The sequence below is a fragment of the Pleurodeles waltl genome, chromosome 12 (genome assembly GCF_031143425.1).
Source record: "Pleurodeles waltl isolate 20211129_DDA chromosome 12, aPleWal1.hap1.20221129, whole genome shotgun sequence".
In the NCBI taxonomy this organism is placed as follows: Eukaryota; Metazoa; Chordata; class Amphibia; order Caudata; family Salamandridae; genus Pleurodeles; species Pleurodeles waltl.
The window spans coordinates 48,151,558-48,728,273 of record NC_090451.1 but is presented as its reverse complement, the minus strand read 5'-3'; the positions used below and the strand labels follow the sequence as shown (position 1 = coordinate 48,728,273).

The window sequence follows — 576,716 nt, the reverse complement described above, 5'->3', positions numbered from 1 at the left end:
CATCAATTGTGTCATTGGTGTTGGTTGAGATCCTGATGGTGCTCCTGTGGACTTTGGCAATTCCTCCTCCCGGGTTGTTGGTGCGGTCTCTGCCGGTAATCTTATAGCCTTCAGGGATGGCTATGGTGATGCCGGGTTCCGAGGAGGGGTTCATCCAGGTTTCGGTGAGGAAGGCGATGTCGGGGGAGGCTGAGGTGAGTAGGTCCCAGAGTTCGACGGCGTGCTTGTGGACGGAGCGGGTGTTGAGGAGGATGCAGCTGAGGTGGTTGAGTGTGGAGCTGCTGTGGTGCTTGGTGGCTTGGGGGCAGGTGAAGCTCCACATCCGACAGGAGAAGGATCCATGGGTGTGCCTCGGGGTGGCTTGGACGCAGGCGGTGGAATGGCCTGGGTTGAGGGCGTGGAGTTTGTTGGCCCTGTAGCAGCGTCTAGCGATGTGGGGGGCGCGAGGGCAGGGGGGACTGGCGCTGGGCGTGGTCCAGGTGGGGACAGGCGCAGACGGCTTGCCTCTGGCGCGCGGCGCGGCTGCACAGCAGCCGCCATTAAGAAGGGGAGGTGGGAGGGAGGAGCAGCTGGGAAGTGGGAGCTGAGGGCGAATGGGGGCGCGAGGGGGGTGAGGCCACCAGGAAGTAGCGGCGGGAACGAGCGGCTCAGAAGAGCTGAAAACAGGCAGGAAGGAGAGTGCAAAGCCAACCGAGCAGAAACAAGCTAAAAAAGCACAGAAAAACACAGAAATGTCAAAATTCTAAAAGGATACAAGCAGAAACAAAACACACTCACAGAACTTATGGACCCCACTAGACACCTGGGATGAGGCGCAGGCGGGTGCCTGCGGGTGGTGGAGGGCCTCGAACTCGCAGCTGCAGCAAGGGCGGGGTGGAAGGCACAGGCACAGACTGGAGGAGCTGCGCGGCATGAGGGGCGAGCTCTGACCCTAAAGCAGGTCAGGGGTCACTCCAAGCACTGCACAGCGGCCACCATTAAGAAGGCTGCCATTGACACGCATGCTGACCAGCCTCTGCATGGCAGAGGACACTGGATCCACCAACCTCGTGGATAAGGGGGCCAGCAGTCTGAAAAGTCCACCACCCCCTGCAGCGGACTATAAACCTTCCTAGTCAGACTCTCCCCTACAATGGGTCAGTTGACCACAGGATTCGCCATCACCTGCTCCGCACGCAATTCATCACAACAGACAGGTGGGTTTTGCAGATAGCCCGAAGAGGCTACTCCCTCCCCTTCAAGACTACCTCTCCATCCATGCCACATCACTACGATCGAATGACGGAGGATCATTTGACCCTTCTCCCATAGGAAGTTATGTCTCTCTTGGTCAAGGGGGGCCATAGAGAGGGTTCCCATGCCAGAAGTAGAATGTGGTTGCTATTTCCACTACCTTCTGGTCCCCAAAAAGGACAAGGGTCTTCGCTCTATCCGAGACCTTCGGTCCCTCAATCTCTTCCGCAAGAAGGAGAAGTACAAGATACTGACATTGGCTCGTGTTTTATCTACCCTGGACACAGGAGACTGGATGGTAGCGTTGGACTCATAAGGCGCTTATTTTCATATCCCCATCCTGCCTGCCCACAGACGTTACTTTCAGTTTGCGGTAGGTCACGAGAACTTTCAGTTCACTGTGCTCCCCTTTGGCCTTACCAGCGACCCTCAGGTGTTCACCAAGATGATGGCGGTGGTTGCAGCTGTAGGAAAGTACCATCTTTTTGGCATGGTTACCCCAATGTTTTGCCTGCTGTCAGTATGATTTGACTGTTTTCACTGGGATCCTGCTAACCAGGACCCCAGTGATTGTGCTTTCTCCCTCTAAATTTGGTTGCTTAGGACTTTGCACACCCCACAATTGGCATAGTGGTGCCCCCTTGTAAGACCCTAGTATATGGTACTCAGGTACCCAGGGCATTGGGGCACCAGGGGTTCCCCATGGGCTGAAGCATGTATTGTGCTACCCATGGGAGCCCATGCAAAATGTGTCTGCATGCCTGCCAATGCAGCCTGCGTGAACATTTGCATGCACCCTTTCACTATAGGTCACTGCACCAGGTCACTGTAAGTCACCCCTATGGTAGGCCCTCCTAGACCAGAGGGCAGGGGGCAGGTACTTGTGTGTGAGGGCACCCCTGCATGAGCAGAGGTGCCCCTACGAACTCTAGCACCATTGCACTGGACTTTGTAAGTGTGAGGAAGCCATTTAACCCATGTATTGGACATAGGCCACTACCTGTGTCCAGCTCTATAATGGTAACTCCAAACCTGGGCATGTTTCGGAATCATACCCCAATACTGTTGCCAGTATCAGTTGTACAATTAAATACGCTCTGAGGGATCCTTATAGGACCCCCAGCATTGCTCCTACCAGTCTTCTGGGGTTTTCCAGGCAGCCTGTGCTGCTGCCACCCCTCAGACAGGTTTCTGCCCTCCTGCTACTTGACCAGCTCAGGCAAAGGAAGGCAGAACAAAACATTTCCTGTGGGAGGGGGAGGTAACACCTTCTCCCTCTGAAATAGGTGTTACATGGCTTGGGAGAGGTAGCCCCCCCAAGTCACTGGTATGCTTTGAAGGGCACATTTGGTGCACTCCTTGCATAAAGCGTTTTGCACCAGTCCAGGGACCCCCAGTCCCTGCTCTGGCACGAAACTAGACAAAAGAAAGGGGAGTTACCACTCTCCTGTCCATCGCCACCCCGGGGTGGTGCCCAGAGCTCCTCCAGGTGGCCACTTGATTCTGTCATCTTGAATCTAAGGTAGGCAGAGGCCCCTTGAAGCATCTGAGTGGCGGGGGCAGGCCGGTGACATCACAGCCCCCTTCTGATAGGTGGTCAGCCTGCTAGGTGACCAATCCCCTTCCTGGGCTATTTATGGTCTCCCTCTTGGGTGGGTCCTCAGATGCGACATGCAAGATCCCAGCAGGACTGCTCTGCGTCGTTCACTTCATCTTCTGGCCCCTGGGACTGCAAATGGACCCTCCAGGGACTGACAATCGGTAACTTCAGTGACGACTCTGCTCTGTAACATTGTTTCTCCAGCTCCTTCCAGCCCAGCTGTGCATCCTGTGAGGGCAGCGAGTCTTCAGCCTGCACAAGAAGTAAGAAGGAATCTCCATTGGAGACACTCCCCTTGCATCTGCAGGCACCAACTGCAACGACGACCTGCTTCCTGAATCTGCTCTCTTCCGGAACTGCGTGGAATATGCAACACAGATGGTGGTCTGGAGTGGTCCCCTTAATCCTCTCTACCAGCTGTCCAACTTGGGAGACGGTAAGCCCTTGCCTATATTTGTGGGACAGTAACCCTGTGCTCCGTGACTCTTGCAGCTACCAAGGCTTGTTTGCTCCTCCTCCAAGGGATCCTCAGGCTCTGTGTAGCCCTGGGCCCCACCACTCCTTCCTGTAAAGCACAGTCTCCTGCCTGCTGCACCAGCAACGTGGGCCTCTTCTTCAGGTGTGTTGTATGGGCCTCACTGCAGCTCTTGTGCCTTCTGCCAATGGGTTGTCTGTGGGGGCTGCCTCCTCTTCTTGTGACTCTCCCAAGTGCTGAGGGTCACCCCAGACTCCCCTCCTTGGGTCGAGTCCCCTGGACCTTGCTGGTTCTCTTCAGCCTTGCAAAACGTCTTCTCAGTCTCGTGCATTTGCCAAGGCTTGTTGGTGGTTCTCCAGCACCACTGACTGACTGCATCTCCACCACTGACGTGGGACACCACTTGCATCACTCCTGGGACTCCTCTTCATCTCTGATGCTGCACTGCTGGCCTTCTTTGTCCACCGTCGGCCTGGTCCTGCAATCACAGAAGGGTGGATAGTGGGTCCTGCCACAACCGGACACTCCAACACAAACTGCACGTGGTCCCCTTCCTTTGCAGGCCCTGTTCTCTCAGGATCCACCATTGTGTTCTTCCAGTCTTGGTTGGATCTTGCATAATCCTTTTACAAAGTCCTCCTACTGGTTTTGGGGAAAACCAGGTACTTACCTCTGCTCTCCTGGTCACTGGGGGGTCACTCTTGTATTCATCTCTTGGGGTTCCTAGTGCCTTCAGCTCCCTTCTACTGATTGCTCTTCCTTGACTGGGGTACTGCCTTTCACATTCCACTTTTTTAATATATGGCTTGGCCCTCCCCAAGGGTCCTCACTGTTTACCTATACTTTTGCCAATGCTTAATGCTTTCTATGCTCTTTACTGATTGCTAATGTGTATAAAATAGTGTGTTTACTTACCTCCAGTTGGGGGACTCCCTATTCAGTATTCTAGTATTTGTGTTACCATAATAAAGTACCTTTATTTATGTAACACTGTATGGTTCTTTCTTGTGTGATAGTGTTGTGTGACTACAGTGGTATTGCATAAGCTCTGCATGTCTCCTAGATAAGTGTAGGAAGCTGTCTCTGTATATACTATATCAAAATGAGATACAGTGTGCACAGAGTCCAGGGGTTCCCCAGAGGCTTAACAGAGGCTAAAGTAGATAACACTAATGCTCTCTTCTGTGGTGGTGTGGTCAAGCAGTTAGGCTTATCAGAGGGAAGTGCAAAGCATTTGTTGTACACACGCAAGCAATAGAAGACGCACACACTCAATGACTTAACTCCAGAGAAATTGTTTTATATAGAAAAATATCTTTTGTTAGTTTCTTTCTAGAACCACAAGATTCAAGTTGCAGGTAAGTACATCAATAAATACTTATTTCACATATGAATCAATATTACTTTAATTGAAATCGGTAAGCTATACAGTTTTTGAATTATTGGCAACTATCTTTTTTAAAAGTTGACTCTGCAATTTTCAGAAACAGTTCCTGGGGGGAAGAAAAGTTAGTATGATTTGCAGGTAAATATAGGACTTACAGTTTCAGTCTCCAGGGGTTAGGAAGTCCATAGGTTGGGGTTCAAGTTAACCCCAAACACCCACCACCAGCAACACTGGGCAGGCCGGGTCCAGTGGTCAAAGTTGGTGCAAATTTACCATGGGCTCCTATGGAGACTGGGGGCACTGTGTTTCAGATCTGCTGGCAGGTAAGTACCCGTGTCTTTAGAGGGCAGACCTGGGGGGTTTAGAGGAGCATTGGGGGTGGAGGGGTCACAAGTAGGCACCAAACACACACCCTCAGTGGCACAGGGGCGGCCGGGTGCAGGGTGCAAACAGAGCGTCAGGCTCCCAATGCTTTCCTGTGAGGGGACCCCAGGGGTCACTTGGATGCTCCAGGTTTGGACCAGGGGGTTGGTTTCAGGAAACCACAGGCCGGACAAGTAGGCGGGCCGCCTGCTGAACATTTCTGCACCAGAGGTCGGATTCCCGAAGGCCATGGGTCTGCGGGTGCAGAGGACCTTTTTTGTTTTGGAGGTTTCTCTTCCTTTTTAACAGAAACTTCTGTCAAGCGTTCTGACCCTAAGGTGTCCTGAGCTGAGGTGACTCTGACTTTTAGAAATCCTCCATCTTGCAGATGGAGGATTTCCCCAATAGGATTAGGGATGTGCCCCCCTCCCCTCAGGGAGGAGGCACAAAGAGGGTGTAGCCACCCTCAGGGCTAGTAGCCATTGGCTACTAACCCCCCAGACCTAAACACACCCCTAAATTGAGTATTTAGGGGCCCCCAGAACCAAGCAAGATAGATTCCTGCAACCTGAAGACGAAGAAGGACTGCTGACCTGAAGCCCTGCAGAGAAGACGGAGACACCAACTGCTTTGGCCCCAGCCCTACCGGCCTGTCTCCCCACTTCGAGAAAAACTGCAACAGGGACGCGCCCCCCAGGGTCCAGCGACCTCTGAAGCCTTAGAGGACTACCCTGCATCTAAAAGGACCAAGAACTCCCGAGGACAGCGGCCCTGTTCCAAAGAAACTGCAACCTTGCAACAAAGAAGCAACTTTTAAAGACCGCACGTATCCCGCCAGAAGGGTGAGACTTTCCACTCTGCACCTGACGCCCCTCGGTTCGACCTGCGGAGAAACAACACTACAGGGAGGACTCCCCGGCGACTGCAACCCTGTGAGTAGCCAGAGTTGATCCCCCTGAGCCCCCCCAGTGACGCCTGCAGAGGGAATCCAGAGGCTCCCCCTGACCGCGACTGCCTGCTTCGAAGAACCCGACGCCTTGTAAAGACACTGCACCCGCAGCCCCCAGGACCTGAAGGATCCGACCTCCAGTGCAGAAGCGACCCCCAGGTGGCCCTCTCCCTTGCCCAGGTGGTGGCTACCCAGAGCAGCCCGCCCTTTGCCTGCCTGCATCACTGAAGAGACCCCTGGGTCTCCCATTGAAACCTATTGCAAACCCGATGCTTGTTTGCACTCTGCACCCGGCCGCCCCTGTGCCGCTGCAGGTGTACTTTTTGTGCTGACTTGTGTCCCCCCCCGGTGCCCTACAAAACCCCCCTGGTCTGCCCTCCGAAGTTGCGGGTACTTACCTGCTGGCAGACTGGAACCGGGGCACCCCCTTCTCCATTGAAGCCTATGCGTTTTGGGCACCACTTTGACCTCTTCACTTGACCGGCCCTGAGCTGCTGGTGTGGTAACTTTGGGGTTGCCCTGAACCCCCAACGGTGGGCTACCTTGCACCCAACTTTGAACCCTGTAAGTGCTTTACTTACCTGAAAAACGAACAAATACTTACCTCCCCCAGGAACTGTTGAATTTTGCACTGCGTCCAATTTTAAAATAGCTTATTGCCATTTGTGCCTAAACTGTACATGCTATTGTGTTGATTCAAAGTTCCTAAGATACCTGAGTGAAATACCTTTCATTTAAAGTATTGTTTGTAATTTTTGAACCTGTGGTTCTTAAAATAAACTAAGAAAATATATTTTTTCATATAAAAACCTATTGGCCTGGAATTGTCTTTGATTTTGTGTTCCTCATTTATTGCCTGTGTGTGTACAACAAATGCTTAACATTACCCTCTGATAAGCCTACTGCTCGACCAGACTACCACAAAATAGAGCATTAGAATTATCTCTTTTTGCCACTATCTTACCTCTAAGGGGAACCCTTGGACTCTGTGCATGCTATTCCTTACTTTGAAATAGTACATACAGAGCCAACTTCCTACACTATGGGTTAGGCTTCGGGGATGAACGGGAGGGGTCGCTGGGCCCTTTAGAATACCAGCCCCATGAAGGAATGGACTGGGGTAAAGACTTGGATGAGGCCAGCTGACTTGTTTCTTCTCCAGATACTGTCATGCTTTCTCCTCCTATCATGGCTACAGAGGAGGGTGCGTCTTATGCTATGGTGGTGAGGAGAGCACCAGAGGTCCTGCAACTTCAGCTGCCTTTGGTTGCCGTCAAGACTAATCTCATGACAGAGATGCTGCAACTGGGAGCTTCCACCTCAGAACCCCTGCTTCAGTTAAATGAGGCCCTCACTGACGTCCTACTGGGTATCAGGTCCAAACCCAACACAGGGGCTCCTGTGAACAGGATGATTGCGCACCGCCATCACACTGCACCTGGGGACCAAAGTATCTTGACACTACACCCCACCCCTGAGAGCTTGGTAGTCCAAGACTCTACCCCCCAGGGCAGGTTCCCTTCCTCTTCCCCGGACAGAGAATTCAAAAGGTTGGACTTACTTAGTAAGAAGATGTTTTTTCCTGCGAGCCTTGCATTACGGTCCATAAACACTGCATGCCTTTTGGCCTGTTATTCCCACACTCTGGGATACGTTGCGCAAGTACTACCACAGGTTCAGGAGAAGGCTCGGGCTGTGCTCTCTAGGGCTGTTGCCAAGGGGAGAGATGCAGCAAAGTTCACAATTTGTTGCGGACTGAACAAGACCGATTCGCTAGGCAGAGTGGGTTCATCAACAGTGGCCTAGAGGCAGAATGCCTGGCTGAGGATGTCCGGCTTTTTAGGGGACGCCCCAGCTTCCTTGATGGGCATGCCCTTTGATGGCACCCATCTCTTCAGAGAGAAGGCAGACTCGCCACTTGAGTTCTTCAGGGATTCTTGGGACCAACGGTGGCCCCCTGCCTCCTCAGTCTGTCTTTCGCCCCATTCGTGGCTATGGAAGAGGCGTCCAACCACATCCATTACCAGCCAGTCACCATCAATCAATCAATCAATTAATTAATCAAAACACTTGTTAAGCACGCTACTCACCCGTTAGGGTCTCAAGGCACTGGGGGGAGGGGAGAGGGTCGCTACTGCTCGAATAGCTATGTCTTGAGTCGTTTCCTGAAGGAGGTCCTGGGTCAGTCGTAGGTCGACGGGGAGGGAGTTCCAGGTTTTGGTGGCGAGGTGAGAGAAGGATCTGTCGCCGGCTGTGGTACGATAGATGCAGGGGATGGTGGCGAGGGCGAGGTTAGCGGAGCAGAGCTGGCGGGTGGGTGCGTGGAAGCTGAGACCCTCGTTGAGGTAGGCAGGGCCTGCGTTGTGGAGAGCTTTGTGGGCGTGGATAAGGAGTTTGAAGGTGATACTCTTGTTGACGGGGAGCCAGTGTAAGTCTCTGAGGTGGGCTGAGATGTGTTTGTGGCGCGGGATGTTGAGGATGAGGCGTGCGGAGGCGTTCTGAATACATTGAAGTTTTCTCTGGAGCTTGGCTGTTGTTCCCATGTAGAGTGCGTTGCCGTAGTCCAGTCTCCTGCTGAAGAGGGCGTGGGTGACCATTCTTCTGGTTTCAATAGGGATCCATCTGAAGGTCTTGCAAAGCATGTAGAGGGTATTGAAACAGGAAGATGAGATGGCGTTGACTTGCTGGGTCATGGTGAGAGATGAGTCTAGGATGAAGCCAAGGTTGCGTGCGTGGGTGGTGGGAGTTGGTGCGGTTCCTAGGGTGGCTGGCCACCAGAAGTCGTCCCATGCGGAGCGGTTGGAGCCGAGGATTAGGATCTCAGTCTTGTCCGAGTTCAGTTTGAGGTGGCTCATCTCCATCCAGTTGGCGATGGCATGCAGTACGTTGTGGAGACTGATCTTAGCGGTGGCAGGGTCCTTGGTGAGTGAGAGAATCAGCTGGGTGTCGTCTGCGTAGGAGACGATGTTGAGGCCGTGAGGTCGGACGATGTGGGCGAGCAGCGCCATCTAGATGTTAAAAAGGGTTGGGCTGAGAGAGGATCCTTGGGAGATGCCACAGATGGTCTTGGTGGCTTTAGACAGGAACGGAGGGAGGGGGACTTTCTGAGTTCTACCGCAGAGGAAGGATGTCATCCAGTCAAGGGCCTTGTGGTGGATCCCGGCGTCATAGAGGCGTGCGTGGAGGGTGTGGTGACAGATGGTGTCGAAGGCTGCCGAGAGGTCAAGGAGGGGGAGGGCAGCGGTTTCACCTTTGTCGAGCGTGGTCCTGATGTCATCGGTTAAGGCAATGAGAGCGGTCTCGGTGCTGTGGTTCTTACGGAAGCCGGATTGGGAGATGTCTAGCGAGCTCTTGTCCTCCAGGAAGCTGGTCAGTTGGCTGCTGACGATCTTCTCAATGACCTTTGTTGGGAAGGGAAGGAGGGAGATGGGCCGGTAGTTCTTGAGGTCTTCGGGGTCTGCCTTGGGTGTTTTGAGCAGGGCGTTGACTTCAGCGTGTTTCCAGCTCTCCAGGAAGGTGGCGGTCTCGAAGGAGCAGTTGATGATAGCACGGAGTTGGGCGGTGATGATTTGTCAGGCTTTGTTAAAGACATGGTGGGGGCAGGGGTCGGAGGGTGATCCGGAGTGGATGGTGATCATGGTCTTGGTGGTGTCCTCGTCGTTGGTTTGGGTCCAGGTGCTCAAGAGGTTGGTGTGGCTGGGTGCGTTGGGGTTAGTGGTGGCCGCGGTGGACGTGGGGATCGAGGAGGCGAAGCTGCAGTGGATGTCTGTGATCTTGCGGTGAAAAAAGGTGGCGAGGGAGTTGCAGAGGTCTTGCGAGGGGGGGTGGTTGATGGAGCAGGACTTGGGGTTGGCGAGTTCTTTGATGATGCTGAAGAGCTCTTTGTTGTTGTGCGATGCGGTCTTTGTAGAAGGATCTTTTGGTGGTCCGGATGAGCTGGTGATGCTTGCGGATGGCTGTATTGAGGGCAGCGTGGTTGCTCTCTGTTTGTCCGTGGCGCCACATCTTCTCAATTTTACGCCACTCCCGCTTGGAGGCCTTGAAGGTCTGTGGTGAACCAGAGTGCTTTCGTGCTAGTGCGGTTGTTAGATGGTTTCCTGAGTGGGGCAAGGGTGTTGGTGCAGTTGTCTAGCCACTGTTGGAGGTTGAGGGCAGCCGTGTTGGGGTTGCTGGTGCTGGGTGGCGGGGCACGGGCAAGGGTGGAGATCAGCTGGTCTTCCGAGATCTTGTTCCAGCTGCGGCGAGGGCTCTGTCGCAGGTGGTGGTGAGGGGTGGGTTTCTGGAAGGTGAAGTGAACACAGCGGTGGTCGGTCCGGTGGAGTTCGGTGGTATGAGTGAAGGTGATGTGGTTGCTGGCGGAGAAGATGGGGTCGAGCGTGTGGCCGGCTGAGTGGGTGGGCGTTGTGACAAGTTGTTTGAGACCGAGGTTGTCGAGGTTGTCGATCAAGGCGGAGGAGTTGCTGTCATTGGCGTTCGCAAGGTGAAAATGCAGGTCGCCGAGGAGTATGTAATCCGTAGAGGCGAGGGCCTGAGCGCTGACTGCGTCGGCGATGGCATCGCAGAACTGTGGTCGGGGCCTGGGGTTCTGTAGACAAAGGGTTTCTCTGAGAGTGGTGTTGACGTGAATCTGGAAGTGTAAGTGTTTGGCGGCATCGATGGTGTCATTGGTGTTGGTTGAGATCCTGATGGTGCTCCTGTGGACTTTGGCAATTCTTCCTCCCGGGTTGTTGGTGCGGTCTCTGCCGGTAATCTTATAGCCTTCAGGGATGGCTATGGTGATGCCGGGTTCCGAGGAGGGGTTCATCCAGGTTTCGGTGAGGAAGGCGATGTCGGGGGAGGCTGAGGTGAGTAGGTCCCAGAGTTCGACGGTGTGCTTGTGGACGGAGCGGGTGTTGAGGAGGATGCAGCTGAGGTGGTTGAGTGTGGAGCTGCTGTGGTGCTTGGTGGCTTGGGGGCAGGTGAAGCTCCACATCCGACAGGAGAAGGATCCATGGGTGTGCCTCGGGTGGCTTGGACGCAGGCGGTGGAATGGCCTGGGTTGAGGGCGTGGAGTTTGTTGGCCCTGTAGCAGCGTCTAGCGATGTGGGGGGCGCGAGGGCAGGGGGGACTGGCGCTGGGCGTGGTCCAGGTGGGGACAGGCGCAGACGGGCTTGCCTCTGGCGCGCGGCGCGGCTGCACAGCAGCCGCCATTAAGAAGGGGAGGGAGGAGCAGCTGGGAAGTGGGAGCTGAGGGCGAATGGGGGCGCGAGGGGGGTGGGGCCACCAGGAAGTAGCGGCGGGAACGAGCGGCTCAGAAGAGCTGAAAACAGGCAGGAAGGAGAGTGCAAAGCCAACCGAGCAGAAACAAGCTAAAAAAGCACAGAAAAACACAGAAATGTCAAAATGCAAAAAGGATACGAGCAGAAACAAAACACACTCACAGAACTTATGGACCCCACTAGACACCTGGGATGAGGCGCAGGCGGGTGCCTGCGGGTGGTAGAGGGCCTCGAACTCGCAGCTGCAGCAAGGGCGGGGTGGAAGGCACAGGCACAGACTGGAGGAGCTGCGCGGCATGAGGGGCGAGCTCTGACCCTAAAGCAGGTCAGGGGTCACTCCAAGCACTGCACAGCAGCCACCATTAAGAAGGCTGCCATTGACATGCATGCTGACCAGCCTCTGCATGGCAGAGGACACTGGATCCACCAACCTCGTGGATAAGGGGGCCAGCAGTCTGAAAAGTCCACCACCCCCTGCAGCGGACTATAAACCTTCCTAGTCAGACTCTCCCCTACAATGGGTCAGTTGACCACAGGATTCGCCATCACCTGCTCCGCTCGCAATTCATCACAACAGACAGGTGGGTTTTGCAGATAGCCCGAAGAGGCTACTCCCTCCCCTTCAAGACTACCTCTCCATCCATGCCACATCACTACGATCGAATGACGGAGGATCATTTGACCCTTCTCCCATAGGAAGTTATGTCTCTCTTGGTCAAGGGGGGCCATAGAGAGGGTTCCCATGCCAGAAGTAGAATGTGGTTGCTATTTCCACTACCTTCTGGTCCCCAAAAAGGACAAGGGTCTTCGCTCTATCCGAGACCTTCGGTCCCTCAATCTCTTCCGCAAGAAGGAGAAGTACAAGATACTGACATTGGCTCGTGTTTTATCTACCCTGGACACAGGAGACTGGATGGTAGCGTTGGACTCATAAGGCGCTTATTTTCATATCCCCATCCTGCCTGCCCACAGACGTTACTTTCAGTTTGCGGTAGGTCACGAGAACTTTCAGTTCACTGTGCTCCCCTTTGGCCTTACCAGCGACCCTCAGGTGTTCACCAAGATGATGGCGGTGGTTGCAGCTTTAGGAAAGTACCATCTTTTTGGCATGGTTACCCCAATGTTTTGCCTGCTGTCAGTATGATTTGACTGTTTTCACTGGGATCCTGCTAACCAGGACCCCAGTGATTGTGCTTTCTCTCTCTAAATTTGGTTGCTTAGGACTTTGCACACCCCACAAATGGCATAGTGGTGCCCCCTTGTAAGACCCTAGTATATGGTACTCAGGTACCCAGGGCATTGGGGCACCAGGGGTTCCCCATGGGCTGAAGCATGTATTGTGCTACCCATGGGAGCCCATGCAAAATGTGTCTGCATGCCTGCCAATGCAGCCTGCGTGAACATTTGCATGCACCCTTTCACTATAGGTCACTGCACCAGGTCACTGTAAGTCACCCCTATGGTAGGCCCTCCTAGACCAGAGGGCAGGGGGCAGGTACTTGTGTGTGAGGGCACCCCTGCATGAGCAGAGGTGCCCCTACGAACTCTAGCACCATTGCACTGGACTTTGTAAGTGTGAGGAAGCCATTTAACCCATGTATTGGACATAGGCCACTACCTGTGTCCAGCTCTATAATGGTAACTCCAAACCTGGGCATGTTTCGGAATCATACCCCAATACTGTTGCCAGTATCAGTTGTACAATTAAATACGCTCTGAGGGATCCTTATAGGACCCCCAGCATTGCTCCTACCAGTCTTCTGGGGTTTTCCAGGCAGCCTGTGCTGCTGCCACCCCTCAGACAGGTTTCTGCCCTCCTGCTACTTGACCAGCTCAGGCAAAGGAAGGCAGAACAAAACATTTCCTGTGGGAGGGGGAGGTAACACCTTCTCCCTCTGAAATAGGTGTTACATGGCTTGGGAGAGGTAGCCCCCCCAAGTCACTGGTATGCTTTGAAGGGCACATTTGGTGCACTCCTTTCATAAAGCATTTTGCACCAGTCCAGGGACCCCCAGTCCCTGCTCTGGCACGAAACTAGACAAAAGAAAGGGGAGTTACCACTCTCCTGTCCATCGCCACCCCGGGGTGGTGCCCAGAGCTCCTCCAGGTGGCCACTTGATTCTGTCATCTTGAATCTAAGGTAGGCAGAGGCCCCTTGAAGCATCTGAGTGGCGGGGGCAGGCCGGTGACATCACAGCCCCCTTCTGATAGGTGGTCAGCCTGCTAGGTGACCAATCCCCTTCCTGGGCTATTTATGGTCTCCCTCTTGGGTGGGTCCTCAGATGCGACATGCAAGATCCCAGCAGGACTGCTCTGCGTCGTTCACTTCATCTTCTGGCCCCTGGGACTGCAAATGGACCCTCCAGGGACTGACAATCGGTAACTTCAGTGACGACTCTGCTCTGTAACATTGTTTCTCCAGCTCCTTCCAGCCCAGCTGTGCATCCTGTGAGGGCAGCGAGTCTTCAGCCTGCACAAGAAGTAAGAAGGAATCTCCATTGGAGACACTCCCCTTGCATCTGCAGGCACCAACTGCAACGACGACCTGCTTCCTGAATCTGCTCTCTTCCGGAACTGCGTGGAATATGCAACACAGATGGTGGTCTGGAGTGGTCCCCTTGATCCTCTCTACCAGCTGTCCAACTTGGGAGACGGTAAGCCCTTGCCTATATTTGTGGGACAGTAACCCTGTGCTCCGTGACTCTTGCAGCTACCAAGGCTTGTTTGCTCCTCCTCCAAGGGATCCTCAGGCTCTGTGTAGCCCTGGGTCCCACCACTCCTTCCTGTAAAGCACAGTCTCCTGCCTGCTGCACCAGCAACGTGGGCCTCTTCTTCAGGTGTGTTGTATGGGCCTCACTGCAGCTCTTGTGCCTTCTGCCAATGGGTTGTCTGTGGGGGCTGCCTCCTCTTCTTGTGACTCTCCCAAGTGCTGAGGGTCACCCCAGACTCCCCTCCTTGGGTCGAGTCCCCTGGACCTTGCTGGTTCTCTTCAGCCTTCCAAAACGTCTTCTCAGTCTCGTGCATTTGCCAAGGCTTGTTGGTGGTTCTCCAGCACCACTGACTGACTGCATCTCCACCACTGACGTGGGACACCACTTGCATCACTCCTGGGACTCCTCTTCATCTCTGATGCTGCACTGCTGGCCTTCTTTGTCCACCGTCGGCCTGGTCCTGCAATCACAGAAGGGTGGATAGTGGGTCCTGCCACAACCGGACACTCCAACACAAACTGCACGTGGTCCCCTTCCTTTGCAGGCCCTGTTCTCTCAGGATCCACCATTGTGTTCTTCCAGTCTTGGTTGGATCTTGCATAATCCTTTTACAAAGTCCTCCTACTGGTTTTGGGGAAAACCAGGTACTTACCTCTGCTCTCCTGGTCACTGGGGGGTCACTCTTGTATTCATCTCTTGGGGTTCCTAGTGCCTTCAGCTCCCTTCTACTGATTGCTCTTCCTTGACTGGGGTACTGCCTTTCACATTCCACTTTTTTAATATATGGCTTGGCCCTCCCCAAGGGTCCTCACTGTTTACCTATACTTTTGCCAATGCTTAATGCTTTCTATGCTCTTTACTGATTGCTAATGTGTATAAAATAGTGTGTTTACTTACCTCCAGTTGGGGGACTCCCTATTCAGTATTCTAGTATTTGTGTTACCATAATAAAGTACCTTTATTTATGTAACACTGTATGGTTCTTTCTTGTGTGATAGTGTTGTGTGACTACAGTGGTATTGCATAAGCTCTGCATGTCTCCTAGATAAGTGTAGGAAGCTGTCTCTGTATATACTATATCAAAATGAGATACAGGCCCTCATTACAACTTTGACGGGCGGCGGAGGCCGCCCGCCAAAGTTGCGCCGCAGGAATACCGCACCGCGGTCTGAAGACCGCGGCCGGCATTCCAAGTTTTCCCCTGGGCTGGCGGGCGGCCGCCGAAAGGCCGCCCGCCAGCCCAGGGGAAAACGACCTTCCCACCATGAAGCCGGCTCGTAATCGAGCCGGCGGAGTGGGAAGGTGCGACGGGTGCTACTGCACCCGTCGCGTATTTCACTGTCTGCTATGCAGACAGTGAAATACAAGCGGGGCCCTCTTACGGGGGCCCCTGCAGTGCCCATGCCATTGGCATGGGCACTGCAGGGGCCCCCAGGGGCCCCGCGACTCCCCCTCCCGCCATCCAGGAACCACCAGGAACTGGATGGCGGGAGGGGGAGTCGGAATCCCCAAGCCGGCTTGGAGGATTCCTTGGGGGCAGCGGGAAACTGGTGGGAGACCGCCGGTTTCCCTTCTCTGACCGCGGCTAAGCCGCCGCAGTCAGAATGCCCCGCGGGGCACCGCCGGCCTGACGGAGGTGCCACCGCGTCCCGCGGCCCTGGCGGTTACAAACCGCCAGGGTCGTAATGAGGGCCACAGTGTGCACAGAGTCCAGGGGTTCCCCAGAGGCTTAACAGAGGCTAAAGTAGATAACACTAATGCTCTCTTCTGTGGTGGTGTGGTCAAGCAGTTAGGCTTATCAGAGGGAAGTGCAAAGCATTTGTTGTACACACGCAAGCAATAGAAGACGCACACACTCAATGACTTAACTCCAGAGAAATTGTTTTATATAGAAAAATATCTTTTGTTAGTTTCTTTCTAGAACCACAAGATTCAAGTTGCAGGTAAGTACATCAATAAATACATATTTCACATATGAATCAATATTACTTTAATTGAAATCGGTAAGCTATACAGTTTTTGAATTATTGGCAACTATCTTTTTTTAAAGTTGACTCTGCAATTTTCAGAAACAGTTCCTGGGGGGAAGAAAAGTTAGTATGATTTGCAGGTAAATATAGGACTCACAGTTCCAGTCTCCAGGGGTTAGGAAGTCCATAGGTTGGGGTTCAAGTTAACCCCAAACACCCACCACCAGCAACACTGGGCAGGCCGGGTCCAGTGGTCAAAGTTGGTGCAAATTTACCATGGGCTCCTATGGAGACTGGGGGCACTGTGTTTCAGATCTGCTGGCAGGTAAGTACCCGTGTCTTTAGAGGGCAGACCTGGGGGGTTTAGAGGAGCATTGGGGGTGGAGGGGTCACAAGTAGGCACCAAACACACACCCTCAGTGGCACAGGGGCGGCCGGGTGCAGGGTGCAAACAGAGCGTCAGGCTCCCAATGCTTTCCTGTGAGGGGACCCCAGGGGTCACTTGGATGCTCCAGGTTTGGACCAGGGGGTTGGTTTCAGGAAACCACAGGCCGGACAAGTAGGCGGGCCGCCTGCTGAACATTGCTGCACCAGAGGTCGGATTCCCGAAGGCCATGGGTCTGCGGGTGCAGAGGACCTTTTTTGTTTTGGAGGTTTCTCTTCCTTTTTAACAGAAACTTCTGTCAAGCGTTCTGATTCCTGTCTCGGTTTTACATACTCTGTTCTTCGGTCTGATCGCCCGCCTCTCTCACTGCGTTTTTACGATGAGTCCTGAAAGGAACGAGATTGGCGTGTATCAGTATATTGATATCTATCAGGGGTTTTTATATTATCTCTATTTCGGAGATTATGGCCCACATTATGGCATTGGCGCTAAATCCCACATACCGCTATGCCGACTGCCACCAACATAATGCCGCGGCGGCAGATAACCGCCAACCATATTATGACACACACATACCAATCCATCCTATACAGCCACACACACAAGTCTGTCAGCCCAAAGATCAGTGATAAACTGGCAGTATCCAAACCCACACCGTTACACCAACAGAACTACGCTCATCACATTATCACCCACGAATCATAATGCAGAGCTCAAAATGCACACACTCAAACAAAACTACAACACATTGGACAATTCAAACTACACACACCTGACACCCATACACAGACCACACCACACACACCCACACCACTATAAAACACACACCCACATTACTCACAACTCTTTACAACTAGAAATAATTGCCACAAGAGAGAGAGACAGCAAGAGCACCTACACAACCAGAGCCAGATAACACCATCACCTATACACCATCCACGCACCTTACATCACACACCCCAACACATCACCCCACTCACCCTCACCCACACCACTCACAATATACCCATGGCACCACAACGACACCCCAGGTTCTCAGAGGAGGAGCTAAGGGTCATGGTGGAGGAAATCATCCGGGTAGAGGCACAGCTATTTGGATCACAGGTGCAGCAGACATCCATTGCTAGGAAGATGGAGCTATGGCGGAGAATCGTGGACAGGGTCAACGCCGTAGGACAGCACCTCAGAACAAGGGATGACATCAGGAAGAGGTAGAACGACCTACGGGGAAAGTGCATTCCGTGGCAGCAAGACACCAACTAGCTGTACAGAGGACTGGCGGTGGACCCCCACCTCCTCCGCCACAACTAACAACATGGGAGGAGCAAGTCTTGGCAATCATGCATCCTGGGGGCCTGGCAGGAGCAGGAAGAGGACTGGACTCTGGTAAGTCAAATCTCTATTGCTATCACCCCCCTACCTGCATGCCATCACAAACCCCCACCCTAACCCTCACTTCCATCACTTCACCACCTCCTACATACCCCACCATCACAACCCACTCATCTCAATTCCAAGCCCTGCATGTAACACCAATTGCTGGACACCCCTCACAGACCTGCATGGACACCTATCACCACTGCATGCACACTGAAGAGAATCACCTAGCCCACCAAATAGCAACTCACACTAAGGCAAATCTGCCAGGGCAACAACAACCATAGAGGGCAACACACCCATGCACAATATGTCACATGCAGAAACAATAACACTGCATACACATACCTGGAGAAGATGTGCCAGCAACATCCAGCCCCCCCCCCCCAGAAGAGGCCCACAGTGATGACAGCAGCTCTGGTCGCCTGGATCTGGACGACCAACCTGGCCCATCAGGGATCTCCGGACAGTCGGTTACCCAGGCACAGTCACACACCACCACAGAGCCTCCCCCCTCAGGAAACACCACCACAGCACCCACCTAGCAGGCCCATACCTCTGTCCCCAGGACACATCAATCAGCAGTGTGTCCACCACTACAGGGACCCCCAGCCCACCCCACAAACACAGGACGATCAGGGACCTGGGGTCAGTGGCAGTGGGCACACAGTTCAGGGGACAGAGGCACAGGACCACTGGGAAGCTGGGCTGACTGCTGGGTGACAGGGGGAGGACAGGCCGAGGGAACCAACTCTCCAGGAGGCACTCACCAACATCCTGGGAGCATACCACCATTCCCAGGATACGCTGGGCCAGATACTGGACAAGTTGCAGGAAAACATGCGGCTGCAGGAGGGACAGTACCAGGGGATCAGGGAGGACTTGAAAGACATCAACACCACCCTGGTCTCCATTGCAGGGGTGCTGGCAGACACAGCCAACACCATGAAGGAGGCAGTGGCACACCACAGTGCCCCTGACACTAGCCACACCGATGAACAGCCTTCCACCTCCGCCGGCGCTACTGGACAGAAGGCCCCGCCACAGGACCAGCAGGCCACCAGCACACCTCCCCCTGCAGAAGGAGAACCACACCGCAAACATTCCCTGCGATCTAGGCAGAAGCCAGAGACTATTGACAAGACCCTCGCCAGGAAATAAGACTCTCCTGATTGTCACCCTTGTATCCCACTCTGTCACCCTGTCCACCTTGGACTGCCATTGCTCCCCTTCCAATGCCCCCTTGGACAATGCACCTGTGATACAAATACACTGGACTCTATCCTGGACTTTCCTCCATCATCAACCCAGCCCATTCCACTACCCCCTCTACTTCTTAGCACTTAAATAAACACCCTTAGAAAAATACAAGTATGGAGTATGACAAATGATTTAAGTATGTATTTGTTTATCCAGGTTTAAACATTGCAATTCAACTGTACAGTAATGTATACATAGGAAACATGTAGTTGGCTGCAGTCAACACACCAGGAGCGATAGTGGGGCACAAATATCTGCAAATAGGGATGCCAAAGGGTACAGTGAGTGGCCATAGAAGTGGGAAAAAGAGCCTGCCAGTGACAATGTCAAACACAAAACTGTCAATTTAATGTGAAGTTACACTGTCTTACCTGTGTGTCATTGTAAGTACTGATGAATTATTGCACTACTATTGTCCCTGTCCTCATCCTCTGCCTCCTCATCTTCACTGTCCACAGAGTCCGATGCTGCCACACGGCCTTCTCCAGCCTCCTCTTCCTGCAGAAAAGGCACCTGGCGACGCAAGGCTAGGCAAGGTTGTGCAACATACAGCATGCCACGATGATCTGGCAGACCTCCTTGGGTGAATAGCACAGGGATCCACCTGTTAGATAGAGGCAACAAAACCTGGCCTTCAGGAGGCCAAAGGTCCTCTCTATAATTCTTCTTGTTCACCCAGGTGCCTCATTGTAACGTTCCTCTGCCTTTGTCCTGGGATTCCTCACGGGGTCAGTAGTAAGGAGAGGTTGGAGTAACAAGAGTCACCTGCAAATATTGAGGGTCAACTTAGCCACACACTAACCCTTAGGGCCCACACCATACCTATACTGTACACCAACATATACTGGGTGGGAACCAGGGCTTACCTATTAGCCACACCATGTGCCTATGGAGTTGAGCCATCACATTTGGGATGCTGGTATTCCTCAGCATAAAGGCATCATGCACAGACCCAGGATTCTTTGCATTGACGTGGGAGATGTACTGGTCCGCCAGGCACACCATATGCACATTCATGGAGTGAAAGCTCTTTCGATTTCTGAAGACCTGTTCATTTCACCGGGGGGGACAAATGCAGTATGTGTTCTATCAATTGCCTCAATAATGTTGGGGATATGTCCCATTGCATAGAAATCAGCTTTCACTGTGGTCCAATCCTCCACCTGGAGGAAAACGATGTATCTGCACATGTATTTAATCAGGGCAGACAACACTCTGGTCAGCACTATTGAGAACATTGGCTGAGACATTCCTGCTGCCAAGCCCACTGTCACTTGGAAGGAGCCAGTTACCAGGAAATGGAGAACTGATAGCACTTGCACAAGAGGGGGGATCCCGGTGGGGTGAAGGATAGCAGAGATTAGGTCAGGCTCCAATTGGGCACACAGCTCTGTGATTGTTGCCCTGTCCAGTCTATAGATGAGGATAATGTTACTGTCCCCCATATTTGCAAGTCCACCAGGTGTCTGTACACGGGGGATGTCTCCATTTCCTATTCATCCACAGCGGTTGCAAACTATGGGGTAAAATAGTGAGCAGCTGGTCATTATCTGAACATTCCAACCACTACAGCTCAATGCATGTTGTGATTGTAACAGTATTTTATTGGGGATGACCAAATCACAGCATTTGTGTACTGTGATGCAGTTAGGATACATGGCCCCTGAAATGGCGTCCGCCTTTCCTGTATAGACAGGTGGAAATGAGGTAATTCCGCTGATGTTGTGCGCCGTTGCGGGAGGCGGTCGAAAACCGCAGTGCAACTCCTCATTGGTTAACATTGGACCCTATGGGGTACAGTGGCTAATGGTGATGTAGGCTGCCGGTGACGGTATGCAACGCCGCGGACGTCACTGCCATTTTCTATCTGTTCAGTCACTTGCTACCTGACCTTTAACAGGAGAGGACCTACACTGCAAGTGCTGCTGTGACCTGTGTCTGGAACCAACCATGGCTCGTGTGACTGGGGAAAGGGCCCCAGCCTTCACCTCCCCGGAGTTGGAGAGACTGGTGGATGGGGTCCTACCCCAGTACCGGATGCTGTATGGACCTCCAGACCAACAGATGAGTACACCGTGAGTACGATGCATGGTGCGTGAATGCATGGAGTGCTGTGTGTGAAGGCCTTATGCAGGGGGTGGGTGGTGGATGGGCCCTGGGCAGCGTGCAGCATGTATGGTGCGCCATGTCTGTGCTAATGGGGATGGAGATGGGAAGGGGCATGGTGGGCCATGAGTGTAACAGGCAGGATGGTCGGACTAATACCTTTACAGGCAGGAAGGTCAAGGGGCTTGGTGCAGGGACTCAATCGGCGCCCCCACCACCAACCAGGGTGGTGCAGCCGTCCGAGGCTGCAGGGGAAGGGCTGGATCCTCCCCCCACCACTGCATGCATCGCCAGCTGCACTGCCACCTGCACCGCCACCAGCACCACCACCAGCACCACTGCCAGCAGCAGCAGCCCCAGTGAGCAGCCATCCGAGGCTGCAGGGGAAGGGCTGGAGCCTCCCCCCACCACTGCCAGCACTGCCACCTGCACTGCCACCAGCATCATCACCACCAGCACCACTGCCAGCAGCCACAGCCCCAATGGGCAGCCGTCCGAGGCTGCAGGGGAAGGACTAGAGCCTCCCCCCACCACTGCCAGCACCAGCAGCAGCAGCGCAGGTGGGCAGCCGTCCGAGGTTGCAGGGGAAGGGTTGGAGCCTCCCCCACCACTGCCAGCACCGCTACCTGCACCGCCACCAGCACCACTGGGCAGCCGTCACCGCCGGCAGTGTGTAGTCCTGCGTCCATAGGCTGTGGTGCGGCCTGGCCCAGGCCAATCCTGTGGGTCTGACACCCAGCTGAGAGACTGTGACCTTGCACTCCCTAGGATCTGCATCACTAGGCACAATGTCCCCTCCAGAACCAGTGGAAGAAACCATACACTCACCTCATCGTCCACAGGATGAAGCTCACTGGGCACAATGCCCCCTCCAGAACTAGTGGAAGAAGCCATCCATTCACCCCATCCTCCACCGGATGAAGCTCTCTGGGCACAATGCCCCCTCCAGAACCTGTGGAGAAGTCATCCACTCACCCCATTCTGCCCAGGATGAAGCTCACTGGGCACAATGCCTGTAGGAAGGTAGCCTCTTTCTAGCCTTGTTACCCCCCCGCCCCTCCATTTTGGCCTGTTTGTGAGTATATGTCAGGGTGTTTTTACTGTCTCACTGGGATCCTGCTAGGCAGGACCCCAGTGCTCATAGTGGTAACCCTATTTGTCAGTGTGTTTTATATGTCTCACTGGGACCCTGCTAGCCAGGAACCCAGTTCTCATAGTTTGTGGCCTGAATGTGTTCCCTGTGTGGTGCCTAACTGTGTCACTGAGGCTCTGCTAACCAGAACCTCAGTGCTTATGCTCTCTCTGTCTTTAAATTTGTCACTGCAGGCTAGTGACCATTTTTAAAAATTCTAATTGGCACACTGGAACACCCTTGTAATTCCCTAGTATATGGTACCTAGGTACCCAGTATATTGGAGTTCCAGGAGATCTCTATGGGCTGCAGCATTTCTTTTGCCACCCATAGGGAGTTCAGACAATTCTTACACAGGACTACCACTGCAACCTGAGTGAAATAACGTCCACGTTATTTCACAGCCATTTTACACTGCACTTAAGTAACTTATAAGTCACCTATATGTCTAACCCTCACTTGGTGAAGGTTAGGTGCAAAGTTACTAAGTGTGAGGGCACCCTGGGACTAGTCAAGGTGCCCCCACATTGTTCAGGGCAATTTTCCCAGACTTTGTGAGTGCGGGGACACCATTACACATGTGCACTACATATAGGTCAATACCTATATGTAGCTTCACAATGGCAACTCCGAATATGGCCATGTAACATGTCTAAGATCATGGAACTGTCCCCCCATGCCAAATCTGGTATGGGGGTGCCAATCCCCATGCATCCCCGGGGCTCCAGCACGGACCCCGGGTACTGCCAAACTAGCTCTCTGGGGTTTTTACTGCAGCTACCACTGCTGCCAACCCACAGACAGGTTTCTGCCCTCCTGGGGTCTGAGCAGCCCAGTCCCAGGAAGTCAGAACAAAGGATTTCCCGAGAGAGGGTGTTACACCCTCTCCCTCTGGAAATAGGTGTTAAGGGCTGGGGAGGAGTAGCCTCCCCAGCCTCTGGAAATGCTTTGAAGGGCACAGATGGTGCTCTCCTTGCATAAGCCAGTCTACACCTGTTCAGGGATCCCCCAGCCCCTGCTCTGGCGCGAAACTGGACAAAGGAAAGAGAAGTGACCACTCCCCTGTCCATCACCACCCCAGGGTTGGTGCCCAGAGCTCCTCCAGTGTGTTCCAGACCTCTGCCATCTTGAATGCAGAGGTGTGAGGGCACAGTGGAGGCCTCTTAGTGGCCAGTACCAGCAGGCCACTCAGAGACCACTCCTGATAGGTGCTTACCTGGTTAGGCAGCCAATCTTCCTATGAGGGCTATTTAGGGTCTCTCCTGTGGGTTTCTCTTCAGATAACGAATGCAAGAGCTCACCAGAGTTCCTCTGCATCTCCCTCTTTGACTTCTGCCAAGGATCGACCGCTGACTGCTCCAGGACGCCTGCAAAACCGCAACAAAGTAGCAAGACGACTACCAGCAACATTGTAGCGCCTAGTCCTGCCGGCTTTCTCGACTGTTTCCTGGTGGTGCATGCTCTGAGGGCTGTCTGCCTTCACCCTGCACTGGAAGCCAAGAAGAAATCTCCTGTGGTTCGACTGAATCTTCCCCTGCTAACGCAGGCACCAAACTTCTGCGTCACCGTTCCTCTGGGTCCCCTCTCATCTTGACGCGCGGGGTCCCTGGAACACAGGAGCTGGATCCAAGTGACCCCGACAGTCCAGTGGTCCTTCTGTCCAAATTTGGTGGAGGTAAGTCTTTGCCACCCCACGCCAGACAGTAGTACTGAGTACTGCGTGATCTGCAGCTGCTAGGGCTTCTGTGCACTTTAGCAAGGAATCCTTTGTGCACAGCATAGCCCAGGTCCCCAGCACTCCGTCCTGCATTGCTCAACTCGCTGAGTTGACCACCGGCTTCATGGGACCCTCCTTTGTAGTGTTGAGACGACCGCCATGCTCAGATTTCTTGAACGCCTGTTCAAATGCTTCTGCAGGTGCTGCCTGCTTCTGCGTGGGCTCTCTGTACTGCTGAGCGCCCCCTCTGTCTGCCCCTCCAAGGGGCGACCTTCTGGTCCTTCCTGGGACCGGGCAGCACCCATTTTCTTCAACCGTGGCCGTTGCAGCTAGCAAGGCTTGTTTGCGTTTTTTTTTGCATGGAAACAACTATGCATCCTCAAACACGCCGTGGAACATCTCCTGTGCAAAGGAGAAGTTCCTGGCATCTTCCGTTGTAGCAGAATCTTCAGCTTCTTCCACCCGGAGGCAGCCATTTTGCACCTTCATCCGGGGTTTAGTGGGCTCCTGCACCCCCTGGACACTTTTGTGACTCTTGGACTTGGTCCCCTTCTTTTACAGGTCTTCAGGTCCAGGAATCCATCTTCAGTGCTTTGCAGTCAGTTGTTGTCTTTGCAGAATCTCCTATCACGACTTTAGTGTGTTTCTGGGGAAGTAGGGTAACTTTACTCCTACTTTTCAGGGTCTTGGGGTGGGGTATCTTGGACACCCTTAGTGTTTTCTAACACTCCCAGCGACCCCTACACACTACACTAATCCTGGGGTCCCTAAGTGGTTTGCATTCCACTTTCTGAGTATATGGTTTGTGTTGCCCCTAGGCCTATTGCATCCTATTGTATTCTACAGTGTTTGCACTACTTTTCTAACTGTTTACTTACCTGATTTTGGTTTGTGTGTATATTTTATGTATTTTACTTACCTCCTAAGGGAGTATATCCACTGAGATATTTCTGACACATTGTCACAAAAATAAAGTACCTTTATTTCTAGTAACTCTGAGTATTGTGATTCTTATGATGTAGTGCTATATGATGTAAGTGGTATACTAGGAGCTTTGCATGTCTCCTAGTTCAGCCTAATCTGCTCTGCTATAGCTACCTCTATCAGCCTAAGCTGCTATAACACTACTAATCTACTAATAAGGGATAACTGGACCTGGCACAAGATGTAAGTACAATCAGGTACCCACTATAAACCAGGCCAGCCTCCTACAATGCCCCCTCCACTTGAGAGACTGTGGCCTTGCACTCCCCAGGACATAGAGCAATGGGCATGTTACCCCCTCCAGAGCCAGTGGACAAGTCACCCAGTTGAGAGACTGTGGCCTTGCACTCCCCAGGACAGAGTGATGGGCATGTTGCGCCCTCCTGAGCATGTGGGCAAGTCACCCACTTGGGAGACTGTGGTCTTGCACTCCCCAGGACATAGAGCAATGGGTGTTTCCCTCTCCAGAGCCAGTGGGCAAGTCACCCAGTTGAAAGACTTTGGCCTTGCACCACCCAGGATCAAGCACAGGGCATGTTGCCCCCTCCAGAGCCAGTGGGCAAGTCACCCAGTTGAGAGACTGGGGCCTTGCACCCCCCATGATCAAGCACACGGCATGTTGCCCCCTCCACAGCCAGTGGGCAAGTCACCCACTTGAGAGACTGTGGCCTTGAACTCCCCAGGACAGAGTGATGGGCATGTTGCCACCCCCAGAGCAGGTGGGCAAGTCACCCACTTGAGAGACTGTGGCCTTGAACTCCCCAGAACAGAGTGATGGGCATGTTGCCCCCTCCAAGACCAGTGGTGTTGTACCATCTTCCGGCTGAGGTGCCCCCCCATTCCCCATCCCCCTGAGGTGCCTGGCTATTTCCGACCTGATGCCCCTGCAGTGTTCTCTCCGTGTTGTTGCAGGAGTGAGGTGGGGCCTTGGTCTATGTGATGTGGCCCTGTGGCCCATGGAGATTGAGGACTGGGCAGTGTCCCTACATTTGTAAATATGCAAATGTTGATTTGGATGCACGTATTGCTACTATATTTATCTTATTACACTCACTTTAATAAATTAATTTTGTCCTTGCATTATTCATGAGGGGTACAGGGTGAATATGTAATGTTATAGCATCTGCTTGTGTGTATGGTGTTGGGGGTGGGGGTGTTGCATGTTGCATGTGTGTGTCACTCTCTTTGTTCTCCCCCCCTCCCCTGTGTGCTAGGCTACAGTACTCACCGTGGTCGTCTTTGCCGGCGTTGGTGTACGTAGTGGGGGAGAAGGTAGAAGATCATGGGTAACACATGCAACTTGGGATCCATGGCGGCGTGGTTCTTTCTTGAGTGTCCAGAGGTGTCGTTTCCCTTCTGTGCAGTGCTTCCGCCAGGCTTTTGATGTCGTTATACAGCCCCGGAAAAGGTGGCGGATTGGTGTATCATAATACATTGGATGGAACGTTGTCTTCCGCCTGGCGGTAGGCGATTACCGCCGTGGTGCCTGTTGATTTTGCCCTGACGGTCAGTGTGTTAAAGTGTCTGTCTGTCTGAGCGGTTTCCGCCGTGGTCATAATTTCATATTTATTACCGCCGACCTGTTGGCGGTATTACTGCCGCTTTATCACCAACCGCCAGGGTTGTAATGAAGGCCAATATCTATTCTGTGGGGTCTCTGTATGCGGAGATTCTCCCCTTTCTTTTTTAGGAGTTTTTTTTTTTTTATCCCAACGTTTCTTTTTACCCTCAGGAGCTTGCTTGGAAAAATCTTTATTAGATTTGCCCTGAAATTGTGGTTTAGTTGGTCTGGCCCCTAGACTATCTTGACCAATACTCAAATAGATCTCTGAGAGAATCTTTGGCAGCTCGAGTTCTTGAGCCTGTTGAGGAACATCCCAGAGCCGCTTGCGCACTGCTAGTGCGACCGCTTCCCCTTTAAGATTACTCAAAATAATTGAGGCTACTGTGGCAAAGTTGCACATTAATTGCATCCCCAAGTCTAGGGCCACGACAGCCCAGTATTCATCTTGGATTTGTTTCAACACTTCCGGCAAGTTGGCAAGGGTCGGTGTACCGTGTGCGGTAGTGTAGAGCACAGCAAATACTGTGCCCTATGTATTACACTTATCTACTGTGGGAACCATCCCAAATGGCAAGCACATCGTTAGAATTCTATGTTTATCCTGAGGTCCCATATGGGGAAATACTGCTTCCAGTGCATATATTTTTTGAGCTAGCCAAGACTCAATTTCTTCTCATTTGGCGGGTACCTTACCCATAATCGAATGCAGTTGTAGGGTTAATATCTGGCGTCACTGCATGTGGTTGCGCTTGAGCAGCATGTGCTGGGTGTAGGAAGTTGGCTCTGTATTTACTATTTCAAAGTAAGAAATAGTGTGTACATAGTCCAAGGGTTCCCCTTAGAGGTAAGATAGTGGCAAAAAGAGATAATTCTAATGCTCTATTTTGTGGTAGTGTGGTCGAGCAGTAGGCTTATCAGAGGGTAGTGTTAAGCATTTGGTGTACACACACAGGCAATAAATGAGGAACACACACTCAAAGACAATTCCAGGCCAATAGGTTTTTATATAGAAAAATATATTTTCTTAGTTTATTTTAAGAACCACAGGTTCAAGATTTACAAACAATACTTTAAATGAAAGGTATTTCACTCAGGTATCTTAGGAACTTTGAATTATCACAATAGCATGTACAGTTTTGGCACAAATGGCAATAAGCTATTTTAAAAGTGGACACTACAAAAATCAACAGTTCCTGGGGAGGTAAGTAATTGTTAAGTTCACAGGTAAGTAAAACACTTACAGGGTTCAAAGTTGGGTCCAAGGTAGCCCACAGTTGGGGGTTCAAGGCAACCCCAAAGTTACCACACCAGCAGCTCAGGGCCGGTCATGTGCAGAGGTCAAAGTGGTGCCCAAAACATATAGGCTTCAATTGAAATAGGGGTGCCCCCGTTCCAGTCTGCCAGCAGGTAAGAACCCACGACTTCGGAGGGCAGACCAGGGGGGTTTTGTAGGTCACCGGGGGGGACACAAGCAGGCACAGAAAGTACACCCTCAGCGGCACAGGGGCAGCCGGGTGCAGAGTGCAAACAGGCGTCGGGTTTTCAATAGGAATCAATGGGGAGACCCGGGGGTCACTTCAATGATGCAGGCAGGCACAGGGGGGCTCCTCGGGGTAGCCAGCACCTGGGCTAGACAGAGGGTCCCCTGGGGGTCGCTCCTGCACTGGAGTTCGGTTCCTTCAGGTCCTGGGGGCTGCGGTGCAGTGTGTTTTCCAGGCGTCGGGTTCCTTGAAGCAGGCAGTCGCGGTCAGGGGGAGACTCTGGATTTCCTCTGCAGGCGTCACTGTGGGAGCTCAGGGGGGTCAACTCTGGCTACCCACAGGCTTGCAGTCGCCGGGCAGTCCTCCCTGTAGTGTTAGTTTTCCGCAGGTCGAGCCGGGGGCGTCGGGTGCAGAGTGGAAAGTCTCACGCTTCCGGCGGGAAACGTGTGGTCTTTAAAAGTTACTTCTTTGTTACAAAGTTGCAGGTTTGTTGAACAGGGCCGCTGTTCTCTGGAGCTTCTTGGTCCTTTTAGATGCAGGGTAGTCCTCTGAGGCTTCAGCTGTCGCTGGACCCTGTGGATGCGTCGCTGTTGCAGTTTTTCTCGAAGTGGGGAGACAGGCCGGCAGGGCTGGGGCCAAAGCAGTTGTCATCTCCGTCTTCTCTGCAGGGCTTCAGGTCAGCAGTCCTTCTTCTTCTTAGGTTGCAGAATCTATCTTCCTTGGTTCTGGGAGCCCCTAAATACTTAATTTAGGGGGGTGTTTAGGTCTGGGAGGGTAGTAGCCAATGGCTACTAGCCCTGAGGGTGGCTACACTCTCTTTGTGCCTCCTCCCTGTGGGGAGGGGGGCACATCCCTAATCCTATTGGGGAAATCCTCCATCTGCAAGATGGAGGATTTCTAAAAGTCAGAGGCCCTCATTCTAACCCTGGCGGTGTAACACCGCCAGGGCAGAGGGCAGAGGGCAGAGGAAGCACCGCCAACAGGCTGGCGGTGCTTCCAGGGCCATTCTGACCGCGGCGGTAACGCCACGGTCAGAAAAGGGGAACCAGCGTTTTCCCGCCGGTTTTCCCCTGGCCCAGGGAATCCCCATGGCGGCGCTGCAAGCAGTGCCGCCATGGGGATTCCGACCCCCTTACCGCCAGCCTGTTCCTGGCGGTTTTCACCGCCAGGAATAGGCTGGCGGTAACGGGTGTCGTGGGGCCCCTGGGGGCCCCTGCACTGCCCATGCCACAGGCATGGGCAGTGCAAGGGCCCCCTAACAGGGCCCCACCATGATTTTCACTGTCTGCTGAGCAGACAGTGAAAATCGCGACGGGTGCCACTGCACCCGTCGCACCCCTGCAACTCCGCCGGCTCCATTTGGAGCCGGCATCCTCGTTGCAGGGGCATTTCCGCTGGGCCGGCGGGCACTCTTTTGGAGAGCGCCCGCCGGCCCAGCGGAAATGTAAGAATGGCCGCCGCGGTCTTTTGACCGCGGTGCGGTCATTTGTCGGCGGGACTTTGGCGGGCGGCCTCGGCCGCCCGCCAAAGTCTGAATCAGGCCCTACGTCACTTCAGCTCAGGACACCTTAGGGGCTGTCCTGACTGGGGAGTGACTCCTCCTTGTTTTTCTCATTATCTCCTCCAGCCTTGCCGCCAAAAGTGGGGGCAGTGGCCGGGGGGGGGCGGGCATCTCCACTAGCTGGGATGCCCTGTGGCGCTGTAACAAAGGGGGTGAGCCTTTGAGGCTCACCACCAGGTGTTACAGTTCCTGCAGGGGGAGGTGAGAAGCACCTCCACCCAGTACAGGCTTTGTTCCTGGCCACAGAGTGACAACGGCACTCTCCCCATGTGTCCAGCAACATGTCTGGTGTGTGGCAGGCTGGCAAAAACTAGTCAGCCCACACTGGAAGTCGGGTATGTTTTCAGGGGGCATCTCTAAGATGCTCTCTGGGTGTATTTTTACAATAAGGTGCACACTGGCATCAGTGTGCATTTATTGTGCTGAGAAGTTTGATACCAAACTTCACAGTTTTCAGTGTAGCCATTATGGTGCTGTGGAGTTCGTGTTTGACAGACTCCCAAACCATTTACTCTTATGGCTACCCTGCACCTACAATATCAAAGGTTTGGCTTAGACACTGTAGGGGCATAGTGCTCATGCACCTATGCCCTCACCTGTGGTATAGTGCACCCTGCCTTAGGGCTGTAAGGCTGCTAGAGGGGTGACTTACCTATGCCACAGGCAGTGTGAGGTTGGCATGGCACCCTGAGGGGAGTGCCATGTCGACTTAGTCATTTTCTCCCCACCAGCACACACAAGCTGGCAAGCAGTGTGTCTGTGCTGAGTGAGGGGTCCCTAGGGTGGCATAAGACATGCTGCAGCCCTTAGAGACCTTCCCTGGCATCAGGGCCCTTGGTACCAGGGGTACCAGTTACAAGGGATTTACCTGGGTGCCAGGGTTGTGCCAATTGTGGAGACAAAGGTACAGTTTAGGGAAAGAACACTCGGTCTGGGGCCTGGTTAGCAGGGTCCCAGCACACTTTCAAATCATAACTTGGCATCAGCAAAGGCAAAAAGTCAGGGGGTAACCATGCTAAGGAGGCATTTCCTTACACTGGGTTTGTATTCAATGTTTGCATTACAAACTGTACTAATCATCTATATATTGCCGTCAGCTCAGTATATAAGTGACGGAATTCAGCTACTGCTAATTTTACTACTGCAGGGTGAGGTGTATAAGTGGCCAATAAAGGCCAGGCAGGACCGTCATTACTTAGAGGGCCTAACCTAACTGGTAAAATCATGTGGGGTAAGGCACCATCAAGCCAATTATTATATTCTTGATAAGATAAAGGTATTTCTAAATATGCATATGCTCTGTATTGTCCAGGTACATTTGCAAGAGTATAGTGATGAAATGTGTTTGTGTTCCCATCAACTGACCCAAGAATAGAAAAGTTCTGTTCTACAAGCGGCATGTGCGTACACCACAAATGTGACTGGACCACCCTGGGCCATTAGGCCATTTGCCAATAAATGTGCAGTCAGGGGTTGTCTCATATTGACTGCAATTGCTACTTGTTGCCGATTGGCCATATTAGATGGTAGATTTGTTCAGAGATTAGTACACCAAATGGGGTTTTAGAGTTCAAGCTTGAACAACCTCCAGCATCAGATAGATGTTCCCTATTTGGCTGAGGAGTAAATCCTCAATACCACAGACGTCTTCGTATATAGTACTGAGGTGTCGTTGCATATAGTGAGACAGAGATACTCGGGAGGACCCAAACATTAGAGCCTGACCAAACTTTGTCGGCGCCATGTCGCATAGGCTCTCATTATTCTAATGAGACTACTGGATTTCAAGCGGCAGAATCGCCTGCGGTGTGGGGAGACTGATTCCGACCCACTACAGGTGACACTTGTCGCTCCAATCCGTGTTTTGCTCCGGCTAACTAGCAGTGCCTCATCTCCACCCAAGGGCGGGATGATTGGGCAGTCGAGCACATGACATAATTGATTTCTCAGGGAAACCGTGGTCACTCAGGTCTCATCTGTTTCTCTCGATTACATTGGTTTCACATACACAATGACAAACAGAGGCAGTATATGTTTCAATAATGTTTTAATGAAGCAACTGCATCTTAGATAGCAAAGCATGGGCTGCAATAACCAGGATGATACAGCATGACAAGATTAAAATTGTGACAAGGAGATTAAAGCATAGAAATAACGCTACCATATTGTCAGTAGAGTCAATAGACTAATTCCTACCTAGGCTATAATAGAACACAGCGTGTTAAGCTCTAATTCTGCCATTCAGGTTGCCGTGGGAAGACATCATCCCCCATACCTGAGCAAAGGCCTGAAGTCTGCATAAGCAGCTGTAGCGAAGTGTTCAGCAATCAGCATATAGTTGTGGCTCTCTGGCTGGAATCTCCCACTAACGTGTAAGGGACGGGGAAGTATTTTTATAATAAAACAGCTGATGTTCTGAGAAAATGTCCCTATGTCAGAATGTGTGTTTTCTCTGAATTTCAGAGACAAAACTTTATACCACGTTCACCGGTACCCTATCTTACTGAAGCCTTGGAATAAGCACGATGTATACAGAGCCGATGTATACATGCCTCAGCAATGCAGGAATCCGCGACAGAGCCCTGGACTGGGTCACCTCCTTTCTTACCGGCAGAACCCATAGAGTCCGCCTCCCCCCATTCCGCACGGAGGCCACCAAAATCATCTGCGGTGTACCCCAGGGTTCGACCCTCAGCCCGACCCTCTTCAACGTCTACATGGCCCCGCTCGCTAACATCGCCCAATCTCACAACCTCAACATCATCTCATGCGCTGACGACACCCAGCTGATCCTCTCCCTCACCAAGGACTCCTCAAAGACCTACCTCCATGAAGAAATGAAGGCCATCGCCGAATGAATGAAGAGCAGCTGCCTCAAACTCAATTCCGACAAGACAGAAGTCCTCATCTTCAGCTCCACGCACTCCGCATGGGATGACTCCTGGTGGCCTGCCACTCTCGTAACCGCTCCGACTCCCACCGACCACGCGCGCAACCTAGGATTCTTCTTGGACCCCTCACTATCCATGAACCAGCAAGTCAATGCCATCTCCTCCTCCTGCTTCAACACCCTCTGCATGCTCTGACAGATCTACAAATGGATACCCACCGAAACCAGAAGAACAGTCACCCAAGCCCTCGTAAGCAGCATGAACTTCGGCAATGCCCTCTACGCAGGAACCACGGCCAAACTCCAGAAGAGGCTGCAACGCATCCAGAACACCTCTGCACGCCTCATCCTGAACATCCTCCCGCCACTGCCACATCACAGACCACCTGAAAAACCTGCAATGGCTCCCAGTCAACAAGCAAATCACCTTCAAACTCCTCACCCACGCTCACAAAGCACTGCACAACACCGGACCAGAATACCTCAACAGGCGACTCTCCTTCTATACCCTGACCCGGCATCTCCGCTCCACCGACCTCGCACTTGCAACCGTCCCACGTGTCCGCAGAACTACAACTGGCGGTAGATCATTCTCGCACCTCGCCGCCAAAAGGTGGAACACTCTTCCCACTCACCTGCGCCAGACCAAAGACCTCCTTACCTTCAGGAAACTTCTCAAGACCTGGCTGTTCAAGCAGTAGCAGCACCACCCCCCACCCTGTCGTGTGGGCTCTCATTATCCTAAATGAGACTACTGGATTTCTAGGCAGGAGGATCGATAACGGTGTGGGGGACTGAGTCTGACCCACGTGTAAAGAACTCTGTCACCCTAAATCCGTTTTTTGCTCCGACTAACTAGCAGTGCCTCATTTCTCCCACGGGGAAGAAATTATTAGGCAGCCGAGCGCATGACATCTTTGGAACTTCTCAAGGAAGTCGTGGTCATTCAGATCCAAACCAACTCTCTTATTTCCAATATGATCTCATATACAAATGACAAAGACAGTATAAGTTTTATATAATGTTTTAATAAAACGACTGTATTTTAGATATTAAGGCGTGAACCGCAATAACCAGAACAATAAAACACAGTAAGATTGAAATAGTCACCAGGAGAGTAAAACATAAGAACACCTGTGATCTTGGTTCAGCATCTGCAACGAGGCAGTCAGCGTCTAGTTGTGGTTTCCTGGTCGGAATCTCCCTCTTGCGTGTATTGGGACAAGGAAGTGATTTTATAACTAACATGTCATCGTGATCACAAAATGTCCCTACGCAGGAATGCCAAGTCTAAACTCCTACCACGTCTATCGGCAATGTACCAGACTGTATCCTTGACTGAAGCACAGAGTAAATATGTTATGGAGAACTCCAGTGCTGAAGTAGGCAAAACAGTGTGATATGAATAGAAACACAACACCGTAGAACTGGCTATTTGAAAAATAACAGTACGAAGCCTAATAAAAAGCATGTAAAGCAAAGTGCACAGAGGCTCTAAGCTGTCAGCAAATGAATAAAATATATTCAGGGCAAAGTGCACAAAGGCCTAAAGCCTGAAGCTAAAGCGCAATGAATACGTAAAAACTGACCACACTACAACCCCTCCCCTCTGCCCCTCCCCTCCTCAGTGCTTTGAGACCCTCACGGGTGAGTAGTGCGCTTTACAGGTCCCTGATTGATTGATCGATGCCACCAGACAGCGCACAGGGGTACTGCTCATGAAAATCTTCCAGATCCAGTCTGATGCCTGGGAGAATCCAAAAGTAAGGAATCTGCAGCTAGATATTGTCTCTATCAGATAAGGAGTTACAGAAGGTAAGTAACTTGTTATACTTGTCCTAACATTTTACAGATCCCATGCATACTGCAGTGTACAGCTCACATCAGATGTTTGAAATCTTTTACAGCTTGCCTAATCATATAATTTGGTGCAGAAGGGGGGCTCTTCCAAAACAAAGCTATGCTAAACAGCATGCGCACACCTTTGCCTGTGCCCTAGAGGCGGGGGAAAGAGCATCAGCAGCTGATATTTAGTAAATGATTCTACGCTGCCTTTGCCTCTCCTAAGCAGTGCAGTAATTAGCCTTACTGCGTAATTTAGTAAATGTGCCCTATATCTTCCTGCTGGACATTATTATACCACAACATGCCCAATTAAGCAATTAAGCAGAATTCTAATCACTGTAACTATTTAAATTCACTCATGCACCCAGTACGTGTCACAGGGCCACACCTATAACACCTGTGATACTATTATGAACATATGATGACAAATGTTAAATATTCAATGTTGTGTGTAGGAAAGTGCCCTCTTTCTTGGCATGGTTGACCCCTTTTTCTGCCTGATCTCAGTGTGCTTGACTGTGTTCATTGGGATCCTGCTAACCAGGACCCCAGTGAATATGCTCTCTCTTCCAAAAGTCTGTATTTCACCCACTATTGGCACACTGGTGCCCCCTTATAAGTGCCTAATATATGGTCCCTAGGTACCCAGGGCACTGGGGTTTCAGGGGATCCCTATGGGCCGAAGCATATATTTTGCCACCCATAGGGAGCCCATGCAAAGGCTTCTGCAGGAGTGCCATTGCAGCCTGGTGAAAGGGTGCAAGAACCCTTTCACTGCCATTTTTCACTACACCAGGTCACTTATAAGTCACCCCTATGGCAGACCTTCCAGCCCAGAGGGCAGGGTACAAAGTACCTGTGTGTGAGGGCACCCCTGCACTAGCAGAAGTGCCCCCAGGAACGCCAGGCCCATTTTCACAGACTTTGTGAGTGCAGGGACGCCGTTGTACGCATGTCCTAGACATAGGTCACTATCTATGTTTAGCTACATAATGGTAACTCCGAACATGGGCATGTTTGGTATCAAACAAGTTGGAATCATACCCCAAGGCTTTTGCACGCATTGGCTGTATGATTCTATGAACTCTGGGGGCTCCTTAGAGGACCCCCAGTACTGCCATTTCAGCCATCTGAGGGTTTCCAGGCAGCCCAAGCTGCTGCCACCTCCTAGATGTGTTTCTGCCCTCCTGTTGCTTGAGAAGCTCAAGCCCAGGAAGGCAGAACAAAGGATTTCCTTTGGGAGAGGGGTGTTACACCCTCTCCCTTTGGAAATAGGTGTTACAGGCTGGGGAGAGGTAGCATCCCCAAGCCAATGCTTTGAAGGGCACATTTGGTGCCCTCCTTGCATAAACCAGTCTACACCGGTTCAGGGACCCCCCCAGTCCCTGCTCTGGCACAAAACTGGTCAAAGGAAAGGAGAGTGACCACTCCCCAGTCCATCACCACCCCAAGGGTGGTGCACAGAGCTGCACCCGAACGTCCCTGGGTTTTGCCATCTTGGATTTAAGGTTGGCAGGGAACTCTGGGAGCATCTGAGTGGCCAGTGCCAGCAGGTGATGTCAGAGCCCTCTCCTGATAGGTGCTTACCTGGTTACGTGACCAATCCCCCATTCAGGGCTATTTAGGGTCTCTCCTTTGGGTGGTTCCTCAGATTCGGATTGAAAGACTCCAGCAGGAATCCCCTGCACTCTCCAATTTGACTTCTCACCGAAGAAACTCCATTTGGACTCCTAAGGACCCTACAACCATCAACAAAGAAGCAAGACGCCTCCTGCAACATTGTATCTCCGGCACAGTTTCTCTGTTGTGCATCCTCAGAGGACAGTCCATCTTCAGCCTGCATCAGAAGGAAGAAGGAATCTCCCTTGGGGTGAAGGAGTCACTCCCCGGCTTCTGCAGGCACCAACAGTAACGACGAGCGGCTGCGTGGATCCCCTCTCCTGCTGAGCTTTGTGGATCCTGCATCACAGGTGGTGCACTGAAATGGTCCCGACGGTCGTCTTATCCAGCTGTCCTACTTTGGGGGAGGTAAGACCTTGCCTACCCACGCAAGCCAGTACCCCTGTGCATCGCGTATTTTGAGGCTGCCAAGGCTTGTTGGCATCCTTCCTCCAAGATCTTTGTGCATTTCGAAGCTCTGGCCCACAAAACTCTATCCTGTGACGCAACGCTTCCTGAATGGTTCTCCAGAGGCGTGGGAGCCTTTGTTGTAGTGCTGCATGGGTCTCTTCTGCAACTTCCTTGTCCCCATCCTGTGGGGCTCCTGTGTGCGCTGCCTGGTCTTTTGTGGGCTCTCTATACTGCTGAGTGACCCCCTCTGATTCCCCCTCCTGGGTACAGCTGACCTGGTCCTTCCTGGTCCCCGGTAGTGCCTTTTTCCGCTAATTGCAAGCTTTGTGTGGGCCAAGGCTTGTTGGCGGACTCCGATGACACAGACCAGACTGCAATCCTCCATCCGGCGTGGGACATCACCTGCACTCTCCAGGAACCAGACTCATTCTTCTTGGGTGCAGTGCTGTCTCTTCTTCCTCACCGGTGGTTCACCTCTTGCACCTTCCTCCTGGTGGGTTGGGGCTCCTGCCCTTCCTGGACCCTTCTGTGCTTCTTGGACTTTGACCCGTTTCCACAGGTCCTCTGGTCCAGGAATCCATTGTTGGTGTCTTGCAGTCTCTTCTGGGTTTTGCAATATTCTGTTCTTCTTTGTCTGTGTTATAGGAAACGTACTGTGATTTAATGCTGCTTTCCTGGTCACTGGGGAGGGTTCTGGTACTTACTTCGGGGGCTTTCTAAGTACTCCCAGCTCCCCTCTACACACTACACTTGCCTAGGTGGGAGACCAACTTTCGCATTCCACTTTCTTAGTATATGGTTTGTGCAACCTCTAGGCCCATTTCTAACTATTGTGTTTTTCACAAATTGCACTGTTTTCTAACTGTTTTTATGCCTGTTTCTGTATACTAATGTGTGTCACCAAAATAAAGTACCTTTATTTTTGTAACACTGGGTGTTTTTTTCATGTGTGTGAGTATTGTGTGACTACGGTGGTATTGCATGAGCTTTGCATGTCTCCTAGATAAGCCTTGGCTGCTCATCCACAGCTACCTCTAGAGAGCCAGGCTTCTAGACACTGACTACACTACATCAATAGGGGATAACTGGACCGGCTATAAGATGTAAATACCAGAGGTACTCACCACACACAGGTCAGCCTCCTACATTGTGTTTGAGTCTGTGAGTCTCAGATGCAGAGCTCTGAGTCAGTCTGGGTAAAACAAGAACACATGCACTGAGTGCACTCTGTATCATCAGAAGAAATGATAATTTGGAGATGGCCTCTTTGAAAGTTGGGTGGTAATGGGGCATCTGCCCAAAACAGATGGGTTTCCAGTACTGGAGTCTCTGCCACCACAGGAAACACCCTCGCTGCACCTGTTAGAAAGAGTGACATTAGAGGTGCCATCTAATTTACCTCATTCCCATCACCTTTTTTCATGCCCATGCCCGCCATGCACACTGTGACAGTCCCAGCCATGAGAAATACTTAAATGTCCCCATGCATTCCTAAAGTTAGGAATATAGATTGTTTGATTATCAAAGACATCCTCATCTTTTAGGGGGTTGTCCTTGAAAAACAAAAACATTTGCTAAATGGTCTGATGTGCCTCGAAAATTCATTCCCAAGGAACACTAGATTGGGCCGACGCGCACGGCTGAGTCGACTAAGCTAAAATGCCTCCACCACCTAAGCCTCCGGGTGGCTTGCCATTGGACCTAAGGTCCAGAATTTGTGTGTGTGCGTATGTATGTGTTTTTCTTTTTTTTTTTTTAAAGAGGTCATTTCCTTTATTCGTAATCAGTTCTTCTACTTTTTCAAGTTTCCAACACAACAGCCAACATGAGTCAAAACAGTGACTTTTTCAAGGCTGCAGAAGTATATAAAAATACACCAAATGTAATGAATCAAACTACATGACCAAGAACAATCCAACAAATACAAGTTTAGCATGTCAGCCAACCAGAGTCAAGCCTGACAGTCCACAGGAAGTGCCATGCAAAAGACTAGAGAGTGAGTACCAGAAAATCAGAAAAACACTTATTTTTTTGTCCTCATTCACTGTGGCCATTGAACCAACGTAAATAAAGATAATACACTGTTCCAGCTAAAGAAGGAGAGGATACTCAGGAGGGGGTCCTAATCTTTAGGAGCAAAAACCTCACACACCCAAAAGGGTGTCATGCTTCATCATCGGAGTTGCTCCTCGTCAGACTGGCGCTGCAATGTCTGACGGGCACCACCCCAAATGGGGGGGCTCTTTGCCAGAGATCTTAATCGACGATGATGCCACGACCCTACATAAGAGTGTGAAGGGAGGAGATCAAAAGGAAAAGGTTTAAGATTGACTCTCTGAATCTTGAAGAAAATAATCTATTTAATAGTCTGCACGAGGATCAGAGGCCAAGATTAAAAAATATATAGTCACGAGAGTGAAACAGAGGTAATGGTCAATCACTCTATGATAAAAAAAGAGAACAGAGGGCGGGGAATTTCCAAGCCATCCCTCGTCAAGGTCAACATGTTTCGCGTCGCTAGTGGCCCATATGGGTCCGGTGACGCTTCTTCAGGACCAGTTAGCTATATGTATCTCCTATTCATAAATAACGTGGATAGTTACATACTAAAATTGTCAGTACAAGCGTATCCAGTCACTTACACTAGTATAGGGAGGAACTACTCTTCCTATCTGTCGCCCTGTAATAAAAAAGTTAAAACAGGTGAAATATCAATAGGTATGCTCATAGTGACGTATTCATCAACATAAGAGAAGGGAAAGGGGGTGTCAGACCAAAAGTGGGGGCACAGTGACAGTGTCAACACGTGACTGTGCAGGTGCATGCACAAAAATGAGGGCAAGCTTACCATCCCCGTTTAAATAACACGCTACATGGGACAACATGGACCAGTCGTCAGGTGCAAAACTTTTCTGAAGTGAGAGTGTAAAAACGATAAAAAGTAATACACCAATTAGTTGATAGAGACAATAACAAGTCTTGCATCACACGCACAAAGTAACTAACATCCATATATTCAGAGATGCAAATACTAGTGATGTCGCAGTAAAAACCTAGTTAGGGTCAACATATAAATCAACAGGCGAGCAAAGATTGCCAACAGGTAAAGTCAAACCATATCAATCTTACACAGGGCAAATCACTTGAAATAGCCCTGCTGAAGACAGCATACAATCTGTCAAAAGTATAGCCATCACAACCAAATATCATAAAGGATTAAGTACCAGGATCCTGAAACGGGGATCTATAAGAACCAGCACAGAGCCAGCTCGATGGCGGTGCGTGTCACTGGCAACAAAAACGGAGTGGGTTAGAAGAAGCACTTACTAGTTATCGGTGCTCCTGGCTGCGAGCAACTTACCCGGGTCCGCGACTCCCGTCAGAATGGGGAGGCGCGGGGAAGTCTGGTTAAAAAGCCGCCTGAGCCGGAAGTCAATCTCCAGTGACTCAGTAAAGTAATTGAGTCACGTGGTGCTCCAGTGCTCATAATGAAAAGTGAGAAAGGACTCGCAAATCAGAGTCCTTAAAAAATAAACACAAAAAACGGACTCCTGAAGTAGTAGGGAGTCGGGAATAGTAATAACTAATAAGATTACACGGAAAAAGGCAGAGTGCAGTCAACCTCTTCCCAATCAAGTTAAGTAAGAAAGTCAGCAGTATCAACAACATTTGTCAAAAAACTACCAATGAAACACAGATGGGTGATACAAGTTGAATAGGAAATATATGAAACCCGAGAGTGGCACTTCAAGCTAATGGACAAAACTGGTCCAAGGGATGTCATCATTAAGACCAATGATGTGAGTGCGCAATTTAAACACCCAGCGTTGTTCTAACTCGAAAAGAGAGTTGGTATTATTGTGTGAGCTAGTTTGGAGAACAACCCACCACATGTCATCTGGTCTGTGTTTGACCTCCAGAAAGTGAATACTAAGTTTAGTGGAAGCGCGGCCGCACCTGATGTTACTGCGATGCTCATTGATGCAGAGTTTTACCGCTCGTGTGGTCATTCCCACATATTGTAACCCGCAAGTACAGGTGATCAAATATATGCAATTACGAGTATTACAATTAGTATGTTTAAGGAGATTCCAAGTGCCTATTGGTTCAAGAACAAGGGACTTAAGTTGTTTCGTCAGGCTGCATACATTACAGTTACCGCACGGGAAGTGCCCGGCAACTGGAGGAATGTCCCACATGGACGTCTGTCTGGATGGACGGGGGGTAGAGAGAGGTCTAGTGTGGACCAATAGATCTCTGATATTGGTGGTACGTTTGAAAGCAAAGAGGGGTTTTGGGATCTGCAACCCTCCACTACATAGAATGGACCATCTCTTATTGACCACTTTCTTGAAAGCATTAGATAAGGTGGTAAAGGTGGACACACAAGTAAGTTTAGTGTCTGCTGTGCGTGGAGTATTAGAGAGTAACGTATCTCGATTGCAAAATTTTGCGCGCTTATAAGTTGCCCTCACCACCGGATTGGGGTAATGGCGATTCTCAAGTTTTACAGACAAGTCGTTGGCTTGGGAAATAAACGTGTGCATGCTGCTACTATTACGCCTAAGGAATTGTCCGTACGGTAGATTGTCTCTCAGTGCTCTTGGATGGTGACTATCGTATAACAAGAGACTGCTGCGGTCAGTAGTTTTATGGTAAGTACTCGTATGTAACTGGCAGTCCTCTATCTTGATCAGTAGATCCAAAAAAGGTATCTCAGTACTGGATACTGAGGATGTGAAGTTCAAAAAAGGGTCCAAGGTATTGACCCAGGCTGTAAATTGGTTAACCTTGGTAAGAGTCCCTTGCACACTATCAAGATGTCATCGATATATCTGCGCCATAGTTTGATATTATCATGAAATGGATTACTACGTGGCAAAATGTATCGTGACTCGAAGTCGAACATATAGAGACAGACGAGGCTCGGAGCAAAGGTACTGCCCATCGAAGTTCCGCGAGTCTGGTGGAAAAGGAGGTCCTCAAACTGAAATAAATTTTCTTTCATAGCTAAGGAAGCACAGTGCATAATGAAATGCGTTGGAGTAGTGAGCGGTAGATCAGTGGACAAAAGAGCAGATTCGACTACCTGCAATGTGGCCTCTTGAGGGATGTTAGTATACAATGCCTCAACGTCCAAGGTAATCAAGGCATGAACGTAAGCAGTGGACTTGATGGACTCTATCAGGTTAAGGACATTCTTGGTGTCTTTCAAGTAGGTGGCAGATGCCTGCACTATTGGTTGCAAAAAATGGTCACAAAAAGTGGACAATGGTTCAAGGACGGATCCTATCCCAGAAACTATCGGGTGACCAGGTGGAGGTACTCTGCCTTTATGAATTTTAGGGAGGCAGTAAAAGTAAGGGATACGTGGATTAACAGTGTTCAAGAACTCAGCTTCTTTTTGTGAGATCCATGAGTTAACAAGGGCCTCCTCTATCATACCACGTATTTCAATTTGGAGTCTCTCAGTGGGATCACTGGTAATCTGAGAATAGTAGGAAGAATCCCCAAAGAGACGTAGGCACTCCTGTCTATAGTCCGTGGAATCCATCACGACTATTGCTCCACCTTTGTCTGCAGGTTTGATGGCTATACTCGTATCAGATGCCAGGGTCTTAAGGGCACTTTTTTCAATATTAAAAGTGTTGTGAAAACTCTGTTTAGGTTGAAGAGAAGCGATGTCAGAAAGTACCGCTTTCTCAAATGCCAATACTTCACAGGGCATGACCGAAGCTGGGGGCATAAATTTGGATGGTCTCTTAAGACCGGAGTCCAACGGCTGATCCATGCTGGGTCTATCGTTCAAAAAGCATCGTAGTCTACCTTCCTGAAAAACTGGGAAATCTCACAGTGGAGGCAGAAGGAATCTTCATAGGGTGTGGGTACAAAGCCCAACCCTTTGTTTAAGACCAGCGACTCAACAGAGGAGAGTGTTCTAGATGAGTGGTTAACCACTAAATCCGGTTGGGAGGGTTCTTCCCTTGGCTGCGGGTCACCATTTGTGGTTCGTCCTGGGCCCAGTGTACCCTTCTGCCTCTTCCTATCCTTCTGCCTCTTCCCCTGCCCCGGCCGCGGCCTAAAAAAGGCAGGTATGGTAACATAGGGCGTGGTTGGTAAAAGGAGAAGGGCTGTTGCCATCCAAGAGGTTGTCCCGGAGGGTATTGGGGGTAGTGATAGAAAGGATGTGTACCATCATCATCCGTACTCCATCCATCAGATGAAGAGCTGTTACTATATTTACGGGGTTTCTTCATTGAAGAAGAAGATTAATCTGAGGAAAAGGAATGTGTCTCAGCAGAGAAGTCATCTGTGATATAAGGATAGACTTTCTCTCTGCTGAATTTCGAAATATCCTTCTGTAATTTCGAAATCTTCTGCTGGGTTAGGAATTCCCTGGTCTCATTAAGTTCGGAGTTAATTTCAGCCAAACGACAGTTAAAAGCAGCAAGTGAGACCGTGGTTTTGAGTGTGCCTTCCATAAGGTTAATCTGTACCAGGATAGAATCTGCTAGTCGTTTGGATGTATTAATAAGGAGAACGAGCCAATCCCTAGTGCATTTCCAGGCGATCTGGGCCCAGTCTTTTCTGAAGGCCAGATCCTGGAGGAAGATCCTAGGTATGTTTGATACAAGAAGGCCATTGGGAGCGATATTCGCTCTTAAATATTCGGTCATTATGGTCCCATGCAAGACGGTTTTGATAAGGTCACGTTTGAGTGTGGACAATTTGTCCCACTCCTCTTTAGACGGGCCAGAAGGTCCAGCACCATCGTTCCCTAAGATGGATGGAGTCTGTAGAATTGCAGACACAATATCGTCATCGAAACTAAGCCCTTGGAAATTATCCATTGTGAAGGGCTAGGAGAAAAGAAAAGAAAATCCCACAGCTATCCAGCTGCGCCAGTAGATCAATAAACAGAGGGATGGGGATGGCCTCCCAATAACTACGTAACCATTGAACCAACACCTTCTTACTCTCCCAACAAAAGGGTAGCCCAAGCCAGGGGACACCCTTTTACCTCTCAAATGATCTTCCGTCCACACCGGAGATTCGTTATCAGATAGAGGATCTCAGAAAGGGGTGTATAATCATTGGACAACGAAAAAAGGGATAACATTATTATTAGGAACCTTAGATATGTTGTAATCACTTAAACCGCTTCTCTGCAGGCTAGTAATGGGGCCCAAAAGTTCACACCTGTCCTTCTGGTGTTGCATGACTTCAAATCCAATTCCGAGGTGCGAAACACGGTATCAAGCCACTCCAAATGGAAAAGCAAAATCGCATAAAACAAAAGTGTGAGCTTTCCATTACTTCCTCTTCTGCTCCTTACTTCCTGTTCCTGCAATTGTCCAAATATTATCAGAGGGAGAGATGCTGTAATATCCCACCCTATTATACTCAAGACCGTCTCACATACTTTCCCCAAAAAAACACAAATGCCCGGACATTCCCAAAACATATGAATATCTGTTGCTCCTATAAAGCCACATTTTGGGCATTTCACCACCTCTCCCTTTTTAATTTTAGACATTTTATCTGGTGGAATATAGGCTCTGTGTATCGTGAAAAAGTGATTCTTCCTTAATGAGGCCGATTTTACTGTATCAAACAAAAGCGCCAACGACTTCTTCCACCACCTATGAACCATCTCCTTAGGAATAAAATTACCCCAAAGATCCATAGGTAATGTAAAATCCCCATCTACTCCTTCTAGGATTCCCCAATACCAAACTGCAATCTTTCCTGACCCTGGAAGGAGCCCCGGGAGGAAATCTTCTAGAACGTTGACAGTACCCACACCCCCCCTTAACTCCTTGTGCCCATTCCCTTATCTGCAGGAACTTCAGTCTAGACAGAGATCCTCCCGTTTCCTCCATCAACTCTTCCCATGAAAGCGAGGTCCCCTCATGAAAAAGGTCTCCCCAGACCTCCATTCCCGCCCTTTTTATTGGTAAGGCCACAACATCTTTAAAACAGTCTGGTGTACCTGGAGAGTCCCAGATGGGCGCATTACAATTGTATTAAGTTCCCTTTGCTGACAATTTTAACTGATACCAACATTCTGCAAGACCCTGCATTATTTTCAACTTCACCTTTTTTAAAAACTTAGCGGCATATTTATACTCCGTCTGCACCGATTGTGCGTCAAAAATTTTGACGCACAATCAGCGCGAACGTTGCCCCGTATTTAAACTTAGACGCCCGCGGACGACAAAATTCCGCCATGTGCGTAATGTTTGGGACGCGGCAACCCGCCTTGCGTTAATAATATGCAAGGTAGGCGTTCCTGTCCAAAAAATGACTTAAACGGCCGTGCGTCATATTTATGCTTTCGGGCAAAAATTATGCACGGGCGGGAGGCGGAGCCAAAAAATGAAGCACAGCCCGATTGGCGTAAAAAATTAACACCTGGGTCAGGGCACGCGTTAAAATGGGTCAAACACACCTGTATTTAATCAGAACACACAGAACCAACAGCAGAGCGGCAGCAGGGATCCATGGAGGTGATTCTAATCCAGCGTGCACGCAGATGCAGAGCCCAGCAGCAACAACAGCAGCTACAACAACACCAGCAGGGACCCCAAAGGCAGCGCAGAAGGCAGGAGAGGATATTCCGCCCAAGAACAACCCTTCAGGGCCTCAGGGAACACGACATCATACAGAGGCACAGGTTGAACTGGCAGGCCATTCAGCAGCTGCTGCGAAACATTGAACAGCCGTTGGCCCCCACTTTGGTGACACCCCGCACCATCCCAACAGAAACAAAGCTGCTTGCCGTACTTCATATGCTGGCAAGTGGCTCTTTTCAAACAACTGGTGCCCTGGTTGGCGTAATATCACAACCATCATTCTCCGCTTTTTTGCCCAAAGTACTGGATGCCATCATTCGACTGACACCCCGCCACATCTGATTTCCTAACACACTGCAGAAGCAGCAGGAAACTAAACAGGGGTTCTACGCAATCATTGGCTTCCCACACGTCCTTGGTGCAATCGACTGCACACATGTACGCCTTGTGCCACCTGCTGCAACTGAACACCTCTACCGCAACAGGAAGCACACATATTCCATCAACGTGCAGGCCATAGTCAATCACCAAGGATTGATCACCAACATCGTGGCTAAATATCCTGGGAGTGTACATGACTCATACATCTTCCGTCACTGCACCATCAATGAACGCTTCCAGGATGGACGGTATGGCAATGGACTACTTGTTGGTAAGTACAAAAACCTGCTTATTTACACACTGCACAGCAACCCTCTAGGACACAAAACACATACACCACAACAGCAACATGTCGACAGGAACACACTGAGGTTGTGACATCGCTAGCCATGTTTCTTAAGTCACCATTGAACCTGTCACACATCGGAATTTATTATACAGCCTAATGTGAAGACGTCAATGAGTGTGGTTGCCGAAATGTCACCTTGCAAATTGTAAGTGTCCCAATGACCTTTACATTAATACATTGCCTAAGTCTAAAGGTATGGGATGTCCAGGGTACTTTGACATGAACGTGTTAACAACACTTTCAATTTTAACTGTGCATGGAACTATCATCTCACCCCCAGTGAAGACACACGGACACCTGTATCACAAGTCACAATGCTAGGGATGGCACACTGTACTGCAAATCCCAAAACATACTGCTGACAAACGGTTAGCAGACAAACACATGTTCAGCCAAGGAAACAACACAATGTAGATGGTACAGCCTACAAGCACAGGATGTCACATCTACATCAACATGATCCCATTCATTTTCTCTTGCAGCTGATCAGGGGTATGGCATCCAGCCATGGATTATGACACCATTTGGCAACCCAAATACAGCTGCAGAGTGTGCATACAACGAGGCCCATAGGAGGACACGCAGCATTGTCGAGCGGACCTTCGGCATCCTCAGGTCAAGGTTCCGCTGCCTCAACATCACTGGTGGTAGCCTCCTATATTCCCCGAGATGATCTGTAGGATCATTCTCACATGTGCAATATTGCACAACATTTGCATCAGAAGAAACATTCCCCTCCTGGAACCAGAGCCACACATGCCTGAAGAGGAGGAAGAGGAGGATGCAGGCCCGCAACAGGAGGGGGAACTACAGAACACAGCTGCTGGTATACGCAGGCGGCAACAGATTGTAAATAATTTCTTCTGAATATGATCACCTTCACCACTTTAGTTAACTAATTTAAATACACACCTATTATAATCACCATATCATGGTCTGGCTATTCCTTTTTACACACCTTCATCTCTACTTATCAGAATAAGAGTGTTGCCTCATGGAGCATTGCTGAGATACTGAGTAGGACACGGAACATCCCAGAGCTTATGTGATGCCTAACATACAATGGTCACATACACACACACTCTTAATGACCTATATAATATACATATCTCCTTTGAAGGCCTATAGCAGAGGACCACAACTATTTCACACAGACATGTTGAAAGCAAGGTCCAACGCAGCATTTGGCACACAACTATGACACCATCACTAAATAAGGAGAAAACAAGCCTTATACATGAGGCAGTCAATGTGCTTTGGCATCACTAACAGGAATGTCTGACAAGACCCTTGAAAGCAGTTAGTCCAACTGGATCCAATATTTGCAAGGAATATCTGTGAGTAGAGTTCCATAGAAGCAGAACATAGACAGCACAAGTGCCACACATATGACATGCATTGCGCACAGGACATTCCATGCACATGTCAGCCCATTTCCTAACTCCTGACACACCCATGCACCTGGTCACAACCCACCTGTCGGAAAAGGTCCCTGGAATACTAAAATGTGTACCCTGATATTACCTCCTCTACACACACAGACCAACATTAGCAAACCAGTGTGCTACACCCTTTCCTAAGGTATGAAATTGTCATAGAACATCTGACTGCATGGACATCAGGTCAATTTATACACTGTCTTCTAGTTTCAAAGGCCTGTTAGCACATGTAGATTGCTTCCCCTTGTGAAAATGTCTGTTGGCCCTTAGAATGCAAGTCTCACCTACAGGACTGGTGAGAAACAGATGCAGCCCACACCTGTGATCACCGTCATGCACACCACCCATTACAAAAAAGCACTGCCCCTGATGATGCCTGGAACAGCATAGGAGTCGCCATTATGTCAAAAACACCGTCAACCATTGATAGTAATTAAGCCGTGTAACACAGCCACTGGGTTCATTTGTCACCTTCAAAAACACAGGACGTACACAGATTGACATGTCAACTGTTTAGTTTGTCCTCCAAACAGTCTCAGTCAGACCACTGACATAGGCAGGGATTGGGTACAGGGCTTTCAGCACAACCAGCAACCTCTGATAATGTACATGACTAATACACAATAGTCAGAACCATGACAATTCACACACAGCATCACAGTGCGCACAACATAGTGATGGGCTGTGTGTGGTGAATAGCTGCGGGAATAAACAGCACAGAGGCTATGATGTTTCCAGATGCAGTGGGAAGTGCAGAGGCCAACCTGTGTACAAATGTTGTATTGACACCTGCCGAAACATGACAATTGAGAAATTATCTCACTCAGCACACCAAGGTTGCCCTGTTGACTATCTCATTACACGTCTTTAGTGACAGGGTGGGACCATCCACATGTTGGTTCACATGTCCACATCTACTTTACTCACATTGATCAACAAAGGATACTCAGTAGATACAGGAACAGCTGCCACTGACTCATGATGAGTCCTGGTCCGAACTGTGACAAATTACACCCCAAACAATCTACAGGATCATCATTGGACCACACACATGAACAAGACACCTATGTGCAATTGATCACTGGAAATATGTGGACACGTGCTGTCTTGTATGCTGGTCCACCACAGCCACTTGATAGTTGGGGCTTACTTCTATGGCCTCAACTGTGGTGTCATCATACATATGAGATTGACCCTTGTCTGTCTGTGCAAACAACATGGTACCCACTTCCTCAATGCATGTGTATGACTCACTGTGGGATTCATCAACTAGTGCCTAGGAAGCTGTTACCAATACTCTAGGACATAGGATGTAGAAATTGTGGACCTTTGACATGAACATGCGTCTGCCATCCATCTGGTGCATGCTATGTCACATGTGGTGTCTACGTGACCCTAAAACATGGAAGTATACTTTGCGGGTGTTGTTACATGTATGACTAACACATGCCCTTGCTCATTCCAATTTTTACTTGCATCTTAGGGTTGGACACATGGACGTCACATTCATACAACCAAACGTACAATAATGCTTCATGTGATGTACACACACACTTGGTCAACCAACAAATTAGTTGTCAACGCACACACTTTGAGCCAAAGGCAATTAGGTATTGTACATATGTGCGTCACATTGCTATCCTCTCCTTATGGCAAACATGCACAATTTGTGCCACACATATATGTAGGCCACAGTTATGACCATCCATGACGTCAGCCAACTGTGAACATACTGTGAAGGCTGTAGTGGATGATGTTCCGCTGCAGTATGATGTCACACATGTGAACATACGCCATCAACACCATACTGTCTTCAATTAGCCAATCTCTGATGCGTTCCAAATGTAAAATAACCAAAAAACAAGTAAAAATGCCCCAAACCTGTTAATGCACTGTAATTTTGACGTCCCTAGCGTTGTGCGTCATTTTTTGTTTACCAAAACTGTATTTGCGTCATTTTTTTTTTACGCACAGGAGTGAAATTTAGCCCGCATCCAGATATTTGTACAGTCCATGTATCATTATGTGGATGCGGGTTAATATTCACGTCTGTGCGTCAAACAAAAATTACGCAAATACAGTTTTGTGCAACAAAAAATGACGCATAACGCGAAAAAGGCGGGACTTTTCATACAGGAAATGATGTAATAGGATATCCTGTTTACAGATCATGTACAGTGGGTGTACTTTCACTTTCACTTTGCAGTCTATGATCCTTCTAGACTGTGTGGCTGTGTAGAGAGTGTTGTCCAAAGATTTTGTGCTGTATTTGTCTTCTGTGCTATCTGTAAAGTCCTTTGTGAAATAAATATTGTTTGTGTATACTGTAGTGTGTTTTGTCTACATTTGTCCATTTATCTTGTGTATTTCTTGTTTGTGGGAGTCTGCTGTGGGTAGTGTTAGTTTGGGGATAGTTGGGCTCTTTTAGTGTTTAGGTTTACTTTTTTTCTGTCTTTTTACCCCTACTTTCACCCATTTCCCCTTTCTATTTCTTTTACCCCTATTCCTTCTCTTCAATTATAAGTATGTCTGGTAGGCCAGGTCTTGGCGGGATGGGGGAAGAGGAGTTGGGGGGCTTCATCTGGCTGGTGACACATTTCTTGCCACTCATGATCCAGGCAGGGGGCAGGGTCATACAGGGGTACCCAACAGAGGCGCGCAGAATCCGGTGGGGAAAGGTGCTGCATCACCTGCAGCGTGTGTATGCCAGCCAGAGGAGTGACCACCAGCTGAAGCACCGGTGGGCTGACCTCATCACCACTGAGCAGGATCTCTTGGACCACCTGGGAGTCATGATTGGTGGCACTGTTGGTGAGTACAACTATTGTTAATGTGCACGATTAAATGCTCTGTAGTGACATCAGTGGATTAGTGCAATGTCTGCCAGCTAACTTGCTGACTGTGTGTAATTTTGGGGAAATATAAGGGGATCATTGATGCACTATGGCAAGGATCACAATTGCTAGCTGTCAGGTAGCACGTGCTCAGCAAACTTACAAGTTACTTTACCATGAAGGAAATTGGTGTGGCCTTTTTGTCAGCACAGCTAACAAAATAGGAGCCAATCATGTCTATATAGGGTACTATTGACAGAGAAGTACAGATGTACCAACATTTAGGCCAACTATGTTGACGCAATTGCTAGACTGACTTTAGAATCACTACATGATGCTGAAAATGAGTGCTGCATTCACGTCAATTGATAATAGCAAAGTGGCTCAAACATTGGTCTCATGTTAGTCTGGTGAGTGTGGAAGGAAAGTGTTCACAGAAGTACTATGAATGTGTGGGATTATTGTGTTTCTTGATCTTTTTGGATACATGTCAGTTAATGATTTTAAAACATCGTGAAAAGGTGTAAGATGCCGTCAGCTAACATCTTAAGATGTTTGTTGGAATCGGTTGAGCCACATTCCAAATATGGATGGCAGTCCAAGTGTATGCACATGGCTTTACATCTCCATGGTTGGTGCAAATCACCATAGCTGGGCCACATCAGTTGACTATACTGTAACAACAGGATGGCTTACATGAGTCCCTGCCCCTCCCTCTGTACATTGGGCCTATGTGCACTAAATGTGTCATGACCACAAGGCATGTTTGACTGGTAATGCAGTCCTCAAGTAACCAGGCGTTGGATGTTTCTCTTGGATGCACATGATGAGACGATTACACTCCATATTTTTTAGTGCTCACCAATTATGGGGCAAGTTTGCAACCACATGATAGTTAGGGCCAATGTATGTGTGCAGATGTGTGTAACTGTCACAGGAGACCCATGCTATGTACAAGTTGGCCATGAAATATCAGATGCAGTACCATCATGTCTGAATGGCTGCCATGTCCTTATTCAGCCTACACATTGTAAATGATACTGAAAATGTTGCACTGTGCACAGATTTTGACCACATTTCTTCCTTCCATACCTTACAGGTGGACCGGCGCCCTACACTGTGGGAGAGGTGGCGGCATTTGAGGACCCCGACCACTACAGTAAGTGTTGATATGTCTGTTATGTGTTGTGTTTGCTGGTTATGGACTCGTGTGAGTTGGACGCATAGCAAGGTATGATGCGGTGGGCAAGTTTTTCACTTGTTGCATGAGTGGGAATGCAGTTCTCACATGTTTTGAGTTAGCCAATGCGTATCCAATGGTATCATGTAGGGATTGTAGGACATCCCTGTAAGCCCCACTGTGAGTACAGGGGATAGTCATGTCTCTGACACTTGTATCACCAAGAGTCGCAATGGAAGTCAGCCCCTATTTAGTCAGCCTGTCAGACCCACATTCTCTAAGATTGGTGGAGCTAATAGCTTCCCAATAGACATTTGCTTCACTATTTACCTACGTAAGTTTGAAACAGTGGGTAGAACCTCCTAGCAGCATATACTTCCACATGTAGTGCATCAAGTCTGTGGAACCTGAGTGTAATGGCCTAGGTGTGCATGCAATTCATGATCATGGGTGTTCTAGCAACTCTGTGTCTGATGTAAGTCAGGCCTCACTGGAAGTATATGTTGTGTACTAAGTTCTGCATTTCCTGACATGTCTGACCCTATGAGTGCTCTAGGGTTTGCTGACTCCAAATTGTAGATAGACCTTACATGTGGTGTGTCTGTAGAGACAAACATGTGTGGATTAGCATATACACTCCTCGGTGTACATGTTGTTGGCAAATTATAGTTGTGTATCCACCGCCCCCCTCAAACACGGCCATGGGTTTGTGAATGTGGTACCTAGTATTGATGCTACCAGTATGTTACACATACCTGTGAATAAGTGACGTTTGGTTGCATACTAATATACACACTCAGGTTTGGCACTTGGTACCATACTGGACAGTCCAGTTACAACTTGCAGACCATATGGCTTTAGTTTTGCTTTCCGTACACTGACATTTGTAGCCCAGCTCCTGGTGGAGGATATGCAGCATGATTCTTAGATGTTAACTGTCAGAACTCAGATTGCAAGTCAAGGCCAGTTGTTACCCATCTTGTGGGTTATGGGTGTGCTTTGTGTGATGTGACCTTTGTTGTATGGCCTGCCATGTACTTCCTCAGGGACATTCAATGCTCTGTATCGTGATATGAGCTGTTAGAAGTACAGTAGATGTAATGTCTGATTAACTTGCTGTGCCGTTTCACACAATGCAGTTACTAATGTGGCATATCTGCATTTGTCTTCACAGCAGCTAACATGACTCCAGACCAGGTCTGTGAATTTCAGCGGGCCATGCGATACCAGCACTTCTTGCTGGTGGAGTAGGGGTTCCGGTGGATGGCCCAGCGATATCGCCATGAGCGTGCCTCAGGCGGAATGGCGAGCATTCCCACAGGGTCGGCCTACTGTGCCCACCACAGAAACAACCACCAATCAGAGCCAGGTGGTCCCACCCACAGCTGCCTCTGTTGATTCTACATCTGCTGGACTTCCTGGCCCCAGCATCGCCACCGGTGCAGTACAGCCCACACAGACCTCCTCCACCGGTACCCAGACTGCCACTGCTCCAGCTGTTGACCCTGCAGCCTTCAATAGACTTGAACACAAGATGGACAAAGTGCTGCGCAAGGTGAGCCACCTGAGCTGGGACGTGCAGCACATTAAACGGCGGGTCAAGGATATAAAGAGGACCCTCCGGAGGGCCAACCTCTAGACAGTTGAATAGATGGACATGATACCCTCCCCCCTCTTTCCTTGTTCTTATAGTTAGTGGGCTTAGGGGGCTTAGTGTTAGGTTAGAATAGGCTGTTAGTTTAGTCAGTGTTAGTGGGTGGGAGGTAGGGGGTCCTGCTTGTTGCTTTTTTGACTTTTTACATGTGTGGGGGGCTATGTTGGGGTTCTTGTGTGTAAAAAAAAAAAAAAAAAAGCAAAAAAAAAATATATATATATATATTTGTTTAGGATAGTATAGTATGTGTTTAGGTTAGTATGTGTTGTCCTCAATGTGTCCCGTCTCATAAGGGGGGTGGGGGGTAGATGTTTAGGACGTTTCGTTACATATGATAAGTAAGTGTAGCTTAGGTTAGTTAGGGACAGTTGTGGGTAATGAGTAGTCAGGGTAGATTAGGGTAGGTAAGATCTTTCCTTCAGTTTCCTCATCTATGGTTAGCTTTTAATTAATAAATATTTGGTTACCCCTTAATAGTATGTGTTGAATGGTACTTGATCGTGGGTTTGGATTCCGTGTACATCTCTTTTGTACTATAACATCTGTGTCCAATGCTACAAACAAATCCCAACTGAGCTGTACGATTGGCAGCTAACCCAGAGCTACCTTGCAACGTGTCTACCCTTTGTTGCAACCACCAATCACAGTAAATATGGTTCCCAGTGTGTTTCTGTTGATAAGTGTGTTTTCAAAGTCACTAACAGTGCTTCCAGACTTGATATTGGGGAAACAGTTTTAGGTCTGACTGCAGTGTGATGATCATGCACACCCTTATAAGATGAGTTCTCATTGGCAATCTTGTATTCTTGTCTTCATGACCCTCATTCATCATTTGTGACACAGTTCGGCATGATTACCTATTTCTATGTTAACTCAGACACCTTCATTTGTGCAGTTTTTGTTTTGTATTTACTTATATTAGTGTGGCATGTTTATTGTGTTATTTTTGCATGTTGACAACATTTAGCGGGCACTATTTGATGACTTAGTTATCCCCTGAGGAAGCATTCTTCTGTCCAACACAGCATGGTGGAGTATGGTTTTTCACTTCATCAGATTATTCCCTCAGGATGGGCAGAGTATGATGCAATCATGGTCACTGTGCAGATTTCTCTAACTACATAATATCTGGACAGTTGTATTGACAAGCTACGTTATTTGACAGTAGGGACATTTCAATTATCTACTGCGCAGTTGATATGTCACATTACCCAGAGACAGATTTGTTGTGTAAGTGCTATTTATTGAAAAGTGATGTAGTGCTATATGTACATTGTCCATGATTGTGAGTCCATTATAGTGATATCTTCCAGTGTGATCCAACACAAGGGTTTACCAAAATGCTTTTGTCATGCTGGGGTTGCTGTTTCAGACAGTGCAGAGGGACAGACTTAGCCAATGAGTAGGAGAGAGACAATCACTGGGCTGGGTGACAAGTTATACAGTGGTTTGCAGAACAGTCATTGAGTACAGTTGTTGTAAGACTGTCATGTTTCAAAACGCAGGACCTTGGTAATAGTTGGCCATGTGGCAGGGACTAGTGCTTCCGGGTACTTTTCCTTGTGAATGTGATCTGTTCCATGTCTTCTTCTTCTGATGTGTGTGTTGCCTGCTTTGTCCTTGTTGTTGTTGGTTGTGAAGGGGCAACACACACCTCAGTGTTAGAAGACGTGATGTCAGACATCCCGGTCGCTGCTCCCTGTGAAGGTCTTAAGGGCAGTACTGCTGCAAGCAGGGCCTGCTGGTTCTTGAGAATAGCAGCCACATCACGATGGTAGGCAGCCAGGTCGGCCCTGAGGGGTTCAATGTTGCATTCGTGCACGCGTTGACAGGATTGCTGTTGTAGGTGTTGGGTCAACTGTATTACAGCTGTGCTGATTTCCTTCTGGGTTTTCTGCAGTTCCTGCAAGATAGATGTTAGGGCTTGCATAGCTGCTGCCTGATCTGCAGATGACATCATGCACAAACGCATCCCCTCAAGGCTGGCTGCCATAGTTTGCATCCCACCAGCACCTCCTTGGCCAGCTCCCGCTGTACTCTGACTACAGTTCTCTCAAAGCTGGTGCCAGTGTCATCTGAGTCCTCAGCTGTATTGGAGCTGGCAGGTCTTACAATTGGGGTGGTGGGTGGTTCCTCTGCGATGGCTGCTTGTTCTGTGCTCCTCCTTGTGACAGAAAGTGGGGTCTGGAGGGTTTCAAGGACCTTTTGGATAGTCTCCTGGGGAATGTTTATCGGCTCGTCATCCATGTCATCAGGGAAATCTGGGACAGGCATATCGGCAGGAGATCCATCTTCCTCTGCAATGAAACAGGGTACAATTAGTGTGTCCGTTTTGTGACAATTTTGATGTGACGTGCCTGCCTTTTGATGAATTCACTTTGTGATCTTGTTTTGTATTAATATCTGCAGTCCTTCACATGGGCATTGTTTCAGGCCTATGGCCCACCTGTGTGTCACATGTATGTTATTGAGTTATCAAACTTGTCAGCCTCATCGCCTCTAGGTGTTGGTTTATGCCAAATAGAGAATTGCCACCTTCTTGTCCTACTCGACCCTCCGTGTATATCCATTCTCATGGTGAGACCTTTCACTGGCTGTGGGTGTTCTGATGGCCCTGGCAGCACACTTAACAATCTGGACCTGCCCCAATCCCTGATCGTTCACATCGACTTAAATGTAATTGACATGCTGCATATCCTATTCATGGCAATGTTATGATCTGATATGGATGTTGACATTGTTAATGGGTCCTGCTGATGTTGGGTAATGTGTGTTGCATTGGATTGCCCTGATAGTCGTATCAGTGTCCTATTTCGTGTTCTGACTGTGCAGGTGTATTTCAGTGATCAGTTACATATGTCCCCTCCTCAATGCTGTTGTCTGAGCAGTATGACATTTGGGATGTTGCCTTGTTACCCAGGCACAGGATGGACCCTGACATATGCAGCATGGGTGTGTCCTTAGTGCTGTGTCGCTCCTATTGTTGTTTACTTTGGCTAATGTTTGTGGCAACTATGGGCATTGACATTTGAGTGTACTGGGGCCTTTGTCTTGTTTCAGGGGATTGTTGCAGATGTCATCCTCACCCCCTAATTTAGGTGTGTATGATCCATGGGGAGGTTACTTCCATTGGCTACTTGAGCTGCACACAGATCAGAGGTGGTAGTGGCAACTGTTGTGGCAGTTACATTGCAGTTGTCGGTTTGGCTAGAGGATTGCTAATAGGGCCCTAGCTAATGTAGGAGGTATGTTGGCTCACGAGTGCCAGGATGTAAGTTTGACGTAGTGGCCTTCCCTCCTGTCGTGGCTTTCCCTTTGCTCCATCGTTGGCATGACAGCATGCCCCCATGGGACTGTTATTGGTGTTGTGTAATGGTGTGTCCCAGGTCTTCTCAGAACGGGCCATACTCCCATGCCGTGCCCCTTTACCCTTGCCACTCCATGTATTAGATGACTTCCATGCATTTAGTGGTTGGTATCCCCCCCTGCTCACAGTTGACATAATTGCATTTTAATTCCCCATGCGACTTACCCTGCATGTGCGTTGTCTCGTGGTAGTCTGCACTGTCCTGTCCTTGAATCCCTGTGACAATCTCCTCAGGGATGACGGCTGCGACCATCTCCTCCATGTGGTCCAGGGCCTCCTGGTGTGCTGGACTCCCCCCACCAGTCTGTAGTGCTACCTTCTTGTTCCTGGCCATCTTTTCCTTGGTCCTGCATTTGCAGTCATGCCAGCTTTCTTGCACTCGATGACTGTTCTGCGTACTTCAGCCACACTGTTAATCTTGACGCCAATTTGTTGCTATATAGCCTCTCTCCTACTGATTGGCAACTTTGATGTGACAAACAGTTGGTGCTGTGTTCCGTCACCTCTTTAACCAGGATTTCCTGCTCCCCTGCACTGAAGCAACACTTTCTTTTCTTCTTAAAAGTGTCCTGGTTCTTGTGTGGGTCCTCCTGGCTGGTTCCTGGTCTGCTGTCATCTTCCTGGGGTCTGTAGTGGCATCTGGGATACATTTTGGCTCTCCTCTGGTGAAATGGCTGTGTTCGCTGTGTTTTTTGACACTATTGCGTAAAAAAAAATGGCGCATATCCGGTTTGTGGTGTCGTAAATCGACCCACAGTCATTTCCGCCGCGTTAACGTCGTTTTCCTTTACGACTTGATGCCGCGGTGGGCGTAAAAAATAATGACTCCCACCTGTTGTTTGCGCCGCCGTGCGTCAAAGTATAAATATGACGCCCGCACGGCGCACCAAAATGGCGTTAGCCGGCAGTAATATTTTTGATGCAAAACTGCGCCGGTACAGTTTTGCGTCAAAAAGTATAAATATGGGCCTAAGTATCTCCAAATTTAAGTAAAACATTTCTTGACGCCCCTTTAATAGTTGAAACCATCGCCTTGAACATAAGACCCGTTGCTGTGGAGTACGGAGAGGAAAATAACATCCTGGCATTCTTGAGAAGGAAAGCCCAAGCATAGTACCTCAAGTCTGGTAGTGCCAGACCTACCTTTTCCTTCCGTCTATGCAATTTTTTCCAGGAAATTCTTGGCCCTTTAGAACTCCATACAAAATCGTTTATAACCTGCTGCATCTTTTCTATATATTTTGTATGCATAAAAAGAGGAGAAGCTGAAAACAAAAAAATCCACTTAGGTAATATAGACATTTTAACCAAATTGACTCTCCCAAGTATTGACGATGGAAGGTGTGCCCATCTCTGCAATATTTCCTTACATTCTACTAACAATTTTTGTTGATTCCTTTCTACTAACTGCTTAAGATCATGGGTCACCAGGATGCCCAGATACCTTACTTCCTTTTTACTGTAAGCCGAGTCGTTCTCCACATACCATGCCATAGTCTCCATTTTCTCGACATGCACCTGATATCCTGATATCCTACCAAATCCCTCGGCCAACTTTAAAACCGTGGGGAGGGCTGTTGATAAATCATCTGTGTAAACTAGAAGATCATCTGCATACAAAGCCACCTTTTTTTCCCAGCCATTACAACAAAAGGGAGAAATTAACAAATTCTGCCTGATCTTCCTGGCAAATGGCTCTATATACAAATTAAATAGTGCAGGGGATAATGGGCATCCCTGCCTTGTGCCTCTGGTTATTTCAAATGGGTCCTGTGAGATTCCCGTTAACCAAGCTTTTCGCTGTATGGGACCTATATATCCGATCAATAATCCCACAAAACATACCCCCTAAATTAACTCTTCTTAAAACGGATTTTAAATATTCCCAATTTACCTGGTCAAAAGCCTTCATTGCATCAATAATAATAATCCCCAAGGGGGATTCAAGGGAGGCTGCCGATCTATAGCCCCAGTCAAATTATAAGCTATCTCCTGCAAATATCTCCCCCTAGAAAACCCTTTCTGGTCCGGGTGAATCAAATTACCCACAACTCTATTCAACCTATCAGCTAATATTTTAGCAAACAATTTATAGTCACTGTTCAGCAACGATATGGGTCTATATGACGCGCATTTTACAGAATCTTTCCCCGGTTTCAAAATTAACGTAATAATCGCCTCATTCCATGAAGCTGGAATAGCTACTCCACCTAGAAAGATCTCACCAAAGAGCTCAGTTAGAGTTGTAATAATGGTCTCCCCTAATATCTTATATAATTCCACTGGGATGCCATCCGGACCGGGGCTTTTCCCTCTTTAATCCCAGTCAACACCTTCCTTATTTCATCCGCTGTTATAGGCCCATTAAGTAGACCCTGCTCCTGCATAGTAATACCTGGGAGCACATCAGGACCCAACCACCCATCGACCAAATCTTCTCCCCCCTCTAAATCCTCTGTATACAAATGTGCAAAAAAGTTCTGGAAGGCACACTCAATATCCTCACAACTTGTCACTTTCACCCCTGACTCATCTAATTCAATTTCCTTAATGTAATTCCTGACTTGGTCTGATTTGCTCTTCCAAGCTAATAGCTTCCCCGCATTTTCACCATATTCAAAATGCACCAGTTTACTTCCCTCCCATCTTTTAATAATTCTCCCTTGTAAAATATTTTCCAGCTGTTGTCTTAATTCAACCAATTCTGCCCTCACAACCTCTGTCTCGGTCGTTTCCCCTATCCGACCAACTTTTCCCTTTTCCTTAACATTTCGTGTTCTAGGAAGATTACTTCATTCCTAAAAATCTTACGTTTATAACATGAAATACTCATAATCCTCCCTCTTATAACTGCCTTAAAAGTGTCCCAAACTACTGATAGTGATGCAGACCCTACATTAACAATGAAAAAACATTCCGTTTCCTTACGTAGTTGACATACCACCTCATTATCTAATAATAATGAGCGTTCTAATGTCCATCTATTAGTAATTATCTTCCAGGACAAAACAATATCCAATACCACAGCTGCATGATCAGATAAATGAGAGGGCAAGTATACTACATCCTCCACCCCCTCTCTCAAGCGGTTATCTAAAAAAAAGTAATCTATAAGGGAAGCGTGACTATATTTATTATTAAAGAAAGAGAAAACCCTTCCATTCCCAACCCTCTTTTACCATATGTCACACAAACCTAGTTACTACATCATTCTCCTCAAATATTGCTGAGACTTTGGAGTTCCTAATGACTTACAATTATCCGTCCTGTCCAATTTGTTATCCAACACAACATTAAAGTCTCCCATCATGATGACCGGATCTGAGAATTCAACTCGCTGGGAGAACAGCCGATTAAGAGGTTCTATGTCATCACAGTTTGGTCCGTAATATCCAACCAATATGATAACTCTGCCCCCAACCTGTGCCTTTACTATCGCCCAGCGCCCTGGTCCGATCTTACATCCAGTACTACTGTATTGGCATGTTGACATTGTTTAAACAAAATAGCCGCCCCTCTTGTGTGCAAACTGTGGTCAGTACAAATACATATTTGGATCCACTTTTGTGTCTTAAATAATTTCATACACTCGTCTTTCGCCAAGTGGGTCTCTTGAAGAACCAACATTTGCGCTGATGAATCCCTTAAATATTGTAAAATTCTCTCTCTTCTTCCTCTAGTTCTCAACCCATTAACATTCCAAGAAAGAATGTATGATGTCATCCCTCTTGTCTCCTCATCCTTACCCCTACTAGCCATTTCTAAAATAGGGTATATAGCTTAACCATGGTGGACAAGGTTTTTTTCCCCAAATGCTCCCCACCCAGTGACCCTCCTTCCTCTACCTCCCCTGACCCTCCCATGGAGAACACCCCCATTATAGAGGCCGATGTTGGCCCCAATATAGAACACCCTGCCTTCCTGGGTGACAGAACAAAGGGGGAACGCCCCTTTCACAGATGATCGGCCTGCTCTCTCCTGATATCTGCCAACAGCTCATCCCCTCCGTTGACATCCCTTATGTTGTGCATTTTGTTATTATACATACCTCAGAGAAATGCGGGAAACTTCAACTGCGCCGAAGCCCCTAGTTTCTTAAATTCATCCGGGCGCTTCCCCAATTCCCACTGCCTATCCATAGTAAGTTTGGACAAATCTGACCTAATCTCGAATGTCACATCATCCACTCTTAACGCACTAAACACATTTTTTTATTTCAATTCGTAAGTTAGAAAGTTAATAAAAATTCTTCTAGGTTTGCTACTATTCGGCCGTCTCGTGAAAGGATTGCGATGGACTCTCTGAATATCTTTCTCAATCTCTTCTTTAGTCTCTTCCAGCCCAACTGCAGATTTGATGAGGGAGGCCACATAAGACTTCAAATTCCTCCCTTCCACTCCTTCCGGAATCTTCAAGAGTCTTATGTTGTTCTTTCATGAGTAATTCTCCAATTGCTCCAACCTATTTTGTAACCCCTGCTCCTTCTCTTTTAACCCTTGGGTCTCTTCTTTGTGTAATTTCAGTTCCTCCTTCATTCCCCCCACTGTTTCTTCTAAAGATTGAGTTCTCTCCATCAAACTGTCAAACTTCCTTTCCAATACCTCACCGGCTTCCCTTATCTCCCCTTGATTTATCTCAGAGTTTGCAAAATCCTTTTTTATATCTTCCGAGATGGAAAGAATTACTGCCTCAATAGAGGGGCTATGGGTAAGACAAGGGGCTGTCGGAGCAGCTTCTAACAAGGCTTCAGACCCTGCCGAACAGGGGTCCACCGACACTAGAACTTCTTCTCGCAGGGGGATAGGTTCCTCATGGCTATGCTGTGCTGAGAAGGAGATCTCAGCTCTTACTTGTACCTCCTCAATCCCTCCACTACATCCATCAACTAGAAGAGGGGGGGTTCTGTCCTCCAACAAACTGCTGACACCACCACCATGATCCATTAACTGTGGCTGTGAGGTAGGCTCGTCCATCTTAGCCTGCCCTGGAGCAAGCGCAATGACCTCAGGTCTTACCCTAAAGTAAGCCCTCAATGAGGGCGTGAGTTTATTTTTTAACTTAAGCCTACCCTCACCTCCCCTCCTCGCCATGTTCCTCCTGACTTCTGGTTCTTTATTTTTATTTGTACTCCTTCTTTCTTCAGCTCCAGAGTCCTCCTTCCACCCCTTACCCGATTCCTTCTGTTTCCGCCACCTCCTGTTTTAGAACAATTAGGGGGAAGGGGGTTACCACAAACCCCCCCCCCCCCACTCTGCCTTACCGCTCCCCCGGCAGTCTCTCCCCCCTCTCCTGCACCTGCTGTTCCCTTCGCACTCCTCACCGCAGCTCCGGCTTCCTCAGTTTTCTCATCGGCAACCTTACTTGTGCTGACTCTGCTAGTATTCCTCCGGAGGGGAATTCGTGCTGATCCTCGGCGTGCCCGTCGAAGCTCCAGTGTGGCGCGGTTCCAGTGCCTGAACACCCCACCAGCCGCTTTCTCGGCAGAACGGAGCGGCGCCTGCTCACTGCCGTCACTCGTCTCTGGCAGGCACATCCTCAATCTACCCTCAAGCGCCGTCACCCAGGAAGCAGGTAAGCGTCCTAGCACGCTGCTACCTAAGTGCAGCCCACTATGTTCTCCTCACTCCTCACACTGCATATGTGTGTGTTGCATGTATGTGTATGAACACACAAACAAGAGCTGAGATCATAGTTAGTCTATCTGCTTTCAACCCCAGGTATCTGAGGGCCTCTGTATTATGAAGTTCAGAGCTCTGGGTGACTCTCGATATTATTAAGACCAGACCACTAGTGGCCTCTTGCACGTGAGCATGTGTGCTTGTGTGTTATCAAAATAGGAGTTGTGGGTTTAAATAAAAATATTCTTTAAGTGTGTGAATCTGGTTACTATCCTGAGTGGAGCTCTGTGGGTCTGGGTTATATTTAGAATGGATACTAAGTGAGCCTTGGTACAATAAAGACTTCAGATGGAGTTTATATTTTAGCAATCTATGATATTTTCACCAACAGAGCTTTGAGTGGGATTGTGTACAATATGAAGCACACCTGTAATTGCGTGTATTACCAGTAAGGGAGCTCAAATTCATTGCCTGTATTATCTGGTGCAGAGCTCTGAGCAAACCTGTGTATTACCAGTAGGGGAGCTCAAATTAATTGCTTGTATTATCAGGAGCAGAGCTCTGAGTAAGCCTGTGTGTTACCAGTAGGGGAGTTACAATTCATTCCGTGTATTATCAGGAGCAGAGCTCTGAGTAAGCCTGTTTGTTACCAGTAGGGGAGTTACAATTCATTGTGTGTATTATCAGAAGCAGAGCTCTGAGTAAGCCTGTGAGTTACCAGTAGGGGAGCTCAAATTAATTTCTTGTATTATCAGAAGCAGAGCTCTGAGTAAGCCTGTGAGTTACCAGTAGGGGAGCTCAAATTAATTTCTTGTATTATCAGAAGCAGAGCTCTGAGTAAGCCTGTGTATTACCAGTAGGGGAGCTAAAATTCATTGAGCGTATTATCAGGAGCAGAGCTCTGAGTAAGCCTGTGTGTTACCAGTATGGGAGCTCAAATTAATTGCTTGTATTATCAGGAGCAGAGCTCTGAGTAAGCCTGTGTGTTACCAGTAGGGGAGTTACAATTCATTGCGTGTATTATCAGGAGCAGAGCTCTCAGTAAGCCTGTGTATTAACAGTAGGTGAGCTCAAAATCATTGCTTGTATTATCAGGAGCAGAGCTCTGAGTAAGCCTGTGTGTTACCCAGTGGCTGCTGGCAGCTTTAGGAGGTAGGGGGGCGGGCGGGACACACACAATTATTCTTTCACACAAAGACACGCATGCACGCATGTGCATTAACAATACTCATACCATTCAAACATGCACGCACGCACCAAACATTCATTTTAAAAGATCGCACACACTCATTCTTTCACACACACGCACGCACATCCATTAACAACACTCATAACACTCAAACATGCACGCGCGCACCAAATATTCAATTTAAAACATCACACACATACATATACACACACACACACACACACTTACCTACAGCCTCCAGGTCCCAGGAGGGTTGGGACTGCTGCCTTCCCTCATTGGCTGAGGGACGGCAGCAGTCCCAGCCTCGTCACAGAGTGGAATGGGGTCAGTGAGACTGCTGACCCCACCCAGCTCTGTGACGGAGTGTCACTGATTGACACTCGCCCTGGGCACTTCAGGGCTTAAACTGAGGCGCCCAGAGAGAGTGTCAATTGGTGACGCTTTCCTTGTCACCCAGGGGAGGGCCTCGAGGCACCTTTGCTGAGCCAAGGAGGTCACGCCCATAGGAGCTGTGGCCTCCTCAGCCCAGCAAAGTTCAGCTCAGGCAGCCAGGAGTGTGCGCAAATCACGCATGTCTGCTCCTGGCTGCCTGAGGTGAACATAGAGAGTGTCTGTCAGGCTGACCTTTGTTCAGCCTGACAGACACTCTTCATGAGGGGCAAAAGGTGGGGGTGTGTGGCCCTTCCGCCCTAAAGGACGGGCCGCCACTGGTGTTACCAGTAGGGAAGTTCCAATTAATTGCTAGTATTATCAGGAGCAGAGCTCTGAGTAAGCCTGTGTGTTACCAGTAGAGGAGCTACAATACATTCCGTGTATTATCAGGAGCAGAGCTCTGAGTAAGCTTGTGTATTACCAGTAGGGGAGCTCAAATTAATTGCTTGTATTATCAGGAGCATAGCTTTGAGTAAGCCTGTGTGTTACCAGTAGGGGAGTTAAAATTAATTCGGTGAATTATCAGGAGCAGAGCTCTGAGTAAGCCTGTGTGTTACCAGTAGGGGAGTTACAATTAATTCCATGTATTATCAGGAGCAGAGCTCTGAGTAAGCCTGTGTGTTACCAGTAGGGGAGCTCAAATTAATTCCTTGTATTATCAGAAGCAGAAATCTGAGTAAGCCTGTGTATTACTAGTAGGGGAGATCAAATTAATTGCTTGTATTATCAGGAGCAGAGCTCCGAGTAAGCCTGCGCATTACCAGTAGGTGAGTTACAATTCATTGCGTGTATTATCAGGAGCAGAGCTCTGAGTAAGCCTGTGTGTTACCAGTAGGGGAGTTACAATTTGCTGCGTGTATTATCAGGAGCAGAGCTTTGAGTAAGCCTGTGTATTACCAGTAGGGGAGTTACAATTCATTGCCTGTATTATCAGGAGCAGAGCTCAGAGTAAGCCTGTGTATTACCAGTAGGGGAGTTCCAATTCACTGATTGTATTATCTGGAGCAGAGCTCTGAGTAATCCTGTGTATTACCAGTAGGGTAGCTCAAATTTATTGCTTGTATTATCAGGAGCAGAGGTCGGAGTATGCCTGTGTATTATCAGTAGGGAAGTTCCAATTCATTGCATGTATTATCAAGAGCAGAGCTCTGAGTAAGCCTGTGTATTATCAGTAGGGAAGTTTCAATTCATTGCATGTATTATCAGGAGCAGAGCTCTGAGTAAGCCTGTGTGTTATCAGGAGCAGAGCTCTGAGTGAGCATGCATATCAGTAGGAGGAGACAGGAGGAAGCAGTGGGGGTTGGGGTGGGGTTGTAGATACTAATAATAAATAAATACTATGTAAGTGAGTCTATACATTACCAGAATGTAAGTGACATAGCTCTCAGATTCACTGGAGGCAGAGCTCTGAGTAAGCCTGTGTGTTACCAGTGGGGGAGTTATAATTTGTTGCATGTATTATCAGGAGCAGAGCTCTGAGCAAGCCTGTGTATTACCAGTAGGGGAGTTAATTCATTGTCTGTATTATGAGGAGCAGAGCTCTGAGTAAGCCTGTGTATTACCAGTAGGGGAGTTCCAATTCACTGATTGTATTATCTGGAGCAGAGCTCTGAGTAATCCTGAGTGGTACCAGTAGGGGAGCTCAAATCCATTGATTGTATTTTTATCAGGAGCAGAGCTCTGAGTATGCCTATCTATTACCAGTAGGGGAGTTTCAATTCATTACCTGTATTATCAGGAGCAGAGCTCTGAGTAAGCCTGTGTGTTACCAGTAGGGGAGTTATAATTCATTGCCTGTATTATCAGCATCAGAGCTCTGAGTAAGCCTGTGTAGTACCAGTAGGGGAGTTCCAGTTCATTGCCTGTATTATCAGGAGCAGAGCTCTGAGTAATCCTGTGTATTACCAGTAGGAGAGTTCCAATTCATTGCTTGTATTATCAGGAGCAGAACTCTGAGTAAGCCTGTGTGTTATCAGTAGGGAAGTTCCAATTCATTGCATGTATTATCAGGAGCAGAGCTCTGAGTAAGCCTGTGTGTTATCAGGAGCAGAGCTCTGAGTAAGCCTGTGTGTTATCAGGAGCAGAGCTCTGAGTGAGCATGCATATCAGTAGGAGGAGACAGGAGGAAGCAGTGGGGGTTGGGGTAGGGTTGCAGATACTAATAATAAATAAATACTATGTAAGTGAGTCTGTATATTACCAGAATGTAAGTGACACAGCTCTCAGATTCACTGGTGGCAGAGCTCTGAGTGGATCAGGGAACTGATATTAGCAGGACTCTGGTGGAGAAGGTAGGGCCTGATTTAGACTTTGGAGGACAGGTACTCCGTCACAAATGTGACTGACGGGTTTTGACGAAACGCATGAGGTGGAATCAAATGTGAAAGACCAAATTATGTGCTAGAGTTGATTAAATTATGGAGAAAAAAAATGAAGAACATTCTCTGTCAGTATTGCTGTGCTATTCTTTCAGTTATTTCAAAGTGATACTTTTCGGGCAAAAATGTCACTTCATGAGTACCAGTTTAATAGCAGAACACAATAAGTATCAAAATGGAGTTGATCAATTAACATTTGCAGAGTTTCTGCCACCTTGAAGCACCTCATTTATGCTTCTCTAAAGTAACTTTTGAACTGTTTAAACTAAGCAGAACCAATATTATTGTTAAATATGCATATTAAGCAGCAGCTGGATTATACGGAGTGTGCAGTAACTCCATAATTACATATACAAAACAGCACAACCGGGTAAGGCCAGTGGACATGAGTGTAACTTTAAAGCTGCTTACAAGTAGGATACAAAAATCTGATCCCTGTAAAAAAAATCCTTATTGGTGCAGGTATGGGAATTATGCATTATGCAATAATGAACACAAAGGGTACAATATTTCACTGGTGAATTTTTGACAGGCCAAACCAGCTGAAATGCACCATGGAATAAGCACATAAATACCGGTACATGCAGAATTTCGGAGGGAAAGCACAAACTCCACCAAGTAATTTAGCATTTTCAAGAGAGAACCTTGGAATTAGAAGTATTTAGTGCACCTAATAAAGACCCACCTTTTTAACCCCTTCCCCCATTCTGGCCAACTCATAATCGCAACTGAAGAGTTATTACTAAACACAGTACACCGATTTCTGAAGTCACAATTTTCCTTGTTCGATAAATAAAAGATTGATGTAAAGTAGGGAGACTGATTTATTTCCTCTTTATGTTACAGAGAAGTAGAATACAGGGATACCTTTCTTCATCAAACTCAAAGTGACAGGTGACCTGCTCCAGAATTTAAGTCATCAATGACTGAGAGACCTTCCTGGAACTGACATAGTTTTAGGTGGGTCACATGGGTTGTGACATCATCTCAACACGTGTTAGTCATGTGCCAGGGTCCTTGCCATTGTGTCTAGGTCTATGGGGTGTATTAAGTGTAGCCTTACAGGTGTGCACAGTGTTACTGCACCTAAGAAGACAAGTCTGAGCATTTTCAGGCAGTCAGGATCCTGTGCCGATTGTGTGCCACCTCACTGAGAGGAGCAGTGGAAATACACAACCAACCTCCTTACTGCTGTCTAATCCAAAGAGGGGCTGGTCAAATGTCACTTAAAAGAATAAGTGGTCTTGCATTAGAACCAATTATTCAACTTTGAAATTAAACCCTAAAACCACAGCTGTATGCTCCAAACTTCCCATTAGAGGGCTCAAGTGTGATTAGCAGATGTCAAAGTACAAAGTTATCACAAAATGCATACACAAACAATGGCTGAAGCCGACAGAGGACATGAAATGAAACCCTAAAAACACAGATACATGCTCATAACTTCCCAGATGAGGGATCAAGCATTATTAGCACATGTCAAAGTGTAAAGTGACCACACATTGCATACACAATGAATGTCTGAAGCCCAGAGGATGTGAAATGAAACCCTAAAAACACAGATGCATGCTCCAAACTTCCCAGGAGAGGGGGCAAATGTGATTAGCAAAGGTCAAAGTATAAAGTAACCACTAAAGGTTACAGAATCAATGTCTGAAGCCGACAGATGGTGTGAAATAAAACCCTAAAAACACAGATATATATTTCTGTGCCCTCCACATAGCCTGTGCATAATTAGCATGTTGTAGCAAGTATAAAAGCCCCCACAGGGATCATACACAAAGCCACATTCACAAGCTTCTTTTGAACTACAGATTTGAATTTTGCGGTGAGCAGCGCTACCTGACCAACAAGGAGAAACAGAAAATAGGAAGGGCAGAGCGCAAACTGGTGATGCAAACCAACTTCTACTTAAGGTAAATAACTATGGCATTTTTTTGTATTTACTATGTAGTTTCTCCCTACTACTGTCTTCAGCCCTTTACCTTTGCCAGCCACAGCGCAATGCCTATGCTTTGTGCAGTATTATCTGAGACATGTGTTTGTTTTGTTGAACCCTATGTTTAGCTTGAGAAGGGATTGCAGGGCAAAGGGCTGTATGTGTTAAGGTGAACAGGGTTTTAAAGCCAAAAACCATAGGACATATGGCAAAAATAGAAGGACTAAAATTTCACTTCAAGCAAACAGCCTGAATGACAGCAGCAAGATACTAATAACATAACGTAGCATAAATAAAAAAATAGAAAATATTAATTTAAAAGTCAGTGTGATGCATGTTAATTAAATTCTTTTCTGATATCACCTGCTCAGTATCTCTGCTTTTGGAGATATGCACTAGTTTATAATAATGCTATGCAGGTTAGGTAATCATAATTTTACTATTCTGACAGTTTTTTCAAACATGCTTATTTATCTGGGGGCCCAGATTGGCGATGTGGTGGTTCCAGAGGTGTGGGGTTTTAGGATATGAGGCTGGGAGCATGATGCGGAGGTCCCAGCTGCATGGCCTACCACACTTTATGGATGGTGGAGGCCTCTGTGGGAAATGCAAGGGGGCCTGGTGGGTGGGGGGCTGGGAGCGTGAGTCTGAGGCTCCTACCCGCTCCTAGGCACACCATTGGTAATGAGGGTAGGAGTAGTGTGTGGCTCGGGCCCAGACCCCCTCGTAACCACAGCTCTTCACTGGCGATCAGGGCCTGAGCTGTGCATTCAGTGAAGCCATTATGGAGCTGTGGAGTTCGTAATGACGAACCCCCAGACCATATATTTAATATGGCCTCACTGCATTTACAATGTCGAAGAATGGACTTAGACACTGTAGGGGAATATTGCTCATGCTGCTATGCCCTCACCTGTGGTATAGTGCATCCTGCTTTAGGGCTGTAAGGCCTGCTAGAGGGGTGACTTACCTATGCCACAGGCAGTGTTTTGTGGGCATGGCACCCTGAGAGGGATGCCATGTCGACTTTGCCTTTTTCTCCCCACCAACACATATAATCTGCAATGGCAGTGTGCATGTTTTAGGTGAGAGGTCTCCTAGGGTGGCAGAACACATGCTGCAGCCCTTACGGACCCTCCCTGGCCACAGGGCCCTTGGTACCACGGGTACCCTTTACAAGGGTATTATCTGTGTGCCAGGGGTGTGCCAATTGTGGAAACAATGGTACAGTTTTAGGAGAAGAACACCGGTGCTGGGGCCTGGTTAGCAGGATCCCAGCACACTCTCAGTCACGTCAGCATCAATATCAGGCAAAAAGTGTGTGTGGGGGGTGGGGGAGGTAACTGCAACCAGGGCCAGTTTCCTATAGTAAGTCTTGGCTGCTCATCTACAGTTACCTCTAGAGCGCTCTGGCTTCCTAGACACTGCCTACATTTCACTAATAGGGGATACCTGGACCTGGTATAAGGTGATAACACCATAGGTGCTCACCACACACTAGGCCAGCTTCCTACAGGAGCTCATCTGCGCAGGTCAGGGGTTTCAGTTTTCCCCTATATTGACGACTGGCTGTTGAAGGCGGGCTCACCCCAAGCTGTTGTCTCCCACCTCAAGACTACGACGGATCTCCTGCATTCGCTGGGGTTCACTATATATAAATGTCACACCTGACTCCCTCTCAGACAATACTTTTCGTCGAAGCTGTTCTGGACACAGTGCAGTTTCGGGCTTATCCTCCAGAGCGTAGAGTCCAGTATATGCAGGCTATGATACAGATGTTTCAGCCTCTATCCTGGATTTCAGTGAGATTGACTCTGACGCTGCTGGGTCTCATGGCCTCCTGCATCCTGCTGGTAAAGCATGCCATGTGGCATATGCATGCTCTGCAGTGGGACCTGAAGTTACATTGGGTTCAGCATCAAGGGAGACTCTCTGATAAGGTCCAGATCTCGGAGGGAAATGTGCGAGATCTGCAGTGGTGGTTAACAAACCATGATTATGTCAGAGGCAGATCCATCTCCATTCCCCAACCAGATCTGACAGTAGTGACAGATGCCTCACTCCTGGGAAGGGGCAGCCATATGGGAGAGGTGGAGATCAGAGGCAACTGGTCTCCGGCGGAAATAGGCCTCCACATCAACTTGTTGGAGCTCTGTGGGATCTGGCAGGCATTGAAGGCCTTCATTCCCCCTATCAAGAGAAATATGGCGCTGCTGATCACAAGCAACACTACTGCCATGTGGTACTGCAACAAACAGGGAGGGGTGGGTTTATGGACCCTTTGTCAAGAGGCTCTATGCCTTAAGACATGGCTGGAATAGGAGAGCATAGCCCTGGTGGTTCAACATCTGGCGGTATCGCTGAAAGCCAGAGCAGATGAACTGAGCCGAAAATGCCTGGTGTATCACGAATGGCATCTCCATCTGGAGGTGGTGCAAGGTCTCTTTCAGCAATGGGGAAAGCCTCGGTTAGATCTTTTCGCCTCTGCAGAGAACGCACAATGTCCGCAGTTTTGCACATTGGACCTTCCAAGGCGGCAATCGCTTGGAGACACTTTTCGTTCTGAGTGGAACTTAGGCCTCCTATATGCCTTTCCGCTCATACCACTTCTGCCCAGAGTTCTCAGAGAAGAACAAGAATGACCGGGCATAATTAATCCTTGTGGCTCCAGATTGTGCACGAAGAGTCTGGTATCCCGAGCTGCTGATCCTCCGATCAAATTGCCCCTTCAGGTGGGGCTTCTGTTGCAGCAACGGGGGAGGATTCTGCACCCAAAACTATCCACTCTCCACTTTCTTGCGTGGAGATTGAGCAGCAACAGTTGACAGGCTTTCACCTTCTTTCCCGAAGACTGTAACGTAATATTGGCAGCCAGGCGTTCCTCCACCAAAATGGTACACACCTATTGTTGGAAGAAATTTGTGGCCTGATGCTCAGGCAAGTCTGTTTACCCTTTCTGCCCCTCCCCATGTGGTCCTGTTGCTCAACCTTTGTCTGGCCCAGCATAGCTCTTCTACGGGCAATTTTAAAGAATATTTGTCTGCTATTTCTGCTATTTCGAGGTTGCCTGATCAACCTTTTTTGTCTAAATACCCTATTGTACATAGGGTCTTTAAAGGCCTTATTTATGTTTCCTCCATCCCAAGTAATTCTGGCCCAATAGGATTTGAATTTGGTTTTGACCTTTCTAATGTGCACTCCTTTCGAGTCTTTCCACATTTGTCCTCTCATGCTTCTCTCTTTGAAAACGGCCTTCCTTGTGGCCATTACATCTGCCTGCAGGGTGAGTGAGCTGCAGGCATTGTCATCTAAGCCACCATACCTTTCTGTCTATCCTGACAAAGAAATGCTTTGCATTACGGCCTATTTTGTACAGAAAGTGGCTACACCCTTTCATGTAGGCCACTCTATCACCTTGCCTACTTTTTACACACCCGCACACCATTCTAAGGAAGAGGAGAGACTCCACCGCCTGGAACCAAAAAGAGCGTTGGCGTTCTACCTTGATCGTACAAAAGAGTTTCGGATGAATGACCAACTCTTCGCAGTGTATGTGGTTGCAAAGAAAGGTCGGGCAGTGCAGAAGCGGACCATCTCCAGACGGTTCATACTCTGCATTAAGATCTGCTACGCACTGGCAAAACGCAACCTGAAGGTTTTAGTGGTCAGTCTACCCAAGCTAAAGCTGTGACCACTGTGTTAGCACGCAGAGTTACAGTCCATGATGTGTCAAGCAGCAACATAAGCATCTCTGCACATGTTTACAGACACTACTGCCTAGACAGCCCACTTTGTAGGGAGGGGCTCTTTGCCCGTTTGTTCCTGTAGGATTTTCTAGAATGAACTTGGTTCGCAGACCCACCTCCAGGGATGGTATTGCTTGGGTATGTATTCAAAGGAATATGCAGGTAGACGTCTCTCTCAGATGAACAAGTTACTTCCCTTCAGTAAGCTGTTGAAGCCTATGTTTAGTTTGAGAAGGGGTAGGAGGGCAAAGGTATGTATGTGTAGAGGTCAACAGGATTTTAAATCCAAACACCATGGGACATATGGCAAAAATAGAAGGACTAAAATTTTACTTCAAGCAAACAGCCTGAATGACAACGCACAACAGTGAGATATTAATACCATAACATAGCAAAAATAAAATAAAATAATAATAATAATTTAAAAGACTGTGTGATGCATGTTAATTAAATTCTTTTCTGATATCACCTGCTCAGTATCTCTGTTTTTGGAGATATCCACTAGCTTATAACAATGCTATGCAGGTTAGGTAATCATAATTTTACTATTCTGACAGTTTTTCCAAACATGCTTATTTATCTGGGGGCCCAGATTGGGGATGTGGTGGTTTCCAGAGGTGTGGGATTTTAGGGTATGGGGCTGGGAGCATGGGATCTCAGCTCCATGGCCTACCTGGTCTGAGGCCCCTGCCCATTCCTAGCCACACCATTGGTAATGAGGGTAGGGGCGAGGAGAGTGTGGCTCGGGCACTGACCCCCGCAGCTCTACATCGGAGGAATTGGGGGACCCGAGTTGTGTGCTGCTCGGTCCCCTGCCTGCTCCTTACCTTTCACGAGGTATGAAAAGTGGGGTTGGGACCTTGGTGCATCCCACACGGAAGATGAGTGGAGTGCGAGGCTCGGCCCCTGGTCCAATCCAGACCCTCAAGGCAGGAATTCATTATAGCTCCCCCCTGCACTTTGGGGGGCATATGGAGAGAAAGAGAGAGGGGAAAAACCAGGACTGGATCACAGGATTGGGGCTCACCATATAGACACAGCTGCAAGCTTTTCAGATCGCTATGTGCTATATATGTTTTTACTCTAATTATTTGCGACATGTGAAAAACTACAAGTGACACATTATGGCAAGAAAAATATGCTATGAATATGTAGGAGCACATAAAAACAGTAATAAATTGAGAATCTGATACCTTATGTTGTACATTAATGCCACTTTGTGACCTTTTCATAAATGCTGCATGGTGTTTGAGAAATGTGAACAAGTGGTTTTTAAACAATTTCAGGACTTCCTCTTTTACATGATAGGGCGCAATTGACAACTACTATCTTGAGAGATTGCTTAAGTGTTTTTTATTTCTTATTTGTGTATGTAAAAATTGCTGATGAAATCTGCCAAGCGCCTTAGCATATACCTCTGAAATCATCTGTACCCAGCTATTTAACAAAAAGAATACATTAATTAGGGGTGTCATGATTCAACACTTAATTATTTGAGTAATCGCTTTTACGGCCTTTTGTATACTTTATAGTCTTTTTAATATGTGTGTTCTGCGTACAGTAAATCTCTTAAACAGAAAACTAAGTATGGCACAGTGGTCTAGACAGGATCTTAATTTAAAACAGTCCTTAAAAGAGACTTTATGAGGGTTGTGTGTCTATATGTGGAACATTTATACAAAATACATGATTGTAGTTCTGAACAAATAGTGTAAATACGCCCTGGTAATTAGAGCCCTTTATGTTTATATTTTATGTGCTTTATTTAGCAGCAATGTCTCCTGGAATGGTTGCTTCTTCCAGTTTGTTGTGTTACGGTTTTAGCAGTATATTATGCATGACTAGTTCATAATTTAAGACGAGTGGTTGGCAGGTGATTATAAAATGTGGCGCGAAATGAGTTACGGTCTAAAGTCAATTCTGTCTCTTCTGTACGCAGGATCCCCAAGGGCTAACGCAGACCCCAGAGAAAATGGCTGACTGTCAGAAAGGTACACCTATTTAGAACTTAATATTTCAAAGAACCATGTCAACCTCCAGCCTCAACAACATTGTCTTCTTTGTTATTTTGTTTCTTTTCTAATAATATTTTCCTGTGTTTGTGTGCTTTTTACACGATATGATGGCAAAGTACAGTTGGCGGTCAACGCTCTACAACAAATCCTAGAGGCTCAAGACGCAACGTCCATACTGCAGTAGGATACAGCTCATGTGTGTAAATAAAAGGACTCTTGTGTAAAAGCTATGTAAGCATCAACCCTGACAGTCCATATCCCCATAAAGGCCCTACAGATGGGGTCCTCAGAGAGCATGCCTAGTCAGTGTATTATATTGTAAATGTGGCATTTATTCATTTTGTTACCTTAAAGAGCTTCAAGGACAGCATGCCGCCACATATGGTAGAACAGGGAAGTAAAAAAGCAGTCCAAAAAAGGAAGTCTACAACTTCTAAAGACGGTCCTCCTATAAAGAAAAGGACGTCGCAAAGGAACATATCAGGTGTGTTTTAAAAAAATGCAAAGTCAAAAGAGTCCTAAAGCCTTTCTCCCTCAAGCAGGTTGTTCCTCTAGGATATAGTAGTTATAGTAATATTTAATATGTATTTTATGTTTACATTGTAGAGCCGTCACAAAAGATCACTGGAGGAGCCCCATGTAAGGCTAAGTGTCCATCAACGTCTCTAAAAGACATCACAGAGACCCTTCAAAACACAAAGTCATCATCATCAGTCAAGATCAAGTCTGTGCCTCAGGAAAAAACCAAGCGCCGGCTCTACAAACAACAGTCATAGACCAGGTACAGACTTTATCCTATACACCGCTTTACAAGTAAAGCCGACAACCACTACATTGAACACTTCTTCAGTAACACCATTTGTACATAGGGTTGGAGAGCCAAAGGGGAGCGCACTCCCAATCGCCTTCACACAACAGCAGGGGCCGTCTAAAACCAATGAAAGGGACCTCAAATCATGCATAACCATGCTGAAACTGAATTGCCTTTCCTTAAAGAATCGTAAGAAGAAGCAAGCGGTCATGGAGCTACAACCAGTTCCTTTAGATCTTTTCTTTAAAATACTGTTACCCCTCAGGCAGGCCCCAATAATCCACAGTGGCCTAAATGTTTATCGTCTGAGGTGTACAGCCCAGAGGCCTAGCACAAACTCCTTGTATAACTATCCCTCATAATCTTTTGGACTTAATGTATAAAAATGATCACCCTATAAAGGACCCTTATTGTGGACATATAGGACTTCTCAGGGCACTGGCAGGTGTGGTGGAGAGTTCTTAAACAACCGCTGCCGCCATGCACAGTCTGCCTTCTAGTGTAGACCTCAAGGGGCAGCAATCACCTGTTCCCAGTCCCAGCGCTTCCTACACCTCTGCGGCCCTGAGCTATTATGACCACCATTTACGTTGCCCATATCCGATGTCCCCCGACTACACCCATGGGCGCGTACGACCCCACCAGCCCCCCATCAAGTGTAAACCCACCATCCCCCATCTCAACATAACCCGACAGCATATAGGAGGGAGTGGGTTTCAAAATCTGAGTTTTGAAACCCCTGATTATCGGGGAACCGTCCTGGGGATCACCCGGCTCTTCGCATTCGGAACCTCTGTTTTTTTGACCCAGCTAAGTCCTGCCCTTCAGAATTTGACTATTGATGCCAACTGGGGAACTGTACTAGGGGCGACTCATGGTAGTATACAACCCTCCCCAAATGCTGCAACTAATGCCCCCAAAATATGATGTTTTGGGCCACAAAACTGTAATAGAGACATATATGAAAGACATACAACTGGCTATTAGAAAGCTAAAATCCAAAGTTAATTCCAAAATCTTAAAACTGGGGAGGGTGGGCATTGAAAACAGGTCCTTGAGGGATGCCCAGAGGGAGATAATTCAGAGGTTGGAAAGGTGCAGAAGAGGGGTGCTACAATCTTGTGAAGCAGCCACTGCCGACATAGGTGTTATACCAGCAGGACTAGGCCTGCGGCGCTCCCTGAAGATTGCCGGGTCAACATTTATTAACAATGGTGTCCAGAGGTCAAACTATAAAAAGAAGGTCCAAGATATACTCATAAATGCTGTGTGGTTCTTACAAGTGCTCAAAAACTAAAACCTGCTAGAACCCCTTAACCATGGCTTAAAAACCCAAAAAACAGTGACAGCAACATTTAAAACAACCCCTGCTAGGCCTCAAAACATAAATTTAGGAGCGAACATCACAACAAATGGGTGTTTTGTTTTAGGTGCTCAGAGGGTAAAGTTCAGAGATTGGAATTCCACAAAAACCCAGAAGGTCCCGCTGCCGGGTCTGTAGTATGGGAAGCTGCGAGGACATAGCTTGTAAATACAACAGCAACTGTTCAAATAGGATGTGGGATGCTGCCTAAAAACAGGTGGGTCTGTAAGACACAAAAGACGTCTAATAGCGCTAGGCAGCGCAGGCTTTTATCAAGTAAATTAAAAAAAGCCCAAAAAATAAGTCTGCGCAGACCCATAGTCAGCCATACCAAATGATTCCCCTGAGAGCGCATCGACCGATACCAATCCCCAATATGATGAGTCAGAGCCAGAGTTTTTAGAGAGCGTAAGAAGGTACAGTCGTACTATAGAGCAGCTATAGAGCATTACGAAGAATTCAGGTTTGTTACTCTAGAGCGCATAAACTCCTCTGATCACAGGGTTTTAGCTATCCACCAAGACGTACAAACGCTCATAGAATGGCTGTTGCACAATGTGGATCCTAATGTTTTCTTCCAACTACGCTTCCAGGGGCAGGGTATTGACAGTCCCTTGTACACCAAGCGAACGCCCCGCAATGTATTTGAAGCTGTGGAATTTCTAGAAAACGTCTCTAATCTGGGACAGAGTAATAGAAATAGTAGCATATGGGACCTTCAGCGTTATTGCCCTTGTTGTTCGGGGCAGTGAGGGGGGTGTTTCCAGACCATTAAAGAGTATCTTATACAGTAAAATCATTGGTAAGAAACAGCGTTGGTTGCTCAACTTTAACAATGAAACACCCATCACCTGTCTGGCGGCTAGCACAGCTGGATTACTGGCGGATTGCACCACCCATTTTATGCTCATATTATGTCTAGAGCGTCTGAAGCCCATGCGGTGCTTGAAATACTGCACAACAGAATGGCAGGGTTTGGGGACCTAGGACTTTTTGAGAACTATTTTGCTGTTACGGTAAATGTTCTTTACCACAACAGCTCTTGGAAGTACTTCACAACTGGGGAGCAGACAAAAAAGAAGACCGTTTATATTCTCCATCACGAAAATCACTTTTATGGTATCTTGAACCTGAAGGATTTCCTAGGAGCCAAGTACGTGTTCCCCCATTGTGACCATATCTACAGCACTCAGTCAACTCACCATTATGAAATGCACTGTAAAATGTGTCAGAGGGACGGATGCATTGTAGTCGCTGAGCAGAAGGTGCGGTGTCGCACATGTAATCTGTTTTGTCGCTTGCAAAACTGTTTGAACATAGACAACGGTTTTCTTCGTTGCCACCTTAAAACAGACTGTAGAGGATGCGGGCGTTACATAGCCTATGATCATTTATGTAAAGGCATGAAATGTCCCCGGTGTAAGATGTCTTTTCAGGCAGGGGCAGAACACAAGTGTTACATGGTTAAAGGGTTGCCCCAGACCAAAACAGAAGACTACATAGTGTTTGATGTAGAGTGTACATAGGAGACAGGTGTACACCAATCCATATTTATGCTCATCATCTAACTTCAGATGACAACTGGGAGTTTGAAGGGCATTCATGCGTGAACGATTTCCTCAGCATTTTCATTCAGCCAAAATGTAAAGGGTATGCTATGACGGCACACAGCTCAAAAGTGTATGACTCATTCTTTATGTTGCAAAACATGATTTGTGAAAATATGCCAGCAGTACTTATCACCCAGGACACCACACTGATGCTTTTAGTGGCTGTGCCTTTACAAATAAGGTTCATTGACACCCTGAATTTTCTGCCCAGGAAATTTAGCAAATTATCAAAAGCCTTTGGTTTTCCAGGACAAACGTTTTTAAATCCTAAAAGCATAGCTCTAGTACCTCCAGACCTCTACAACGGTAAACAGAAGCTTTATCCAATGGCTCATGTACATCTCTGACAAGGAAAACATCTTCATGCAGCACGCCTTACAGGTTGGTGAATACAGTTTGGGGCCTTATTACCTAGACGGGTATGCTGTAATTAACAGTGTGCAAATGGCCTTTGAATACAATGGGTGTTTTTACCACAGCTGTCCTCACTGTTACAAACCCCATGAGTTTAACAGGCTGCTGGGTACCAAGTTTGAACACTTACACCGTCGTACTCTGGTGAAGGGGCAACATATTGAAAACTGCGGCTTCGTTATGAGGTCCCTTTTGTAGTATGAGTGGATAGATATGCTAACATCAGATGCGGAACTTGTGTCTTTCAGTAAGAGTTGAGAACCTAACGCCTTATTTGGGGCGCATTCTAATGCTATACAATCGTACAGTGATGTGGGGGAGGGGGAGAAAATACACTATTACGACTTCACAAGTCTGTATCCCTTTGTGAACAAACAGAAGTTATACCCCATGGACCACCCCACCATCATTTATAGGGACTTTAAACACATAGGTGAATACTTTGGGCTAATTAAATGCCAAATCTATGCGCCTCGGAGGATTACTTCCCAGTGCTACCATACAGAGTCAATGGTAAGCTAATGTTCCCACTATGTGGAACGTGCGCTGAAGGTAAAGAGACTAGCAAGTGCAGACACGGTGACTAGCAAAGGATGGTGACTGGTACCTGGTGTAGCACTGAGGTGCTGAAGGCCCTAAAGAAAGGATGCAGACTTGGTAAAATAGTGGAAATATGGCACATTGAAAGGACTACAGCCCGACTCTTTTCTGACTATATCAACCTATTTCTCAGAGACAAGCAGGAGGCTTTGGGGTTTCCAGAATGGTGTGTTAATGAGACCTCTAAGTAAGTAATTGATGATTACTACACTCACAAGGGTATAAAATTGAGACCCGGGTTAACTGAGGTCACCCCAGCCAGGCGTCAGTTAGCCAAGCTCTGCCTATACTCCTTATGGTGAAAATTTGCACAGCGTACAAACTTGTCAAATACGACCATAATAACATATCCTGACAAGCTATTTAAGTGCCTTTTTGTCCCGTGTTATGAGGTGTCCAGTTGCAAATTTATCAATCATGAGACCACAGCTCTGTGTTGGAAATACACAAAGGAGTATCCCACAGCGCGTAACAATATAAACATCTTCATAGCCTGTTTCACAACCACTCATGCTCGTTTAGAGCTTTCAGGGTGTTAGATAAACTTCAGGACAGGTGTTTGTATCACAATACCGACTCAGTTATTTTTGTGAGCAAAAGAAGAAAAATGAGAAAAAACTGAGAAAAATAAAGACCCTCCACTAAGTGATTATCTAGGAGATTTGACCATCAAGCTACAAAAGGAAGAGTACACTGGGGAGTTCCCCTCATCCAGACCCAAAACCTATTCTTACAATACATCAACCAATACAGTGTGTATGAAAGTCAAAGGCATCACCTTTAATGTTAACAATACCGTCAAAATCAATTTTGACAGTCTAAAGGATTTGGTGAACGAATACGTTATATTGAACAACCATGAAAATAATAAAACAGTTGTTGCACAACAGCCTAGCACAGTACGGTCCAAAAAACAGTGGGAAATTACAACCCAACCTCTGCATAAAACCTTACATGTAGCGTTTGATAAAAACCGTACGGTTATTAAAGGTGCATTAGAGTCTCGAATCCCCACGACTATGGACACCAGATTAAACCATTTGTTCTCATGCATTTTAGCAGGTCCCTCAAATTCTGGTAAAAGTTATTTTATAAAGAAGCTGTTAGAAAATGCTCCAGGGGTTTTATCCAAAACCCCTAACAATACTTTAGGCCTTTATTGAAGCTGGCAAAATCTTTATGTGGAACTATCCCTAAGGTTCTCCCACATCAAATTTATAGAAGGCATACATAGTAATCACCACCACCCCGCATTGTTACCTACACACCTTGTAAACATGGTGATTGTAGAAGATCTTATGCATGAGGGGATCACCCTGAGATAGAAAATGCTTTTACCCAATATTCACAGGATTTGCTAAATCATGCAAAACATGTTTTACAAGGGTAAGAGCAGTCGTTCTATAGCTCTCAACGCCTCATTCCTTGTTTTATTTAAAAACCCCATTGACAAACAGCAGATGTCTATCATCACTAAACAGATGTATCCCAGAAACACACAGTTTTTCTTGGAAGACTTTAACAACGCTACCACAAAACCCCAAGGCTACTTACAGGTAGACTTAAAACCCAATACTCTAGAAGACGACAGACTATGTGCCGCTATTTCCCCACCCGATCTCCCAGTCACTTACACACCTAAAACCAGAGCCTATAAAAAGAATTGTTAAAAAGACTTTTGTAACATTTACACAGTAAATCTTATCATATAAGGTGCTGACCACGTCTGTGCGAGTACGCTGTAACTTAGCACTCCTAAAAAGCTAGTCACAGCTAGCCCCCAGCAAAGAAAGGCCATCCTGTGCACGGCTTCGGATGACTTAGTGGCTTCCATTTCAGAAATTGCCCTAAACACCCTAACAGGCAATGGGCCTCATTTCAACCTTGGCGGTCTTTAAGCAAGACGCTGAGGTAAAGCTGTGCTAAAGACCACCAGTGCAGGCGGTTTTCCGCACAGCGTATCATGACTGCTGGCAGCCCTCCGCCTGGGTATGTCTGTGTGCATGTGTGCGGGTATGTCTGTGTGTATGTGTACGGGTATGTCTGTGTGTATGTGTGTGGGTATGTGTAGTTGTAGTGTATGTGTGTGTGTGTGTGTGTGTGTGTGTGTAGGGGGGGTGTGTGTGTGTCAATGTTGGGGGGTGGGGAGGGGAGTCCTGCCACCTTTTGGAGGGTTATGGGGGGGTCGTGGGGGTGGGGGAGGACTCTGGGGAGGGGGGGAGACCCCTATCAGTGCCAGGGAAGGAATTTGTTGCGTTCGATAACCACAGACGTCACAGGACCCACTACATCCTGTGCAATGTTCGTAGCCGCCGCTTTGATGTGGGGTTTTGCAATTTCGTAGCTTCTTCTCAAAAAAGGCATGGCTCTTCTAAACAAACTACGGAAGAAACCACCTAAACCGGCTGTAAAGAAATGGCTCCCTGTTGCAGTTACCCCCCACTTTTTGCCTGATACTGATGCTGACTTGACTGAGAAGTGTGCTGGGACCCTGCTAACCAGGCCCCAGCTCCAGTGTTCCTTCACCTAAAATGTACCATTGTATCCACAATTGGCACACCCTGGCATTCAGATAAGTCCCTTGTAACTGGTACTTCTAGTACCAAGGGCCCTGATGCCAAGGAAGGTCTCTAAGGGCTGCAGCATGTCTTATGCCACCCTAGAGACCCCTCACTCAGCACAGACACACTGCTTACAAGCCTGTGTGTGCTAGTGAGAACAAAATGAGTAAGTCGACATGGCACTCCCCTCAGGGTGCCATGTCAGCCTCTCACTGCCTATGCAGTATAGGTAAGACACCCCTCTAGCAGGCCTTACAGCCCTAAGGCAGGGTGCACTATACCATAGGTGAGGGTACCAGTGCATGAGCACTGTGCCCCTACAGTGTCTAAACAAAACCTTAGACATTGTAAGTGCAGGGTAGCCATAAGAGTATATGGTCTGGGAGTCTGTTTTACACGAACTCCACAGCACCATAATGGCTACACTGAAAACTGGGAAGTTTGGTATCAAACTTCTCAGCACAATAAATGCACACTGATGCCAGTGTACATTTTATTGTAAAATACACCACAGAGGGCACCTTAGAGGTGCCCCCTGAAACTTAACCGACTATCTGTGTAGGCTGACTAGTTTTAGCAGCCTGCCACAAACCGAGACATGTTGCTGGCCCCATGGGGAGAGTGCCTTTGTCACTCTGAGGCCAGTAACAAAGCCTGCACTGGGTGGAGATGCTAACACCTCCCCCAGGCAGGAATTGTCACACCTGGCGGTGAGCCTCAAAGGCTCACCTCCTTTGTGCCAACCCAGCAGGACACTCCAGCTAGTGGAGTTGCCCGCCCCCTCCGGCCAGGCCCCACTTTTGGCGGCAAGGCCGGAGAAAATAATGAGAATAACAAGGAGGAGTCACTGGCCAGTCAGGACAGCCCCTAAGGTGTCCTGAGCTGAGGTGACTCTAACTTTTAGAAATCCTCCATCTTGCAGATGGAGGATTCCCCCAATAGGGTTAGGATTGTGACCCCCTCCCCTTGGGAGGAGGCACAAAGAGGGTGTACCCACCCTCAGGGCTAGTAGCCATTGGCTACTAACCCCCCAGACCTAAACACACCCTTAAATTTAGTATTTAAGGGCTACCCTGAACCCTAGAAAATTAGATTCCTGCAACTACAAGAAGAAGGACTGCCTAGCTGAAAACCCCTGCAGAGGAAGACCAGAAGACGACAACTGCCTTGGCTCCAGAAACTCACCGGCCTGTCTCCTGCCTTCCAAAGATCCTGCTCCAGCGACGCCTTCCAAAGGGACCAGCGACCTCGACATCCTCTGAGGACTGCCCCTACTTCGAAAAGACAAGAAACTCCCGAGGACAGCGGACCTGCTCCAAGAAAAGCTGCAACTTTGTTTCCAGCAGCTTTAAAGAACCCTGCAAGCTCCCCGCAAGAAGCGTGAGACTTGCAACACTGCACCCGGCGACCCCGACTCGGCTGGTGGCGATCCAACACCTCAGGAGGGACCCCAGGACTACTCTGATACTGTGAGTACCAAAACCTGTCCCCCCTGAGCCCCCACAGCGCCGCCTGCAGAGGGAATCCCGAGGCTTCCCCTGACCGCGACTCTTTGAACCTAAAGTCCCGACGCCTGGGAGAGACCCTGCACCCGCAGCCCCCAGGACCTGAAGGACCGGACTTTCACTGGAGAAGTGACCCCCAGGAGTCCCTCTCCCTTGCCCAAGTGGAGGTTTCCCCGAGGAATCCCCCCCTTGCCTGCCTGCAGCGCTGAAGAGATCCCGAGATCTCTCATAGACTAACATTGCGAACCCGACGCCTGTTCCTACACTGCACCCGGCCGCCCCCGCGCTGCTGAGGGTGAAATTTCTGTGTGGACTTGTGTCCCCCCCGGTGCCCTACAAAACCCCCCTGGTCTGCCCTCCGAAGACGCGGGTACTTACCTGCAAGCAGACCGGAACCGGGGCACCCCCTTCTCTCCATTCTAGCCTATGTGTTTTGGGCACCACTTTGAACTCTGCACCTGACCGGCCCTGAGCTGCTGGTGTGGTGACTTTGGGGTTGCTCTGAACCCCCAACGGTGGGCTACCTTGGACCAAGAACTAAGCCCTGTAAGTGTCTTACTTACCTGGTAAAACTAACAAAAACTTACCTCCCCTAGGAACTGTGAAAATTGCACTAAGTGTCCACTTTTAAAACAGCTATTTGCGAATAACTTGAAAAGTATACATGCAATTTTGATGGTTTGAAGTTCCAAAAGTACTTACCTGCAATACCTTTCGAATGAGATATTACATGTAGAATTTGAACCTGTGGTTCTTAAAATAAACTAAGAAAAGATATTTTTCTATATAAAAACCTATTGGCTGGATTTGTCTCTGAGTGTGTGTACCTCATTTATTGTCTATGTGTATGTACAACAAATGCTTAACACTACTCCTTGGATAAGCCTACTGCTCGACCACACTACCACAAAATAGAGCCTTAGTATTATCTCTTTTTACCACTATTTTACCTCTAAGGGGAACCCTTGGACTCTGTGCATGCTATTCCTTACTTTGAAATAGCACATACAGAGCCAACTTCCTACATTGGTGGCAGCGGTGGGATACAAGACTTTGCATTTGCTGGACTACTCAGCCAATACCTGATCACACGACAAATTCCAAAATTGTCATTAGAAATTCATTTTTGCAATTTGAAATTTTTCTAAATTCTTAAAAGACCTGCTAGGGCCTTGTGTTAGATCCTGTTTAGCATTTCTTTTAGAGCTTAAAAGTTTGTAAAAGTTTGAATTAGATTCTAGAACCAGTTGTAGATTCTTAAAAAGTATTCCAACTTTTAGAAGCAAAATGTCTAGCACAGATGTGACTGTGGTGGAACTCGACACCACACCTTACCTCCATCTTAAGATGAGGGAGCTAAGGTCACTCTGTAAAATAAAGAAAATAACAATGGGCCCCAAACCTACCAAAATACAGCTCCAGGAGCTTTTGGCAGAGTTTGAAAAGGCCAACCCCTCTGAGGGTGGCAACTCAGAGGAAGAGGATAGTGACTTGGAGGAAAATTCCCCCCTACCAGTCCTATCTAGGGAGAACAGGGTCCCTCAAACCCTGACTCCAAAAATAATAGTCAGAGATGCTGGTTCCCTCACAGGAGAGACCAACACCTCTGAAATCACTGAGGATAACTCCAGTGAAGATGACCCCCTGTTAGCCAGGATGGTCAAAAGATTGGCTTTGGAAAAGCAGCTCCTAGCCATAGAAAGGGAAAGAAAAGAGATGGGCCTAGGTCCCATCGATGGTGGCAGCAACTTAAATAGGGTCAGAGATTCTCCTGATATCCTAAAAATCCCCAAAGGGATTGTAACAAAATATGAAGATGGTGATGACATCACCAAATGGTTCACAGCTTTTGAGAGGGCTTGTGTAACCAGAAAAGTAAACAGATCTCACTGGGGTGCTCTCCTTTGGGAAATGTTCACTGGAAAGTGTAGGGATAGACTCCTCACACTCTCTGGAAAAGATGCAGAATCTTATGACCTCATGAAGGGTACCCTGATTGAGGGCTTTGGATTCTCCACTGAGGAGTATAGAATTAGATTCAGGGGGGCTCAAAAATCCTCGAGCCAGACCTGGGTTGATTTTGTAGACTACTCAGTAAAAACACTAGATGGTTGGTTAACTGGAAATGAAGTGTGTGACTATGTTGGGCTTTATAATTTGTTTATGAAAGAACACATTTTAAGTAACTGCTTCAATGAAAAGTTGCATCAGTATCTGGTAGACCTAGGTCCAATTTCTCCCCAAGAATTGGGAAAGAAGGCAGACCACTGGGTCAAGACTAGGGTAACCAAAACTTCCACTGGGGGTGACCAAAAGAAAGGGGTTACAAAAACTCCCCAGGAGAAAGTGGGTGACACTAGAAACAAAGAAAAAGAGTCCTCTGTAGGCCCCCAAAAACCAGAACAGGTGGGTGGGCCCCAAGACACAACCCAAAACAAAGGTGGGTACCAGGGTAAGAACTGGGATGCCACTAAGGCATGGTGCCACAACTGTAAACAGTCTGGGCACCACACCAAGGACACTTCTTGTCCCAAAAACAAACCCCAGAACAAGATTCCAGGGGTAACCAGTGTAGCCATGGGAGATGACTCCTCAGATGAGGAGGTCTTCATAGCCTTCAACTGGAAACAGGGCCCAACAGGTGAGTTGGAGATTCCAGAGGGAAGTAGACACTTCCACCACCTACTGGTGAATGGAATTCCAACTTGTGCCAGTCACACTATTGTGCATGACAGGCTGGTGCTCTCAAACCAGTACATCCCAGGTGAGACTGCCAGGGTAAGAGTTAGCCTAGACAGGGTCACTAAGAGGCCGTGGCTTTAGTGCCCATAGAAGTGGGTGGCACTCTTAGCTGGAGAAGGGTAGTAGTCAGTACAGACCTCCCCCTTGATTGTCTCCTTGGAAATGACTACCCAGAGGTTAGTCAGAGCTCAAGAGAGGAACTGGTCCAGTGCCAGTCCTCTCCCAAGGATTCTGGAAGTCCTGCCTCTGCAGTAAATGCAAGCAGGCCCCAGAAGAAGAAGAAAAGAAAACAGAGTAGGAAGGGTGGACAACCTTTAGCCAAGGTTACAGCAAGCCAAGGAGATTCTGCTCCAGTAGGGGAGAACTCCAAAAATGGCCCTGATAAAGTCCAACCTGACCCACAAGAAGTCCTGGCTAGTCAGGCAACTGTTAAACCTGAGTGGGTGGCTCCTCAGCTAACAGAAGAAAGAGTGGAAGAAGGGTGTTTACTACAAGATGTGGTAACCCCCCACTCCAATACAGCAGACAGGCAACCTGAACCCAAAGAAGCCTGTAACTTAGCCCCTTCCCTTTTAGGTGAAGAGCTAAAGGCGTGGTTCTGGGCACTGACAGCTGTCAGTGGCCTCTGCTGGGTGTTAGCCTTTGTGGCTGCACTATCCTTGGCATGGTGGTCAGACCCCATGCCAAATAGCAAGTTAGGCCCCCTGACCCTGTTGGTCATGGTGGGGTTACTCCAGCTCTGGGTAACCTCTTTGGGTAAGCTAGGGATGACCCTGGCTAAGATAAGATTAGCAGAGGTGGATACCTCTAAACCCAAAATAAAAAGAATGGGTGGAGACATTGAAGAAGCAGACAAGAGGCAATTCAGACTAGGTCCTATCACTGTGGAAGTGGGTCAGTTCCCCAAAGGGAATGACCTGAACAGAAGGATGTAAGGCAGAGTAGGCCCTGCAACTAACCAGCCTATTTCTCCTACTCTTCCTCGCCTGACAGACTAGGAAGACTCTCCCAGCTTGGGCTGAGTCTCCTGGCCTGTGGGCTGGGGGGGGCTTGTGTAAAGAAATGGCTCCCTGTTGCAGTTACCCCCCACTTTTTGCCTGATACTGATGCTGACTTGACTGAGAAGTGTGCTGGGACCCTGCTAACCAGGCCCCAGCTCCAGTGTTCCTTCACCTAAAATGTACCATTGTATCCACAATTGGCACACCCTGGCATTCAGATAAGTCCCTTGTAACTGGTACTTCTAGTACCAAGGGCCCTGATGCCAAGGAAGGTCTCTAAGGGCTGCAGCATGTCTTATGCCACCCTAGAGACCCCTCACTCAGCACAGACACACTGCTTACAAGCCTGTGTGTGCTAGTGAGAACAAAATGAGTAAGTCGACATGGCACTCCCCTCAGGGTGCCATGTCAGCCTCTCACTGCCTATGCAGTATAGGTAAGACACCCCTCTAGCAGGCCTTACAGCCCTAAGGCAGGGTGCACTATACCATAGGTGAGGGTACCAGTGCATGAGCACTGTGCCCCTACAGTGTCTAAACAAAACCTTAGACATTGTAAGTGCAGGGTAGCCATAAGAGTATATGGTCTGGGAGTCTGTTTTACACGAACTCCACAGCACCATAATGGCTACACTGAAAACTGGGAAGTTTGGTATCAAACTTCTCAGCACAATAAATGCACACTGATGCCAGTGTACATTTTATTGTAAAATACACCACAGAGGGCACCTTAGAGGTGCCCCCTGAAACTTAACCGACTATCTGTGTAGGCTGACTAGTTTTAGCAGCCTGCCACAAACCGAGACATGTTGCTGGCCCCATGGGGAGAGTGCCTTTGTCACTCTGAGGCCAGTAACAAAGCCTGCACTGGGTGGAGATGCTAACACCTCCCCCAGGCAGGAATTGTCACACCTGGCGGTGAGCCTCAAAGGCTCACCTCCTTTGTGCCAACCCAGCAGGACACTCCAGCTAGTGGAGTTGCCCGCCCCCTCCGGCCAGGCCCCACTTTTGGCGGCAAGGCCGGAGAAAATAATGAGAATAACAAGGAGGAGTCACTGGCCAGTCAGGACAGCCCCTAAGGTGTCCTGAGCTGAGGTGACTCTAACTTTTAGAAATCCTCCATCTTGCAGATGGAGGATTCCCCCAATAGGGTTAGGATTGTGACCCCCTCCCCTTGGGAGGAGGCACAAAGAGGGTGTACCCACCCTCAGGGCTAGTAGCCATTGGCTACTAACCCCCCAGACCTAAACACACCCTTAAATTTAGTATTTAAGGGCTACCCTGAACCCTAGAAAATTAGATTCCTGCAACTACAAGAAGAAGGACTGCCTAGCTGAAAACCCCTGCAGAGGAAGACCAGAAGACGACAACTGCCTTGGCTCCAGAAACTCACCGGCCTGTCTCCTGCCTTCCAAAGATCCTGCTCCAGCGACGCCTTCCAAAGGGACCAGCGACCTCGACATCCTCTGAGGACTGCCCCTACTTCGAAAAGACAAGAAACTCCCGAGGACAGCGGACCTGCTCCAAGAAAAGCTGCAACTTTGTTTCCAGCAGCTTTAAAGAACCCTGCAAGCTCCCCGCAAGAAGCGTGAGACTTGCAACACTGCACCCGGCGACCCCGACTCGGCTGGTGGCGATCCAACACCTCAGGAGGGACCCCAGGACTACTCTGATACTGTGAGTACCAAAACCTGTCCCCCCTGAGCCCCCACAGCGCCGCCTGCAGAGGGAATCCCGAGGCTTCCCCTGACCGCGACTCTTTGAACCTAAAGTCCCGACGCCTGGGAGAGACCCTGCACCCGCAGCCCCCAGGACCTGAAGTACCGGACTTTCACTGGAGAAGTGACCCCCAGGAGTCCCTCTCCCTTGCCCAAGTGGAGGTTTCCCCGAGGAATCCCCCCCTTGCCTGCCTGCAGCGCTGAAGAGATCCCGAGATCTCTCATAGACTAACATTGCGAACCCGACGCCTGTTCCTACACTGCACCCGGCCGCCCCCGCGCTGCTGAGGGTGAAATTTCTGTGTGGACTTGTGTCCCCCCCGGTGCCCTACAAAACCCCCCTGGTCTGCCCTCCGAAGACGCGGGTACTTACCTGCAAGCAGACCGGAACCGGGGCACCCCCTTCTCTCCATTCTAGCCTATGTGTTTTGGGCACCACTTTGAACTCTGCACCTGACCGGCCCTGAGCTGCTGGTGTGGTGACTTTGGGGTTGCTCTGAACCCCCAACGGTGGGCTACCTTGGACCAAGAACTAAGCCCTGTAAGTGTCTTACTTACCTGGTAAAACTAACAAAAACTTACCTCCCCTAGGAACTGTGAAAATTGCACTAAGTGTCCACTTTTAAAACAGCTATTTGCGAATAACTTGAAAAGTATACATGCAATTTTGATGGTTTGAAGTTCCAAAAGTACTTACCTGCAATACCTTTCGAATGAGATATTACATGTAGAATTTGAACCTGTGGTTCTTAAAATAAACTAAGAAAAGATATTTTTCTATATAAAAACCTATTGGCTGGATTTGTCTCTGAGTGTGTGTACCTCATTTATTGTCTATGTGTATGTACAACAAATGCTTAACACTACTCCTTGGATAAGCCTACTGCTCGACCACACTACCACAAAATAGAGCCTTAGTATTATCTCTTTTTACCACTATTTTACCTCTAAGGGGAACCCTTGGACTCTGTGCATGCTATTCCTTACTTTGAAATAGCACATACAGAGCCAACTTCCTACACCGGCCCCGTACATAACAGGGGTCTTAAAGCTTAACAATAACTTTCCAGTATTTAAAGGACACCGGCTCAGACTGGTTGTTGAAGATCATGATCCAAATAGTGTCAAAATGTTTTTTAGAAATTGTTATGTAGTCGGGTCTGTTGTATTGAATATTAACCACTGTGTTATTTTCACCCTTCACCTGGACCCATCTTAGCAGTGGTGAATAACTATCCCCATCCTCTGCTACTCTACGATGTCGCTATACACGTAGAGTGTATGGAAACCTCTGTTAATATCGGGGCATGATGGGTCCGGTTCTATTTGACTTTTTATATGTTGTACTGTTTCTGAAACCCTTCTTAAGTTACTCATACAGGTAAAAACGGTATCGCAATTCAGAGCTTTAAGAAACACTTTTCTTCTAACGTTATCCAACACTAGCTGAATATTCGTATACGTTTCAAAGTTAACTATGGATTTGTTGATGGCTTCAACCACTGCATTGACGGATGGGTAATAGCCATGAGGAAATCCGGTGTGGATGCTCAAAGGGTTCTGATCACCCTAGTAAATTTGGCCTTGAGCATTGAAAATGTATTCTATGTTCTAGGTATTGGGTTTCTGTTAGGGCTATATCCCATTACCCTTTAAGGTCCACAGGTTTAGCCAATTTCCCTGTATAATTAGAAATTTGATTGTCAGTGAACATGTCCTTCGAGGCGTTGGAGGGCAGAGTAATATAAAGTGGTTTTGTCTCCATCTTTTACGTCTACAGTGATCCCTCCTTGTACTCATACACCCTGCACAAACTGGACAACAACCACCTGTTAAATTTCTCGGGCCAACCCCGCCATTTGACAAAGACCTGCCTGTTATCTCTGCTACCTTTCCTTTTCAGGATCTTTTCAACCCTGTACACCATGTGCGGATCATCAGGTACCTTTTGTAACTCCTGCTTGTAAAAGACGCCCAACACCGATTCCCCGTTGTAGTCCTTTAATCTATAAATATATACATTCTCTTTAAGCTCCGCACTTTCCACTATAAATATCTTGTCACTAAAAGTCTGCCGGAAACCCTTCGTAAAGATCCTGTTACCTCTCTGGGAGACAGACATTTTGATGGTTCTGTGGTAACTAGCATTATAAACATCTATAAAAGCCTGTGGAACATCAATGTATCAGTAGATGTTGCAGGCCATGAAATATCTCTACATCTTAGACTTTAAGGTTCTGTTAAAACACTCTGTAACAGCTGCTTTTACCTCCGTGTGTGTTAAAAAATCCTGAATAGCATGCTGTTTTAATAATTTCTGAAATGATTTGTTTAAAAATTCCTTTCTTATGTCTGTTTGTAGTTTTTGAGGGGTTCGACCTTTCCTGAAGATGGCTTTAAAGGCCTCGGTGACGCTAGTCCCACTTGTATAGCTTAGTGTTTCTGCAAAGGTGTACTCGGACAATACATCAATGACTGTTAATATATATTGCGTGCCAATACTATGCTTTGCTAAATCCTGGTGACTGATTATGTCAGCCTGCCACTGATAATCTATTTGCGCATTAACAATGGTAGATCTCCTCTTAAAACATCTCCTACCTGGTTTGTGGAGTGAATACGCCTCTTCCTCAGATAGCCAGGTTTTCACCAGCGCTCTGTTTACCAGCTGATTTTCAACTAGAGCCCTTCTAAACAACGCTTTGATGCTTTCGAAGCAACCGACCCCTCTTGTGTCGTAATAAAGCACCCTTAACCTATCCACAACATGTTATCAGCTGCTATAACCCATGAAATGAAACATGCTTGTTTTGTGTAGGACATTTTATTAAAAATAAAGAATGTTAGCAAAACGTAAATACGGCATACTTTACAGTTTCTTGGTACACGTATTATCATGGTTGTTGGGCAGTTTGCTGTCTTCTCACTACGTATACATAGTATGACATGTTACATACATTACTAGTGGCCAGGTTGTTAATTGACCTCAAGATCACAAGTTTTGATATTTTTACAGATATACATTCAATGGCTCTATATGCAATTTCCAGCTCACCCCCCCTATAACTTTGTACACTCAGGTTACTGACGCCTTTCAAAAGATCAAACAGTTTAAGGCCAGACAAACAAATTTCTTATGCAGCTCTTTGTTTTAGCTAGTAAAACTTTCTGACTGCTTTGAACAGCATAAGCAGTAAAAAATGAAGTTGTTAACCTTTGACGGCGGCCCCTCTATGGCTGCTCTTTTTGCTGATGTTTTCTATGGCTGAAACAAAAAGAAAGACAGACTATTAGTTAAAAGTAAAATAGCGTATATATGTTAAGTTTCTATAGAGATTTTTTTCCTTTTTTTTTCTAACCTTGTTATTTTTGTAACTCTCAGCAGCAGCTCTGAAATACTGAGTCACATAGGTCCATCGGTGTATAAGCAACATCGGTGTTTACATGTAGCTGCTTTACGACGACAGCCTCCAGAGGAGTTTCCTTCTGAAACCCCATATTTTCATAGACCAGCGGTTTAGAAGGTGCTATAGATTCATTATCTTCTGTGTCGATGAAACTGTTTCCAACATTTAATTCGCCACTCGTGGCGCAGCTGCTGTCAGCCTTAATCGGGGATATCAGCGGAGGTAAATCCTTCAGGCTGAGCTTTTCGAGCCGATGGCAGAGGTCCTCTTGAAAACCCGTAACGTTGTAACCCCCATCTTTAGGGGCGCCTTGCTGAGCATTCTCATCCAATACTGTCCATGCTAGGGTACGATAATATCCATAGATAGTGTGCAAGCCGCCCACGGAGGTCGGTCTTTTGATGATGGGTTGTATCTCCTCATAATGACAGAGCAATCTCTTTCAGGCTCAGGCTCCAGGTTTGGCATAGGCCACTTAGGACACTCCTTAAATGCATTCTACGGATCAAAAAGGCATACTCCTCTACAGCACATCACAGACACCTGCTCTCCATGGTGGCTCTGATTCCCTGTGGACTTACGCATAACCCCAACCCCGTGGTAGGACCCTGGCACGTGTCTAACACGTTACCGGATGATGTCACAAACCACTTGACCCACCTACACCTACGTCGGTTTGGGGGCGGGCTCTTAGGGGACCAGAAGTCCTGGTAACAGATGTGACATCACTTCCAGGGCGGGGCACTTGTCACTTTTGAGTTTGATGAGGAAAGATCTCCCGATATTCTACTCCCAGATGATGGGCACTTTCCAACAAAATGGTGGGGTCTTCAAATAAAGAACACCATTTGCTGGTGCGACAATGGAATCCTTGGTCTCTCAACTATCGCCTCTACTCAAGGTCAACCTTATAGAACTAATATATATATATATATATATATATATATATATATATATATATATATATATAACCGAAAGAAGCTCTTAAGTAAATTTTGGAGTAGCGATAGACAGGTCAATGCTGACAAAACCAGATTAAGGAAGACATTCACCAATTTTCTTTTCTCAATTGAAGACATCACTACTGTAATCAAAGAATCCAGCATGGATGTATGAAGTTTTCCATCCGTCGCTTTCTATAGTCCACCTTTGAAAATTATGATGCAGTTTGTAGTTAAACTCTCGTTCACTGGACTAGTGCGCCAATGGAGGGCCAAATTACACAGAATGGTTCACAAAACACATGTGAAGGAAATACTGTGGCATTCTGCAGGGCACACTTTGGAAATGTTTATTTCGCTGTTGGAACAGCGCATATTGATACAGAAAGAACCCCAATGCTATTTTTACTACACTATATTTTACTAGCTAGAGGCCATCTCAGGAGTAACCGGTATGGCTAATGTGTCGGAAACATTTTTCTCCTGACCAATCTTATCTGACCTTAAAGAAAAGGGCTTTAAGACCTGAAGGTGGACTGAGACCACATTAAAAGAGATTGGAAAAGAGCTTCTCAGCTGTACAGATAATAGCTCTCTTGTGCCTTAACAATCTTGTATTTGACACCATTAACTACCAAGTCCTTGTCAAAGGCTGGAACTTTGTGCAGGCATCATCAGGACTGTACTTGCCTGGCTCACCACCGTTCTATCCGGTCAATCCCACCAAGTCAAACTGGGTTCTTTCGTATTGGGGTCTTTCAAGGCTTGGCTTTATCTTCAAAACGTTTCTAAAGCTACATGTCTACCCTCTTGAAAACATTCCTGATTGCTATGATATCGGCTATAATATGTATGCCAACAACACACAACTCCATCTTAAGCTTGATGGCAACTTCGGTAACTAATCCAGTGCTCTATTTTGCCTTTCTGATATACACCACACCATTCAGGAAAACTGGTTGTGTTTGATTGGGCAAAACCGAGATAATCCTCATGGGAATGACCAACTCTCGCCAATATCCCTTCACTTGGCAAAAGCCCTGGGGTTCCTCTTCCACAACCTTGGAGTTCTGTTTGACAGCGGCTCTCTTTCACACCAGAGATGAATCTGAACACTGTCATTAAATTTAACTTTCATCACCTTTGTCGACAGGGTGGCATCCTTCGTCACTCCCCCGTAACCCCCAAAACAATGCCATTATCATTGCTGTTGTGAACCCGTGTTAAGTATTGCATTAGCTTGCACATTGGTCTACTCAATAAACCAGTTGCCAAAACCCAAGTGTTTGATAACCAAGTTGATGTGTGTATTTTGTAACCTTTAATCCCTCTGAGCTAGAAACATTTTGTTGAAATCTGCAAATGTTGTCGCAAAATTTGGATTATGAGACAAGTGCAAGAAATACATAATTACGCAGAAAATGCTGAAGCAACAGAATCGCACGATTCCAGTGCCTTGGCTATACTGTTCACTTGGTGAAACACTGATGAGTAAATAGTGCGAGGGAAACTGAAATGTAATTATGCAGCACACTGTGAAACACTGGTGTATAAATTGATCAGGGGGACACAATGATGTGTTCCATTACAGTAGAGACAGTCCTGGAGGGACAGGACCACAGAGTGCTCTAACGGGGTGGTGACACCCCACCCATGGTACGGTGAGAGTACTTCTCCAGAGACCTATTTCCGCAGATGAGGGCTGTGAGTAGACTGTGTTGAACAGTCTCTGAACCACACAAACCAGATACTGATTGATTGAAAACCTACAGACCAACTTAGGTTACCAGCCTGGTCACCTTAAAACGTTTATTGTTGTTTAGATACATAAACATCTGTCTAAACAAAGATACTTATTTTTAGACCTGACAGCCTTAGGGTGGTCACCCCTAACTTTTCGCCTGCCTCTCTCATGTACCTGTGTAGTTTACATGTCCTGGTAGTGTAAAACTCCTAAATTCGTTTTTACACTACTGTGAGGCCTGCTCCCTTCATAGGCTAACATTGGGGCTGCCCTCATACATTGTTTGAGTGGTAGCTGCTGATCTGAAAGGAGTAGGAAGGTCATATGTAGTATGGCCAGAACGGTAATACAAAATCCTGCTAACTGGTGAAGTTGGATTTAATATTACTATTTTAAGAAATGCCACTTTTAGAAAGTGAGCATTTCTCTGCACTTAAATCCTTCTGTGCCTTACAATCCACATCTGGCTGGGTTTAGTTGACAGCTCCTTGTGCATTCACTCAGACACACCCCAAACACAGGATACTCAGCCTCACTTGCATCCATCTGCATTTTGAATGGGTCTTCCTGGGCTGGGAGGGTGGAGGGGCTGCTCTCACACAAAGGACTGCCACACCCCCTACTGGGACCCTGGCAGACAGGATTGAACTGAAAGGGGACCTGGTGCAAGTCTCCCCCACTTCAAAGGAACATTTGGGTATAAAAGCAGGGCCTCTGCCCTACCACCTCAGACACTTCCTGGAGAAGAAACCTGAACCAGAAGCTGCACCCTGACAAGAAGAACTGCTGGCTGCCTAAAGGACTCACCTGACTGCTTTCTGAAGAGGACTGCTACCTTGATGTTGCCCTGCTGTCTTGCTGCTCTCTTGCTTTGCTGTAGAAGTGCTCTCCAAGGGCTTGGATAGAGCTTGCCCCCTGTTCACTGAAGTCTCAGGACCAAAAAGACTTATCTCCTGCAGCTGAAATTCCCGTGCGGTGAAAAATCGACGCACTGCCTGGCAAGAACGACGCACAGCCTGCTTGCTGTGAAAATGTCACCGCACGCAGATCCGGAACGACGCAGCCCGACTTCGCAACAGAAGATCGACGCAGCACCAGCGACACGACCGTAACTTCAACACACAGCCCTACTGGATCGACGCAAGCCGACTCAGAACGACGACGCCCGACTTCCTGAGAGGAATCAATGCAGCACCTGCCGTGCAGAAGAAAATTCCACGCATCGCCTACCGGAATCGATGCAGCCGCTGTGACTTCGCTCCGCAAGCCCCGGATTCCCTGCATCGTCCCCAGGGCGTCTGAAAACCCTGCAACCCGAAGAGGATCCAAGTCCGTGAACCGGAAATCAACGCAACGTCTTCCCTGTGTGGAAAATAACTACACAAGTCCGTGTGCGAAGGGATGAAACCGACGAACACTCACCGGTTTCCACACATCTCCTCCTCTGTGGTCCCTTGTGAGGATTTTTCAATGCAAACCAGGTACTTTGACCTGCAAGAGACACTTGTTGTTTCTAGGAGAACCTAAGACACTTTTTATTGCTTTAACAGTAATCTTTTAACTCTAAAGACACTTGATATCACTTTCAGTGGGATCCCTACATTTGCTTATTTCATCTTTAATCGTTTTGACCTGCATTTAATCAGATAAATATTATATATTTTTCTAAACACTGTGTGGTGTATTTTTGTGGTGTTATATTGTGATATTGTATGATTTATTGCACAAATACTTTACACATTGCCTTCTAAGTTAAGCCTGACTGCTCAGTGCCAAGCTACCAGAGGGTGGGCACAGGATAATTTGGATTGTGTGTGACTTACCCTGACTAGAGTGAGGGTCCTTGCTTGGACAGGGGGTAACCTGACTGCCAACCAAAGACCCCAGTTCTAACACTTATTTATGTCCGAATGAGGAAATTTATCATAACATGGGATTTACAGGCTATCATTTCCAAAGGGTCTCAGTGTCACTCATTCGCTATTAAATATTGCTTGTCGAAACTGATTTAGACCATGGAACTTCAAACCAGGAAACACTGAGTGCTCAAATGAAGTTACTTCAGATGTTCTGCAGGACCAGGAAACATTCACCATGAAGGTTAATTTCTACGTAGGTACGTTTATCTCAGGAAAGATAGCAGTCTATGTGTTCTGATAACTTATCCACTAGCTCACGTACGGCCATACCGTGGGAACCGAAAGAGCCGGAGCAGACTCACATACTGTGAGGTACAGCCATGGCAGGGACGGAGGAGTTTCAGCAGTTGCAGTTACTCCATAAATTCAATAGCCTCTACAAGCTCCAGAGGAGGTGGGGATGTGGATTAAATTCCCAGGAAGGGTGCCCATTTGTTGCAGGGGTCTTGCACTCCATCGTGATATAGTCCCACCAGGTGAGTCAAAAGTTTTTGAAAGATCTGCCGGAGTCAAAAAACTGCTTTTAGTCCCCACTTCTGTTTTTTTGCCAGGTGGCACGAGTGTTTGAGTCTAAAAAGTATTTAAAAAAAACATTTCCAGGGAATGAAGAACAAGAGTTGTAGCCTTGGTTCATTTTAATTCAGCAAATTGGACCAACACACCTGATAACAAGGATATGTAAAAGCAAAGTGCAGGGAGAAAAAAAGTGGTGTCTCAGTGACATGGAGCCATCTGGTCAATCTAATAGGGAAGCATGCCCAGTGCTTTGACCTGTTGTAAGTATTGTGGTCTTATAGCCACGCCCACCACACGCCCATCACTTTCACTCACTTTGGTAAATGCTTTACGTTTGTCTCTCCTTGGGGCGGTCTTGTTACCGCCTTGCAGACTGTCCCTGTTACATGGATAATTGCACTGTTGTTGATACATTCGACTGCAAATGAACTTCTTTTTCTTTTTGTGTCTCCTTCGCGCTCACGGCAGCCGTGGCGCTTTGAATCGGCTCGCTTATGTCAACTAATGTTTTACCTTTCATTTTCAATACAAGTGGTAAGAAAAGTCCAGTTAGAAATTTACAACACTAATAGCTCTAACTCGAGCAAATGTGAGACCCACTGCATTGCAAATGTTTGTTAACTCTGGAATAGGATTGACTCCCATTCCCGACCAGAAGTAAATTCCCATGGTTTTCCATAGTGGAAAAGGCTTCTGTAAGACTTTGAAAATACCCACAAATGAGAAAATTGAGAGTTTGCTCAAACCATCAGGGCATTCCACCACTGGGACGTACATTCTCAACTACTCCCTGCTTCAGTCCTTAGATTTACTCACACGAAAATCTTCACATACGTAAAGCTATTTACGACTGCACAACACGCTTGTGTGGCTTCCTGGAGTGGCGCTGCACTGTTGTGAAATGCTACAGACACATGTAAGCAAAACTCACCGATGCAAATAGGCCTTTTAATCCAGCCGTTAATTATCCATTAGGATTTACATTGATTGTCAAGTAAATTAGGTATGGACCGTTTAAATGCCAGTGTTGTGAAATAAATGCTCATACTTCTTTCTGACTATGAATAAGTATATAAGATGCAAATCCCCAAGCTCCCAGGGCACCTTGTTACGTCTGGCTTGGCAGCGCCTTTGTCGCAAGACAATTATGTGAGAATTACTAGGAGAGGGGCTTTGGCGTGGAGCATGTTGGGAGTCAGGAGTACATGTTTTCACTGGGTAGAAGTTGTGTGCTTCCAAAAAAAACAAGGCTTGCCTTCCATACAGCTGTGTCATTCTATTTATCCAGCTGCCTGAGCTTGAAACTTTCAGGCTTGACAGTGCCTTCTTAAAGCAGACATATGTTTTGCTTTTGCCAATGCTTGTTTTTAAAATATGATGCATCAGAAACTTGTGCCCATACAAAAGCACAAGTATAATGTTCACACTTGACTCAGTTCTAGCACCGCGCTCCTTCCTGCTAAAACTAAAACATAGCAGTGACACTACATGTTGAGGTTTCATGGTTTTTACAAATCTTAAGTGCACTTGGAACTCTTTTTTTCGACTGCATTATAATGGTGCACACAATGTGCATGCAGTACAAAGTATATGCACATGTTTTACATTATACGCGAATTCAAGCTGAAGTTAACATGATATAGTGTAAAAAAAAAAACATGAAAATTATAATTTCATCCCAAAGTAGGAATCTGTTATGGATTTATTTAATACACTGTGTAAAAAGTCAAGCAGCATGAAAATTACAATTTCCATATTGGCGTATACCTGCTTCTTGCTTAATGTATCGTTGACGGCAAGTACTTTCTTTGAAGCAGTATTTACAATGAGCATAACTAGTCTTTAAACAGTACCAATGTTGGGCATTACTTCTCCCGGCACAGTATTTACGATTGGCATTATTTATCCTGGCAGAGTATGTATGATTTCCATTTTTTCTCCTGGCACAGTATTTACGATGGTAATAATTTATTCTTGCAGAGTACGTATGATGCTCATTACTTCTTCCGGCACAGTATTTAAATTTTACATTACTTCTCCTGGCACAATATTTATGATGGGCATTACTTCTCCTGGCACAGTATTTATGATTGGCATTATTGATCCTAGCAGAGTATGTAAGATTCTCATTACTTCTCCCGGCACAGTACAGTATTTAGGTTTGAGATTACTTCTCCTGACACAGTATTCATGATGGGTATTACTTCTCCCGGTACAGTATTTACAATGTGCATTATTTATCCTGGCAGAGGATGTATGGTGCTCATTACTTCTTCCAGCACAGCATTTAGGTTTGACATTACTTCTCCTGGCACAGTATTCACGATGGGCATTATTTATATTGGCAGAGTAAGTAGGGTGCTCATGGGTTCTTCCAGCACAGTATTTAGGCTTTACATTACTTCTACTGGCACAGTATTTATGATGGGCATTACTACTCCTGGCACGGTATTTACAATGGACATTACTTCCCCCGGCACATTATGTATAATGCACTTTACTTCTGCTCTGCCTTATTATACCAATAAAATTGTTTTCTGAAGTCTCTCAAGCAAAGTAAAAGGTGCTTTAAAAAACATAAGTACAGGGGATTAAAAGTTTTCTTAAGACCCCACCGCTGGGGCTCCTAAATGCTGGGGCTTCCTAGTCTTGATTCTCCCTCATGCCTCTTTCTTCACCCACCCTACACTTCCTGTCTCTTTATCTCATAAATACTGAGGCTGCAGAGTCTTGATTCCGCCTCATGCCTCTTTCTTCCATCACCATACACCTCCTGTGTCCTACCTCACTCTTGTGTATTCTTTTCTTTACCCTGCTTTTTCTATTTGTTTTTTTTTACCTTGTTCCTGCTTTCTCATTTTTAGGTCTTGCCTAGGCAGAGCATGCACTTTCTCTTCGAAACATGTGGTATCTACTCTATTGGCTTTCAGCACGCCTATAGCTTTTCATTGGTTCCTTCGTGTGCCTTTTGAAATGTCTTTCTTTTGTGTGGTCAATCGGTGCCATTTGTCCCTCGTTTTGGTGTTTGTCACACCCATGGAGATTGGCCCTGTTGCATGCATCATTTTGCTTCAGGCCATTTATCTTACTTTCAGCTCACTATATTTATTTGTTGGGTTTCTTAACGGAACACAAGTTTTTTCAAGTGCTGTTTGTTTCTGGCCATAACAAGAGCGCTCATGTTTTCAGCCGCTTTGTTCCAGGGCTCTTTGTTTAGTTTAATTTTAATTTCACGCTCTGCACTCTTGTGGGCCTTTCAGGCCAAATAAATAAATAAACCCAGTAGAGACCCACTCATCACCAGCAGTCTGCCCAAGGCTGTGGTGACCTCAGTCCCGGTTTCCAGGCTCGGGCGGACAATACTGTGCAAGTTAGCGTGGCAGCAGGCCTCCTACCCATGTGGGCTGGGGTCTGCCAACAGCTTTACTGTCTTCGCAATCTTCACCCTCTTACCACACCATATTCCAGTCGCACACACTAGCGCTAAAACAGACCTCTCTCGGGAGGGGGCTGGAGGGCCATGTAGTGAGTTACACTGCACATTCGCTAGCCTGATTTCACATCATGTGATGCTTGCAGTCACTGAGCTGCTTCCTGGGTTGGGAAGTGATTACAGCAGAACTTTTGCACTGCATCAGTGGACTGGAGACATGAGGCTCGGATCCTTGTCCCGGGGTTGCTCTGTGCCCCTCCTGCTCTTCCTCACATGTGCATGATTTGCTGTATCCACCACTCCCCTGCAGAAGGAAAGCACACGCACAACGTGCATCATGGTAAGGAAAGGCATCCACTCTGTGCCAGCTTCCCTCCTCCCCATTTGTGCTGTGCTTTCTCCAAGAACCGGCAACACATGTGCTAGATTCCTTGCTTAGGTGTTCCAAATAAATTGTTTTAGTGTATTTTTACCTCTGGCCTATCCAGACTGCACGAGTCAGTGTATGCAGCAAGTGTATAGCTCTTTAACGGTTTGCTCTTGGAAACTGTGCTTATATCATCTCCCCTGCATTTTTTTTTTTTCAACGTCTTCAGGTGTGCACATTGGTAACCTTTAGAAAGCGTACACCTGATGGCAACTTTTATTTTTTAATTAAATTTGGATTTAGAATTACTTTTGTTACATTGGGAAGTACCTCAATGCTTTTTTTTTGGGCTGTTCAATACTCTAGCGATGCAGTCGCACGCAGAATGCTATAGTGCTGTTGACTTGCATCAAGACACTTGTTTTTTGGTTTCTGCATTAAATGCTTTGGAATGTGTGCATAAATGTTTCCTGAGGCAAGCATGTATTCCCAAATCAAACTGTATGACCTAGTGTCTAGTAGCTGTACAGCTCTTCAATCCTTGGCGGCAAAGCACCCAGGATAATGTGAAGCATGGCTAAACACTTATAAGGTCCCAAAGGCGAGACCTATTGGCAATGCCAATGCTTGTTCTCTTTCTTACTGTGGGTCAAAGGCTGGTAAAAAAAAAAAAAGTCCCCATTAAAAAAAAAACATGAGTGCCAATGCCCCCTGGCACAAATTAAGCATTGTAAGTACATGATTATGATTGCATTATAAATGTTTGTCGTCCCGGAGAACTAAGGCATTAATGGCACTCCTGAAATGTGTATGTATTAAATGAATTGTTCAAGTTACAATCAGAGGTTTCACAGAAATCCCTCACAAGTATTCCACAGCCTTCACTCTGATGTACAGGGCAATTCATTATCTGGATGTACCAACAGGTGGGGGTGCACTAACTCCTAAACAAGCACAGCACACCCCCTAGGGTGTCCAGACGACACCACATAACTCATTTCATATATTTACATGTGTGGGTTGGAAACACTATATAGCCCCAATGCTATTTAATTATGCCTGTAACCGATGACATTTAAATTTTATTACAAGACCGGAGGCTCATATTATGCAGTCTTTTCTTGCTTTAATTTTAACAGCAGCCAAGTAGAAACTACAGTTCCCAGTGAAAAACAAACTACAAAAGTGACATCATAAAGGAACAACCAATAGGATATCGAACACCAGTACTAATATCTTAACTGCGAGCAACAAGCCCTCTTTTCTTGCTGCTCGCAGTCAAGATAAGTATCACTGTTTTTCCTCACTTCATAATGTTGTTTAAATGCAATGTTATAATTATTTATATTGAATAGCAATGTTTAGTTTGTTTATGCCGCTTTGTACGCGCGTGTTACTTTCGTTCAGCAGCGCGTCTTTCAACTGTCCTTTTCGGCCGTTATAGACGTGCGCGTGCAAGCGCGTACGCCTTTCTCTCTCATTCCCCACCTGAATAACGCGTCGTTTAGCCCTCGCCTTGGAGTTCATTTTGAGCGTATTTTCGATCGTTTTTTCTTCGGTCGGGCTCCAGTTTCAACACGCGGCTCTATCCTCGAGACGTTTCTCCTTCAGAGACTGTTGTTTTTGGGAACCGCCCCAAATTCTGGACGCTTTTCCCCCCTTCCTGCTCATTCCTTGAGTCCTTGCACAAGCACGCAGACAACGGTCCACTCTAGTTCGCATAACTCCTTTCTGGCAGGCTCAACCTTGGTATCCAACTTTATTGGAGTTGGCAATCGATCGGCCCGTCTGGCTTCCTCACTTCCCCAACCTCCTCTTAGATCCACAAGGCCAGCAACATCATTTGATTCTCAGCAATTCCTTGTTCCTCATAGCTTGGAGGATTTCGGGTCGTCCTGGAGAACCCCAGGAATTTCATTGATGCTGTTAAACTCATCCAGCAGGCCAGGGCCCCTGGTACCCCCAAAGCCTACAAATCTGAATGGGCCCTTTGGAGCAGCTGGTGTATGGACAGGAATTCAGATCCTGTAGGAGAGCGCCGGAGGAAACCCAATCATGGCGCTCTCCGAACGCCTCGCCAGATCGGCAACCCCGTCGTCATGGAGACGCATCGGGAAGGAGGCGGAAGTCGGCCCCGGAGTTCCGGGTTGCCGAGAGTGAAGAAGGGCACGGCGGAACAAGATCGCTCTGCTCTTCCGGACGCGAAACGGACCCCGAGAGAGAGACGGCGGAAAAGAGTGAGACGAGGAGAAACGGAGAGCCAGACGCCCCGAGAGAAGAGACGGAGAGAAGCGCCAACCCGGAATACTCGAGAGGAGAGACGAAGGAAGGGACGGAAGAACCACCCCGAGAGGAGACGGAGGACGCGACAGCCTGCCACGGCCCAGGAGGGTCGTGGCTGGACAAGGTACGTGCCTTAGTAAAGGGCCACAGCAGAACCCAGGGAAGGGGAAGGGTAGGACGAGAGGGGAGGACTGAGAGGGGGAGGAAAGGGGAGGAAGGGAGACAGGGTGACTACCTCTAAGGGGAGAGCGCCTGAAGCGGGGCAAGTTCCCTGGGCACCTTAACAACCACGCATGCTGCCTGACACTGGGAAAAGAAACCATTTCACCTCCCCACTAAAAAGGTTAGAGTAACCCTTCCGTCACTATTCTCCCCCCCCTTTTTTCCTTTAGTTCACCTCCTCTCCCCTACCCCCACACAGAACCAAAACCGTGCTTACCCTCCACACTTACCGGCTGCCACCCTGTTTTTGTTCTTCCGAGGAAACCTGCCGCCAAGATACCGGAACACGCCACAGGGAAGAAAAAGGAAGGGAAAAGAATAAGCAACCCACCTGAGACGGATAGAGACCCGAGAGGGAGAAAAGGAAAGGAAAACAGAACTCAGAAACACCGGTTACTCACAGACTGTTCTAGAGTTATTCTTCCCCTTATCTACCGCCAAGAACAATAAAAAGCACGTAAACCCCTATAAAGGGTAGTTAACCTCAGTCTCTGTGTCCTCTATCACCCCTACACCACATCCATCTCCTACAGATCCCTTTTCAGCTGATGTAGTGTTAGTTGTAAATTTCCTTGCTTCTTTAGCCTCCCAAGGTAAGGCCTATCACAGTATTAATATTTACAGATCTGCCATCTCTGCTGAACATCAAAGAATCAATGGCACACCAATCGGTGAACATCCTCTCATCTGCCAACTGTTAAAGGGAGTAAGATGTGTTTTTCCTCCATCTCCTAAGTACAATGTTATGTGGGACGTTAATTTGGTATTACAATTTCTTACAACTTGGCCAGATAATGATTTACTCTCTCTCAAACAGCTTTCTGGTAAATTGACTATGCTTTTGTGTCTAGTCTCTCTCAAACGTGTTTCAAATGTTAAGGCATTAGATGTTACTTCCTTTTTCTTCTCTCCACTTGGTGTTTCTTTTCAGATCAAGAGACGTACTAAAACTAATTTAGCTTGTGTCAATTATCCGTTTTTTTCCTCGCAACCCAAACTGTGTGTTGGAAATTGTTTGAAAAGCTATGTGACTCGTACTGCAGATCTGAGACCATCCTCTGCCTCCCAATTACTTATTTCTTTTCAGAAACCCCACAACCCTGTTTCTTCTCCTACTCTGGCTCGCTGGGTCAAATGGATCATGTCCCTAGCTGGCATTGATGTAGAGTTTTTCGGTGCCCATTCTGCTAGGGGGGCTATGGCCTCTCGCGCTTTCTGGGCAGGATCCTCTTTACAGGATATTCTCAAGTCTGCAGATTGGTCTAATGAAAGTACTTTTAGAACTTTTTATTGTAAGCCAATTTCTCATGTTTCAGATTCAGTTATTGCTATGCTTTGAACATGCATAATATGAGCCTCCGGTCTTGTAATAAAATTTAGATTTTCCTAGCCTTAGTGTCTGAAAGGCTAGATTTTATTAAAGACACGGAGGCGAGTATTATCCCGCCACTGTTTCTAACCCGCCCTGTATCTTTATTTCAGTGCCAACTCCCTCTTCCAGCGTTGGCTCTTCATGATTTACATGGACAACTTTTACCAGCATTGGATTCTGCCATCAGCGTGCACTCTTCCCAGACTTCGCTCTACACTCGCCATCTTCGGGATTGTTTCATGGACATTGTGACATTGGTTTATATTTTTTATGTCATTTTGTTTGTTACTTCTCCTCTTTAGTTTCGCATCAAGAAAAGAGGGCTTGTTGCTCGCAGTTAAGATATTAGTACTGGTGTTCGATATCCTATTGGTTGTTCCTTTATGATGTCACTTTTGTAGTTTGTTTTTCACTGGGAACTGTAGTTTTTTACTTGCCTGCTGTTAAAATTATAGCAAGAAAAGACTGCATAATACTCGCCTCTGTGTCTTTAATAAAATCTAGCCTTTCAGACACCAAGGCTAGGAAAATCTCAATTACACACAGGTCACTACAGCAGGTGCGTTAGCCCACCAAGCTTTACTACTGGGATTGGTATATGACCTATGTTTGACATCTGTCTGCAATATCCCGCTGAGCGTAGACCAGCTAACCTGTAAAGTACATTCACATTTCGACAGCAGGGGCACTATTTCAACATCACCGGAAGTGAACGCCATGATTCATCTATAAACCAAACAGCCTCTGAGAAATGTAGATCAGATAAGAACCGGTGCCTGCAATCTACACACAGGTCTCTCTGGTTTGTGACAGTGTAGCCTTCGTTGGAATTAAAGCATGTGTGTCAAACTCACACTGCTCACGCCAGACCATTAGTGCCAGGCCGCAGGGAGACAGCAGGGTGATAAAAACCACTTTGCAAAACATTTTTTCTTTTTGTACATATAACGTACAGTAGCTGGGTTTTGCCTGCTTGAACTATGTCTCTAGCCAGACCCCTCCCCTCACCCCCTCTACAGTGCCTCATACCACTTTTGACAAACGTCACCGACCTAATGTGATCTAAGACCAAATAAACGAAAATTCACTAGACCATCCCATGAAAGAAAAGAGCAATGAACAACAGTTAATAAAATGTGCTCATCGCCCTGAGGAACCTACCTGGAGTAAATTCCACGTCTTCACCTCTCTGGAGTTCCCATAATCTTAAAACCATCACTTCAGCACTTTTGTAAACTGATGGCGTAAAAACATCTCCAGTATGGTGCTCTGAAGACTGAATTACTCCTCATCACACCTAAACTCTACCTTGTCACTTATCTTCCCTGGTATGGATCCCTAAAATAGGCAAACATTGCCCCACAACCGGCCACCTCTGCCAAGTCTCTGGGATTCATTATGGACTCCAACCGCAACCTTAAAGGTCACATCCTGGCCATGGCCGAATCTGCCAGTTTCACCTTCACAAAGTCATGAAGGTCAAACACCTTCTTCTCCTTCCAGGATATGAAGTTTCCAGTGGTGGGTCGGTAACAATTCACCTGTGCTATCCAAAAAGTAGACTAGTCCCGTTCAGAGGAGTGCAACATGCTTCAACCAAATTCCTCACTAATATCAACATAAGATCACATAACCTTTCACATGACTAGTTTAAATGGCTCCTAATCAAGTCACATTGCACCATAAGAAGTGCCTTCCCTACCCTTGAAGCCCTGAACCACCAAACTCTAAAATATCTCACCCAGAAACTTTTCATTTTTGGAATTTATCTATTGCTCTGCTGCAAAGACCAAAGATCACTTTTCACTCTTCATTTTAGATAAAAACAAAATGTGGCAATGCCGCAAGAGTATGGAAAGCCCTCTATATCTACATTACCGTTCCCTCCTATCAATGTTTGGAATCCCACGTCACACCTTTCACCTGAGCTCCATATTCTTCAAAATACCTGCTGTCGATTCCCTTCACCAAATTATTCACCTTCAAGACCAACTCTTTGTGACGCACAGTGTCCTTAAATCTCTGGACCTCAACTTCTCGAATCTACGACTTCCAATGATGAGTCGCCATTACCTGTACACCTCAGAGGCCTCTTTTGGTCAACAGTAACTTGTTGCTTTATTCTTTCTTTATACACATTCCATGTTTTTGTGTGTGTACCCTGATTACCTGCAACCCGCTCCTCTACCGCTCGCAAGCTTACTCTATTGCCTTCTTGTTTTACCATTGCCGACTCTGACAAACTGCTGTGGGGAATTTATATTTTCAATAATTCCTCAAGTGTTTCTTAGGAGAACTTTAAATTACGCAGCGTTACATCTTAGAATGCAAGTCCATATTTCCTCTCTTGGTCCAGGCACAGTTATTCATGCATACATACTAACTGTCCAAATGAATAAAGCATTAAATATGAGGGGGCTCTTTCAAAATATAGGGGGTCATTACAACATTGGCGGTAAAAGCCGCTTACCGCCGTGCAGCAGACCGCCAATACACCGCCGCGGCCACGGAATTCCGCCACAGCTATTATGACACATATCTTGGAATCCGCCGAAATTCAGACACCCACACAAGTCCGCCACACCAAAGGTCAGTGTTAAACTGGCGAAAACAATTCCTCCACCGTCACGCCAACAGAAACACGCCCATGCTATCACGACCCACTAATCCACGCAGCGGTCTTTCAACCGCGGTATTCCATTGGCGGTACACACCGCCACGCTCAAAATACACACACATCTCCAAAACACATCCACATTGGACAAATCAAAATACACACACCTGATACACATACAAACACCACTCCCACACAACCAACACAATATAAAACACACACCCACATCACCCACAAACCCCTACGACCAAAAACTGAAGACAAAGGCCAGAGAGACTGCACAGCATAGACAACCTCACCACACAGAGGCACACAACACCATCACCCATACAACATTCCACGCACAAAACACCACACACCACTACACATCATCACACACATCAACACATACACCACCCCACACATCACCCACACCACCCCATGTCACGCCAAAGACACCCCAGGTTTTCTGAGGAGGAGCTCAGGGTCATGGTGGAGGAAATCCTACGGGTAGAGCCACAGCTATTTGGCTCACAGGTGCAGCACACCTCCATAGCCAGGAAGATGGAGCTATGGCGCAGAATCGTGGACAGGGTCAACGCTGTGGGACAGCATCCAAGAAATCGGGAGGACATCAGGAAGAGGTGGAACGACCTACGGGGGAAGGTGCGTTCAGTGGTCTCCAGGCACAACATCGCGGGACAGCGGACTGGCGGCAGACCCCCACCTCCTCCCCCACAACTAACAACATGGGAGGAGCAGGTCTTGACCATCATGCATCCTGAGGGCCTCGGAGGAGTCGGTGGAGGAATGGACACTGGTAAGTCAAATCTTAACTATCATATCCCCCACCCTACCTGCATGCTATCACAAACCCCCACCCTCACCCTCGCCCCCTATCACTCCAACTCCTCACTAATGTACTAATAACACAAACCACACATCCCAACACCAAGCCCTGCATGACACAACTAAGCATGGTCACCCCTCACTAAAGCATGCTCACTGCACATACCCATAACAACCCCCTAAACCATCATCACACAAACCCCCACACAGGAATGCTTGCACTGGGTTACACGCACACCCACCCATTGCACACCATGACACACACACATGCAATAATCCTGCTCTTATACCCCTGCAGGACCACTACGGAACGTCACCACACAGGAGGGTCCAGACATCTCCACTCCACCCACAGAAGAGGCCCACAGTGACGACAGCAGCTCTGGCCAACTGGATCCAGATGACCAGCCCGGACCATCGTGGGCCTCGGGACAGTCGGTTCCCCTTGCACAAGCACAGCCCAACACTGACCTTCTACCCTCTGGTAACACCAGCACAGCACCCACCCAGCGGGCCCATACCTCCGTACCCAGGACACGTCAATCAGCGGTGTGTCCACCACTACAGGGAACCCAGGATAACCCACCACCCCAACAACAACAGGGACCTGGGGGCAGTGGTAGTGGGCACACGATCCAGGGGACGGAGGCACAGGAACACAGGGGAACTGGGAGGGCTGCTGTGCGACAGGGGGTGGACAGGCCAAGGGAACCCACTCTCCACGAGGCCCTCTCCTCCATCATGGGAGCATACCACCACTCCCAGGAGACGATGGCGACGGTCCTGGCCAAGTTTCAGGAGACCCAGCGCCTGCAGAAGGAGCAGTATTTGGGGTTCAGGGATGAACTTAGAACCATCAGCTCCGCCCTGGGCACCATCGTAGGGGTGCTGAAGGACATGCAAAAGACCATGAGGGACACCGTGGCACTCCAAGGGGCCCCTGACACTAGCATGGACGATGAACTGCCCACCACCTCCGCTAGTGGACAGGACGCCCGCCACAGGACCACCACACAGCACCCCACCCCCTGCAGACGGATAACGACCCTGCAAGCGGTCCCTGAGATCCAGGAACAGGACAGAGCAAGATGGCAAGACCCCCGCCAGGAAATGAGACCACCCTGATTGTCCTCCCACTGTCCCACTTTGTAACCCTGTCCATATTGGAACTGCCCCAGCTCCACTTCCTATGCCCATATGGGCAAAGCACCTGTGAGACGAATAGACTGGACTCTGCCATGGACATTCCTCCAACATGACCCATCACCATTTTACAACCCCCCTCCATTTTTGAGCACTTAAATAAACACCCTTGAAGCACAAAACAATCTGGAGTCAGTCTGTGATTTGGTAAATTTGTATTATCAATGACAGTGTCAAAATGCATTTTCAATTGTAATGTCAACATACCTATGTCACACATCACAAGTCCATGAAGGATGCAAGCAGATGTCACACGTTGGTAACCACACCTGTGAAACCGTAATGGAAAGGTACAACTCAGTTACCATATACTGCTACTAAATGACAGACAGTATAAGGTAGAAGTGTGAAAGTGAATGTAATAGTAAAACAAAATATTCTCACCTGTGTGTCACTGGAAATATTGCTGTATGACTGACTCCTTGTTGTCCATGTCTTCTTCCTCAGCTTCCTCCTCATCACTGTCCACAGGCTCCACAGCTGCCACAACACCGCCATCTGGACCATCCTCCTGCAGAAAAGGCACCTGGCGTCGCAAAGCAAGATTGTGAAGCATCGAGCAGGCGATGATGATCTGGCACACCTTCTTTGGTGAGTAGAATAGGGAACCACCTGTCATATGGAGGCACCTGAACCTGGTTTTCAGGAGGCCGAAGGTGCGTTCGATCACCGTCCTAGTCCGCCCATGGGCCTCATTGTAGCGTTCCTCTGCCCTGGTCCTGGGATTCCTCACTGGGGTCAATAGCCATGACAGGTTGGGGTAACCAGAGTCCCCTAATAGCCACACACTGTGCCTCTAGAGTTGACCCATCACATAGGGGATGCTGCTATTCCGCAGGATGTAGGCGTCATGCACTGAGACAGGGAACATAGCATTCACCTGGGAGATGTACTGGTCTGCCAAACATACCATCTGTACATTCATCGAATGATAACTCTTCCGGTTCCTGTACACCTGTTCACTCCTGCGGGGGGGACCAGAGCTACATGGGTCCCATCAATAGCACCTATGATGTTGGGGATATGTCCAAGGGCATAGAAGTCACCTTTCACTGTAGCCAAATCCTCCACCTGAGGGAAAACGATGTAGCTCCTTACGTGTTTCAGCAGGGCAGACAACACTCTGGACAACACGTTGGAAAACATAGGCTGGGACATCCCTGATGCCATGGCCACTGTTGTTTGAAATGACCCATGTTGGACCTCGCTTTTTTGACAGGGACATCCCCAAACTTTTTGCCTCCTTCCTCCTATTTTTTCTGACCTGTTGTTGTTGGCTTTTGACCTCTGGGCACTTTACCACTGCTAACCAGTGCTAAAGTGCATATGCTCTCTGTGTAAATTGTACTACTGATTGGATTATCCATGATTGACTATTTAATTTACTTGTAAGTCCCTGGTAGAGTGCACTACATGTGCCTAGGGCAGGTAGATTAAATGCTACTAGTGGGCCTGCAGCACTGGTTGTGCCACCCACCTCAGTAGCCCCTTAACCCTGTCTCAGGCCTGCCATTGCAAGGCCTGTGTGTGCAGTTTCACTGCCACTTCGACTTGGCATTTAAAAGTACTTGCCAAGCCTAGATCTCCCCTTTTACTACACATAAGTCATCCCTAATGTGTGCCCTAGGTAAACCCTAGGGCAGGGTGCTGTGTAGGTAAAAGGCAGGACATGTACCTGTGCAGTTATATGTCCTGGTAGTGTAAAACTCCTAAATTCGTTTTTACACTACTGTGAGGCCTGCTCCTGTCAAAGGCTAACATTGGGGCTGCCCTCATACACTGTTGAAGTGGCAGCTGCTGATCTGAAAGGAGCAGGAAGGTCATATTTAGTATGGCCAGAATGGTAATACAAAATCCTGCTGACTGGTGAAGTCAGATTTAATATTACTATTCTAGAAATGCCACTTTTAGAAAGTGAGCATTTCTTTGCACTAAAATCTTGTTGTGCCCTTCAATCCACGTCTGGCTAGGTTTAGTTGACAGCTCCTTGTGCATTCACTCAGACACACCCCAAACACAGGGTACTCAGCCTCACTTGCATACATCTGCATTTTGAATGGGTCTTCCTGGGCTGGGAGGGTGGAGGGCCTGCCCTCACACAAAGGACTGCCACACCCCCTACTGGAACTCTGGCAGACAGGATTGAACTGAAAGGGGGCTTGGTGCATTTCTTAGAGACTCTTTGAAGTCACCCCCACTTCAAAGGCACAACTTAGTATAAAACAGGGCCTCTGCCCTACCTCATCAGACACTTGCTGGAGAAGAAACCTGAACCAGAAACTACATCCTGCCAAGAAGAACTGCCTGGCTGCTCAAAGGACTCACCTGTCTGCTTTTCTACAAAGGACTGCTGCCTTGCTGTTGGCCTGCTGCCTTGCTGAACTCTTGCCTGGCTATAAAAGTGCTCTCCAAGGGCTTGGATAGAGCTTGCCTCCTGTTCCCTGAAGTCTCAGGACCAAAAAGACTTCACTCTTCCTCTTGGACGCTCCGTGCGCCGAACTTTTCGACGCACAGCTTGTTCCGCGGCAAGAAAAACGCCGCACACCGACGCTGATCAACGCGACGCCTTCGGGACGACCGAAACTTTGACGCACGGCCTCGCAAGGACAACGCCGCCCGACTTCCCGGGAGAAATCGACGCGACGCCTGCCGTGAGATCGAAACTTTGACGCACGGTCTCGCAAGTACAACGCCGCCCGACTTCCCAGGAGAAATCGACGCGACGCCTGCCGTGAGATCAAAACTTTGACGCACGGCCTCGCAAGGACAACGCCGCCCGACTCCGCAGGAGAAATCGACGCGACGCCTGCTGTGAGATCGAAACTTCGACGCGCAGCCCCGCAGAACGACGCGCAGCCGGAAAACAAGCAGGAAAATCCACGCACAGACCCGGGACATCTGGTAATCCCCGCGACCCACAGAAAGAGACTGTCCGCGCGCCGGAAAACGACGCACGACTTCCCCGCGTGGAAAATAACGACGCAAGTCCGTGTGTGCTGGGGAGAAATCGACGCACATACCCTTTTTCCACGCACCTCTTCCTTTGTGGCCCTCTGAGGAGATTTTCCACCAGAAACCAGGTACTTTGTGTTTGAAAGAGACTCTGTTTACTTTCTAAAGACTTAAGACACTTTATATCACTTTTCAGTGATATCTTTACAAATTCATATTGCAACTTTGATCGTTTTGACCTGAAGATACCCAGATAAATATTATATATTTTTCTAAACACTGTGTGGTGTATTTTTGTGGTGTTATGCTATGGTGTTGTATGATTTATTGCACAAATGCTTTACACATTGCCTTCTAAGTTAAGCCTGACTGCTCGTGCCAAGCTACCGGAGGGTGAGCACAGGCTGATTTTGGATTGTGTGTGACTTACCCTGACTAGAGTGAGGGTTCTTGCTTGGACAGAGGGCAACCTGACTGCCAACCAAAAACCCCATTTCTAACAACCCACTTGCAAGGAAATGGAGCACTGATAGCACCTGCACTTCAGGGGGGATTCCTGTGGGATGGCGGATTGCTGACATCAGGTCTGGCTCCAACTGGGTACACAGTTCCTGGATTGTGGCACGGTCAAACCTGTAGGTGATGATTAAATGTCGCTCCTCCATTGTCAATAGGTCTACCAACGGTCGGTACACCGGAGGATTCCGCCATCTCCTCACATGTCCCAGCTGACGGTGCCTAGGAAGGACAACAGCGACCACAGAGTCAACAAATTCCCAGGTATGTACCCACAGCTACACAGAACACAACACCAAATACAAAACTCTTCCTTTATGTGTGTTGAGTGTAGGGCTAGGTATGTGTGACGCAGTAATAAATGAAGCCATGTGGGCCCCTGAAATGGCGGCTGCCTGACCTCTAAAGTGGGACAATGGGATGTGAGGTATCTGCGCTGGCGTTGTACACCGTCGCAGTAGGCGGTCGTAGACCGCGGCGCAATGCTGATTTGGTTAACATTGGACCCTATGGGTCCCAGGAGCCAATGATGAAGAGCACCGGCGGTGATGATACGCACCGCCGCGGACGTGACCGCCATTTTTTATCTGTTGAATCACTCGATACCTGATCTTCGACAGGAGAGGACGTACACTGCAAGTGCTGCTGTGACCTCGGTCTGGAAGAGACAATGGCTGCTGCGTCTGGGGAAAGGGCCCCTGCCTTCACTGCTCAGGAGTTGGAGAAGCTCGTGGACTGGGTCCTCCCCCAGTACACGCTACTCTACGGTCCTCCAGACCAACAGGTAAGTACACAGGGAGCACGTTGTATGGGCTATGCCTGGGTGGAGAGGGCTGGGTGTCAGTAGGAAGGGGGCTGAGTTCAGTTCAGGGAACATGAAGGACTGTGAATGCATGTGCCACATGGCAAGGGTAGAGATGGGGGCCACCCACTTCGACGGTGCTGTTGTTAATGACTTCTCTTCTTCCCCTGTACATGTCATGTAGGTCAGCGCCCACCAGAAGAAGGACATTTGGCGTGCCATCGCCAAGGACGTCCGGACCCTGGGGTTCCACCAGAGACGGGGCACCCACTGCCGGAAAAGATGGGAGGACATTCGCCGCTGGAGCAAGAAGACGGCGGAGGCTCAGCTGGGGATGGCCTCCCAACGTGGGAGGGGTGCCCGTCGCACCATGACCCCCCTGATGTTCAGGATCCTGGCGGTGGCCTACCCGGAGTTGGATGGGCGCTTGAGGGCATCACAGCAGACACAAGGGGGTGAGTACACTCTCATTCTGCGGACTTTGCGCGCAGTGGAGGGGTCTGGGTGGGGGAGGAGGGCTGTGGGTTTCCCTAGGCCAGGGCGACTTCCGTAGGCTAGGCCCCTCCGTAATGCAGGCCATGTGCCACTCCACCCCACCTCTGTAGAGTGCCAAGTACAGGTATACATGCCCCTGTGTCATCTGTGTGTGCAGATGACCACCATAGCCATGTAGGGCAGATCCCAGGAATTGCATCTGTAGAGGCCAAGAGCACGGCGTAGTGCAGGGGGCTGCTGTGTCTGTATTGTCAGCCAACGGTAGCGGTAAGCCATGCACTCAACCTGTCTTTCTTCTGTCGTCGTCCCCCTTTTTGTGCTCTCCCTGTTCTTGTGTGCATCAGCATCATCAGGCGGAGGTACAGTGGCACCGGAGCACGAGGGAGCCGCATCCCACATGGCCATGGAGGGCCATACCACAGACTCTGAATACACCAGTGGGACGGAGGGCGAGGGAAGCTTCACGTCGGTCACCGGATCACCTAACAGCGACACGGACTCGTCCGCCGATGGGAGCTCCCTTGTGGTGGCGGCACCATCTGTGCCCCCCACTTCTACAGGTACAGCCGCCACCTCCCCTACCAGCACCGCCCTCCCAGCAGCCCCTCAGCCTTCGCCCCGTGCCCGCTCACCCAGGAGGGTGGGCATCACCTTGCCCCAGGCACCTCAGCCCCTGCCCCTGTCACCCCTGCTGCCCTCAGTGAGGAGGCCATTGACCTCCTCAGGTCACTCACTGTTGGGCAGTCTACCATTGTGAATGACATCCAGGGTGTAGAAAAGGAGTTGCAACACGGTAATGCATTCCTGCAGGGCATTCATTCTGGTCAGGCTGCCCTTCATCGAACCCTGCAATCTCTGGCCTCAGCACTGATGGCAGCCATTGTCCCTGTGTCTAGCCTCCCCCCTCCAACTTCCTCCACCCAGACCCAGTCCCCTGTACCCCAGCCTATCCCAAGCACACCATCAGACAAGCATGCATACACCTCAACACACAAAAGTAGCTCAGGCAAACATAAGCACCACACAACCCACAGGCACTCAAACAAGCATCACCCACATACAGACACAACAACATCCACTGCCTCCACTGTGTCTTCCTCCTCGTCGTCTCCCTCCTCCCTCCCAGTGTCGTCTACACTCTCACCTGCATGCACTACATCTACAGGCACTAGGACTCGCATCAGAACACCCAGCACCACACCCCGCTCACCTGCACTCACCACCCCCACTACCTGTGTCCACTCCCAGTGTGTCTGTGACACCCCCTCCCAAAGTACACAAACACGGTCACACTCAACATCCATCCATCTCACGACAGCCTCCAGTACCTGCACCCAAATCACCTAAAGTTACACCTCCTACAACCATCTCCTCTTCCTCCACTCCCAGACCCCCTCCAGCTACCCATCCCAGTCTTCGTCAACAACTCTTCCTCAGCAACGTTGACCTCTTTGCCCCCACCCCTCCAATTCATAGGTCCCGTAGTAGCACCTCAGCCAAAAAAAGTCTGGTACCAGTGGTGCGTGTTAAAGGTGTGTGGAGTGCACCGGCCACCAGGGCAGCCAGTGTGACATGGAGCCAAAGCACTGCCAGTCCACCCCCTGTAAAGCACTTTAAGTTGGAAAGTGGCCGACGGGACAGGGTGAAGGCTCCTGGTGGAAAAACTGCTCACAAGGGTCCCAGGGGGAGTGCCGAGTCAGCTGTGACTCCTCCAAAGGTGGTGAAGGGCCAGAAGAAGTCTGCACAGTCTGGGAAGAGCAGCACGGCGGAGAAGGGTGCCATCCTCCCCGGCGGCCGGGACGCCACCGCTGGCACAATCGTCACTGGTCAGGAGACCACCGCCAGAGTCATTGCCCAGGAGGGCAGCACAATCGTCACTGGTCAGGAGACCACCGCCGGAGTCATTGCCCAGGAGGGCAGCACAATCGTCACTGGTCCGGAGAGCACCGCCAGCGTCAGTGCCCTGGAGGGCAGCACTGTAGTCACTGGTCCGGAGAGCACCGCCAGCGTCAGTGCCCTGGAGGGCCCCAGCAGCCACAGCCCACTGGGCAATGAGGGACCGTCATGCCACCCACCAATGTGCAGGTCAGACAGCAAAGTCAAGCACCGCTGAACAGGGCACAGACCGCCATGGCAAAGCATTGCTGAACAGGGAAAAGACCGCCATGGTGAAGACCGCTGAACAGGGCAAAGCACCGCTGAACAGGTCAGAAACTGCAAAGTCAAGCACCGCTGAACAGGGCACAGACTGCCATGGCAAAGCACCGCTGAACAGGGCAAGTCACCGCTGAACAGGCCAGAAACTGCGAAGTCAAGCACCGCTGAACAGGGCACAGACCGCCATGGCAAAGCACCGCTGAACAGGGCAAAGCACCGCTGAACAGGTCAGAAACTGCAAAGTCAAGCACTGCTGAACAGGGCACAGACCGCCATGGCAAAGCACCGCTGAACAGGGCAAGTCACCGCTGAACAGGTCAGAAACTGCAAAGTCAAGCACTGCTGAACAGGGCACAGACCGCCATGGCAAAGCACCGCTGAACAGGGCAAAGCACCGCTGAACAGGTCAGAAACTGCAAAGTCAAGCACAGCTGAACAGGGCACAGACCGCCATGGCAAAGCACGTTGAACAGGGCAAGTCACCGCTGAACAACAGGTCAGAAACTGCAAAGTCAAGCACCGCTGAACAGGGCACAGACCGCCATGGCAAAGCACCACTGAACAGGGCAAGTCACCGCTGAACAGGTCAGAAACTGCAAAGTCAAGCACCGCTGAACAGGGCACAGACCGCCATGGCAAAGCACCGCTGAACAGGGCAAAGCACTGCTGAACAGGTCAGAAACTGCAAAGTCAAGCACCGCTGAACAGGGCACAGACCGCCATGGCAAAGCACCGCTGAACAGGGAAAAGACCGCCATGGTGAAGACCGCTGAACAGGGAAAAGACCACCATGGTGAAGACCGCTGAACAGGGCAAAGCACCGCTGAACAGGTCAGAAACTGCAAAGCCAAGCACCACTGAACAGGGCACAGACCGCCATGGCAAAGCACCGCTGAACAAAGCCAGTCACCGCTGAACAGGTCAGAAACTGCAAAGTCAAGCACCGCTGAACAGGGCACAGACCGCCATGGCAAAGCACCGCTGAACAGGGCAAGTCACCGCTGAACAGGTCAGAAACTGCAAAGTCAAGCACTGCTGAACAGGGCACAGACCGCCATGGCAAAGCACCGCTGAACAGGGCAAAGCACCGCTGAACAGGTCAGAAACTGCAAAGTCAAGCACAGCTGAACAGGGCACAGACCGCCACGGCAAAGCACGTTGAACAGGGCAAGTCACCGCTGAACAACAGGTCAGAAACTGCAAAGTCAAGCACCGCTGAACAGGGCACAGACCGCCATGGCAAAGCACCACTGAACAGGGCAAGTCACCGCTGAACAGGTCAGAAACTGCAAAGTCAAGCACCGCTGAACAGGGCACAGACCGCCATGGCAAAGCACCGCTGAACAGGGCAAAGCACTGCTGAACAGGTCAGAAACTGCAAAGTCAAGCACCGCTGAACAGGGCACAGACCGCCATGGCAAAGCACCGCTGAACAGGGAAAAGACCGCCATGGTGAAGACCGCTGAACAGGGAAAAGACCACCATGGTGAAGACCGCTGAACAGGGCAAAGCACCGCTGAACAGGTCAGAAACTGCAAAGCCAAGCACCACTGAACAGGGCACAGACCGCCATGGCAAAGCACCGCTGAACAAAGCCAGTCACCGCTGAACAGGTCAGAAACTGCAAAGTCAAGCACCGCTGAACAGGGCACAGACCGTCATGGCAAAGCACCGCTGAACAAGGCAAGTCACAGCTGAACAGGTCAGAAACTGCAAAGTCAAGCACCGCTGAACAGGGCACAGACCGCCATGGCAAAGCACCGCTGAACAGGTCAGAAACTGCAAAGTCAAGCACCGCTGAACAGGGCACAGACCGCCATGGGAAAGCACCGCTGAACAGGGCAAGTCACTGCTGAACAGGTCAGAAACTGCAAAGTCAAGCACCGCTGAACAGGGCACAGACCGCCATGGCAAAGCACCGCTGAACAGGGAAAAGACCGCCATGGTGAAGACCGCTGAACAGGGAAAAGACCGCCAAATCAAGCATCGTTAGCCCATGTGCAGCTGGGAAAGTGACGGAACAGGAACCGTCACGGGGAGCCTGATGCAGTCTGGGCACCAGTCCCCCTCCAGAACCAGTGGAGACTGATATCCACTTGAGAGACTGTGGCTTTGCACTCCCCAGGATGGTCCAGTGGGCAACCCACCCACTTGTGAGACTTGAGAGACTGTGGCTTTGCACTCCCGAGGATGGTCCAGTGGGCAACTGTAGGAAAGTACCATCTTGCCTGGCATGTTACCCCCATTTTTCACTGTATATATGTTGTTTTAGTTGTATGTGTCACTGGGACCCTGCCAGCCAGGGCCCCAGTGCTCATAAGTGTGCCTGAATGTGTTACCTGTGTTATGACTAACTGTCTCACTGAGGCTCTGCTAATCAGAACCTCAGTGGATATGCTCTCTCATTTCTTTCAAATTGTCACTAACAGGCTAGTGACCAATTTTACCAATTTACATTGGCTTACTGGAACACCCTTATAATTCCCTAATACATGGTACTGAGGTACCCAGGGTTTTGGGGTTCCAGGAGATCCCTATGGGCTGCAGCATTTCTTTTGCCACCCATAGGGAGCTCTGACAATTCTTACACAGGCCTGCCACTGCAGCCTAAGTGAAATAACGTCCATGTTATTTCACAGCCATTTTACACTGCACTTAAATAACTTATAAGTCACCTATATGTCTAACCTTTACCTGGTAAAGGTTAGGTGCTAAGTTACTTAGTGTGTGGGCACCCTGGCACTAGCCAAGGTGCCCCCACATTGTTCAGGGCCAATTCCCCGGACTTTGTGAGTGCGGGGACACCATTACACGCGTGCACTACATATAGGTCACTACCTATATGTAGCTTCACAATGGTAACTCCGAATATGGCCATGTAACATGTCTATGATCATGGAATTGCCCCCTCTATACCATCCTGGCATAGTTGGCACAATCCCATGATCCCAGTGGTCTGTAGCACAGACCCTGGTACTGCCAAACTGCCTTTCCCGGGGTTTCACTGCAGCTGCTGCTGCTGCCAACCCCTCAGACAGGCTTCTGTCCTCCTGGGGTCCAGCCAGGCCTGGCCCAGGATGGCAGAACAAAGGACTTCCTCTGAGAGAGGGTGTTACACCCTCTCCCTTTGGAAAATGGTGTGAAGGCAGGGGAGGAGTAGCCTCCCCCAGCCTCTGGAAATGCTTTCATGGGCACACATGGTGCCCATTTCTGCATAAGCCAGTCTACACCGGTTCAGGGACCCCTTAGCCCTGCTCTGGCGCGAAACTGGACAAAGGGAAGGGGAGTGACCACTCCCCTGACCTGTACCTCCCCTGGGAGGTGCCCAGAGCTCCTCCAGTGTGCTCCAGACCTCTGCCATCTTGGAAACAGAGGTGCTGCTGGCACACTGGACTGCTCTGAGTGGCCAGTGCCATCAGGTGACGTCAGAGACTCCTTCTGATAGGCTCCTTCAGGTGTTGCTAGCCTATCCTCTCTACTAAGTAGCCAAACCCTCTTTTCTGTCTATTTAGGGTCTCTGCTTTGGGGAATTCCTCAGATAACGAATGCAAGAGCTCATCCGAGTTCCTCTGCATCTCTCTCTTCACCTTCTGCCAAGGAATCGACTGCTGACCGCGCTGGAAGCCTGCAAAACTGCAACAAAGTAGCAAAGACGACTACTGCAACTCTGTAACGCTGATCCTGCCGCCTTCTCAACTGTTTTCCTGGTGGTGCATGCTGTGGGGGTAGTCTGCCTCCTCTCTGCACTAGAAGCTCCGAAGAAATCTCCCGTGGGTCGACGGAATTGTCCCCCTGCAACCGCAGGCACCAAAGAACTGCATCACCGGTACCCTGGGTCTCCTCTCAGCACGACGAGCGAGGTCCCTTGAATCCAGCAACTCTGTCCAAGTGACTCCCACAGTCCAGTGACTCTTCAGTCCAAGTTTGGTGGAGGTAAGTCCTTGCCTCTCCACGCCAGACTGCATTGCTGGGAACCGCGACTTTTGCAGCTACTCCGGCCTCCGTGCACTTCCGGCGGAAATCCTTTGTGCACAGTCCAGCCTGGGTCCACGGCACTCTAACCTGCATTGCACGACCTCCTAAGTTGTCCTCCGGCGACGTGGGACTCCTTTGTGCGACTTCGGGTGAGCACCGTTTCATGCATCCTCGTAGTGCCTGTTTCTGGCACTTCTGCGGGTGCTGCCTGCTGCTGAGAAGGCTCCTTGTCTTGCTCGATGCCCCCTCTGTCCCCAGACGCAATTGGCGACATCCTGGTCCCTCCTGGGCCACAGCAGCACCCAAAAACCCTAACCGCACGATTTGCAGCTAGCAAGGCTTGTTGGCGGTCTTTCTTCAGGAAAACACTCCTGCACGACTCTCCACGGCGTGGGGGATCCGTCCTCCAAAGGGGAAGTTCCTAGCCCTTGTCGTTCCTGCAGAATCTCCAGCTTCTACTGTCCAGTAGCAGCTTCTTTGCACCCACAGCTGGCATTTCCTGGGCATCTGCCCATCTCCGACTTGCTTGTGACTTTTGGACTTGGTCCCCTTGTTCCACAGGTACCCTCGACTGGAAATCCATTGTTGTTGCATTGCTGATTTGTGTCTTTCCTGCAGAATTCCCCTGTCACGACTTCTATGTCCTTTGGGGAACTTTAGTGCACTTTGCACTCACTTTTCAGGGTCTTGGGGTGGGCTATTTTTCTAACCCTTACTATTTTCTAATAGTCCCAGCGACCCTCTACAAGGTCACATAGGTTTGGGGTCCATTCGTGGTTCGCATTCCACTTTTGGAGTATATGGTTTGTGTTGCCCCTATCCCTATGTGTCTACATTGCATCCTATTGTAACTATACATTGTTTGCACTGTTTTCTAATACTATTACTGCATATTTTGGTATTGTGTACATATATCTTGTGTATATTTGCTATCCTCATACTGAGGGTACTCACTGAGATACTTTTGGCATATTGTCATAAAAATAAAGTACCTTTATTTTTAGTATATCTGTGTATTGTGTTTTCTTATGATATTGTGCATATGTCACTAGTGGTACTATAGGAGCTTCACTCGTCTCCTAGTTCAGCCTAAGCTGCTCTGCTAAGCTACCATTATCTATCAGCCTATGCTGCTAGACACCCTATACACTAATAAGGGATAACTGGGCCTGGTGCAAGGTGCAAGTACCCCTTGGTACTCACTACAAGCCAGTCCAGCCTCCTACAGCAACCCACCCACTGTAGAGACTTGAGAGACTGTGGCTTTGCACTCCCCAGGATGGTCCAGTGGGCAACCCACCCACTTGTGAGACTTGAGAGACTGTGGCTTTGCACTCCCCATGATGGTCCAGTGGGCAACCCACCCACTTGTGAGACTTGAGAGACTGTGGCTTTGCACTCCCCAGGATGGTCCAGTGGGCAACCCACCCACTGTAGAGACTTGAGAGACTGTGGTTTTGCACTCTCCAGGATACATCAATGGGCATGGAGCCCCGTCGTGGATCTGGCGTGGTGCTGTAATCCGGCTGAGGTGCCCCCTTCCCTTCCCCCTGAGGTGGCTGTTGTATTTCTATCTGATGCCCCTGCAGTGTTCTCTCCGATTGTGGACAGGTATCTAGTGTGGGCCTCGCCCATGCATTTTGGGCCCAGTGGTGCACGGACATTGATATGTGCATACCTGCACTACTTCTCCTAATGTATGCAATCTGGAATGTGTATATATATCTGTATATATTAGCTTACTGTATTTTGATACATTACAATGTTTGACCTGATTTCCTTTTGTCATTGCATTCTTCCGGGGGGGGGGGGGGGGGGGGGTGTTACTGTGCTGTTTGGAAATGCATTGGTGTGTGTGTTGTAGTGTGCGATGGTCGGGGTGGGGGTGTTACGTGTGTGTGCCCCTGACTTTTGCCTCCCCTATGTCATAGGTGCAGTACTCACCGTTGTCTTCGGCGCCTACGTAGATGGTGATCGTAGAGGAGCAGGTAGACAAGCGCAGGGAGTATTTGGAGTTCCGGCTCCATGGTGCCCTCCTTCCTCGTGGAGTTTGTTCAGGTGAGCGTTTTCCCATTGCAAAAGCTGTTTCCGCCGTGTTTTTATCCACGGTGAATCCGCCCCGGAAAAGGTGGCGGATTGGCGGGTTGTGATACTGTGGGCGGTACTTTGTCTTCCGCCTGTCTGTTGGCGGTTTCCGCCGCGCTGCTTGTCTGTACCGCCATGGCGGTCGGAGTGTTAAAGTGGCTGTCTATGTTGGCGGTTTCCGCCACGGTCATAATTCCCATTTTTGTTCCGCCGGCCTGTTTGCGGTATTACCGCAGCTTTAACACCGTCCGCCAGGGTTGTAATGACCACCATAATGTCCAATCACTGCAGTCTCCAAAATTGTATTCAACTACCTGCTTCTGCTAAAAGGGGTATACTGATGCTCCACTGTTCCCGAAAGCCTCCCTTCTTGAATCAAGCTGGTCCCTCTTAGTGCCACAAGCTATATGTTAATGTTATGTTATGTGTATCTGTATACCACAAACTCACCCATGAAAGTCCCCGCATGATACATTTCTTAAACATCCAGGGACTTCAATACAATAAATTTTTCTTGTTGTTGGTTTGAAATTCATGAGCCCATTACACAGGCCTTGAAAGCTCTCCATTGGCTCCCTGAAAGAGCAGCCTTCACAATACTGTACTTTATAGATACAGAACTATAAGTTCAGTCTCCCATCTATCCTTCACACACTTGTCTCTTCGTCTCCTGACCAGACGCCTAAGGCCTTCTAATGGGGGGGTGTACCGAGAGTCCAACCGTCAAGATACTGTAGATAGAGCAAAGGTTCTGTCCAAGTCCAAGTCTCCCACCAGTGGAATTCCTCACTGTTAAAAATGAGATTGGGAAATTACTATGTTCAGATGATCATTAAAGACCAGACTATTCACCCTGATTTTTGGAAAAAAGCTTTCTTATGAGAGTTCTCTGGTGTTTCACCCCTAGTCCTGCCAAGTCAGATGGCAAAGACTGGCTTCACCTTCTTCATCAAGGCCCGTCTCCTTTCTACAAGGAGGTTTTGTTGTCAAGCCGGGTCAAACTTTATAGCAAGCATCTTCCAAGCCGTTCTTATTCAGAAGATCACCTGGTTATCCACTAGTGGGTTCTTCAAAAATTTAAATTTTGCGAACCACCACTCCCATAAGAACCAGCATTTGAGATTGCTCTGAGTCTACAGCATATTGGTTAGTACCAATACCGAAAAATCTCAAATACACAAAGCAAGTATCAGGAAGTAGGGTTTGGAGGAAGACAGCCATAATGAATTTGGAAGGATGCAAAATTTCAAAAGCTCTAGGTCTGTCAATGGATCAGAAAAATAGTTGATATCAAAACTAGTATCAAAACCGAAATTCACAGCCAAGGTGTAGTAAAAAAAAGAAAACCCACTAATTATAGTGGTCATTGTTGGGACGGTAAGTCTTCTGCATGTCTCTGGAGAGCGTGCTTCCCCTGCCTTATGGTGATCTACCAGCAAGTCACTTAAAAGTTACTATATGGTTTCTAGATATCTACCTCAGTGAACATGCCAATCATGCATGTCCACTGAGTATGTCCCTGTTTACATGGACTGAGACCCTAGAGCTTAGCAATGAGGTTGAGGGGGGCACGCATAGTGCACCCCTAGTTCACTGAGTGACTACTGCCATCTCTACCAAGGTAGTTACAGACTGACAGTGGTGGCAGCAATAAATCTATAGTCAGCGATACCTGTAACCATGTACTCTTCGTGGTGGGGGGGGGGAGGGGCTACTAGCCACCCTCATGGTCAAGTATGTGCAAGTCTTTGCCTGTGGTCCTGTTGCCTTTGTCTACCTGTTATGTGTGTTTGAGAGCCAGTAGGTTCCCTAGGAGAGAATGGTGAGGCGAGGCATTGTGTTTAATGTGAGCTGAGCTGAGCTGTTCTGCTTGACATTTCAGCTCCCCCATGCCCTCCCTAGTCGTTGGAGAAGGCTGGGGGTAGACACTTACGCTTATCTGTATTTAGCTGCCCTAACTCTGCTAGGAGGGAACCCCCCCCCCCTTTCTGATTGGTGATAATCAGTGCCTCATGGTGTGAAGTTCATCAAAATTCCTCTCTAGGGAATAACCCGGGCTGATACCAAGAGCCTGCTCTGAAGGACAGTCCCTCATCCTTACATCCACACTGAGCATGACACACACGTGCCTCACATTGGAGGGGCAGCCGGGATTCAAAAGAAGCAGACCCTCTGATTGGATCAGCCTATCAATCGGAGGTGATAAATGTCTGGTCTGAGTGGCCAGTGGTTGTTCAAGACAGGTCTCCAATTCTAACACGCATCTACAGAAACTTGCTGTGGGCCTGTGTTGTAAAGGCAGGGAAGCTTGCTCACTGCGTCTGAACTTGAGTTTTCTCTGTTACGAATGGATTATGCTGCGAAGTAGCAAAGGCATCAATCAGCAGCCTGAATGCAGAGGACCAGCTGTGTTGTGAGGCTTGTCCAGCATGTGCTTGGAAGCCAATGAAATTGCAAACAGCTGCTCAAAATAAGAAAGCTTGCAGCACATCGACAGAAGGAGGCAGGGAAGCTTGATTTCAGTCCTTGAAGGTGAGATCACTTTGTCCAGACCCCTCCCCTGTGCTGTGGGAGCCTGTCTGATACTTCCAGTCACCATCTGTAGCTGGGGAAGAGTGTACTGTGGTACAGGCCTCCTACCTTTCTCTTTGTGACACTTTGGGGTAACGGGGTGTATTGGCAGTCTGGCCAGGCAATACCATCCTACAGCTAGCCAGTGGATACTGGTCTAGTGGGACTGCAGTTAACTGTGCCAAGACATCAGACACCTGTGATCAGATCCCTGACGTCACCAGAGCGGTGTCCTTGCTAAGGACGGGAGGGCACTTCTGTTCTTTGGGTGGTGGGTTCTGGGGCTGATCTGGAACGGTTGACTTCACATCATATGCTGAAACTACACCATTGCAATACAAGGATTGATATAATGGCTCTAGCAAATGAGAGCAACCCCGTGCAACATGGTCTGTTATATGCAATGTTAATTGCGTATCTACGTGTTTTTATAGTGCTTAGCGTCTGGCAATATAATACTGTTTCGGGTCAGAACTCTGGCCCAAATGGTTGTAGAGATGTGTGTTTGTCTCTGTTTATGCTAGTTTTATGTGTAGTATATTTCTCTTATGTGTATTAAAGTACTTTTCTTTTTAAAAAGTAAAGCACAGACTGGACATTGATCTTTTTAGCTGGTAGTAAAGTGTGCACTGTATTCGGAATGACTAAACCCACCTCACCTACCTGAGTAAGCCTTGGGCTTCTCTGTCTCACTACCCTGAGAGAGTCAAGTGCTGGAGAGGAGTTCTTGGTTATCCAGTTTTGGGTTCATTAGTACCGATGTCCCAGCACCAGCAGGGAACTCTCCAGTTGATGCAACTGGAGCGTAGTAACCCCAAGTGCCCTGATGCCCAGGAAACTGAATCTAATAATCACGCTATGAATAGTCTAGAAAAGATGTGGCGAAATGCACAACTTAATAACTTCGCCCTAATTCATCAATAACAATTAGAGAAAATGTGTGACATACTAATATGCTAAATCATTCAAATTATTCCAGTCAACCTGGCAAGGAAAGCCTTCAAATGCTAGCAGGTCTGGACCTTTGTAGTTGCAGGAATTCACTTAAAAATTTGGCCTAAATTCCTCAGCAGATAATTCCCTTGCATCCCTGAAGGATTTATGGCACAATATAAAATCACAACTTGTTCTTAAACCTTGCAGTCACCAAATGGTATTATTATACTGCGCTCTGAACAGTGGAGAGATTGCTTGGTTGGACGTAGGAGTACATGCATGCAGGTGGGCGGAGCCTACAGAAGCAGAGGCAGCAGCGGGCCAGCATTTTTTTTCTGGCCGCCTGTCCCTTCGCAGCTCGGAGGCAGAGAGTACTAGGGGGGTTCAGGCCGACTAACTGACCGACAGGCCGGTGAGTCATTCCCAGTTTCCAGGTAAGTGGGAGCGGGACTGGATCGTGCCGCTCTGCTTGCCCCTTTGTGCTCGCTGAGTGGCGCTGAGACTGTACCAGCTTACACAGCCCAGCCGACTCTTGCCGCCCCCTTCAAACCTGCACAGAGCTTTGATCGCGCTGAGACGACACCAGCATACAGAGCTCAGCTGACTCTTGTCGACCTCCCACTAAACCCCACCAAACCCGGCGCACCCGCTGAGACTTGCTGAGGACTGCTTGAGCTGCTTCTGTGCCAGACATGTACTGCACAGAAGGAGAGCAGAAAAGCACGAGTGCAGAGGAGGGCGGGGGCAGAAGTAGAGTGCAGTGATCAGACTTTGTTCCTTGCATCCATCAATCTGCGTTTTACAAATTAAACTATATTGCATTATAAAATCACAAGAGCGACTGGAGGCTAAGGAGCCGTAGGAGTTATAAGGAGGGTCCGTAAGCACTCTTCAGAATTGTAATTTGCATTGCAACAGCAACCGTAACAGCAACAGCACATTGATTTGAGCGTGCTCGTGCCCCCCCGGCCTGAGGCGACGAAGTGAAATAGAGTGAAGCAGAGGGGCGGGGGGGTGAGGCAGCGCCCAATTTGTGCTGATGCACATGGCACGCTGCAGGTGGTTAAATTGACTAACATTCTTCTAACTGTGAAAAATATACGCAACCACCCAAGAGAGCAAGTGAGAAAAAAGCCAATGCAAATATCATATGTAAGACAAGCAATTTCAATAGCACACCACTTAGGGCTCCTCCCGGGGATTCCAGCCAGTCCCTGGATAAAATCCTTCAGTAAAGCCCTGTGCTAAGTAGGCCTATGCCTCTCCTGGGGAAGCAGACACAAGAGCGGGAGATGCAGCCAAGGCCGGAAGAGACAACAACCCAATCTCTAACATCAAGTTAACCACGAAGCCTTTGAAGTTGGTATCTGTGGCACAAAGGGCACAGAATATTCAGAAAAATTGGAAAGAACAAAGGGATCTCAAAATATTCAAAGGGGGGGGGGGGGGGTCTGGAAACCAGCTCATAGGGTTTTCTCCATACGTAGGGTTCATGGCAAGTTGAGGAGACAATCCACGATAGTACAACAGCTTCTGCCCCCGACACAGTCTGGGCACAAGGGACCGAGGTCACCCGACCGTTCCAGCATTCTCAAAATGGGAGACGTGAAGGAAGACGAAGAGGGGTGCCCTGCTATTCCCGCAAACTCCATGAGGACCATGGCAATCAACACAGAACCAATAGAAATGAATGGTCACGACGAGAAGTCAATGAGCTGGATGCTGAGGCAGCTCAACTACCGGTATTTGGGCTGAAAGTCCATAAGGATCATAAGATGGGTCTTAAGCGAAAGGCTCCAAATACTAGGAAAACATATTGTATAACTACTTTACAAGAGCGAGGAGTGGAGTAGGGGAACCCACCAAACTTATGGACAGCCAAGTTACACAGACTGTTCCTCCCACTCCGATTTCGGAACTTTTTTTTTTTTTTAAATCTGTTTATTAAACACAGCACTCGAACAGCAGTACATTTCCTTTAAATTAGTAAGAGAATAAACATTTTTCTCTTTTCATGTGCCTCTACACGTACTTGTGGTTTCTATACAGTACGGTTACATTTTAATGTGCTGACAAACAACTTAACTTGGTGCATTTTATAACAATAGGCATATTTGTAGTTTTGTTTAAATATATTTATATTTAATGGTATTCTAAGTGATTGCGGTAACATTCAGCTGTGTGGACCTGGGATATGTCAGTGTTTTGTTTGTGTGTCATATAGTTTGTTATGGGGCGAGGGCATGATTAACAGCGCATCAATAGCCACTATCAGCTTGCGTGTTCGCATTTGGGTGGAGTTGCGCTTGTTATCCGATTGTATGTTTTCGGGTTAATATGCCGGGATCAGCTGGGGTGTCACGCCGAGTGTGATATGTTCCTTGTCATGATTTCTAAGTATTCATTTGAAGGGCATTTTGTTCATGCTTTGTATTTCAAGGGGGGTATTTATCATCTCTAGATTCTATTTGTACAACTAAGTGGTCCCAGTATTCGGCACCCTCTTGTATCTGGCCTCGGAGTTGCAGCTGTCTTAGAGTGTGAGCCTCCGCTAGTGTGGAGCTATGCAAGGCTGCAAGCCAAGCGGAATAGGGGGGGGGGGGGGCATTAGGGGCTTTCCAGAGTGTAGCGATCAATCGCTTGTATAATACAAACGCAAGGTCTATAAACTTGTGAGTATGTTTTTCATTCTTGCCCCGGTAACGTATTCCCAGCAAGCAGGATTCTGGCGTGGGTGTAAGCGTGTTATCTATTATGTCTGCTACCGTTTCTGTTATGCGGCACCAACCAGTATTTATTGTGTGGCATTCCCAAACCATATGGTAGAAATTAGCGGCGGGGGTAGCGCATCTAGGGCATTCTGGTTTAGAGTTTGGGTATATTTTGATGATACGAGACGGTGATAGATATGCCTGGTGGATGTAATTGAATTGAGTGTATCTCAGTCTGACATTACGGGATACGGATTTAATCGTGGAGAGGGCAGCTTTCCAGGCCTTCTGGTCGACTGGTGTGGAGAGAACCCCATCCCAGCTGCCTTTGACCTGGGTCAGAGTGGTGCAGGTATCTGTTAGGAGGATTTTATATAATTTAGTAATGCTGCCTTTTGTGTTCCCTATGGTGAGTAATGATGTGAGTAGAAGGGATTCGTCAGGTTCATTTGTATTGCGCCCCCAGAAGTTTTGTAGAAGTTTGGTAATGGCGTTAAATGTTAAGAAGGCCCCTGGTTGCATGACACCGGTAGATACAAGCTCTGTGAAAGTGCTTGTCTTAGAGCTTGAGTACAGGTCCCCTATTTTCAATGCCTTGGTTACACGTATATCATGGTGAAGGGAGAGTTTCTGGACACCTGGTACCCGAGCCAGAGGCAACACAGGCGAATAAGGGGGAGTTAGGGTTTTACCCTGGACATATCTCCGCAAGCAGTGCCTGGCTGTTTCTAATAGAGGATTTTTATTAGACGGGTAAGGAGGTCTGGACATGAGTGATGTCAGTATCGTTTGTGGTGCCGTATAAGACATTAGCGCTGTACACTCTGGGGTGAGGGATTCGCTAAGCCACGCGGCCACCCATTGGAGTTGGGCTGCCGCGTAGTACAGTTCAAAGTTCGCCATGCCGAGCCCGCCTTCCTCCTGTGGATATTGTGTAATGGCTAATGCTACCCTCCGTCTATCTCTGCCCCATAGCAAATCTGTTAGCAGGGAGTATAATTTATGAAAAAACGAGCGTGGCAGGGACAACGGGAGCGCTGTGAAATAGTATAAGAATCTAGGTAATATTAACATCTTAGCTATGGCCACACGGCCCATTGGTGATAGTGGGAGGGAGCTCCAAAATGCCATAGATCCACGAGTTGAGCGTAGCAGCCTGTCAAGGTTGCCCTCCTGTAAGTCTGTCATGGAGTGGTATACCTGAATCCCTAAATATTTAAAGGTCTGATATGCCCATGTCAGTTGGTGTAATGGTAATGACATTTGCTGCTCCGCAGGTATGCGGGTAAGTGGGAAAATACATGATTTCGCCCAATTAACGCATAGGCCAGAGGATAAGGCGAAGTTATCCAGGATTTTTACAACTTCTGTGAGGGAAGAGGTATAGTTACGCAAGTATATTAAAGCATCATCCACATATAAGGAAACAATATGGTATATGTTGGATTCTTGGATGCCCCACCTGCTTGCGCAGCAACGGAGTTTGATTGGCAATGGCTCCATAGCTATTGCAAATAATAGAGGGGATAAAGGGCATCCTTGCCTGGTGCCTCTACCAATGGGGAACGCCTCTGATATCATTTGGCCCGTTTTGACGCGAGCTGTTGGTTTTGCGTATAACGTGGCAATCCAGCTGATGAAACCGTTTTGAAAGTCGAACGCTTCCAACGTGCGGAAGCGAGATTCCCATCCCAGTGTATCAAACGCCTTCTCTATATCCAATGCCACAGCCACTGCCTCGGCTTCTGTGGTGCTGTGAAGTATGCGGATTAGGCGTCTTATGTTTAGAAAAGTGTTCCTCCCTGGTACAAATCCAGATTGATCATGATGGATTAAGTCTGACAAATAAGGGAGTAGTCTGTTTGCTAGGATTTTCCCCAGGAGTTTACAGTCAGTATTTAACAGGAAGAGTGGTCTGTAGGATTTGACATCAAGTGGATCGCGTCCCGGTTTTGGCAGTACCACTATTAATGCTTCACACATGGAGTCTGGTAGCTGTTTTCTATTTCGTGCCTCATTAAATACCTCTATCAAAGGCTGTTGTAGATGGGTGGATAATGAGCTATAATATTCCATTGGTAATCCGTCCGAACCAGGGGTTTTGCCACGTGCCATTTGAGAGAGAGCTAAGCGTAGTTCTTCACTAGTAATGGGACCATCTAGAGTGGCTGCGTTATCAATTACATTCCTATTTTGGGGAATCAGTGACAGGAGTTCAGACAGTTGTTGTTCATTTGGAGGGCTAGTGGGCTGGTATAGGGAACGATAATATGTGTGGAAGGTCTTATTAATTCCAGCTTGAGTGTTAATCACTTCTCCTGAGTGTGCTCTAATCGCGCCTATAGGTGAGGACTGTAGTGGTTGGCGCACCAGCCATGCTAGTAGTTTGCCTGATCTGTCTCCTTCTGCGTGTTGCCGGGCTTTAAAATGTCTGTAGTCATGTCTGCTGAGTCTGGCATCTGCTTTTCTGTAGTCTGATTTCAGCGAGTTTAGTGTCTCAATCGAGGTCACGCTAGTAGTGGCCTCGGTCTCTGCCTTGCGCATTTTAGATTCTAACTCTAGGAGTTCCCTATTAAGCATTCTTTTGACTCACAGTGAAGCCGCAAGGCAGTGGCCGCGTATAACCACTTTGTGAGCGTCCCATTCCGTGGCGCGCGCTGTTGTTGTGTTTTTATTTAAGGCAAAGTAATCTATTAAGCATTTAGCCAATTCAGCATGAAAAGGAGGATCTATGAGGGCATCTGGTTGTAAACGCCATGTGGGAATGCAAGTAAGTGTGCGGCCCGTTCTCAGGGTGGCTTGGAGTGGGTTGTGATCGGATATGGTGCGAGCTAGGTAGCCTGATGTGGTTATTTTTGGAATTATGTCCCTTGATGCAAATATCATATCTATTCTGGTGTATAATTTATGCACTGGGGAGTAGAAAGAGTATTCGCGGTGTGTAGGGTGGCCTGTTCTCCAAATTTCTCTTAGCCTATTATTGGAAGCCCACTCTGCGAGTTCAAGTGATGCGCGTTTAGCTAGGGTGTTATCTAACGGAGGGACAGAGCGGTCTTTGTGAATGTCTAATACGCAATTAAAGTCACCGCCCCAGATGACATCCATCTCTGGGTCGTTGAGCCTACTACTGTTAAGTGTCCGTAAAAATTCCCATTGATTTGAGTTTGGGGTATATATTGATGCTAAAGCCATGGGTTCCCCATCTAGGGAGCCCTCCAGGAGGACATACCGACCATGTGGGTCACATTGTACGCGGGACGTGACGTAGGGGACCCCAGGGGCTATCCAGATCGCTACTCCCCGGGCATATGTTGAAAAGGTAGTACCATATAATTGCACTTTCCATTTTACTTTGGTATGTTCCAAGGAGGACTTAGCCAGGTGTGTCTCCTGTAGCATGGCGAAATGTATTTGGTGTATCCTAAGGTATGCGTGTATCTGTTGTCGCTTACGCGGGGAAGCCATGCCTCTTATATTCCATGTGAGTGTTTTATATTGTGAGTTATACTGTTGTCTCTGGACTGCCATGGGTTATTTGTGATTTTGTACATAGGCTTTGTGAGTTTGGGGGGCTGGCTCATTTTTTTTTTTTTGCATCAGTAGTGTATTTCACGCCCATCGTGACTAGCCAGTTTAAGCTGCGGTTACCTAGTGTGTACTTATTGTTAACATAATAATGACATTTACTTCGAATACCATAAGCTAAGCTATGCCTTGTGGTTGTGACTCTGCTAATTAAAACAATAACATTAACTATATCTAACAATAACTGTGGTTGTGGCAAGGGCTTCGACGATACAATACTTGCCAACCAGGTGGAACGGTCCATACGGTACGGGTGTGTTTCGAATAAGTACGTTCAAGTCAATGCTGGCCCCGACCCGTTATACTCTTGCTGAGATTGCTGCTCACTGGGACCAACCATGAATCTTTTGCTGCGGTCAGGAGCAGCGGTAAAGCAGAGGCAAAGCCGGTGGGTAGTAAACAGCTTTAGCGGGCGATTATTGGCTTCCTCTGTAGGATGTCCTGTACCGTTGTGTCCGAGACCGGTATGTATTTAGCAAATATCGTCCGCTGTCCTTGGAGTGAGGTTGGGGCCGCAGGTGGAATCCGCAGAGCCAAAATGTACTCCTAGCTCAGACTCCAGTCCCGATTGTGTCGACCCGGACCTCGGAGATGTATTGGCGAGGAGGAATGTAGTCTGCAGTAGTAAAGAACGTTCCGCGCGGGATTGCTCAGGGGTGGGTTTAGTGTCTTGTTGCCTGCGGGGTTTGCGTTTGTCCCTAGGAGGGTGTTTTGTGTCCATGGGGTTTCTTGCATTTAACGGATCAGCGATTCCCTTTGCGTGTAGCCAAGTCCATGCATCTTCTGGTGAGGTAAAAAAGAGAGTGCGGGTGTCATCCTGTATTCGAAGTTTGGGCGGGAACAGCAAAGCGTATTTGATGTTGTGATCTCTTAGTCGCTCTTTAACCCAGAAAAATGAATTACGCTTTTTCTGCACCTCCGCCGTAAAATCCGGATAAGCTGATATGTTTGCTCCTTCGAAGCGTATTGGGCCTTCTTTACGAAACAGATGCAATATGAGGTCCCTATCCCGGTAATTGAGGAGTCTTGTTATTAGTGGTCGAGGCTGAGCGCCGGGTGGTAAGGGTTTTCCAGGAACCCTATGGGCACGTTCTACTGAGAAGAACTTCGGGACATTGTCCTTCAGTACTGTTTCCATTAGCCATTGCTCAATGAAGAGTTTTGCGCACGGGCCCTCAGCACGTTCGGGAAATCCCACGAAGCGGATATTGTTACGTCTGGATCTTCCTTCCGCGTCTTCAGCTCTGCGCTTCAGAGTCTCCAACTCTGCTGTTACAGTCCCCATTTGTGACTGGAGTTTGGTTACCGCTGGTGAGAGGTGTGACGTATCTTTTTCTAAACCTGCGACCCTTTCCGTTAACGCGTGTTGGTCTGTTCGCAATAGGTTAACATCTTCGATTACCGAGCCTATTTGTGCTTCCAGAGTGATTTTGGTGTCTAAAATGGCTTGTAAAATCTTTTCAAATTGCGTTGTGTGTGTTTGGAGTGTTATTTCCATCTTTTGCAGTGCTTGTTGTGTGGCTGAGGCTTCCGTAGGTGGGGGTGGGGCAGCTGCATCCATTGTACCAGAAGGTGCGCATGGGGTCTTTGGTTTGCCCATTGATTATGTATGTGACGGTATTGCTGTCAGCAATTGTCTTTTTAATAGCTACAATTGGTTAGGGCTGCAGAGGTTTGTTCCTTTAAAGTGGGGAACTCGCTGCGCATTAGGCAGTTAAGTTACTACACAATCGGGTATCAACGTGCCATGTCTGTCAGGGTTGCGTGTTGCTGCCGAGGGGTATGGCCCACAGCTTGGGGCCCGATAGCACTGTTTGGAATAGTGAGGATTGGGTAGGGGTACTTTGCTAGTATGATGTACTGACTTTATAGCGGGGAGCCTCAAGGCTTTTAAGTCTGATGAAGGCACTGTTGGGAGCGCTGCGGTTCGATTAGTGCCGCCGGTGAAGCGCTGCAGAAGGATACAACATCATGCCCCTTTGTGTGATTTATTGTCGTCGTGTTGCTACTTGGAGGCTGGGACTGGTATGTCTCAGTTTACTCAGTCTTTGGTGGTCCTGTCTTTTTTTTTTTTTTCCTTTCTTCCTCCTTTATTTTGTGCCCCCTCTATTTGTCTTTCCCCCTTTCTGCTGAGCTGCTCCCCGGTCCGGACTTGATCCACGTGGTAGCCTCTGCGGACCAGCCTGGAGCGTACACCGCTGGTCGCCCTGGGTGCTGAGTCACGGATCAACGGTATTGGAGAGGCCGCACCCACCTCCACGGACAGCGCAGTTAAATCATCAGTAGCCCCGCGAGCTCCGTGTGGTCCAACGGGGCAAAACTTGTAGGGCGAGGGGAGCGGGCCGGCCCTCCCCGGGGGCGCAGCCCGCACCCGTTCGAGCGCAACCCCCGGAGCGGGCGGCCGCCCCAGGCGCACAGTCTCAGATTAGGGGCAGGCGCTGCCCCGCTCCCATCGGAGTCAGTGCCTCCCCTCCGGCAATCTTCTTTGGCAGCGGCTCGTCGGGAGTGCATTCGCGGCCCACGCCAGAGCCGCTGCGATGCGGGACAGCGTTTCACCCCGATGGGCCCAGCACGCGAGCCACGGCCTCCGCGGTGCACGTCAGCTCCACTCAAGGTCGCAGCTCATTCCACGCTCCCGAAGCCCCGCAGTCGGGTTCGGGTAAAACGGTGTTGGCACTCCGGTAAGAGCCGGCGGCGCCTCGCACACTTGTGGGTGCAGGCGTCTGTGTCAGGATAGTAAAAGCGGGCCGGGACCGGAGCTGGTTATTATGCGACCATCCCGGTCGCCATGTTGGCCACGCCCCCCAATTTCAGAACTTGATCCATTACTTAGGTCTAAACTGAGCAAGCACAAGTCTCTGCTAGTTGCACTACTGGTTCCAGCCTGAATGCTTCAATTATTGGGGAACTGATAGAAATGGCAGATGCTGCACTAAGAGAAAGCAGGAACAGCCACAATAACAAAAATATCACAACTAGTATCAACATCAGGGATTTGACCGCGGATCTGAGGCAACCAGAATAGTTCCCATGGTAGCAACATCTAGACATCTGAATAGGGGGCAGGATGCATCTTCAAGTAACAACAAACGCCGAACAGTGGCAGAGATCCATCGGTCAGCACAATTACAACCAGTGGAATCCTATAATCAACAAATCTTTGGCTACAGTCAGTCCTGTTCTATCCCCGTACGAGGCACAAAGGAAGTTCCCCAGGCCTTGCTCACTGCAAAAGAACATGGTGGCTGGACACTGCAAGAAACAAGTGTGGAAGCGCAAGGCCGCGAAGATGAGTCTAGGGGGGCCTCTGGCGAAGACGTGGGAGAGGAAAATTCGCCCAAGAAGGGGCTAGGGGAAGTGGGCAGACCAGATTAAATCATAAATACCATTAATGCCTCTCTCCTAGCTGCAGTTAAAGCACTTACTTGGCAGTCACACAAGATGGAGATCCATCTAGAACTAACCACATACTGGCTCAAAGTGTACTTACGCTAGACGACAAATTGAACTCACTAAATCAAAAGCTAGACAAGTGGGGTAACAGATGGAAAGACGGCAACGTGGTGGAAGGGAGCCGCAATGATGACATAATAGACAAACTATCGACCCTGCCAGACTTGCTAACTAGCCTCAGTCATCATTGTAAAGTTGCTGATGAAACGAATAAAAAAAAAAAAACAGTGGTTGGACGCCAGGGGAAAAGCAGCAGGACACAGTATCTACCGAAGCAACCCGCAAAGGGGTATCTTCCACATTCATTGAGGAAGGCAGTAGGCAGATGGAACCAAACATCAGGCAATCTAATATTGCACATTCAACGCTGTCAATCTCTCTAGAGACTATTGCTGCTGAAAATAGCACAGAAGTGCAAGTCCCAGAAGAAACTTCCAAGCCACCGCGTGAGTTTGATACTGGGAATAATCAACTGTTACAACTAACAAGACAACAGAAGAAGTTGAAAAAAGACACTCAAAGCCACTAATAAAACTCAATAGACTGAATTGTACTGGAAAAATCACACACGCATCCGGTAATATGCCAGTACAGCTTGAGACCTACCCAATTTTCCAGCAGAGATCGTCATCTGCTTTGCCACCTACTATCTGCTCTCTTGCACACATTGCCTCATTAACTGGGGAAGACCCAGCCAGCAAAGAAGATTATAATTGTCAAACTGTCAAAAATGTGGAAAGTAGTCATAATAGTTGGCTGGCAGGGCCTATAGTAAACTCTGACCAGGCCCTCCCCAAAATCAAGGGCTGTGAAAAGGAAACATATGACTCAATTCCAACGACAAAACAAGCATCCTCATAAACCGGTGAGACAGAGTCTGCGAAGGGCCAAGAGCAGCTCCCTTAAGCTGAGGGGGCCGACGAGTCTATGTCAGGGGCTAGCCCCAAGAACAGTGGTTTCCAAACTTTTTTGACCCGTGGCTCCCGTGACCTATTGGCCGCTGGCTGCGGCTCCCCGCTGTGTTTTTTTTTTTTTTTTTGGCGAGTGGGAAGGGGAGGAGGTGGGGGCTTGTAAGCCCGGCCTCTGGAGTTCTTCCATTTCATTCCCTCAAAAATACTTGGTATGAACTATGAAGGTATTATAATCATAGATGTAGCAAAATAAAAAAATCTAACAGTTGTTTAATACAAAAAAATAAAACTTTTATTGGTTAAGACGGGAACAGTGCTCTTCAGCACTGTGGTCTACATATGGATTTTCTCTAAAACTATGTTTTGTTCCTAAAAATTGCCTCTAGCACAGGGAGCTCTCCTTCAGGTCATTCTAGTTGTCAAGGAGCCCCTTTTGATATATAAGAATGCATCTCCACTAATCAGCTCTACTATGTTTCATTTTCAAGTACTTTACTAAAGTACTTTACTAAATGTTCCAGCAGCCACCATTATCTTAACACTGCTTCTGTCTCTTCTAGCGTCTGATGGAGTAATTGCACTCTCCTGTCTCAGACCTTAGTATGTGTCTGCAGTCTCTGATTCCTTCTCACTATAGTCGTGTGTCACAGTTCGTGTCAATTCAGTTCTTATTATGGTACAAAACTCCGATGGAGGTCCACATAACACCATATCAAAAAAGTTAAAACGCAGTTAAGCATTAAACGTGTTGCATACTATCATAGTTATAAGAACTTATTCATACAATACAAAAGATGTTAAAAAGTCTTCCCACCAACTAACATTAACAAGACTAAAAACAGCGCCCTTCAGGATTAAATAAAATATATTATTAAAACAATATAACTATTTCCTTTAAATTGACACTGTACATACTTAAGTCCAACACGTGCCTGTGTTTATATCTCTGCATTGCTCATAGTTTGTGTTAACTGATCTGACAGATAGGAGCAATTCCTGTGCTATTTTTGCATGTCACACTGCCATCTAGTGGTATAACAGGGAGTTTCATTTTAGCAAAACATATTTTTGAATGCCGGCTTGAAAAACGAAAGAAATTGCACTTGGAATATTGAGGCATTACATTGCGGCGCCCCTGGGTAGTTTTGGAGGCGCACCAGGGTGCCGCGGCACACAGATTGGGAACCTCTGCCCAAGAAGAAACCTGTGATACATCAGTCTGAACTGGAGGGGAGGAGGAGGAGGAGGAGGAGGAGCGCCACAGGGGCCCACACAGCAGGGACATCCCAATATACGAACAATGGATGTTCAAATCCACATATAAAATGGAGAGAGTATGATGATCTCTGCCACTTGGCAACAAGCCCAGGAAATATCTGCACAAGGATTCAATAATCAATTAATCATGACAGAATCTAAAGGGATGCGGGAGACAAGTCCCCTGGTACCAAGTCAAGCGAAGCAGATATGTGACTACCAGGACCATCATTCTACACAAGAAGTAATTCCATCCACAAAGGTAACGGAGATGGGTCAGGAGTATGCCTGGAGCAGAGAACGAAGCCATCAATCGCCTGCTTTTATACCTACTCGAGAACATCCTGTCACACACCGATCAGAGTATGAGAAGGAGCACAATGAGATACTAAACAAACACTGTAAATTCTCAGGAAAACAATGATCAGCTGTCAATAATATTCACCCCTTTATATGCATCACAGGGGCCACAGGACATATTTAACAGATCAATTATTCTGCGGCTATTGCACCATATACAATCAATTGCGAATCTCACAAGAGGGGATCTCTCAACTATAAATTTCAACACGTATGCAAGGACCAGCCAGAGATAATCTACATTAACAACATGAACTGACCAAAGCATGGTTGAGAGAATATTTGAATATGAAGGGTTACTGGAAAACTGGGGCATAAACTTCAGTAAACCAGGGTTAGAACGTTACCCTCGAGTGCTGTCCATGGGACATCAAATAACATGCCCAGTTAAAAAAATGTTCAGTGCAGTGAGGGGAACCCCAGCGACAAAACCGCTGATGGTAGAAAATTACCATACAGTTGGCAAGGAATACAGGACAGATTCAACCTGGCAACGCAAGAAATGGTCACAGCAATTCGGGAGGGCGGGACTGGGACTGGCTTTCCGCAGCTTTGACCACCAAATGGGAAATGTATTTTTAACCATAAAGGGCCCTCATTAAACAATCTAAATGATGTGATTAAGATAATCAGCTGGAACGTGGCTGGCCTGGCCTACCTCATTTCTAGCCACAGCATTGAGAGCTTTATAAACAATGTAGACATTATGTGCTGTCAGGAAACCTGGACGATGAAACCATTAACCATACCGGGCTTTATAACAATTCAGTCCCTTGCACAAAAGAAAAACTTGTTTGGAAGACATATGGGAGGTCTTGCAACATACGCTAAATTTGATCTAGCTGTTAAATTGGTTTCTTGGAAAAAAATCAACTAGTGTTGTTGAAGTGACAACCATGTATGGCCTAGCCCTTGCCAAAAAAACAACACCAATATCAGCCACAAAGTTGTACATAAATCCCACTCTGGAAAATAAACAGGCAAAGGTTAAATTAATTTTATCCTAAATAAAGGCATTGTTATACAAGCATCCGGATCACGTGCATATGATTGCAGGAGATTTTAACACTCGCCACCTTGGTCAGGAGGTGGGGCTCCCTGGAGACTCTGTAAGATCAGCCCTAGAACCTTTTTTGAGGAATATGAATTGAGAACGACCAATTGCAGTAACACAGTAGTGGGCACACTCATTCCGACGTTCAAAAACATCTCCACACTAGATTACATCCTTTTAATCCCAGCATTAATGTGTAGATGTTTAAGTCACAAGGTGATCAACAGATCTGAAAGTAATCACAACCCCGTGGCAATAGAAATCCATCTTGGTGCAGTGAGACATCAGCCCTACAAGGCCAGCGGACAGCAATTATCAACCAGCTTATGCCCATTGACAAAAAGGATCACATGGAACATGGCTTGCATGGCAAAACACGATCTATAGAAGCAGGCCAACGGGCCATTCAACTTTCAAACCGGGACGAGCCATATCAGCGAGCAGTGGGAAAACGTGATTAAGAACTTGCACGTTTCTCTTTGCAGTCCAGCACAGTACGGGTATTTAGGTATCAAAAGGCGAAAATCTGACAAGTTTTTTTAGCAACCAGGGAATATATACAGAACAAAAGGAAAAGCAGGCAGGTAGAACTGTGATGCAGAAGGAATAAAACCCCTGCAATGGAAGCTCTAAGAAGGTAGGCAAGGAAAGAGTACAAGGGAGTAATATGGAAGTTGAAGCAGAAGTAGATTGAAGAATGCTGGAACCATTTACATGCACTGTTGCGACCTAGCAAAAGCTGAGAATTTTGGGACTATGTTAACTCTTTGCTACATGCATCTGTAAGTAAGGTCAATGCGATATCTGCCAGTGATTGGGAAAGCCGTGTGGATAATCTCTATGTGGACCCAGAGTACGCTGATGCCCCGGGTACCACTGGGTTCCAACTTGATTTAGATGGCCTAGAAAATACGATGCTGTCACTGTCAAATCAGTGAAAGTGGTGCTCGGTAGCATCAGCACCTGACTGGGCACCTGGTCCAAATGGCCTTCCAGGGAGCACATTCATAGATGATCAAGATTTTTGGGCTGAACCGTGGACCACTCTATTTAATGACTGTTTACACTACTCTGTGGTCCAGAGGCCTGGAAAGGCTCAATATAGCATCCAAACCACAAAAAAGAAGATCCCACTCTTCCTGAAAACTACAGGTTAATAGCTCTATTGGATGTGGATGGCAAGGCCTATGCAAGGATTCTGCTCCAAGAACTTGAAAACTGGATCACTGAAAAGAACATAATACCTATATACCAGACTGGCTTTAGACCTAGCTCTTCCACACTGGATAATCTTCTTGCTCTTTCGTACCTAGGTTAGAAAGCACTGAAATCATCAGCACAGCTGCTTTTTGCTTGTTTTATTTATTGTAGTACGGCTTATGATGGTGTAGTGCGCCACATGTCTGGAAAAAACTGGCGGCTTGGGGGATACCAAGGAAGCTGTTAGCATCTATAATTGCACTTTATTGCGACACCTGGATGAGAATTAAGATCACAAATTCACATGTAACCAAGAAAATCCATACCGACGAAGGCTCAAAGCAAGGCGGTGTTGTCGCCCCTACTCTCTTAAATCTGTATATGGCCGATCTGGGCGTGGAGTTGCTTAAAGGAAATACACCGCTCCTCCACCCCCAAAACTGGGTAAGACAGTGCTCCCTATAATCCAATATGCAGATGACCTGGTCCTGCTCACTCAGACCCGGATAGGGTTAAAAAGGGGCCTGGATATTTTACACAGCTACAATGAAAAAAACGCATTAAGGGCAAATGCGGCAAAAAACCAAGGTCCTGGTTGTTGGCCGTCGGTCCAAAAAACATCAAAGAGATTGAAATCTCGGCCCATTAAAAATAGAGACGGAAGACAAGTATAACTATCTTGGAGTGAGTTTGGCTAACAAACATGGGGAAAGCGTCATATCAGGTAGCAGCACTGATAGCTAAAGCAGAGAGAACTACATATGCTTTAGCAAAACTCCATCACAGGCTCCAATCACCGACATCAGAGGCAATTTGGAGAGCTGTTGCAGTGAAACTACTAACTGCAATCTCCTATGGTCACCTTGCATATCCCGGCAGGCTGATAACGCTGAAGAAGTGCCACACGAGAGCGTATAAAAGGATTTTCCAGATTCCTAAACCAACTAGACATGCAGGGATACGCCTGGGATTTGACATAATAAGAATGGATATAAACTGCAGGGCCAGTACCGACAGTTTGAGGGGGTCCCTGAAACTAATCTTTAAAAGATAAATCTAGTAGCTGGGCCATCTACCTCAAGCCGAGGATTTTTTTTATTTGGCTCCTACATATCGGATCCTCTCATAACGAAGGCTCTGTTAAAAAAGTCCTTGAAAGAGCCGGGTGTGCGATCTTCTAGAGGAAAAGACATTGCCATATTCCGGAGCATTAGCGGAGCCGAGGGTTTGGCCGAGTCTTATATAACCACTAATGGCCAACGGTATATGAAAGCAGCACTGGGCGCCCGTGCGTTCCAGAGTATCCTGCAAATGCATCTTTTAACTCTTCCCGTTTGGGACTATAGACGCAATTGGAAATCTTCACAGGGACACTTGCAAGAGTGTACCATATGTAATTACCATACTGAATCAATAATACATTTAGTATGTTGCTGTCCATGCTTGGCCTCAGCGAGACGCCAACTATTAAAACCCTTATTCCTTAAACATATGGTCTGAGAACATGCAAAGAAGCTTTAAAAAATATATTTACTGCAACGACCCCTATGGAACTGCCTTGCATTGGGAAATTCTTCACCATATTGAGAAAGGCTTTGCAGCTTGCTCAGGGCAGCATTGTGTGGGAACCAAAAGGGGCGATGTGGCCCCCAAAGAAACATTGTCGAAATGGCTACCCCTCCATGCTAATCTTATTTTCACCACACAATGGTTTTGATTTCTGTGTTCAATATTCTGGCGCTGTAGATACGCCAAGGGACTCTCATTTGAGCTTTTGGACTGTCTCACTTTGCTTCATATCCTGTTTTATCTTGTTTATCTGTATGTTAACCTTTATCACACCGACAATGGCACATGCCTCTGTGTTTTAATGTTTTGATTATGTAGTCACCCCTTGGGGAGACAACTCTGAAACTCCACCTCCCTTTCCATATATTCTGTTTAGCCTGTTTAAGATAATATATACACATTAATGAAATTTAAGTGATCCCAGACTCTTAGGATAGCATATGATAAAAGAGTTAGACAGGAAATAATCTAAGAATCGCCTTTGTGTGAAAAATGGATGGAAATATATTGGCGTAGGCACCTGCACTTTCACTCCTAAGATTTCAGAAACAACAGATGTGGTATTAGTCTCTCAAGACCGCCTTCACAGGCGCTTGCACTCATATCGCTGTGACTATAGTGTTTTATCCCATTTGGTCTTTCACTTCGAAGATTTTGGAATTTACAATATCAGACGTGTTACCAGACTTTTAGGATAGTCTTTACAGGCACTTGCATTTTCATTGCTGTGATTATAGCATCTTATGGGATTTGCACTTTATCTCCTAAGATTTTAGAATGTTACATTAACAGATGTGATATCCGACTTTTAGGATAGCCTTCACCAGCACTTGCACTTTCATTGCTGTGACTGCAGTATTTTACATGACAAGATGTATTTTATTTGTGTGTGTTTTACTGTATTTTGTGCAACGATTTTAAGTAATCATGCAATAAAGCTACCTACCTACCTATTTAATGGCACTCAAGAATGAAAATGTCACTTACCCAGTGTACATCTGTTCGTGGCATCAGTCGCAGTAGATTCGCATGTTTTGCATAGCTCGCCATCTGGTGTTGGGCCGGAGTGTTACAAGTTGTTTTTCTTCGAAGAAGTCTTTCGAGTCACGGGACCGAGTGACTCCTCCTTTTGTCTCCATTGCGCATGGGCGTCGACTCCATCTTCGATTGTTTTTCCCCCCGCAGAGGGTGAGGTAGGAGTTGAATTGTAGTAATAGTGCCCATGCAATGGATTGACTAAGTATGTACCTATTTAAGCTTGAGATGATATATATACAAATAGTTGAAGGTAACTTCCGAACTGCTACAGGCTCCCGGGGAGGCGGGTGGGCACATGCAAATCTACTGCGACTGATGCCACGAACAGATGTACACTGGGTAAGTGACATTTTCAGTTCGATGGCATTGGTCGCTGTAGATACGCATGTTTTGCATAGACTAGTAAGCAGTTATCTCCCCAAAAGCGGTGGCTCAGCCTGTAGGAGTGGAAGTAGTTTGAAATAATGTTCTTAATACGGCTTGACCTACTGTGGCTTGTTGTGCGGATAACACGTCTACACAGTAGTGCTTTGTGAATGTGTGAGGCGTAGACCATGTGGCTGCCTTACATATTTCTTGCATTGGGATGTTTCCTAGAAAGGCCATGGTAGCACCCTTCTTTCTGGTTGAGTGTGCCCTTGGTGTAATGGGCAGCTGTCGTTTAGCTTTAAGGTAGCAGATTTGGATGCATTTAACTATCCATCTGGCTATACCTTGTTTTGATATTGGGTTTCCTGCATGAGGTTTTTGAAATGCAATAAATAGTTGTTTAGTCTTTCTGATGTTCTTTGTTCTGTCAATGTAATACATCAATGCTCTTTTGACATCTAATGTATGTAGTGCCCTTTCAGCTACGGTATCTGGCTGTGGAAAGAACACTGGAAGTTCCACTGTTTGATTTAGATGGAACGGTGAAATAACCTTAGGCAAAAAGTTGGGATTAGTCCTCAGGACGACCTTATTTTTGTGTAGTTGTATAAAAGGTTCTTGTATTGTAAACGCCTGAATCTCGCTTACTCTTCTTAGAGAGGTAATGGCGATGAGAAATGCAACCTTCCAGGTTAGGAACTGTATTTCGCAGGAGTGCATGGGTTCAAAAGGTGGACCCATAAGTCTAGTTAGGACAACATTTAGGTTCCATGAAGGAACAGGTGGTGTTCTTGGTGGAATAATTCTCCTAAGGCCCTCCATGAATGCTTTAATGACTGGTATCTTATATAGGGAAGTTGAATAGGTAGTCTGCAGGTATGCAGATATTGCTGCAAGGTGTATTTTAATGGAAGAGAAAGCCAGGTTAGATTTTTGTAAGTGAAGCAAGTAACCCACTACATGTTCTGGAGTTGTGTGTAATGGTTGTATTTGATTAATATGACAGTAGCAAACAAACCTCTTCCATTTACTTGCATAGCAGTGCCTGGTGGATGGCCTTCTGGCTTGCTTTATGACTTCCATACATTCTTGGGTAAGTTGTAAGTGCCCGAATTCTAAGATTTCAGGAGCCAGATTGCTAGATTCAGCGATGCTGGATCTGGGTGTCTGATCTTTTGGTGGTGTTGTGTCAACAGATCTGGCCTGTTGGGCAATTTGATGTGGGGTACTACTGATAGGTCTAGCAGCGTTGTGTACCAGGGTTGCCTTGCCCAAGTTGGTGCTATTAATATGAGTTTGAGTTTGTTTTGACTGAGTTTGTTTACCAGGTAAGGAAGGAGAGGGAGAGGAGGAAAAGCGTAAGCAAATATCCCTGACCAGTTCATCCATAGGGCATTGCCTTGGGACTGTTTGTGTGGGTATCTGGATGCGAAGTTTTGGCATTTTGCGTTCTCCTTCGTCGCAAACAAGTCTATTTGAGGTGTTCCCCAGAGTTTGAAATAGGTGTTCAGAATTTGGGGGTGAATTTCCCATTCGTGGACCTGTTGGTGATCTCGAGAGAGATTGTCTGCGAGTTGATTTTGGATCCCTGGTATAAATTGTGCTATTAGGCGAATTTGGTTGTGAATTGCCCAACGCCAAATTTTTTGTGCTAGCAGGCTTAACTGCGTGGAGTGCGTCCCCCCTTGCTTGTTCAGATAATACATTGTTGTCATGTTGTCTGTCTTGACGAGAATGTATTTGTGAACTATTATTGGTTGGAAAGCTTTTAGTGCTTGAAAAACTGCTAGAAGTTCTAGGTGATTTCTATGCAGTCTTGTTTGATGTACGTTCCATTGTCCTTGTATGCTGTGGTGATCGAGGTGTGCGCCCCACCCTGTCATGGAAGCATCTGTTGTTATTACGTATTGTGGCACTGGGTCTTGGAAAGGCCGCCCTTTGTTTAAATTTATGTTGTTCCACCACAGAAGCGAGAGGTAAGTTTGGCGGTCTATTAACACCAGATCTAGAAGATGACCATGTGCTTGAGACCACTGTGATGCTAGGCACTGTTGTAAGGGCCTCATGTGCAGTCTTGCGTTTGGGACAATGGCTATGCATGAAGACATCATGCCTAAGAGTTGTAATACCATCTTTGCTTGTATCTTTTGTGTTGGATACATGCGTTGTATGATGGTGTTGAAATTTTGAATTCTTTGGGGACTTGGAGTGGCTACTCCTTTTGTTGTGTCTATTATGGCTCCTAGGTATTGTTGTACCTTGCACGGCAGAATGTTGGATTTTGTGAAGTTGACGGTGAACCCTAGTTTGAAGAGGGTTTGTATGATCTGATTTGTGTGATTTGAGCACTCTATTAACGAATGGGCCTTGATTAGCCAGTCGTCTAGATATGGGAACACATGTATTTGCTGCCTTCTGATGTGTGCAGCGACTACCGCTAGACATTTGGTAAAGACTCTTGGTGCGGTTGTTAATCCGAAAGGCAGTACCTTGAATTGGTAATGTATTCCTTTGAATACAAACCTTAGGTATTTCCTGTGCGATGGGTGTATTGGTATATGGAAATACGCGTCCTTGAGGTCTAAAGTTGACATGTAGTCGTGTAGTTTTAGCAATGGTAATACTTCTTGTAGTGTGACCATGTGAAAATGGTCTGATTTGATGAATGTGTTCACTATTCTGAGGTCTAGGATTGGTCTCAGCGTTTTGTCCTTCTTTGGTATCAGAAAGTACAGTGAGTAAACCCCTGTGTTTATTTGTGTGTTTGGCACTAATTCGATTGCATTCTTTTGCAATAGTGCCTGCACTTCTATCTCCAGGAGATTGGAATGATGTTTTGTCAAATTTTGTGCTTTTGGTGGTATGTTTGGAGGGAATTGTAGAAATTCTATGCAATAACCATGTTGGATAATTGCTAGAACCCAAGTGTCTGTAGTGATTTCCTCCCATGCTTTGTAATAATGACTTATTCTTCCCCCCACTGGTGTTGTGTGGAGGGGATGAGTGACATGTGAGTCACTGCTTAGTAGTAGGGGTTTTGGGGCTTTGAAATTTTCCTCTATTCCTAGGGAATTGCCCTCCTCTATATTGTCCCCGAAAACCTCCTCTGTACTGTCCCTGGTAACTGGACTGTGTTGCCTGTGAGGTGCTGGCTTGTGTGCTCTGACCCCGAAACCCCCCTCTAAAGGGTGTTTTACGGAATGTGCTGTAATTCCCTCTGCTCTGCGGGGAGTAGAGTGCGCCCATGGCTTTAGCAGTGTCCGTGTCTTTTTTGAGCTTCTCAATCGCTGTGTCCACTTCTGGACCGAACAGTTCTTTTTCATTAAAAGGCATATTGAGAACTGCTTGCTGAATCTCTGGTTTAAATCCAGACGTTCGGAGCCATGCATGCCTTCTGATAGTTACAGATGTATTAATTGTCCGTGCAGCTGTATCTGCAGCGTCCATGGAGGAGCGGATTTGGTTGTTGGAAATGGTCTGTCCCTCCTCAACCACTTGTTTTGCCCTATTTTGTAGGTCCTTGGGCAGATGGTCAATGAGATGTTGCATCTCATCCCAATGGGCTCTGTCATAGCGCGCAAGTAGTGCCTGGGAGTTAGCGATGCGCCACTGGTTTGCAGCTTGTGCTGCGACTCTCTTACCAGCTGCATCGAACTTGCGGCTTTCTTTATCTGGGGGTGGTGCATCTCCAGATGTGTGGGAGTTGGCCCTTTCCTAGCTGCTCCTACAACGACGGAGTCTGGTGGCAGCTGTGTAGTGATGAAAGCCGGGTCTGTAGGAGGCGCCTTGTACTTTTTTTCCACTCTTGGTGTGATTGCCCTGCTTTTGACCGGCTCCTTAAAGATTTCTTTTGCGTGCCGGAGCATACCAGGGAGCATAGGCAGGCTTTGGTAGGAGCTGTGGGTGGAGGAGAGTGTGTTGAATAAAAAGTCATCCTCGACCTGTTCTGAGTGGAGGCTTACATTGTGAAATTGTGCTGCTCTAGCCACCACTTGAGAATACGCAGTGCTGTCCTCTGGTGGAGATGGCTTCGTAGGGTATGCCTCCGGACTGTTATCTGACACTGGGGCGTCGTATAAGTCCCATGCGTCTTGATCTTGGTCACCCTGGCTCATGGTGGTGTGAGCTGGGGAATGTGATGGAGTTTGTGCTGGTGAGACGTTAATCACAGGTGGAGGAGAGGGTGGTGGGGTAACTTTTTTCACCACTTTTGTTTGTGGTGTCTGTTCAGTTTGGAACTCCAATCTTCTCTTTCTTCTAATAGGGGGAAGGGTGCTTATTTTTCCTGTCCCCTGCTGAATGAAAATACGCTTTTGCGTATGGTCTACATCAGTTGAGTGTAGCTCTTCCTCAAACCTATGCTTTTACATTTGGGAGGTTAGCGAGTGCTCTTCTGTATAAGAGCCTGAAACTGGGTCGGTTGCAGTTTGTTTTGGCACCGAAACCCTGTCTGCATCTTTTTTGGGCGCCGAGGTGACTTTTTTCTTTTTCGGGGCCGAAACCTCTCGGCGTCGATCTTCTTCGGTGCCGCTGTCTCGGCGTCGAGCCGTGTCTACACTGGTATCTCGGTGTCGATGCTTGTCTCCAGCACTTTCTCGATCCCGAGAAGGCTGCGTGCCGGTGTCTCGACCGGAGTCGGACGATCTCGGCACTGTTTGGGCCTTTTTCAGTGCCGACGGTCGGTCACCGAATTTATGGGTCGAGCCATGGCCTGGTGGCAGTGGCGTCCCCTGGGCCTTGTAAATCTTCTTCTGAGTGGCTTTCGACGTCTTACTCACAGTTTGTGTATCGTCGAATCCTTCGGAGTCCGAATCTTGGATCGAAAAGGTTCCCTCCTCTTCTTGTTCCTCGAACTCCCGGTGGGCTGTCGGCGCGGACGCCATCTGAAGTCTTCTGGCTCGACGGTCTCGGAGTGTTTTTCGGGACCGGAACGCACGACAGGCCTCGCAAGTGTCTTCACTGTGCTCAGGTGACAGGCACAGGTTACAGACCAAGTGTTGGTCTGTATAGGGGTATTTATTGTGGCATTTGGGACAGAAACGGAACGGGGTCCGTTCCATCGGCGTTCTTCTGCACGCGGTCGGGCCGACCAGGCCCCGACGGGGGATCGAAAAACTACCCCGAAGGGCACCGGAGCTCTTCGATCTTCGATGCGGTGTTGAATCTAACTACGCCGATCCCGAACGCAACAATACCGACGAAAATCTTCCGAAATTAGCTATCTTTCCGTTCCGAAACTCGGAGCGACAGGAACACGTCCGAACCCGATGGCGGAAAAAAAACAATCGAAGATGGAGTCGACGCCCATGCGCAATGGAGACAAAAGGAGGAGTCACTCGGTCCCGTGACTCGAAAGACTTCTTCGAAGAAAAACAACTTGTAACACTCCGGCCCAACACCAGATGGCGAGCTATGGAAAACATGCGTATCTACAGCAACAGATGCCATCGAACATCAAGTTTCGAAAAGATACGAGTGAGTTGGCTAAAGTAGGTGAAGGGGTCTGTAAACCGGGTTCTGCAGGACAGGATGTTTCCCAAATATTGGAACTCACAGGTGTCTGACAAGCTTAACAGCTCAGGATACCAGGCTCTCAATGACCAATCCAGAGTCACAAGAATCATTTGGGCAGGTATTCTATCTTCTTGAGAACTCTGGGAAGCAGTGATATTGGTGGAAAGGAATACATGAGGCTTGAGCTCTACTCACGATGAAAAGCATCTCCGAGTGAGAGGCGGTATGGAAACTCCAGTGTGCAAAACTGCTGACACTGTGCATTGTCTGCAGAGACAAACAGAACTAACCAAGGCTCTCCCCAGTGCTGAAAGAGACCATACACTACTTCCCGGATTGAGATGCCATTAGTGATCCGCTAGGCATTTGCGGTGGAGTCTGTCCACCCCTGATGTTCAAAGAGCCCACCAGATGTTCAAGCACCAGGGAAATTCCCTAGCATTCCAGACATGCCCATAGATGAAGAGACTCTTGTCCAAAGAGTCTACAACCCCACCCAGTTTGCTGCAGTACCACTTTACAGTTGTGCTGCCTGTGAACACTTGCACTTGCCTTCCCCTGATAGAAGAAAGGATTTCAATGCCAAGTGAACTGCCCGAAGGTTAAACAGGTTGATGAGGAGTTTGGATTTCGTCAGAGACCAGAGTATCTCATCTCCACCGCTCTCAAAAGGCTGTCCCATCCCTGAAGTGACACATTTGTCACCACAGTCAGCTATGGTTGTGGAAAACAGAGAGGTCTGCCACTGACCCAGTCATGGTTTAAAAGCCACCACTGCAGATCTTTCACAGTTCTCTCTGGGATCTGGACCATGTAGGAGAGATTCCCCTGATGCTGCATCCATTCGAACTTCAGGCCCCACTGCAGAGCTCATACAACGGGCATGAATATCAGGCAGGAAGCCATGAGGCCCAGCAGACTCAGTCAGTCTTCCCAAAATCCAGGATAGAGGCTGAAACATCGGTCTCTGAATATCCTGGACTCGCCGCTTGGGAGGATAGACCCAAAACTGCACTGTGTTCAGAACCGCTCCGATGAAAGAGAGCATCTGAGGGGGAGTCACATGTGATTCTGGTACATTGATAGTGAACTACAACGAGTGCAAAAGGTAGTCTGGAGGTAGAAAACGACTGTGGCGAGCTCGCATTCAACAGCTGATCATAAAGGTAGGGAAAGACTGATATCCCTGATCTCCACAGATGAGCTGCAACCACCGCCATCACTTCCGTAAACATCTGAGCGGCTTTGGTAATTCCAAAGGGAAGCACAGCAAACTAAAAGGCTCTTGGCCCACCACAAACTGCAGGTAAGGTCTTTGGGCAGCCAGGATGAGGATGTGGAAATATGCATCCTGCAAGTCCAATGCCACCATTCAGTCTCCCTGGTCCAGGGAAGACAGAACTTGCGTGAGCATCTTGAAATTTCTCCTTCTTCTGGAAGAGATGGAGAAGGTGCAGGTATAGGACAGGACAAAACCCCCCCGGCCTTCTCAGGCACCAGAAAGAAGCAGGAAGAGCAAGCATAAGCGTTACCTACTTCTGATCCTGGAACCCTCTCCATGGCTCCTTGCCCAAGAGCGAGCACTTCCGGATGGAGCAAAAAGAGGTGGTCCTCAATCAGCCGGATGTAAGTGTGTGGCGTGGGTGAAGGGTTAGTGACAAAGAGGAAGGAGTAGCCCCTTTGGACAATTCTCAAAACCCAATGGTCGATGTTACTCCTACCCCCACCCCCACCCATCCCCAGTGGATGTTCATGATGATCAGGGACAAACTGAAATAGTTTGGAGGCTGCGGTTGCTGGTGAACTGAACCAACATGGTCTATGGGTCTCGCGTCCTCTGCAACAAAAAGGGTGGGATGACATTGCAGACCCCTCCAATGGCCACAAAAGGGTGGACTGGAGGTGATGAGGGGTCATATACAAGCCCAAGGACCGGGCCACAGCTCTTCTGTCCTTAGAGTGCTCCAGCGTGGAGTCTGCCTTCTCTCAGAGAGACATCAAAGGACATGTCAATGAGCAAGACTTGAACATCCCCTAAGAAAAAAGTTGTTCTCGGCTAGGCATGATGCCGCAGGTCCATGACGATGAAATCACTCTGCCCAGCAAGTCAGTCATGTTCAGTCCACATCGAATACTGAAGTTTGCTGCGTCCCTTCAGTCAGCAATAGCTTGGGAGAGTAAGGCTCGGCCTACTCCGAGACCTCCCCTCAGATTGTATGGGAATATCGGCCCAAAAGGCAAGTAGTGCAAGGCTGGTGGAAGAGAACATTCGCTTGCCAAAAGCTCTCCAGCCTAGTGGATTTCCTATCCAGCAGAGTGGTAGGGAACGCATGGTGGCAGGCAATTATCTTATGAACAGGAGCCCCAGTGGAGGGCTTGGAACATGCCTTAAGTAGAATGTCAGTAAGGGCTTCATTAAAGGGGAGTAAAGGTTCAGAAGGGGAGTAAAGGTTCAGAAGGGGAGTAAAGGTTGAGAGGGCATGATACCCATCTGAAGCACCTGTCAAGACGTTCATATTTACTGCCACTATGGGTAGCTGAAGGTCCAAGACCTCAGCAGCCCTACGCACCACCATAGCAAAAGAGGCTCCCTCCGCAGTAGCCATGGTAGGAAGAGAGACCAAGCCGGTGTCAGGTGAAATGTCTAGTCCATTCGCCTCCACCAGTTCCTCATTCTCATTTAAGGGATGCTGGTATCCATAAGGATCATCAGATCCCTTCCATTCGTCTGCCTCTGTCAAAAGTAAAGGCACTGGCTCTGATCCAGAAAGCATGGTCTCAGACAGCACTGTAATGGTTTTGGATGATACCCATCCGGTTCTATGTTGGAGTCGGAAATGATGATGATGGAGATGGTGGCCCCAGGAGCGTCAGCACAGGAGTGGGCGCAGAGGAAGGTTTTGGTCTCGCCAGCAGCTCCACTCTGAATCGAACAAGGGATCCATTAGGCCAAACCGGTGCCAAGGGCGAACCCACCGGAAGGGATCTAGTGGGGCCTCTCCCAAACCCATGGGGCCCACAGTTGCTCCAAAAAGATTGGCCACCCAAATATGAGGTGTATGGCCTCATAAAATTCTTTAAGGTGGGCCAGGGTCGCTCCGATTCTTTTAAAGTCAGGGAAGAGCGGAGCGGACCCTGACTCAGGCTCTGCTGAAACACGAGGCCTGGAGTGCTGAGACTCCTGCAACTCATTGGACCACTTCAATGGGCACAGCCTCTTCGACTTCCTATGTTTGTGAGAGTTGCCCGACTGCCTTGAGTGCGATGGTCGCCTGGATGGCCCTGCAAAAGATCCCAGGACCTCCCACACAACCTGGATCTTGAGCGCCTTGGGGTCGTATGACAGTGAGGAGCTTGAGGGATCCCTCCCCTCAGTGTCTTGGGGTGCTTGGCGCAGCAGTCCTCACAAGTCTTGGAGTTGTGGTCTCACTCCAAGTACCATAAGCACACCAAGAAGGGGTCTGTCACAAACATCAGTCTGTGGCAGACACCACATGGTTTGAAACCACCCACTTTCTTTGGTGACGTCCACACACCAGAAATAAAAAGCTCTCAAAAAGAGTAGACAAAAAGTCAGAAAAGCCAGTCAAAAAATTACTGAGGGTAGCTCTGACCAGATCAGCTCTACCTGGCGTAGAAATGAAAGAACTCACGCCAGCGCCAAGGGGTGGTGCCTATATATGTACTGTGCACATCACTTCCAGTGAGGAAGATGTGGAGCCAAACGACGCCACGTACCGGAGTGCAGGGCTACTGTTCAAATCAATTTCCAGATCCAATTTGACACCTGGGGATTACTCTAAGGTAAGGAATCTGCAGCAAGAAGTCTCTACCAGGTGAAATTATTTTAAGAAGGAGACACTCCAAACCTAACAAGGGAGTCATCCCTCTTCCACACATGCACTACAATTGTCAAACTTCAGAGTATTTTGCCTGTTGTGCACAGGAAAGGTACTATTTTAGGAAAGGATTAACAAGAAAAAAATATTGCGGCGGGAAAATAAGACAGGAAGGATAGCAAGGATCTTTATCCCTAAATGAGCTGAAACGAAGATGTACATAATTGAAGACATTTAAAACAAGCATTTGCAATGCAATAGGTCTTACATTTGCTTGAGTTAGAGCTATTGGCACTGTAAATTCATAAGTGGACTTTTCTTGTCACTTAAATTGGTCAAACCCTGCCTCATAATTTTGTCTTTTCCTGCCAAATAATTCCAGTGGCCCAGCACTTCCATTTACCTTCTTCCTCTATCTGCAGCAAAAAATTAAAATGTTGCCATTTAGCATCATAATTTAAATCTGCCATGCTAATGAATGCTATAGAATACCACATTCACTACCCCACCTTCAATGAATAGAAAATGAACACTTTAAAGCTACAGTAGGGTCGTACTGTCCGCCTGAACCGGATTCCCTTTGATGGACTTAAGAAAATACTTTAAAGTCCGGCAGATTGACATGGTTCCTCTGCTCTGCCTATCAGACGGCAGTCAATAATCATGTCCGAATCCAGTTTCATAGTTTTTGCAATTTCGATTAGTTAAAGGCCATCTCATACACTTTCCAAAATACCTAGTATGTTCTAAGGATTTTCGTTGCACTAGTACAGTTTGAAGACTAACACAGTTGCAGTGCTGTACCGCATGGTTAAATAAAATGTAAATAAAAAATGACAAAGCCAATGCCTTGAGTAGGATGGGAGTATTAGCTTTGCATTTGCTTGTTAACTCTTGAGTTAAACTTGGCAGCCAATGTCTTTCTCGACAAGCCCTAAGATGTTCACTTGGTGTGGCACTTAAAAAAATAGTGCAGTTAATGTAAAGCTGTAACCATTGAAGTGAAGGAAATGTTCTCACACTAATTATAAGAAGATAGTGTATATAGATTGGGGGGACACTGTCTAAATGTTCGGCATATGGGGTTCACATTTATACAGCTGGTCTTGCATTTTGAAAGGAGCCCTTTGACTTCCCTCTAACAAGTCACCTATTTGACATCTAAGATTATTACATATTCTGTCAGGTAACATTAGCTGCAGCTGTCCCTGTGTATTTTGAATTGTTGAACTGTTGCCACCACATTTTCTGCTGCTTGTCAGGCAAGATGCTTTCTTTTTGCTTGCCTTCATGCTTGCTCATATAAACACATCTCACCAAAGAGACGTGTGGTATTGTATGCCTTTGTTTAGCGAAGGGCATGAGCAGTCGTGGCTCGCGGAAGGGAAAAGGGACGGGGCAGCGCGTGGCTGGGGGAGGAGCACAAAAAAAAAAAAAAAATTAAACTTACCTTTTTTCCCGCGCCTCGCCGCTCTGCTTCTCCAACACAGGCTGCAGGCACAGGCTCCCAGGGTGCCCTGCAACCAATCCCGACGCTGCTCAAAGCAGCATCAGGATTGGCTGGGAGCGCCCAGCTAGGCACTCCCAGGCAGACTGGGAGCCTGTGCATGCTCACACCAGCTCGGCAACACAGTGTCATTGTGTGAGACAATTATCAGCGAGTCCAAAACCAGTTTGCGTTTTCTCAGTGGCCTGTGGCGGTGTCCCTTACATCGGAGTGTGTCGCATGGAGGAGTCTTCTGCCCCATTCTGTGTCGCCATTGTGCGTGGAATTATTTAAGCCATTCAGCTCTGCCAACCACACCAACATGTGGCAAAGTCAGATGGATTGGAGGTGGTGGGCAGAGAACAGCCACCTATGCTAGCACAAGATACCGCTGGGGCACCACACGTGGTACTCGAAAAAATGTCTGGCAAATAGAGCATTTGCACGAATGAGCGCCAGTGTGTACTTTAGGGTACGCTAACTAGCTCTGCACTGTGTACACTGGAGCAGCTCACTGAACAGGTTTCACGGGCCACTGAAAGATGTCCTCGAGGTCACTCTTCTGTGCTTGAAAATCTGCGATGAATCCACCGTTCCGCAGGTGAAAAGTGCGTTAGAACTCTGAGGGCGCGCGGGTGTTTGGCCTTTTGTAACTATCATCTCTCTCCGCACATTAGGTTTTATTGCATGCCTTTGAAATGTCCGTTTTACGGCGCCATCAAGGAAAACTTATTTGTAGCTGAAATTCAAGAATCCCCCGTGAAAGTTTGTATTGCTTTGCAAACACCCATTTTTAACAAGAAGGTTGGTGGTGGATGCTGAAATTCCAAGGTTTATTTCCAACCTCCGCCTACTGTCCACTTCTTTCTTACAGGTAATCTTGTCTGTTATATGTTGTGCAGGGACCGGTCCTGTACTCGGGTTTGGAGAACACGTATCCAATGTTGCATTTGTCCGCTGCTAAGTAGAATGCCTCGAGAGAACGTACAATTGAAAGAAATGTACGCTGGGATATTCTATTCAGAGAAAGCAGAGTTCCACTCGACTAATTAAAAGTATTCCTTTGAATGAATACGTTGTCAGCAACTTAGAATGCGTGTACTTCATTGGAAAACTGTGTTTTTTTGTCCCTGTCCTTAATCAAAACTGTCACTGCTGTGCTAGTACTTTCTGGATAGGGTGTCATCACTGAGATTGCCTCCGGGGCTAGCTTCCTGAATCTGTCCATCTGGGAACGAGAGAGAGCGTCTGCTCGTGAGTTTTTTACTCCTTGGACATGTCTTGCCCTGATGTCCAGGTTGCCCCTGAACTGAAGGCTCACTAGACGTCTCAAAAGTCTTAAAGTATCTGGGCAAGAAGCGGACCCCTTGTTGATGGCCATGACAACGCCTAGGTTGTCCGACCAAAATGTTATCTTCATGTTTTGCAATTGGCCCTTCCATACTGTCATAGCTACCACTATGGGGAATAGTTCTAGAAATGTGATGTTTCTGGTGATCCCCAAATTGTACCACCTATCTGGCCATTTGCCATTGCACCATTCACTGCCTAATAGGGCCCCGAATCCACAGCCCCCGCGGCGTCAGTATGCAGCGCAATCTCTGGCTGATATCCAGCCCTCTCGCCAGATTAGTCTGCCGTTGAACTCCATTAGGAAGGTGTCCCACATGGTGAGGTCTCTTTTTACTGCTGCCCCTAGTCTGACGCGGTGGTGTCTTTCGCGCAAACCTGATGTAAGTTTGCTTAAACGTCTGGCAAAAATTCGCCCAGCTGGGATCACCCTGGTTGCAAAGTTACGTTTACAGACCATGCTCTGTAACTCCCCAAGTGTAGCTTTCTGCTTGCCCTGTAATGCTTTGATCTCTTCCCTTAAATCCCTCACCTTTGCCTCGGGTATCCTGGAGGTTCCTGTGGCTGAGTCTAGCTCAATGCCCAGGAAAATTAGGGACGTTGTTGGGCCCACCGTCTTGTCTGCGGCTAAGGGGACACCCAAGTCTTTTGCCAGGTTCTGGAATGAATTCAGTAGGCTGGCACATTCACAAGTGCCTGCCTTACCCACGAATAAGGAATCGTCCAGGTAGTGCATTTTCCCTCCCGCTGGGTGTTTCTTATGTAGGACCCATTCTAGGAAGGTGCTGAACTGTTCGAAATACGCGCATGCGATGGAGCTGCCCATGGCCTTGTCGATGTACACTTGACCATTGTGCTGAGAACCCAGTTGGTAAAAACTATCTGGGTGTACTGGTAGTAGCCTAAAAGCTGACTATGTCTGCTTTTGCCAACAGTGCCCCTCTGCCCGCTGCCTTGATTATGTCAATGGCGTCATCTACTGTGGCGTAACCTACCGAGCAGGCGTCTTCTGGGATATTATCATTTACCAATGTCCCTTCTGGGAATGATAGGTGATGTATCAATCTGAACTAGCCAGCCGCTTTCTTGGGCACCACGCCTAGTGGGGAAATGATCAGATCCTAGGGGGCCTTCAATGCGCCCAAGCCTCCGTTGTAGGAAGTTGGCTCTGTATGTGCTATTTCAAAGTAAGGAATAGCATGCACAGAGTCCAAGGGTTCCCCTTAGAGGTAAAATAGTGGTAAAAATAGATAATACTAATGCTCTATTTTGTGGTAGTGTGGTCGAGCAGTAGGCTTATCCAAGGAGTGGTGTTAAGCATTTGTTGTACATACACATAGACAATAAATGAGGTACACACACTCAGAGACAAATCCAGCCAATAGGTTTTTATATAGAAAAATATCTTTTCTTAGTTTATTTTTAAGAACCACAGGTTCAAATTCTACATGTAATATCTCATTCGAAAGGTATTGCAGGTAAGTACTTTAGGAACTTCAAATCATAAAAATTGCATGTATACTTTACAAGTTATTGACAAATAGCTGTTTTAAAAGTGGACACTTAGTGCAATTTTCACAGTTCCTGGGGGAGGTAAGTTTTTGTTAGTTTTACCAGGTAAGTAAGACACTTACAGGGTTCAGTTCTTGGTCCAAGGTAGCCCACCGTTGGGGGTTCAGAGCAACCCCAAAGTCACCACACCAGCAGCTCAGGGCCGGTCAGGTGCAGAGTTCAAAGTGGTGCCCAAAACACATAGGCTAGAATGGAGAGAAGGGGGTGCCCCGGTTCCGGTCTGCTTGCAGGTAAGTACCCGCGTCTTCGGAGGGCAGATCAGGGGGGTTTTGTAGGGCACCGGGGGGGACACAAGTCCACACAGAAATTTCACCCTCAGCAGCGCGGGGGCGGCCGGGTGCCGTGTAGGAACAGGCGTCGGGTTCGCAATGTTAGTCTATGAGAGATCTCGGGATCTCTTCAGCGCTGCAGGCAGGCAAGGGGGGGATTCCTCGGGGAAACCTCCACTTGGGTAAGGGAGAGGGACTCCTGGGGGTCACTTCTCCAGTGAAAGTCCGGTCCTTTAGGTCCTGGGGGCTGCGGGTGCAGGGTCTCTCCCAGGCGTCGGGACTTTAGGTTCAAAGAGTCGCGGTCAGGGGAAGCCTCGGGATTCCCTCTGCAGGCGGCGCTGTGGGGGCTCAGGGGGGACAGGTTTTGGTACTCACAGTATCAGAGTAGTCCTGGGGTCCCTCCTGAGGTGTTGGATCGCCACCAGCCGAGTCGGGGTCGCCGGGTGCAGTGTTGCAAGTCTCACGCTTCTTGCGGGGAGCTTGCAGGGTTCTTTAAAGCTGCTGGAAACAAAGTTGCAGCTTTTCTTGGAGCAGGTCCGCTGTCCTCGGGAGTTTCTTGTCTTTTCGAAGCAGGGGCAGTCCTCAGAGGATGTCGAGGTCGCTGGTCCCTTTGGAAGGCGTCGCTGGAGCAGGATCTTTGGAAGGCAGGAGACAGGCCGGTGAGTTTCTGGAGCCAAGGCAGTTGTCGTCTTCTGGTCTTCCGCTGCAGGGGTTTTCAGCTGGGCAGTCCTTCTTCTTGTAGTTGCAGGAATCTGATTTTCTAGGGTTCAGGGTAGCCCTTAAATACTAAATTTAAGGGCGTGTTTAGGTCTGGGGGGTTAGTAGCCAATGGCTACTAGCCCTGAGGGTGGGTACACCCTCTTTGTGCCTCCTCCCAAGGGGAGGGGGTCACAATCCTAACCCTATTGGGGGAATCCTCCATCTGCAAGATGGAGGATTTCTAAAAGTTAGAGTCACTTCAGCTCAGGACACCTTAGGGGCTGTCCTGACTGGCCAGTGACTCCTCCTTGTTGCTTTCTTTGTTCCCTCCAGCCTTGCCGCCAAAAGTGGGGGCCGTGGCCGGAGGGGGCGGGCAACTCCACTAAGCTGGAGTGCCCTGCTGGGCTGTGACAAAGGGGTGAGCCTTTGAGGCTCACCGCCAGGTGTTACAGCTCCTGCCTGGGGGAGGTGTTAGCATCTCCACCCAGTGCAGGCTTTGTTACTGGCCTCAGAGTGACAAAGGCACTCTCCCCATGGGGCCAGCAACATGTCTCTGGTGTGGCAGGCTGCTGGAACTAGTCAGCCTACACAGACAGTCGGTTAAGTTTCAGGGGGCACCTCTAAGGTGCCCTCTGTGGTGTATTTTACAATAAAATGTACACTGGCATCAGTGTGCATTTATTGTGCTGAGAAGTTTGATACCAAACTTCCCAGTTTTCAGTGTAGCCATTATGGTGCTATGGAGTTCGTGTTTGACAGACTCCCAGACCATATACTCTTATGGCTACCCTGCACTTACAATGTCTAAGGTTTTGTTTAGACACTGTAGGGGTACCATGCTCATGCACTGGTACCCTCACCTATGGTATAGTGCACCCTGCCTTAGGGCTGTAAGGCCTGCTAGAGGGGTGTCTTACCTATACTGCATAGGCAGTGAGAGGCTGGCATGGCACCCTGAGGGGAGTGCCATGTCGACTTACTCATTTTGTTCTCACTAGCACACACAGGCTTGTAAGCAGTGTGTCTGTGCTGAGTGAGGGGTCTCTAGGGTGGCATAAGACATGCTGCAGCCCTTAGAGACCTTCCTTGGCATCAGGGCCCTTGGTACTAGAAGTACCAGTTACAAGGGACTTATCTGAATGCCAGGGTGTGCCAATTGGGGATACAATGGTACATTCTAGGTGAAGGAACACTGGTGCTGGGGCCTGGTTAGCAGGGTCCCAGCACTCTTCTCAGTCAAGTCAGCATCAGTATCAGGCAAAAAGTGGGGGGTAACTGCAACAGGGAGCCATTTCTTTACACAAGCCCCCCCCAGCCCACAGGCCAGGAGACTCAGCCCAAGCTGGGAGAGTCTTCCTAGTCTGTCAGGCGAGGAAGAGTAGGAGAAATAGGCTGGTTAGTTGCAGGGCCTACTCTGCCTTACATCCTTCTGTTCAGGTCATTCCCTTTGGGGAACTGACCTACTTCCACAGTGATAGGACCTAGTCTGTATTGCCTCTTGTCTGCCTCTTCAATGTCTCCACCCATTCTTTCTATTTTGGTCTTAGAGGTATCCACCTCTGCTAACTTTATCTTGGCCAGGGTTACCCCTAGCTTACCCAGAGAGGTTACCCAGAGCTGGAGTAACCCCACCATGACCAATAGGGTCAGGGGGCCTAACTTGCTATTTGGCATGGGGTCAGACCACCATGCTAAGGATAGTGCAGCCATAAAGGCTAACCCCCAGCAGAGGCCACTGACAGCTGTCAGTGCCCCGAACCACACCTTTAGCTCTTCACCTAAAAGGGAAGGGGCTAAGTTACAGGCTTCTTTGGGTTCAGGTTGCCTGTCTGCTGTATTGGAGTGGGGGGTTACCACATCTTGTAGTAAACACCCTTCTTCCACTCTTTCTTCTGTTAGCTGAGGAGCCACCCACTCAGGTTTAACAGTTGCCTGACTAGCCAGGACTTCTTGTGGGTCAGGTTGGACTTTATCAGAGCCACTTTTGGAGTTCTCCCCTACTGGAGCAGAATCTCCTTGGCTTGCTGTAACCTTGGCTAAAGGTTGTCCACCCTTCCTACTCTGTTTTCTTTTCTTCTTCTTCTGGGGCCTGCTTGCATTTACTGCAGAGGCAGGACTTCCAGAATCCTTGGGAGAGGACTGGCACTGAACCAGTTTCTCTCTTGGGCTCTGACTAACCTCTGGGTAGTCATTTCCAAGGAGACAATCAAGGGGGAGGTCTGTACTGACTACTACCCTTCTCCAGCTAAGAGTGCCACCCACTTCTATGGGCACTAAAGCCACAGGCCTCTTAGTGACCCTGTCTAGGCTAACTCTTACCCTGGCAGTCTCACCTGGGATGTACTGGTTTGAGAGCACCAGCCTGTCATGCACAATAGTGTGACTGGCACAAGTGTCTCTCAGGGCAGTGGTTGGGATTCCATTCACCAGTAGGTGGTGGAAGTGTCTACTTCCCTCTGGAATCTCCAACTCACCTGTTGGGCCCTGTTTCCAGTTGAAGGCTAGGAAGACCTCCTCATCTGAGGAGTCATCTCCCATGGCTACACTGGTTACCCCTGGAATTTTGTTCTGGGGTTTGTTTTTGGGACAAGAAGTGTCCTTGGTGTGGTGCCCAGACTGTTTACAGTTGTGGCACCATGCCTTAGTGGCATCCCAGTTCTTACCCTGGTACCCACCTTTGTTTTGGGTTGTGTCTTGGGGCCCACCCACCTGTTCTGGTTTTTGGGGGCCTACAGAGGACTCTTTTTCTTTGTTTCTAGTGTCACCCACTTTCTCCTGGGGAGTTTTTGTAACCCCTTTCTTTTGGTCACCCCCAGTGGAAGTTTTGGTTACCCTAGTCTTGACCCAGTGGTCTGCCTTCTTTCCCAATTCTTGGGGAGAAATGGGACCTAGGTCTACCAGATACTGATGCAACTTTTCATTGAAGCAGTTACTTAAAATGTGTTCTTTCATAAACAAATTATAAAGCCCAACATAGTCACACACTTCATTTCCAGTTAACCAACCATCTAGTGTTTTTACTGAGTAGTCTACAAAATCAACCCAGGTCTGGCTCGAGGATTTTTGAGCCCCCCTGAATCTAATTCTATACTCCTCAGTGGAGAATCCAAAGCCCTCAATCAGGGTACCCTTCATGAGGTCATAAGATTCTGCATCTTTTCCAGAGAGTGTGAGGAGTCTATCCCTACACTTTCCAGTGAACATTTCCCAAAGGAGAGCACCCCAGTGAGATCTGTTCACTTTTCTGGTTACACAAGCCCTCTCAAAAGCTGTGAACCATTTGGTGATGTCATCACCAGCTTCATATTTTGTTACAATCCCTTTGGGGATTTTTAGGATGTCAGGAGAATCTCTGACCCTATTTAAGTTGCTGCCACCATCGATGGGACCTAGGCCCATCTCTTTTCTTTCCCTTTCTATGGCTAGGAGCTGCTTTTCCAAAGCCAATCTTTTGACCATCCTGGCTAACAGGGGGTCATCTTCACTGAGAGCATCCTCAGTGATTTCAGAAATGCTGGACCCTCCTGTGAGGGAAGCAACATTTCTGACTATCATTTTTGGAGACAGGGCTTGAGAGGCCCTGGTCTCCCTATTTAGGACTGGAAGGGGGGAATTGCCCTCCAAGTCACTAATTTCTTCCTCTGTGAAGTCATCCTCAGAGGGGTTGGCTTTTTCAAACTCTGCCAACAGCTCCTGGAGCTGAATTTTGGTAGGTCTGGAGCCAATGGTTATTTTTTTGATATTACAGAGAGACCTTAGCTCCCTCATCTTAAGATGGAGGTAAGGTGTGGTGTCGAGTTCCACCACATTCATCTCTGTATCAGACATTATTTTGCTAAAAGTTGGAAGACTTTTTTAAAGAATCTAAAACTGTTTCTAGAATCTAATTTCAAACTTTTAACAAACTTTTAAACTCTAAAAGACAATGCTAAACAGGGACTTAACACACAAGGCCCTAGCAGGACTTTTAAGAATTTAGAAAAATTTCAAATTGCAAAAATGAATTTCTAATGACAATTTTGGAATTTGTCGTGTGATCAGGTATTGGCTGAGTAGTCCAGCAAATGCAAAGTCTTGTACCCCACCGCTGATCCACCAATGTAGGAAGTTGGCTCTATATGTGCTATTTCAAAGTAAGGAATAGCATGCACAGAGTCCAAGGGTTCCCCTTAGAGGTAAAATAGTGGTAAAAATAGATAATACTAATGCTCTATTTTGTGGTAGTGTGGTCGAGCAGTAGGCTTATCCAAGGAGTGGTGTTAAGCATTTGTTGTACATACACATAGACAATAAATGAGGTACACACACTCAGAGACAAATCCAGCCAATAGGTTTTTATATAGAAAAATATATTTTCTTAGTTTATTTTTAAGAACCACAGGTTCAAATTCTACATGTAATATCTCATTCGAAAGGTATTGCAGGTAAGTACTTTAGGAACTTCAAATCATAAAAATTGCATGTATACTTTACAAGTTATTGACAAATAGCTGTTTTAAAAGTGGACACTTAGTGCAATTTTCACAGTTCCTGGGGGAGGTAAGTTTTTGTTAGTTTTACCAGGTAAGTAAGACACTTACAGGGTTCAGTTCTTGGTCCAAGGTAGCCCACCGTTGGGGGTTCAGAGCAACCCCAAAGTCACCACACCAGCAGCTCAGGGCCGGTCAGGTGCAGAGTTCAAAGTGGTGCCCAAAACACATAGGCTAGAATGGAGAGAAGGGGGTGCCCCGGTTCCGGTCTGCTTGCAGGTAAGTACCCGCGTCTTCGGAGGGCAGATCAGGGGGGTTTTGTAGGGCACCGGGGGGGACACAAGTCCACACAGAAATTTCACCCTCAGCAGCGCGGGGGCGGCCGGGTGCCGTGTAGGAACAGGCGTCGGGTTCGCAATGTTAGTCTATGAGAGATCTCGGGATCTCTTCAGCGCTGCAGGCAGGCAAGGGGGGGATTCCTCGGGGAAACCTCCACTTGGGTAAGGGAGAGGGACTCCTGGGGGTCACTTCTCCAGTGAAAGTCCGGTCCTTTAGGTCCTGGGGGCTGCGGGTGCAGGGTCTCTCCCAGGCGTCGGGACTTTAGGTTCAAAGAGTCGCGGTCAGGGGAAGCCTCGGGATTCCCTCTGCAGGCGGCGCTGTGGGGGCTCAGGGGGGACAGGTTTTGGTACTCACAGTATCAGAGTAGTCCTGGGGTCCCTCCTGAGGTGTTGGATCGCCACCAGCCGAGTCGGGGTCGCCGGGTGCAGTGTTGCAAGTCTCACGCTTCTTGCGGGGAGCTTGCAGGGTTCTTTAAAGCTGCTGGAAACAAAGTTGCAGCTTTTCTTGGAGCAGGTCCGCTGTCCTCGGGAGTTTCTTGTCTTTTCGAAGCAGGGGCAGTCCTCAGAGGATGTCGAGGTCGTTGGTCCCTTCGGAAGGCGTCGCAGGAGCAGGATCTTTGGAAGGCAGGAGACAGGCCGGTGAGTTTCTGGAGCCAAGGCAGTTGTCGTCTTCTGGTCTTCCGCTGCAGGGGTTTTCAGCTGGGCAGTCCTTCTTCTTGTAGTTGCAGGAATCTGATTTTCTAGGGTTCAGGGTAGCCCTTAAATACTAAATTTAAGGGCGTGTTTAGGTCTGGGGGGTTAGTAGCCAATGGCTACTAGCCCTGAGGGTGGGTACACCCTCTTTGTGCCTCCTCCCAAGGGGAGGGGGTCACAATCCTAACCCTATTGGGGGAATCCTCCATCTGCAAGATGGAGGATTTCTAAAAGTTAGAGTCACTTCAGCTCAGGACACCTTAGGGGCTGTCCTGACTGACCAGTGACTCCTCCTTGTTGCTTTCTTTGTTCCCTCCAGCCTTGCCGCCAAAAGTGGGGGCCGTGGCCGGAGGGGGCGGGCAACTCCACTAAGCTGGAGTGCCCTGCTGGGCTGTGACAAAGGGGTGAGCCTTTGAGGCTCACCGCCAGGTGTTACAGCTCCTGCCTGGGGGAGGTGTTAGCATCTCCACCCAGTGCAGGCTTTGTTACTGGCCTCAGAGTGACAAAGGCACTCTCCCCATGGGGCCAGCAACATGTCTCTGGTGTGGCAGGCTGCTGGAACTAGTCAGCCTACACAGACAGTCGGTTAAGTTTCAGGGGGCACCTCTAAGGTGCCCTCTGTGGTGTATTTTACAATAAAATGTACACTGGCATCAGTGTGCATTTATTGTGCTGAGAAGTTTGATACCAAACTTCCCAGTTTTCAGTGTAGCCATTATGGTGCTGTGGAGTTCGTGTTTGACAGACTCCCAGACCATATACTCTTATGGCTACCCTGCACTTACAATGTCTAAGGTTTTGTTTAGACACTGTAGGGGTACCATGCTCATGCACTGGTACCCTCACCTATGGTATAGTGCACCCTGCCTTAGGGCTGTAAGGCCTGCTAGAGGGGTGTCTTACCTATACTGCATAGGCAGTGAGAGGCTGGCATGGCACCCTGAGGGGAGTGCCATGTCGACTTACTCATTTTGTTCTCACTAGCACACACAGGCTTGTAAGCAGTGTGTCTGTGCTGAGTGAGGGGTCTCTAGGGTGGCATAAGACATGCTGCAGCCCTTAGAGACCTTCCTTGGCATCAGGGCCCTTGGTACTAGAAGTACCAGTTACAAGGGACTTATCTGAATGCCAGGGTGTGCCAATTGTGGATACAATGGTACATTCTAGGTGAAGGAACACTGGTGCTGGGGCCTGGTTAGCAGGGTCCCAGCACTCTTCTCAGTCAAGTCAGCATCAGTATCAGGCAAAAAGTGGGGGGTAACTGCAACAGGGAGCCATTTCTTTACATCCGTTCTTTATTGATTTTCTGGCAAATTACCTGTGGGTGTTCCTTTGCTGATTTCAAGTTCTTTATGGTGCCCCCCCATTATCTTTCCTTTCACAGGGATTTTGAAACCTTCTTCAAAACCCCTAACTAATGTTTCTGCATCTTTCTTATTGTAATACTCATTGGCTGACTTCCTCAAGACTTTGGTATTGATTGGGGAACTGGCAAGGTTCCATGTCCTTTGGTATGCCACTTGTGTTGTTGTCAGCTTGGAACTATTGTTTCTTTCTTTTTTGTCTGCTCTGTGTCTGCTTTTTTTTGCATGCTGACACTGGGTGTTCCCCCCCCACATGCGGAGCAGCTGTGTCTAAATTTGCAGCTTTGCCCCCATGTGCACTCATCTGTGTCAAATTTCCAGCAGATTGCTTGCGCTCCTTTATCGCCTTGCTTGCCCTTTACTGCTGTGCCAGTGTTTGTACTTATGGTAAGTTTTGTGTCTCTCATGCTTCCCCTTGGGCTGTGTGTTCCGAAAGGGCTGTTCCCTCCCTCCCCACCCAGGAGTTAACTTCCCTGGCCACCATCATTTTATATATGTAACTGGATACATTCTCTTCATTCGATTCCATTTCAGGGTGCACCTGCATTTTCAGCCTGAAACTCTTGTCATACTCTAACCAAGCATCCCCTGGGAGTTGACGGTGTGCCTCATGTATCTTGGATTCGTACAACCATAGGTCCGCTTCGGAGCGTGGGAATTTCTTCACTATTACGCAAGCCATTATCCTGAAAGCGCTCAGCCAGTTCTCAAAATTCCTCTCAATCCGTGCCCTCTTTCTCTCTCTCCTGTCCTCCTCCTTTTTGTCGCATATGGTAAGATCTAACCCTTCTACCTGGATTTCTAGTAGGGTGAAAATATCAATGAATTCTTTTCTCCAAATTCTTTCTTTTACTGCTAGCGGGATGGCTGTAGCTAGCCCAGCTGACCTTGTTGTCATAGCCGGGGGACCCAAGGATGGCCTTACGTATGACTCTGGGGGGGTTCCCTGCCGCTAGGGGGGGTTCTAGTACCTTACTTGCTGCCCTTGTTGACGTGTCCCATGCTGGCGTGGGATCCCCTATGGAAGTTTGACCTTTCCCATTTGCCTGCCCAACTGGCGGGCTGCTTTTCTCCGCGTGCCCAGGGCTCGCCCCTTTTTCTGCGTTATCTACGCTTAGCCCTGCACCGCTCCCTCTTAACAACAAAGGTGCAAATGATTCTAAGCATTTTTTTTATTATTGCACTGATATGCTCACCCACAGCTGGTGTGTGCGGCGCGCTGCTCTCAGGTAGATGGTGCCCCGGAGGGTCGGTCGGTCCCCCTCACTTTCTTGGGTGTCTTTGCAGGTCTGCCATCCGTTCTCTGGCTCTGGCATTTGCTCACTTTCCAAGGAGGCAGTGGTGACCCCTTGTCGCTTGCATCAATCACCAGGGGGAGGTCATATGTGTTAGAATGTCTGTTTTGCTTCTCTTCTCCCTTGTCTTCCATCTTGGTGCGCAGCCAGTCCTTCCCCCGTTTTAAAGCTTCTGCCCTCATCTGTGCGATCATCCTTTCAAGGTCGTCCTGTGGTTCTACCACTTGATGATCTTCCATTCTGTAGCCTTGGGTTTGTACTTGCTTTTGTAGTTTTGCCCTGGCTGGCTGTCTATTGCCCCTTTGCTTGGAGCCTGTTGTGGTAACTCTTTTTTTTTTTTTTTTTTTAATGTTATTGGGTGTGGCCGCGTCGCCCTGAGCAGGCGGTCCCACATCCAAAAGTTTGCTGAGTTGGGGTTTCTGACTCCGAGCTGCCCGGCAAATTCAGCTCTTTGTTATTCGACTTCCCTGGGCTGTGTCCGGTGGTGGCCGTCTCTGGGCAGCCTCTTTCTTTGCCCACCTCCGCTGCAGCGTAGACTACGCAGTAAGAGGCAGAGATAAAAATCTGCTCAAAACCCTAAAGGCACAGTGTGCGAAGTCGCACGTAAATGGGCAGGGCGAGTGCTCCTTGAAATGGAAACGTGCCCGTGGGGTCGCGTCGCCCGTGTCGGGCGGTCCCCCGTACAGGCAGAGGTCTTTAAACTGATGCCTGTGGGGTCGTGTCCCCCTTTAAAAATGCAGGCCCTTTGCGCGTCTGCGTCCGTTGTCTTTGTCAACAGTGGCCTGTAGGTGCGATCACAATTGTACGCGTGCCGCTTGGGCTGGCTCCGGCCCGCACGGTGAGTTCTTTGTTTTCTTGGCGCCTGTGGGGTCGCGTCACTCGAGCCGGGTGGTCCCCCGTACAGACGAGAGCTCTTTGATACCTGTATTTGATACCTGTATTTGCTGCAGCATGTGGGGTCGCGTCACCCGTGTCGGGTGGTCCCCCATGCAGACGAGAGCTGAAATCAGCAGCAGGGAGCTTCCGGACGTTGGACGACGGGTTCCACAGTACGGGAACAAAGTGGCTGATCCAAAGCAGCCGTACCCTGCTGTTGCTCCGCAAACGGCTGCTTGCAGATGCGTCGGCTGGAAAGGAGCTTGGGGGTGCGTAATGCCCCTCGTGTTGGGTTTCTTTGGTTCGCCAGTGTCGACTGGGCGATCCCCTCTACGGCGATGCGGTGAGCAGGTCTGTAATCCCGCGCGTCGAGGCTGCTGCCCAGCAGCAGGGTCGCGTCGCCCCCGATGGGCAGTCCCCTGTTCCAAGGCGACGAGGCAATAGGTGGATGAGAATTGTCCACAAGGAGGCTGCTGTGCTGGAGAAGGGTTGCGTCGCCCGGGCAGACTGTACCCGGTGCCGATGGTCGGTATGTGCCAATACGCAACAATGGGATGCTTTGTGTTCGGGACCGACGAGGTCACAGCTGCTCCTGTCGTCGAGATCGTCGGGTGGTGTTGTTTCCTCCGTCGTGGTAGCGCGTCGCCGTGGGTCATCTGCTTGCCCAACTGGCTGACCTTGCGCCTTTTAAGTGTCTCCCCTCTTGCCCCTGCCATCTTCGGGGTGGAGTGGGGCCTTTCCTTGCTGGCAAACCATTGGAGGGTTTGAAGGATTCAAAACCCTCATTGGCCCACCTTATTGCGCCCTCTCCCCTGACCCGCTGGTCCTGGGGGAGGGGGTGGAGAGGTTGGGTGGGGGGGGCAAACCGGCGTAACCGGTTCTTTGGGGTCTAAGGCGGCCGTTATGGCGCCGGCCCTTCGAGACCCCTGCGGGGGCGGCCTTTGCTCAATCAGCTTAAAAAGTAAAAAGAAGGGGGCGCGAATATGTGTTTTGATTGTGGCCCAGATTGCATGGTTTCTTTCAGTAGCATACATAGAGGCAGTTTCCGCAATTTAAAATGGACTTTTAAAGAAGGGGAGAATGTCTCTGCTTTGTCATGCTGACAGCAGTGTGTCTTACCAGTTGATCTCATCTCCACATGAATACACAAGTGAAATATAAAAGGTCTGGCGTTTTCTTGAAGTGTGGTCATCCGTAAAGTGGTAACAGCTAGCAACAAGCAATCCTTTGCCCTTGCTCTCAGTACCATTAACAACTGGCAGCCACACTCAGTAAAGAAAACCCAAGGGCGGGTGGGAGCCAGGCAGCTGAGAGGGTGCAGAGAGCCCACAAAGACCTGCTGTGACCAAGATAACACCCCGATTTATAGTCTTCTTTACAGCTAAGCTAAACTCAGAGCAATAATGTTCTGCAAAGGGAAGCTTCCGTGGACATGAGAAGGTAACAATTTAAAAAAAAATCCCCTACAAATCAGACAAACAAGACAAAGCACAATTACACAGTAGTTGGTCCCTGCTTTCATACACAAGAAGGAGGGGCAAAGAGGTATGAATGACCACTAGCAAGCAAGGATTTTTAAATGACACTGAAACTAACAAATTAAATAGCTGGAAGTCCACAGAAGAAGTATACTTAAACTTACGCTTCCATTTGACCTAAAAATGAGTTGAATCACTTTGTAAATGATACCTTTCTTATGGAGATCTTTCCCATTATCATACTGAACACAGAAATGCAAATGTTCGGATGGGTGAGGCTGCAGTAACAGTAACTTGGATTTGCCGAAATAGCACTAAAGGAGATTTTGAATCTGCTGCCATTTGTGGTTTACAAACACAAGTGGAACACTTTCAGCCAACTTGCAGGGTCACCACCCCGCTCCCCTTTTTATGAGCACTGGCATTTTCCCTCACAACAGAACAGAACTTGCAGGAAAACAAAATATTAAAAACACTACACAAAACGGTTCCCTGCACGCCCAATGGTCTACAACACAGTCAAATTAAGTCAGAGGTCTGGCCATATTCAATACAAACATCATCGGAATAGATAAAGAACTGTTTTTCAACCATTTTTATTGCTATGATTTTAATCTGAAGCAAGGGTTCTCAGCCCTGCTGTGGATAAACCATAATCATGGTAAAAAGAAAAAAAAAAAAACAATTACATCAAAAAAAAATTGTGTGCTAAAATTTCCTTTACATTTATCATACAAAAGTGCACAGATTAACAGATTATAAACATTACTTTCGCCATCGCAAGCATCATTAAAACCAGCTGTGGATGGCATACTTGGCAGTATAGATTAAATATTTACAGAGTTTACATACAAATAAGCAATTCTAAAGAGGCCTTTTTTTTTACAGTGAAAGATGTGCATCGGCCAGCTGACAGCGCTGGCACCGGGACTCCGCTTTCACAGGGGAGGAGTAAACATGGACCCGCACAGGAGTGGCACTTGTTATCCTGCAGGGTCTTCTCTTGTGAACAGACAAGTCGACTGTCAACAGTTATAACACCACACCAACAAAAGGAGACTCGGGTGAAACAAGTACTGGCCCAAGGCATATCTCCTAGGGTTCATCAAGGCAGATCGATGTTCACATTGCTGCTGATGATGGCAGCGGCCACTGCTTGGCCTAACTTTACCCCCTGAACACTTATGTTCTTACATATACAAGCCAGGGCAGAGAAATGGGCTCAAGTAAAAAACAATGACACTTTGGAAAGGCTATTGGGTGTCTTTATGCTACAAATGGCTTGCTATAGTGTTTGAGTGTGAACAGTGGGAGTGCGCAGGGGCACACCATAACCCTGTGTTCAGCTTCAAAAGAGATATTGAAGGTTAGATCGTAACATATGGCTTTCAAACGAAACTTCCAAACACAGCGATTACCTTATACACAAAAGACATCATGGTAACCGTGGAACAACAATGGAGGCACCTTTGTTCACATTCTTACTGCTTCCTCATTACAAAAAATAAACACTTTAAAAAAAGCTTCTCTTGCAGACAACAAAAGCAGCAGAAGGCTGCACTTTATGGACAGATCTATGAGCAAAACTTATGCAAATCAATCTCAAATTGCACAATAACTAAGTGCAAGATTACAATGGAAAGAACCACTTCCTTGACTCCGTGCAGGATTATTCTGTCAACTCCGGTGAAATAAATGGCAACAAACGTACAATTTTGTAGGGTCTCTTGGAAACGGGATCCTCCCTTTGGGCTGTGGGTTACCAGCTAGCCTCACAATTAGCGTACCATAAACAGGTGTAGCTCTGCAATGCCACACTACAAGGAAATAATGTAGTGAAAATAAGTTATGTTTTTATAACGGTGATGACGGCCTATCCTGCGTGGTCCTGGTGCTTCAAGTACTTGTAGGTGTGTTAATCACCACCATGCACAACAATAAGCCAAGGCTATTCCGGAAGGCACGGGTCATGTACAGGACAAGAGGCGCTTCAGGCATCTAAAACAATACTGAAATGGCAAACAAGATGACCGCATGGGAAGAAAGTTCTTGTTTCATGTAATTCAGATCTGCCTTAAATTTGCTAAATATGTATTTATTTTAAAGCTAAAAAGAAACACTGTTTCCTTTGAGCAAAATATTACAACACAGCACAAAAAAGCATTCCTGTGACCAGCCTTAGACAAAGCAATGAGTTTCAAAAAGGTAACGGGGTAGGAGTAAATAAGCAATGTGCAGGATAACTGATCTATTCCTTGACAGACCTATCAAACAGGAAAACACTAGTGCTTTTTTAAAACAAATACCAAGAGACACCAATGCAGTGTTACTTGTGTACCACAGTTTCCACTTCACTAAGTTAAATCCCTTTGGGTTTTTTCCAGTATCTACAAGCCACTTTGGCGACAAGTTCATAAATAGGAACCATGAGAAAGATATTAACGTCATGGAGTCTGACTCCCAAAGGAACAAGCGAGGAGGATAAGCATTTGAAGATCCTTCCAAATGGCAATCAGCGATCTTTCAAATGGCATCAGGAGATCTTTCCATCCTTCCAAACGGCATTGGCAGATCCTTCCAAACGGCATTGGCAGATCCTTCCAAACGGCATTGGCAGATCCTTCCAAACGGCATTGGCAGATCCTTCCAAACGGCATTGGCAGATCCTTCCAAACGGCACTCGGAGATCCTTCCAAATGCCATCAGGAGATCTTTCCATCCTTCCAAACGGCATTGGCAGATCCTTCCAAACGTCATTGGCAGATCTTTCCAAACGGCATTCGGAGATCCTTCCAAATGGCATTCGGAGATACTTCCAAATGACATTCGGAGATCCTTCCGAATGGCCAGCTGAGGAGCTAATATTACACACTTTTGAAATTCTACAGCACGGCAGATTACATTTCCATCCGCTGAATGTTGAGGCTAATGGAAAATCTACAATGCAGTCTTTGTGGCCGGCTACAAGGATGAGAGCTGAGCAGCATTAAAAGCAATAATTCGAAATCTGCCAGCAGTTGTGATACAGGTCCCTCAAACAGGGGAACCTTTGAAGACTATTAAAAAAAAGTATAGGGCAGGACGTGAATATCCATCACAAATGTTACAGCAACTCAGGCTATTCTGACAGCCGGTCAGTTGTTCAAGGAAACCACAGGGATTACACCACTCAGAATATAATTTTCCTGTTCCATTCTTGTTCTTGAATTGTTTGCAGGTAGAGGGAGCTTCACTAAAGAACAAGTATCAGAGTGAACTCTCTTGATACCATAAATGAGAACTATTTGTAACAAATGGTTGAGACAACACACAGGTTTCGGAATGTAATGATTTTAGATCAGTTTATTGTATCTACAAGCTACTGATTTAAAAGTAACTTGTGAAAGAGATCTTTGCTTGGTAAAACCTTAGGAATGCTTTGAAATGTATCACCATTGGTCAGAGATGTTCGGGAGCCAGACAATCAAAAGGTACCGATAAGGGCGTATTCAAATTGGTACAACTGGAAACGCGGGAGATACATGGGAGATTAGTTGAGCTGAATTAACTTTTCAAAGTGCTTGAGATTCATTTTAAAAGGTACTAATAAACGGATTGCTCATCCCTGATTCTATTTCAGAGCCCTCGGATGAGGGAGCTTCGGAACAAAGAGCTGGGTAGGAATAAATCAACTTGCAGACTATCAGGGAACCTGGGCTTCCCTACAATGGAATTTCTTGAATTAATAAGGAATGTAATAACTCTGGCATTCATACAAGGACAGGAGATAGGAATCTCGCAGACAGGTGCATATATTCAAATGTATTCACATGTTTTTTTAACATCAATGAAGATCCCAGTGTTGGAAAATGCTGATTGCGATCACTAAATAAAACAGGAAGGACATGGACGGATGATGATGATGTCAGGTGAGAGAGTGGTCGCACAAACTCAGCAATATGTGGTTGTATCCCACTGCTCTACAGACTGCATTCTAATTCCTCAATCCCACTGACTCAGAGGCTGTTGCAGGTAAATGGATCAGAATGTTTATTTTTCCCAAGCTTTTGCACCCATTCAACAGCTCTACGAAGAGATACATATGTAATTTTCAAAATTAATATACAAACATTTCCTGCACTGAAAAGCACAATTCAAAGAGCAGAGAACCGCGGAACCATGGGCTATCCGTTTGACACTTGCCTAAGCCATGGTTTAGAAAACAATTGACAGCTGAACCGCAGCACCATATTGTATGAGGCTCCAATTATGGTTCATTCTTGCCTCACAAACATTATATAGCCATCAGAAGCGGACACTTACAACTCAAAGAGCAAAACAAGATGAACATACATCACAACAGCCGGCTGACAGGAATCAATGACTTTCAACAGACCTTGTATCAGAATTTACTGAGGCAACTAGAGACCTTTTCAGCTGAGGAAAAGATCAGATCACGAGGAGACCAGAAGCGACTTTACACCATGAATCTTGTGGATTCAATTCTACAGAGAGGGGAATACAGAGCTGAAAGTATTTGCCAGAAATACACAACTCCTGAAGAGAGCTTAACTGAGAACGTCTGCTGAGGAAAACTTTGTGACTAATGAGGGGTGAAAGGTAGGGAGAACCAAAACTAAGGTCAGAAATCGAATATCTCTTCAGAGCTTCAACCAGCTCTTACACGGTTTCGAAAACACAAGCTCAAGCGTGTCCAGCTGCATACTCTATGTGCAATCACAGCCAACACTTTATTGGATACAGTAACCACAAGGCACTATAGACAAGACAATCTGCTAACACTTAAGAATGTGCTGGAAGCATCAGATCGTCTTTTTCTCTTGAACCGTCCTTGGTCCTCTTCCAAAAGTGTTCTTTAACGTCTATGCCAGCCACCATCGACAACAGCTTTCTTATAAAAACAGATAAAATCATACAAACACACATATACAAACATGTAGGGCTACTGCATATTTATAAGAGAAAGTGAATCATATAACAATATTTCTAGATGTTCTGCAATTATACATCTATGTCACAAATGACGAGGAAGGTCTCATGATTTAAAACCAGCAACATTGTGTTTGCAACATCAACGACCGCTCCCTGATTTCACTGTTTTCAGCAGGAGAAAAGCTCACAAATAAAGTCCTATTCCAAGGAGTCATCGTCAGTAGTGGGGGGGCAAGGGAGCCGCTGAGGCCGCACTGAGTAATAGTCTTATTAAAGTATTCCTTTTGGTTCTCTGTGTGAATGGGATCTACAAAGCCACATTGAAGATGGTACCCTTCAAAAGAAAATCACATCCTCCTTGTTGCCGTCTTCGTCGCCGGGTGACTGTGCTGGTGGAGAAGTGACCCTCAATGAGAGGGCGTGAGAGCTACTTGGTCTTTGCAGACTCGGAGGCGATAAAAGTGCTTCAGGGTGGGGTTCAGGTATGCCAGAAAGATCTGAAAGAGACAGATTTTGGAGGTAATAAAATGAAATATAGAGTTAATTTTTAATCATAATTAATGTTCCCACTACACCTCTTTCTCAAAATTGTCTTACATGACGTTTACAAATTGAAACATCAGAAATAAAGAATATATTGAGTGATCGTAATCTTAATAAAAGGAGTAATTTGTGCCAAGAACAGCCTTCCACGATGACACTGCAAAAGTAGTCACTGTTTCAGAGGAGTAAACCGAAACTGTCCACTCCACAGAATCAACAGCACAGTCTTGTGCCTCGGCACAGGAGCCAATATTAGGCTGCAGTCATCTCCTTAGCAGGTAGGATACCCGAGTAGCGCAATAATCCAAACACAATTTAGTCATTAAGGTGATAATTGTGCCCATCATGTCCTAGCATGCACCCAAGCATGCCTACAACAGATTATAAAAATAAAAGCCAAAGTGACAGCTCAATGCAAAAACAAACCAGATGGTTTTTAAATAATTGCAGATAGAGGGAAAAAGTAATATGTGCTGAATTTCCTAAAGGCAAAAATAATTTCATCCAAAGGTCTAGTTAAGTGGCAATCACAGGCTTGGCTGTCTCTCTGCCCGGGACTTTTTTCTCCAAAATGTCATCTACCTGCTGACCAAAGAGATGTTCGCCATCAAATGGCACATTCGAATGGATGACGTTGAAATTCAAGTTGCAACCAAGCATGTTTCCTTGGATGGACGCTTGTCCAGATACTAGGAGGGTTCTTCTATCTCTTGACATTAGGGACAATCATACATGCTCAAAGTCCCACAAAGTGGCGACAAGCCAGACCATAGCAGCTCCCATCGCCGTCTTTGTTCCAGAGGGACCACCATATTTACTTGTTTTGGGCGACCTCCTGTCTCCTGCATAAAGCGCTCTTCCTAGCAGTATAGACCATTACCGAACCTGGAAGAAAGGGTCCTTTAATGTAAGCTGGTGAGTGAAAAGTACACGTCAAAAAAACATGGCCGAAGCCATTGCTGCCTAATCATCTTTTTTGATTTAAATAGTTCACACACCAAACTTTTAGATTTGTTGGGTTCTGTGGGTAAACAGATTCCGGAAGGTATGACAGACGAAGATTAAAAATTCTCCATGATGCTACAGATGAAACTGGCTTTCTAGAATTGGTGTTGAACACCCACATTCGTGGAGCCATTGTTTTCAGTGTCCTCAAGAGAATCATTTGCGTATGGTAAATCTATCATCCCACTTCACATAAGGGATCACACAAACTGCACTATTTAAAATATCTATCATCTACCACCTGTAGGGGCTCCCTTGTCAGTTGCTCCAAATACTTTGAAACTATGAAAAATTAAGCAGAATATAAAAAAGTGTTATACTGATCAAATTGAAAAGTTTAGCAAGTGGGTAGATTAGGACTAGGATTCAGATAGCAAATAATTTACTGACTGGACTGCAATTCCCTCAATGGCGAAGTCACTTTAGATTCTGAGAAACAAGTTTTTTTTTTTTTAAATGAGCACTATCTGAATTTGTTGTCTTTGCACGTGAAATGCCACTTCTTGTTAATGAACGTAAGGCATATCACATGAAAAACATGGTAGGGTGAAAGGGCTTGAAGAAGAAAAATTCAGTAAAAGATCTGTAAAAAGTGGTAACTAATCAATATTTCTCGTAAATCTCAGAAAAAAATCACATGATGTCCTGCCCCATCTATGATTAACCTGAAAGTCTCTTACAGCAAAACTATCTTGACCAATAGGCTCTATCTGATACAGCTGTACAAGGATTTACGAGAAGCTTGTCAAAAGAGAAGACGTATAATACATGTGAGCATGCAATCTCTGTATAAAAGTCAGTCTCTACTGCCCTTTTTACATGCAACTTTTGATGTCTCTATTTTTCTGTATTGAAGAAAGCAGGTAGTCGCTCAACTGTAATAATTTATTACAGTTGCGTTCTGATGTCACAGTGCATGCTGCTAGAGCCAGCAGCCCAGAAGAAAGGTCGAACAGGGAAACCTGGCTTTTCCTCCTCCGGTTCTAGATTTCTAGATCAACAGTGTTGAGAAGAAAGAAGGTGTTTATGCCAACACACTCTTTAGGTAATTACAGGAAAGTCAGAATCTCTCTGCACGTTTCTGCAGATTCTGAGATGCTGCACTTTTATCTGACTTGTATTAAACTGATTTGAATGCCATTTTGTAACATATGAAACTGCTTTTTGTGCCTTTAATTCTGCACTACTGCGTCTACTGTTATTATTCATGTTTACGAGCATCTATCTCTTCCATATGAACGAGCACCACACCAGGATTTAAGCAGTTCGTGGGATGGGAGACGTGTGACCATGTATAATGAGGAACAGAGTACCCTCTGCCAATCATTACAGGGATATTGCAAGTCACCTCAGAGCTCCATGACCTTATAAAGAAAATCCATTTGCGGCCTTGTTACACTGTAAGTTCACAGAACTCCTCAGCGACTTGAAATATTGTTTTATCGTACGGCAGAGCCTACTTTATCCCATGTATACCATTTATTGTACTTCCCTGAGTGACCGACTTCCCTGAGTGATATCAGATGATATTCAAGTCCTTCTACCTTTAACCACGAGCCATTAAAAGGTTTCCTCAAACAGGTGATTTCACTTTTTCAAATCCAAGCCCTGTTAAAAAGCTCACAGTACTCCGGCTGCCTCCACCACCAACCAGAAAAAAAGAAAGAAAACTAACAAACAGAAAACACCACTCACTGGACCCACCTTGCTGAAACGGCATGTTTACGAGGCTGGGACTTGCAGATCTTCTGTTTCTCAAGGTGCCATCGTCTTTACCGGATAGCCGGGATGGAAGCAGCTGTTTCAAGTCTACAGATGCTAAAGTAAGTAAAAAGTACTGCATTAATCACTAACAATAAAAGACTGCGATATCAAGACCCTTGCCTTGCGTTTATTTCAGAATTTTGGAGAAAAGCATAGTGTTCAATAACAACTACATTTCCATGATAAATTAAAGCAAATTTGACAAAAAACAAACCGGAAGGCTAGAAAAAAATGCAGACGTAATGAAGACCAAGTTACTTACCTTCGGTAACACCTTATGTGGTAGAGACATGGACTAGCCAGATTCCTTACCTTAAAATTCTCCTAAGGCACCAGACTGGATCAAGAAAAAAAATTCAGCAGTACCTCAGCGTGTCGGTAGAGGGTGCCATGCGACTCCGTATCGACGTCGTCCACCGTATATGACGTTGACGGAGTACATATAGTCCCTCCTCCGATGCGCTGGCTGGTGTCAGTTTCTTCTGTGACTAGAATCTGCGGAACAAAGCGAGCCACCATTGAAAGTGGCATTCGAACAGTGTGCCAAAAAGAGAAAAAAATATGTAATTTTGATTTACCACCACTTAATGGAAATGCTTGGTAGGATGAGACCAAGCAAGGCATAGTGAGGCAAAATAAAGTAGTTCACAGAAACAGGGGGAGGGGGGGGGGGTGAAATCGGTAATGAATCTGCGGCTAATCTATGTCACTAGCAGATAAGGCGTTACCGATGGTAAGTAACTTGTTCATTTGACAGAGACAACTAGCTGCAGATTCCTTACCTTAGAATAGATACCAAAGCAATATAACCCCAGGAGGTGGGTCAGGACCCAGCACCAGTGTTTTTTCCCTAAACTGTACCATTGTTTCCACAATTGTCACACAGCTAAGTCCCTTGTAAAACGTACCAGTGTACCAAGGGCTCTGTGGCCAGGGAGGGTCCCTAGGGCTGCAGCATGTATTGTGCCACACTAAGTGACACCTCACCAAACACATGCAAACTGCCATTTCGGACTGTGTATGCTGGGGGACAGAAAAAGGTAAAGTCAATATGGCACTCACAAACCACTGCCTGTGGCATAGATAAGGCAAACCTCTAGCAGGCCTATACCACAGGTGAGGGCATATCTGCATGAACAATATGCCCTACATTGTCTAAGTCCATTCTTAGAGATTGTAAGTGCAGTGTGGCCATATTGAGTACATGGGCTGGGAGTTTGTCATTATGATCTCCACAGCTCAATAGTGGCTTCACAGAGGCATGGGAAGTTTGGTATCAAAATTCTCAGCACAATAAACCCACACTGATGCCAGGGTTGGATTTACTGTAAAAAGCACACAGAAGGGATCTTAGAGATGTCCCCTGTACTTTACCCAACGCTTTAGTGTAAGGCTGACCAGTCTAAGCCAGCCTGGCACTAACAGACAAGTTTCTGAACCCATGGGGTAGGAGCCTTTGTGCTCTCTGGGATCAGAAACAAAGCCTGCTCTGGGTGGAGGTGCATCACACCTCCCCCTGCAGGAACTGCAACACTTGGCGGTGAGCCTCAAATGCTCAGGCATCCTTTTACAGTGCCCCAGGGCACTCCAGCTTGTGGAGATGCCAGCCCCCCGGACCAAGCCCCACTTTTGGCAGCAGGTCCAGCGGGAAAATCAGGAAAAACAAGGAGGAGTGACCACTACTGCTAGGGCATCCCTAAGGTGTCCAGAGCTGAAGTGATCATCTAATTGCAGAATCCTCCATCTTGTTTGGAGGAGAGGGACGAATAGGGTTAGGAATGTGCCAACCCCCCAAAGGGGTGGGCACAGGAAGGGTGTAGCCACCCTCAGGGACATTAGCCATTGGCCACTGTCCTCTGACCCCTGTAACGCCCCTAAATCTAGTATTTAGGAGCACACCGAACCTTACTCAGCAGATTCCTGGTGACATCAAGAAAAAAAAAGAGGGACTGCAAAGATGACAACTGATTTGACATGTGCCCCCTCAAACCCCCCCCCCGCTCGGTGCGGACCTAAACCACCCCCCACCAGGCCTGTGTCCTGGAACCGCGGGTACATACCTGCAATCTGCGTTCTACCAAGCATCCACAGTCCTCATAGGATTCCATTGAAAACTGGACGCCAACTTTGACCTCTGCAACCAACCAGTGTTGCTGGTGGTGCACTTTTGGGGTCAGCCTAAAATTTGACTTGTGGACATCCTAACTCCTGAAGACTGGTATTGTAAGTTGTGCACTTACATGTTAAACGTGTTAACACTCCCAAAACCCCACCCCCCGCCCCAAGGACCCCATTGATTCCTATGAAAAATTGCACTATCAACTTTTGAAACTGAAAAGTGTTACTTACTTGTAAACTGCTTTATCTGCAAAAACCAAACAAAGTACCTTTGATACATATGCTTGATAACGCAACTGTACTTACCTGCAACAAAGATCTTCTGGTTCTAGTAATAAAGTAACAAAATATATTTTTTTGCTCTATAAAAACAATAGGCCTGAAGTTAGTCATTGTGTGCCTCATTTCTTGCCTTGTATCTACAACAAATGCTTTGCACTACCCTCTGATACACCCAAGGGGTGAAACCCCGAAACCGGTCCCAGGATGCTTGTTTCCAGTCCAGGGAAGACCTGGCCTGGCAGTTCGGGCTGGACTGTTCCCATAGGGAACAGGGTCAAGACTGATTTGCATATGGCTGGGTCCAAACTGGAATGGCATGGGCAGCAAAAAAACGATGGATTAAACCCAGATCTGTGACTGGGGGTGAGTGTTTGCATTGTCAGCACTCCGTCCATCATCATTTTGTTTTGCTAATGTCACCCTAAGTGGGAAGGGTATGCCCAGACGTGGGTCCCGTGCTTCCCATGCCACTGGATTCAAGCTAGCCTGGCTGATGAGGGGTGAAACCCCGAAACCGGTCCCAGGATGCTTGTTTCCAGTCCAGGGAAGACCTGGCAGTTCGGGCTGGACTGTTCCCATAGGGAACAGGGTCAAGACTGATGTGCATATGGCTGGGTCCAAACTGGAATGGCATGGGCAGCAAAAAAACGATGGATTAAACCCAGATCTGTGACTGGGGGTGAGTGTTTGCATTGTCAGCACTCGGGTATGCCCAGACGTGGGTCCCGTGCTTCCCATGCCACTGGATTCAAGCTAGCCTGGCTGATGAGGGGTGAAACCCCGAAACCGGTCCCAGGATGCTTGTTTCCAGTCCAGGGAAGACCTGGCCTGGCAGTTCGGGCTGGACTGTTCCCATAGGGAACAGGGTCAAGACTGATTTGCATATGGCTGGGTCCAAACTGGAATGGCATGGGCAGCAAAAAAACGATGGATTAAACCCAGATCTGTGACTGGGGGTGAGTGTTTGCATTGTCAGCACTCCGTCCATCATCATTTTGTTTTGCTAATGTCACCCTAAGTGGGAAGGGTATGCCCAGACGTGGGTCCCCCAGGGAAGACCTGGCCTGGCAGTTCGGGCTGGACTGTTCCCATAGGGAACAGGGTCAAGACTGATTTGCATATGGCTGGGTCCAAACTGGAATGGCATGGGCAGCAAAAAAACAATGGATTAAACCCAGATCTGTGACTAGGGGTGAGTGTTTGCATTGTCAGCACTCCGTCCATCATCATTTTGTTTTGCTAATGTCACCCTAAGTGGGAAGGGTATGCCCAGACGTGGGTCCCGTGCTTCCCATGCCACTGGATTCAAGCTAGCCTGGCTGATGAGGGGTGAAACCCCAAAACCGGTCCCAGGATGTTTGTTTTCAGTCCAGGGAAGACCTGGCCTGGCCTGGCAGTTCGGGCTGGACTGTTCCCATAGGGAACAGGGTCAAGACTGATTTGCATATGGCTGGGTCCAAACTGGAATGGCATGGGCAGCAAAAAAACGATGGATTAAACCCAGATCTGTGACTGGGGGTGAGTGTTTGCATTGTCAGCACTCTGTCCATCATCATTTTGTTTTGCTAATGACACCTAACTGCACAACCACACTACCACAAAAGAGCGCATTAGTACTATCTACTTTAGCCTCTGTTAAGCCTCTGGGGAACCCCTGGTCTCTGTACACACCATACACTTCATTTTGGTATAGTACATGCAGAGCCACCTTCCTTCCATGGAATGCCACAGGGAGCAGACTACATGGCAATGAAAAGGGGGACCAGAGTAGATAAGGATTAAGAGGAAAATGAACAGGTATAGCTATAGGGAAAGGTGCTGGGCCTGTAAAAGTGACAGGGACCTTCTTTGTTTTTTAATTTTTTTAATCTTTAATAGAATATGCAGAGATCCCATGCTCCAATTTGCAGTTTTATATACATAGCATGATCTCGACCCTAAGGTATTGAAGCGCTTACATGAGCACCAGCTATATCACACAAGGACATATTCATTTGTGGCCAACATGGGGATATAAGTGATTTGCTCAAAATCACAGGATGTTGAGCTAACGCAGAGATTGGAACCTAGTTACTCAGCTCCACAGTCGGCAGTTCTTGTTGTTACTTCCATCCTTCCCACTATCTGCAAGATTATAGCAAAAGCACTGAGACAATTGGGAGCGAACACCAGAAAAAGGAGAGTCATAGAGAAAAACTAAAGAAGAGGAGCGATGCCTGCAAGTGTCCTCATCAGGATGCAGAAGCAAAATCATCAGCAAAAGTGAACGCTAGTAGGAATAAAAAAGACGAAAAACAGATAGCACCTCTCCGGGAACACCAACAGAGGAGGTGTCGAGAAGTGAAACAGAGCCCAAATGGATAGATTTTTTTTTTGATTTTTTTTAAATACAAGGTCCCCCCACATGTGCACAACAGATGGTGGATGCAGAGGGCAGAAGAGAAATGCCGAAATTCCATCCTGCACACAGACAGATAGAACGAAAAGGAGTTAGATATCAGGGAGGTACGGACGTAGATACCCATATAAAGACAGAGGTCTAAAACCTAATATATATGTAGACATACATATATACGGAGACACAGAAATGGAAAGAATGGTATAACATGTTGCTACCAGTGGAGAGACTTGAACCCCGAAAATAAAGAGGGTTCAGGCATAGGCTTACATTAGACCTACCACCTCTTCAAAGAAAAAGAAAGGTGCTATCAAAGGCAACCCCGTAACAAAAGAAAAGAGGGATATGACCAGTTGGGAAATTGGTGTAGGAGACAATCACCACCATAAAAGGCCAAGATAATGGCTGCCACACCTGGAATGGATCCCTAAACCTGTAGGATGAGGGTCATGACCACTAGGCCACAGGTGATTCCTGCTGACTCCTAGCATGGGACCTGCAGGGGTGTGCAAGGTCGAAGGAAATGTAAATACAGAGACTACCACTCTGAACAAAATCACGAAATACGTCAGGAAGGAGAAATTGCCACCAAAAGGAAGAGACATTTCTACTGTTCTGTATCCGACAGAGAAGGATTAAGTAAGCGGTAGGAGAGGAATCCTATGCACCAACTGCCGGAACCCAGCGGAGAAAAGTGGCACAAAGGAAGGGAGGGAACATAATCTGAGAGGCCGGGCCAGCAGTCTTTAATAAGACAAGAACCCATACCCAGATTAAGAGGAATCCTTCGCAGAAAAGGGTAAGGTAAAGGCACGCTGACCTTGTGGTACAAAGTCTTTTCGAGTCACGGGACCGAGTGACTCCTCCCTTTCGGCTCCATTGCGCATGGGCGTCGACTCCATCTTAGATTGTTTTCCCCGCATAGGGTGAGGTAGGAGTGGTAGAATGAGGATACTAAAGATGCCCATGCAATAGAATAGATATGTATGTACATAGTTTGTATTTAAATATATAAAATTTTTAATGAAACTTAAACGGCTACAGGCTCCCGGGGAGGAGGGAGGGCGCATGTGAATCTGCAGCGTCCCATGCCACAAACAGATGTACACTGGGTAAGTGACAGTTTCCATTCGATGGCATGTGTAGCTGCAGATACACATGCTGTGCATAGACTACAAAGCAGTAATCCTCCCCAAAGCGGTGGTTAGCCTGTAGGAGTTGAAGTTGTTTGAAATAATGTTCTTAGTACAGCCTACCCTACTGTGGCTTGTTGTGTTGCTAACACATCTACACAGTAGTGTTTGGTAAATGTATGAGGTGTAGACCAAGTGGCTGCTTTACAAATCTCTGTCATTGGTATGTTATCTAGAAAGGCCATTGTTGCTCCTTTCTTTCAGGTGGAGTGAGCCTTTGGTGTAATGGGTAACTCTCTTTTAGCTTTAAGGTAACAGGTCTGTATGCATTTGACTATGCCCTGTTTGGATATAGGGTTACCAGCATGGGGTTTTTGGAAAGCAACAAACAATTGCTTAGTTTTTCGAAATGATTTTGTTCTGTCTATGTAATATATTAGTGCTCTCTTTATGTCTAATGTATGCAGTGCTCTTTCTGCTACTGAGTCTGGCTGTTGGAAGAAGACTGGGAGCTCTACAGTTTGGTTTAGATGAAATGGTGAAATTACTTTTGGCAGAAATTTTGGATTTGTGCGGAGAACCACTTTAGGTTTGTGTACTTGTATAAATGGTTCTTCGATAGTGAACGCCTGTATTTCGCTAACTCTTCGTAGTGAAGTGATGGCTATTAGAAATGCTACCTTCCAAGTCAAGAATTGGATTTGGCAAGAATGCATGGGTTCAAAAGGTGGGCCCATGAGACGTGTAAGTACAATATTAAGATTCCACGAGGGTACTGGTGGGGTTCTTGGAGGTATGATCCTTTTTAGTCCTTCCATAAAGGCTTTAATAACTGGGATTCTAAAAAGTTACTTTGTATGTTTAATCTGCAGGTAAGCAGAGATTGCAGTGAGATGAATTTTGATGAAAGAAAAAGCGAGATTTGCTTTTTGTAGGTGTAGTAAGTAACTCACAATGTTTTGTATGGAGGCATCTAGCGGTGTGATTTGGTTTGCTTGGCAGTAGAAAAAAACCTTTTCCATTTATTAGCATAACAATGCCTTGTTGTTGGTTTTCTTGCCTGTTTAATGACTTCCATACACTCATTTGAAAGGTTTAGATAGCCAAATTCTAAGACTTCAGGAGCCAGATTGCTAGGTTGAGGGATGCTGGATTGGGGTGTCTGATCTGTTGTTTGTGTTGTGTTAACAGATATGGTCTGTTTGGGAGTTTGATGTGAGGTACTATTAAGAAGTCCAAACAGTGTGGTGTACCACGGTTGGCGAGCCCACGTTGGTGCTATGAGTATTAGTTTGAGTTTGTTTTGACTCAGTTTGTTGACTAGGAAAGGAATGAGTGGGAGAGGGGGAAAAGCGTAAGCAAATATCCCTGACCAATTGATCAAAAGAGCATTGCCCTTGGACTGAGGGTGTGGGTACCTGGACGCGAAGTTTTGGCATTTTGCGTTTTGTTTTGTTGCAAACAGATCTATGTATGGTGTCCCCCAGGGGTGGAAATAATCCTGTAGAATCTGGGAATGTATTTCCCACTCGTGAGTTTGCTGGTGATCTCGACTGAGATTGTCGGCTAACTGAATGTGAATGCCTGGGATGTATTGAGCTATCAGGCGAATGTTGTTGTGAATTGCCCAATGCCAATTTTTTTGTGCTAGGAGGCATAGTTGTGACGAGTGTCCCCCCCCCCCGTTTGTTTAGATAGTACATTGTTGTCATATTGTCTGTTTTGACAAGAATGTGTTTGTGGACTAGAAGGGGTTGAAAAGCTTTTAGTGCTAGAGAGACCGCTAGTAGTTCTAAGTGATTTATGTGTAGTTGTTTTTCTCGATTGTCCCACTGTCCTTGTATATTGTGATTGTTGAGGTGTGCTCCCCACCCAATCATGGAAGCATCTGTTGTGATAATGGCGCGAGGCACTGGGTCTTGAAATGGCCGCCCTTTGTTTAAATTTACAGGGTTCCACCATTGAAGCGAAAAGTGTGTTTGGCGGTCTATCAGCACTAGATCCTGAAGTTGACCCTGTGCCTGCGTCCATTGTGTTGCTAGGCACTGTTGTAAGGGCCGCATGTGTAGCCGTGTGTTTGGGACAATAGCGATGCATGAGGACATCATGCCTAGTAGTTTCATGACAAATCTGACTGTGTACTGGTGATTTGGTAGTATGTTTGACACCATAGCTTGAAACGATTGAACTCTCTGTGGGCTTGGAGTGGCAATTGCTCTTTGTGTGTTGAGTGTTGCTCCCAAGTATTGTTGTAGTTGGGATGGCTGCAAGTGAGATTTTTGGTAACTTATAGAAAAACCTTGTTTGTGTAGGGTATCTATTACATACTGCGTGTGATTTTGACACCGGTGTTGAGTGTTGGCTTTTATTAGCCAATCGTCGAGATATGGGAATACCCGACGGGGATGATTTGTACTTTTTTTTCCACCCGCGGTGTGAATGCTCTTCCTTTGACCGGCTCTTGAAAGACTTGTTGTGCATGCTTAAGCATGACTGGTAGCATAGGCAGGCTTTGGTATGACGCATGCGTGGACGCCAGGGTAGTGAAAAGAAAGTCATCCTCCAATGGTTCCGAGTGCATAGTGACATGGAATGTCGCAGCCCTGGCCAGGACTTGTGTATAGGAGGTGCTACCCTCTGGAGGAGATGGCTTTGAGGGGTAGCACTCAGGGCTATTGTCTGAAACCAGGGGGTTGTGAAGGTCCCAGGGATCTACATCGTCCTGTGTTTGCACAGTATGTGTGGGTGACTGTGCAGTTGGCGTGCCAAATGGCAACCCTGTCCTTTGTGGTGAGTGTGGTGGCGATATTTCTGGCGAGAAATGTTGAGTTGGTGACTTCTCTCTAGCCACTTTTGCTCTTGGCTGATCAGTTTCAGTCTCTGCCTGTGTTTGAAAAGCCAATTTCCTCTTAAATTTGAGAGGAGGGACAGTTTGAATCCTTCCAGTATCATTCTGGATCTGTAATCTTGGTTGACTTTGATCAAACTCTTCAACATCCAGCTCCTCTTCAAACCTGTGCCTCTCCTTCAGTTGTTTGGAGAGCCCATGTTCCTCTGTATAAGAGGCCTTTTTCGGCTCCGAAGCCGGCTTTCTTGGCACCGAAATACCCATGGTAATGGTTGGCCTCGGCTCCGAAAGGCTCTTTCGAGGCTTGGTGATTTCGACCAGTCGATGTAGACTTTTGTCGACGCCGGTTTCTCGACTCGAGTCGGAAGACTTCGGCACGATTTTGGCCTTCTTCGGTGTCGAAGGTGTTGCTTGGTCACCGCTTTTTTTTGTGGGTCGAGCCATGGCCTTCGGGCAGTGGCGTCCCGGGGCCTTTTGCTTTTTTGGCTGACTTTGGGGTTGGGTCGGGGCAGGCGTACTCACTTTTTGGCCCGCTGTTGGAGGTCGGTCTCCATCGGAGTCGTCCGATTCCGATCCCTGGATGGAGATAGCCATCTCATCCTTTTCGACATCGAGGTGTTGCCACGATTTCGACGCCATCTGTAAGCGCCTCGCCCTCCGATCTCTCAAGGTCTTTTTCGACCGAAAGGCCTCGCAGGTATCCTCTCTGTGCTCCGGTGACAGACACAGATTACAGACCTGATGCTGGTCTGTATAAGGATACTTGGCGTGGCACGTCTGACAGAAACGGAAGGGGGTCCGGTCCATGAGGCTTCGACGACGGGTGTGATCAGGCTGACCAGGCCTCAGCTGGGCGTGGAAGCCCCGAAGGGCCGCCGATGCGGTTGTCTCATCGGTGCCGATGTATCGATAGAAGATTGTTCCCGAATGCAACAATACCGATGGATTTTTGATGATTTTAATACTTTCCCGATTCGAATCACGGAGCGAAGAGGAACACGTCCGAACCCGATGGCGGAAAGAAGACAATCTAAGATGGAGTTGATGCCCATGCACAATGGGGCCGAAAGGGAGGAGTCACTCGGTCCCGTGACTCGAAAAGACTTCTTCGAACAAAAACAACTTGTAACACTCCGAGCCCAAAACTAGATGGCAGGAACAGTGCACAGCATGTGTATCTGCAGCTACAGATGCCATTGAACATGTGTGTGTGTGTGTGTGTGTGTGTGTGTGTGTGTACAAAGGCAGTACATACACAATCATAATGTAGGACTATTATGAAAGTAAGGCAGGTAAGTGACAGCTATTCAGGGTAAGGGTCGAAGGCCTGCAATAAAAAGACCAGGCATGAAATAGGGGCACTAAAATGGGGTATAGTGTACCTTTTGCAGAGTGGAGATCTCAAAGGGAAAGACCAGTGGAGATCTTTACTCATGTAAGGAACTAAGAGTAACTACTTCTAGAAGTACCGAAGAAGGTCCCCATAGGGACCAGCCAACATTAAGAGATGGCTAAAAGCCTACAGCGATTGGTCTCAAGAGCAGGGAACTGAAAACAACGTAACACGAGGAAGAACCCCATTGGCAGCAAATCTCTTAGGCGACACGCCCATAGGCAGAGACCACATAAAACCCTCTGTAAGAGGAAAGAGACCAAAACAGGGACATTAGGTATAGACATTTACATGTACCTGCAGATACAGGAACACCAACTAAGGCACAACGAAGCTGGAATATAATAAGAAAAAGCACCTGTGAGCAGCAGGGACACCACACCGGGTGTGACACTGTAAGCAAGAAGCACATTGCCCATAAAGGCAGTAGAAAAAAAGAAAACGCAGAAGGGGAAGAATAACTGCCCCTGAATAGAGGAAGGAAACCAACAGAAAGGAGTACCATGCACCCCCAGGAGGCGTTAAGACTGAATTCCACCATGAGCATCTCTAATGCGGCGTAAAGCTGAGTCGGTATGAGCACCAAAAATGGAGGTGCCATCAAAAGGCATGTCAAGTAAAGACGCCTGCACAGCGTTCGAAAAATTGGAGGGACGCAACCATGCCCGTTGGCGCAGAGCCACTGAAGAAGCCATAGCCCTTCCAACACAGAGAGGGTGAGACCTCGACATCAGGAGGGTCAAAGATCAACTACGGAGAGATAACAATCGGGGCATTGAGCGAAGTCGAGGGTGCCACCACCACCAGAGTTGGCAAGTCATATCTTGGCGCTGATAATGGAGCTGGTACAGAAGAATTAGGCACGGAAGGTGGAAGCCATGCACAGGTGCCAAACTGACTACAGAAATGTAGTCAGGGGGCTCCACGGGCACCGAGGACAAGGACGAAGCTGCTGGTTCCATACCACATCGGATACTAAGCTTGGCAGCTTGCTGACCATCCCGTCCTAAGGGAACCATAACATTCCTTGCTTCCTCAGGCAGAGAAGGCAAAATGCACTCTACTGAGTCCCACAATACATGGTAGAAGCGAGCAAGGACACAGGAAGTGCTGACTGAACGCAAGGCAGCGCTAGATGAGGCAAAAATCCACCTACCAGAAGCGTCCAGCTGTCTGGCTTCTCGCTCTGACAGAACAGGAGGAACATGCTGTAGGAGGCTGGCCTGGTTTGTAGTGGGTACCTTGGGTACTTACACCTCATACCAGGTCCAGCTATCCCTTATCAGTGAAATGTAGTAGTGTTCTAGCAGCTTAGGCTGATAGAGGTAGCTATAGCAGAGCAGCTTAGGCTGAACTAAGAGACATGCAAAGCTCCTGCAATACCACTTATAGTTACGCAGTACTTATACACAAGTAAAGAGAATACTCAGGGTTACCAAAAATAAAGGTATTTATTTGGGTAACCGTACCAATAATATCTTAGAGACAATACTCCTTCTGGTGGTAAGTAGTATATACAATATATACACTAGATACCAAAATTAGACAAGTAAATAGCCATAGAACAATGCAAACAGTAGGAAATCCTATAGAATGCAATGGGAGAAAATAGGTCTAGGGGCAACACAAACCGCATACTAAGAAAGTGGAATGTGAATCACGAATTCCCCCCTAGACAAATGTAGTGTGTGCAGAATCGCTGGGAGAGGAAGAATACAGTAAAGGTAAGTAAATTACCCCACCCCAGAGCCCAGAAAAGCAGGAGTAAAGTACTGCAAATTTTCTTAGGACACACTACACCTCGTTTTGGGGATTTTGTAGCAGCCAACCAAGTCTGCAAAGAACAACTGCTGGATTATTGGACCTGAAGACCTGCAAAGGAGGAGGACCAAGTCCAGAAGTCGAAAGAAGTTCCAGGAAGGACAGGAGCCCCTGCCAACCCAGAAGAGGGTGCAAAAGAAGAGTCCCTGGTTAGTCGAAGACTGCAGAAATGGACCCTAGGAAGATGCCAGCGGGTTCCTGCGTGATGCAAAAGATGTCCCACAGCGTGAGGATCGTTGCAGACGAGATTTCGTGTTGGAAGGTACCAGCAAGCCTTGGCTACGACAAAAGTGCGTTTTGCATCAAAATGGCGCTGGATGGACTCTGTGTGAGGAGGAAGAGGGGGCTCTCAGCACTTCAGAGAGCCCTCAGGATGCCAGCCAGCAGCCACAGAAACCGCAGGATACAGGTTCAAAGGAGGTGCAAAACACGGTTGATGCAGCACAACAAAAGAAGGTCCCACGCCGCCGGAGAACAACTCCGCGAGTTGAGCGTCGCAGGATGGAGTGCTGGGGACCTGGGCCATGCTGTGCACAAAGGAATTTTGCAAAGAGTGCACAGAGGCTTCAGGAGGCGAGGAAGAAGCAGTACACAGGGGTACCGTCGCTTTCGGGGAAGGCAAGGTCTTACATCCTCCAAATTGCATCAGCAGGACCTCAGTCTATGTTGATCATGTCCACCCTCTGTGTCCTTAGGAGCACGCTCGTCACTGTGAGAGGAGTCCCAGGGTACCGGGCGTCGCCTTAGAAGGTGCCTGTTTGGAGCAGGGGAGTGACTCCGTCTCTCCACAGGAGATTTCTTCGGTCCTTCTGGTGCAGGATGAAGACAGGGAGTTCCCCAGAGCATGCACACCGTGGAAACTGTTGCAGTTGCTGACTTGGAGCTGAGGTTGCTGAAGAAAAGTGTCTCTTGTAGACAGTTTGTTGCAGTTACAGCGTTTCTTGGAGCAGGCTGCAGTTGATCCGAGTTCAGAGGATGCTGAAGTTGTTGCAGAGGATTTCTGAAGGAAACTTGCAAGCAGAATCTGAAGAGAACACACAGGAGATACCCAAAATAGCCCTGAGAAGGGGTTGGCTACATTATCAGGTATGGACCTATCAGGAGGGGTCTCTGACGTCACCTGCTGGCACTGGCCCCTCAGAGCCCTTCAGAGTGCCCCCACACCTTGCAAAGCAAGATGGCTGAAGTCTGAGACACACTGGAGGAGCTCTGGGCACCACCTCTGGGGAGGTGATGGACAGGGGAGTGGTCACTCCCCTTTCCTTTGTCCAGTTTCCTGCCAGAGCAGGGGAGAAGGGGTCCCTGGACCGGTGTAGACTGGTTTATGCAAGAAGGGCACCATCTGTGCCCTTCAAAGCATTTCCAGAGGTTGGGGGAGGCTACCCCTCCCCAGCTTGTAACACCTATTTCCAAAGGGAGAGGGTGTAACACCCTGCTCTCAGAGGAAATGCTTTGTTCTGCCTTCCTGGGACTGGGCTGCCCAGACCCCAGGAGGGCAGAACCCTGTCTGTGAGATGGCAGCAGCTGTAGCTGCAGTGCAAGCCCCAGAGAGCTGGTTTGGCAGTACTGGGGGTCCATGGTGGAGCCCCCAGAATGCATGGAATTGGCTCCCCAATGCCAGATTTGGAATGGGGGGCAATTCCATGATCTTAGACATGTTACATGGCCATATTCGGAGGTACCATTGTGTAGGGCACGTGTGTAATGGTGTCCCGCACTCACAAAAGTCCAGGGAAATGGCCCTGAACTATGTGGGGGCACCTTTGCTAGTGCAAGGGTGCCCTCACACTTAGTAGCTTTGCACCTAACCATCAGCAAGTGAAGGTTAGACATATAGGTGACTTATAAGTTATTAAAGTGCAGTGAAAACGGCTGTAAAATAACGTGCGTTATTTCACGCAGGCTGCAATGACAGTCCTGTATACGGGTTTGTCTGAGCTCCCTATGGGTGGCAAAAGAAATGCTGCAGCCCATATGGATCTCCTGGAACCTTAATGCCCTGGGTACCGAGGTACCATATACTAAGGACTTATAAGGGGGGGGTCCAGTATGCCAGTTGAAAGTGGTAAATTAAGTCACTGGCCTACAGTGACAAATTTAAAAGCAGAGAGAGCATAAGCACTGAGGTTCGGATTAGCAAAGCCTCAGTGACACAGTTAGGCACTACACAGGCATACACATTAGGCCACAAACTATGAGCATTGGGGTCCTGGCTAGCAGGATCCCAGTGAGAGAGTAAAAACATACTGACACACACTCACAAAACAGGCCAAAAGCAGGGGTAACCATGCTAGAAAGAGACTACTTTCCTACACATGCGGAGGATTCTGAGCAGCTAAAGCAGTTTGTACCACAAAGCATTGAGTACTTGGATGCCGATGGAGGCAAAATGGATCCTGCAAGGCTGTCCTGTGGTGAAAAAAAGAGCGCTCCACAAGGGGGCCAGATACCATCTGGGTCCAAGCCCCCAAAAGGATCTCAAAAAGAGCCTCACAATACGGAAGGACCACCTCCACCGAAGACTGGTCGCAATGTAATACATCAAGTAAAGGGCCCGTGGACGATTGAACAGTAGGAAGGTCCAAGTGCAACACTTCTGAAACACACTTTAACATGTCTGCTAGATCAGAATTCGCCTCTGACGCTAACCCAGGGGATGACAAGAGGCTGAAAGCCGGGGAGGAGTCCAGGTCACTAGCATTGCCCAAGTCAAAGAACCAATCCGACTGGGAAAGCGGAATGGTGTCAGAAACGTGAGCCTGACCAGCCAAACCAGGACCCTCTGATTGAAGCTCTGGAAGATATAGGGCAAGCATCAGTGATAGCGGACTCCATTGGCGCCACTTCCGGCGTCAGGTTCAACCGACGTGGAGAGGGTGAGACCTCGACATCGAAGGGTCAAAGAGCAACTCCGGAGAGATAACAATCGGGGCATTGAGCGAAGTCGAGGGCACCACCACCACCAGAGTTGGCAAGTCCTATCTCGGAGCAGATAATGGAGTTGGTACAGAAGAATTAGGCACGGAAGGTGGAAGCCATACACAGGTGCCAAACTGACTACAGAAATTTAGTCAGGGTGCTCAACGGGCACCGAGGACAAGGACGAAGCTGCCGGTGAAGATCCCATCAGGGAACCCTCCACCTTCTTAGGGCCTGAAGGCGCTCTAGAGGGAGGGGAAGTCCCAAAATGGCATGCAGGGATGAGAAATAGTCCCGCATCTGGGCCAGAGTCGCCCTGGCAACAGGAAAAAAAGGAAGACACGGGTTAGACTCCTGTGCTGACTTGTCCACAGAGGAACGGGAGGAGCTGCGCAGGGCGGTGAGGCCGGGGGAGGACACTACGACCACGGACTACACTTACTTTGAGATGTCGATGGACCTTGAGACGTCGAAGGAGCCACTCACAAACTATTCCTAGAACGTTCACACGGACAGGTCTTGGATGGAGAAGGACTCCGACGCCTAAGGGATTCCTGGGAAGACTGCGACAACCACACCTTCAGGAGCTTTATCCACTGTTCCCTCACCACCTTAGGTCTCAACTGTTGACAAGCATCGCAATCTCCAAGACAGAATAGGGGTCCGTGACCGACATCTGTCAAGCACAGGACCCACAACGCTTAAAGGCAGAAGGCATACACACTGTTCCACCCGACGAAAACCGTTTAAAAGGAAGGCAAAAAAATGGCCTGAGGAACTGCTTCTACGGATCCACTTTGCGGCGTGGAAAAGAAGAAACTGGCGTCGGAGGGACTATATGGACTCAGTCGACGTCATGTCTGGTGGACGACGTCTCTACCGACGCAGAGGTACTGCTGAAAACTTTTTCTGGATCTAGTCTGTCGCCTGGGGAGAATTATAATGTAAGTTGTCTCTATCAGATGAGGATAAGCTAGAACCGTGCAAAGGTATAGGAAAGAGCAGACAATGAAGGGTATAAGGAAGGGTTAAAGTACTAAAGTTAGAAGTATTAGGGTGTGAGTATAGGTGGTGGCACAGGTGTAGACCAAGGGTAGAATTTGAAGTACTAGAGTGTAGGCCGTGGTAGAGGTTCTTGAGTGTACGCAAGGGTAGACTAGTATACTGAAAGGGAACAAGAGATGTGGGTAAAAAAATTGATACACATTCTAGCATGCGGTAAAAGTACTAGGACATAGACACGGTGCAGATGTTTGAGAGCTACTCAGGGGTAGAGGTACTTGGGTGTAGACGGGGATAGATATCCTAAAGTCTATGCAGGGGTAGAGGTACAGGAGTACAGGAAGGAGAAGAGAAACAGGTATAAAGAGGGCTACACCTTCTAGATTGTAGCAAGGGATAAAAGTAATACGATATAGACAGCGGGTAAAGGTTCTGGAGTTCACACAGGGGTAGAGGTACTAGGGCATAGGCACAGGATACAGGTTATAGTGCCCACACAGTGATAGAGGTACTAGGATACAGGAAGGGAAGAGGAACCAGAGTATAAACAGGGATACACATAGCAAGTCACTTAAAGGTGTGCACGTTCCAGGGTATACAGGGCTTACGGACTATAGTGAAAATGCTGACAGACAAGGGGAGTAACTGACTTGCGTGCAGGAAGAATATAATTGAGAAGAAAAGATTTGACTGAATGCTTGTGAGAGGCGTCTTTTTACAAACAAGTCAAAGGCTATGCAGGGGGAAGGAGGAGCCTCCAGAAAGGTAAACAATGGATCTCTGCAAACCTGAAAAAAGATCACTTCAGGATATTTTTTTCCAATACGAAGAGCATTCACCCTCCTATGAATCACCTTCTCGTATAGAAACTCAAGCAATCGGGTTTCCTTACACCTGCTTTATTCCAAGACCAAAAGTGTGGATAAGCGGAATTGCCGCTCCTCTCCAGGCTTTAAAATCCAGGACAAATGCAGCAACCTCTTTCTTTCAGTAGTAGGAGTTCAATCCTGCAAATTACATCCCCATCTGAAGAAGCCTCACGGGTTCCTCTTGAAGCCAGCCCAATACTCATTCCTCAAGCCTGAGGGCTCTGGTTGCCCCTTTTCCCAGCAATTTACAAAAACAAGTATAGGTACAGTAGGCAACAGTCTTTTTTTTTTGTTTTTGTTTAAAGAGGATCTGCGATAAATACGGAAGGCTTTATAGACTTCCAACACATTTCCCATAAAAAGTTAGCAATTGAACTAGGAATGCTTGAAATGTTGTGAAGTGAGGGTACTCCCATTCTACCCTTGTACATACGTGCACACCAGTTTCTAGTCTATCTGTAGTAACCAGTTCCTGCCCGTCACAAACATTTTGCATAAATCCTACAATGGTTTTCTAGCATCTATATTCCAAGATCTGCACAGCTGATTTAATTTACCCATTTTTAGACAAGCTTTGTTGTACCGGGTAGTAATGGGTAAGCTTTACAAGAAAACAATCATAAACATTAATTAACATGCAGTTTACTGTATATCTTGTTCATGTCTGCTAGGAATACAAATTCAAAGTAACTAAACTGTAACATAAACTGAAAGCTGCAGTTCGTGTCACAGAAACCGAACTAACCATGAGGACAGTGATGTCAACATCCAGGTTAAGAACATTTTGAAGGAACTAGTCTTCCGTCTCTTTCAGACGACCACAAGAGTCGGTTGTGTTCCTCATGTCTCGAGAGAGTTCTAGAGGCTAGTTGCTGTGCCTCTAAAGGAGTGTCTCAATTTGTGGGAAATTCTCAATTTGTGTATCTATGGTTGCAACAAATCCTTCCAAAGCTTACCTGCCACTGGATACAGTCAATCAGTCAGTGAGATACTGAGGTTTGTATAAAAGGCGAATCCAAATTTGAACCTGGTTCTCGCTTCGAGCGGGAGCATTGAAGGAAGTTATCATGAGATCAGAGAGTTGTGGCTGAACCTTTACCTGTCCGAGATTAATTTATTCCTTTTCCCTATAACCGCTGTTACAATGGTGCAAATGCTGCTGCGTAAAGATGAGAGGCTGGACAAGAACATGATGGGATAAAACAACACATCCGTTGTATACTGAGAGGGCACATAAAGAGAGGAGCACTCGATGAGGAGTCATGAAGGAGACCTATCACAGGTCAGCAAGTTAAGATGAGAATGTATCCAGCAAAACCTTCAAGAAGCAGAATCATCGTAGGTGAGATGATGTCAGATACAGGCTCTGATATTATACAATTGTTCCCTTTAGTAACAGTCTTCAGATGATAAATCAGAGACACATGACAATTCAAAGAAGATCTTAGGCTAATGTCTGAGCTCAGGTTATGTGGCAAAATTGTGGAAGACTCAGAGTGGGCCAATTTACGCCCTGTGCACCAACTTGAGACAAGAACACTGGGAGTGATTGCCAAGGCATGTAATGTCTATACCATGATGAGGATGGTGCGAAGGTGCTCTCAGGACTTTTTCAACCCATCATTTTGCAGGAACAAACACTAGTTCTAAAGATTAAAGGCATCTGACATTCCCATACACTACTGCTCTCTAGTGGCTGGCTGGAAAAGACCCGGTCTCAGAGGTAAGGATTCCTTCCATAAAGATCTACATGTTGCAGGTAAATTGTGCACCGTATCACTAGGCCACTACCTTAAGTGCTGATTCTGTTTGAGACAAGCTTGTCTACAGGTATTAAAAATACCCCAACCTTCACCCACCTGGGATGCGGAGGCGACATTTTTGTGAAGTGTTGTTTATTGTAATGCAGAAATGTGTCCGCTGCCTTCCTCGTCAGGAATTTTAATGTGGACCTTCACTTATATCTAGATGAACTTCAGAGGGCTGGGGATTGACACCAGGACCATGTAACTCCTAATGAAATGCCATGCTTTCCACTATGATGTACGCAAGGAATGGCTGTCCCTGCTGATGAACTAGCGACAGTCAGAATTCCACCTCAAGCCTACACTCTCCTCCTCAATATTTGGAAGTGCCTCGTTGACATGTTTGACAAACAGAGATGATCTGTGTATTCGGAAACAATAGCTGAACTCCTAGCCTAATACCAGATACTCATGATCAAGTGTGATCTCCTCGAACCGTCTGGTAGGAATTGCTTCTTTGTTAAGAGAAATCATTATTGTTCAGACGCACTATTTTGTTGTTCTCTTTAAAGATTGCTACTCCTTTTGTGTAGGTGGGGAGAAGGACCTTGCATCTCACGGCACTTATTGAAGCGCACTCGCAGCATGGCTGCCTTCGCAATTCAAAAGAGCTGAAGGCGATCTACAAACCCATCCTTCCAATTTCTCACTTTCTTTCCCACAAAGCGGCCCTGCGCTGCAGCTCTAGAGTTAAGACAATACTCTACTAGTGGTGATTTCAAGGAACGAATCTCTGGCTCATAATCATCTTTTGAAGGTTAATTAACCTTTTGTATGCAAGAAGATTTCTAAGTCCTTATAGACAAGTATGCTACAATGCAACAAGATTTCCTACATCCACATGTGTGTAAAGGGCCTCCACAAAAATTAGATATTTAGCTCAAAGGAAGTTCGATCATGAATTCTGTGTGAATTTAGGAGATTTAATAAACATCTAGTTAAATTGTCTGAACTGGCAAATGCCGGAAAGTCTGACTTACTCCAAGGACTCAGAATTTCAAGCAATACGTCCTTGCTCTTAGGCTTATTAAAGTCATTAACGTTGAACTAATTTTTGCCCAGAAGAAGTAAAACTCTCCCTAATCTATTTTGCTAGAGAAATCATTCAGCCATTAACTTCAATCTTCCAGTGTTGGTGCATTTTCTCTCAAGAATAAGATTCAAAGCACAAATGGGGTACAATTATAGCTCAAGATAATGTAATCAGAAGGAACACTGTCCAATTTGTTTCTGGCTATCACCAATCGCTCCCCAATTCTAGGCTAGTTTTAAGGCTCATCTAATAGGCTTAGATTCCAGGTTTAGTCTTAAGGTATACACAAAATATCAAGCGCAGACACCAGCACTGTTTAAGTGGAAGGCAAACCACTCAGATAAACGACCGCTGAATAAAATATATAAATCAAGCTTTTTCTGATCTCTTATGAAAAACAAGGAAAAAGGGAAGTAAATAAAATATATTCTGGCATATTTTCATCTTCAGAAAATATTATTCAAAATCTTATCAGACCTCTGATCTCAAAAAGCTATAAACTGAGGATTCAGAGGACCTGACATAATCTGTTGAATGCGCTTTCCTATCATATCAAAGACTAAGCTGAGCTCCTCTAGGCAAAGGACACCACTTTAGATGAAACTGAGCAACATTCTAGCAGTGGCCACCCAGCATGTCCCTCTTAGGATGCATCAATCTTCTGCCCGCATTTGTCCATCATTACCACCACTCCCCCAAATATCAACTTAAGAGACTCCAATCTTTAAGATCTTATGTCTGGTGGAAGAAGCGCTACATCCACGCAGAATGCTCTTGTGTGGAACAACCTAGTCAAGTGTACACCGATTCAGCGTCTTAAATTTGGCTCTTTCAATCAATAACCACAACTAGAAAATTAGCTTCTTTCCTACAACTTAAAATAACCACAACAAGGAAGTCTCCCTTGGGAGGCAGCTTTTACTCTGCAGGGCTGGCCTGAATTTAGGGGACAGCTCTCTCACAGAAGAGATGTGTGATAAGGCTCCTGGGCAAATGAGCATTTTTGAGAATATCTGAGAATTTTTAATATAACACAACAGAGACATTGGTTGATATTGTTTTTTGGTTTCTTGGGTTCACCAATTTTGATTTTGTTTGTTTAGACAAAATCTAGAAGGTCTGTTCCAGCATGTCAAAATGAATGTCAGAAGTGGCTTCTGAAACAAAGTTTAACTCGTAAGGCATCTCCTTATTTCAATTCAATATCAAGCCCCTCTGCCGCTCTATTTAGCACAATTGTAAGCACTGCACAAATCTGCTGCAGCCATGAGTAGATTGGGGCTGTTGCATTTCCTCTAAGGAGGCAGTCCTTATTCTTACTGAACCGTCTTTTCTTCAATCATCATCAGAGTATCTATCTGAGATATGCAAGGATCTTCCACTACTAACTCCATGGAAGATACTCCTGAAGGTATTTTAGGGGGTGTAAATACCATTACTGTGCTGCAATCCTAGTTTTGGGTCTCTTGAATGCTAATAACCAGCCCTAACATGCTGCATTCCGCCCCCAGCACTCCCTTGTAAGTCATTTTGACCTCTCTATATACCAGTCTTTGGTACTAGCGTAAACAAGAAAGCCAGGTTCCTATATGCAAACTATGCCTAAATCCACACCGTTATTGATGCGGGATATCTGCACACTACACTTTTTGTGTAGCCCTGCAGTATTCAACCCAGTCCGTTTTGCATAGCCTTTGCGATACTGGAAGAACGAGGGATGCTGCAAGAGGTTCCGAGTCTCGCTCCAAACTGCACAGTGACTCTGTGATCATTTCTAAGCGTATGAAGACGGAGTGGCATGGATCTTCAGCGCACATTTGGAGGGAAGATACAGTCAACCCTCTCCCACAGATGATCTGAATGTTTGTTTTATCAAGATGAAGCTAGGGCACTGTGGACGCTGTCCTCAAGCATCCTTTACCTAGTGCCTGCTGGCACTGATCACTGCAGTAAGTCAAGTCTCCCTTCATCCTTGAGCCGCAGGAGCTACACCCTCTCGATTGAGTCTCTTCGGAATATGATTTTTGTGACATTGGAGGTGTGTACGCATACCATGAAAAGGTAAGCGCCCACCCCACACACACACACAATGTTTTGCCTGTTTTTTGATGCAACTTTGACTGAAGTGCACAAGGTTCCTTCTAACCAGGTCCCCAGTGCCAGTGTTCATTTCCCCTAAAACCAAGACCTCTGGCCCCTGGTCACTTGATCCTCGAGTGACCAGCCCTGAAGCACCCTTGGTAAGTACCTAGTAAATGGTACCCCTCATAGGGACTGCAGAGGGTCCCCAAGAGCTGCAGCACAGTTTGTGCCACTCTAGGGGACCCAGTACCAACCTCATGCGAACTGCAGGCTGCATGACAAGGTGCTCCTAAAAGTGAAAACACGACGTCCCCAAAACACTGCACATAATATTTATAAGTCATCTTGTGTGTGGTGGAATTAGGAATTCCGGGACAGGGTGATGCCCACTCCACAAAGGAAGGTCATTTAAGGGGCGTAGTGACCAAGAGTAAGTAGTCCAGTGGCTAACTACTCTCCACTCCCATTAATGCCCCCTAAATTGAGTACTTGATACCAGGAAAACAGATCTTCGCTGGACACATAAGGAGTGGACAAGAGGCCTGCGGAACCCGAGAAACACAGAGCATGATGGACCTGGCGACAGCCCTGCGAGCCTGCCCGCTGCACTCGACCCTCGAGAAGCAACTGACCTGTCCTGCCGCTGCAGCCTCCAAGACACCGGGAGAGCCCCAATGCTTCACAAATCACCAAGAAGAATTCTCTTTGAGCAGAGGAGCTGCTTCCTTGTATTTGAGGCAACCCAAGAAAGAACTGTGAGGACCGGGACCACCAAAAACCGGACGCTGGACAGCACCACTGCACCAAAATCTCCTAGCCCGAGCTGAAGTGGGCCAATGGTGCCAGCATGGTTTCCAGGCCCTCCAGAGACGAAGCCCACCTTGAGCTCACCCACTGTGGACATCCTGATCTTTATCAGGGCCGCCTCCAGTGATGAAAACCCCGACGGTCCACTGCACCTCTGCACTCGGACGCCCCGTTTTGAGGAGAAGATGAATACAACTGTCCCCACATCCCCCCCAGCTCGAGAGACCTGAGCCCACTTGTTGGTTTGGTCAGACTGGACCCCAATCCATACCTTGCAACCTGTTTCTGCAGGCCCCCTCTACCACAACAGCCAATGGTGACTGAAACCAGATGGCCCAAACCACCTCTGCAACTGGACGCCCCACACTGAGGAGAACAGGATAACTGGTGTCCCTACGCTCCCAAGACTTGAACCTCCTTGGTGGTTCACCTTGGACTGGACTCCCAGCCCACCCCTGCAGCAACTGTGTGACTGGACTGATCCCCATAGACTTACATGGAGCACCCGACACTGAACTTTTCCATTGCACCCGGCCGACCCAGTGCCGCCCGAGGTGACCTGTTGGTGTGGCCTTGGACCTTGCCCAATACCTGCCTTAAGTCCAGGAGACTAGTCCCGTAAGTCGCTGTGCTCTACGTGTAAGCAGTGCTTGTTCTTCCTGCATAGGATAACACCGATGCATCTGAAAAATGCACTGTCAACTTTTGCAAACTCAAAAAATTCCTATCTCGAAAGGTACTCACCTGATTCCGGTGATCTTGGTATCTAAATTTATATAAAAGTGTGTGTTATTTTTATAAATTGGTGTCAGGTTTCTTTAATGAGTGTGTGTCTCACTTACTGCCTATGTGTGTGCTTTAACCTCTGATATGTTTAACCGCTCGCCCACACTACCACAAGAGAGAGCATTTGGGATGCCATATGTGCCTCTGTAATACCTCTAGGGTTTGCTTGGACTCTTTGCACAGTGTACCTCCTTTTGGTCCATTATATAAAGAGCAAGCTTCCTACAGTGAGGCCTCTCTATTTCCATTTTAATAGGCATATGGGCCACCAGGCCTTTGCATACATATGGGAAGTTACTATGTCACAGTATGACAACCTAAAATAAAAGATGAGGAAATTCCTATGAACAAGCACTGGGCTTAGGAGACAGTGGTGTTGAATGGACACAACCAAAACAGATTATAGTTCGCCCCACCCACAGGTCCATTCAACTCCAAACGTGAGCAAAAACATAATTAGGCTAGCAGTAAAAGGGTAAGAAATCAAATAAATCGATTTTTAGAGGGTTGGGCTTTTCGTTCACCAACGTCAAGAAAAGACACCAGAACTCAGGTAAATGGAATTGAAGAGTCTGGAGTACATGGATTTTCCAGACAACTGTCCGGTGCTCTGTTACACCACCAACATCGTGCTTGAAGATAAAAACACGTCTTTGGCCCTTTTGGGGGGGGGGGAACGACAGAAAGATACTTTTCCCTCATCTTATTAAGACATTCTGGGTTCTGCATCCTTTCCATGACATGTATGCTCCTATTCACATGTTTCTGGCCCATCATCATTTTCAGTTCTAAGTTATGCACCAGAGGGGGGCAGGCAGTGTCCTTGCACATTGATCTGGCCGCAGTAGTGGTCATTAACTTCCTGATGCCACTCACTAAAGACCATGGTATCCGGCCCTTAATCCGGTGCTTGGATAAATATGGACTCAATTCATGGGTTTTGGTCCTTGGAACCATTATCTCTGTTGACAGGTTGGTGCCAGGCCAGGAAACTCTTCTTTGTCAAGGTGAAGTCTTTTCAGACATGTAGAAGTCCTATGTTGGTTGCCTTTGTATTTATCCAGCGTCTAATACTGTCTCATTTGTGTCTTTATCCTTGGGGCTTGAAGAGTGTTCTTGTCTTGGGATCGCAAGCTCAAACATGGGCACAGTAGTAGTTGTTAACTGTGTCTGTAACCACAGACGTCCCACTTGAAGGCCCTGCTTCCTCCTCCTACTTCTGAAACTCATCTGTCCTGGACTTGATTTCTGCAAATGTCCAGTGCTCTGCCTAACAACTGAACTGTAACACACTCCTGCACGCTTGGTGCACACACAGCCGTAGAAATTTTCTATGACACTAGGGCCAAAACCTAAATGACACATTTATCAAGAAAAAAACACAAATGTGCAATGCACAACTACAGAAGAGCATAAAAATTGAATCCCAAGAAGGCAATGGCACTTTTAGCTTTGTGAGCACTGGCCAACCTCCTACTGGAGACCCCATTAAAGGCTAGCCACTGGAAATGCACAGAACAAAGTTTTAACTAAATCAAGGTGAACTTTGTTAAACAACCACCAGATGGCAGAAGAATGCAAAGCATGTCAATGTACTGGAATATATGACCCAAAACAAACTAACCCTGAACTCAGCTGTAGAAAAAAACACGTAAAGATGATGGGGTGGGTATTATGCGCATAAGGTCAGTATCATGGTAGAGTCAACACACAAAAGTACTTTTTTTTTCTCCACACTCTACATGGCGGAACAATACATGTGTGAATCTAGAACAGCATTAAGCTGCAAAATGCAGTAACTGAGGCAGGGACTACAGACTGTCCTCTGTCATCCAACATGGCAGTATGTTAACATCTCAAAGCAAAAGGCATCAAGAATAGATGTTGGAAAACATCCGACACTAACTTTTCCCCAAAAAACGGTCTTAAATAGTTTGGAAGTTCATTCCAGAGTGTTGGCCTCAGCACAACTCTGAGAACTGCACAAGATTTTCAACTGGTTATAGAGGTAAGTGGAGCGAAGTACATGGCCGGGGCACCGCCGTGAACCCTGGGTCTAATAAATGGCTGCTTCATCGTGCGGACATGCATGTGCCGGAGTGAGTGTCTGGAACGTTCATCTTCTAACTAGAGGTTATAACAACTAGTTTTTGACTCACCAATCCCAGCAAAACCCTTGGGGGCTGCTGTTGGCAGCAGTGGCAAGCAGAAAGAAAATCTAAGTGGAACATCTTCAAACAATCCAGTGGACTCTCGGCGGGACCCACACGTCCCTCATTATAAACTTCTATTTAAGCCCACAAAAATAAGCACATTCGGAATGGAGCACCGGGGGGACCTTTGTAAATTGTGCCCCATGCATGCAAGAGCTGGAGATGCTACTCCGAAGCGCTCTCTCGCTGGAGCCTCACCTGAGCTGTCGGTTCGGTGGGACGCCTTGCTCTTCGGACCCTTCTCTTTTCCTCCCTTGGTGAAGGTTGCCAGCTTTTTGGGGATTTGTTGCTGGACGGCCGCCGGCTTCTGGATCTGGTTAGTGGCGCTCAGCAAATGGATCGGCACTTCATTCTTTGGGCCCAGGCGGTTCTCCATTGCTCCGCTATCTCTTCGCACCACTTCTGGGCGCTCTGAGTAGTCGGCTGCAGACATGGAGGCGCTCACCATGCCGGGAAGCTTCACCATGTGCTGGACGGCTGCTTCAGCACCCGATAACCCTTCTCCGTTGAAACTTGCAGAATGGCTGAGGCCCTAAATAGATAAAAGAACATTATAAGTCAGGACTGGAACAGGAGCACTTAAATTGTTATATTTCGTCTGAATGTTGGATTTCCTCAAAGTGCAATACACAGAAGGAAAAACAATCTATAAAGTTGATACATTTTGTCTCCAACAAGGGTAATGTCAACATAGCAGTACATTTAGAAACACTGAGTTTAAAAAAAAAAAAAAAAAAAAAAAAAAAAACCTCATACAATTTTTTAAATAACATTGTACAAGAATCCATAAGGGCTACTGAAATTAGTGGAAAAAAACTAAGCTAAAAAGTGGTTCTTGTTCAGAAGACTATTTGAAGTGTATCTCCCCAATCCAAGCAAATGAATGTAACCAACTGAACATGATTTTGTTTTGTTTTTAAAGAGGCTTCATGACAAGGGGAAAAAATGATTAAATGGGTGACTTTCTTACAGCAGAAAGCTGGCTACTTAAATCACTGACATACAGAAATAACGTTGGTACTCATTCCTAAGGAAATCTTAAAAGGACACACTTGACAGACAAACCAATTTTCACACATGTAAAGGAAGGAGAGAGAAGAAATTGCCACATTTGAAGTTATTGTTCTTAATAAAGATATTTTTAGTCTCAATCCTGGTTATGTTTCCTATATTTTGTAGCAGACTAATATTGCTGCATAATTTGGAGTACAGATAGGCAAGCCGTGCAACCGGTCTGTTCGAATGAACCAGAGCACAATGAATAGGTATATGTTATATCTCTCACAATGTGACATAGAAAGTTGCAAGGGAGTCTCTCACCTGTACCAGGTCGGGGGAAAAGGGACCCGACAGAGTACTCGCCCTTTTCTTTCTTCGGAACTCCAGCTGCTCCCTCTCTTTCTCGACCGCTCGCTGTGCCTCCCGGAGCCTCTCCAGGTCGTGCTGGTACTCTTCTCGATGGGTTTCCAGGGCCCTCTGCTCTTGGCCCACGCGCTGCTTGTCCTGCTGCAGCTGCGCCTCCCATTGTCGCAGGTGGGCTTCTGTCCGCTCGCGCTCCCGCTGCTGCCGTTCGCGCTCGCGCTCCCAGCGCTGCTGCTCGTGCCGCAGCTGGTTCTGAAGCTTGTGCACGTTGGCCAGCTCTTCCTTCTGCTTCTCGTAGTTCCGTTGCTTCTCCTGCTCGACCAACAAGTTTCCGCGAGGGTTTGGCGCCCGGTACTGCCTCTCCCGGTCAACAGAGGAAGCTCTCTGTATTTCAATGTAGCTGTCCTGCTGGGATATTACTGCCTGGAAGGAAAGACAACCAGAATGTGAAACCTGTCTCAGGACACAGATGCGCGCACCTCGATACTGCGGACCATGCAACCCCTGTCAGCGTCTAGGCACTTCCAACGGCAAGGTAAGTTGAGTCAATACCGATAGAGAAAATAACCAGTTACTGGGACTCTATCTCAAATGATGGACGTGGTCAGATTGGAGGAGAGTTCAAAATCCAAAGAAAGGGAATGAAAGAGGCAAGTGAAGGAGGATAAGGCATAGTGGGATAAAGAGGTTGGTTAACTGCTGTAGGACTGATGGACTGAAACAACCTGATGCATGACAACCTCCTTAAATAGTGAAAGTTACTGGTCACAAAGCAGAGCCTCTGGTCAATTGAACGTAATACAGGTGAGCTCTATCAAAGTTCTCAAACTAAGCCGTTCTCTTTCCCATGGAGAGACGCGCTCAGCTTTTTAACTCCTGTGATGGCGCTCACCAAGAAGAATAAACACTCACGAAGCAGATACCACTTAGTCTGGGCAAGACAGCAAGATACGGGCTTGTGGGCAGTCTGGCGATGTGGGCTGACAGCTCTAGGGCTGCAAAGGGGTGGGGGTAATGCAAGAGACGCCCTACGGAGTTCTTGGAAAAGGAATGTTTTTGGAATGCCACCAAGGCAGCCATGGCTGTGGCTTCTTTTTGAAGGCACGCCTAAAAAGAAGATGAGGCTTGCAACTAAAAGAAGGTCAAACGAGGTTCCTGCTCCATATGGCGAGAAGCGTTAAAATCTCTCATTTGGAATAGTAGCGAGGCGCTAGGCATTGAAGGTTTTTTTGTGGAGAAAGGAATCCTAATACATTGTTCTTTTCTCCCATCCTGTGCCCCCTGTAGCAGTCACAGCTTAGAGGTCCTCCCCCTGCACAGCGCCCACGTCAGTCATCAGGAACCAAAACACCTACCTGGAGGCTAAACAGCAGCTGGGTCAACGTCTGTATCCTTTGTACCAGCTGAGAAAACACAAGAGTTACACAACCATCATTTCCAAATTGCTGTACTCCTTTTAATAATTTGTGCTATTGAAAGATGGAACAGGTCTGAAAAGGATCCCAGCTCGCCCGGTTCAGTTGTAAGTAATTAACTTGGACTCATAGCTGTCAGAACAAGTGACTGAGCTTAGAATGACTACCTTCGGCTACGTCTACAGCATCAAGAGAGGCAATAGTTGTCACCACTCTAAGCCTGCATAAACGTACGGTTTTGTTAGGTGTACGCCTCAGATCTAGCAGAAAGTAGTCTGCTATGAGCGAAGCTGGCAGTGGGGAGCCAATAAAAAAAAAAGCACATCTCAGCACTGCTCAGCAAGAACCTGTTCTTCTTCACAGTATTTACAATATTTCACTGCCTAGCAGTCACCATCCTTCCCCCACAGTGTCTTGCATGCTCTGCCGGGACCTTTCTTCCTAAATTCTGTCTTTTTTTTTTTTTTTTAAACTGCCTGGTCTGGAGAGAGTGCATGGTTCTACAGTGACCAGGCTGTTTCTGCTAGGCTTTTAAAAATGCACACCTCCTACCGGGCTGCACCGGTATTAAAAACCCTTCCGTCAAAACTGCAGCCCACATCCAGGGTTGTGATGGTGTGACAGCAAGGGAGCAAACAGACATGAAAGACAGTACGTCTAAATTTCACCAGCCTTAATACATCTGTAATCTACCCTTGAAAATATGAGACTAACAGATTTGCCCAATTCAAAGCTAAAATAACAAGCATTTACAAAGCAATGGGTCTCGCATTTGCTCGATTAAAAGCTATTGGCGTTGTAAACTCCTAACCTGACTTTTCTTGCACCATAAAGTGAAAAGTAAAACAGATTCACATATCCAAGCCAACGGCAGCCATGAGCACAAAGCAAACACACAAAAGAAAACAGAAGTTCGCTCGCAGTGAAACTTATCAGCAAAAGTGCAATTATCCATGTAACCGGCAAAAGTGCAAATATCCCTGTAACAGGGTCAATGTCATGCAAAGCGCTCTAGTACTGCCCAGAGAGATCGCGCTGCCTGTGAAATGAAATGAAGAGAAAATGCAGTGTAGAAACCATATGGAAAACTTAAAGCCTCGTATGGTTTCAGTAGTTGGCCGGTGCACTCCAGGAGGGCTAAATACCAGAAAAGGCATGACGTATGCATGCCTTTCATTAATTAAATCAAGCTAATTTTAAAATGCAAGCCCACGAACCAAACATACTGATGGGCTTGACATGGACGTGGTTAAAAGCCCACAGAGAGATTACACCAGGGACAGAGCGCTTTGCACCCGACCCTAAAAAATGAGTATGATGAAAAAACATACATAGGCCCCAAATCGCCCCCAACCACAAAAAGAAAGACTTCTAACATATTTACTTTTGAGTGGTAACACAGCTTTACAGACTCACGATGGTTGCATGTACAATGATGAAAGAAGATCATTAAAATGACCTATCAGTCACCTTCATATTTTATTATGAGAATGAAGGCTTCTTCGCTAAACTCATCAGCCAATTGTGCCCCATCTTAATGACCTTACCTCTGGCTCCAGTGAAGGGTGGATTTTCTTACTCTGGCACTGTGTTTCATTCTGAAATGCAAATAATAAACATAAATAACCTTTTTTAATGATGCCCAGTAAAATACATCAGCTAGTACATTAATTGCTCCTATAACACATGAATAAAAAGATAACATCTGTAGTTTCTACAAGATCTTAAAAAAGCAGCATAGTCTCCTCAAGGGAAGGATGTGAATCAAACGCCGAGAGCCCAGATGGTGAATGTGTTTTACTAAAACAGAACGGGAGAGCTCCATAAGGAATTAGTAAGATTCTTATTCGAAAACCATCCAAGCTTCTTTGGGCCAACACACACTGTAGTAGATATGCAGCACTCTTGGCCATCTACTGGAAACATGGGGGATACCCCAAGGGTGCATATTCCTGATTGTGTGAGTGCAGGAAAGGTTACCTCCACTTTTGGCCTGTTTGTCAGTGTGTTTGCCTGTGTTCACTGGGCTATTGCTAACCAGGACCCCAGTGACTGTGCTCTCTCCTCAAAATTTGGTTGCTGGTAACTTTTTATCCCCACAATTGGCATACTGGACCCCCACATATAAGTCCCCAGTATATGGTACCCTTGGTACCCAGGGCATTGGAGTTTCAGGGGATCCCTACGAGCTGCAGCAGTTATTAGACACCATAGTGACCCTGTGCAAAGGGTTCTGCAGGCCTGCCATTGCAGTCTATGTGAACCGGGTGCACGCACCCGGTTTCACTACAGGTCACTGCTCCAGGTCACTGTAAGTCACCTCTATGGTAGGCCCTCTCAGCCAAGAGGGCTGGGTGAAGGTACCTGTGTGTGAGGGCACCCCTGCACTATCAGAGATGCCTCTACAAACTCTAGCCCCAATTTACTGAACTTCGTGAGGCGGGGACGCCATTTTATATATTTACTGGACATAGGTCACTACTTAAGTCCAGCTACATAACAGTAACTCCGAACCTGGGCATGTTTGGTATCAAACATGTCAGAATCATACCCCAATACTGTTGCAAGTATTGGAAGTATGATTCCAGGCACTATGGGGGCTCCTTGGAGGACCCCCAGCATTGCTACCACCAGTCTTACAGGGTTTCTCGGGCAGCCCAGCCACTGCCACCACTCAGACAGCTTTCAGCCCTCCTGCTGCTTGATCTGATCAAACCCAGGAAGGCAGAACAAAGGATTTTCTTTGGGAGAGGAGGTAACACCCTCTGCCTTTGGAAATAGGTGACAGGCTTGGGAGGGGTAGCCTCCCCAAGCTACTGGTTTTGTTTTGAAGGGCACGTTTGCACCCGCATAAACCAGTCCACACTCGTTCAGGGACCCCCAGTCCCTGCTCTGGTGCAAAACTGGACAATGGTAAGGTAAGTGACCACTCCCCTGTCCATCACCACCCCAGGTGTGGTGCCCAGAGCTCCTACAGAGGGTCCCTGGGTTCTGCCATCTTGATTCCAAGGTTGGCAGGGAACTCTGGGAGCATCTGAGTGACCAGGCCAGGCAGGTGACATCAGAGGTACCCTATGACAGGTTAGGTGACCAAGCCCCCTCTTTGGGATATATAGGGTCTTCTTCTGGGGTGGGTTCTTGGATTCGGCCGGCAAGACTGCAGCAGGACTCCTCTGCAACCTCTGCTTTGACTTCTGGCCTCAGGAACCTCGACTGGACCCTCCAGGAGCCTACAAGCTGCAGATCCACGAGTAAGACTCCTCTGCAACACTGTATCCGGAACTCCTGCCATCTTTGCAACACTTCCCCAGCTGTGCATCCTAAGAAGACTGCAACTCTTCAGCCTGCACAAGAAGAAGGAATCTCCCTTGGGGTGAAGGCACCACTGGTCTGTAACTACAGGTACCTGGCTGCATCGATGACCGGCTGCATGGATCTCCCCTCATCCTGAGTGGCGTGGGTCCTAAATGACGGGTGGTGGTCCGGAGAGCCTCCCTTGGACCTCTCTACCAGCTGTCGCACTTTGGTGGTTGCAAGTCTATTCCACTCCAAGCAAGACAGTACCCCTGTGCACAGCAGCCAAGGCTTGTTGCTTCACCTCCAAGGGGAACTTCAGGCGATGTGTAGCTCCTGCCCGAGCACTCCCTCCTGCAACTTCTGGACCTCTGCATGGTCCTCCGGCGATGTGGGAGCAATTTCTGTGGTGCTGCGTGGGCTGCTTCTGCAACTTGTGTCCCTGCCCTGTTGGACACCTGTGGGTGCTGCCTCTGCTCCTGTGGGCGTTCTGCGCCTCAGAGGGTTCTTGTGACTCCCCCTCCTGGGTGGAGTCCTCCTGGACCTTGCTGGTCCCCAGCAGCACCTCTTTTCCTCCAACCACGAGTTTGCCTTTGCCAAGGCTTGTTGGTGGGAATACTTCCCTGACACCCATCTGCAATCCAGCTTCCAGCGTGGGACACATTTTGCATGCATCAGGAAACTCTTCTCCAGCTTCTGTGCTGCAGTGCTGCCCTGTCGTCCTTCTTTGTCAACCAACTCCAAAAGGTACCTCTGGATGGGTAGTATCTCCTATCCCCTACTCCCCCTGGACTTCACAGACACTTATGGACTTAGTCCCCTCTCTCCACAGGTCTCCATCTTCGGTTTTCCACTGCTGGTTCCTTGCAGGCTGGGTTTGGGGAAATCCAATGTTTTACTCCTGCATTCCTAGTAGCTGGGGGGCACTGTATTACTTACCTTTGTGGTTTCCTAGTAAATCCCAGCTCCCCTCTACACAATTTACTCACCTGAGTGGGGGCTCTGTGTTCGCATTCCACCTTCTTAGTATATGGCTTGGGCTTCCACTAGGGCTACTACTGCACATTGCTATTTTACACCGTTTTCAAACCTTTTTATGCCTCTTACTGTGTATTAGTGTTATATATATATATATATATATATATATATATATGGAAAATGTCACTTACCCAGTGTACATCTGTTCGTGGCATGAGACGCTGCAGATTCACATGCTGTGCATTATCCTGCCACCTAGTGTTGGGCTCGGAGTGTTACAAGTTGTTTTTCTTCGAAGAAGTCTTTTCGAGTCACGAGACCGAGGCTCCATTGCGCATGGGCGTCGACTCCATCTTAGATTGTTTTCCCTGCAGAGGGTGAGGTAGGAGTTGTGTATATAGTAAAGGTGCCCATGCAATGGAGTAAGTATGTATGTACATAATGTGTATAAAAATAGTATATATTTAGAAATTTATAAATGTACAAGTTTCAACTTATAACGGCTACAGGCTCCCGGGGAGGCAGGAGGGCGCATGTGAATCTGCAGCGTCTCATGCCACGAACAGATGTACACTGGGTAAGTGACATTTTCCGGTCGGTGGCATGTGTAGCTGCAGATACACATGCTGTGCATAGACTAGTAAGCAGTTATCTCCCCAAAAGCGGTGGCTTAGCCTGTAGGAGTTGAAGTTGTCTGAAATAATGTTCGTAATACAGCCTGTCCTACTGTGGCTTGTTGTGTTGTTAACACATCAACACAGTAATGTTTTGTGAATGTATGAGGCGTAGACCATGTGGCTGCCTTACAGATTTCTGCCATAGGTATATTTCCTAGAAAGGCCATTGTGGCGCCTTTCTTCCTAGTGGAGTGTGCCTTTGGCGTAATAGGCAGATCTCTTTTTGCTTTAATATAGCAGGTCTGAATACATTTCACTATCCATCTGGCAAATTACTTGTTTGGATATTGGATTTCCTGCATGAGGTTTTTGGAAGGCTACAAACAATTGTTTTGTTTTGCGAAACTGTTTTGTTCTATCAATATAATACATTAGTGCTCTTTTTAATGTCTAACGTATGTAAGGTTCTTTCGGCTACTGAGTCTGGTTGTGGAAAAAAGACTGGGAGTTCCACTGTTTGGTTTAGGTGGAACGGTGATATAACTTTCGGTAAGAATTTGGTATTTGTACGGAGAACCACTTTATGTTTGTGTATTTGTATAAAGGGTTCTTGTATAGTAAATGCTCGTATTTCACTTACTCTTCTAAGAGATGTGATAGCTATTAGGAAGACTACTTTCCAAGTTAAGTATTGCATCTCACAAGAGTGCATGGGTTCAAATGGTGGGCCCATGAGTCGTGTTAATACAATATTGAGGTTCCACAAGGGGACTGGTGGTGTTCTCGGGGGTATGATTCTTTTTAGTCCCTCCATAAATGCTTTGATGACTGGGATTCTAAAAAGTGATGTTGAATGTGTAATCTGCAGATAGGCAGATATTGCTGTGAGATGTATTTTAATGGAAGAAAATGCTAGTTTAGCTGTTTGCAAGTGTAATAAGTAGCTTACAATGTTTTTTGCGGAAGCATGTAGTGGTTGAATTTGATTATTATGGCAGTAATAAACAAATCTTTTCCATTTGTTTGCGTAACAATGTCTTGTAGTAGGTTTTCTAGCTTTAATGACCTCCATACATTTTTGTGTAAGGTCTAAATGTCCAAATTCTAAGACTTCAGGAGACAGATTGCTAGATTGAGTGATGCTGGATTCGGGTGTCTGATCTGTTGTTTGTGTTGAGTTAACAGATCTGGTCTGTTTGGTAGTTTGATATGAGGTACTACTGACAGGTCTAGTAGTGTTGTATACCATGGTTGGCGAGCCCAGGTTGGTGCTATTAGTATTAGTTTGAGTTTGTTTTGACTCAATTTGTTTACCAGATACGGAAGGAGTGGGAGAGGGGGAAAAGCGTAAGCAAATATCCCTGACCAACTCATCCATAACGCATTGCCCTTGGAGTGAGGGTGTGGATACCTGGACGCGAAGTTTTGGCATTTTGTGTTTTCTTTTGTTGCGAATAGGTCTATTTCTGGTATTCCCCAGCGTAGAAAGTAAGTTTTTAGTATCTGGGGATGAATTTCCCATTTGTGTGTTTGTTGGTGATCTCGACTGAGATTGTCGGCTAAATGGTTTTGAATCCCTGGGATATACTGTGCTATTAGGCGAATGTGATTGTGAATCGCCCAATGCCAATTTTTTTGTGCTAAGAGACACAGTTGTGATGTGTGTCCCTCCCTGTTTGTTTAGGTAATGCATTGTTGTCATGTTGTCTGTTTTGACAAGAATGTGTTTGTGGACTATTAACGGTTGAAAAGCTTTCAATGCTAGAAACACTGCTAGTAGTTCTAGATGATTTATATGAAGTTGTCTTTGTTGAGTGTCCCATTGTCCCTGGATGCTGTGCTGGTTGAGGTGTGCTCCCCACCCTACCATGGAAGCATCTGTTGTGATCACGCATTGAGGCACTGGGTCCTGGAAAGGCCGCCCTTGGTTTAAATTTATAGGATTCCACCATTGAAGCGAGGAGTGTGTTTGGCGGTCTATCAACACTAGATCTTGAAGTTGACCCTGTGCTTGTGTCCATTGTGTCGCTAGACACTGTTGTAAGGGCCGCATGTGTAACCTTGCGTTTGGGACAATGGCTATGCATGAAGACATCATGCCTAGAAGTTTCATCACAAACCTTACTTGATACTGTTGATTTGTGTGCATGCTTTGTACTACGTTTTGGAATTCGTGTACTCTTTGTGGACTTGGAGTGGCAATCCCTTTTTCTGTGTTGATTGTTGCTCCTAAGTATTGTTGTATTTGACACGGTTGTAAGTGTGATTTTAGGTAGTTTATTGAGAACCCTAGCGTGTGAAGGGTTTCTATGACGTATTTTGTGTGTTGAAGACACTGTTTCTGAGTGCTGGTTTTTATTAACCAATCGTCTAGGTATGGGAATACGTGTATGTGCTGTCTTCTGATATGTGCAGCTACTACTGCAAGGCATTTTGTAAATACCCTTGGTGCTGTTGTTATCCCGTATGGTAACACTTTGAATTGGTAGTGTACTCCTTGGATTACAAACCTTAAGTATTTTCTGTGGGAAGGATGTATGGGTATATGGAAGTAAGCATCCTTGCGGTCTAATGTTGACATGTAGTCTTGCTGTTTGAGTAAGGGAATCACGTCTTGAAGTGTTACCATGTGAAAGTGATCTGATTTGATGTAAAGGTTTAGTGTTCTGAGATCTAAGATGGGTCTCAGTGTTTTGTCCTTTTTTGGTATTAGAAAATACAGGGAATAAACGCCTGTTCCTTTCTGATGGTTGGGCACTAGTTCTATTGCCTCTTTTTGTAATAACGGTTGGACTTCTAGTTGTAATAGATCCAAGTGCTGTTTGGACATGTTGTGTGCTTTTGGAGGCACATTTGGAGGTAATTGTAGGAATTCTATGCAATAACCATGTTGGATAATGGCTAGGACCCACGAGTCCGTAGTTATGTCTTCCCAATTTTTGTAATAATCTGTGAGTCTCCCCCCCACATGTTATGTGTTGGGGATTTGTGACATTGGAGTCACTGTTTATTTTTGTGGGGTTTTTGGGCTTTGGAATTTTCCTCCTGTTTTGGGGAACTGTCCACCCCTATATTGTCCCCGAAAGCCTCCTCTTTGGTATTGGCCCTGGTATGTGGGTCTGGCCTGTGAGGTTGAAGGTTCTGTGCTTTGGGCCCGAAACCCCCATCTAAAATGTGGCTTCCTAAATGTGCCTCTGCTCTGGGGGGAGTAGAGCACGCCCATGGCCTTGGCCGTGTCTTTCTTCAGCTTTTCTATAGCTGTATCCACCTCCGGCCCAAACAACTGTTGTCCATTAAAAGGCATATTCAGCACAGCCTGCTGGATCTCTGGCTTAAATCCAGAGGTGCGTAGCCATGCGTGTCTCCGAATAGTGACTGCCGTGTTCACTGGTCCGGACGGCCGTGTCCGCTGCGCCCATAGCCGATCGTATCTGGTTGTTGGAGATACTTTGGCCCTCCTCCACCACTTGTTGTGCACGCTTTTGAAACTCTTTGGGAAGATGTTCAATGAAATGCTGCATTTCGTCCCAATGAGCCCTGTCATATCTTGCCAATAAAGCTTGGGAATTGGCAATACGCCACTGATTGGCTGCTTGTGCTGCAACCCTTTTTCCTGCTGCATCAAACTTTCGACTTTCTTTGTCGGGTGGTGGTGCATAGCCAGAAGTCTGTGAGTTTGCCCTTTTCCGGGCTGCTCCTACTACCACAGAGTCAGGTGTTAGTTGTTGCGTGATGTACACAGGGTCGGAAGGGGGAGGTTTGTATTTCTTCTCCACCCTAGGTGTAATGGCTCTGCCTTTGACGGGGTCTTGAAACACCTGTTTCGCATGTTTTAACATACCTGGTAACATAGGCAGACTCTGGTATTGGCTATGTGTTGATGACAGGGTATTAAATAAAAAGTCATCCTCTAAAGGTTCTGCATGCAGTGCTACATTGTGAAAAGTAGCTGCTCTGGACACCACCTGCATGTAAGCAGTACTGTCTTCTGGTGGTGATGGTCTTGCCGGGTAGCAATCCGGACTATTGTCCAATACTGGTGCATCATATAGATTCCATGCATCTGGGTCATCCTGGCTCATCCCTGTATGCGTTGGTGATTGCATCATTGGGGGTGTTGCAATTGGTGACAGTTGTGGTGAGTGCTGTGGCGAAAAACGTGGTGGAGTTTTTTCTCTAGCCACTTTTGATTTTAGCTGTTTTTCCGTTTCTTGGAAAGCGAGTTTCCTTTTCATTTTAATTGGGGGAAGAGTTCTTATTTTCCCTGTGTCCTTCTGAATATGGAGCCTTCTTTGTGTATAGTCTGGCTCTCCCATCTCTAATTCTTGTCAAAATGTTTGGCCTTTTAGTTGTGATGAAAGGCCTTGTTCTTCTGAATAGGAGCTCTGTTTCGGCTCCGAGGCCGGGTGTTTCGGCACCAGAACCTTTTCCGCAGTCTTTTTTGGCTCCGAAGCCACCTTTTTCGGTTTCGGAGTGCCGATATCTCGGTGCAGAGTTTGGTCGGAGCCAGTATCTCGGTGCCGAGTAAAATCTGTGCCTGTATCTCGACCGGAGTCGGATGCCTTCGACACGTGTGTGCCCTTTTTCGGTGCCGATGGTTGGTCACTGTGCTTACGGGTTAAGCCATGGCCTGCCGGCAGTGGCATCCCCAGGGCTTTCATTATCTTTGTGTGAGTTTTGGCCGGGGCAGGTTTACTCACAGTTTGTTGCCTCGCCGGCTGCTCACTTTCGGCCTCGTCCGAATCAGGAATGGAGAAAGTCTCCTCTTCTTCGACGTCGTGGTCTCCTGCCGGCGTCGACGCCATTTGAAGCCTTCGAGCTCTCCGGTCATAGCGTCTTCTTCGACTGAAATGCCCGACAGGCCTCGCAGGTATCCTCTTTGTGTTCGGGGGACAAACACAAATTACAGACCAAAGGCTGGTCTGTATAAGGATACTTATTGTGGCATTCGGGGCAGAAGCAGAATGGGGTCCGTTCCATGAGCCTTGAAGACGCACGCGGTCGGGCCGACCAGGCCCCGCCGGGGAGTGGAAGCCCCGAAGGGCTACCGGAGCTCTTTTCTTCAGTGTCGATCTGCTATTACTAACCCGATACCGAACGCAAACAATACCGTCGAATTTTCCGCGATTTAACTAACTTTCCGAACCGAAATACGGAGCGAGGAGGAACACGTCCGAACCCAATGGCGGAAAGAAAACAATCTAAGATGGAGTCGACGCCCATGCACAATGGAGCCAAAAGGGGAGGAGTCCCTCGATCTCGTGACTCGAAAAGACTTCTTCGAAGAAAAACAACTTGTAACACTCCGAGCCCAAAACCAGATAGCAGGATAATGCACAGCATGTGTATCTGCAGCTACACATGCCATCGAACATATGGAAAATGTCACTTACCCAGTGTACATCTGTTCGTGGCATTAGTTGCTGCAGATTCACATGCTGTGCACATCCCGCCATCTGGTGTTGGGCTCGGAGTGTTACAAGTTGTTTTTCTTCGTAGAAGTCTTTTCGAGTCACGAGACCGAGGGACTCCTCCCATTTCGGCTCCATTGCGCATGGGCGTCAACTCCATCTTAGATTGTTTTCCCCCGCAGAGGATGAGGTAGGAGTTGTGTATGCTAGTAATAGTGCCCATGCAATGGAGTAATGTACATAATGTAGTTTAAAGTAATATATTTTCAAATTTACAAATTTACAAATGTTCAAGATCAACTTCTTAACGGCTACAGGCTTCCGGGGAGGCGGGTGGGCGCATGTGAATCTGCAGCGACTAATGCCACGAACAGATGTACACTGGGTAAGTGACATTTTCCGTTCGATGGCATGTGTAGCTGCAGATACACATGCTGTGCATAGACTAGTAAGCAGTTATCTCCCCAAAAGCGGTGGTTCAGCCTGTAGGAGTTGAAGTTGTTTGAAACAATGTTCGTAGTACTGCTTGACCTACTGTGGCCTGTTGTGCAGTTAGCACATCTACACAGTAGTGCTTGGTAAATGTATGAGGCGTAGACCATGTTGCTGCCTTACATATTTTGTTCATTGGAATATTTCCTAGAAAGGCCATGGTAGCACCTTTCTTTCTGGTTGAGTGTGCCTTTGGTGTAATAGGCAGTTCTCTCTTTGCTTTAAGATAGCAGGTTTGAATACACTTAACTATCCATCTAGCAATGCCTTGTCTAGAAATTGGATTACCTGTATGAGGTTTTTGGAAAGCAACAAATAATTGTTTTGTTTTTCGAATTAGTTTTGTTCTGTCAATGTAGTACATTAACGCTCTTTTGATGTCTAATGTATGTAGTGCTCTTTCAGCTACAGAGTCTGGCTGTGGGAAGAACACTGGTAATTCTACTGTTTGATTCAAGTGGAACGGTGATATAACTTTTGGTAAAAATTTTGGATTTGTCCGTAGAACTACTTTATGCTTGTGTATTTGAATAAATGGTTCTTGTATGGTAAATGCTTGAATTTCACTCACTCTTCTTAGCGATGTGATGGCAATTAAAAATGCAACTTTCCATGTTAAGTATTGCATTTCACAAGAGTGCATGGGCTCAAAAGGTGGACCCATGAGTCATGTTAAGACAATGTTGAGGTTCCATGAAGGAACTGGTGGTGTTCTTGGTGGTATAATTCTCTTTAGTCCTTCCATAAACGCTTTTATGACTGGTATCCTAAATAGTGAGGTTGAGTGCGTAATTTGCAGGTAAGCTGAAATTGCGGTAAGATGTATCTTTATGGAAGAGAAAGCTAGCTTTGACATTTGCAAATGTAGTAAGTATCTTACGATGTCTTTGGCATATGCGTGTAAGGGTTGAATTTGATTATTATGGCAGTAATAAACAAATCTTTTCCACTTATTTGCATAGCAATGTCTAGTGGTAGGTTTCCTAGCTTGTTTTATGACCTCCATACATTCCTGTGTAAGGTCTAAGTGTCCGAACTCTAGGACTTCAGGAGCCAAATTGCTAGATTCAGCGATGTTGGATTTGGGTGTCTGATCTGTTGTTTGTGTTGCGTTAACAGATCTGGTCTGTTTGGTAGTTTGACATGAGGCACTACTGAGAGGTCTAGTAGTGTTGTGTACAAAGGTTGTCTTGCCCATGTTGGCGCTATTAGTATGAGTTTGAGTTTGTTTTGACTCAACTTGTTTACCAGATATGGAAGGAGTGGGAGAGGGGGAAAAGCGTAAGCAAATATCCCTGACCAGCTCATCCATAACGCATTGCCCTGAGACTGATCTTGTGGGTACCTGGATGCGAAGTTTCGGCATTTTGCGTTTTCCTTTGTTGCAAATAGATCTATTTGTGGTGTTCCCCAATTCTGGAAGTATTTGTTTAGTATTTGGGGGTGAATCTCCCATTCGTGGATCTGTTGGTGATCCCGAGAGAGATTGTCTGCTAACTGGTTCTGAATTCCTGGAATAAATTGTGCTATTAGGCGAATGTGGTTGTGAATCGCCCAATGCCATATTTTTTGTGCCAGGAGACACAACTGTGTTGAGTGTGTCCCTCCCTGTTTGTTTAGGTAATACATTGTTGTCATGTTGTCTGTTTTGACAAGAATGTATTTGTGGCTTATTATGGGTTGAAATGCTTTTAGCACTAGAAATACCGCTAACAGTTCTAAGTGATTTATGTGAAACTGTTGAAACTGAGTGTCCCATTGTCCTTGGATATTGTGTTGATTGAGGTGTGCTCCCCACCCTATCATGGAGGCATCTGTTGTTATTACATATTGTGGCACTGGGTCTTGAAAAGGCCGCCCTTGGTTTAAATTTATACTGTTCCACCATTGAAGCGAGGTGTATGTTTGGCGGTCTATTAAACACCAGATCTAGAAGTTGACCCTGTGCTTGTGACCATTGTGATGCTAGGCACTGTTGTAAGGGCCGCATGTGCAACCTTGCATTCGGGACAATGGCTATGCATGAGGACATCATGCCTAGTAGTTTCATCACCATTTTGACTTGTATCTTTTGTTTTGGATACATGGTCTTTATTACATTGTGAAATGCTTGAACCCTTTGTGGGCTTGGAGTGGCAATCCCTTTTGCTGTGTTGATTGTCGCCCCTAAGTATTGCTGTGTTTGACACGGCAGAAGGTGTGACTTTGTGTAGTTGATTGAGAAACCTAGATTGTGGAGGATTTCTATGACGTACTTCGTGTGTTGTGAACACCGTTTTAGCGTGTTGGTTTTGATTAACCAATCGTCTAGGTACGGGAACACATGTATTTGCTGCCTTCTGATATGTGCAGCTACTACTGCAAGGCATTTTGTAAAAACTCTTGGCTCAGTTGTTATTCCGAATGGCAACACCTTGAACTGGTAATGTACCCCTTGGAATACAAACCTTAGGTACTTTCTGTGTGAAGGATGTATTGGTATATGGAAATATGCATCCTTTAGGTCTAGTGTTGTCATGTAGTCTTGTTGTTTGAGCAGTGGGATTACGTCCTGTAATGTCACCATGTGAAAGTGATCTGATTTGATGTATGTATTTAATGTTCTGAGATCTAGTATAGGTCTCAGACTCTTGTCTTTTTTGGGTATGAGAAAGTACAGAGAGTAAACTCCTGTCCCTTTCTGTTGGTTTGGTACTAATTCTATTGCTTCTTTTTGTAGCAATGCCTGAACTTCTAGTCCTAGAAGATCTATATGTTGTTTTGACATATTGTGTGTTTTCGGTGGGACGTTTGGAGGGAATTCGAGAAATTCTATGCAATAACCATGCCGGATAATTGCTAGGATCCAAGTGTCTGTTGTTATTTCCTCCCAATGTTTGTAAAACTTGGTTAGTCTCCCCCCCCACAGATGTTATGTGTTGGGGATTTGTGACTTGGAAGTCACTGCTTGTTTTGAGGAGTTTTGGGACTTTGGAACTTCCCTCTATTCTTTTGGAATTGTCCCCCTTTATATTGTCCCCGAAAACTTCCCCACTGATACTGGCTCTGGTAAGTGGGTCTTGTTTGTGAGGTTGTGGGCTCTGTGCTTTGTCCTTGAAACCCCCCTCTAAACTGTTTTTTTCGAAATGTGCCTCTGCTCTGTGGGGAGTAGAGTGCGCCCATGGCTTTGGCCGTGTCAGTGTCTTTCTTACGTTTTTCGATCGCAGTGTCCACTTCCGGCCCAAACAACTGCTGTCCGTTGAATGGCTTATTCAGCACAGCTTGCTGTATTTCTGGTTTAAATCCTGATGTACGCAGCCATGCATGTCTCCTTATGGTTACTGCTGTGTTGACAGCTCTAGCAGCTGTGTCTGCAGCATCCATTGCTGACCGTATCTGATTGTTGGAGATACTCTGTCCTTCTACTACCTGCTGCGCTCTGCTTGGGCAAATGTTCTATAAAGTGTTGCATTTCGTCCCAATGGGCCCTATCGTATCTGGCCAACAAAGCCTGTGAATTGGCAATACGCCACTGGTTTGCTGCCTGTGCCGCCACCCTCTTGCCTGCTGCGTCGAATTTTCGACTTTCTTTATCTGGAGGTGGTGCATCTCCTGAAGTATGTGAGTTCGCTCTTTTGCACGCTGCCCCTACTACAACTGAGTCCGGTGTTAGCTGCTGTGTGATGTACACGGGGTCTGTTGGTGGCGGTTTATATTTTTTCTTCACTCTTGGAGTAATGGCCCTTCCTTTTACAGGCTCTTCAAACACTTGTTTGGAGTGTTTTAGCATTCCGGGTAGCATAGGAAGACTTTGATACTGGCTGTGTGTGGACTACAGTGTGTTAAAAAGAAAGTCGTCTTCAATGGGCTCAGCATGCAGGCTGACATTATGAAATGCCGCTGCTCTCGACACCACCTGTGCGTAGGCTGTACTATCCTCTGGTGGCGACAGTCTAGCTGGATAACATTCAGGACTATTATCTGACACTGGTGCGTCATAAAGGTCCCATGCATCAGGGTCATCTTGACTCATTCCTGTATGAGTTGGGGATTGCATCATTGGTGGAGTGGCTACCGGTGATGGTTGCGGAGAGCATTGTGGAGATGGTGGCGGGGTTACTTGTTTAGCCACCTTTGCCTGTGGCTGCTTGTCTTTTTCTTGGAAGGAAAGTTTGCGTTTCATTTTAATCGGAAGGAGAGTACTGATCTTCCCTGTTTCTTTTTGGATATGGAGCCTTCATTGTGTATAGTCTGGCTCTATTGTTTCCAATTCCTGTCCAAATCTATGTGTCTTCATTTGTGTGGACAGTCCTTGTTCCTCAGTGTAGGTACTTGTTTTCTGTTCCGAGGCCGGATGTTTCGGTATCGAAACCTTTTCGGCTGCTTTTTTCGGTTCCAAGAAACCTTCTTTACTTTCGGCGTCGTGGTCTCTCGGTGCGACCCATTTCGGTGCGCTATTTCAGTGCCGAACCTGCTCGGAGCCACTATCTCGGGCCCGAGATTGCTGTGTGGCGGTATCTCGACCGGAGTCGGATGACTTCACCACCAGCGTGCCCTTTTTCGGTGCCAATGATCAGTCACCTATTTTTCGGGTTAAGCCATGGCCTGTTGGCGGTGGCGTCCCCTGGGCTTTAGTGGTTTTTTCGTGAGTTTTGTGTTTCGACGTCTTACTCACGGTTTTCGGCGTTTCTTCGGGATCGATCCCATCCGAGTCCGATTCCTGGATGGAGAATGTTTCTTCCTCCTCCTCAAAACGCTCTTGTCCTGTCGGCGCCGACGCCATTTGCAGTCTCCTTGCTCTTCGGTCTCTTAGTGTCTTCCTGGACCGAAACGCTCGACAGGCTTCACAAGTATCTTCCTTGTGTTCCGGCGACAAACACAAGTTACAGACCAGATGCTGATCTGTATATGGATACTTGTTATGGCATTTTGGGCAGAAGCGGAATGGGGTCTGTTCCATCAGCCTTGAAGAGACACGTGGCCGGGCCGACCAGGCCCCGACGGGGGATCGAAAAAACCTCGAAGGGCCACCGGAGCTCTTCAAAAGTCGGTGTCGATCTGTTGTAACTAACCCGATACCGAACGCAAACAATACCGACGATTTTTCCGAGATTCTAACTAACTTTCCGACCCGAAACACGGAGCGAAAAGGAAAAAGTGGGAGGAGTCCCTCGGTCTCGTGACTCGAAAAGACTTCTTCGAAGAAAAACAAGAAAACCAACTTGTAACACTCCGAGCCCAACACCAGATGGCGGGATGTGCACAGCATGTGTATCTGCAGCTACACATGCCATCGAACATATATATATATATATAGTGTATTTACTTACCTCCTATTGGAGGGTTGCCGCTCTAGTATTTTCTTATACTGTGTTCCAAAAATAAAGTACCTTTATTTTTGTACAACCAAGTGTATTCTTTCTTGTGTGTAAGTACTGTGTGACTGTAGTGGTATTGCACGAGCTTTGCATGTCTCCTAGATAAGTCTTGGCAGCTCATCCTCAGCTACCCCTAGAGAGCCTGGCTTTTAGACACTGCCTACACTTCACTGAGAGGGGATACCTGGACCTGGTGTAAGTACCATAGGTACCCACCACACACCAGGACAGCTTCCTACAGTGAGGCATACCTCTATGACTCAGGAGTGGATGCTTCGAGGCACACATTTGATTCCGGTGGGTTATATCGGGCATATAATTATCAACAACAGAACATACCAGACAGCGATCAACTTCTGTGCCTGCAGAAGGATCTTGAATCTGGGATTCAGAAGTGCTAGACTGCGTTCTCATCTCTCGAGGTCTCTGCTCGCCAGCATAGACTTTCTTCTTAAAACTGCCACCTGGAGTAAGCATAAATATTGCAAGGGTTCAGAAAGTGCTGGCTTGCGAACAAAATCAACAAAGAAACATTGTCAAAGGCTGATGGAAGGAAGTTTGTCTTTCGTACATCAGAAGCATTGCCTGAGTGACAAATTCATTACTGTAACAGCACACGACAGTGCAAAATGAACAAGTTACTTACCTTCGGTAACGCCTTACCTGGCAGAGACACGGACTAGCCAGAGATTCCTTACCTTAGAACTCTCCCCAGGGGCCAAACTGAATAAGTAAAAACTCTTCAGCAGTACCCCTCTGTGTCTGTAGAGGGCGCCCCAGGACTCTGTATCGACATCGTCCACCAGATAGGACATCGACGGACTCCATATGATCCCTTCTCCGACACACTGACGTTAGTTTCTTCTGCAACCAGAATCCGTGCAATAACACGGAACCACCATAGAAACTGGCAATGGAACAGTGCGCCAAAAGTAGAAAAAGATGTCATTGTAAATTACCACCACTGAATGGAAATGCTTGGTAGGATGAGACCAAGCAAGGGATAGTGAGGAAAAATAAAGCAGTTGCAGAACGGGGAGGATGGGTGGATCGGTAAGGAATCTGTGGCTAGGCTGTGTCTCTACCAGCGAAGGCGTGACCGAACGTAAGTAACTTGTTCATCTGATAGAGACAATTAGCCTCAGACTCCTTACCTTCGAATAGATACAAAAACAACATAATAACAGAAGGAGGGTCTGCAAACATCCCACCAAATACATACAAATAGATAACTGATCTAACTGAAGGCAGAGTAGAAGGGCACAATTAGAGACAAAAGTAAGAAAGAACATTTGTCGCACCAGAAGAATAGTGGAAGACCACAAAACATTGCAAAAAGATGGGGAGCGGAGGCCATGGCAACAAAAATAATCTATTGTAGACAACATTGAAGAGGAAAATAAACATGTATAGCCCTAAGGTAGGAACTGTACCGGTAAAAGGGCTAAGGAGCAAGGTGCGACACAAGACCACCGCAAAACCACTGAGACAAGGGAGGGCCATAGAGGATATGTAAAGAAGAGGAGTGATGCTTGCTTGCTGCCTCAGCAGCATGCATAAGCGAAACCAGCAACAAACAGAAAGTCAACTGTGGTAGGAAGAGTAAGTCAAAAAATAGATGGCACGTCTCCAGGAACACCAACGGAGGAGCTGCCGAGAAGTGTACCATAACCGAAATGCATATAATAAACATTTGCAATGCAATAGGTCTTGCTTGAGTTAAAGGTACTGGTGTTGTAAATGCATAGCTGACTTTTCTTGCCACATAAATTGGTGCACCCTGACGCATAATTTGGTCCTCTCTGCCACATAATTCTAGTGTCCCTGCATACAACTAAAGCACTTCCACTTACCTTCTTCCTCTACCTGCAGCAAAAAATGAAAATGCTACCATTATTTATTAAACTTGGCTTGGGGCGTTTGTATGGGTTGCAGAGGGCACGGGAAAAAAAGAATTTAAAAATAATTTTAAAAGCCAAACTTACCTGCTTTGCTCCCGCGCCGTGCTCCTCTCCAGTCGCTGCAGCAGGCACAGGCTCCCAGCCTGCCGTGCGCCTATCCTGACGCTGCTCAGAGCAGCGCTAGGATTGAGTGGAAGCGCCCAGCCAGGGCGCTCCCAGGAAGACTGGGAGCCTGTGCAGGCTCTCTGCAGCCCAGCAACAATATTCACAGGTGGCAAGCACTTTGCAGTGGAAGGAAGACAATCCAAACCGTGCCCATCCGATTGAGGAACTGGAGGGTGGCCCCAGAAGACATAGGGAAAGAATCAGAAATATCTGACTCCAACGGTGCCGCACCTGGCGACTGACAACAAGAGGGCGAGACGACAATGGGTGCATCGAGCGAAGTCGAGGGCACCACCACCACAGGAGTCAGCAAGGCAGAACTCTACAATGACAATGGAACCAGCAGAGAAGAATTAGGCGCAGAAGATGGAAGCCGTAGGAGGCCGTGCACCAGTGCCGAAACAACTCCAGAGACAGAGCCGGGGACCCGATGGGCACAGAGGGTGAAGCTGCCAGTGAAGATTCCATCAGGGCACCCTCCACCTCCCTAGAGCCCAAAGGCACTGCAGAGGGAGGGGTAAGCCCAAAAATGGCATGCAGGGACAAGTAATAGTCCTGCATCTGGGCCAGAGTCCCCCCTCGCCGGGAAAACCCGGTAGACGTGGGGCAGACTCCTGCGCGGACTCGTCCTCAGAAGAACAGGAGGAGCCACACGGGGGCGGAGAAGCTGAAGGAGGACGCAACTTCGACCGCAGACGATGTTCACCTTGAGGCGTCAATGGAGTCACACACAAACGACTCCTAGAGAGTTCGCACAGACGGGTATTGGAAGGAGAAGGACTCCAATGCCTACAGGAGTCCTGGGAAGACTGAGACAACCATGCCACCAGGAGCTTCATCCACCGGTCCCTCAACGCTTTCGGCCTCAAATGTTGACAGGTGTCATAGTAGTCGGTGTTGTAATGGGCACCTAAGCAGCACATACAGACAGAATAGTGGTCCATCACCGACATCTGTTGAGCAGAGGACCCACAGGGTTTAAATCCAGAAGGCAAACACTGTTCCATCCGATGGAATAGTCTAAAAAGGGAGGCAAAATGGCCAGAGGAACTGCTTCTCTGGCTACGCGTTGTAGCGCGGAAAAGAGGAATGACGTCAATGCGTCAGAGGATGGATCATATGTACTCCGTCAACGTCATATCCGGTGGACGACGTCGATACAGAGTCGGATGGCGCCATCGACTGACACGCAGGGGGTACCGTTGAAGAGTTTTTCCAGATCCAGTCTGGTGCCTGGGGAGAATTCCAAGGTAAGGAATCGGTAGCTAGTTGTATTTATCAGATACCGATGTAGGGAGCAAAAAAGAAACAAGGCTTCCAAATTAAGACATATTGGGGGTCATTATGACCCCGGCGGAGGGCGTTAATATGGAGGAAAGTACTGCCAACAGGCTGGCAGTACTTTCCTCCATATTAAGACATTGGCGGTTTGGCTAAAGCCAAACCACCAATGTACCACACCGACCGCCACGGCGGTAACGACCGCCTGGCTTGAGACTTCACTCTCCAGCCCGGCGGCCGTCACTTGCCCACCTGCGGGATTATGACCCCGCCTACCGCCATGGTTTTCGTGGCAGCCCTACCACCATGAAAACCATCCCTGTCACTGATAGAGGTCTTCCCCGCCCCAGCTTCCCCCCCACCCCCACTTCCTCTCCAGACCCCCTATCATACACACACCTTCACACACACGCATACATACACTCATTCCCACATTCAACCACGCATGCATACATCCATTCACACACATCCACACACACTTACATACAAGCACACACGCATTCACACAACACAACATACACGCAATCACACAGCCATACATGCACACACATACAACACGCAACACACACCCGCATACACGCACGTACATACACACACAACACCCCCCTCCCCTGTCGGAGCACCCGACTTACCTGTTGTCAGGGGGTCCTCCGGGAGGAGATGGGACAGGGCACTTCTGCCAGCAGCAGCGTCCACCAGCAGAACACCGCCAGGCTGTATCATGTGTCATGATACGGTTGGCGGCGGTCTACTGGCGTGGCGCTGCTACAGGCAGCAGCGCCACCTTACCGCCATCTGCCAGCGTGGCCACAGCCGGATTTCCGCCATCCTTCTGGTGGAAATCCGGCTGTGGTCATAATCCGGCAGACGGCTGGTAGCCGCGGCAACGGTCTTTTGGCGGCCACTGGCGTGGCGGTAGGTGTTTTTTACCACCAGGGTCAAAATGACCCCCATTGTCTTGATTTAGCCTATCTGCGGCAATAACATCAAGAGCAGCACAAAAACAATTAAACTGTTTCAGTTTAAATCCTGTTTTAATGGTCACTCTGATACCTTTAGCCACAAATTCCATTTATCATACTTTTTTATTCATTTTGTTTAATGTGCGCATAAAGAACATTTTCACAGGAAACGCTGTACGCTGCAAAAGAACAGGGGATATAGGAGAAAACAACATTTTTGGGTGCATACATAAAGACGAGGGCTGGATATTGTACGCGATGAAATGATGAACAATGTGAGGAAGTACAAATATTTATTTTAGATACAAAAATATGAAATTACAGTGACCCATAAGTGTGTAGAAATGAAATAGGAGGCGCTACACACCTGAATACAAGGGAAGCACTAGGAATGGAGGGACTGTTCACAACTGATACTAGACACCTCCAGAGTATTGGCAAACAGGAAGAACTGTGTAGTAAGCCCACTAGCCAGAAACACTCAGCTTCACATTGCAACAAAAAAGGTGCCCAATCTAGAACGCATCATTCTACGTATCTGACCACTTGCTTCTCCCCTGATGCAACGAGTGCATGCTGCCACGTCACTATTCACAGTGGTAGTGAAGCGTTTGGCTCTCCTATTCACTTCTAGTGGTGGCGCTGTCTTCCCTTATCTGAACTCGCAGTGGTGGCGACCCTGTGTTCTCCTACCTCTGCTTGCAGTAGGTGGTAACAAAGCCACCTCTTAACTTGATTTGCAACTGCAGATGTAGTCCTCTCTTTCTTGACTTGCAGCAATAGATATGTGGACATCTCTGACCTTTACTTGTAGTGACATCGATGCAGCCATCTCTAAACTGTATTTGCAGTGACGACGAGACTGTCACCTCTTACCTTAACGTGCAATGAGAGAGGCAGTCATCTTACCTTTACTTGCAGTGACGGCAATGCTGCCATCTCTGACATTTACTTTCAGTGGTGGCAGCAATGCCATCTCCTACATTTACCTGCAGTAATAGGGATAATGCCATCTTTTATTTTTACTTGGAGTGGTGGCAATGATGCCATCTCTTACCTCTACTTCCAGTTGTAGGGAGACTGTCGTAGCCTCCAAATGTTTCTGCTCTCTTCAACGATCCAGAATTTCCAGAACTTTCTTCTGTTTGAATGGGTAAACTGCCTAAGTGCGTGAACATTAAATTCTGGAGATTCTCCACTAAAATGAAAAGAATATAAGAAACATTTTAAAATCCGAATGCAAGTTTCATATACATTAAATCACAATATTTGCTGTGATACATATGAACTCCTAATTCACTACACCAATTAAACGCCTGCACCAGTAAGCGTAACAAGATGAAAACTAAATTACTACTAAATTACTACTAAATGTCCAAGAAATGGGGGCATGGGCAACCTAAGATGGCGTCAGACGCCTGTGAAGCTCTGCCATCAGGCCCTCCTGGGAACAGAGATCCGGCACAGATAGTGGCCAAAAAAAGGAGAGAGAGAGAGAGAACAGTGTTGGCGAGTGGAGAGGGCCTCCTGATCCAGTGGAGGCTGTACGACCAAGGGGACATTTGCCCCTGAACACCCGCGAGCGTCTTGATCTGAAGAGTGATGACAGCTGGGAGGTCGCGAGCTGCAGCTCTCATCCAGGGGAGGCACACGGGCAACAGCCCTGAGGAACAGTGACTAGGGTTGGAAGGAAGCCGCGAGTACACAGAAAGTCAGAAAAGGACGCCCCACCGCGAATGCCCATGAGAACGTCCGTTCCACATCACCCGCCACACCTATCTGCTGGAAACTGGTGGTCGGCTGTCAACTGACAAAAAGCGAGACCTGCGAAGACCCACACCTGGATACTGTGAAGTGGGAAAGAGGAGAGGTCCACAGAGGGACATCAGACTGCCCACATTGAAAAGGGGTAACCCAATAATGGTACACAAAGGGAGGCCTAGCCTGTTGACCCTGGAGGGAAGGCTGGGCTCGAATAGAGTACGCCGTCTGTGCTGGAGGACCCCATCCTGAGGGATCGAAATCTGGGTGCCTGGCCCAGGGGTCCTTCATCATTGCCGGGTGCCATCCACCACCTCACCCCCCAACTCCCTGGCTTGTGCAAGAGCAACGACTAGAGCGAATGAAGCGACAGTCGACTAAGGACAGGGCCACAAGAGGTGGGGCCCCACACCACAGGCACGGACATCCTGAGGGGATAACCCAATCTCCACGGCCCAAGTTCCAGGTGAAGACTGCTCAACGGCAAGAAACAGAGGGGTGGGACCCCACGAGACCCTGGAATTAGGCGGTTCCCATGTTCCCCACTCGTGGAGACGGGACGGAGTGCGCGAAAAGTTAATCTTGCAATAAAGATAGTGCGCACCAAACATACATGACCAGACCCCACTCAAACCGCAAAAAGTGCCCATGTAACAAGGACACTGCCTGCCCCATGCCTACAGAGGGACTGGAAGCTCACACAGCAGCAATACTAGCGGCTATAGGAGAGACAAATTTGACAGTGGAAGGGAAGACTGACGCAGTGACAGTCAACCTCAGTTTGCTCAGAGCAGTTCACTGCATGCTGAGTAGCAGAGTGGGAGACACAGAGAAAGAGGTGCAGCACCTGCAGCCCATGATTAAAGACCACAAGGCACAACTGAGGCAGCTGTGACAAGAAGTGGGGTCGCTCCGCGACTGGGTTGAGGACGCAGAGGGCGATCCTGCCGCAACAACATCCGGATGGTGAGCCTTCCAGAACAATGTGAGGGACACATCATGGAAAACTGGCTCCTACAAGAGGTCAAGGGAGGCAAAGCATCCTAATTCTAGACCACTGATACGGGCGCACAGGGTGCTCAGGGGAAAGCCACGACCAGGTGCCCCCTGGATCGGTGGTCATCTGCCTCATGAACTACTGCGACAGGGACGAGATCTTGCAGCATGCCTGGGCACAGGGCCTGTGGCAGGTGAAGGCAGACAGGTGAATATATATCCCAACTACACCCAGGCAGTCCAACGCCAAAAAGAAACATTTGTGGCCATAAAATAACAACTGCAAATTCTTTGTATGAAATACGCACTCCTCTTCCCCGCCAAACTCATGGTGGTAGACCAGGAGCACACCCTTTTCTTTACAATGGCAGGGGAGGCCTGGAAATGGCTGGAGAGTAAGGGATGTGCCTGCCCATCCTGGTAGGACCCCCCCCGCCCACCCACTGCACAGGAAAAGTGGACAAAGGTTAGGCCAAAGAGGAAACCCCGCCAGCAACTAAAGGATTCTCCAACGAAAGATCAAGCATAGACGGAGCGAGCAATGGTGGTGTCCGAACTCCCAACGAATGTGCTCCATACCAACCAGCACTAGGGGGGGCAGAACTGGCACACACTTCAGATGACCCGGGCAATTCCTCAGCTGACTCCCTGCCCGACGAGGGGCAAACCAATGGACCAGTGGTGATCAGAATGACAGCGGCCCTGCTGAGATGACGGCGTAACTGATGAAAAGCCCTCAGACAATGGTCAGACCCCGTGAGGACGGTATAGACCGAACTCTGCTGGACTTCAGATGGTCATTAATGGAGACACCTGGAGGGCTAAGCCCTCACATGCAAGTAACACATTGTTATTCTAACATTAATATACATTCTTAAGATTATTCAAGTTATGTTTACTTTGTTAGGGTGACAGATATCTCAACCGTTGTGGTGCCGGGTAGTTCGGAGCCCGCAGCGAGAGGTGACTGAAATGCAGGGTTAGGGACAGGGATTCCCACCCACTGGGGACAGAAGTACAGACTGCAGGAGCCCTGAGGGGCTGGGACAAAGGGACACAGTGGGACATTCACAACCCGATGGAGGACGAAAAATGGGATGATCTAGGCTGCAGCCTAACCCTGAAAATTATGTCATGGACTGTTAATAGCCTGGGGGACAAACAAACAGGGAGTAGTGATGGAATACTTCCTCAGACAGGACCCAGACATCATCCTGTTGCAGAAAACCCGCCTGTTGGGCAATAGCTGAGGGACCGTGGGGAAAGACAGATATAAACTGATGGCACACAAAGGCTTCACAAGGGGCTCCAGGTGGGTGGGACTCTTGGTTCCCCGTACCTTACCACTGGAGATTCTCCGCACATGGGTGGACGACAATGGCAGCCAGGCAGCAATCCATGGCCAATGCTATGGGGAAGATGTGTTTGTGGGCTCCTGGTACTTTCCTCAGGGGTTACAATCCATAGGACTGGAAGAGACAGGGGCCTGGCTGATCCAATCCCCAGACGCACTGATGGTCATTGGGGAAGACCTAAAACTGATGCTACAAAGGGACATAGACAGAATAATGAGATCAGGGGATAAAATACGACTGGACAATAGCCTGGCCACCTTTGTAGATGCCATGGGTCTCACTGAATTATGGAGGGCAAGGAACCCCAGCATACGACAATACTCATATGCCAGCACAACACAGGGGGCTATGTCCCAAATTGGCTACTTCCCGGTGCCTCAGCACCAGATGGGCAGTTATTGTGATACCACCTTTTTTCTTCTGGGAATCTCGGACCACTCGCCTTTACTTACGGTGGTCCAAATGTGCGTCCTTTGTCAGAAAACCCCGTGGAGGCTCGATGCATGGGAACTACAGAACAGGAACATGAAAGCGATGATCCATACCACCACGACCGATTGTTATGCAGAAAATGAAGGCATACAAAGCAGTATTACGGCGGCAACTAACAGTCAAAAGTGTGGGCCTAAAGAGAGAACTGGAACAAGAATGTAGGGCACTCAAGGAAAAGCTCACGCAGCTTGAGGCAGACTACATGGAAGCCCCCATGAACGCAGAAAGGAAACAAGGCAGGAATATACCGTCTAGGTGAGACAAGATGCAAGAGCTCAGTTTCATGCTATCCAGGGACAACTATGAGGTGGGCAACCAGGCGGGGAAGCTTCTCGTGTGTCTGGCCAGGAAGGAAGAGAGGCAGAGGTAGGTCTGCGGAATCCAACTGCCAAACTCGCAGCTGGTAGAGACACCCCAGGCAATCACAAGGGAATTCGAGCAATATCTGGAACAGCTATATCAAAGCCAGCCCACTGTGGATCAGGGGGACTTAAGACACCTTTTTGGGGAACCTCCCGATCCCACACCTGGACCCGGACCAGGTTGAAACAAAGTGACCATGGGCATCTCACAATTGAATACTGAGAAGACCCTAGGCCCCAACTGCTCCCCGGTAGAATGTTATAATCTTGAAAGTTGTCAAACCTATGCTTGCCATATTTAACTCGGCCAGGGATAAGGGCGCCTTGCCACCGGACCTACGGGAGGCTACAATCGTTCTGATCCATAACAAGAGGAAGGCAGTTGATGACTGTGCCTCATTCAGGCCGATTTCCCTGATTAAAACTGAAACAAAAGTTCTCGCCAAGGTCCTAGCGCCTGACACAGGTACTTGATCTTCTAATTAACCCTGACCAGTCTGGCTTCATGCCATATCGGGCCACGAGGCACAACTTAAGGAGGCTGATGGGCAGCCTGGCATAAGGTGGGCGACTGCAGGAACTGGGGTCTTGTTAGCCTTGGATGACGAAAAGGCCTTCTACTCTTTAGAGTGGTCATACATGATGGCGGTCCTCTAAAAGATACTTTTTTTATTCTGGATTAGCCGGCTATACGCGCAACCGATGGTGAGTGTCTGGGTCAACAGGGTTCTCTCAGCCCAGTTTGAACGGTCCCGAGGCACCAGGCAGAGGTGCCCGCTCTTGCTGCTGCTCTTTGCCATTGCACTCAGACCCCTAGCATCCTGGATTAGGGTGGATACCCAAAATCGGGGGCCTTTGGCAGGACCCGAACTAGGAGGATGCTTTTTCATTGTACACCGATGATAACCTTCTGTATCTCGCAGACCCCCACGATCGATACAGAGAGACTTAGAGGTCCTGGCGGTGGTTGGATGCTACGCAGGGTTTCGTATCAATTGGAAAAAATCTGTTAAGTTTCCTGTAGGGACGGGAACTCCTCCAGCAAAAGGCAACAGCCCCTTTCGGTGGGTGACCCAGGGGTTTCAGTATCTATGAATATTTGTTACACCCAACCATGTTTCTACCTGCAAGAAAACTTAGAGAAGATTCTAGCAGCGTATTTCGCTGATGTGGAAAGATGGAGGAAGTTGCCACTCTCCCTCCTGGACCGCACAGCCCTATATAAAATGATTTACCTCACCAAATTCTTAGATGTTCTACAGAACACCCGAAACATTCAATTATACTACTTGGCCTTGCAGCTCCTGATTATAAATGACTGGGCCTTCTCGTCGCAGCAGGAACCTTCGCTGAACGCAGAATGCTTTGCCATGGCCCCAGATGGATACGTGCGCCATCTTTACTGAGTAAGGGGCTTCCCCGTCTCTTCCCACTCCGACACAGATGGTAATTACCTTTTAGAAGATGGCGACACGCAGGTTGGGGTGGAGAGGAAGGGTGTCATTACGGACTACGACTTGTTATGTGGCCTACAGAGCATAGAGGGCCATCAGAAGAGGGACTTGGTGGGAATCTCCTAACTGGGAGAGGTCTGGAGGGAAGTGACAAGAATCCCCTTTGCTGAAATACAAGCGGAATAGGAGTTCCCGGGGAACCAATTCCTGTGAAATCAGCAGCGTTGATTCCTACTCACTGGGTGAGACGCATTGCAGGAGGAGATTGAAGAAGAGTCCCCACTGGAATGCAGAGTACTGGGGTCCCCCCTGACGAGCCATGCAGTGTCACAAATTTACTCCACACCACAAACAATAGTCTCCCAACGCTTGATCCTCTGAGAAGGAAGTGGGAAAGAGACTTGGGTAGGCTAGAGGAAGACGACTGCAGCCAGGCATGTGGGTGCCCTAGAGACGTGGCAATCAGAGCGGGCTTCAGACTGATCCAGCTGAAGATTCTGCAGAGGCCCATTATACTCAGACCCTCCTGTTTCGGATGGGCCGGGCACCAGATGACCGATGTTAACGGGGATGTCACACGCGAGGAACCCTAATCCATACACTTTAGGAATGCCCATAACTTGCGACCTACTCGGAGAGAGTGAGGGATGGGTTATCAGAGAAACTGGGGCATAAGCTGCAGCTTACTCCCCAGGTGGTTACCCTAGGAATCTGGGACGAACAAACCTTAGAACGCTATGCACTGATATTCAGTAACCTGGCACTGATGATAGCCCACATAGACACTGGGCGACATCCCACATTGCAGGAGTGGGATGAGGGCCTTGACTGGTGTTTGGGAGCAGAAAAAAAAATAGTGTACAGGCGAGAGGATGGCCATGCAAATGGGACAAAATATGGGCTCCATGGCGATCAATGAGGGAAGAGGATGACTAGAAGAGCCGGGATAGGCCCTGTTCTGATGGAGGATGGACTGAATACCCCTCCAAAGGCTATCAATGGGGGTAGGCCGGAACTGCACCCAGCATTTAGGAAGGGTTAATGGCTATTGGTGCACAGTCTGAACAGGACCCACAGAATGAGACTTATAATAACAATTAATACCTTGTCTGTATGTCCTCGTTGGGGGGGGGGGGAAGAGGGGGGGTAGAGAGTATGATGTTTGTACCTTTCGATAAAACGAATAGAGATTACCACAAAAAAAAGTTTAAGACATAAAATACTTTTTATTTATTTATTATTTTTCATTCCTTCATTGATAGTATATAAAATCAAATGAAGAAATTGTATCAGAAAAATTCAGAAAGATCCATGTGTAACACAAAATGTCAGGTCCAGAATGCCCAGGAACATGCACGTTTGCTTCTCCCTTCTGGGACAAACGGGTAAGAAGCAAGAGCAGAGGGCAAATGTCTACACTGGGAGGGCAGGATAATCTAACAAACTCAAAAAGGATAAAAAGAAATTGCAGTTCACTATTTCTCCTCCTGTTTTCCTTAAAAATATTTTTTTATCAGGTTTGTGTAAAGGTATATCCATGCCTAATAATGTCCCTTAAAATACAAACTAGCAAATCAGGGTGGGTGGCAAAGACCAGTAGCAAATCCCTTCTGCCATGTGCATAAACAGCACGCTAATTCAGTCCATGCGTTACAGAAGGTGGTGAACATCTGTATGTGGACATTAAAACCTGCCCCAATGGCAGCTATCATCAGCATAATCACATGGCACGAAGAAAGCAACAAACAACAGGCAGGCCTACCTTCCGTCACTGCGCACTTGAGAATCCTCTCTCCTTGCAGGCTCTCTGAAGTCTCCCCTCGAAGAAGCAGAGCTCGTGTTCCCTGGGTTGAGTCTTCAAACCCGTTCAACTCAGACATTTCAGAATAGATCAGCAGTTTATCACTGAGATTCTGTGCAATCATGTCATCTTTCTGGCTTAAGCGCTCTACAAAAATAAAAGGCAAAACAGCATAAATTACGGAGAATAAGAAGGAAAAGAAAGCATTGAATTGACTTCCCCGAAATAAAACACAGGTGGAACTCTGGCAACCAGACAAAGGAACAAGGAGACAGGAAGACACGTGCAATACACAAACACTTAAAGAGAGGAAACACAGGGAAAGAAAACCCACAGCCACTTGGACAAAGGAAACATTCACAGGAACACAATAAGATAGGGCCAGGGTGCAGATAACAAAAACTAACAGGGGGCACTTGCACACAAGCAAAGAGACAGTATCCTTGGAGCAACAAAATACAGATATGCTGCGATAGTGCACTTCACACTGGGTGAGACAACAGGAACGTGCTAAGCCCTGTCTGCCTTTGGGAAGTAGAAAGCCATCAGATGATAATATGAATACTGGGGACAAAGGGAAACAGACTGCCACCCTGCAACAGAAACACAAGTCCCACAGGTCACACACTCAGATGTTAATTGTTGTCAGAAACCCTTATTCTGTTTCTCCCCACCCACTCAATCACAAAATCAGCAGACCTTCTACCTACCAGGGACAAGAGTTAACCAACATTTGCATTCTGCTCTGAAGGTCCTCTGTTTTGATTACTCGCATGTTGGAAGAAGGTCCCAAGGCCTTGCACACAACATTAGACATAATGAGAGAATGGCAGCACCAACAGTGTTAAAAAGCCTAGGAATTCGCAAACTTTGTCCTTTGGCACGCACATCATTTAGCTATGGTGTACGGATCCACAAACTGATGCAGCACGCCATCTTTTAAGACATTTCGATCATTAAACAATAGGCTAGTCTAGTTTAAGATGGACAACTACTACCCAATGTCTTCCTTCAGTGAGAAACAGTGTGAAACACAACCAAATACAGTGAAGAGACCTCTCATTATGGTCACTAAGGTACCCAGAAATACAACCAAACTCAGACAGTGATTCAGAACCAAATGGTAAAAATGTGCTCCACAAATGCAATTAACAAAACATTAAAAGAAGTCCGTAGCACAGTGCACTCGTGCTGATATTGAAAACCTGGGAAGGGAGATTCACTTATGCACATTTCGACTTTAGAGTACAAGTTAAATGATAAAGTTCTGTGTGTCACCGCGTGTGAAAAAGAGTAGGGTCTAGGTTTTGACATATGTTCTTAAACAACCTACCTTGGTATTCTTTCAGTTTAGCAAATCGATCATCTGCTATCCTGCGTTCGTCAGGGAATGACACTTCATCATCCGGACACCTATAAAACACACAGAAATAGAAAAAGACTCCTTTTGTTTTTAAAATGGTAATGGAAGTAGAGACTTATATCCTTGAGACCCTCACAGGTGAGTGGTGTGCTTTACAAATTCCTGATTGATTGCAAAACCTTGTAGGTTTACTTTTTATGCAAGGTAACGTAATTGAAATATTACATCTTAAATTAGCAACCTTCTTGACAAATGTACTTGTGAAGCAAGATACTACATGGATTGCCCACAACTTGTCTACAATCCAAAGGTAAGCAAACACAAGGCAGTTTCATTCTTGGGACCGAGAGGTACAGCTGTTCGACTGCTCTAGCCTTTTAAAATGACTTCCTGTTTCACATCACAAAGGCAGATTTCTTCTGCTTCTTTAAGTTTAAACTATTACTCTTCTAGGAAAGTCTGAATTCCTGCTTCTCGGGGCTCCATGCAACTCTCTTAAAAGCAATGTTAATTTTTGCCAAAAGTAAGGCTCTGTGCTTGTTAAAAGTTTTTTTTTTTTTTTTTTAAACGCTGCCAACCTCTTCCGCCATCATCCTTCAACCTAAGTCATATGTCAAAATTTCATGTGCAAGAGCATTTACACTCTTTTGGGTTGTACAGTTGAATAATATATGGAACGTCTTCTAGCTATTTCTGGATTAGGAAGCCTTTGAAGATCTTAAGGCCTGAGGTATATCAGTTTTTTCCATCCTGTATCCAAGGTAAATTATGTTAATCCAAATGGGCCTTTATTTTGTCTGTGAGTAACGTATTTTATACAATCTGTTTTCATTTTAGTTTGCTCTAGCACCTATTAATTCTAGCTTTAGTGTTTAGTTCATGTTCAATAACTAAATTTATAAAGAAAACTTCAAACTGAATAGGGTTCCTGGACCTCTGGAAGTGGCTCCAAGACCAGAACCACTAACTCGGAGCCGCCATACCACTGTTGATAGTTTGTGAAATTGTGATTATTTTATTTAGATTTTTTTTTAGGCACCACAGGTGGCAGGGGCAGCTTCTGGGTTATTAATCTTTCAACAAGCCGCTGTTTCATATCGCAGCAATGTCACACATGGTGGCAGAAAAAAGACCACCCCTCTGCCGATTTCTAAATATCTTACGATGCACAAACTAGACCGCCTCCAATTCTGCCCTTGCTTACATCAGCATTACTGTGGGTGGTCTGAATTATTCCAATGACTGAAATATTTGTGCATCTTGATAACCAGATCCTAAGGAGACATCTGCCACATACTGGAGTTTAGTTATTTTATTGTTGTTACCCATAATGATATGGCAGCATAGCTAGGCGTTCTTGCACTACGCATCATACAACTTTTAGCAGCAGCGGCTCCCACAAGATGTGACAAGCTAAAGTCAGCATCAGATACATCTTAAAGGTGATCGACAATCACCAACGTGATTCTGCTGCACAACAGCGCCTCAGTCCAATGTAGAAGAGCGGTGAGGAATCCAAGGGATCCGAGGTGCACTCTGATGAATATTCATATTACAGCGAGGGGGACTGCCAGCCACCCAGGCAGTCTCTGTTGATGACTGAGAATACCTGCACATATGAACACACACACTGCAACGCAAACAAGTTCTTATTCGTGCCACATGACCGTGGGATTGTTTAATACATCGTTGAGATTTTATAAAGCGTCAGCTGACCTTTCACAATTGAGAGCCCAGGGCAAACGCATTAAAAGGGGGTATAGAAAGGTACAATGGAAACACTCATTTTGAGCTTTTTTCTACCTGCTCCTTAATGAGATAAGGGTTTTTAGGTGTGAATCAACAGTGCAGCTGTCTGAAAACTATAGAGTGGGCTTTGGCTCCACCCAGAGAAGTATTACTCTTTCACCTCATTCTATTGGCTACTTGGTGTATTATTCTGCTCTCTGGAAGGTGTTTCCATTAGATTTCAAATGGGACTATTTCACATCAGAAAGCACAATCCATTGTCACAATGTCATTCAATTTTGTGCTCCTATATGCTTTTTAAGCAGAAAACAATTCTCATTTGTTACCAATAGGGCTAAAACAGCAAGCCTGCATGTGATAAATCGCATTTCTGCATGCAACACACTTTAAACAACAATTGTGAATACCTGTCTTCAAATACTTTGGCACATTAAAGCCAAACCTCTTTGCTTTTCCAATGCTTGTTTTTCTCCCAAACAAACATTTAACTACAGTTACTAGTACAGTGGTTTCAATTTCCAACCGGTCACCATGGGAAATTTTCCGGACATAAAACGTACCTCTCTACAGCTCCGCGAATCAATCCCATCCAGAGATTCCGCTCCTCTTTGGAGCTTGTGTAGATTTCATACATTTCCGCTACGGACGAGGCACTGATTAAAAACATGGCCTTCTCCTCATTGGCCACCTCTCGCACAATCAACTTCTGCAGTGAAATCACAGGTGTCTTCGCATCCTGAAAAAACAAAACGAGAACAAATGCAATCCAAGTAAGCCGCTTTCATCAAGATGCAGCACTCATCAGAAGTACCTCTGCTTACACTCACAAAAAAGACCATGGTTGTGTGTGTCTAACTTTTACAAACAAGCTGCGGGAGCACCTTCCGATCCACTGAATGCTCGAAGCACTGTACACGACTTTTGATACTCAATGTTTAACACTTTATTCTTCAGATTTATACAATGTGCGGTGTGCTGGATGCCAAACAGATCTTTATAGCACCTCCCAGGAGTGTAAATGTGTGAGAAGGTAGCCTCTTTCTAGCCTTGTTACCCCCACTTTTGGCCTGTTTGTGAGTGTATGTCAGGATGTTTGTCACTGTTTTCACTGTCTCACTGGGATCCTGATGGCTAGGCCTCAGTGCTCATAGTGAAAACACTATGTTTTCAGTATGGTTGTTATGTGTCACTGGGATCCTGCTAGTCAGGACCCCAGTGCTCATAGGTTTGTGGCCTATATGTATGTGTCACTGGGACCCTGTCACACAGGGCCCCAGTGCTCATAGGTGTGCATGTATATGTTCCCTGTGTGGTGCCTAACTGTCTCACTGAGGCTGTGCTAACCAGAACCTCAGTGGTTATGCTCTCTCATTACTTTCAAATTGTCACTAACAGGCTAGTGACCATTTTTACCAATTTACATTGGCTTACTGGAACACCCTTATAATTCCCTAGTATATGGTACTGAGGTACCCAGGGTATTGGGGTTCCAGGAGATCCCTATGGGCTGCAGCATTTCTTTTGCCACCCATAGGGAGCTCTGACAATTCTTACACAGGCCTGCCACTGCAGCCTGAGTGAAATAACGTCCACGTTATTTCACAGCCATTTTACACTGCACTTAAGTAACTTATAAGTCACCTATATGTCTAACCTTTACCTGGTAAAGGTTAGGTGCAAAGTTACTTAGTGTGAGGGCACCCTGGCACTAGCCAAGGTGCCCCCACATTGTTCAGAGCCAATTCACTGAACTTTGTGAGTGCGGGGACACCATTACACGCGTGCACTACATATAGGTCACTACCTATATGTAGCTTCACCATGGTAACTCCGAATATGGCCATGTAACATGTCTATGATCATGGAATTGCCCCCTCTATGCCATCCTGGCATTGTTGGTACAATTCCATGATCCCAGTGGTCTGTAGCACAGACCCTGGTACTGCCAGACTGCCCTTCCTGGGGTTTCTCTGCAGCTGCTGCTGCTGCCAACCCCTCAGACAGGCAGCTGCCCTCCTGGGGTCCAGCCAGGCCTGGCCCAGGATGGCAGAACAAAGAACTTCCTCTGAGAGAGGGTGTGACACCCTCTCCCTTTGGAAAATGGTGTGAAGGCAGGGGAGGAGTAGCCTCCCCCAGCCTCTGGAAATGCTTTGTTGGGCACAGATGTGCCCAATTCTGCATAAGCCAGTCTACACCGGTTCAGGGACCCCTTAGCCCCTGCTCTGGCGCGAAACTGGACAAAGGAAAGGGGAGTGACCACTCCCCTGACCTGCACCTGGGAGGTGTCCAGAGCTCCTCCATTGTGCTCCAGACCTCTGCCATCTTGGAAACAGAGGTGCTGCTGGCACACTGGACTGCTCTGAGTGGCCAGTGCCACCAGGTGACGTCAGAGACTCCTGCTGATAGGCTCCTTCAGGTGTTAGTAGCCTTTCCTCTCTCCTAGGTAGCCAAACCCTCTTTTCTGGCTATTTAGGGTCTCTGTCTCTGGGGAAACTTTAGATAACGAATGCATGAGCTCAGCCGAGTTCCTCTGCAACTCCCTCTTCACCTTCTGATAAGGAAACGACCGCTGACCGCGCTGGAAGCCTGCAAACCTGCAACATAGTAGCAAAGACGACTACTGCAACTCTGTAACGCTGATCCTGCCGCCTTCTCGAATGTTTTCCTGCTTGTGCATGCTGTGGGGGTAGCCTGCCTCCTCTCTGCACCAGAAGCTCCGAAGAAATCTCCCGTGGGTCGACGGAATCTTCCCCCTGCAACCGCAGGCACCAAAAAGCTGCATTACCGGTCCCTTGGGTCTCCTCTCAGCACGACGAGCGAGGTCCCTCGAATCCAGCGACACCGTCCAAGTGACCCCCACAGTCCAGTGACTCTTCAGCCCAAGTTTGGTGGAGGTAAGTCCTTGCCTCACCTCGCTGGGCTGCATTGCTGGGAACCGCGACTTTGCAAGCTACTCCGGCCCCTGTGCACTTCCGGCGGAAATCCTTCGTGCACAGCCAAGCCTGGGTCCACGGCACTCTAACCTGCATTGCACGACTTTCTAAGTTGGTCTCCGGCGACGTGGGACTCCTGTGTGCAACTTCGGTGAGCACCGTTTCACGCATCCTCGTAGTGCCTGTTTCTGGCACTTCTCCGGGTGCTACCTGCTTCAGTGAGGGCTCTTTGTCTTGCTCGACGTCCCCTCTCTCTGCAGTTCCAATTTGCGACCTCCTGGTCCCTCCTGGGCCCCAGCAGCGTCCAAAAACGCCAAACGCACGATTTGCGTGTAGCAAGGCTTGTTGGCGTCCATCCGGCGGGAAAACACTTCTGCACGACTCTCCAAGGCGTGGTGGATCCATCCTCCAAAGGGGAAGTCTCTAGCCCTTGTCGTTCCTGCAGTATTCACAGTTCTTCAGCCTAGTAAGAGCTTCTTTGCACCAACCGCTGGCATTTCTTGGGCATCTGCCCATCTCCGAGTTGCTTGTGACTTTTGGACTTGGTCCCCTTGTTCCACAGGTACCCTCAGTCAGGAATCCATCGTTGTTGCATTGCTGATTTGTGTTTTCCTTGCATTTTCCCTCTAACATGACTATTTTGTCCTTAGGGGAACTTTAGTGCACTTTGCACTCACTTTTCAGGGTCTTGGGGAGGGTTATTTTTCTAACTCTCACTATTTTCTAATAGTCCCAGCGACCCTCTACAAGGTCACATAGGTTTGGGGTCCATTCATGGTTCGCATTCCACTTCTGGAGTATATGGTTTGTGTTTCCCCTATCTCTGTGTTTCCCCATTGCATCCTATTGTAACTATACATTGTTTGCACTGTTTTCTAAGACTATACTGCATATTTTTGCTATTGTGTATATATATCTTGTGTATATTTCCTATCCTCTCACTGAGGGTACACTCTAAGATACTTTGGCATATTGTCATAAAAATAAAGTACCTTTATTTTTAGTATAACTGTGTATTGTGTTTTCTTATGATATTGTGCATATGACACTAAGTGGTACTGTAGTAGCTTCACACGTCTCCTAGTTCAGCCTGAGCTGCTCTGCTAAGCTACCATTATCTATCAGCCTAAGCTGCTAGACACCCTATACACTAATAAGGGATAACTGGGCCTGGTGCAAGGTGCAAGTACCCCTTGGTACTCACTACAAGCCAGTCCAGCCTCCTACAAAATGTGAGTGTCGTTCTCAGCAAAACCATGTGGATATTAATAACACTCTACATGCCATGCACGTTCTGCCACTCCCTGCTCCAGTCAATTCCAACCTACTTACAGCCTAATGCCCTGTCAACAAGGGCACAGGAAACTGTGCATGCAATCTCTCCCTAGAAGGGGAGGGTGCATCTGGGGTCAAGTAATGTACAGGAGTTACTGGGAAGCATCTTAAGATTACTCAAGTGCATTTCACGCCTGCTTTCCCTCGCTCTTCACCGAATGAAAGAGCCCGAGGCATCCTTAAATCCTTTGCCAATCAATCAGTTCTCATTCATGAGTGCACTTTTTCCTGCCAATGACTCACATCTGGAAGAAACACACTGGACTACAAACACTACCAGGGAGTAAAGAAACACAATTAAAGAGCCATTCACAGGAAAGACACTCCACTTCTCTTCATTGTTCAAGGCTGCATCATCAACAATTATCACTCTGGCATGTCCCTTTGTCTGGTGATGTCTTTTGGGTTTTAGAACAAGATGAGGTCCATTGTGTCATCATTAATTGAAGTACACCTGGTGAAACATCTTCACTACATGTGACCAATTGCGACATCATTCAATGAGGTGAACAACTGTGAGATCCTTCACGGGATGTGACCTACTGCAATATCTACCAGATGAGACGTGTTGTAGCATCATTCCATGGAAGACATTCATTGTGATAACCACTGTGGCATGATTCAATGTATGCCAGCTACCCTGACATCATTCACACAGTGAGAAGTATTTTGACATCATTCAATGAATAATGTTCACTGTATTATTCACTAGGTGGCCCCAAATGTGACATCTTTCACTGGCCCAAACACACTGTGACAACATTCACTAAAAACGACCTTCTGTCATATCCTTCACCAGATGAGAAGTGTTCTTATATCATTCCATGAATGACATTCACACTGACATCGTTGACAAGGTGAGACACGTTTTGCCATCATTCAATGGTTGAGGATCAGTGTACTGTGTACTAGGCAACACCTGCTGTGGCATCTTTCACTGGTCCAAACCAACTGTGATTACATTCACTGGATGAGGCCAAGTGTGACATCATTCACTGGATGAAGCCAAGTGTGACATCATCGGCTGATGAGACAAACTGACATTATTCACTGGCTGAGATGCACTAAGACGCAATCAGCAGCAGCGACCTATTAGGACACTCAGCAGACGAGCCCATTTATAACACAATTTACTTGATATGCCCTTATATTACAATTTCTAAGATGAAAGTCAGTTTTTAAAACCTATGCAGACTTGTACAGGGCGGGGAATAAGCAATGTATTGAAAGTCACTAAAGAAGTCCCTCTTTACATTTTTGCTCAGCACGTAGTTCAAAGACTCGCAGAGCATGGTAGGACCGCGATTCAACGGTGCAGCCACTGAAAGTACAAGAAGTGCATTGTCTCAGGTCGAAAACAGTTCCACCTGTGCTCTTTATGGCCAATCGAGAGAAACAGAATGGGAACAAGTTTCAGCAGAGCAGAAGTTCTTTTTCAAACAATATTTAACATAAGCGCAAATTTAAAGGGAAATCTACTGAAGGTGGCTCATAAATAAAAAATCTCTCAAAAAGTCCACCAGCTTAGAACATAAATCAAGCTTGTTGAGAAGCGAACAGAGAAAACTTTTCCCAGTATGGACAGGATCCATAGCTCAAAAATGGTCGAAGTCTGCTCAGTGGCAGAATTTCTTGGCCAACATAGCCTCGGAAGATACGGGATGGCATGTAAACTTAAAAAGTGGTAACATTCAGATAACTCATATGCACATTCAAACCGGGTTCTAAAAAAATATGCTCCTTCTGGTTTGCCTCAAGTTTTAATACCGGCATTAAATGAAAATACATTACTACCACTACACAAAGGAGGTCTTGCTTTGGAGGATAACTACACAAACTCCCGCAGGTGACTACTCACCACATAAGTGAAGGTGTACTTTTGGTCCTTCTCCTGCAGCAGCAGAAGTACATCCGTCAACAGAACAGCAAGAATATCTAGAAAAACAAGCATCAGGAGTGTGTCTAAATTCAATCAAAAATCAAAGACTTTTAAACACCTAAAGAGGTACATTGTAAAGCCAATGCAGCTTTTTGAAGAAACTGCCTACATTGGGAGACATATCCTGTGGCATTTCCATTCTTCTTGTCTACACAAAACATGCCTATGGGTTAAAGCAAAATTTCCCTCACTTTACAGTAGGAAGCAGGGAAATGCGGCTCAGTATACCTCAACATGTCAATCGATGAAGCGTAGTGAATTTGCATTTAAAGAATAGGAGTGATTTTCACGAAAGCTTTGTAGGAAGATTCATGAAACAAAGGCTTCAAGAAGCCCTAATGGTAAAAATAGAGCAGAACATCTGTCATATGGGGCAGTCATCTCTATGTATTGTTATGATGTGTGAGAAGTCGTGGGGAAGATCCCTGGGCAATACTTTCCATCACTCCATAAAACCATCCCATGTATAGAGCAGGTTTTCTAACTAATTGGTTGACTTCTGGAATAATTGTGCTGGTTGAAACTATCCTTCCATGCCATCACCTGATGGAATAGATGCAGAAAATAAAAATAGGTATCCAAGTGAGTTTAAGGATTAGTGGGTGAACAACCTTCTTGATTGTGCTGGACCGATCCTTCCATGGCTGTCAAGAAGAGCTGAACGACCAACGTTAATGGCATCCCTATACAATTTCAGGTTATATTAGATATTTTGTGCGATGGACCATGTTTACAATCCATCGTCCAGCAGTTCATGGGGTGCTTGGAATGTGAACCGCAAAGAGAAGGTAGCACCTTCAAAGGCAACCATGTATAGAGAAAGCTGAGCACTCTGAGTGTGGGCATATGATACTGACGGAGTGCAGATCTTCCACCACTAGTGACTAGTGCTTGCATCTTCCGAATAAAAGACTCTTGGCAGCGCCACATTCCATGCTGGGCCACCAAAAGTCACATACCAAAACAAGGTCAGAGTTTTCCGTTCCTCTCCTCCTCGGCTGTGCCCAAGAAGGTATACACCACCTCCCTTCCATTTAAAGAGATAGTTGGGCATAGGCTGAAGCACAGCTTGCGTCGACCCACTGTGCCGATCTTACCTTTAAGCCTCCCTGAAGCGGTCTTCCAGTACAGCATGCCGTCATGTATCAGCTGCCGCCGGAGCATGTCATCTTTGCGGAACATCAGCCCGTTCTTTAGCTTCCCGAACGATTTTAAATCCATTTTGAAAACGATCTCTCTGAGGCGCTGTACTTTCTCACGCTGATTCACAGTCGCATCGACTGTAAAAAGGATGTCCTTTATTAAACTCAGAGCCTGGGTCAAGTCTTCGGAATCTTCTGTCCCAGCTGTAAAGGGGGGGGAAATGAAATGAAGTAACTTCAAACTTGTGTAAAATCAGCATGGCCCATAAAATCAGGCAGGGAGGCCTCTACTAAGGATGAAGGCACAACTTCTCAAAATGGAGTCAGGAGGGCAAGGCTCATTTTTTGGGGTCTAAAACATATTCTGGTAGAAGATGAGAATTTCAACGTTTGAGGAAAATGCTCTTGCAAACATTAATTTGAATGGGAACTTCTGAACACCATAGACACAATAAAATACACAAACTCCGATACCCTTCATGAAATCTGAGGCTCCATTAAACTCAGATCACATCACCATATATAACAGAAGCTGGCATAATCCTGGGGAAAGATGGGCAGCACCTCAAAACTAGCAAGCACACTGCCATGCCCTGGTCCAGAGATCTTGTTTGTATAGAAGGCCTCACCATTAACATTTTCAAAATCTAGAAGGATTAAAAACCAAACACTTTAAATACATTAGCACCTTCCTAACGGGCACCTAGGAGCGCTGGGTGTTGAAAACAGCAAGCATGGCCAAACATTTTGAGAGGCCAAAGTAATATCAGTGGCAAGGTGACTTGCTCAGAAGTGGTATTGTTGAAAGGCCAGAGTGAAGCACTCTACGCTTTAATCAGAATCCAACCAGATGATGACCATGCTACCCAGGTAGATACTGAGCATACTACTGTATAGGGTGATAACATACCTTTTATGCATCCACATGAAAAAACTAAATAACATGTCAGAAAGCACTATTAATGAAAATGAAAAAAATGCAACTGATTGATTGTTTTAATTACAAATATTAAGAGGTTGGATTTTGGGAAGTGGGAGCTAAGATACAGCACAATAAGTTAGACTGTGAGAAGGGTTTGTTGAGGGAGGAAGTGAAAAATTAAATCAAAAGTGAAACAGCTCTTAAAACAGCAAAACACCAAGAATTAGAAATATAAAGATGTTGTGCGACAATACTGGTAGAAATAACATTTAGTAAAGATTGCTTACTAAAAACAATCAAACCTCACCTTCAGTATTTTGAATAACGCGCTCCAACAGGACAGGGTATTTAGTAAGGCGCTGAGTGACTAAAAGAATACATTCTTGTACTCCAAGCCTCCGAACAATGGACGAATTGCCAATTTTCTGTAGAGAGGAATTTTAAAAGTTAGTATAGATGTGTCCAGCTTTGCAGCGTTCTGTAAGCCAATGTTGTGTTATCCGCAATTGTTTAGCGCCAACAACCACAAGCATTCTTGAGTAGATCTGTGCACTATTCAGCTTGGACAAGGTCAACAATTGACAGTATGTTGGCTTTTTGCTTTCTGAGGTTAGTCAAAAGTACGTTCACACTTTAGTTCAGAAATGGTTTGTGTGGATTAGTTTAAATATAAATGATGCCCCTAACATTCAAAAGACGAAAAATTTTCTCTAGGAAATCTCAAGTGGTCAAAGAAGAGGGTGTCTGATCACAATGTCAAAGGAGACAGATGTTGGTGTGCTGGCCAGCCCTTTATAAGGGGACAAAAGAGACACCACTCACGTCGCCCTATAGCTGGTTAATGGAGAGTACTCTACTTGTCACCAAAGTATTTGGTCTAGTACCATTTTGACGTCTTTTTCTTACACATCCCCATAGATCACAATCAGCTAAGGGACACAACCATCATGTAGGCAGTTCAGTAAGCTAGGGACCTTGATGCAGATGAAATTCATAGACCTTTGTAGGCTTAGGATGGAGCTAAATCATGTAGGCCTGGAATCATGGTCAAATTACTCACTTGAGGTTTTATTTTTCCAAACTGGGCGCCACGAAAAAGTTGTCAGGATTAGCCACAAGTAATTCCAGTGTTTTGCAGGACCCCCTGTGTTTTCTTTCCAAAGAAAACACACTGCGACAGTGTTTCAATTTTTCCCTCATCACCAGAACAATTACGTCGCATTACAAGAACTCCATTATTAAGTTGAACTTGCTTGTTTTATTACACTCCAACACAAATGAGGAGCAAGCACAATGATGAAACATGTCACAAGATGGTGGGTAAGGGCCGGGCCTCCTTTTAAATGATGTAGATCAGTGGATCCTAACCTTTTGACTTCTGTGGACCCCCCACTTTATCATTATTGAAATCCAGGGGCCCCCCCACTGAATCATTATTGGAATCAGGGGACACCCTACTGAGTCGTTACTGAAAGCTGGGGACCTAATCTGGTAATATCATTTAATTGTCTAAGCAGTCACGGACCCCCTGAGAAGGGTTTGTGGACCCCCAGTGGTCCCTGGACCACAGGTTGGGAACCACTGAGGTAGATAATTAATTTCTAAACTCATAAGAGGAATATTATGACCTTCTACTGATTCTATCACAGTTTGAAGGAGGGGTTCCGTTATTGCCTAGGGTATGTTTGATCCCAGAATTGAAGATTTCACATAGGTTTATGTTCACTCTCCAACTCCGGTTCCTGGTAAACAAAGATGGAGCGTGAGGAGTAGTTTATGGGAAATGAGTCTACAACCGAGTTCATGCCAGCTTAGATTTAAACAAAAGAGAAACTTTTTAACAAGAGCCCCGTATATAAAAAAAGACAAAATTACTAGCAGGATTTCTGCATTTTTAAGATTCCCAGAATGACAACTGACCACACTGCACTAAACTCCCCATCGCATATTTTCAGGAGTACTCCAAGCCTTAGGACTCTCAACAACAGCAGATACTCCACGTGAGTAAGTAGGTCGATAATGCACATACACATATCGTACTTTTAGCCTGGTGTTTCTCCGAATGGAGAGTACGTTTATGAGTGGTAAAAGCCCCTTCAGAAAATACAGGATGTACAGGGAACTTTGACACTAACATTACAAGTGGTCTCCTGATTTCCCGACAGTACCCCAGTTCATGGGAGCTCTCAGCAACCCTACACTAAAAACAACTGAAAGTTCACCATACAGGCCAACTTCATGTGGTCGCAAATAGCCTTAAGAGGAGAAACAGCATACACACTCTTGTTTTGTCACCAGGATTTCAGTTTTGAACCATTAATCCAAAGATTTGCACTCATTAATGCACATTTCATCTGCCAGCTTTTGGAGAACGAAAGTCAAAATCTTTACAAGGACGGAAAGTAAAGAAATGCTCCGCAATTTAGGTCATAAAGTACTTCACAACTTATTTTTCAGTCTAGTCTGTCCCGTAGGAGGAGCTTCAGAGGAGGGCACACCAAGGTGTATAAAACTTATGTCAAAGCCCTGGATGGTGCTTTCTCCACACCAGGACACCCCACAACCCAGCACTGTTCCCCAGATCACTGCCTCACCTTGATCAAATTCTGGAACTTTTTACTTTGCTGCAGCAGTTCCTTGTACGAGTTCACGGCTTCGTTGTGATGGCTGCAGAACACCCCGTACTTTTCTTTCATTCGATCTCCATTTTCACCGGAAAACTAAGCAGGGAGAATGAGAGGTTAGAGGGGACATTACTGCAGGTGGGGGGGGGGGGGGTCACTGCCCCACTGGTATGTCAAGGATCTGTACTGCAACGATGACTTCTGCAATACCTTCATTCTTCAGAGCAGCAGCTATCTATGTTTACATACTTTACAGTGTGGTACGTCACCAATGAAGACATTAACTCTTATACATCTTACATTATTTAAAAAGGTAATTCATTTTTCAAATCCTTGGCCAACTCCTTTTCCACAGGCCAATCGCTGAGTAGATGCTACCACACTGAGACTAATACCCACATATGTGTAAAGAAGCAGCCTTTCTCTTGGCAGCACATCATGCAAAGCAAATTTGAAAACACCACCTTTAACTAAACTAAAGTTGTGACAACACAACACTACGTCCGGAAATAATTGGGGAACTTGCTTCTAACCAAGCACCATATCCATCACCTTTTATTGTACTGTAAACCTTACAAACTAAACAATAATTTGTCTGAGGCACTGATAATTACTGCTAATAAAATGTACATTCATGCTTCTTAAATGCTCATGTTATGCAGCTGTGTGAACCCTCATCCTTGCTAACTAGCTTCATGTGCCAAAGGCCTGAATATCGTGCATTATACACTACTGAGGTTACTGTTCTGCTGCCGTCAAGGGACACGCATCTTCCTCTTTCAGGACCAGCATTTTCAAGTACTGAGCACTGTGTGTGAAACACAAGCCTAGGCAAGAGCCTCTATGTCATTGCTCAATTCGCAACTTTCACACTGCCCAGCAGGTCACTGGTGACCCCTAACTAATTAATGACTAAAAAATAATCTCCCACCACAGCCAGAAACTTCCACTATGCTTTTGCTTCTTAACTAAATCTGATTTTTAAACACATATTTTTAATAAGGTTTTTTGTTGTTGAAATGTTACACAACTTGGTAATGGCAAAGCATTAAATGTGTACAGTGGCAATATACGTTTCAAAGAATAAACTCAAGGGGCGGTGGCATCCCCAGACAAAGAGATGTCATGTCTATGGGCCAGGGAGGTCTTGCAGGGGGCCTAGCAAGCGGGGGCAGGGCACATGGGGAGAGGATAGGAGACAGGGGTGTAAAATGTATTCTGTAGTAAATAACAGGGTACGAGTGCTTTCAGTCGAGTAACGTGAAGTGTCTGTCGGAGTTTACCTGGGCTTTACATGCTCACTCTGATAAAAAAAACACTTGTCTATGTTTTGAAGGCCTTAAAAAATGTTGATTACTTTGAAAAATATAGCATTGTACGTACCTGTAACAATCCACACCCCTCTCTTAACCCCCTCACGCCCTGCTTCTCACACAATGTGTTTTAACAAGATGATTGTTGGGAAATCTGAAGCTCGCCCGCCCCCTAATCATTATAACCAACCTAGACACCTGAAGGGAGCGCGCAGGAAGGGCAAGTGTCGCGGATGCAAACTCTGGGACAATCGCACACTAGGCAGAGAGGGGAGCAGGCGCTGTGGGGGGTGATTTCCGCATAAATACACATCAGTTCTCAAGTGGATAGTGTGTCAGAATCTTAGGAGCATCCCGACTGCGGATCAACTAGTTTAGAGAGGGAGGTCTCCCAGCCTGGGGCCAGTGGTTGCCAAGAAAGGACCCACGAGTCCCCTCTCTGCAGCACCACGGCCTCGGCCCATCTGGTGAACAGTGCTAATGACTGAGCCGTGGCAGGAGGAATCGTGGACTTCCAGCGGGTGTGATGGACTTTTTTGCTAACATAAGAGCCAAATCAAGGACACGGGGAGCAGCCCTACGCTTCTGTGGTCTGTGAGAGATACCCAAGGCACCCACCTCCCAGGGAAAAGATTCAGGATGCACATGAGGCGCTTCAGTTGTGTGAGGACAGAGGGCCAATAGGTGTGCGTGTGAAGTCCTATATGATGTGTGTCTCATCAGCTGCTTGGGCACTACATCTAGGGCACAAGTCAGAGACGCTGAAAAATGTCTGTTTAGAGGAAAAATACACACTGTGAAGGATGTAAAACTGCTAAGTTTCAGGAATGTATTACGAGACACCTTCCTCGGATACTTAACTGGATCTGGTGACCCGTTCTTTTACACATGAACAGCATTGTCGTGTGTTTGTCCAACATTAAACATCATGGTAATGAATGGATTTTCTATAGCAGCCACTGAACAGCAGAATCATACAGATGGAGGGCTGAAGGCTTTCAAAATAGGGGGCGGGGGTGTACACACACACACACACACACGTGTGTGTGTGTGTTTGTGTGTGTGTGTATAGCAAGCACTGGACCCAGAATTATTATTTCTCAATAGAGAGCCTGCAGACCTAGCACATCATGTATTTATGAGAGGTTTGTGAGAACAGAGGCCCCGTGAGCTGTGATTCCACACAAACAAATAAAGCTTCAACTGTTCAGTTATAGCTTTGGGGTCACCTTGATCTAACAGCTGATGCAGGACAAACTCATTCACGAAGATAAACTGAGAAGGAGGCCGACATGAGTCACTCCCCACCACAGCACACTTCACTCGAAGGGAAGAGGTTGCACAAGTCCCTGCTCCAGTGTCCTGCTGTGCAGATGCCTTAATGATACAAAACCTGATTATGGGAAAATGAGTCACACCAGTAATACATATCTGAACTCCTCTATGGACTGCAGACACACAAACAAGCTCGCAAGGAACAGTAATGTGGGCAGTCCTGAGGCCAGACACTTTACATGACCTGCTCTGCAAGAATTCCGAGGTAAGGAGAATGCTGGACAACACTCTGCCAGAGGTCTCAGCAACTCTTTGATATGCAGAGGCATATGGCAATGTATACAAACAAAAACCACTTCATAATGTTGAACAACTGTGCAACCTGTTAGAAGCTGAAACCGAATCCCAAGATATAGCGTCAATTTGATAACAAAAGATGAAACATGAGGCGCAAAGTGAGTCGGGGGATTTTCCCACACCAGGTGGTGTGTGAAGAGAGCCAAAACTATGAAAGCCAGGGATTTAACCAACAGCATGCTCTCTTCGCCAACACAGAATATAAAACATGTCTCTTATCATCCATTTGGAAAAGTAGGAAACAACTGGGCCCAAACACCAGGTATGCCAAATTTCTAGCATATCTGGAGCTATTTCTTACAAATTCCACGTAAAACAGGGAACCAGAAAAAATGAATCCTCCAAACTACTTCTAAACAATGCATGTCCCATGGATAGGGTTGTTCATCAGGTACCAATCTGACTGACTGCCAAGGGTAGTGCTAAAGATTAGGCATCCAAAAAGGGATCCACGTGACCTCCTAGTCCGGCCAAATTATTTAAAAAAGATGACTCAATTGGCCGCGTTCTCCGCACGTGGGTATTTGTCCTGATAAACACCCCATCGGAATCACTCAGTGGTGCTGAAGAGTCAGCTACTTCTTGGCCTGGACCACTCGTTCCTTGTTTCACTGCATACGACCTGGAACTATATCCGTCTGGATGTAGATGCAATTTGTCCTAGTTGTCGGGTTTATTTGTGTGTGTGTAGACTGTATGATTCTCTCTCCATTGTCACTTGCACTGCACCGTCGACAGGAGCACCTTTACAGCACTAAATGTTCTATGTTAAAGTTGTTTTCGATTCACTTGCAAAAGAAGCACAATATCATGAGTATTTTTTGCAGTACATTTATTGTTATTAAATGGCTGGGAGGAATAGTTTTCTGGCTTCCTGTTAAATGTGCATTTATAAGAAATGACTTCGAGTTAAACACTGTTTTAAATGTGTATTAATTACCCATGTTCATTGGAATACAGGGTTGCCCCTTTCTTATGAAATTTCTTGTATATTCTGACCACTGCAGATAATGTGGTATTTAGTGTTGCCTTCTTCATCTAGCATTACTGCTGCCATGCATCTGTCCCAAGCCTTCTGAAATAATTTACTGATTCACTTTACCACATCTTTTAAGTAGATGTGCTACCTTCAATGGAGCACCACTTGGCCAAAGCCACAAAACATGCCCCCTACCAAGAGGGGCTCCCTCTATTTTAAAATGTGAAAACGTTTCCGGGAGGAAAGTAAATGTAGCCTTCATATACTACTCTTCCCGTGCACATCCCTCAAGGCCCCTCAGCGCTTAACGTAAAAAGACTGAGCATCTCCGTTTCCAAACTGAATTTTAATGAACACACCTTTTTTTACCTGCCCAACTCCAGACTAATTTAGTACTGGAAAAGAAAACAGAATAGTCCAGGTGAGACACCCCAAAAAGGGAGCGTATCAATAGATCTTCCTTTACCTGCAGCTTCTGCCTCATGAGGCAGGCAATATTCCAAGTTTCCATATCCAGTGACGCGGGCCTCGAAGAAAAAAACGTTACTCGAAGGCACGGAAAAAAGGGAACTGACATCTGCACGTCGACGAGGACCTCTTATTGCCTGGATGATGTCATACGGCGTCGCGTGGGAGTCGGGCAATTGTGATGTCATAGTCGACGTGCAGAGCTACAAGAAAATTTCCGTTGAATGCTGGTGCGTGGGAAAAATTCTTTAGGTAAGGAATCCACAGGTAGTGTTATCCATCAGAATTAGAAATTTACAAGAAAAAGGAATTTTGGATATCATACAATTTGAACTTTAATGAACTCAAGTCAGATGCTTAAGGATTTGCCCCACACCACTGCACTGGCATTTAAGTAATGAGCTGTTGCATGCTATGTTTTAGCTACCTAAGTGCCAAGAAACCGATCTGGTGAACGTGAGCTCTACAAATATTTGTAACATAACAACATGCAGTATTTGTCCTAAATGCATTACTACTCCTGCACCCTTAGCACACTAATGCATGCACACGTGGTGCTCATACCTGCTGCACGAGCACGTCCCCTATTTTCTGGATGATGTAATTGCAGTCACTCCCTTCCTCCAAAGACTCCTTGCGGCGCCCCTTAAGCCGGGATAGGAACTGTCCGTGCATCTCCAACAAGTCGTCGACACAGGGGAACAGCGACTTGATCACACTGCCACTGAACTGCTCCTCCCGCATGGCTTTGGAGTAGACTTTAACCATGATCTTCAGGGTTCGGACGTGGTGCATTTCAGTCTGCATAAGCTCTGAAAATAATGGACATGCATATATATATATATATATATATATAGATGTGAATATAACTCTGCCAAAGCATTTCTTAACATCATGGACAAGGTGATGCAATTCGCTTTAGCTGGCCGAAATGGTCACTCAGAATGCACTGGGCTTTAGCTGGTCGAAATGGTCACTCAGAATGCACTGGGCTTTAGCTGGCCTAAATGGTCACTCAGAATGCACTGGGCTTTAGCTGGCCTAAATGGTCACTCAGAAGGGACTGGGCTTTAGCTGGCCTAAATGGTCACTCAGAAGGGACTGGGCTTTAGCTGGCCTAAATGGTCACTCAGAAGGGACTGGGCTTTAGCTGGCCTAAATGGTCACTCAGAAGGGACTGGGCTTTAGCTGGCCTAAATGGTCACTCAGAAGGGACTGGGCTTTAGCTGGCCTAAATGGTCACTCCGCTTTCTTTATAGCTGGCCGAAAAGGTCACTCAGAATGCACTGGGCTTTAGCTGGCCTAAATGGTCACTCAGCTTTCTTTATAGCTGGCCTAAATGGTCACTCAGAAGGCACTGGGCTTTAGCTGGCCTAAATGGTCACTCAGAAGGCACTGGGCTTTATAGCTGGCCTAAATGTTCACTCAGAATGCACTGGACTGGTAAAAACATCTGATAATTGTGGTACGCCACGCTTTTGCCTCTGTCGTATTCTAAAACTGAAGGCAATACTCCTGCAACCTTACTGTAATTATCAACAATTCACAACTACCGCATAAAGAGGCCCTTGATAAAGCCAGTTAATTCTCATTTTTACCACTTAAGAGCTAAATACAGTAGTAATAACCACAGAAACAATAATATCACTGTGGGCCACAGGTAGTGAATACGAGATTGCATTTGAAATGAGGGTACTATTGCGACTGGTGCACGAGATATGGCGCAATGCAGAGATTCCGGACTCCAAATGAAGTGTAGTACTCACTGTGTCTGCAGTCTCTGCACAAGCTGCCTCTTGAGTCACTTTTCACTTTATTAACAAAAACAACAACAACAACAAAAAAAAACACACACAGGCTTTCTTCCCTTAATTGTCCCATCTCCTTAAAGTCCTCTCCTGCTTCGCACGCAGGCCGCACCTACAGCCTGCCATGCTATCAGGGATATTGCTACTGCTCAATAAAGACCAGAATCCTATCCTTGTAGATGCACTACGCTTAAACAGCTAGCAACGATTACAGCCCAAACATGATGAAACCTCAAAAAAGAACTGATAAAAAAACAGATAGTGATCTCAAAATGCTGTCTCAACGGTGCAGAAGCACACAAGTACTTTCTAGATTCATACATACTACAGAAAATATTCACTCGCTTGTGCGCATCCACACTTTTTAGAATTGTGCCTTTGATTCCCAGCTATACTTGCTGGATGGAATTTTTTTTCCATTCAGCACCGGTAGACCCCGCCAAACACTGCACCAGGAACTTGTACAATTCCCGAACTAGAAAACACCAGGCATTCTCCTCTCCCCTCTTGCAAATGGCAGTCTGGGAGATGCACCCCTAGTAACAACGCGTCAAACCCTACTGTGGGCAAGCACTTGCCATGGGTCACCTGCACAAAATCTGAGTTCATTGGCCGCTTGTAGATACACAAACCTAGGACTAAAACAACAAGTCTTTGGTAATCAAAGAAAGAGGAAAGGAAAATTACGTGTGAAAAAACCTTTCTAAGGTTGCTTCTTCATGTACAAGAGGGCTGGAGTCTCCATGTACAAAAGGAGGTGGAGTCTATCACTGCATTCTGAGCTGTCCGGTTTGCTTACGGGTGGTTTCATTCCATAGTGCCGCATGAACAAAAATGATGAACTGGAATTTGGCGGAGAATAATTACTAGCAATTGAAACGAATTCAAGAATTTCATCCATAACTTTTGTGTTCTACTCAGTGCAACAGTATGACCCGGCATGGGACCCAGAACTTACAGGGACACAGGACTCGCTGCTGAGGACCAACGAGGTCAAAGCACATCAGGGGTTGCTTCGTTTCACTTACCACAGGGATGTAGTCTAGCATTCTAGTAGGACAGCCCCATTTGTTAAGAGGAGAGGCTAGCTTGCATTGACTAGTCTGTGTCTGTAATGGTGTAGACACCACAAAATATGGACTGGAATTCAGCCCTGATTTAATTAACTGTGGCCTCCCTTCCTCACTCCCATCCATTCATTCATCCTTTTTTTTTTATTTTTTTTTTTAGGTAAAGCCTATGACAGCGATATGTCACTGCATACGCTCTCACTTATGAGAGACATTGCATGCAACAAAGGGATTACAGCCCGCCCACTGCTTAACACTGCTTGGCTTCATTGTCGCTCTCATTTGCTGTCTGCTAATTGGCCAGCACGTACTGAATTCACTTCCTCTTTTCCAGCTGGAGCATGGACCAAGTACTGATCGCTTGACTTTCATTACTGTCCTTCAGTGATTGCACTGTGACCGAGGTACTACATTTATTTTTTATTTTTCCTTGACGGCCTTGGTGCATCTCTTGCCATTTGTAGCTATGTTTTATTATGTCACATGCATTTCAAAGAAGCACTTTTCTCCTTTTAAATGAGTATTTACTGTGACAAAAGAAGGTATCTACTTCCAGATATATTCTGCAAGACATGGACATGGGTGCAACTGCTTTCTTTGAGCAATAGGATTGTTTTACCAAATGCCTTTTTTTTCTTTTTCACGTATGGGGAAAATTAACTGATTTGCTCAGAAGCACAGGCGTGCTCTGCCAAAACCTAACAGGCATCGGCAAAGCCAACAGGTCTTCCCTTTGAGACTATGGGCTCTGGCATTGCCTTTGGTATTTGCTGTACAGCTTGAGCATTTCCCTATTTGGCAATGATTTGCAGCTGCACGGCCTAGTAACATGGCTGCTGTGCAGCATGGCTAAAATAATTAAACAAATTATTGATGCATCTGGCACTAATGCACTTTAAAAAAGTGCATTAGCCCTGCCAGTGCCATAGCTCTTATTTCAACTAGTTGTAGCCACACTGCAAAGCATCCATGCTCTAAACATTGTCAAGGATAATAGCTCTCATATGCAAAACGTAAAGGCTTTGACAATGCTTGTTGTACTTATTTTTTCTGCACATCTAGCTGGTGGTCAAACAAACCACAAAAAACTATCTAGTGAGGGCAATTATTACCCAGCTCACAAAATGTGGCAATGTAAAAACGGGCACGCAAATTACTGAGGCCTCTTTTTCAACATAAAGAGTGAACCTCTAACTGATACTGTTAATATTGTGCAGAACTTTGAAGCAACCATCTCAGGAACAACTACACAGAAATTGTTACAAAAATGTTGTGCGGAATCATCAATAAACTCCACGAGGTCCCGTTATAGGCTGGAAATGGATTTAGGAGAATGACTCTTTACTTAAGGGTTGCTAGTTATGTGGAAACAAATCAGATTACATCACTACTTTACTTGCAAAGCCCAATGAGATACTACAAACTGCAAATGTAAATACTTTACTAACTGGTCTTAGGATACCAGAAGTTTTACTTGCATGCTGATTTTTGTTTTGAATAAACAAATTTGACCAACAAGAAGATACCAAACAAAGGGAAGGGAAAAAATGACATCTTGCTCAGCAGCAAAGGCTACTTCATATGTTATCTTCTGCTTTATTGCGTAACTGTCTGCCTCGTCAGCATCTAAATTCAGCAAATAGTGTCTAAGTTAACCCTTCGACGCCATCATTTATGTCTACCCCGTGTTTAAAATCCAAATCTTGCCGGAGAAATGCCTGTCATTTTAACACGAATGCTGAGGGCATGGGTCAAGTACAGCGAATTGTGCATTTTAGGTCCTTGGAGCCACCACAAGAGAAGTAAAGTATTGGTGACCTGCTAAGCTGAGGTCCAAAGTAACCCTAGATATGTTCCTGCCTCAGTGGACTCATCAGTGCAGTAGGAGTTCCCTGGGACACCGCGCACAGAGGTCAAACCACCAATACATTATGGCACTTCGAGTTACAATAAAGTGCAGAGGTGTACAGGAATGCTGGGAAATCTTATAGCAAGAGCCTGAGGCTATAACCCTAAAACTGCACCCCAAGAATGTCTCTGCCCTCCAGTGTCCTCTTGGGAGAGAGGACCAGTGTTATGCAAATCAGGCTGGACTCTTGGCAAAGTCTGCCAGAACTAAATGACCATGCCCCCACTATACCAAAGTCAACACATGGCGGATCTGCTGGCTTATCAAAAAAAGAGGACAGGTCCCAAAGAGCATACATTGTGCAGAAACTAGGAATGGATAGAAAGAAGACGATTCTCAACAAAGAAGAGGGGATAAGAGAGGAGAAGCCGGGTGTTCAACAAAAAAGGGAGCACATCAGGGAAAAAGGAAGAAGGGGAACAACTGGGGATAGGGAAGAAAAAAAAAGAGCAGGTAACAAATATGCAGCGACTATATGCAGCGAATGAAGAGCGCGCAGTAGTGCTGCACTGGGCTTACCGTAGATGACATCCTGACGCTTGATAACTTCCTTCTTTTGCTTCTTGGAAAAAGACTGCTCCACAGCACAGCTCCAGGATTCTGCGTCAAACTCCTGCGCATCCGTTTCGATCTCACTCCTCAGCGAGGCAAAGTACGCATCTACGTCAGAAGCAAAGCACGTCACTCACCAGCAGGCTAGAACAAGCTCTCCGTGACGTACACCAAGAACATTGGTACCCATATGAAGCACAACCAGAGATAGCATCACCTGAGCAAGATGGACCTACTCGTTGCACCCTGAAACCTCTGGCTGCGCCTGTTACAGAGCCACTACAGGGTCACACCAATTACTGATGACCTGGATTATTGAGACATACGGATCAACTCCAGGAACATGGTTTTTAATTATAAATAGAATCAAATTCCCTGTATTTTTAGGGCACAGCCAGTGAAATGTTGTACCTCGGGCTTTCTTTAAAGAGTACGGTCATGAGAGTTACTGTGCCACTGAACGCTGCTCCACCACCCCAGTTTTCATTCTGTTTCCCTGAACTGAACTGAACCTCCGTTTACTCACTCCGGGTTTGTCCCTCTTTCATGCCATTTTGACACCAGCATGAAAAAGTTCTCCCATCTATGTTCTCTGCCCCCTTTCTTATATAAGCTCCTTCATTTGTTCCGCACTGGACAAACACCTGTAAGGATTTGTGGCACTTTTCCATCTGAAAAGAGTGAGCAGGGACCGTACAGCATAGGGGAGAGCTCAGCATCCTAAACTGATCTTTGATGTTTAAGTATCCTAAGGACGAAGCACGCCCTTCAGAAGGGCCAGTCCTTCATTAATTAAAACTTGATGCACATACATAGTGCATTAACGTCTGCTTAATGCACCTCTTCTTTCCCTCTGTGCACTTGACCAAGAACACCCCATCTTCCTTCCTTTTCCACCTCCCTTTGCACCCACTTTCCTCCCCATACCGCCTCCATGCAAACACCTGCTACCACAACCCCAGCACCACCCTGGCAGATCAGAGGAGTAATGGAGGTCACAGCACAACAGGGGCAGACGCGAACTAGCCATCTGTATGGGGGCATGGCTAGGAGGGAGAGGCCCACCTTGAGACTCCTATGTAGGCATCCAGAGAACGGGGGTAACAGCCGTGGCACCCTGGTCAAACACTCTGAACTTGCACAGAATGGAAGTGAACGGGGAGGTGACCAGGAAGGGCAAGTGGAAGCAAGTTGTGGGTGAAAAGTCAAGTGGAGAGAGCGCCTGACCAAAGGACTGCATAAGCGGGATGCTCTGCACCAGAGACCCGCGGAGTATGCAGCACGCGTGGTTGCGTACCTACAGATGGTACAGCAAATTCTTGGAGGAAGAGTGGGTACTATTGGATGGAAGTATTCGGCAGTAAGCCTCACAACTGGGATACACCCTATGAATACATTAACATCTGCGCTTCTCCACTCGCTACTCTTTTCATGGTGGCGATTGGAGTTTTTTTTTGCATCAATACGACACTTGGGCACTTCAGCGTCAAGAGGCCGTGTCACCACAGTTCACAGAGGATGCTCGACTGTGCTCATTACTTGCTCACATCACCTAGGAATAGTGACAGTGACCGGGATATACTGCAGGTCATACACAGATGCCAAAGATACCTACTTTTAAGGAAGCCCACATAGAAGTCATTAGGATGAATATTTACTGGTTTAATTTGTACAATCTTGTGAAGTCAACACAGTGGATTCAGTCACCCTACAGTCAATCTTTGTATGTCCTTGAAAGCTAAGGCAGTTTGGGGTACTTTTTAAGCAAATTTATTGTAGAGGAACTGAACACCTTATTTGTCTGGATTTGTAATCTGCCTCTTAAGCAATACAAAACTTCTGACCTGCGCTTTTCTGATGAATACATGTCCACCATTAGTGAATGTGATGGACGTAAGCCTATGTCTTTTATGCAAACAAAAACACCTCACGCATTTTTATTGCCGTTATTTGAAAACAAATACAAGTGTGCCTTTTAAACACTATTTAGAATTGGCCAATGGAAAATCAAATTATATGGAAAACATGACACACCTATCTAAAATTAAAATGGATCTGCAATATGCCTCAATATTGGTCATAAATAGTTTGACACGTATGAATCTACCCATAATCAATACTAAGCAATTTTAGCAGATTTGAAAAAAATTCCCAAGCTGTGATATAAAATGTGACATTGACCAGCAATCGTGAATTGTTGCATTTACATTAAAGGCCTGAATTCTGTAGAGTACAGTATTTGTAATTTGAAGATATATTTTTCCTATTTCACCGATATTGTTTTGTTTGGTAATGTTCACTGCTTTCAGCATCAGCCATATAACGTAGTACATCTAATAAAACGTACAACATTCGAGCCAAATAGCAAAATGTGTGGTGTTCTCGGAAATATCACAAAAACTGTCTTAACTCCTGGAAGAATACACTCAAGACACATTTATGATGCTTGCTCGTCTGTCACTCAAAATTGTCAAGCCAACAGCGGCACAACGAAGAACTTTTAGGACACCTCAAACTTTCATGTGGCTGGTTCAGTCTTTACAAAATTTGAAGGGACCGAGAGCAGTTCCATAATGACTTATTTATTTAATATCAGTTCATTTACGTAGTCCGAAATTCTAAAGAGGTACATAAGGAGTACGAGACAGAACTGACATTTGCAGTCACTGTTGCTGAAAAAAATTAAGAAACATTAGTGATTGTAAAATAAACTACCCACTCATTCTCAGATTGCATACCTTCAACAAAAATGGATTCTGCAGTTGACGGTGCCAGCGAGATGGCATCATCTGATGTAATTCTTTGTTTAAAGAGACTGGCATCTACATCATCCATCTCTCCTGTGAATTGCCTGCAGAGAAAGGAACAGTTTATTAAACAGAATGCAGAGACATCGGAGTACAAATGAAGACCCAAAATCCTCTTGAAAAACATTGATACTTAAAATGCATCTTTCTCCACTCTCAAAACAGGATGTACCTGAGAGAGGCCAATTTTTCCACTATGCCAGCTTATTGTTCATCCACCATGGGGAAGAAGGAAGCAGCCTTGATGGTTGTTAGCTGTGCCCTAAGAATTATTTTGGCCATTTCCTGACGTCATCCTTAAGACATTAACTCTTCTGAGCAAGGGATCTCCCTCTCTTCTGTTGCACAGCTTTGGACTTCCTACCTCTTTTTAAGTTCGGACCAGGCATGCCTGTCAGTACAACTCAAACATTGAAAAATTATCATAAAGTGACAGAATATTGCGACATAAGCAGCTGTATCCTCGATCAGTAGAGCTCTGATCACCAAAGAGCAGAAAACTGTATCACTATCATCTTCCGGTGCAAACAGTTTTAAAGACGCTGTTCAAACAAGCATTAGCAAGCAAAGCTAAGAGGTCTGGCAATAACCAGCATTTTGCTTTTGTCAATGCATGATTTGTTTCTTACTTTGATTTGTAAAAAATATTGTTGATGGAGCTTCTGTGCCCTCACCAATATAAAACAAAAAAACACTGACTAAAGGCAATATTAGTTTTTATCTTACAAGGGCGCATTCCCATAGAAGTCCTTAGCACAGCATGGAACCGGTTTGCGTGAGGATGCACTCATTGTAAAATGGCAGAACGACATAACTCAGTGAAGTTAGCCACTGGCCGAAGTAGGCTGACCTCTGCTGTAGCGGGTGCAAGAAAAATGTGAATGGCACAACAACAGACCAATGAATGAAGAGGGTTGCCTGAAAGCCCAAATAAGCAAAAAAGAAAGAGAATTAAATGGCCTTGGCTAATGTCAGACCCAATAAAACAGGTCTGCAGCTAGTGCACGTGTGTCCAGTACAGGGGTGGTGCCACCCAGGAACCACACACTTAAACAGCCCATGCACCCCACTGCGTCAGAAGCAGAGAGGAGGTAGGGGGAGGTTCTTGGTAATGGCAAAGAACTCAAGGATTAACATTACTAGTGGATCCAACTTTTTCTTACTCGTGTCCGCTGTCTCATAAAATTAAAAATAACCATAAATGAAAAATTAACAAGTAGGGAACAGATTCCTTGGTGGAGAGACCAGATGCAGCATACGCACAAGCTAGAAGGTCTTGCATTAATTTGGCATCATCTCTTGAACAGCTATGGGTAATGTCTACGGGGACACACAGTTATCCATGTACCTCTTCGACCGCCGGGCACCTCTGAGAAGCTGCATGTTCTGCCTTAACTAAGGAGCAATGTGTAAGGTGTAGAAGTGTCATCAAACAGATAGCACAGTGATCCATAACAGACATTCCGATCATAAATGAGTCTAATATTCTCAGGTTAAACCTGCAGAAAGATTAGAGGAAGTTGATATCCTGCCAAAGCTACCATTTGATTTGGGAATTTCCCACAATGGAACATAGAGAGATGCGCTCTGAGAGGCTGCTCGCTCCATGGTGATTCTGCCAATCCACGCCCTACCCTACACTTCTTTTAGTTTTTTTTTTTGCAGCTCTCTCTTCCTGCTTTGGAAGAACACCAGAAGGTGATGGATTTTTTTTTTCTTTTTTAAGGGTGGGCCACGATTCAGATGTTGGTGCCAGCTTCTGAGATTCCCCTCAACCCACATTTCGGATGGTGGTCAACTTCCCATGGTGTTGACACAACCGTGACTTATTTCATTAAGGGGGTACAACCTCATGGACCTGATTTCTTTTTCTTTTACTGGACAGCTCCCAGCCCTCTCCCAGACTCCTCTTTCTTCTTCCCACTGTGTGTCATGTCATTTCTGGCATTTCACCACCTGCCGTGCTGATCCGTTATGCAGTGAAGCACACCACAACGACAGCATGCCCTCCAAATCTGATGGGACAATCTGTCAAACATTAGGATGTCTATCAAAAGCAAGACGTGGTCATGCAAGTTCTGGCTACTAGAAAGATTGTCTGCTATAGTGTCAAAATGCTTGTCCGTGAGCACCGAAGAAACCACACGTATGTGCAATGTTGAGGCAAGGTCCGAGATTAGCAATAACTTGGATAAGCCTGCCAAATAATTGCTCATTAAGGGAATGTCTACTATACTCTCAAAATATGATATATATCAAGTATGTTGAATAAACTCGGGGGAAACTAGGAATCAGCATCCAAAATGGTACTTTCGATACTTCAACATCAGACTATAAGTGTTCGGATGACTCCTGAAGGTGGCCCTCAAACCTGCCGCGCTTGCCCCCCGAGGCATCAACGCAGCGCTTGCCCACCGAGCCATCTACGCAGCGCTTGCCCACCGAGCCATCTACGCAGCGCTTGCCCACCGAGCCATCTACGCTCAGGGCAGGCTGCTTGGGAACAAAGCTTGAAAGAAACAAGAAGCCAGCTTCGCACAGTACAATTTCTCACCACTGCCTACAGTCTTTCAAGGCAGTGAAGTTGACAAAATGGCAAATCCCAAACTAAATAGAAATGATTTTTAATCAAAATAAAGCCTGACATTGTGTAAAAAAAAAAATATATTTTTTTTTTAAAAAGAAGAAGAAGCAAGAGCATAAGGAGTCTGCCTTGTTTCTTAAGAGGATTCCAGGTCTCTTTGGTCTATAGGGGTAGGAGGCCAATCCTTAATCAGCTGTTGAGACAATCCATAACAGTCCTGAGCAGAAAGGAACAGTCTGTTCTTTGCATAACTAAGTGCCATAAAGGGTTGGCAAGGATTGTATACTAGCTAGGAGCAGCTACAGGATGCATTTTTGAATGACGTGTCAATGAACGCTCGAATCGGTTCTAAATTATATCACTATCATTCATGCAACCGTTGAGCCCACTCATCATTAACTGGCCGTTTTATTAATCAAGTGGATTCCCTTCTTTGCCGCTCTAGAACCTTTCCCAGTCACCCAAAAGTCATGCACATTTTTGTCACTACCCAACCTCGCTTCTCCACCCTCACTTACCTGGCTCCAAGGTCACACCATCTGCAATCGAGCACCACTAGCTCGGATACAGAGTCAAAACCAGAGTCACCTACTGGCTGCTTAGCTGAAATTATCGCCATTATTCAAATATGACAAAAAGAGTGTTGTGATGTGAATGGTGGTGCAGGGAATGCAAGCCTGTGGAGGTGTGTACAGGGAATTTCAAGGGATGGCATGGTAAGACAAGCGTGAACAACCTTAGGAATGTACGTACTGTCGTGTAATCACCAGAGAAACAACACATCTGTGGTTTTAAAACATTACTAAAGGCACCAAACTTAACCGTAACTGCAACATCTCCATTAAAATATAGACAACTGACTTGATGAGTGCAAAGGAAGATCATGTCGGATCAGCAGCAGATGATGTACTCCAAGAGTCCTTTCGAATAGTCTTCGCACTTCTTCCTTCTCCCTCTTTTTGCGGTTGTGAGGGGAGGATTTTGGAAGTGTCTTGGCATGGTGAGACATATCTGCCAATGTCAGTTCCTCATACTGACCAGGATTGTTACCTTGTTAAATCTGCTCTTCTCGATCCTGCTCTGGGCAAAAGCCAGTTGTTGACAGGCGCTTAGCCACTATCTGAAGTGGACAGTAAACACAGACACCAATTTAGGGAAACAATTAGGCAGTTCGACTTTCAAACTTAAGTGCCATATCCAACAGTGGATTGACACCCAGTTCTTTATCCCTCTTGGTCATATGTTCTGCCAGATAGCGAGTCACAAAGTCTGCTTTCTCCTGCAGTATATGTTCTCAGCCCTTGTTGGATATCTACTAGTCGGAGTATTGGAGGCCCATGGATCAAAGCATTCCTCTGAACTAGTGAGCATGAGTGTCCATCCTCCGATAAGGCTCCTCCTTCGGGAAGAAGTCCTGTCTCCACTGCAGGGCTGAGCCCTCCACCCAAATCTACACGGCATACATCCCCAGGCGTGGAGACAGAAAAGCAGCAACTGACTATGTTCAATCTGCCGCATGAAGTGCTGGATGATCTCCTTTCCCCCAGGTACGCCTTCATGAAATCCATTTATGCGGGACGCTGGATCAAATTTGCAACTTGGTGTGAAAACAGCTAAGACGTTGGACGTTCATATGTTTGTTTTATTTTTAGCCCCGCAATGCCTTTCAAGCGGGCATGGTTAGAATTCCTTTTAGTTATCGAGATAAAAAAAATACTTAGGTGTTGGAGCATATAAACGGGATGCACAATTTATGCTGCCCAAAAGCCAGAAAATTGAATTTCTGATTAAAGTATGTATTTTCCCAAATATACCATGAAACCTACATTTGATGCAGGCATTTGTTAAATTATATGTACATGTTAAAAAAAACTATTATTCAAGAAACTACTCAGTGTGCATTCCACACCCAGGAAACCAACAAAAGTACTGAATCCACAAATCTGTGGAGATATGACTTTGATCAACAAATAAAAATAGGGGTCCTCCAAGTCCTACCCATGGTTTAAATAATTGCACCTAACTTTTTTCCAAAAATAAAACAAATGCCCTAAAATTGCCACAGTCACATAATCATGAACTAAGTCTACCATTTTTCAAAATCTTAGAACAGAGAATTGAAGGTTATTTTTTTTTTTTCTTTCTTTCAGTGACTTGCTCAGGTTAGACGACGTGCCAGACCGTAAAGCTGGAGGGTGCACACTGCAGATTGTATTTGGGGGTTCCTCAACATGACCGGTGCGCCGTATAAGGGTGCAAAGGCGGTCCTGGTGCCTTTTACACACCTAATACGGAGTGTGGTGCCAACCCAATGATTTCCCAGACGAGGATGTCACCACAACAATATAAACACATATGTGCAATGTGTGAGCAGGCACAAGCCCATGCTCAACACTTACTTTGGCTGTTGTTCAAACATTGAAAGACTGTTGTCTGACAGGCATATAGTTGCTTAGAGGAAAAACAAAAACAAATGAAAACTAAATAAATATATTTAAAGGATTTAATCCCTGACTTGGAGACGGTATGTCTCACATAAGAGGAACGTTTTTTTTTTTTTAAACTACGTAAACATATAAAAATGTAATATTTACTGATATTAAACATGAGCATGTATTATTCATGCAGAGGTAAATACTGTAATCTTTTAAGATCAATAATTGCTTTAATAATAAACAAGGCCACTATAAAAAAAACTATCTGAAACCTCCATGTACTTCATTTACCAGCTCGAATATGGCAATGCATTGAAAGTAAAAGTGTCAAGTAATCAGGCTACTAGATATGTTTACCGCTTCACTGGAATAATCATTACTTGTTATTAGCATGGCATCTCTGTAAGTTTTATCAATGTTTATCGGCTGCTGGGAAAAAGTTCAGCAACCATTCGGAACATATCTGATGTATGCTTGTTAAGTCTGGTTATTTCTCGACCTTTCAGACGACTACACTAGCGTGTACTGAAATATTACACAGTAAAACCCATTACCTCTGCAGGGCACTGCCTCCTATTTAACAAAAAAGCAAAAAAAGAGAGTTTACACAGTTTGTGATTATTACAAGGAAACTTCTACAAAAAGACTAGAGCTCAAGCTTACTACAGACTTAGCTATGCTGAGGTCTACTACAGACTTGGCTACCATCACAGCATTGAGGTTTAGGTAATGGGACAAGCTCTACTTACCCAATCTTGCTTGCAGTCGTCGTGTTTAACGAAGTCTGAGAATGCCCCCGATGAGAGATAGTCATGCTGTGACTGCGAGGAAGAGTAGGGGTGCCATCAGGTGCCAGGAAGGGAATCCGGGGTTGCTCCTTGAGCGAGGTAGCTACCGATACAAAAACAGAACTGGTGCTCAGAAAATGGGTCCGTCTGGTTGGTCGCCCTACTCGTAAGCCACTTTCTGCATTCCTGCGGAGCAGGGAAAAGATCTTGCAAGTCAAAAGCTCATTCTCCAGTACAACATTCTTGTCCCATTTTCTAGAGATGGAACCGCAAAAAGATAGTTTAGGAGACGACTTGGCGACGACAGTGCTTTTCATGTCGTCTTTAGAATAGGCATTCCCCATGCTCAGATGTTGCTCCCTTAGCTCGCTCCAATGATAAAGGACCTCTAAAGCGCGCGGGTAGATTGTTATAATACGCCATCGATGTTTCCAGAAAATGCGAGCAGCCACTTACTTTGCAGTATTGGCAAAACCAGCAGGAGTCAAGAGCAGAAGATCAATCCCTAAAGAGCTTGTTAAGCGCAGAAGGCGCAAGTCATTGGGTTCAGAGCGCACACAACGACCTGACCCCTCGCAACCCGCGCACACTTCATGTCAGTAATAGCTCGTCAATGAGCGCGCCCACCAGCTAATATTCCTCAGATATAATTTCCTTCTCTGTCAATTTACCTGCACTCAAAAACCAGTAGAACGATAAAATGCATTAACAAGGACACTATTTTAAAACCAATCCGACCTCAGAAGGAACAAATATATTGTGCAATCCATTTCAGATGGAAAAATATGAGAATTTTTTTAAGCTTGCCTCATTTATTTATGAATAATTTACAACTGAACACGTAACTAGTTTTCCTTCCCTTTTTTCCTGCCTCGCAAAACTCCATAAACGATTTCATGGCAGCACATTATTCTCTGCAAAACCTCAAATACAATAAATCAATTCTCTTAATTAATTTTCCTTCGCCAACATCTGTTTATAGCCTATTAAGTTTCAGCCTTTTAGGATTCCATTTAGCAACCCAGCAGGAGGCTAGAACTGTGAGTGGAGAGGTGATGGGTAGATGTATTTGCCACTTTCCTCAGTAAATGTCCACTAACCGTTTGCGGGAAGGAAAGATCGCTACCGAACTGATGCTTGGGTCCCAGGCCAAGCGAACATCTACAGCCATTTCTCATTCACCGCACAAATTTCACCAAAAGAAAATAAAGCAATATTAACATCTACCATACAAACTGAGAAACCTGGGATTCTGCTTTACTTCAGTCCACCAAGCAGTTAATGCACTGTTTTGAGTACCTTGCAAATGCTGATTAATATGTAAAATGATGTCCTCACTAAAGCATTAAGTGCCATTAATGCACTCTTGCCCTACAGCCTCGAGTCCTGTGGCACTAAGAGCTCAGGCCTTCAAGCTCAGCAGCACCTCCAAGGTGCACCCGAGGACGAATGGGCCCCCTTTGCCCACGTGAGCCGGAGCACACTTTTGATACCGAGAGGGAATCAGAGGTTGACGGGGCATAGCATGATTTGGGATGATATTCTTAAATAAGCCATCAACAGCTGGATCAACACAGCTGCCAAAACATATTATATGGTGCCAAAGCAACAGCAGATTCTGTAAGACCATGGCAGAGCTGGAACATTATTTGTACTCAACTTCATGCATCTAAAGACCCCATTCAAACTCGGTTACCTTTTATAAACAACTCAAGTTCTGTGCTATGGTAAAGCAAACTCGGATTTAGGTATAGCCCTTTATAGAAGAAATCATTAAAACAGCAAGCAAAGGCCACTACAGAATGAAAACCAATCAAATATCTGTATTAAAACAAGATACATCCCAACAAAACAGAATCAATACTACTTTTACTTAAAAGCCCTCCTCGGATGTGGCACCCTACAGCCAAACCACGTGCATACTACTGTCAACCCACTAAAAGACTCACTTCAAGTTGGCCGCTATCACCCAAAAAGCTCAATTAAAACAGGTAGCGACTATCTGAACATCACAACTGTGCTTCTGTGTAGGAATAATCCAACCCATCTGTTTCTTCACTGCTGTTAGGCTCCTAGCACCATCCATGGAAACTGGTCCCTAGCAAATGGGTAAACACACGTGTCCAACATGGAACCATCACGAGCAGCACCAACTTGTTACATCACCATAAAACCTGTGAAACCTTCCAACACATCGTTGATGATAAGTTCTTAACTGCAACTCAATCACCAAACCACCCAGTACTGTTTGGGGAATCTTCTTAATGAAGTAATTATCAAACTTAAAAACACAAAGATTGGTTCAATGTATGGAAAGGAAATCCCCCATGATTGCCTTCTCAGTTTGCGGATTAGGAAGGCTTGTCAGCACCATGTTTGCACCCTTGAAGGCCAACATTTAAGCTCTAACCTGCCTTACTCAAGGCACAACGAAACATGGCCAGCAGCATCCCCTAATACTGTGTAATGGTTCTTCAGCTGTTCTTTTACTAAGCTTGAATTGTGTGAGGCTTTAAGGTGACTACTAGAACATGTGGCCGGATAATTTCTAGTCATTACCATGAGTAAATGAAATGTTTATTTATACAGAAGTACATATAATACCATTTAATTCTATACATACAGGATCACCAGACAATAAGGATTTGCCCCACTGCTCTACCAGAAAAATCTTTCAACAATGTCTCAAATTGGAGCCTGTAAGCTTAAATAGGGTAACCACATTTCAGAGAAGTGCTTAAGTTAATCATAAAAAGGCCAAACCATTGCATAGTTTATGCCGAAAGCCAAAGAGGAGTTCATCTGAATTGTGACCGCGCAGTGATAAGTCACTAAATACCCTGTGAATTCTGTTAACCAATGCAACAACCTTTTTCTTTTGATAAGTCACCATGAGCATTAACCCACGGTTGCAGGACGCTGCAGCATTTACCTAGAAAAAGACTGCAAAGCTTCCTACTTTGTGCATAATGTGTGTTTTTGTTGAACTAAAATGACTACACTCAAGTTTTACCACTTTCAACTAACAAACCAGCATGGAGACCGGCAAGAGTTGTAAACCGAACTCTCCTGAATAACTCCATTCCCACTTCACGTTTCAATAAGAACTCCAAGGACTCACTAATATCCATTAGAATTAAATCTGAATTTGTGAAAAATAAAGCACTGTACATTCACACTCGGAATAGTCTTCCTCAGGACTTTCTGTCCCAAAGAAGAACAATGCAAAGCAATTACTCTTGTAACAATCACCCATGCAAACCAATTACCCATGCAAACCAATTACCCATGCAACGCAATCACCCATGCAACGCAATCACCCATGCAAAACAATCACCCATGCAAAACAATCACCCATGCAAAACAATCACCCATGCAAAAGAAGCACAACAGTACAACTGGTTGTAGCACAACGGAAGAGCAAATGTGAGCAGTGTTACAGAGGCAACAAACAACTCAAATGTGTTTCTTCATTTAAAACAGGTTTGTTGCAATTTCCAAGCAGTACAATCTTACACAATTAGATAGAATTTAGATACATACCCTGGTATGAACAGTGTGATGAACCCGGCAGAGTACTGGAAGATCTTTGCTGCAAATCCTTCTGCTGTTGATGGAATACAACAGACACAAATTAGAATGAAGACTGGTAAATTCAATCAGAAACCTTCAAAGTCTTCACCACCACAAGAAAAATGTATGTATCTCAATGTGCCCTCTCACCCAACCACTATTTTTGCAAACAAGGTTTTAATAAAGATATCCTTATTGATACTCAGAACATCTGCTTACCATAGCAACCGCACACAGAACAAATCATCAACAAATTCCAACAATTCAAGTTCTGTGCGAGTGATAGTACATGTGGGTCCAACATAAACATCTCTCAGATCATTGTTTGAAACAAACTGAAACCCTCAATTTTCCTCACAACTCGGCCATGTCCTCAAGTTAAAATGTGCCCTCCACTGCCCTCAACGTATGACAGCTACTAGTACACTTGTGTTTCAAAAATCAGATTCATATCATTATCTACATTTTTCCCAGAATTACCTACTGGAACAAAAGGGTGGGAATCCAACATTTAGAGTGGAGTTAACGTCTTAGACCAGTGGTTCACAACCTGTGGTCCGGGGACCACTGGGGGTCCGCAAAGCCTCCTCAGGGGGTCTGTGACTGCTTAGAAAATGGAATAATATTAACCGATTAGGTGTCCAGCTTTCAGTAATGACTTATTGGGGGGGGCCCGCATTTCAATAATGATTCAGTGGGGGTCCCCAGGCTCCAGTAATGATAAAGTGGGGGTCCACAGAAGTCAAAAAATTGGGAACCACTGTTCTAGATCACAGGAAAAATCAGCTAACTCAGACTGTCCTCTCCAGGGCTACTCTCGGTACTAGTGCCCGAGGGAATATTTCACAACGGCTGGTGTACACTGCTAGACAGCCCAGAACAACAGGCCTAGGAGCAAATTCAAAGCTGCTTTCACAAAAGCTTCTCTTACCAGACGTCCTCACTTGTCCATTCCATGGTTTCCCTATATTGAGTTGAGCTTTGTGGCATAAACTTAGGTATTGTGTGTTTTAAGAAGTAGAACTAAATTCTCGCTGCCTGACCAATGGGGCGTTTTGTGTGTCATGAGTTTAAATCCTGATAAAGGCAAACCCTGGGTTCCACCCTCCAGCAGCAAGTAAAGAGACCGCAGTGAATTGAGTAATATTAACAGTTAATATTTACAGTGCTTAGAAGGAGCAAGAAAGCTGTACAAAGTGCTTCATGTTATTATTACTGCTACATCAAGCAATCCCTTGGTTTCGATGTCCAGTCACAGCAGCCCTTACAAAGCACAGCGCTCCGAGCAGCCAATGTTCTCTGCTGAATGATGCATCATGGGGGATCACAGGGATCCTCCACAGATACATTGTTGTAAGGAAATGCCTCCTTGGCATGGTTACCCCCTGACTTTTTGCCTTTGCTGATGCTATGTTTTGAATTGAAAGTGTGCTGAGGCCTGCTAACCAGGCCCCAGCACCAGTGTTCTTTCCCTAACCTGTACTTTTGATTCCACAATTGGCACACCCTGGCATCCAGGTAAGTCCCTTGTAACTGGTACCCCTGGTACCAAGGGCCCTGATGCCAGGGAAGGTCTCTAAGGGCTGCAGCATATCTTATGCCACCCTGGGGACCCCTCACTCAGCACAGACACACTGCTTGCCAGCTTGTGTGTGCTAGTGAGAACAAAACGAGTAAGTCGACATGGCACTCCCCTCAGGGTGCCATGCCAACCTCACACTGCCTATGCAGTATAGATAAGTCACCCCTCTAGTAGGCCTAACAGCCCTAAGGCAGGGTGCACTATACCATAGGTGAGGGCACCAGTGCATGAGTACTGTGCCCCTACAGTGTCTAAGCCAAACCTTAGACATTGTAAGTGCAGGGTAGCCATAAGAGTATATGGTCTGGGAGTCTGTCAAACACGAACTCCAAAGCACCATAATGGCTACACTGAAAACTGGGAAGTTTGGTATCAAACTTCTCAGCACAATAAATGCACACTGATGCCAGTGTACATTTTATTGTAAAATACACCCCAGAGGGCACCTTAGAGGTGCCCCCTGAAACCTTAACCGACTATCTGTGTAGGCTGACTGGTTCCAGCAGCCTGCCACAACCGAGACATGTTGCTGGCCCCATGGGGAGAGTGCCTTTGTCACTCTGAGGCCAGTAACAAAGCCTGCACTAGGTGGAGATGCTAACACCTCCCCCAGGCAGGAGCGGTCACACCTGGCGGTGAGCCTCAAAGGCTCACCCCTCTGTGCCAGCACCGCAGGACACTCCAGCTAGTGGAGTTGCCCGCCCCCTCCGGCCACGGCCCCCACTTTTGGCGGCAAGGCCGGAGAAAATAATGAGAATAACAAGGAGGAGTCACTGGCCAGTCAGGACAGCCCCTAAGGTGTCCTGAGCTGAAGTGACTAACTTTTAGAAATCCTCCATCTTGCAGATGGAGGATTCCCCAATAGGATTAGGGATGTGACCCCCGCCCCTTGGGAGGAGGCACAAAGAGGGTGTACCCACCCTCAGGGCTAGTAGTCATTGGCTACTAACCCCCCAGACCTAAACACGCCCTTAAATTTAGTATTTAAGGGCTCCCCTGAACCTAAGAATTTAGATTCCTGCAACTTACCGAAGAAGAAGACTGCTGAGCTGAAAACCCCTGCAGAAGAAGAAAGACGACACCCACTGCTTTGGCCCCAGTCCTACCGGCCTGTCTCCTGCCTTCTAAAGAACCCTGCTCCAGCGACGCTTTCTCCAGGACCAGCGACCTCGGAATCCTCAGAGGACTGCCCTGCTTCCAAGAGACCAAGAAACTCCCGAGGACAGCGGCACTGCTCCAAAAGAACTGCAACTTTGTTTCAAGGAGCAGCTTTAAAGACCCCTGCAACTCCCCGCAAGAAGCGTGAGACTTGCAACACTGCACCCGGCGACCCCGACTCGACTGGTGGAGAACCAACACCTCAGGGAGGACCCTCCGGCGACTCTGAGACCGTGAGTAACCAAAGGTGTCCCCCCTGAGCCCCCACAGCGACGCCTGCAGAGGGAATCCCGAGGCTCCCCCTGACCGCGACTGCCTGAACCTAAAGTCCCGACGGCTGGAAAAGACCCTGCACCCGCAGCCCCCAGCACCTGAAGGAACGGAACTTCTGTGCAGGAGTGACCCCCAGGAGGCCCTCTCCTTTGCCCAGGTGGTGGCTACCCCGAGGAGCCCCCCCCCTTGCCTGCCTGCACCGCTGAAGAGATCCCTTGATCTCTCATTGAAATCTACAGAGAACCCGATGCGTGTTTGCACACTGCACCCGGCCGCCCCCGCGCTGCTGAGGGTGTACTTTTTATGCTGACTTGTGTCCCCCCCGGTGCCCTACAAAACCCCCCTGGTCTGCCCTCCGAAGACGCGGGTACTTACCTGCTGGCAGACCAGAACCGGGGCACCCCCCTTCACTCCATTGAAGCCTATGCGTTTTGGGCACCACTTTGAACTCTGCACCTGACCGGCCCTGAGCTGCTGGTGTGGTAACTTTGGGGTTGCTCTGAACCCCCAACGGTGGGCTACCTTGGACCCAAACCTGAGACTTGTAAGTGATTTACTTACCTGACAAAACTAACAAAAACTTACCTCCCCCAGGAACTGTGAAAATTGCACTACGTGTCCACTTTTAAAACAGCTTATTGTGTTTTATGTAGAAAGTATACATGCTAATGTAATGATTCAAAGTTCCTAAAGTACTTACCTGCAATACCTTTCAAATGAGATATTACATGTAGAATTTGAACCTGTGGTTCTTAAAATAAACTAAGAAAATATATTTTTTCTATAACAAAACCTATTGGCTGGATTTGTCTCTGAGTGTGTGTTCCTCATTTATTGGCTGTGTGTATGTACAACAAATGCTTAAACACTACTCCTTTGATAAGCCTACTGCTCGACCACACTACCACAAAATAGAGCATTAGTATTATCTCTTTTTGCCACTATCTTACCTCTAAGGGGAACCATTGGACTCTGTGCATGCTATTTCTTACTTTGAAATAACATATACAGAGCCAACCTCCTACAATTGTCTACTAAATGTCATGTTTATTCCAAATTACAAAACAGAGCACCGGACAAAAGGGGTTCTGCGGGTGCGTTTTGGGGGCTACCGCAGTGCACTGTAAAACCACCTACGTCATACAGTTTAATACTTTTATATTCATGCAAAATGTAAAGTTTTCTAAACTGGTGGTTTCTTATTAATAAATATGCATTTTCTGTATCATTTTTTCAACACTTGTCACTCTACATTGTTGATTTTCTTCCATCTCATTTTAGGTTTTTCAATTACATCAAGGACAACATCTTAAGACCTCACAACCTTCACGCCCCTTCTGATATTGTGCTACACATAATGGCGACCATTTATTTTTAATCTTCATTGACTTGATTTATGGAAGACATAGGACAGACAAAAGTGCTGAAAATAGCGATAAGTTACCCATGACACACTTGGAGGGTGCACATACACTCAGGTACTCTGCATTATTGGTGCAAATGACACACAAACCATAAAATAACTTGAAAGGAAATTCCGAAAAGGTGCTCCGGAGAACCAGAGGCGTCTCGCACTGGTAATGAGGAAACACGCAGAACGGAGAAATCTAACTTGTAAGAGACTTTAATTATGTTAGCGCCACCGAACAGCTTCAGTAAATATCAGGGTCACAAATGCAGATCATACTAAGCAGCTCAAATTCCTAATCAGATAATTCAGTTCGGAAATAGAAAGTAGAGTACATCAGCACTTAAACTAACAAGTAAACTACAACATTGTCCCCCTTGAAATAATAAAAAACAAAATCCAAAAGGACATATCGCTATAATTAGTAACAAGGGCAATGATCTCAGCAGCTATTTCCTCATTCACGCTGGATATAACCTGAATGAAAATGACCTACCTCTCAACACTTCACTGCTGACTGTGTGCAGACTTGTGCGATAACCTTTACATGCTATTCAACGCCCTACTGAAGTCCCCTCTTTTGGCCCACTGTACACTCAGCAAGCACAAGGTTTAATATTGCATTCCGTCAAGAATTCAACCAACTCTTCCAAAATAAACCGTACACTGCTATTGTCTCTCTGAGGAACCGTTCCCTCAAGAAAATACTTTAAAACACTGATCACAGATTGGAGCTCATTATGACCCTGGCGGTCACCAGACTGCCAGGGTCCTAGTCACGGTCAGAGCGCCACCAAAGCGGCAGTTCGTCCACCACATTACGACCGTGGCAAAAGCGCCACAGTGGGACCGCCGGCACCACCACATTTCAGCCACCAGATGGCCTAGCGGTGACGACGGTCCCAATCCGCCAGGGCAGCGCTACTCTCTTCGCCGGCATTAATATGAGGGTTTCACCTTAATGTAAATGCTGGCAGAGACGGGGTGCTGGGGGCCCCAGGACTGCCTATGCACTTGGCATGGGCAGTGCAGTGGCCCCCCCCTGCCAGCCCCATTGCACAAATCACTGTCTGCAGTGATTTGAACAAAGGGTGCTGGGGCACCGGACGCAAAACAGCATTGCCACTAGCAATATTATGAGCCGGAGTCAATGTGGTTGTGCGTTTCCCGCTGGGCCAGCCAGCAAAAAACTGTGTTTCTGTCCGCTGGCCCAGCAGGAAACACATCATAGGTCCAACGGGAAGCGGCCGCGCTGGCGGTCTCCTGTCCTTCGGGAGTTTGGCGGGCGGCCTTTTCCACCCGCCAAACTCCTGAGGGCCTTTGTATTTTCCTCAGATAGAGCGTGCACTTCACATCACTCGCAGCCACCCATGGCTTACTTGCGTCTGACTCCTAATGCAAAAATCAAATGAAGCCCACTGCTAGTTTCTCTAATGGTTTACCCAGTAGTGTAATTGGTTCTAGAATGGACTGTCCCTTAAGTTGTTCATTACTTCCCACACATTTAGTGTATTCTCTGGCCATGGCATTTATGTGAATGCACATCTGGGGCCACTCAACTTCTGAAATTACTCTCCGTTAATTCACTCTGTCTCAGATGACCCGTGTTACCCAATTTTTAACCTACACTTAACATTTCTCACTGGACTGAGAATTCATCAGGAAATTTGACTAAAGACGGGATTTAAACTGGTAGAGCTCTTTCTTATGTAACAGTGAACCGTGTATTTTTGCCAAAGCTAGACACACTCATTGTCACATGATAATGAAGAAATATACACCCTGTAGAAATCAAACAGTAAAGAGACTGCAGTTATGCTACTGTTCCTAGTCTGCATCAAGGAACAAATGAATCAGGAATACAGAACATATCCAGAACCACACATTCCCAAACGGAACAATCAGTTTGATAATACAGAACCCAGCCTACAGCATTGAAACAACCAAGATGATTACAACATGAATCACATGAACAGATCTACTAATTCCGTTCCAGCACATGTCAAACTCTGGTCTAAAAAAGTCATATTTAATAACTAAAGCACCTAAGCAGAATCTTGAGCAGCTGTAAAGTAAGTAAGTAAAGTAAATTAGCACTTGTATAGCGCACTACTCACCCGTTAGGGTCTCAAGGAGCTGTACTCATACCGCTATGGAACCCCTCCTGGCTTTTCCCTGTGAGGCGCCCACTCCTGAGCACCCCCAGGGTGAAGCCAGGCTGTGGCATTTAAAAGAGCTGGCCTACTGACACTGATCTTCTGAGTGACGGGAGGACTGACTAAAGCTACTCCCAGAGAGCCTCAATCATATCACTAAAGCACAGGGCTGTCTAAACACACAGAGTACACACTTCACTTAATTGGGCATTTGGAGCTTTCAAGGTTAATTACTGCTCTTCTGACAATTTTCACTTGAGTCTGAACTTGCCAATTAAGGGCCTTATGAGCGAATCGTTCTGTACTTGATTGACTTTCAGGGCAAGACTTGTTTTGCAGTGTTTGAAAGCGAGATTTGGAACTGTGGCCGATCACAAACTCTGGCACAGACCTGTGGGTTAACATCGAATACACAAGCTCACTTGAGGTTCACCACTGTATTTTATAAAGTATTTGATACAATATTTCAAAGAGTGAGGCAATGCCTGGACTGTCCAATGTCATTATTGAATGGAGTGTACAACTGACTTTGTGTCTTCTCCTTGCACTGCTTTGATGACCAATAATTCTGGATCCAGAGTGATAAGCTTGTTTTTGGAGTCTATGAGATGGGGAGACTTCCAGGCTTGAGTGATGTTCAATGAAACCGTAGAGCCAATTTGGAACAACTAGCCATGACAATACCCAAGACAGAAATCTGCAAAAAGCTGCGTCTGAATATAGCACCAACTGGATCCCTATTAACGGGTTCACACTCACAATCAACCATCAAATAATTTAAAAAATATATACCAGGCCAGAGTTAACTTAGCCAATAAAATTCATAAAGTCTAGGCTTGTAGCATAGTGAACGCACTTTTCTACTCAGGGATGTACATCCTACAGTGCAATGAAAATGAGCAGCCACCACGCTTTCTGCCTGAACATATGGACTACGACCACAAATTTGGCGATGTCGCTCAGAAACAAGCAGCTTGACTTATTTGTAAAGAAGCCACAACAGCACAATACACAGTGCTCAGCCAAGGACAGAGGTCAAATAAAAGTACCAACATTTGCCCTTAATGTGTTCCATATCTAAGCTAAGGTTTTGCGAAAAAGAAAATCCGGATTCAACAAGTGAGGACTCTCAGCACAGTTTTCAAGTAATAACTAACAATTATTTGTTTTAGATGCACAAGAATGAAGGCCTATTCTTCGGCAGCCCCTAGAATTTATGGAACTCCATGTCCTACATTTAAGAGATGAGTATCCTTTAGAAAGCAATAAAACCAGTCTCAAACAGCTTACTGAAGGGACGGAAGCCTCCTCATGTCTAAACACCAAAGAGGGAGAGGGAGAGGGTGTGGGTGTGGGTGTGTGAACACAGTCGGGCCCAGACAAACAATGTCCTTGTGAGGATCGGTACGTTATGAGGACCTGTCCCCGTAATGTGTTTTGGTAGTTTCAAGCGAGTGTATCAAAACACTAAACGTGAGTTATATTTGCTTCGGTCCGCTTTATAACCTTCCATACTATCAAAGCGATATCATATATCTATCTATATATCTATCTATCTATCTATACACATATATATATATACACACATATATATATATATATAGAGAGAGAGAGAGAGCGAGCGAGTGCGCACACATGCAAAGGAAAAAGAGACTTCTGGAAACTTGATGATTTATAAAATCATAACACAAGGGGATAATTGGAGGCTAAACCAGTGTGCTCAATAACAAAGGAGAAAATTCTCTTGAGTCTTGGTCCTCAATGCTTTGTTGGACACCAGTCATAGGTTTCTACGACTGATTATTTTTCCAAGGTTGCAAAAGTACACCACCCACTTTTACCAAAACCCTTAGGAATAGTTTTCCACCGACTTGAAAGAAACAAAAAAAAGTGACCAATGAAACACCAAGGGATCACCGAAAGGGCTACACAAGAGCCTTGGGAGTCTACAAAGGAGTTGGTTTGTAGATCATCACACTCTAGATACAGTGACAGTTTTTGTTATACAGCTTTGTTTAACGCATCCAGTCCTGTGCCATAAGCAAGTCCAGAAAGGCCACCAATGGCCTATGATGTGCTGAAATTGAATCAATCGCCATCCTGTACAAGGAAGACTGATAAGGAGTTATTGATTCTGTTGATGCCAACTCAGAATTCAGCCAATATTGCACATCAAAGCAAACAAAGGAAGAATCGCCAAGAGCAGAATGATGGTTAAGATATTCAAGTCTTAGAACAAAGGAGGCCTTGTCAGGGTCTCTCAACAGGTGAAGTGCTACCTGAAGAAATAAACCCCCTGCCTCTGAATGAAGACCGACAAGCAACTCTAGTAGAAACAGCACAAAAGATTTGAGGAGCTGGCAGAGCACAGTAGAATATTTCAGATACTAATGAACAAGTTACGTTCCCTCTGTAACGAATTCTCTGACAGAGGCATATTCTAGTTGCAGATTCCTTGTGTTAGAATTTCCCCCAGACGTCAGTCTGGATCCAGAGATTTTTCTTCAAGCAGTTTCCCTGCGCGCCATCAGGTGGCGTCGGTCAACTCTGTGTCCGCCGCGGACGTCGTGGTCACCAAATATGACGCAGTGGGTCATACATAAGTGCCACCCCGGCACGCTGATCTCAGTTTCTTTTCACGACTTTCTACACCAGAAGCGCGGACCCATGAAGAACACTGATAGTGGTGCTCCAGAACTAGGGCCCTGAAAGGGGTGTTTCTGACCGTAGAAATGAGCTCACAGAGCAGCGAGGTTGGGTGGGTTGGTAAGTAATCTGCAACTAGAATATGTCTCTACCACATAAATAGTTACCGAAGGAAAGTAATTTGTTCAGCTGGTAGAGACTTCTAACTGCAAATTCCTTACTTTAGAATAGATACCCAAGCAATCCCACCCCAGAGGTGGGTCTGCGAACCAAGATCATACTAAGAAGTCCTGCAGGACCGAACAGTCAAGGTCGTGGTCCCTGTGGACCTCCAGGCTGTAGTGTTTAGTGAACGTGTGCAAGGACGCCCACGTTGCTGCCGGGCAGATATCCAGGACTGGAACTCTGTGTGCTAACGCAGTGGTGGTGGCCGTAGCCCTGGAAGAATGAGCATGCAAGCCCTCAGGGGGCTGCTTCCTAACCAAAGTGTAGCACATTTTAATGCAGAGAACACCACATCTGGTGATGGTTCTTTTCTGCACTGCCTGACCTTTCTTCGTGCCCAGAAAGAGTTGATAATCCACCCGCAACTCTCAAGTACGATTGAGGTAGAATGCCAATGCTCTTTTTGGGATCTGACAGTGGGGTCTCTCCTCTTCTTTAGAGGGATGTGGGGGTTAAAAAGTAGGCAAAGTGATGGATTGACCTACATGAAAGAGCGTGACCATTTTAGGTAGAAAAGAAGCCCTAGTACAAACCACCCCCTTATCCGGGTGGATGGAGAGGAAAGGTGGCTTAGACTAAGGAGACTGCAACTCCCTCGCTCTGCCAGCAGAGGTGAAAGCCACAAGGAAGGCTGTTTTAGAGCAAGCAGGCGAAGGGGGCCATTGTGAAGTGGCTCAAAGGGAGCACGCATCAGATAAGTGAGAGCCAAGTTCAAATCCCATTGGGGCATTATGAACAGGGAAGGAGGAAAGAGATGTGCAAGACCCTTAAGAAATCTTCCAACAATGGGAGATTTAAATAAGGAGGGCTGGTCAGGCATGGGAGGGGAATGCCAGGATGGCAGACAAATAACCCTTTAGGGTGCCCAGAGCAGAGCCCTCCTGGGCCAAAGAAAGAACAAATAAAAGAACCTCAGAAAGAGGGGCTGAGAGGGGATCCACAGACTTGATGGTACACCAGTCAAACAGATCCAACCAAGGCTCTCCCCACTGCTGAAAGCGACCGTGCACCAACTTCAGATCGAGAGGCCATTTGTGATTGACTAGGCATTGACAGCGGAGTTTGTCCAGTCTGACATTCACAGAGCCCACCAGATGTTGAACCACCAGGGATATGCCCCGATGTTCCAGCCATGTCCAGAGGCGGCGAGCCTCCTGACAAAGGGTCCACGACCCCCACCCCATGCTGTTTTTTGCAGTACCACATGGTGTTGCCTGTGAACACCTGCACTACTTTCCCTTTGAGAGAGTGAAGGAATTCCTTCAATGCCAGTCTGATCACCCTGAGCTCCAAAAGGTTGACATGGAGCTCAGACTCCGCCGGAGACAAGACGCCTCTGATCTCCACCTCTCCCATGTGGCTGCCCCATACCAAGAGTGATGCATCTGTCACTACGGTCAGATCTGGTTGGGTAAGGGAGAGGGATCTGCCTCCGACCCAATCGTGGTTCGGAAGCCACCACTGCAGATCTTACGCAGCCCCCTCTGAGATCTGGACCGTGCCAGAGATTCCCCTGATGCTGCGCCCACTGGGACTTCAGGCGCCCAATTGCCATCTGGCATGAGTCACCAGTAGGATGCACAAGGCCATGAGGTCCAGAAGCCTCAGAGTCATTCTCACTGAAATCCAGGATGGAGGCTGAAACATCAGTATCATACCCTGAATATCCTGGACTGGCTGCTCGGGAGGACAGGACCGAAACTGCACTGTGTCAAGAACAGCTCAGCTGAAAGAGAGCATCCGAGAAGGAGTCAGGTGTGACTTCAGAAAGTTTACAGTGAACCCCAGCAAATGCAGGAGGTCCGCCGTAGTGTGGAGGTGGGAGACGACAGCCTGGGGCGATCTCGCCTTCAACAGCCAGTCGTCGAGGTAGGGAAGATTAATACCCCTAACCTGTGCAGATGAGCTGCGACCACCATCATCACTTTGGAGAGTACCCTAGGCGAGCACAGTAAATTAAAAATGCTTGTGACCTACCATGAACTGCAAGTAATGTCTGTGGGCAGATAGAACCTGAGCCACAGTGCGCATTTTTAACTTCTCCTTCCTGAGGATGAGGTTCCGGTGGTAGAGGATAGGGCAGAGGCCCCTGTCCTTTTTTGGCACCAGAAAGTAGCAGGAAAAACAACCACGACCTACTTCTGGCACAGAGACTCTCTATACCTCCCTTGGCCAAGAGAGTTGTAACCTCCTTGCGGAGGAGGGGCAAGTGATCCTCCATTATGCGATCGTAGAATGGTGGCATGGCGGAAGGGGTAGTCTTGAAGGGGACGGGGTAGCCACTTTGGACAATTTGCAAAAACCACCTGTCTTAATTGATGGTGGGTCCAGTGGGGAAGGTGATGGCGAATCCTGCCGCTGACTGGCTCTGATGGGGACGTGCCAGATAAGGAAGGCTTGGAGGCTGCAGCAGAAGGGGACGTGGTGGACTGGCTAGACCACTGGCTCCAAGATCCATGCAGACGCTGGATCCCACATCATGGGCCACACAGAGGCTGCAGAGCATGCGCAGCATTGGTGGCTGGCAGGGAACGGACGTGACTGGGTGCCCCTTCCATAGCCACAAAAGGGGTGAAAAGCAGATTGGGGGGGGAGGGGAAGCCGCGAGGCCAAGGGACCGAGCTGCACCCCGAGCCTCTTTAAAATCACTTGAGCGCCAAGTCTGCTTTGTCCCTGAAGAGATGTATGCCATCAAAGAGCATGTTCCTCGGAGTAGATTGGACATCCCCTGAAAAGCCAGCTATACGTAACTAGGTGTGTCATCTCAAAGCCACCACTGACGCAACTGATCTGCCCAGAGAATCAGTCATATCCAGCCCACATTTGACAGTGAACTTCGCCGTGTCCCTCCCATCAGCAACAGCTTGGGAGAGAATGGCCCGGGCCTCCTCAGGGACCTGTGGTAGCACTTGCGCGACAGTATCCCAAAAGTATGGGTTTAACAGCCCAAAAGGCATGCGGAGTTCACAGACCACAACGCAAGGCTGGAGGAAGAAAAAAACTTCTTCCCAAGATGGTCCAGCCTCTTTGGTTCCGGGGAGCAGAAGGGAATGCTTCATGGGAGGTCGAGGCTTGGATGACCAAGCTCTCTGGGGTAGGGTGTTGGGTCAGGAAAGCCGGGTCATTAGGCACAGGCCTATGGCAGCGGGCAATTGTCCTACTAACAGGGGGCCCTGGGCTGGGCTTGGACCATGTTCCCAGCAGGACGTCTGTGAGGGCTTCACTGAAACGGCAAATGGGTTTAGATGTGGAAGCCCCAGGCTGAAGCGCCTCTCAGAAGGTTAGTCCTGACAGCCACCAAGGCAGCTCAAGGCCCAAGGCCTAGGCTGCTCTTCTCACCACCATGGAGTAAGAACCTCCCTCCTCTGTAATCACAGGAGGGGGAGAAAGCTTATCAGCGTCAGGTGAAGTATCCAACTTGTTGGTCGACCAGTTTCTGGGCCTAGTCCATAGGGTCTTCGAGGAGGTATTTTAAAGGGCCCATTGACCCCTCCATACCCTGCCAAATGCAGACTCATAAGAATAAGGGTCTAATTCTAATCTAAGGCCTGAAGGCCCTGCCGTAGACTGAATCGGCATCGACCAACATCGTTCCAGCTCCATGTCAGTGATAAGTATAAGGTCGATGTCGCCCACGTCAAAACCTGAACCGATGACTGGGAAGGACAAGATATGACCGACGCCAGTTCAGATCCGGCGGCGGATGCTTGGGTGCCCTTTGGAGCCGAGGCCAAGGCTGAGGAAACCAAAGGGGAGCCCCTGCCAACCCTGTGGGGCCTGAGGGCTCACGAACAGGGCTCACCTGCCCAAAAATGAGGCTCATGGCCTCGTAGAACTCTTTGAATTGGGCAAGGTTGGCTCTGGCTCCCGGAAATTCAGTGAGGTGTGGAGCTGACCCAGAAGTAGGCTCCAAAGATGGAGGCCTAGAGCGAGGACACTCCTTACCCCACATCGTTTTGTCCGACCGACAGGTCAAACAGTGACTGTGCTTCTTCCATTTCTTCTTCTTACCTGAATGTCCCGAAGATTTGGAATGGGATGAAAAGGAGTGGTGGCTCAGTGAGCGGTCTCTGCACCTTCCTCTCGAACTGGAGTGAGAGAGCTGCACACCGGGCCATAAGCAGCTGTAAGGACAGCCCCCTCAAAGCCTTCAGGTTCATGGCCTGGCAGTCGGAGCATGACTTTGGGTCATGGTCGAGCTCCAGGCACCACAAACACATTAGGTGTGGATTCGTCACCGACATCATGCAGTGGCAGGAGTCGCAGAGCTTGAAATCAGTCTTCCTGGACATCCTTGACACACCAGAAAAGTCCCAAAAACTTCTACAAAAAGTAAACAAATCCAGCCAAAAAGCGATTGAGGGGATCTCCTCTCCGGATCTGGGCGTAGGGTGGCATGGAAGGAAAAGAATGGATGTCGGCACGCCGGGTATGGTGCTCATGTACAACCTGCAACATCATATCTGGTGACCACAATGCCAACAACGGACGTGGAGTTGACTGACGTCACCTGACGGCGTGCAGGGGTACTGCTCGAAGATAAATCTTCGGATCCAGACTGACGCCTGGGGGAAATTCTAAGGCAAGGAATCTGCAACTAGAAGTCTCTATCAGGTATATCCTTGTACTAAACATTATAATAAAACAGGAGCAGCCCTAAATCCTAATTTCTCATGAAGTACCAACACTGATGCTCTCACCTACAAAGAATAAGGGCAGACAACTTATTTCTGAATAGGTCATTCAAGACCAACCAAACTTGAAGAATCCAGAATCTAAGGCTACAGTCAGCAAGAAAATATTCAGCGGCAATCCACAATATATGCATATTTATAACCTGATGATGCTGGAATTGTGGGCACCCAGGCAGATTTTACAAAAGAAAGATGAGCAAAATAATTCTGAATGGCAAGAGAGTAGATAAGTCTGAAATTCAAAGCCAGGTCAGGCCATGAATCGAGGACTCAGAGATCTGCGGTCTTCAGCTCTCATTAGAAGCAAGAGGATAAACGTAGTTTTAACTTTTTTTTTGGAGAACCTGGGAGTTCACCACTTTGGACTAAAAAAAACAAAAGCATCTGAAAGTCAGAGGAGAAATAAAAGTCTGTGTCAGAGAAGGCAAAGGAGAAATGCGTCAATCAACCGTTTCAACTTGCATCAGCTCAGAATCAACAAGGGGAGGGGGAGGGGGGAGTGAAAAGCACTATATCACCAGTTCGTGTATTGACAACTTTCACTGCCAAAGGGTTTGCACATCAAAATGTCACACATTCATTCTCATTTCACAACGACATATTATCAACATGGAAATCTTCTTCAATTGTAGAGCATCCAGATAAGACAGGTATTGAATTATGTTCAAATTCAAAGCTTTTATTAGCTCACAATAAACCTATACTTTCCAATAATGTTTTAAAAAACAATCCTATAACGGACCTACAAGTACGTGATGTAAGCTCTCATGTCTGCCAGTCTTAAATACTCTGCTTTTCATGGACAGTGAGTTCTGTACAGAAGTTAAAACAATATTACTGTATGTCAACATTCTTGCAGACAAAAACTCTATTGTGAACCCTTTGTTAAATCAAAACAAAAACTGCAACCAAACACAAAAGACCCAAAGATAAAGCTCTTGGAAAGGTTGCCAGGTACTTCACACTTAAAAACTGAATTGCATGAAAAGGAATAAGCTAGACAGATGAATGCTCCAAAATTCTTTGAAGCCTCGGAGAGTACCAGAGGACATATACTTACGGGTAAGATAGGAAACCCTGCAATGGAGGTGGGACTGGCCACGAGCGGTATCAATATTATTATTTTACTGTTTAAAATGCAGATACATTGCATCCTGAAGGTTAGCCTTCAGATTAGTGAGAGAGGACCTGGGAGTACATGGAAGCCTCCAAACAACTGTGGCTTGCAAAAAATTACTTTTCCACCTGAAACTTGCAGGGGGGTGAAGCATAGCATGTTTATTATACCTGAGCGTACTATGTGCACTGTACACAGAGTGCAGTTTGTTATAATGGAGGCAAGAGTCAGTCTGCAGTAGAACTAATAAGTGGACTGTACATCAATAGGCAGCAATATACAAATAATGGAAGCCAGGACTTCAAAACTTAGGGAAGCAAAACCTAAATTGCTCAGAGGCAGCAGCCTGCCCTGCCATGGCCAGCCTAACCCCCAGCAGGGCTGCATTAAAGGAATAAGCCTTGGCAGGTATACTCTCCCTCACAGGACATTTAACAATCATAAAAAGGTTGAAATTGAAAAGAATTCCAGAGAACTGTGGTGCTTCAGGGAACTCTTGTGAACCAGTGAAAAGTCAATGGTTCAGAGAAATTTCCAGAAACCCAAGCAAATATTTAGGGGGCACAAATCAAATAATTTTGCCTAGGCCTACATGCCAGTTCACACAGATCTCTGCTAGCAAGTGAAATTGTTTGCAATTCAAACAAAGATCCAGAGCTTAGAAGAAAATACAACCTACCTTGGGTTTCGTGCTGCCACTGCACTCAGCCAGTAGTGTCTTACAGTTCTTGTGGGTGTTTACTGCACAATCTGCAAGGGGATAAGGAGAACACAAGTTTACTCTTCAGTTTACTGTTTGCATTTCTTAAGTTATATTACGTAGACAAGAACCACTCGCCTGTAGCAGGTCATTACATCACAGGTAAGCACATCAGGATTATTACATCATGGCCACTACATCCGAACTACCTATACTTCACAACTCTGCAGTTGAGTTTACATTTGAGATACAATTACTAAGCAGAAAACTGTGCATGGCGGGGGCACGAGTTATAGTTACCTTAGGTCATAAGTTCTATATTTATTATATCCCCAGGGAGGTGGCGGTCCCATGGGGTGCTGCACAGATTTAAAGTTAAGCCCAGGTGAGGAGGAGGTCCCCAGGGGTGCCCTCCCCGCCCCCCACACTCGAAGTTTAAAGCCCCAGGGAGGTGGTGGTCCCAGGGGCTGCGGGGGTGCTGCACAGCTTTAAAGTTAAGCCCAGGTGAGGAGGAGGTCCCCGCAAACCCCCCCCCCCCCCCCCCCCCAACTCATGAAGTTTAAAGCACTGGGGAGGTGACGGTCCCTGGGGAAGCAGGAGGGGTTGGGGGTGCATTTCATATATATATTTTCCTCGGGGAGGTGACCAGGCACCCCCCCACATTCACAGTGAAAATGCCCTGGGGACCTGGCCCACCCAGGGGCTTTAGAAAAAACAAGCGCAGGAGGCCGAATTTTTTTCTTCTTTTTGTGCCACAAATTTGCGGCAAAAAAAACAAAAAACTAAACACAAAATGCTTTTTTACTAGCTGGGGTCCCTCCCGGTCCCCAAGAACAAGGCTGGGGGGGGTGGTCAGAGTATTCCTGCCATAGCCCCTTTTCATTTTTTTAACTGTTTTTTTTTTTAGGGACTCGACTAAAGCGGACTGAAGTGTTGGCAGCCAATCAGGGCTCTGCATTTCCCTGCACAAGCTTGTCATTATTTGTGAAGTCGTCAAGGAGGATCTTCGGGCCTAGATATACAATTGTATTTTCCATTACTATCTTAAAAACTACTGAAGGGATTTACACAAAAGAGTCTGCATCACATCCTGAAAGCTAGCTGTCTGCCACATTTGGTGTAAGTCCGATCAGTGGTTCGGGCTGTAGTCATGTCTAAACGTCCTATGGGGATTAACATGGGAAACCAACTTTTTTGACCCACCCCCCCTTTTTCTCTGCCCCGCGTGACAGAACACCTCCAAACTTTCCTTGCGCAACAAGAATTACTGTGGCACTTTTTGTGGAAATTTTATAAAGATTCGTCAAACGGTGCCAAAGATATAGGCAAGTAAAAAACACTTGTTTCTATGGAAACATGGTGCCAACTATAACTACCTACTGGCAATCACCACTAGGATATATATGTATATATACATATAGCTATATATCAAAGGTGTTTGATGGCATGTGTGGCGTGTGTATATATATACACACACACATATACACACACACACACCTACAATATATCTATATCAAATATTACGCAGTGGCGGTCACCACTATGTATCTGTGGTTCAGACGCACCTTCCATTGAAAAGCATTTTTTGATTTGCTTATAACTTTTGATCTACAGGACAGATCTGTATGAAACTTGAAGACCTATCAACTCAGCTAAGTTTCGACACGGTAAATTTCAGGAAGAGCTGCGCATGAGAACAATAATTTATAAGGGAGGGATGAAAAAGTGAATCATTTCCCATTTTAGTTCTCATAAGAAATTTTGACAATCTTTATATCAATATAGAACTTCACACAGAAAAGGTCTTTTTTCTTTATTTGGTGCAAATCTGTCCAGTAGTTCCTCAGACATTTCTGTTTCAAAAAGTTGTCAGGCAGGATCTAACGGGTAACTACTTTTGTATATATTATTCAAACCCCCTGTCATTCACATTTAGATTTTTTTTTTTCCCACACAGTTTGATTGGATGGAAGCGCTGACGTCCACAATTAGGGGTCTGGAAAAGCGCTGTAGCAGAAGCAACATTACAGTGCGGCTGGGGTGTCCAGCGCAAGCCCGTGCTTACCCACCCACTCACTCACACTTACCAACACTGAGGGCTGCAATCAGGGACTAGAAGCGCTCCAGCGGCAGCAAAAGTACAGCCAACGCAGGCATAGATGTACGCACAAGCCCACTCACCCATATCACTACCGTGTGCCGCATTCAGGGACTTTAGGGGGCGCTCCAACAGGACTAATTACAGATAGTCGAGGACAGAGGAACAATGAGAACAGTGCATATTCAATGGATGTCCAAGGACATCATCACTTGCGTTCAATCGGATACACACTTTGTGCCAAAGTGGAAATTATCGAAGTGGCTGAAGGAATGGGCCCTGTCAGCCACTAGTTGTCCACGAAAGCACCACTCACTCTGGTGCAAACTCACTGAGAACTGCAGACTCCGACTGAGAGTAAGGATTGGTGGCGAGGGGGTGGTGGTCCAACAAACGCACAAGATCACAAACATGCGCACTCACGGAGGTACTCAGATCAGAGTACTAACATTGAGTCAATAAGTTGTTACTTTTTTCAATTAGCAGGTACAGTTAAATTGTGATTGAAGTTTATTAAAAGAGGAAAGGTAAATGTATTACAAATCAGGTAAGAAACTACAGAATTTGAAAGGTATGTGAAAAACCCACATGTCAATCTTCATTTCAAAGGCAAATCTTTTTTTAAAGAAAAAGAAAAACGGTGTTATTGTTCTGGCTCAAATTTGTTCACATTGTTAAGGTGAAGTTATGGTTAGGTTTGGTAATAAGATCTTAAATTACGTTAAAAAAAAAAACACTTAGAAATGCACATGAAAATAACCAACCATTTAAAGAGCAATTGTCAGCTGTTAGTTATGGCTAAGTAAACTGACCATAACTTGTGACTCCATCAAGCACTGCCGATGATCTTGCATATCAACTCACCCATGACATGTTGCATTACCTCACGGCCATCGCAACTGAAAATTATGACATCACTGATGACATAATCCAGGACACTGCTGTTTAGGGAAAGTAGGGCCAGGTCCTGTTCAAACCCTGCTGCAGGAGACCAATCCCAATGGGTGCAGCTGAGATTCGCTGCAGAGCCGGCTTATACCCATGCTCGCCCCTAACCTGCTGTTGCGGGCGAATCGCTGGCGCACTATGCCTTCACCCACAAACAGCAGGAGCTGGCTACATTGCATGACTGATGGCCAGACCCTGCGGCCAACCCACTGCCCATCATCCACTATAGCATGCGGCCGAAAGCCTTGCGCAACGAGATTGAATCTTGTGCCCAATTCGCGAATCCACAGAGACCACCAGGGAGGGTGCAGAACTGCCAAATCCTGCGCAGGATTTGCAAATCCACTGCTAAAGATATTTTGATGCTGATTTGAATGCTAATGTTAACCTTAAATGGTCCCCACATGGGCCTAAGGGGTCTCTTTGCCCATTTATGCCCTTTGTAGTGTATGTTTCCCAACAAGGTGCTGAGTGCACCGTGGTCTGTAATTGCGGGCGCAACAGAGACTTTTCTCTGATGGCTGCACCCCTGGATGTGGTGGACGCACAAATCTGTAGCCGAATTCGCAAATCTACAATAAACGATGGGATAAAAAGGCTCCCTAATCCCATGGTGTACCTTTACTTTGTTAACTGGATTCCAGCACACTCGAAGGGTTAGCCAATCTGCATAACAGTGGATTTATCTCAAACATGTAACCTCTTCAAGCCCAGATCACAACAATTTTTAAACTGTAATTTTGCGTGAACTACTGACACTATTTACACCGAACTAAGAAAAAGTACTTCACGGAGTAGTATAAAGTTCTACTGAAATGCCAAGTTTGGTGTAATACCGTTCAGCTGTTGTTCTGTATCAAAACAAACTCTCTCTACTAAAAGGTTTTTTATACCGTGCGACCAGTAGCCAACTAATATGACCCAAAGGAAAAAGCCCAGAACCATGCTGAAAGGCACCTCTTACCTATAGTGCTACGAAGCCATATGAATTGCAGCAGTGAACTACGCAAACACTCAAAATACAACATACATTTTTAATCCATACATGGAATCTCATTTCTGCAGGATTCGTTTTCTATCCACTAAATAAAAAAACAAGAAAAGCTCACGTCTTTCGGACATCACGAAAAGGAGAAGCGGGGAGGCAACATTTCTCACATTTCAGCGCAAACTGATTTCTCAAAAATAGTTCTATAAAAGCTACACTGACCCTAATCAGCAACTGTTTCAATAAAGACATGCAGAGGCCAAAATATTTTACACTTACGGCTAAAGTTCCAAACTCAGAGGATCGAACTAAACATTTACACAGCCTTAGGGCAAATCCGTGCTCCACGTGCGAGAGCCCCGTTAGCGCGGCAGGATACATTAACGAGTCCCCTCTGGCAAATGGGATCTTCGCAGCAACGTAATGATGAATCAAGTCCACTGTAAGAATTTCCTTGTTACAGTGTTGAGCTAATACACAATATCACCGTTTAATACTTATACGGTTAGAATAAGTTTGCAGGAACTTGTTACTCAGACTATAGTCCACAGTTATGTGAGATGCAAGTGTTCCAATACATTCTTATCTCTCGAGCTCCACATAACCTTTAGAGCGGTCTTAGCTCAATGCAGCAAGCCAAAGAACGCATGCAATGTTTCCCTGGCCTGGAGTAACTTTATCTTACAAGGAGTCGTCTTAAAGAAAATCAAAGTGTGTCAAATGTTGCTATGTATATTAAAAAAAAAACTTGTGAATGTAGATGGGTGGTTGATCTACCAGAGAATTGTAAATCATGAACAATGGAAACTCTTGACGAAGTAACAGTCAGAAATCAATATTGTTTAATAATCCGAGGAAAGGCAGGGCCTCCGCTGGCCAGATGCTCATTTCGAAGCAGACATAGAAGAACTACCGAAAACACGAACATAATACGACAATTACTTCTGCCCGCATCTTCTGGGCACTAACTTCAGCCAAACCTGAACAATATGCAAATCACTGCCAGCCTGGCATCAGCAGCGACGCAAACAAAGGCGGCGAAGAACGGGCCCGTGACGTGGGAGGGGACAGACGCACGCGCACAGCTGATGTGTACCCATCTGCAAAGAGGGGAGGACAGCAAGCTGATGGAAGTGGGGAGCCCGGCTGGTAATGAGAGGGACAAGAGGTGCGCCATCACAACGGACTCGAGGAGAAGCCTCGAAGGGAAGGAGGCTCGGCCAGGCACTTCCATTCAGATAATGTGAACAGGACATCAATATCGCCCCCTCCCTCATCAGTGTCCACTGACAACCACTGCCGCGCACCATCAATCCCTAACACACATACAACACTGCATTTCGCTTAAGGACCAAAAACCAGCAGCATTATTTCAAGCATCAACATCTTTATTGCATTAAATGACAAAATGGTAAGGTGTGAATGGTTTTCCCACACACAAACATTATATTTGGGTAATACATATTAAATATTTATATTCTTTTTAAGAAGAAATTACTTTTATTTACACTAAATTAAACAGATGAAGAAATGCAAATTCCCCTCCAAATAGATTATTTACAAAAAGATAGAGCAACTAACGTCCTACATATGTTAAAAGAAAGCTGCTTCCCGCAGGTGTTAAAATACTGGTTTGAAAAATACACCGTAAACTTCATAACCGACAATGCACCGAGGACCGTGCCACCTGCGTTTTTTTTTTTTTTTTTTAATCCAACGTAGCACCACATGTCGTAAACTGAATATATTAAAAACAGATGAATAACTGGCATTGGTTAATAAACATGTGTGACCGATTGGTTGTATGCTTTAGGCTCACTTTATTTTTGCAATCTGGGTCACTGATCATGCTTCTGCATACAACTGGATCAGACTGATGTCACCGGGACGTAAAATGCCAAAAATACAGGTTTTTAAATTTTCAATTTCTAAGCGAGACAACCATCATGGGTGACAGCTGAGTACGGAAATCCAAATTTAAGTACAGGACAGGATTGACTTTTGGAGAAGTGAAAACTGACTAAAAGCGGGAAGAATTCAGGCTCCATTTTGAGATCACGAATGGCTGAGAAATCAATGAGCCACATAACCCTCCAAGGAAAGCTCCAGGGGAGAAGGTAAAGTCCACTCCCAGCTGCCAGACATAGGATGTTTGCTCCACTCACAACCAGGGCATCAAGAGACAACGCGTCTGCCAATGAGCTACGCCTCACCAGTACCCTTGGATGAGAAACCTCAACATCGCAATCTGAAGTCTGCTCATCTGTGAAGCCTACATCAAACATATCCAAGGACCTCCATGAAGCCCTGTGCTCACAGGTAATACAAGTGCAATGAACGTATCATGAGTGGACGGCCTACCTATGATGTTTCTGAAGGATTCATCTTATCCAAGAAGAAGGGTAAAGCTGTCCACAACATCACACTCAGAAAGAAGATGGCACCAGGAACTTACATGGGTTGCACCATAGTACCGTTTGCCAAAGCAGCTCCTGGTTACGGCCAGAATTGCCTTGGGGAGCTTGCAACATAGCGCCAGCGTATACTGTGACTTAAAAAAAATATATATAAACACTGGTCCCTCACTAAAACGAATTCAACTTCTCATTCACCAGAGCAGATCACTAAAAGATACAACAGGGAGGTGGAACTGAGGGCCGGGCGGGCAAACTAAGGGTAGGCTGGGGCTTGTCCCACAAAAAAAGGCCCAGGACAGGCCATGCAGGGGTCTGCTCTCCCTGGTAGGACAGGAACACATCAATAAACGAGTCAGCTCTGTGGAGGCAGCTTACAGCTGCCAAGACACACATCCAAGGCAAAGACACTTTGTCTAGAGAAAATCCAGAAGTAAAGGACATCCCATGAGTAAGGCTCACAGTTTTCCGTTTTGTACTGATTTTTACAGATAAATACAGAAAGAAACCCACCTGCTTTCCTATCTGTAATTATTTTTAAACATGGACAAACAAGAAAAACAGATTTTCTTTTGTATGACTCGCACTGCTGACGACCACGAGTGCTAGCTCAATAGCTGTGTAGACTGAGAAAATGAAAAAAATGATTTCCTAATGTATCTTAAATACTTGCAGCAGTATGGTTGTTTAAGCTGTTCTACAATGCAGTAGTTTCAAATGGCCATTGTACTGTAAATGGCTAAAACCAAAAGGACATTTAAACAGGAGCAAACATTTGTCGGCTAAATAAATGTGAAAATATACCCATTACAGCTTCACTTTTGTAAACTAAACATAAAATAAGTATAGGTAAATACAGATAAAATGAGCACAAAATAAGTAGAGATCAACACAGATGGAGTTGTCAAAGAATATACATGCCATAAAACTGGGAGCCCTAGACACAAGACAGACTCACCGATGGTAAAGACTGCCTGGAGTGATCTGGCTGTGGACAGGGCGAGGGCCCAAGGGGCAGACATGCAGCATTCACAACCAGGTGAAGAAACCACGCAAAGGGGGCAGAACAAGAGATAGCTAAAGAAAGAGACAAACAGGAAGGAACTAAATACAGGAAGGAAAGTAAATGTGGGGAGACCAAGGGAGGAGTAAAATACAAGAGGATAAAAAGGGAGAGAAAGATGGGGAGACCAATGGGGGAGGGAGAGAGGACGAGGAAAAATGGGAGAGACGGGGAGGGAGCGATCAAGTAAAGAAGAAAGGGGGCGCAACAGAGGATGAGAGGGAAAGAGTGAGTGGGCGACAGGTCATAGATACGGCGGGAGGAGGAGTCACAGTAACGTTACCCAGCTCATGAACTCTCTCGGAGTAACAACAAGTGCTTGCCCTCAGTAACTGGCCATGCTGCAGTTCTAATGACCGGCCTGGACACTACGCTCAAAATGTTATTCGGAAAACATTAAAAAAAATGTATATATTTATACAAAAACATATTCGAGTAAGTGAAAGCAGGGGAGGAGCCTTCAATGTTTACAACGCAAGATCTGATGAAATGCGGACACCAGACTGGAGCTTGTGGGCAGTGTGTACAGGCCTCTGGCCTGCCTGTCAGACATCACTCAGAGAAGATGGCCCTGGAAGTAGCCGCATCTGCTGCGGGCTTGGGAGTTTCAGAGCGCCTCTCCCGGCCTCTGCAGCTCGATCTAGCGCCTGCTCCTCAAGCTTTCACAAGGCCACCTGCTGTCCGCGAGCCAGGACCTCAGCCTTTGTGGCCATCAAGAGCACCCGGACCCTCTCACTGTCCTCAGGGAACAAAGCGTCCACCTCCTCACAAAGAGGCCGCTATCTACCAGCCTCGGAGCCCGCATCTGAGGCACAGTCTCGGCTGACCTGTGAGAGGGAGCGCGTGCATGTGCAAGTACAGATGTCTCAGTAAAGCAGACAATCCCTCACCAGTGCTCGTGAACCTGGATTCCGCCTGCAGATTAACAAGATCCGAGAGTCATTAGCACCTCTGCACCCTCTACCATACACCAACAACACGACCTTCACCCGCACACGGCGGAGGTACCGGCCTGGCCTGTACGGACCTGCACAGTAGGAAGACTCATAAGGTGGCCACTGATGCAAAATTCATTAAGGAAATGGACACTGGGGCAGCAACACAGAGATAAAACAAGCACTGGCAAAGAAAATGTCTGGTGTTGGTGCCACCTTTTAGCTTTGTCAACGTTTGTTTGTTTTGTCGGGGTTTATTGAAATATTTTAGTGTTGGTGCGACTAAAGGGGACTCGCCAATATTATTAAAAATGTTGTATGAAAACAAAAACAAAAACTTTGTTTTCGTATATGTTGCCATAGTAGACCAGGTCTCTGAAGGGCACTACACTGATGTGCTCCTTGCAAAAGAAAAAACAGCACAATGGCTGAAGTGAGCTGGCCCAATGCTGTTTGCAGTACTGTGTGGAAGTAAAATATGACAGACACTATAACAGACCAATGGATGAAGAGTGCTGAATTAGAGGAAAAATTAAGCCCAGCCTGGTTACAGCCAGAGTTGAACGGTCTGTTTACGTGGCTGGCTGTCCAAGGACCGCCAGCCTCGTGCTGATGGTCAGACCGCCGCAACAGTGGCAGTTCAAGTGCCACATTACCACCATGGTGGGCAGACCGAAAGTCTTCTGTCCCCGCCAGGAGCATGGTTCCCAACATGATGATGGCGGCCTGAATTGTGCTCAGCCAGGGCAGCGCTGAACTTAACACCGCCTGGCTGATTACAACTTAGCTTTCCACCAGCCTTTCCATGGCGGGGACCCCACCTGATGGAAAGCCGGTTCCGCCCCCCCCAGCACCATTGGAATGCGCACTGTCTGCAGACAGTGCATATTACGAATGTGTGGTGTGTACTACGGTATTGGACTCGGCTCCCTTAAGGAAGCCAAGATCAGTATCGTAGCATTGTTCCCACTGGGCAGCCCGGAAGGAACCACGTGCTACAATGTTCCCGCCGGTCAGCCTGGCGGGAACACTGTAATATGCTTGGGGCAGGTGTTGGGCGTCACCGCCATGATGGTGGCATTCTCCCAGAGAGTTGGAGTCCCGCTAAACTCCTAATGAATCCCTAAGTGGGGCTATAACAGGGTGAGAAACTAGCACACCAGAGATGAGGCTTTTGTATGTTTTATGGCAGTGGTTCCCAACCTGTGGTCTGGGGACCCCTGGGGGTGTGCAACGTCTCTTTAGGGGTCCGTGACTGCTTAGAAAATGAAATAATATTAACAGATTAATGAATTATATATAAATAAAGTGGCTAATTGTACAAGTGAAAATTTTTAAGTGTACTATAGATGTCAAGGAATTTGAAATTGGAGGCTAAAAGTTCATTGGTACCCTCAGATTAATTTGTAGGAGCAGTGTAGGTGCACAAACAGAATACAGTATGGACGATGTGCGGCTTAGGTTGATTTAAAAAAAGGTCCAACCTTCCTGTTAAAGTTACATTTATTTTATTTGTTTGCAACTTAAATAAAATGCTTTATTTTGTGTATGTGTTTGATGGAAGTGCTTGTTTCTGTATTTTCTGTGTATCGTTTTGCGGTTCAAATCATCGACAATGTTTAGGCTGGGGTCCTCAGCTTCCCGTACTGACTCAGCAGGAGGGTCCCCGGATTCCAATAATGATTCAGTGGGGGTCCCCGGGTGCCAGCAATGATAAAGTGGGGGTCCACACAAGTCAAAAGGTTGGGAACCACTGTTTTATGATGACACTTTCGTTGAATCTATGCATTTATTTTGGGGGTTTTGAAGCGCTCTGTGTGGCGCCACAAAGTCCTGAGGGGAGAAGCCAAGGATTGGGCAGCTTCGGATGAACACCAACCACAGGTCCCAGCAGAGATGGTTTGAGAGGTTCCAGTGCCCGGCTTCGGCCATATAAACAGATCCTCGATCAGTTTATGTATACAATGTTAGGGGAGGCTTAACGATGGAGGTACTGGCTTTACCAGACTAACACGCGCCAGGATGGAGGTCTACAAGGTGTGAACCAGGAGTGTAGTGTACGATCACAGCTAGCCACCGTGCTTGCAAAGAGCACCACTGGCATGGCATACGGCTGTGGATGCTTGCTTGTGCTCTGCCCCCTACCCGTGCATGCCACACCCTTGCCACCTGTCCCTTCGCTCAGCCTAGAACCTCGCCACCCACTCTCCGACCTGTCCGGTGCTGTACAGTCAGTTTCCTTTCCACGATCCGCTACAGACTACTCACACCGTAAGTGCAACACTAGTAAGTCAACATTCGGCTACTCACCTGCCCCACACACCTGAGCACTACCTTAATGACCCGTCCTCAGACCCTTCTACCCCTTTACTGACTGGCCGACTTTTCTCACTAACCCCTCGCAGAACCTATGTACCCCCTCGGTCGCGTCTTGTGACCTGTGCGAATGACCAGTGCTGGTGAACACAACCACCCAGTGTCGCAAGCGTACCTCCTTCAGGTGGACCAGTGTGTTCCCCCCACCCCCGACTGCAGAGTCCCAGCTCCCTTCCTGAGGCCTGTCCGCCACTGCATAGAGCCCCGGGTGCATGCAGGCTGTGTGCAGGGAAGGCTGGATCACTGCTGCTATGGTGGGCTGGTCCTTCAGTGCAGACACCCCTCATCGATGGCTCCATTGCCTGCCGCCCCCAAGCCTTGTGATGCTCTGCTGCTTGGCCCATGTGAATCCCCAAGGAGTCTGCGTCACCCCATCCCCCGTGGGCTATATGCTATGTCTACAAGGTCAGTTACTGGGCTGGGACCCTCCTATAAGATTATCACACGGTCCGATTTCCTAAAGGACAACAGGTTTCAAGTCCTGGGCCTTCCTGTAAAAGTCGAAGGCCTTCTGGGAGGTGTAATATTGATTCATTTCAAGGGACACGACTGGACTGATACACGTGAAAGTGATGAATCATAAAAAGAACTCACAGGACTGAAGCATAGTCCCCGATGACTTGGAGTCACCTGGTAACTGCACCCCACCCCCTGCAACGCCCCCCTATTCTTGAAACAAGGCTCTCACTGCAAGGTCCCGTTGTTTGAAGCTTCTGCTCATAGAATTGCGAAAAGTGAAACTCCCACCACTAACGTGCTTATAAAAGCTGCCCTCGCCTCTTCAGCGCTAGAAAAATAAGCATTTGCAATGCAGTGGGTCTCGCTTGCTCAAGTTAGAGCCATTAGTGTTGTAAAATCCTAACCGGACTTTTCTTGCCACATAAATTGAAAAGTAAAACAGTTGACATAAGTGAGACGATTCAAAGCGCCACGGCCGCCATGAGCGCAAAGGAGAGACACAAAAGGAAAAATAAGTTTGCTCACAGTCAAACATATTGGCAAAAGTGCAATTATTCCTGTAGCAGGGGCGATTGCCAAGGCGAAACAAAACCGCCCCGAGGAGGGACAAACGTAAAGCATTTGTCAATGATACCAAAGGATTTTTGAAAGGCAAACCCACGAACGAGTGACAGTGATGGCCGTGTGGTGGGCGTGGTTAAAAGCCCACAGATAAATTACATGTCAGAGAGCTTGCACGCTCGAACTAAAAACAAAACGAAAAGCCAAGCCGGAGACGGAAGAGCTTCAATCTGTACATAAAAAGCCGAAATTAAATCCGAGTGGATTTACAAGTACCAAACTCTAATATCCAGAGCTCTCTCAGATCAAGACATAACAAAGAGCGCTCCGCAAGTTTGTCTGTGCTCCCAAGGTCACCCTAGAGGAGGTATAGACAGATAAACAGAGTAATGGACAGCTAGAGGTATACACAGATAGGTAGAGGTATAGTCAGATAGAGATAAAGACTGATAGGTAGAGGTATAGACAGAAATATAGACAGACTGGTAAGAGGTACGATCAGATAGAGGTGTAGACAGATAGGTAGAGGTATAGGTAGAGGTATAGACAGACAGGCAGAGGTGTAGACAGATAAGCAGAGGTGCAGACAGATAGGTAGAGTGGTAGACAGAGAGGTAGAGGTGTAGACAGGCAGAGGTTTAGACAGATAGGTAGAGGTATATACAAACAGGAACAGGTGTAGAGAGATAGGTAGAGGTGTAGACAGATAGGTAGAACTACAGACAGGCAGAGGTATAGACAGATACGTAGCGGTGTAGACTGATAGGTAGAGTTATACAAAGTCAGAGGTGTAGACCGGTAGAGGCATAGACAGACAGCGATACAGACAGATGAGCAGAGGTACAGACAGAGAGATATACACAGGTAGGGGTGTAGACAGGTAGAGCTATAGACAAACAGGTACAGGTGTAGACAGACAGGTGGAGGTGTAGACAGACAGGTGGAGGTGTAGAGAGATAGGTAGAGGTGTAGAGAGAGGTATAGACAGAGAGGTAGAGGTATAGACAGAGAGGTAGAGGTGTAGACAGACAGGAACAGGTGTAGAGAGATAGGTAGAGGTGTAGAAAGATAGGTAGAGGTATAGACAGGTAGAACTATAGACAGACTGGCAGAGGTATAGACAGATACGTAGCGGTGTAGACTGATAAGTACAGTTATACAAAGACAGAGGTGTAGACCGGTAGAGGCATAGACAGACGGAGATAAAGACAGATAAGCAGAGGTAGAGAAAGAGAGATATACACAGGTAGGGGTGTAGGCAGATAGGTAGAGGTATAGACAGGTAGAGCTATAGACAGGCAGGCAGAGGTGTTGACAGGCAGGCAGAGGTGTTGACAGGCAGGCAGAGGTGTAGACAGGCAGGCAGAGGTGTAGACAGGCAGGCAGAGGTGTAGACAGGCAGGCAGAGGTGTAGACAGGCAGGCAGAGGTGTAGACAGGCAGGCAGAGGTGTAGACAGGCAGGCAGAGGTGTAGACAGGCAGGCAGAGGTGTAGACAGGCAGGCAGAGGTGTAGACAGGCAGGCAGACAGGGGTGTAGACAGGCAGACAGGGGTGTAGACAGACAGACAGGGGTGTAGACAGACAGACAGGGGTGTAGACAGGAGTAGAGACAGAGAGGTAGAGGTATAGACAGACAGGGAGATGTATAGACAAGGGTGTAGACTGTAGACAGATAGAGGTGTAGACAGAGACAGATAGGTAGAGGTATAGCAGACAGGGAGAGGTATAGACAGGGGTGTAGACAGATAGAGAGGGGTGTAAACAGATAGAGAGGGATGTAGACAGACAGGGAGAGGTACAGACAGACAGGGAGAGGTATAGACAGATAGGAGTGTAGACAGAGGTATAGACAGACCGGTAGAGGTATAGACAGATAGACAGGGGTGTAGACAGATAGACAGGGGTGTAGCAGACAGGGAGAGGTATAGACAGGGGTGTAGACAGATAGAGAGGGGTGTAGACAGACAGGGAGAGGTGTAGACAGACAGGGAGAGGTATAGACAGATAGGAGTGTAGACAGAGGTATAGACAGACAGGTAGAGGTATAGACAGATAGACAGGGGTGTAGACAGATAGGTAGAGGTATAGACAGGGGAGTAGAAAGGCCAATTAACGGTGCTGGGATCAGTAAATGAAAATGGGCCCACGTCACTCACCCTACTCTAAAGGTTCCTTTCATGGCTCCAATCAACAGAAAGAAATCTGGCATCAAATAATAAATAAAAAAATGAAAAGTCAAAGCCGGTCCCTTTGAAATACTGACACGGAGAAACCCAAGAAAGCAAACAACGATGTCCAAGCACCATTACCCCCCCCAACCCAGACTACACCCACAAGAGCGCCAGGCGCCACATACATGGCGATGGTCATCGTAACACCCTGTTCTGAGACAAGAACAACAAAATCCAAAGGCAAACAGTGCGCGACACAAAAGGGTGTTTGTCCGTGAGGTTTAAAAGTCACAGGTAGAGCAGATTAATTCAGAACCAGAATTCCACCTGCAGCCTGGGTACCGCGGCTTAAACTGTAAACGGTGTACTGTGTATGTAAACGAGGCCTGTAAGATCACGGCACAGGCTCGCAGTCCACCTGGCTTCTCCAGGTGTCTGACGCCACCTACTACCAGGGGCTGCTCTTTCCCAGCACAACAAGGGCAGCCGCTGAGTTCGGCCTCCAGCTAACAAAGAGGCTCCTGTTCGGGTCTGCAGAGAGCACAAGCATCTGAGTATCAGAAGAAAGCCCACGGATCTCTCACACTGAATCAAATGATGTAACACGCCAGGTGGGATATGACTGAGAACGTGTAATATTCGTCACCTGCAGGTTAATTTGTGGCTTGAAATGTACACATTTTATAACGTGCCTACGACTTCACCTGCAGACGCAACAAATCAACAATCAGAAACAGCATGCCACACCACACACACGTACCCAGGTACCGTTTGTGCTTTCAGTGTCTGTGGCCAGAGCATGGGCGCCGAGCAATGCACCGGTGACCCTCCTGGCCTTGGGAGCCCGCACAACGAGAACAGGTAGGCAAAGGGAATCTAACTCTATGAAACTATACAAAGTATACAGATTAAACAGTTAAACACAAAGTCTTTTGTTAGGTTTCAGAGCATTTAGGAGAAGAGGGTCCTTAATAACCAGAGGCAAAGGGGCGTCATTGGCCAGACCCTCCTCAAGCATTCATCTGCACATGGCAGGATGTGACACCAGTCAAGAGTGAAGCCAACACACCTGAAGCGTACACACCCATCCTGTCAAACACGCTTGTCACCAGAGGTGCCCGCCTCAAGGCACCTTACTGTCGCTTTAACTGTTCAACATCAATGTGCCAGGCTGAGCGTCAAAACCAAGATCATATTTAATAGCAAATCACCAGACACCCCCCCCCCCTTCACTTTCCCCTAACCAGTGAGAAACACTGGCCTCTGCTTCAAGACAAACCCGTCCCTTCCTGCTGCAGATCTCATCTGCAGCAAGGAGCCTCGACTTACAGGTCTGGATCCCGAGAAGAAGTCTACAGCCCCTCGACTGGAAAGGCTGGACTCAGGCATTATCCTGCTGTAAGTGTCGCAAATATCTCCGCAGTGCCGAAAAACAAAAGGATCCAAAATCACTCGGTCGCACCAGGTGTAAACCTAAGGAAATCCAATGACATCACATCTAGAAGTGCACAGAAGCCGGCTCAAAATTCTTCATGCCAACCTACAAACCTCTGGTGGTACAGGAATAGATCACATGAGAAAGTTGGTTTCCAAACAGGGCCCCCACACTAACCTAAGGCAACCCGAACTTAGCTGTAGAATCAGGGACATTGTATTAGGACAATGTCTTTAGAGCCCACACTTGACCAATCCCTTCCTAACCCCCCTGAAGAAGGACCTTAAGAGGCACGTGTTCAACAAGGCACCAAACTTCCAGCAAGCCACTCTCCTGACCACACATCAGTACTTCAGGAGAGACCGGATCACATAATGCCGGAACATGTACCAAGAGAAGGTGGTTCATCCAACGAGGAACCTGAGAGCGAAGACGCAAGTGGGCAGCTCCACCATGATTTAACACGGGGGATCCACGCGCCACCTTATGTTGAGGACTCCACAGGCACTGCTTTTTGTTACGCGTTCCAAGTTTCTCCGTGGCTGCGCTCACGTTTTTCACTCTTTCACATTCCACTTTTGAGGTTTCCCTTAAGTTGAAGCCATTTTGTTCCCACGCTCACAAAGAGCGTCTGGTTGTCATAGAGCAGGTTGGTTAACTACAGCTGTTTGGATAGAAAATACCTCAACACGTGATTACTTAGCTCTGTGAGTTTGTAATGTAGGTTTCTCAGCCCTGCTTTTCTTATGTAGGAAGAAGCCTCTTTCTCTCAGAGGACCTATCCCTCTTAGGACTTCCCACATTGATGCTTTGGTTACTTGCTTCAGGTAAGTCACGTGGCGAGAGCAATCACGCATTTCATCACCGAGAAGATGCAGTTTTGCTTCCAGTCACCAGTGTGTAGCCCGATTCTGGTTCCAAACATGCGGGGAGTGTAGTTTGTGGCCCTCAGGATTTATCCCAGTTAGGTCTTCCCAAGATCCTAAGGGGATGGCCCTATTAATGCTTCAATTGTTAAATCCCTGACTTTGACTTTTAGAATAGGATTCCTATTAGAAGGAATACACCTTTACCCACTGTTCTCTCGAGTGAGTAATCCTTCTAATTCAAAATGATGGATAAAGTGAACTTTGGAACTCATATTTCTTGTTCCAAGCATGTTTCCCTTAAACCTCTCAAGTGCGAATAATGGTATATTTGTCAGGGCCCCTCCTTGGAAAGGCTCAGGCTGCCCACTAGAATTATGCTGCCATGGAGGGGCAGAATATGCAGCTGGGTGGGCAAAATGATACCGCAAGATGTGGGGCTAAACGCAGCACAATCTGCCATGGTGTTATTTTATCATCTCAGCACCAGTAATGCTCTTTTGGCAAAGCTGCGCCTCGTCAGTACCAGATTAACACGTTAAATACACCAACCACCAACTGAAGGGCACCAGTAAACCTTTGCAAATGCTCTGATTTGAGAGGAGCCAGGCTTAGGCGCTTGTTTACGTAACTTGTGACTCGTTGTGTAAGAAACTTTTTTTTTTGTTAAAATCTAATAAGTATTCATCAGAACTTGGATCGTATGGAAAATGCATCAGATCCATAATGGGTGCGGAAAATCTGGTCCATAATTCCAGGGTCCCTGGCCATGAGGCCTCGCGGTGTGATCGCTCTGCCACGGTCACGGCTCCATTTACAAGAGCGGAACGAGATTTGCAACAATCCAGCAACCTATCAACTTTGTGTACATTTCATGAAAATAATTACAACAAAGAAATCTGCTCAGTGGAAGGCAGAATAGAAACGAAATATAATATCTTTTTGCTCAAATTGTGGCCGAGGAGGTGAAGACGCCCCAGCAGATGTGTGGCTCTAGGAGAACAGGACACAAAAAAAACACACACTGCTAACCAGAGGAACATAACACAGAACAATCAGGAACCTGGAGAGCAAGGAACCAACTACAGAAAGCAATCCTGTCCAAGATTACAAGAAGCGCCGTATATCTGTGAAATCTCGCCTCGAGCTACATTAGGGTGCCACAAGTACCAAGGTTTCACCACACATGGAGGTAACAAACCCATGGCTATCAAACCTCAGAAAGAGGTTCTGCTAACCTTTGCGTATGTACTGCACGCAGGCGGCCTGCATGTGAACATCTGGTGAACATAGGATGCCCTGGACTTTTAATCTGTAAGCTATAAAATCTTTTCCTACGCTGAAACTTTGTTTCTTGGTTTTCAGAAGGTCCAATCTTTATCTAATGAAACTGACCTTGTATCTGATCAGGATCCGGTTGGGAATTTGTAGTAGGACTGATTGCAGAAGTCAGACATCTGACAAGTGGACATTTGTAGATACTTGGGAGTTGTGGCCCAGCATACTTTGTAAAAGCTTCCAGCATTGGTGTCTGGAGTCCTGCATCTAGAAAGCCCACGCCAACTCAATAACTTGACTCCAGCGTGGTGTATGCTTATTTTACACCCTTTAAATTATTCAGCGGAGTAGACAGTGGTGAGACTGAACACAACACAACCCCTTGCGTCACACGCTGCATCACACCCCTACAGGTAGTTCACAATGTACACAGAACGCATGGCATCACTTGCCCGTTGCCATTCAATATTGTACAGGATCCTGAATCGTCTCCAGCCCACAGCCTTGCACTAAAGTCCATCACTCTTGTCAGAGCAATTTGCACTTTCTCGGCAGCAATACAAGCATCTAATGTCACCTACAACATGGCCAAGCTCAGACCCAGCAACAGAGAGAAACCACAGGAACCTGGTCAACCAAGGCTGGTCTGTGGTCACTGGCGGCTAGCCACCTATACACTGAGGATTACCACGTAGTAGCCACTTATACAAAAAACAGGATGAACAGGCAGCTACGGTGCAATTAGGAGGGCATTTTCCATGGTCCCTGTCAAGATACACCTTTTGTTTACCCTCTCCGTGCTACAAATGTAAATCAATCAATCATGGATTTGTAAAGCGCATCTAATCACCCTTAAGGTCTCAAGGCGCTGGTACATGTACAACAGAATGCGCGCTTTGCAGTGTTTGAGGAGAATCGTGCCTTTGGGAAATACACATTCAGTGCCTGGCCTGTGTATGAAACACGACACAGCAAAATCACAAAACGTTAATGTGATATGAAACAGAGCATTGATTCCCAAAAGGGAGTCGAAGCAGATGCTTCTGAGCGCTTGACTTTCACAATCAGGGCAGTGGCAGCTTGAGTCCAGTGTAAACACAAGTGCATTAGGCCTCCGCCCCACTCGCACACCTGCACTCTCTCTCTCCATTATCCATCACAAGCCAGAAGGTGCACAGTTCACAGGGCACTACAAAGGTCCCATCTAACCTGGGGGTAGAGCGCCTAGAGGTTTAATGAGGAGGTGAGAGATTAGATGCGCACATTATGAGGGCTAGAGAACACAGGCAGCTGCCCAGCGGCGGCCCAGTACACAAGAATACGCAAAGACACACACACTTTAACCGTTTGATGCTGATCCATTTAAACGCTTGCTAGTTAATGATGCAAACTGTGTAGATTACACAAGGTCAGAGGGTACAAACTACATGGTCTGGTATGACAGATTTAACGCGTGGCAAACACCAGGAGCCCTCAAACCCACTTCTGAAGTTAAGGCTGTGCATATCAGTGCTTATTTTGAGCCGGTGGTTTCCCGGTCAGGGCACCGGCTCTTATTTTCGAGGGCCCGAACCTATTCTTCTGTCTCAAGCATTTCCTGCGAGCAAAAGACACATATGGGAAAGACGGAGGAAGGGAAACACGGAAAAGCGTTACAAAGGGAGAAAGCTGCAAGAGTGAGCTGAAGGGGCAGGGAGTGGCTGTACATGGATTGAAGAGGCCCGAGATGGCTTCAGCATTAGGAGTATTCCGTGCTCGCACATTTAACTGCAGCAGCCGCATGTTTCAGAGGAGAGATCTGGGCACCGGCACCTTTTTATTTACATATTAAGCACTGGTGCACACGGTATGTGTGACTCGGCCGCCGCCACCCCGAGGAGCTGCTGTCCCGGGTGCATCCGCGGGGCCCTCGAGCGGGGCAAGGAGCGCCGTGGGAGGGCCACGGAGGAGAGAAGGCGGGAGGGAGGCTTTAGCACAGCACGGACAGGGTCTCCTAGAGGGGCGTTGGTGCCTGCAGCGTCCACACTGCACACCTGGCTCAGCCCTAGCGCGACCCATGTGCTTAGAAACCCACAGGCGGGGCGCGAAGCGCTTACATCACCTTAGCCCCGCTCACAGGACGTGATACTGACTAGGACTTTAAACGAGACGCCACCGGTTCATCTGTAACACGACTTTCCGCCGTTGTTTATTTTCTTCCCAAGGGGTCGTCTACGCAGCACTAGTGCCCCTTGAAAGTCCCTGTTTTTTAGGGTCGAGCCTGCGTTGCATGCGCTCGTGCATGCGTATTGCAGCAAGACTCTTGTATTTAGAAAAGGGCTCGGAGCCCTGTCAACTTCACGTCAGTGTTTTTTTATTGGTTCGTGGGCTTCCCTAATAAAATCTGCTTGTTTTCATTAGTCGAAGGCACGCATACGTCATGCCTTTTCCGGTGGCAAGCCCTCCTTGAGCGCAGCGACCACGTACAGAAAACATGCGAGGCTCGCTGTTTTCCATCGGGCTCGTGGACTTTTTTTTTTCTCTAATTTACGAGCGCGATCTCGCTTGGCAGAAGTCAAGCGCTTTACATACTTGATTTCACTTTTTCGGGTTATGTACATAAATGCACTTTTGCCCGATAGGTGAAAAGTCAGGTTAAGAGTTTACAACGCGATCAGCTCTAACATGAGCAAACGCGAGACCCGTTGCACTGTAAATGCTTGTGTATTTAGTGCCTGAAGTTTCTACAGACAAGAATTACAGACACCGGTTGCGGGTGAGGTTTCTCGTCCCTGTACCATCGGCGCTTGGGGATTCCGGTGGCGACCCTAGTCACTGGGTAATTGGGGGAAGATTCTGGTAGCAATGAAGCCCCAACCTAGAGCATGTAATGGGGTCACGGAGTCCCAGAACTGAGAGAAAGCGCAAAGAGGAAACTCGGAGAAAAGACAAGCATTGGCGAAGCCAACAGGCCTCATCTTGGAGTGAATTAGCTTAGACAAGGGCTTATGGGTAAGCAACACATCACCTACAGGGTGCAGGGCAGACGGCTAAAAGGGGGAAAGGCACGATGAACAACTGCAGCATTTTCAGGGGGCCACATGCGCCATTATACATGTGCGCCCCCCAAAGAGTGAAACGAACGCCATTTCTTTAATGTACCAATTCAAGGTGGGTGCAATGGGGAGCGGTCAGTGGGAGAGAAGCAACACACAAGGGAGAGCAACATGCTGGCAGAGAGAGAAGGAAGCAGGCAGGAACACCACACGGCTGCGGAGGGAGCTTCCCGGGGGAAGAAGTGCATGAGACAGGACCAAGGAGGGGTGCTGTGAGTATTTTATAAGAGGGGGGCAACCACGGGAAAACAAATGCGCTCTGATGGCGTGTCTAATCACAAAGAAAAAGTAGTTCTCCAAATACAAGCAGTGGAAAAATACAAGCCAGCCAATCATAGGAAGATGGCAAAGAGGATATGCTTCAGCAGAAGGACAAACAAGACAGACAAGGAAAGCTAGCGAATAGGAAACAAGCAAATGAGAGGGACAATCAAGGCAACCAATGGTAAGCGGTTGGTGGGATGAGCCCATTAAAGTTCTTTTTAACTCCACAATTGCTTGTCTGTAAGCAGACAGTTTGCAACATATGGTAGACTCGACCTAAAAACGGATCTATCAGAGACACTGTACATTAAAGCTGTGATTGCAATAAGTCAAGCTAGATTTACTGAATCAATGAAACTAGTAGGTACAATCAAAATAACTTGAGTGGCCATGGATCACTACACATCACTAATGCAGCACCAATCAGAAAGCAGGAAGGGTGGTGTGGAGGGCAGACAGCCAACCTGGGCTGGATTTAGAGTGAACATATGCCAGGTCTGCAGGCAGACCCTGTGTGACCCTGGGCAGGTCATTAGATTGATGTGCCCTCATGATGTCTCAGTGACCTGAACAGTTCCCATAAAGCATGTTCGAATACTGGGCAACAAGGACATTTCACGGGCCTTATTCACAAAGGTATTTTTGCCCATAAACCTAAGCCTACAACTGAAAATACATAATTTACGCCTGTTAAGATTTCACTAAAGTATTTCTGGCAGGCATATCTGCATTTATATTTTTATACCAGGTATGTATAGAAACCTGCAGTAGTAAATCCCACACAAGGAGTGAGAATTAGGTGTCACGAGGCATGGCTAGCCTTTACAGGTTGTAAACAACCACGAATGGATGTTCGTGGCATCCACTAACTCCTGTCCACCCCCCTCACCCTGGAAATAGCCAAGGGCTGCATGAAACCCCTTTCAGGAGCGGAGGGGGAATGGATCACCCACAGGTTTGCTGGAAGTGCAGGTGAAGGGCTCCTCTACAGGGAAAATATTTTCCACATAAACGAAAAGAAAAGAAAAAGCGGGGAAGTGCGTTTGCGCAGTGGGACCCTTTCCCGCTATGTACAGCGTTATGCTATGCAGATGTGCGCATTTCTGGGGGAAGGGGCGTTGAAGCCGCAGAAGTGTCTGACAATCCCAGAAGTGGGCCTGGCGCAGGTTGAGGCGCCTCCATCCCTGTCTGTCGTCAGTGCGCTTCAAAGACCCAGGGCTTGCCCGGAGTCAGACAAGGTGAAAGGGCGATAAAAGCACTTCTCGGTGTGACTCTGACGTCTGCTGGGGAGCGGCGCGTTACTCAGCATCCTCTGTCCTAGGATATGGGTCAGGGATCCGAGGACCGCGCGGAGCCTGGACCAGGGCCCAGCTACCCACGTCCTTGGCAGCTGCTTGTTCCCTTGGCATGAGTGCGCGTGAAGCAGCCGCAGAAACCCGACCTGGGCCGGTTACTCCCGCTCACAGGGCTGGGTGGACAGAGAGCCAAACACCCCTCTCCGGATCCTAACACGGTGCACCTGAGAGGATGGAGGTCTATCGGTCAAAGCAGCCCTAAGGAGCCTCAAATACGCAGGAAGTGCGCAGGGCGCAGAGGGGCCCTTCCTCGCTGTGGACACGGAGGTGCCCGAGAACCGACGCCAAACCCTGAGCGGCTGCAGGAGATGAACCTCAACCGAAACCAAGCACCCTGGGCCGCGCTGCAGTGAGCTGCGGGCCTCGCAAGGAGAGGGAGCGTCTCACGCAGGTGCGGCCACTGGTTGGATGGAGGCCACGAATAGTAGACGTAATGGAACAAACTTCTACGACAGCAGGGAATCAGAAGTATGTTCGAGTGGACATTTATTCAGGGTTCACGTAGATCTTTCGCAATTCTGAAGGAGCCTGTGCTTCTATTTGTGCAGGTGTATAAAGTTGCCCCCATGCACAGTGACTGCTCTGAATGTGAATATATCCCTTGCAGTGTCCAGGTCTATCCAGCCTGACCCCGAGGGGTGGGACACAACGCCCCCGAATTAGATGGCCGGCCGCAGGCAGCCATAAGCAGGGATAGCCCGAGTGCTCCAGCACTAAGAGGGCCCTAACCCCCCAAGTCTGTCCTCTGATGCAGAAGCCCTTAAGGCAGTGGTTCGGGGACCCCTAGGGAGGTCCGCAAAGCCTACTTGGGGGTGCGCGACTGCTTAGAAAATTAAATAATATTAACAGATTAGGTCCCAAGTTTTCAGTAATGACTCGGGGGGAGGGGGTGGAGCCCGGATTCAAATAATGATTCTGTGGGGGTCCCCGGGTTCCACTAATGATAAAGTGGGGGTCCACAGAAGTCAGAAGGTTGGGAAGCACTGTGTGACGGGCTGTAGACCTAGGCCCAGTGGCTCCTCATCTCACTCTGCTGCCGCCTCGCACTTCCACAGTAAAATACAACTGTGGTGCAAGCAGTGAGCGGGGAGTAAGAGTATAATGGGAGAGGTGGCAGGGAGACGGCAGGGTGGTGGGAAGAGACAGCCACATGTAGTGTCTGCAGAGGAGGGACGGCCATATGTAGTGTCTGCAGAGGAGAGACGGCCACATGTAGTCTCTGCAGAGGAGAGACGGCCACATGTAGTGTCTGCAGAGGAGAGACGGCCACATGTAGTGTCTGCAGAGGAGAGACAGCCACATGTAGTGTCTGCAGAGGAGAGACAGCCACATGTAGTGTCTGCAGAGGAGATTCTTGGTCCGCCAGGAGACACGCAGAGAGGTGGGAGGAGACAGCCACATGTAGTGTTTGCAGAGGAGAGACGGCCACATGTAGTGTTTGCAGAGGAGAGACAGCCATGTAGTGTCTGCAGAGGAGATTCTTGGTCCACCAGGAGACACGCAGAGAGGTGGGAGGAGACAGCCACATGCAGTGTCTGCAGAGGAAGACAGCCACATGTAGTGTTGTCAGAGGAGACATCCACATGTAGTGTCCGCAGGAGATTCTTGGACCCCCAGGAGACAGACAGAGGGAAGGCAGGGTGGTGGGAGGAGACAGCCACATGTAGTGTCTGCAGAGGAGGGACGGCCACATGTAGTGTCTGCAGAGGAGAGACAGCCACATGTAGTGTCTGCAGAGGAGAGACAGCCACATGTAGTGTCTACAGAGGAGAGACAGCCACATGTAGTGTCTACAGAGGAGAGATAGCCACATGTAGTGTCCAGTGGCGGCCGGCAGCTTTAGGAGGGAGTGTGCACAAAGCAAATTGTGCATGTCTGCTCCTGGCTGCCTGAGCTGAACATGGAGTGTCTGTCAGGCTGAACAAAGGTCAGACACTCTTCATGGGGGCAAAAGGTGTGGGGGGGGGGGGGTGGCCCCTCCGCCCTAAAGGACGGGCTGCCACTGGTAGTGTCTGCAGAGGAGAGACAGCCACATGTATGGTCTGCAGAGGAGATTCTTGGGCGCCAGGAGACAGGCAGAAGGAAGGCAGGGTGGTGGGAGGAGACAGCCACATGTAGTGTCTGCAGAGGAGAGACGCCATGTAGTGTCTGCAGAGGAGAGACAGCCACATGCAGTGTCCGCAGAGGAGATTCTTGGACCCCCAGGAGACAGGCAGAGGGGAGGCAGGGTGATGGGAGGAGACAGCCACATGTAGTGTCCGCAGAGGAGATTCTTGGACCACCAGGAGACAAGCAGGGAGAAAGCAGGGTGGTGGGAGGAGACAGCCACATGTAGGGTCTGCAGAGGAGAGACAGCCACATGTAGTGTCTGCAGAGGAGATTCTTGGACCGCCAGGAGACAAGCAGGGTGGTGAGAGGAGACAGCCACATGTAGTGTCTGCAGAGGAGATCCTTGGACTGCCAGGAGACAAGCAGGGAGAAAGCAGGGTGGTGAGAGGAGACAGCCACATGTAGGGTCTGCAAAGGAGAGACAGCCACATGGAGTGTCTGCAGAGGAGATCCTTGGACTGCCAGGAGACAGGCAGAGGGAAGGCAGGGTGGTGGGAGGAGACAGCCACATGTAGTGTCTGCAGAGGAGAGACAGCCACATGTAGTGTCTGCAGAGGAGAGAGAGCCACATGTAGCGTCAGCAGGAGATTCTTAGACCACCAGGAGACAGGCAGGGAGGTAGAGGAGACAGCCACATTTAGTGTGTGCATGACAATCTTGGACTGCCAGGAGACAGGCAGAGGGAAGGCATCCTCGGTATGTAAGATGGTCTCTCCCTCCCCTGATGTCTCCACAACATTCAATTTGTGCTCTCAGGGTCCCTCACAAAGTAGAGCACCAAGAGGTGAATACACGATTTATAGGAAGCAAGACACAAGTCTAAGTTTGGCACCAAGGTTGTCCTTGTTGTCAGATATGGAAATTAAAGCATAGGTAGACTGTGTGATTCAGTCAGGATCACACAGTGTGGTGAAAGGCGAGGCAGGAATTAGCTGAGTCCCCTGGATATACAGTAACCAATGATGACATCAGACGACATCTCCCACCCGCAGCAAGCAGAATAAATTACAACCTACTACTGCAGACAATATAGGAAAACTCCTTCTTACATAAAACATAAACTCATAGCAGCGAAGGTATTCCTAGCTTTCAACTGGGAGTGACACCCTCAAGGCAGCCTTTCCATTGATGCAAGATTAACTCTTTCCCCAAAACCTCCCAAGGCTGGAGTCAGTAAGTAAATCTGCTTTGTGGCCCTTTTTTGGGAAAAGTTGCACTTTACCCAGTTTTTAGGACTGGTGCTAGAAGAGTAAACAAGACTTCCCAGTGTTCACGAAGCCCATTGCTGCCTGGAGTCCGCAACTCACAGATGCAGGTCATGATGTAAGATGAAGAAAAATAAGAGACACGTACAGCTCAAGCCAACTGAAGGCACTGAGGACCCACAGAACACGAAGAAGGCACATGATTGGAGATGCCTACTGTTTGATGGACAACCGGTGAACCGTGGCTGTTTCACCAAAGCGGAAGGGACTGAAGACACACCTTCAGCACAGTTTCGTCGCTGGAGCTGGTACGGGTGCATGACATACCCAGGGAGGGGTAACTCCTCGGATACTTCCAGCTGGATCAGGTTTGGGCACCTCAGACCTAACACCTGGCATGCTTCGTGAATGAGTCAGTGCCAAGCACTGTTCATGGTCATGATTACATGCCAGAGTCAAAAACAGAGGCACATGCTCATGACTCCATCTGCCGACTCTAACGCAGGGTGTGGCATCTCGCCGTGTCTGGGAGCAGCTTACCCACGTGTGCCCTCTAAACCGTGGCAGCTCTGTAGCTGCCTCCTGCTTCTGTGGGTGCTTGCACTAGAAGGGTGCACGGCTCACAACCTTCTGTACCGAAGCCGGCACACCAAGGACACAGACCCCGAGTGGCCCCAAGTGCATTAGGTCACTGCGAATTGACCATGTAGGACACTACCATCCAGTTCTGCCTTCCTGCTTAGACTGCAGTGGGAGGAATCGAAGTGGTGCACCAGTCGAGGACAGGCACAGGCCTGCAGGCCCAGCTCTCCTTCCCAAGTCCGATCGACTTCAGCGCCCAGGACCCTCCTAAGTCCCAACAACACGTGTGTTTCCTCCCGGTCCGCCCGGTATCCTGGTCCAACACAGATGATGCGAAGTCCCGCTCCTCGGTTTCCACACGGCCCCAGGGTCCTGCACACAGGATCAACGTCTATGAATTGGAAAGGCGGATTCGACTGGCTCTTTCATTTCTCTCTTTGCTGAAATTCACAAAGGTGGCACCTGCCAAATGGGAGGTTAAGAAAGAAAATTAGAGAATGGAAAAAAAAGAACCAGTGCACAGTAATGATCCCTGGCAGATGTGAGCCAGAGAGGTGAAGGTACAGAGAGGGACTTTCCAATCGTGTGCCTGAGGGACTTCACAGGAGATGAGAGATCCGGCTGAACTGACTGCAACTCTAGTGGGAGACTGGAACATTCTGCCTTCGAGAGGAAAGAACAGATTGGTAAATTTGCAAAATACATCTTTTTCTGGAGGCAGGTCAAATTCACGTCTAGCTAGTGCTCTCCTCCTTCACGCTGCAGAAGCGCAAAGGCAAGCAGACGGGTGGGATTTGACAGAATGAGGCTGTAAGGCCCAGAGGCGTTCCATCATTCAGGACATGAGGCCAGAGATCTACTGCTAGTTGGAACCAACTGGTATGATCCATCTGAGCCACCAAGCCAAAAGATCATTTTACGCACTGAACCAAGAATCTCAGTCTGAAAGGTCTAGGCTGAGTCTGTGATGGCGCATGGACCTCTTCTCATCGATCGATCCATCGAGGTCCAGCCGTTGCACACAGAGCTGATGTGTTCTGATGTTCTTGTGAATCCGGGATGCTTAGGCCACGCTGGTCCACCAACTTGTACAATGATGCTGAAGGCAAAAACAGGCCCGAAAATGATCCGCTATGGAGATGGCAGTGAAAAGGAGGACCAGACTAATGTGCATACAAGGATTCCAAACAGACTAATCCCATCAACAGGAGGGAAAAAAACATTCTCACGAACCTTTGCATCACAATGAACTTTTCCAAAGGGACAGTTTGCCGGACACTGTCCACCAGCTTACTGACCCCTTGCAAACTGCAAGGAAGATGAGGCGAAGTGATAGTTTGTACCAACTCAAAAGGCGCCAGCGCATCACCACGCAATGGGGCCTGTCAACAGATGGCCCATGCAGTGCTCGCTACACGAGGGCCTTCATACTAGACAAGGAGGATGTGTGGTACCACCAGGCGGGATGAGAGAGGCTGCGGGAACGAGCAGGGACAGCGTCCCACAGAAGCAGACATCCTGTGGGACAGGCTCTCCTTGAGGTGTCTTCAAGTGGAGTCTGAAGTCAGTCGCTGCAGATTACAATGATGTAAAAAAATATATATATTTAAAAAAAAAAAAAAAAAACAGCTGCAACCCTAGGAATCTGGGTATCTCTGCCAGTGTGGTAAACAGGGTGCCACCATAAATACCTCAGACACACTATCAACCGCTGGTGACGACAAATACACTACCAACCGCTGGTGATGACTGACACACTACCAACCATTGGTGATGACAAATACGCTAACAACCATTAGTAATGCCAGACACACTATCAACCATCAGTGATACCAGACACACTATCAACCGTTGATTATGACAGACACACTATCAACCATTGGAAATTACAGACACACTATCAACCGTTGATTATGACAGACACACTATCAACCATTGGAAATTACAGACACACTATCAACCGTTGATTATGACAAATACACTACCAACCACCGGTGATGACAAACACACTATCAACCACTGGAAATGTTAGACACACTATCAACCATCGGTAATGCCAGACACACTATCAACCATCGTTAATGCCAAACACACTATCAAACAGCGGTAATGCCAGACACACTATCAACCATCGTTAATGCCAAACACACTATCAAACAGCGGTAATGCCAGACACACTATCAAACAGCGGTAATGCCAGACACACTATCAAACAGCGGTAATGCCAGACACACTATCAAACAGCGGTAATGCCAGACACACTATCAAACAGCGGTAATGCCAGACACACTATCAAACAGCGGTAATGCCAGACACACTATCAAACAGCGGTAATGCCAGACACACTATCAAACAGCGGTAATGCTAGACACACTATCAAACAGCGGTAATGCTAGACACACTATCAAACCACTGGTGATGCCAGACACACTATCAACCACTGGTGATGCCAGACACACTATCAACCACTGGTGATGCCAGACACACGATCAACCACTGGTGATGCCAGACACACGATCAACCATCGGCGATGCCAGACACACGATCAACCATCGGCGATGCCAGACACACGATCAACCATCGGCGATGCCAGACACACGATCAACCATCGGCAATGCCAGACACACGATCAACCATCGGCAATGCCAGACACACGATCAACCATCAGTGATAAACACACAATCAACCATCAGTGATGACAAACACACTATCAACCATCAGTGATGACAAACACACTATCAACCATCAGTGATGACAAACACACTATCAACCACTGGTGATAAACACACGATCAACCACTGGTAATGCCAGACACACGATCAACCACTGGTAATGCCAGACACACGATCAACCACTGGTAATGCCAGACACACGATCAACCACTGGTAATGCCAGACACACGATCAACATTGGTGATGACAAGCACACTATGAAGGCAATCCGTGCTTCTCGGTGCAGCCGGCCCTACGAGCATTGAGATCACAAACCAGCATATCTTCCTTAAACCTCTCTATTCCAGCGTGTGCATCACCGGCACAAACATACACTGTGACACTTCCGAAAACAATACGCACAGATAAAACCCTTCACACCAGAAAAAGATACCTCAGGTCACATCACAAACACCCCTGCATGGCTCCATATCCTGACAAACTGACACAGAGTGACATTACAACGCACATGGTGCTTTAGGGGAAGAAAAAAAACAGGAAATACAACCACCAAACTGGACACGCAGATCGTTTGTAGCGCTTCGAAAAGTAAACACTGCACCACTACCACGCAAAATCAGATGACCGTGAGCAACTGCGGCGGATGCCAGCTAGACCCCCATCTACACTCAAAACGGACACAGCCAGCCCTTCGTGCCACCAGCAAGACCACCTCATGAGGCCTTATTCATGTCAGGATGAGGGGCTAGTCCTTCAGGTCGTACAAAAACGGGAGCCACGCGCAGAGGATGGTAGCCACGCCGGGACAGTACTCACCGAAGCTGGGCCGACTCTGCCTCTGCTCTGGTAGTCGGGCAGCACCCAGCCACCCTCTATGCCGGGGACTCCATCTACACGAAGTCCCTAAAATGTGGCAAAGCCCGCTTGTGCATGTGCCAGTCCAAGCACCTCCGATGGCAGACGGCCTCGTCGGGCACTGGAAATACATCACGCGCCAGAACTCAAGTGCTTGGGGCATTTGTATTGGCCAATTACTGCTGAGCGCCGGAATATTACCACCCGGTGTTCTTGACCTAAAAATGCCAGAAATGTGCAATTAATCAGCACACACTACAGGGCACGCCATCCCCTCGCTGGGATGCTGAGGTCAGATTTTGTGCCTAAGGGCACAGCAGCATGTTTCTCTCCAGCATAGGTCATTTAAGTACACTTTAGTGCCAAACCCCTAACCCGATTCTGGTCACTTCTGCCAGATGGGGACAAGCTGCCGCCGTGCCCGGGGGGTAGGAAGGCAACATTTCTCACAGCACTCCATGGAAGGCTGGCGCTAAATTTGCTCAATTATTCACAGGCACGTCTTCAGAACCTAAACAGGTACAACACGTTTGCTTGAGAGCCCCCAGCTGGTTGGAACCGCTTGCAAAACTGACCAATCCACATTTAGGAAACCCTTGAAAACTCAAACACAAGGGCAGGTTGTGAAGGGCCTCGAGGCGTCTCAGTGCACGCTGCACCCACAACAACAGCCTGAGGGATGGAAACATGAAAAGCAAAAACACAGTTTCAAGCACAGGAAGAGTTTACTAAGTGGCTGGTTAACCTGCTTAAATGCAGAAACATGCCCTCACCTCTCACTGGCAACCTTCACCACTTGTTAACCTGTTTAACAGCAGCAACATCCCCTGACTACTTACTGTAACCTTCGTTACTTCACTACTAGTTAACCTGTTTAACTGCAGCGACATCTCCTGACTACTTACTGGTAACTTTTTTTACTTCACTACTGGTTAACATGTTTTGATGCAGACACATGCCCTCACCCCTCACTGGTAAACTTTGTTACTAGGTAAACTGTTTAAATGCAGCAACATGCCATGACTACTTACTGGTAACCTTAGTTACTTGTTAACCTGTTTAAATGCAGCAACATGCCATGACTACTAACTATAACCTCCGTTACTGGTTAACCTTTTTAGATGTAGCAACATGCCCCAAAAACTTACTGGTTAAACTGTTTAAATGCTGCAACATGCCCCAGCTACTTAATGGTAATCTTCATTACTAGTTAAACTGTTAAATGCAGCAACACGCCCACACCCCTTACTACTTACTGGTAACTTTTGTTACTAGTTAAACTTCACCGGCTACTTACTGGTAACCTTCTGTTAGAAATTGGGTCTTTGGTTGGCAGTCAGGTTACCCTCTGTCCAAGCAAGGACCCTCACTCTATTCAGGGAAAGTCACACACAATCCAGATTATCCTGTGCCCAACCTCTGGTAGCTTGGCACTGAGCAGTCAGGCTTAACTTAGAAGGCAATATGTAAAGTATTTGTGCAATAAATCATACAATAACACCATACAGCACCACAAAAATACACCACACAGGGTTTAGAAAATTATATAATATTTATCTGATAAGATGCAGGTCAAAACGATTAAAATGCAATAAGTATATGTTCAGATATCACTGTATAAGTGATATAAAGTGTCTTAAGTCTTAAAAGCAAACAAAGTCTCTTTCAAGCACAAAGTACCTGGCTCGCGTGCAAAATCTCTGCCAAGAGATGCGTGGAAACAAAGGAGTGTACGTTGATTTCTCGGACTGCACAAATCGATGAGTCGTTTCGTTTTCACGCAGGGACGGCTGTCCGTCGATTTCTGGCGCAAGGGTGTGGATCCTTTTCGGGTTGCAGGGCTTTCGGACGCCCCGGGGACGATGAGTGGATTTCCTGCGCTGGCAGGACGAAGTCACAGGAGCTGCGTCGATCCGGTGGACATTGCATCAAATTTCAGGTCGCTATGCTGGCGCTGCATCGATCTTCTCAATGCGAAGTCAGGCTGCGTCGTTCCGGTTTGGCGTGCAGGGAAATTTTCACTGCGGTGCAGGCTGTGCGTAGTTTCTGGCAGGCTATGCGTCAAATTTAGCCACACAAGGAGTCCTTCTTGTAGAGATTAAGTCTTTTTGGTCCTGAGACTTCAGGGAACAGGAGGCAAGCTCTATTCAAGCCCTTGCAGACCACTTCTTCGCCACAGCCAGAGTGCAGCAAGGCAGCAGTCTTTCACAGAAAGCAGACAGGTGAGTCCTTTGAGCAGCCAGGCAGATCTTCTTGGCAGGATGCAGGTTCTGGTTCAGGTTCTCTTCTCCGGGAAGTGTCCGAGTTGGTAGGGCAGAGGCCCTGTTTAAAAACTCAAATGTGCCTTTGAAGTGGGTGAGACTTCAATGAGTGGCTTAGAAGTGAACAAGGTCCCCTTTCAGTCCAATCCTCTCTGCCAGGGTCCTAGTAGGGAGCGTGGCATTCTTTTGTGTGAGGGCAGGTTACTGTCCTTTGAGATGCAAGCATCAGGCCTCCCACCCTGCCAGCCCAGGAAGACCCATTCAAAATGCAGATGTATGCAAGTGAGGCTGATTATCCTGTGTTTGGGATGTGTCTGAGTGAATGCACAAGGGAGCTGTCAACTAAACCCAGCCAGACGTGGATTGTAAGGCACAGAAGTATTTAAGTGCAGAGAAATGCTCACTTTCTAAAAGTGGCATTCCTAAAATATTAATATTAAATCCAACTTCACCAGTCAGCAGGATTTTGTATCACCATTCTGGCCATACTAAATATGACCTTCCTACTCCTTTCAGATCAGCAGCTACCACTCAAACAACGTATGAGGGCAGCCCCAATGTTAGCCTATAAAGGGAGCAGGCCTCACAGCAGTGTAAAAACGAATTTAGGAGTTTTACACTACCACAACATGTAAACTACACAGGTACATGTCCTGCCTTTTGCATACACAGCACCCTGCCCTATGAGTTACCTAGAACATACCTTAGGGGTGTCTTATGTGTTGAAAAGGGGGAGTTTTAGGCTTGGCAAGTACTTTTAAATGCCAAGTCAAATTGGCAGTGGAACTGCACACACAGGCCTTACAATGGCAGGTCTGAGACAAGGTTCAGGAGCTACTTAAGTGGGTGGCACAATCAGTGCTGCAGGCCCACTAGTAGCATTTAATCTACAGGCCCTGGGCACATATAGTGCACTTTACTAGGGACGTATAAGTCAATTAAACAGTCCAATTGGGTATGATCCAATGTTACCATGTTTAAAGGGAGAGAGCATATGCACTTTAGCACTGGTTAGCAGTGGTAAAGTGCACAGAGTGTTAAAACCAGCAAAAACAGTATCTAAAATGTAGAGGGAGGCAGGCAAAAAGTTAGGGGTGACCACCCTAAGGCTGTCAGGTCTAACACCTTTGTTACTGGTTAACCTATTTAAGTGCAGCAAAATGCCCCAGCAACATACTGGTATATATGGTTACTGGTTCCGCTGTTTAAATGCAGCAACATGCCATGACTACATACTAGCAACCTTCGTTACTGCTTAACCTCGTTAAATGAAGCAACAAGCCCCCATTACTTACTGGAAACTTTCTTTACTCCCAGGCCCACTCTTTCTCGTCACAGTTCTTAATTTACCAGGTTTAATGCTCCTTCAGGACAGAAAAATAAGAAAAAGATGCAACTGCAGGTACCAACTATAAGACAACATCCAGGACTGAGAGTGTTTACTTTCAGTTTGCCAAGGACTGCTACTTCTGTCCCTGGGCAAATAATTTAAGAGTGTGCAAAATTCACACAATAAAAGACAGGAACATTACATGACTACATATAAAAAAAACGAATCCGCCATTTTGCACTAAAAATGTAGCGCCAAAACACAAGTAATGTAAACAACAGCTGCTCTCTCTCTGGTAATTAGTGTCACATTACGATTTTGTAATGAACGTGGCGTAACAGCGCAACCAGGTGTAATGGCATCATTTTGCTTAATAAGCACCACGGAAAATTCCTGAAATGGCACGAATTATGATGACGTAAATGAAATTTCGCCCGAGCCCGATAACAATCTACCTTTTGATTAAAAATTGGCCAACCATAATGTTTCACTTGAAAAGGAATTGAGCGGGAAAAGTTCTGACTAAAATCACTCCTGCATCACAAGTGCACGTGCCTGTTCTTAGGAAGAAAGGCTGGGATCTCACTGCACTAATACCTACCAGATACCTGCACTATTCTCCCTGTCACGAAACAACGTCCAGCTCCTGAGCCACCAGGGCTGCAATCCCAACACCAACACACGTGCACTCAGGCCTCACTCTCTTGTAATGCAATGTGGGCTGTTAAGGGGTGTCTCCAAGCTGGACACATATTCACCGTAGAAGCTCACTGACCTCAAGTCTTAAAGTTACAAATATATCAAGACAAATAAAGCGCCTTCAACAGACTGTCAATAATCGCCCCGCCAATCCATTGTGCTCGGGTTTCTGCTTTTGTATTCTTTAAGAAAAAAAAAATATATATATATAAATATATCTATTTAATATTCCTGCCGCAGAACTACTTGCTCCACCTCCAAACAGGCTCACGCCATCGCTTTTAGACTTACAACATCTCGCAGTGTTCGTTCTCTTTAAGAGTTAGGGTGTATGTCCTATACCAGGGGTTCGCAACCTGTAGTCCGGGGACCCCTAGGGGTCCACGAAGGCTCCTCAGGGGGTCCACGACTGCTCAGAAAATTAATTAAATATTAATAGATTAGTCCCCAGCTTTCAGCAATGACTCAGCGGGGGGTCCCTGGATTCCAATGACGACTCAGTGGGGGGCCCCGGGTTCCAGTAATGATAAAGTGGGGGTCCACAGAAGTCAAAAGGTTGGGAACCCCTGCCCTATACTCTCCCCTGTCTTCTCACAACCGAGCTGCTGACGTATAACAGATCTTTTCTGCCAGCTACCCTTGGATTGCCCCCAATCAGTCATCACCCCACTGGAGGGAGGCGGTGATCCCAGATAAGGCCTTAGTAGTGATGGGGTACAGGGAGCACACAGCCATCGTCTTGGTTTTTTAAGGGTTGGTACTCTTTGACCAGGACTCCAGGAACAAGCATCAGACATTTTTATATTAATGTTCCACCGGTCTCCAGGCTGCAAAAAGGCAAAACATATCAAATTTGCAAATGTGTCCCTAAGCCTCACAACCAGCCCAACTCTGTTGTCTTCGTATCATGTCAACAAATCCGCCAGTTGATTACTTGGCCATTGACTACCAGAACGCACCAGAATCCTCCTGTGCAGCAAGGTTTGTAAAACAAGGCAACTGCATTAGAATTAATACATTACCTTTAATCAATATTCCTCGTCCACAAGTAAACAGGGTTTTAATAAAGCAATATCCATGTCTGGGAATTACACAACGACAGAATGATAATGGATCTACAATGATCAGTGATAACCGAGTCTTAAAACAAAAAACATTCAGTAACAGTTTTAAATGAAAATACAGGGAAAAGCTGAGATCCAAATTTTAAGAAAATGAGGAATGCTTATTTTCCATGGAAAACGAAACTATGACAACTGCCGATCTGCCGTCAAACATAAGTTTGTCAGTACAGTAAGACTGAGTCCTAATGGCACAACTATACAGTGGAAAAAACAGGAAAATAGCGGGTGTGTAATCAAACACACCACACAGTTAAAGAAGAACCACATTTCTGCAGTTTCCACTGAACTACTTATCTAAAAGATTTAAACTGAGAACTCATAAAGCAATTACAAAGCCACAAACCAGTGATTTAAAAGACTAAGCCACATTTCACAAACACCTGTCGGAAAATGAGTCTTGCCCACAGCGGCTTAAGGAAGCCTGGAAGCCAAGATGTCAGCAAATAAAATGATTTACAGACATAAGCTATACCAGCAGTCACTATATACAACTTTTTTCTTCTTTTAGCCTCGAAAACACTGTAGCCAATAGTGCATTGCAAATTAAACTCCGTGACCCTAAACAAAAATAAACTTAAAATCGATCAGATCATATCCCACACTCTTAAACGTGCTTACGTTTTTAGCAGTATTCGATGAATTACTACAATGCGTTATCTTTTTATATAAGAAAGAAAGAAAGAAAGAAAGAAAGAAAGAAAGAAAGAAAGAAAGAAAAAAAGAAAGAAAAAAAAAAACTGTTTCAATTTATTATTTTACTTCGGACCATAATGCAACATTTTGGGAAGAGAAAGAGCATTTGGGATACACTTTGTGAGGTACAGTCCAAGTCACCATGTTCATTTAACACCCATAAAAGGGTTTAAATCATTCAACTTCAAAAAAACACAGTCTCTAAACGAATGATTGACAGCTGACTTGATGTACTTTTTCTTTCATACAAAATTTATGACGAGTAGACACTCCTTCATATGGTATTTTGGAGAGAGGTGACCGGTTTATTTTACTGATGGGGTGCCAACAATGGAACTCGAATGGCTAAAAGACGAGGATCTTGGCCTCAAAGTTCATATGCCCCTTACTAAATGTTATTTGCTACCCTTATTTCGAAAATATAAATTCACTACGCGTAGGGTAGCATTGTTTTTCCTCCAACAGCTAAACGATCTTGAAACGTGTTTTACTGTTTTTTTTTTTTTTTAAAGGTACCTTAGCCTGAAGAAATATGATGTTGTTTTAGCTACTTTTAAGTATATTAGATTAATTATGTATAGTCTTAATTTGATCTGAGATTGTGCACTGATTGTATTTTGTATAAAGGTTTTGTTTTTCATTTATGAACCTTTTCTTTTATGATCTGTATTTTTATATGATCACTTAAAGATTCAACTGCAATGACCTGAAAGTTAGAACTTGCTCATCACATTTATTTACCCCAACAATAATTTGCACAAACTAGCAAACCCATTCCACCACCCACTGATGGAGACCAGAACTATTTCCACCACAAACTGAAGTAAATACTAGAGCATTTCTTCTGAGAACACAAGACAAATCCACTAACCAAAAACACTAAATTAACCACTAACCTTGGATACTGGAGAGGAATGCTACTCACTATAAAGCATTGTTAACAGCTCATCAGTGGTAATAAGCACAAAATATCTATATATATATATATATATATATATATATAGTTAATTACAGACACTGCCGCACTCAAAAACCATAGATAAATCAGTCCTTTAGTTGAAAATAGTTGTGAAATGTTCCTTTATTAGAAGGCATCAGCATAGGTCCAACGTTCCTTAACCACAGCCATCAAACACGTGTTTCGTCACAACAAGTTAATATTTTAAGGCTGCAAGGTATATACAACAGTTATGGAAATAAATACCCTAACAAAGAACATTTGAGGATGAAAGCATGTTAAAATGGAGTGTGAGAGTACAAATGGTGAATCATGCGTCAACTGAGGAGAAAAGGTAGTAAGTGAAACATGTGTTTGATGGCTGTGGTTTAGGAATGTTGATCACACGATGGACCTATGCTGATGCCTTCTAATAAAGGAACATTTCGCAACTATTTTCAACTGAAGGACTGATTTTTCTATGGACTTTCTGAGTGTGGTGGTGTCTGTAATTAACTTTGTTAAGCGTTTGCTCTACACCAAAATACCCTCTAGGGTAGAGGAGTGCACTCAACAGCATTGCACCTACAATTTTCTATCTGAAGCGCCACATTCATACTGACACCACGTTTGGAAAGTGCATTGTACTTGCCACCACTACCTGGCTTGCTTTATGTATGTATATAAGTGTCCACACAGACACTTACAATACAATATGCCTGTATTTCAATGGTTTGTCTGGTGTTACTGGAGTCTTGTTAGGAGGCGTGGCTAAATTACAAAACTTAATGACTGAATCTGGACAGAGTTTTTATTCCTGAGTCCAGCATTACAAAGTGAAGATGTGCCACCTTTGCAACTCACTGAATGTAAGGCTGGCATGAGTTCCCATGCAATTTGAGCATAAAGAAGCAATGGCATCTGCAGGATGTGCCATACAAGTACACTAACCCACACAAATATTGTACCCCTTCCTTAGAAGGGCCTGGAAGGTGAAGTCCCTGGCCCCTCTCTGAAAGTGACTAACTTTGGAGGCCCTGGTAAGTGAAACCCTCATCTTTCTAGAAGTCTTGAGTGGTCAATCAAGGTAAAGTCCCCAGCCCAAATCTAAGTCACTCACTTAGAAGGAACAGCTCTGTGAAGTCCCTGGCCCCTTTCTAAGAGTCACTTACTTTACTCAGCGCATGAGGTCCCCAGCCCCTCTTGGAAAGACTCTTACTTAGAAGGCTGAACTACATAAAGTCCCCATCTCCTACTAGAGTTTCTTACTTAGGAAGCTCAGCTAAGCGAAGTATCTGATCCATCTCCGGGAGTCACTTTCTTAGAAGTCTCAGGTAATAAAGTCATGTCCTTTCTCTAAGCGTCCTCAGCCCCTCTCGGAAAGTTGCACCAAGGAGGCCCTTTGGGTGAAGTCCATGGCCTTCTGGGTGTCACTCATTCAGGAAGTCCAGCCAGGTGAAGCTCTGAGAGTCAATCACTTACTTAGGAGGCCCAGAAAGGTGAAGTCCAAGGCCCCTCTCTGAGAGTCACTTACTTTGAAGGTCCAGCAAGGTGAAGTCCGAGGCCCCTCTCTGAAAGTCACTTACTTTGAAGGTCCAGCAAGGTGAAGTCCGAGGCCCCTCTCTGAAAGTCACTTACTTTGAAGGTCCAGCAAGGTGAAGTACAAGGCCCCTCTGTAAGAGTAATTTACTTAGAAGGAGCAGGGTTGACCCCTCTGAGAGTCACTTTCTTACTGGGCCCTGGTAAGTGAAGACATATTCCCTGTCTGAGTCACTTACTTAGAAGCCCAGGTAGGAACAGCCCATGGGCAGGCTCTGAGAGTCCCTTACTTAGAAGCCCAGGTAGGAGGAGCCCGTGGGCAGGCTCTGAGAGTCCCTTACTTAGAAGCCCAGGTAGGAACAGCCCGTGGGCAGGCTCTGAGAGTCCCTTACTTAGAAGCCATGGTAGTAACAGCCCAGGTCCAGGCTCTGAGAGTCCCTTCCTTAGAAGCCCAGGTAGGAACAGCCCGTGGGCAGGCTCTGAGAGTCCCTTACTTAGAAGCCATGGTAGTAACAGCCCAGGTCCAGGCTCTGAGAGTCCCTTACTTAGAAGCCCAGGTAGGAACAGCCCATGGGCAGGCTCTGAGAGTCCCTTACTTAGAAGCCCAGGTAGGAACAGCCCAGGTCCAGGCTCTGAGAGTCCCTTACTTAGAAGCCCAGGTAGGAACAGCCCGTGGGCAGGCTCTGAGAGTCCCTTATTTAGAAGCCCAGGTAGGAACAGCCCGTGGGCAGGCTCTGAGAGTCCCTTACTTAGAAGCCCAGGTAGGAACAGCCCGTGGGCAGGCTCTGAGAGTCCCTTACTTAGAAGCCCAGGTAGTAACAGCCCGTGGGCAGGCTCTGAGAGTCCCTTACTTAGAAGCCCAGGTAGGAACAGCCCAGGTCCAGGCTCTGAGAGTCCCTTACTTAGAAGCCCAGGTAGGAACAGCCCGTGGGCAGGCTCTGAGAGTCCCTTATTTAGAAGCCCAGGTAGGAACAGCCCGTGGGCAGGCTCTGAGAGTCCCTTACTTAGAAGCCCAGGTAGGAACAGCCCGTGGGCAGGCTCTGAGAGTCCCTTACTTAGAAGCCCAGGTAGGAACAGCCCGTGGGCAGGCTCTGAGAGTCCCTTACTTAGAAGCCCAGGTAGGAACAGCCCAGGTCCAGGCTCTGAGAGTCCCTTACTTAGAAGCCCAGGTAGGAACAGCCCAGGTCCAGGCTCTGAGAGTCCCTTACTTAGAAGCCCAGGTAGGAACAGCCCGTGGGCAGGCTCTGAGAGTCCCTTACTTAGAAGCCCAGGTAGGAACAGCCCGTGGGCAGGCTCTGAGAGTCCCTTACTTAGAAGCCCAGGTAGTAACAGCCCGTGGGCAGGCTCTGAGAGTCCCTTACTTAGAAGCCCAGGTAGTAACAGCCCAGGTCCAGGCTCTGAGAGTCCCTTACTTAGAAGCCCAGGTAGGAACAGCCCGTGGGCAGGCTCTGAGAGTCCCTTATTTAGAAGCCCAGGTAGGAACAGCCCGTGGGCAGGCTCTGAGAGTCCCTTACTTAGAAGCCCAGGTAGGAACAGCCCGTGGGCAGGCTCTGAGAGTCCCTTACTTAGAAGCCCAGGTAGGAACAGCCCGTGGGCAGGCTCTGAGAGTCCCTTACTTAGAAGCCCAGGTAGGAACAGCCCGTGGGCAGGCTCTGAGAGTCCCTTACTTAGAAGCCCAGGTAGGAACAGCCCGTGGGCAGGCTCTGAGAGTCCCTTACTTAGAAGCCCAGGTAGTAACAGCCCGTGGGCAGGCTCTGAGAGTCCCTTACTTAGAAGCCCAGGTAGTAACAGCCCAGGTCCAGGCTCTGAGAGTCCCTTACTTAGAAGCCCAGGTAGGAACAGCCCGTGGGCAGGCTCTGAGAGTCCCTTACTTAGAAGCCCAGGTAGGAACAGCCCATGGGCAGGCTCTGAGAGTCCCTTACTTAGAAGCCCAGGTAGGAACAGCCCGTGGGCAGGCTCTGAGAGTCCCTTACTTAGAAGCCCAGGTAGGAACAGCCCATGGGCAGGCTCTGAGAGTCCCTTACTTAGAAGCCCAGGTAGGAACAGCCCAGGTCCAGGCTCTGAGAGTCCCTTACTTAGAAGCCCAGGTAGGAACAGCCCGTGGGCAGGCTCTGAGAGTCCCTTATTTAGAAGCCCAGGTAGGAACAGCCCGTGGGCAGGCTCTGAGAGTCCCTTACTTAGAAGCCCAGGTAGGAACAGCCCGTGGGCAGGCTCTGAGAGTCCCTTACTTAGAAGCCCAGGTAGGAACAGCCCATGGGCAGGCTCTGAGAGTCCCTTACTTAGAAGCCCAGGTAGGAACAGCCCGTGGGCAGGCTCTGAGAGTCCCTTACTTAGAAGCCCAGGTAGTAACAGCCCAGGTCCAGGCTCTGAGAGTCCCTTACTTAGAAGCCCAGGTAGGAACAGCCCAGGTCCAGGCTCTGAGAGTCCCTTACTTAGAAGGCTCTGCAAGGTGAAGTTCAAGGCCCCCTCTCTGAGAGTAAATCACTCAGAAGGAGCAAGGTAGACCCCTCTGAGAGTCACTTTCTTAGTGGGCCCTGGAAAGTGAAGCCACATTCCCCGTCTGGGAGTCACTTACTTAGAAGGCCCATCTGGGTAAAGCCCCTTTCTGGGAGTCACTGAGAGGCCAGGTGTAGTGGCAGAGGAGCCCCCTCCCATATCTAGGCTCGCTCGGTGGGTCAGTCTAGCTCAGGTGGGTCAGTCTAGCTCAGGTGGGTCAGTCGTGCCCAGGTGGGTCAGTCGTGCCCAGGTGGCTCAGTCGTGGCCGCACCCCGGCCTTCTCCTGCCTCCCCAGCTGACCCTGCTCGGCCCCCAGCGGTGCTCCGGCCCAGGCACGAGCCGTCCCGGGCCTGCGGGAAGCGAGGACCACGGCTCCCCCGGGACCCTCCACTGGGAGCCCGCAGAGGACACAGGTGGACCCTGGACTCCCCGGCCCCCGCCGGGCTCCCCTCCCGACAGAGGCCCTGCACTCACCTGCCCCCTGGAGCGGTATCCACCAGCTGCCCGGCCGGTCCCGGGCTCCGAGCCGCCTCCGTCCCCGCGGCACCCAGCACTCCTCCGCGGACGGGACTGCAGCGAGAGATGGACTTGGACCGGCGCGAGCCACCCGGCCTCAACCTACGTCACGATAGCGTCACCGCCCGTGCTGGGACTGAGCGGTGATGCATTCGGTAGGACTCTGGGGTGCCAATCACCGACTAGCGTCGCATGCGCAAGGCGTACCTGTGTTTACCGTTGGAACAATGGCCTTCTGCAGTGAACCTCGGCTCACGTGAGCCGGCTTCACGACGAGCGCCGTCCGGCCTTTACCCTGCGTCAGGAGCGCTTGGCAACCACCAAACCGAATAGCAGGGACAGGTCACAGACATAGAGATAGGACTAAAGGTGGCCGTCCCTGCTGAAGGACTACAATGATTATAACTCACTGATCACCATAGCTGCCAAGTTTTCAGATTGCTTATGTGACATTTCCATGGCTTCAATATACTTAAGAGGGACATTCAAGCACCAAATGTGTGATACTTAGAGTGACACTCAAACATTTTCTAGCTTTCGCGTCAAGAATTTTCAATTCTATTAACCAGTTCGCTGCCAGGCCTTTTCCCCCTCCTGTGCCAGGCCTTTTTTTGCCTATTTGGGGCAGTTCGCGCTTAGGCCCGCATAACTTTTTGTCCACATAAGCTAACCAAGCCAAATTTGCGTCCTTTTTTTCCAACATCCTAGGGATTATGGAGGTACCCAGACTTTGTGGGTTCCCCTGAAAGAGGCCAAGAAATTGGCCAAAATACAGGGAAAATTTTGTTTTTTTCAAAAAAATTGGAAAAAGTGGCTGCAGAAGAAGGCTTGTGGTTTTTCCCCTGAAAATGGCATCAACAAAGGGTTTGCGGTGCTAAACTCAGCAGCTTCCCAGCTTTCAGGAACAGGCAGACTTGAATCAGAAAACCCAATTTTTCAACACAATTTTGGCATTTTTCTGGGACATACCCCATTTTTGCAATTTTTTGTGCTTTTAGCCTCCTTCCAGTCAGTGACAGAAATGGGCATGAAACCAATGCTGGATCCCAGAAACCTAAACATTTCTGAAACCTAGACAAAATTCTGAATTCAGCAAGGGGTCATTTGTGTAGATCCTACAAGGGTTTCCTACAGAAAATAACAACTGAAAAAGAAAAATATTGAAATTTAGGTGAAAAAAACATAAATGTTTCTCTACTTTTTACTCTGTAACTTTTCCCTGCAATGTCAGATTATCGAAAGCAATATACCGTTACGTCTGCTGGACTCCTCTGGTTGCGGTGATATATAGGGCTTGTAGGTTCATCAAGAACCCGAGGAACCCAGAGCCAATAAATGAGCTGCACCCTGACCTGCGTTTTCATTCTATAACGGGTATACAGCCATTCATTTGCTGAAATGTAAAGAGTAAAAAATTGCTATCAAGAAAACCTTTGTATTTCCAAAAAGGGCACAAGATAAGGTGTTGAGGAGCAGTGGTTATTTGCACATCTCTGAATTCCGGGGTGACCATACTAGCATGTGAATTACAGGGCTTTTCTCAAATAGATGTCTTTTTTACACACTCTCCTATATTTGGAAGGAAAAAATGTAGAGAAAGACAAGGGGCAATAACACTTGTTTTGCTAATCTATGTTCCCCCAAGTCTCCCGATAAAAATGATACCTCACTTGTGTGGGTAGGCCTAGCGCCCGCGACAGGAAACACCCCAAAGCGCAACGTGGACACATCCACATTTTTGGAAGACAACAGAGGTGTTTTTTGCGAAGTGCCTACCTGTAGATTTTGGCCTCTAGCTCAGCCGGCACCTAGGGAAACCTACCAAACCTGTGCATTTCTGAAAACTAGAGACCTAGGGGAATCCAAGGAGGGGTGACTTGCGGGGCTCGGACCAGGTTCTGTTACCCAGAATCCTTTGCAAACCTCAAAATTTGGCTAAAAAAAACACATGTTCCTCACATTTCTGTGGCAGAAAGATCTGGAATCTGAGAGGAGCCACAAATTTCCTTTCACCCAGCGTTCCCCCAAGTCTCCCGATAAAAATGATACCTCACTTGTGTGGGTAGGCCTAGCGCCCGCAACAGGAAACGCCCCAAAGCGCAACGTGGACACATCCAAATTTTTGGAAGACAACAGAGGTGATTTTTGCGAAGTGCCTACCTGTAGATTTTGGCCTCTAGCTCAGCCGGCACCTAGGGAAACCTACCAAACCTGTGCATTTCTGAAAACTAGAGACCTAGGGGAATCCAAGGAGGGGTAACTTGCGGGGCTCGCACCAGGTTCTGTTATCCAGAATCCTTTGCAAACCTCAAAATTTGGCTAAAAAAACACATGTTCCTCACATTTCTGTGTCTGAAAGTTCTGGAATCTGAGAGGAGCCACAAACTTCCTTCCACCCAGCGTTGCCCCAAGTCTCCCGATAAAAATGATACCTCACTTGTGTGGGTAGGCCTAGTGCCGGCGACAGGAAACACCCCAAAGCGCAACGTGGACACATCCTAAATTTTGGAAAAAAACAGAGGTGTTTTTTGCGAAGTGCCTACCTGTAGATTTTGGCCTCTAGCTCAGCCAGCACCTAGGAAAACCTACCAAACCTGTGCATTTCTGAAAACTAGAGACCTAGGGGAATCCAAGGAGGGCTGACTTGCGGGGCTCGGACCAGGTTCTGTTACCCAGAATCCTTTGCAAACCTCAAAATTTGGCTAAAAAAACACATGTTCCTCACATTTCTGTGGCAGAAAGTTCTGGAATCTGAGAGGAGCTACAAATTTCCTTCCACCCAGCGTTCCCCCAAGTCTCCCGATAAAAATGATACCTCACTTGCGTGGGTAGGCCTAGCGCCGGCGACAGGAAACACCCCAAAGCGCAACGTGGACACATCCTAAATTTTGGGAAAAAACAGAGGTGTTTTTTGCGAAGTGCCTACCTGTAGATTTTGGCCTCTAGCTCAGCCGGCACCTAGGGAAACCTACCAAACCTGTGCATTTCTGAAAACTAGAGACCTAGGGGAATCCAAGGAGGGGTGACTTGCGGGGCTCGGACCAGGTTCTGTTACCCAGAATCCTTTGCAAACCTCAAAATTTGGCTAATAAAACACATGTTCCTCACATTTCGGTGACAGAAAGTTCTGGAATCTAAGAGGAGCCACAAATTTCCTTCCACCCAGCGTTCCCCCAAGTCTCCCGATAAAAATGATACCTCACTTGTGTGGGTAGGCCTAGCGCCCGCGACAGGAAATGGCCCAAAACACAACCTGGACACATCACATTTTTTCATAGAAAACAGGGCCTACCTGTGGATTTTGGCCTCTAGCTCAGCCGGCACCTGGGGAAACCTAGCAAACCAGCGCATTTTTGAAAACTAGAAACCCAGGGGAATCCAAGATGGGGTGAATTGTGGGGCTCTGACCAGGTTCTGTTACCCAGAATCCTTTGCAAACCTCAAATTTTGGCTAAAAAAACATGTTTTCCTCACATTTCAGTGACAGAAAGTTCTGGAATCTAAGAGGAGCCACAAATTTCCTTCCACCCAGCGTTCCCCCAAGTCTCCCGATAAAAATGATACCTCACTTGTGTGGGTAGGCCTAGCGCCCGCGACAGGAAATGGCCCAAAACACAACCTGGACACATCACATTTTTTCATAGAAAACAGTGCCTACCTGTGGATTTTGGCCTCTAGCTCAGCCGGGCCCAGGGGGGGCAGAAATGGCCTAAAATAAATTTGTCCCCCAACCCCCCTGCCCCCCCGGGAGCGACCCTTGCCTATGGGGTCACCCCCCCCCTTGCGTGACATTGGTGCCAAAAAAAAAATCCCCGGTGCCTAGTGGTTTCTGCCCCCCTTGGGGGCAGATTGACCTACAATCGGCCAATCTGCCCCCAAGGGGGGCAGAAATGGTCTAAATACAATTTGCCCCCCAGGGGAGCGACCCTTGCCTAATGGGTCGCTCCCCATCTCTACAAAAACAAACAAACAAACAAAAAAAAACCACAAAAAAAACAATTTCCCTGGCGCCTAGAGGTTTCTGCCCCCCCCCGGGGGCAGATCGGCCTAATACCAATAGGCCGATCAGCCCCCAGGGGGGGCAGAAATGGCCTAAAATAAATTTGCCCCCCCAACCCCCCCGGAGAGCGACCCTTGCCTGCAAGGTCGCTCCCCTTGCGTGACGGCGCAAAAAAAAGATCCCTGGTGCCTAGTGGTTTCTGCCCCCCTTGGGGGCAGATTGACCTACAATCGGCCAATCTGCCTCCAAGGGGGGCAGAAATGGTCTAAATACAATTTGCCCCCCAGGGGAGCGACCCTTGCCTAATGCGTCGCTCCCCATCTCTAAAAAAACAAACAAACAAAAACAAAACCCACACAAAAAAAAATTTGCCCTGGCGCCTAAAGGTTTCTGCCCCCCCCGGGGGCAGATCGGCCTAATACCAATAGGCCGATCTGCCCCCAGGGGGGCAGAAATGGCCTAAAATAAATTTGCCCCCCCACCCCTCCCGGGGAGCGACCCTTGCCTGAGAGGTCGCTCCCCTTGCGTGACGGCGCAAAAAAAAGATCCCTGGTGCCTAGTGGTTTCTGCCCCCATTGGGGGCAGATTGACCTACAATCGGCCAATCTGCCCCCAAAGGGGGCAGAAATGGTCTAAATACAATTTGCCCCCCAGGGGAGCGACCCTTGCCTAATGCGTCGCTCCCCATCTCTAAAAAAACAAACAAACAAAAAAAAAACCACAAAAAAACTATTTGCCCAGGCGCCTAGAGGTTTCTGCCCCCCCTGTGGGCAGATCGGCCTAATACCAATAGGCCGATCTGCCCCCAGGGGGGGCATAAATGGCCTAAAATAAATTTGTCCCCCTCACCCCCCCCCCCCCCCCCCCGGGGAGCGACCCTTGCCTACAAGGTCGCTCCCCTTGCGTGACGGCGCAAAAAAAAGATCCCTGGTGCCTAGTGGTTTCTGCCCCCCTTGGGGGCAGATTGACCTACAATCGGCCAATCTGCCCCCAAGGGGGGCAGAAATGGTCTAAATACAATTTGCCCCCCAGGGGAGCGACCCTTGCCTAATGCGTCGCTCCCCATCTCTAAAAAATCAAACAAACAAAAAAAAACCACAAGAAAACTATTTGCCCAGGTGCCTAGAGGTTTCTGCCCCCCCTGTGGGCAGATCGGCCTAATACTAATAGGCTGGGGGCAGAAATGGCCTAAAATAAATTTGCCCCCCTCACCCCCCCCCCCGGGGAGCGACCCTTGCCTACAAGGTCGCTCCCCTTGCGTGACGGCGCAAAAAAAAGATCCCTGGTGCCTAGCGGTTTCTGCCCCCTTGGGGGCAGATTGACCTAAAATCGGCCGATCTGCCCCCAAAGCGGGCAGAAATGGCCTAAATACAATTTGCCCCTCCAGGGGAGCGACCCTTGCCTAAGGGGACGCTCCCCATCTGTAAAACACAACAACAACAAAAATCCCTGGTGCCTAGTGGTTTCTGCCCCCGTGGGGGCAGATCGGCCTAATAAAAATAGGCTGATCTGCCCCCATGGGGGGCAGAAATGGCCTAAAATAAATTTGCCCCCCATGGGAACGACCCTTGCCTAAGGGGTCGCTCCCCTTACGTGAAAAACAAACAAACAAAAAAAACTCCCTGGTGTCTAGTGGTTTCTGCCCCCCTTGGGGGCAGATTGGCCTCATAAAAATAAGCCAATGGCCTAAATATAATTTCCCCCCTATGGGAGCGACCCTTGCCTAAGGGGTCGCATCCCACACCTAAAACACAAAAGAAAACAAATCAAAAAAAAAAAAAAAGTATCCCTGGTGTCTAGAGGTTTCTGCCCCCCCTGGGGGCCGATCGGCCTATTATTAGGCCGATCTGCCCCCAGGGGGGGCAGAAAAGGCCTTAAAAAAAAATTACCCCCTGGGAGCGACCCTTGCCCAAGGGGTCGCTCCCTTCTGTCAATTTCATCTAAAAAAAAAAAAATCCCTGGTGTCTAGTGGGGTTTCAAAAGCCGGATTGCAAGCAATCCGGCTTTTGAAACCCTCGGAGAGACTTCAAAGGGAAGGAAATACATACGTGTCCTTAATAGAATTGAAAATTCTTGACGCGAAAGCTAGAAATTTTTTGATTCTATGTCAGGACCGGAGGCTTGATTATGCTTGTTCAAAGCTGTGCAACCACCACTGATGCTATATCCACAATTGGTTTATAATAAAATGATTTAAACGTAGAATCAGAAGACCAATCCGCTGCCTTCATGATCTCATTCAAACTGGATCCTAACAAAAAGGATTTTGAGGCCATAGCTCCTCTCGCTGAGTGAGCCCCAAAAACTGAAATATCAATACCTGCCTCTGCAAGCAACCATCGTATCCATCTTGCCAGAAGAAACTGGCTTAAAAGGTTTCTGTAAAGCAATAAGAAGTTGCCCGAGTGGTTCAGGTCGAACGTCACAGGTGGCAGCTTCATATGCTTTAAGACATTGCACCACACAGAGATTAGGGTCCTGCGGGAAACACGGATAAGAAACAGATTTAGTATTGTTCTTTGTTCTTCTTGACACAACAAAAGATACTCCCTCCGGGGAAAAAGATCTACCTTTGAGATCCAGAGCTCTCACATCTGACACCCGCTTACAGGAGATCAGACATAATAGCATGGTTAATTTGGCCGACAACTGTTTACGAGACAGATATTTGTTATCAGGCCAAGACCTAAGAAACCTGAGCACCACATCAACATCCCAAAGGGACGTATATTTTGGTTGGGGAGGCGAGGCAAAACGAATGCCTCTGAGTAACTTGCACACCAAGAAATCCTCCCCTACCGGTTTTCCATCCACTGGAACATGCCCTGCTGAGATAGCCGATCTGTAATTGTTAACCGATCTATAGGCTAAACCAGACTCAGCCAAACAGGATAAGAAATTCACTATGAAGCAGACATCCGCCTTAGAGGGATCCAAATCCCTTTCGCTACACCAATTGGCCCATTTTCGCCATGCCGAAGCATATAGTTTGTGGGTATTATCGGACCAGGCCTGATTGATGAACGCGGAAGCTGCCGACGAAATGCCTGACATTTGCCATCTGCCCCTGAAATTCTCCACGCCACTAAGCGCAATTGTTCCGATAGAATCAGAGGGTGAGGACAACCTACTGGGTCCAGCAACAGGTTCTGACGATGAGGAACCAGGAGAGGAACATCGAATGACATCTCCAGAATCAAAGGGAACCACGGCTGAGCCCTCCACAGGGGAGTCACTAACACCAGGTCCACACCCTGACGCCTGACCTGAGCAAGAACCCTGGGGATCATGCTGAATGGAGGAAACGCATACCCCTTGAGGGATGACCAATCCTGTAAGAACGCATCCGTCGCTGACGCTTCCGGATCCGGGCGCCAACTGAAGAACACAGGGATCTGACGATTGAGCCGAGAGGCAAAGAGATCCACAGAACATGGGCCCCAAAGGCGGTTGATCTGAGCAAAGATCCGAGGGTGTAACCTCCAGTCGCTGAAGTCCTGAAGGTGTCGGGAGTACCAGTCTGCCACCGCATTTGTGGTCCCAGGTAGATATTCCGCTATCAGCGATATCCGATGCTGGAGACAGTAGTGCCAAAGATCCTTGGAAATCTCCGCGAGCATCTGAGACCTTGTCCCTCCCAGCTTGTTGACATAGCGTACCGCAGATATGTTGTCCATCCGCAGCAGAATGCAACAATCGCTTTTGAGGGAAGACAGACTCCTGATTGCAAACGAGCCTGCCAGGAGTTCCAAGCAGTTGATGTGGAGTTGTAATTCCGACTCCGACCAGCGACCCCCCGTGGAGTGGGAACCGCACCTGGCCCCCCAGCCCCACCTGCTGGCATCCGATTCCAGAACCACATCCGGGGCGCTGCCAAAGATCGCCCTGCCATTCCAGGCTTCCATGTGGCTCAACCACCAGTTCATCTCCAGCCTGGCTTCCTGAGACAGAAGGATTTGATCCGCATATGCTAATCCCTTCTGCAGATGTTGAATCTTTAGGCGTTGAAGAGCCCTGTAGTGGAGGGGACCGGGAAAAATCGCCTGGATAGAAGAGGCCAAAAGACCTACAATCCGAGCCACTGACCTCAATGATATTGTCTGGGCTTGCAAAGCAGATTTCAATTCCCTCTTGATATTCTGAATCTTGTGTAAGGGAAGAAACAACTGGGAAAGAACCGAATCTATCTGAAACCCTAAGAATTCCATCCGTTGAGAGGGGATGAGACTTGACTTCGGTTGATTGACTACAAATCCTAGGGATTGTAGAAGGTGCACTGTCCAAGACAGGTGCTGAGTAACCAAAAGAGGATCCTGGGCCATCAGGATGAGATCGTCCAGGTACACGATCAACCGGACCCCTCTGGCACGGAGGGCCTCCACGACCGGCCTCATCAGTTTGGTGAAGCACCATGGGGCTGATGAGAGGCCGAAAGGGAGGCCTTTGTACTCGTAGCATTGCCCCTGCCAAAAGAACTGCAGGAAGCGCCTGTGAGGAGCGAAAATAGGAACCGAGAGATAGGCGTCCTTTAGATCCAAGCGGACCATCCAATCGTCCTTTAAAAGCAAGTCCCTGAGAAGATGGATACCCTCCATCTTGAAGTGTCTGTAAACTATCCAGGAATTGAACTCTTTGAGATTGAGTACTAAGCGAGAGCCCCCTCCCCGCTTGTTGACCAGGAAAATGGGACTCACAAAACCCCTGGGGTGAGGACTGATGCGGCATATAGCATCCTTGAGGAGCACGCCGGAAATCTCTTGAGATTTGCGCTCTTGATCGGGAAGGGAAAATTACAGATCTTGAGGAGGAGACTCCTGAACTGGGGAGTTGTAAAACTCCAGTTTGAACCCCTTTACTGACTCTAGAACCCAGGGGTCCTGGGTGATCTGCCTCCAGTTGTTGACGAAGTGCTGAATCTGTCCCCCCAAAATCACTTTTGAGTAAGGTAAAATGCTCAACTGAGAAACCTGACTCTTGAGAGTTTCGCTGCTGGCCTCTGCGGAAATGCTGGCGACCTCCACGGGGGCGGGAGGGGTAGAAGGTTTGGTCAGATGATTGGTCTTGCCAGTTGCCCCTTGACCGATTGAAGCTTTCCCTCTGGGGACCCTGATTGAAACCTCGGCCTGACGAACGGGCCCTAAATCGTCCGGCCCTGCCAAAAAGGGAATTGCGAAAAACCTTCTTTAAGGACAATTGCGCTTTGCCTAAGGTATTGTAAGTTGCTGCAAACTTCGCTAAATCCTTCACAAAAGGACCTCTGAAAAGGAGGCCTTGAGCCACCGGACCAGACTCAGAGAATGCTAGTTCGATTAGTTTCGGGTCAATGCGCATGAGGATGGTCCTTCTTCTCTCCGTTGACATTGCCACATTGGTGTTGCCTAAGAGACAGATTGCACGCTGTGCCCATCCAATAAGTATGTCCGGGTCCACAGCCACTCCAGACTCCTTTGCCTGAAACCCAAGTTCAAGAATCTTGGTGAGAGGTCCAGACATGTCCAATAATTTGTCTTGGCAAGACCACCAAGCTCTGTCGAGACCCTTTTTTGGGTCCTTGGACCACTTCTTCAGGAAGGTAACCATTGTGGGGTCTACCTCTGGGGTATCTGAGACCTTACCGTCGAGATCTGGGCGTGGGCATTCCGAGCGAAGCCTCGCTCTAACTTCCTTGTCAAAGCCCTGTCGAAGATGGCATTGGACATACGATGCGACCTCAGGAAGAGGAACCCAGTTTGAAGACCGGGGATGGACGATCTCCGTGGGATCGAATGTGAGAACTTTAGGAGGGCTTGGGACGGGAACGGAATCGCGGTCCCGACGCCGTTTCTTACTAGGACCTGGAAGATCAGCCTGATCGCTGTCGGACGAGTCCTGAGACGAGGAGTCTGAACTCAGAGCGTCTGGGTAAGTATCGTTGGAGGTAGACGCTTGCGAAGAGTGACTATAGCCATGATCCGCCAGTACAGAGGTTGAGAACTGTTCAAAGGCATCAGAGTGCCAACGTTTGCCCTGGGACTTTCCTTTAGCTTTGCCACCAGGATTAGGAATTTGAGAAGATGATTCTGAGAGTGGCAGAGAAGGGAACCAGTTCTGCTGACGCGCAAACCCCTTCAGTTGCGAGGTCAATGGTCCTAAAGCCTTCGCCAAGGCTTTATTGACAGAGTATTGGACATTAGAGTCCAGAGCCTCAAAGAGGCTGCCTTCAAACGAAGAACCCCTGTCCTGATTTTCTCCCTGTGCCTCAAAAGGGTCATACTGCTCCATATTGCCTGTTTCTGAAGGCAAAGACCCCACACAAAATAGGTAAAGGAAAAAATTATATATATCAATATTTATAGCAGAGCTATAATTTAAGGGGGAGTGTGGCCCCTGCAGGCGAGGAATTAGTTAGAGAGTGGAGGGAGACGCCTGCCAAACACTCTAGGCAGAGCCTATTCAAATTTTACTACCCTGGCCAAAGACAGGTACCAGGGCATCAGGAGCCAGAATCACTGCCTGAGGAGCACTGAATAATACTCTGGGGAAAAATAAGAGGCAACCGAGCAGTGAAGCGCACTGCTAACGCTCTCCCCAGTCTCCTCGCCGATAGATCGGACGAAAAACGGCTTAGGTGCGCATGCGCGCCGCAGTGAAAACTAATCCGAAGACTAGACTGTAAAGGTCGCGGCCATCCAAGATGGCGGCCGCGACCGGCTCTACTCCTGCTCCACTAAAATTAGGGACCGCGAGGAACTCGCGCCCAAGGGAGGCCGAAGCGCTCCTGGCAACAGATACCGGTAAAAGGAGCCGGAATGACATGCACATGCGGCGCACAGAGCAGCCGTTAGACACCGATACGCGCAGACCGCAATATAAAGACAATATAAAGACAATAAACAGAAAGGACTTAACTGGCTGCCGAGCAGAAAAGAAAGAGGACGAATGTTCAGGACTTGGAGTTATATAGCCCATTCTCTATGGTTGGTCACATGACCTTAGTTATGGGAAATGTAGTTTTTGTATTAAATGTTTTTTATTGGCTGCTGTGAAGAATAAATACATAGAAAGAGAAGCATAATCAAGCCTCCGGTCCTGACATAGAATTTCCTGCGACTAAAACCAAGCAATGAAGCCAATGGGAACAAATATCAGACACTGTGTTAACCATAATATAAGGTGTGATATGAAAAAATAAAACTATGATAGCGCGTCAGACCCTTGATAAGTAAACTTACAAGGAGACACGCCTAGGCCGATGAACCTTTTGACCACGTTTGGAGACTTCCCAGTACGGGATATCTTTCTGGCATCACCAAAATCAATATTCTCAATATCCCAATCAATATTTCCAATACCTAATCAACAAGTTAGCCGATAACATTTAATAAAGATCAATAACGCGAACACACCATGACCTTTCAGCCATGAATAACCACACAAATCTAATTAAGTATTAGGATGTTTATTCCCTATTAGTTACAATCTAAGGTCATTTCGGTTAAACTTATTTGCAATTCAATCTCATTAGTAACTCTTCAGATTTATGTTTTGAACTCAGTTAATCAACGCATAGAGAATATTCACTAAGCATTAACACATCACTAATAAGAAGCAGTTTAGCAAAGTCTCAGAATACAAGGTTCAAGAAAGCAAGAATTCAGTCATTTGTCTATTTGCGTCAGATGTTAGTGAACACCTTAACTAACCTCGAATTAGCATCGGCATGTTGGGCTTCATGCTAAACAATTTAACAAACACAAATTTGGAAAACATCTAACTATGGCCTCTATCTAAAAGCAGTTGGTACCTAGAAAGAAAAGGCAAACAGACAATTACAATTATCATCAGATAGTTACCCCTCCAACGAATCAGCAAACAGCGTCAGTCTTCGTCCTCACAAGATCAGTCGATTGACCATCAGCAAGGACAGGACAGGGCAAGGTCTCAGTATGGCATAGCTAAGAATAAGGCTCTTCCCTCATAAGGAGGAGAAGTAAGTATCAGGTAAGAATGGGTTGAGGATGGTTTGAGTATCAGGAAGAATAAACAGCAAAGTTTCAAAGGAATAATGGCAAAGCATGGCTTAGGGTAGAATGTCCGAATAATGGCTGATTTCTCCTCGGGTCGTGCGGTTATATCAAAACTGTCAAATTAGCCTTTTATTCCCTATTGGATCATTTTTGGTCCATCATTATCTCTGTCCAATAATTCTCCACGCACCTTACTAGAATTTTCCACAAAACACAGTTCTCATGCAGTTGATTGGCCCATGTAATTGACGTCTTCATCAGGTGGAATGTCAGGTAAGAAAAGTTACACTTTACGTTCCAGTCAGTAGTCCCATTGTTTTCTCCTAGTCCAGGCAGCCTTGCACCTGTTGCGAATTACACTGTTGCATTCAGCAAGAATGTCTCCTTGAGCAAATCGGGTCCCATGAGAAAGAATTTACTACGGCTACACACACATATCTAGCTTCTGGAAAAGTACAGCTTCGTGTCCTTCAGGAAAGCAGCACATTGCACGTTAGAAAAACACAGTTTAATATGAGACCAGGCAGCTATGCCCAGACCCTCGCTAACTAAGGCCTAGTAATTAATTTAGCAAAAATCCAATACATGACTTTAATCATGATATGCTAATACAAATCCAAACATTAGTACATTATTAATTCCTCATTAATAAGTTTCATTAGTCTTCATGTACATTGGTGGCAACTCCCAGTGGGCACACTTCAAACGCGTGCATTATTTTCTACGTTAACACATTTTCTATGTAGCTTCATTACAGAATATATTGCAAGCTTTTTATGTTAATATTAATTTTAAAGGTCACACTCCAACAACTACAAGTCCCAGCATGCAAAGTGCTTAGTGTTAAAGAGTCAAGACTCACAAAAAGTATGACAGATGGCCTCATGAAGCCAGACGGGGTTCATCCACATTACAGTTCTTGACACCATCTGACACTCAACCACACTCTGCGTAGAGGTAAATCGGCCAACAAATTATCAGGGAGAGCTGAGCCAAAGGTCTGACTTTGGCTCTCAGAAGCCATGTACGAGCTGAACCCTGAAAATGTTTGCATTGTAAATCACACAGCAAACATCACATGAAATATGACAAAGTATGTTAAAAAGCCAAAAAAGAAAACATTTTAACACGTGGAAGCTTTGACGTTGACATATCACATTATACACTGCACTGAGAAATACTTATTAAAAGTGATAATTTTTAAACATAAACAATTATTGAACTAGGAGTCAAGACAATTGACATGTACACCTTGTATGTGGCCCAGATTATTAGAAAGCAACATTATAGTCTATTAGAGGAAATATAATACTTCTTTGTACAACTGGTTTTCTGAACTCATATATTTGAAAATGATTTATAAGGGATAATGAACAAAAAGGACTTAAGGTGAAATAAAATATTTGCCTAAGATAACAAATCAGCCACTATAATTGCCAAAGATTACTGCCAAACCTCTGCTAGCTCATTTATTCACAAGTCAATTTACAAATGCGACGCTCTGAAGACAATTGTGTTTTCATGCTCACAGTAATGCATTGTATCGTAAAAAACAAACACATATTCACTTCTGCTGAGCAAATGTATCTAAGTCAGGATCCTGATTACATCAGGCACCATGCTCTCCTGCTCATTAGGTGAATGTTTTGTCATCTACAGGTCTCTGTTCTTGATCAAGACATCTTTTCATTCTATACAAGTCAGCATTAAAGGCCTTATTGGTGTTTTGAGGAATACAAGGAGTGCATCTTTTAAATAACTCCTAATATTCAACATACTTCATCCCAGGTGATTAACGTTTCATAGCCACCAGCATGTTTCTCTACTGGACAGTGTATGCCTGTAATTGTGTTACATCGAGTTGAATTTCTTTTTTTTATGTCATCACTTTATTTTTACATCTATTTAGTTTTTATACAGCGTGAACTGGACCCAAAGGTGTTGAAGAGCTTCACGCGAGCACCAGTTACATTAGGTCACATTCATTTTTATAGGCATGGGAAGAGTAAGTGATTTGTCTAGAATTACAGGATGTTGAGCCGATGCTGAGACTCAAACCTGTGTCCAGTTTCAAAGTCTGCATCTGTGGCCCTAATGCCACATCCGGGGTGGAGAGATGAAGGCAGACAGAAGCCACATGAAAGTCAGGCTTGTATTGGCTCAAGGTCCCAACAGGACTTCAAGTTTGTTATGTTTGGACGAAGGGCACCCTGGTTTGAGCTTTCAGTGGCTCGCCCACCTCTGCCATGAATCACCTCATGAGTAAGACCTCCTCCCAACAATAATTACAACCCCAGGGGACTGGCCTCTTAAGCTACCAGCTGGCTTGCCAAGTGGTGTAGAAGAGTTATTAACTATCACAACAACTTCAGTCCTCCTCACCCAGCATTACAAGCTGTGAGGTGTGTCTGAATGGCTGCTTGAGTAACCATTGTGCAGCCACTACCCCCTCAGCTGCCACTAGACACACCTGCACACTAATCATGATCAGAATGAGTGCTCATTCCCAAACTGCTGCTGCTTCTGGTTGCATTGTCACTCTGCGCAGCCTATGCCTGTCTCTCAAGTTCTCAGCCAGTCTTCTTTCTGAGACTGCAGGAGATACCCTGGCAGAGCTCTTAGGAATGGAGCTGGCAATATGGGAGGGCGGCCAGGCTTAAATACTTATTGTGTGCTCTGCCGAGGTGTGGAATCTGGGCAAACACTGTGCCACCCCAATCCCTCCAACAAGCACTCGGGCCCCGAGGGCAGGAGGTGAGAAGTTGGCTCTCTTTGTCAACAATCTCCGGCGGGCACCCAGCAATATCTTGCTAGGCTGGTGCAGGATCGGAACAGGCTGCCAGGATATGAAAACAGCAAATCCTGCCACCATAACACCCCCTCCCCCCACCCCCACAAGTAAAGAGAGGTCTGTGAGGGACTGTGTGGCGCAGGAGGGACCACTGCTGCTGGCCGATGCGGCAAGGAATAATCAAAGTTGCTGCCCACTCGTGTGCCTGCCCCTGGGCCAACTTTGGGCTTGAGGTGCATGGACGGTCACCAAAGTGCGTTTGCCAGAAATCAGCAGGCAAGGCACCCTCCCGTTATTCTCATCCACACGCTTGGCTGCATCAGGGTCACATCGCTCACTGAGACAGACCACGTGGACGAGTGGGGTGTCCAGGGTCAACTCAGGGGCAGGCCGGGCGGGGCTCATGATTCATTGGAAGTTCAGGCCCGCCTTATAGTGTTATTCTAACTTGAACAGACGGACTACTGAGCGCAGTTATTCAATAAATGTAAATAATCATGAGATTTTGACAACTGCCTGAATTTGTCAGACAGCAGTGTTGCAGGTTCAGAGGTGCAAACTAATTTCACCCCACCGTGTGGTGCTGCCTCATTGAGTGCGGGCCTCTTAGCAGGGTTGTGCCAGGGACACTATAATACATGACTAATGCATTTTAATGTGGTGATGCTAACATGTGTTAGTCCAACCCATGATGTGTGGTTCTTGTCAGGGCTGATATACTAAGGACTGAGCTAGCATAGCCCCACAAGACAATATTCCTACTTTTTAGGTCTCACCAGGACACAACTTTTAGACGCCTGCTGTTGAAAAACTTTTTATGAATCATACCAAAACCTTACTGTGGGCGTTGTACCAGTCCATTGCCTAAAATTGCTTGGCTTTCTTGCCACTTTCATTTGCTTGTCTCTTATTGGGTATCGTTCCTTCCTCTTCTTGTGACTGTTCCTCCCGGAGCCTAGCTTATTTGTGCAGTTTTATATAGCATTGACATTACCCAAAAGAGTTAGAAAACTTTACAACAGAAATAGAACATTGCATGAAAATCATAGCTATCGCCAGCCATAAATACCAGGTAACAAGACGTAGACAGATGTACGGCTAAATATCCTATCGCACAATATTGTGGTGGGGGAGAACCTCAGGGGAAGGTGGTCTGCAAAATCTACGTCCGAAAAGCGTTGGTGGGGAGGAGAGAAATTAACTGAAATGTCTTTCAAATAGAAGGACTTTCAGTTCCAATTGGAAGATTGTATGTGAGGTACAGGAGAGTAGGCCCAGAGGTAAACAGTTCCCAAGTCAGGTAGTATTCACTGAAAAGAATTGCTTCATTAATCATTCCTTTTTAAAGGTCGATGGTCCTAGAAATGGCCATTGGAGTCAATGCCGTCACTGCCTCATGCTTCCACATCCTGACAATGCTGAGGAAGATATTCAAATGGTTCCTAATCTACATCCAGAAAACAATTACACATGCCCACATCACCAGCAAGCTGGACTACAGAAGCACTCTCTACACGAGCAACTCATCACAACGCTGCAGACCATTCCCAACTTGGCAGCCAGAATCACTCTCAACCTGCCAAGATATGCACAAATCTCACCTCACTTAAGGAAGCTTCACCAACTACCAATACACAAGCAAACACATTTCAAACTCCTGACCCTAAATTTCAAGACACTACATAATTTAGGCCTAGCATACCTCAACAAGCGTGTCCACACACGTCCATGCAGCTAGACTCCTACACATCCCTCACATACAGAAAACCAGAGCCGGTAGCCAAAACTTCTCCTTCAGCACTCCTAAAGCGAGGAATGACCAGCCACTACACACCAAAGCGTTCTCCACTCTTTTTGAATTCGAGCAAGCTCACTACCCCCAAGGCATGCCTAGACCCTCACCTGCTTAGCTCCTGGATACCCACCTGTAGAAATCATCATAACATGACAGAAGCAGTGTTTCAACATTACGTGAAGGTCTGCTCTCACCAGATTTACCGTGGCAGCCAGGTATGGTGGAATGGAGGTGTGAGGGCCTTGTGAGTAATGTAGGCCAGTTTTAAATGGCTTTGGCTTCAATGAGAAGCCAACAGAGCGCTAACAGTACAAATGAGATATGGTAATTCCTTTTGGCCCCAGAGATGAAATGTCCAGCTGCGTGTAGCACTGCTTTTAGTGGGGGCGAGGTGCGTTTTTGAAAGACCAACAAGGAGAGAAGTGCAGTGACTAATTCTGGACATCAGAGATCGTTCAAAAGTTTTGAGATGTTCCTCTGGAATGAAGAAAGATATTCCCCAGTGCAGATACATTTGAAAGTGTGTATTTCTGCCCATTATATTGACTTGTCACTGTGAATGGAGCCCTTTGTCAAGAGGACTCCTAGGGATTTAGCATTCACATTGATTGTAGGTTTGTAATTGAGGATATCCAGAATTTAGTACATCCAGAATTGAACCAGAAGTGGTGGCTGGACAAGGAAATGAGAAATTCTATTTTAGATGGACCAAGTTTTAGGTGATAAGCAGTGATTCACCCTTGAAATGCATATAGTGATTGTCAGAGTAGATGTCATTTGGAGATGAGACCTTCAGATACGTTTGAGTTATCAACATAGTGATGGCAAAGGATCTCAGGTTCCTTTTGTATGACTCAAAGCATTTCGTTGGAAAGCATGAAAAAGTTAGGGGTTAGAATGAGAGGCTCTTTGTGTTAGGGCAACTGATTTTGAGAAGCTGGAATCAATTTTTAACATTGCAGTCTGTCCATCAAGTATGACTTGAGCCATTTGAGCAGCACTTCATCTACTTGACGGTATTAAGCAGCGCGCAGTGATTTACTCTACCAAGAGCAGTGGAGAAGGATCAGGAGGTAAGAGTTGCCAGAGTTCATGATGCAGGCACGTCATGGATGACCTGGGACAGTGTTGTTACAGTGCTGTAGCCTTGAATGAATCCTGACTGGTACTCCTGTACAAGGTTATTGTCTTGGATATGTTTAGTAAGGTGTCTTGCTACACAGTTTTCACAAAGTTTTACAAGAAAGAGGAGAGTGGATACGGGGTGAATGTTGTTGAGCTCAACTGCATCTGCAGAAGGTTTTTGAGAATTGGGAAGTCTTGGCCACTCTAGAGCCTATCAGGAAGTACTTCATGCCTCAGAGAGAGATCCCTTAGATGTTTCCAATAGGGGAGCAGGTAAACAAGGTCTTTCATAATATTTGGTCCACAAATCCTTGGTACATAACTTCGTAGTAAAATTGAGATAATAATATCAATTAGATCTAGAAACATATGTAGATTGTGAGTGCATCAAATAGAAACATGGTGAGTGTCAGAGTTGTGACACTTACTGAAAGTGTTATCACACATTTAAAAAATGAAGTAAGCAATGGAGAGAGAACTTGACAGGACCATTTTGAGGGTGGATTCTTTGGTGTCGTTGCCATCTTTTCTTCTTTTTTAGTAACCCAGTTTTATTTCCCAACTCCACACAGAAGCATGTGATCTAAAGAGGTTAATGCCATCGCCAAAGCTATCTTTCTATAAACACGGCGGTCCTTCTGATCTCAATCTACAGGTTCTTACAGTGTTCACTGAAGGAGAGGATCACAGACTTCGGCTCCAGTTAATGTTTTGTTGTAGTATATAAAATATTGACTCAATTTGCATGAAATATAAGAACTGGACTGACCCTAAATCATATTTACACCTTTTTGAACACATTTGTACAAAATGTTAATTCACTTCTCATTTTAATGGCATATCAATGGTATTCTCAAAAAGTCCAAAACATTATGGGGGTCATTACAACCTCGGCGGTATGGCTGGCTCCATATTTTGACATTTCCGCTGGGCCAGCGGAAAAGTCACATCAACATTGCCGCCGGCTCGTAATTGAGCCGGCGGCAATGCTGATGTGCAGCGGGTGCAGTAGCACCCGTCGCGCATTTCACTGCCCGAAATTCGGGCCGTGAAATGCATGACGGGGCTCTGCCTGGGGGCCCCTGCACTGCCCATGCCAAGTGCATGGGCAGTGCAGGGGCCCCCAGGGGCCCCCTGAGTCCCCTTACCGCCAGCCTCTTCCTGGTGGTGCAAACCACCAGAAACAGGCTGGCGGTAGGGGAGTCATAATCCCCAGGGCAGCACTGCTTGCAGCGCTGCCCTGGCGGTTTATCACCGCTGGGGCTAAAATGGTGGTATACCGCCGGCCCCGGCGGAGCGACGGTCCAAATACGCCGGGAGGCACCGCCAGCCTGTTGGCGGTGCTCCCGTCGTTTTGGCCCTGGCGGTCCCCCTATGTATTGAACTATGTGTCAAAATAATGATGCAGAATATTTTCAGATTGGCAGGGTATAGCATACATTCGCAAGTGGAAATCTAGCTGGAAGAGGTCTTTTTGTGGTTGCCTAGATGGAACCATAAACTACACATTTACTAAAACAATCACAAATCATATTCACGCAAACCTCTAACCATACTCAACCACAAAAGAGAAAACATCTGGTAAAGGATGGCATTAGTGGTTTAAACTTGTGTCCCAGGTGTCGTTAAGTCAAGACGTGTGATTTTATACGCACCCTCACACTACATCAGCAATTAAACCAACGTTTATGTGTAAGATAGTTTTGTCTTTCAAATTGTATGCCGCAAAAATGTCACATCTTCTGCAAACATATGGACCATTCTTCTGAAATTTCCATGCATTAAACATTTGCACCCTTGACAATGGAATCCTTCAAGTTTAACTAAGAAGTTCATAGTGATCTTCTGAAGCCCTATAACATCCATCCACTCAAAGAAGAATAAATCAATTTCCGCATTCTTCAACTTTAGAGTTGTTTAAAAGCATCATCATCCTTCAGTTGAGTTTGTGCTTTTTCTGTCACTCCCGGATTGAAAACAATGAACTTCTCTAATCTAAAAAAAACAAACAAACAAAAACTACAACTTTTTTGAACTCCACATCTTCTTTAAATATAGTCAACATGGGATTGGATTCGGTCCCCTGGTCCTTAATGGGCTTGAACTATTGGCTTTACCAAAGTTAGTTTGCCTTGAGCAACACCTTAGAGGAAGCCTTTCCAGCAATGCTAATTAGGTCTTTTCAGCCATCTTTAGATCTGGCATTACTCAAAACCTTTTGATTTAACAATCATTATAAACATCATATGATTAACATTGAAAGGTGTCATCCTTTAGTCTGTTGATGTGTCATTCTGCACACATCATTGGGCAGTAGGTCAGCCCACTTCAGCCAATGTCTAACTTGGCTATACGTGATGGCATTCTGATCTTTCACAAGTTGTACATCTACACACAAATGAGTTCCCTTCAGTGCAGGGAGTACATCAGCAATGGGTGCCTTTCGAGACCAAAAGATATATTTGCAATCCCTTTTTAGGTCGAGCGGCCAAGCGGTTTGACCAGTTGTAAGTATTGGCGCTTTTAAGCACACCACCTCATGCCCATCACTTTCACTCGTTCGTGGACTTGCCTTTTAAAAATCCCTTAATGTAATTGGTAAATGCTTTACGTTTGTCCCGCCTTGGGGAGGTTTTGTTACTGCCTTGCAGACTGACCATGTTACATGGATAATTGCACAATTGCCGAAATACTTCAGCATGGAGGAACTATTTTTGTCTTTTGCCTCTCCCCTTCATGCTCCATGGTGGCCATGGCCCTCACAGCGCCAACAGTGCAAACCCCATCAGCGGTATTGGAGAGCTGGTCACATTGTTCACACTGTTACCTAATCAGAGTCATTTCTTTTGGCTCTCCCCTTCACTCTCCATAATTTTCCCAAAAATAATTGATAATTGATAAATGCTTTATGTAAAAAACACAGAAATCCGCAATGCGGCTCTCCCGGCACAGCAGCAGAGCCGATACTACAATATTCACTGCACTCACGAAGTCGCCCCATAATGCTTTGCAAGCATTTTTTTTCAGAACATTTTTGCCCATAACTCAGCCTCTTTCTGTATAGGTCATCTATGGGTCCACGTACTAGGTTAGTGGGGACCCCAAAATAATAACCCCTCGCACCATTCAGTCTCCTTTTAAGCTCTCTTATGTCTGGGTGCTTTTGTTTTACAGCTGGGAGTAATTTGTGTTTTAAGACAGTGGTTGCCAACCTTTTGACTTCTGTGGACCCCTATTTTATCATTACTGGAACCCAGAGACCATCACAGATTATTATTGAAGTCTGGAGACCCCCCACTGAGTCATTACTGGTAGCTGGAGACCCCGGCTTAAACATTGTAGATGATTTGAAATGCAAAACAATACACAAAAAATACAGAAACAAGCGTTCGTCAAACACATTCACAAACGATAACACATTTTATTTATGTTGCAAACAAATATAAATAAAAAAAATAAAAAATTACATTTAATTTCAATAGAAAGGTTGGAGCTTTTCTAAATTCAATTAAAGCCACCCAATGCCCATATTATATTCTGTTTGATGCACCTGCACTGCTCACAGGGATCACTCTGAGGATACTAATTTAATTTTTAACTTCCAATTTCAAATTCTTTGACATTTACAGTACGTTTTAACATTTTCAATTGTAGATTTAGCCACTTTATTTATATACATTTTATTAATCTGTTAAGATTATTTAATTTTATAAGCATTTGTGGACCCCCTGAGGAGGCTTCACAGACCCCAGGGGTCCCCAGACCACAGGTTGGCAACCACTGTTCTAAGGGCCTTAGTATTGCAGTAGGCCTACTAGGCCTGAACATGTGTGATGCACTACGCCCTCTAGGGGCTAAATATATGTTTGCACTACATTACTTTGTGCCATTCTATTTTTAGGTGGTTATGCCCTCTAGACGCTAATTATATGGTTACATGAACATGTTTCTTACAAATGACATTTATATTGTGGTGTCCTCTAGGGGCTGTTCTGAGCATTGCAGTCAACATACTAAAATATTTGCTACACTGGGTCATCCCATAAAGCTTTGCAGGGCATTCTTTTGCAAAACAGTTTTGCTCATAACCTAGCCTGTGGTGGTCCTAGGACAAAGGGACCACCTTCAAAACGTTCACTACAACCTGCTCTTTCTGTCTAGATCATCTCTGGGTCCCCTCACTAGGTTAGTGTGGACTCCAAAATAATAAACCCTCCCTCTATTCAGTGCCTTTTTTATCTCTCTCCTGGCTGGAACATTTGTTTTACAAGTGAGAGTAGTTTGTGTTTTAGGTGTCTTGTTTGAAATATAATTGTAGTAGGCCTGCTAGCCCTGACAATGTGTAATGCACCACATCCTATAGGGGCTAAATATATGGTTACACTGAAATACTTTCAGTCATTTTTTTTCATGTGGCTATGTCCTCTAGGGGTTTCTATATTGTTACATGACAATGTTTCTTACAAATGCCATTTTCATTGTGGTGCCCTCTAGGCGCTGTTCTGAGCTTTACAATCTAACGCCACATGTTTATTTCTGATAAAGGTTATTATTGGGTTTATATGATAATTGTATATGTTTTATTAATCTCTCCTTATTGCAGTTATGACCCTGGTTCAGGCCAACTTAACATTCTTATTACACTATGATTGTTTGAACATTTGTGATATGTTTGGGCCACCCTTCTAGTTTATTTCTCTTGTTACTCCTCTGTGGCTGTCTTGTTTTGGGAACTGTGTTAGCCAGCCAGCAACTCTGAAGGTGGGGTGTTCAAAGTGGTATTCCATTGGAATTAGCATGGAAGATTAAAATATCGATGCCAACTATCAACATTAACATTTTTGGCTGCAGATAGGGGAAGAAGATAAATGGAAATGCTTTAGGTATATGCAGGGCCACTGGAATTATGTGGCAGGAGAAGACCAAATTGTGAGGTGGGGTTGACCAGTTTATGTGGCAAGAAAAGTCCAGTTATGCATTTACAAACCCCAATAGCTTTAACTCAAGCAAATGTGAGTATATTGGTGAGGGAGCTGCAGCTCCTCCAACAATAACGCTTTACAAAAAACATGGTAAACTATGGTAAACAAGCACTGGCTAAGTCAAAGAGTTGCCAGCCCACACTAGACCAATTAGCTTAACCAACACTAGCTTAAACTTCTTTGGGGATTTTTAACTTACCCCAAAATGTTCCATAACTGAACTTAGAAGAGTAACAAAGCAGCTTCCTCAGCAGACCCCCTCAGCCATTTGAAGTAGCCTGTAGTGTAACCCTGCGATTTTGCTAGCATACGCCCAATTTTTTTCTTTTGTGTGCTGTTATGTTACTTCTCAGTCAAATATGTATATATAAACACACTCAGTAAACATGATTCAAGTGTCATGGCATATTTAAGAAAGTAGCATTATTTTTGTTTTTTTGTACACGGGCTTTGCCACACACTCTTCTTCTAGCCGCGAAGCAGTTTCGCAGAATGCCGGAGAGATAACTGAATGTGTTAAATGTAAATCATTTAAACAAAAAGGTTGCAGGTTAGAATAGTGGCTCAGTCTCCAGCCTCCTGTAGATAACTTGGCTATTTACAGCACATAAAGTGCTATTAAAAAGTTATTTTTGTTAAAAGCACATTGTTCAGCGCTCCTTTTGTAATCTATCTGATCTTCGCTCAGAGTCTATTGCAGCAAGGTGAGTGATAAAAGATGGCTGGTGGGTGATAGACTCCTTAAACACCAGCACCCCAACTCCCCTGTCACACCCCTCTACTGCCAGGTAAGTTGAGGGGTATATTGTAGTACTGTGGTTAGAATAGTACATTCGCTTTACCAATGTCCACAAAACCCTCAGTAGCTCTACGGGCTCAACTGAAGTCAAGAAAAAGTGCTTAAGAGTTTGTGCACTTGGTTGCACTTCCGAACATTTTGATTAACTGAAGGAAGGTCCCCCAGCACACATTAGTACCTTCTTCTGCCCATGCCTTCCTGGTAATTTTAAAAACAAAACTGCAAACACCAGAAAGCAAATCAAATCATAGAACAAAAAGAGCACTGGCTAGGCTTCAATCTGTGTTTCTGCAAGGGCACAAGGAATGTGGAGGTAAGAAGCGTATGAATTTGTGGCTGGCATTTTGTGGCGACCAACACAAGCTTTCAGACACCTTGGAGGGCAAACAGCCACTGTGATGTTGTTGGAGACGTGTTGAGTAGAGCTGAGTGGCTGCTGTGCATAAGCCTGCTGGAGGGTGGAGCTGTCAGTGCCCGTCAAACTCTCCTGCTCCATCCCTGCCCACCTCCCACTACCTTTTGAGTGTAAAACTTGTTTGTTTCACTAAATAGCTCTGAAGACTGATGATGTACAGCACACCTCTGTGTAACCTTCTAGTTTCACACCTCTGTAGGGTCATCTGGGAATGAGAGGAAGGCGTGAGCACCTCTGGCCCCTGTTGGTGCCAAGGGACTGGCTGGCAGTGGTTAGCCTAAGTGGGGATGTCCGTATACGTACTGTAGAATGGCACTACCACCTCTCTTAGAAGAAGGCCTGTGGTCATTTAGAGTTGGAGCATCATTCAGTAACTGTAAGAGTGTACTTTGTAAGGACGTATCAAATCTGTGGACACATATGACATTGGAAATGGCTCCTAAAGTAGGCATGGGTAGGCAGGAGCCATATTGGGATGTGATGGCTATCAGTCTCCACTCTGCTCAAGCTCATTCTGAAGACCATAGGAAACTCAAGTGCCATTGTCACCCCACCCTTTGCCTTAAGCAAACATCAACAGGGCGTATGGGTAGCTTTTCCTGAATTGCAGATTTTACTACAAGGTATCCCCAATTTGTCGCTCTTTTGACAGAGCCCATGCTTTCTAGAGTTAGAGTACAGCACATGAAGGACTGTGGATTGGTTTGTCCCTCATCAGCGTAGTGATGGAACTTGACTCCTGCCATATGCAAGTATGCAGTCTGAATGTAGAAACCAGGTGACAAATGCATGTTTTGAAGAATGCTGAATATTCATTTAAATGCCACAACAAACACGAAACCACATTCCATCCCCAAATAGACGGGTCATCCAGGTGACAGAACAATACATGTGGCATTTGGCTTCTTTAAAAAATGACTGGGTGTGTCCACTTTCATAGTCTGAGACTGCAAATAGCAATCGCTGACAGATTTAACAATACATGGCTGTCTGCTATTGGCTTGTCATGCCTCTTCTGCGGACATCGCTCAGAGTGGTTACCGCTTTGGTTACCACAAGCAGATCTAGAAGTGCCAACCACTGTGGATTTAGACTGTCAGCTACTTGTTACACACAAATAAAACGCCACCTACAAATGAATTAGTCCCAACAGAAACCCTGCACTTTCTATCCTCACTGATAGTTGAGGCCTGCCTCAAACTATGTAGCATGTGGCTTGGAATTGCTGCACATCGCGGATATTCTCATTTATTCCCCCCAGAACATTAACCTACTTTTAACACTGGAAGTCCCACAATTGTGTTTCCTCCACTTCACTTGGTTTGGCCCCACAGAGCAGTTACTGACTGCTGATAACTTAGTGCATGTTAATGGACCGCGTTCCCTGGTTCTCTGTGGTGGTCCCCATACAGTGCACTGGCTGCCTTTGAACAGTGCACGATCCAGGGTGGGCTTCATGCGCCTGAACGGACCCTGGTGAGTACCTTGCCTGTCTGTAACTAATGCACATCCAAGGGCTGCTCCTTTGTAGCTTCAAGGTGGACCCCATGGAGCATCCTAGCTGCCAACAACAGGTGCCCAATGAGTGGCTGCCATTTTGTTACTCATGGATGAACCATATAGAATATTTGTGGTGGTCGCCTGTACCGAGTGCATGACCAGGGATTGCTCCCCTACTCCGCCTGTGTGCACCCTAGAGAATATCTTGGCTGCCTCTAACCAGGGCATGACTGAGGTGGCTGCTCTTTGCTCCTGGGTGAACCATATTGAGTGTTCATCCTGGCATACAATACAACAGATCAAAACACCACAATAAAAAACAATATTTAAACTTCAAAATTATAGTAAAACATACTAAATACAATTTACTGACCTATATTTTGGTTCACAATATTTTTGCAGTCACAATATTTTGACCAAAATACTATTTTCTGATATCTTTGAACCAATATTTTGGAGGAAAACCTCCAACGAACTCTAAACACCACCTGGCACAACACAGGAGTCTTAGGGCATGAAACTTTCACTCACAAGCACACCATAACGGAACGCTGTCCGCCCACCCACACACTTTTAAGCAAACTGTGAGATACCGTAAAATGGAGAAAACACATCTATCCCAACAGACATATGGTCTGAACCCCCTCTGACTTTCCAGCTGTATTCTGTTTGTCTCTCAAACAAAATCAGTACATGATTAGACGTGGAGGTCTTTGAACCCCCTCAAAGACATACTTTGCCCAATGCTGTAACCCAAACAGTTTGGCTCTAAACCCGGGGCAGTCAACTTAGGACCAAAATAGCCAGATTTGTGCCAGAATCAAGATATCCACATAAACTGCATTTACATACAATGAATTTAAGTAGAAAATATTTCAATATTCAGCTGTATACTGAAATTCTGGCATGGTACGGATTTTCTGGACCAGCATTGGAGACTTTTTAAACCTAAGGGTCATTTTGACTATCAATCAATCAATCAATCAATCGCATTTATAAAGCGCGCTACTCACCCATCAAGGGTCTCAAGGCGCTGGGGGGGGGGGGGGGTCAGTGCTCGAAGAGCCAGGTCTTGAGCTGCCTTCTGAAGGAGAGGTGGTCAGGTATGGCGCGAAGGTGGCTGGGCAGAGAGTTCCAGGTCTTCGCTGCCAGGAAAGAGAAGGATCTTCCTCCGGCGGTGGCTTTGCGGATGCGGGGTACGGCTGCCAGGGCCTGTCCGGTGGAGCGCAGAGTGCGCGGAGGGGTGTAGAAGGAGACGCGGTTGTTGATGAGTTTGGGTCCAAGGTTGTGAAGGGCTTTGTGTGCGTGGGTGAGTAGTCGGAAGGTGATCCGCTTGTTGACGGGTAGCCAATGGAGTTTTTTCAGGTGTCCGGAAATGTGGTGGTGGCGAGGGATGTCCAGGATGAGTCTTGCGGCAGCGTTCTGGATCCGTTGGAGTTTCCTCTGCAGCTTGGTGGCGATGCCGGCGTACAGGGTGTTCCCGTAGTCCAAGCGGCTGGTGACGAAGGCGTGGGTGACTGTCTTCCTGGTGTCGGTGGGGATCCAGCGGAAGATCTTGCGGAGCATGCGGAGGGTGTTGAAGCATGCCGAGGTCACCGAGTTCACCTGTCTGGTCATGGTGAGGGAGGAGTCCAGGATGAAGCCGAGGTTGCGCGCGTGGTCGGTGGGTTGGGGAGTGCTGCCTAGGGCGGGGGGCCACCAGGAGTCGTCCCATGCGGTGGGAGTGGGGCCGAGGATGAGGACCTCCGTCTTGTCTGTGGTTTGAAAACCTTACCAGTTGTCATTGCATATTGTGTTATATGTGGCTGCTGTCATGCGATCACGTGTCATGAGGGTGACCTTCGACCATCCACACTATCGATGCAGGGACATGGCCCATACTCATGATGAGAAATTCACACTACAGCCCCAAGGCTTAGTGCTATTGGCTGAAAAACAGGACAACCTGAAAGTCACCCTCATTACATAAGACACGTTCACACCTACACATTTTTGTCAGATATTTCATGTTAGACCTGCTGTATGTTTTCCGCGACCAATCACAGCCCACACTGCGTGCTTATTCAAAGCACTGCATCAATTTCTGCAAATCATATAATGTTCATCAATATAGTTTTTTTGTTTCACTTTGGTTTTGACCCAAGTGAGTTCTTTGATGACATTCACACCTCTGAATAACTGGTTACCTGCTAACTTCTGGGGCCAAAAATAGATCCTGCTGGAAAATGACTTTGGCCCTCATTACAACCGTGGCGGATGGTGCAATGTTGGCGGTAGGACATCAAACAGGCAGGCGGTAATTACCGCCCCATTATGACATTGGCGGTTTGGCACATGCCAAACCGCCAATGTACCACACCGTCCGCCACAGCAGTAACGACCGCCAGGCTGGAGACAACGGTCTCCAGCCCGGCGGCTGTCACCAGTTTGCCTGCGGGATCATGATCCCACATACCGCCATGGATATCGTGGATTTTGAACCGCCACGAAATCCATGGCGTTCTCCCCCCCTCCCAGGAGTCCACCCCTAACACCCACACCCACACCCTACCAAAGGTGGTAGGGCCCCCTCGGGGAGGGGAGGAGGTGGTAGGGCCCCCTCCCCACCCGCGCCTCCAACCCCCATAGTCCCCCCCCAAACATACCCTCTACCCCCACTCACGCACGCACACACCACTCACACTTACAAGCACACATGCACACATACATACACGTTACATCCCACTATACACATCACACCCCCGCAAACATACACGCACCCACACACCCCCTCTAAACACTCACACCCACATTCATGCACAGACCACACAACACCCCCCCAACACCCTCCCCTGTCGGACGATCACCTTACCTGTTTCGGTGGTCCTCCGGTTGGGAACGGGATCCATGGGGGCTGCTCCGCCGCCAGCACCCCGTCACCAGAACACCGCCACACTGAATACTGGAACGTAATGCGGTGGGCGGTGTTCTGATGACGTGGCGGTGACGGAGGAGCAGCCTCCACTATAACGCCGACCACCAGTATGGCTGCTGGAGGCTTTCCGTCCAAAAAATAGCAGAGGGTCGCCACCAGTCATAATATGGTTGGCGGTCTTTGGCCCGGCGGGAACTCAGCAATCTTTCAAAAAGACCACCGACGGCGGAATGAGGGCCTTTGTCTGGCGCCTGGTTTGCATCAGTGATTTTTAGAAGCAACAGAAGCCAGCTCAGGTTTCATTCTGCAGAGAGTGCAGCATCACAAATGGTCCTCCTTGACCCACCAACCCCGGCAGGCAATATTTAGCTGAGCGCCATTTTTGTTTAATGTGTCCAAACGTTAAATACACGGTGCCTTGTAGGGATCATGAAACAAATCCAAGAATGTGTGTCTTGTGCCCAAGGCCCTCCATAGTTCATCATCCTCCTACCTGTCCAGCCTGATGATGTCATAACGGGTGACCAGAGATGTACAGTTTGTCATATAAAAGAGGATCTCTGTTGGGGGTGTGGCTTGCCAGCCAAGATGGTGGGCACGAACTGAGGGAGCTCCCGGACAACAGCCCAGATATCCGTCCTAAATATGGCTCCGGGAAGCTGATGAATCGCTGTATGTCTCAGCGTACATGAGCGGAGTCGGCCGGGAGTTGGCTGCACCGTTCAGGTGACCTGGTGGGGCGGTATGAATGCCGTCAGAGCTGCCGGCCTGCGGGATGATGTGAGAGGAGCGGCCTGTCCCGGGGCAACTGCGTGCACGAGGCCCAATCGGATCGGAGCCTTGCCGAAGCGCCAACACAGACCAGAAGAGGTGAGACAAGCTGCGATGAACTGGGCGAGGCTGCGGTGGAGAGAGGCTGGGGCCCTGTGGTGGCGGAGAACTACCTGATCCGGATGGCCATTGCTCCTGCTCCCGTCGCTGGTGGTGAGAAGCGTGCCTGGGGCGGAGACTGCTACTGGGCCCGAGTGTGAACACCGCAAAGCGGGGACCTGGAGGTACGGGGAGGGACTCCGCTCCAACCTGCTAATCCCCCATGCAACTTACTCAGCCATACTGGAGCCAACAATCACAGCCAAGGCCAAGTGCTAGGGTGGTTATGTAACAAGACCCTCGCGAATCCGGCCACCACGGGGAGGGTGGCTGCTCGTGCTGCTGCGCCTTGACCTTCGCACTGTGCATGCAAGTGGGCCTCCCGTGCCCCTCTTGAGCTGTATCAAGCCAGCACCCACAACTACGACCAGCGCCAATGCACGCTGCCCCCTCAGTCCTCGCAATGGCAGGAATGGGCTGCCTTCGCTCTGGAACAGGGGCTAAGCTGCAGACACCGAGGACTGAGGACCTACATCCTGACAGCCACAAATTAGATGCAGTGCTGGCGTCTGTGGAGTGGATAGGCACCTCCCTGGACCAGGCCCGGACCTTGCTGGAGGACAAAATCGATAGAGTGGCCAGTGATCTCACCCTGCTTCATACAAACCACTGCAAACTAGCAGACAAAACTCGCTCACTAGAAGACCAGTTGCATTACCTGACGCCCAAGACAGATCAGCTGGAGACCTCGCTACAGATGGCACTGGACCAGATAGAGGTGCAAGTACGCCGTGCAGAAGATGCAGAGGGGCGCACAAGGAGGAATAACATTCATGTTATAGACCTCCCGCAGAGCGTAGAGGGCCCGGATGCATTGGCTATTCCGAAACCTGGCTCTGGGGCCTGGTCCCAGAGGGTTCATTGACACCTTTCTTTTCTGTTCAGCGAGCCCATAGGGTCCCTACGAGGGCCCGACTGCCGGGCGCCGGACCGTGCCCCTTCCTGCTCTGCCTGTTGCACTACGCAGACAGAGATATTATCCTCCATGCAGTGAGATCACGTCCGACAATTCGAGTGGACAATACTCCAGTTATGCTGTTCCCAGACTACACCATCGCTGTACAAAAGGAAGGTGCTTCCTTTTTGTCAGTGAAACGGAAACTCAGCGCCCTTATCTTGACATACTCCCTTCTCTTTCTCGCCAGGCTGTGAGTAGCAACTGACGGTAAAACACACTTATTAGACACTCCGGAGGCGCTCTGGGAATGGCTGGAATCCACAGACCTGATTAGTCAACGAGACGCTGAAGCAGAAAGACTGGCGACACGGGGTCTGCAATCCCGCAAACGGAGAAGTCGCAAACGGCGTGTGAGTGCCCCAAAGGAAGTGAGACACGTTCCTGATCTAGAACAGATTATACAGGAGCATCGTTGAGCACTACAGTCTGCAGCAGCTATCAGTGTTCCATCAGTCACCTTAGACGTAGTCACCTCCCCCAAAACATCTCCTGAGGTGGGGTCTTCCACCCGCCCCGCGGTGACACCACAGACGGCAGATGATCTAATATGAACTTACCAGTTTGATGCACGTATGACAATGAATTCATTGGTGGTGACGCTATGTATGGCACCTGGAGGGCCGCACTTTGCTGCACACCAATTCTGCTTCTTGAAGGATCTTATTGTCTTGCCTATGATTTCACCAGTAGCTCTGTGACCTTAGCACCATCTTTGGCCAGTGACTGGTGCTCGGGCGGCGCTCTACCTCATGTCCCCTACACTAAATGCTATATACTGTAATCACTGGCCACCCACGCTTGTGCTGGGTTAGGGGTTACGTCCTAGAATTCATCAAGCAACACTTACCTCACCCACTCCATTCCCCCATTCGTGGAGGCCACTCCCTCACACTTGTTACGCCAACTAGGCGAATTGATTTGTTTGGGCGAATACCAGTTCTCCCTCTGCTCTAATGGTATTTTCTCATGTTAACTTTACACTAGTTGTTGGTCCTGAGTTGTATTTGTTTACTTCGGAACGGAACCCGTATTTCCCTTACCCCCCTCCCCATGAGAGTCCCGTCACTGGTTGCGCGGAGTCCTGCGTCTCTAGAAATGGGGCCGTGGGGCACTATCAAGCTACTGATCCACCATGAGTCCGACCACTATCCTCACATGGAATGTGCGAGCCATACACACGCCAGCACGTAGCTATTCCATATATTCATATCTTAAGAGACACTCAATTCATATAGCGCTCTTGCAGGAGACTCACCTTGCGCAGCCTAAAATCGCCAGACTGAGGCGGCGTTAGCAAGGGCAGCTTTTTGCGACAAGCTACTCCTCCTATGCCAGAGGCACTCTTATCTGGGTTAGACCCGGCACTCCATTTGTGGCGGAGGATCAGACCATTGATGCGCTCGGGCGATTTGTTCTAATACGTGGACGCCTCCCTGGCCGTGCAATGGTGCTAGGGTCCATATATGCTCCAGATACAGATCAGGCCTCCTTTTTTCCACACGTTATCCGGCCCCCTCTCTTGCTGGAGTGATCTTCCCTGGCTGTTGGGGGGTGATTTTAATAGCGTACTGGATCCCCATCTGGACTGTTCTTTCCCACCATTGCCCACTGCGCCTGCCGTGGCGGCTGCATGCGTGTTACAAAGCTGGCTCTAGGACTGGCAATTGTTAGACATATGGCGTCAACGCAACGCTAACACCAGGATCTATTCGTTCTTTTCTGCCCCACACCAACTGCATGTCCATCTTGACAGGATATTATGCAAACTAACCTGTACCCCGCAGTGATGAGGACTGACTATTTAGGCCGCACTCATTCAGATCACAACCCACAGCTTATGCAACTGGGATGGGACACGCCTCCTTCAAACATTCCCACCTGGCAACTCCACCCAGAGCTGTTAGAGGACGCAGCATTCAGAACATCACTAGACAGAGCGATTACCGAATATTTTGAACATAACAATGGCACGGCATCCTCTGGTCTTGTTGAATGGGAAGCATTTAAAGTCTTCATCAGAGGACATTGTATGGGCACACAGTGGAACCTGCGCAAATATATTGAGCGCGACCTGACTCGAGTGAAGAGGTCCCTGATGCAACTTGAACAAAATGCTGCCCAACACTCCTCAGAAATTCACCGACTGTCGACCGCCCGAGCAGAACATATATCCCTATTAGAAAGACTGTGCTGTCTAAATTATGCAGCCCACTCGGCCCACACACACGCCACCACCGACCGATCAGGCAAATTGCTTGCCTGGCTAATCCGCCAAGAACAAGACCGTGGTCCTATTATGGAACTCTGCTCAGCAATAGGGAATATGCTCCACACCCCCCATGAAATGCACTCTGAGCTCACACGATATTATGAGATACTTTACTGCTCCTCTGCGACAACAGACTCGACAGACTACGATGAATCATTCTCCCTGACCGTTATGCCTCGACTGACGGACGACCAGCGGGGAGAACTAGAGACACCCCTGACTCTATATGAGGTGCAGGATAGCATACATGCTTTGACCGCAGGCACAATCCCAGGCCCTGATGGATCTCCATCTGACTTTTATAAGTCGTTCTCTGCAGTACTCGCGCCTCTCCTTCTCCGTCTCTATGAGGAGGCATTGCAGGCAGAGTCCCAGCCTGCATTGCAACGAGAGGCGTTGCTGGTGTCGCTCCCCAAGCCTGGCAAGGACCCGCCGGAGTTAGGCTCCTATAGACCACTGGCGATGCTCAATACTGACTATAAAATCCTGGCCAAGGCCTTAGCATCACGACTGGCGCTCCTGGTCCCTCGCTGGTTCACCCGGACCAGAAAGGCTTTGTGCCAGCTCGTGACACCTCCCACAACAACAGACGCCTACTCAGAGTCATGAGATATTCGACGCAAGATTGGCCTCGTGCAGGGTCTCTGGTGCTCGATTTGGAGAAAGCATTTGACTCTTTGGAATGGCCTTACCTGTTTGAGTCGCTGCAGTGATTTGGTCTCAGCCCCCATTTCCTGCACATGGTGAGACTGTTGTATACCCAGCCCCAGTTCAGGGTCAAGGTCGGCACAATCATCTCTGAGAAAGGTTGAGGTGAGCAGGGGTACTCAGCAGGGCTGCCCCCTCTCTCTGCTGCTGTTTTCTCTGGCAATGGAGCCCTTGGTTGTGCAACTTCGCAGGAGAGGAGAGGCATGGAGCATCCCACTAGACAACGGCCCACACACCATATCTTTATATGCAGACGATCTTCTTTTGTACCTCAGAGATATTGATAACGTCCCTACTGAAACCGCATACATTCTGCAACGATTTGCTACCCTATCTGGCTTACGTGTTAACTGGGCGAAATCATGCCTCTTACCCTTCAGCCCGATCTGCCGGACCGGGCCTGTAACTCTCCGGAGTTTGTGTTCCTTGGCAACCCAGGATGTTCCAATATCTGGGTATACACATATTTAACAGTGAGGAGGACCTTCATGATGGAAACCTCAGAAAGGCAGTATCATCTATCCGTTCCCAGATGAACTTTTGGCAAACACTGCCACTATCAGTAGCAGGAAGAATCGCCCCCCTGAAGATGGTAGTGCTCCCTCGCTTATTATACTTCTCCAATTTACCCTACTACGTCCCAGACAGTTTTTTTTAGAGAATTGGAACCAGAATAAGGGAGTTTATGTGGAACAAAGGCCGATGCAGAGTAGCGTTGCAGATGCTCTACTCACCTTTGACCCAAGGCGGCCTGTCGGTGCCCAATATGGAACAGTATAACCTGGCCTCTCAGCTTCAGTGGGTGGCACGATGGCTGTCTGCCCTTCAACTATCTGACACGGCAACCAGTTCACTGCCTGTACACTTCCGCAGATCCTGAACCTCTTTCACCCCCTCACGAATGCGAGAACACATGTAGAGCTTTTATTAAGTGTGGCTCATCGTTGCTACCGCAGGTGTCTGCGCCTCACGAGCGCACTATTCCCCGGCACTGGCGTTACTGGGTACACAGTGTGGTTCACGGCTCATGACCACTGCTGAACTGGAGCCTTGGCACGCTGCCGATTTATACATGCTGGGTGACCTCTATAGCGAAAGTAGACTCACTCCATTTAATGTACTGACAGCAGAGTCGGGTCTACCGGCGGGGCAGTTTCTACTATACAACTCACTGGTGACGGTGATGTCGCGCAGGTGGGGGTATATGGCAACCGAACCCCCAACACACTTACTAGTGCAATACATACAGGTTATGGGACAGGGCAGGCACCTAATACTGTGGTTCACTGACGCGCTCAGAATACACACAGCATACACCCACACCGCGCTGCGCACCAGCTGGCAAGGTGACTTGGCTGAACCCTTTACTGATAAAGCATGGGAAGCGGCATTATCCAGCCATACTAACATCCCTACAACTCCAGATTCTGCCTTATTCAGTTTTATATTATTCACAGAGCTTACCTCACACCAACCTGCATCAGCAAATACTTCTGCTGTGTGGATGCTGCTTGCCCCCGCTGTAAGCTGATAGGGGCGGATATCCTTCACATGCTGTGGTCTTGTCCATCTTAAACATTTATTGGCATGGAGTAACTTCGTGCCTATCGACATGCGCATCACGCCCACTGTTATCTGCTTGGGAATCCTGTATCCTGGGTCTCTTCCCAAGAGACAGGAAACATAAAGCCTCCACGAGATTTCTAGACCTTGGACTTCTGATGGCCAAGCGCTTAGTCACTAAGAGATGGAAAGCCACCGAACCTCCATCCATGATAGCGTTGGAGAATTCTTTCCTGGTATGGGCGGAGGCTGAGGGAGTAGCACTAAGATGTGAGGACACTATGGGCATGCGTAAATATCCCATCTGGCAGCTGGGACGCGATGCTGAGCCGACTACGTGAACCGGAACATGATGCAGGCACTGGGAATGCAGACGCTTACAATACAGAACTGGCGCTGGAATAGGCAACCCATACACTAGGATTGATAACTGAGCCCTTGGTGACGTACCTGCCTATATGTGTCACTTATGGTCAGGACAAGGTACCAACAGACTACATCAGTGGCGAGCCTTGGGTATAGGCGGAGTGACATTTATGAAAATGTGGCGGAAGAAAGGGGCGTGGCTAACCGCCCAAGATGGCGGTCGTCTAACTGCGGAGCTCCCGGTCCGGGCCCGCTAAAAGTAATTAGTCCAGCAGGAAACGGGACCATCCAATGACGAGGGACAGCTGCCTGCCCTCGCGTAACAGCGGAGTACATTCTGGAGTGGTGGCGGGCCCCTGATCGGTGCTGCGAAGGCGCCGCCGAACTCCGTGGAGTGCTGGGCCTGGGAAGTGAGGAAGCGGATCGGCTGCACTAGCTGCTGAGTCGGTGGCGCAACGCGGTGAGTTGGGGCACGACGGCGGCGCAGTCGCAAGGAATGCTGGCCGTGTAGGCCGGGACTGCTGCGCTGTGGACCCCGCTGTTCCTGCTGCTCCCAGATGACAACGCCCACACCCCTCCTGTGGTGATGTAATGTAAGGGAGGAAGCGCGGAGTGGGGATAAAACGTGGGAGACAGGTGGCGCTGCAAACTTGCCCCCTGGGGAGTGTGACTGGCAGATGAGCGCAGAAAAATACTTGGGGCTCGGCGGGCGGCAGCTGTTTTACGAGCACTTGCCCGACACGGTTTCTTGGCCAGCTGCCGCTGTGAGAGAGCAGTGAATAACACCACCACTATCACTTACCTTACACCTAGATACTTACTGCCACAGAGAACAGATGAATAGCTGAGGCAGTGAGGGCGGCAGCCTCCGTGGATACCAGCCCTTCATAACAACAGGGCCTGGTGTATCAATCTACTGGGTTGGCTGTCGTACATAGGACATAAGTCATGGGCCGTACAAAGGGCAGGCACGCTGACGGCACGAATGTTCCAGCCTCTGGAGACCCAGAGCCAGCCACAACAACGGATGCCCCAATGGGTAAACTTGATGTCATCCTACAAGAAATTAGGGAGTCGCGATTGGCGATAGAACAAAGACTGGGTTCGATTACGATGGAACTAAGTATCCTGAAAGATGATCAAAAGAAATTAATGGACAGAATGAAGCAGATCGAGACGATTGTTGCCAGCATTCTACTGGACCATAAGGAACATAAAACCGCTATTGAGCACCTACAAGTACAGGTAGAAGCCCTGAAAGAAAGAGTTGAAGACGCATAAGGGAGATCTCTGCGCAATAATGTCCGCATAATTGGTCTACCAGAGGGAAAAGAAGGTCGAGACGCCACACAGTATGTAGAGGACTGCTTGAAAGCCTCGGCAATGGATAGACTATCAACCCTCTTCACAATAGAGAGAGCGCATTGAATTCCTGGTAGGAGACCCCCACCAGAGGCACCACCGTGCCCCCGGATAGCCAGGGTGCTAAAATACAGGGATCGTGACACCTTGCTGCAAGTGGTGAGAGAAACAGATCCCATCATAGTGGACAATGCTCGTGTTTCCCTGTGTCCGGACTATACACTGGCAGTTCAGAGACGTGGAGCTTCCTTCCAGTCAGTAAAGAAGCGGCTCAAGGCGGAGGGAATACCGTTCGACCTACTGTTTCCAGCCCGGCTAAGAATTACACATAACCAAAAGGCGCACTTCTTTGACACACCTGATTTAGTAAGCAACTGGCTGGATTTGACCTTCCCGCACCCAGGCCCCAGGAGTCAAAATGAGGCCCTACCACTGAGACAGAAACGCCAACCCCGTAAAAGCAAGCAAAATTGCCAACTTTCGACTCGGAGAAAAACTGGTCCTTTAATGTCGCAGGTGTTGGAGAGTCGGAATGATGAGATTCAATCGGCATACTCCATACATGGAATAGGCTCACCCTCTCCTTGTGTTGCCTCATCGATAGATAGCACTGTCGCGTCAGACTCAGAGGGTAGCCTGACACTGTTTCCATCCATTACCTCACAGACAGCACAAGAACTTTAATATATAACCTGAGTGACAATGAGCCCTTAAATGACTCCCCTAATTGCCACAGTGTACGGGTTATGAACACTCACAGGCTTCCCACACAGTCTGGGTAACACCTTAAAATGACTAACTGTAACATGGATGCTTTACACCTTTACCTGATCACTGACTGACACAAGTAAATGAGACTTGCTGTGATAACTGATCATGGGGATGTGCGGCCGAAATCACATTTGCTCCCTGTTAGCGGATGGATCCTCATATTCTGTGGAGATCTTGCGTATCTCCTTCCTCGTCGCGGGCCCGGACGGCCGAACTCTGTGATCCCTGTATTACATACGGAAATCTATTGACCACGAAGGGTTAATATTGCACCTACAACTCGCACACCCCATTGCGTTGGCTTGTTTGACTGTTTACATAATAATGATTATACATCAATTGGGTTTTTATTATGTAAGGGTTTGGCGGAGTCCGTTTTGGCTCTGCCTAATATTGGGCACTGTTGGGGGTATTGTTTATTGTTTCAAAGTTCTGACATCAACAAATGTATTGTACATCATATACCTGGAGAGAAGCAGATTAATGTGGGCAGGGCGAAAAAGTAGTCCATTATGGTCTTATAATGCTGTCACTACATGATTACAATATTATTACTTGGAATGTACGTGGAATGGGATCTATCCACAAACGACATAGAATATTGGCCCAATTGAACCGCCGTAAAGCACGCATAGCATATTTACAGGAAACGCATTTCACCACTCATGAGGTGGTGAAACTTCGCAAAAAATGGCGAGGGCAGTTGCTCAGCACCTCATACTCCGTGTTTTCTCACGGTGCGGCCGTGTGGATACGGTCTGGGGTCCCCTTTGAAGTACTGGATACAAGAGTAGATGAGGAGGGCAGGTATATGTTGGCCAGAGGTAATTTAGATGGGAAGCCTGTGGTACTGGGTAGTGTATATGCCCCAAATAGGGGTCAAGATGCTTTCCTAGAACGCCTATCGGTGGTACTTACACAGCGGGCAAATACCCCATGGATAATAGGCGGAGACTTCAATGCGGTGCTGGGCACTGCTATTGGCCACTCCACCCCCCCCCCCACTGTCAGGCACTAATGTGCAAAGACAAGCGGAAGCACTGTGGAATTGGCTGCAAGGCTGGGCACTCACAGATATATGGCGGGCTAAAAATGTAGGGATGAGAGAATATTCCTTTTACTCCCACCCACATAAAGTACACATGAGTGTTTTGTGCACCACTACACTGCAGACGCAGGTGACTCAAGCTACATACTTAGGGAAAACACTTTCGGATCACAACCCATTGGAACTGACTATGAACTGGGGGAGGCGGTCTACACTGATCCCAACATGGAGATTGCAACCATCACTGTTAGAAGATGTGGCGTTGAAAGAGGAAATGGCCCAGGTAATAACTAACTTCTTTACCAACAACACCGATTCGGCGTCCTCTCCATTAATGGAATGGGAGGCGTTCAAGGTGGTGGTCAGAGGAGTGATGCTGGGGGCGGTGACAGGGGTACAGACGGACATAATGAGGGAAGTAACACGGGTGGAGGACAGTCTGAGGCCCCTAGAGAAGGAGGCAGTGGTGCAGACCCAACAGGCTCAGCGGCTACGGGAGGCAAGAACTGAACACGCAGAGCTACTCAAACGACTAAGAAAAGTAAATTTTGTGTCAAGTATAGGGAATGCACGCACAGTGAAGGGGATAAGGCAGGTGTGCTTTTGGCATGCCTTATAAAAGATGAGCCATCCCCTACCTCCATTTGACATATTAATACTCCACAACAAACTAGTATAAATACTCAGCTGGAGATCAATGAGGCATTCTGTGATTACTATACAACTTTATAATCCGCCCCACCAATATTAGGTCAGGTACACCTTGAAGCTTTCCTCTCTGGCATTAAACTACCAACACTTGCTGATGAAGCCAAACAAATACTGGGTGCACAGATATCACAGGGGGAGATACAGAAGGCCATAAAGGATATGGCGATGGGTTTGCCTGCTCTATGCTGCTCCTACTGCGAGGACACGTACTGGGCAGAATGTGTCAACCTCCTACCATATTCACAGGGGAACTAGACAGGGCTGTCCACTGTCTCCCCTGCTGTTTGCTTTAGCAGTGGAACCTTTGGCACACCGACTGCGACGAGACGCGGAAACATGGGGAATTGATATAGGGAGTACGATGCACTCGATATCGTTATAAGCTGACAACATTATTTTATATGTGAAAACCTTGCCCATAGCCCGTGTTCTGCTGCACAGATATTTAAAGATTTTGCACCACTGTCAGGACTAGACATAAACTATGATAAGTCCATAGCATTCCTTTTCTGTGATTTGGATAAAGGGACCACAGTGGGCTTTGGTGATAGGTGACTGCGGGTAGCTGTAGACACTTTTCGATACCTAGGTATACAGGTTTATCGGACCCCGCTGGACTTACTTGAGGGCAACTTGCGGAGAGCGATGACCTCACTCAAACCACAGATTCAGTTTTGGATAACATTGCCACTATCCATAGCAGGGCGCCTAGCGCTGGCCAAGATGGTGATGCTGCCTCGTATCCTGTATTTTTTTATGAATATACCGGTGAGGGTGCCTGACGCCTACTTTAAGGCGCTACATTCTATGTTGCTTGAACTTATCTGGTGAAGAGGAAGGCGCTGGATTGGTTTGAATAAGTTGCAAATGCCGATAGACCAAGGGGGCATGAGTGGACCCGACGTTAAAGCCTACTGTGTGGCGAGCCAGCTTCAATGGCTTGCATACTGGCTGGCTGGGCGAAATTTGCATAAAATAGAATTCACCCAGACAATGGTTGATAGAGGTTGCCTGCACTCCTTGATCAGTCCTGGGTCCCGTCCCACCGAGAAGATGCCACTTTGGCTACGAGTAGCCTTACAATACTGGAAATTTGCACTCAAATATACAGCCAGAGCAGTTCCCTACACCCCCAACATCCCACTGGTAGGGTTACCTGTGACGACTGGACCACTGACCCAAACCAGAATACAAAAATGGACACAGGAGGGAGTGGACACAATTGGGATGCTGTTCAGAGACTGTCACTTACTTACACATATGGACTTTGTCTATGAGCATAACCTGCCAACTTCATTATTTTTACTGCATGCAAATATAATACACTTCATGAAACAACACTGAGCTCCATATGGCATAGAACCCCCTACGCATGATTTTATTCATTCCATGTACACAGTGGGACATGGGACACATTTAATAAAATGGCTTTACCGCGGACTCAGACTACATCTACTACAGCCCCTGACAGCTCTTAAATCTAAATTGGAAGTTGATATAGGTGAAGAATTGTCGGACAAAGAGTGGTCTTCAATACTAGAATACCCTAGTCTTGTTTCACGGAAAACACGAGATTCAAGTTTATACAATATACCATACTGCATAGAGCATTTCTCACGCCGCATAAGCTACATATACTTTACCCTACGCTACCATCCACATGCCCTAGATGCGGAGTGGTGGAGGAAGACCTACTACACATGCTCTGGAGCTGCCCTACTATTTCTAGGTACTGGGAAGAGGTTGGTACCGTCTTGGAGAAGGTAACAGGAAGTGGTGTCTGGGAGATGGTGGAGGCGTGTTTGCTTGGGCTGTTTCCCCTCACGAGAAAGGGGAGGGTGGCCTCATGGTTCACAAAGTGCTTATTGACTAGACGGTGGAAAGCTACATTAGCCCCCTCAACGACGCAGTGGGGTGTGGAGGGGTTGGAATGGGGCAGAGCCGAGAGTGTCGCACTCAGTAGAGAAGTGAGAAGACACCCTATGGCTTTAGACTGGGATGAGGTGCTGGACGCTTTTAAAACAGCATACGAGGCAGAGAGGGCCTAATGGTAGATGTGGATATAGCCATACCAGGACATTTTGTTTTAACAAGATCTAGCAATCACTAATCGAAATGTGTTAATAGTGGAAATGTGATCCTGAGATGGCGTCTTTGAGCACAGATGCTTGATATGATCGCCCCCACACCAGTCCTAAATAATGATCATATGCTCCACAATAAATGGCTGAACCCTGACATGCCACTGCTATGCATCTCCGGTGAGAATAGGATATCAAGTTGAAAAGTTGAAAAAGAAGGGAAGGGAAGTGTTAACTGTTATATGTTAAGAAATAGTAAATAGAACACAGTTTTCATCCGGTGAGCTTTGAGATAACAAGCATATCCTATATATCCTAAGACTAAGAATGGCCATGAATATGAAATCTGGATATAGGATTGCATAACTGAGTCATACAATGTAAAGCTATATTGCCGGGATGATTGTATTGTATATTACATATTATGAAAACCACTGAAATATGCCGTGAGTATTATTCTTGAATTCTGGAGAAAACAATAAAAATGTGTTTTAAAAAAATGTGGCGGAAGACCTCCTTGGAGGTTGGAGGCATTTAGAGCGGACTCCAAGTTTGTTAACTGTTTTACGAATTCCATTGTTCTGACTACTGTCAATGCTGAATCAACACGTTTCTAAGCGACTATCCACATGCACTGTGTGCTGTGTAGCTACCCCGAGAGGGCATGTGATTCATGGGAAGATATCCACCGGGTGGAGGATGCTGAAATCAATCTTAATTTCGACGTATCTGCATTTGTTATATATATCAACCCCAATAATGCTTTGTTGTTGACACAGTCGATGTAAGCTACAGTCTTCTGTTAACTCCTCTACAATGTGTTCAAATGTACAAATAATGTATCCAAAGTATGTATTTGCATGTTGAGTTTAAATGCCGAAATTACACCGGAAAATCTTAAATAAATATTAAAAAGATTCAAGCAAAAAAAAAAAAAAAAAAAAAAGAGGATCTCTGTTATTTTGGTGAGAGAAAAAGGTGACGTATTTTTAGTAAAATCCCGCCTACAATAAACAGTTTTAATGTGTATTAAAATTTATTACAAGTTATGCATAGAATTCATGCATATTTTAAATTTTTATACAAAAGTTTTAAAGTTCAGTTGTTTTTTATTTTTTTATTTACATTTTTTATTAATATAATAATTTGTTATTATATATACTTTTTAATGTGAAACTAATGTACATGTTATATTATATTAAATTTAATTCTCTGCCTCCGTTATTTCTGTGATTACCTGTGAGTGGCGTGTATGGTGCTGGACTTACTCCAAGGCTGAGCTAGAGTATATGTGGTGCAGTTCTGGAACCTTTTTGTCTGAAGCAACTTTACAAGTGTACCTTGTGGATGACCCTGTGGTAAACCCCTCCTTAGACCACTCCCATTTAGGTGTACTTATTCCCATTTTCCAGCCACCACCCCCTGTTACGCTCCCATTTACTACTACGACATAGACTACATGCGCAGAGCTCACCCCGCGTGTGGGGGAGACCTCCACACAGCATGGATAAGAGTGGCAGAGCAGAGGTGTCTGCAAGTAGGTTAGTGATTAGAATTTTGTTGTGCACAATTAGTATGATTACGTCATGCATCACAAAACCCAGTTTGTGAATAGGCCCCAAAAGAGTTCATTTACACACATTAAAAAGAAACACACCTGACAAAATGTAAGACTCTTGAATTTGGCATCTATTTTTCTTACATCAGAGTGGTTCCAAACCCTAGGGCCTTGACTCACATGTCTTCTAGAGTTTGGAAGTCCTACAACACTGCTGCCCTTATCCATACTGTGGCAAGCTGCAAAGGCAAATGACCAGGCGCGGAGCAGGGGTTACCAGGCAGTTCCCTTTAGTATTCGTCTGAATACCACTAATTAAGTATTTAGCTGAAGCCACACATGGGGCCATGTTTTATTCTCAAGCTCCTGCAACCTCAGGTCATCTGAGTTGGCCAGCTTCAAACAGCACAGGAGCACACCCAACTCAGAACTCTGCAGACCAGATGAGGTGCCATGCAGTATGTACAACTGACATGAACCATCTTAATAGTAATAATTATGTTTCATTGCCAGAAAAGACATGAAATATCGAATTATCAGCCAACAGCTAGGTGATTCCAAGGCTAATTTCTGAAAGATAGCATTTTAAACGTAATCATAGTTTCATCTACCACCACCACGATTACACTTATACTGAAAGCTGGCATGCATAAAGTCACACAAAGTCCAGCTAATCAAATCTCATTGGCTTCCTACCAGTCACCTTATGAGAACTAAACGCTGTCGCCCAGCCGGTGGGCCACCCGGTCATGGGCGAGAGAACATATCATCACATTACTTAAACCCTAAGAGATCTTTGAAGTGAAATCCATTCAGGCCGCATCTGACTCAGAAACACTGCATCACCTTAAAGTCACCGACACAAAGAGTCCTGATTACCTAGCAGAGTCGCTCTCTGCCGCTGGACCACTCCTCACAACAAAGAGCCCCAATCGGGTCAGAGATCCAAGACACACAAAATAAAAAGATGCATGCCTTCTCCAGCTACTTGCCAAGACTCTGGAATAATTCCCCTGAAGATGAGAATGGCTTCTTCCTCCAGTGATTCCCAGATGTGCTAAAGCCTGCATTGTTCAGGTCACAGGCCCCTGTATCCAGGTATCCTGCAGCCTACCCCCCTCTCCCACCACCATTCTATTTATGACCAATACATGACCTTTGCAAACCCTTTGACCCATGTGAATGACCTTACGTGAGGTCCATGACCTGACATCACCTGGCTGGCACATCCATGATGGATGTAAAGTGATCCAGTTCTCCTTGGGGCTAACCCACTTGCTGGACATATTCCCAGTAAACAAACACATACAAATAAATAGAACACAAAACACATCTGTGGAAAACAGTTAAAGAAGGGTTGGCACTTGGCCAATATTGCTCTGACGTGGCCAGTACTTTTAAGCCATGGCTGTTAAAAAGATTGGGAAAATCAGCAAAAGCCAGCTCTTTAAAACATACTCTGAAAAACTAAATAATTGCCATTTGTGGACACAGCACTCACATCTTCTCTCATCAAAGCTGCCAGAGGTAAGGGTAGCTCCTCCCTCTAGCCACTGGCTAAGACTTCTGAATATCATTTAGAAGTCACATGTTTTCTAAATGGTGGAAAACGCAAACTTCAATAGAAAACACTCAAGGCAGGCAGGAGAAATCCAAATAGAAAATAGTAGAAAAACCTGGCACTCACAAAACCAGAAATGGAGTAGATAAGAATTGGATCCACTGGAGCAGGATTCTAGTAGATGAAACAAAAATCAAGGAGCAAAGGTAATCGAGAGGGAGAACCCGTTGTCACTTTTACCGGAATGTTTGAGACACACAGAACTGATGGTTCCAGCTCCTTATATAGAGAGAAACCGGAAATGAAGACAGGAAGTGACATACAAGAAGTGAATCCTCCATGATGGATTTGAAAACTCGCAGATGATAAGATATTAGTAGAGGAGTATGTACTGGATTGGGGAAGGCATTTTGTGTCACATCCTGTTTCATAGACAGCGCAAACAGACAATGGAATCATTTGGGCAGAAGGATGGAGAGTTTCCAAAAGAGGTCTGGGATAGAAGAGGTTCGCCTCAACCTTGCCTTTTTTTGATAAACAATTTTTATTAATTTTTAAAACAAAAAAGGTAAGGCACAGCGATCCACAGAGCCAGCGCATAATTGTCAGTTTACAGGCAATCACATTTTCCAGACACAGACCATATATGCATAGAACAACACCGGCAGTGGGACATTACCCCAACAAACTGTCAACAGGTTTGGTCCAACCATTTCACCCATATTTTAGCATGCTTGAAGGGGCAAACTGCACCTCATAAACCAGCTTCTCCTGCCGTGCACACCAGTCCACCCCGTCTCCATTTCGATAGGGTCGGCGGTGCGTACGTGTTCCAGTCTGCCGCAATGTCTCTCCTGGCTACCAACAAAGCAGTCTACTCTCATACCTCCCATGTCCTCCATCACCCCCAACAACACCATTTTGGGGGATACCGGGACCACCCAAGCTATCGTCTCGGTGAGCTCATCAAGAACTTTTGACCGGTATTGGTGGATGGGAGGACACGTCCATGTCATATGGCAGAAGTCTGCAGGAGTGGTTCCGCGTCTAGGGCAGGCAGGTTCAGGAAGGAACACAGCCCTGCGTAATCTGGCAGGGGCGCCCAACTATGCCTTTTAAGAGAATTCAGAAAACAAGAGAGACCAGTACCATTGGGCCCCTGTCCAGGCACCAGCTTGTGGGAGAAAAGATTGGCCCCGGCTCCCCGTACCTGAATAGCTTCAGATCTACCAGCAAGAGGGGCCGAGCCTCGCAATGCACCTCTTCTCCAGGAACAACGCAGCACCCAGCAGCAGACATGACCAAGCCTACCACATGGCAATAGCAGGCCAAAATCATGCTGGAACTGTCTCAACGAATTATAAATGATTTTTAAAGTAAACCAGGGAAGAATTCACATAGTAAAAAGAAATACAACAGATTATACACAAAATCTTAGTCAGGCAAACAAAATTTATTTTGGTTTAAAATCTTAAAAACATATAGATGTTTTTAAGGTTTTAAACCATTATAAACTACCTTTGACTTACTGATTGACAGAATCTTACCTATGACAAGTCCCTGGACTTTCCATAATCTCACGACAAGAACATCTGAATGGTATTATTCCCTGTACAAGGTGGCAGCCGTAGTTTCAAGGCATATTTCTGTAGTTTGCAGGTTTTGCGTTGCACCGAGCTGTGTTCTGCCCCACTCCATCAAGCCAAGTACTGATGGCACAGTCAATAATTATTTATAAACCCCCCCCCACCCCCACTCGTTCTGCCACTTAACTATTTATCTACTTCAGCCGACTAGCACATTGTTCATTTGTGTATGTATTTATATATGTACTTGGGAGCCTGTAGCATGGCATTTTGAGTAGAAATGACCTACATAAAATCAAACGGTGGTAGATAGTTGGAAATAAGGGCCTACATTTTACCCAGAGGTGGTTGAGAACCACAGATGGAAAATAACAACAATGCATGTCCCTATAGCACCAAGAAGCTGGCTTGCTGTGGCGTGAGCCACTGTAAATAACACGATGGATAAACAGGTATGCACTTGCGTGCAAGAGTATGGGCGCACCAGTGCGCAAGCCTCTCTGACAATAAGACTAAGATGGGTTGTTACCTCCCAAGGAACAAATGCTGCAGGCAGAAGCACTTTGAGGTGCTGTGGTGATAGACTGACCCACTGAGAATAAAACATTCACGAAATATAGCCAGCAGGGCCCAGCGGGTTCAATGGGTTGCGCTCATCCACTGCGCGAGAGTGGAGATCTTTGTTGTGAAGAAGAAAGCAAGATGGCCGTCATATGGCGCCACCTTGTTTCAAGTAGGGAACCCTTGCATAAGGGAACGAGGGCCTTCCACACTCTGCTAGAACCTGCTAGAACAGAGCTACAAGCCAGGAAAGAGAGGGGCCTTAACTCACACAGCAATCAAGGAAGTTATTTTTTTTTGCAAGAATACACTATAGGTGGGAAGGTAGAAAATTAATGTTTTCAAGGCAACAAAAAAGTATGCCAGCCAGAGTCAACAGTAAGGAAATAAACAGGTCTTTCTGTGTGTGGATACAAATGCTCACTTTAACAGGTTCGGTGTCTCTGCCTGTCTAGACTGAGCCCTCCTAGGGTGCAGGCAAAATGGTGATAATGAGAAAAGCAACATGTCTGCAGCAGGGCCCAGGGCTGCCTGCAGGGGCGGTATGCCCAGCTTTCCGGCCCCCTGCAGCCGGGCAGCGCAGTGAGAATTAATGTCATTAATCCCTTTCAATGATCAATGAGGCAGGATCTTTTTTCGGCTCGACCTGACACCAGTTGCTAGGGTAAACAATCCTCTTCCTTCCACTGTAAGAGGCTGCTTAGAGGTGCAGTGTTGACAGGCCTGCCCCCGGGCAAGGTAGATATCAGAGTGATATATATATATATATATATATATATATATATATATATATATATATATATTCCATAGACAGAGCCTTTTTTGTTTTGCCAATGCCTTTTGCGCTGCTGGTTGAATCTTCACAAAACTTTCAAAACTTATACTTTGGTCAGTTCAGCTGCTTTGTTGAAAGTTTCGGGGTGATCCGTCAAGTGGGGGCTAATAGAAAGAGAGGGGTCGGGTCTGGGTCCCGGGAGGCGGGTCCTGGGTGGGCGGGTCCCAAACACTTCCCCCATTCTGTGTCAATGGGATTTTTCAAAATTCTGAACACGACTACAGCCTGAACCACTGAACGGAATTACACCAGATTTGGCAGAAAGCTAGGCCTTGGTCCCGAAAGCACGCTTTTTGTGATTTGGTGTAGTAAATCTGGTCAGCAGTTTCTGAGATACTAGAGTTTAAAGAAATATAGATATCTAGAGCAGCGGATTCGGTGGAAAAGCTGGCCGCAACCAGACAGGAAAGGTGTGGCTGCCATTTTGCTTCTCGCATCGGCTTGGGGGTTGGAAAAGAAGAGTAAAAATACATAAGGGGTCAGGATACAGGAATCCTGACCCCACAGGAAACATAGAGGTGTCTCTCGTGGGCAAAAAATTGCCCAATGTTTTTTCATCCAATCCACAGATCCACAGATCTACGGGTGGATCCACGTGTAGGAAAGTACTCTCTTTTTGGCATGGTTACCACCACTTTTTGCCTGCTGTCGGTGTGTTTTGACTGTGTTCACTGGTGTCCTGTTAACTAGGACCCCAGAGACTGTGCTCTCTCCTTCTAAATTTGATTGCTTGGGAATTTACTTACCCCACAATTGGCATACTGGTGCCCCCATATAAGTCCCTACCATATGGTACTTAGATCCCCAGGGCACTGGGGCACCAGTGGTACCCCCTGGGGCTGCAGCACTTATTGTGCCACCCATGGGAGCCCACGCAAAATGTGTCTGCAGGCCTGCCATTGCAGCCTGCGTGAAAAGGTGCATGCACCCTTTCACTATAGGTCACTAAACCAGGTCGCTATAAGTCACCCCTATGGTAGGCTCTCCTAGCCCATAGGACAGGGTGCAGGTACCTGTGTGTGAGGGCACCCCTGCATGAGCAGAGGTGCCCCCACGAACTCCAGCTCAATTTTCCTGGAGTTCGTGAGTGCAGGGACCCCATTTTACACGTGTATTGGACATAGATCACTACCTATGTCCAGCTACATAACGGTAACTCCAAACCTGGGCATGTTTAGTATCAAACATGCCGGAATCATACCCCAATACTGTTGCCAGTACTGGTTGTATGATTCTGTGCACTCTGCTGACTCCTTAGAGAACCTCCAGCTTGTTCCAACTAGTCTTCTCGGGTTTTCTGGGAAGCCCAAGTTGCTGCAACCCCTCAGAAAGATTTCTGCCCTCCTGCTGCTTGAGCAGCTCAGGCATAGTTAGGCAGAACAAAGGATTTCCTGTGGGAGAGGGAGGTAACACCCTCTCCCTTGGAAATAGGTGTTACATGGCTTGGGAGGGGTAGCCTCCCCAAGCCACCGGGATGCTTTGAAAGGCACATTTAGGCGGTCATTCTGACCCGTTGCGAATGACGGAAGCACCGCCAACAGGCTGGCGGTGCTTCCATGCCCATTCTGACTGCGGCGGTAAAGCTGCGGTCAGAAAACCGGGACCGGCGGTTTCCCGCCGGTTTTCCCCCAGCTGGGCGAATCCGCCAGGGCAGCGCTGCAAGCAGCGCTGCCATGGGGATTCTGACCCCCTTCCCGCCAGCCTGTTTCTGGCGGTTGTCACCGCCAGGAAGAGGCTGGCGGGAACGGGTGTCTTGGGCCCCCCTAACAGGGCCCCATGAAGCTTTTCACTGTCTGCCTAGCAGACAGTGAAAAGCGCGACGGGTGCAACTGCACCCGTCGCACGCCCGCAACACCGCCGGCTCCATTCGGAGCCGAATTCTGTGTTGCAGGCCTCCTTCCCGCTGGGCCGGCCAGCGCTACCATGGGTAGTGCCGGCCGGCCCAGCGGGAAGGTTGGAATGCCGGCAGCGCTCTTTTGACCGCGTAGGGGCCAAATGGCGGTTCCCACCTGGCGGGCGGCAACCGCCGCCCGCCAGGGTCAGAATGACCGCTTTAGTGCCCTCCTTGCAGAAACTGGTTTGCAGCAGTCCAGGGACCTCTGGTCCCTGCTCTGGCGTGAAACTGGACATTGGAAAGGGGAGTGACTACTCCCCTGTCCATCACCACCCCAGGGGTGGAGCCCAGAGCTCCTCGAGGTGGCCACTTGATTCTGCCATCTTGAATCCAAGGTGGGCAGAGGCCCCTGGGAGCATCTGAGTGGCAGGTCAGGCGGGTGACGTCACAGCCCCCTCCTGATAGGTGGTCACCCTGCTAGGGGACCAATTCCCCTTCCTGGGCTACTTAGGGTCTCCCTCTTGGGTGGGTCCTCAGATTTGACATGCAAGATTCCAGCACGGCTCCTCTGCATCGTTTACTTCATCTTCTGGCCACCAGCACTGCAACTGGACCCCCCAGGAACCATCAATCTGCAGCTCCAGCAACGACTCTGCTCTGCAACATTGTTTCTACAGCTCCTTCCCGCAACTGCAACATTTCCCTGCCTGTGAATCCCCTGAGGGCCACAGGTCTTCAGGTCTGCACAAGAAGGAAGGAGGAATCTCTCTCAAAGTGAAGGAGTCACTCCCCTGCATCCGCAGCCACAAACTGCAATGACGACCGGCTGCGTGGATCCTCTCTACTCTGGAACTGCGTGGATCCTGCTTCACAGGTGGTGGTCTGGAGTGGTCCCCTTTCGCCTCTCTACCAACCGTCCAACTTGGGAGACAGAAAGCCCTTGCTGCTCCTTGCAGGACAATACCCCTGTGCACCATGTCTCTTGCAGCAACCAAGGCTTGTTTGTTCCTCCTCGAAGGGATCTTCAGGCTCCGTGTAGCCCCAGCCCCCAGCACTCCTTCCTGCAAAGTACAGTCTCCTGCCTGCTGCTTCTTCGACGTCGGACCCTCTTCAGGTGTGGTGAGTGGGCCTCACTGCGACTCCTGTGCCTGCTGCCCATGGGTCACCAGTAGGAGCTGCCTCCTCTTCTTATGACTCTCCCAGCTGCTGAGGGTCACCCTGGACTCCCCTACTTGGGTGGAGCCCGCTCTGCCTTGCTGGTCCTCTTCAGCCTTGCAAAACCTTCTTCACCTACTCTTGAATTTGCCAAGGCTTCTTGGTGGTTTCTCAGCACCACTGACTGACTGCGTCACAGCCGCTGACATGAGACATCACCTGCATCACTTCTGGAACTCCTCTTCTGCTCCTGTGCTGCACTGCTGACTTTCTTCGTCCACCGTCGACCTGGTCCTGCACCCACAGAAGGGTGGGTAGTGGCTCCTGCCACAGCCGGACACTCCAACACAAACTGGACTTGGTCCCCTTCTTTTGCAGGTCCTCTTCTGCTGTCAGGATCCACCTTTGGTTCCTTCCAGTCTTGTCTGGGTCTTGCACAGTCCTTTCCTAAAGTCCCCCTGTTGGTTTCTGGTCTCTGGGGGCACCATTGTACTTACATTTTGGGGTTTCTAGTTCCTTCAGCTCCCCTCAATTGATTCCACTTCCTTGGGTGGGGGACTACCTTTCACATTCCACTTACGTAGCATATGGTTTGGTCTCCCCCTGGGGACTTCACTATTTGCTATTGTTTTTGCTATTGCTTTCTATGCTAATCACTGACTTCTAATGTGTACATATTAGTGTGTTTACTTATGTCCTCTTGGAGTATTGCCTATTCAGTATTTTAGGATTTGTGTTACTATACTAAAGTACCTTTATTTTTGTAACACGGTGTGATTCTTTCATGTGTGTAAGTGCTGCATGGCTGTAGTGGTATTGCATGAGCTTTGCATGTCTCCTAGATAAGACTTGGCTGCTCATCCACAGCTACCTCTAGAGAGCACTGGCTTCCTAGACACTGCCTACACTTCACTAATAGGGGATACCTGGACCTGCTATAACGTGATAACACCATAAGTGCTCGCCACACACCAGGCCAGCTTCTTACATTGGTGGTGCAGCGGTGGGATAAGGCACTTGTAATTGCCTTATCACTCTGTCACTGGTTACTTTCCACAGGAAAGACCATTACTAGCTGCTAGGTACACACTACACTTAGGGCTTCATTCCAACCCTGGCGGTCTATGACCGCCAGGGTGGAGGATGCCGGAAGCACCGCCAACAGGCTGGTGGTGCTTCTTATGGCATTCTGACCGCGGCTGTAAAGCCGCGGTTTCCCAGCCGGGTCCGGCGGTTTCCCGGCTGGGGGAATCCTCTGGGGATTCCGACCCCCTTCCCGCCAGCCTCTTTCTGGGGGTTTTCACCGCCAGAACAGGATGGCGGGAACGGGTGTCGTGGGGCTTTACAGACAGCGAAAATCACGGCGGGTGCCACTGCACCCATCGCACCCCTGCAACTCCGCCGGCTCCATTCGGAGCCGGCTTCCTTGTTGCAGGGTCTTTCCCGCTGGGCCGGCGGTCGCCCGCCGGCCCAGCGGGAAAGTCGGAATGACCCCCCCGGTCTCTTGACCGCGGAGCGGTCTTCCGACAGGGTTACTTTGGCGGGCGGCCTCCGCCGCCCGCCAAAGTCGGAATGACCCCCTTAGTTGTTAGGATTTCTAGTATCCCACGTTTGGGTAAGCTAGGGGTCTAGCATAGTCCTTGCTCCAAACTTTTCTGGAAGCCTAGTTGTTAGAGAAGTTAGGTACACCTATACCACTCTAGCAAGAAAATGTCTTCAGTAGAGCACAGCTTGCAGGCCAGACTCTCAATATGAGATTCTCACCTTCCAAGAGCTTAGGAAGATGTGTGACAGTAGAAAACTGAAGACATGGAGAAATCCCAATAAAAGTCTAATTCTTGGCTTACTTCTCCAAGCTGGCCAGGACAATGCTGGTAGCTAGGAGGGGTAAGAAGTAGCAACTGATCCTCCAGTTCTAGACAGGGTAGATTTAGACTACACTGGGGAGGGTCAGAAAGAACCTGGGGAACACCATAGCCCTGTTAGGAGCACTGCAGTTAATGAGAGGGAGGGTCATGACAGTAGGCCCGCATTTACTCCCATAGGGTTGGTCCTGAGAGTCCCCAGAAGGAGGGATAGATCCTCCTCTGTCCATACCCATGTCTCCTCAGTATCTGAGGGGACCCACTGCTCCACCTCAAGGGAAGATTCCTTAGACAGGGAGCTTAGGAAACTGAGGTTGGAGGAGGCCAAGCCGAGTCTGCAGCAGCAACAGCTGGCACTAGATAGAGAAGCCTTGGGTGTGGAGAGGGAAATACAGGGTTTGGGGTTAGCACCCCATGGTGGCAGTAGTTTGAGCTTCAGGGACACCAGAATCAGGAAGGACTCTTATGGTTCCAGGAACCTTAGCAAGATAGTACCACCTTACAATGTCAGAGATGACATCTACAAGTGGTTCACTGCTTTGGAGAGGGCCTGTAAAGTCCAAAAGAGCCCCCAAAGGCAGTGGGCAGCAATCATGTTGCTCTCCTTCTCTGACAAAGGCAGAGACAAACTCCTCACTGTGAAAGAGGGAGACGAAGACAATTATACAGCTTTAAAAAGTGCACTGTTAGATGGTTTTGGTTTGACCACTGAACAATACAGGATCACGTTCTGGGAAAACAAAAAGGAGTCCTCCCAAGATTGGGTAGATTTTGTGGAATGTTCTGTGAAAGCTCTGGAAGGTTGGTTCCATGGGAGCCAAGTAAGTGACTACCAGGGCATGTACAACCTAATTCTGAGAGAGCACATTTTGAATAACTATATATCTGATCAGCTGCATCAGTACCTGGTGGACTCTGATCTGACCTCTCCCGAAGTTTTGGGAAAGAAGGTAGACAAGCGGGTTTGCACCAGGGTGAGTAGGACAACTCACACTGTGGGTAACCAAAAGAAGAAGGAAGGAGATCGGGGGCGTGGCCAAGATGGCGACCGGAGCGGCAGCATAAACTGCAGCTCCGATCCCTGGCCCACATAATCATCCTGCTTGAGAGGCCCTGGCTCCCCGTTGGTGGGGTGCAGACGCCGCTTAAGGTGCCGCTGGAGGGTCGCATCGGCGCCCGAGGCTGCGGAACCGGAGCGGCCGCAATTCCAGAGATTGACGGGCGCCCGGCCGGCTGAGGCCCGTACCCGTTTCGGGGCCTGTGTGCTCTGGGTGTGCGGCGCCGAGCACCTTATGGGCCGGGGCTGGCGCTTGGATCCGTGCGGGGCCGGAGCGGTGAGATGCCGCTGACATAACTTCGCCGGGAGCGCGGAAGTCGACCGCAGACCCGAGAAGTCTATACTGAAGTAGCGGCGCCGGCCGGGACCTCCCTGTTGCAGTGCCGACCATTTTGAATCAGGCCCTGCCGGAGCGGGCTCGCCCGTGCCATATCCCTGAAAGGGAGCACCCGCTGAGGCTATTGGCGGCCTGGCTCCCCTCCATGCCCGCCGAGGGCTGTAATAGGCATCGCGGCAGGCCCGGAGGCCGGGCCGCACACATAAAACTGCCGGGCGGCCTCACAAGCTGAGGCCGACATTTTGGAGTGCTGAATCCCCATCCGACGGCAGCCATTCGGTCCTGGAGGGCCGACCCCACTGGCAAGTGGGCTCGAACTGCGTGGAGGCGCGCTGCAGGGGAGCGGCGTCCCAGAGTCGACATGCGCGGACGCAACTGCATAACGGCACCGACTTATGGCCCCCAAGGTCCCTGAAGTGATGGAGCCCGCAGAAGCCGGATTGCTTTTCCAGATACCCTGGGCACGAGGTCTGCACTTGACGGTCCCCCCCCCCACCCCTTTTTCATATCGAACCGCGCCTCGCCTCAGGAGGGGTGAGGCAACAGGAGCACAACCAACGGACGGGTGCAAAGCGTAAAACAGACATAGACAACCGCATAAGGTGAGCCTCTCGGCGACACTCATCGGGTCGCAATTTACTACTGTGCTAGTTATCCTCCTAAGACCCAAGGCAACCAGAACAGTTATAACCTTTGTCTAGCCTTGCAGTGCCTAGTCCACACCTCACTAGCATCATAAAACCCCATTGGCATTATAATTTGTAGGCCTCGCAAGTAAATGATCAACGTGCTGGGCTGCTAATCCCCAAGATATTTGTCCTGCATATATTTTACTTGGCCTTAACATCTAGACCAGATTGTCGAGACACTTGACTGCGCCGCACTCACTGCTGTGAGTTCACGCGTAGTGCTAACGTACAGACACTGCTGCGACTGCCAAATGGTTAAGCCAAAGACCGCACGAGCACCTCCGAGCAAAATGGACCACACTGCCTCACCCCCCCCAGAGGCCCACGCCACCACGCAAACAACACTGCAGAAGCTGGAACTCACCTTACAATCACACACGTCACAATTCAAAAAAATACTGCAAGCAATTCTGGACACCAAGACTACCTCGGAGGCTAAAATTGGCTCGGTAACGGAAGATCTCAATATACTTCGAACTGATCAACATGCACTGGTCGACAGGGTGTCCGAACTCAAAAAAGACGCGTTGACCCTTCCCCGCTCTATGAAAGACCTTTAACTGCAACTAACGCATCTATCAACAGAGGTTGATTCCTTAAAACGCAGAGCGGAAGACGCAGAAGGCAGGTCCCGTCGAAATAACATACGATTGGTCGGGTTCCCTGAACGCACAGAGGGCTTAAGCGCTGAATTATTTATTGAACAATGGCTCGCAGACACAATTCTTAAAGACAACATCCCGAAGTTCTTCTCCGTTGAGAGGGCACACAGGATCCCAGGCAGACCCCCATCACCTGGCTCACAACCACGCCCTCTTATAGTAAGATTTCTTAACTACCGAGATAGGGATCTTATCCTACAATTATTCCGCAAATCTGGCCCAGTAAGCTATGAAAATGCCATGATTACAGCTTATCCAGACTTTACAGCAGAAGTGCAGAAGAAGCGAAATTCCTTTTACCGGGTTAAAACATGCCTCCGCAAACACAGTATCAAGTACGCGCTGATGTTCCCAGCCAGATTACGGATGCAGGACGACACTCGCTCCTTTTTTTTCACTACTCCGAAAGATGCCTGGACTTGGCTGCATGCCAAGGGTCTAGCCGACCCGCTAGACACAAGTGCACAGGACGACAATAGACCTTTCTCTACGCTGGGTCGCAAGCAACGCAAAAAACATGGGGCTAAACCCTCTCCTGAGCAGGCACAATCCGAACGCTCCTGGCTCCTGCGGACAACATCCAGATTCGTCAATGCTTCGCCCACTGCCCTATCTATACAAACGGACGCTGAACTGGAGCAGGATCTAAACTGACTCAGCCGAGTCCACACGGGGTCCCTCTCTCACACCGCGCACAGCGGATGATATCTGCTGAGCAGCTAGATTCCGTCTGTTCCTGGTTATCGGCTGCGCTGAGATATCTCCTCCTTGCTCTGGCTGCTCAGTGACTAGGGGACGCCGCCACTGTTTCTTCGCTGTTTCCTCCCAATGACTTGCAACCCATACGCGCCCTCCGGCTGGCGTGCCTTGCTTTCTGAACCATGAGAGACTCGGGCAGGGTAAGACCATATCTCTACACCAATGCCCATTGGCACCCCCCTGCTTCATATGGACCATTCTTTCTTGCCGATAACCACCGGAATTGTTTTTTATTTGTTAGTAATTCATTTGTTGTTGTATATTGTTTTAGTGTGCACCTTTATATTAGGTGGTTGGTTTCATCAAGGGCAGGTTAACTGTAAAGGCAGCAGCAAACACACAAGATATGTCCACTATAGCAACAGGACCACAGCTCACAGTTTAATAATTACTGGTCGGTCAACTATAGCGGTTGAGCGCCATAACAATGTCATAATGAGGGTGACAGACAACTATTCCCCTGGTCACACAACAGCCACAAAAACATTATGGCCACCCACACGCACCAAGGGATCTTGAAATATAAGATACTCACATGGAACGTTAGGGGCATGGCAACCCCACGAAAACGCCAAAGGGTCTACGCTTTCCTTAAAAGACATCAAGTACACATAGCTTTATTACAAGAGACACATTTTGCTAAGTCCACGCTGGAAAGCACACATTCAAAATGGAAAGGCCAACTACACGGTACCACCTCCTCGTCCTTTGCCCGCGGAGTAGCCATATGGATTGCACCTGGGGTCCCGTTTGTCCTGTCTCGCACACAATGTGACCCAAATGGCAGACACGTGATACTTGAAGGCACCCTAGATGGGTCCCCTTTAGCTCTGGTCGCACTGTACTCCCCAAATGCAAACCAGCGCGACTTCCTATCCACGCTCTCCACCGGCAATCTTAGCGACCCCACACTAGAATGCATATGGGGGGGTGACTTCAATAGTGTCCTGGACACTCAAATAGACCGCTCATTCCCCCCACTTGCCACAGCCCCTACTAATCGTGCCTCACAGGCTCTGGCGCGCTGGGCATCAAACAACGGGCTGAGGGATGTATGGAGGGTGAACCACCCCACTCACCGTGAATACTCTTATTACTCTCCAGTGCATAAGCTGCATACCAGAATAGATATGTTCTTTGTATACGCATATGTTATTGATAAAGTATGCCTGTCTGAATACTTAGCACGCACGATATCAGATCATAACCCACTATGCGTAATAATGGCTTGGGGACACACACACACTCGGATACCAACATGGCGACTACAGCCAGAAGCCCTTCTGGACCCCCCCCCCCCCTTTCAAACAGATATGTCCAAAAGATTAGCCAATTACTTTCTATCAAATAAAAACACAACCTCATCCCGCGCTATAGAGTGGGACGCCCACAAAGCGGTGATACGCAGACACTGCCTCTCGGCCATGGTGGGGGTTAGAAAAGCACTTACTAAGGAACTGCAAGACTTAGAGGTGAAGCTCCGCAGGGCAGAGAATGTGATTGACAGCGGAGAGCCCACACTAACAACATTGCACTCGCTTAGGGCTGCTCACAAGGAAGCAGACAACAGATTAAGCAAACACGACTATAGACATTACATGACAAGACAACACGCTGAAGGAGACAGGTCGGGCAGGCTATTAGCTTGGCTTGTTCGGTAGCCATCACAACTAACACCCATTGGCGCGATACGTTTAAACCCTGATATCATCGTTAACACCCAAGCAGGCATAAATGATGCCTTCTCTGCATATTACCGCACCCTTTATACGCCCCCCCATCCCCTGGAGCAGCACCTTATTGACACACTACATCTGGTCTCTCAAAATCAACTTATCCTCGATAATACCGCTACTCTAGACGGCCCTATTACTATTGAAGAGCTGCGCTTACCTCTGTCACAAATGGCACATAGCAAAAAGCCTGGGTCTGACGGTCTACGGGTAGAATATTTTAACTCCCACGCTATCCATTTACTACACCCATTTATAGAAGTATTCAACGAAGCACACCACAACCTACAATTGCCGGACTCAATGCACGAGGCATTGATAGTCGTCCTCCCAAAAACAGGCCGTGACTCTCTCGATGTCAGATCATACAGGCCGCTCTCCTTACTCAACACATATTGCAAATTATTAGGGAAAGTACTTGCAAACAGGCTCCTCCCCTATTTACCGAGTTTAATACATCATGATCAATCCGGCATAATTCCCGGTAGGAGTACTTTCCTGAACATCAGAAGACTCCTGCATATAATGCATAGCAATACAAACACGGAAGCGGTGGCCCTCTCCCTAGATATCGAAAAAGCGTTTGACACACTCAGCTGGAACTATCTCCTATGCACACTTAAAGCATTCGGTTTTGGCCCCGGTTTTATCAACTGGATCAAAACGCTCTACTCTAGGCCCACAGCCCGTGTCAAAAATGGTCGAGCTATCTCCGAAGCATTCCCCATAGGCAGAGGCACCAGACAAGGCTGCCCACTATCTCCTTTGCTATTCGCTATTGCCATGGAGCCATTAGCAATTAAACTACGCAGCTATGCACACAAATGGGGTATCCCGGAGTCTAACACCTATCACAATATATCCTTGTATGCAGACGATGCCCTAATATACTTGCGCAATCACTCAGCCTCATGGCAGAGGTACTGCAGATACTGGACTCCTTCGCTCTCGCCCCTGGTCTGCATGTCAACTGGTCCAAATCAAGCATCTTTCCTCTTACTTTTATCCCGGCTGATCACCATATGACGTTGCCACAATATAAACCACCCTGGTCACACACAACCTTTAAATATCTTGGAGTGCAGATTTATCACTCCATCACAGACTTAAAAGAGGGTAACATCGACAAGGTGCTCGGCTCCACCCGTAGCTCAATACCATTCTGGAGCTCGCTCCCCCTGCCCCCCATGGGTCGTGTGGCGATAGCCAAGATGCTTATTCTTCCAAGGTTCTTATAATATTTTACTGCCCTTCCGTTGTGCCTGCCACGCTCGTTCTTTAACAAACTGCAATCAATACTAACCGACCTACTCTGGGGCAAAGACAGACGGAGAGTGGCGCTGACTATAACACAACACCGGCAAGAGATGGGTGGGTTGGGTATGCCTAACTTCGAAAGATACTACGCAGCTGCCCAATTATCATGGTTATCCACATGGCTCCAAGACACTCCTTCTGCTGAAGGCATAATGTTGCAGACACATATAGCACCACAGGGGCTGCTGCTTAAAATGCTAACTAGCCCTCCCCCTATACTTCCTAGACTAATACTGTTAGAGGCAGCTCGCTTTTGCTGGCACAGATACGTCCAGAACAAGGCTCCCTCTCCCCCCTACTCACCCTTGCTACCACTGTTTCAAATGCCGGGCACCCAAGCCCTCTCAATACATCATGACACGCGGGGAATAAACACACTGCAGTTGGGTGATTTATACTCTAGCTCCGTGGTGCACACCTTTGCGGAACTGGTATCCGCGGGAGTGATGCACAACGGGGCCTTTTTAACATACAGCGCCATAAAATGATTACTTAATAATCTCTGGGGTACCGGTGACTCGGAGCCCCTGGAGTCTCCGTTACTCACCGTTATCCTCACCATAGGTAGCTCAAAGGGCATTATAACTAAACTATATAAAGCATTACTTGAGGCGATATGCACCACCCTGCCGCATGCAAAGGCGCGTTGGGACTCTGTCCTCTCCTCACCACTACCACAGAAGACTTGGGCTGCCGCTCTCGCAATGGTTAAATCAGTATCCCGCAACCCCATCTGCGCTACACCCAATTCAACTATCTTCACCATTCATATTTAGCACCAGCCCGCATCCAAAGAATATATCCGAGCACAACACCGACATGTCCTAGATGCGCTACACCGGCAGCTGACTTCTTCCATATGGTTTGGAGCTGCCACCCAATAAATTCGGCCTGGCAACGTGTGACGGAGGTCACAGCAGATATCTCATCCTACACTCTGGTGCCCACGCCCGACTCCTGTTTACTTGGCATACGCCACCGCGCCAGAACGGAGAAACAAATACACAAATTTATAGACTTAGCATTTGTGGTTTACAAAAGTTTAATAGCAACGCACTGGAAAGCTCCACATGTCCCCTCCCACTTGTCCTGGCTGCGTGATTTACATAGCCGAGCGCAAGCTGAAGGCCAGACACTCCACCTACTGCAACATAGGGGTCTCATCCAAGAGGGCCCGAAGCTTGGGATACGTTTGTGGTGGCTATTGAGGCCAGAGACGATATATACCCCCCGTGAACGGGACACTATACATACCCACCACAGCTCTGGCTGTCACTGTCAACACTTTAACTATGCTGCCCCAATCTTAGCCACTCTCAACTATACCCATTATTAATATCCTCACCCCTCCCCATAACGTATCTCTACACCATGCTTAGACACGCTCACTGTGATAGTACACACATGTAACACATACCTAGATCACGTAAAGTTACGCCTACCCCTCACCCTGTCAAACCCCATAGACACACTCTATACCTTAGAGGTGGCCTCCACCTTATTTACATATATTAGCCACGCTCCCTCTCTCCTTTTCCCCACGCACTGTGGAGGATCACTTAAATTAGTACCGACATAGATAGTGATTAGCTGCGTCCTTAACCTGCAATTAGTTCATACATAGTTTCCAAGCTGAATGCTGCTTCACTTTTCTCCTTGCCCCTTTTGGTTTCGCATTCTCATGTTGTTCTATATTTGCCTTCCTCGTCTTTTATGTTCGCTTCTTTTGACAACTTACTGTGTAATAATGCTGTGTAAATCTATATAAGTGAGCAAATGGATCGCAAAATTATTAACAGCTATTGTATTGTTGTGTGAAGGTTGCGTTTAATAAACAGATTTAAAAAAAAAAAAAAAGAAGGAAGCAGGTAAACATCAGAATAAGGGTGGGGACAAAGAAAAACAAAAAAAAATGTCATCAGGCCTACAAAACCCCTCTGGGTGTGGGAATAAATCTTCCTCTTCCTCCAGCTTTAAAAAGCCTTGGTGCTACATGTGTGAAAACAAAGGACATAGGGAGGAGACAGCTCCTGTCCTAAGAAAGAAACCAAGCCACCCACCACTACTAACACCACTCCTACCCCTAGTGCCCCTAGCAGAAGCAGTAGTGGTGGTAATAATACTAGTAGAAATCAGTCCAAAAGTGTAGCTGGTCTCACCTTGGGGACCGTAGTGGGATGTGGGCTAGACAGAGAAACCACTTAGGCTGTGTTGGTTTCTGATGGGGGCATTGGCCTTGCCACCCTAGCTGCCTCTCCCCTTAATATGGGTAAGTACAGGCAGCATTGTAGGAGGCTGGACTGGCTTGTAGTGAGTACCAAGGGGTACTTGCACCTTGCACCAGGCCCAGTTATCCCTTATTAGTGTATAGGGTGTCTAGCAGCTTAGGCTGATAGATAATGGTAGCTTAGCAGAGCAGCTTAGGCTGAACTAGGAGACGTGTGAAGCTACTACAATACCACTTAGTGTCATATGCACAATATCATAAGAAAACACAATACACAGTTATACTAAAAATAAAGGTACTTTATTTTTATGACAATATGCCAAAGTATCTCAGAGTGTACCCTCAGTGAGAGGATAGGAAATATACACAAGATATATATACACAATAGCAAAAATATGCAGTATAGTCTTAGAAAACAGTGCAAACAATGTATAGTTACAATAGGATGCAATGGGGACACATAGGGATAGGGGCAACACAAACCATACACTCCAAAAGTGGAATGCGAACCACGAATGGACCCCAAACCTATGTGACCTTGTAGAGGGTCGCTGGGACTATTAGAAAATAGTGAGAGTTAGAAAAATAACCCTCCCCAAGACCCTGAAAAGTGAGTGCAAAGTGCACTAAAGTTCCCCTAAGGACAAATAAGTCGTGTTAGAGGAATAATGCAGGAAAGACACAAACCAACAATGCAACAACAATGGATTTCCAATCTAGGGTACCTGAGGAACAAGGGGACCAAGTCCAAAAGTCACAAGCAAGTCGGAGATGGGCATATGCCCAGGAAATGCCAGCTGTGGATGCAAAGAAGCTTCTACTGGACAGAAGAACTGAGGTTTCTGCAGGAACGAAAAGGGCTAGAGACTTCCCCTTTGGTGGACGGATCCCTCTCGCCGTGGAGAGTCGTGCAGAAGTGTTTTCCCGCCGAAAGAACGCCAACAAGCCTTGCTAGCTGCAAATCGTGCAGTTAGCATTTTTGGACGCTGCTGTGGCCCAGGAGGGACCAGGAGGTTGCAAATTGGACCAGGAGGTAGAGGGGATGTCGAGCAAGACAAGGAGCCCTCTTAGCAGCAGGTAGCACCCGGAGAAGTGCCAGAAACAGGCACTACGAGGATGCGTGAAACAGTGCTCACCCGAAGTTACACAAAGGAGTCCCACGTCGCCGGAGAACAACTTAGGAGGTCGTGCAATGCAGGTTACAGTGCCGTGGACCCAGGCTGGAATGTGCACAAAGGATTTCCGCCGGAAGTGCACGGAGGCCGGAGTAGCTGCAAAAGTCGCGGTTCCCAGCAATGCAGTCTAGCGAGGTGAGGCAAGGACTTACCTCCACCAAACTTGGACTGAAGAGTCACTGGACTGTGGGGGCCACTTGGACAGAGTTGCTGGATTCGAGGGACCTCGCTCGTCGTGCTGAGAGGAGACCCAAGGGACCGGTAATGCAGCTTTTTGGTGCCTGCGGTTGCAGGGGGAAGATTCCGTCGACCCACGGGAGATTTCTTCGGAGCTTCTAGTGCAGAGAGGAGGCAGACTACCCCCACAGCATGCACCACCAGGAAAACAGTCGAGAAGGCGGCAGGATCAGCGTTACAGAGTTGCAGTAGTCGTCTTTGCTACTTTGTTGCAGTGTTGCAGGCTTCCAGCGCGGTCAGCAGTCGATTCCTTGGCAGAAGGTGAAGAGAGAGATGCAGAGGAACTCGGATGAGCTCTTGCATTCGTTATCTAAGGAATCCCAAGAGACAGAGACCCTAAATAGCCAGAAAAGAGGGTTTGGCTACCTAGGAGAGAGGATAGGCTAGCAACACCTGAAGGAGCCTATCACAAGGAGTCTCTGATGTCACCTGGTGGCACTGGCCACTCAGAGCAGTCCAGTGTGCCAGCAGCACCTCTGTTTCCAAGATGGCAGAGGTCTGGAGCACACTGGAGGAGCTCTGGGCACCTCCCATGGGAGGTACAGGTCAGGGGAGTGGTCACTCCCCTTTCCTTTGTCCAGTTTCGCGCCAGAGCAGGGCTAAGGGGTCCCCTGAACCGGTGTAGACTGGCCTATGCAGAATTGGGCACATCTGTGCCCAAGAAAGCATTTCCAGAGGCTGGGGGAGGCTACTCCTCCCCTGCCTTCACACCATTTTCCAAAGGAAGAGGGTGTAACACCCTCTCTCAGAGGAAGTTCTTTGTTCTGCCATCCTGGGCCCGGCCTGGCTGGACCCCAGGAGGGCAGATGCCTGTCTGAGGGGTTGGCAGCAGCAGCAGCTGCAGTGAAACCCCGGGAAAGGCAGTTTGGCAGTACCAGGGTCTGTGCTACAGACCACTGGGATCATGGGATTGTGCCAACTATGCCAGGATGGTATAGAGGGGGCAATTCCATGATCATAGACATATTACATGGCCATATTCGGAGTTACCATTGTGAAGCTACATATAGGTAGTGACCTATATGTAGTGCACGCGTGTAATGGTGTCCCCGCACTCACAAAGTCCGGGGAATTGGCCCTGAACAATGTGGGGGCACCTTGGCTAGTGCCAGGGTGCCCACACACTAAGTAACTTAGCACCCAACCTTTACTAGGTAAAGGTTAGACATATAGGTGACTTATAAGTTACTTAAGTGCAGTGAAAAATGGCTGTGAAATAACGTGGACGTTATTTCACTCAGGCTGCAGTGGCAGGCCTGTGTAAGATTTGTCAGAGCTCCCTATGGGTGGCAAAAGAAATGCTGCAGCCCATAGGGATCTCCTGGAACCCCAATACCCTGGGTACCTCAGTACCATATACTAGGGAATTATAAGGGTGTTCCAGTAAGCCAATGTAAATTGGTAAAATTGGTCACTAGCCTGTCAGTGACAATTTGAAAGAAATGAGAGAGCATAACCACTGAGGTTCTGATTAGCAGAGCCTCAGTGAGACAGTTAGTCACTACACAGGTAACACATTCAGGCACACTTATGAGCACTGGGGCCCTGGAGAACAGGGTCCCAGTGACACATACAACTAAAACAACATATATACAGTGAAAAATGGGGGTAACATGCCAGGCAAGATGGTACTTTCCTACACAACCCCCCCCAAACGAAGGACAATAAGACTAGCCATGACCTGATGAGTCTTCATTGTCTAAGTGGAAATATCTGGAGAGTCCATCTGCATTGGAGTGGCTACTCCCAGGTCTATGTTCCACTGTATAGTCCATTCCCTGTAGGGATATGGACCACCTCAACAATTTAGGATTTTCACCTTTCATTTGTTTTAGCCAAAGTAGAGGTTTGTGGTCTGTCTGAACAATGAAGTGAGTGCCAAACAGGTATGGCCTCAACTTCTTCAGAGCCCAGACCACAGCAAAGGCCTCCCTCTCAATGGCAGACCAACGCTTTTCTCTAGGGGTCAACCTCCTACTAATAAAAGCAACAGGTTGATCCTGGCCCTCAGAATTAAGTTGTGATAGGACTGCCCCTACTCCTAATTCAGATGCATCAGTTTGGACATAGATTTTTTTAGAGTAACAAGGGCTTTTCAGGACAGGTGCAGAGCACATGGCCTGCTTCAGTTCCTCAAAAGCTTTCTGACAGTTTGCTGTCCATAATACCTTTTTAGGCATTTTCTTGGATGTGAGGTCATTAAGAGGGGCTGCAATGGAGCCATAGTTCTTAATGAACCTCCTGTAATACCCAGTGAGGCCTAGGAAGGCTCTCACCTGAGTCTGAGTGGTAGGGGGAACCCAATCAATAATTGTTTGGATTTTCCCCTGTAGTGGTGCAATCTGTTCCCCACCAACAAGGTGCCCCAGATAAACCACCTTACCCTGCCCTATCTGGCACTTTGAAGCCTTGATAGTGAGGCCTGCCTTTTGCAGGGCCTCCAAAACTTTCCATAGGTGGACCAGGTGATCATCCCAGCTGGAGCTAAATACAGCTATATCGTCCAAATATGCTGCACTGAAAGCTTCCAGCCCTTGCAGGACTGTATTCACCAACCTCTGAAAAGTGGCAGGTGCATTTTTCAAACCAAAAGGCATTACAGTAAACTGGTAATGGCCTCCAATGGTTGAAAATGCATTTTTAGGTTTAGCATCTTCTGACAATTTGATCTGCCAATACCCTGCAGTCAAATCAAAAGTGCTTAGATACTTGGCAGATGCCAGTGTATCTATGAGCTCATCTGCCCTGGGTATAGGGTGAGCATCAGTTTTGGTTACCAAGTTGAGACCTCTATAGTCCACACAAAACCGCATTTCCTTCTTTCCATCTTTGGAATGGGGTTTTGGTACAAGTACCACAGGAGAAGCCCATGGACTTTCAGAGTGCTCAACCACTCCTAGTTCTAACATTTTCTGCACCTCTTGCTTTATGCAGTCCCTGACATGGTCAGGCTGCCTATAGATCTTACTTTTGACAGGTAAACTGTCTCCAGTATCTATAGTGTGCTCACACCAAGAAGTGGTACCTGGCACAGTAGAGAAGAGTTCAGAGAATTGATCTAGGAGATTTATGCAATGGTCTTTCTGCTCAGCAGTAAGACAATCAGCCAAAACTACACCTTCCACAAGAGCATCTTGTTCTGTGGAAGAGAAGAGATCAGGTAGAGGATCACTGTCTTCTTCCTGTCCCTCATCAGTTGCCATGAGCAGGGTGAGATCAGCCCTGTCATAGTAGGGTTTCAGGCGGTTTACATGGAGTACCCTAAGGGGACTCCTTGCAGTGCCTAAGTCAACTAAATAGGTGACTTCACCCTTCTTTTTCAACAATTGTGTGGGGTCCACTCCATTTATCTTGGAGTGCTCTTGGGGCCACAGGCTCCAAGACCCACACTTTCTGCCCTGGTTTGTACTGAACCAAAACAGCCTTCTGATCATGCCATTGCTTCTGGAGCTCTTGGCTGGCCTGAAGGTTTTTACTGGCCTTTTTCATATACTCAGCCATCCTTGATCTGAGGCCAAGTACATAATCCACAATATCCTGCTTAGGAGCTTTTAAAGGTTGTTCCCAACCCTCCTTTACAAGTGTGAGTGGACCCCTAACAGGGTGTCCAAAAAGAAGTTCAAAGGGGCTGAAGCCCACTCCTTTCTGGGGTACCTCCCTGTAGGCAAAAAGGAGGCATGGTAACAGGATATCCCATCTCCTGCGGAGTTTTTCAGGGAGACCCATAATCATGCCTTTGAGAGTTTTGTTAAATCTCTCCACCAGTCCATTTGTTTGTGGATGATAGGGTGTAGTGAACTTGTAAGTTACACCACACTCCTTCCACATGGCCTTTAAGTATGCAGACATGAAATTGCTTCCCCTGTCTGATACTACTTCCTTTGGGAAGCCCACCCTGGAAAATATTCCCAGGAGGGCCTTTGCCACTGCAGGTGCTGTAGTGGTCCTTAAAGGAATTGCTTCAGGATATCTTGTGGCATGGTCCACTACCACCTAGATAAACCTATTGCCTGAAGCAGTAGGAGGGTCAAGGGGGCCAACTATGTCAACCCCTACCCTTTCAAAGGGAACCCCAACCACAGGCAGTGGAATAAGGGGTGCCTTTGGAGTGCCACCTGTCTTGCCACTGGCTTGACAGGTTTCACAGGACTTACAAAAATCTTTTGTGTCCTCAGACATCCTAGGCCAATGAAACAAGGGAACCAGTCTGTCCCAAGTTTTCATTTGTCCCAGGTGCCCAGCTAGGGGAATGTCATGTGCAAGAGTTAGGAGGAACTTTCTGTACTCCTGAGGGATCACTAATCTCCTGGCAGTTCCAGGTTTAGGATCCCTTGCCTCAGTGTACAAGAGGTTGTCCTCCCAGTAAACTCTGTGAGAGTCACTGACATCCCCATTAGCTTGTTTGACAGCTTGCTGTCTTAGACCCTCTAATGTGGGACAGGTTTGCTGTGCCACACCCAGCTCCTCCCTGGCAGGCCCCCCTTCACCCAAAAGCTCAGCAGTGTCTGCTTGAAGCTCCTCTGGTGTAGGTTCTGCACAGGGAGGGAATTCTTCTTCCTCAGAAGTAGAATCCACTGAAGAGGGAGGGATAGTAGGAAGTGGTTTGCTTCTACTAGCCCTAGCTTTAGGGAGCACTTGGTCCATTGTTCCAGGATCCAAGCTTCCCTGTCCTTTTTGCTTTTTGGCCTGAGCCCTTGTCAAAGCAAAAATATGCCCTGGGATGCCCAGCATTGCTGCATGGGCCTCCAACTCCACATCTGACCAAGCTGATGTCTCCAAATCATTCCCTAATAGACAGTCTACAGGTAAATCTGAAGCTACCACAACTTTCTTTGGACCAGTAACCCCCCCCCCAGTTGAGATTTACAACAGCCATGGGGTGACTAAGTGTGTTGTTGTGAGCATCGGTTGCTTGGTACTGGTGACCAAGTAGGTGTTGTTCAGAGTGGACCAGTTTCTCTATGACCATAGTCACACTGGCTCCAGTGTCCCTGTAGGCCTGAACCTCAACACCATTTATTAGGGGTAGCTGCTTGTACTTATCCATATTAAGGGGACAAGCAACTAAGGTGGCTAAATCAATAGCCCCCTCAGAGACTAATATAGCCTCTGTGGTCTCCCTAACAAGACCAACCCCAACTAAGTTACCAATAGTGAGCCCAGCTACTCCCTTGGATTGGCTATTAGTAGGTTTGCTCCCACCACCACTGCTATTAGTAGGGACACTAGGTGTAGCAGTAGGGGTTGTAGTGGTAGGAGGCTTGGTGCTTTTCTTTGGACAACTGGGATCTGTTGTCCAATGGCCTTTTATTTTACATAAATAGCACCATGGTTTCTTTTCCTTGTTTTGATTAGAAGAGGATTTGGGCCCACCACCCCCACCAGAGTGTTTTTGTGGGCCTGATGAAGACTCATTTTTAGATTTGTCCCCACCCTTGTCGGAAGACTTACCATCCTTCTTCTTGTTGCCATCTTTGTCACCCCCTGTATGAACTTTTCTGTTCACCCTTGTTCTGACCCATTTGTCTGCCTTCTTTCCCAATTCTTGGGGAGAGGTCAGATCAGAGTCCATCAAGTACTGGTGCAACAAATCAGACACACAATTATTAAGAATATGCTCTCTCAGGATCAAGTTATACAGGCTGTCATAATCAGTAACTTTACTGCCATGTAACCACCCCTCCAAGGCCTTCACTGAATGGTCAATGAAATCAACCCAGTCTTGTGAAGACTCCTTTTTGGTCTCTCTGAACTTTATCCTGTATTGTTCAGTGGTTAAGCCATAACCATCCAGGAGTGCATTCTTAAGAACTTTGTAATCATTAGCTTCATTTTCTTTTACAGTAAGGAGCCTATCCCTACCTTTTCCACTAAATGATAGCCATAGGATAGCAGCCCACTGCCTTTGAGGGACATCCTGTACAGCACAGGCCCTCTCAAGTGCAGCAAACCACTTGTTAATGTCATCCCCCTCCTTATTAGGGGGAACTATCTTATGCAGATTCCTGGAATCATGCTCTTTTGCAGGATGACTATGGGGAATACTGCTGCTGCCACCATGGGTTTCTAACCCCAGTTTCTGTCTCTCCTTCTCTACTTCTAAAGTCTGTCTATCCAAATCCAGCTGTTGCTTCTTGAGCTTCAGTCTGGTTTGTTCCACTCTCAATCTATTGAGCTCCCTTTCTAACAATCTGTCATCAGGGTGGGTGGGAGGGACATGCCTTGAAACAGAAGTATGGTGAGAATGGACAGAAGGAGACCTGTCCCTTACAGAGGGCACTCTAACAGCTTGGCTAACAGAAACATCAGTACCACTGTGGTGAGAATAAATGATTTTGCTATGATGTGAGACAACACTATTTGTATGGTGTGACTCCACATCATTACCAACTATGCTAGACTGTCTAGTAATGGGCAGGCTAGGAAGTTTCTTTCCTGAATCTTTTCCTGGGGGAGTCTCTAGATCAGATTGGGAACCATTAGCTACTTTTTCAACAGATGGGGCACTTCTTGCCTTATCTTGTTATCTAAGCATGTTAAGTAACAATTCCAAGGAAGGATTCTTCCCTACACTCAAACCTCTCTCTATGCAGAGACTCCTTGCTCCTTTCCAGCTAAGGTGATCATATGCAAGTTTGGACAGATCAACGTTTTGGCCTGTGCCAGACATTTTTAGAGAGAGTTAAAGTGATAGAAAAAGAGAAAAAAGTTTGTCAGAGCTTTTAGAAAGACAGAGAAAAAAAACTTTTTTAATTTTTTAGAACTTTTTAGAAAGTTAGAAGTACTTTTCAGCACTTAGAAAAGAGTGAAAAGAGGAAATGCTAAACTTTTTGGCAATGTGTATATACACTGAACTTGTTTTGTATATTTTTCTCTTATGAAAAGTACAATGACAAGAGTGGTAAGTAGTCTCAAAGCACTTATCCCACCGCTGCACAACCAATGTAGGAGGCTGGACTGGCTTGTAGTGAGTACCAAGGGGTACTTGCACCTTGCACCAGGCCCAGTTATCCCTTATTAGTGTATAGGGTGTCTAGCAGCTTAGGCTGATAGATAATGGTAGCTTAGCAGAGCAGCTTAGGCTGAACTAGGAGACGTGTGAAGCTACTACAGTACCACTTAGTGTCATATGCACAATATCATAAGAAAACACAATACACAGTTATACTAAAAATAAAGGTACTTTATTTTTATGACAATATGCCAAAGTATCTCAGAGTGTACCCTCAGTGAGAGGTTAGGAAATATACACAAGATATATATACACAATAGCAAAAATGTGCAGTATAGTCTTAGAAAACAGTGCAAACAATGTATAGTTACAATAGGATGCAATGGGGACACATAGGGATAGGGGCAACACAAACCATATACTCCAAAAGTGGAATGCGAACCACGAATGGACCCCAAACCTATGTGACCTTGTAGAGGGTCGCTGGGACTGTTAGAAAATAGTGAGAGTTAGAAAAATAACCCTCCCCAAGACCCTGAAAAGTGAGTGCAAAGTGCACTAAAGTTCCCCTAAGGACAAAGAAGTCGTGTTAGAGGAATAATGCAGGAAAGACACAAACCAACAATGCAACAACGATGGATTTCCAATCTAGGGTACCTGTGGAACAAGGGGACCAAGTCCAAAAGTCACAAGCAAGTCGGAGATGGGCATATGCCCAGGAAATGCCAGCTGTGGATGCAAAGAAGCTTCTACTGGACAGAAGAAGCTGAGGTTTCTGCAGGAACGAAAAGGGCTAGAGACTTCCCCTTTGGTGGACGGATCCCTCTCGCCGTGGAGAGTCGTGCAGAAGTGTTTTCCCGCCGAAAGAACGCCAACAAGCCTTGCTAGCTGCAAATCGTGCGGTTAGCGTTTTTGGACGCTGCTGTGGCCCAGGAGGGACCAGGAGGTCGCAAATTGAACCAGGAGGTAGAGGGGATGTCGAGCAAGACAAGGAGCCCTCTTAGCAGCAGGTAGCACCCGGAGAAGTGCCAGAAATAGGCACTACGAGGATGCATGAAACGGTGCTCACCCGAAGTTACACAAAGGAGTCCCACGTCGCCGGAGAACAACTTAGGAGGTCGTGCAATGCAGGTTAGAGTGCCGTGGACCCAGGCTGGACTGTGCACAAAGGATTTCCGCTGGAAGTGCACGGAGGCCGGAGTATCTGCAAAAGTCGCGGTTCCCAGCAATGCAGTCTAGCGAGGTGAGGCAAGGACTTACCTCCACCAAACTTGGACTGAAGAGTCACTGGACTGTGGGGGCCACTAGGACAGAGTTGCTGGATTCGAGGGACCTCGCTCGTCGTGCTAAGAGGAGACCCAAGGGACCGGTAATGCAGCTTTTTGGTGCCTGCGGTTGCAGGGGGAAGATTCCGTCGACCCACGGGAGATTTCTTCGGAGCTTCTAGTGCAGAGAGGAGGCAGACTACCCCCACAGCATGCACCACCAGGAAAACAGTCGAGAAGGCGGCAGGATCAGCGTTACAGAGTTGCAGTAGTCGTCTTTGCTACTTTGTTGCAGTGTTGCAGGCTTCCAGCGCGGTCAGCAGTCGATTCCTTGGCAGAAGGTGAAGAGAGAGATGCAGAGGAACTCGGATGAGCTCTTGCATTCGTTATCTAAGGAATCCCAAGAGACAGAGACCCTAAATAGCCAGAAAAGAGGGTTTGGCTACCTAGGAGAGAGAATAGGCTAGCAACACCTGAAGGAGCCTATCACAGGGAGTCTCTGACGTCACCTGGTGGCACTGGCCACTCAGAGCAGTCCAGTGTGCCAGCAGCACCTCTGTTTCCAAGATGGCAGAGGTCTTGAGCACACTGGAGGAGCTCTGGGCACATCCCAGGGGAGGTACAGGTCAGGGGAGTGGTCACTCCCCTTTCCTTTGTCCAGTTTCGCGCCAGACCAGGGCTAAGGGGTCCCCTGAACCGGTGTAGACTGGCTTATGCAGAATTGGGCACATCTGTGCCCAAGAAAGCATTTCCAGAGGCTGGGGGAGGCTACTCCTCCCCTGCCTTCACATCATTTTCCAAAGGAAGAGGGTGTAATACCCTCTCTCAGAGGAAGTTCTTTGTTCTGCAACCCTGGGCCCGGCCTGGCTGGACCCCAGGAGGGCAGATGCCTGTCTGAGGGGTTGGCAGCAGCTGCAGTGAAACCCCGGGAAAGGCAGTTTGGCAGTACCAGGGTCTGTGCTACAGACCACTGGGATCATGGGATTGTGCCAACTGTGCCAGGATGGTATAGAGGGGGCAATTCCATGATCATAGACATATTACATGGCCATATTCGGAGTTACCATTGTGAAGCTACATATAGGTAGTGACCTATATGTAGTGCACGCGTGTAATGGTGTCCCCGCACTCACAAAGTCCGGGGAATTGGCCCTGAACAATGTGGGGGCACCTTGGCTAGTGCCAGGGTGCCCACACACTAAGTAACTTAGCACCCAACCTTTACTAGGTAAAGGTTAGACATATAGGTGACTTATAAGTTACTTAAGTGCAGTGAAAAATGGCTGTGAAATAACGTGGACGTTATTTCACTCAGGCTGCAGTGGCAGGCCTGTGTAAGATTTGTCAGAGCTCCCTATGGGTGGCAAAAGAAATGCTGCAGCCCATAGGGATCTCCTGGAACCCCAATACTCTGGGTACCTCAGTACCATATACTAGGGAATTATAAGGGTGTTCCAGTAAGCCAATGTAAATTGGTAAAATTGGTCACTAGCCTGTCAGTGACAATTTGAAAGAAATGAGAGAGCATAACCACTGAGGTTCTGATTAGCAGAGCCTCAGTGAGACAGTTAGTCACTACACAGGTAACACATTCAGGCACACTTATGAGCACTGGGGCCCTGGAGAACAGGGTCCCAGTGACACATACAACTAAAACAACATATATACAGTGAAAAATGGGGGTAACATGCCAGGCAAGATGGTACTTTCCTACAAGCATCCCTTAATCAATGGTATTGAGGCTGAGGCCTACAGTTACACAGGTGCCAGTGTCACTATGGTGACTGAAAAACTGGTGTCCCCTGAGCAACACCTTGGCGACACATACCAAGTGACTGATGCTCACAGTAACACTTTCTGCCACCCCATGGCAAATATTAATTTCAGCTGTGGGAGGTTACTCATCCTAAAAAGGTTGTAGTGTCCTCTGATCTACCTGTAGAATGTCTGCTGGGTAACGACTTGGAGACTTCAGCTTGGGCTGAAGTGGATTTAGAGGCCGAAGCAGCAATGTTGGACATTCCTGGGCATATATTTGTCCTGACCAGAGCACAGGCAAAGAAACAAAAAGAACAGGGAACCCTGGAGCTTGTAACAATGGCCTGGGAGACCCCTAAACAAAAGGGCAGAAAGGGTAAAAAGGTACCCCCTGATCCAGTCTCCAGTGAGGATTCAACTCCTGAGGGAGAGGAATCCACTCCTTGGGTGGAACCTACACCAGAGGAGCTCCAAGCTGATACAGCTGAGCTCTTGGGTGCAGGGAGGGGCATCTGATAAGAACTCAGTAAGGAACAGCAAACCTGTCCCACACCAGAGAGCTTAAGGCAGCAAGCTGCAGCACAAGAGGCAGGGGGTAGCAGTGGTACCCATAAGGTGTACTGGGATAACAGCCTCCGATACTCAGAAGCAATTGACCCTAAACCTGGTGCCACCAGGAGACTGGCTATTCCTCTGAAGTTTAGGGAGTTCCTGTTAACTCTAGCACTTGGGGCAAAGCAAAACTTGGGACAGGCTTGTCCCTCACATTTACTGGCTCCATTTGTCAGAAGACACCAAGAAGTTTTGTTGCTACTGTGCCACCTATCAAGTCAATGGCAAGACAGGTGGCACCCCAAAGGCCCCTCTGATTCCACTACCAGTGGTTGGAGTGCCCTTTGAAAGGGTTGGGTGGATATTGTTGCCCCCCTGGACCTACCAACAACCTCTGGTAATAGATTTGTCCTGGTGATAGTGGACCATGCCACCAGGTATCCAGAGGCCATTCCTCTTAGGACCACTAAAGCTCCTGCAGTGGCCAACGGCCTCCGGGGATTTCCTCCAGGGTGTGTTTTCCTAAGGAGGTGGTATCAGACAGTGGTGCAAACTTCATGTCTGCATTCCTTAAAGCCACGTGGAAGGAGGGCGGTGTAACTTATAAATTCACCACTCCTTTCCATCCACAAACAAACAGACTAGTTGAGAGATATAATAAGACTCTCAAAGGCATGATAATGGGACTCTATTAAAAAGTCAGGAGGAGATGGGATGCCCTATTACCTTGCCTCCTCTTTGCCTATAGGGGGGTTCCTCAGAATGGAGTAGATACAGCCCCTTTGAACTTCTGTTTGGGCACAGTGTTAGGGGTCCCCTTGCTCTTGTGAAAGAAGATTGGGAGCAACCTCTAAAGCCTCCAGAACAAGACATTGTGGACTATATACTAGGCCTCAGATCTAGGATGGCCAAGTACATGAAGAGGGCTTTGAAAAACCTTCAGTCCAGCTAAGAATTACATAAGCAATGGCATGACCAGAAGGCTGTGCTGACTGTGTATCAGCCAGGACAGAAAGTGTGGGTCCTGGAGCCTGTGGCTCCCAGGGCCCTCCAAGACAAATAGCGTGGACCACACACTATTGTGGAGAAAAAGGGTGAGGTCACCTACTTGGTTGACCTAGGCACTCGAAGAAGCCCCCACTGGGTGAACGCCTGAAATCGTACTATGATAGGTCTAACATGACCTTGCTCATGGCAACTGATGAGGAATAGGAAGAAGAGAGTGGCCCTCTCCCTGACCTCTTCTCCAACAATACAAGGGATGGCTCAGTAGATGGGGTTGTGCTTGCAGACTGCCTCACTGAGTCACAAAACGATGGCTGAAGAAACCTCCTGGGACAGTTCTTTGATCACACCATTGACACAAGTGACAGCCTGTCTGTTAAAAGTCAAATTTACAGTCAGTCTGATCATGTCAGAGAGTGTATCAAGTCTGAGGTACAAAATATGTGAGACCTGGGAGTCATTGAGCCCTATGACAGCTCCTGGGCTAGTTCCATAGTCCTTGCCCCAGACCCACACTCCCAAAATGGTAAAAAGGAGATGAGGTTTTGTGTGGACTACAAGGGTCTCAATACTGTAACTAAAACAGATGTTCACCCTATCCCCAGGGCAGATGAGCTCATAGATACACTGGCTTCTACCAAATATCCAAGCATTTTGACTGCTGGCTGTTGGCCGATCAAGTTGTCAGAAGATGCTAAACCAAAAACTGCATTTTCCACTCCTACGGGGCACTATCACTTCACAGTGATGCCCTTTGGATTAAAGAATGCACCTGCTACATTCCAGAGGTTGGTGAACAAAGTTCTCCAAAGGCCTGGAAAGCTTCAGTGCAGCTTATCTTGATGATGTAGCTGTCTTTAACTCCACCTGTGAGGACCACCTGGTCCACCTTGGGAATGTATTGGAGGTCCTGCAGAAAGCAGGCCTCACTATCAAGGCCTCAAAATGCCAGGTAAGGCAAGGAAAAAGGGTGTATCTGGGCCACCTGGTAGGTGGAGGCCGGATTCAACCACTACAGGGCAAAATCCAGACCATTCTGGATAGGACTGCCCCTACCACACACACCCAAGTCAAAGCCGTCCTAGGCCTGACAGGGTACTTCAGAAGGTTCATTAAGAACTATGGCTCCATTGTATCCCCTCTAAATTACATCACCTCTAAAAAGATGCCCAAGAACGTTTTGTGGACAGCTAGCTGCCAATAGATTTTGATAACCTTTAACAGGCCATGTGCTCTGCTCCTCTATTAAGAATCCCTGACTACTCCAAGCAATTTATTGTGGAGACAGATGCGTCTGAGGTAGGGATAGGAGCAGTATTATCTCAGCTAAATGAAGAGGGCCAGGATCAACCTGTAGCTTTCAATAGCAGAAGGTTGATCCTCGGGAAAAGCGTTGGTCAGCCATAGAGAGGGGGGCCTTTGCTGTGGTCTGGGCTTTAAAGAAGCTGAGGCCATACTTATTTGGCACTCACTTCCTTGTTCAACAGACCACAAGCCCCTCCTATAGTTAAAATAGATGAAGGGTGAAAATCCCAAACTTTTGAGGTGGTCCATATCCCTACAGGGAATGGACTATACAGTGGAACATGGAACCGGAAATAACCACTCCAAAGCAGATTAACTCTCGAGATATTTCCACCTAGACAATGATGACTGTAATGAACAAGGTTAGCCTTGTTAGCTTGGGGGGGTTAAGTAGGAAAGTACCCTCTTTTTGGCATGGTTACCCCCACTTTTTGCCTGCTGTCAGTGTGTTTTGACTGTGTTCCCTGGGATCCTTCTAACAAGGACCCCAGTGACTGTGCTCTCCCCCTCTAAATTTGGTTGATTGGGACTTTACTCACCCCACAATTGGCATACTAGTGCCCTCATATAAGTCCCTAGTATATGTTACTTAGGTACCCAGGACATTGGGGCACCAGGGATTCCCCAAGGCTACAGCACTTATTGTGACACCCATGGGAGCTCGTGCAAAATGTGTCTGCAGGCCTGCCATTGCAGCCTGTGTAAAAAGGTTCATGCACCCTTTCACTACAAGTCACTGCACCAGGTCACTGTAAGTCACCCCTATGATAGGCCATCCTAGCCCAGAGGGCAGAGTGCAGGTACCTGTGTGTGAGGGCACCCCTGCATGAGCAGAGGTGCCCCAACAAACTCCACCACAATTTTCTTGGACTTCGCGAGTGCAGGGTCCCCATTGTACGCGTGTACTTGACACAGGTCACTACCTATGTCCAGCTACATAATGGTAACTCCGACCCTGGGCATGTTTAGTATCAAACATGTCAGAATCATACCGCCACTATTGGTTGTATGATTCCGTGCACTCTGGGGGCTCCTTAGAGGAGCATTGCTCCAACAAATCTTCTGCGGTTTTCCGGGCAGCCTGTGCTGCTGCCAACCCTCAGACAGGTTTCTGCCCTTCTGCTGCTTGACCTGCTCAGGCAGAGGAAGGCAGAACAAAGGATTTGCTGTGGGAGAGGGAGGTAACACCCTCTCCCTTGGAAATAGGTGTTACATGGCTTGGGAGGGGTAGCCTCCCCAAGCCACTGGTATGCTTTGAAGGGCACATTTGGCGCCCTCCTTGCATAAACCGGTTTGCACCAGTTCAGGGACCCCCATCCCTGCTCTGGAGTGAAACTGGTCAATGGAAAGGGAAGTGGCCACTCCCCTGTCCATCACCACCCTAGGGGTGGTGCCCAGAGCTCCTCCAGGTGGCCACTTGATTCTGCCAACTTGAATCCAAGGTGGGCAGAGTCCCCTGGAATCATCTGACTGGCCAGATCAGGCAGGTGACATCACAGCCCCCTCCTGATAGGTGGTCACCCTGTTAGGTGACCACTCCCCCTTCCTGGGCTATTTAGGGTCTCCCTCTCGGGTGGGTCCTCAGATTTGATGTGTAAGATTCCTGCAGGACTCCTCTGCATCATTTACTTAATATTTTGGCTACCGGGACTGCAACTGGACCCTACAGGAACCAACAATCTGCAACTCCAGCGACGACTCCGCTCTGAAACATTGCTTCTCCGGCTCCTTCCAGCAACTGCAACATTTCCCTGGCTGTTCATCCACTGCAGGTGACGAGTCTTCAGCCTGGACAAGAAGCAAGAAGGAATCTCCCTTGGAGTAAAGGAGTCACTGCCCTGCATCCGCAGGCACCAACTGCAACGACGACCGGCTGCATGGATCCTCTCTACTCTGGAACTGTGTGGATCCTGCATCACAGGTGGTGGTCTGGAGTGGTCCCCTCTACGAGCTGTCTAACTTGCGAGATGGTAAGCCCTTATCTCTCCTTGCAGGAAAGTATCAGTGTGCGCCTTGACTCTTGCAGCTACCAAGGCTTGTTTGTTCCTCCTCCCACGCATCTTCAGGCTTCATGTAGCCCTGGCCTCCAGCAATCTTCTCTGCAAAGCACAGTCTCCTGCCTGCTGCTCCAGAGAAGTGGGACTCCTCTCCAGGTGTGCTGAGTGGGCCTCACAGCGAATCATGTGCCTGCTTCTGATGGGTCGCCTGTGGGGGCTGCCTCTTCTTCTTGTGACTCTCTCAGCTGCTGAGGGTCATCTCGGACTCCCCTCCTTGAGTTGAATCCCCTGGGCCTTACTGGTCCCCTTCAGCGTTGCAAAACCTTCTACTCTGACTTTCGCATTTGCCAAGGCTTGCTGGTGGTTTTCCAGCACCTGACTGACTGCATCACAACTGCCAACGTGGGACATCACCTGCATTACTTCTGGAACTCCTGCCCTGCTCTTGTGCTGCACTGCTGACTTTCTTTGTCCATCGTCGGCCTGGTACTGCATCCACAGAAGGGTGGGTAGTGGCTTCTGCCACCGCCGGACACTCCAACACAAACTGGACTCGCCCACTTCCTTTGCAGGTCCTCTTCTGTCCAGATCAACCTTTGGTTCCTTCTAGTCTTGTCTGGGTCTTGCACAGTCTTTTCCTAAATTCCCCCTATTAGTTTTGGGGAAAACCAGGTACTTACCGCTTCTTTCCTGGTCGCTGGGGGATACTCTTGTACTTACCGTTTGGGGTTTCTAGTTCCTCCAGCTCCCCTCTACCGGTTCCACTTCCTTGGGTGGGGGACTGACTTTCACATTCCACTTACTTAGTATATGGTTTGGTCTCCCCCTGGGGCCTTCACTATTTGCTATTGTTTTTGCTATTTGCTATTGCTTTCTATGCTAATCACTGACTTCTAATGTGTACATAATAGTGTGTTTACTTACCTCCTATATTGGGGTGTCACCTATTCAGTATTTTAGTACTTGTGTTACTATAATAAAGTACCTTTATTTCTGTAACACTGTGCGGTTCTTTCATGTGTGTAAGTGCTCTGCGGTGGTGAATTTCTATGGTTTTGGGCAAGTAAATTCAAAACCTAACTATAACGTCCGTGTAACCTTTGTTTTTTTCTGTGAAAATAAATAAATATATATATCTATATATATATATGTATATATATATAGATGGCCTTTCAGTTGGGATGCCATTCACATGATGAATCGGTCTACAGAAGAGCAGGCATAGAATGTGGCAGGGTGTCAGGTCTCTTACATTCTGCCATTGGCATTTTGGCAGTGTCAGTCTCATTTTGGACCAGCCCACATCCATTCTCATAGGCTCTTTTCCTATATTGTTCTGGAACTGGCCGTTAGCTTGTTTCACCGCACATCTGAAATATTAAGTGGCCAACTATAGGGCGGGCTTAAGCTCAGGTGGCACACGGTGCAACAGTGTTTGTTGGCGCCCACCAATGACCACCTTCACCGCAGATTCCCTCACTACCACCCTTTAACTGTGCCCTCAAGTCTCCATACCCATTCCCCGAAGTCAGCACCAGGTGTGGTGGCACCGTTCGTATCACCCTAGAGCCACACCTGCCCACCTATTCACAAAGGTAAACGTGCAAGTGAGTAAATCTACATGTGTAAGTTTACTCGTAAACTTTTGAGTAACCTTACAATTTTTGGCTATTCCCCTTTACATACTCAGCAGAGCAACGTCTCCACACCCTGAAATGGGTATGGAATCAATGAAAACAGATACAATCGTAAAGTTACTAGTAGTGGTGACTTTATGACCTTATTTTACGATCCACACACTGAACTGCCACAATCAGGTGGACATTTCCCTGTGGTAAATTATGGGGAAATTAATAAAAGTTTATTAAAGTATTTTTTTTTAATGTAAAAAATTGCATGTTAATGTTAAATAATGTAGGTGTTTTAAATGCAACTGCTCTACTAACTAAATGTTAAATTATTTTTTTAATAAACATAACTATATTAATTTAATTTTTGAAGTAAAAAAAAAAAAAAACTCACCTAAATAACATATTTATGTTCATTATGTACTAAAAAGTAATACATTACGAATACATTGAGTTTAATTTATTTATTTAAATTAAAGTTATATTTATTTTTTGATTGAAAAATGATCTAACATGCATTGGCACAGAGAGTATCCATAAGAAAGAAAAGTACACACATTCACATCAAGTCTCTGAAAACTCCTCTTTCCAACAATGAATTGCACTGATGCATAGGATGAATAATTCTCCCCCCCCCCCCTTGTTTGAACCTGTAATTTATGAGTTATCTGTGGAAAACAAAGTGCTTCCTCCAATCAATCAACTAAGGATATTCACACTATCTGGGAAAAGGTCTTGCCTTTTAATGCCAGAATGTAGCTATCGATTACTGGAAGCTGGCCAGTTATTGCTTACTGTCAAGATATCTGTTGCATTTGGTGTGCAGACAACTTTAGTTTATTTTATTTGACTTTTATGCATTTCAATTTTCTATAGTGTGAATGTAGCCACAATGGACAGAGAGTAACTTACATATAATATAGGTGTAAACCGACGAAAAGAACCTTGGTGACAAACAAGGCATTGAAAAAGAAGAAATCATGCATTATTACATCATGTAAGCTGTAGTACAATGTGGTGCAACAGCTCCAGCAAAAACAGAAAATGAGATCATATCACATCCTATTAGCCCAGATATGCAGCTTTCAAAAGAGGGTATCGTTTTCTTTAAATAATTATTTACACGTTTCTGAATTAAGTGCAAAATAGCATGTAGACCAGTGTTGTCCAACCTTTTTATCGCCGCGGACCGGTAAATGTTTGATAATTTTTCCGTGGCCCGCTTGTCCCATTGTGTGACAAGTGGGCCACGGAAAAATTATCAAACATTTACCGCCCGCCATAGTGGGGCGGCCCGGTGCTGATTGATCCACGGACCGGCACCGGTCCGCGGCCCGGGGGTTGGGGAACACTGATGTAGACGAAAGAGCTATGTGAATGCAGAGGAACTTTGAGAAGAAGGAAAAAGACTGATGGCCTGAGTTAGATTTTGGCGGATGGGTTACTACGTCAAAACGGTGACGGATAACCTGGCTGCCGAAATATAAATTCCTCTATATGCTATAGGATTTATGTTTCGGCAGATGGGCTATCAGTCACCATTGTGATGGAGTTTCCACCGAATTTTTAATCAGGCCAATAGGGATTAAGTATAGGTAGGGTGGCCAGGCGCCCGGGTTTTGCCGGGACAGTCCTGGTTTTTCACCAGCTGTCTCGGCAAATTTCGTGAAATTGAGCTCCTGTCCCGGTTTTTGGAGAGGGTCGACTGAAAACGGTGGGCGGTGCCTTTTCAGGTTTCCCAAAGCAGAGATATTTAGCAGCTGTTATAAGAAAGCAGTTTAATTTATGAGCACTATACTGGCTTTTCTTTATGTTCTTGGTGCCTCTACTTTAATTTCATGCTGATGACCAGTGTTTTTCTGTGCACTCGGTTGAAGTAAATTTGTAGTCCTTTTTCTAGTTTTATGAAAAGTCCTGGTTTTTTACTTAAAAATTCTGGTCACTCTAAGCATAGGGCCTCAAGGAGCTGGTGAACATCAAGCCACAGTCTAGTCGAGGAGCTATCCACTCTACGAAGAGTGAAGGTGGGTGTCGGCAACCAATATGGCGGGTGTGAGACTGTAACTCACAAGTGATACCGTAAAATCAAAGAAGACTATTCTTTACGTGTTGTAGAAACGTGGTTTTCTTCAGTTTATTTGTAAACAAAGGGACAGTGCAATATTAAAATATTATTCCATAAGCAGGGCACAAATCCTGAGATGAAGCAAGAAACAAAGGGTGTTTTGATGCATCTGAGTGCTTCGCGGGCGGGTGTGTCGGAGGTTTAGTCCTTAATAAAGCTGCAGTGCCAGGTTTCGTTGGTCCATGCTCAAACAGCTCAACCACTCCTGCTTTTTTCTGCATTAGCACAACATTGGTAAATTACACATAGGCATATATTAATGCGTCACATAACTTCTAACTGCTGCACCCTCCTGCCCCGGAGCGGAATATCGACGTAGAGTCCCACAACGCCACATACCGGTGCGCAGGGTACTGCTGAAAAGTTTCCAGAACCAGTCTGACTCCATGAAAATGTTCACAAGGTGAGTACTCTGTGGTTAGATATAGTCGCTTATATATTTCTTCCCTTACACACTGTTGACTTTCCCATTACATGGGGCTAATCGCTGTGCCACCTCCCACGGCCCCCTTGGCTAGCAGCTTCTTCTTACACACAGAGCTTTAAGTGGGATGAAAAAACTGGGGGGGGGGGTGTTTGTGACAGAGTACCATCAGCCAAACTTTAAACCAGGCTCTAAGTTCTTATTTAAGTTAAAGCTTGGAAACTCCCCCCTGGGCCCAGAAGTATCCCAGATAATAAGACAACTTGTCCCCTGTGTTGTCTAATTCAGTATACAATTAGTACATACTTTCCTGAAGGAATAGTTTGTTCAGGAACCTAAAACTAAATTTTTCCTAACTGTTTGCAGTAGCCAGTGGATAATGTGTGTCTGTGTTTACTGGGCAAGGTACTTCTTTTTGGGGACCCAGACTTATTTGTCTTCATCAGACTTCAGTCCAGAGCAACAGAGAGTAAGAGAGAAAAGAGGAGGAAAAGATAGACAGGAAAACAATGACAAATGCAATAAGCTGAGGTTAAAAAAACTAGAAAATGTTGGCTCAGTATTGGGAAGCTTTGGTATTCATGAGATTGGAAGTGTAGGTTGGAGGAAAAGAGAGGCATGAGATTGACTCAAGACAAGTCATCCTCACTATTCATGAGATACAGAAACAGGAAGTGTAGGGTGGTGGAAGGAAGAAAGAGGCATGAGGTGGAATCAAGACTAGGAAGCCTTGGTGTTCATGAGATAAACAGACAAGAAGGGTAGGTGGTGGAACAAAGATGCATGAGATGGAATCAAGACTAGGAAGCCTCGGTTTTCATGAGATAAAGAGACAAGAAGTGTAAGGTGGTGGAAGAAAGAGGCGTGAGGTGGAATCAAGAGTAGGAAGCCTCGGTATTCATGAGATGAAGAGACAAGAAGTGTAGGGTGGTGGAAGAAAGAGGCGTGAGGTGGAATCAAGACTAGGAAGCCTCGGTATTCATGAGATAAATAGACAAGAAGTGTAGGGTGGTGGAATGACGAAGCATGAGATAGAATCCAGGCAAGCATCCTTGGTGTTCATGAGCAATAAAAGTATCAAGATAAACCTTGTGATTAATGTTCCTGCTAGAGAGAAAGATTGGAGTTTTGTCAAGTGGAAATTTTGACTCGCCATAAAGTAGCGCAGAGGGTTAATGTCTACTCTCCACGGTTCAAATATACTATTCCTTTATTTTATTTATTCAATGTAAAAATATGTACATTCCTCCTCTGCTTCAGTGGGAACATGCAAAGCAAAACATCAACTGTTCTTTTTGCGTATGTCGCCCCAAGTGGGAAGGGTATGCCCAGACGTGGGTCCCGTGCTCACTATGCCACCAGATTCAAGCTAGCCTGGCTGAAGAGGGGTGAAACCCCGAAACCAGTCCCAGGATGCTTGTTTCTGGTCCAGGGAGGACCTGGTCTGGCAGTTCGGGCTGGGGGAACAGGGTCAAGACTGATTTGCATATGACTGGGTCCAAACTGGAATGGCATGGTGAGCAAAAAAACTGATGGATTAAACCCAGATCTGTGACAGGGGGTGAATGTTTGATTTGTTCTACATTCTGTCCATCAACTGTTCTTTTTGTGTTTGTCACCCCAAGTGGGAAGGGTATGCCCAGACGTGGGTCCCGTGCTCACTATGCCACCAGATTCAAGCTAGCCTGGCTGAAGAGGGGTGATACCCCGAAACCGGTCCCAGGATGCTTGTTTCTGGTCCACGGAGGATCTGGTCTGGCAGTTCGGGCTGGACTGTTCCCATGGGGAACAGGGTCAAGACTGATTTGCATATGACTGGGTCCAAACTGGAATGGCATGGTGAGCAAAAAAACTGATGGATTGAACCCAGATCTGTGACTGAGGGTGAATGTTTGATTTGTTCTACATTCCGTCCATCAACTGTTCTTTTTGCGTTAGTGGGAACATGGCCGCCTTTTGACAAGCATTACATGAGCCTTCTTGTGGTAAGTTTTTCACAGATAAAGGATAAATACCCATCACTAAACCGTGCTGGTTGATGTCCTCTGAGGGGAGAAGTACACTCATTCCTTGCTGTCTTGTCCTCATTCCTTCACATCTTCATGTGAAGGGGCAAGGGGCGTTGGTGCATTCACTTACATTGGGTTTGCAGGCCCTTCGGCCTTATCTAGATCTACCATACCAACCTCAGGTGCCAGCCTCTCTCCTGCCTGGCATTGCTGATAGAAATATTCAGATCATGACTGTGTCCAGCAAACTAGGATTGTCTCCATTGTCCTTCGAATGCCCCATCAGACCAGGAATAATCCCTATTGGACCATGAACGCTGCATCCGACCGCATATGCCACTTCTAACCAGACCATGGCTATTGCTCATCAGGCCATGAATGCGCCCAATAGACCACTGGGATGCTCCATCAGGCTGTGAATATCCTTCATCAAACCATGAAGGTCACCTCAGAACTAGAGCATTGCATCAGGTCATGGATGCCACAACCAGCCAGGGATTTGCCCATTAATCTCATGTATGTATCATATTACACCATAGACGTCCCACCAGGAGACCACTGTTAATGCCCATAAGACCATGAATGTTGTTCCAAACCACAGTTGCCCTCTCACATCTTGGATGTCCTGCAACAGAGCACAAATGCCAATCACCCGACCAGGAATGGCCTCCCTTAAAGGGGCCTTGTACCTTTAGTAAACATTAGGCAGTTTTTAATACCATGATCACCAAGTGCTCAGAAGTCACTAAAAGACAACACGCAGCGATATACACCACTTCTAAGTAACACTGCCTAGTACATCTTAGAATGTCCTCACAATAACTCTTGTGCTGTAAAATAAATCCTCTCCAGGGTAACTACCATGATCGATCATACAGCAAGTTTTATCTCCAGCGACATGTTCTGTGGTGGGCACAGTTGCCAAGAATCATTGGACTCTTCGTTCTTTGAAGACTCTCCCCGTGCATGCGGGGGATCCTGAGCTTCTGCCTGCCCAGCCTTCTATAAACACTGCGAGGGTCTGTTTATAACACAGATGGCATCCTCAGGAAGTCTTTCTTTCTTCAATTTCCAAGTGCAGTTTTCAGTATGATCTACAGTATGTGTTTAAACAAAAGCACAGACTGCACATTAATATAAGCGTCAAAACAGTGGTGCTTTCAGGACAATGTGTTCCAGACTGCTCCATGCAAAACCTTGTCCAAAAGTACAGGGCTATCATTTTGGAGACTGTCCAGGAGGAATATGTGGCTTTGGCCTGAGTAAAAAAGCCTTTTACCTTTCAGTTACCCCTTAAAAACTTAAACTGTAAACTTTGCACTTGTATAGCGCACTACTCACCTGTTAGGGTCTCAATGCGTTGTACACATACTGCTGTGGAACCCCTCCTGGCTTTTCCCTGTGAGGCGCCCACTTCTGGACAGCCCCAGGGTGAAGCCAGGCATCCAAGTGCTGTGAGGGCCGTTGTGGAGATTAGGCAAGCTATTGTCCAAAGTGGGACCCATTAATTAGATTAGGCATCAAGGCGAGAATTATCTGGTCCAAGGGAATTGAGCCCAAGACCCGCCGGGGGGGGGGAAATGAACCCTGGTCAGATCTCTGCATCAGGGTCTGCCGCTCCAACCATTGTGCCACACTTCTCCACTCCACCCCTTAAAACCTGATTTTGTGAACAGCCCTAACACAATTTCCGATTTGCGGACCCACAGTCAAAAATACATCCCTTCGTTTGCCATTACTTTTGCACTAGCAAAATGAGCTTTTTGGGTCTGTTGTGATCTGCTGAGTAACTAGACAGAATAACAGAAGCAAATTATACTGAATATCTGAATTAAAAATATCATGGGACAAAATATTGTGCCAATAATATCAAGGACAAAACTATTGTGAAGGTAAGTTTCAATAGGTAAGCCAATTTTTACTATATATAACTCCACATATATGTACCTTGACGATATATACATCTTCAAGGTACGTAGATATGGAGTTAAGAACTGTAAATCTATATTTACCTATTTGCACTAACCTTCTCAATATTTTGGTTCTGGATATTTTGACACAATCCTCTGTCCACAAGATATTCTTGTTTCAATATTCTGTCAGTGATTAGATCAGGTGGCCTCTCTGGCCATTTGTGGTGTTGCCACAAGGCAGCTGCCTGTGGTGTCCTTAAAGTATTACAGGTCCTATTGGTAAAATTAATTGGCATGGTCGGGCTTCCCTTTGCAACATGAGCCTTTTTATATTACAGGTTTTTATGTTGCACCAGAATTGTCGACTTTAGGTCAACTCATGGAGCTTTGTGGTATGAACGTCAGGATTTGATGGGGAGAGGCTTGTGCTGCTGTGGTACAGGGCAGTTAGTGGTAAGGTTAATGTAGGCGATTACTTCATATTGGTGCTCTCTGCTGAGGGTGAAAGAGGCAGTGTTGGACTTAGCCCTTTTTACAGGGTCATCCCCAAACTTTTTGCCTTCCTCCTCCTGTTTTTTCTGACCCTTTTTGTTGATGTTAAGACTCTGGGCACGTTACTACTGCTGATTATTGCTAAAGTGCATGTGCTCTCCCTTCTAAACTTGTTATGATTGGCTTGCACATAATTGGCACATTTAATTTACCTGAAAGTCCCCTGTAAAGTGGTATCCCTATACCCAGGGCCTGTAAATTAAATGCTACTAGTGGGCCTGCAGAGCAACTTGTGCCACCCACAGAAGTAGCTTTTCAAACCTGTCTCAGGCCTGCCACTGCAAGGCCTGCATGCGGGTTTACTGCCACAGGGACCTGGCATCTAAATTTACTTGCCAGGCCTGGAACTCCCCTTTTACTACATATAAGTCACCTCAAAGGTAGGCCCTAGCTAGCCCTATGGGCTGGGTGCTGTGTGTGTAAAAGGTAGGACATATGTAATATGTACTACATGTCCTGGTAGTGACAAACAGCCTATATAGTTTCTCACTACTGTGAGTGCTGCCTTCTCATAGGATTGCATTGGAAATACCCTAACATATTACCATTATAGAAATGCCACTTTTAGAAAGTGGGCATTTCTCTGTGCTTATGACTCTGGTGTTTTGCAGCTTTCTTCAGTCCAAATCTGGGGACAGTGACAGTTGGGGCTTTGTTCATACTTTCAGACAGCCTGTACACAGGGAGGGTGGAGGTGTCAGAGAGGTGCATCTGCATATTGAATATTTTTTCTCGGAGAGGGAGAGGCGGGGAACACCTGCATTTGTAAAGGCTGTGCCCTGGCATCACACAAAGGGCTTGTTTACCCCCCACAGATGTCTGGAGCCAGTGCTGGATGAGAGAGGGGACATTCCGGGAACCGGTTAGTGCTGGTTGGTACCCCCTCTTTCCGTCTGTGTAAGCTGCTCAAAATGAGTAGAAGTACAGGGGGTTTTCTCACACATATTTAGACACTAATGGACTGAACTGGATGCTGCTGGAAGGACTTGCCAGGAACCGCCTTGGGACTGCTGCTGTTGTGCTGACCTATGACCTCCTAGCTCACTGAGAGAGACTGCCAATGCCTGTGAACTCTTGTGCTGGCTTGCTTGCTGGGGATCTGCAGCCCTGTGCCCCCATTGCTGTCTCCACCGGCTGGGTGCTGTGTTCCCAGGTCTCCCCTGCATTCCTGAAGCTTTAGGGTGCATTCTCCATTGATGGACACCTGTGGAGTGTCCCATGTCCCATGTTGAGTGCTACATACCGCTTGTCTAAAAGCAACTGGAGGGCGCTGCATTTTTCTTGATCCCCTGCACAGCAAGAGCGCCACGGCTGGAAGTACCTGAAAGGCGCTACATTACGAAGAAGCCGGCGTGAGGAGAGTGCCCCCAGTTATGAGGAGCCTGTATGTTGTCGCTGCCAACTGTGTGAAACGCCGCTCCCTGGCAGCGTGAACAGAGAGCACCTTTCAGTGTGCAAGCCCGTGCCTCAATTCAACCTGACTACCACAAGAGCCAGTTCAGCACCTCCAATACAGCTCTGAAACGACAACATTATATCTGGGTGAATATGCCAGAGAGGCCAAGGACTGAATGAGTATAACATTCACAGCTGCCCCCTAGACCTTGAGTAAGTGTACCATTTAGAAGAAGACTAGGGTTCATTATGTGTTGCAGTGTGATGCATGGTTTTGTTGTCATGATGTATATCGCCCGGCAGTGAGACAGATACTTGAGTCCGTGGCAGAGTTTTGTGAGCAATGTGAGGAACATCTAGGATGTTGTTGCCATTGTTACCTGGCCAACGTGAGGGATGCCTGCTCTGTCACAGGGTTGTACTACAACATAGAGTTTTCAATATTGTTCTTCCAAAATACTACATGTACAACATCGACCACCATTATATAGTGACTACCACAATATAGTGAGGGTACGTACATACAGGTAAGTACAGGTTTACTGTTTTTAACCTATGTACATAATACATGTACAATGTGTATACATGTACATTGAGGTGGTATAGTTTCAAGGTACATAGAGGTGGAGTAAAGAACAGACACTAAGGGCCTTATTACAACTTTGGAGGACGGTGTTAATCCTTCCCAAATGTGACGCATATACCACCTACCGTATTACGAGTTCCATAGGATATAATGGACTCGTAATACGGTATGTGGTATATCCGTCACATTTGGGACGGATTAACACCGTCCTCCAAAGTTGTAATAAGGCCCTAAATATTGTGACATAGAAGTACCTGCACAGAAAACAAATGCCAAGGAAACAAGTAGGCAAGGTGGAAAGAAAATTTAAAAGCATGGGCCTTCTTATAAGTGAGAAGGGAAAGGCTGTCTGAGACTCTAACTTCAATTAAATGATGCTCGAAATACATCAGGCAGCTGCAGAAAAGAGCTACTTGGGAAAGTAGGGTTTATTAAGCCTAGAAACCCCCAACCAAAGAATATCCTTTCTAAGGGAGACCCTAGAAGAATGTAAATGAAGCGAAGAAGTTAGCAGTAACCTGGGTAGATTGATCGAAGAGTGCGTGATGTGAGAAGCAGTAATTTAACAGGTGCTAGTGGTGAGAATGGACATTTATCTTTCAAGACGGCTACATCGAAGGCTTCATCACTCTATAAGATTGTTACTGGTGTGTGCAAGAAATCCTAGAAAACAAAATGAAAGCCTTCAATGTTAATATTCTGAAAACATTGGGGTAGATGTCACAGTCGTATGAAAATGTCCAATGGGTATAAATTCTGTCGAGAAAATGAATACAGCAGGGTGGGAGTAGATACACTCCCAGGGCCACAAGTCCTTATATGTCAACAATATATATATTTTTTAACTCTTTTTATTTAAACAAAGCTCAGCGTACAGTGCATGCCGCAGATAGTGCAGAATATACCTATTATAGCCATAATACTTGTTTTCATAGCACATAGCACAGTGTGAAACTGCAGAATTACATAAGACAGTTGGAAAAAATCCTGGAAACTTGCTGACCCCACCTCCCCCTCTCCCACCCCCTTTGGGTCCTCTCCACCCCTCCTCTTCTATTAATCTTCAGAGTCTCTAAACAACGATAATACTTTCTCATACTTTCTGGGACAGCCGCGACTCTGATATATCACCCTTTCGGCCCTTTGGCACCAGCCCAGATCTCTCTTCTATTCCTGAACCCCAGGTGTCCCGGCCGCCCCCCACAATCACGCTATGTTCCATTTCGCCACTCCCGCCGCCACATTTAACCAAATTTTCATGTGCTTGGGCCAAATTTTATATGTCAACAATATCAATGTAGCATGTATCTTTCTACCAATGTATACAAAGGAGAGAAGGTCAGTAATATATTTACATTAAATAGGATTCAGAGTTTGAACTTGATGCAGCAGTATCTATCTCATAACTGATATGTTTCTTGGAATTCGTAGAGACCAGGGAGGGACACAGCTCAGTGGGCTGGGATTCTATCCAAAGCCGAAAAAATCCAGTAAAAGTCTTAGAACAAAATACATATTGCTCCGCGAGGTATGTCATTGCTCACTGGCAGCATGTATCATGCCTGGAAGAACATGTGAATGCTTGTACAGCACAGACCAAAGAGTACAGAGCAGGATTATGCATCCACGGAGGACCCACCAATATTCAGTGGAACTATTGTAACACATTTTCATTGTACAATCAATTTTGCAATTGGTATTTAGTCTAATGCCTGATTTGGTCCTTGTGCAAAAACATTCTGAGTGCAAATGTATCTCCGGAAGGACCCTGACGAGCACAATCTCCAGGGCATCATGGCACAAACACTATGGGGGTCATTCCGACCCTGGCGGTCATAGACCGCCAGGGCCGGGGACCGCGGATGCACCGCCAACAGGCTGGCGGTGCATCCAGGCCAATTCTGACCGCTGCGGTAAAGCCGCGGTCAGAAAATGGAAACCGGTGGTTTCCCGCCGGTTTTCCCCTGGCCTGAAGAATCCTCCATGGCAGTGCCGCCATGGGGATTCCGACCCCCTTCCCGCCAGCTTGGTTCTGGCGGTTGTGACCGCCAGAACCTGGCTGGTGGGAATGGGTGTCCAGGGGCCCCCTAACAGGGCCCCACAAAGATTTTCAGTGTCTGCATAGCAGACACTGAAAATCGCGACGGGTGCAACTGCACCCGTCGCACCATTTCCACTCCGCCGGCTCCATTCGGAGCCGGCATCCCCGTGGAAGGGGGTTTCCCGCTGGGCGGGCGGGCGGCCTTCTGGCAGTCGCCCGCCAGCCCAGCGGGAAACTCAGAATGACCGCCGCGGTCTTTTGACAGCGGGACGGTCTTCTGGCGGTTCCCGCTTGGCGGGCGGCTCCCACCGCCCGCCAAGATTAGAATGACCCCCTATATGCTATACTGCACATGTCAAATTGTGCATCAAGTCTTCTCAAAAGGATATGTGCACCAATATAGAACACATTAGCTGTCCTTCTTTTCTGAGCACTACTTTCTATATGTTGCCCACACTTAGAACATATAATAGAAAGAACAAAAAATGCTGCAGACAGCTGTTTACGCATGCCTCAGTATTTCACATTAGCTGTCTGTAGCAGATTACACTTAAAATGATGTGCACATTAAACAGATGGTGTGCTATTCCATTGTAATATGTTTGCATCTAAAGTTAGACAGCTTATAAGAAAGTATAAATATTTCCCAAGACAAAGCACTAAGGTCTGAAAACACTGAAAATCTGTCATGTGATAAACAAGCACCAAAGTGATGGAAGGAATGCATGAATTGAACTCAGCCACTGTTAGACAAAGCCTGACAAGCCATGGGCTCACCGCTGTCGCTTCCTGCCTTTTGAGACAGAGAATCATCAGGGTAGTTTCCAAATTTCTTTTTAGTCAGTCCTCTTCTGTTTGACAACAGAGTATTAATGACATTTCAAGAGAGACTTATCATGAGATACTTGGCAACAAGCACAGCCTGACGATTGCTTGACTTATCGCACTATTTGTCGATGGTGTGGCACTTTGTCTATACTACTACAAGTCATAGGACGATATACGAGAAATGGCCATTTTCAAACAACAGTCATCCTCCAGCAGCCACTTGATCCTTAAATTCATAACATTTTTATGCTATTGACAAAAATATGAAAACTAACAGTTTGGAAATTCAAGAAAAACTGTTAAAAAAGCTTGGGTGCTTAACTTTTTAACTATCTGGCTATGCCTTTGACAAATGCAGCACCTCTGCTCAAATGCCTCACTTGAGACAAAAAAGGTTTGTTTTGCAGGAATATATTATCAATAAACAAAAAATGGTGAAACCGCCAAAATCGAAATTTTGCAAATTCAATAGCTGCGGATTGCTGTTTGTTGGAATATCATTTGCAAAAATATTGTCTGAAAGAAATATTGTTTCCTAAATCTTGTTTCAAAACTATGGTCAGATAGGGTGCAGATTTTCTACTATGAACTGTGCTTGTGAGATAATTTTGCAAAGGATATTTAGGACACCATATTTCCTAAAAACAATATCTTAGTTGAAGTATTCTGATATCAAACCCTTTGGACACACCAGACCCATTCTCCCAGATCCTAACATAACCAGAAGGTACATCACTTATCTAAGAAGTGCCAGCAAACTACCTTTGACTCCAACAAGGCATCTCAGAAGGTGACATCTCACAAATGTTGATCCAACACAATACGATCAGAGGAAATAACATCCCATGAGACATGTCTTTCATTACACCACAGGGATTTACATCATCAAGTGGGATATCTAATTTCTACATTAAGAGTACAGATCGTCACTAATACAAGAACAAATTCATGGAAATAAACAGCATGACCCCAAATGCCCTTAAAATTCCTCTGCACCCCCTATAATCAAAATGTTTTTGTACAGGTTTATGGTGGTGAATCTCCTTCTTTATTATTAGATAAATCTTTTATTATTAAGCAACTTCGTACCCCTAAAGAAAAAATACATTTCTCAACATCTTATTGATACATAGATCATCTCAATAAAAACAATCCAACGAAACTGAAATTTCCAAATAAATCACTTTGTAATACATTCATAAGGATTATTAATAACATTCTATTTAGTGAAATCAGTTGAAAATATCCTTACGTTCATTAAGATATTAAGGGCAACTCAAGATGTAATGATTCAATATAGCAATATTTATTTTACTCCGTAACATACACTAATCTAAACCTAACGTTATATGTTTTTGTTAGGATCCATACATACCTAGCTGCTCCAGCAGTAAACACTGATGAAAAACAGAATTTCAAAGTAGAATGAGAAGCAGAGATATTTCTATACTAGCTTTGCGCTATTCCAGTGAATTCAGTGATTCATTTACCCAAGCATACGTTGCATCATCATAAGAAGAACTCAATTTCAAAGTTACCTCCATAAGTTTTTTATCATCGCTCACTAACTGACTGGTTGTTATGGTTTTGGTTAATGTAGTCAATTCATATTTCTCCAACACAAGTACCATTTCTGTTTTTACAACAGCACGTGACTACTTGCAATGCAACATTTCTCTCAAAACCATGGCAACCAAATTATGTGTTAAGGCCATTAGTCAAGCAGCACAAAATACCGCTCCTCCTTAAAATAAAGGGTTCTTAGGGGATAGGGGCTGTAAGTGGGAGTGAGGTGGGGGTAGCCACACTGAAAATAAGGAAAAAGAAGGGTTTCTAGAGTCTGGTGTGACATATTATACCTTATTTATGATGAATGATACAGTAAGAGTGAGGGAGAGGTAATACATTTCATCCACACTCACTCATCAAATCATAATGTCAACATTTACCAAGTTAGCAAAAGGAAACCTGTCCATTTTTTATCTATTCTTAATACCACCCTTTACCACAATCCTTCTAAAAACACTTTCCACTTTTTGTAAAATGTTAGTTTGGTTATTTCAATTTATGTAAAATAGTTTTTTTCAATTCTTCTTTTGATACAGTATACTCAGAAACAAAGTGTTTCAACAATCGGTCAAACAAAGAGAATTGTCATTGAGTATTTCTTAATTTTAAGTTTCTTCTTAATAACTAGTGCCTCGCTCTGCTTAACACGTGACCTCTTCCCCTGTTTTTGCCAATTCATTAGGTTAACAGCACAAAGAATAAAGGGAGAACCCTTTGTAAAGCATAAAGACTCTTTAAATATAGTACATTTTTGGAGGCACTGATGACATTGCAAATAGTTGTCCAGATTTTAGTTTTTTAACACAAACGTAAAAAATTGTTAAGAATGAGAATGTTGTATACCGCCAAACATGAGTTAAAAAAGGAACTGTTTCACTAACCTTGAAAACGGACAACGGCGGCTCCCTTTTGGGTGCACGTACTCTACAAGCATGCGGCGCGTATTGGTAAAGGAAAAAGAGCCTTGGTATAAATTGCCTTGGAATTTGGAGGGCCCATATGAACAGGAAATGATCTGCAGTGGAAAAGGGGGCACTTGGCCATGCTGAAGAGCATTTAACAAATTACACCCACATGCAGGACCACACATCTGTAAAGAGACCTCCAGTGTCGCAAAGCTTAGGAAGAAAAAAGAAGCATGAGTGCTCGGCTCAGCAGCAGCCATGACCCTTGGAATCAAGGCTGAGGAAGGCACCAGAGAACATGAGGATGCAAACAGTGAGTGGCTTAGGTAGCTGTTAAATGAGTGATGGATGCACTTAAGTGCACATCTTCTCCTTGTTGGCCAAAAATAGTGAGACGCCATGCCACTATACCATCCGTGTGCATGCACTTCTAAGTGAGTAAGAATGTTGAAAATCCTGGCACAGTAACGAGCTGAAAAAAGGCTTTCACAATGGAGTGACAGTGAGAAGACATGAGAACTTTTAGATTGTGCAAAGGTGTGAGTAAACTGTGTCGGTGCATTGATATATACTATGCCCACAAACAAACTCCTATTCCTCTGCATGGACAGACATTGCAGTTCAACCCATAGTGTTGTGGTAGTAAGAAATACTATTAGTCTTGAAATGATTTGATTGGGCCATCTGGCTGTGCATCCTGGTCACCAGGCCTTTGAAGCAAAGGACACCTATGTCATAAATCCCTGGTTGATAAGCACAGAGTCTAAAAAGAAGGCAGTACCTTGAGGCTCAATCAAAAGCTGTCTGACAAGCTAGGAGAGGATGCCCAGGTCTCTGACTTTGGAGGTGGGCCCTATTTTTCTGCCACGCAAATTTACAAAAGCTGATATAGAGATATGGGCAATGTGTAGGGATCCCTTGAAATAGCAATCTGATGCAATCTACTTGTTTCCAGGGTGGTCCGAAGTAGCTTGTAAAGGCTAACCCTTGTCAAGGCTACCGTAAAGTGAACTTTAGTTCAGCAACTAAATCCATTACATAGAAATAAAGAATTAGTTAGGGCTTTGTGCCACACATAGGCCCTCATTACGACCTTGGCGGGCGGCCGGACCCCCACCTCGGCCATCTGGAGATCCCCGCTGGGCCGGCGTGCGGAAACCTATTTTCCGCCCGCCGGCCCAGCGGGGATCTCGGCCGCAACACAGGAGCCGGCTCCAAATGGAGCCGGCGGTGTTGCGGCCATGCGACGGGTGCAGTTGCACCCGTCGCGCTTTTCACTGTCTGCTGTGCAGACAGTGAAAAGCGGCACGGGGCCCTGTCAGGGGGCCCCCTGCACTGCCCATGCCAGCGGTAGGGGGACTCGTAATCCCCTGGGCAGCGCTGCCCTGGCGGAATAAAACCGCCGGGGCCATTGTGGCGGGAAACCGCCGGCGGTGCGACCACGGTGCTTCCGCCGCGGTCGTAATGCCATGGGAAGCACCACCAGCCTATTGGCAGTGCTTCCGTCAAAACAGTCCTGACGGTCTTTGACCGCCAGGGTTGTAATGACCCCCATAGTGTGGTACCAGAAAATTGCTGTAAGAATATCATATATAAATATTGTGCCCTAACTATCGTTTACAAAAATAGTGGCCCATTGGAGATAATAGACCATTTACAAGCAATGGGGAAATAATTTATTAAACAATATTTAGGATGCAATGCCATTCGATATTCTGTCATACAACTGACACATAGTTGATCCTCGTTGTAACCTAAAGTTTGAAAACTCTCTGACCCATTTTCCATCTATCTACAACCCTACCTAACAGAAACAGTAGATCAATAATAGCTGTAAACTCCAGATAAGGTCAACCAAAGTAGCTTGCACAGTGCCTGACTCCTCCATACTCCATCTCATATCTCCCTCAATAACACCTCATTGCAATTTATAGAGGATTCTATGAGTTTTCTAGAGTTACTTTGTAAATTTGGGGTTAATGGCAAAGTCAACTGGGCTAAGTAAAAACTTTGTTTGTGTCCATAAACTTTCATTGAAAATATACTGAGAAGTGCCAGTACTCTTCCATTAAAAAGTATTTCACCAGTTCTTTACAGTTAAAGAAGTGCAGATACCCATCACCTGACAGTACCACCCCATTTAAAGCTGTACTTGAAATACAAACTGGCATCTGATAGATGGTGCAATGATAGGAACACTACGTTTGCCAGCCAGGACGTTTAGCGTGGCAGCCGTGCGAGTGCATGCAAGCCGTGCAAGCCAGCGGTACTCACTCAGGCACTGCAGACCATTCTTGTTCACCAGAAGTTTTCCACACAACGTGCAGCTGGTAAAGCTGGAGAATGCCCCTGGCACCAGATGATGCCCGTGCACCAATTTCACCCGCTCTTTGGGTTCTTTTTCCTTTTCCTTCACTTTTTGTTGTTCTTTGCTCTTACCCTAACAGGAGGAAAACAAACAAAAAAAATCAGTGACACTAACAGGTAAAATATCACAAGACAAAGTTGTTCTTTATGTAGAATTTCGTTTCAAGGAAGTGTTTGGTATTCCTGTGAAAGCTGTTACTGAAATTTGCCCTTTTAAATATATTATCAAATGCAACAATTAATTTAAAATTGAAAAAGTGGTGTGCCTTTCAGGGGGCAATCATCTTTTTTCATTCAAAAGGCTCCTTGAATCCCATGCATGTTGTTTCCGCTATCCCATTCAAATACCAAGTAAACGACACCTGTGGTTTGTTGTTCCAACACAACCAATAGCGATTGCAGGAGGACTCCTTCCTCATGATAGAATATCTCTGGATAAAATTCCACTTCATCAGTTCCACATGGCTTGTACAGAGGCCCCTAACTCTCTACCTTCGACTATTTCTGCATGGGTTGCTATGCAGCTCTGACAATGTGCCTCGTTGCCCATCTGCCAACCCAGCTCTGCCACCGGTCCTCAAACACTAACTGTCCACCTTTCCTTCAACTCTAGCCGTAGCCTGGAATGCACACAAATCAATCCCTCTCAACCAATTACCACCAGACCCCTGATCCTATAGTCCAGGATGCCCTCTATAGGTCTGCATGCTCTACATAGCCCTGGTCAACACAACCTCCCATCTTCGTTCTTCCACTCCTCGGCCCTGGGAGCACATGCTTGTCAAATGTCCTTTCCTGTCCACATCTTCAAGGCTACTTTTGAATTCACTTATCTCTCTGCCGGTGGACCTCAATTTCTGACAGCCGACTTACCCAGGACCCCTGGTTATGCATCTCACATATGCTCCAAAAGTGTTCCTGTATCACCACTAGGACATCTGAATGCTCAAAAAGTGTTAATTCACCACAGATCTTCATCTTTTCCATGGTCAAATATCCTTTTCCACTCGTGGAATCCAAATGCGGTTCAACCAATGCGGACTAAGATAAACATTCCACGGCTACCCCTATTCCAATGCCACAAACGGAGATCCACTGCTGTGGACCAAGCGTAACTATCTGCAGCTACTGTTGTGTGAATCCTGGATACTCATGCAGTTCTAAGGCATGGATCCGGGCTAGCTTTCCCCGGCCTTTGCTGCTTCACTGGTGCAACATAAGCCTTTGCACCCACACTCATGGCGTCTAGGGTCCCATGAAGGTCCTGACAAAGGGCCTGGTTTGGAGTTTGACGGATGGGGTTACCCCGTCATAAACATGAACGATAACCCATCTTCCGTATTACGATCCCATTATATCCTATGGAGAGCATAATACGGCGGAAGGGATATTCGTCATGTTTGTAATGGAGTAACCCATCCCCGAAACTCTAAATCAGGCCCAATGTCCATCAATCTTTTGGTGCACAAACCTTACTCAGTCCTGGATTACTACTGGTACCGCAAGGGCTTCCCACTATACCCTCGAGATCCTTCACTGACTACCAGTCAACTAAAAGCACTGCTTATACACTCCTAATGATGCACAGACCAGCCCTCTACATCACAGAAACATTCCCACGGACACCACCCAACTGCGTCCTCTACTCCCTCCAACCCCCAATGGATTCAGTCCCTCTCCAACCAACTTTACCATCTAGGACATCTGACACTTTTCTGTTGTGGGGCCACAGAGCAGACCTTTCTTCCTGCACCATTGTGTAAAAAGTAGAAGATCACCCCACAAACTGCTGGTCTCTTTCCCAAAACATTTTAACAGCCTGAGTCCGCGCCCTGACCTGTGGCTTCAATGCGCCCTCAGTCAGTGAGGGTATAGATCGTGCTGTGAAAAACTCCTTGATGACCAACCAACTTGAATCCAGTCCATTTTGTAGTTAGTACTAGAGTCTTGGGTCTCAGCACCTCTCTGCCCCTGTGCCTCAGACGGGGCTTTCAATTATGGTCAGTGCGTTAGTTCACAGCGTCATACATGTTGCGTTGTTGGTGGCCAAGGGGATGACATACAACATCTGGGGCAGACGCTAAAAATCTCAATCCCCTTCACTGCATTCAAAGTTGTAGACTTTTATTCACCTCCAGAAGGTGTTGTCAAGGGTTCTACATTTGATCCTGAAATCTCCTAAGGTCCCCCCTCAAAACATTGCCATCTTCCCACGTACCTTGTCTTTCTGCCAGGATCCCGTCACGCGGCTCTTCAGGGAGCTCAGCCTCCTTTTCACTCTCGTTCCTCTTTCAACTTTGTCATTCTTTTCGCTGCCGAGGTTCCTGTAAGAATCCAATTCACAATTCCTGTAAGACTCTGAAATGGTGGTAACCCACTGGTTCTTCTGAATGGAGGCTCTCACAACATGAGGCGGTTCAGGTACAGAGCTGGAACGAGTCCTAGGGAATGTCTCATAAGAGATTATTACAAGTATGAAGCCCCTGAGAGGCTGGGGAAGGGTCAGTCATGTGTCAGGTGACACCAGTTACAAACAAGCCTTTACTTCCTCATGCTCACCTATCCTGAGCATCGAGCAACCCAACAGCTTCAGGTCACTATAACCAAAAGTCAGTGACCCCTAACCCAACATGGCGGAGACCAGTGCATTCTGGGGCATATTGGTCTGATTCTTATTGGAAATATCCAAAGGTACGCTTATCTTCTGTATAGACATGGACATGCTGTGTGTTATATCCCTCACGCATGACACACAGGTCTCCTGTTTCAGCCTCCCCCCTCAGGCTAATTCCAGTTAATGCCCGTTTCTCATAATTCCAAAAAGGGCTCAAATGTGGCACTGTTCTTTTGCCTTATAATTTCCTGTGCACGTGACACTTGACTCTGGTCCATGTACGTTCAGGGCCCCTACTTCGGCCTGGCCGTTTGACGCTGACTGTCCCTTCATCAGAGGACCCAAGAGTGATTTGCATATGGTTGGTTCCTGTCTGTAATAGCACAGATGAGCTAAAAACAAATGGATTAAATCCTTCGCCATGTGACTGACCCTGCAGGTGTCTCCCTCCTATCGACCACCGTCAAATGGACATTGGAGCATGCAGGGAGGGGAGATCCACAGAACCCCATGTTGTGCTTTGTGGCAGGTGAATGAGGGTGACTCCTGTGTGTCAGACATTTGTATGATTTTTAGGAACAGACAAAGTTGCATGTGCTGAATCTACGGTCTACCTCTGTGCGCTGGAATAGGTCTAACAAGTCTGATAAATATACCCTGCAATCATTATTAATTTGATTAAATTAATTGAATTAAAGTTGAAAATTGGTGAAGGAACCAGGGTCACAGAGCAGATAGCCACACTACATAAGGGCCAAATGTACTGAGATGAGATTAGCAAAAGTGGTTATCAAACTGCGCACCAACGTTTTGCAAACAGAATCTGAGTTGGGAAACCGACCTATGTACTAGTAGGTCAGTTCGCAGGATAAGAAATTATGGTGATACGCTGACCTCAATGCCTAATTAATATTAATTTGGCAGGGCGCTCATTACAATTGGTCACAAACAGAAGGATGGAGGACTGCAAGGGTCAACAAACCACCATCTTTGTGATTGCTTTTCAAATAAGAATACTCTTTTTTGCAGCCTGACTTCCTTAATGAAAATGTGCCTACTTAAAGGTTTTAGAGGTTCAGTGCTCATTGGTGATGGTCCCCGGACCACTGCTAAATGCCCCAGTTCCCAGGAGTCTAAAGAGAACCCCTCTCTCAGTAGCTGCCACCCAGGCTGGGGAGTTTGTAACTTAACAATAGACTCCAACCAGAGTTCCTGAGACAAACTCTTGATACCCAGGACATTGAATTGCTATGTGGAAGGGCGCCTGCAGCACGCCCATTCCAAACAGCGATGTGTAAGCCATTTCTAAACTCATGTTAGGAGTTGTAAGACTTTACTGACTCTGTCAATGGGTTTAGTCCACAGGAATACACTTTTTAGCAGTTTCAAACCCACACATTTAGTGAATCACAGGGATTCAACTGCTAAAACCTTTTGCACTCTTGGCACTAAGGGGGTCATTCCGACCCTGGCGGTCAAAGACCGCCAGGGCCGCGAATGACGGAAGCACCGCCAACAGGCTGGCGGTGCTTCCTAGCCCATTCTGACCGCGGCGGTAAAGCCGCGGTCAGAAAACCGGGGCCGGCGGTTTCCCGCCGGTTTACCCTCGGCTGGGCGAATCCGCCAGGGCAGCGCTGCAAGCAGCGCTGCCTTGAGGATTCTGACCCCCTTCCCGCCAGTCTGTTTCTGGTGGTTTTCACCGCCAGGAAGAGGCTGGCGGGAACGGGCGTCCTGGGGCCCCTGGGGCCACTGCCACTGGCATGGGCAGTGCAGGGGTCCCCTAACAGGGCGGCTTTTCACTGTCTGCTTAGCAGACAGTGAAAAGCACGATGGGTGCAACTGCACCCGTCGCACCGCCGCAACATCGCCGGCTCCATTCGGAGCCGGCTCCTGTGTTGCGGCCCTCATTCCCGCTGGGCCGGCGGGCGCTAACTTGCTTAGCGCCCGCCGGCCCAGCGGGAATGTCTGAATGCGGGAAGCAGTATTTTGCCGCGTGGCGGCCAAATGGCGCTTCCCGCCTGGCGGGCGGCAACCGCCGCCCGCCAGAGTTAGAATGAGGGCCTAAGTGTCATTGCTGAGATAATATAAAATATTAAGGTTTGCAGTCTCTTGAGCGCTAAAGCTGTGGCCGCCTTGAGCCTGTCCTGTGTGTGTGTACATGTGTGTGCGTGCACGTGTGTGTGTGTTTGTATATATGTGTGACTGTGTTCAGGCACGTCACTGTGTGTGTGTGCTCCACACCAAATGCTCTCCTCCTTAATGCAATCACTGACGCATTCACTCACTCACCCATGTACTTGCTCATTTGCCCAATTAATTAGTCATTCACTGATCCCCTGCTGCTGTCACTGGCTCACTCACTTTTATTTTTTTAACTTAATGATTCAATTGTTGACTCACTGGCTTAATCAGTCACTCTCCCACTGACACCTCGGGCAGTTAATCACTCGCTCAATGTCCAGTGCCCACTCTCATTTACACCCTGCTTCTTCACTCACTCTTTGCTCACTCAGGCCTTGTTCCATCACTCAATAGCTCACTCTCTCACCCCCTCACTTTCATGCTCACTCACTAACATACTAACACATTGTCTCACTCAGTTAGTGACTCATACCCACGCCAAGAATAAGATTTCAACCTCAATATCGACTATGAAACACCAGCCTGCATCAGTGTTGGCCACAAGATCTCAGCTTCCCTAGTGCCACCAGGGCACACACGCGTAGAGCTGTGACAGTACATTCACTCGCCTGTGTGTGAGTACACTGAGCACTTTGTTGTTGCGGGTGGATGGTTCAATAATCCATATATTTAGTATTTTGGAATGCAACAACACTCATATTCTGAGGGCTAGATGTGTCAATCATGAGGTAATGCCCACTGTGCTGAATCTGAACATTTCTAAGGCTGCTGCCCCACCCATGCCACACTGTAGAATGCTTCACAGCTACCGACTCACTCATTGGACAGGAACTCGAACCACGTCAGGTCCTGCGTGGACTCCACGCTCCCTTCCGACGAACAGTTTCGCTGCTTTGCTCTGTGAAGTGAAAAATATGAAACATCGGACATGAGACTGTTAGCAAGAAACCTGTCTAACACCACAGAAGTCCCCATGCAAGCCCCAAACCTGTCTAACACATCAGAAGCCCCCATGCAAGCCCCTCTAGACTGTTAGCAAGAAACCTGTCTAATACCACAGAAGCCCCCATGCAAGCCCCATACCTGTCTAACACCATAGAAGCCCCCACGCAAGCCCCAAACCTGTCTAACACCACAGAAGCCCCCATGCAAGCCCCAAACCTCTCTAACACCACAGGGGTGTGGAATTTATTAAAATATCTACTTGTCCAGGGGACAGGTTGCTTCTCAAATCTACTTGTCCTGTAAAAAGATCTACTTGTCCCTTTGGTGCCATGTAGTGTGGCACCAAATTATGGCAGCAATCTCATTATGTAAGAGCTCTGATAATAGCCTCTCTGATTATGCCAGGGCTACTACCATAGTAGGGCTTGAATACTTGCAGTTTCAATCCCTACTGTAGCAATTTCCTTATTTTGCCACCTTTCTGCAGATCTGCATACTGGGGCTGGAGGAAGCAGTAAGCAATAGTTCCAGTGCTGGAATGCCTTTGAGTCTGCAAACCTACTAACCTGCATGTTTTAAAGATTTTCACCAGCTTCTCTCTAATATTTTCCCATAATAAGAAAGGTTGGACATTTACTCCTGACAATGGCAGAATTAGAACTTCTTCCAGGGTTGGGAAGAAAGTGGCTGGAGGGAAAATGAACTTGCAAATGCTCAATAGATTTTCACATGAGCAAATCTACACATGCGTATTAACCCATGCTAAAATACAGTTCACAAATATTTTATAGGGGTACGACATATACCATGGGTGCACTTTTGTGACTTTCTTTAAGAATTTGGGGCCACATGTAGGTAGGTTCAGATTTGCGACCTGCAAATTGCGAGTCGCAAATCCGAATGTAGGATGGTGTCCCTGACACCATCTGTGATTCGCAAGGGCTTCGCAAATGCCCACCTCATGAATAATCATGAGGTGGGTCGCAATTTGCGACCCCCTTGCGAATGGCGGCCCTCACAGGGCTGGTGGCCTGCTGGAGACAGCAGACCACCATGTCTGTGACTGCTTTTCAATAAAGCATTTTTTTTTTTGTAATGCATCTCGTTTTCCTTTAAGGAAAACGGGCTGCATTACAAAAACGAAAAATGAAACGTTTTCGTTTCACTTTTTCAGAGCAGGCAGTGGTCCGGAGGACAACTGCCTGCTCTGAAAAAATGTTTACAGTGACATTCACAGTGGGGAAGGGGTCCCATGGGGACCCCTTCCCTTTTGCGAAAGTGTTAGCACCCATTTGAAATGGGTGCAAACTGCGATTGGTTTGCGTTCGCGGTCACAAAACAATCCTACATTGCACTGCGAGTCGCAATTAGGAAGGGAACACCCCTTCCTAATTGCGAGTCGCAAACCGGTTTTGCGATTCGGTAACCAGGTTACCGAAACGCAAAACTGGGTTTGTGCATCGCAATGTGTTTTTTGCACGTCGCAAACAGTGAAAGTCGCTGTCTGCGACATGCAAAAAGCTACCTACATGTGGGTCATGGTCCCTAATTAGGTCTGGTGTTAACAAAGACATTTTGTTTTTATTAAACTTCTATTTCTCTCTCTTTCGGATGGCTTTACTGTGAGTGATCGCATTCTCCTCTTCCACAAGGAGCATATTGGCACACAAAGTAGTTTTGTTCAGTGTCAGGAACTACAGTGGCAATCAGTGACGTAACGAAACTGGAGGGTGCCCCTTTGCAAAGAACATGGAGGAGCCCCCTCTCCAGACTCACTCAGGGCAGGTGCTGTGCTGACGGGGCCCCCTGGAGGGCGGCTGCGGGGCCTTTGTTATGCCACTGGTGGCAACGTGTGCTTTTAGAGTTCAAAAACGTTTTTTTTTTTTTTTGCCAGTGTTTGTTACAATGTTGAAGGCCTGGTAGCTCCCACAACAATAAAGTGTTACAAAAGCCATGTCAAAACAAGACACGCATTGATGAAACTAAAGGACTTATAAAAAGATGTCAGATCAGTTGGCTTTGTCAGTGTTTGTTTATTTTCATGCTTCCCATAATCGTGTTGAAAATGGTTACACTGATTTACCATTAGAAATATTTTTGGGAAATACTAGCATGCATCAAAACATTTTACTAAATGACACTTCATTTGCATCTAATCAGAGAGCATTCTGGGAGCATTATACTTAGCCTCATAGCCTAAACTTTTCAAACATGTGTATACACTTTTTTTTTTTGTACTGGAACCAACGTCAGTAGTGAAGTGTGACCTTAAAACATTTATTTACAGCACTCACCCTAATAATGAAGGTTTTCAAATAATGAACCATAAATACAAGTTTGAACAGCATTACCTTTTGGAAACACATTACCTCAACTGCAGCGAGTTCCACTCTCTGTAAACAGGCAGCTAAAGGGTTTGTGCTGCAGAGGGTTGGGCCTACTTGTCCCAAGGACAAAGTAAACATAAAAACTTGTTGCCCTTGACCCCAAACAAGATGTCCCAGGCGTCGGGCATAGGAATTCCACATCCCTGCACCACAGAAGCCCCCATGCAAGCCCCAAACCTGTCTAACACCACAGAAGCCCCCATGCAAGCCCCAAACCTCTCTAACAACACAGAAGCCCCCACGCAAGCTCCAAACCTGTCTAACACCACAGAAGCCCCCATGCAAGCCCCAAACCTGTCTAACACCACAGAAGCCCCCACGCAAGCCCCAAACCTGTCTAACACCACAGAAGCCCCCATGCAAGCCCCAAACCTGTCTAACACCACAGAAGCCCCCATGCAAGCCCCAAACCTGTCTAACACCACAGAAGCCCCCATGCAAGGCCCTAACCTCTCTAACACCACAGAAGCCCCCACGCAAGCCCCTCTAACACTGAACGCAGGGACCTCTCCCCCATGCCAGCCCTGCTGCACTGAAAGCCCCCTTTGATGGAGTGCTGAGCTTAGGGTCAGTGTGTGGGCACACCTGGCTGATGAGAGAGCTATCTCTCAGTCTGCCCACAGGTGCTCCACTGCAGGGTGGGGGGGGTCCATGCATTGTACAGAAACCCTTGGCCGCTTAGAGATATTTGCTTCTAGGAGAACCTCCCTCCAGATGTGGTATAGTGTTTAAGCTACTGACTCAAATACCAGTTTCTTGACTGAACTGATCTGCCTAGTAACAAGTCAATCACTCCATCTCACTGTGCTACAAACCTTTTATCAAGTAATGTTGACAAACTTACAACAGACTAACCCCCAGCGTTAAGCACTGTATAAAACACCCAGGAAGCAACTCACCCGTGGTACTCTTTGAGCTCCTGCAGAACTTGCTGAACTATTAACCTGTAGGAGGATGAACAAAGGACAGTGAGGTACTGAGCTGCTTAACAAGCGGGCAAGACACCCGGAGTCTTCTGTAAGCGATTCAACTTTAACAAAGACTGACCTCACGGTTAGATATAGGAACACAGAAGCTGCATATTCAAGGGGTGATAAAATGGAACAGGATTTGCAACTCTTACTGCTAACCCTTCCCAGTCTAGGCACTATATTGCTCTCCAACCACCAAACCTGATACTGCTCTCCAAAAAACGCATTTGTCTCCCCCCTAAATTGGGTTATGTTTTCCCTGTTTTCTGTCTTTAGTCTGCAGTCCGGTGCAGCTCCTTGGCTCCCCCCCTCTCGACCTAACTTCTAGTTTGTTTTTTCAGTTGCCGCCACCATTTCCCGTTGCCCCACATCTCGTATCCCAGTTTCTCATCCAGTTTATTTTTTACTTTCCATTTTGTTTCTGCCCTTTGCTCCTGTACATGCCCCCTCCTTGTTTTGCTCCTTGATTTATCTGCCCATTAACAGTGTTTCTCCTTTTGCAGTCTCTTATTTTCCTTGCAGGTCACATTTCTAACTTGTTAATGTCTCAAGTGTCATCCAGCTTGTCCTGATCTAATAATCTCCGGTCTGTCCTATTTTTCTCATTACGGTTTCTTGGCTCCTTGTGTCCTGTTGCTCTCTGTTCCCCAGTCCTTCCTTGATAGTATTATTTTTCATGCTTGCTGAAGTTCCTCAGTTCTTTGAACTTGTGTTTCTCCATTCAGTCTCTAGTCTTGCCCTTTCTCTTTCTGGTCCCATGCTTGCATTCCTGTTTCTTCTGACCTTATGTGTGTAGTGTCCTTGATATCATGCACTCTAGGACAGTGGTTTCCAATCTGTGGTCCGCGGACCACTGGGGGTCCACGAAGCCTCCTCAGGGGGTCCACAACTGCTTAGAAAATTTAATAATATTCACAGATTAGGTCCCCAGCTTTCAGTAATGACTCAGTTGGGGGTCCCCAGATTCCAACAATGATTCGTTGAGGGTTCCCGGGATCCAGTAATGATAAAGTTGGGGTCCACAGAAATCAGAATGTTGGGAACCACTGCTGTAGGAAACTCACAGCCCTGGGTGGACTCTAGACAGGAATTACGTAATCTGATGGGAGGTGTTAAATTGTGGGTGTGAAAGTTATGACGCAATGCGTGCAGAGCATAATAGTATGCTGAAGAATAAAGACGTCTGTTACAGAGCTCCGTGTGTGGCGTATTTATGTGTATGCTCCCGGGCTGGAGCAGACGCTACAACGTGTGCTTGTAACTCGGAGCCATTTTTATTCTGCTGCCCACCTTGTACTTTTCCTGGGCTCTCAGTGTTTGGTAAGTGTGCTGTTTTGGCCCCACCTATATACATCTGTACTCGCTTTGTACAGGCTGCGGAATTCCAGGTGTCATTCTCGGCCCCATCCGATGACGTGTATTATACGTAGGGTTACGTGCCCTGTGTGATATTACTGTTGTCTTAGAAATCTCCACCATGTTTCCTGCTGGACCCACCGGGGCTTCTCCTGTGCATCTAAGTACAATCCTTGCTGTGCTTAAAGTCCAGATACAGAATCACTTCTGCTGCTTCTTCTCTATGGGGTTTGCAGAATGAATATCTGTAAGAAAAACCACCACAGAGACATTTTCTATATTGCTGTTGGAGTTCTGGGTCTTCCCTGTGGACATCCCAAGCGTATCCCCAGTGTTTGTCAAATTATTGGTTCATTTCTCTCTCTGTATACTTAATGGTTGCCTCGCCTTCTCTATCCCCTTTCTGCTTCCATCTCTGTTTATGTCTGATTTTTCCTAGTTTATGTCATTGCCTGTTCCTCTGTATTGATACATCTACTCCCTCCTCTGTAGACCAGTATAACTTGGCCTTACAGTTTCTTCCATTCAACTCCATAGGACGTGCCACCTCTCTCTTCTCAGAAAAGAGTATGTGTTGCAATTAATTTATCGGGTTCAGTTGAATGGCCCTTGTAATTGTAATCACAGGCAGAGGACCAGAAGTTTGAGTCAAATGGCCCTTGTAATTGTAATCACAGGCAGAGGACCAGAAAATTGAGGCCTAAACATAAAATGACAAAAATATTGTGTCCTAAATATTGTTTACCACATTTTACACTTTTGAAGTTAAAAATAAAAAAATCTACACCGAACGGAGTGATATGTTCATAAACCATACTTAGGCCACAATATTTATGTCATACAATATTTTTGACATTCAACATTATGACATACAACCGTAATCATGAGATATTTAGACAATCCCAAAAATCCACTGCCTTCTATTTAACTGCTTTAGAACAATTAGACAATGAATCTAAGTGTGCATATCAACAAGCTGATGTGTACTTGCAATTACCTACTATTTGCATTGCACGCTGACCACAATCATTTTTTAGTTATGTGTTTTCCCACAGCAGCTGACTGGTTTTAATGTTTTAATCAGAACTGAAATGGAAACCAGGCCTATTGGCTTTCACAGTACTTGTTTACTTGTGGCGCTTTTTGTTCTCAATCCCTTCTGTAGGGAGCCGAAACGTGATTATGTCTAACCATAACTTGCTTATCAATAAGAGAAATTCACCAAGGGCTTTCAATTCTATCAACCATCTGGTTAAGGGGACTCAGGGGATTGTGCATTCTTCTGTGTTTTCCACTGAAGACTTCCCAATCCCATATTTCAATGATTGCCTTTGACAGTTGCACCTCTTGTTTCTTGCATTTAGCAATTGTTACAATGAAACATCAGCTGTGATCATTTTAGGGAAGGCCCCAGGAGTAGTTCAGTCTTTCCCTTACACGTGACGTGGTTCTACGCGGTCCGTCTCAGCCTTTTCCAGCGGTGGTGCCTCAATGCCTGAAAAAAACATACATAATATGTTTTTTTTAATTCAGTAAATTTTATTGAGATTTTACAAAAAATGCAAATCAACAGCTTTATAAAAACAGACCAAGTAGGGGTATTGTTAAATAGTTATAGGAATAATCACCTACTCCTACAGTGGGTCTATAACAGCAAAGCAGCCAGGAAGCAACCAAGATCACAGATGACATGTCCAGTATGAAATCAGCCAACTATGAAAGTTACGACTGTTGTCTGATAAGTACGTGTATTGACATATATGAAACTAACTTAGAACAATAATGAGAACAGTCGAGTAATTGCTCAACCACCGAGCAAAAATACACTGTATTATTCATCCATAAAGCTCCTAGTTTTCAATTTTTACTGATTTTTACAGATAAATACAGACTGAAAACCACCTGTTTTCTTGCCTGTATTCATTTTTAAATATGGATACGTACAAAAAATAGATTTCTTCTGGACAGTTCTCACTACTGTCAATCATGAGTTCCATAGGTCAATAGCTATGCAGATTGACAGTTTAGGGGAGTTTAAATAAATTCAAAATATTTCATATTGAAGCTTAAATATTTGCAGCAGTACAGCTGTTTAAACTGTCCTACAATGCAAATGGTTTCGAACGACTGTATTGTACTGTGAGTGGATAAAAACTCTTTGGATATTCAAAGATGAGTAAGCATTTGTATGTTAAATAATTGTGAAAATATCTCCTTTGCAGCTTCATTTTTTACACTAAGCAAAAAAGAAATATTGATAAATACAGATTAAAATGAGCAAAAAATAATTAGGGATAAATACAGATAAAATGAGCAAACTATATGGATCAATACAGATAAAACCAGCAAAAAATATGAATACATACAGATCAAATGAGCAAAAAATAAAAATAAATACAGATAAAATCAGCAAAAAAAAAATATGGATAAATACAGACAAAAATGTAAAAAAATACCATAAATCAGAGAGTTCTATTTCTAAAACAGTAGTGTTACAAATTACATCATTCAACCAATTCCCAGCAATGATGCACGATAACGAACAGCCTTGAATATATGAGATCGCTCAACACACAGACCAGTGATGGCACATATACCGTCCTGCAAGAAGGCACGACAAAAGCAACAGTCCAGGAACATAACCATCAGCTTACAGCATGTACAAAGGATCAACGCATTGTGAACAAGAGCATAGGAAAGACATAAAACAGCAACGTACAGAAAGCAATGCAACATACACAGCACTGCATGGAGACGCATATCTTCGCCATACGCAGGAGAAGATTCAGTGCAGGAACATAGGAAAGAGTTGCATAAAGAAAGCATTCACATTCATTCTTGCAGTTGCAATTTTGATTTCTGCCCACACTCTACTAGAACTGCTGTCTATAGGAGGTACACCAGGTGATATATAGACCTACATAGGAGACTGAAACTATAAATGAGATAGAGGTGAAGGTGACTGGGCCCTGAGAGAGTATCAGCGCCATATCTGACGCTAAAGGAAGCTGAACAGATGAAGGACTGTACCACGTAGGCACTTGGCGAATAACCATAGATGCTTGCACTGGAGAGGCAATGAAGTGTACATTGGAATTGCCTATATAAGACATGACTGGAAGTGGAATATGTGACTGAGCCTTGAAAAAGTCTAAGCTGGGGGCGAAACACATCTCAGCTGCGGCTGTTTTTTCTAAGAACCTTTCACTGAAGAAAAAAATAAATGAAGACAATGAAAGATAATTCAGAATATTTCTCTTGTTCTACATGAAGCGACATGCGTTTTGATTACTGTCATTTCAGAGTTTTGGTTAAACCTGAAGGCAACTGGAAGTTCTAATTACCTTGAAGGTGTATGATTAACATCGGAGGGGCACATAGGGAAATGTGTACATTTTTATCCACTGTTGCCTATCCGTGTCATTCCTTAATGGAACAAAACATCCCTTTATCGTGCAGTTGACACATGGAGATTGGACCATGCCTGCCGTTGGATCATGTGGTGGTAGTTTCGGTGAAAAGCTGGTCCGACTAAGGGATTTTTGAGGGATTTCAATGGGTGGTGTCAGAAAAGACCCATATGGGGTGCTCTAATGGCAGGGAGGTACAAGACTGTACTATCTAATCATCGAAGTCGAAGCAAACGTTTTCAACAGGGTGAAGTTTGGAATGACACAAGGCGATAGTGGGTGCAATGGGAGTCTGTGCATCAATGGGTGGAAGACTAAGGCCCTGACTTGTCCACTGAGACCAGTCTCTTCTATGTGTGATGGGTATGGGAAGTGGAATGTGGTACTTCTTAAGGGTGCGGGTGGCAGAAGCATTAGAAGGTGCAGAGTGGAAGACCATGGAGGAGTCTATTGCAACTTTGTATTTATCTAATGGCAAGAAAGTTGGTGTCGGATTCAGCTGAGTTGAGTGGAAGGTGAGGCGGGGTTGAATTTTGCAATTATTTATCAGATGGTGGAGGCTGGACCTTGCTACAGAGATTCTATAAGAAAAGAGTCTCATCAAAGTGGACTCTGATGTAAAAGGCCTAGTTGCGTAACAAGCATTTTAGGAGACAGTCGATGAACAGAAGAAGGCCCAGTTTTTTTCCTGCACTGACCATCAGGTGGAGGGTGACCTCCAACAGCGAGTCCGGCGCTCTAGCTTAGGAAGGAGATGAAGATGGGCTAAATCACTGAAAACGGAAAAGCGGTATGCACAGAACAGAAAGAAATTGGCAGAAATGGTGACATGGAGGATGAAGACTAGAGACTAGGGGGGTCATTCTGATCTTGGCGGGCGGCGGAGCCGCCCGCCAAGCGGGAACCGCCAGAAGACCGTACCGCGGTCAAAAGACCGCGGCGGTCATTCTGAGTTTCCCGCTGGGCTGGCGGGCGACCGCCAGAAGGTCGCACGCCCGCCCAGCGGTACACCCCCTTCCACGGGGATGCCGGCTCCGAATGGAGCCGGCGGAGTGGAAAGGGTGCGACGGGTGCAGTTGCACCCGTCGCGATTTTCAGTGTCTGCTATGCAGACACTGAAAATCTTTGTGGGGCCCCCAGGGGCCCCACGACACCCGTTCCCGCCAGCCAGGTTCTGGCGGTCAAAACCGCCAGAACCAGGCTGGCGGGAAGGGGGTCGGAATCCCCATGGCGGCGCTGCCTGCAGCGCCGCCATGGAGGATTCTTCAGGCCAGGGGAAAACCGGCGGGAAACCGCCGGCTTCCCTTTTCTGACCGCGGCTTTACCGCCGCGGTCAGAATTGGCCTGGATGCACCGCCAGCCTGTTGGCGGTGCATCCGCGGTCCCCGGCCCTGGCGGTCTATGACCGCCAGGGTCGGAATGACCGCCTAGATGTGTGGAGGGAGGAGCCGTCGAAAAGACTGGAGGCAAAAACAGAGGAGTGAGCTGTTCCTCAAACAGCATTATTGGTCATATTTCTTAGGAGTATTTAGGAACAATGTAGCGATGATAGTGGATGGGTGGTGCCGTGGATGTGCAGGATATGATATGTTACTGGAGAAGTGTGGCACAATGGTTAGAGTGGCAGACCTCTGATGCAGAGATCTGGCCCGGGACCAGGGTTCAATTCCCCCCTCAGCGGCTCTTGGGCTCAATTCCCTTGGACCAGATAATTCTCACATCAATGCCTAATCTAATTAATGGGTCCCACTCTGTAACTCTGGGCAATAGCTTGCTTAATCTCCACAACGGCCCTCGCAGCGTTTGGATGCCTGGCTTCACCCTGGGGCTGTCCAGGAGTGGGCGCCTCACAGGGAAAAGCCGGGAGGGGTTCCACAGCGGTACGTGTACAGCACCTTGAGACCCTAACGGGTGAGTAGTGTGCTATACAAGTGCGAAGTTTACAGTTACTTAAGACCCTGATCTAGAGTTTCGCAGACACCAAACTGATGGTCCACCACCTCTATTTACAATCAGGCAGACCCTCAAGTTTCTGATAGCAGTGCCTAAGGTGGCTTCGCAGGCAGAAATCCTGCACGAAAGGCCAGCAGATTTTAGGCCACTGGTGTAAGCACATCAGACTGTCTGCCCCATTTACAGTGAGCATGTGACTTTTTTCTCTGTTCAGTACTTGGAGGGAAAGCCCACTGGTCCTCAAAAGAAAGACATAAAAATTACTCGATAGTCTGGGAGAAAACTTTGAGGTGTCCGTGTCACAAGTACTGAAATGAAACTTAGATTTATATAGTGCAGCTTATCACCCGTGAGGGTCTCAAGGCGCTGTCCATGGCCACAGGAGATTGAGTGATTTGCCCAGAAGCGCAGGTTGTTGCGCTGATGCCGAGAGTTGAACCTAGATCTCCAGCTCCTGAGGAGGTCGCTCTGACCGCTGTGCTACGTCCTCAAAAATGTAAAACCAAAATGTTTGCTCATTGGTGGGATGAAATATGGCAGCTGCTCAACAAACTTGCAGTGCCTTCAGAGAAGGCCTTGAGAACTTCGCATAGCCAGTGGCGATATCTCAATAAGGTGGGCGGTAGTCTGGCTAGGGTAGCATAGGTAATCATCTCTGTCACCATGGCCAAATGGAGCGTATTGGGCCACTATATGAAGATTTAACAATTTCATATTGCTGTGTTAAAAGATTTCCCGAGATGGGTATTAGTTACACTACTCAGATCTTGTAGGACCTCAAACTCAAAGCTTGGCTAAATGTTCCTAAGCAGAGTTTCACAACAAGAAAAATGGATTTTTATTTTGTTTCATATTCATACACAGAACAGCCGGTCACTGCGACCGCCAACCAGGAGGTCGGGCTACATTTCTTGGCTCAGGATTCACTTGACTTGTCCTTTTTTGTGGAAGCGGGCCCTGGCGCACGACTCCAATAGCAGCGCGTTCCAGCTCCCTGGGTTGACCTTCACTATCTCTCTGTACGTCAAAGCGGTACGTTGAAGGAACTCATTGTCTCTTCTGTTTTTTTCTCCTTTTTTGATGCTCTGTCAGCTATTCACAGATTAAAACAAGCATTGCCAAAGCCAATAGGTGTCACTTATGGGTGAGCTATTAGCCTTAGCAAATGGGTGGGGTGAAAAGCAGGATGGCGATATGAAGCGGCCAGCACGGACTGCATCATACCCCTTTTTTTCCCTTCTGTCTGTTGGGAGACGGGGAGAAGAAACATGGACAGGCAGTTGGGGGAGAAACAAAACAGTGACAGGAACGAGTGGTGGGGGGATGTGATGGGGCAATTGGGTGGAGAATAAACTGGGATGGCAGGGGGGGTGAAGAAGTAGGGAGGAGGCAGTTGGGAGAGAGATGAAACTGCGAAAGGGCGAGTCTGGGGGACAAGAAACAGTGACGGGCAGGGGAAGAGGAAACAGGGATGGGTGGTAGGCAGGGCAAGAGGAAACAGGTGGGAGGGAAAAAAGCAAGATGGGTTGGATGCAGGTTGGAGGCAAAAGAAGCAACATGGACAGGGCTTGGGGGTGGGAAAAGAAGCAACATGGATGGGGTTGGGGGGAAAGCACATGGACAGGGGTCCTGGGGGCAAAAAGCGACATGGATGGGAGGCAGGGAGAGGTGGAAAAATACAAATAAAAAAAATAATGCCTCAATCACAGCTCCAGCAGCGGAAGGACCTTAATAAATTTGAATCAATCAGTACTTGGTCTATGCTCCTGCAGAAAGAAGAGGAAATGAAGACAGCTCACGCTGCCCAATAAGACGGCATCAAATGAGAGTGACAATCAAGCCCATGAATGGCAAGCAATGGGCAGATTCCAAGCCCCATATTCAAGACAATGTCACTCGCAAGAAGAGCTCATGCGCTATGCACATGTGCTTATGCAGGCGAGACCTAAAAGCCATGAAGCGGACAGCACTACATTTCTTACAGGCAGCCGCATGACTTGCTGTCGGAGAGAGGTAATGCTCTTGAGGAAAGCACCAGGATCTGTGGATTTGGAAACGTCCGTAAGATATTGTTTGAGAAATGCCTGAAAACATTAGGGCCCTCATTACAACATTGTCAGTAAATCCCGCTTACCGCCATGCAGAAGACCGCCAACACACCGCTTCGGCGGCGGAATTCCGCTACAGCTATTACGACCCACAGCTCGGAATCTGCCAAAATCCAGACACCCACACAAGTCCGCCACACCAAAGGTCAGTGATAAACTGCCGATAACAAATCCGACCCGTCACGCCAACAGGAATACGCCCACAGTCTCACGACCCACGAATCCACGCGGCGGTCTTTCGACCGCGGTATTCCATTGGCGGTACACACCGCTGCGCTCAAAATACACACACACTTACAAAACACAACCACATTGGACAATTCCAAATACACACACCTGATACACATACACACACCACTCCCACACACCCAATCCAATATAAAACACACACCCACATCACCCACAAACCCTTACTACCAAAATTGAGAAAGAAGGCCAGAGAGAGACACCACCAGAAACAACACTAGCATCCACAGGCACACAACACCATCACGCACACAACATCCACACACCTCACACAACACACACACAAACACATCCCCTCACACATCACAACCGACACCACCTCACACATCACCCACACCACATCATGGCACCTCAACGACACCCCAGGTTCTTTGAGGAGGAGCTCAGGGTCATGGTGGAGGAAATCGTCCGGGTAGAGCCACAGCTATTCGGATCACAGGTGCAGCACACCTCCATTGCAAGGAAGATGGAGCTATGGCGCAGAATCGTCGACAGGGTCAACGCAGTGGGACAGCATCCAAGAACTAGGGATGACATCCGGAAGAGGTGGAACGACCTACGGGGGAAGGTGCGTTCCGTGGTTTTAAGACACCAGATTGCAGTACAGAGGACTGGCGGCGGACCCCCACCTCCTCCCCCACAACTAACAAAATGGGAGGAGCAAGTCTTGGCGATTCTGCATCCTGAGGGCCTCGCAGGAGTAGCAGGAGGAATGGACTCTGGTAAGTCAACTCTTAACTATTACATCCCCGACCCTACCTGCATGCTATCACATACCCCTACCCTCACCCTCACCCCCATCACTCCAACACCTCACAAATGTTCCACTATCACAACCTACACATCCCAACACTTAGCCCTGCATGCAACAACAAAGCATGTACGCCCATCACCAAAGCATGTCCACAACAGATACCCACACAGACTCAAACCAACTATCACACAAGGTCCTAGACAAGAATGCAAGCACTGGAGTACAGGGTCACCCACCCATTGCACACAATGGCACACACAGATGCAATAATCATGCCTTTACGGCCCTGCAGGACACCTACCCAACGTCACCGGACAGGAGGTTCCAGACATGTCCAATTCCCCCACAGAAGAGGCCCACAGTGATGACAGCAGCTCTGTCCAACTGGATCAAGATGACCAGCCCGGCCCATCTGGGACCTCGGGACAGTTGGTTCCCCTGACACTGGCACATGCCACCACAGAGCCTCTCCTCTCAGGAAACACCAGCACAGCACCCACCCAGTGGGCCCATCCCTCTGTCCCCAGGACACGTCAAGCAGCAGTGTGTCCACCACTACAGGGAACCCAGGCAAACCCACCACCCCAAGAAAATCAGGGACCTGGGGGCAGTGGCAGTTGGCACACGATTCAGGGGACAGAGGCACAGGAAAACAGGGGAACTGGGAGGACAGCTGTGTGACAGGGGGAGGACAGGCCCAGGGAACCCACTCTCCACTGAGGCCCTCTCCAACATCATGGGAGCGTACCATAATTCCCAGGAGACGATGGCAACGGTACTGGCCATCTTTCAGGAGACCCAGCGGCTGCAGGAGGAACACTATCTGGGGATCAGGGAGGAACTCAAGTCCATTAACACAAACCTGGTCACCATTGTAGGGGTGCTGAAGAACCTTGTCAACACCAGGAGGGACACTGTGGCACAACAAGGGGCCCCTGACACTAGCCTGGATGATGAACAGCCCACCACCTCCGCCGCCGCTAGTGGACAGGAGGCACTGCCCCAGGACCACAACACCAGCACCCCACCCCCTGCAGATGGAGAACCACCCCGCAAACGGTCCCTGAGATCCAGGAACAAGACAGAGAACAATGCCAAGACCCCCACCAGGAAATGAGACCCCCCTGATTGTCATCCTTCTGTCCCACTTTGTCACCCTGTCCATCCATCAACTGCCCTAGCTCCACTTCCTATGCCCCTTTGGACAATGCACCTGTGAAACAAATAGACTGGACTCTGCCATGGACATTCCTCCACCATCGCCCCTGCCCATTTTACAACCCCCTACACTTATTTGCACAAATATAAACACCCTTGAATCACAAAACAATCTGGAGTCAGTCTGTGCTTTCACAAATATGTATTTACAATAACTATGGAATATAGCAATGTCAATTTTATTGTCAACATACCGATGTAACACAGCTCTAGTCCATGAGGTAATATAGCAGAGGGCACACAGTGGGACCCACATCTGTCAAATGGAAAGGCAAAGTGGCAAGTCAGGGTCCATACACTGGGTAAAAGTGACAGACTTATGATAGGTCAAACAATTGTATGAGATGTGTGAGGCAGTGATATCTTCTTACCTGTGTCTCACTGGAAGTATTGCTGGATAATGTTGTTTCTGTTGTCGATATCCTCTTCTTCTGCCTCCTCTTCTTCACTGTCCATAGGCTCCACAGCTGCCACAAGACATCCATCTGGACCATCCTCCTGCAGAAAAGGCACCTGGCGTCGCGAAGCCAGGTTGTGTAGCATAGAGCAGGCCACGATGATCTGGCACACCTTCTTCGATGAGTAGTAGAGAGAACCACCAGTCATATGGAGGCACCGGAACCCAGCCTTCAAGAGGCCGAAGGTTCTTTCTATAATGCTCCTAGTTCAGCCATGTGCCACATTGTAGCGTACCTCTGCCCTTGTCCTGGGATTCCTCACTGGGGTCAGTAGCCATGACAGGTTGGGGTGCCCAGAGTCACCTGAAAATGTTGAGGGACAACTGTTAGACACACACTAACCCGGAACGTGGATTGTTGCTCGATCAAGTCTGTAGGTGACTATTACGTGTCTCTCTTCCATTGTCGACAGGTCCACCAGCTTTCTGTACACCGGAGGATGCCGCCATCTCATCACCTGCCCCAGTGGACGTGCCCTATGGAGGAGAACAGCGAGCAGAGAGTCAGCCAACACTGAGGTATCACAAACTGTCATTTGCACACATTTGTTAATCGGCAATGTGCCTGTTACTGTGTGTATGCAAGGCCTAGATAGGTGTGACGCAGTTATTATTAATGCCATGTGGCCCCCTGAAATGGCGGCTGCCTGACCTGTAAGGTGGGACAAGGGGATTTGAGGTAACTGCGCTGGCGTTCTACACTGTCGCGGTAGGCGGTTGAAGACCGTGGCGCAATCCTGCATTGGTTAACATTGGGCCCTATGGGTCCCAGGAGCCAATGACGATGTATGCCGGCGGTGACGGTAAGCACCGCCGCGGACGTGACCGCCATTTTCTATCTGTACACTCACTTGATACCTGACCTTCAACAGGAGAGGACCTACACTGCAAGTGCTACTGTGACCTCAGTCTGGAAGCGACGATGGCTCATGTTTCTGGGGAAAGGGCCCCTGCCTTCACTTCGGAGGAGTTGGAGAAGTTAGTGGATGGGGTCCTCCCCCAGTACACGCTACTCTACGGTCCTCCAGACAAACAGGTGAGTACACTGTGAGCATGCTGCATGGGCAATGCCTGTTTGGAGTGGTGTGGATGGAAGATACATGGGACGGGGGGACTGAGCCCTGCATGAGCGGACGGTGAGTGTATGTGCGTCAGGGCAAGGGTGGGAACGTGGGCCAATGACTGTGACGGTCCGGACGGTTAAAGTTTTTCCTTGTCCCCTCTACTATTCCTGTAGGTCAGCACCCACCAGAAGAAGGATATTTGGCGTGCCATCGCCAAGGACGTCCGGACCCTGGTTGTCCACCACAGACGGAGCACCCACTGCCGGAAAAGATGGGAGGACATTCGCCGCTGGAGCAAGAAGACGGCGGAGGCCCAGCTGGGGATGGCCTCCCAACGTGGGAGGGGTGCCTGTCACACCATGAACCCCCCTGATGTTCTGGATCCTGGTGGTGGTATATCCGGAGTTGGATGGGCACTTGAGAGCATCACAGCAGCCACAAGGGGGTGAGTACAGTCACATCCATCTGACTCTGCGCGCATTACGAGGTGTCTGGGTGGGGAAGGTGGGCAGTGGGTTCCCCTAGGCCAGGGCGAGCTTTGTAGGCAAGGTCCCTTTGTGAGGCAGGCTATGTGGCGCCCCAACCCCACCAGTGGTAAGAGCCATCTACACCTAGTCAGGCTCCTGTGACTTCCATGTGTGCAGCAATCGGGCATAGGCCTTGTACCCCATGGCCCTGTGAATTAACTAGGAACTATAAGTGCATGGCGTAGTGCAGAGGGCTGCTGTGTCTGTAGTGTACGCCAACGGTAGTGGTATTGCATGCACTGAACATGTCTTTCATCTGTCTTCCCCCCACCTCCCTTTTTGTGGTCTCCCTGTTCTTGTGTGCAATAGCATCATCAGGCGGAGGAGCAGTGGCACTGGAGCAGGAGGGAGCTGCATCCCACTTGGCCCTGGAGGGCGAGACAACGGAGTCCGAAGCCACCAGTGGGAAGGAGGGCGAGGGGAGCTCCACGGCGGGGACAGGAGGTGACGACAGCGACTCCTCCTCTGATGGGAGCTCCCTTGTGGTGGCGGGCCCCTCTGTGCCCCCCGCATCAACAGGTACAGCTGCCAACCCCCCTACCAGCACCGCCCACCCAGCAGCCCCTCAGCATGTGTCCCGTGGCCGCTCACCCAGGAGGGTGGTCATCTCCTTCGCCCCAGGCACCTCAGGCCCTGCCCCAGTCAGCCCTGCAGCCCTCAGTGAGGAGGCTATTGACCTCCTGAGATCCCTCACTGTTGGGCAATCTACCATTGTGAATGCCATCCAGGGTGTCGAGAGGCATTTGCAACAAACAAATGCATACCTGGAGGGCATTCATTCTGGGCAGGCAGCCCAACAGAGAGCATTTCAGGCTCTGGCCTCAGCACTGATGGCAGCCATTGTCCCTGTGTCCACCCTCCCCCTCCAACTTCCTCCACCCAGACCCAATCCCCTGTACTTCAGCCTATCCCAAGCACACCATCTGACTAGCATGCACACACCTCAACACACAAGGGTGGCTCAGGCAAACATAAGCACCACACATCCCACAGGCACTCACACAAGCATCATACCCATGCAGACATACCGACATCCACTGCCTCCACTGTGTCCCCCTCCTCCACGTCCTCCTCCTCCCTCCCTGTCTCGTCTCCACTCACACCTGCATGCACTACATCCTCAGTCACTACCTCCATCACCAGCACGCCCATCACCACACACCGCTCACGTGCACTCACCACCCCCACTACCATTCACACATCCCCTGTGTCCTCTCCCAGCGTGTCTGTTAGCCCTCCTCCCAAAGTACACAAACACAGGCACACACCCACCCAACAGCCATCCACCTCACAACAGCCTCCAGCGCATGCACCTTCACCCAAATTCAGAAAACGTACACCTCCTACAACCACTACCTCTTCCTCCACACCCAAACCCCCTCCATCTACCCGTCCCAGTGTGTCTAAAAAACTTTTCCTGGCTAATATTGACTTCTTCCCTACACCTCCCCCCCACTCCGTCCCCTAGGGCCAGGCTTTCCAGGTCCCAACCCAGCACCTCAGCCACCACATCACCAGGCACAGTGGTGCCAGCAACTGCGGGCTATTGGAGTGCGCCAACCAACAGGGCTGCCAGTGTGCCACAGAGCGAGGGCAAGGACATTCCGCCACCTGCAAAAGTTAAAAAGTTGGCCACATCCGGGAGGGAGAAGCAGAAAACACCTGCCACCAAGGGCTCAGGGAAAATGAAAGGGGATGGTGGCAAGACAGCTGCGCCACCATCCAAGGTGGGGAAGGGCCAGAAAATAAAGGGCAGGTCAGGAGAGGGCATGGTGGCACCGACAATTGGACCAGTGTCACACCTTCTGTCCACGCCGACGCCAACCTGTACGGCGGAGAAGACCACTACCTGCACCGCCACCTGCACAGCCACCATCACCGCCACCAGCACCGCTGTCATTGAGGCCGCCACCAGCACCACCGCCACAGAGCCTGCCACCAGCACCGCAGCCACAGAGCCCGCCACCAGCACCGCCGCCACAGAGCCCGCCGCCAGCACCGATGGCACAGAGCCCGCAGCCAGCCCCAATGCCACAGAGGCCGCCGCAAGCACCGCCGCCAGCACCGCTGTGACTGAGCCTGCCGCAAGCACCGCCAGTGGCCCGCCACATCCTGAGCCTGTGGCTCCACCGCAGACATGGCTGCCATCCCCAGTGGTCAGTCGTCCGAGGCTGGTGGTCAGTTCCAGGAGCCTGGACAGCCTCCATTATGCACGACTTTCAGTGGAGAAAGGCATCCACTACCTCAGTCCTTGGCAGGATGAAGCACTCTGGGCACCAAGCCCCCTCCAGATCCAGTGGAGAGATACATCCACTACCTCAGTCCTTGGCAGGATGAAGCACTCTGGGCACAAGGCCCCCTCCAGAACCAGTGGAGAGATTTATCCACTACCTCAGTCCTTGGCAGGATGAAGCACTCTGGGCACCAAGCCCCCCCCCCAGAACCAGTGGAGAGATACATCCACTACCTCAGTCCTTGGCAGGATGAAGCACTCTGGCCACCAAGTCCCCTCCAGAACCAGTGGAGACTGTTATCCACTTGAGAGACTGTGGCTTTGCCCTCCCCAGGATATAGCAGTGGGCAACCCACCCACTGGAGAGACTTGAGAGACTGTGGCTTTGCACTCCCCAGGATATTGCAGTGGGCAAACCACCAACTGGAGAGACTTGAGAGACTGTGGCTTTGCACTCCCCAGGATATAGCAGTGGGCAACCCACCCACTGGAGAGACCTGAGAGACTGTGGCTTTGCACTCCCCAGGATATAGCAGTGGGCAAGCCACCCACTGGAGAGACTTGAGAGACTGTGGCTTTGCACTTCCCAGGATACAGCAGTGGGCATGGAGCCCCCTCGTGGAGCAGTGGAGTTGTGCATTCATCAGGCTGAGGTGCCCCCTCTCCCCCTGAGGTGCCTGTTTCATTTCGATCTGATGCCCCTGCAGTGTTCTCTCCGTTTGAAGTCTGGTGTCATGTGTGGGTTTCGCCCATGCATTTTGGGACTCTGATCCACGGACGATGTTTGAGTAATATCCAGACTTGTGTAGTTGGTGTACATATTTGTCTATACTGATTTTTTAAATTGCACTATCTGATTTTTATTGATTACATTTGTTCGAATCAATTCCATTTGTCCTTGCGTTACTGAAGGTGGGGTGGGGGGTGTATTTGTAATGTTGCTGCATGTATTTGTGTGTATGGTGTAGTGGGTGAGGGTGGGGGTGTTGCGTGTGTGTGTGTCACTCTCTTTTCCCTTCCCCCTCCCCTGTGTTGTAGGTGCAGTACTCACCGTGGTCGTCGCCGCCGTCTTTGGTGCTCCGGATAGAGGAGCAGGAAGACCATCGCAGGGAGTATCTGGAGTTCTGGCTCCATGGCGTCCTGGTTCTTCGTGGGATGTGGAGAGGTGAGTGTTTTCCCTTCCAAGTCCTGTTTCCGGCGTGTTTTTATTCGCATTGGTTCCGCCCTGGAAAAGGTGGCGGATTGCCGGGTTGTGATAGGGTGGGCGGTACATTGTCTTCCGCCTGTCTGTTGGCGGTGACCGCCGGGGTGTTTGTTTGTACCGCTGTGGCGGTCGGAATGTTAAAGTGGCTGTCTATGTTGGCGGTTTCCGCCATGGTCGTGATTCCATTTGTTTTTACCGCCGGCCTGTTAGGCAATTTGCTTGTCACATTGTACTGTAAACTGTTGTTTTACTCAATTCCCATGCATTTTATTGCCCTTCTTCAAGAGGTATTAACCAGCTGCAATTTAGACTTCAAATACTAATATACTCCATTTTAAGGTATCCCGAAGTGCTTTGAGGAAGTATTGATTTTGAACCATAACAGTGACGGATATATTGTTGATACGCTGCTACAACTGCTCTCCAGCTACAAATTATTTTAAAGAAGCTTTGGACAACTGTGTAATGATCGGCATATAGTTCTCCCCTTGTTCGTGTGGAACGCTGTCGTACCACACATGCAATCAAAAACCTGTTTACATATTCAAGGGGAGTACCTTTCTATCAATATGTATCAGGCAGTTCTACACTTAAAAAGATCAGCCTATTGCACAACTCTTCGAGTCTGATAATCAGATTTTAATTGATTTATTAATACAAATATGACTTTATTTTTGTGTATCCTTAGGGCCATATTTATACTTTTTGACGCACAACTGCGCCAACGCAGTTGTGCGTCAAAAATGTTAACGCCTGCTAACGCCATTCCAAAGCGCCATGCGGGCGCCTTATTTATGGAATGACGTTAGCCGGCGGAGCTGACTGGTGTGCGTAAAAAAAAATGACCCACACCAGGCAGCGCCGGCGTAGGGGAAAATGGAGCTTGGGCGTCAAAAAATGGGGCAAGTCGGTCTGAGGCAAAAAATCTGCCTCAACCCGATTTGCGCCATTTTTTTTTACTCCCACCCTCCATTGACATGACTCCTGTCTTAGTAAAGACAGGAGTCATGCCCCCTTGCCCAATGGCCATGCCCAGGGGACTTCTGTCCCCTGGGCATGGTCATTGGGCATAGTGGCATGTAGGGGGGCACAAATAACGCCCCCCCTATGCTACAAAAAAATTCAAAAAAAATTACTTACCTGAACTTACCTTAAGTTCCCTGGGATGGGCTCTCCATCCTTGGGTGTCCTCCTGGGGTGGGCAAGGGTGGCAGGGGGTGTCCCTGGGGGCACGGGAGGGCACCTCTGGGCTCCTTCCGAGCCCACAGGTCCCTTAACGCCTGCCCTGACCAGGCGCTAAAAAATGACGCAAAAGCGGCTGGACGTCATTTTTTTTGACCCGCCCACTCCCGTGCGCCATTTTTGCACGAGAGTTTAAATAAGGCGCACATGCCTTAGAGTCATTTTTTAGACGGGAACGCCTACCTTGCATATCATTAACGCAAGGTAGGTGTCCACGCTAAAAAATGACGCTAACTCCAAGATCTTTGGCGCTAGACGGGTCTAACGCCAAAGTATAAATATGGAGTTAGCTTTGCGTCGGATTTGCGTAAAAAAAAATGACGCAATTCCGGCGCAAACAGAGTATAAATATGCCCCTTAGTGTTTACTCATATTTGAAATCACTTCATCAGGACAAGCAAAGATCAAAATTGACTAAAATAAAAATATTGGTAACACCATCCTACACAAATGTGATTATTGCTATGCAAATTATATCTTGGCTTGGCTGCATAATTATGGTTCGTTAATTATGAATGAACCTTAATTATGTATCCACGTCTTGACTCATATTAATAGAAAAGAGTACCCCAGGGTATAAACAGATTATTTCAATGCAGAATTATACTGATTAATTATTAGTTATCAATTACTATTATTGTTTATTAATAGTACTGATTATTTGAACACAGAGCAGCGTTGACAGAAATAACAGGCATTTGCAATGCAATGGGTCTCGCGTTTGCTTCAGTTAGAGCTATTAGCGCTGTAAATTCCTAACTGGACTTTTCTTGCCACATAAACTGAAAATGAAAAGTAAAACACTTGACACTTGAGCCGCTTCAAAGCACCACCGTGAGTGTGAAGAGAGAGACAAAAGGAAAAAGAAGTTCGCTCATAGTCAAAGTTATCAGCAAAAGTGCAATTATTCATGTAACGGGCATGGCGGTAACAAAACCGCCCCAAGGAAGGACAAACATAAAGCAGCTACCAACGAAAATAAAGGATTTTTGAAAAGCAAGCCCATGAACGAGTAATAGTGATGGGCGTGCTGTGGGCGTGGTTAAAACCCCAGATACATACCAACACTTTGGAAACACAGCGCTTGCGCGCTGCTATGCTCAACCTAAAAAGTGAGACACAATATTGAAAGTTCTTCAACTGTGCATGAAATGACATTGGGCTAATCGACGTACACATGAACGAAAAGCATTATGTTCCTGCATCACTTTGCCCAATATCACTTCATGCAGAACTGAAGAAATGTCACTGTTGTGTCTCACGTCACGCTGCTTTGAATGGCCAATAATATCCAGTAGGTGAGACAGTGCTGAGATTTGTATCCACGGAGGTCAAGAACACATCATGAAAGACAGTGCTAGTAAACATCGCAGAGACGTGTAACTAATGGGCGAAGATGTGGCGCAACTGCCAGAGCTGTCTGGAACTGAGAACGCGGTTCAAGTCTCGGCATCGGCTCAAGATTCTGCGATTCTGGGCAAATCACTTAGGGCCAGATGTATCATTATTTCAAATAGCGATTACCTCATTGTGATTTTTTGCGAATTGCAATTAAGTAATCGCTATTGGAATGTATGAAACTCCAGGAGTTTCATATAGCGATTCGCAAGGGCTCGCAAATGGACCTACCTCATTAATATTCATGAGGTAGGTTGCAATTTGCGACCCATTATCAATGGCTACAATCACATGTCTGTGATTGCTTTTCAATAAAGCAATCTTTTTTTTTAATGCGGCCCGTTTTCCTTAACCGCTTGGGTGCCCAGGAGGTAACGGTTACGTCTTCGTTTGCACTGCTCGGGTGCCAAGGACGCAACAGTTACGTCCTGGTATGGTCACTTGGGGGCAGCGATAGCGCTCACCCCGATGGCCTTGCACCCCCCTCCCATGGGCAGGGAAAGAAGGGAAATAGCTTCCCCTTCTACCCCTGCCCCCTTCAATCCCCCTGTGGCGTCTGATGACATCAGAGCCTGATGGCGCGCTGACCTCATCAGAGGCTGCCCCCAGAAGCATTTCTCCTCCGAACGCGTGGAGGGGGCGAGAGAGGCATCAAAGGAAAGGAAAGGCCTTTCCTTTCCTTTGATGTCTCTCTCTGCATTTCTGCTGCCAGATCGAGATGCGATCGGGCAGCGGAAATGCCCTCTAGACACCAGGGAGTTTTTTAAATTTAAATTTATGAAAAAGGGGAGCGGACCCTTGGGCAAGAGCCGCTCCCCGGGGGTGGGGGGAATTATTCTTAAACCATTTCTTTGCAGATTGGCCTATTATAATTAGGCCGATCTGCCCCCGGGGGGGGGGGGGAGCAGAAACCGCTAGACACCAGAGATACATTTTTTTATTTTATTGTTTACATGTTGGGAGCGACCTCTTAGGCAAGGGTCGCTCCCCTGGGAGGGCAAATTGTTTTTAGGCCATTTCTATTTTTAGTAGGCCAATCTGCCCCCAAGTGGGGAAGAGACCACTAGTCACCAGGGATTTTTTTATATGTCAGTTACAAGCAAGGGGAGCGACCCCTTAGTCAAGGGTCGCTCCCCTGGGGGGGGGAGAATATATTTTAGGCCATTTCTGCCCCCCTTCGGGGTAGATCGGCCTATTTTAATTTGGATGATCTGCCCCCAAGGGGAGCAGAAACCTCTAGGCACCAGGGATTTTTTTATTTTGTATTTTTTTACAGATGGGACCGACCCCTTAGGCAAGGGTTGCTCCCCTCGAGGGCAATTTTATTTTAGGCCATTTCTGCTCCCCTTGGGGGCAGATCGGCCTATTTTTCTTAGGCCAATCTGCCCCCAAGGAGGGCAGAAACCACTAGGCACCAGGGATTTTTGTTTTGCTCCAATTTCATGCAAGGGGAGCAACCCTTTAGGCAAGGGTCGCTCCCCTGGGGAGGGGCAAATTTATTTTAGGTAATTTCTGTCCCCCTGGGGGCAGATCAGCCTATTTTAATTAGGCCGATCCGCCCCCAAGATGGGCAGAAACCACAAGGCACTAGGGTTTTTTTTTTTTTTTTTATACATGTAGAGCAATCCCTTAGGCAACGGCCGCTCCCCTGGGGGGCAAATTTATTTTAGGCCATTTCTACTCCCCTTGGGGGCAGATCGGCTTATGTTTAGTAGGGCAGAAACCACTAGGCACCAGGGATTTTTTTGGCGCCAATTTCACGCAAGGGGAGTGACCCCTTAGGCAAGGGTCGCTCCCCAGTGGGGGCAAATTTATTTTAGGCCATTTCTTGGACACAGATCACCCTATTTCTATTAGGCCGATCTGCCCCCGGGGGGGGGGGCAGAAACCACTTAGGCACGAGGGATTGGTGTGTGTGTGTGTGTTTTGTTTGGGGGGGCAGCTTCTTGGGCAAGGGTCAATCCCCTTGGGGGCACATTGCTGTTGGCCATATCTGTCCCCTGGGGGCAGATTGGCCTATATTTGGAAGGCCCATCTGCTTCCACAGGGGGGCAGAAAGCCCACCAAACACCAGAGAAGATTTTTTTTTTTTAAAGAGGGTGGGGGTAGCCATACCCCCACCGCAAATAAATGGGGCCAAAGTTGTTCTGTCCACTGGTGGGCAGATGGGGCAATTACCCCCAATTCACTCCCTGGGGAGGGAGGGCAGAAAACCTTCTAGATGCCAGGGAATTAAAAAAAATAAAAAATAGTGGGGTAGTGGCTACCAACCAGTATGGGCATGGTTATGCCCCCACCCCAATTGAAGGGGGTAACAATCTTCAAGCTCTTCCCCGCACACTTAAACATCTTACCCCACAGCAAGCAAGAGGACATTTGATTATTTTGGGTTTTGGTTTTACATTTGGGCCATGAGAGCTTGTCTAACTCTCAAAACTGTCCCACTTGGAATGGTGAGGGATGCACTTTTTGGACTTTGGGATGCTGCCATGTAGAAAAATCCACAAGACCTAGACACTTCTGAAAACTAAACATCTGGGTGAGTCCAGGGTGGTGTGCTTCACATGCATCCCGCACCATTTTCTTACCCACAATGCCCTGAAAACCTCCAACTTTGCTGGAAATCACACATTTTTCCCACACCTTTGTGATGGAACGTTCCAAAATCTGCAGAAATCCACAAAATTCCTACCACCCAGAATTGTCGTATCTATACCGATAAAAATTCTGTCCCACTTCTCAGCCTAAAATTTCTTTTTTTTCAAACTGCCCTTTTGCAACCGCTTTGGTTCCCCCTCAATTTTGACATGTTTTTAGCTTTTCCCTGTCACAGGCCACTTGGCCCACCTACACAAGTGAGGTATCATTTTTACCGGGAGACGGAGGGGAATGTTTGGTGGTAGGAAATTTGTCCCAGTGCGGTGATCCCACACAGAAATGTTAGAAAAATTGGATTTTTTAGCTACATTTGAGGTTTGCTGATGATTCTGGGTAAGATAACACTGGGGGATCCTTGCAACTCACACCTCCCTGGACTCCCTCGGTTGTCTAGTTTTCAGAAATGTCTGGGTTTCGTAGGTTTCCCTATATGGCTGCTGAGCCCAGGACCAAAAACGCAGGTGACACCCAGCAAAAAAAGGTAGTTTTGTATTTGATAATTTTGATGTGTCCACATAGTGTTTTGGATCATTTCCTTTTGCGAGCACTAGGCCTACCCACACAGGTGAGGTACCATTCATATCAGGAGACTTGGGGGAGCACTGGGTGGAAGGAAATTTGTGGCTCCTCTCAGATTCCAGAACTTTCTGACACTGAAATGTGAGGAAAAAGTGTTTTTTGGCAACATTTTTAGGTTTGCAAAGGATTCTGGGTAACAGAACCTGGTGAGAGCCCCACAAGTCACTCCATCTTGGATTCCCCTTGGTGTCTAGTTTTCAAAAATGCACAGTTTTGGTCGGTTTCCCTAAGTGCGGGCTGAGCTAGAGGCCAATATCTACAGCTAGGCACTTTGCAAAAAACAGCTCTATTTTCTTTGGGAAAATGTGTTGTGTCCACGTTGTGTTTTGGGGCATTTCCTGTCGCGGGCACTAGGCCTGCCCACACAAGTGAGGTACCATTTTTATCGGGAGACTTGCGGAAACCCTGAGTGGAAGGAAATTTGTGGCTCCTCTCAGATTCCAGAACTTTTTGTCACCGAAATGTGAGGAAAAAGTGTTTTGGGGCCAAAATGTGAGGTTTGAAAAAGATTCTGGGTAACAGAACCCGGAGAGAGCCCCACAAGTCACCCCATCCTGGATTCCCCTAGGTGTCTAGTTTTAAACAATGCACAGGTTTGGTAGGTTTTCCTATTAGCCGGCTGAGCTAGAGGCCAAAATCCACAGCTAGGCACTTTGCAAAAAACACGTCAGATTTCAATGTAAAAATGTGATGTGTCCATGTTGCATTTCCTGTCGCGAGCATTAGGCCTACCAACGCAAATGAGGTACAATTTTTATCGGGAGACTTGGGGAACACAGAATAGAAGAACAGGTGTCATTGCCTCTTCTCTTTCTCTACATTTTTGCCTTCCAAATTTAAGACAGTGTATAAAAAAGACGTCTATTTGAGAAATGGCCTGTAATTCACATGCTAATATGGGCACCCCGGAATTCAGAGATGTGCAAATAACCACTGCTTCTCAAAACTTTATCTTGTACCCATTTTGGAAATAGAAAGGTTTCCTTGATACCTATTTTTCCCTCTTTATATTTCAGCAAATGAATTGCTGTATACCAGGTATCGAATGAAAACCCACTGCAAGGTGTAGTTCATTTATTGGCTCTGGGTACCCAGGGTTCTTGATGAACCCACAAGTCCTATATATCCCCGCAACCAGAAGAGTCCAGCAGACGTAACAGTATATTGCCTTAAAAAATCTGACATTGCAGGAAAAAGTTACAGAGTAAAACGTGGAGAGAAATGGCTGTTTTTTTACCTCAATTTCAATATTTTTTTATTTTAGCTGTTATTTTCTGTAGGAAAACACAGATGACCCCTTGGTGAATTCAGAATTTTGTCTACTTTCAGAAATGTTTAGCTTTCCGGGATCCAGCATTGGTTTCACACCCATTTATGACACTAACTGGAAGGAGGCTAAATGCACAAAAACTAGTAAAAATGGGGTATGTCCCAATAAAATGCCAAAATTGTGTTGATAAATGTGGTTTTCTGATTCAAGTCTGCCTGTTCCTGAAAGCTGGGAAGATGGTGATTTTAGCACCGCAAACCCTTTGTTGATGCCATTTTCAGGGAAAAAAACACAAGCCTTCTTCTGCAGCCCTTTTTCCCCATTTCTTTTTTTTAAAAACTAAATTTTTGCTGTATTTTGGCTAATTTCTTGGTCTACTTCAGGGAAACTGTGAGAAAGTAGCCTCTTTCTAGCATGGTTACCCCCACTGTTGGCCTGTTTGTGAGTGTGTGTCAGTGTGTTTTACTGTGTCACTGGGATCCTGCTAGCCTGGACCCCAGTGTTCATAGTGAAAACCCTATGTGTCAGTGTGTTTTGCCTGTTTCTCTGGGATCCTGCTAGCCAGGACCCCGGTGTTCAAATTTTGTGGCCTATGTGTGTGTTGTCAGTAGTTCTTAAATGTGTCACTGAGGCTCTTCTAACCAGAACCTCAGTCCTTATGCTCTCTCCACGTCCAAATTTGTCACTATAGGCTAGTGACTTCATTTACCAATTCCAATTGGCACACTGGACCCCCTTATAAGTCCCTAGTATATGATACCTAGGTACCCAGGGCACTAGGGTTCCAGGAGATCCTTATGGGCTGCAGCATTTCTTTTGACACCCATAAGGTGCTCAGACAAACCCTTCCACAGGCATGCCACTGCAGCCTGCGTGAAATAGTGCACACTCTATTTCACAGCCATTTTTACTGCACTTAAGTAACTTTTAAGTCACCTATATATCTAACCTTCATTTACTGAAGGCTAGGTGCAAAGTTACTAAGTGTGAGGGCATCCTTGCACTAGCAAAGGTGACCCCATGCTGTCCAAGGCCAAATCCCCGGACTTTCTGAGTGCGGGAACGCCATTACACGCGTGCACTACATATAGGTCAATACCTATATGTAGCATCACAATGGTAACTCCGAATATGGCCATGTAAGGTGTCTAAGATCATTGAATTGTCCCCCCATTCCAAATATGGTATTGGGGAGCCAATTCCATGCATCCTGGGGTTCCACCTTGCCAAACCAGCTCTCTGAGGCTTCCATTGCAGCTACAGCTGCTGCCACCCCACAGACAGGGTTCTGCCCTCCTCTGGTCTGAGCAGCTCCGTCCCAGGAAGGCAGAACAAAGCATTTCCTTTGGGAGGAGGGTGTTACACCCTCTCTCTTTGGAAATAGGTGATACAGGCTTGGGAGGGGTAGCCTCCCTGAGACTCTAGAAATGCTTTGAAGCGCACAGATGGTACCCTACGTGAATAAGCCAGTCTGCACCGGTTCAGGGACCCCCAGTCCCTGCTCTGGCACAAAACTGGACAAAGGAAAAGGGAGTGACCACTCCCCTGTCCATCACCACCCAAGGGGTGGTGCCCAGAGCTCCTCCAGTGTGTCCCAGACTTCAACCATCTTGTTGTCCAAGGTATGGGGACACTCTGGAGGCCTCTAAGTGGCCAGTGCCAGCAGGTGACGTCAGAGACCCCTCCTGATAGGTCCATACCCGATAAGGTAGCCAATCCCCCTCTCAGGGCTATTTAGGGTCTGTCCTGTGGGTTTGTTTTCAGATTCTGCTTGCAAGTTTCCATCAGGAATCCTCTGCAACTACTACTTCGTCCTCTGAGCTCAGGCTACCTTTCCACTGCAACTTCAGCTCCAGCCAGCAACTGCAACAGTTTCCATGGTGTGCAAGCTCTGGGGACTCCCTTTCTTTACTCTGCACCAGACGGACCGAAGAAATCTCCCGTTGAGTGATGGAGTCACTTCCCTGCTCCAGCAGGCACCTTCTAAGATGACGACTGGTTCTCTTGGACTCCTCTCCTGGTGACGAGTGTGCTCCTTGGAACATAGGTGGTGGACCCCTTTGACACAGACTGTCCTAAGGTCCTGCTGTCCCAATTTGGAGGAGATAAGAGCTTGCCTTCCCTGTTTGCGACAGTACCCCTGTGCACTGTGTCATCTTCACCTCCTGAGGCCTCTATCCTGCGACGCTCAACTCTCTGAGTTGTTCTCCGGCGGCGTGGGACCTTCTTTTGTAGTGCTTCAACAACCGCAATTTGCACCTTCTTTGTCCCGGTGTCCTGGGACCTCTGTGGGTGCTGCCTGGTCACCTGTGAGTTTCCTCCATTGTTGGGAGCTCCCACTGCCATCTTAGTCCAAGCTGAGGCCCCCAGGTCCTTCCTGGGTCCAGGCAGCACCAATTTGAAGCAATTTGCGACATTGCTTGAACCAAGGCTTGTTGGGCGAAACCAGTACCGAAACTCGCCTGCATTCAACATCTCCACGTGGGACATGTATTGTATCATGCAGGAACCCGCAGCCATCTTCCTTGTGCTCTTCTGCAGTCTTCTTCCAACCGGAGACTCCTCATTTGTACCATCTTCTAGGTTGGCAGGGGCTCCTGTCCTTCCCGGAATCTTCTGCGACTTCTGGCCTTGGTCTCCTCTCTCCACAGGTCTTCAGGTCCAAGAATCCACCATTTGTTGCTTGCAGTCTTGCTTGGTTCTTGAAATAACTCTAATCACGACTTGTAGTGTGTCCTAAGGAAACTTGCAGTACTTTACTCCTACTTTCCTGGGCTCTGGGGTGGGGTAATTTACTCACCTTTGTGGTTTTCTTACTCTCGCAGCAATTCTTTACACACTAGACTTGTCTAGGGGAGAATTTGTGATTCGCATTCCACTTTCTTAGTATATTGTTTGTGTTGCCGCCAGACCTATTTTCTCCGATTGCATTCTATGGTATTTTCTATTGTTTGCACTATCCTATGTCTAATTACTTACCTTATTTTGGTGTCTATTGTATATATTGTGTATAATACTTACTCCCAGAAGGAGTATTGCCTCTAAGATATTTTTGGCCTTGTCTTACTAAAATAAACTACCTTTATTTTTGGTAACACTGAGTATGTGCTTGGGCCATGTCCCCCGAAGGAAAAGGAAGTGACGCCAAGGCACATCCTGGCCAACCAGGTGACAGTAAAGAAGAGTGACCAAGGAGCCAACGAACGGGAATCAAAGGGCAGGATGCACACCCCTTACTGAACACAACAGAGTCTCGCGAGTGAGCGAGAGGACATACCCCAGCGCACACTGCTCACGCAGGTTCGACTCTAAAAATGGGGGTGGAAGCATCATTTGTCAGCACTGTGGGAGACCAAGTTGAGTTCTCACACATGTTGAGGTGTGGGGGAGCAGGACAAATGAGGTGCTTCATCTGTAGACTGTAGAGTCCATGCTGCCAAAGTTTTAATATCTAGCCTGGGCTCTGGACAGCATCCACTAGGACAGAAGAGGACGGTATAAAGTCTACACTCACTGCTGAAAACCTCAACTCATGGTAATGGGTGAGGAAGTACTTTTTAAACCACACAGGTGTTTGTTTCTGCCCCACACTCTAGCAATACCTGTTGCATCTGATCTGCCATTCCCCTTACGATAATCAAACAAGTGCCCACTCACTTTTGGAGGGAACTCTCCCACCCGCATGATGTCCACGGATAAGAAACTCTGAATATGTGGGGCTGAGTGTCAGACCTCGAAGAGTCTGATTTCATGAAGGGCGTTTAAATAGCTTAAAAAGGGTAAAAACATGAAAATCTTTTAGTTTCCTTCAACTAGATCTGAAGGTAGGTGAATCATGACAAAGGAGACAAGATTAGATCAGATCCAGAATGAGTTTATGCCTCAGTTTAAGATCAGAGGTTTAAGGCCTGATTTATTAAAAGTTTGCGTCGCTTTTGAGTCAAAAAATGATGCAAAGGCGGCACTAACTTTTCATAAATCAGGCCCTAAGTTTCTTATAGGACATTCAATATTTAATTTCAGAATCTGTTCTACCTCGCAGGGTGTTTTATGCCAAGGTAGGCAAGTTGTTTTGTTTCCTGTTGTAATGGATACTTGTCATACTTTTTTATGCACTTGTTTTGATATAAGCATTAAGAGAATTTATTCCAGTTGATTTTGTAATCCAAGTAGCCAAAACTATTCACCAAGTTAAGTAACTCTGCGATGGGCCTCTCCGGTGAATATAATATTATAGCATATCTCCTACAAACATCATCTTCTACTACTGTCTGGAACCATTTTGACTCCTAGGATTTTTCACTGGTCTGAACGGTGATGGCTAAAGGTTTCGGGCATAAGTTAAATATTAACAGGGACAGAGGGCATTGTCCAAGGAGTGTGCTTTGGAGTCAACTTCTGCTGGACCTGTGACCCACTATCCATCCACCCACACCTGAGAGAGGCCTTAAAAACCCATGTGTTCTCATGACAAGTCAACCACATCAATGTCAGAAGTACAATCACATGTAACGCTGGATAAGAGTCAAGCGGGCACACCATACGCATAATAAGTAAACAACTGAAAGAAATGGCAGTGATAATGCACTTAATTGGCAGCATAATTGTGGTAAAAATGCTAAATTGAAATATAGAAGCTTTGTGCATCAGGTATGTACTGCGGAGAGCTCCAGCGCCATAGTAAGACGTCACCAACCTTCTGCCACGGGGCAGGAAGAGCCCAAGCAATGAGGCATTCTCTGGGTGCAAATCTTGTCCAGGGTGGCGGGGACTGACTTCGACCTCAGCCGTTTTCCAGTGTCATAATCCTATAAGTAAGAGAGACCACAGGGTTGAAAGACAGACGGAATTGTTTGAGAAGTCAGTTAAAGTAAAACTGCATTGTGGCGGGTTCAGTCAAGTACCTCAAAATAACCAGCTTAATTACTGCTTGAAACAATCAATTTGATTGGCTGAGTTCAACTGATGAAGCAAAGAGCCAAATGATTGGCTGCCAGACAGTGACAATATTTACAGTTCACCACCTCACCACCTTGCAAGACATCAATAAATGGATAACGACCACTTCCTCCCACTGAATACTGACAAAATAAAAAATGGACCCACCCTCAAAACTGGTCTATACCCTTAGCTGGAGCATTTTTAATAGGAAAAAACTAGCAAGTCAACATCCATTGCATTCCTCCTCAACAGCAATGTTGAGAAGCTTGTCAAAGATCCATCACCACTGCACCCGTAAGAAACTTGACAAAGGTGCACCGCCACAGCAACCCTAAGAAGCTTGACAAAGATGCATCGTCACAGCAACCTTGAGAAACTTGACAAAGATGCATCACCACAGCAACCTTAAGAAGCTTGACAAAGATACACAGCAACCTTAAGAAGCTTGGCAAAGGTGCATCATCACAGCAGCCTTGAGAAGCTTGACAAGGATGCATCCCGCAGCAACCGTGAGAACCTTGACAAACATGCATCACCACAGCAACCGTGAGAAGCTTGACAAAGATGCATAAGCACAGCAACCTTAAGAAGCTTGACAAAGATGCATCGCCACAGCAACCTTGAGAAGCTTGACAAAGATGCAAAGCAACCTTAACAAGAATGACAAGATGCATCGCCACAGCAACCTTCAGAAGCTTCCTCAAAATGCACCACCACAGCAACCTTGAGAGGCTTGACGAAGATGCATCACCACAGCAACCTTAAGAAGCTTGACATAGATACACCGCCACAGCAACCTTAAGAAGCATGACAAAGGTGCATCGCCTCAAAAAACCTTAAAAAGCATGACAAAGATGCATCACCAGAGCAACCTTAAGAAGCTTGACAAAGATGCATCACCAGAGCAACCTGAAGAAGCTTGACAATGATGCATCACCACAGCAACCTTACGAAGCTCGACAAAGATGCACAGCAACCTTGAGAAGCTTGACAGAGATGCACAGCCACAGCAAACTTAAGAAGCTTCACAAAGATGCACTACCACAGTAATCTGGAGAAGCTTGTTAAAGATGCATCACCACAACAACCTTAAGAAGCTTGGCAAAGATGTACTGCCACAGCAACTTTGAGAAGTTTCACCAATATGCATCACCGCAGCAAAGTTGAGAAGCGTGACAAAGATGCACAGCAACCTTGAGAATCTTGACAAAGATGCATCACCACAGCAACCTTAAGAAGCTTCACAAACATGCACAGCAACCTTGAGAAGCCTCACCAAGATGCATTACAACAACAGTATTAAGAAACTTGACTAAGATCTATTATCACAACAACCTTAAAAAGCTTGACAATGATCCATTACCACAGCAACTTTGAGAAGCTTGACAAAGATGCATCACCAGAACCTTAAAAATCTAGACAAAGATCCATCACCTCAACAACCTTAAGAAGCTTGACAAAGATGCAAAGCAGCCTTGAGAAGCTTGACAAAGATCCAATAACACAGCAACCTTGAGAAGCTTCACAAAGATGTATCACCACAGTAACCTTGGGAAACTTGACACAGATGCACCATTACAGCGATCTTAAGAAGCTTGACAAAGATGCATCACCACAACAACCTTAAGAAGCTTGACAAAGATGCATCACCACAGCAACCTTGAGAAGCTTGTCAAAGATCAATTACCACAGCAACCTTGAGAAGCTTCACCAAGATACACTGCCACAGCAACCTTGAGAAGCTTGACAAATATGTACAACAACCTTGAGAAGCTTGAGAACGATCTATTATCACAGCAACCTTGAGAAGCTTGACAAAGATGCATCGCTACAGCAACCTTGAGAAGCTTGACAAAGATGCATTGCTGCAGTAACCTTCAGAAGCTTCACCAATATCCACCACCACAGCAACCTTAAGAAGCTTGACAAAGATGCATCACCAAAACAACCTCGAGAAGCTTCACCAAGATACACCACCACAACAACATTGAGAAGCTTGAGAAAGATGCATCACCACAGCAAACGTGAGAACTTTGACAAAGATGCTTCACCACACCAACCATGAGAAGATTGACAAAGATGCATAACCACAGGAACCTTAAGAAGCTTGACAAAGATTCATCACCACAGCAACCTTGAGAAGTTTGACAAAGATGCACAGCAACCTTAAGAAGCATGACAAAGATGCATCACCACAGCAACCTGGAGAAGCTTCACCAAAATGCACCACCACAGCAACCTTGAGAAGCTTGACAGAGATATACCGCCACAGCAAACTTAAGAAGCATGACAAAGGTGCATTGCCTCAACAACCATAAGAAGCATGGCCAAGATGCATCGCCACAGCAACTTTAAGAAGCTTGACAAAGATGCATCACCACATCAACCTTAGGAAGCTTGACAAAGATGCACAGCAACCTTGAGAAGCTTGACAGAGATTCACTGTCACAGCAACCTTAGGAAGCTTCACAAAGATGTACTGCCACAGCAATCTGGAGAAGCTTGTCAAAGATGCATCACCACAACACCCTTTAGAAGCTTGGCAAAGATGCATTGCCACAGCAACATTGAGAAGCTTCACCAATATGCATCACCACAGCAAAGTTGAGAAGCTTGACAAAGATGCACAGCAACCTTGAGAAGCTTGACAAAGATGCATCACCAAATCAACCTTGAAAAGCTTCACAAAGCCTCACCAAGATGCATTACCACAACAACTTTAAGAAGCTTGACTAAGATCCATTCACACAACCTTAAAAAGCTTGACAATGATCCATTACCACAGCAACCTTGAGAAGCTTGACAAAGATGCATCACCACAACAACCTTATGAAGCTTGACAAAGATGCACAGCAACTTTGAGAAGCTTGACAAAGAGCCATCACCTCAACAATCTTAAGAAGTTTGACAAAGATGCAAAGCAGCCTTGAGAAGTTTGAAAAAGGATCCATTACCACAGCCACCTTGAGAAGCTTCACAAAGATGTATCACCACAGCAACATTAAGAAACTTGACACAGATGCACTGCCACAGCAACCTTAAGAAGCTTGACAAAGATGCATCACCACAACAACCTTAAGAAGCTAGACAAAGATGCATCACCACAACAACCTTGAGATGCTTGCACAGATCCATTACCACATCAACGTTGAGAAACTTCACCAAGATACACCGCCACAGCAACCTTGAGAAGTGTGACAAAGATGCATCACCACAGCAACCTTATGAAGCTTGAAAAATATGCACAGCAACCTTGAGAAGCTTGACAAAGATCTATTGTCACAGCATCCTTGAGAAGCTTGACAAAGATGCGTTGCTGCAGCAACCTTCGGAAGCTTCACCAAGATCTACCGCCACAGCAACTTTAAGAAGCTTGACAAAGATGCATCACCACAACAACCTTCAGAAGCTTCAACAAGATACACTGCTACACCAACACTGAGACGCTTGACATAGATGCATCACCACAGCAACCGTGAGAAGCTTGACAAAAATGCACCTCAACCTTAACAAGCATGACAAAGATGCATCACCACAGCAACCTGGAGAAGCTTTGCCAAAATGCACCATCACAGCAACCTTGAGAAGCTCGAGAAAGATGCACCGCCACAGCAACCTTGAGAAGCTTGACAAAAAATGCACAGCCACAACAACCTTCAGAAGCTTCACCAAGATGCATCACCACAGCAACCTTAAGAAGCATGACAAAGATGCATCACCACAGCAACCTTGAGAAGCTTGACAAGGATGGACTGCCACAGCAACCCTGAGAAGCTTGACAAAGATGCACAGGTACAGCAACTTTCAGAAGATTGACAAAGATGCAGTGCCGCAGCAACCTTTTGAAGCTTGACAAATATACCCTGCAGCTGAATTAAGCAAAGTCATCAACTACCAACCATACTGTTTCTGCAAAAGAAAGACAATTTATGGTTGCTTCCTCAATAGTCCATAGGATCCCACCTCCTACTAGCATACTCAGATTATTCTCTGCCCCTTAAATATTTGCTCAGTTCCACTTTAGGGTGGGTGGTTGGTGCAAAAAAAGAATGTTCACTTTCATTAAATTCTCTAGCCTCTTAACCGACTACACTCCCTGACAGATCTTTGGTGTCTGTGAAGTAGACACAGTGTCAAACCCCCAAAATAAAATGAACTCAGTTAAATGCAGTGAACTCACCTTATCCTCCCGGTCGGTGCCACACTCACACAATGCCAGGTCCCTCGTCCCAGCGTTGGAGTCTCCGCTTCCAACCATAGTGCTCTGGGTCCAGGCTTCAAGCCCTCCGCCCGGCAGGTTCAAAGACTGACTCGGGGACATGCTAAGCATGCTGTCGTAGTCAAAATCATCAATCTCCAAGGCATCCAGGCTGAGCCTAGGGGGGGAAGATGTACACTCGTTAGAGCAAAGACCTCCAGATACCTGGGTCTTCCTGTCCAATGTGGAAATCTGTGGTCATGGGATACCCACATGATATTGCATGCTGTATATCGCATGATAATAACACCATATCCATTACATCAGCCCAACCTCTGCACTGCAAGGTATGTATAGGTAGGTGTAATAAATGAAGGTAATAGCTACTGGGGCTACGTAAAAGATGTGGAGGTAAAACAATAATATACTTACTATGGTGATGTAAAGGTAGGCGATTTACTGATTGTAGGCCGACCCCAAAATAGGGCCTGATTTAGAACTCGGCTATAATAGGATTTAGATTTCAGCGGACGGGATATCCGCCACGGGGTAACCCATCGGCACAGATCTAAACCAGGCCCATAGTGTCACGCAACTATGGCTACACTACTTCAGTAAAGAAATTGGGAAAATATAGTCAGGGCAAGATTTGTTCATTGTTAGAGCCTTCTTTGATATGCCATGAGTGCTTCATCCAATTTCCTTATGTCAGCCCAGTGTCTTGTGATGTCCTTACCCTTGGCAGCTATCCGTCGTTGGTCCTCAGAAGCTATTGACCCAATTCACTAAGCCATTCGCAAGCTAAGATGCCGTTGGGTTGAGCAAAAGTACTGTTTTGCGTGGGTAAAGTCATATTTTGTATTTATAAAATGAAAGTTTTATATTTCAAATGATTTATTTATATTTATTCAGCTCTAAAAATATAACAGCGCAGTGCATGGGAACATCTCTTTTAGGGATGGCTGTTGGCGTCCTGGGCCAAATGCTTTGAAAAGTAGGTGAAGATGGAAAAACTGACGTGTTCAGGTATTCAAAAAATGTTCCAAGGAATATTCCCAACCTTGATCCAGCCTAGGGCATTATTTAGAGTTTGGCATGTTTTACTTCATTCCACTAGGGCAGAAGATAGATGTATTCCACGGCACCGTCAGCCAGGCCGACGGTCAACGGTTAAGGTTGGCAGACCCAGCAGCCCTATGGCGGTTCACCTGACTCTAAATAGAGGGGTGGAACAGCAAGTATGGGGGACAGGGTAATCCACCATGTTTGTGGCAGAATACCTTGTGAGCCAAACTCTAACTAAGGCCTTTACTCCTTTCAAAGGCAAGAGTAAGTCACGGCGACGGACGGATGGCGGGGTTTGGACGGCATGCCTCCTCGTTCATAACCATCCAAGCAGCAAACAAGGCAATTCAAACATGATGAACTTATGCAAGTGAGGGCAACAATCAAGCGAACTTAAAACTTCTTCACAAACACAAGCTCTTTTAACATGAGGTAACTTCCTATAAATGTCCCCATGATACGCGGTTGGTAAACATCTCCAATCGCAGCTGTATATCCAGTTTTCAGGACACCATATCAGGGGTTCACAGAAGCCATGTCTGTAAATCCTCAAGAGTTTCCATCTTTAAATAATGAGTCACAGATTGTAACCAGGCCAAATATGAATGAGACTGAGCAACCACAAACACATTCACTTTGTTCTATAACAACTTGTTAAATGTGGTGCAAGGAATCAATGGGAATTTATAGGAAAGCCACATGTTTCTTTAAGTAACAAACTAACATATAGGCACTTTCATTCTCCAAGTTTTCTCTTCCAGAACGACCTTCTCAAAGAGTCTTCATTAGAGTTTAGCAGACAGGGTTGGTCACCACAAATGTGGCAGGGAACCCCGTCCCCCAAAGTCCCAGTTGACTCAAGCCGTGCCCGGTGTAGCGGCGAGTTTCCGCCGGTGGAAACCTTTGAGTGATATCAGGCACTCAGGTAAAGTACCTCAGACCTTCCTCCCTTTGAATGACATCAGGCACTCAGTCAAAGTACCTCAGACCTTCCATCCTTTGAATGACATCAGGCACTCAGTCAAAGTACCTCAGACCTTCCCCCCTTTGAATGACATCAAGACCTTCCATCCTTTGAATGACATCAGGCACTCAGTCAAAGTACCTCAGACCTTTCACCCTTTGAATGACATCAGGCACTCATTCAAAGTACCTCAGACCTTCCATCCTCTGAATGACATCAGGCACTCAGTCAAAATACCTCAGACCTTCCACCCTGTTTAATGCAGTCCTTCTAATGTACTTTTTTATTCTTTAAGACCACCAGCAGAGGCCTTGAGGTCCACAAACAGGAAAACAAATAAATGCCCCCCCACATGCTGGGACAAAACTCCTGTTCTGTAGGAGACATTCATTTATCTATTTTCAAAAACAAACTTCAGTTTGGAAGTTTGTGGTTGAGAAACAAAAAACTGTGACTTTGTTCACTCTGAACATGGCACCCACAAAGCAAAGCTTCAGCGCCTCCAGAAGATCCGCCATGACAGCACCTCCTCTGAAGGCTCAGAGGCCTCCACGGCTGTCAGGGTACCGAGTATATGCTTTTGCTGCCTTTGCAGAACAAAGTACAGCCCGTGCTTGTTGTTTCCGGTACTGAGCACCGGCACTTATTTTGGAGGGCTTATTCTTCTGCCTCAAGCCTTTGCTATGAGCAAAAGAGACGTATGGGAAAGACGGAGGAAGAAAAAAAAGAAAAAGCGTCACAAAGGGAGAATGTAGAAAACTGCTAGAGTGAGCTAAAGGGGCAGGGAAGGGAATGGCTGTAAATGGATTAAAGAGGCCTGAGATGGCTTCAGGATTACGATGCCTCAGTATTCCCACATTTAAATGCAGCAGCTGCGTGTTTTAGAGGAGGGCTCTGGGCACCGGCACCTTTTTAATTACAAATTAAGCACTGCTAAATACAATGGCGTCACATAAGCCCCAGCAGCCCCCGCAGGGTGGGGTGGCACCCTCAAACTCTGACGGCTCCCCTCAGCACAAGTGGTAGGTGGTGGGCCAGGGGTGGGGGGCCCCTTCGTGTACTTTTGCAGAGTGGCCTCCACACGTTTCGTTACCCCACTAGCTAAATATTCCCTAAAGTGCTGTTACCCTTCGAAAGGCTCCCCTGTTATATATGATGAATCTCTTTTTATCCCATTAAGAGAGAAATAAGGCTCCAGAGTTTGGGGTATACGGCCCCCGGACATTCCAACTTTTCCAGTGTCTCCCAGATGGGAATTACCAGGAACACAAGCCCCCTCTCACCCTGCTAATGCACCTCGATGGGAACTCCATATTCCCCTTGAAGTAATCTTACTAGGCGAGGGGTACAAAGAGTGCCTAATAGGATTGTATCAATTTATATGGAAAAGGTTTCCCAAGAGAAAAAGTATTTATTTGTTAGAATCTCTATTAAACCCATAGATGTCTTGAATGTCTTGGTGTAAAATATATTTTATTAATATGGACCAGAGAAAACTCTGTTTCAACCATTCCTGTAAAATGGTGCTAAAATGGTGCACATATATATGCACCATAGATATATATATATATATATATATATTTTTTTTTATCAATGAAAAATGTACACACCATGGCCCCAGGATTAAGTTAGTACTTGCCTGAATTATTCCTAGAGCTAAACTAGGTTCTGCTAAATGATGGGTTCACAATATACTAAGGCTGATTCCACCTCATTCTTCTTTCCTCACTACTCCACATTGCTGTCTCTTTATCTCATGAATACCAAGGATGTCTAGTCTTGTTTCCACCTCCATCGTCTTCTTCCAGCACTCTACACTCCCTTCCTCCCTATTTAATGAATACCAAGGCTTCCTACTCTTCATTCCACCTCAGGCCTCTTTCTTTCACCTCCCTACACTTCAAGTCTCTTCATCTCATGAATATGGAGGCTCTCTGGTCTTGATTCCATCTTATACTTCTTTCTTTCACAACCCTACTCTTCCTGTCTCTTTATCTCATGAATACTGAGGCTGTCTGGTCTTGGTTCCACCTCATGCCTCTTTCCACCACCCTACACTTCCTGCCTCCTTATCTCATGAATACCAATGCTGCCTGGTCTTGATTCTACCTCATGCCTCTTTCTTCCACCTCCCTACACTTCCTGTCTCTTTATCTCATGAATTCCAAGGTTGCCTGGTCTTGATTCCATCTCACACTTCTTTCTTTCACAACCCTTCTCTTCCTGTCTCTTTATATCATGAATACCAAGGTTTCCTGGTCTTGATTCCACCTCATGCCTCTTTCTTCCACCACCCTACACTTGCTGCCTCTTTATCTCATGAATACCAAGGCTGCCTGGTCTTGTTTCTATCTTGTGTCTCTTTTTTTCAGCACCCTATACTTTCTGTCTCTTTATCTCATGAATACCAAGGCTGCCTGGTCTTGATTCCATTTTATGCTTATTTCTTCTACCACCCTACACTTCCTGTCTCTTTATCTCATGAATACGGAGGCTGTCTGGTCTTGGTTGCACCTCATGCCTCTTTCTTCCACCACCCTACACTTCATGTCTCTTTATCTCATGAATGCCAAGACTGCCTGGTCTTGATTCCATCTCATGCTTCTTTCTTCCACCACCCTACTCTTCCGGTCTCTTTATCTCATGAGTACAGAAGCTGCCTAGTCTTGATTCCATCTCATGCCTCTTCCTCCCACCTCCCTGCATATCCTGTCTCTTTATCTCATGAATACCAAGGCTGCCTGGTCTTGATTCCATCTCATGCCTCTTTCTTCCACCTCCTACACGTCCTGTCTCTTTATCTCATGAATAGAGGCTGCCTAGTCTTGATTCCATCTCATGTCTCTTTCTTCCACCACCCTACTCTTCCGGTCTCCTTATCTCATGAATACAGAGGCTACCTAGTCTTGATTCCATCTCATGCTTCTTTCATCCACCTCCCTTCACTTCCTGTCTCTTTATCTCATGAATTCCGAGGTCTGGATTCCAGCTAAATCCTTTTTGTTTCACAACCGCACACTTCCAGTCTATGCATCTCATGGATAACAAGTCTTCCTAGCCTTAATTCCACCTCATGACTCTTCCTTACACCGCCCTGAACATTCTGTGTCTTCATCTCGTGAGTGACGTGGCTGCGTAGTCTTATTCCTACCTCATGCTGCTCTCGTTCACCACACCGCACTCCCTGTCTCTTCACCTCTCACAAGGTCTTCCTTCTATACCCTTTTCTTCCTTTCTCTCTTTCTCGGCGACAAAGTCTGATGACGAAAATAAGTCCTGTTCACCAAAAATGATACCCACTGCCTGCAACCACACGCAGCATTATCCAGGGGCTCATGAATTCCCATTCAAACAACAGCTCTTTGGGCTTTGCAAGGTCACAAAAATCAAGAAAAAATGCCAGTGTTCTTAAACTTAAAAAAATTAATAGACACTCAAGCATCGCAGCTGCAGGACACTTTAAGGGCTGCCCACAAATCACTAAAACAAAATATCAGATTTTGATTTAAAAACAAAAATATTGAGCCCTCGGGCAGCTGCTTCTCCTTTCTGGCATTATTTACTTCCTGGCAGATGGCGGTATCATTACAGGGTGGTGGTTTGATTGTTTACGTTGTCCATCTGTTACCCAGGGCTTGGCGCGTGGCACGTCTGGCCACCTCAGCGCAGCACCCAGGGTGCACCTGCAAGCCTGGCAGCCATCATAAGGAAACCAGGCGTGGTTACCAAGGAGAAGCTTCCCACATGAATAACATGTTGAGAAACAACTGAGTCACGTAAGACAAAAATAGATATTCACAAGTCAGATACCCCGCCTCAGGCCCCAGCTGTGGTGTGAAGGGTTTGCACGCGGACAGCATGATGGTCTTTCACCCAATGCTGCTATTCCCTTGATTTCTCCTTAAAACAACTCTATAAATTGCCCTGAGTTGTTCATAATTCCATTATCTCAAGTACAAATTCATCCATGATATTCCAGACCAATTACAGGTGCATTTTGATCCAGAGTGATGGGCATTCTGAAAATTGTCTCCGGAAAATTTGCCAGGACAAGCCTGCTGAAATTTATTGGGGGAAAACATTGGTGAATTGAACAGATAGAATTCAACGTGGACCACAACAATTCCACATGTAATTACATAAGAGAGGAAAATATGTAATTAAGGGTATTTACGGGTGTTTACAAATACCACGCCCGGGGTTAGTGGTATTTACTGGGTACATTAAATCATTCACCCTTTCCCGAGCAGTATCTCCTGCGAGAGGGATCTCGCTCTTGTGGTACAGCGCCGCATTAAGGTTGGGTTATGTCAGTCGCAGGCGTTAAAAGCTTATAATAACTCTACACTTTGATGTGAGTATTTTGGGAAGGCGGTGGGGGTTGCTCCCCACCTGATCTAAAAACTGCACATCCACCTCGTTGGATTAGACCACTTTTTAGGGTCTTCGCCGTCAACAATTTGTAGTTCCTAGTAACTGAATGTCACCAAATACATCTTTTTAATGAAAAGCACCTTGTTGCAGCGTGGACCGGGCATATAGTGTGCTGGACAGTAGTTTATCTGAACCAGTGAATCTGAAAACTACTCCAAACCATGGAGGGCTGTAGGTGAGTACATCACGTGGCACTGCATCGACCTATCACTAGATTCCCTTCACTACTCTGCCTACATCATCTTTGGGAGATCTCCCCTGGCTCCATTTTTTTAGTTCCATGCCCTTGAGTGTTAGCCTCATGCCAATCCACTGGTCCCAACCAAAAAAGATGTAGGATACAAGATTAGCTGCCTGGCGCCCCTCGGGATCCACCGAAGCAACAATGGAGGACGCTCCTCACACCGGGCGGCCAAAGTTTGGAACGGCCTTCCCCGGAACCTCAGCACTGACCCATCACTCTGACAATTCAGGAAAGGACTGAAGACCTGGCAATCTGAATGAGCAGTTCACCAGGTAGCAGCTAGCAACTCCAGCGCCTTGAGACCCTCAAGGGTGATTCGCCACGCTTTACAAAACCATGATTGATTGATTGCTTGGGTGCCCTGCACACTACATGCTGCCTAGAGCTAATGCTTTATCGGTCCGGAAGACACCCATGGTGAGTTGGCACTATTGCGTAAATGCCTACCAATATGTGCCAGCAGTCGTTGCGAAATGAAAACTCACGAAAATATGGGCTCTGTCTAGAGTAAAGGCCTCTCTGACCAGTAGCCTTAACTACCTACCTAGTAGCCTGCGTTTTTTTTAGAGTTTGGGCAGTGACTCTTCCCCCAAAATTGCACTGCATTTCCCACCTCCAACAAGGTAGGAGAGAGGAATTCCTTTCATTTTAGGGCACTGGCGTAAGGGAGCAGCGATTTGCTCACCCAAGGGACAGTATCCACCATGATGAAGAAGTTCACATTCTAACAATGTCATTCGCTGCTGGCAGATATTCAGTTACCAAATGTGGACGCCAACTGTGTAACCTGAAGGTGGCAGAACATCTGGGACACCAATAATCTTTGTTTTCTGACATGCAGGAGATTTTTCTAGTGCGTAATTTGTAAAAGAATGTGTCGGTGTCCAAGGTGTTGCTAAGAAGCCTGTAGCTGGTGCTATTGAATCTTACGGTGCCAAATACCAAGGCTGTGTGGTCTTGATTTCACCTCATGCCTCCTTCATCCACCACCAGACACCCCCTGCCTCTTCAGCTCACTCTTGCAGGTTCTTTATCTCTGCTCTTGCAGGTCCCTTTTTGTTAGAAATGGGGTCTCTAACTGGCAGTCAGTTTACACCCTGTTCAAGTAGGGACCCCCACTCTAGTCAGGGCAAGGGGGATACCCAGCTCAGATAACCCCTGCTCACCCCCTTGGTAGCTTGACATGAGCAGTCAGGCTTATCTCAGAAGCAATGTGTGAAGCATTTGCACATAACACAGTAATACAGTGAAAACACTACAAAAGGACACCACACCAGTTTTAGAAAAACAGCCAACAGTTATCTGTGTAAAACAAGACCAAAACAACAGTAATAACAATATGAATTGTGCAAGAATCAACTTAAAAATACAGTTTCTTAAAGTCGATAGCTCTAGCTGGGGCTATCACGGCATCGTGAACAACAAATCCAACAGTCCAGGCCGACCGCAGGTGCGCGGGCCAGCTATGGTGTCAGGAAGACCCGAAAAACACTGCCTTGGGACTGTAGGGTATCGTGGTGCTCGCGATGAGATCTGGACTGTGGCATCGCTGGCGTCAGGAGGTGTCGGCGGGCATGGGTTCCGGAGGTCAGTGCAGGGGTCATCAGACCCCTGATGTCACACGCGTTGCAGATCAAACTCTGGACTGATGGCGAAGTCAGGAGCGTTGGCGTTGATGGCGTTGGGGCTGCGGTGCGAAGTGGGACAATGCAAAGTGCGGGGCCCACATGTTATGGCGCAGGCAGCGGTTCAGTGATGGCATTGTGCCACATCAGTGAGACCAGGGCTGCGTTGTGAAGCGGGGCAGTGCGACATGGTGTCGCAGTGCAGGCATCGGCGTCATCGTTGCTGGAGTCAATGATGCTGGTGACGGTGAACCAGGGCTACAGTGTGGGACAGGACGGTGCTTCGTGTACCTCACAAGCGGTGCAGGCCGCGGCATCAGCATCAGCATAGTGCACGGTCGTCAGGGATACCAAGGCTGTGGTGTGAGCAAGGCGATGCTGAGTGCGTGGCCCACAGATCACAGGGCAAGCAGCGACTCTGTGATGGCATCAGGTGGCGGTGGCGGTGAGACCAGGTTTGCGGTTTAAAGCAGGGCACGGATGAATGCGCAGTCGTCAGGTTACGGTGCAGGCAGCGGCGTCATTGATGGCATCCTGGTGGTTTTTCTTCTGTTGCAGCACCAAATACACAGTTCCCAGTGCTGTAGGCAGATGAACCTGAAGTCTTTGATATCCCTGAGACTTCCAACAGCAGGGAAGCTCTACTTCAAGCCCTTGGAGAAACTTCACAAGCAGGCCAAGCAGGGTACACAGCAAAGTCCAGTCTTTGTCCTTGTTTAGGCAGAAGCAGCAACTGCAGGCAAACCCAGCAAAGCAACACAGCAAAGGGGAAGTACTCCTCCAGCTCTTCAGCTCTTCTCCTTGGCAGAGGTTCCACTTGATCCAGAAGTGTTCTAAAAGTCTGGGTTTTTGGGTCCACTGCTTTTACTTATTTCTGCCTATGAAGTAGGCAATCTTAAAAGGAAAGTCTCTGTTGTCCATGCCTGGCTCCAGACACACTTCAGGGGGTTGGAAACTGCATTGTGTGAGGACAGGAACAGCCCTTTCAGGTGCAGGTGTCAGCTCCTCCCTCCCCGCTCTAGCTCAGGACACTCATCAGGATATGCAGGACACACCTCAACTCCCTTTGTGTCACTGTCTAGAGGAAATTCACAACAGTCCAACTGTCAGTCTGACTCAGATGTGCATTCCACAGGCAGACAGAGGCACAGAAGGGTTAAGCAAGAAAATGTCCACTTTCTAAAAGTGGCATTTTCAAACAATCTAAAAACCAACTCTACCAGTTCAAAGACCCCAAACTCTTTATCTCTAGCTGCTCCCAATGGGAAACTACACTTAAAAGATATTTAAAGGCAGTCCCCATGTTAACCTATGGGTAGGATAGGCCTTGCAACAGTGAAAAACAAATTTTGCAGAATTTCACTTTCAGGACAAGTAAAACACACCAGTACATGTCCTACCTTTTAAATACGCTGCACCCTGCCCATGGGGCTACCTGGGGCCTACCTTTGGGATGCTTTACATGGACGAAAAGGGAAGGGTTGGGCCAGGCAAGTGAGTGCACTTGCCAGGTCGACATAGCAGTTCCAAACTTCACACACAGACACTGCAGTGGCATGTCTGAGACATGTCTACAGGGCTACTTGTGGGTGGCACAAGCAGTGCTGCCGACCCACTAATAGCATGTAATTTAGAGGCCCTGGGCACACATAGTGCACTTTACTAAGGACTACCAATCACCAATACAATTTACACAGGGAGCACTTGCACTTTAGCACTGCTCTGCAGTGGTAAAGTGGGCAGAAACAATAAACCAGCAAAAACAGATCTGAAAAACTAGGAGGAAGAAGGCAAAAAGCTTGGGGATAACCCTGCAAAAAGAGCCATTTCCAACACTTTCACTTTTCATTCCTGTTCTCTCCCTCTGTCAGTGTTTTATTGTCTTCTTCCTCTATCTTTCTCTCTTTGTGTTTTTGTCTCTCTTGCTCTAGATCAAAGTCTTTTGAGGAAAAATAAGTGCCAGTCCTCAAAGAAAGTGCAGATGGGGCCCACCTAGAACCAGCAGTCCAAATTAAGTGCTGCATTTTTCCCACCATGTGAAGGATGCAAATCTTTGATTTTCCTTGAAAGTTTGCCCACATTTCCGGGGAGGAACTTCACTGAGCTAACTCCACCAGACATGGTCGTGGAGCAGTCACCCTATATCTGATTCTGACCTGCAATATTTATTACAGACTTAACGCTGTACCTCTATGAAACCGCTGGTGTTTCTTCCAGACATCCCGATTGCCCTCACTCAAGCAGTCATACCACCAGAGGTATGGAGAGGAGATGTGTTGGCCTTTTACATCCTCCCTCCCTCTCGTCTCACAATGCACAGAGAAGCAGCTACTGGCAGCTGGAGAGCCAAGAATAACAAATAAAGATTAAATCAGGACTTAAGATGTATTGGCTGGTGTGCAGGAGTGCCTCTGCTTCTTCGTAGTCGAACGAACACCATGAGCTCTTGGAAAAGGACGAAACCAAATCTTATGAATAACCCTTTCCAAAATGATGGTCTGTCCAATGGAGGACGTCTGAGTCTCCCAATCCAAGACCTTGCATAGTCACTTCCTGTGATATCAGTTCCTGTTTGAAGCATATATAAAGGAAGGTGTGTTTGCAATGCATTCTATTCCTGAGTTTTTCGTTGCGATCCTCACCCTTTGGCACTAATATGTTCCTGATTTTTGCTTCAAGACGTATGGATCGTTTTCCTTCTGGGATCTTCTCTTGCCATAGTCCAGCTATGTTCCCCTTCCTGGTGTCAGGAGAAGTTTAGTGTTTTGCTGGTTTTTCCACCATTACCTTACATCTTCAATAAAGATTTACTAAGATTGCCAAATGGAGTTTTTCCCCTTGAGAAGGGTTTCCTCCTAATTGTGACCCTCTGAAGGATACACTTTACACCTTTCGTGTATATTATCCTTTGCCATGCACACCATAGTAACTGACAAGAGTCGCCCTAACTGTGGGCAATCCACAAGGGTACTCGACAGACCTCCTCAGGGTCCAGTCCTCAAAAAAGTGGTTACCTCGGGATCAGCATGCTGACAAAACAAACATTATATGTTGAGTGCTGACCATAGGTGGATTTAATTTCCAAAAAAGCAAATGGACAAAAATATTATTCTTGCACAAACCCTGCTCTCGGATGAACCAGGTAGAAACCGATGGTCAGACACTAAGGGCCTCATTCTGAGGCCGGCGGGCGGCGGTTGCCGCCCGCCTGGCGGGAACCGCCATATGCCCGCTCCGCGGTCGAAAGACCGCGGAGGCCATTCTGGCCAGAATGGCCGCCCGCCAGCCCAGCGGGAAACCCCTTCCCACGAGGAAGCCGGCTCCGAATGGAGCCAGCGGAGTGGGAAGGTGCGACGGGTGCAGTTGCACCCGTCGCGAATTTCAGTGTCTGCTAAGCAGACACTGAAATTTTTGTGGGGCCCTCTTACGGGGGCCCCTGCAGTGCCCATGCCATTGGCATGGGCACTGCAGGGGCCCCCAGGGGCCCCACGACAACCCATAACAGGATGGCGGTATGGGGTGTTGGAATCCCCATGCGGCGCAGCAAGCTGCGCCGCCATGGAGGATTCCTGAGGGCAGCGGAAAACCGGCGGGAGACCGCCGGTTTTCCCTTTCCGACCGCAGCCAAACCGCCACGGTCAGAATGCCCTTGAGAGCACCGCCAGCCTGTTGGCGGTGCTCTCGTGGTCGTTGACCCTGGCGGTCAATGACCGCCAGGGTCAGAATGACCCCCTAAGTGACAGCATGACTGCTGGTGGAGCATTATCTAGCGGCCAGGAAGCTTGAAGTCATATTCAATACGGCTTTGTTTAGAAAAAATAAAGTTTCTTATTTGGCTGCTGACCATCGATGTCATAGGAGTGGAGTTAGTTACAGTAAAGTAACTGTTATAATCTTGAAATCAGTAGAGACCGGCTGATTTAATAGTCAGTTTATTAGCAGACTCCTTGCATAGCACCTTCACTTCTCACTGCCTCTGACCAACCCTTTACTTCATCAACATTCTAAGGTGCACTCCTGGATGTACCATTATTCAACATTCCAAAGGACGGAATGGAGTGCACCATTTTACCATCAAGAACCATACAATAGGGGGTTATATGGAAATGGTAATAGGAAATGGTATATGAGAATAAAACAGTAGTAAATATAATTATGAGAACATACTATAATACTTATGGTTGAATTACTCCAACAATTATAACAATTATATTATAACACTTCCCCTTCCCCACCAATACAAAAATGGAGAAGGAACATGACACAATTACATGTACAGTAGGACATTTTCTTTATCACATATCCATGAAGTCCTCCACCTGCACGATGAACCAGCATCCCATTTGGATCATTGTCGCTCCTCTCCAGACCTTTGTTCTGACCCACTGGGGTCGTCTTGGGTGGCAGATAAACGGTCCATACTCCATACGCGACCATCTTCCAAGGTTACCACATTCTTATGTACCTTAGTAATTCTTAATGGCTTAGAGAACCGGCTTCCCTCCTTCCGAGTAGATCCTGGTAGCTTTATTCTGACCCATTGGCCCACCCTCCATTGTTTAATTTTGGTGCCCATTTTGATGTTATACCAACCCTGGTACCTCCTCTGGTTCTCTCTTACCTTCCTCAATACCTCTTTACGATGAACAATAACGGGCTCCCCTCCTCCCAACCAATTCGGGTTTAACTTAGTTCCTGGTTGTCTACCTTTAAGGGATATAAAAGGGGATACTCCCGTGACCAAATTGGGTGTGGTGTGATATGACCACAACATACTCTCAATTGCACCTTCTCCTGAAACTCGAGACACACTGGCTAACTGCAAACACTCCTTGATCATCCTGTTGACTCTTTCTACCAGGCCGTTTGCCTTTGGGTTGTATAACGCTGTCCGGTAATGTTTGATCCCACTGACAGTCAAAAACTCAACCATGGCGCTTGAAGTGAACTGTACCCCATTGTCTGTCACAATAGTGCTTGGAATACCTTCACGGGTAAAGGTTTCTTTAAGGAATTGTATTACATCATGGGTGGTTACATTATGTACAGCCTTGGTCATCACCCAGTGTGTGTGATAATCAACTAACACAAAAATGAACCTGGCTCTTGATCCTGGGCACGTGAGAGGTCCTAAAATATCTAACCCAAGCTTGTCCCATGGTTTGGTGGGGACCTCAACTGGAGATAAGGGAGCCTTGCGCATGCTTCTGGTTTTATCACTCAATGAGCAATGGGTACAATCACGAACAGCATCCTCAACTAACCTGTCCATTGTGGGGAACCAGTAGGAGGCTTGCAGTCTGTTCTTAGTCAAGGTTCTTCCTAGGTGTCCCTCATGTGCCAATCCAATCAGTTTTTCCCAGAGAGCTTTGGGGGGAACAATTATCTCACCTCTCATTACTAGGTCTTTGGTTAAGTGGAGTTCAGAACGTACCTCCCAATACCCCTTTACCGCCCCATCAAGTTGCTGACAACTATTAGGCCAACCCCTCAAAATCATATCTTTCAAAGTTTGTATAATCTTATCCAAGGTTGTAGCTGTGACCCATTCTTCTTTGGTAATACCTGACAGTTCTACATGAAACACTGGATCAAGGCTCTCAATAGATTCATCCTTTCCACCCTTCCTGGGTAGTCTCAAAAGACAGTCAGCCACCACATTTCTCTTGCCGGGGACATATTGCATGTCGAAATTAAAGCCTTCCAACCCCATAATCCACCTTGCAATATGAGGGGTAGCTTGGTCTTTGCCTTTAACAGTAAATAATGAAATGAGGGGTTTGTGGTCTGTTCTAACCACAAACGGCAATCCCCATAAGAAGTATTTGAAATGGTTGACGGCCCAAAAACAGGCTAAAGCCTCCCTCTCTATTGTGGAATAATTTAGTTCTGCCTCCTTTAATGATTTGGATGCAAACGCCACGATCCTTTCCTGCCCATTTACACATTGGGATAACGTGGCACCTAAACCTTTTCCACTCGCATCCGTGGTGAGCCACGTTTTCCTGGTGGTGTCAAAGTTCCCTAACGTGGGGCAATGGACAATGGCTTCCTTGATTTCTTCAAACGAACCCTGACTCTCTTCATTCCACACAAAGGGTATGTCTTTCTTTAATAATGCTCTCATGGGAGCAGTGACTGCTGAAAAATTGTGAACAAACTTGGACATATACTCCGCTAAACCCAAAAATGATCTCAATTCCTCTTTATTGGTAGGAGCTGGAGCTTCCTTTACAGCTACTACTAGATCACATTTGGGTTCAACCCCATCTTTACTTATTTTATGTCCTAAGTATTCCACAGATTCAACCCCTAGTTGACACTTATCCTTCCTAATGGTCATGCCGGCTTTATCTAAAGCCTGGAAGACTTCTCTTAAGGTTGCATTGTGCTCATCTTCCGTACTCCCATATACTAGTATGTCATCCTGGAAGCACATAACTTGCTTGATTTCCTGCAAAATCTTCTGCATGATTCTTTGGAATACCGCAGCGGCTGATGCGAGGCCAAATGGCATCCTGCGATATCTAAATGCCCCAAATGGAGTAATAAAGGACGTGAGCGAGCGTGAAGTAGGGTGTAACTCCACCTGGTGGTATGCGGAAGATAGATCAATCACACTAAAATGTTTAGCGGACCCCAACATGCTTACCATTTCATTTATTTTGGGTAAGGGAAATCTATCTACCCATATATTCGCGTTTAAATCCCTCAAGTCCACACACAGACGAATACCTCTTCCATTGGGTTTCTTTGTGACCACAATTGGCGCCAACCATAAAGAGCTCTCAATAGGTTCTATAACTCCTGATTTGACCAATTTGTCCAATTCTTCCTTCAACGGTTCCCTCATTAGATACGGGACAGATCTCACTTTATGTACCACAGGTGTCGCACCCTCCTTAAGTTTAATTTTGTGCTGGAAGTTTTTCAACAACCCTAATCTATCATCAAACAGTCTTGGACATTCCTCACAAACTCTTTCACAAAATCTCTGCAAATTTACTAGTAACACTTGTTCCTCGCCATTGGGATCCAGTTTGATTCCGAGCTCCCTCTGGTGCCACCATCCCAGTAAATTAGATCCCTTCTCAGTAATGTACACCTCTCCTTTCGTGTGTCTGTCCTTGAACATAATGTCTAGTTCTAGCATTCCCTTAAGAGGTATTGGGTCGTTATTGTACCCACCCGGTTTAATGTTGGCAGAGTGCAATTTATAACCTCGCATTTGGAACTTGTCAACAAAAGTTTGGTAGTTCAAGAATGTATAAGGCGAACAAGAATCAGCATAAACCTCCACCGCTATATCATCAAGCCTGATGTCACACATAGGATAAGCATTGTTGCGGGATTCTGTTCCCTGCTTCCCCTTGACTTGTAGAATAAACTTAGTACCTAAATCAGTAAATTCTTCTACTCTATTTAATTTTTTCCTTGTGTTCTTATCATTTTTGCACACCCTCGCATAGTGCCCTTTTGCACCACACTTCCTGCACATGCAACCACGTGCCGGGCACAAAGGACTATTGGCTAGATGTTTGGGGTTCCCACATCTGAAACATCTTCCTTTAGATATGTCTTCATTAAGATTCCTCCTTACAGTGGTGGCCAACACTACTGACTCTTCACTGTCCACCCCCTCATCCTTTGTATTGCCACCTTTTATTTCTTTTACACTATCTATCTCAGGTGTGCTTTTAATCTCTCTCATACATTCCACTGTATGCTCAATACTCCTTGCCATATCCACAGCTTCTTTTAGAGTAGGGTTGTGAGTAAGAAGCTTCTCTTGCACCCTTGGGCTATTCGTACACCTAACTAACTGATCACGAATCAATGAGTCTTCTAGATCCCCAAAAGCACACGTTTGGGCGAGCCCTCGCAAGGAAGCTATGTAGGTTCCTACCTTTTCATCCTTGGCCTGTACTCTACTGAAAAATCTATGTCGTTCTAATACAATATTAACTTTGTGCCCGAAATGACCCTCCAACCTGTCCAACGTTTGTTGGAAAACATCAACATTTTCCCCATCCTCCTCTCCTTCTTCTTCATTGACTGTCAGACTCTCATATACTTTTCTACCATGTATTCCTATGTTGTGTAATAGTATATGTTGCTTCCTTACTGCTGTAAACTTTTCTCCACCTATAGCAATTAAGTAAGACTCAAACAATTTAGACCATTCCTTCCAAGGTAATAACGGTTCACCAATTTCATTTAAGAACGGGGGAGGTTGGGACATCCCTGCAGCAGCCATTTCGTTGTCACTTATTTTGTAGTAAAATAGGTAAACCGTTACTAAATGGTATCGTATTGAGTGAATTCTGCTCCTTCCCAGTTTTTCTCCCAATACACTCTCTTGGCACACTGTTTACACTGATGTGCCCTTTGTATTAACAATCAACTTCATAACTGTAATACAGAATAAACTAGTATTAAGATTATACAACACATTCTATAATATATCAACTTGTAATGTATTCACAGTCTATTATAGTCTGCACTTGTGAGCAATATGAATTTCACAAAGTTACACTCTTATTTTGAAATAGCCTAAACTCAAAAGGGCTTTTATTTTGTAGAGCGTTCATTTACAAGAAAGCTTGCTTCCGTCTCGAGGATTACCTCACTTCACCAGTCCGATTCCCTCGAGGAATTCAGAGCTTTGCCGGTAAGCTCCCGATACTTGGAGATATGAAATGCTAGTGTTCCATTCGCGTTTCGCGTTTCATACGCGAGGGCTCTTAATAATGAAAGCCCTTCAACGCATAGACCAACGAAGACGTGCCCGTTCTCTCCTTAGCGCAGTACTAGGACGGCCACACGCCGCGCTTCAGCGCCGCTCTGCTGACCCTGGGCTTACTCAGAGCGCTCCCGCCCCGTGCCTCAGAGCCGTTCTGAGACGCCGTGTCACTCGGAACGCTCACACACCACAGTTTAGTACCGCATGAGACGCCCCCTCATGCGCCGATGAATTACTTCAGGCCACGTCGTTCGAACACCGCCAGCGTGAGACAGTGATTTTCTCTCACGGCAGCACACTTAGCAGGCAAAAATGGCTGTGTCAACTAAGGTTATCTTCAGCGCTACGCGTCAGCGCTACAACGCCATACTCTTCACCACAATAGCGTTCGGCCAGGTTACATGTTAAATCCTCATAAAATTAACACTATGACACTCACGATCTAGCCGCTTAACTCTTTGCACGGCGTAATCCCTGATGACGTGCTGAATTGCTAGACATCCATCAACTGCCGTTGACACTTGAGATGGTTGCGTCCTCAGATGCTCTCTGCCCGCTAAAGACACACAGGCACCACTTGACTGTACCTTCTTGGTTCCAAAGCAGGAATCAGATAATTCACTGTGGTGCTGAACAAATCAGGGGCAAGGAGTCTTTACCGCCCCTGCGCAGTATCCCATCCTCGTCGCCAAAAGTTCTTCTGTTATAATCTTGAAATCAGTAGAGACCGGCTGATTTAATAGTCAGTTTATTAGCAGACTCCTTGCATAGCACCTTCACTTCTCACTGCCTCTGACCAACCCTTTACTTCATCAACATTCTAAGGTGCACTCCTGGATGTACCATTATTCAACATTCCAAAGGACGGAATGGAGTGCACCATTTTACCATCAAGAACCATACAATAGGGGGTTATATGGAAATGGTAATAGGAAATGGTATATGAGAATAAAACAGTAGTAAATATAATTATGAGAACATACTATAATACTTATGGTTGAATTACTCCAACAATTATAACAATTATATTATAACAGTAACTTTTACCTTAGTCAGCACGATAAGGTTTGGCTAGAACATTCCTCTGTGGACACCAACTTAATAACAACACGCTAACAAACTCTGGTCACGTAACCCCCTCCGAGACAATGAGTAGCTAAACAACCTGTGACAAGGCAAGAAGTGTCATTTGCAATCATCTGGAATAAGAGAACTATTCATTAATTACCTTTAAAAATGGTGTCCATCTTTACTTTATACCCAATAACGAACGGATGAGAGAGAATGGACTATTTACAGTATGTATGTCCATAATGCAAAGCCTTTACTATTAGGGCAAACCCTGTAAGGCAATGCAATAAGCTGTGAGCTAAGTTTGCGTTACTGGTAGTTCTTTCTATATAAAGATATGTACACATTTGCAAAAATGTAACAATTTGAGATTGCTTGTAATACTCCCAGAATGCCCCTCATTATATGCAAATTCAAGCTGAAGCCTAACAACAAAATTGATGATTGTTTGCTTTCAAAATAAAATGTACACAAACAATTGCAACTTGGAAAAAACATTTTGTTTATCTATTGAGCAAGCTTAAATATAATTTATTTCAGATATCATTTAGTATAATGTGTTTGATGCATTCCGATATTTACAAAAATAATAATAAAAAACAGTGCACTAGTTCTGTGAGCAACGTTATGTGGAACATGAAAATAAAATAGGGGCCAAAATCTTAAAGAAAGTCACAAAAGTGCCCCAACAGGCATATGTTTCTCTGGGACAGATTTACGACTTCCAAGAATTCACAAGAATTTATAGAAGCAGGCCTGGAAACGGTACTACTAGCAAACCCTTTGTGAATTCCATGTTCACAAGAGCAAGCATACAAGCGTATATTTGCTTAGGCAGAAATGTACTAAGAGACTGCAAATTCACTTTCCCTACACCTACTCTTATTTCCCACCCTGAAACAAGTTTTACTCCTGCCCTTTTCAGGAATGTATTTCTAACCTTTTCCAGTATGAGCTATGGCATAATTAGAGATGCTATTACCAGAGTTAAAATGTGACACCTCGCTGAATGGCAAGCAAGGAATAGGTGGATTTGTTTTACAGGACAGGTAGATTTCCAAAAGATACCTGTCCCTTGGACAAGTAGATATTTTATAAAATTCCACACCCCTAATTACCAATTAAGAAAGAGACCCAAGAGACAAAGAAAGACTCTCCAGTCAAGCTTCCAATTTCACACAGCAAAAACAGAGCGGCCTCACATAATGTGACTATGGTAAGCAATGTAATGTGAAGTGCTATAACACTGTGCCTTTATTGTTCTTTTGGTGTCCACCATGCAACAAGTTGTCAGACTTACCTCCGTGAGTTGTCCGAAGGTGATAATGGACTCTCCCAACTGTATCGTCGTGAAGTTGACGTTGACCGCACCAGATCAGGAAATGCTTTGTGACCTTCATCATCCAGCGCCTCGTCTTTCTCCAGTCCCCCCAGCCCTTCATGACTAATATACCCGTCTTGTGGAAGGCCCTCATGATGCGATATATTGCAGCCCTCTTCCCCAAAGCCCAGCGGACAACATAAGGGAGTAGGACAGGCGATAATGACAGCCCCATCTGCAAAGCTCACATTGGCCTCGTCCGATAAGCGGAAGCTGGCGGTCACCCGGGAAGCCATTTGCTGGGCCACTGCGGCATCAGCGGCACTGAGAAACCCCAGGTCCTTGTAATATTCTGATCCATGCAGCGAAGGGTCCATTGAATTGAGGTCCTCAGCACTGCTCATAACATCCGTGGCATGGTCTTCAAAGTCCAATGAAGAGTCATCCTACGGTGAGAAGATGAATTTAGGATCACAATTCTCAGGTCACTGCCGTCTATACACACACACTCATATAATAAGGCATTAAAAAAAATAGTTTAACACATTATTTGCACATTTTTCATATTTCAAAAAATGTCATCCTATATACACACAGACAAACACACACACACACACACATATATATATATATATATATATATATATATATATATATATATATATATATAGAGAGAGAGAGAGAGAGAGAGAGATAGATAGATATAGATAGATATTTATAATATTTATCTTTAATATTGTTTTCACCCTTTCTTCTAACTCACAGTTGTCTGGCTTGGGGTATGTCATCCCACCTAGCCTTCCCAGAGCACCCAGGCCCCAAGGGTTAACTTGGAGAGGGCATGGCAAGCCATGTTGTACACAGCCCTGACCCCATCTGAATCCTACTCCAAGACAGAGAAAGATACAACAGCGACACCTCTGGCTGAAAGGTAGATTGCAGGACCCTTCAGCTACATTAGCAAGACCTTACAACAACAAATCACTAGGGGCGCACGCATACACCCACAGACACACTCCTTGTGAATAGGTTTACTTCCTTATGAAAGGAGGTGTGCTGTCTTAAATTATGTGTTTGATGTTCTGACATCGCCTTTGGAATCAAACAGTCTAAGGCATGTTGTCTTGTTCTACGTTTACAATAATCAATTTCTTGGTGAAATTTAGACCGTTGCAAACCAGAAGAAAACAATATCAACGCAGTCAATATGATTAAAGCCTATAGTTAGCAACTGTGCACACTTCATGCAATCTCTGCTAGCCCACCAAAAGTCGTGGTTAAGACCCTTAAGAGAAGGACCGAAGACCAAAGGCATTAAGATCTAGAGCAGTGGTTCCCAACATTTTGACTTCTGTCGACACCCACTTTATCATTAATGAAACCCGGGGACCCCCACTGAATCATTATTGGAATCCAGGGACCCCTCACTAAGTCATTAATGAAAGCTGTGGGCCTAATCTGTTAATATCATTACATTTTCTAAGCAGTCGCGGACCCCCTGAGGAGGCTTCGCGGACCCCCAGGGGTCCCCGGACCACAGGTTGGGAACCACTGATCTAGAGAGTGGCACTAAAACCGAGGTAACCATTGTTGGAACCCAGTTAAGGACTAGCATCTTATCCACACTGAGAGGTACTGCTGGTGTCCATTGGATGTCCTCTACGCAGTCATAGTATGCACGAGAAGTACGTACCACTGGTTGTGCAATGGCCCACCTGGGAGTGCAGAAGGTTGACCTGTGGAGGTGCTGGGCTGCCATAGGATGTCCTCTACGCAGACACAGTATGCACGAGAAGTACGTACCACTGGTTGTGCAATGCCCCACCTGGGAGTGCAGAAGGCTGATCCGCGGAGGTGCTGGGCTGCCATAGGATGTCCTCTACGCATACACAGGTTGCTCGAGGAGTACGTACCACTGGTTGTGCAATGCCCCGCCTGGGTGTGCAGAAGGTTGATCGGCGGAGGTGCTGGGCTGCCACAGGATGTCCTCTACGCATACACAGGTTGCTCGAGGAGTACGTACCACTGGTTGTGCAATGCCCCGCCTGGGTGTGCAGAAGGTTGATCGGCGGAGGTGCTGGGCTGCCACAGGATGTCCTCTACTCAACACAGTATGCTCGAGGAGTACGTACCGCTGGTTGTGCAATGCCCCGCCTGGGAGTGCAGAAGGTTGATCCGCGGAGGTGCTGGGCTGCCAAAGGATGTCCTCTACGCAGACACAGTATGCACGAGAAGTACGTACCGCTGGTTGCGCAATGTCCCACCTGGGAGTGCAGAAGGTTGACCTGTGGAGGTGCTGGTCTGCCACAGGATGTCCTCTACGCAGACACAGTATGCTGGAGGAGTACGTACCGCTGGTTACGCAATGACCCACCTGGGAGTGCAGAAGGTTGATCCGCGGAGGTGCTGGTCTGCCACAGGATGTCCTCTACGCAGACACAGTATGCTCGAGGAGTACGTACCGCTGGTTACGCAATGGCCCACCTGGGAGTGCAGAAGGTTGATCGGCGGAGGTGCTGGGCTGCCACAGGATGTCCTCTACGCAGACACAGTATGCTCAAGGAGTACGTACCGCTGGTTAAGCAATGGCCCACCTGGGAGTGCAGAAGGTTGATTGGCAGAGGTGCTGGGCTGCCAGAGGATGTCCTCTACGCAGACACAGTCTGCTCGAGGAGTACGTACCGCTGGTAGCGCAATGACCCACCTGGGAGTGCAGAAGGTTGACCTGTGGAGGTGCTGGGCTGCCATAGGATGTATGAGTACCAGCAAAGCACAAGAAATGAAAGGCACTTCTCAGTCACCACTTCTCCTTTCCGTAGTGTTCGCAATATGCCGCGTGGTTTCAACTCAGAGATATGGTTTCAGAGAAATGCTCCAAGAACGAAAGAAACAAAAAATGTGGGGGTTCCCTTTTGTTTACACTTCCCTATATCCTCCGTTTTTTTTCTCGAGGCCTGAGACTTGTAACTAAGAAATACCTCATGGGAATGGTAAAAGGTTACTCCTATCCTCAGTGACTAACTGTGGGGTTAAGTTACCCAGTCATTCCACACCAATACATCTCCCTCTTTGAGAAGTATTCTTCCAGTTAAGTGTAATTTCTTGCTGAAAACAGAGATTAAAGGTGGGAGCAGTGTGGTGTGTTGTAAAGTCATACTCGATGGTTTATATTTTTATTGTCTCTAATGTCTCAGCTGGTGAAGCAGTCCCTACCTGTCCTGTGTTTATCATTGTATACAGTTGTTTGTGGGTTCTAGGCCACACACACAGACCACATTCCCTTCTCACTACTATGACATTTCCTCTTAAAGGCTTGGGGTATTAAATAAGTCTGATCTCCTGCACTTCAGCAAACTTTTCGGAACTCTATATGCTTGACACATCTAGATACTGACAAGTCCAGACTGAAACTCCATGGGACCACCCGGGACACAGTTTGGAGCAACAGAGTTAAAGCGATATCCTGATATTCCCAATAAACAGCCGAAGAGAGATGGGTCTGCTGAAGGCCCAGTAGGACTTGGTCTGGCGAGTCCCATTAGAAGGTTTCCATACAGCCGTTTTTTAGGGATTTGACCCCAGAAAGAAGCCATGTTGGTTCTTCAAGTTCTCACTGAGCTGCACCTGCTTCTAATCCCAAAGAATCCAATGAAGATGGTCGCCTGTACCTGAGTAAAGTGGTAATGACCCCCTTTTCCGATGAACTGATTCTCTCTTCAAAATGGTGTCCAAGCTGCCCTTAGGGAAGACTGCCAGACAACAGGATCTAAGCCTAGTAACCAGCCGGCTCTATGTGATGTCATGTAACTGATGTCATAATGCTGGTGTGATGTCACAGGGGAAAACTGACAACAGACTAGGGCTCCCATCCAACAGGACCTGAGCATAGTAACCTACAGGGTCTCTGTGACGTCATTTCACTGATGTCATAATGCTGGTGCTACGTCACAGGGGAAAACCGGCAACAGACTAGGGCTGTCTGCCAACAGCACCTGAGCCTGGTAACCAACAGGGTCTCTGTGACGTCATTTCACTGATGTCATAATGCTGGTGCTACGTCACAGGGGAAAACCTGCAAGAGATTATAACTCCCAGCCAACAGGACCTGAGCCTAGTAACCAACAGGTCTCTGTGACATCAACTCACTGATGTCATAATGCTGGTGCTAGTTACAGGGGGGAACCGGCAACAGACTAGGGCTCCCAGCTAACAGGACCTGAGCCTAGTAACCAACAGGGTCTCTGTGACGTCATTTCACTGATGTCATAATGCTGGTGCAAAGTCACATGGGAAAACCGGCAACAGACTAGGGCTCCCAGCCAACAGGATCTGAGCCTAGTAACCAACAGGGTCTATGTGACGTAATTTCACTGATGTCATAATGCTGGTGCAACGTCACAGGGGAAAACTGGCAAATGACTAGGGCTCCCAGCCAACTGGACCTGAGCCTAGGGCAGAAGGGGGTGGAAGAAACAAAGAATGAAAAGATGAAGGAAGAGAAAGAAAGAGATCAAGGGCTCAGATGGATTGAGACAGTAGCAGAGCGAGCGAGAAGTGACCGGTGGGGATCTATGGGGACTGAGGTGAGACAGGAATCTACTCAATGTGAGGCCTCGGACAGGGCTTAAGTTGTAAAAGAGAAAGTGAGAGAGCTCTAACCAGGAGGCCGCTGCGTCTTATACCACCAGAGTATTCCAGGCCCCAAAGCTATAAGAATGGCTCGGGACGCAGGTATTAGTCATTTTTAAAAATATGTTGAATTAAAAAACAACTGTCACTGTGCTCATCTCTAAATTAGACAAACAGCACCACCATGTGGCAGACTTTCATAGGTGCCCTGCTGCCATTTAAGTGCCGGTGCCGAGCACCGAAAAACACCGGCTCAAATTAAGCACTGGCATAGGGTGCAGACCACGCTGGAGGCTGTACAGGATAAACTGTGAGGTACCAATAGGTACCGTCAGGAGCTCACTGGGTACGCAAGGCAGTCAGGTAACGCACAATGACGCCACCCCCCCACACACACACACTCGCATGTCACACCAATAATCATAGGCCTTGGGTTCAATGGGGCCCCCTGGAGGGTAGGCCTCCCTGTCTGAAAGGGCTGCAAGATCCTGCATTACCGCTGCGCGAAGCACTGCAAAGGGCTCCTTGAGGGGCAGTTGCATAGTGTCTTGGAGCCCTGTGCAAAGAACTGTTTTTATATCTCACTTTTTTTTCCTGCACCTGACTTCAGAACCGTTGCAAACCACTGCATGGCTACAGCCTGGTGGTATCTGTGGCACCCCTTAGCAAGAGGCAACCAACCACCCATGTAAAGCGTGTCTAGAAACAATCATGAGCTCAGGAAAGGCCTCAGTGTAGAGCCTGCTGGGCCTCAGTGCGCTCGATTATGTGAACTGAGTGCTTGCAGTCTAAATTAATAAAAAAAAACAGTAGCACTGCATTTATACTGGGGCCATTTAATATATATTCAGGGCCCTACCCTAAGTCTTGTGTTGGCCAAGCTTCACGCAAGGTACAGGAAAGCAATGCAAGCCCTTGACTGGGATTTACTAAGCCACGCAAGGCCACCTTGCGTGGCTCTGCATGATTTAGTAAATCTAGAGACATGCAGAGCAGCGGATATCGCTGCCTCGCGTCACCCTGCATTAAGGACACGTTCCCAGGGTGGAGTATGGCATGCCCATGCATCCACCCCCGGATTTTGACTCAATACTGGATTTACTAAGCAGTGGCGGTTTCTTCTCGAGGGCGGGGGAGTATAGCCGCCGCTCGGTGTGAGCCGCACAGGCAAAAATAAAATGGCAATTAAATGATTTAGTTGCCGTTTGATTTTTACCGGTGGACTGCGCACTGTAGCAGTGCTAGCCCAGAGACATGCCGGGCGTGTGGCAGCAGAGGACAGAAGCAGGGCTGCCCGGACCCTCCAAAGTGACATGCGCACTTCACTCGCACCACCACTTTCAAAGGGCACCAGCCGCCTGTTACTAAGGTCAGTAAACCTGGGATTGAGTCAAAATGGTGCATCTCCAGACCCAGAAGTAACGAGGATAAGTATCTTTATTCCTCTCATTAGTTACTCTTTCCATTCTGCAGCACACGAAGAAAGAGGCGTAGGCCTTCACAGATTGTTTTTGTGAAGGAAAGTATCCCTTCCTTTGCTGCTCATAACACGGGCAAGATTGCGACATGACGCAAGGGGGCCTGAGTTGGCACTACACAGCACACAGTGCACCAGTGCAGGGAGACTGCAGAAATACATCTGATCTTTAAAAAGATGGCGCTTTTCTGCACTCTCCTTGTGACGTAGTGCAACATGTTCCCTTGCTGGGTTGTGTGACTTTATAGTTAATCTGGGCCTAAGTTACCACAAAAGGGCTTGATGGCTGGTTTGCTTTTTCCGTTGCATGTCCTATCCTCGGGCTGTCACTGCCTCATCCACAGCGACAGAAACTGTTTTCCGTAAGTGCACGAGTCCGCCATGATGGCAGCCATTTTACCCAGAGTGTCCATCCTGTTTGAGGGGGGCCACGCTTACCTTTTAGTGAAAGTCTGAAGACATAACTCAGCCAAACTTTGTAGTGGACGACTAACCCTCCCCCGCTGGGCAGCAGCTCCACCTCTGCTGGTGACAGAGTGCCACCGCACCTTGGGGTGGCCAATGGCAGAGATGGAAGTGTGTCCATCAGCAGGAGATTGGCAAAGCGGCCAAGGTCTGGACAGGCTAGCCATCAGTTTTTGGGGGATTGTCTTGAACAACCTTCCAAATAATCAAAGCCGCGAGGAACGCACTACTTTTGCTAGGACAAGCGTAGCATTCAGCAGCGCCACGCACCACGAGGAGCTAGCTAACAGCGGCATTTAAACACACTGATGGGACCACTCAAGCGCTTCTATTCCATAGTGTAACTATGTGTGCTATAAAAAATGGACCACAGTCAAACATTCTCATCTTCTGTCTTGGTAGGCAGTGGCGTAGCGTGGGTTGTCAGCACCCGGGGCAAGGCAAGTAATTTGCGCCCCCTAACCCGGGGAAAGGCAAGTAATTTGCGCCCCCTAACCCATGGATTTAGTCTCTTCCAAGATGTTGCGCCCGGTGCGGCCGCCCCCCCCTGCACTCCCCACGCTACGCCACTGTTGGTAGGTGTATTGGGTGACCACATCTTCTGTGAACAGTTTCAATCAATCAATCAATCAGAGGGTTTGTATAGAGCGGCTACCCACCTGTGAGGGTCTCAAGGCGCTGATATCTCTTGCATATTCAGCTTTTATTTACTTTTATTTTATTTTCATTTGCTTTTATTTACTTTTACTCACTAGTTAAGCTTCAATATTTCCATCGAATAGAAGCCTGCCTGACTGAGTTCGTCATTGCAACTCTAACATCTCTTTCTTTTAATAAATTTGAACTTTTTCCAATGTTCTGAAATCATTTTCATGTAATGTCTGAAGTTTATCCCAACACCACACATGTACCTAAGCCTGGGTTAAGCAGCGGCCATCTTACTAGTGTGCAGTTCGCTGGAGATATTCTTTGATGGGGTATCTGGGTGGGGATCACTTGCCTTTTCCTCTGCCAAGGAGGCAAAGAACACCTCATCTTCGGCGATCAGCGATGGAGAGATGGGGTCGTGCTCGACACAGGTCGGATCGGGGATACTGGCGAACTGGCGCGAGCAGGGCTTGCAATCCGAACCTGGAAAAAAGGGGTTCACATGGGTTAAACAGGTTTACCAAGACCACAGAGTAGGCTTAAGTCAAGTCCTGAGTTCAGCTGGGAAGGGTGGGTGGTATAATACTGTTAAAATAAGGTCTTTCCTCACAAGAGACAACCCTTCCACCAAACCTACCATTCTTTCAGAAGCACCAGCCTATTGAGCGAAGCACTTTCCATCAGCTACCAAGGGTTTCAGGTGTGAAGCTTCCAAACACCTACATATGTACTTTTTATTTAGGAGCATAAGGCCTAAACTCTGTACATAGCCTCAAAATGTCACCACCGGAAGTCCCGCCTTAATACCCAGGAGGTCCTAAAAAACATCACGGTGCATTTATTGCACCGAAAAACACCAGTAGACCCTAAATGCAAAATAGATTCTTCAGTAGAACTCCTCCTACATTAGAACTATTACTCAAATGAGCTTAAAATTCACATTTTTCTATAGTCGTCAGTGCTGGCATTTGGTCTGCTTTTAAGTAGACAAGGAATATGCAACTGATGTACCCAGGTTTGTGCAATTACTAAAGAGAGGAATTCAGTATTAAATCTCTAATCATAATGTTCGGTTGTCAACACAGGAAAGAACTCCTTCCTGAATTCAAAATATATAAAAAAATATCCTCCCAGAGGGAGGTCCCTCTGGTCCAATTTCCAAACACCTGGGGCTGAGGAGCAAAGTTTATATACCTGAAGTTTCACTTTAAAATAGACTTCACCAACCAGGTACAGAGATCCTCAGCGCTCGCCATCAGTCACTGGCATTTGTGCTTCTGTGTTTGTAGCTTGTCGGTGAGTTGCCCTCAAAATGCACAGGGGATGGATTTCAAGGGGTGCCCAGTGCTACATTTAGAGCAATAAATAGGGTGAATTCCCTATTGTGATGTTTAAAGGCTCTTTCCGACTTCTGGGATACAGAGGGGCCGTGTGGGCTGATTTCAAGGCTCAAGAAGGAGGCAGTTCATTCAAATTAAATTGTTAAGATTTCTTTCCCTCCTGTTTGCTGTTTTTCAGCTAGTCTGGGTTCTGGGTCGCCCCTTTGGGTATTTATCGTGCTTTATAAATTCATGTTGTAGTGTGTCATCTGTATCACCCATGCCATGCAACGTTCCATGGAGCTCCAAGGAGCTTTGGTGGCAAAGCTAAGAGGTATGCCTTTAATTGAAGGTGCCCCCTGTGATTACAAGAGCATCCTGAAGGGGGCGCTGCCCCCACACTGAACAGTGGGTGTTCTATGCCTTTCTTAAGTTGAACCCTTGTAATGTCAGTTCCTGTTATTCTGCTATCGAGAGTCCCTGCTAACTGGCCATAACTGGTCGCCCGAGCATCTCACCCACATGCCAGCCTCATGGTTTTATGCTCGACCCACGTCTTCTTCGACAGGCTTTTGTGGGAACAGCAGCACAGACTGCGGTAACATTCAAAGCATGAGAGACATTTTAACAGTGAGGGCCCTCAGCAGTGCCGCATTGCATTGTGGTACATGTAGTCCTTGCATTTTTGTTTCTTTTTTCAATTATTTATTTTTCTCTCCTGGCCACAACGCCTTGGATCATTTTTCTGTTTCTTCGCTTGGCACTGATGAGATGTGCTTAAAAAACACAATTACAAATCTGTCTCTTTAGACCTGCTTAACTGATGCGCACGTGCTCTCATTATCATGCCTCCTCCCACTTCCCGTGGCATGCAGGGTGCCCGTTTCGGGTAGCTGTGGCGATTTACATGTGACGTGTTCATTCATTCATCCACAAATTCAGCAATTGTAGCAATGCACTACTGATCAGTTGTAAGGAGATAATATTTCATATAAACAGTCCGCACAGTCCCTCGCTCACTGAGTGAGTCCTCTAATGCCAGGGCACGCCACGTTCATGAAACATCTGCAGAGGAGTTTAACCCTCCCAGGTGGCATTGACTTTAACTGCTGCAGAGTCATTTAAATGGTTCAATGGCCAAATATCTGTTCCAGTACCCTGGGCACAAGCCCAGGGCAGATCACTAGCCCAGGAGCTCCAAGTTTCTAACTCATCAGCGCAGGCGGTGGCCGCCATGAATTCAGCAGCACAGGACACGCCAGACATGGGGGGTCATTCTGAGTTTGGCTGATGGCGGGCGCCGCCAGCCAAACGGGAACCGCCAGAATACCGCTGCGCGGTCAAAAGACCGCCGCGGTTATTCTGAGTTTCCCGCTGGGCGGGCGGGCGACCGCCAGAAGGCTGCCCGCCCGCCCGCCCAGCAGGAAACCCCTTCCCACGAGGAACCCGGCTCCGAATGGAGCCGGCGGAGTGGGAAGGGTGCGACGGGTGCAGTTGCACCCGTCGCGATTTTCAGAGTCTGCTATGCAGACACTGAAAATCTTAGGGGGGCCCTGTTAGGGGGCCCCTACAGTGCCCATGCCAGTGGCATGGGCACTGCAGGGGCCCCCAGGGGCCCCGCGACACCCGTTACCGCCAGCCAGGTTCTGGCGGTCAAGACCGCCAGAGCCAGGCTGGCGGTCGGAATCCCCATGGCGGCGCTGCCTGCAGCGCCGCCATGGAGGATTCCCCAGGGCAGCGGGAAACCGGCGGGATACCGCCGGTTTTCCGTTTGTGACGCGGTCAGAATGCCCATGGGAGCACCGCCTGCCTGTTGGCGGTGCTCCTGCGGTCGTTGGCCGCCAGGGTCAGAATGACCCCCATGGTGTCTTCAGCCAGGACTCGCGACAGGGTCACCACGAGCTAAAAACACGTCATATTCTCACTTCACAAAGAAACCGCGATGCAACCATTGCACAGTAACCAAGGGTGCAAAAACTGCTAAAACTACTAACCAAGGGCCATATGTACGAACACTTTTTCCCATAGACACAGAATGGGTAAAAACCTTTGCTACATCTGGCCCCAAGTTCTGTGAAGAAGATTACTTTTTCACCTCGGATAGCGTATGTACTAGCGAAACTTTGTCTGCTGAAAAAGAATGCTCGAAAATAAATTTTTATAGAAAATGTTTTTTCCAACGGAGAATTTTCCCTCAAAAACCTTCTGGTGAGAAAATTCTCCCAACTACAATACGTTTTGTAGACATTTTCCCCTGGAAAATAGTACATTTGGCAGATTTTTTAAACTATTTTTGTACACGTTACAAACGTTCTAACATTTACGATATATGCAACGTTTTAAACCATTTTTGCTAAAGTGGGCGTAAAGGTTTCACAACCTTACCTCTCCATAAATCCATAACATTCCAAGTAACTGGCCTCCTCTCTAGGGGGATATTACCACCTCGTTTACAATTATTTCATTATTGCACCGAATGTCAACTGTGTGGCTATCTTTCCCTGCTGCAGATGTGAAAATGCATCTGGAACACATATTTCCTAGATTCGGTAAAGCCTCTTGTGCCCAGGTCAGGGCGGAAACTACCGCCTCACAGGAGATGTCACACTGGCAGCCAATGGTCACGCTGAGAGCACTGGCACCGTAGGGCATCACCAAAGAGTGGCAGGCCCTGGTGGCAGGTGCATGCCACCGACCTCCTAGAAGCCCAAACTCTGTAGGAAATGAGCGCCTGACCCCCCAACCCCTTTCCGGCTCTCTACTATCACGTTTATCTGCAACTCGGCGTAATGTGTTGGTTAGTGAGAGGAACAGGTAGGTCTGCTGTACAAGCAGCGGTGTGACAGCACACCGGAAGCAGGGCACAGAATCATGTCCTGTCAATCTTCCTTAGACAACAGTAGTAGGGTCACTCGGAAGAGCCGCCCCTGGCTCAGTACAGAGAGCAGAGCCGGCTCGCACCTCTCACAGACAGCAGAGCTACCCGTCCACTGCCACACCCCGTGCAGCTGTCCTCACTTATCACCGACAGAAGAGCTACCCATCCACTGTCACACCCCGTGCAGCTGTCCTCACTTATCACCGACAGAAGAGCTACCCATCCACTGTCACACCCCGTGCAGCTGTCCTCACTTATAACCGACAGTAGAGCTACCCATCCGCTGTCACACTCCGTGCAGCTGTCCTCACTTATCACCGACAGCAGAGCTACCCATCCAATGTCACACCCCGTGCAGCTGTCCTCACTTATCACCGACAGCAGAGCTACCCATCCACTGTCACACTCCGTGCAGCTGTCCTCACTTATCACCGACAGCAGAGCTACCCATCCAATGTCACACCCCGTGCAGCTGTCCTCACTTATAACCGACAGCAGAGCTACCCATCCGCTATCACACTCCGTGCAGCTACCCTCACTTATCACCGACAGCAGAGCTACCCATCCAATGTCACACCCCGTGCAGCTGTCCTCACTTATCACCGACAGCAGAGCTACCCATCCACTCTCACACCCCGTTCAGCTGTCCTCACTTATCACCGACAGCAGAGCTACCCATCCACTGTCACACCCCATGCAGCTGTCCTCACTTATCACCGACAGAAGAGCTACCCATCCACTGTCCACCCCGTGCAGCTGTCCTCACGTATCACCGACAGCAGAGCTACCCATCCGCTGTCACACCCCGTGCAGCTGTCCTCACGTATCATCGACAGCAGAGCTACCCATCCACTGTCACACCCCGTGCAGCTGTCCTCACGTATCACCGACAGCAGAGCTACCCATCCGCTGTCACACCCCGTGCAGCTGTTCTCACTTATCGCCGACAGCAGAGCTACCCATCCAATGCACGTCCAGGACAGCTGTCCTCACTTATCACCGACAGCAGAGCTAACCATCCACTGTCACACCCCGTGCAGCTGTCCTCACTTATCGCCGACAGCAGAGCTACCCATCCAATGCACGTCCAGGACACCTATCCTCACTTATCACCAACAGCAGAGCTACCCACCCCATGCACGTCCAGGACAGCTGTCCTCACTTATCACCGACAGCAGAGCTAACCATCCCATGCACGTCCAGGACAGCTATCCTCACGTATCGCCGACAGCAGAGCTATCCATCCCATGCACGTCCAGGACAGCTATCCTCACTTATCACCGACAGCAGAGCTAACCATCCGCTGCACATCCAGGACAGCTGTCCTCACTTATCACCGACAGCAGAGCTACCCATCCGCTGTCACACTCCGTGCAGCTACCCTCACTTATCACCGACAGCAGAGCTACCCATCCAATGTCACACCCCGTGCAGCTGTCCCCACTTATCACCGACAGCAGAGCTACCCATCCAATGTCACACCCCGTGCAGCTGTCCTCACTTATCACCGACAGCAGAGCTACCCATCCACTGTCACACCCCGTGCAGCTGTCCTCACCTCTCGCCGACAGCAGAGCTATCCATCCACTGTCACACCCCGTGCAGCTACCCTCACTTATCACCGACAGCAGAGCTACCCATCCAATGTCACACCCCGTGCAGCTGTCCTCACCTCTCGCCGACAGCAGAGCTACCCATCCAATGTCACACCCCGTGCAGCTGTCCTCACTTATCACCGACAGCAGAGCTACCCATCCAATGTCACACCCTGTGCAGCTGTCGTCACTTATCGCCGACAGCAGAGCTACCCATCCACTGCACATCCAGGACAGCTGTCCTCACTTATCACCGACAGCAGAGCTAACCATCCACTGTCACACCCCGTGCAGCTGTCCTCACTTATCGCCGACAGCAGAGCTACCCATCCAATGCACGTCCAGGACAGCTGTCCTCACTTATCACCGACAGCAGAGCTACCCATCCACTGTCACACCCCGTGCAGCTGTCCTCACTTATCACCGACAGCAGAGCTACCCATCCACTGTCACACCCCATGCAGCTGTCCTCACTTATCACCGACAGAAGAGCTACCCATCCACTGTCACACCCCGTGCAGCTGTCCTCACTTATCACCGACAGCAGAGCTACCCATCCACTGTCACACCCCGTGCAGCTGTCCTCACTTATCACCGACAGCAGAGCTACCCATCCACTGTCACACCCCGTGCAGCTGTCCTCACTTATCACCGACAGCAGAGCTAACCATCCACTGTCACACCCCGTGCAGCTATCCTCACTTATCACCAACAGCAGAGCTACCCACCCCATGCACGTCCAGGACAGCTGTCCTCACTTATCACCGACAGCAGAGCTAACCATCCCATGCACGTCCAGGACAGCTGTCCACACTTATCACCGACAGCAGAGCTATCTGTCACCTTCAGCAGAAAAAGCCCTTTCTTGGCTGAGTTCTCAGTCTGTGCAGACGGCAGCGGAGCTATCCCTCGCTTGCCTCAGACAGCAGGCCTACCCCTCGTTTGTCACAGACAACAGAGCTGCCCCTCATTTGGCACAGGCAGTGGGGATTTCACTCGCTTGTCTCAGACAGCAGACCTACCCCTCGCTTGTCACAGACAACAGAGCTGCCCCTCATTTACACAGGCCGTGGGGATATCCCTCGCTTGCCTCATACAGCAGACCTACCCCTCGCTTGTCACAGACAACAGAGCTGCCCCTCATTTGTCACAGGCATCCGAGCTACCCTTTGCTTGTCGTTGGAAGAGCTTCCATTCACTTGATAGACAGCAGAGCTATCCTTCGCTGGTCTCAGAAAACAGAGCTGCCCTCATTTGTCACAGGCAGTGGGGATATCCCTTGCTCATCGCTGGCAGCAGACCTACCATTCATTTGACACACAGCAGAGTTATTCCTCACCCTCACTTGTCACAGAGAGCAGAGCTACCCACCACTTAACACAGACAGCAGAGCTATCCCTCACTTGTCACAGGGAGCAGAGCTACCCATCACTTAACACAGACAGCAGAGCTATCCCTCACTTGTCACAGGGAACAGAGCTACCCATCACTTAACACAGACAGCAGAGCTATCCCTCACTTGTGAGAACAGAGCTACCCATCATTTGACGTAGACAGCAGAGCTATCACTCACTTGTCAAAGGGAACAGAGCTACCCATCACTTGACACAGACAGCAGAGCTATCCCTCACGTCTCACAGAGAACTGAGCTACCCATCACTTGACACAGACAGAGAAGCTATCCCTCGCTTGTCACTGACAACAGAGGTACCATTCACTTAACACAGACAGCAGAGCCACCCCTCATATCTCACAGACAGCGGAGCTAGACCCCGTTTGTAACAGACAGCAGAACTAGAACTTGCTCCTCAGATCTGTCCCTCGACAGGTGCATACCTGTCTGTCCATCGGTCTACCTGTCAGTTCTGCCTGTCTGCATCCATCTATCCGATTGCTCCAAAAGGTGTTCCTGCATGACAACATTTCTGTATCTCACATGGTTGGATGGGGCCCTAACATACGAAGCCCCTTAAAAACCATCCCGCAGGAACAGTCCATGACACAAATCAGACAGGTTGGATTGAAGGGTGACAGGGCCGGTGCCCACCACAGGAAACACCATTGTAGGAGAAGCTGTACCATACAACCACACGTTCACACTTGCCTAGGCCAGAGGCATATCCGTCCCCTCCAGCACCCCCCCCCCTCCCCCCCCCCCCCCCCCAGAAAACCTCCATAATGGTAAACACACTATTGCACACATCTCTGCCAACGAACATGTAAAGCACAAAAGGCCAAGTGATGGGTGATCGCAGCGCTGTACAAATACCCTGAGCACTTTAGGAAGCCTATATGCTTTTTAGAAGAAAGACCCGGGATAGCAAAATGGAGACCGGGGAAGAGGGGACACAGTGTGCAACAAATTACCAGGGCAATGCTGCCCTAAACAAATGAGAGCTAGACAGAGGGTTACCTGCTGGAAAAAACCTAGATGATAAACTAACGCCCTTACTCTAGGATTACACAGGTCACAAACCTAACAACCTGATATTAACATCGTCTTAAACCTTTGCGGCAATGCACGGCAGCTCCAGGCACTGCACACACCCACTCATACAAAAACTTAGAAAAGAACAGCCATGCCCAGCACAGATCGCAATGAACTCCCACCTCACCCCCGCTTCACAACCCAAAATGCAACAAAACACCACAACCGCTGGCAGATACAACCGCAAGTAAAAGTTTTAAGGGACCAGGTTATTCTATGTCAGCACCGGAGGCTTCGGATTATGCTTTCTCTTTCTTTATGATCAAACACAGCAGCCAATCAAAACATTACTACATTCCCATGAGACCAAAACAGCCTCCATATGACCCTCCAATCAGGGCTCACCATACACTATATAGTCCTTCACAGACATAGTCCATCCTCTCTCTTTGCTGCTTACACAGAGCTAAGTACTTTTCAATTAATTCATTGTTTTTTCTATACATACGGTTGTCGAAACACGGTGTGGCTTATTGCCGTCAAGCGCCTGCCAAAACGTTCATAGTTTGGCGACGCGTTCACAGAAGCGCTGCGCTTCCTCTATTCCAAGACGGCGTGTCTTCTTAATTCAATTACTTTCGTGCCGGTGCCGCTTGGGGCTCTTTGTGCGCATTCGATACCTCGGCAGCAAGCATGTCTTTATTTCTGTGTGCCTCCCTTGTTATGACCAAAGGGGCTGCAATAATACGATAGAGCTTTTCTCTTGGGGATTTTGGTGCTCCCTCTTTAGGTTTTTTCCTGCTTTTCCTTCTAGTCACCGGCAAGGGCCTTTTTTAAGTGCCGTATTAGCACCAGGGTCCCCCCCCAATATAATTGAAGTGCAATTAAATATTGGCCCTCTACTTGATTTGAAAGGAATAAGTTGCACCTTAAAATGGCACAATAATTCACAGATGATGATCAATATGGGAAATATGCTATAGAACAGTATGATCAGCATATGGAAAAGCGCCTAGTTGAAGGTTTAGACTTTCATGTTTAGGATTCAGTTAACAAAGCACTAGTTAAAGCCTTGCGCCCTTTTGTACAACCTATTTTGAACTTTGGCTTTAGGCACTTTGGCGCAGGCTCAGGGCCTCCGCCCCTGTAGAGGTTAATATAAATGAGCCTGGCCGGTTTAACACAGACCCTTTTGAACAGACCATTGAATCAGTCCTAAAGGACCATGGTTATGGCTTCTCCCAGAGTCAGGAGGCCTCCTCCTTCTTTCAGACCTCTCAACAGATGACAGATGAATCCACTTTTTCCGAGTCAGATGAGAATATGGCTTCCGAAAAGCAAAAAGGCAAAGTTAAGCACAAATAGCACCATAGTGAGAGGTCGTCTTCCCCTCCTAGCAAGAATTTGCAGTTTAACCCAGATAATACTGTGCATCCTCAGTCCACGGAGGGGACCGGACCGGACCCCATGTCAAGAAGTGGCATTGTACATTCAGTCACGTCTTCAGAAGGAATTTGAAAAAGACATTTGCAATACGTTGCGTTCGGGATGCCCTCGCCCTTTGCTATCAGGGAAAGTGGCAGAGACCCCAGAGTTAGACCCTCACATGGTTACCTTCCTTAAGAAATATGCAAAGGATCCTAGAAAAGGCATTGAGAGGGTCTGGCACAGATGCCAGGATAAGTTACTGAACTTATCAGGACCTCTCACAAAAATTCTGGACTTAGCAGTCCAAGCCAAAGACGCACAAGAATCCATAGACCCTGACGTCCTTCTGGAGTGGGCTCATGGGGCAGTATGCCTGTTAGGAAATTGTTCCATTTCTTATGAAAGGTGAAAATCTTTATTGATGTGCATTGACCCCAAAATTGGCGGAAATGGCTCCCTCCGACACGGGTCCATCAGCTAATGGACTCTTATTTGGTGACAAGTTCGTAAAAGGTCTTGCCAAATATGTAGCCACTTTTTCGGCTTTAGGTAAAGCCCAAACTTCGATCAGGAAAGTTTTTTATAGTGGCCTTTTTCACAGGGCTGGACACTACAAAGGTTGAGTGTCGGCCCGTGGCAACCCCCAGACCTCCTGATCATGTTACAGAGGCAGAGGGAACTCTGGTTAACAAAGAAATTCCAATTTCTATCCATCTTGAGACCAAAGATACAGAGGCCATAACTCCAGAGGGTCTCACCGAGGAGGACAATACAACCAGAGGTCCTCTCAAACAGGTAACAATTATTCCTTCCGGGGAGGGTGTACTGGGGATGGGAGTGAGTTTGCACAAAATTGGTTACTGATTACGCAAGATGCATGGGTCTTAGAGACAATAATAGGTTATCATCTAGAATTTTATTCAACTTCCTACCAAATGTTGCCTCCCCCACCTCTCACTTTTTCCCATCAAGAGAGTGTTTTTATAGGTCACGAAGTAGAAGCGCTTCTTCAAAAAGGAGCCATTGTCATTGCACAACCCCATCCCAGGGGATTCATAAGTACGATCTTTCTGGTTCAAAAGAAGGGAGGGGGCTCTCAATTGGTGCTCACACTATACCAGTTCAACTCTTGGATTGTCTACCGATATTTTAAGATGGAGGGCATTCACCTCCTCACAGACCTTTTACAAGAGGGGTATTGGATGGTGCGTCTGGACCTCAGAGACGCCTATCTGACCACTCCTATATTTGCTCCTCGTCGCGGGTTCCTTCAATTCTTTTGCAGTGAAAACTCATCCCCGGTCAAGACGAAATGTTGTATGCTCCTAAGGATGGACAACATTTTGGCTGTAAAGCACATCAACAAACTTGGGGGAACTCAATCCCGGATGCTAGCGGAATTTGAGAAAGACTTTTGGCATTTCTGCCTGCTGCAATGAGATTTTAGTAACAGCAGAATATATTCCCGGCAATGTGAACATAGTGGCAGACAGGAACTCTCTGCATCTCTGGAACCCCAGCGACTGGCGACTACATCCTCGGGTATTCCAGTTTCTTGATCACCTTTGGGGTCCGTGCTTGGTGGATATACTTGCTTCTCGACCGAATGCCCACCTTCCACGGTTTTACAGCTGGAGACCGGATTCCTTAGTGGTCAGTTTGGATGCCTTCCTACAATCGTGGACAGGGACATTGAGCTATGCATTTCCCTCCTTTTCCATGATCCACAGAGTTGTCTCCCAGGCTCGTCGTCAAATGGCGGAGCTGCTTCTAGTAACCCCATTCTGGAGAGTTTAGTCGTGGTTTCCGGTGCCATTAGATCTGTGTTGTGCTCCTCCAGTGCAGATCCTGACGTCGGAGGATCTATTGTTAGATGAAATGGGGCATCCACATCCTCTAATTCAAGAGGAAAAATTGACTCTCATGGCATGGAGGATTTGCAGGGACTTCAGCAAATCTCAAAATTTTCAGATAACACTAGATTCTTTCTCTCTCAGTCCCTTATGCCTAGTACACATACAAGATACGCCTCTGTCTGGAAGCGATGGTTGGATTGGTGCAGTGAGAGGGGTGTGGATCCCGTGGGATCATCGGTGCAAATTGATTGCCAATTTTTTGTCTCATTTAGCATCGCGCGGTTTAGCCTACAGAACAATCAACAATTTTAGATCGGCCATTTCAGCCAACCATCCTCACATTGACGGTAAGACAATTGGTGAGCATCCTTTAATTTGTAAACTCCTGCGCGGCCTGCATATGGTACGGCCCCCTCTCCCGAAATATTCATCTCTCGGGGATGTTAATGTGGTCTTAAAATTCTTACAAGCCTGGCCAGCTAATGAAGACCTTTCACGAAAGCAATTATCAGCTAAACTGACAATCTTGCTTTGCTTGATCTGTTGTCGGAGAGTGTCAGATGTCAAGGATCTGGACAATGCAGGTAGAGTTTTTACCCCAACCGGGGATTTCTTTTTGTATTTCTAAACGCACAAAATCAAATCTACATGTATTAGTTGTCCGAGTTTCAGAGATAATGCTAAATTGTGTGTGGTGCAATGCGTAAGAGTGTACGAAGACGTTACCCGTCAATTTTGCAGAGATAATTCTGGCCAGTTGTTGATTTCACTTCAAAAACCTTTTGGTCCTGTCTCTTCGGCGACTCTGGCAAGATAGGTCGGGTGGCTGTTGCAAGAGCCAGGGGTAGATATATCCATATTTGGGGCTCATTCTGTGAGGGTAGCAATAACTTCAAAAACTTTTGCCTCAGAGTCAAGGTTAGAAGACATTATGACAGCGGCCGATTGGTCGTCAGATTCTACTTTTAAATTGTTTTATCACAAACTGATTGTAGATGTTCATCATCAACACATAGCTTTATTCGGTTACTTTCAACCATAAAAGCAAAACAACCAACAATTAAATGAAAAAGCAGATAGAAATTAGGTTAAAAAGGATAAGAATAAGATAAAAACATATATGTCAGCCTTAAAACACCTAAAATTATTTTCCTTAGAAAAAGCACCTAACCCCCTAATACCTAACATTTAAATTAAACATGGGGTTTTATTTCAGTCTAGGTGTGTAGTTAAAATTTAGCAGCTAAAACACTTGTGTTTTTTTTTTTATTTTATTTTTTTTTAAACATTTGGTCCTCATCATCATTATTTCCCCAAAAGTTTAGTACGTATATGCCAAGCAGCTACAATATACTTGCTAACCGCACAAGATAGAGGGAGAGAAGTTTCCCTCATCATGATCCTTAAGGCAACAATACAATGTCTTACCCCCATATTACTGCACACAGATCGTAACCACTTCCGTCGCGCAATCAAATAAGCAGGGCATATAAACATAAAATGTACAATAGATTCTGAAATTTGATTGCAACTCGGGCAAGTGTCAGGACTTGGGATCGCACTCCGCGTACTGCCATAGGATTTAAGAGGCAGACAACCATATCTGAACTGAATATATAGACTCTTACTTAATGGATCAAGAATTGTATCCATAAATGGTTCCAAATATGGATACCATTTAAAATCAAAGAATTGTGACGTCAATCTGCCGTGTGTTGAGCACAGCAGATAGTTTTCCCTGACATGTATCCAGTAAACAGTTTTCAGATGATTCTTCTGATCCTTCCTTATACTTTCTGGATGACTCCAAAACTCACTAAGACCCAATCTATGAAACCATTTTGAGATGTGGTTAAACCAGGAAATGGTAAGTACATTTGGTCTATCTAGAATGTCTTGAATAGACTCCTTGTATGTGGATAGCTCAGGGGTGGTCCATACACGGACCCAGAAAAGCAATGGTCGTAGGGCAATTACATCTGAAATGCGTGGAAGGCCGAGGTCCCAGAACATTGGCAGCAGTGGGGTACTGCGAGGACAGGCCAAGATTGACCTTACAAAGTTGTTTTCCCCCACTGCTAGCTTGCCAGTGTTCGAGGACCCCCAAATTTCTGCCCCATAGACCGCAGCGCTCTCTGCCTTTGCTCAGTAAATTTTAATAGTTGGAGTAATCACTCTCTCAGAGGTAGACTTGTGGAAGCGTAAAATGGCCCCAGATCTCTGTGCCAGAAGAGCTAAGCTTTTATCGATTAGGGGCCCCCAATGCAGGTTGTTGCTAATTCTCACCCCCAAATAATCTATGGAGCTTACCATACCTAGGGGGGTTCCATTATAGAAAATTGAGTATCTCTTAGTGGGGCCACAGCCCAGGGTCATAAGTTTCGTTTTGCTGTGGTTGAGTTCAAGCCCATAGTCAGCACAAAACGAACTAAACTTATCCACAAGTACCTGGAGACCCATAGGAGTTCTGGAGATCAGGAGGGAATCATCAGCAAATAGCAAAATTGGAATTTTGTGGTTATTCAAGGATGGAGCATCATTTTGGCAGTTGGTAACGACTTGCACCACCTCATTGATAAACAATGTAAATAGCGTTGGGGCAAGAACACAGCCCTGACGCATTCCTCTCCTAATCTCTATTTTGTCGGTGAGTTCCCCCTGATTACCCCATCTGACTTGTGAAAATGTTTTTTCATGTAATCTTTTAATTAAATGCACTAAGTTTCCTGGGGTACCGATTTTGTTTAATACTCCCCAAAGTTTCTCTCTTGGGACAAGATCGAATGCAGATCTCAGATCTACAAAGGCAACATAAAGTTTTTGCTTAGATAGGGTGACATACTTCCAAAATAGTAATGACAGTCTGAAGACTTGGTCCATGGTATTAGTTTTAGGCCGAAAACCGGCCTGTAAGGGGGATAAAATTTGGTTGTCTTGGATCCAATCGGTAAGCCTATCTAAGACTTGCTTAGCAAACTTCTTCTGAAGGATATCAATAAGGCTGATTGGACGGTAGTTTGCAGGTGAACCTACATCACCCTTTTTATAAATCGGTATTATTTCTGCGCCACGCCAAGAATCTGGAATAGGGCTACCAGCTGCTATGGCATTAGACAATAAATTGATGTACCATGCCCATATCTTTGGTTCTGATTTAAACAGGTCTCCTGGGATCTTATCTGGACCAGGGGCTTTAGCTGGCCTCAAAGAATTGATTGCAGCTGTTGTTTCGGCTTAGGTAAAAACAATGCTCTCAGTTGAAGTCATGAAGTCGTATCCAGGATCCTCCGGAGCTTGCGGTGCGGGCAGAGCGTATATTCCAGAAAAATAAGACACCCATCTTTCGGGCTGTATATACATACCGATGTCATCATTGCCCCTTTTCGAACTAGAGGTCAACAGCCGCCAAAAGGAACTATCATCTTTGTATTTGACTGCTGCAAGCAGCTTCTGCCATATCTCATTATCCCAATCTTTTTTTGCTTGTTTCAGGGCATTAGCATACCTACGTCGGGCCTCTTTAATAGCCACTTGGGTAGAGTTTTTTACAGCCTCGTTTAAATTAGATCTTGCTCGCACACAATCCTGATTATACCAATCCCTACGGGGGGTATCAGCAGGTCTCGATTTGGAAGGGGTTTCCCTATAGAAGATACCCTGTAGGGAATCCACCAATTTAATGTGGATAGCCATAATGGGAATGTCAGGGGTTTCTAGTTCCTCATAATCTACGAAGAGTTTTAAAAATGATGAATATATTTCCCCAATCAAGTACGGATTGGATTCAACCTTTGGCCAACAGACCCGAGAACGTCTATGGTTCAGGTAAGGGAGTGGGACATTAGTGATTGTTGTGTGCTGGAATCTTAAAAATGCGTGGTTGGTCGGTACAAGGCACAGAGGATTATGATCGCTATCCAAGCGAGATAAAATTTCCATGTCCAGTGAACTTGACCATAGCCTAATGTCCACCAGGATATAATCAATAGTACTAAAGGAAAGCCCTCGCTTGAAAGTGATGGCTCGCTCTGAATCAGATTTAGTGCGGCCATTACAGTCTCTCAGGCCATATTTCAGGCAAAGGGAAGACAACTGAGATGCAACACAGGAAACGGGAGAAAACGCCATTTCCTTAGATTGGGGAATACCCCAATGTTCGTCCTCTTCAGTAGTCAGATTACTGATGGTGTTGTCCAACGCAAAGGAACAATTAAAATCGCCTGCTATGATCAGGAGATCTGAAGGGTCCAGAAGCTCTATGTAGTCCGTCAACTGGGTGAGAACCATTGATTCTGACCCACGGGGAACGGATCTTGCATAAGTATTCAGAACTATCAGCCTGAATCCGGGTCGGAAAGTGAGTTGCACACCCAGCAGATCATAGGAATTAAACTTTATCATAGAGTGGTCACATTCTAGCTTGTTGTTCAATAAAATCATTAACCCTCCTATCTGTCTTCCAAAGCCACCGGAGGCAGGTTGGGCAGCAGAAAAATAGGTTGTAAAGCCTTGTATGGATAACTGTTCTGCAGTCCAGGTTTCTTGAAAAAGACAGATATCTTGTTTATTAACAAGGCTTACCCATTTCGTGTCATCCAACTTTGACTTGATTCCTGCTACATTCCAAGATATAATATTGATTTTAGGAGGCGTAGTTGTTAATTTGGATCTCATTAAAGAGGCGGGAAATGGAGTCCCTCTAAGGTGACACTCGTCGTTTGCTTTTTTAGGAAGTACTATACAGGGGGTAATCAGTCAATCTGATTCAGAAAGTAAGGGGTAAGGGTTCTCAGATTTAGATGTTGCAGAATTATCTGAAGAGGGAATAACCCCGGCTACAATAGTTCCAGATGTACAACATCCTCTACATAGCGGGGCCCCAGGCGGCTGACTACTAAGTCTAAGTTTCGATTCCCTATCTATACATAGTGTACATAGTGTACCTGTCCGTGTATCGAAGGCCAGGAGATCATTAACTAGACTACTATCATTAAAAAGAATCGAAATATAATCAAAATCCGACCGTAACTGATTATATCTGTGTGCCTCACGTATATCAGACCGGATAACAGAGAGACAGTTCCTCTGGGAGCGTATCCAATGAATGACTTTGTTAGTTAGAGAGTCACTCGACTCTCTATTGCCGAGGTAGCTTTGGCACCCTAGTCAAATATATGGTGGCATCTTCCCTCCTCCTTCTTAACCTTCCCTTGATGTCACAGGTCTGCAAGAGTGACAAATGATCAGGGTGAGTGGCAGAACGGGAACTAACACAACAACTTGCTGCAGAGGGCAATCCTCCTAGATTTAACTGAGAGGTTATTGGGCAAGGAGTACCTTTGTCCCCCCGACCAGAGATGGATCCACACTTATTTATACCTAGTTTTGGAACTCGCTCATAGGTGGAAAACATGGTCTGACAAGCAGACTTACCGTGCGTTGGGGAGCTACCATTTCTTCCCCTAGCGATGTTATGTGTAGAAGAGGATGTCAATTTATCACCTACGGTAGGAGGACTAGGTTTTTTAGTTTCCATCAATAAATCAGAGGAAGGGGCAGACTCATGTGGCACAATGCAATTACAACAAGACTTTTGATCATAGAGTCCAGCAATTTTGTTCATCAAAGATACCAACAAACACTTAACGTCATCTATTTTCTGAGAAATGATAGTCAATTGAGAAGCTTCGTTGTTGCCCATCTTTCCATCCAGAGAGTCTTTGTCAGTTCCCTCTACAAGTAAGGTTTGTGAATGTCCAGGACTTACAGAATCAGAGGACAAAACCGAAAACCTATTTGAGCAAGGAATGACAATAGGAGGTGGGGACGTGCACCTCAAATAAGGTGCACCTTCTACAGATGGACATCCATTAGTTTCCACCAAGGATGGTGAAATCTCCAAGAGTGAAGGAATTACACCCTGGGAGTGGGGAGGGGGATGTAAATCAGCCTTAACCTCTATTCTATGCATCTGAGTTTTTTTCTTAAAGAGGTCAGGAATCTTTTTGGGAGGAATGGTATCCGGTATGGAAAGACCCGCAACAGAAGGACTCCTCAGTATAGCCTCAACCTCTTCAAACAATGAGTCGATTGTTTTAAATTGCTGTAAATTTGTAGTAGGACATCCCTCCACTTTCCCAACAGAACGTTTCTTGGGTTGTAGATGTTGTTTCTTGTGTTATCGCTCAGCTTTAATCTAGCATAATCCGAAGCCTCCGGTCCTGACATAGAATAAAAAACTTTCCAGTATTCCCGTCAAGACTTTTCAATTCTATTAAGGAAACAGAGGCGAGGATTATCCTGCCCGAGACAGGGGCACATTCTCATGTCTTGTCATTATGATACTGTGTTATGATCAATTGTTTTCCCACCCGTTATAGCAGGTGCAGTATTCTTGAGTCAGGGATGTTACAACACTATTTTTCTTGAAGATGAAAAACCTACCTAAGAAAGTAACAGTGGAAGTCTACCTGAAGTTGGGGAAGCAATGAAGAGCTGGCTCGTCGCCGTTCATTAGGGATGAGACCACGGAGTGGTTCAAACTTCTATGTTGGTCGGTGGGACTGGTTCAAGTTTTTTCAATGTATTATGATTGGACTGTGATGAGCAAATCCGCCATATCACGAACAAGGTGAGGGCCGCCAGCGTTAGCCGTCACCCACCGCCAGGCTCCCACCGTCAGGCAGCCAGGCGGCGAGTTGAAACACCATCCGCCAGAGTAGCTGCGCTACCCTGCGGATAATGTTTCCTTTCCTGCAGCCTTTTCCTGGCGGGATATCCCGCCAGGAAAAGGCTGGCGGAGGGAGTGGCCCAGGGCACCCCTGGGGGCCCCTGCACTGCCCATGCACTTTGCATAGGCAGTGCAGGAGCCGCAGTGGAGAGCCCCGTCGCGCAGGTCACTGCCCGGTTTTCGGGCAGTGATCTGCGTGACGGGTGCAACTACCGCACAGAGGCATTGACAAGCCGCCGTCAATGTCCCGGCCGAGCCTTTCTGTGAGCCGGCGGGCGGAAACAATGTTTCCGTCCGCCGGCCCACAGAAAAGTTTATTATCTGGCCGGCGGGGTTCCGGAGTCGCTGGTGGTCAGTGATTTGACCGCTAGCATGAACACGGAGGTTGTTTACGCCGTGTTCGTAATGACCACCTATGTCTGTGAAGGACTATATCGTGTATGGTGGGCTCTGATTGGTGAGTTATATTGAGGCTGTTTTGGTCTCATGGGAAATGTAGTAATGTTTTTATTGGCTGCTGTGTTTGATCATAAAGAAAGAGAAAACATAATCCTCGCCTCCGTGTCCTTTATAGAATTGAAAATTCTTGATGCGAATGCTTGAAATTTTTTGATTGTCAAGCATACTCTAAATAGAAACACCTAACATATGTTTTGCTTTATAGGTAATATGAACAAAGATGAATGCAGAGGAGAATTCGCTTATAGGCAGGTCACTGAAATTATGCGGCAGATGACTAAATTATACTTTGGGATGACTATATTATGCGGCAAGAAAAGGCAAATTATGCATCACAATCCGGCACATTTTGTAGTAGCATTACTTTAATACTTTGTCTTTTTTACACATGCTAATACTGTCTGGGTAAATGTTTCGCCTCATTTCTACCAGATTAACACCAAAATATAGCAATAAGCAACAGAAAGGTGCCCCAGTCAACCTTTAAGAAGAGTCTTCCACCTTGCGGCAGCACAGGTAGCCGGGTTTTAGGAAGTTTTGAGCCCCTAGAAACAATGTATTTTTTTGTTAAAATCTGCAGAGCATGCAGTAGATGGGTTATGTGGCAAATGCGGCAAAACCATAATTATGCGGAAAACGCTACAGCTGAAAATCGCATAATTCCAGTGGCCCTACTTATAGGGCTGTCACTGTGAAGCTTTACAAGTCGGTATGTATAAATTAAACAGCGATGGGGCACAGTCAGCCAGTGCCTGGCCTTCTCCTAAATTCTCTCCAGGGCCGGCCGACTCTGCTCCATTCTCTGCTGTAGTAATTGAAATAAGTTCAGCCTTGGAAGAGCAGACGCCGTCGGGCTCCGCTCTCCCCAGGGACCATAACTCACTGTGAAAGTGATTTAATTTGCAGGCGCAGCAGAGGACAGGGTGTACTCCGCCCGGGCCGTCGCGTGCAGACGGAGGGCCATGTTTTCCCTCCTGGGTCCTGAACAGGATCAAAGCCGCGGTGGGAAGAAGGGGAATCCATTTTAATGGCCGGCCGGGCAGCTGGCCAAGGAGAACGCCTGCTTGGAACGGGCCCTGAATCTGCCAGCGGCACGTGGTCACATTTAGAAATAACTCCGATTACTTTAACCTGCTTTAGATTACCCAGAATTACTCAGATGCCTGTGCCTTTTACCGGATTACAGAGGGAGATTACTTTTACTGCATGAGATTACATGGAATGACCTCCTCTGTACATTACACCGCATCTGGTTATCGAACGAGATTACTCCAATTACACTTCCCTCCGCGGGATGATTAAAGGAGCTACTTGATCGCTCTTCGATTCTTCATTACATTGGTTGTTTATGTTATAATGCTGATATAAGCGAAGCTCGATAATTCATCTCCCATATTAAATGTTATTGCATTAAAAGGGCTCCCGGTACAAAAACATGCAACTGGACAGGTTCATTCTCAGCTCAGTAACATGCAACTGGACAGGCTCTTTCCTCGCTCAGTAACATGCAACTGGACAGGTTCTTTCCTCTCTCAATAACATGCAACTGGACAGGTTCTTTTCTCGCTCAGTGACATGCATCTGGACAGGTTCTGGACAGGTTATTTCCTCACTCAGTAACATGCAACTGGACAGGTTTTTCCTCACCCAGGAACATGCAACTGGACAGGTTCTTTCCTCGCTCAGTAACATACAACTGGACAGGGTCATTCTCAGCTCAGTAACATGCAAATGGACAGGTTCTTTCCTCGCTAAGTAACATGCAACTGGACAGGTTCTTTCTTCGCTCAGTAACATGCAACTGGACAGGTTCTTTCCTCACTCAGAAACATGCAACTGGGCACGTTCCTTCCTGGCTCAGTAACACGCAACTGGACAGGGTCATTCTCAGCTCAGTAACATGCAACTGGACAGGGTCATTCTCAGCTCAGTAACATGCAACTGCACAGGTTCTTCCCTCGCTCAGTAACATTCAAATGGACAGGTTCTTTCCTAACTCAGTAACATACAACTGGACAAGTTCTTTCCCGGCTCACCAACATGCAACTGGACAGGTTCTTTCCTCTCCCAATAACATGCAACTGGACGGGATCATTCTCAGCTCAGTAACATGCAAGTGGACAGGTGCTTCCTCGCTCAGTAACATGCAACTGGACAGGTTCTGTCTTTGCTCAGTAACATGCAACTGGACAGGTTCTTTCCTCGCTCAGAAACATGCAACTGGACACGTTCCTTCCTGGCTCAGTAACATGCAACTGGACAGGGTCATTCTCAGCTCACATGCAACTGGACAGGGTAATTCTCAGCTCAGTAACATGCAACTGCACAGGTTTTTCCTCGCTCAGTAATATGCAACTGGACAGGTTCTTCCCTCGTTCAGTAACAGTCAAATGGACAGGTTCTTTCCTCTCTCAGTAACATGCAACTGGACAGGGTCATTCTCATCTCAGTAACATGCAACTGGCAGGATTTTCCTCGCTCAGTAACATGCAAATGGACAGGTTCTTTCCTCGCTCAGTAACATGCAACTGGACAAGTTCTTTCCTGGCTCAGTAACATGCAACTGGACAGGGTCATTCTCAGCTCAGTAACATGGACAGGTTCTTTCCTGGCTCAGTAACATGCAAATGGACAGGTTCTTTCCTCGCTCAGTAACATGCAAATGGACAGGTTCTTTCCTCGCTCAGTAACATCGCTCAGTAACATGCAACTGGACAAGTTCTTTCCTGGCTCAGTAACATACAACTGGACAGGGTCATTCTCAGCTCAGTAACATTCAACTGGACAGGTTCTTTCCTCGCTCAGTAACATTCAAATGGACAGGTTCTTTCCTCACTCAGTAACATGCAACTAGGCAAGTTATTTCCCGGCTCAGTAACATGCAACTGGGCAAGTTCTTTCCCCCGGCTCAATAACATGCAACTGGCAAGGTTCTTTCCCAGCTCAACACTTAAATGGACAGGTTCTTTCCTGGCTCTGTAACATGCAACTGGACAGGTTCTTTCCTCTCTCAATAACATGCAACTGGACAGGTTCTTTCCTCGCTCAGTAACATACAACTGGACAGGGTCATTCTCAGCTCAGTAACATGCAAATGGACAGGTTCTTTCCTCGCTAAGTAACATGCAACTGGACAGGTTCTTTCTTCGCTCAGTAACATGCAACTGGACAGGTTCTTTCCTCACTCAGAAACATGCAACTGGGCACGTTCCTTCCTGGCTCAGTAACACGCAACTGGACAGGGTCATTCTCAGCTCAGTAACATGCAACTGGACAGGGTCATTCTCAGCTCAGTAACATGCAACTGCACAGGTTCTTCCCTCGCTCAGTAACATTCAAATGGACAGGTTCTTTCCTAACTCAGTAACATACAACTGGACAAGTTCTTTCCCGGCTCACCAACATGCAACTGGACAGGTTCTTTCCTCTCCCAATAACATGCAACTGGACGGGATCATTCTCAGCTCAGTAACATGCAAGTGGACAGGTGCTTCCTCGCTCAGTAACATGCAACTGGACAGGTTCTGTCTTTGCTCAGTAACATGCAACTGGACAGGTTCTTTCCTCGCTCAGAAACATGCAACTGGACACGTTCCTTCCTGGCTCAGTAACATGCAACTGGACAGGGTCATTCTCAGCTCACATGCAACTGGACAGGGTAATTCTCAGCTCAGTAACATGCAACTGCACAGGTTTTTCCTCGCTCAGTAATATGCAACTGGACAGGTTCTTCCCTCGTTCAGTAACAGTCAAATGGACAGGTTCTTTCCTCTCTCAGTAACATGCAACTGGACAGGGTCATTCTCATCTCAGTAACATGCAACTGGCAGGATTTTCCTCGCTCAGTAACATGCAAATGGACAGGTTCTTTCCTCGCTCAGTAACATGCAACTGGACAAGTTCTTTCCTGGCTCAGTAACATGCAACTGGACAGGGTCATTCTCAGCTCAGTAACATGGACAGGTTCTTTCCTGGCTCAGTAACATGCAAATGGACAGGTTCTTTCCTCGCTCAGTAACATGCAAATGGACAGGTTCTTTCCTCGCTCAGTAACATCGCTCAGTAACATGCAACTGGACAAGTTCTTTCCTGGCTCAGTAACATACAACTGGACAGGGTCATTCTCAGCTCAGTAACATTCAACTGGACAGGTTCTTTCCTCGCTCAGTAACATTCAAATGGACAGGTTCTTTCCTCACTCAGTAACATGCAACTAGGCAAGTTATTTCCCGGCTCAGTAACATGCAACTGGGCAAGTTCTTTCCCCCGGCTCAATAACATGCAACTGGCAAGGTTCTTTCCCAGCTCAACACTTAAATGGACAGGTTCTTTCCTGGCTCTGTAACATGCAACTGGACAGGTTCTTTCCTCGCTCAGTAACATGCAACTGGACAAGTTCTTTCCTGGCTCAACAACATGCAACTAAAAAGGGTCTTTCCCAGCTCAGTAACATGCAACTGGATAGGTTCTTTCCCGCCTCAATAACATGCAACTAGAAAGGGTCTTTCCCAGCTGAATAGCATGCAACTGGACAGGTTCTTTCCCCAGCTCAGTAACATGCAACTGCACAGGTTCATTCTCAGCTCATTAAGAACTGGACAGGTTCTGTCCGCGCTCAGTAACATGCAAATGGACAGGTTCTTTCCTCGCTTTGTAACATGCAAATGGACAGGTTCTTTCCTCACTCAGTAACCTGCAACTGGACAGGGTAATTCTCAGCTCAGTAACATGCAACTGGACAGGTTCTTTCCTCGCTCAGTATTATTCAAATGGACAGGTTCTTTCCTCACTCAGTAACATGCAACTGGACAAGTTCTTTCCCGGCTCAGTAACATGCAACTGGGCAAGTTCTTTCCCCCGGCTCAATAACATGCAACTGGCAAGGTTCTTTCCCAGCTCAACACTTAAATGGACAGGTTCTTTCCTGGCTCTGTAACATGCAACTGGACAGGTTCTTTCCTCGCTCAGTAACATGCAACTGGACAAGTTCTTTCCTGGCTCAACAACATGCAACTAAAAAGGGTCTTTCCCAGCTCAGTAACATGCAACTGGATAGGTTCTTTCCCGCCTCAATAACATGCAACTAGAAAGAGTCTTTCCCAGCTGAATAGCATGCAACTGGACAGGTTCTTTCCCCAGCTCAGTAACATGCAACTGCACAGGTTCATTCTCAGCTCATTAAGAACTGGACAGGTTCTGTCCGCGCTCAGTAACATGCAAATGGACAGGTTCTTTCCTCGCTTAGTAACATGCAAATGGACAGGTTCTTTCCTCACTCAGTAACCTGCAACTGGACAGGGTAATTCTCAGCTCAGTAACATGCAACTGGACAGGTTCTTTCCTCGCTCAGTATTATTCAAATGGACAGGTTCTTTCCTCACTCAGTAACATGCAACTGGACAAGTTCTTTCCCGGCTCAGTAACATGCAACTGGGCAAGTTCTTTCCCCCGGCTCAATAACATGCAACTGGCAAGGTTCTTTCCCAGCTCAACAACACTTAAATGGACAGGGTCTTTCCTGCCTCTGTAACATGCAACTGGACAGGTTCTTTTCTCGCTCAGGAACGTGCAACTGGACAAGTTATCTCCTGGCTCAACAACATGCAACCAAAAGGGTCTTTCCCAGCTCAGTAACATGCAACTGGACAGGTTCTTTCCCGCCTCAATAACATGAAACTAGAAAGGGTCTTTCCCAGCTCAATAACATGCAACTGGACAGGTTCTTTCCCCAGCTCAGTAACATGCAACTGCACAGGTTCATTCTCAGCTCAGTAACAACCGGACAGGTTCTTTCCTCGCTCTGTAACATCCAAATGGACAGGTTCTTTCCTTGCTTAGTAACATGCAAATGGACAGGTTCTTTCCTCACTCAGTAACCTTCAACTGGACAAGTTCTTTCCTGGCTCAGTAACATGCAACTGGACAGGGTAATTCTCAGCTGAGTAACATGCAACTGGACAGGTTCTTTCCTCACTCAGTAACATGCAACTGGACAGGTTCTTTCCTGGTTCAGTCAGTAACATGCAACTGGACAAGTTCTTTCCTGGCTCAGTAACATGCAACTGGACAGGGTAATTCTCAGCTGAGTAACATTCAAATGGACAGGTTCTTTCCTCACTCAGTAACATGCAACTGGACAGGTTCTTTCCTGGCTCAGTCAGTAACATGCAACTGGACAAGTTCTTTCCTGGCTCAACAACATGCAACTAAAAAGGGTCTTTCCCAGCTCAGTAACATGTAACTGGACAGGTTCTTTCCTGCCTCAATAACATGCAACTAGACAGGGTCTTCCCGAGCTCAATAACATGCAAATGGACAGGATCTTTCCCCAGCTCAGTAACATGCAACTGCACAGGTTCATTCTCAGCTCAGTAACAACCGGACAGGTTATTTCCTTGCTCAGTAACATGCAACTGGTCAGGTCTTTCCTCGCTCAGTAACATGCAACTGGACAGGTTCATTCTCAGTTCAATAACAACTGGACAGGTTCTTTCCTGGTTCAGTAACATGCAAATAGACAGGTTCTTTCCTCGCTCAGTAACATGCAACTGGACAAGTTCCCTCCTGGTGCAGTAACATGCAACTGGACAGGGTCATTCTCAGCTCAAAAACATGCAATTTGACAGGTTCTTTCCTGGATCAGTAACATGCAAATAAATAGGTTCATTCTTCGCTCCTTAACCTGCAACTGGACAGGGTCATTCTCAGGTCAGTAACATGCAACTGGGCACGTTCTTTCCTGGCTCAGTAACATGCAACTTGACAGGGTCATTCTCAGCTCAGTAACATGCAACGGGACAGGGTCATTCTCAGCTCAGTAACATGCAAATGGACAGGTTCTTTCTTCGCTCAGTAACATGCAAATGGACAGATTCATTCCTCGCTCAGTAACATGCAACTGGACAAGTTTGTTCCCAGCTCAGTAACATGCAACTGGACAGGGTCATTCTCAGCTCAATAACATGAAACTGGACAGGTTCTTTCCCCAGCTCAGTAACATGCAACTGTACAGGTTTATTCTCAGCTCAGTAACATGCAACTGGGCAAGTTCTTTTCCCCGGCTCAATAACATGCAACTGGCAAGGTTCTTTCCCAGCTCAACAACACTTAAATGGACAGGTTCTTTCCTGGCTCTGTAACATGCAACTGGACAGGTTCTTTCCTCGCTCAGTAACATGCAACTGGAGAAGTTATTTCCTGGCTCAACAACATGCAACTAAAAAGGGTCTTTCCCAGCTCAGTAACATGTAACTGGACAGGTTCTTTCCCGCCTCAATAACATGCAACTAGAAAGGGTCTTTCCCAGCTCAATAACATGCAACTGGACAGGTTCTTTCCCCAGCTCAGTAACATGCAACTGCACAGGTTCATTCTCAGCTCAGTAACAACCGGACAGGTTCTTTGCTTGCTCAGTAACATGCAACTGGTCAGGTTCTTTCCTCGCTCAGTAGCATGCAACTGGACAGGCCCTTCTCCCGCTCAGTAACACGGAATTGGACAGGGTCATTCCCCGATCAGTATCATGCAATTGGACAGGTCCTTTCCCAACTCAATAACATGCAAATGGACAGGTCCTTTCCCCGCTCAACAACATGGCAATGGATATGTTCTTTCCTCGCTCAGTAACATGTAACTGGTCAGGTTCCTTACCGACTCAATAATATGCAACTGGACAAGTTCCTTACCGACTCAATAACATGCAACTGATCTCTTCAGACTCAAAAACATGCAACTGGTCAGCTTTTTTTCACAACTCAGTAACATGCGTGTGGTGAGGTTCCTTCGCGGCTCAATAACAGGCAACTGATCATGGAGTTTTTCTGTTCAATTACACGCAACTTGTCAGGTCTTTTCCTGACTCAATCACATGCAAATGGACAAGTTCCTCCCAGCCCAATAACATGCAACTGGGCAAGGTCTTTTCCATCTCAGTAACATGCAACTGGGCAGAGTATTTCCCGACTCAATAACATGCATCTGGAATGGGTCATTCCTGGCTCCATAACATGCAACTGGACAGGTTCTTTCCTCGCTCAGTTACGTGCAACTGGACAGGCTCTTTACTCGCTCAGTAACAATCAACTGGACAGGTTCTTTCCTGGCTCAGTAACATGCAACTGGACAGGTTCTTTCCTGGCTCAGTAACATGCAACTGGACAGGTTATTTCCCAACTCAATAACATCCAACTGGAAAGGGTCTTTCTAAGCTCCATAACATGCAACTGGACTGGTTCCTTCCCGGCTCAACAACATGCACTGCACAGGTTCTTTCCTCGCTCAGTAACATGCAACTGGACAAGTTCTTTCCCGGGTCAACATCATGCAATTGGACAGGTCCTTTCCCAACTCAATAACATGCAAATGGACAGGTCTTTTCCCCGCTCAACAACATGGCAATGGATATGTTCTTTCCTCGCTCAGTAACATGCAAATGGACAGGTTCATTCCTCGCTCAGTAACATGCAACTGGACAAGTTTGTTCCCGGCTCAGTAACATGCAACTGGACAGGGTCATTCTCAGCTCAGTAACATGAAACTGGACAGGTGCTTTCCCCAGCTCAGTAACATGCAACTGTACAGGTTTATTCACAGCTCAGTAACGTGCAACTGGGTAAGTTCTTTCCCCCGGCTCAATAACATGCAACTGGCAAGGTTCTTTCCCAGCTCAACAACACTTAAATGGACAGGTTCTTTCCTGGCTCTGTAACATGCAACTGGACAGGTTCTTTCCTCGCTCAGTAACATGCAACTAAAGAAGTTATTTCCTGGCTCAACAACATGCAACTAAAAAGGGTCTTTCCCAGCTCAGTAACATGTAACTGGACAGGTTATTTCCCGCCTCAATAACATGCAACTAGAAAGGGTCTTTCCCAGCTCAATAACATGCAACTGGACAGGTTCTTTCCCCAGCTCAGTAACATGCAACTGCACAGGTTCATTTTCAGCTCAGTAACAACCGGACAGGTTCTTTGCTTGCTCAGTAACATGCAACTGGTCAGGTTCTTTCCTCGCTCAGTAGCATGCAACTGGACAGGCCCTTCTCCCGCTCAGTAACACGCAATTGGACAGGGTCATTCCCCGATCAGTATCATGCAATTGGACAGGTCCTTTCCCAACTCACTAACATGCAAATGGACAGGTCCTTTCCCCGCTCAATAACATGGCAATGGATATGTTCTTTCCTCGCTCAGTAACATGTAACTGGTCAGGTTCCTTACCGACTCAATAATATGCAACTGGAAAAGTTCCTTACCGGCTCAATAACATGCAACTGATCTCTTCAGACTCAAAAACATGCAACTGGTCAGCTTTTTTTCACAACTCAGTAACATGCGTGTGGTGAGGTTCCTTCGCGGCTCAATAACAGGCAACTGATCATGGAGTTTTTCTGTTCAATTACATGCAACTGGTCAGGTCCTTTCCTGACTCAATCACATGCAAATGGACAAGTTCCTCCCAGCCCAATAACATGCAACTGGGCAATGTCTTTTCCATCTCAGTAACATGCAGCTGGGCAGAGTATTTCCCGACTCAATAACATGCATCTGGAATGGGTAATTCCTGGCTCAATAACATGCAACTGGACAGGTTCTTTCCTCGCTCAGTAGCGTGCAACTGGACCGGCTCTTAACTCGCTCAGTAACAATCAACTGGACAGGTTCTTTCCTGGCTCAGTAACATGCAACTGGACAGGTTCTTTCCTGGCTCAGTAACATGCAACTGGACAGGTTCTTTCCCAACTCAATAACATCCAACTGGAAAGGGTCTTTCTAAGCTCCATAACATGCAACTGGACAGGTTCCTTTCCGGCTCAACAACATGCACTGTACAGGTTCTTTCCTCGCTCAGTAACATGCAACTGGACAAGTTCTTTCCCGGGTCAACATCATGCAATTGGACAGGTCCTTTCCCAACTCAATAACATGAAATGGACAGGTCTTTTCCCCGCTCAACAACATGGCAATGGATATGTTCTTTCCTCGCTCAGTAACATGCAAATGGACAGGTTCATTCCTCGCTCAGTAACATGCAACTGGACAGGGTCATTCTCAGCTCAGTAACATGAAACTGGGCAAGTTCTTTCCCCCGGGTCAATAACATGCAACTGGCAAGGTTCTTTCCCAGCTCAACAACACTTAAATGGACAGGTTCTTTCCTGGCTCTGTAACATGCAACTGGACAGGTTCTTTCCTCGCTCAGTAACATGCAACTGGAGAAGTTATTTCCTGGCTCAACAACATGCAACTAAAAAGGGTCTTTCCCAGCTCAGTAACATGTAACTGGACAGGTTATTTCCCGCCTCAATAACATGCACCTAGAAAGGGTCATTCCCAGCTCAATAATATGCAACTGGACAGGTTCTTTCCCCAGCTCAGTAACATGCAACTGCACAGGTTCCTTCTCAGCTCAGTAACAACCGGACAGGTTCTTTGCTTGCTCAGTAACATGCAACTGGTCAGGTTCTTTCCTCGCTCAGTAGCATGCAACTGGAGAGGCCCTTCTCCCGCTCGGTAACACGCAATTGGACATGGTCATTCCCCAATCAGTATCATGCAATTGGACAGGTCCTTTCCCCGCTCAACAACATGGCAATGGATATGTTCTTTACTCGCTCAGTAACATGTAACTGGTCAGGTTCCTTACTGACTCAATAATATGCAACTGGACAAGTTCCTTACCGACTCAATAACATGCAACTGATCTCTTCAGACTCAAAAACATGCAACTGGTCAACTTTTTTTCACAACTCAGTAACATGCATGTGGTGAGGTTCCTTCGCGGCTCAATAACAGGCAACTGATCATGGAGTTTTTCTGTTCAATTACATGCAACTGGTCAGGTCCTTTCCTGACTCAATCACATGCAAATGGACAAGTTCCTCCCAGCCCAATAACATGCAACTGGGCAAGGTCTTTTCCATCTCAGTAACATGCAACTGGTCAGAGTATTTCCCGACTCAATAACATGCATCTGGAATGGGTCATTCCTGGCTCAATAACATGCAACTGGACATGTTCTTTCCTCGCTCAGTAACATGCAACTGGACAGGCTCTTTACTCGCTCAGTAACAATCAACTGGACAGGTTCTTTCCTGGCTCAGTAACATGCAACAAGACAGGTTCTTTCCTTGCTCAGTAACATGCAACTGCACAAGTTCTTTCCTGGCTCAGTAACATGCAACTGGACAGGTTCTTTCCCAACTCAATAACATCCAACTGGAAAGGGTATTTCTAAGCTCCATAACATGCAACTGGACAGGTTCCTTCCTCGCTCATTAACATGCAACTGGACAAGTTCTTTCCCGGGTCAACAACATGCAACTGGACAGGATCTTTCCAGACACAAAAACATGCAACTGGTCAGGTTTTTTTCACAACTCAGTAACATGCATGTGGTGAGGTTCCTTCACGGCTCAATAGCAAGTAAGTGGTCACTGAGATTTTCTGTTCAATTACATGCAACAGGTCCGGTCCTTTCCTGACTCAATCACATGCAACTGGACAGGTTTTTTTCCAGCTCAATAACATGCAACTGGGCAGAGTTTTTTCCAGCTCAATAACATGCAACTGGGCAGGGTCTTTCCTGACTCAATAACATGCATCTGGAATGAGTCATTCCTGGCTCAATAACATGCAAATGGACAGGTTTTTTCCCGACTCAATAACATGCAACTGAAACGAGTCATTCCCAGTTCAATAACATGAAACTGGACAGGTTATTTCCTCACTCAGTAACATGCAACTGGACAGAGTCATTCCCAGCCCAATAACATGCAACTGGACACACTCTTTCCCGGTGCAATAACATACAACTGGACAGGGTCGTTCTGGGCTCAATGAGATGCAATTGGACAGGGTAATTCCCGGCTCAGTAACACGCAACTGGACAGGTTATTTCCCAACTCAACGACATGCAACTGGACAGGTTATTTCTCAGCTCAATAACATGAAACTGGGCAGGCCCTTTCCCCCCTCAACAACATGCAACTGTGCAGGTTCCTTCCCATCTCAGAAGCATGCAACTGCACAGGTTATTTCCCAACTCAATAACACGTAATGTGTCAGGCCTTTCGTGACTCAATAATATGCAACTGGTCAGGTTCTTTCCTGACTCAAAAACATGCAACTGGTCATTTTCTTTTCACAACTCAGTAACATGCATGTGGTGAGGTTCCTTCATGGCTCAATAACATGCAATGGTCACTGAGTTTTCTGTTCAATTACATGCAACTGGTCAGGTCCTTTCCTGACTCAATCACATGCAACTCAACAGGTTATTTCCCAGCTCAATTCCATACAACTGGACAGGTTCTTTCCTTGCTCAGTAGCATGCAACTAGACAGGTCCTTTCCTTGCTCAGTAGCATGCAACTGGACAGGTCCTTTCACGGATCAGTGACATACAATTGGAAAGGGCCTTTCCTGTCTCAGTAACATGCAGCTGGACAGGTCCTTTCCTGGCTCAGTAACATACAACTGGACAGGTCCTTTCCTGGCTCAGTAACATACAACTGGACAGGTCCTTCCCTGGCTCAGTAACATACAACTGGACAGGGCCTTTCCTGTCTCAGTAACATGCAGCTGGACAGGTGCTTTCCTGGCTCAGTAACATACAACTGGACAGGTCCTTTTGCGGATGATTAACATACAACTGAACAGGTCCTTTCGTGGATCAGTAACATACAATTGGACAGGTCCTTTCCTGGCTTAGTAACATACAACTGGACAGGGCCTTTCCTGGCTCAGTAACATACAACTGGACAGGTCCTTTCGCGGATCAGCAACATACAACTGGACAGGTCCTTTGGAGGATCAGCAAAATACAACTGGAAAGGTCCTTTCTTGAATCAGTAACATACAACTGGACAGGTTATTTCCTGGCTCAGTAACATACAACTGGAGAGGTCCTTTCCTTGCTCACTAACATGCATCTGGCATGCATCTGGACACATTATTTCCCGGCTCAGTAACATGCAGCTTGCCAGCTCAATGACCTACACACGGACAGGTTCCTTCCTCCACTCAGCTCAGCCCCACCATTTGCACAATCAGTATTTCCTGGGATTTGTGGTGGTATGTTTCACTTACAACAGTGGTATCTGCCAGGTGGTATGTTTCACTTACAACAGTAGTATCTGCCAGGTGGTATGTTTCACTTACAACAGTGGTATCTGCCAGGTGGTATGTTTCACTTACAACAGTGGTATCTGCCAGGTGGTATGTTTCACTTACAACAGTGGTATCTGCCAGGTGGTATATTTCACTTACAACAGTAGTATCTGCCATGTGGTATGTTTCACTTACAATGGTGGTATCTGCCAGGTGGTATGTTTCACTTACAACAGTGGTATCTGCCACATGGTATGTTTCATTTACAACATTGGTATCTGCCAGGTGGTATGTTTCACTCAGAACAGACGTATCTGCCAGGTGGTATGTTTCACTTGCAACAGTGGTATCTGCCAAGTGGTGTGTTTCACTTACAACAGTGGTATCTGCCAAGTGATGTGTTTCACTTACAAGAGTGGTATCTGCCAGGTGGTATGTTTCACTTACAACAGTGGTATCTGCCAGGTGGTATGTTTCACTCACAACAGTGGGATCTGCTACGTGGTATGTTTCACTCACAGCAGTGGTATCTGCCAGGTGGTATGTTTCACTTACAACAGTGGTATCTGCCAGGTGGTATGTTTCACTCACAGCAGTGGTATCTGCCAGGTGGTATGTTTCACTCACAGCAGTGGTATCTACCAGGTGGTATGTTTCCACTAGTCGGAGGTGGGGGTTCAAGTCGAAGGCATTGCAGTTTGGAATGTGGAGAACTTAAACAAAACCATAACTTTTCGATAAATCACGAACATTTCCAAAGCATTTTCCCACCCAGAAAAAGTTACTACAAAAAAAAGGTTGGAACTTCTTAAATCTAGTGTTTTCAATTCACCCCACAGACTCTAAAATCAGATCCCGGTTCTTTAAGGGACATACCGTCCCAGAAGTGCCTAGTATGATGTACCCCTTACTAGGAGCTATAAAGCATGCTCTCTCTTCCTCTCATTCACAGAAGTGACCTAGTGGCTAGAATGTATGTCTTGAATCTAGGAGCTAGGTTACTAGTCCTAAATTCTTGACCAAATTGTGTGATCCTGGGCAAATAACTACTTTTCACTACACCATCGTTCATTTAGATGACAAACCTGGTCGCTTAGAAACAGTCTAAGCGCTATACAAACAATGGGTATTTACATCTTTTTGTGAGGATTCTTCCCACTGCCGAGAGTTAAGTCGCCCCCCTCCCAGGATACACATATCATGCCAGTCTCCAAGGCACTAGCTTTCCTGGAACTGTTAATGCCCTAAGCTTCATTTATTATCCGCGTGGTTCGCACATGCCCTAACATGGTCTCCCTGGCCCCCTCTCACGGCCCCCGCTGCTCACCAGGGAGCCCTGGAATGAGCTGTCACCTGATGTCTGCCGCGTTCACCCTGTGTCCTAAACCTGAAGGGATAGAAACACTTTACTGCTGCTGGGGAAGGGGCGGGGGGTCTCTGCCAGAGGTGGGTGCACACATTGCAACACAGATTAGCGCACTTCGGCACAAAAATGGAACATTTATGTCATTTTTGCAGGATTTTATTTAACTATAACTCACTTTGGGTTTGATAGGAGGATGGGGAATGGAGCATTGGGTGAGGGTGGGGTGACGGGGGCCCACCAGGGTCCCAGCTTACTTTTAGGTGGTGGGGTGGGAAGTGGTGTTTTGGGTGGGGTAGGGGTGACTGTGGACCTACCGCTTGGCTCGTGGTTGGTGGGCTTAGTTACCTTTGGGTGGGGGCACCGGTGCTTTGGGTGGGCATACCTCTCATCTTTCGACTTAAAAAATGCAGGCGAGGTCATTGGTGAATGCAAAATGAATACGTTTTTTGGGGGGTGATATGGGTTTGAAATAGGTGACCTTAGTTTATTCTTTGGCGGCTTGTGTTTGTCAGGTGGGTGAATGGAAGTTAAAAGATGGTGTTTTCCACCAAATGTGAGTGAGTCGAAGGGTATGGGTTGCGGTGGGGTGACTGGGGACCCCCTATGAGCCTAGCATAGTTTGGGGTAGTGATGAGGTTGGGAGAGCACCTATCAAGTGCTCTCCCCAAATGCAACACCACCCAAGCATAAGTTAGCTGGTGCTTTGGGGGGATGGGGTGTGGGGGTCTGCTGTTGTCCGATGATAGAGTGGGGAAGAGTTGACCGCATGTCCACCCCACGCACAAGTTTACATATTTGCGCCTGTGGTGGGGGATGGCAGAGGATGTTGGAGGGATGTTTGCAGCCTATGTTTTTTAGGGCCGAGCGCAAAGCGCTCCGTTGCATTTCTAATCTCTTTAGGGGCTTCCAACCACGCCCATGTTACGTCAGTCACTTCCATTGGTTCGTGGGCTTACCTTTTAAAATCCACTTGCTTTCATTAGTGAAAGTCATGCATACGTCATGCCTTTTCTGGTGTTCAGCCCTCCTGGAACGCACCGACCAACTACTGGAAACATATGAGGCTCCATGTTTTCTGTACGGTTTCTGGACTATTTTTTTCTCTTTACTTCGCTGTTCGCATTGCAAATGCTTTTTTTTTTTTTTTACAATTATGGACCCATGGGCCCACTGCATGCCCCTCAGGTGGCAGGCCCAGTTTTCAAAAATAAATATTTTTGGCCCCTCTGGCCTGCCGCTTACTATTTTAGGCGGTGGGCCTTTATATTTTTTTTATGTCTAGCTTCCCCGGGGCCCACTGCATGCTTCACAAGTGTCAGGCCTGATATTACAGTGCCAAAACAAAGATAGGGGCATATATACGGGGAGGATTATTTGGTCCAGCATGTCAATCTCCCTATGACAATCTGTAACTCAAAAGAGGCGTGCAGTCCCTACAAGACAAGTGAGTTAGGGGATCACCCAGGCTCCTACCTTAGCTGGTAGTACATAGTGTGCCTTCTTGGAACTGCACGTCCCTTTTGACTTACTGATATTACAGTGGCCATCTTGGGATGGTTGCTCTTTTGAAATCATTCCAATATGGCCGCCATATTTGTGCCTTTTGAAATGTTTTTTTTGCATAAAGAAAAAGCTTTCCAAGAAGGCCATTGTGCATCCGCACTTTTGCAAAGGCCATCTATAATTGACTTAAGAAAAATTATTCAGAGACAGCTGATCAGGGAGCAGCACAGAAAGGATAAAATGTTGGTGCAATTTCTAGCATTAGCTTGTTGTAGGCAAGCCTAGCTGCCCTGGGCTTCAGGTTTTGCATCGTTGCTGCAGTCTATATGCTGCCATTCAAAGAGCTACATTTAATTTTCCTTGTCCAATTACAGCATGGAAACCGCTTTGTTATTATGTGATGCTAGGTAGCGGGCGTAAAGTTGACGTTTGCGTAATTATGTCAAATTTCAGAAAAAATACACAAAATTTGGTGTAAATACCTGAAATGAAAAACAGGTATTTGGTGTTATATTTTCGTGCATCCATTTTTGATGTGAGGTTGCACACCGTGGCAAAGAGTGGCGCAGATAATACAAGCCAAGCAAACAGCAGATGCTCGTATCCTGGATATTCAGGTTTTTCCTTTGCACCTGCACAAATTGTTTTCCTCAAAGGGCACATAATTATGTGACGTGTTGCAAATACTATAGGGTGACCAGATTTTGAGGAGCAAAAACCAGGACAGGTCAGACATAAAAGAAGGACTAAATACTTTACACTCACTTTTATATCTGCCATGTCCCGTTTTTTGCACAGCTTTGTGAATGTGTGCCTATAACTGTGTGTGTGTATACATATATAGATATATATATATACACACACACACACTTACAAGACCAAACATATAAAATTAGCTATGGCTTGACCTCCCACACTGCACCCCAAACCACCCCCACCAACCTCTCACTGCTCCCCACTCTGTCTCTCTGCTGGGAGGGGACAGGGGACTGTGTTGCCTGACAGTAACAGAAAAATTACTTTAATTACACGTCTGTTAAAGGAGAGCGTACTTTAAATTTGTGCTTCCCCAGATAATCTGACCTTTGTCCCAAAAACTGGGACATTTGTTTAAAATTAAGAGGAGCGTCGGGACACTGGGACACTTCTCTAAAAACCGGGACTGTCCGGGGAAATCCGGGACGTCTGGTCACCCTAAATACTACCATTTCGGGAATTTCGCGTGACAATTTGAGTTCGAAATTATTCGAAATTACGCCAGTGGAACGGAAATGTCACCAGGGTTTAACGTCAAGTCTGATAGCATTGATATACATGTTGATGAGTGTATAGCCTTGTGTTTAAAAAAAAATATTAAAAATACAAATTTACAAGCTGCTGTTTTTCAGGACGTAAGTCATGTAATATCCCCGCCGCAGTGTTTAATGTTCCCTGCCAATGGGGCTGACTCGAGGCTGCACCTGGGCGCCTGCCAAGCTCCCCCATGGGTCTATATTTACATATATTTTTATTAAAGGCGCAATCCGTCTTGGCGCAGCAGGTCCCAGGGCTGGGGAGCAGGAAGCAGGGGCTTCGTGGCACGAAGGGGCGCGCTTTGATGCATGGCCTAAACAAGCCTTGGCAAGGGCGCAGGAGATGGCTGACAGAGGTGAGGCTCTCAAGAGCACGCTCTGTTTGCTTTACGCGAACATTAAGCAGATTTGGTCTAATGAGCCCGCCACTAAGGGCCATAAAAGGCTATGGAGCTGCTGGGTGGAAGGACTCTCCACCGGGGCTCCTCGCAGGAGCCTGCCCAGCTAGGCCCAGAGGGTCTGAGGCAGTACCTCTGGTAGTCTGCGAGTGGACCTGGGGAACCCCCTCAGACTTGGTCCCTTTAAGATGCGCCCGCCTCTAGTACGGCTTGCATGGCCCTAGAGCAGAGGTCTTCAAACTGGGGGGCCTTAAGTGGTCCGGGGGGGGGGGGGCAAACTCTGGCGAAAATAAATATTAAACAGATAACATGCCTTTGTTTTAAGCAGAAGCATGTTATTGCAGTTTTAAAAAGGTAACAGTACTTAACTGCAATGTTTAAATAGGTTTAGACATATTTAAACATTGCCATGTTTATAAAATAATTGTGAAAAATTCTTAAGGGGGGCCCAATGATTTTTATTTTTCAACTGGGGGGGCGCGGCCTTAAAAAGTTTGAAGACCTCTGCCCTAGAGGCTTTCAGTGGCACTGACCTGACGACTGACGTGTGACTGACTCAACCCCAACCCGGCTAGCCTATCATGAGAAAGAGGCCTGATGCCTAAGGAGGGATTTGCTGTGCCCCAGCCCAACCGGTTTTTCAGAGGCTATTCTGACACGTGTGTCACAGCCATGCCTTCTAGTCCAAATTTCCCAATTTTCAATGTAACCTGGTCCGTTGCTTCCAAGAGGGGCTGCCCCTTAATCCAGCTGAGCCAAGGGACTCATTTAAGTGGAGCCCGAAGCTTGGCCTGGGTAAATCCATTGGACTTAAATAAAAACCACATAGTTACATTCATGTGTGTTTTATTTTTGGCTACTGGAAGGGTAGGCTACAACATAGCAGTCCAGCTTTACCCCCCACCCCCAACAGATAGAAAAGAAAGACTATCATTACTTTGCCAGGATCCCTGGGACACCTGGCAGCTGTACTGAACACGCTTGGTTTTAAATGTAAAATATTAATATATGTATAGCAAGAAGGTCCAGCTACACACTTAATAGTCTTTCTTCTATTCCTGTTACGAGGGGGTCATGCGTAACTGGCAGCTGTCCCAGGCTACGTCTCTCTAGACATAACAGTGTCCATATTTATAGCAGCTGGGAGACGGGGACAGCTATCAGCTGCCCTGGTCCTTCTCCTCTCCACTACCATTTATGGTGGGGCAAGGAGGGTAATTAACAGTGCATGGCGAGGGCACAAGGTATAGTTACTAGAGATAACTAGAACTGATACATTTCAGTCATTTTTGAGTATAAAATGTTATGTTCGCACTGAAATGTTTGCCCAATTATAAAGTCATTTTAACCTGTGGCTTTTTCAGTGGATTTCTACTTTTGAAAAGTAAAGTGATATTTTATAACCATGCATAAAGCTAACACACCGCCTCATGCGGCAGTGCACAGCATGGGGTCGGCCACAGGGCTTGGCCTGCGAGCAGCCAACCCACCGCCGCGCATGGCCTTCTGGCATGCATAGCATGCGGGTGGTGTTCCTGGTCCTGCCCGCACTCAGGCAGACTTGCTGACTTTATTAAAGAGCCACAACAACAAAATATAAAAAGTGAGCCTTTTGGCTTTATCAAGGGCCGGTGCGGCCCGTCCTTTAGGGCGGAGGGGCCACGCCCCCACCTTTTGCCCCTCATGAAGAGTGGCTGTCAGGCTGAGCAAAGGTCAGCCTGACAGACACTCTTCATGTTCAGGTCAGGCAGCCAGGAGGGAGACATGCGCAATTTGCGCAGACTCCTGGCTGCCTGAGCTGAACTTTGCTGGACTGAAGAGGTCACAGCTCCTATGGGCGTGACGTCCTCGGCTCAGCAAAGGTGTCTCAAGGCCCTCCCCCTCGGTGACGAGGGGAAGCGTCACCCATTGACTCCGACCTGGGCACTTCAGGTTTAAGCCCTGAAGCGCCCAGGGCGAGTGTCAATCAGTGACACCCCGTCATAGAGTAGGGAGGGGTCAGAAGTCTCACTGACCCCACCCCACTCTGTGACAAAGAGGGGACTGCTGCCTTCCCTCATTGGATGACTTAAGGTCAGCCAGAGGGAAGGCAGCGGTCCCAACCCTCCTGGGACCTCCGAGCTGAAGGTAAGTGTGTGTTTTTTTTAATTAATGTTTGGTGCGTGCGTGTATGTTTGAATGTTGATGAGTGTTATGAATGGATGGGCGCGTGTGTGTGAATGAATGAGTGTGCGTGTGCTTCCCGCCTGCCCCTTTCCTCCTAAAATTGCCAGCTGCCACTTATCAAGGGGTGAGCATATCAATATATAAACCAGATCTGTCACCTTTCTCCAAAAGTGACTACTACTGTTAATCTAATGTATATTTCAGTAATTCACACAATGCAATGTTTGTTTATATTATTATAAAGATGTTTAAGAGAGTTTTGATTAAAAAACACAAGCCTGCGACTCATTCTTTTTTAGGACTTTTTATTATTGCATATTGTGGGTGAGTAAATAGACGGAGGCATATTGTTTTTCTTATAAAACCAACATGTCTTCTACTTTTTAAGGCGAAGGGGGCGTTCGGCCACCTCTCCCTAAGTCTTTATGGCCTGGAGCCCTACCCCGCGGGGCCTTTCTTTTATAGGGGGGGTTGTGCATGGCCAATAGTGACCCTGGTGACCCCAGGACCCAGGCTTTTAAGGGAGGGGGCACACAGCCATTTTAAAATGAATGTTTTGTGGTTTTTGTGTTTTCTGCTTGGTGTGTGAGGTAAAATGGCGTCCGCTATGTGCGCTGTTGTTCTTTGTGCTTTTCCATAACACACTTTTTCCCCAATCCCCGCTGCACACAGCCTTAGGCTATGTGCAGCGGGAGCTGCTTGAAGAATTTACCTGCAGTTCCGCTGCACTAATGGTCCGCTGCGCACACCCCAAGCCACTTTTCAATCTGCAGTTGTCCCCAGTGCAAGTGCTGTGAGGCTCATTCATACATTCACTCCCTGTGTTTGAAACAAGGTATGTACTTGCCCCCCCGGTCCTAGGACTCCTGTTCAGCCCCATGCCTTCTGTCCGTTTCTGGGTACACTACCAAGATGCTAATCCCCCTCTTCCAACACACACTAATCTTGTTTAAAGTGCACTGTGTGTGTGTGTGTATATATATATATATATATGTATATGTGTATATATATATATATATATATATATATATATATATATATATATATATATATATATATATATATATATGATGAAAACAAGCTCCTCAGGGCAGGCTCCCTGGGCCAGACCCTGCAGGGATGTCTCACCATCTCTGCGGCTGGTTGGCTGCACATGTTCTACTAAGGATCACGGATGTCTCTTTGGAACTTGAGGGAGTTTGTGAAAGAAATAGGGATGCCTTTTCCATCGAAGCATCCAGAACCTGGAACAACGTCTCCGTCTTCATCAGGACCACCCCAATGCTCCTCCAATTTAGGATAGAGCTGAAGACGCACCTCTTTAAAGAACACTACATCACAGCGCATTAACCGTCCTCTCCCGTTACCCGTTGACCGTCCACTTGCCTTTCACCATGTACAGTGCTCTGCTGACGTTTGGCTAGATTCACACAGTAGATATACCATGTATATACATACATACAAACATATATACATACATAAATACACACATACACAAACAAATACATACACACATACATAAATACATACATACATACATATATACATACATACATAAATACATACATACACAAACAAATACATACATACATACATGCATTCATACATACATAGGCTACAATCAGGTCACACTACTGCTTGGTTTCTTAGACTCCCTGTGTCTCAAAGGGTCTCATTGCAGAGCTGGTGGTCGTCCGTTGAACCAGCCCAGCTGTTCTTGGGTAACCACCTTGGGATCAACTTCTTGTTGGCAACAGACCTTCTACAGATCATGTACTCTGACCGGAGATCAACAGACTCATGAAGGAATATGTGCGGTGATCTCTGCACCTTTGGTTTCTGCGAAGGCTCTACAAGTTTGGTGCGTGGTCACCATCTTTCGGGCAGTCAACCACCATACTCTTTTGGTTTTTCAAAAACCAAACTCCCAAAGTGGACACTTGTTTTTGAAAAACAAAAAAACAATGACCCCAAAATCCTGAGAGTTTTGTACCCCACACTGTGGCGATAATTATTTTGCATGACTGGTAGCACAATTAGATTTTTCCTGGGGATGATACACAGAAACAAAATATTCAGACTGTCCATTGTAAATAGAGTGGATGTTTGTGGTGGAGTACCCCGTCTGTCAAACTCTAAACCGCACCCTCCGACTGCTCCGATCATGCAGTACACTCCTGGCAGGCCGAGGCCGCGTTAGTGTTTCGCGCCAGAGATGCGTGGCTTTAGTCCTGGTGGATTCACACACAAAATGCATCTTTAAGGGAAATGAAGCAATCCAGAGGGATATTTGTTTCAGCCTGAGCTGAATGAAATGTATATATTTAGGCAGCGCTTTCCATAGAATCTATGTTAAGAAATATTTTTAATCACTTCAGTAGTTTGTGAAAAATAAGCTTTAGTTCCTCAATTCCTTGATACACTCTGTTTAGTTTTTTTGGCCTAGAATTTGTTAATTGTATAATCAAAAAGTTGGATACGGTGATTTATGAGCCATCTAAGTCAGTGCTTCTGAGCCTGTGGTCTGGGGACCCGGGGGGGTAGGGGGGGCGCAAAGCCTCCACAGGGGGTCCGTTACTGCTAAAAAAAAAAATATATATTAACAGATCAGGTCCCCAGCTTTCAGAAATGACTCATTGGGGGGTCCCCGGATTCCAATAATGATTCAGTGGGGGCCCCCCGTGTTCCAATATTCATAAAGTGGGGGTCCCCAGAAGTCAAAAGTTTGGAAACCACTGATCTAAGCAGTTTAATTCATGCTCCAGCCTTCTGGGATCCCTCCAGTTCCAGGTCAGTACAGAAAGCCCTGCGTTCCCTATACAAATCCACATTATCCTACAAAAAAGAGGAGTTTTCTAAGAAAGCGTGGCTCCTTCTTGGAATGTGAGGTATGAAAAGAGCTTCCTAAGACCATTAGCTGGCCTTACACTCCAGGAAATTTTCTTCTGTTTCCTAACTCTTCACAACTAAGCTGCAGTATGCAACACCCTGGGATGGGCAGGTTTCTGTCAAAGATCAACACAACCTGAGGTGCTAAATATACCAAAAAACCCAAAAGAAGATTTGATTTGCAATGTGTGCATTTTCAGCCAAAATGACAAATTTATGTAAAATCATTGCGCCCAGGCCCTTCGAACGCTGGCGGCTTAACTTAAACATACCAATGTTAATCACATTCATTATAGGTTTGTTTCATACTTCACCAGATGCTGACAATGCATTTTAGACACAACCCCAACACCATCATGGGCACAACGTGGCTCCAAGCCATCCAGGTGGCTACGCGTTTGCCACCTCAAGGGTACATCCCTTCAAGATATTCTACCATATCGCCAGCTTGTAAACCACCCAAAGGAGTTGCGCCCCACACCTACATCCGTAAGACATGACATCAGAACCACAAAATGGCTGATATATTTATCGGCTGCAATGGACCCCGTTGGCCTCGGTCAGTGGGAGCCCAAGTATCGTAAAAGATTACAAAGCGCCAGCATACTATCTATATAGTTGTAAGGGCTATACAAATTCACATAACAACTGAGAGGAGAACTTAGCGGAGAAAATGTAAGGGATATTATTAGGGAGGACTCTACCTATATCTATAAGAGAAGTCACAAAACCATGCAATATCATGAAATTAAACGACTCCTCAGGAGATGAAAGCCGCAGAAAGCTTTATTAGAAGCAATGTTCTATATGTAGGACACAGGTATGTGGAGCGTAGCAGGCACGCTGGACAAGCTCGATGAGGGATAAAACATCTCCAGGAGACCTCTTCCACGAAGAAGGATCTCAAAACCATTGTGAAGTCACAGACCAAGTAAGAGTCATTAAACGTGGATTCATGTGAGTGGTCCTATGTGGTCATACGGGTCAAGCGATGAAGCATAATCCGACCTGGTCACTGATGATCACACGTCGTTAGGTGGCCTCAAACATGGCCACATGTGGCGAAAAGTGGTCAAACGGTTCAGTTTTAGAGGACACAATCAAACAAGGTCCAACTTTGCTTTTGTTGACGTTCCTGCTTACCTGGGATCATATGTGGCCGCACAGGGTAAAATGCGCTTCATCGTAGTCAAACACAGTAAAAATGAACAAAGGTGTCCAACCGAGGCTAAACATGGCCATAACAGGTTGAACATGGAGCAACTTGGTCAAACATGGATGCACACGGATAAACATACTTAAAGATGGGCAAACATGGTGAAATCTGTTTAAACATATTTCAACATGTTCAGTCAAAACCAAACATGGTCAAACATGAATGTACATGGATAAGCGTGTTCAAACATGGGCAGCATTGAAAAACAGTGATTGATCATGGACGAACGCGTTCAAGCATGAGCCATCATAGACACGTGCTCTAACATGGTCAGACATGAATGTACATTGACGAACGTGTTCAAACATACACCATCATGGACAAACGTGTTCAAACACCGTCCATTCTAGGCAAACGTGTTGAACAAGGTCCATCAAGAACACACGTGTTCAAACATGATCATCCTTGAATGTACTTGGAGAAACTTATTCAAACATACAACATCATGGACAAACGTGTCTAAACATGGACAAACTCGAATTTTCATGACATGCATATTCAAATACAGTACATGGAGAATAAAGTTCACATATGGTCAGACATCTGCCAAACTGTTCGAACATGGATGGACAAGTGTGGACAAACATGGATGTACATTGACAAAGACCTTAAAACATGGCTCAACCTGGACAAACACGTTCAAACATCGCTAAACATGTATGTAAATGTATTAACGTGTTCAAGCATTCTCCAGAATAGACACACAAGTTCAAGCATGATCAACCATGAATGTATATAGAGAATCATGTTAAAAAATGAGCAACATTGCACCAACATAGTCAAACATGGAAGGACTTAGATAATGTTCACATGTGATGAAACACAGTGACATACATTCAAACGTGTTCTAACATGGGCGAACATGATAAAACATAGCCACGCAAGGTCAAACATGCGCAAAAGGTCAAACATGACAAGTCAAGGTCAAATATGGCCATGCAAGGTCAAACATGCTCACGCGTAGCCAAACATGCTCACAAAAACTGATGGATTGATTGATGGTCTCGTGTGTTTGTTGGTAGTTTGTCGCCCAGTGACGTCACACACTATCTTCAGAAACGGTTATTCTTTGCAGCAGGGATATACGCCTCGTATGTTTCCGGGTACCCTCCAGTGAGACCCCATCTGTGCGCATAGGTACATCCGGTTATGCAGATAATATTCAGCAGAGGCGGGACACATTGTAGCCCTCGCCTGCAGTAACAGGTATTAGATTCAGGTTACAAACCTCGAGGTGCTAGAGCCCGAGGCTGCCCCCAGTGACCTGAACCCGAGGCCGTGCAGATGTCTGCAGCAGGTGCGTTAACCCTTCGTCTCAAACCAGAGGTCAGAAAGGATTGCTGGGTCAATTCTGAGCAAGGGGGGTGCAGGCCTAAACAAAATATTAATGGGACACAAAGGAGCTGTATTCCAGAGCTGTGCATGCCTCCAGAATACAACGGGGCCATTTCCCGAGATGTTCTCCCACTATGTATTTTCTGCTATTTAATGTTGTCCCTTCTCCGTTCTCTCATTTTATCTCTTGCGATTTTCACAGCCGTCCCTGTAGCCATCGCTACCTCGCAGTAACAATGACTGCCTTGTTGTAAAGCGCCTTATCACCCTGAGCGTACGTGTGGTGTGCGCTACATAAAACTCGACCACATTCTAAACATGGGACTGACAAGGCCCGCGGGCTGGGAGTTGGCAGGAGTCTGCGGTGTCTGTGGGGGGGAAGGGGGCGGAAGACCTCTTAGTCTCTCGGCCTCGCATCTTCTCCCTCTGTATCTGACAGCAGCCGGCCTCAGACGCAGCTTCCTGCGGGAAACCCCTTCCGCTGGGAACTCCCGGCGTCACACCAGTCTGCCTCATCGTACATCCAACGAGGTAGCTCGGTGGGTCGGGCGCCTCCTGCGGAGATCTCCTGGAAACCTGCATATGAGGGGCTAAATCCTGACAAGCCTGGGTCAGCACTTCATCCTACTGAACAGGATGCGACGACCACCATTCACCGGGCTCTAACAATAACTTTAATGTAATTTCCAAAGAACTAAGGGCCACACGTACATATCTTTTTTTGAGACAAGAAAAAAGCATTTTGGTATGTACAGACCTACTTTTGCGATTCGGTAATCTATTTACCGAATCGCAAAAAGGGTTTCAGAGTCATAATTTGGATGGGGCATTCCTTTCCTAATTGCGAGTCGCAGTCCCATGTATGATTGTTTTGTGACCGCGAATGCGGTCACAAATAATTACAGTTAGCAGCAGTCTCAAATTGATGCTAACCCATTCGCAAAGGGCCCCCTTCCCCTTTTCGAATGGATGCGAAAACATTTTTTTAGAGCAGGCAGTGGTCCCACGGACCACTGCCTGCTCTGAAAAAATGAAAAGAAAACTTTTCATTTTTATTTTTAAATGCATTCCATTTTCCTTTAAGGATAAAAGGTTGCATTAAAAAAAAAGTACTGCTTTATTTAAAAGCAGTCACAGACATGGTGGTCTGCTGTCGCCGGCAGGCCAGCATCCCTATGAGGGCGGCCATTCCCAATGGGGTCGTAAACTGTGACCTACCTCATGTATATTCATGAGGAAGGTCATTTGCAACCCCATTGCGAATCGCAAACAGTGTCACTGACACTGTTGTACATCAGGTTTTGCGACTCGCAAATTGCAAGTAGCTAAGTCTCGCAATTTGTGAGCCGCAAAAGGTGATCTTCGTACATGTGGCCCTTAGGAGCATATTTCAAGAAAGTGGCGTATTGGTCCCAATGCAGCACTTTTCTTACGTCACCCCTGTCCCCCTAACGACACCATGGTTGCACTGTATATACAGTATGGCCCACCATGGCGGTCATTAGGACAATAGCGTCAACTTTTTTGACGCTGTTGTGGTGCTTTGCTACTCTAGCGTAAAAAATGTTGACACAAGTGCAACAAAGCACATGGAGGCCCATGGATTAAAACGGGTGCGTCATTTCAACGCTGCTCTAAGCAGGCGTTAAAACTGACAGAAAAATGTTGCAGTGAAATGTTGTAATTTTCACTGCGTCATTTTTTCAGGCTTCCCTGTGTCCGAAAGCCCCCCTTGCATATCTTATGCCTCGCCCAGGCATAACGTGGTGCAAAGGTTTACAAAGTACTTTGTAAATACGGCGTAGGAGAAAGGCCTCCTTAACGCTGCCTTAGCGTAAGGTGGTGTTTTGGCACTATTGTCCTAAGGACTGACACGGTGCGCGTATTTGACGTCATCCAGGTAACACAGCTCCAGGACAGGACACCCCTTCAAGTTGTGACTGAAGTACCAGGAGAGAGTTCCCGTTTAACAACATTTGGACAAAAGGATGCATGACAAATCTACATGAAAACGACTGTTTTAACAGTTTTGCTACCGTAGGGTGGTGAAACCCGCCTCCCAATGTTACTTTCAATTTTTAAATATTTTTTATTAAGCAGATGCACGAGGGGTAAACAAATGAATGTATCTTTGTAAAGCTCTTAATACTTAAACCTGCCTGCTAAAATAAGTCCTCATTTTGTAAGAGGAGGAAACTCATGTAAAAAGAAATAAAGCGATGTGTCAAGGATCACACGTTGTGGCCAAACGGGGAAGCCGGGACTACACTTCACGGGCCCAGGTTCTAAAGCTGACAATTGGGCTATCAGTGACATCGCCCTGGCGGTGAAAATTGTTGCAATGAGGACACTTTCCAGCTGTGCCCGATGCAAACTTCTCCGTCTAGCAGTGGAAGGACCAGCAGGTGATTGGCAGAGCTCCGGAGCGTGCAAGGTACGTACTAAGCTACCCCGTGCTGCCAAGCAGAGGGGCGGCAGGCAGGAGATGGGGACGGAAGCCGGGGAGGGACAGTATACTGCAGTCTCTCGATATACTCTGTGCTGAGTGGGTTGAGCAGTCCTTTGGGATCTGTGTGTTCCTCTCAGGTGAGAGCTTCGCATGCCTGTGCCAGCCCAGATTGCTGACGTCCATGAAGAGGGGGGGACTGAGTTTGTAATGATAACACGTCATATGGAGCACCAATTCTGTGTGCAGGGTATGCATGGGTATTTATGGACTGTTTTAAGGGGGCTCTGACGTTAAAATAAGCCATTTAATCTCGTGTAGTCTCTGCATCTCTAAAAAGCACCAAAAATCAGAAAAGTGCTTTAGTTTGCTGAGGTCCGGTTCTGTTCGAGAGTTTAGGGGTCGTGATTTATTGAATGAACCTTTCTGTGACATCAATTATCAGATGAGCCTACTGTGACGTCATTCAACAGATGGGACATATCGTCACGACATTCATTATATGAGGTCTGTTGTGACATCATTCATCACATGATCCTTAGTATAACATCAATCAACAGATGATGCCTATTGCCACGTCGTGCACTATTGTGACATTATTTATCAGATGAGCCTTCTCTGACATCACTCAACAGATGAAGCCTATTGTCATGTCAAGCTATTGTGACATAATTTATCAGACGAGCCCTACTGTGACATCACTCAACAGATGAAGCCTATTGCCATGTCCTGCTCTATTGTGACATCATTTATCAGATGAGCCTTCTCTGACACTACTCAACAGATGAAGCCTATTGCCACGTCCTGCTATATTGTGACATCAATCATCAGATGAGCCCTACTGTGACATCACTCAAAAGATGAAGCCTATTGTCACGTCATGCTCTATTGTGACATCTTTAATAGATGAGCCTTCTCTGACATTACTCAACTGATGAAACATATTGCCACGCCACGCTCTATTGTGACATTATTTATCAGATGAGCCCTACTGTGGCATTACTACTCAACAGATTAAGCCTATTGTCACATCACGCTACATTGTGACATCAATCATCAGATGAGCTCTAATGTGATATCACTCTACAGATGAAGCCTATTGTCACGTCCTGCTGTATTGTGACATAATTTATGAGATGAGCCCTACTGTGACATCTCTCAACACATGAAGCCTGTTGTCACGTCCGGCTCCATTGTGGCGTAGCTTATCAGATGAGCTCTAATGTGACATCATTCAACAGATGAAGCCTATTGTCACATCATGCTCTATTGTGACATCAATCATCAGATGAGCCCTACAGTGACATCACTCTTCAGATGAAACCTATTGCACCATCCTGCACTATTGTGACATCATTTATCAGATAAGCCCTACTGTGACATCACTCAACAGATGAACCCTATTGTCACATCATGCTCTATTGTGACATCAATCATCAGATGAGCCCTACAGTGACATCACTCTTCAGATGAAACCTATTGCACCATCCTGCACTATTGTGACATCATTTATCAGATAAGCCCTACTGTGACATCACTCAACAGATGAAGCCTATTGTCACGCCCTGCTCTATTGTGACATCATTTATCAGATGAGCACTACTATGACATCAGTCAACACATGAAGCCTATTGTCACGTCACGCTCTATTGTGACATCATTTATCAGATGAGCCCGACTGTGACATAATTCAACACATGAAGCCTATTGTCACGTCCTGCTCTATTGTGATATCAGTCATCAGATGAGCCCTACTGTGACATCACTCAACAAATGAAGCCTATTGCTACGTCCTGCACTATTGTGACATCATTTATTAGACGAGCATTCTCTGACATTACTCAACAGATGAAGACTATTGTCACGTCACGCTCTATTGTGTCATAAATTATCAGATGAGCCCTACGGTGACATCACTCAACAGATGAAGACTATTGTCACGCTCTATTGTGACATCAATTATCAGCTGAGCTCTACTGTGCCATCACTCAACAGATGAAGCCTATTTCACGTCCTGCTCTATTGTGACGTCATTTATCAGGTGAGCCTTCTCTGACATTACAGAACAGATGGAGCCTATTGTCACGTCCTGCTCTATTGTGACATCATTTATCAGATGAGCTCTAATGTGACATCATTCAACAGATGAAGCCTATTGTCACATCACGCTCTATTGTGACATCAATAATCAGATGAACCCTACTGTGACATCACTCAACAGACGAAGCCTATTGCCACGTCCTGCTCTATTGTGACGTCATTTATCAGATGAGCCTTCTCTGACATTACACAACAGATGAAGCCTATTGCCACGTCATGCTCTATTGTGACATCATTTATCAGACGAGCATTCTCTGACATTACTCAACAGATGAAGCCTATTGCCACGTCCTGCTCTATTGTGTAGTCATTTATCAGATGAGCCTTCTCTGGCATTACACAACAGATGAAGCCTATTGTCACGTCCTGCTCTATTGTGACATCATTGATCAGATGAGCTCTAATTTGACATCATTCAACGGATGAATCCTATTGTCACATCACGCTCTATTGCGACATCAATAATCAGATGAGCCCTACTATGACACCACTCAACAGATGAAGCCTACTGTCACGCCCTGCTCTATTGTCACATCAATCATCAGATGAGCCCTACTGTGACATCACTCAACAGATGAAGGCTATTGCCACGTCCTGCTCTATTGTGACGTCATTTATCAGATGAGTCTTCTCTGACATTATTTAATAGATGAAGCCTATTGCCACGTGAGGCTCAATTGTGACATCAGATGAGCTCTACTGTGACATCATTTATCAGATGAGCTCTAATGTGACATCATTCAACAGATGAAGCCTATTGTGACATCACGCTCTATTGTGACATCACTTATCAGACGAGCCCCACTGTGACATCACTCAACAGATGAAGCCTATTGCCACGTTCTGCTCTATTGTGACATAATTTATCAGACAAGCCTTCTCTGACATTACTCAACAGGTTAGCCTATTGCCACATCCTGCTCTACTGTGGCATCATTTATCAGATGAGCTCTAATGTGACATAATTCAACAGATGAAGCCTACTGTCACGCCCTGCTCTATTGTCACATCAATCATCAGATGAGCTCTAATGTGACATTATTCAACAGATGAAGCCTATTGCCACGTCATGCTCAATTGTGACATCAGAAGAGCTCTACTGTGACATCCCTCAACAGATGAAGAATATTGCCACATCCTGCTCTATTATGACATCATTTATCAGATGAGCCCTACTGTGACACCACTCAACAGATGAAGCCTATCGTCACGTCCTGCTCTATTGTGACATCATTTAGCAGATGAGCCCTACTGTGGCATTAATTATCAGATGAGCCGTATTGTGACATCACTCAAAAGATGAAGCATATTGCCACACCCTGCACTATTGTGACATCATTCATCAGATGAGCCCTAATGTTACGTCATTCAACAGATAGAAGTCTATTTTCACCTCATGCTCTACTGTGCCTTCAATTATCAGATGAGCCCTATTGTGACACCAATTATCAGATGATTCCTACTGTTACGTAACAGATGGTACCTACTGTCACGTTATTCATTATATAAGGACTATTAGGAGACCATTCACCAGATGCTTTCTATTGTGATGTCGTTCATTATATGAGACATATTGTGACATCATTCACCATAAGTGGCCTATTACAATATAATTCCCTATATGAGACCTATTATTCCATCACTCAACAGACGAGAACTATTGTCACGTCATTCAATAAATATGACCTATTAGGATAACATTCACCTGATGAGAAATGTTGTGACATCGTTTACTATAAGAGTTATATTGTGACATCATTCACCAGTTGAGACCTATTGTGACATCATTAACTATATCATTCCCTTTATGAGATCCATGATGAAATAAATTATTATAAGAGCTCTACTGCGACTAAGGGTGGGCGAAGAATTCCGCTCCGCCGCGGAGTTATCAGAGTTTTGCCCAATCCGCCCGGAGAGCAGAGTTAAAAAAAAAATCAGATAAGTGACGCGGAGTGGAGTTTTGATTCTTGCGCGGCTCACCAACGTTACATTGGCAAGCACGAGCAAGAGAAATCGCTATGTTGGAGAATGAGATTTCTGAATGCGGGTGGTTGCGGCAGGTCACACCCGCTCACGTCGAAGAAGCTGACGCTGGAGTCAAAAATCTACTTAGTGGCAGAAAGAAGTTAGCGCCCTCTGGTGCTATGTGTGATGCAGTTCGCACAGATTTTACATCGTGGGAGAAACTCCTGGCACTAAAAATCAGCGTGAACAGCGCCACTTACTCAAACTGCGCCGCTAGCGCACCTCTGGTTAGCATCGCAGAGTTTTGTGGGCACTTCGCGGAGTTCCGCATAGCAGAATTCCGCAAACTCCGCCCTGGCCTAACTGCGACATGAATCATCAGGTGAGCCCTATTGTGACTTCACTCACTAGATGAGACTTATAGTGACATCATTTATCATAGATGACCTATTGCGACATCATTCACCATAAGTGATCTATTAAATTATCATTGTCTATTTGACACCTATTATGACATCACTCAACAGATGAGACACATTGCACCGTCATACATTATTTGCTGCATATTGAGTGAACATTCACCAGAGGGGATCTATTGTGACATTATTTAATATTTGAAACATACTGTGACATCAGACATCAGATAAGACCTGTTGTGACATTCACCATAAGTGACCTAAACTGAATGTGAAGTGCCCAATTGCAATATAATTCACGATGTGAGATCTATTATTACATCATTCATTATAAGAGCTCTACTGTGACATCACTGATTTGATGAGCCCTACTGCGACATCATGCAGCAGGTGTGACCTTTCATCACGTCATTCACGATATGAACTCTACTCTGACATCAATTATCAGATGAGTCCTACTAAGACATCACTCAAAAGATGAAGCCTATTGTCACCTGATGTTCTATTGTGATATCAATTATCAGAGGCGCCCTACTGTGACATCATAATTTATCAGATGAGCCCTTCTGTGACATCACTCAGCGGATGAAGCCTATTGTCACGTCATGCTCTATTGTGACAACATTTATCAGATGAACCCTACTGTGACATCAATTATCAGATGAGCTCTACTGTGATATAATTCAACAGATGTGCTCTATTGCGACACCATTCAACAGATGTGCTCTATTGCGACACCATTCAACAGATGTGCTCTATTGTGACACCATTCAACAGATGAGCTCTACTGTGACATGAGACTTACTGTGGCTTCACTCAACAGATTGGACCTATTGTGAAATCATTCGCAGACCGGAGGCCTAATTTGACATAATTCTTTGTCTCCAGCACTGTCACAGCATTCATCAGATGAGACTTCTGTGACATGCTTCACTTTATGTGACATATTGGGACATCATTCAGCAATGGGTCCGATTGTGCTATAATTCACTGGGTGCGACATAATCTCACGTTATTCATTACATAGGACATATTAGCACAACATTCACCAGATGTCATCTATTGTGACATCAATTATATATAAGACATACTGTGACATAATTTATCAATCGACCAACTGCAATTTATTGACTATGTGAGGCCTGTTGTAACATCAATAACTAGGAAATGATCATTGTGACACCATTCACAATATGAGACCTATTGTGACTTCATTACCCTATGAGAGCTGCTGAGATGACATTCATCATACAAGCTCTACTGTGACACAATCAGTAGATGTGCTCTGTCATGACATAATGCAGGAAACAAACCCTATCGTGATATCGCTCCCTACTGTGACATATTTCCCTATTGTGAGATAGACCCCCAGATGCAGATGGGATAAATCAGTCACTGAAACGCCCCCTTGGGAGCCGACTGCCTCGAACAATCATTTATAAGTGCAGACCCTGACTTCATACAGCAGGGTGACGTGGACACCGCCTGCCTCCGGGGGTCTCCCGCGACCCCCAGTGGCGCCCCCTCCCTCCAGGGCCTTACCTCGCTTGAAGGACCATCTCTTCATCCACAGCTTGGAGAAGGAGGGCCAGGAGTGGTTGAGGATGGAGTCGGCCATCGGGAAGCCGTGAGAGCCGCAGGGGCTTCGTGGGGAGAGTGAACTTAACAAGCTCATGTGAGACGGAAGGCAGAAGCAACCGCGAGAGGCAGGGAGGAGGGGGAGGAGAGGGGAGAGAGGGGGAGGGAGGCACGGTGGGGTGTGTGTCGGCCCACACTGGAGCCCGCCAGCTCCCAGGACTCCCGGGACAGGCTGAGGGGCGGTCTGTGGGGACCATTCACAAACCGGAAGACCTGCCAGGACGGAAGCCAGGGGATTGCAAGAAGGCCAGAGGGGCTGGGGAGAGACCCTCGTGCGCCAGGCTGTACCTTCCAGAAGCACCAGCCTGACATCTGGCAGACCCTACCCCAGCCCGGCCAGAAGGGCTGGGGAGAGACACTCGTGCCCCAGGCTGTAGCTTACAAAAGCACCAGCCTGACATCTGGCAGACCCTACCCCAGGCCCACCGGCAGCGAGAGTCCACTGACAGCTAGGAATTGACGATCATATGGCGTCTCCCCACCCACCCCACTGCCCTTTCAGAGTCACTGTCCCAGCATATGACAGACTCTGCCCCAGCCCCACCGGCAGCGAGAGTCCACTAACAACTTACTGGCCCTGGCCTAGACTGTCAGAGGAATGCACGATCATATGACGTCTCCCCACCCACCCCACTGCCCTTTCAGAGTCACTGCCCCAGCATATGACAGACTCTGCCCCTGCCCCACTGTCCTTTTACAGGGTCTGGCCTTTGTCAAGCAGGCTGCTGGTGAGAACATATGTGGACTTTAATCCCATATGTTTTCTTTTAAATTTTCAAAAGGAATATGCCTTTTCTGCACTTTTGTCATCAGTATATTTACATCCTGACGTCACTGCTGTGAGGTCACATCCGCAGTATGCCCATGTGAGGACATGCTTATGAAATGTATCCTGGGTGTATGGAAAGCTGACAGCAGAAAGCCCCCCCTCCCACCCCTGCAATGAGTCGTGTTTCATGTAAACCTCCGGGGGTCAGTCACAGAGTGAGGGATTACCATGCATCATTACCTGTCTCCAGACAGATGTAAACATCTGGAGCCGGCTGTGCGCATTTTTCTATGACTGTTTCATTGAACGAGCGTATTTGTTTTGCTTTCGTAATTGTAAACATTAAAGCTCAAAGTCCAAAGGTGGAAATCATTTATTCAATTTTTGATGTAAGGATTTTTCGAGCTCTGGGCAAAAATACATTTTGCCTTTCAGACGCTCCCTTTCGCTTAGCAAAAGAGCAGTTCTTTTGTGGTCACTTTTTGGGTGTTCGCCACCTGTGGTGATTTGCGCTGGCAGAGTGAGGCAGGTGCCTGCGATGTGCTTATTGTATAGCGTGGGCACAGGTTTACCACTTGATCTCATCACTGACTGGCTGACTGATGCAACCATATACCCTGGTATCGACATCTCATTACCCAGTAAGTATCACATTCTATCACAAACCTGAGGTTCTGCCACTACCCCAGGCATGTCTCCAACCCCTTCACCCCCAGAGCAAACCACATGTCGATGAAACGGTTTCAAGAGAGGGTGAGGAGGAGTAAAGGTCAGGCCAGTGGGACGTCACTTGCACTGCTGCTTCCTTGGTGTACCTCGATGTGTGAAGGGGGCTTCAATTGTTGTTTCCTGTGCTTTACCTGGTCTGTGTGTGATGGAAGCTTGCACTGCGCCTGCTTGTGCCTCCTCTCTTCTGTATGTGATGGAAGCTTGCACTGCGCCTGCTTGTGCCTCCTCTCTTCTGTGTGTGATGGAAGCTTGCACTGCGCCTGCTTGTGCCGCCTCTCTTCTGTGTGTGATGGGAGCTTGCACAGCACCTGCTTGTGCTTCCCCTCTTCTGTGTGTGATGGAAGCTTGCACTGCACCTGCTTGTTCCGCCTCTCTTCTGTGTACGATGGGAGCTTGCACAGCACCTGCTTGTGCTTCCCCTCTTCTGTGTGTGATGGAACCTTGCACAGCGCCTGCTTGTGCCGCCTCTCTTCTGTGTGTGATGGAAGCTTGCACTGCGCCTGCTTGTGCCGCCTCTCTTCTGTGTACGATGGAAGCTTGCACAGCACCTGCTTGTGCTTCCCCTCTTCTGTGTGTGATGGAACCTTGCACAGCGGCTGCTTGTGCCGCCTCTCTTCTGTGTGTGATGGAAGCTTGCACTGCGCCTGCTTGTGCCGCCTCTCTTCTGTGTACGATGGAAGCTTGCACAGCACCTGCTTGTGCTTCCCCTCTTCTGTGTGTGATGGAACCTTGCACAGCGGCTGCTTGTGCCGCCTCTCTTCTCTGTGTGATGGAAGCTTGCACTGCACCTGCTTGTTCCGCCTCTCTTCTGTGTACGATGGAAGCTTGCACTGCGCCTGCTTGTGCCTCCTCTCTTCTGTGTGTGAAGGAAGCTTGCACAGCACCTGCTTGTGCTTCCCCTCTTCTGTGTGTGATAGAAGCTTGCCTTGCACATGCTTGTGCCTCCCTCTTCTCTGTGTGATGGATGCTTGCACTGCACTTGCTTGTGCCGCCCCTCTTCTGTGTGTGATAGAAGCTTGCACAGCGCCTGCTTGTGCCGCCCCCTCTTCAGTATGTAATGCAAACTTGCACTGCACCTGCTTGTGCTGCCCTTCTTCTGTGTCTGATGGACGCTTGTACAGTGCCTGCTTGTGCCGCCCCTCTTCTGTGTGTGATGGAACCTTGCATAGTGGCTGCTTCTGCTGCCTCTCTTCTGCGTACAATGGAAGCTTGCACAGCGCCTGCTTGTGCCGCCCCCTCTTCTGTGTGTGATGGAAGATTGCACAGCACCTGCTTGTGCCGCCCTTCTTCTGTGTCTGATGGACGCTTGTACAGCGCCTGCTTGTGCTGCTCCTCTTCTGTGTGTGATGGAACCTTGCACAGTGGCTGCTTGTGCCGCCTCTCTTCTGCGTACAATGGAAGCTTGCACAGTGCCTGCTTGTGCAGCCCCCTCTTCTGTGTGTGATGGAAGCTTGCACAGCACCTGCTTGTGCCGCCCCTCTTCTTTGTGTGATGGAAGCTTGCACAGAGCCTGCTTGTGCCGTCCCTCTTCTGTGTGTGATGGAAGTTTGCCTAGCGCCTGCTTGTGCCGTCCCTCTTCTGTGTGTGATGGAAGCTTGCACAGCGCCTGCTTGTGCCGCCCCTCTTCTATGTGTGATGGAAGCTTGCCTAGCAGCTGCCTGCGCCGCCCCTCTTCTCTGTACGATGGAAGCTTGCACAGCGCCTGCTTGTGCTGCCCCTCTTCTGTCTGTCATGGATGCTTGCACAGCACCTGTTTGTGTCGCCCCTCTTCTGTCTGTCATGGAAGCTTGCACCGCACCTGTTTGTCCCACCCCCTATTCTGTGTGTGATGTAAACTTTCACTGCACCTGCTTGTGCTGCCCTGTGCCGCCCCCTCTTCTGTGTGTGATGGAAGCTTGTCCAGCGCCTGCTTCTGCCGCCTCTCTTCTGTGTGTGATGGAAGATTGCACAGCACCTGCTTCTGCCGCCCCTCTTCTGTGTTTGTTGGAAGCTTGCACAGCTGCCACCTTTGTCGTTCCTGTGACCACGTGATGGAAGCTTGCACCGCCTTTGCACGTGCTCTATGTCTTTTGGGTGTGCTGAAAACTACCGTGTATTGCACCTGATCTGCAATAGACATTAGATTGCACTCCAGTGCCTTAATGCAGCCACGTCTGTGTGTGAAGGAAGTTTGCACTGCTGTTGTTTGTGCCTTACCTCTTCAGTATGTGGTAGAAGCTTGTATTGACGCTGCCTGTATGTGCCACTTCTACATGTATGTATGAAGATGCTCTTTCTGCGAGGGAAGCTGTCGCTGCTGCAGGTTGTGCTGTACGTTTGCTGCACGTGCCCTACTTGTTCTGTGTGTGATAGGAGCTTGCACTGCTGCTTGCAGTGCTGTACCTTTTCTATGTGATAGAAGTTTGCAGTACTATGCGCTTGCCGTACCTGCTCTCTGTCAGAAGCTTGCACTGCTGTAGGGTGTGATGTATGTCGGCTGCGTGTGCTTCATCTGTGGTCTGGCTGTGATGTGCGTCTTTATCGTGTGCTGCATCTGTGCCGCGGGCTATGATGTACGTCTGCTGTGCGTGCTGCACCTGTGCTGCTGGCGCAGCTGTACGTCTGCTGCATGTGCCGCACCTGTTCCCTGTGTAACAGAAGCTTGCACTGCTGTAGGGTGTGATGTATGTCTGCTGCGTGTGCTTTATCTGTGGTCTGGCTGTGAGGTACGTCTGCTGCGTGTGCTGCACCTGTGCTGCGGGCTGTGATGTAAGTCTGCTGTGCGTGCTGCACCTGTGCTGCTGGCTCAGCTGCATGTCTGCTGTGCGTGCTGCACCTGTGCTGTACCGCTTCTGTGTGTGCTGCACCTGTGCTGCTGGCTGTGATGTACGCCTGCTGTGCGTGCTGCACCTGTGCTGTATCTCTGCTGCGCGTGCTGCACCTGTGCTGCTGGCGCAGCTGTACGTCTGCTGCATGTGCCGCACCTGTTCCCTGTGTAACAGAAGCTTGCACTGCTGTAGGGTGTGATGTATGTCTGCTGCGTGTGCTTCATCTGTGGTCTGGCTGTGATGTACGTCTGTATCGTGTGCTGCACCTGTGCTGCGGGCTGTGATGTAAGTCTGCTGTGCGTGCTGCACCTGTGCTGCTGGCTCAGCTGTATGTCTGCTGTGCGAGCTGCACCTGTGCTGTACCGCTCCTGTGTGTGCTGCACCTGTGCTGCTGGCTGTGATGTACGCCTGCTGTGCGTGCTGCACCTGTGCTGTACCTCTGCTGCGCGTGCTGCACCTGTGCTGCTGGCGCAGCTGTACGTCTGTTGCATGTGCCGCACCTGTTCCCTGTGTAACAGAAGCTTGCACTGCTGTAGGGTGTGATGTATGTCTGCTGCGTGTGCTTCATCTGTGGTCTGGCTGTGAGGTACGTCTGTATCGTGTGCTGCGCCTGGCCTGTACCTCTCCTGCGTGTGCTGCACCTGTGCTGCTGGCGCAGCTGTACGTCTGCTGCATGTGCCGCACCTGTTCCCTGTGTAACAGAAGCTTGCACTGCTGCTGGCTGTGCTCTACCTCTCCTGTGTGTGCTGCACCTGTGCTGCTGTCCGTGTTGTACATCTGCTGCGTGTGCTGCACCTGTGCTGCTGGCTGTGCTGTACGTCTGTTGCCAGTGCTGCACTTGTGCTGCTCACTGTGGTGTACATCTGCTGCGTGTGCTGTACCTGTGCTGCTGGCTTTGTTGTTCATCTGCTGCGTGTGCTGCACCTGCCCTCTTTGTGATGGAAGCTTGCACTGCTGCTGGCTGTGCTGTACCTATGGTGCTGTGTATACTGCACCTTTGCAGCTGGCTGTGCTGTGCCCTTATTGCATGTGCTGCACCTGCCGTCTGTGTTATTGAAGCTTGCGTTTTTGCTGGTTGTGCTGTACATCTGCTGCATCTGTGCTGCTGACCTTACTGTACTTCTGCTGCTTCTGCTGCACCTGTACTGTTGGCTGTACTGTACGTCTGCTGCATGTGCTGCACCTGTGGTGCTGGCTGTGCTGTACTTCTGTTGTGTATGCTGCACCTATGCTGCTGGCTGTGCAGTATATCTGCTGCATGTTCTGCATCTGTTCTCTGTGTTACAGAAGCTTGCACTGCTGGCTGTTCTTTATGTCTGCTGCGTGTGCTGCACCTGTGCTGCTGGCTGTCCTGTACATCTGCTGCGAGGGCTACACCTGTTTTATGTGATGGAAGCTTGCACTGCTGCTGGTTCTGCTGCACTTGTGCTGCATGGGCAGCACCCGTGCTGCTAACTGCGCTGTATGTCTGCTGCGTCTGCTGCACCTGTTCTGCGTGTGTGACAAAAGCTTGCACTGCTGCTGGCTGTGCTGTGCATCTAATGCCTGTGCTGCACCTGCGCTGCTGACTGGCTGTATGTCTGCTGCCTGTGCTGCACTTGTGCTGCTAGTGGTGCTGGCTGTCTGCTGCGTGTGATGCACCTGTTTTCTGTGTGACAAAAGCTTGCACTGCTGCTTGTGCTGCATGTCTGCTGCATGTGCTACACTTGTTTCATGTGTGATGGAAGCTTGCACTGCTGCTGTCTGTGCTGTAGACTGCTGCGTGTGCTGCACCTGTCCTGCTGGTTGTGCTGTATGTCTGCCACATGTGCTGCACCTGTGCTGCTGGCTGTGCTGTGTGTCTTCTGTGTGTGCTGCTCCTGTGCTGCTAGTTGTGCTGTACGTCTGCTGTGTGTGCTGCACCTATCCTCTGTGTGACGGAAGCTGGCACTGCTGCTGCGTGTGCTGCACCTGTGCTGCTGGCTGTGTTTTACATCTGCTGTGTGTGCTTCACCTGTTTCACGTGTGTAGGAAGCTTGCACTAATGCTGACTATGCTGTATGCTTGCTGGTGTGCTGTTCCTGCCCCTATTAGATGGAATCTTGCACTACTGCTGGCTGTGCTATGAGTCTGCTGCGTGTGCTGCACCTGTGCTGCAGGTTGTGCTGTACGTCTGCTGCGTGTGCTACAGCTGTGCTGCACCTGTGCTGTACATCTGCTGCGCGTGCTGCACATGTGCTGCAGGTTGTGCTGTATGTCTGCTGCGTGTGCTGCACCTGTGCTGTACATCTGCTGTGCGTGCTGCACCTGTGCTGCAGGTTGTGCTGAACATCTGCTGCATGTGCTGCACCTGTGCTGTACGTCTGCTGCGCGTGCTGCACCTGTGCTGTACACCTGCTGCACCTGTGCTGCAGGTTGTGCTGTACGTCTGCTGCGTGTGCTACACCTGTGCTGTATGTCTGCTGCGTGTGCTGCACCTGTGCTGCAGGTTGTGCTGTATGTCTGCTGCATGTGCTGCACCTGTGCTGTATGTCTGCTGTGTGTGCTGCACCTGTTCCCTGTATGATGGAAGCTTGCTCTGATGCTGACTATGCTCTATGCTTGCTGTGTGTGCTGTTCCTGCCCTCTATTAGATGGAAGCTTGCAATAGTGATGGCTGTGCTATGAGTCTGCTGCGTGTGCTGCACCTGTGCTGCAGGTTGTGCTGTACGTCTGCTGCATGTGCTACACCTGCGCTGCACCTGTGCTGTACATCTGCTGCGTGTGCTGCACATGTGCTGCAGGTTGTGCTGTACGTCTGCTGCGTGTGCTACACCTGTGCTGCACCTGTGCTGTATGTCTGCTGTGCGTGCTGCACCTGTGCTGCAGGTTGTGCTGTACATCTGCTGCGTGTGCTGCACCTGTGCTGTATGTCTGCTGTGTGTGCTGCACCTGTTCCCTGTATGATGGAAGCTTGCTCTGATGCTGACTATGCTGTATGCTTGCTGGTGGGCTGTTCCTGCCCTCTATTAGATGGAAGCTTGCACTACTGCTGGCTGTGCTATGAGTCTGCTGCGTGTGCTGCACCTGTGCTGCAGGTTGTGCTGTACGTCTGCTGCATGTGCTACACCTGTGCTGCACCTGTGCTGTACATCTGCTGCCGCGTGCTGCGCCTGTGCTGCAGGTTGTGCTGTATGTCTGCTGCGTGTGCTGCACCTGTGCTGTACATCTGCTCCGTGTGCTACACCTGTGCTGCACCTGTGCTGCACCTCTGCTGAGCGTGCTGCACCTGTGCTGTACATCTGCTGTGCGTGCTGCACCTGTGCTGTACATCTGCTGTGCGTGCTGCACCTGTGCTGCAGGTTGTGCTGTACATCTGCTGCATGTGCTGCACCTGTGCTGTATGTCTGCTGCACGTGCTGCACGTGCTCCCTGTATGATGGGAGCTTGCTCTGATGCTGTCCAGTTCAGGCCTGCTTTTCTGCATGGGAGGTGCTCCCAGCTTTGTGATACGTCACCTTTCATATCATAAAATACAGAATTAGACCTCACGTTGCAAAGGTTACACTGAGCACAAGGTGTCTTCCGCCGCTCACATCAGTCAACGTTTTATGAGTGCTCTGTTTTCTATCAGCTTTGTCCTGCGCAATCTCTAAATGTTATTTAATGATACATACTTCACATGTAAGCAGAGCAAGCTATCAATTCTATCACCTATAAAAACACCTGAATCGTGTTGTACTTTGTATTTTTGACACTTTGTTTTCGATCTTGCATTGCTCAAACACACATTACTCATCTCGGCCAGGAGTGGGGCACCAGTGGAAAAAGCCTATGAAACTCCTCCAGACAAAATGCATTGCCTGCAATAGCGCCCCCAGGTGGCTCTGAGCCCATGCTAAAACTCCTAAATGTTGGCAACAGCGCCCCCTGCTGGCTATGAGCCCACCATACAACACCTGAATGTAGGGAACAGCACCTCCTGCTGGCTAGGAGCCCATGCTACAATACCCGAACGTAGGCAACAGCTCCCCCTGCTGGCTGTGAGCCCACGCTACAATACATGAAGGTAGACAACAGCGCACCCAGGTGGGTCTGAGCCCATGCTACAACTCCTCAATGTAGGCAACAGCACCTCCTGCTGGCTAGGAGCCCATGCTACAATACCCGAACGTAGGCAACAGCGCCCCCTGCTGGCTATCAGCCCACCCTACAACACCTGAAAGTAGGGAACAGCCCCCCTTGCTGGCTGTGAGCCCACGCTACAATACATGGAGGTAGACAACAGCACCTCCTGCTGACTAGGAGCCCATGCTACAATACCCGAACGTAGGCAACAGCGCCCCCTGCTGGCTATCAGCCCACCCTACAACACCTGAATGTAGGCAACAGCACCCCCTTCTGGCTGTGAGCCCACGCTACAATACATGGAGGTAGACAACAGTACCACCTGCTGGCTCTGAGCCCATGCCACAAAACCTGAACATAGGAAACAGATTTTCTCGCTGAGTATTAGCCCATGCAACAACACCTGAATGTAAGCAACAGCGCCCCCTGCTGACTCTGAGCCCATGCTACAACTCCTGAATGTAGGCAACAGCACCCCCTACTGGCTGTGAGCCCACGCTACAATATATGAATGTAGACAACAGTACCACCTGCTGGCTCTGAGCCCATGCCACAAAACCTGAACATAGGACACAGAACCTCTCGCTGAGTATAAGCCCATGCAACAACACCTGAATGTAAGCAACAGTGGCCCCTGCTGGCTGTGAGCCCATGCTACAATACCTGTGAGCCCATGTTACAATACCTGAATGTAGGCAACAGCACCCCCTGCTGCCCCGGAGCCTACACTACAATACCTGAATGTTGCAACAGCACCCCCCTCTGGCTATGAGCCCATAATACAGCACCTGAATGCAGGCAACAATACCCCCTGCTGGCTATCAGCCCATGCTGCAATACCTGAATGTAGGCAATAGCGCCCCCTGCTGGCCATGAGCCCATGCTACAATACCTGAATGTAGGCGATAGCGCCCCCTGCTGGCCATGAGCCCATGCTACAATGCCTCAATGTAGGCGATTGCGCCCCCTGCTGGCCATGAGCCCATGCTACAATGCCTCAATGTAGGCGATTGCGCCCCCTGCTGGCCATGAGCCCATGCTACAATGCCTCAATGTAGGCGATTGAGCCCCCTACTGGCCATGAGCCCATGCTACAATGCCTAAATGTAGGCGATTGCGCCCCCTGCTGGCCATGAGCCCATGCTACAATGCCTCAATTTAGGCGATTACGCCCCCTGCTGGCCATGAGTCCCCTGCTGGCCATGAGCCCATGCTAAAATGCCTAAATGTAGGCGATTGCGCCCCCTGCTGGCCATGAGCCCATGCTACAATGCCTAAATGTAGGTGATTGCGCCCCCTGCTGGCCATGAGCCCATGCTACAATACCTGAATGGAGACAACAGACTCCCCTGTTGACTAGGAGCCTTTGCTACAAGACTTCAGTGCTAGCAATAGCCTGTCTACAAGGTTGTGCAAAGTTTGTTCATCTGCAAAGGTCCCTCTTTAGAACTATTTTTTAGTATTGAACAAGGATATGTGTCGCAAAAGTCAAAGCTTCCTGAAGATGCACCAATTCAAACTGCACAGGCTTCGGCACTGAATGATCGATGCAAATTGCACATTTGTTAATGAGTGCAGATTTGGAAATCACTTTCAGATTTAGGTTTTTTTTACGCACCCACAGGTTTTCTCTCTACGGCCATACCGGTTTTCTCTGGGCTGGCGTTGCCAGGTAAGAGGAACGCAGGCCGCACCCATAGATACAGAATGAGGAATGACAGGAGCCGAGGAGGCGGGGCCCTGGCTGCTGACAAGAGCGTGCATCACTGAAGGTACTTGTAAGATGCACACTGGTGGCAGCGGCAGCTCCCCTGAGATGCCAGCTGGGTGAGCACTGGGCAGCTCACCTGCAGCTCCGTGCGTGTAACCACACTCCTACACACCCCTGTGTGCAGCTCACCTGCCGCTCCATGTGTGTAACCACACTCCTACACACCCCTGTGTGCAGCTCACCTGCTGTGTCATGTCTGTAACCGCCCTCCTACACACCCCTGTGTGCAGCTCACCTGCAGCTCCGTGTGTGTAACCACACTTCTACACATCTCTGTGTGCGGCTCACCTGCTGCTCCGTGCGTGTAACCACACTCCTACACACCCCTGTGTGCAGCTCACCTGCTGCTCCATGTGTGTAACCACACTCCTACACACCCCTGTGTGCAGCTCACCTGCTGTGTCATGTCTGTAACCGCCCTCCTACACACCCCGGTGTGAAGCTCACCTGCAGCTTTGTGCGTGTAACCGCACTCCTACACACCCCTGTGTGCAGCTCACCTGCAGCTCCGTGCGTGTAACCGCACTCCTACACACCCCTGTGTGCAGCTCACCTGCAGCTCCGTGCGTGTAACCGCACTCCTACACACCCCTGTGTGCAGCTCACCTGCAGCTCTGTGCGTGTAACCACACTCCTACACATCTCTGTGTGCAGCTCACCTGCTGATCCATGTGTGTAACCACACTCCTACACCCCCGGTGTACAGCTCACCTGCTGCTCCATGTGTGTAACCACACTCCTACACATCTCTGTGCGCAGCTCACCTGCTGCTCCATGTGTGTAACCACACTCCTACACACCCCTGTGTGCAGCTCACCTGCAGCTCTGTGTGTGTAACCACACTACTACATATCTCTGTGTGCAGCTCACCTGCTGCTCCATGTGTGTAACCACACTACTACATATCTCTGTGTGCAGCTCACCTGCTGTGTCATGTCTGTAACCGCCCTCCTACACACCCCGGTGTGCAGCTCACCTGCAGCTCTGTGCGTGTAACCACACTCCTACACATCTCTGTGCGCAGCTCACCTGCAGCTCTGTGTGTGTAACCGCACTCCTACACCCCCCGGTGTACAGCTCACCTGCTGCTCCATGTGTGTAACCACACTACAACACACCCCGTGTGCAGCTCACCTGGTGCTCCATGTGTGTAACCGCACTCCTACACATCTCTGTGCACAGCTCACCTGCTGTTCTGTGTGTGTAACCGCACTCCTACACCCCCCGGTGTACAGCTCACCTGCTGCTCCGTGTGTGTAACCACACTCCTACACATCTCTGTGCGCAGCTCACCTGCTGTTCTGTGTGTGTAACCGCACTCCTACACACCCCTGTGTGCAGCTCACCTGCTGTGTCATGTCTGTAACCGCCCTCCTACACACCCCTGTGTGCAGGTCGCCTGCTGTTCCATGTGTGTAACCACACTCCTACACACCCCGGTGTGCAGCTCGCCTGCTGTTCCGTGTGTGTAACCACACTCCTACACACCCCTGTGTACAGCTCACCTGCCGCTCCATGTGTGTAACCACACTCCTACACACCCCTGTGTGCAGCTCACCTGCTGCTCCATGTGTGTAACCACACTCCTACACACCCCTGTGTACAGCTCACCTGCCGCTCCATGTGTGTAACCGCACTACTACATACTCCTGTGTGCAGCTCACCTGCTGTGCACATATATGTTGTTTATAAGTGGTTAAGGATTTCAATAGAGAATATATTTATAACTTTATAACATTCTGTTGTTCTTTAAATATCCTGTGTGGCAAGGAGATATGTAAATAAATTATGGGCATCTATTGCCCCGTTTTAATACATCTTTCTATTCGTAAACATGGCTGCCATTTGTAGAAGTGTTTATAGCGCTTTGGAGGAGTCATTTGCCCGTCCTCAATTTCCTTTAAATATAGTTGCCAATACACGCTCAAGCCCTGTTGTAACCTCTGAGGAGCGTTTGTACTCCGTAATTACAATGTAACTTTATCAGTGATTTAACAAGATCCTGTCACGGGTTTCTCCATAATTACAAGAGAGCCGCATTCATGTGAACGGCATGTAACTTCATTTGTTACGAATCTTGATGGAGTAGATTTGCGAATGTGCAACTCACTGTGCATATATGTGCGAGCCCCGTTGCAACCCCCGAGGAGCATATGTACTCCCTAATTACGATGCAATTTTATTGTTGATTTTACATGATCCGTTACGGGTTCCTCCATAATTACAAGAGAGCCGCCTGCATTTGAATGGCATGTAAATTAATTGGTTGCGAGTCTTGGTGGATTAGATTTACGAATGCGCATAGCCACGATGAATTAACGTTAGTTTAGTAACATGTGTTTAATCAGGCTACCGATATTTTTGTTTTACCCCGATTCGTAACTCGAGGGTCCATGATGCTACTATGAGGGGCTAAACATAATCATTCCTGAAGGACCCCAGAATGCCTTGCTTAGACGGATACCCGACACCGCTATAAAGGTTAGAGCATATGTACACAAACCGTAAGGTTTATTTCGCACGTGCCACCTAATCATAAAACTGATTGTGTTCCCCCCCGGCACCCAGAGCTCCCCAAACCTATTTCTATTCCATATGCTTCTCTCTTTATTACCTTGCGTTGGGGGACGTAGTGTTCACCTCATCATAGTATATGGTGTTGCATGCATATGAATGTTCATTGTAACTCGCATATTCAATAATAATATACATGTTTTTATTGTGCACCCTATGAATTCAGTGTTTTATATTTGATAAAATTGCTCACAAGGTGTGGAACACATGTTTTGGTGAACAGGGTGTGATGTGACCCTGGTGGTGTTATAGATAATGTTCCAAAATCATGATTATAATAATGAAGAAATACAAGTACAACGATATATAGAGATACCACTATGTCCTGATGAGGCCTAGAATTGAGGGGCCGAAACGCGTCGACTAACAACCTGAGGAGTGCCATGAATTTATAAATTTAGAGACTATGACACAGGATTATACCCCATTTAATTAAATTTGAATTACCATTTATCGCAGACGGTATTAATCACCGCTACCTCAGTTGGAGGACTGCTTTCGAAAAAGGTGTTTGGCAGCACACAATCGTGAATTCAGTTGGAAGCTTCAAGTGCTAATTTGCTTGCACTTAGTACCTGTTTTTTGTTTATGTGTTTTTGTAAATTGTGATGTGTAGTTTGGTGTGATCTATATGCACATATTTGTTTTAGTGGCGTGCATTTGAGTATTTATTATATGTATTGTGGTTTATGAAGAAGGGTGAGACAATGGGAGAAAAATATTGATTTATATAAAGCATAAATATTAGAATTAAAATATGTTTCCAGTGACTAATTAGAGTTTTCACTGCGACGTATAATTTATTGGTATCTTTCCCTACTACACATCAGTTCTGTATTGTTACTGTTGATTAGCCCAGGTATAGTGGGGTTACAAGGGATTTCCCCCATTTATTTTGTGTAGCTGTTCACATATATGTCTGCACCCTCCTACACACCACTGTTTACAGACCCCTCCTACATGGGAAATGTTTCTCGCTCTGCTTCGATCCCCCCGCTACTCTGTTTCTACAAACCACAGTTGATGTGAAGCCCAGGTAAGCCAACAGGAGTGTTTTGTTCGTATTTCCCATTTATTATTTTGGGGAGCAGGGTTTTGTTGATGTGGAGGGTGAAGATGGGGAGCTGAGTTATCGTTTCGATCTTATTTCACAGCAGGACGCATCCCTAACTCCTTACGAGGGCGATTCTTCATTTCCTTTAACCAAAATCCTTATATTTAACCATCTTTTGTTTACTTTCACCCATCTATAATACCTTGTTATGTTATGTTGTGTTACGTAGATATCCATGGCGCAGCTTATCACCCGTGAGGGTATCCGAGGGGCTGTCTTTTTTGTTTGATATTTCATAGAGGCCAGTCCCCTTGCTGGTGACCTTGCACTGACCTCTGAACCGGAAGCTCCTGTCTGAGCACACTTCCTGGCCCTGGGCTCTCCCATCAGCTGGTCTGGGTCCGGTAGCACCAGTTGGGGCCTGCATGGACGTCTTTTTGCCAAAATTGCCAGGAGTAGCAGTAATTACGTCACGCTCACTATGACCCAATAGCATCACAGGATTGATTCATTTGCTGCTGAGGGTGCTGCTATAAGGGAAGGCGTGGAGAGTACCAGTAGTAAACAGGACTCGTTGAACCCTGTATGCTTTCTGTTCCTGGTGCTGCCTGCATGACTTGGAGCACCAGAGGTTGCTAAGGTAATCCAAGGGCAACCAGGGGGACCAGCTGCTACCCATGCCTGAGGCTACCGTGGGTCCTTGTAGACTTGTTCACCTCCCTCCCTTGGCAGTCATAAAACCCTTAGATTTCACCCCCTCCCACTGAGACCTGCAGGGGCCCACAAAATACCTGAGAGTTTATGGGAAACCAGTAAGTTAGGCAGGTTTGTGTTTAACTAGTCTCTTAACCCACTGCGACTGCAGCAAACCCCCTCAGGCTCCCCTTTGCTTCGATACATTTACCTGCAAAGCCCAGAGCTGGAAGCCAGGTGGGACTGCCACAAACCAGAGAGGAAAAACCACACTTACCTGTGGCGCGTCTGTGTCAGGTGACCCTGACCACGACGTCAGGCCGCGCCCTGCCACGCACTCCTTCTGCCTGTGAGTCGCTGCAGTGGCCAGTGTTGTCACAACCACTCCGGCTTTCTAAGTACTTCCTCTTTTTTGGGGTGCCTGCTTTCAACACCAGCTTTTTATTTCCTTTTCCGCCCTCTTCAAATTGAGTTAAAAAAAAAGAAATCCAAATTTGCATTTTCTCATTTTTTGGTTGATTTTCATTTGTCATGAGGCCCAGGGAGGGTTCTGTCGACCCTTTAGAGAGATCCGAGAGGAACAGAGAGTGCCTGGGTCTGAGTGAGCAGCTGACCTTGGGTTCCTGGCGCAGAGAGCACCACATTATCTCAGGGTGAGCTCACTGAAGCAGTAAAGTTCTTAGCTCCGAGTGATAGCAAAAAATAGCTGTGCAAGTCTGCATGCTAAAAACAGAGCATGCAAAGTCCTTCCTGCCAATAAAAGTTGCGTAAATGTGCAAGTTCAGCCATTGTTGGGCTGTTCTGCCACAAACCCTACTTTATCCTGCAGTTTCTGCAGGAGTTTACTTGGGTTGCATGAAAGCAAATCAAGATCCCAGAATGCATTGTTGTAAAAAATAAAGCCAGGACTGGATGCATGGAAAGATGTGGCTTCAGAGATGCATCTGCCCAGTGGTTAAAGCAGAGGATTTTACCAAAAATAAATTGCATTCCGGCGCTTGGTGAGGGTCTTATTTACAGTTAGTCGGATGGAGCTACTACGTCACAAATGTGATTGATATCCCGTCTGCCACATTACGATTCCATTATATCCATGGAAACCATAATAAGGTGGACGGGAAATCCATCATGTCTGTGGTGGAGTAACCCATTCACCAAACTCTAAAGCGGGCCCTGAGTCCCAAGAATGTGTCCCTGCGGTAAGTTTACCCAACTTTTTTACCTGAAGAATACGTCTCACACAGGTCAGGAGTATGACCATACCCACTCACAGAAAAACCTTTCAATACTGGGCACTGAGTGAATCCGAGAGCAGTAAATAGACTCACCATTCACATCCTTCCCCCTGATATCTTGTTCAATGAGTTCTGAGTGTGCTCTGTTTGTGTCTGAGTTGTGTGGCCTTGGGCTTTCACTAGCTGGTTACACATCCCTTAGGCAGGTAGTGTGCCCCTTGCATTAAGGTGAGAGATAGTCTAGGGCTGGTGTCGTGGGCTGTGTGGATGTTAGTGCGTAGAGTGCCTTGAAGGCAGATACTGTTCTGACCTACATGATAGCTGCTGTTTGGCACATTGTTGCTGTGTCAGACGTATGTGGGATGGTCTGCCTAAAAATACATGTCCTAAGACACACATTGAGATCTTCTCTGTTGAAGGGATTGTTGGTTCATCCCCATATGTCTCAGGATATCTTTCTTGAGAGGACAGAACTGGGTCAGCCAAAGAGATATTGGGGCATATTTACAAGAAAGTGGCACATCGGTCCTGATGCCCCACTTTTCTTGTGTCCCCCTGCACTCCCCTAACAACACCATGGTTGTGCGTTATTTACAATATGGTACACCATAGCAGTCATTATCACAGCAGTGTCAAAATTGTTGGCGCTGTTGTGGTGCTTTGCTGCAGTGATGCCCAAAATGTTGGCATAGTGCAGTATAGGCCAATACAGGGGCCTCACTTTAACGCCTACCTTTGGCAGGGGTAAAAAATGACGGAAAAAATGGCGCAGTGAAATCTCGTAAATTTCAGTGTGCCATTTTTTCAGGCTTCCCTGCGGGGCAACACCCACCTTGCATACATTACACCTGGCACAGGCATAATGTGGTGCAAGGGGCTACATAGTGGCACAATGCATCCACTGCGCCCCTTTGTAAATATGGCGCAGGGGAATGGCCTCCTTATCGTCGCCTTAGCGTAAAAACAAATGATGCTAGGGCGAGGCGGAGGTAGGGGCTTGTGAATATGCCCCATTATGTCTACTGTCGTAGAAGTCTAGACATCCCTGTTGATCCATCCACCCCACCTGGGCGAGGCTTAAAAGGTGGGCCCATCTTTTCTGTCCTTTCAGGCCACTGCATCTCTTCGGAGAAGCCTCGAAGTGCTGGTAACCATGGACTCCCACAGAGTACCATGCCCTGTAGATGGAACAGGGGTATCTGTGGATGTGAAAAGCACTGTATATGGAGACAGTCAGTGTAATGGACATCAGATGAACTCCACTGAGGGAAATTACATAGTGAGATCCAGGGTTAATACACACGTATTCTATAGAATTCCACTGAGTGCCTATGGACTACGACTGTAATAGTAAATCCATGGAATTCCAAAAAGATAGACCATGTCTTGCAATACATTGAGTAAGACCACACATGGAACTGTGTGACAGACACCACAGATGTCCATGAAAATGCATTTAGAGAGATCAGATGCGGAAATCCATTTAATTCCTTGGAGAAAGACTATTGTGGGTCTGCACTTTTATGTCCAGGTATTGTTTTCATTATTAGCTTAAAATTTTGCTACAGAATTCAGAATTTATGCTGGTCTACAATTTCCTCACCACTGTTGCCTCCGTCAGACACATAATCTACTATCCACAAAGACACATCAAACAACCTTAGTCTCATACGATCAGAGACACCTGGGCCCAGATTTTTACTTTTTCACGTAAAACTGCGCTAACGCAGTTTTGAGTGAAAACGTTTACCGCTGGCTATCTCCATTCCACGACACCAGCCGGGCATCATATTCATGGAATGACGGTAGCCTGCAGTAAGGCCCAGGTAGTGTAATTAAAAAGGACGCTCTCCAGGTGGGGGAGGCGTAGGGGGAACAGGAGGTTTGCGTCAAAGGATGACGCTAGTCTGGTTAAAAATGCTTCTAACAAGACTAGCGTACTTTTTTGACGTACAAACCCCATGGACATGACTCCTGTCTTAGTAAAGACAGGAGTCATGCCCACCACCCCAATGGCCATGCCCAGGGGCCATTGGGCCCAGTGCCATGTAAGGGGCTCAAGTTAGGCCCCCCATGACACTTTTATAAAAATGAGAAAATACTTAACTGTACTTATCTTACTTACCTGGGATGGGGTCCCCCCATCCTCTGGTGTCGGTGTGGGTGTCCCTGGGGCTAGGGAAGGGCACCTGGGGGCCCATTCCATGGTCAGTGACCATGGAAATAGGCCCACAGGTCCCCTAACGCCTGCCCTGACCCAGGTGTTAAATAATGGTGCAAACAGAGTATAAATCTGGGCCCTGGTTCACTGCCACCAAAACCCTCTCCAAACTAAGGCATTCATGGAAACAGTTGGGCAGCACCTCAATTCAATCACCACGCACAGAAAATAAATCAAGCATGCAACATGCTCAGTCAAAATTCCTGACCTCATACCAGCAACAAGTTGACCAACGCATGACCAGACCATGTGTCAGGACCTCAGGCGTCAGCAACAACTGTCCTCATGTAGGACATGCTACAACCAAACACCTTTCCAACCAAACATACAAGCCCACCTGTGACCACCTCGGTAAGTTTGACCATCACAAAGCCACACCAGAGGCAGATAAACACTAGCTAGCTATTAGTAAACAACACGGTTACCAGCAAACAGGGGGCCTTCGACCTTTGGTCTCAGATGTTTCTTATTTTGTGTGGAAAGTCCTGTTTTAATATTCTTTTTATTTTTGTTTGAAAAAGGCAGTTGGTCAAATGTGAAATAAAAACCTGAGCCAGTCCTTTGTTGCCACTCTTGTGTGTTTCTATTCTTGGAGGTCTTTGATAGAGCCTAAAGACCATCCGAGCAAGTACATTTCACAAGCTGGTCCAATTCCACACCCTCCTTCGTAAACACTCATGCGTCTACTTGCGCCTAGCCGCCTTTGGGCGCTGTGCCATGCGCAGTGCCCTAATTCTAGATCAACCCGACACACCACCCCCAACTTCACACGAAGTGCTATAATCTTGTCCGCATGGTACACTGAGCCTCATCCAAAGCGCGGATCCTGAGGTCCAGCCAAGCTCACTGACATCAAAGGCGGCCTCGCGGTTGCCACAAGCTGGCAACGATAAGCCACCCCATGCTGTAAGGACAGCGCGAGGCCAAAATAAAGCGCGAATGCGCCATAGCCTACGTATCTTTCGCACTACACGAGATCACAGAGCTCGTCAAGTAGGGATTGGCGGAAATTGAAGATGGCAGCAAACTGTGTCAAAGTTTGCTTAGGGTGTTTGAGCCACCGACAAGTCCTCCCAGAGTTCAGCCCAAGACCAGTGATGGTGAGGGAGGTGCATTTCTTGGTGCCCTGAAAGTCCATCTTCCACTGGGATGACATAGAAGCAAACCCACCACTGGTGATTCTTAAGACGCGCGCTACGAATGCAATCACATGTTGAAGCTTAACTCAGAGATGATATACCACAGCTCAAAGGTGCTCATCTTGCCAGCTTCCAGGGATGGAATGGTGGCGTGGTTCTCCCCGGATTTAAGCAGGAAACGTACAAGTTACACAGAGATCTCAGCAGCAGGTTCTTAATCCATTCAGGGGTTTGATATGCTGTCACCTTAGAAATACGTAGCAGCAACGCAGCAGATGGGAGATTTACCACTGTATATTAAAAAAAACTTCCAGGAGAACCAGTTACAAAAAGAGATTACACATAACTTGATGTCAATTGATAAACAAGGCTGACTGCTTGTACCACCCTTAGAGCCTCAACACCCCACTATTTGCTTCTGAATAGAAAACACTCAAAGTAAGCAAGATTGAAGGGGCATTTTTAGATCTGGCATGGAGACAGGTTGAGCTGTCTCATCACTTTCATGTTTTCCCAAAAATTAATTATATATTTATCACTGGACAAAAACAGGTAAATGTTAATTATGGTTCAAGGAGCACAAGTCATTCAAAAGACATGAAATTCACCAGTTATGGTATGCAAAACACGAAAACCACCACAGCTCACATATCCCACAATGCTCTGGGGGCCCCATTGCTGAAGACAAGTCCAGCAAGAGAAAGACACGGCAGGGAGCATGAATTATGGTTGTGACTCGCACACCTGACTGCAAATGTCATGGCCTTTCCACGTTTCTGTTCACTAACTAACTTTTGGTTGTGCTTTTTTTAGTGAACTTCTGTTTTTTATGGGCACTGATTTTGCCTACTTTATACAGAGCCACACAGTGGTCGCCATTTTCAAAGTCGCTGAAACTCTCAGATTTGGTAAATTGGTGTACATCTCTGGATAAATGAATGAAGCCGCAGGCCCATGAATTTGAAAAAGGCTGCAAATTCATTGCAGGAGAAGAATATTCAACTATTTTCCGTACTCCTGCGATCATATCTACCCCTCCCCTCAATGGTGCCTGCACCATATCTCGTACCCCACCACCCCCTCTGTGAATTATGCCAAATTCCCAGTTTTCAAGATGCCAATAGCTCAAAAAAACACTGAACGGATTTACACGAAATCAAGCATGTCTTCTACGTTAACCTCAATTTTCCTGCCATGTTTAGTGTGGGCCCGTTCAGTGTTTTTTTTGCTGTAGTAAACAGCATATAGTCTTCGGAACTTTTAAAAGGAAATTAAACTTTTTTTGACCTCCACCTTTACTTCCCCTACACCGATGGGCATGTAAGTTAGCATCATTTTGATCAGCCGTCTTCATCTAATGGTCTGTTCAAGCAAATTCAGATTTTGCTTCTGTGCGCCCCAACATGGGGCAGAGGGTCAGCCCACTTCAGTCACTGGCTCTCTTCACTGTGAGTGACAGCATTATGCATGTGCGCATGTGCACAATCCTCTTAAAAGTAGTCCACGTCAGTGCCAGAGCTAGACTACATTTATTTATGTAATAGTTCTGTCTACTTATATATATTTTTTTGGAAACATATATACGCCATATTCAGATCACAACATTTGTTTTGCTCTAATACTTTAAACTTTTAATTCTACTTTGCATTTTTTTTTATGTGCTCACGTGCTGAGGCCTGACCTATTGGATTTGCCAACGCGTCTACTCTTGGTACCACTGCCTATATGACTACTGAGACCACGGATTGCAAGGCAGCGTAAGTCTAAGGAAGAAAGCAAGAGGACCTGGGTGGTAAATCGCCCAATGCGCACAGCAAAGCATTTTAAAAATGTCTCTTTTACGTCTGAATGACGGGAGATTACACCGGCAGACACTGAGGCAAATTGCAGGTCACGCGTACAGCCCTATTGTGTAAAAAGGTACTTGACCACACCCATATATAAGGCATTCCCATGACGCAAGCTGACTTGTGATAAGTGCCTCCATGATGGTCTTACGTCAATGGATCAGAACCTAATTGAAAATTCAAGGAAGTAATCTCCGTGAGTTGGTCAGGGTATACCCAGATGTGGGTCCCATGCTCACTGTACCACTGGATTAAAGCTAGCCAGGCTGATAAGGGGTGATACCCCGTGATACCCTGAAACCGGTCCAAGAATGCAAGTGTCCGGTCCAGGAAAGACCTGACTTGGCAGTTCGGGCTGGACTGTTCCCATGGGGAACAGGGTCAAGACTGATTTGCATATGGCTGGGTTCAAACTGGGGTGGCATGTTGAGCAAAAGAACGATGGATTAAACCCAGATCTGTGACTGGGGGTGAGTGTTTGCATTGTTCAGCACTCCATCCATCATCCTTTTGTGTTGCTAAAGTTGTCTTCAGTGTGAAGGGTATGCCCAGACATGGGTCCCTTGCTCACTGTGTTACTGGATTCAAGCTAGCCTGGCTGATGAAAGGTGATACCCTGAAACCGGTCCCGGGATGCTTGTTTCTGGTCCAGGGAGGACCTGACTTGGCAGTTCGGGCTGGACTGTTCCCATGGGGAACAGGGTCATCACTGATTTGCAGATGGCTGGGTCCAAACTAGAGTGGCATGGTGAGCAAAGGAAAACGTTTTAAACCCAGATCTGTAACATGGGGCGAGTGTCTGAAAAGTTTCAGCACTCCCTCCATCATCCTTTTGTGTTTCTAGACTGTGGGAAAACTTCCTGCGAAATAAAGAGAAAAAGTAGCCCAGAACCCTTTCATGAATGAAAACAAGCGGATTATAAAAGGCAAGCCCACGAGCCAATGAAAGTGACTGACGTAACATGGGTGTGGTTAAAATCCCCCTAAAGAGAGATTAGAAGAGGGACAGAACGCTTTGCGCTCGCCCCTAAAAAACATACTATTAGAGAAACTCCGCAGGGTTGGAATGGGCCATATGGCAAAAATGCAGTATCATAGGTGTTGGACTAATAGATCTGTGTATGGCTGGTGTTTAGGTTGTTTGCGGGCCTTATAATGAATGGTATGATATCCCAGATTTTACAATTCATTTCCCTGATATTACCACATACCTCGCTGGCGACGAGCACAAATGTTTGCAATCTCCCATACCTTGCAAATCACCTAAACAACTTTCCTTTATAGTACAAAACTCACCCGATTTGCAAACGTGGCCTACATTTTTCAGCTGCCTGATTGGCTAACGGGGGACACTTTTATTTTAGAGGTCGGGCCTGTTTTCTGTCCCTGTCCGACCCCGGGACTGGTGCAATAACCCCGCCTATCACACCGGAAAGTGCAGCACCTCTGCCGGCGCGTGCCCGAGTGCTGCCGAACACTTCTATAAATAGAGGAACGCCTCGACCTCTGACCCCGCCTATGCAGAGGAGGAATGCAGGGTGGGACTGGGTCAGTGCGGATCTCTCTGCAGGGGTACGCGGTAGCCCTCAGCCGAGAGGGGGTGTCTCAGCAGGATTGCAGGGTATCTCAGTCAGGAGGCTTCAAGGCGCTACAGCTGGATTCTCAGCCTGTTAGCTGCGAACTTCCATCAGTGCTTTAAATGGGGCGGTACTGTCCGGTACTGAGTACCGGCACTTTTTTATTTTGAGATGGAGAGTACCAGCACATCTCAAGAAAAACGTAATACTTTGAATTGGAGAGTACTGGCACTTCTCGGAAACAAGTAGGTACTCTGGCACGGAGTACCTGCACTTTAAAGTTTGCATTTCAAGCACTGCCCTTGTTACCCCAGGAATGATCGTTTGAAGCTCAGCTGGCTTGTAGGGCTACAAGACAGAGCCGATGGCTACTGGGTGTCTGGGAAGACACACAGGGAAAACTAGGAGTCGATATGGTTGTAGTGGCTGCTAACCTAGAAATCACGGTTCTAATCTTGCTTGTTGCTTAACCAAACAGTGTGATCTTGGTCAAACAACTTATATTCCTGGGTTTCAGTGACACAAACAAGAAAAAAATCAGGGGGCGTGGACCAAGGCCATGACAGCACTATATATAAAACCAAGCTAGGGTGAATGTTTGTAATCCCTCTTTTGTGACGACTCTGTTTTAATTTCTCACCAACAACTATCTCTTGTCAAAAACACCTATTGTGCTCAAAACCAATATTAACTGTGGGCGTTGGATGAGTCAGTTGCTCATGATTAGCCGGCTTACTTGTTTATGTCATTTGCTTGCTTCCTATTGGATGGCTTTCCTTCCTCTTGGTGTGTTTGCCCCTCCCCTGGAGCATGGCTCCTTTCCTACGCTTGTCATTGGATGGTTTCTAGCCTTCCACCTGTAACATTGAATGTAAACAGTGGAAGGACACGAGCCATTCAATTAGAACACAGTAAGGAGACATGGTCCAGAGGTGGGAGGCCCAACAATCAGGGAGGAAAGCCATTAAAGAAGCAAGCATCTGAGATAGACAAGAAAGCCATCCGATCACAACGAAAGCACAGACCCAAAGCTCACTTTACGTGTATATTTAATGTATTAAATGCAATGTGTCTTCTTCGGCAGAAAGTTAAAGATGCCTGTAGCTGAAACTTAAAACAAGTCAATTCAAAGCGCCACGGCCACCATGAGTGCAAAGGAGAGACACCAAAGGGAAAAGAAGTTCGCTCGCAGTCAAACATATCGGCAAACGATCAATTATCCATGTAACAGGGTCGATCCCCAAAGCGGTAACAAAACTGCCCCAAGGCGGGACAAGCTAAAGTATTTACCAATGTCATCAAAGGATTTTTGAAAGGCAAGCCCTCGAACGAGTGAAATTGATGGGCGTGAGGTGGGCGTGGTCAAAAGCCCACATAGATACCAACACCTCTGAAAAAAAGCGCTTGCGCACTGCTATGGTCGACCTAAAAACGGCTTGGTTGGCAGGTTCTGACTAAAAGATGTCATTGTCTCTGCTAAAGATCCTCATTGTTTGCTGAACATCTCTTTTGCTGTGACATGCAGAGTTTTTAACCACACCTTCAATGTACTCCTACAGTAGCCTCTATAGTATCGAACGCAAGCAGACTAACTTTCGGGGCTGCGTACCGACAACGGATGGAGTCATTGCTGTCATTCTCAGTGGTTACATTTTAATTCTGCGCCTGGCTGTTCACAAACTGCATTTTGTAGTCAGTTTAATGGTACTACAGAAGTACTGCTAACATATACTACAAAATGTTACTCACAAACCTGTGTGCAGAGGTTCCAGCTCGGCCTCTACTAACTTCTTTCTGTGCAGAGAGCTCCGTGCAGGTAACTATACATTTTAGCAGTAAATGTGGGCGGGGCAGGGATGAGCGGTTGCTAAATGGGGACCACGTACTAATAAAGGGGAGGGGTTGAGGGAGGAGTAAGGAGGGGTTCAGAGAAGGGTTTAGCGATGGACGTGCACCCACCCACAAGGAGTAAACCCATTCCTATTCAGAAACTGCACTTCCAAAATTACTACAACAAGAATGACCCAAAACAGAGGCAAATGTACTCAAGCTCAGAGCTGGAATAAGCCCGGCACCGCCCATGGCCAACCACTAGCATCGCAACACCCTCCAATAGACAATTACGGAGGAAAAAAATTAAATAAAACTCCATGGGAAATACTATTAAATTAAATCATTTAAAATATTAAAATGTATAAATACCTTTAATTTAATGTTTAAAATATTATCTAAAATTAAACATATTTTTAATTTCATTTATATAAAATATATAATCTTTTTCAAGTTAAAAAAGAATCATTAATATTTATTAAAATATAATTAAATTACTTTTAATTAACATCCAATAATTATTCATGCATATTAAAGATTATTTTTTACTTTAGGTAACAGTTTTTGTTTTATGATTTAACCTTCAGAAAACTAATTTAAATTAATATATTTAAACTAGCAAAATATTTAATTCCAAATAAGCTTATTTTTGCTGGCATTTTTAAAATTTTGCTCTATATTAAAAATAAATAAATAGCATTAATTTACATCTCTATATTTATAGATCACCCCTTTTCTTCGATGTCAGCAAGCTGTGCCCTGCCGCCTTGGCTTCCACAGCACGGTGACTCGCGCACCATTGATTCCACAGCACGGTGACTCGCGCACCATTGATTCCACAGCACGGTGACTCGCGCACAATTGATTCAGTGTTGTGTACCCATCACCTCTTGTGCATGCAGAGTGATGTGCACAATCACTTTTGCTACAGGTGTGTTATTCCCTCTATTCCTCACCATCAGTGAGCTGTGCCCTGCAGCTGTGCCCTACCACTTTTGCACCCTTTCGTCTTTGATTACACAGCATTGTGACTCACAATTGCTCCCAGAATACCCTGCACCCACAGCTTGTGGTGCATGTTCACTTTTGTTACACTAGTGTTTCCACTCTTTTCCTTCACTTTCAATGAACTTTGCTTCCATTGTTACTCCTAGAGCACTGCACCCTTCGTTCTTCCCTTCTGGATTAATACCTCTCTTTGTTCACTATCAGTGAGTGGTGCCCTGCCATCCTTTAAGAGTACTGTTACCTCTCACCCTTGCTTCCACATTACATCTTCCTATAGCAGTACCTCTCCAGGGCGGGTCCCAAGGCGAGGGCGCGGCCTCCGCTGCGCCAGAGTACTGTGCCCTCCAGCTTGTCCACCACACTCTGGTCCCTGTCACTATCACCAGCAGGGGACTGTCCCTCCATCTTCCTTGGGCCAGGCACTCTCCTCCTCCCCTTTCACTTCTGCCCCCACAAGAGCTCCTCCTTCTCTGCCAGAGTGCTGCGTCCTCTTCAACGTACAACGAAGGCTTTGAGGTTTCCATTTTTACAGATTTTGTACAGAAAAATACAGATAGAAAACAATCTATTTCTCTGTCTATGTGTATTTTAAGATGTGAAAAAATACAGGAGAGGTTTTCTTGTGGACGGTGTTCACTACTATCAGTCGTGCCGGCTAAGTTACCAGCTCTGAAGATTAACAGGTAGGGGAGTTAAAAAAAGATTTCCTCATGAATCCCAGAGAACTGCACAAATAAAGCTTTTTAAGCTGTTCTGCAATGCAAATGATTTCAGATGCCTGTATTGTACTGAAAATGGATGAAACTCATTCCACATTCAAAGATGAGTAAACATTTTTTGGTTATTAAATGTGCATTTAGTTTTTACAATAAGCACAAAATAATTATGGATACATACAGATGAATTGAGCAAAAAGTAAATATGGATAAATACAGACGGAATTGTCAAAAAAATAAATACCATAAAATTGGGAGCCCTACTTGCAACAGAAGTGGTGAACTCACACGACATTTCTGTACCAGCTTCACCCTTCCAACCAGAGTGCTGCATCCTGTTCACCACTGCTACTGGAGTGCTGTCCACCTTCCCTTCGCCTCCGATGCGCTGTGCCGTCTCCATCTTACCTTCCACTGCACCGTTACATCTTCACATTGGCTAACCGCGTATTGTGTCGTTTCATTTCCACCAAAGAGGTACTCACTGCTCAGCGACACCTTCAGACCAGTCGCGGCTCGGAGCGGCACAGGGGGGGCAAAATATATATATATTTTTTAAAATAAACACTTACCTTGCCCGCTGCCGCACTGCTCCATCCGCTCCTCCGTCCTCAAGGGCGGGCACAGGCTCCCAAGCCTGCCCTGCATCCAATCCTGACGCTGCTGAATGCAGCACCAGGATTGGCTGGGAGCGACCACCCAGGGCGCTGCCAGGGAGACTGGGAGCCTGTGCAGGCTCTCTCCAGCCCGAGAGCCCACTGCGCATGTGTGTTTGGCCAGTCTGAGATGGCCGGCCAAACACACATGCGCTCTGAGGGGGAGTGCTGGTCGTCAACCCCGTGGCCCCGCCCCTTTACAAAAAAAACAATAATAAACTCAGTATATTATCGTTTCCTTGTAAAGGTCTTGCAGCTGCCGCTGCCAGCGGGGACGGGGGGCAATGCTCCTCCGCCCTAATGGAGGAGCCGCCCCTGCTCCAGAGCAGTGTGCTACTCTCAGTTTTGCCTCTAGAATACTGTTGCCCTTTGACCTTGTGTAGGAAAGTACCATCTTGCCTGGCATGTTACCCCCATACTTCACTGTATATATGTTGTTTTAGTCCATGTGTCACTGGGATCCTGCCAGCCAGGGCCCCAGTGCTCATAAGTGTGCCCTGTATGTGTTCCCTGTGTTATGACTAACTGTCTCACTGAGGCTCTGCTAACCAGAACCTCAGTGGTTATGCTCTCTCATCTTTCTAAATTGTCACTAACAGGCTAGTGACCAATTTCACCAATTTACATTGGCATACTGGAACACCCTTAAAATTCCCTAGTATATGGTACTGAGGCACCCAGGGTATTGGGGTTCCAGGAGATCCCTATGGGCTGCAGCATTTCTTGTGCCACCCATAGGGAGCTCTGACAATTCTTACACTGGCCTGCCACTGCAGCCTGAGTGAAATAACGTCCACGTTATTTCACAGCCATTTACCACTGCACTTAAGTGACTTATAAGTCACCTATATGTCTAACCTTTACCTGCTAAAGGTTGGGTGCTAAGTTACTTAGTGTGTGGGCACCCTGGCACTAGCCAAGGTGCCCCCACATTGTTCAGGGCAAATTCCCCGGACTTTGTGAGTGCGGGGACACCATTACACGCGTGTACTATACATAGGTCACTACCTATGTATAGCGTCACAATGGTAACTCCGAACATGGCCATGTAACATGTCTAAGATCATGGAATTGACACCCCAATGCAATTTTGGCATTGGGGAGACAATTCCATGATCCCCCGAGTCTCTAGCACAGACCCAGGTACTGCCAAACTGCCTTTCCCGGGGTTTCACTGCAGCTGCTGCTCCTGCCAACCCCTCAGACAGGTTTCTGCCCTCCTGGGGTCCAGCCAGGCTTGGCCCAGGAAGGCAGAACAAAGGACTTCCTCAGAGAGAGGGTGTTACACCCTCTCCCTTTGGAAAAAGGTGTCAGGGCTGGGGAGGAGTAGCCTCCCCCAGCCTCTGGAAATGCTTTGATGGGCACAGATGGTGCCCATCTCTGCATAAGCCAGTCTACACCGGTTCAGTGATCCCCCAGCCCTGCTCTGGCGCGAAACTGGACAAAAGAAAGGGGAGTGACCACTCCCCTGACCTGCACCTCCCAGGGGAGGTGCCCAGAGCTCCTCCAGTGTGCTCCAGACCTCTGCCATCTTTGAAACAGAGGTGCTGCTGGCACACTGGACTGCTCTGATTGGCCAGTGCCAGCAGGTGACTTCAGAGACTCCGTCTGATAGGCTCTTACCTGTGTTGCTAGCCTATCCTCCTTCCTAAGTAGCCAAACCTCCTTTTCTGACTATTTAGGGTCTCTGCTTTGGGGAATTCTTTAGATAACGAATGCAAGAGCTCATCAGAGTTCCTCTGCATCTCTCTCTTCACCTTCTGCCAAAGGATCGACCGCTGACTGCTCAGGACGCCTGCAAAACCGCAACAAAGTAGCAAAGACGACTACTGCAACCTTGTATCGCTGATCTTGCCACTTTTTCGCCTGTTTCCTTGTGCTGCATGCTGTGGGGGTAGTCTGCCTCCTCTCTGCACTAGAAGCTCAGAAGAAATCTCCCGTGGGTCGACGGAATCTTCCCCCTGCAACCGCAGGCAACAAAAGACTGCATCACCGGTCCTCTTTGTCCCCTCTCAGCACGACGAGCGAGGTCCCTGAAACTCAGCAACTCTGTCCAAGTGACTCTTCAGTCCAAGTTTGGTGGAGGTAAGTCCTTGCCTCCCCCACGCTAGACTGCATTGCTGGGTACTGCGTGATTTGCAGCTGCTCCGGCTCCTGTACACTCTTCCAGGATTTCCTTCGTGCACAGCCAAGCCTGGGTCCCCAACACTCTAACCTGCAGTGCACAACCTCCTGAGTTGTCCTCCGGCGTCGTGGGACTCCCTTTTGTGTCTTCAGGTGAGCTCCGGTTCACTCCTTTCGTAGTGCCTGTTCCGGCACTTCTGCGGGTGCTGCCTGCTTCTGTGAGGGCTCCCTGACTTGCTGGGTGCCCCCTCTCTCTCCTCACCCAAGTGGCGACATCCTGGTCCCTCCTGGGCCACAGCAGCACCCAAAAACCCTAACCGTGACCCTTGCAGCTAGCAAGGCTTGTTTGCGGTCTTTCTAGGTGGGAACACCTCTGAAAGCTTCTTCACGATGTGGGACATCCATCCTCCAAAGGGGAAGTTCCTAGTCCTCTTCGTTCTTGCAGAATCCACAGCTTCCACCATCCCGTGGCAGCTTCTTTGCACCCTCAGCTGGCATTTCCTGGGCATCTGCCCAATCTCTACTTTGTCGCAACTCTTGGACTTGGTCTCCTTGTTCCACAGGTACTCTCCTCCGGAAATCCACTTTGGTTGCATTGCTGGTGTTGTTCTTTCTTGCAGAATTCCCCTATTACGACTTCTGTGCTCTCTGGTGGTAGTAGGTGCACTTTACACCTACCTTTCAGGGTCTTGGGGTGGGCTATTTTTCTAACCCTCACTGTTTTCTTACAGCCCCAGCGACCCTCTACAAGCTCACATAGGTTTGGGGTCCATTCGTGGTTTGCATTCCACTTTTGGAGTATATGGTTTGTGTTGCCCCTATACCTATGTGCTCCTATGGCAATCTACTGTAACTTTACATTGCTTGCATTACTTCCTTTTGCTATTACTGCATATTTTTGGTATTGTGTACATATATCTTGTGTATATTTGGCATCCTCATACTGAGGGTACTCACTGAGATACTTTTGGCATATTGTCATAAAAATAAAGTACCTTTATTTTTAGTATATCTGTGTATTGTGTTTTCTTATGGTATTGTGCATATGACACCAGTGGTATAGTAGGAGCTTTGCATGTCTCCTAGTTCAGCCTAAGCTGCTCTGCTATAGCTACCTTCTATCAGCCTAAGCTGCTAGAAACACCTCTTCTACACTAATAAGGGATAACTGGACCTGGTACAGAGTGTAAGTACCCCTTGGTACCCACTACAAGCCAGGCCAGCCTCCTACACCTTGGATATCTGACCCTTGTACTCCGTTCACAACCCAAGCCCCTTTTTCCATGGGACACGACCTTTTGCGTTTAAATAAATACATTAATCCAGGATTTGTAAAGAGCGGCAAGTCACCTGTGAGGGTGTCAAAGTGCTGAATTATGGGGACTTGGAGATTAAGTGATGTACCCAGAATCACAAGATGTTTAGCCGCCGACGAGAGACTCGAACCTGATGCCCAAGCTCCAAAGTCGGCAGCTCTGGTTGTTATGCCGCATCCTTCCCGAGATGGAGAGGAGGAAAAACAATGCCCTTTAGGTATCTTCTGAATCAGTATGTGACGGTGCATTCCGGTATTCTCTGTCACATTTGCAAAATTCAGATGCATTCAACATTTAACTCATAAACATATTTCTATGAGTATGTGTGACTTACGTTTCCCTTACTCCAGAATTCCAGAAGTAAAGCCAGGTGTGATGTAAGAATGAGGCAAAGCAAATTCTTTGTGAATTGGACCCGTTATCTTTGCTGGTGATTGCAAGAACCATTCCCTGGAAGATTCAGTTACTGGTTTTAGATGGGATCTCCTCTAAGGTGATGCTGCCAATATCAGGAAATTGAGGTATGTGCTTGCTTTCTATGGATCGCTTTCCGTCCTCTTCTCGTGTTTATCCTTCACTTTTTAAGCTTTGCCTGAGACAGTGCATGTGTTGTCGCTTGTGAGACAATTTGTTAACTTACAGTGAGCTTAAAGCCTGCCCGTTGCTTACCAATGGTTGGATTTAGTGTCACTCTCATTTACTTGGTTCTTATTTGTTAATGCATGCAGGCTTCATGTCCTCATCTTGTGTTTGACCCTCCCCTGGAGCATGGCCAAAGCACTTGTGTCCTTCCACAGCTTTTGTTGTAGGAGCTACTTTTTTATTTTTGTTGAAACACTCCGTGGAAGTGCATGTGCCCCCACCTGCGCTCTATGTGGCTTTGACAGCCGTATGCTTTTGTCCCCCAGATGCTGTCACGTTGTCCTCTCTCACCCGTGTGCTTCAGCCTTCCTTTTGCTTGCCCCCATCTGCCCCCTCCACGAGCGCATCCCCCCAGGTGGTGCTTGCCCACCACCTGCTTTGCCTGCTGCCAGTGTGCTTCTTCCCCATGCTGTTTGACTCCAGTGTGTCCTCCGACCCCATCGTGCTAGTCTCCGATCTCCCGCCCAACCCTGCTTTGCTTGCCCCCCATCTGCCCTCCCTCCCTGTTCTGCTAGCCCCCGCTGATGCTAATCCGCATTTGCCCGCCCTACCCCAATGGCGCTACCCCACTACCAGCCTCCCTCTCCCGGGTTGCTTGCCTCCCTGACACCCTCCATCCCTTATCCTAAATTAACCCACCACAGCAAGAAAGGTGCTCTAGCGTGGACACCGCTGGTTCCATCAACATTTTCTCCACACCTCATGCCCTACGTCTTGCCTCCCACTCTGTTCCCCCTGACCACAGCATCCTCCCTCCCACAAGCAATAATAATTTGAAAAAGCGCTATGACGCAGCCAGCACTGTGTAAATGATTTGACCATGTACATGCTAGACCTCTGTTAGCGATTGTGCGGTTTAAGTTTTTGGTGTAACCCCCCCTTTTGTCCACTTCTATTTACTTTACTTCCAGTGAGTAGAGTACTGTTTATAGGAAGCAAGTCGTCTGCTGCTGATGTGTACTGCCTGTGGCCGAGTGTCTGCTCTCTGTTGTATGATGGCTGCATTAGGCCAAGCCTGGACCACCCATGTATTTTTATGCATCAAACAGTACAACCCTTAACATACTAGTCTGGCCTCTAAAACGTATAGTGCTAAAGCAAGTCAGTCAAACAATTTTTGAATAACAGCTCAAAACTTATATAACATATTGGTAAATAAAACATTTTTGTGTCTTCAAATTTTTCTCTCTTTATATTAGCATTATTTGTGTACTGAAAGAAATAAAAGCAGGTGGCTATTTAGGAGGATGAGCTAGCTCAGCAGGTTGATAGCCCGGTTGCACAAACCCACATCCTAAAGATCTAAGGTTTAAAACTACTGCAGGGCAGGCTCGGCCTTTTATCTATATGAGGTTGATAAAATGAGCACCGTTATGTGAGGTTGTTTCAGATGTCATCAGTGAAGTTCTCAAAGCAGTCATAGAACATGTCATGAGTGATCTAATATGTGCAGGCATAAGCAGAGCATGGCGAGGGTGAGAGTTGTAGTTACTTGAAATAACTATAACTGGTGAATTACAGTGAGAGCAAGGTGGATGATGGGTAACGAGGCCCTCTCCGCCAATCAGGTTGCACTATTATTTAAAATTGCGTGTTCACATGACTCCTGCTAAAGTCCTCCCAACCCAACGGTGCAGATATACATATATTTTGAACCTCAATTTCTCAACAACAACTGAATGGATTTACACTAAGGCAGAATAAGATGCTTTCTGGATACAGATCTACCTTTCTGCCAAATTTGGTGTAATTCCGTTCAGCCATTTGGGCTGTAACGCTCTCAAAAATACATATGGAAATTGCATGCGTAAATCGTGTTTTGTGGACACAGTTTTTTGCTCGACACTTACTTGGAGCATCCACCTCAAACTTTCAGGAAAGGAGCTAACCTGGATCAACTTTTCTTTTTGAAAGTTTCATTAAGATTCGTCAAATGGAGACAAAGTTATTAGCACACAAAAAATGCTTTTCCTATGGTAACTAGGTCCTAACTATAAGTAAATAGTGCCAACTGCCACTGTGTAATATATGTGGGTGCCCAGTGTTCCTTCCAGAAGACCCCTGGGGAAGCGACCAATGGCATAGAATAAATTGGCAGTTCAGCCCTGGCAATGTGAGTGGTTGGACCTAAAACGGATTTAAAACCAAGGTTTCAACTTGCCCACGTAACCTTTTCCTACCCCGGCAGTAGCTGTGCAGTACATCTGCCAACCTCACTATCAAAGCAACTGCCTGGGGCCACCTGGCCCTGTGTCCTCTCCAAGGCCTGGCCCAGCACATAGAACCTCCTTCTCAGGCTTGTCCTGGGCACACTGCCATCACAGTTGTTAAAAGTGTTGATATAAGCTCTGCCATAGGGATAAATCAGAGGTGTGTTTGCGTCCGCGGACAGGCCTCGCACCGTTACCCCCAAGAGTCCTTTGAAACGAGCCAGGTGAGGTACACGTATCAAAGCACGCCGTTACTGCAGCCCTGACACCAATAAAAAGTGCGCCTCGTGCAGAGCGTTCATGCTTTATGGCAGGGCGGATGACTCACCCAGCATCAATGGTCATACTGCCGCCATTTTGAAATTCTCCAAAATGGAGTTCTACCAGCCTGGGAATCTAATCTTCCACCGCAGTGACAGAGCTGAGCAGCCAGAAGTCTGTGTGACATAGTAATAATGCCTTGTTATGCAGGGCTTCACTCCGCACTTGTTGGCTACCCACAATTTTTGTAAAGTCCACCTCACCTGGATTCCAACGTGTGCTGCATGTGGGTTTCCACCTTGATATTAGATGTTAATTCGAGAAAAACACATCATCGCCATCTATCCAGGTTCAAATTAATGAGGACAGCAGTCTTAAAGTTGACTCATATGAAAATAGTAAATGTACTTTCAGCTCCAGCTAGACCTTGTGAGGGAGTGTTTGCAGGTTATAGGTAGGAGCAATCCGAATAACATACCCACAGTGTGAAAACCGTACAACCTCTAAAACCTTTGTCATTTTTTTCACACCTGCATTTGAAAGCCTCCTTTAATGAAAACATAAATAATAGCTTTTTTGATAGATTTTTTTCACGAACAGTCTTTTGTCTGGCTCAGCTCCAGCACTGGAACATTAGGATATAACCTTTGGAATAGACTTGCCAAGTCCTCCTCTGATCTTGTGGCTTCAGACA

The 576,716-nt window shown here is 47.2% G+C and overlaps 1 protein-coding gene across 3 annotated transcripts; it reads right to left on the bottom strand.

The window, feature by feature from the left end:
* Nucleotides 1-168,406: 168,406 nt before the first annotated feature.
* ARHGEF18 (Rho/Rac guanine nucleotide exchange factor 18) lies at nucleotides 168,407-557,781 on the bottom strand. 3 transcript variants are annotated; one of them, XM_069215795.1, is made up of 31 exons: nucleotides 557,518-557,781; nucleotides 490,576-490,706; nucleotides 482,984-483,450; nucleotides 463,520-463,715; nucleotides 459,095-459,206; nucleotides 433,515-433,572; nucleotides 430,650-430,694; nucleotides 427,236-427,316; nucleotides 423,881-423,986; nucleotides 421,570-421,735; nucleotides 284,899-284,969; nucleotides 268,931-268,994; nucleotides 265,349-265,490; nucleotides 259,512-259,624; nucleotides 256,741-256,881; nucleotides 251,999-252,246; nucleotides 247,013-247,138; nucleotides 244,726-244,843; nucleotides 243,452-243,700; nucleotides 242,274-242,350; nucleotides 236,708-236,883; nucleotides 234,369-234,448; nucleotides 232,997-233,182; nucleotides 225,872-226,012; nucleotides 220,845-220,969; nucleotides 205,904-205,954; nucleotides 204,297-204,344; nucleotides 202,900-203,364; nucleotides 201,778-202,111; nucleotides 176,011-176,124; nucleotides 168,407-173,255 (listed from the first exon to the last, which is right to left on the bottom strand). In XM_069215795.1, exons 3-31 carry the CDS (start codon nucleotides 483,406-483,408, stop codon nucleotides 173,095-173,097), a joined length of 4,419 nt encoding a protein of 1,472 aa, XP_069071896.1. In that variant the 5' UTR covers nucleotides 483,409-483,450; nucleotides 490,576-490,706; nucleotides 557,518-557,781; the 3' UTR covers nucleotides 168,407-173,094. The 3 variants fall into 3 exon arrangements, with proteins under 3 accessions (XP_069071896.1, XP_069071895.1, XP_069071898.1); XM_069215794.1 differs by lacking the exon at nucleotides 557,518-557,781 and adding an exon at nucleotides 542,662-542,775; XM_069215797.1 differs by lacking the exons at nucleotides 421,570-421,735; nucleotides 423,881-423,986; nucleotides 427,236-427,316; ... (5 more) ...; nucleotides 490,576-490,706; nucleotides 557,518-557,781 and adding an exon at nucleotides 326,203-326,442.
* Between the last annotated feature and the right edge of the window lie 18,935 nt (nucleotides 557,782-576,716).

Bases quoted from the DNA above. Each gene is read 5' to 3' on its own strand.
- ARHGEF18 (XM_069215794.1), bottom strand. From the start codon at position 542,737: ATGGCCGACTCCATCCTCAACCACTCCTGGCCCTCCTTCTCCAAGCTG. The intron at 490,707-542,661 runs GTAAGGCCCTGG...CCTTTTTTCCAG, and splicing joins GAGATGGTCCTTCAAGCGAG to GTTCGGATTGCAAGCCCTGC. The intron at 203,365-204,296 runs GTAGGTGTTTTG...CTTTCCTTCCAG, and splicing joins AGCTGCTGTTTAGCCTCCAG to GCAGTAATATCCCAGCAGGA.